This window comes from Anolis carolinensis, chromosome 4 (genome assembly GCF_035594765.1).
Source record: "Anolis carolinensis isolate JA03-04 chromosome 4, rAnoCar3.1.pri, whole genome shotgun sequence".
Classification (NCBI taxonomy): Eukaryota; Metazoa; Chordata; class Lepidosauria; order Squamata; family Dactyloidae; genus Anolis; species Anolis carolinensis.
In genome coordinates, this window is record NC_085844.1 from 14465109 (window position 1) to 15041824 (window position 576716).

Here is a 576716-nt window from a genome sequence, read left to right on the forward strand (position 1 = left end):
CCGGGAGGCAGGGCTCCGCCCAGACGGGGCCTTGCCTCCCGCCCCGCGCGCCCTGGGCTTTTCCAGGCGGGCAGACTGCAACGGAAGTCCCTGCAGGCCGCGATCGCGGCCTGCAGGGACCTTCGGTGCAGTCTGCCTGCCTGGAAAAGGCCAGACGGGCAAGGCTGAGCTGCGTGGGAGGCAGGGCCAACCCTGGCCCCGCCTCCCACGCAGCTCACCCCGACCCCGCCTCTCACGCAACGTGAGAGGCGGGGCCAGGGCGCACAGGCCGGGAGGCAGGGCTCCGCCCAGACGGGGCCTTGCCTCCCGCCCCGTGCGCCCTGGGCTTTTCCAGGCGGGCAGACTGCAACGGAGGTCCCTGCAGGCCGCGATCGCGGCCTGTAGGGACCTCCGGTGCAGTCTGCCCACCTGGAAAAGGCCAGACGGGTGAGGCTGAGCTGGGTGGGAGGCAGGGCCAACCCTGGCCCCGCCTCCCACGCAGCTCACCCCGACCCCGCCTCTCACGCAACGTGAGAGGCGGGGCCAGGGTGCACAGGCCGGGAGGCAGGGCTCCGCCCAGACGGGGCCTTGCCTCCCGCCCCGCGCGCCCTGGGCTTTTCCAGGCGGGCAGACTGCAACGGAAGTCCCTGCAGGCCGCGATCGCGGCCTGCAGGGACCTTCGGTGCAGTCTGCCCGCCTGGAAAAGGCAAGACGGGCAAGGCTGAGCTGCGTGGGAGGCAGGGCCAACCCTGGCCCCGCCTCCCACGCAGCTCACCCCGACCCCGCCTCTCACGCAACGTGAGAGGCGGGGCCAGGGCGCACAGGCCGGGAGGCAGGGCTCCGCCCAGACGGGGCCTTGCCTCCCGCCCCGCGCGCCCTGGGCTTTTCCAGGCGGGCAGACTGCAACGGAGGTCCCTGCAGGCGCGATCGCGGCCTGCAGGGACCTCCGGTGCAGTCTGCCCACCTGGAAAAGGCCAGGCGGGCGAGGCTGAGCTGCGTGGGAGGCAGGGCCAACCCTGGCCCCGCCTCCCACACAGCTCACCCTGACCCCGCCTCTCACGCAACGTGAGAGGCGGGGCCAGGGCGCACAGGCCGGCCATCCAGGGCCATCCCAGCCGGCCATGAGAGCTCGCTCGTCACCGAACAGGCCTTCCTGTTCGCCGGCGAGCGAGCTCATGGTCCCCACTGGGAGGGGGGAAGCCTGACGGCGCCCCCCGGGCCCTGCGCCCGAGGCGGCCGCATCACGTGGCCTCCGTGTTGGGCCGGCCCTGCTACTGAATCATGATACTTGTAGTTTTATAAGATCCTTAGCCTGCACTGCAAAAAAGTTTTAGTGCCTCACCAAACTGCAGATCCCATGATCCCATAGCACTGAACCATGGCAAGTGATATCAAATTACATTCATTCGGCAAAATAGATGCACCTTGAAATTCAGAGGCATGTCGGAGAAGAGAAGTTTGGTAAGTGATACAATAGCCATATTCAAATATCTAAAGAGCTGTCACATCAAATAGTGTTGCTCAAAATGCAAGTTCATGGATTTATTCCTAGGGAGCAAAAAACAATTGCAGCCAGTGGGTTCAAATAGGGTACACATTGGAAAAGATTACAATCCAACATGTCAGACAACATAAGTAGCAGAGATGTCGAAAATGAAATGAATTCATGTTCTCTTGCACCCGAAACAGTGGATTTAGATTCCAAAAAAAGAGATCTAGATATAAACATTAAGAAGGCTGTCATGATGCAGAGCCAGGGTTCAGGGTGCGCGTTGGTGGGTTTCTTCAAAACCATCGATCAATCATGCTCCGGACCAGCACCCTGATGAATTGGTGAACTTCTGCCCTCACCAATTCCTCCAATGTCAGACTCAAAGACATCTGCAATCTGAAGTTCAAACATCTATTTAATATTTACAGAGATATTTACAATTGCAGCAAAGTCCATCGCTTGAAGCTGGCATTCTTTGGCTCGGCTCTGGCATTCTTTGGCTCGGCTCTTCTATCACACAGTACAAGAGATAAAAAACACACATTCCTTAGTCCGAAGGAAGTTCCGACCTCCAAGGCCGGAAATCATGTCTCATAGGTCACAGCAGGCTGTCAGTCAAACTGGCCTGCTGTTAACTGTTTCATTGCTGAAACACACACTTGCAAAATAGCAGAAACACTTGATTTACATTTCATATACACACAACCAAAATCCAACAAAGGCGTCCTGATGCTTACTTTGCATACTAAATTGCCAAAGGATCTAATGAATCAGACAGGAAAGAGAAACTTGGCCTCAGGCATGTATAGAAAATGTTTTATTGAATAATTTGGCCCGCTGTGGTTTTTGGTCAAGAGATACTTTTATGGCCTTCTTTAGGAGCTCTTTTTTTTAAAGGAGGGGGAATAATAAATATAAATTAATAACCATAAGGAAGGAATAGACTGAATAAATAAGCTACACTGAGTTTGCAGGGCCTGAAAAGGATTGTTGCAGGCCCTTTTACACTGCCAGATAATCCAGGTTATCAAAGCAGAAAATCCACATTATTTGATTTGAAGTGGACTATCTTAGTTTATACTGCCATATAATCGATGTAGATTTTATTCAGCTGTGTAGAAGGGGCCCCAGATGACTTCTAGAGACTTGGAGGCCTCTCATTTATAGGGTCTCCATAAGTCAAAGTTGGCTTGATACCAACTAAAACAACAAAAAGTGGGGAGGTGGTACCTGTCCAAATCAGAATCCTCTCACCCAATGAAATTGTCCTTTCATCTCCAAATTTCTAGCATTGTAGGGAGTGAGATGTTGAGAATAATTCATGCATATTAATCTCATGTGTGCTGTGATTGCATTCCCTTGGTAACATCGCTTCTTTTATTTGGATGCCTAAAATGCATTTCTCAATGCTTGACTGAAGTTTCCATTACAGGAATGGTAGTAATTTGGGGACCAATGTAGAGTTTCATCTTAGAGGGTAACATTATTATGGGGGGAACTCTCTCAGTCCCCATCCTTTTGATAGTACACCATTGATTCAATGTAAAATCAGTATTATTACGGGGACTGCTTTTTGACCTTTGCCTTTATCTTCCCCTACTACACATGCATTCAAGGTGGATATATAATTGAAAGTGAAGTCACAAAATGCAAGTGTATGCATGCATATGTGCAGCCATAATCTAACCTAACATGGCTTTAATACAGATCAAAAGTTTAATTTAAGGATTCAAGAGAACAATTATTTTTAGATGTGGAGAGGGCTCTTTGAAGTAACGAGAGCAATACATAAGTCAAGATTCATTTTCTTTACTTGGATGAAGTCTAATTAAGAGGAAGAGGGAAAGACTTCCTTGGAGGATCTCATCCCCACCAAATTTCTCATTTACACAGCAGCCTGGTTTTTTCCTTGAGACAGAAGCTGCATTAAACTCCTAGTATTTCACTCAGATTAGCAATGATCTCCAAAACAATACAGGAGGAATATTTTATTGATGAATGTAACAGGGTGACGCAGTCTAAAAGCCTCTGGCACACTGAATTATTAATGCATTATCAGCTCAGCACCCAAGATAAATCACATTTTTGTGCCTTGGTTTGCCCGGGTTCATTTTGTCTTCCTCAAAAAATAAAGAGGCTAACATTTTGCAGCTGACGTTGTGCTTCAAACATACTTAAATTACCTTCTCGGCAATTTGGTAACAGCTCAGCTTAGGATAAATTCGGATAGCCTCGGTTTTAAGAATGTAACACTGGATGTAGAAGTGTCAAGTTTTGTGAGATTGATAAAGTTTGGAGCCTACCATTTCTTTGATCTGAATGCTTAAGCATAGATAGACTTCTATGGGATTTGTACCACCAAGACCCCTTCCACACAGCTGAATAAACTCCCACATTTTCTGCTTTGAACGGGGATATATGACAGTGTGGATTCAGATAACCCAGTTCAAAGCCGATATTTTGGGTTATTCTGCCTTGATATTCTGGGTTATATGGCTGTGTAGAAGGGCCCCAAGTCAACAGACAGACTACCTATAGCTATATACTAAGAAGAAACTGTACAAGAATCTCTACAACTTTGAAGCTTCATATAAGTCCTTATTTCCAGGACTCCAGAACGTGCCTAATTTCAATTCATGTTTTATTCCTTGGAAACAAGCTACTTCCATCTTATGACATCCCTTCGACTTTCAAACCTGTCTATCATGTCACCTCTCACTCTTCTACTTTCCAGGCTAAATATACTCAACTCAATATGTTGCCCCTCACAGAGCTTGATTTCCAGATCACCCTTCTAAGGGTATATTCCCATTTGAGTCAATGGGAATGATGTAAGAGATGACTGACAAGTCCTGTCCATTTAAGTGGAGCAGTTGGGACTAACTTTGAATTTAGCCCTTGGAGTATGGCTATTATTAGTAGCCATGTCAACAGCTCAGGGCTGATAAACTTTCATTGCACAACTCTCATTGAATGTATTTTTTTCTCTCTTAGTAACAAAGTAAATAACTGTTTCCAAGAAGGAAACAGATATCTTGACGTCAAGCTCTGTTCTTATTTCTGACCTGGAGCTCATGAATGACAGGTTTAATAATTTCTGCCTCACCCAATGCACTCCAGAGGTGCGTTCTGGCATCTCATATTTCACAATCAGTTAAAACAATGGACTCCTTTTATTGCCGCTAGGTGAGGCAGCTCTCTCTTGATATTTCATGTTTGTTGACAATTGACTGGTTTGATGACCTGTCTAGAGGACATTAGATCCCTGGACATAAACTCTTTCACAAAGGGACAGTATATTTTTGGAATACAAAGTAAATACATGGAAGATGTTCTTTTACCATTCCTCCGATTCATATCTCCAATATATAATTGCTAATGTTATCAAATAAAATAAGGTAGAGGGCTCATATACCTTCAGTTGTGATGTAGAAAATAAAATTCCAAAACCAACAACATTCAAATCCCAATTCTTGCACTCCAGCGGTGTTGAATGGCCAACAATAGTGCAGTTATGCATATATACCAGGCATGTGTAAACTTCGGCCCTTCAGGTGTTTTGGACTCCAACTCCCACAATTTCTAACATCCATTAAGCTGTTAGGAATTGTGGGAATTGAAGTCCAAAGCACCTGGAGAACCGAAGTTTGTCCATGCCTGGTATGTTGTGCTATATTATACAACAGGCTGACCAAAGGTTGATGTCAAACTTTCCTGTGTTCAGTGAGCTGAATGGAAATGGCATTGCTTCTGGTGTTTTCCTTTCTTACACAACTTTGCCTGATATTCTAAATATCAGTTGTCATTATTTTATATTTCTTCAGAACTACTGCATAGGTGGTTGTTAAAGGGCTGGCTGTATCTCTGGAAAGTGATTCTTGGCAGATGAAAAAATTGCTGATAAGCATCACTGATGGTTTTTTCCATTTCCAAAGCTATTATTAGAGTGGTAGAATTATAAAAACAGGATTTACACAACTAAAGCAAGTGTATGTGCCGCTTTTTTGTATTTCCTTACTCTCTTCACATCAATCAAAGCCTTCCTGAACCTAACATAGGATTGCCGCACCACCCACCCACCTCCACCACCATGATATTCTATGCCCAGAAAAAAAAATGGGAAAGGGGATGAAAAATGAATAGCCCCATATCCTGGTGTGAAATGATTACATGTTCCACTAAAATTTTGAGAAGATTCCAGTAGACCACAGAGAAGAATGTAATTATTGTGCATCTGGGTACAGGAACATAGCCACATGCTTTACCGATCCATCCTTCTTGCTCTCTCCAGGCCATAGAGAGACTGCAGGGAATAATGTAATCATTATGCATTTGAGTACAGGAACATAGCCAGATGCTTTTTCTGATATGCCTTTTTTGTTCTTTCCAGACAGCTGAGATGGATGAATCCACTGGGTATCTGGGTACAGGAACATAGCCACATGCTTTTATGATCCACCCCTATTGCTCTCTCCAGTCCATGGAAGCACTGCAGAAACTCCATGGTGCATCCAGCTGTAGGATAGTTCCATTATGCTACAATGGACCATACAGAACAAGAGCCATTGCAAGCCACATCATGTATTTATCTAATTCATTTTTAATCATATTATCCAAAGGGTCAGCACTGTATCTTGTGACAAAGTATTCTATCATTAAATGATACCAAAGAGCACTTTCTTTTACCTTTTCTGAATCTTCCACCAATCTGTTTTGGTAGATGATCCCAGGTTTTAGTATGATGAGAGGGAGGAAAGATCTACGAGGGTTGAGTGAAAAGTAATGCCTCCACCTTTGTAACTCCTCAACAGATGGCAGTACTGGTATGCGGCAGGTACTGGCTTGTTCAGTAGACTCTCCTCTACAGTTCCATTTGGAGGGAAGCCAAATGCATTGAATGGTTGTTTTGTTAAAGTGTGAAGTATGGAACCCTGCACAGATGGTCGGTCAATGCGACTTAAGCAACGTGTAGTCATTGAATTCTTGGCAGCAGAAGGTGTCACCCCAAAGGAGATTCATCAGAGAATGCAAGCTGTTTATGGTGATTGTGTTGACATGAGTACTGTGCATTGTTGGGTGAGTAAGTTTAAAGATGTTGAGATGGGAACATCTGACTTGCATGACAATGAGTTGGATGTCCCGTGACAGCAACCACCAAGTTTCACAAGCAAAAGGTTGACAGATTGATTCAGGACGATCGTCATATCACTCAGAGAGAAATTTCAAGCATAATCGGCATTTCACAAGAATGTGTGGGTCACATTATTGCTTTGCTTGGCTATCGGATGATCTGTGCACGATGGGTACTGTGAGACACTGGTAGCGGAAACAGAGTGTCGACTTCTTCCGTGACAGCTTCAGAAAACTTGTTTATCATTGGCAGAAATGTATCCAATTGTCTGTTGATTATGTGGAAAAGTGAATAGTGGTAGTTAAAGAGCACATTCTAAGGATTATTTCTGAGTTTGATTTATTAAAATATTCCCATCCAAACCCAAGTAACGAAGGTGGAGGCATTACTTTTCATTCAACCCTCATAGCATTTGAGAAGAAGAGAAAGAGAGCATCTATGCTTTACTCATTTGGGCAGCAGGTAAAATATTTTTACACTCATTGGGCTTTGGCTTCCGAGCATTATGTTGTTGTTGTTGTTGTTGTTGTTGTTGTTGTTGTTGTTGTTGTTACTGTCATAGTCACTGATATTCCGAAAATTCTGTTTGATTTGTTAATCTTTGTGTTAGGACTATTGCTGATGTAGTGATTTGTTTTAAATTGTCATTTTATTGAACTTTTTCCTTTCTAAGCAATTGCAATTAATCATCTGTGGTCGCAAAAAATGTAGCTGCCTCTTTATTTCTTTGGATAAGTTTTCAAAAACCAACATCCTGTTCTATGCTACTCTTTCTAGACACCACCTCATTATTTTAGGCAATTAGCTGCAAAGTAAAATAGGTACTGAATAAAATGGATCCTTTTCATGAGAGACAGCTCTTCTACTGGATAATTAGGAAGCAAAATTAACATTTTTAATACAGCAATTTACATCTTATTCTACACCAAGTACAGTCAAGACAGGTGACAACAGAAAAACCGCAGTGCCTATATTATATGCACATTGTTGTTGTTGTTTGCTGTTGTATAAACTTCAAGGAGAGACCTTTGTGGGCTGCTTTCATAAACAGCCTTACTCAAATTCTTGTAAACTCAACCTGTGGCTTTCGTGATTTAATCAGTCAACATATAATACAGTCTTCCACTTTTTCCATAATCCATCACCAAGAATTATCCTTTTTTCCAGTGAGTCATAATGTTACCAACACTGTTATTAAATCATTATTAAGGGTTGGATGTAACTGGTATCTTCATGCATGTGCCTTCACATCATCTGTCAATTCATTCCATGGATTTCATGGATTTTCATAGCCAAAAAATAATCTGAAGTAGTTTTGCTAGTTCCTTTCCCTGAAATATAGCCTACAGCACCATGTGTATTTTGATGGTCTCCCAACCAAGTACTAATCAGGGCTGATCCTTCTTTTTGGGATCAGACATGATCTGGTGCCTTTAGGGTATTTAATCCTTTGACGTAACTGGAGTACATTCTAAGATCATTTTCTGTGTGCTTTCAATTGACCACTTTCCTTTCTCTTCTTGGTAACCACATTCAAAGCATTCTCAGTAAATTCAATAAATTTAGAAGGCTTGTCAGCAGGATCTTAAGGAAGCAAAGAGAACTGATCTGTTTTAAAATATTACAGCCATTGAAGAGGAACATAGAAAATGCCAACACTGTGGGAAGATCCGTGAAATCGAACTCAAGGACTTTTCTTTGGATTTATACTTCACATTAAAACATAAATTGTGTTTGACTGCCAAATGCAGCTGCTGGATTATTCAAGGCATATTCTTTTATATAATGTAATTGAAATATTAGTTTTTGTTGTTTGTATTTGCAAGGTGGGAACTGCTACTAGAGTCAAAAATACAAGGTCCGCTTTTCATTTGAATTAATTCTACCTATCCAAAATCCTGAACGCAGAATCGGAAGTACAACCTGCTCTGGATAAGTTTGAATTCTTGAAAGACTAGATTTGCAGCTTGGAGCTGCTCTTAGGCCACATAAAAGTTCCCAGCTCCACTTGGCTAGGAAGAGTAGATATGACTGACAACAGTGATTTACGCCTTAATTATTTCCTGATTAGACTACTATACAGGCAGTCCCCAAATTACAAAAATCTGACTTAGAAATGACTCATAGTTACAAATGGGGGTGATAATAGGAATTGAGAGAAATCTATCCCTTCAGAAGGGAAATTCACTCCTGAAAGAGTTATTCTCATGGGGAAAAGGTGTCTTCACTGAAGCTCTATCACCAATCCTTGTTTCCACAATAAGCCATTTTTTTCAGAATCCAATTATCATAGGGACAGAAAGTGAAAATGTAACTGTTCTGACTTACAAACAAAATAACATAAGAATAAACCTACAGAACCCATCTTGTTCATAACTTGGGGTTGGCCTGTAATATACCTTGCATGGGGCTGCCCTGGAAAAGTGTTTGGAAGCTACATTTGCTGTCCAGATTATTGTTAGGTATCCACTTCAGAAGCATTTACTTCATTGACTTCTAGCTTACTTTAGAGCAAAATTCAAAGTGCTAGCTTTACTGTTGTTGTTAACTGTTGTCAAGTGAATTTATTTACACCAAGGACAAATCTGTTGGGTTTCATCCCTAGACTGCACAAGTCTCTTGTGTCATAAAGTCTCCAGTCCTCAGTGAGTAGTTAGGCTAGAGACAGGGCTAAAATGAGAGATTATTTTCCCTATATTCCTATGCATGTTTCCCTAAAGGGCATTGTCTTTACTCTTCACTGCTGGCCACTGTCTCCTTCCCCCTTTGTTGACTGAGATTAGCAATGGAATACAGTAGAGTCTCACTTATCCAAGCTAAACGGGCCGGCAGAAGCTTGGATAAGCAAATATCTTGGATAATAAGGAGGGATTAAGGAATCGCCTATTAAATATCAAATTAGGTTATGATTTTACAAATTAAGCACCAAAACATCATGTTTTACAACTAATTTGACAGAAAAAGCAGTTCAATACATAGTAATGTTATGTTGTAATTACTGTATTTACGACTTTAGCACCAAAATATCATGATATATTGAAAACATTGACTACAAAAATGGCTTGGATAATCCAGAAACTTGGATAAGCGAGGCTTGGATAAGTGAGGCTCTACTGTATATATGAGGGGAACTTCCTCTTCCATTTAACTGCCCTGGGTTGACCATGTGGTCCCCATTATTTGCAGTCTTCTGCTTTTCTTTCTACCTATGAGGATGCACATTTTGCATCTCTCTAGGCCAAATGTAGCTGCACAGCCTTTTTACCCTTTTACCATTTTAGAAGTTGAGACTTAGTAAGCTAGATAGTTCCAAGACCTTTTCTATCAAGAATGTATTTCTTTTACTTCAATAAATATTTTTGAACTTAAAGTTCTGACTCTGCAATCCTGTGCCACCCTATGGAGTAAAAGCTTATCCTAGCTTGCCACATGTAAGTTTCTGCTGGTTATGAAGTTTACTTCTGGTACTCTGCTATATTTATGGTGGAATCACCCCAACTGAGGGTTATTTTGAGCCTAACAGCTCAGATTCCCATACAAAATCAGCATGGTCACGAACATCCAAACTCACGTCAAATTCACTTCTGCCTGTTCCCAAAATGTTTGCTGATTTTTTTTGTAATTATCACAGGTTTTATAAGGCTGAACATATTTCATCTCACTTTTGTACAAAATCATGAGATACTCTGGAGTTTGCTGGGAACTCCAAAGTATCCCATGGATTCAGGGTAGTGTGGACAATAGGGTTAAATCTGTTTAGGACTGATCTGCTGCCCAGATAAAACATTGATGCCATCACCCTTTCCTTCTACTCATCCCCATGTTGAGATTTACACTACTCAATCTTCGTTTAGGTTTTTGGCCTTTCTTTGCTGCATATTGCCTTGGAAATCTGGCATTCTTCAAAACTATCCTTCTTTTTCTCCCGATACCACTATTCACAAATACAGGTCAGCACATTGGATAGCTCCTTTCAATTTTAGAGTAAAATCTAGAGAGATCCATCTATCCATAGAAGCTATGAGCTGTCAATGGACAAAATAATATGATTTACAAAGCCTAGGAGAGAACGCACAAAGGGATCTTGTAAACCTCCTCTGATGCGGATTTAGAGTGCTTCTACATTGTAGAATTAATGTGTTTGACACAAACAATTGCAATGACTCAATAATATAGGATCATGGGAGTTGTAGTTTGGTGAGGCCCCAACAGAGACTCCTTGACACAGAAAGCTAATGACCCTGTAAAACTACAACTCCTCATGGCAATTGTTTGTGTCTGACACAAACAAATGCTGTCACTCAATAATATAGAATCATAGGAGTTGTAGTTTGGTGAGGCCCCAACAGAGACTCCTTGACAGAGAAAGCTAATGACCCTGTAAAACTACAACTCCTATCATTCAATAGCATTGAGTTATGGCTGTTAAAGTAGTGTGAAATTGCAATAATTCAATAGTGTAAATGCATCCTTAGCTTATGAAAAGTAACTTTGTTCTCTCAGTTGGTCCTACATGATCCCTTTACCTACTGCTATTCCAGATTAACAAGACTATGTCTACAAAAGCCTAGAAAATTCCAGGCATGTTGCAGCTTTTGCCTCCACAGCATCCAAAAATAGCTTCCCTGTTTTATTGCTTGTTTTCATGAAGCAGGCCTCATTCCCCAGCTGCAGCAATTGTATGCTTCACAGCTCACCACTCAAAGACGTTGCACATGATCAGCCATGTCATCTGATGTGTCTCTTGATGCACGGTGCCATTTCAGACTGCAGGACGTGTATGTGGGTTTCCGGGATGGGATGAAGCATAGTTATAATAGAAGCAATATTATGCATACATTTGTCTTGCTTTGTCAAGGGAGAGCTGAACAGATATGTTTGGTCTGTCAGTCTCAGATTAGAAACTCTGTGAGAAGAGATTCCCATGAAATACAGCCCCAGGATCTCAAAAGAAGAGAAACGTTGTTAGAAAGCTATTTATCTCTGTTGTGTCACTGTTACATACATCTGATTGATTCTTTCATTATCCTACAAGCCCAGAATAATGGAGAATATCATTTAGTGGCTGTTTGCCTACACAACAACACTCCTACTCTACCACTAACAGTCTACTTGTCAAAGGCTTTGCAACTTCACTTCAGTCAAATGCATTACATCAGTCTGAATGCACAAAAGATTCATTTCATGGATTTTTTTTTTGTTTTCCCTCAACTAGGCTGCCAGTTTTATAAAGAAATTCTGTGGAGTGTTTCCTACCATTCCTCTTCCATAGTTTTGCATGAGGTGTTAACCCAAATGTAATTGTATTGATCTCAGTGTTTACACTCTTGTTACAGACTCCCACGGATCTCATTCGTTTTTTTCCTGCTGAATAGGGATGTTGAGAACTGGGACTCAACATCACTTGGACTGAAAAGCCAAGCATTTTTTACCACTGCTGTAATCTGTCAAATCCATCAGATTTGCCTTCAAATTGTGCTGCTCATGTGAAATGTCTGAGCCTGGTGAAATGGGCATCTGATTTTTCCATTTTACCTTGCCTCCCCAATTATACAAGGATCTACTCAAAGTGATAACTAAAGTTCAAGCCAATCAACATTCACCATATATAATTTATATATATATATATATATATATATATATATATATATATATATATATATATTCTCTCATGTATATCATGTTTATCATGGAGTCATCAGTAACATCCGGCAGGCCCCAACTCTTTTGGGCTTCAGGAAGAATGTTAAGACATGGCTTTGTGCGTAAGTATTTAATGAGTAAGCAAATATTGACACGGTCTGAATTAAGGTCTATGTACAAGGTTCTTGGAAGAATGGAATAAAGTAATTTATATGTTTTTAATACTTTCTAATGTTTGTATAATGTATTTTTACTGATTACTGTTAATGTGTTGTTAATTTTATTGATTGTTTGGCATTGAATCTTGCTGTGTTGTAAGCTGCCTTGAATCCCCTCGGGTGAGAAAGGCGGGGTAAAAATGTTGTAAATAAATAAATAAATAAACATTTGCAATGTCCACCTTTGATAAAGAGGAAGTGGCCTGAATACCCTAAGGACATCAAATCCCATCTAAGCAAACCAATGAATATCAGACACTGATGCTATATTTCAGAGAAAGAAACTGCAACATCACTTCTGAATATTTCTTGCTTTAAAAATCCAATGAAATTCATGGAGTACAGTAACAGGGAGGTGACTTCAAGCATATACACACAAATAGCAAAGAGAAAGAAAAACAGTTGATAGAAGGGAAGAAAAATATTAAGAACAAAAATGCCTAACACACTGTTCTTATCTAAGAAGTTGGTTGGTGACATTTAAGGGATCCCAGATCCTAGTGGTAGGGCCTTGACTTACATACAGAAGGCTCTAACAGCCTAGAGAATTGTTTGAAGAGTTGTGCCAATCACAAAACACAGCCAAGACATCTCTTCACAGAGCCAAGAACTTGTTGAGTGCCTACATCTGATTGGTCTGATTTGTCCATCCAACAATACCTAGCTCTAAAGAGGCATTTAGGAGGTTCCCAGTTGTGGAATTTACCAGTCCTGGTGATTGAGGTAGCGCCAATCTTACTAGAAGGGCTGGTCCTGGATAGAAGAACTTTATTTTAAATCTTGGGAGACACTGCCAGCCAGAGTAGACATAAAAGAAATGGCTGCTCGAGACACGACACAAAGGGAAATGAGTCTTTAACAGCTTGAATAGTGGACTATGGATTTTGGAAAACGATTTGGACATGAGATCATGACTCGACATTTCATATGGTTTTAACCTGTTAAGTGATTTATATGTGTTTTAATTGCTTATATATTTAGATTATTTATATTTTGATGAGATGTGATTTATTGTTTACCTGTGTGGCATTGAATTCTTGCCAGATCTGTAAGCCACCTTGTCCCCTCCAGGGTCTAGAAAGCGGGGTAAAAATGAAGTAAATTAATAAATAATAAATGAATATGGGGAAAATGAGGTGGAAGGGTGACTTCATATATTACATTCTGTCCAGGAATATGCAATGGTCATCCAAAATGGAAAGAACTAGTCCAAGGCTTAAAGGTCTTCTATAGAGTACCACATGATTGATTATGTGGGTCAACTGCAGGGCCAGCCCTATTATTAAATAGAGTGAAGCAATTGCCAAGGCCAGTAGATAACAGGTGTGAGAATCAGAGATAAGACCTCCCTGAGTTATTCTTCTTGATTGGGAACAGAGCTGTTTTCCATACTGCCTTTTCTGTGCCTCCAAAGTTTGATTGCAGGCCTCAGATGAGATGGAGGATGTTAATTCCCCCGCTATTGTAAAGGAAGATTCAATGACTGTTATGGTCAGCTTCTGTAGGTAGAATGGTGACACTATTATGTTGTCATCCACCACAGGCAGCAAAATGTTTTCATTTGCATGTCAGCACAGAAGGACCTAAGTCTTATTTAGCTTGTAAAATTGAGAGGTTCATTATTGTGCTTGGTTCTGTTACATCCCAGGCCACATCAATCTCTTGTTGTTACAGAAATTGATACAAGAAAGAATCTAAAACCTGGTAATTAGGCATTGTTGTTCTAGTTTTATACCTTCAAGACATTTCTAACATATGGCAACCGTAAAGCAGTGGTTCTCAATCTGTGGGTCCCCATATGTTTTGACCTTCAACTCCCAGAAATCCTAACAGCTGGTAAACTGTCTGGGATTTCTGGGAGTTGTAGGCCAAAGCACCTGGGGACCCACAGGTTGAGAACCACTGCCCTAAGGCAACCCTATCACAGGATTTTCTAGTGCTGAGAGCGTGCAATTTGCTCAAGGACACTCATTGGGTTCCCATGGTTGAGCAGGGAATCAAACCCTGATCTCCAGAGTCATAGCCCAATACTCAAACCATTACACTATGCTGGCGCATTGGCATTAGACAGCATTAATTTCTTACTGTGGAGTTATGCAATACTTGTGCTATGCAAAACCTGTGCTGAAATAGCAATGTCACACAGCTAAATATGTGATGCAATATGAATCCCACTGAACTTGAAATACATTGGCATGTACATCCAAATGCACAACAGCACCACATCTGTAATTCCATTTCCATGAACCTGAACTAAATGTGCAGATCCTGTAGTGGATAATAATATCTAGCCATTTCCACAAGGGAACTTACACATGTGTAAAACCTCATTAGAATTCCAACATTGTTTGGAGCTTTTCAGTGGGCAAGATTTTACAATGACTACATCTAGTTCTGGTTCTATGTGTCGTTGGGTGTCTCCAAGTTTATGCTGACGTATGGCAGCCCTTTCACATTGTTTCTTTTGAACAGATTTCTTCAGAGAGATTTGCCACTGCCCTCCTCTTAAGCCAAGAGACTGTGACTTGCCCAAGGTCACCCAGTGACTCTGCATGGTCTTGAATACTGATCTCCCGTAGTCTTAATCCAGCAATCAAACTGCTACACCATACTTGCTACCTTCTGTGTAGATCTCTATAAGAAATCATTTCTCTGAGTAATTAAATGTATTATCCTTCTGCATGAGGGTCAAAAAGAACTTTTACGTATCTAGATTTGTTGTCTAGCTTCAGATTTTAAATGTCTCAAGTATAGCCAGCACCTCTGACCACAATTGTCAAAGTAATGGGTGAGGTGTAATAGGTCTGCATCAAACATTTAAATCTGAAAATCTAAATCTAAATGTCTTATCTCAAATGATACACCTTCATATACTCACTAATTTTAAACTTTCAATAAACTGATGATAGTTTGAGAATACTTTTTAAAAATAGATTCCTTTCTCACCAGGTGGCTTTTCAGAAGTGTGCCTGGTTCTAACACATCACTATTTGCAGCATCTTAATCACAGTTGGAGAGCAACATATCCTTGAATGCCCTTAAAGTGTGTGTTTTCAGTTTTCCTTGACTGCCATCTTGTGGTGTCTTGAACAAAATGCTTAAGATAGCTGCTCAGTGCTCATTTCAGACACCCAGGTGTGCTTTATTTATTTCGTGTCAAAAGCATTGTACATTTCAAATAATGGAAATAAAAATAAAATTAAAAAAAAGAAAAGAAAAGAAATCACAAGCAACTAAATAGTTTTGGACCAAAAGCGGGCAACAGCAACCAGGTGTGCTGTTCATGAGGAACATCACCCTTTTCCGAGACAGACTATAGGTGTTGGCTAATAGGTATAGTGGCCAGAGAGCACACATAGAAGAGATCATCAGATAGGGAAAGGTTGGAGTACACCATCACAGTGCATAAGCTCTGTTCCTGGGATTGAGTCCGATGGCTTTGTTGTGGTGTTGTCAACTCAATCTGCCATTCTACAAAATGCACCATTTTTATTTACTCACAGTAGTCTTTCTAGAGGGCCATTCACCCTAGAAATTTGCACTACTATAATATCAATTGAAATGGTTCCATTCTATGGAATCTTGAAATTTGCAGTTTAGATTGAAATATTTCTCAGGTGGAAAACAGTAGCACTTTGCAAAAGTACAGATCCCATGATTCCTTGGGGTGAAACCATGGCAGTTAAAATGGAATCATCATACTGTAATTGTCCAAAGGTAACTGTGGATCTTTGGAAACTGATTCAAGTTCAACAGGGGTGGGAATCACTGCACTTTCTAAATTCTGTTGGATTAGGACCCAGTTGCATTAGCCAGCACAAACAAGGACAAAGAATGCTGGGAGCTGCAGTACAACAACATCTCGAAGGTCCATCCGAGTTCCATTCTTGAGTCTGAAAAGACCTAAGCAAATTACATGTTGTGCTATCAGATGAAAACACCAAAGTTTGGTTTTCTGCATCTTCTTATTCATAGCCAAATTACTGGCTATGTGCTAGAGTTGTGCATTCGTGTGGAATTGCTGTTCATTTTGTGTAGTTCCATTCCAGACAGTCCAGGACTGTGTCAGCCCCACTGGGCTATCTCCTTTCTGTATTGCCGCTGCCACTTCTGACCAGTCATGGTGATCTGTCAAAGTGCCTGGCCATTGTGATCACATCTACTGATTTCAGAACAGAATGCCCATGGACCAACAAGGGGAAAGAGACTGGGAGATGATAGGAAAATCCTATTTAATTACTGAAGGAACATCATGTAGAAGCAAGATTGCATTCTGCTGCTCCATGACATGATCTGATGGATACGCATTACAAGAAATCCTGTCTGAACATTATAAAGAACTTTTTGACTGTGAAGACCTGCTTGAATAGACTGTTTCAAAGAGTGGTGGACCATTCTTCTTGGCAAAATTTTAAACAAAGTTTGAATGGTCTTCTATTGGGGTTGTTTCAATTATGGGTTCCTGTATGGCTGGGGTCTGCATTAGATGGATCCTGGGGTATTTCCAGCTCTAAGATTCTGTTATTCTCTCTCCATTGTCTTTGAAACATTGGTCACATTTGTCCTTTTATGTGGACTTTTGGCAGGTTAGTGATCTAACACCTATTGATGGTTTATATCCAACTGAGACCACCCTGCCAGCAAAATGTTCTGTGATCCAGTAGACATTTCCATCAAGAGAATTGGGAGAGTGGTGTTTGTCACTCATGGCTTTCTTTCCCGTCGGCATTCATACCACCTCCCACACCGTTCCAATGGGACTTCAACAAGCTAGAACAGATTTAGGAGGTGTGAAGACTGCAATGGGAAGAGGGAATATGTTATGTAAACAGCCATTCTTTTCAATTTCACGCAAGGAAGCCTCTGAGGATCAGGGGCACTCCATTTGTGGATGTTGTTATTGTTATGTGCCTTCAATGTATGATGACCCTAAGGCAAACCTGTAATGGAGTTTTATGAAACCAGGAGCATGTGATTTGCTCATTGCCATCCAGTGGATTTTCATGGGCAAACGTTCATTTGAACTCTGGTCTCCAATACTCAAACCATTCTGTTATGCTGGCTTCTACAAATGAATACAACTCTATAGCACTTAACTACTCCTATGTTACTGCTGCTGCTTATTACAGTAGTATGATTATAATAAGCTTAGAAAGGTTTATAAAAACATATTTTACTGCATGTTTGTTTTATATGAATTTGGCATTCTAAATCCAAAGATGAACTCCATCATGTACAACCCGCTTTTATATTTTAATGTCGTTATTATGTGACTGAATGAAATTAGTGTTGAAGTTAGAAATGAAATTTGTGCAAGAAATGTGTGTGGTAAAACTTTTTTTATTGTTCTCCCCTTTCAAATTTAACACTCAAAAACATATTAAAAGCAGCTGCAACATTAAAAAAATAATAATCTCTGCTAAAATACCACAAGGGGAACTGGTGGGTTGCATGTCAGTAAGATAAATACTTTCTGGATTTCAGTCTGAAATTTAAAGGAGCTATTTGAAGTTCAAAACCTCATGCTGAAATTTTGAGGCATGAAAGTATATATTTATAGCTGGTCTCTTAATTGTGAATTGGCCAATAAGTTAAAAATTAATGACTAATGAGCTAAAAATGCCTTTCAGTCAGCCCTTTACTAAATCTTTATTTATTAATCTCCCACTTTTCTCCCTAAGTGGGACCCCAAAGCGGCTCACAAGATTATGTAAAAGACAATACAAACCACTATATGTGTGTGTGTGTGTGTGTGTGTGTAAAACAATTGCTTATAAAAACAAAATTACAATAAGAAATAAACACATTTTAATTTAATTTTAAAACATTAGTCTAATACAAAATAGTAAATAGTAACTTGGGCCCGGGCTGTGGCGCAGGCTGGTGAGCAGCCAGCTGCAGCCAGCTGCAACAAATCACTCTGACCAAGAGGTCATGAGTTTGAGGCCAGCTCGGAGCCTGTGTTTGTCTCTGTCTTTGTTCTATGTTAAGGCATTGAATGTTTGCCTTATATGTGTAATGTGATCCGCCCTGAGTCCCCTTTGGGGTGAGAAGGGCAGAATATAAATACCGTAAATAAATAAATAAATAAATAAATAAATAAATAAATAAATAAACTTACATTCATTGGGGTTAGGGACAAAAGACCCCTGTCAAATTGAAAAACCTCAAATAAAGAAATTGCTATATTTTCACCTAGGAGAACACCTCTCTAGATATTCCAGCATGTCTCTATATTGGACTTCCACCGAAAGCTGATCAGAGAATTGTACTGGAGGATTGCAGATGTGGAGGATTGACTGCACTTAAGAAATTCTCCTTTTCAGTCAGTATTAATTCCATAGAGACAACCAGCTTATGGGAGCCAGTATGTTGTAGTGGTTTGAACGTTGGACTGTGACTTTAGGAGACCAGACTTCAAGTCCCTTCAACCCAATGGATTTATTTGAAATCTATATTTCCTACTTACATTAAGTATATGTTTAAGTTATCTATTCATTCCTGGCTTGGATGCTTATTTTGAGTCAGGTCATATAACTTTTTTTTGTTTGCAACCTTTTGGGTGTATTTTTGCACCATTCCCAGTCTGGATTAGTTCTTAATGTCTCCCTTCCCCAACCCAGCCATGAAGGTCTCTCATAGAATTAACACATTCATAAAAAGCCAACTTTCATGAATAAAGTATTCCTCACCACTATACTGCCACAATGTATTTGCCATTAATACATAACAGTCACATGTGTGTAACTCTAGCAGATACATTTGTCATTGTGACACTGCTGAAAACCCTTTCCACGTGCCAAATGTTACATGGCCATGGCTAGGATATGGGATCTCTGGTCCTCTTTCCCAGTGTACAGCAAATTCCAATATTTTGATCACAGTGTGAACAGCTATCTATTTATGTGAATCCAATGCACAGGGATATGAAAACAACTGTATCCTCCATTATACACCACAACTGAAATATAAATGCATAGCCATGGATGATCCAACTCTCCATGGACATTACCTGCTCAAAAGCCTAGGTAGTTTATACAGATCAAATCTGGCAGCAAAAACAAATTTACTGAGTCTTCATTGGGTCAATGGCTATTCCCAAACATCTGGAGGGCATTAGGAGAACCACTTCTACTCTGTCATGTTCCAGCTGGTAAACAAACACCATTATTTCCCCTTATTGTGTCCGTTCACATGCATGCATGGATGCATGCAACCAGCTTTAATTTACTCGTCAGTCTTTCTGATTGGAGATGAAAACTCTCAGATGCAGTCTCTAGGCTAAAGAACTTGCAAACGACATCGAAGCAAACACAAGTCAAGCAGTAGGAGTAATAGTGTTCGGCTGACTGTGCCTTTGGGCATCTGAAGGAAAGCAGATGTGAGATCAAAGTTAGCATAAATGAGGAGGAAGCAGAGTCTGTATGCTTTTTAGTTTCTTTCATCTACACCCACTTTCAGGAAGGATGAATTAGTTCATTCCGCCTTTTGATTTATATCCATGTCGAAAATCAGGCAATGTTCAGCCAAAGACAATATGGGGAGGTGAAGCACATAGCCCCATTTGGCCAACTTCTTCTGACAATATGGAACTTGGTTTGCTCACCTCCAACAGAAACCTTTTCCTATCTGAAGGGAAAAACAACAACAATACTGTTATGATATTTTTAGAATATTGCTTCTGACATCCCAAACATTCTAGCGAAGACTTCAAAGAGACAAACATACTCCTGTTGTCATCATTAAACAAATCCCCAGCTGGTTTAGGCTACCTGAGTCACTGCTCTGAAAGACTATTGCCTCACTATTTTTTTGGAATCAAGGACACAGAGAACCACAGGGCTGTTCCCTTCTCAGGTCTCCGCTTAGCTTATGTAATGTCATTTTTCCAAGGACATTCAGAGGCACGTAGTTGGAGACACAGTACAAAATACTGTTGTGCCTGGCAGCTAATCCAGCAACAAGGCCAGATAGTGGACGAGACCTTTGCTTCTTTTTGACTTCTCTAAATATGTCAAATGCATGTCCAGCTTGGTATTAAATTATACATTTCATGCCCTCCAATATTTCACAGATAAAAATGGAGCAGGTATGGTCAAGCAAGATCAGTGTGTGGTCAAGATGTCAAAGATCATTAATAAGGCAAAAGCAAACTAGAAGTCACAGCAGTTTGCATTTGCCTAAGTTTACAAGAGAGGGTAAGAATACATCTTCACCTTTTCTCTCTCTCGTACTGAATGGATTGCACTTTGCACTTTGGTGCAATTGAAGGAAGCTGAGACAAAGAGGGGAAAGGAGAGAGAAGAGAGGAACTATCACGGTCAGAGTCCATCCTTTGTGAACTTAAGAAGCATCAACATATATTCTAACTGTTCAGTTTGGAAGGGAATATTCCAATTAATCTTCTGTCATCTCACTGTTTCAGTTGCTTTTAGTATATCTTGGTTTGTCTCTCATCCTGTCACTTTCCCCTTTATCCTCAGCTTACATCAACTGCTGAAACCAAGTTCAGTGTGCAAAAGTAGTTTGTGTTCAATTGACTTAGTAGTAAAGAGAGGAGTGGGCAGAATCTTACCCTTCCCATTAGGTTCGAGAAAAAGCAAACTGATGCAATCTGTCCTAACTTATCTGTTCTTCCTCATTAATAACATTAGCCATCTAGAGCATATTCTGATGTTGCATGGTCACATGTGCCCCAGTTTTAATCTGTGAAATACTGGAGAGTATGCACAAGAGGGAGCTCTGCCATGTGGGCAAATGCTCACCCCCAACTCCCCAAATAGGTGACTCAACCTGTAGAGACTTCAGCGAGGACCACCGATAAGGAGGTCTGTGCCTGGTGAGCTTCCGCTAAACCAGATTAGCCCAGACTGACAAGCACTTCTGGTTGAAAGAAAAGCTACAGAGGTTTATTACGATTTGGCCGAATAGGATGCAAGTACAAGCAGTATGGTTCAAAAGGTACAAGCACAAATTCACAGAAAAATACAAGACATTTTATGCAGTTCTGACAGTTATTCAGGCTTCCTACTCCTTCCCCGGAAGCAAAGCAAAGCCAGTCAGGATCCAGAAAAGGATTGGTCGGGGTTCCCCTGGAGTCACAGCCTGTATGCAGATTAATCCTTGATTAACTCAAGTGTCCAGTTCTGTGCAAGACAAAGGTGCAAGACTCAAAAGACAAAGGATGATTGTTCCAAGTGATCAGGAGCTTGGCCGCCCGTTCAGGAACTTCGTGAATTTGTATTTCCTGAGCTTCTTCTTCCATGGGAGCAGCATACTCTCAGCTTCAACCAAATGGACAAACACCCACCATCTGTTCATGTAGATGCTTCCATTGCTGAACCACTCTTACTGTCAAGAAATTCCTTCTAATGTTTAATTGTAATCTACCTTCCTGTAACTTAAAACCAAAATACATGAACCTATACTTTGTGCAGCAGAGAACAGTGTTGACCTCTGCTTTTGCCTCTGAGATGTTTAAAAGATGTAGTCATGACACCCCTCAAATCTTCTATTCACCAAACAGACCATATCCAGCTCAGTCTACCTCTCTACGTATATTTTGTTCTCCATGTCTCTTATCATCCTTGTTGCCTTTCTTTAAACTAGTGCTTCTTAAAGTGTTGGTCCCAAACCTAAATGGGGCCCCTGAGCTCAATGTTAGGGTCCCACAAATTTGGCAACAATAAAAGTTTTCTGGACATCAACTAATGGCTGTTTTAGACATTTACAAGAATCTGTTGTGCAGTGTTTACAGTGGACTCTGCAGAAGATGCTTCAGCTGTGCTTTATTAGAAGGAAAATCCATCTGTTTAGCAAACCTTGTAACTACTGACTTAATTTAGTAAATGTTTTATTTATATCTTTTTTTTACATACCTATATATCCTGGGTCATGTAAACATTTCTGAATGGAATAGTCTAAATAAGGCACCATGAACTGAACACAGTCCTCCAGATGTAGTTCAACCAGAATATAATATAGTGGACGGTTACTTCCCCTGACTTGGAAACTAGGCTTCTACTAATGCAGGTTAAAATAGCATTCACCCTCTTCGCTGCAGCATCACATAACTGTTTTCACAAACAGTTTTGAAAGAAATCAGAAACTGGAAACAAAAATCAGTACACACTCCCAGACAACCTTCTTGAAATGTAATGTGATCCTGCTTGAAAGAAAACTTATTTAGTATAACTGTAGATTGGCCTGGGGATTCTGGGAGTTGCAATGTAAGATGTCTGACTAATAGTTTTCCCTGCCAAAAAATTCTAGTCCTGGTCATTGCTTTACACCTTCTATTTCTACTGAGAAGAAAATGTTAATTTGTGGGATTATGCAAGTAGTGTTGCTTAGTTAGGCCAAAAAGAGTAAGAAAAGACTGCAGCAATTCATAACATTTTACAACCAGACTGTGGTGCAGGAAGGTCCCTTTTGTCACTATTGTTAGGCTAAAATGTGATGAATCATAAGCACATGTTTATGTAACTGTGTTGTATAAAAGCACATTTATGGAGGCATTGTTTTTGTTCACAATGTTACGTATCAAGGCCATACAGCCCAAGAGAGGTTCATTCGTGTCTCACCTTTGTCAGGGCTAAATCCACTTTCCCTCTGATTTTTAAACAACAGGAAAATGACATTGCTTATCGCATTTATAGTCCAGCTTTCTACAGTGTCCTACTTTGCTGAGGACATCGAGCTTCTAGAAAGGAGACTGCTCTTTCTTTGAGACCTTCCTCTATTTGACATTTTTAGCTGGTGTAAAAATTATAAATCTTTTTTGGCAGGCTTTTTTTTATGGCTGAGATCCTACATTCACATGCAGAGGCTACACAACACCAATTCATTAGTAAATGGGAACTTTATCCAACTGAATATGTATCTACATGTGCATCTGTATAATCCATGCATGGCTATACACAATGTGTTGGAGTTCAACCACAGCCTGCTCAAGTCAAAAGCCCTCACTGAGGAAATAGATAGGCAAGAAACAAGTTAGGCTAGAGAAACCTTTTCCTCATTCTTCTCTTTTAATACCTATTTGTCCCTATCTGTTTTTCTCATTCTCTATTCCCTCCTCCCATCTCGTTGATAATGTAGAGCAGGAGTTCTCAAACGTTTTCAGCTGTGGAACCCTTTTTGATGCAAAAGTTTCTTGTGGAGCCCCAAGAAATGTTTATATATTACATTGTTATATATATCAGGCATGGGCAAACTTTTTGATGCATTGAATTGTAAAATTTGACAGATGGGCCAGGCCAGTGGCAGATGGATGGAGAGTGCTTGTTTGAACAAACTGGAAAAAAAATATGAACAAATTCCTATGCACACTGTACATATTTCATTTGCAGTCCCAAAAAAAAGGAAAGAAAGAAAGAACAATACAATATTTAAAATGAAGAACAATTTTAACAAACATAAACTTAACAGTATTTCAGTGGAAGACTCCAAGGGCCATCCAGTCCAACCCCCTTCTGCCGTGCAGGAAAGCACAATCAAAGCATCCCATGAGTGGTGAGAGGGAAATGGGGTTTTGGACGCAAGCAAAGCAAAGAGGAAAGGATCTGAGCAGTGAGGAAAAAGTGAGGTAGGCAGGAGAGGTGAAGGAGCAGGAAAGAGGAGGGAGAGATTGGAGGTGGAGAGCTTGGAGGTGGAGGAGCAGTGGGTGAGGGAGGTTCTGTCTGCTCCAGTTCTTTAGGAGTAATGCTGGCTGAAAACAGCTGCTGGGTTGGTGTCCCTCCCAGGCAGGTAGGTTTGCAAGTGAAGATCCAGAGATACATTTCAGGCCTCACCTATCTCCATGATCGCATTTCCCTGTACTTACCAGCATGGACTCTTAGATCCTCCAGGAAGGCACTCATCCTGCTCCCACCACCGTCCCAAGTGTGGTTGGTGGGGACAAGGGAAAGGGCCTTCTCGATGGTGGCCCCCCACCTTTGGAACACCATCCCCAAGGAGATAAGGCAAACCCTGTCACTATCCTCCTTCCACAGAGACCTGAAAACCTGGTAGTTCCAACAGACCTTTGAAAATGATTAGCTCCAGATCCTACCTTGGATCCTACCTAGGACCCTGCTTTCACTTTCCCCACTTCCCCGGCCCTACGATACATTGTTGCACTAGTCTAACCCTCTTATAGCTGCTCAACAGGCCTTGAAATTGAGAAACCCACTTTGCACTTTACCCACCAATTTGCACTTTACCCACCCCCATCTCTGTTACTTCGTTGAACTAGTCCTGGCCCACCACTCATAGTTGTCTAGGCCCTCCCTGGAATCTTGTCCATTGGGTGGTTGTACCTCACCCAATGGATCAGCATTTAACGGGTTTTAATTCTACATGGGTATGTGGTGTTAATAGTAATTATGTTGATGTTTTATTATGGTTGTTTTTTATGTTTTCGTGTTGGTAATTGAAAACTTTACCTATGTTGGAAACCATCCTGAGTCCCTTCGGGGAGGTAGAGAGGTATACAAATAAAGTGTTGTTGTTGTTGTTGTTGTTGTTGTTGTTGTTGTTGTTGTTGTTGTTATTTGAAACACAACAAGATAAGTCCACAGCAGACATTCTTCTGGCTGTTGTACTGGAACACACTCCGGACACTTCCCAAGTGGTTAGGGCTGTGTGATGTATCAGTGAATAATGCTTGCAGATCACAGTAAGGTGGCCTTCTGCAGCTGGCAGATGGTAATTTTGTCAGCGCCGATTGTGTTCAAGTGCAGGCCAAGGCCTTTAGGCACTGCACCCAGTGTGCCGATAACCACTGGGACCACCTTGACTGGCTTGTGCCAGTCTTTGTAATTCAATCTTTAAATCCTCATATCATGTCAGCTTTTCTAGTTGTTTCTCTTCAATCCTGCTGTCACCTGGGATTGCAATATCAACAATCCATACTTTGTTTTTTAACACTATCGTGAGGTCAGGAGTATTGTGCTCCAGCACTCTGTCTGTCTGAATTCGGAAGTCCCAGAGTAGCTTGACATGTTCATTCTCTGTAACTTTTTCCATCTTGTGTTCCCACCAGTTCTTTGTCACAGGCAGATGGTATTTGTGGCACAAGTTCCAATGAATCATCTGAGCAACGGTGTTATGCCTCTGCTTGTAGTTTGTCTGTGCAATCTTTCTGCAGCAGCTGAGGATGTGATCTATTGTTTCATCTGCTTCCTTGCAGAGTCTACATTTGGGATCTGTCATCAACTTTTCAATTTTGGCTTTGATGGCATTGGTTCTAATGGCTTGGTCTTGGGCTGCCCTCCGTCTCCTTTTTCAAAGTTCCATTATTATTATTATTATTATTATTATTATTATTATTATTATTATTATTATAATTATTATACATTTGTGGGCAGTGTTTTGAATCCTTGTCTCAGGCAGCTGTGGTGGTGCCCAAGGTAAACCATCAATGACCAAAGCCTACTATTATATTTACTATCTCAGGGTGGCCTCCCAGCATGTGAAAGAGCCAAAGAACCACTGAGACCCCATCTGCAATGCTATATAATCCAGTTTTTGATTCTAGATTATCTGATTTAAACTGGATTATATGGCAGTATGGACTCATAACCCAGTTCAAAGCAGATAATCTGGAATCAGATACTAGATAATATGGGAGTGTACATCCAGCCTAAAATGAATCACTCATAGGTTTGGCTTTGAGACTTTTGATGACTTTGGTTACCTTCCAAATTATCAATCTCCTTCTTAAATTGTGGTGTCCAGAACTAGACACAATATTCCAGGTGACTCTGACCAAAGCAGAATAAAGTGGGATTATTACTCAGCTTTGGTCTCAATATGTCAAGATTGCTGGCATTGAATGGTCTTTCACAAGGAGCTGTGCCTTTGGTTAAAGATACCAATGCTAGCTTTAATTTATTAGCAATTTTCTCAACAAGATGAAAAACTCATGTTTGTTTGAAGTTTGAAAGAGTGTGGGAGGTGTTCCATTTCTAACTAATTCTAGCCTCTCTTTCACATCAAAATAAGAGACAAGGGTGGAAACTGACTTTGTTTTTACCAAATGATGGTAACACTCAGCAAACTACAGATGGAACCAAAAGCAAGTTCTGTTGTGAAAAAATAAATTAAAGTAAATCAAAACCCTTAAGTAAAAAATTAACAAAATTTCACTGCCAATAACATAGATAATGCTCAAATGCTTAAAGCTCACCAGAAAAGAGAAGCTTTAAAACTCAACCGTGGAGTGAGGATGGGTTCATCAATGATCCAGGTAATGTTTTTATATTAGCACAAAATGAAAGAGTCATCCAAGGGACACATCAGACCAGCAGTTTATAATTGGCTCTGACTTCTGCACTGTTATTTTTGACAGTCATTTATGTGGCGCCTGCTTCAATAGGAACATCTCCATGTTCTATCTAGTCAGGTTCCTCTTGGTGAGTTAGGCTTGAGGAGCAAGAGCTCATGCCGTATAATACTTTGAGGGACATTCGTCAAAACCTTTGTTTGGATTGAACCTTCTTCAGTGTCTTGGAGACAAAGCATTGGACAAGGATGAATCTTTGCTCTTGTAAAGTTACCCTTTTAAACAATTTACTCCACTGTTCATTACAGTAGTCTGAGCCTACTAAACAGGTCCAGTCACAGTAGACCCATAGAATCAATGGTTGAATCTGGATTCAATATGTATGTAAATCCCACTGATTCTATACATACATTCTGGATGGGATTTAAATCAATATCTAAGGGTTCTTCTACACTGTCCAAAAAACCAGGAGGAAGCGGGTTAAAATGACCCTAATGAGGTGTTATTGTACATCTGCCATGTAATTCTGTGAGCATAAAGGAACAGTCTATCTCCTCACTGTAACATCTTTGTATTCCTAGTAAATATGTCAATTTGTTACACTTATCATGCAGGCAATGGAAATGACAATGGCCTCCGTAGTTACATCAAAGTCCCTTAAATGTAAATTCATCATTCTGCAATGACATACAGAATCGTTTTTCAGCTCTTCCCTCCTGTTTTCTCCCTTCATTTCTATTGTCACCTTCAATTATTTTGCCTAGCAGTAAGTCATCAAATCATCTGTAAACACATCTCAAGTGCCATTGGCAAAAACCACTAAAAATATACAGGAGAGAACAGAAGATGTCACTCTGGACGTCATTCATTCATATTTGGAAGAGACTGGCTCGCTATGCTTTTCTCTTGTGATCAGCTATATTGTTCGGCAAGCTGGCCAATGTACAACAAGTCAATAATTTTAATGACTATGGGGAAAAATAGGTCAGGATCTTTGTCCCCAAGACACTGAAAAAAGTTCAGTCCAAACAAACAATAGCATTCTTTTTTCTTCCAAAGGGCACGCCGGAGCAGGAAAAAGCAAGTTCCGGTAGCTGCAAAATGCTTCAGAGCAGCAATTATTATTCACTAAGAACCAACGGTTATAAATAAACTATACGCACATCAAAGCTGCTGGGGTTATATAAGGCTCCCTTACTAGACTCAATTAATGCAGAGTCTAGTCGTGCTGCCTGTGGCTGGAATTAGAACTGTGACCCATCCAAGTGTATCTGACAGAAGAAAAACAAATGCAACATCTCATAATAATGGCATCTTTCACATAGCTGTCATGGCCAGGTAGTTCAATGAAATTCCTAAACCCACTTCTAACTGGAGAGAGACCATTTAGAGGTCAATGATGGAGCACATGCTTTGTGTACAGAATGTTCTAGGATTTCTAGGTAGTACAATCATGCTGGAAGTGATGCAAAGACCTCAACTGGAGACCATGATAAGCTGGTGTTTGTTGTTGGGAGATACAGTACAGTGCTAGATGGGCATAACATCCCATTCCCTAACAGGTGCATGTAGACTGTAGAGTCATAAAACTGGAAGAGATCTAACCCCATCCTGCCATGCAGGAATACACAATCAAAGCACTCCTGACTGGTCATCCAGCTTTTGTTTACAAACCTCCAGAAGAAGAATCCACCACACTCCAAAACAGCATATTCCAGTGTCAAACAACAATTGCCATCAGGACGTTCTTCCAGTGTTTAGGTAGAATCTCTTTTCCTGCAATTTGAATCCATTTCTACATATCCTAGTTTCTGGAGCAACAGAAAACAAGCTGACTTCCATCTTCAATATGATATTTCAACATGTAATTCCTTAACATTCTCTAACCCAGGTTAAGCATATCCAGCTAAGATGTTCTTCATTAGGCTTGGTTTCCAGATCTTTGACCATTTTGGTCACCCTTCTCTGGATATGTTCCAGTTTGTCATGATCTTACATCACATGATGGAGGGTAAGTCTCTGACATCACCCTTTAGGGAGACCACCTTGTTTGACCTGCTGTGTCCTTCAGTATATAACAAAAACTGGAGACTAGGCCCAGTTGTGTCTCCTTGGCCAATAATCATTGGCAGATATATACCTGAGGTTGGTTCTGTCCCAAGGCTAGGTTGCTGCTTCCTCCTTTGGGGCAGCTGGGATGGGAAGGTCTTACCATAAAAGTTTCTGAACATCTCCTTCCACAAGGTCTAAAAAATTCATATGTAGAAGCAACCCTTCAGTTCTGCAGACCTATATCCACAACAGAATATTTGTCTCAGTGTTGTAATTTCTTTAGAATACTTTTAAGTAAGTGCAGACTGAATACCTTGCATCTAATGGAAATCAAAGGGAAATATGATGATATACTGAAAAAAGATGTACTGTGCCTATATGGCTGTAAAAAGATGGATAATGTGTATCATTTTTTTCCTGGTACGCTCTTTGTATTTATTTACTAGTAGGTTAAAGAACCCAATACTTTTCATATTGGAGATGCTATCCCCTCTAGACTGCCTTACTGAAATGAGAATCTAAATACTATTATTTTAAATGAGTATATGACAGCATAGCTAGATTTCCTGTGATAAGGAATACCATAGCCTAGGCACCACCAATAAAGAAGTCATACTCTTTGTGAAGGCCGGATCCAATTCAGGTGGAACATGGAGCAGGGCCTTACCTGAAGAACAAAACATATAGACAAGTTCATAGGGATTTAGCGGCTAGGATTTCTAGGCTGCAAAGTTTTCATGGGTCACTAAGTTGATCGGAAAGTACAGTATCTCGTTTCACTCTGTTCATTTATTTATTATTTTATTTACAGTATTTATATTCCGCCCTTCTCACCCCGAAGGGGACTCAGGGCGGGTCACATTGCACACATATTAGGCAAACATTTAATGCCATAACATAGAACAGAGACAGACGCAAGCACGGGCTGGCCTCAAACTCATAACCTCTTGGTTAGAGTGATTTGTTGCAGCTGTCTGCTAACCAGCCTGCGCCACAGCCTGGCGCAGTGCCACAGATCTGCTATTTGGTGCCATCTGGTGCGCAATGGTATCCTATATGCATGATTCAGTGCAACAGGCCCATTGTCCCAGGAGTGGGGAACCTGTGCCTATCAGACATCATTAAATTACAGATCCTATCATCCTTCACCATTGCATAATGTTGGTTAGGGCAAAGGGAAAGCATGTTTCAACTTCTGCTTACTTTGAACCAGGCACTTCTTTATGCTTAGTTTGAAGGATGACTTAATTCACTCCCTGACAAAAAAGGAAAGTTAGACATGTGTGCATGTGAACAAATGTGCAGGGGGTGTATGTGGGTGCTTTCTGGTACAAGTGTGTTTTCCTTACCCTGTTTCATGAAGTAGTGATCTGAGTGATGGTATTCAGCAGAGGTTAAGAGTTGTGGCTTGACACCAAGGTTCAAATCACCAGCAACCACCACAGAGGTCTCTAGATGTCCTTGGCTGGGCCTCTCCTTCTCTCCTTCTCCCCCTCCTTTCTCCTTTCTTACACAGTTTGCATGAGAAGAAAAGGATGTTGAAAGAAGAGAGAACTATGCATGCCAATCTGAGTTCTCTGAATGATCATAATATGAATGATCATAATGATCATAATTGTCATAATATGAAGCTAAGTCTTTTGCATGTATGCAAAAATGTTCATGTGTGGGGCTTGTGTTCATGTATGCTTATGTGTGTGTTGTTTATAGTGTGCAAAGGAAATTGGCACTATTCCATCATTCCCATTGGTTTTTTTTTTCCATGTCAGGAGCAACTTGAGTCGCTCCTGGAATGAGAGAATTGGCCGTCTGCAAGGACATTGCCCAGGGGACGCCCGGATGTTTTTGATGTTTTTACCATCCTTGTGGGAGGCTTCTCTCATGTCCCCGCATGGAGCTGGAGCTGATAGAGGGAGCTCATCCGCGCTCTCCCCGGGTGGGATTCGAACCTGGCAGCCTTCAGATCAGCAACCCAAACTTCAAGTCACAAGGCTTTAACCCACTACACCACCGAGGGTTCCTCTCCCCATTGTGATTACTGTATATCCTAAGGTGCATCCACACTGGAATTAATGCAGTTTGACATCACTTTAACTGCCATGGCTCAGTGCTATGGAATTATGGGAGTTGTAGTTTGGCACCACTTCTCTTCATTTGGGAAAGAGAAGGATAATACTCCCTTGCACCATGTCAGTTAATGCATTAATTCTACAATGTAGATGCCCCTCCTATTCTGATTTGCAGACAGTGCCACATAAAGGACCATCTCTCTGTCTTTCTCTTCATGGTTATGCCCCCTGATGTTTCTAGATGCCAGCTCTCATCATCCGTGTCTTCTGGTGTGAAGCCCCTAGAATTTAAATCCAATGAATGCTGGAGAGCCATTAGTTTTCCACTCCTCTGAAACAGCCCTTTTTTTCAGCTATTTTTTGCATGACTGCCTGGTGCTTCTCCTTTCAAAGATCTAAATAAATCAGTGCAATGGACCAGTTTCCTCACTTTTTTTCAGAATAGCTGCAGAGCAACTGCTCAGGAATTAATAATGCTCAGTTCCAAGGTACTATTTGGGCTGGAATGCTAGACCTTCATGCAACCACAAGATGTCACTCCTTCAGGATTTTCTTTCAGAAAGAACTGCAGAGGTGTTGATAGATGATACCATCAAAGCAGAGCAGAAGCAAAGCTGTTGGCAGAATATATTCCTAGAGTGAATCCATGGGAGGCTCGTAGGTGGTGTTAACTACACTTGCATTTATAATAAACTCGCCACAGGAAAAGTATTTAGGGGAGGGGCGGCTTACGTGTCAGTGGGGTGATGGAGCCACTTTCATTTTCAACCTGTATTTTAAAGGAGCAGTCTATGTTTCTGTAAATATTGAGAGATGTGGTTTAGCACTTTGGACAGCCTTTTTACACCCCGAACCAAAACATGGAATGGTTTTAATGTCCTATTGATGCAGAAGCCAACATCTTCTACTGACTTTTGCCAAAAAAGTCAGGGCCGGGCTGTGGCGCAGCTGGTTAGTAACCAGTTGCAATAAATCACTACTGACCGAAAGGTCATGAGTTCGAAGCCCGGGTCGGGTTAAGCCCCTGACCATTAAATAGCCCGGCTTGCTGTTGACCTATGCAGCCCCGAAAGACAGTTGCATCTGTCAAGTAGGGAAATTTAGGTACGCTTTATGCGGGAGGCTAATTTAACTAATTTACAACATCATAAAACTGCCAGCAAAACACGAAGAAAGGAATGAGGAAGTACAGCCACTAGTGGACAGTGAAGCAACAGCTCCCCCTGTGGCCGGAATCGTGAGCTGGAAAAAAAAAGTTAAATGCCTCTGTGTCTGTCTATATATGTTGTTTGTCTGTTGGCATTGAATCTTTGCCATATATGTGTTCATTGTAATCTGCCCTGAGTCGCCTTCGGGGTGAGAAGGGCAGAATATAAATACTGTAAATAAATAAATAAATAAAATTAAAAAGCAATGATTCAGACGTCATTTCACCCAACTTTCACCCAATTGATTCCACCAAAACCATATTGTGCTTCATTTCTTAGCTCTATTCCTAGACTTCCTATATTATCTGCCTCCATGGCCCACACAAATGTATTTTATTTTTCACCAGAAGGACTCACAATCTGGTGAGTGAGGATGGAGAAAAGAGTCCCATGGCTGGCATCTCCCAGGACCATTACTACAAAGCCTGACTTAACTTCAACAGCAGGGTAAACTAACTTAGGTCTCGTAAATTTCAACAACTGTGTCAGGATTTTTAGCACAAATTACTGCAAGGCAGAATTATGCATAAATTGTGCAACACAACTCTTGTATTGCATGTTAGGATAGCACCAACTTTGAATCAAATGCACATGTATGTTCATGTGTAAAATGTAAAGCACATCAATGTACAATGCACATCCATGAATATGGCCTTGCATGAATGAATTCACTTCCACAACCTTGAACGGAAAGCAGCTATTGAATGTATCACATAGCCACTTCTGTAGGAGAATTACACATGACTAAAGGACAGACAGAATTTTACACTATAGAACTAATGTAGTTTGACTTTACTTTAGTTGTCATGGTTCAATGCTATGGGCTCATGGGAGTTGTCATTTTCCAAGGTTTTTAGACTTCTTTGCTAAACAGCGATGGTGCCATACCAAGCCAGTTGCTACCGAGCATAATTCAAAGTGATGGCTTTGGCCTATCAAGCCCTGAACGGCCCCAACCCAACTTACCTGTCCAAACACAACTTCCTCTATGAACCATTGTGGAAGTTAAGATCGTCTGGGGAGGCTCTACTCTCAGTCCCACCACCTTCGCAGGTGCGGCTGGTGGGGATGAGAGACAGGGCCTTCTCAGTGGTGGCCCCTTGACTATGGAACTCCCTCCCTAGTGGGATTAGATCGGCCCCTTCCCTCCTGTCATTTTGCAAACATTTTTGCAAAACATTTTTGCCTCCTGTCATTTTGCAAACATTTTTGGCTCCCAAAGCCAAAACTTGGCTTTGGGAGCAAGCATTTGGCCCAGCATAATTACTAGTGCAATATAGTTGGAACTGGCTTTTGATTGATGAATATGATTATCTGATTATCTGGCTTTGGATCTATGTAAATTAGTCATTTAATGTTTGCATATGTTGTTTTAAATTGTTGCTTAATTACTTTTAATTGTTGTTGTTGTTCAGGCATGAAATAATGCCACCTATGTAAGCTGCCCTGAGTCTCATTCAGGGTGAGAAGGGCGAGATATAAATGTTGCAAAATAAAAAATACCAAACTACAGATCCTAGAGTTCCATAGCGTTGAGGCCATAACAATTAAAGTGGCTTCAAATTGTACTAATTCCATAATATTGATTTAACAATGACTAGTTAATGTAGGGTTAATGTTGGAACCCCGGTGGCGAAGTGTGTTAAAGCAGTGAGCTGCTGAACTTGCAGACTGAAAGGTCCCAGGTTCAAATCCCGGGAGTGGAGTGAGCGCCCGCTGTTAGCTCCAGCTCCTGCCAACCTATCAGTTTGAAAACATGCCAATGTGAGTAGATCAATAGGTACCACTCCGGCGGGAAGGTAATGGCGCTCCATGTAGTCATGCCAACCACATGAACTTGGAGGTGTCTACAGACAACCCCGGCTCTTCGGCTTAGAAATGGAGATGAGCACCAACTCCCAGAGTCAGACATGACTGGACTTAACGTCAGGGGAAAACCTTTACCGTAGTTAATGTAGAAATTAACTAGTCATTGTTAAAAGTTTGGGTTGGCAAGCTGCATCCAGATTTAATTGTTGTTTACTAAACCATATTTAGACTTTCATCATAAACATCTTGCAAAAGCAAACTCCATGCAATAAAAAAGTAAAATAAATTATACAGTATAAGAATTTAGAAAGGTTAATATTAATGCTTATGAACACCCACCTGCGCAGCCACATTTCCTGAGAGAGAAAGGTGAGAATTTAGTTCATTTTAGATATGGGTTTATCAAGATCCATAAATATATCCATCCTCAGGAAGAAAAGAACCTGAGATTAAAATAGTTTGAATGTAGGAGGAATCATAACTGTCAGATTCCAGCCTTGAGGTTTTGACTACTTAACTCTTAAACGATGTGGGCTTAAATCCCTGACTTTTCAACCATGATAACACTGCACTGATGTTACCACCTCTTGTTTCTTGAAAGACTCTGACCATAAACAGCAGACAGATACAACAGGTTGTCCTATCTCAAAGCGACCAGTGTGAGAGGCAATTTGCTTTGAATTCTTTTGACCTGATGATGTATGCCCTGTGAATGAATTATAATGACACATACCAACTTAATCTTGGGGTTGTTGCAGAGATTGGAATTCAATACTGATCATGCAATGCCCAAAATCCTTCCATGAAATAGTCTTGTCTCAACTGAAATCCAACCCTAAACTGAGCCATTTCCTGGTTGGTGGAAAGCAGGGGGAACAGTAGCCAAGCATTTTTCTACAGTGAAATGAGCAATGAAATACAGAAGCAGTGAAATGATTTTTAAATATATCAAACAGAAGTCCAGATGATACAACAAGTTTGTTTTCTTCAACTTTGGAGTCTAGAATAATTGATTTAAATTACAAGAAAAGAAATTCCACCTAAACATTAGAAAGAACTTGTATTTACTTTTAGAAACAGCCTTAAAGGGTGAACTTTAAATAGAAGTTAGACAGACATATTTCAGGAGTGCTTTGGTCAGCCCTCACCTGGCATTTGGTGTCCACTTCTGAATACCACAATTCAAGAGGTATATTGCTGGAATGTGTCCAGAGAAAGGTAACCTAAATTATCAAAGGTCTGGAAGCCAAACCCTATGAGGAGAAGGATATGTTTACCTTGAGAAGAGAAAAGTGAGAGGGAGTTAGATGAGATGGGATTTGAAATTTAAGAGTCTGTGATGCTGTGATTCTATGTTTTGCAGGGATGTCTAGATGATCCTCAGTGATCTCTGAGAAGGTGTGCCATTATGCTTCCATACACACACACACACACACACACACACACACACCTCTGGGTGTTTGTCTGCTACTCAATTGGAAAATAGCTGAAGTGGTGGGCTATAGCTGAGAAAAGCTAATTTGAGAGTTGGATGTGAGACTATCATATCAACATCTCATAACTAGGCCTCCTGATGCAGTATCACAGTAATTCTTTTGAACGTGGTAGTCCCATCATATCCTAGAAAGCTTGACATCTCCTTAATTCCTTCAGCCTTGTCTTTCTGTCTGTCACTGAACTCAGCTGCATTTCCTAAGGCCTCATGAATTGCAAGGTGGAAGGAAAAACACAAGCCTTCTGGCTCACCGCTGTGAGGCATGAATGGAGACGAGCCAATTAACTTCAGTTAGTGAGGGTTACTCAGGGTTGTTTGGAATAGAAATGAGTTCATCATTGCTGGAGTGACGTACAGTGATTTCTTTTTTCAAAGGTCTACTTTTGCATTCCCCATAAACATATGAATGGAGTTGCTTGAGCAATTAATCCATCAGAACTGACAAAGGCAGGAAGCCGATGCTCTTCTACTCTGACACTTTTTCACCTTCAATTAGATTTCAAGGGAGGAAAACACATGCATCTACATAGATGATGAAATCATAGGAAATCCAATGCAGCTGCATTGAGTTCAAGGTGGTGAAAACAAGGATTCGCACCAGTCTCAATTTTGCAAGGAATATGTACATTGTGCATTTTACATTGCATGGACATGTGTATTTCGGTGTGCACTTCCTTGCACATGTCATACCTTTCTTCAGTTGTGTCACATTGCCATCCAACACAAGAGTTGTGTAGAGCAGTGAATGTATATTTCTGCACATTGATATCTATGCTATGCAACTCAGCTATAGCACCTCAGCAAAAAAAATTGAGATTTGCCGTCAGAATAGGGAAAGAGAAGATACATCATCCTAGATTAAACCAACAGCTTATGTGGCATTGATGGCTGCTGAACTTCATATCATTGGGATGGTGAACCTGTTGTAGCTTTCAGAGTGGGCTATACAAGGTTCTGACCTGATTTTGATGAGAAGATTCAGCTCTTGGGCAGCTCGTGTACAGTTCAGACAAAAATATGGAGTGAAACCATGCCCTGTCAGGAACCGCTTGGGGAGCTAGGCAAATTTGGTCTGGAGAAGAAATTGTTAAGATGTGCCATTGGATTGAAAATACAGGAAAAGAGACTCCATCTAAACTGCACTATGAGGACAAAAGCTGTTTGACGGTGCAATACAACAACTGGGACTGGAAAGCCAGTTTTCTGATTAATTTCTTGAGCTTGCTCTGCCATTGTATCTCATGCCCATATTTGTAAAGACAATTATCAGGTTTTTTTCTGTGCTTCTTTCTAGTTTGTTGAGCACCACATAGAAGAAACCCATAAAAATGAGAGCATGACAAAGCTGCCTTTTAGACTTCAAGTCACAGAATCCCACATCCAGCAACTTTGCCAGGCTCTGACCAAAATCGTATGGGGTGGGGGGACTGTATATGGCTACCTGAATCCTCAGGTCATCAATAGAAACTCTTCTTTGAAGGTTGGATGATGATGACAAGGGACAGAGTGATTTCAGGGGTGCCTCCCCAAATATACTGAACCTTTGCTTGCAACTAAGGTTCAAATATCTTTGCAATTCTCAGCTAACACTTTTATCCAAGACTTTCTAATGCAATTGCATTACATTCAATATAACTAAAAACAGTTTTAAAAGATTTCTTTTATGCAGTCTCCATAATATGAATTAATAAAGGCTTTGATGACAACAGGAATGCATTCGCTCATTTAGATTATACTAGTTCTTTGTGACTATGCTTCCACCCCCCACTCTATTCTGCATTATTGTTTCATTTCAGTGTACGCTCCTATTATATTTTATGGATTCTATGATTTAATTATTTGGGATTTTGAATTATCCATTAATGTATTCCCTAGATAATGTGGTTTAGCTTCTGAGTAACTAATATAACAAATTAATGCAATTGCTCTGTCTAATGTTTTCTATCTCACTTTCATGTTCGCATCAGGCTCACCGTTAATGGTATTACTCTCTTTAACAATCAATGTATTTTGTTCTCAGCACACATCTACACTATAGAATCAAGGCAAATTGATAACAATTTAATTACTATGGCCCGTGCTATGGAATCATGGGAGTTGTAGTTTTGCCAGGTCTTTAGCCTCTTTTGTAAGAGAGTGCTGCTGCTCCAGCAACTAAAAATCCTAGGATTCTATCAAACTGTACTAATTTTACAATGTAGATGCATCCACAATTAGTCTCCTCCTTATCTCAGTCCAGTCTTTCAGATACCTCAGTTGGGTTGAAAGGACAAGCACAGAGACCTGCCCAATAAGGAAATAATATAATGAGTATTTAGCACCAATGCTTCTATAAAAGGACAATGTAGAACAGGCATGGGCAAACTTCGGCCCTCCAGGTGTCTTGGACTTCAACTCCCACAATTTCTGAAAGCCAACTGGCTGTTAGGAAGTGTGGGAGTTGAAGTTCAAAACACTGGACGACCGAAGTTTGCCTATGCCTGATGTAGAATAAAAAACCAGGGACAAGGATCCTGTTGACATCTTACACATGTGTAGGTTCCTCCATGGAAGCACTTAGTTTTGTCTGATGAGGAACAGCCTCATTCAGTTCAAGATTTTAGAAGCAGAGCTATTATTCAGGGATGTGTCTCACACACTGATGCACCTTGACCATGTAAGTTAAGCAAAAAAAAAAATAATCCACACAATACATTGTGTGGCTGGTTGCAATTCAAGACATCCCAAGATTTTGTTCAAACATAGGCTATTATTGCAACCATAACATATAGCTATCAACATACTGTATATACTCGAGTATAAGCCTAGTTTTCCAGCCCTTTTTTTAAGACTGAAAAAGCACCCTTCGGCTTATACTCGGGTGAGGGTCCTGGTTGGCATATCTTTGGGTCAGCTTATACTCGAGAATATATGGTACATTTATTATTTTTCTCTATTATTATTGGTATTATTACATTTATTATTTTTCTCTATTATTGTTGCTACTATTACATTTATTTTACTCTATTTTATTATTAATAATACATTTATTATTTCATTCTGATATTATTATTATTATTATTATTATTATTATTATTGCATTTATTATTTTCCTCTATTATTACATGTGTTATTTTACTGTATGTATGTATGTATTATTATTATTATTACATGTATTATTTTACTCTATTATTATTATTATTAAAAGGATACATAAGCATATTTACATTAAAGAAGATGCGAATAATGATTTGATCAGAGTTGGACAGTCTTATCTTAAATTTGAGCTTTATGTAAATATTCAAAAACATTTAACCTACTGATGCCTCAATTAATGTAATTTTATTGGTATCTATTTTTATTTCTGAAATTTACCCACCCTTGGCTTATACTGGAGTCAATGTTTTCCCAGTTCTTTTGTGGTAAAATTAGGTGCCTCGACTTATATTCGGGTTGGCTTATTCTCGAGTATATACGGTATTTACAATTATGAATCTCCATCATTTGTTAAAGTAAAGTATGACAAACAACCAAGCTACTTTTCCAGCGTGTCAGCACCCCGACCAAAGGGTTTCTATGGTGCTAGAAATCAGGGCACTGGGTAATGATGACTATACAGCCAGTCCCCAAGTTACAAAAATCTGACTTACAAATGACTCATTGTTATGAATGGGGGATGAGACAACAAGAAGTGAGAGAAATCTACCCTTAGGAAGGGAAATTCACTTTTGACAGAGTTATCATGTGGAAAAGGTCTCTCTACTGAAGCTTACTCACCAATCCTTGTTTGCTCAGCAAGTCAAATTTTTCAAAATCCCATTCTCGTGAGGACAGAAAGTGAGGTCAAATCTTCTGAACAGGGGCACAAGCAACAAAAACAAACACCATGGGGGTGTTGACCCTTACCTATTCTATCCAAAACTAAAAGAAATACATATATTTGGCTGGAGTTCCACTTGAAAATGCACCTGTTCCAACTTACATACAATTTCAACTTAAGAATCTATCTTGTTTGTAATTTGGGGACTGCCTGTCTTCTAGTCATGAGATGTGTTGGGAACAGGCAGCTGGAAAGACCCATTGGGGTTCCTTATCATAACAGATAGTCTGAATGCACCCCATGACCAAAAGATCACTACAGTAGTCATTGCCTACCAACGTAATCTCCATAAATCCTTTGTTTAAAGCGCTGCCAGACTGATAAAGTAGTAAAGTTTCAGAAGCCACATTCCAACCATAAACATGAATCACTAGCAGATATGATACCATAAATCCAGTTTACAATACTTCAACTTCTGAGCAGGATATCAGCCTATTTGTATAAGGTAAGTTTTATTGGTAGCACATAATGCAGCACCTGGCATACAGCAGGGAATCACACCAGGATTTTCGCGGAGAGGGTGCATGGTAGAAATGGCCACCTAAACAGTGAATTCTACCCAGACCATCCCTTGGTCATTAATCCAAACCCTCATGGATGGATAAACAGGATACCTTGGCCGCTCCATGAAATCTGAGAAAATGGAATCCCAAAGCTTATGTACTGCAAAAACTACCAATGAAAGTGTGCCAGAATGAACTATCTCCCATCCATTCCAAAACTATATGAACTATGGACGCAGGTTAGTAAGAGAGGAAACTTCACTCTCCTGAATCATTCCTAGTCTTGAAATACCAAACTAAATCAAAGTTTCAATTCTATGTCTTTGGATAGCTACATGCTATACACTGGAAGTCTATATAGCAGGCATGGGCAAACTTTGGCCCTCCAGATGTTTTGGACTTCAACTCCCACAATTCCTAACAGCCTCAGGCCCTTTCCTTTTCACCCTCAACTGCTTAACAAGGAGCCTGAAGCTGTTAGGAATTGTGGGAGTTGAAGTCCAAAACACCTGGAGGGTCAAAGTTTGCCCATGTCAACTATATACTTACTAGGGTTACAGAACACTATTAATGTTCTGCTCCACAAACAGAAGTTTATTCATCCTATTGATATAGAATCCCACCTGGTACAAATGCCAGCTGAGATCCTAAACATTTTTCACATCACCACAGAGATTTATACTCACAGATATTCCAGTGATAAGACAGAGGTGACAGTTCTCTTCATGGGAGGTATTTCTATTTTCTAACTAAGGTTTGATGAATACATCTCAGGGTTGCCTTTGCAAAGGATTCCTACACAGGGGGAACGCTGAAGATAAATGGACCAGAACTCTGTAACAGAGAGAATGATAGGTAACTCATGAAACTATAAATCCTAAACTTCCGTAGGATGATGTCAAGACAGCAAAAGTGGGATCAAATTGCTATAAGATCAAACCACTATAATTCAGCAAGACTGAACCATAATCAATCTATTTGATAATCTAGAGATCCTTGCATCCATACTAGAGACACGTCTAAATCAGCTTGTGTTCACAAAGTATGCAGGAAGGTTTTGTTCTTTCAGATCTATTTTGAGAATCGTACTTGGAATATCTGGAGCATTTGAACCTGGCTCTAGTCCACACATAATTCTGCTGAAACAAATTGGCCAGTCTTTATGGTTCCATGGAACTTCTCTTTTTTATTTAGATAGAGCAGCCATGTGATCTTACATTTCATCCAGAACATGTTGTGAGGTCCATACGATTTATTTTTTATTTCCCTGTTATATTTTGCCCTAACACTCTTCTCCATATGAGCATTTTGGAATACTACTTTTAAGATGAGTGTATATAATGACATATTAAAACCGTGTATATTGACAAAGATGATGCTTTAGATCAGTGGTTCCCAAACTTTTTCCGACCAGGGACAACTTTGACCAGGGACTACTGTCCAACATTAGTACCAAAAGAGTTACGAATTGGTTTTTGGTCAACTTCAGATTTGGTTTGGTTATTTGGGGTGCTGATTCAGAAAATTGCATTGGATAGACCACATCAGCTCCAGTTTCTGATACAGAACATATGCCATCCAGTAGTCACCATCTGCTTGCCCACAGAAAACCATATGTAATAATCTAGAGCTAATATGGTCTATCCAATGCAATTTTCTGAATCAGCACCCCAAATAACCCCAGGAACAGGCCTAAAAATGAAGACACTAAAGCTTCCAGACACCACATGGAATGGCTCCACTCAGGGGGAGGGAGGAGGAGAAGCAGCAGTCAGAGGGTGTGTTCTCATGCCTTTTGTGGGTATTAATTTATTTATTTACAGTGTTTATATTCTACCCTTCTCACACCAAAGGGGACTCAGGGCGGATCACAATGTGCATATACATAGCAAACATTCAATGCCATTTATAGACATACAACACACACAAACAGATAGAAGTAATTTAACATTCTTCCATCTTCGGCTTCAGGAGGTTATGCTCGATTCTGGCCACAGAGGGAGCTGTTGCTTCATCTACTATGATGCTGAGTCCTTTTTGATCGTAGTATTTCCTCCTTGCTCTTCGATCACTCGCCACTTTCTGGTTGTCAGTGATCTATTGCTGCTGGCCTGGTAGTCAGCCTCTCCCTTCCCGACATTACAGCCTGGCCCGGAAGTCAACCTCTCCCTTCCTGACATCCCCATTGCCTCAGCATTATAAGAGGGTTTCGCAATACCAGTCACTCTTGTTGCAACGTTGTAGTAACAGCGAGACCATGGACCATATTTTATTTCTTGGGGACCACTGGTGGTCCATGGACCACAGGTTGGGAACCATTGCTCTAGATCTCAGTGCAGAATCCTCCATCAAGTTTAGCTTCAGCATATTATGATGTTCATTCATCCTCAGAGCTTTGTCGGCGACAGAGTAAAAGTTCTGTCACTGACAAAGCAGTACAGAAAAAAACACACAATTGATACAGCCTTATGTCACAACACTTCGATACTGTTTTGTAGTGTTTTACTAATACACACCTTTTAACAAAAAATAATGATGACATAAGATAGAAGTTCCACTAAGTTTGATTTTTTGCATCATTTACTGATGGGTTTGTGTGTATGGTAAAATGCCTGGCATAAATTTTGTGAATAATATTTTTTAAAAAACAGAAAGAAAGTATGAATACATTGGTTCCCCTTAAGTAACAAGATTGATCGAGGGCAACTGAGTTCATCTCATGCAATCAAAACAAGAAAGAATTCCGTGACACTTTAATTACCCACAACTCAAGTTTTATCTGGCATGAGCTTTCATGGATTCAATAAAGTAGGCTGCAATCCGCAAAGGCTTTTGCCAAATGACATGTTGATTTTAAGATGCCACATGAATTCCAAAATTTGGGGGGAAAGTGGTTCAGAATAAATTTCAGGGTCATCTCAGTGTGTCACTTAAACAACTTAGCACTTTTCTCGCAATTAACTTTTTTTTCAAGCTGCAAATATGTAACTGAGAATCTAAAATTGGCTCTCTCAACTGAACGGTTCCATTATTTCCCAGTTCCAATAGAAAAGCTAGACTCTCAACCACCACCACCTACTTTCTTTCCAGGAACAACAGAAAATTCTTTCAAATACAGCCTGTATGGCCTTAGTGTACTTCCACAAAAACACATTTAATCTCCAGCAGAAGTCTTTCTGCCTCAGGGAAATTCCTTTCTCAGCTGTGGCCTTGAAGATTTTGTTTTTGCAACCCTGCTTTGTGACAATTACTGGTTGACAAAGTGCTGGCAGGAGGGATCTCAGTGGTTGCACTGGGGAGGTTGTGCTCTCACTCAGCAGTGTTACTCTGTTCCTTCACCTGCCTTATATAGGAGTAGAAATTATAATAGATTTCACATTATACAACTATAGCACTATCCAATGGAGTCCTGGGATTTGTAGTTTCATGAGGTTACATGCATACTATTGTTAAAATATTGTTAGCAATTACCTTCAGGCTGTACATATACGGTTTATACAGCGTAAAGGTCTGTATACAAAATAAATAAATTAATGTTGTGTTTAGGCTTGGGTCCTGTTTCCAAGATATTCTCATGTATGTACTTATGTATATGCAAATACAGGCATTCCAAAATCCAAAGTACTTCTGGTCCCAAGCATTCCAGGTAAGGGATATTCAGCCTTTATTAAAAAGTGATAGATTTAGAAGAAATGTAAAAGTTTTTCCAGGTTTTTAAAAAAATGTCAGCACCCACCTATTACACATTCTTTGTTCAGAAGCCAGTCATGTGTCTACTGAAGAAAAAGATCTTTGTCAACCAACAGATGCACAACAAAGAGGAGACAGAGCATTGAAAGCATCCACCAACAAAGACTGCCCAAAAAAAGTTATATAACTACAGTAGAGTCTCACTTATCCAACACTCGCTTATCCAACGTTCTGGTTTATCCAACGCATTTTTGTAGTCAATGTTTTCAATACATCGTGATATTTTGGTACTAAACTCGTAAATACAGTAATTACTACATAGCAATACTGCATATTGAACTACTTTTTCTGTCAAATTTGTTGTATAACATGATGTTTTGGTGCTTAATTTGTAAAATCATAACCTAATTTGTTGCTTAATAGGCTTTTCCTTAATCTCTCCTTATTATCCAACATATTCGCTTATCCAACATTCTGCCAGGCCGTTTATGTTGGATAAGTGAAACTCTGCTGTATGTAACTTGATTTTTGTTCCTGGGTTATAAATATCAGTTCCTAATTGGTTCCATCATAAAAACATGGAAAAATGTGTTTCCATGTTATTCCTTAAAAACTCTGAGGATGCCTGCCATAGATGTGGGTGAAACGTCAGGAGAGAATGCTTCTGGAACATGGCCATATAGCCCAGAAAACACATAACAACATGGAAAATGTTTATTAAACTGCAAAATCTTTGTTTTTGTGAGACATCCAGTAGCACAATTTGCTATAGTTTTTCAATGAATATCTCAGAGATTCTCAAACAATTCAACATAGTTTGTGGCAGCCACAAAAATAAAATTTCTGGAGTATAACAACTACTTTCAAAGTAAGCACTATACAATTAAATAGGAAATAAGACTTTCAAACTAGGAACAGGATTTCTTTTCAAATTTTGTTATGTAGTGTAATCAGAACAAAGCTTTACATGGGTACTGAACTGTGGGAAACAACCCAGCCAGTGGATAATCAAGATAGCTTCAGGGTGCTTATCTTTCTTTCTTTTTAGATTTAAAAAATCTACTAACTTTGAGTTTAGTCCTATTATTAAAATGATCCCCATGACTTGAAAATTACACAGTGGTTGCTTTTGGCTACCCTCCTAGAGCTAATCTTTCCACCTCACCCTGAAATCTCTTTTTTACTCACTGCACGAACAGTTCCTAGGGATGCACCATGCTTGTTTTTTCCAACATAATTTTGTATGCCCCAGTTGATCTGCCACTGTGTTTTCTTTATCTATCTCAGTGGCTCACTGCATCTGCATTGTGTTCTGATGTCAAGTCAGACTAGTTTTAACCCAGTATTAACTATGCAGCCAAAAACTAGGCTGTTAACTTGATGCTGTGCATATCCCTTTGCCAGTCTGCCTCCTCCCCATGATTTTCCCATCCTTAGCTATTGACAGCTAAAATCCATCAATAGCTCACAATCCCACAAGGTTTCCATCACTAGCCTTGGCACAATGGGTCCCTTCCAGTTCTGTGTATGCTGGCAGTAATAATGTTAGGGGATGGGATTCTCCTTCAATCTCTGCTTTTCCAAATGTGTCCATGTCCTATTTATTTTTATCCTTCGTTGTTATATTTGCCTTTTTTGGAGTGTTGTGTGGTTTCCGGCTGTATGGCTGTGTTCTAGCAGCATTTTCTCCTGATGTTTAGCCTGCATCTGTGGCTGGCATCTTCAGATAATTCTAGCATCTTCAGAAGATCCTCTGAAGATCCTAGCCACAGATGCAGGTGAAGCATCAGGAGAAAATGCTGCCAGAATACGGCCATACAGCCTCGAAACCACACAACACTCCAGTGATTCCAGCTATGAAAGCTTTTGACAATACTTTTTTGTTGTTTGTTTTTCAAAACTGAAACTGCAACATAGTGCTGAATTTTTTTAAAAAAAAATATGGACCAGCAGTCATGCAAAAAGTTGGACTGCAGAACCATGCATTGGGAAATCAAAGCACTTACATTTTGAAAAGAGGTATAATATTGAAAGTGCTCTACCCTGTATATTTCTGCTATCAACGATAGTGTGACTATATTAGAAGAACCGATTCATGCAATAAAGTTCACACTGAGGAGACATTGCTATCATTAAAGAGATAAGAACAGACTAGTGACGCTAGTGACGGTTAAATAGGAGATGCTGACTCATTTAGCACCTGGTGTCTTTGGACCATTGCCTATAAATCATACAGCAGCTCTTTGGTATTTTTGTTGCTTGCAACTGTCCTGTTTTGGTGAGTGGCAGTTCTCTTCATTGGTGTTTGTTCTTGAACTTGACATGGCTACAATCAAATACTATATTTTAGTCTTTGCTGGATTTGGTTATCTGGACTACTAATTTTTGGGCTGGCCAATGACCACTCACTTGTTTCTCCCTACATATAGCTGATCTGGACTAGATTAATAACCAAGAAATAGCTCTTGCACTCCAACCACCTAATGCATGAGTATGAAAAAGCAGCTGTGGTTTCCAATTTCAGTGGGGCCATAAATCAACTTCTGGGTTTTTTGGGTGGGAGGGGTTTTCAAGATGCCTGCTGACATATGTTGATCCCATGAATGTCATAGCATTTTCATAGGCAAGGAATACTCAGAGGGTGCTTTTCCCAGTTTCTTTCTCTAAAATAAAGCCTGCAGCTGCTACTCATTGGTGGTCTTCCATCCAGTACTAACCAAAGCTGACTCTGTTCTCCTTCCAAGACCAGATGGGATCTGGTGCCTTCAGAGAATTTTGGACCTTATTTGACTTTAAGGGATGAACACCAAAATAGGTCCAAACCACAGATAGTGTCCTCACCAAAGAGTCTCCAAAAATCATTAACAGTCCATTCCAGGGTCTGACGGTTCATACTCATCCATGCTAACCATGACAAATAGTTCCTTTACAGTTCAAACTAAAACCCAGAGTACTAGATACAGTAGAGTCTCACTTATCCAAGACTCACTTATCCAAGGTTCTGGATTATCCAAGGAATTTTTGTAGTCAAAACATAACATTACTGCGTATTGAACTACTTTTTCTGTCAAATTTGTTGTATAACATGATGTTTTGGTGCTTAATTTGTAAAATCATAACCTAATTTGATGTTTAATAGGCTTTTCCTTAATCCCTCCTTATTATCCAAGATATTTGCTTATCCAAGGTTCTGCCAGCCCGTTTAGCTTGGATAAGTGAGACTCTACTGTATATCACCTGTCATAATAGAATCTCTGGATGTTTTCTCCAAAACCAACATTGTAAGGTAGGCCATTCTTTAGCCCATGTTTCGTTGTGGCCTATTGAACCCCTAAATAAGTAATTTTCATGGAGAAATCTGGTGACATTTTAAAATATACTGTTGCTGTTTTCCTTCTTTGAAAAAATGTCCCCAACGAGAGATTATACAATTCATATTTCTCATATTATGGAGTCATTTTTCTTGATAGTATTAATGACCACCCAAAATGCCAGCTCCATTTACTTAACTGCCCTTTGCAGCCATTATCAGCTATGGCTGCAGTGAGTTCAGCCTCTGAGGGAGCTTTTTCATTCATAATTGCAGACTTTCAGTGATAAAGGGACAACATTTTCTCTCTGTATACACCAAGTCCACTATTTATCTTGTAAGGCCAGCAGGCATTCCTGAGATAAATATACCTGTGTGCAATTGCTGCAATTTTCTTGCCATTTGTCTTCTGGCTGCTATTTTGGAAAATGTACAGAAATGAACTGCTGGCTGGTGGAGGGAGGAAGAAGATGACAGTCCAGAAACAAACACAGAGAAACCTAATACAATTGCCTTAGACAGATGGTGACGCTTTCCCTATTGCAATACTGTCTTGCTGTTGTATGCCTTCAAGACATTTCCAGCTTATGGAGACCTAAAGTGAACCTCTCACAGTGGGTTCTTGGTAAAATTTGTTCAGAAGAGATTTGTCATTACCTTCCTCTAAGGCTGAGAGAGAGAAGCTTGTCCAAAGTCACCCAATGGGTCTCATGGCCAACACTCAAAACAATGGCACCATGTTGGCTCCTACAGTAGTGATGGCTCCTATTTCAACGGGGTTGGGATTCTGCTTTGGATTTTAGTCAGAACTTTCAAGATACTATCCCAGATGCTGAATATATTGTGAAGATAGGATTCAGAACTTTTAATGCTTCCTAGGCTATCTGATGAATGGAAATGGCAATTATTTTTCTCATTATGCCAGGCAGCAGTGCCATAATTTATGCCCTTTGAGTACAATTGTTTCCTTCTTCCCTGGAAGCTCACCAGGGGACATTGGTCAATGGCTTGTGGATCAACATTATGAATAGGTCATCTTCAAGGTCAGATTTTTCCAAAGTACTGAAGCCTACCTTCAACAATGTCTTTAAAGTTCACACTAAAACATAGAGTGGTTTTATTGCTCTGCTGATATGGGAGCCACCAACCCCATTTCCCACATCTGTACTGTATGTATAGCTGCAAGGAGAAAGTTATCGGCTCACATATCCTTACACTAAAATGACTGGGGTTTTTAATAGAAAAATAGCATAGGATGGATCTAGGACAACTCAAAGGGGACAGAGAGCCCCACAATTTGTTGATAGTCCTCAAAGAGTTGGCCCATTGTATTAATGGAAACTCCATACATTTTGTCTTGCTATTCTGAGGTTACTCTAGTTTTAACTAAGAACTGGGTTCAAATTAAGGCTTCCTGCCAATGGAGGTGCCCCAAAATATATCGCACAGCTCACCCCATTCAACAAGTCCTCAACATCTGTGAAACATTTGAAAGGTCTAAAACAGTGGTTCTCAACCTGTGAGTCCCCAGATGTTTTGGCCTTCAACTCCCAGAAATCCTAATAGCTGGTAAATTTACTGGGATTTCTGGGAGCTGTAGGACAAAACACCTGAGGGGCCACAGGTTGAGAACCACTGGTCTAAAACAAGATTGATTGAAAAAGAGAAGTCTCTTATTATTATTTTATTTACAGCATTTATATTCCACCCTTCTAACCCTGAAGAGGACTCAGGGCGGATCACAGAACACATATACAGCAAATATTCAATACTGTTTTACAGACAGGACAGACAACAGCTAGAGGTGTCTGTGTGCATGTGTGTATAGGCATTTTTCCATCTTTGGCATCCTGGGGGTGTTGTCGACCGCGTTTTAGGGGATCGGGGCCCTTGAGGAGAGACCCGATCCGGTCCTGAGAGAAAGGACCTTGGCGGAGCCAAAAGGAAAATACGAGCCGCAATACAACCTGAAGCCGAAATGAAGAAGGTCCGCCAAAGTTGAAGGAAAATCCGCCAAGGAGTCTTTATTGAGCAATTCAGCTGAAGAGGACTCTGGTAGCAATCATTCGACTTACCAGCAGCCCCATACAATCAAAATAAAGCCATATTTATACAAAATTTCAGTCTGACAGCCCTTTGAATTTCCCGCCCTGCTTCCCTGCCCATCTGGTCGTTGATAGGCTAGAAGGTTGAACGAGGCGGGCTTTCGTTTCCCGCCTCGCTCCGTTGGCCCAATAGGAAGCTGCCTTACGTCTCCACTCGGGCCAATCAGGAGGGAGAAGGCGGGAGTTAGTGAAACAATGAGGTGACGGGGACAGGAACCAGAGGATTAAGTCCTGCTAGACTGATTTCTAATGGGTGCTTATTTTATTAATGGCAGCAATCAAGGATGTCCGGGTTTCTGTCACGTATACAGATTTCAGATATGCCTTGGGGTGTCAGAGATGGAAGCAAAGATGGGTGGTGATGAGCCATATTGACAGGCTCTGCAGGGCGCCTTCCTGAGGTGTCCTGGGTATTTCTTTGGGTGATCTATGACAATGTTTGCCTTGGGGCGAATCACCTTTAGGTCAGCAACTCCGAATTCGGCGACTCAATCCCTATATTGTCCATGCAATTTGAATTTGATTGGATTTAGCGGTGGCAGATTATCCTTTTGTTTTTGGGAAAGGAAGCCTGGGTCATAGGAAATGGGATAGGTTCTGGGGTTCATGTTGAGTTCAAAATATTTCCTATTTGATTTCATGATTTGACAATTATATGAAATAAAATGAAAAATAAAATAAAGTTGCAATATAACCCAGGCTGGGAAAAATACATATTTTCCGGGGATTCCAAAGAGTACAAATACATATAGGCAGATAGATAGATTTCATGGAAATAAGGGAGAATTCATAAAAGTGAGTTACATTTCATAAAGGGGAATCATGAATGATATAAACAATTGAAAATATTTGATAAGAACGAAGTTCATAACATCTGGAGAACCCAGCATGGAAATTCATAAAAGTGGAGTTTTAGCAGTATGATTTTACAATTCATGAAGTTGTTATCTCTTGCCTCAGGCTAAAAGGTCAAACACCTTTTGTGCAGAGAGTTTTAGTAAACCACAGTAAACTCCAGTAAAAAGTCTCAATCACCTTCTACTATAAATATATGGAATATAGAACATAAAGTCTTGATTTTTGAACTATCTTTTACAAAGTCCTGGGGGGGGGGGTGGTCACCTCGATCACAGGGGCGTTGTCGCTCCATCCTCCATGTCAAAGAGCCCTGATCACAGACTTCCTCCCTTTTTTTTTTAATCTCTGGCATTTTCTGGTATTTCCTTTTTTTGGTGCCATAAAATACCTCCCCTCTTAAGTGGTACCTAATTTATCTACTCACAGCTGTTTTCGAACTGCTTAGTTAGGCAGTGAGTTGGACTGAAGGTAGGGTGCTCACCCCAACCCGGGCTTCGAACTGCCAACCTTTCAATTGGTAAGATTTATTGCAACTGGTGAGATAGCCAGCTGTGCTAAAGACTACTTTAGGTATCTGAAGTACCATCCCTTTCAGGAGGGAATTTGGCAGGGACAGTCTGAATTAATCCTATGCTGCCTCACTTCATTGTCTGCTGTTAAAATGTCCCAGTTTCGTTCTTTTCCTCCCACTTTCCCCTTTTGTCTTCACTTCAGCTTTTTTCATATCTTGCAATTGAGTTCAAAGTGCAGTGCACCATAGTTTGCACTCAATTAAATTAGAGGCAGGAGAATGTAGCTTTTCCCAGTAAGATTGGAATGTAAGAACAAAGCTTTTCCCAATAGGCTCAGCAGAAGCAAACTGCTGCAGCTCCTGCCAGTTTGTGTGTTCATCTTTTTAAAAACCTCTGCCATCTTGAACACAATCTCATATTCGGTCACATGTGTCTCATGTTTTTATCTATGAAATGTTGAAAGATTTGATGTATACATGTCCCAGTCATGATTTAAACCACTCTTCTGACAGAAAAACACAAGGTCTATGTTCTTTATCCTATTGCATACAGCTTTTTTTCTCAACTACTTGAATCCCACCTACTAGCATCGATCTAAAAGAATATTTTACACTGCTGTCTGTACTTTCCTATGCTTTGAATCATCTCCCCGGTGCCTCACAGTCACTTTTTTCTGGTTAAACAAAAGAAAATTCTCCTCTGCATCTTATAACTCACTAAAAAACCTGTAACCTTTTTGTGACTGATGTCTTTAATATTCATCATTATTGCTTACACTTCTTTTGTCTTTGTGGGTTTTTGCTACATGTGGGACTTATGTCAGATAGCAGTAATTTCTCTCTTTGATACAGCTGTTGTTAAGTGACAGGAGTTAATAAGATTTGATTGGTGACTTTCATTTATTCAGCTGGTGACACCATCAAGATTAATTCTTGTTCCTTTAACACCTCGGTTACATGGAGCATATCTGAGTAGCAAAATCTAATATTTATGCTTTTAGCAGGAGCTAGACTGCTCTCCCCCAGAAGATCTGAAATTATTCCTTCCATTTAAAAGCCTTTCTCACTGAACCAGCCACCTGTTCGACCTTCTGAGTATGGCTGTTGTCAAAAAGATTCATATCTAGGCTTATTTGCATTAAATCAGAAGCTGAGTGAATAGCTACATTGAAGAGAATGGCTTTTGGGATCTACTTTATTGGAGGTCTTCAGGTGTGTTTTCAGTATGACAGGGCCACATTCATGTATTCTCGCCAGGCCAGTGGAATGGTGGCCCCTCCAAGGAATACCCTCCAAATGTTTGATTTGATGGGGATCATCCTGATTAATTCACCCATAGATGTGGGTGAAACATCAGGAGATAATACTTCTGGAACATGGCCATACAGCCCGGAAAACATACAACCCTTACTCCTGTGTGTTTTGTGTGAAAGCTGACTGTTTGGAATCCGTATCAAAATGAAGGAAGGAATTAATGAATGAACACACACACATTCTTAAGAAAATTGCATTCCTGCTAGCTATGGATAGGCTACATGATAGAGATAAAGGCTGAGATCCTATATTGGGGTTGCATAGCTTAAATGGAAGAATATCAGTCTGCCAGGAAGAGAATAAGTTGGATGAGTCAAAAAGGAAATAACCCAGCAAATGTTTACAAATTGTTTCTGTCTCTCTAACATATATCCATATTGTTTTTGTCAAGAGTCAGACGCCAGTTAACAAACAAAACAGAGTTTATTCCGAAGATAAGCCAAAAATAACATAAACACAGAAAATATCCTTGAAACACTTCACTTATCAGTGTTTCAAGAGTAGTTTGGACAAAAATAACTCAAAAACAAGCCACGCTATTTTCCCATGCTGGCATTCAATAAAAACTAAAAGACGCTTCAATTCAGCTTTGGAGAACAAATAGAGTTGACTGCAAGAAAATATGCAAAATAAACGAAAGCTTGAAACCTTCCAGAAGCTGCAGAGTATAACTGAAAGTGAAAAAGCCTCTTTTGGCTTCAAACCGTTTCTGAAAACAGACAGCCGGCTCTGCGGATTTAAAGGGACAGTTCCCAAAAGAAAAACAGCAAACTGGCTTGAAAACAAACAAACTAGAAGAGCAGTAAACTGCTTCCACAATGCAGATAAAGCCGAAAGCTTCAAAGGAATGATGAATAGCCGTCGTCAGGAGAATCCAAGGTCAGGTCAGGAGGCAGCAGCAAATTCCGAAAAGCAAACCAGTAGTCAGAAGCCGGGAGTAGTCGTCAGTCAGAGGGCATAGACAGAAGCCAGGTCAAATTCAATCCAAAGTCCGAAGAGGGTGCAGTCATCCAAACCAGGTCCATGATAAGACACAGCGAGAGCCAAGCCAGATGGTATCAGCAGATCTGAATCACAGTCCAAGTCCAGTCTTCATGGAAACACAGAGATCCCAATGGCGCCTCAGCAACACCTTGCCACACGCAAAGTGCAGTGGCCAAACATTTCCATTTTATTCCCCTTCCTCCTGGGTGACCAAACACTCACACCCAAACACCAGGTGTCCCAAATCTACTCAGAGTCCGAACTCCACACAGCTAGAGCTCGTGGATCCGGAGTACCTAGCAATTCGTCAGAGTCCCAATCATCCTGCCCGCACTTAGCCCCATGAACACTTAAAGAACCATCCTCCCTTCTCCAAGCATCCCAAGTGGGATCAGCTCCTGCAGAAACCCCAGGTTCAGTAGTATCCATAAGCCCCAAATCCCCAGACATCTCCAGTGGCTGTGCCCATTCAGTGCCCACTTCCCCAGTCACCACCTGTTCCTCAGCATCCATTTCCCCAAATTCCCCATCTGAATCTTCCTCAGAAGATCCCCCATATAGCTCTCTAAGTTGCTTCCTGCGCAACTCCTCCAGTGAACCCTCATCACGAGGGTTTTTTCTTCCTCTTCGAATCCCATCACCATCAACCATAATCCCCGAAGGCGCAGTCACAACAGTTTTCATGACCATAATTCAACTTTTATCCAACCCAACACCCCACTCTTCAGAAAGGAAACAGTGCATTCAAATAATTACACAATAATTAAAAATAGAGAGTACAGAAAAAGCTAGGAAAGATTGCAGAACTAGATTTTAAAACCTGTTTAAAGAAAATAGCTAAGCAGGCATCAATCTGAATGAGTCAAGGTGCAAAAGATTGTTCATCAGATGCTCCTGAATAGTATCACAAACCAGGAAACCTACTGAAATATTAACTATCGGGCTCTAGTCTTCACCTCATATACTACAGCAATATGTGCCCAAGATATTGCTGGGGGGGGGGGGGTCTTTTTCCCCCAAGCAGATATATTTATTAGAAAAGAGACTGACCAAGCTTGAAAGCTGTAAATTGGCAATGCCTCCCAGTGAAACTGGAGATAAAGGAGATTTATCCGATGTTGTCTCAGGTTAAGGGAATTTTTCTTGAGGCAATCTCTGGAATGGAAGATGAATATCTCCTCTAGACAACCCTACAGAATGTGGGCAGTTCATACTGAATTAAAAATAGAAAGTGTTATTTCAGATGCAAGGGATGAGTTGGGTATTTAAACATTTATGCCGTTTAGGAAAGATATTTTATCCTCTTCTCTTTCAAACGAATCTGAATCCACTGCCTAGCATTTCCAATTCCAAATTTGGAGCTGAATACAATTGGGATTTTTTTTAATGTTCAGAACCTGGATCCCAAACCAAGATATCAGATGACTATTTGGATGATGGGGATTGTTTGGGATATTGTACCGCCTTAGGCTTTCACTTCAGGAATGTATATAGTCACAAGAGGCACAGTAACTGGCCTGTATCCGTTCCTTACTCTCTAAGGTTTTGTATAGTAGCTAAATGGGCACTGAAAATCAGTAGATGCTTCCAGATCAAGGAGTGTAAAATATATCACAACTGGGATCAGAAGGAGACTGAAATAAAACAAATAACCACCAAATTACAGCTGGAAATGTGGCAGGCAAAACAAAAAAGATCTTGATAGATTCTACTAAGTCCCATGTTTCCCCGAAAATAAGACAGTGTTTTATATTAATTTTTGCTCCCAAAGATGTGCTAGGTCTTATTTGCAGGGGATGTCTTGTTTTTCCATGAAGAAGAATTCACATTTATTGTCGAACTAAAAAATGAACGTTTATTATATACTGTACAGTAGTTGTCATCACAAACCAGCATAACCAGACAAACTGTGAATCCTATCAAGAATTTCTTGTTACTACCATTATTTCCATGTACAACACTCTATGGTAGGTACATTTACCGATCCTGCATGCTCTGGTGTTCTGTTTGGTAAGCATGCTTCCAAACAAAAACTTTGCTAGGTCTTACTTTCGGGGGAGGCCTTATATTTAGCAATTCAGCAAAACCTCTACTAGGTCTTATTTTCTGGAGATGTCTTATTTTAGGGGAAACAGGGTAGTTGATTGTCACCAGGAAAAACAGAGGAATCTGTATGGGGTCAATGCATAGAAAGAAAAGGGCTTGTAGATGTTTTAAGGACCTAGAACTAAGTTATTTAAAGCAATGCTGCTCAAAGTGGAGGTCCATGGACTGATACTGGTCCCAGAGCCATTTCCTCCCAGTCCTTGGAGAACTTCTAGGAATGAAAAGAATAATTGTAGCCAATGGGTTACAAATATGGTACCAGTCCTTGGCACTTTGGGGAAACCAATGGCTAGTTCAGCACATTAGACAGCTTGTGAAGAACTGATCTAAAAGTTCTTCATCTCTCATATATGATTGTCCACTTAAGCACCAGGTATATTGTTCTCTAGTAAAGATTAGAGTCCTCTTGTAAAAACAGAGTTTTCTAGGTCAGAGCTTCCCAACCTTTGATCCTCCAGTTGCTTTGGACTTAATCTCCCAGAATTCCTGACAGTTCACCAAGCTGGCTGGGACTTCGGGGGGTTGAAGTCCCAAACAGTTGGAGGATCAAAGGTTGAGAACCACTGCTTTAGGTGAAAGTACTTTCTCTAAGGATTTCAGGCATGCTGTGATTGACTTCTATGGGTTTCATGCTTTCTCCTCTGTAACATGTAGCTGATGTAGAATCTCAGTGACAGATGAGCCATGCACCCAGTAAGTCTCTGCCTGACTTACCAGGAGATGTTGCGGTGGTGGGTGTCCTCTCTCCTGCCATTGTGCCGATGAAGGGCCTCTCCTTCCCAGAAGGCCCCTGTGTGATGAGAAAGTTTCCTGCCAGTCCCCCTTATTGGCTGGGGCCAGGTGCCTCCAGAGTGATGGGCAGCCTTCTTAAGGATGTGGCAGGCTGCTCGTGGGCAGCACACCATTGGATATCCCATCCCACCCACCCTTCATATATGTTTATCTGTTTTATGGTTTCCATTCAGTTTTTTTTCCTTTGTCATTGGATCTGGCTTGCTCATCCCCCCCCCCCCCCCACTGGTGGTTTACCGGAGTGTGATGGTAATGGTGCCCTGGTATTGTGCCGGCTGGTAAAAGCAACACCCCTTGGTGTGGTTAAGCAGCATCGGTCAAAAGCGGGCTGCCCAATCCCTGATCCCTGATCCCAGGACCCATGCACGGTGGCCAACCCTGATTCTCTCCTGTAAGCAATAAACAAGTTGTGGCTTTTTTGTTATCCCAACATTGTGTATGTGTCGTAGTTGGGTTGCTGGCAGGAGGCAATGTCGCACATGCCCACACAAGAGGCAGCAAGGGAATGTGAACACAGAAAATACAAGAGTTCTATATGTGAATGATGCTAGTAATTTTGGGACTAAGTGGAAATTTTTATTTGGGAGACAACTTTTATTTGGGGAGTAATGTCCTTGTAATTACATGTCTGAAGTATATTACTACGATAGCATAGTGTGAAAGGGCCCTTGTTAAGATGAGACATTGGGAAGAATAGGGTGAGAAGACATGTGTTGAAAGAATCAAGAAGTCATAGTCATAGTGTGAATGGTTTGATTGACTCACTTTTTGAGATGGGATGGGACAAGGCCAGAAACTAGACCTATGGCTCATTTAGCCAGTGGAAACTGGAATCCACACCTGTTAATAAAACACATTCTGGTATCACTTTGAACTTTAAAGGAGCCTGACTAGCACAGAATATAATGGGACATCCCTTGACTAGGAATTTATCCTTCTATTAATGAAGGCTAAAATATTATCTTTGCTAGAGTATCACACTGTTGGTTCATGCCCAACTTACTATCCCAAAGTCCCTTTCATATGTACTCCTGCTATCTTAGGGGTGGACATCACAATGTGTATTTTCCCGCACTAAAACACCCCCCCCCCCCCGCAATAACTTAATTGAGCAATTTACTCCAGATGCTTCAATCTAACTAATTCCCATTTGCTTGTCATAAGAATTACAATATACAGGAAGAATGTTGTAAGCGGCGAAGTCAATTAAGTGTTGAAAGTCAGCCAAGCATCGCTGTGAAGGCAATGTAAACTTCAGACACAACTTCCCTAAGCATTAAAATATGAAAAGTTTCCTGTGAATGATATGCTCTTGGCTGGATCTAGATCCAATTGTTGCTATTGGGGGAAGGGGGATATTGAAAACTACCTATGTAAGCAAAAGGATGCAATCACTTGATTTGCTCCCTCATAATCGCTTGTCTCCATCGATTGGGTTAGCTGCTACAACCCAAAAACAACCATGCCAACTTTCTGTATCTGTTAGATGGTAACAACAGCTGTTACAGAAAATTTAGCTCCAAAAATAATCTTGCAATATTCCCATGAAAATCTTAGGCATTAACTTAATTATACCCATGTTAATTAGCACAGTGAATTCACTGCTGGCTAGCTTTTATATAATTATGTGGCAGAAAGCTTGTGAAATCAAACTTTGCAGCCCTTAGGTATACTCTAATGCAAGGGTTCTCAAACGTTTAAAGCCACTGAGCCCTTTTTGAAGGAAACGGACAAGTGGAGTCCCAAAAAAACCTTTTGGACACAAAATTGCATTTTAAAATTTGACAGATGGACTGGGCCAGTGGCAGATGGATGGATAAAGTTTGTGTGAACCAATTTAAAAAACACATGAACAAATTCCTATGTGGTGTTGCTTCTTGCTGTTAATGTGAAATAACTGGTCATATCTTTGATTAAAATTTACTATATGTTTTCTCATGGGATCAGTTGGACATTTTTGTTTAATGTAGAGCAGCCACAGTTGGTCCAAATTGAGGAAATGGAATTGTGCACGTGCTGCCATTTCACGTAGATCACATTGTAAATCAATGGGTAATCCCATTTCACACTCGTACAAGCACATAGAAGTGTCAATAAGCATTTGGTTGAGCATTTACTTGTACATTTGGTATTTTTGTTGAGTTGCACAACATAAGGGCCCTGTAACAAAATTAATGCATTCTAAGGTTTATGCCCTCCACCCTAATACAGGATCTCAGCCATTGGGTTTCTGTCTTTAGTATAGGTAGGAATATGGTGTCTAGAGACCCTTTGAGTAAATAACACTTCAGGACCAACTTCCCTTCCTAAGAATTGCTCCAAGGCTTCCTTAGCTCAGTTGATGTGTTTAATGCTTAGCAGCCTGAGCACAGTTATTCTTTATGGTCTCTTTTAAGTCAAGGCCAGAGTTTGGTAAAGTTGTCTGGACCATTGGTCCATTGTTGGACCACACTGTCCATGGTGACTGGAGGAGTTTGGCAGCTGTTGAAAAAATCAACTTCTGATCTAGATCAATGCATTTTCCATCTGAAATTGGAACTGAAAAGAACAGAACAATCCTTCCTCTTTTGTTATTATTTCCAGAATGTTGTTTCTGTTTGAGAACACATGTATCTCAGCCATTACATTGACCTTACCTGTTGTCATTGACTCCTTCCCTTAGATGTCACTACAAAATATTAACAATCATTTCCCCAATAAGCTGGAAAGAGGGCAGGTTTCAGTTCTGTTGCTTGCATTACATCCAATATTAACAGTGAAATAAAAATGATATAACAGCTGACTTTCAAGGATGGCTCAGTCCATCAATAGATACCTTTTAGGGTTCAGCTTTTCTGAAACCCTCATCTTGCTGATTGATTTTTCTCCTGACCTTTACAACTGATACAAAAACTTTATTGCTTCTCAAGTAGGCCAATAAAGAATGGGAACGAACAAAAAGAAGTATGGCTGGATGCCATGGCACAGGAATGGCTAGAAGCCAACTGAATAATAATGTCACATGCCCAGATTTGTCAAGATGGCATTGTTCCTGCTGTGACTGAAGATAGAGTCCCACCAATATAGGGATCTTTATCTCTGTCATTATGTTCAAGGAGATTACAAACTCAGCATCCATCTAACTACCAGGTATGACTGCTATAGTTCAAGGAATACAGTATATATAGTGTCCTGTACTGGACTCCATAATTCAAGAATATTCACCAGCTGAAACATGTCAAGAGAAGAGTAACCAAAATGATCAAAGGTCTGGACATGTTAAAATATTTGAAAGGATGCCATATTGAAGATGGAGCCAGCTTGTTTTTTGCTTGGATAGAAACTGCAGGATAAAAGATTTGACCTAAACATTAGCAAGAACTTTCTGACAGTAAGAGCTGTTCAACAGTGGATTATGCAGCCTTGAAGTGTGAAGGAGTTTCCTCCTCTGGAGGTTTTGAAACACGTGGGTAGCCATCTGTCAGGAGTGGTATAATTGTGTTTTCCTTCATGGGAAAAGGTGGTTGGACTGGATGGCCCATGTGCTCGCTTCTGGCTCTTTGACTCTATAAATATACTTTTTGGTCTTGCATACATGTATAACATGAGCTCATTTTTTTAATTATTTTCAACCTGACTTTGTTGTCAGAATGTGAAGTCTTAGTGACAGAGCTTAGAAAAAGATAACATTGGACTACAACTCCCATATTCCCCCTGCCAGCATGTAGATTCTGGGAGTTGCAATCCACAAGGTACCTTTTGCAAACTGTGCTAAACAAAATGGGAACGATGGAGAATATAGAAGCAAAGGAAGAAGGAAGCTGGGTGCAGATATGAATTAAAATGGACTTGTTTTTCAGAGCATTGAAAGTGGTTTAAGAAACAATGAGTGATTACAAGAAAATGAGTGAGAAAGAAGGTCTTCTCAGCAGTAGCACTCCAAATCTGAAAGACTGTTGCTGGTGACATTCCTCTTATAACTACAGTGGAAAGGGGAAAATTTATATACCGGTTTGTATAGTACCTTTTTAAGTATAGTGGTTGATGTTTTGTACTATCACCTCATTTGTCTTGGTTATTATGTGTTTTATTGTATGCTATGTTTTATTTGCTTATTTTATTTGATTGATGTATTATTGTTTTTTAACTCTAGATATCCGTTGTAATTGTTATATTTTGTTTCTGTTTTGGGCATAGCCCCATGTTAGCCGCCCCGAGTCCCTTCAGGGAGATGGTGGCGGGATAGAAAAATAAAGTATTATTATTATTATGATTATTATTATTATATTTGAAAATTCACCATCACTGAACAGGTTGTGCAGAGTTTTATTGTTGCACTAAAAACGTACAGAGGAAGATGTAGTTTGGTGAAGCAGAGAAGGTTAAAGACCATGTAAAACTACAACTCTATCACATTGAGCCATGGCAGTTAAAGTGGTGTAAAACTGCATTAATTCTGCAGTGTAGATGCACCCAGAGACATCAGAATGAAAGAAAATGAGTTAGCATCTATAGTCTTCTTACCTTTTCCTTTGTTAGGCTGTGCAAGAATATATTTTTGTTTCCCAAACTTCAAAAAACCCATCTGATTACACCAGCAGAAGAGGAGAAGCATGTGATTTGTATGTCAGAGAACATCATATCTCTCTCAAAACCTTTTTCTTTTTCTTTTTCTTTTTCTTTGCCAGGAATGCCAGGTTCAAAGGCGGAGAACATTGGTATACATTTAAATATCCTGGAGCCAGAGGAGAAAAAGGCAAGTGCATTTTCTCCTACCAGTTCTTAGCTTGCTCTCCTTTCCTCTCCTTTGAATTAGCAGGTCTCCAGCTAAGACATATAATGAAGGGTGGTAAGAAGACTTATGACCAGGACAAACAAGAAGAAATGCACTTTCTATGCATTGCCTAGTTAAATTCCAGGATGTCTCAACCCAGCCTGAGGTAAGGCTGCAGAACTTAAGCGGCTTTAACTGGGATTAGACAAATTGTTGCTGTGTTGTGTGCCTTAAAGTCATTTCTGATTTATGGTGACCTTATCATAGGGTTTTCTGAGACTAAGCATGTAGGGCTTGCCCAAAGTCACCCAGTGGGATTTCATGGCTGAACAAGGACTCTAACCCTGGTCTCCATAGTTTCTCAATGCTCAAACCCATTACAGCATGCTGGCTCCTATTAGATAAATTATAGAGGATAAAACATATCCAAGACTACCCATCAGGGCAATTATATGATACCTCTAGGATCATATGATTGTAAAAAAAAAAAAGGCTTCTCAATCCCTGTTGTCGGAGGCCATGAGCAGGTATTGAAGTCACCAATGTGGAAAAGTAGAGGCTGAATTTTACACAAGACAATCTTTACTTGAAGGGCTTTCTGAGGACACTTCTCCCCTGGAAGAAGTCCTTTGAAGGATTATCCATACTAACAGAGAAATAACACTATGCAACACGATGTTTGTTCCTGGGTTATACATGTCATTTCCTAATTGGTTCTATCACAAAAACATGGGACAAGTTTATTAAACTGTAAAAATTTGGTTTTTGCGGGACATCCTGCAGCACATTTTGCTATAGTTTTTCAATGAAAATCTCACAGAGTCTCAACCAATTCAGCATAGTTTGTGGCAGACACAAAAAACGAAGTTTCTGGAGTATAACAACTAATTTCAAAGTACCACACAATTAAACAGGAAACAACACTTTCAAACCAGGAACACATTTTTTTCTAATGTTGATAGAAAGTATAATAAAAAAAGCCAGTATAGTCAAAGATCCTTATCAGATACTATACTTTTATAACACCTGCCATGTTATGCATTGCAGCTACAGAAAGAGATTTTGAACTATGGAGAAGATGTTGCAGCTACAGGGGAATTGTGGGTTTTTGTGTAGTATATCATTAACCACGATAGTAAAATCCAGTGTTTTTGTGGGATGTTATAGGGGCGGTGGTGGTGCAGCAACAGACCTTGTTTGACTCCGTGGGATGGGGTGAGCTCCCATTGTTAGCCCCAGCTCTTGCCAACCTAGCAGTTCGGAAACATGCAAATGTGAGTAGATCAATAGGTACTGCTTCAGCGGGAAGATAATGGCACTCCATGCAGTCATGCCGGCTACATGACCTAGGAGGCGTCTATGGACAACACCAGCTCTTCGACTTAGCAATGGAAATGAGCACCAACCCCCAGAGTCAGACTCAACTAGACTTAATGTCAAGGATAAACCTTTACCACTTTTATTTCTGAGTTAAAATTGCCATAATCCCCCCCCCCTCACCCTCCAGCATGGCCTGTGGCTGTGACACCTGTGGGATTTTGGGAGCTGTAGTTCAAAAAAAATGGAACATTTTCAAGGTCTGGTGAAGATGCCTTGTGTTACTGCCATGCTGTTTTGTTTTTAATCTCCTCCAAAAGATTGACTTTGTCTCTCTCCCAACATGGATCCCAGCAGCCTGCTAAAATCATCACAGCAAGCCACAGCACTTCTGAAGAAAACTGTGTTTCCTCTTTTATTTTATTTTTTAAAACCTTGTTTAAACAAGCATCAGCACTAAAAATAAATAAGCAAAAGCATCGACAAAGGAATAGTCTTACGCAGCCAAGCTGGGTTTTTTTTTTTCCAGGCAAAAATGACTCAGCCGTTTTGCTCAGAAAGCCAAATCTCTCTTTTCTCTCTCTCTCTTTTTTTTTAAAAGTCTGCTTTATGCAACATTTCTGTTTTACAAATTAAAGAGCTGTATGAGAGAGTCGATATTCCAAACCGCTCTGTGTTCTGCGGCAACACATTACCCAGCCTCTGTGCTGAAATCTTACCCCACAAAAAAAGTATGTCTGAAGAAAGAAAAATCTTGAAATAACTAGGAGGCAGGGAAGAGTGACATTCTTTCCTGGCTTGGAGCAGTTCGTTTTGTTCTACACCATTCAGCCAGAAGCTTTCTTTCCTCCCCAACCCCCTGCTTTTTTCCTTTTTTCTTTTTACAGTGTCTGGAGAAATGTGTCCAGATGAAGCCAAAGTCTGAAAATACAGTCAGTAATACCAGGAGGTGGCTATGGAATGGCTCTTGCTTAGGGCTGCTGGCTCTCAGGACATGAATTAAAGACACAGCGAGTTGCACTGCCCTTCCAGTCTCCAACATGGCAAACAAATACACGTAAATGGAGGAGGGCAAAGTTTAATTTTCATATCTGATGTGGTTTTTAATCAGAAGTTATGAGATTCCAGTTTATAAGCCACATGAGGTCCCTGAAATCAAAGTTCCCATGGAAAGGCTTTGGACTACGGCTATGAATGGCATGATTCCTTATGTAATGTAATGTTTTAAATGTTTGATATGTTTTATTTTAATCTAATTCAATTTTAATTTCTGAATTGTCCCAGTGGCACAGTGGGTTAAACAGCTGAGCTGCTGAACTTGCTGACCGGGGTGAGCTCCCGCTGTTAGCCCCAACTTCTGCCAACCTATTTATTTATTTATTTATTTATTTGCAGTATTTATATTCCGCCCTTCTCACCCCGAAGGGGACTCAGGGCGGATCACATTACGCATATAAGGCAAACATTCAATGCCTTAACATAGAACAAAGACAAGACAAACACGGGGCTCTGAGCTGGCCTCGAACTCATGACCTCCTGGTCAGAGTGATTCATTGCAGCTGGCTGCAGCTGGTTGCTCAACAGCCTGCGCCACAGCCCGAACCTAGCAGTTCAGAAACATGCAATACCCTGTTTTCCCGAAAATAAGACATCCCCTGAAATTAAGACCTAGTAGAGGTTTTGCTGCATTGCACAATATAAGGCCTCCTCCAAAAGTAAGACCTAGCAAAGTTTTTGTTTGTAAGCATGCCTGCCGAATAGAATACCAGAGCATGCAGGATTGGTAAATGTATGTACCATAGCGTGTTGTACATGGAAATAATGGTAGTAACAAGAAATTCTTGATAGGATTCACAGTTTGACTGGTTATGCGGGTTTGTGATGACAACTACTGTACAGTATATAATGAATGTTCTTTTCTTTTTTTTTCTTTTTTTGTTCAACAATAAATGTGAATTCTTCTTCATGGAAAAATAAGACATCCCCTGAAAATAAGACCTAGCGCATCTTTGGGAGCAAAAATTAATGTAAGACACTGTCTTATTTTCAGGGAAACAGGGTAGGTACTGCTTTGGCAGGAAGGTAAGAGTGCTCCATGAAGTCATGCCCTTGGAGGTGTCTATGGACAATGCAGACTCTTTGGCTTAGAAGTGGAGATGAGCACCAACCCCCAGAGTCGGACACGACTAGACTTGACATCAGTGAAAATCTTTACCTTTACCTTATATGCTTTTAAGGCATTTAATATTTGCCTTTATGTAAGCTGCCTGCAGTCCCTTTTGGGGCAGAGAAAGGTGAGGTATAAATAGAGTAAATAAATATAGAGTTAGCACTGCACCAAAAGCTCCCCCAAACTCCCTGTTTACTGGCTGTCGAATGTCAAATCTCCCCCGAAAAGTTGGAATTACAGTGTATCCTATCACTGCACAAAAATGAAGCCAGCACTTGCACTTCTCTGCACACGTGGGCAGAGCATCTAGACAGTACAAACTCTTGCACAACTGTTAAAACAGTGTAATACAACAGTATTATAGGACTTGCACAGGCCTGATTAGGATGCTGCATTTCTTTTGTCTCGTAAAAATCACAACCATTTTTATAATAGTTTTTATACCAGCATAAGGCACTAACAACATCTCAGCTTTGTTGGATGATGATGATGATGATGATGATGATGATGATGATGATGATATTGATTTAAATATCATGCTCTGAGCAACAGTAGTTGAACCGTAATGAATCATTATATGAAGTTTTGCAATATCGTAACAGCATTATTTCTCTGGGTCACAGTAGACTTCATTTCCAGCAGTCTGGCTGGTAAAATACATATTCTGGAGGGGATTAGTTAACCTTTCACCAGAACAATCCCAAAGGGAAAATGAAGAGGAAATGCGTGCCTACAAAACCCAGAATAGCCTATCCCCTAACAAAAGGAATTTCACTCTGTGCTTCAAAACTATACATCTCTGGTTTTTCTTAAAACAACATTTATAATATTGACATGGTTATAACTCTTTTGAGACCCCACGTATATATTCTGTATTAAAAACAACTAAGGTACACTAGAGCAGGGAAGCATTATTGTACAGCTCATTTGGGAAAGTCTCAAACAAAATATTCTGCTTTTGTTTGTATGTGCTTGAGGGGTTTTCCACCTACCGTGAGGTGAGTCCATCAAGGGAAGACAATACCAGCCAGTAAAGCCAAATCCTGTCAACCAAAATTTCAGTCTCCTGAGGGAATCCAGAGATGAGATGCTGCCAGACACTAATAGCATACAGATAAAATCTGTTTATTTTCCATTGAACAAATTATATCTACATAACTGTCACATTGCATTTATGAGGCTCACCCTTTGTGCAAACTTGAACTGGTCAATAAGCCCATCATGAATTGTTTAGTATATTGAATCAACACAAGTTTGCCTGCCCATCTCTTTTCTGGACGGGCTTTTCTGAATGACTCACACTCCATGAGCTCCAATGAAAACTGTTTATTTTTCCTACCACAGAGGAGACTCCATCCACTCCTGACATCATACGGATTCTCCAGCCAACAGGGATCCAGATTAAAACCAGACCAATTTCTGACCAATCAGGATAGGGTGCAAGGACTTTGAATGGCTGTCAAAGGGGATAAAATGTCTTGTGCCGAATTGCATGATCATGTCTGATCGTTTTGAGCAGAGACTCTGTATCAGACATCCTTTCAGGCCTGAAAGTAATAAACCTGTTGCCTTCAACCTGGTTTGTGCGTTTCTATCTGGCTAGCAAAGTAATGGGGTGCACTGGGCACCAGACTCTCAGCCCACTCCTTAACAGGTAGCTGAATTTCAGCTTCAGTGTAACAGTTATGCATTAAGGACCAACCGCAGTTAGTCATAGCTTGACATTCAAATGCACACACAGAGAACATACTTTTCAGTTTGTCAATTTAGAGATAAATAATAATCAAGGAGCTGCTCCCAGACCAAGCTGAAATGAGGAGTTGGGATAAGGAACATTTAATGCTTCTTAACCACCTGCTTCTTGGCAGAGGGTTGGACTGGATGGCCCATGCGGTCTCTTCCAACTCTACTATTCTATGATTTTATTATTCTATTTAGCCTACCTGATTCTGGCCAGAAGACACTTTCAGAGCAATGTGGAGGATGACATCTGATACCACAACTATTCAAAGGGATGGATGAAGCTAACTAGGTAAGTATATTGACCCTTGGAGATCCTTGCAAATTGTAGCAACAGATCAGTTAAACTTTGGAAAATGTAGTATTCTGTTGCTCTATTAGAGGAACTCATGATTTACAAACAGCTTTCTTCTCACCTGGAGCAAAGACCATCAAAACCAAAGAGCATGCCTCCTTGTCACTTTCTTTTGTTGATGACCCAGAAAAACTCAGATATTTGAAACCCTAACCTTCAGGAGCATACATACATTTCACTTTGGAAACCTCATACTTTGAACTGCTGTCTTCATAGATAAACTGGAACCTATCCTTTCTCCATCTCCACATTCACTGAATGCTTTTCAACAGAAGGTTTTCCATCATTTTCCTCAAAAACTTAGGAACGTTCTTCTCAAAGCTCACCTTAGGATCTAACTGCAAGTAACCTTTTGTACCAAGCAATATGCCATTTAAAAGCTTTAAGGAAATGCTTCCCTTGCATTGTAGGTTATCCACGCAGAAGGTATTTTAAATGTCTGGCCAGCACCCAGTCCTTCCTGAATGGAAAGCTCAGACAGCGCTCTCATGGTTTGCTACCTCAGTGGAAAATGCTGAAAGGATTGACGGGTGGGGGGGGGGGGGGTGTCTGCCTGCCAGGAAGCAGTATCCGTACTCCTTCAGTGAAAAGCTATAAATCATAGGCTGCTATCAGGTCATTGCTTTTAGGAGTGTTTCTTATAAACACAACAGCAGCCTTCGATGAAATATGAGCTGTTGGATTATCCAGGTTGTTCTGTAGAAGGCAACACTCGACCTGACATGTGGCGGCCAGACAGCCCTGAGAGAGCCAAGCGCATGTAGGTGGTCCCTGCTGTTAACCCTCTATCATGTTCCATGCTAACTCTCTTTGCCCCAGTTCTGGCACTCATAGGGTTGCCAGTTCAGGTTGGTCCCAGGCCCCTGAGGTTTCCAAGACAAAACCTGAGACTTCAATATGCTCTCTAATGATATCATGCAGCAGTATGCATTAAATATCAACTACCTTTGCTCAGTGCTTAAATTCCAACACACACATATTTTCCTGTTTGAAAATTAAGACAGAAATCTTAGCTAAAGATCAAAGTGAAATGGGCGATTATGTCATCTCAGTTATGTCAAAATGCATAATAAGGAATAATAAAGAATATTTAACTACCTTATATACTCATGTATAAGCCTCGAACTCTTAGGCAAAAGTTGACCCCAAAACCTGGGTTGACATATCCATGGGGTACTGCACTTTAACTCTTATCAAAAAGGAACCATATATTTCTCTGAGTGGAGTGGCTATCTTTCAGGAGTGCTTTGATTGGGTGTTCCTGCATGGCAGGGGGTTGAGATGGATGCCACGTGGGATCTTCTCCAACTATAGAATTCTATAGTTCTATGGTTCTCAAGGAGACACTTTCTGTTAAGGGTCCTAAAGTTGTAGATGTGTTAGCCAGTCCTAGATGGGGGTTACATCCCCCAGTTATGGGGTGCTCCTCTAAATCCCTCTAAATGTCAGAATCATCTCATTAAATGTCAAGGCCCATCCTAAGTAGAGAAGGAGTATTTCTTAAGAAAGTTAGATATGTAACAGAAACAGAAGGAAGAGGTCTGTTGGTTGACTGAGACAAGAATGGTTAGAACCACATGAGCCTCCAGATATTGTTTGACAGTAAAGTCCAGCAATCCTAGGCAACATAATGAGTCACAATGGACACTTTTACACCCCCAAAAACATCTGTCACCCCCCCCCCCAAAAAAACTTCCTAGCTCTCCCTTTTATAAAAAGGCATGATTTCGTATCATGTATATTTTAGTTTGCTTTCTCCTCAAGAACCTCACTTGAAACCTATTTTTCCAGCCAAAAACTACCTGAAAATGGTGACCCAAACATGACATGACTTCTTTTCCATGAGCCAGGATATGTTGGGCAGGGACCTTGCCGTTGAAAATGGGTCTCTCTTCCCCATATTATTGCCTACTGCACTTTAACTTTGCTGCAACCCATAAAAAACTACAAAACACGTTTTTCATCTGCCCTTTGGTTCAATCCTTGACAGCCTCCAGTCACCAGTTTTATCTGTTTGTTGTCTTAAGTTGAAACAGCGTGTCCTACTTGCAGGCTCATTGCGCAGAATGAGACAAAAAGCACATTATACAATTCTAGAACTGGGTCAGAAAGCTAAATTTCACTCCACCTTAACTCGTGGTGTATTCTTTCATCTCTTTGGATTTGATCAGCTTTTGGAAACAAGAGTGGAGATAGCATTGACGTGTCCCAGCTTGTGTTTTGCAATGGTTCCAGCGTGCAGCCTTTTCCCCTTTTTGAGCTTGAGCTCAAAATATCCCCCCAACCCATTGAGGTCCAGATTTTTAACAAGATGCTTTTGGAGAGAGTAGTGATTTCAAGAATCCCTTTCCCTCCACTTGTGGTTTGAAAGCAAGCCAGACTGGCCCAAGGATTTATTTCTTCCTCTCGGGGAAGAATTTTAGTGGCCAAGCTGCCAAGATAGTTAAGCCTGCTGGTCAACTAGCAGTCCTGGTCACTGCTTGCCAGATGGAACAGCGACTAATTGATTTCACGTTTAACAGCGCAGAAGCTCATTCCTCCTGCTTCTCAACCACAGATTCTTCCATCCTGGGCTGTAAGACTGAGCTCTCTCATTAAAACAAGGCAAAGAACTAAGAGCAGGGCTTTCAGTTCCACCAGAACACAGAAAAGTTACAGAAGGTGGTGATAGATCCAGATTTCATTTTCCATAGCCTGTCTTAATTTGGCAAGGACAGTCCCAATTACAGTCTTTCCTCCATATTCACTGGGGTTACTGGTACAGGACTTTTGTGAAAGTGAAAAACTACGGATAAAGAAATTGCTATATTTTTACCTGAGAGAACTTCCTCTGGGAATTTCTTAAATCTTGCAGCATGACTCATAAATTCATAGAATCATAGAATGATAGAGTTGGAAGAGACCTTGTGGGCCATCCAGTCCAACTCCCTTCCAAAAAGCAGGAAAATCGCATTCAAAGCACCCCTGACAGATGGCCATCCAGCCTCTGCTTTAAAATCTCCAAAGAAGGAGCCTCCACCACACTCCATGGCAGAGAGTTCCACTGCTGAACAGCTCTCACAGTTAGGAAGTTCTTCCTAATGTTCAGGTGGAATCTCCTTTCCTGTGGTTTGAAGCCATTGTCCCGCGTCCTAGCCTCCAGGGCAGCAGAAAACAAGCTTTCCCTTTCTCCCTATGATTCCCTCTCACATATTTATCATCATGTCTCCTCTCGACCTTCTCTTCTGCAGGCTAAACATGCCTCTGGTGTTGTGCATGTTGGCAGGGCTCAGGCTGCATTGCTGTAGGTGTTCTGTGGTTTGCTCTTCTCCACACTCCACTTTGTGGCCCCATTTCTTAAGACTGGTTCTGCATCTCGTGGTGCCAGAGCGCAGTCTGTTCAGTGCCTTCCAAGTTGCCTAGTCTTCTGTGTGCCCAGGAGGGAGTCTCTCATCCATTCCCAACCACTGATTAAGGTTCCGGGTTCTAGCCTCCCACTTCTGGAATCTCGTTTGCTGAGGTGTTCCTGCAAGTATCTCTGTAGATCTTTAGAAAACTGTTTCTTGATTTAAGGCATTGGGGTGCTGGCTGATATCTGAAAAGGGGATGGGCTGGAGATGTCACTGCCTTAGTCCTTTCATTATTGACTGCTACTTCCTGGCGATGTCAGATGGTGCATTACCAGCTAAACTAGGAGCCTCCGATGGCCTAGGGGATAAAAGCCTTGTGACTTGAAGTTGGGTTGCTGACCTGAAGACTGCCAGGTTCGAATCCCACCCGGGGAGAGTGCGGATGAGCTCCCTCTATCAGCTCCAGCTCCATGCGGGGACATGAGAGAAGCCTCCCACAAGGATGGTAAAACATCAAAACATCCGAGCGTCCCCTGGGCAACGTCCTTGCAGACGGCCAATTCTCTCACTCCAGAAGCAACTCCAGTTGCTCCTGACACGAAAAAAAGGCTAAACAGTATAATTTCTCCAGTGGTGTGGGGCGTAGACATCGTGTGATAATATGGCATGTCTCATTACAAGCCACATCCACTGTTTTAACGTGGTTAGATGTGTTCCACACTGGGCATACGTATTCAGCAGCAGAGTAGCAAAGCACAAGGGCAGATGTCTTCACTGTGTCTGGTTGTGATCCCCAAGTTGTGCCAGTCAGCTTTTATATGATATTATTTCTAGCACCCACTTTTTTCTTGATAGTCAAGCAGTGCTTCTTGAAAGTCAGATGGTCCAGGGTAACTCCCAAGTATTTTGGTGTGCTCCAATGCTCCAGTGGGATTCCTTCCCAGGTAATCCTCAGATCCTGAGATGCTGACAGATGATAATTTTGTCAGCACTGATTGTTTTTTTGTGCTGGCCAAGGTCTTTAGACACTGTATCTAGTGTGCCAATCACCACTAGGACCACATTTACTGGCTTGTGCCAGAGTCCCCCATCGGGTGCCGCCTTGTCATTGGTGGGGAGGGTTTAACTGCTTCTATGATGTTGAGAGCTGTGTTGTCGGTAGTGTAAACTACCAGTAGGTTCAACCAAGCCAGAGTGGTCTCAACAAAGAAGCAGAACTAAGTGCACCCAACCCATTTAAATATGGTGAAACAAACTCTAAAGAAGTCTATACTGACTCAGTCATCACCCAGGATAATATGGACTGCGGCGAGTGCTTCCCCTGGGCACCTGTCAACAAGTGGGCTACAGGCACCAAAACCCATTGCTGAGCAATCAGTGCAACTGGAAGCAAAACAACTACAGAAGTGGCAGAAATTATTATTATTATTATTATTATTATTATTATTATTATTATTATTATTATTATTATTATTTTATGTCACAGCAAACAAGATAGATATGCTGTATTTCATATCACAAAATCACAAGTCGAACACTTCCCAAGTGTCTAGGACTGTGTGATGTATTTTCGGATGATGTGTGCAGATCCCAGTAGGGCGGCCTTTTGCAGTTGGCAGATCGTAATTTTGTCAATGTCTATTGTTTCCAAATGCCGGCTGAGATCTCTTGGCACGGCACCCAATGTGCACCATCACTCTGGTTTCTGCCAGAGTCTTTGAAGTTCAATCTTGAGGTCCTGATAGCGGCTGAGTTTTTCCTGTTGTTTTTCATCAATGCGACTGTCACCTGGGATGGCAGCATCATTGATCCAAACCTTTTTCTTTTCCACAACTGTGATGTCTGGTGTGTTGTGTTCCAGAACTTTGTCAGTATGGATTCACAAGTCCCACAGTATCTTTGCGTGCTCATTCTCCAATACTTTTGCAGGTTTGTGATCCCACCAGTTCTTTGCTGCTGGGAGGTGGTACTTGAGGCATAAGTTCCAATGAATCATTTGGGCTACATAGTTGTGCCTCTGTTTGTAGTCTGTCTGTGCGATTTTCTTACAGCAGCTGAGGATATGATCAATGGTTTCGTCGGTTTCCTTGCACAGTCTGCATTTTGGGTCATCAGCTCATTTTTCGATCTTGGCCTTAATTGCATTTGTTCTGATGGCTTGCTCCTGGGCTGCAAGGATCAAGCCTTCTGTCTCCTTCTTCAGGGTCCTATTCATGAGCCATAGCCACGAATGGGACTAATAATAATAATAATAATAATAATAATAATAATAATATTGAAAAATCAGCTGATGACCCAAATTATTATTATTATTATTATTATCTTGGGGGTTGCCTATATTAAAACACTTCAAATGTCTAGTTAAAGGAGTAAAATATGCTGTAAAGATTACAAAATCTATTTAAGCTTTTTAATTGTATATTGTGCTCTCTTCTCAACTCCAAGCTAAAGATACCCAGCTCGTTAAGTGGTTCCTCATAGGGCTTGGTTTCGAAGAAAGCACTAAAAGCAACTCTATTCATTTGCCTGGCTCAATTTATACATTTGTAAATAAACAGACATTACAAAAGCACCATAAGACTCCAGTGCATAAGGAAATGACCCCGCCAAAGACTGCTGCAGGAACTTCCTACCACTTGAGGAGGAAGTGGGAAGCCACAACATACAATAATATGGGGGGAAAGGACCTTTCTAAGAAACAGCAATTTATTTAATGTCCAGCCATCAGCCTTGACAAAGCATTTGCCCATAGCTTGCCCTGTAATTTTCTCAAGACATTCCTACACAGGGTCTTTGGCTGACTCTATTTCCTTCTCTTTCTGACAAACACACAAATCCCTACATACGACACATAAAGAATTTCCAAGGACAAAAGCAGGAGTCTCGTTCTATGAACTGGAACAGATGATCAGTCTAACCAGATTGATTCTGTTCAAACTCTCTCTTCCTGGTCCAGTCCTTCTTTCAAAGGGCAGCATTAGCAAAATCAGATGATGGTGATGATAACTGAAGCTATTCTCCTTGTATATCACGAGATGAAATGCTTTAAAGAATGCTGCTTGGATTTTTTTTAAAGACCTTGCAATTTACAGATTACATATCTGAAGATGCCAGCAGGCGGATGAGCGCTCACAAAAAAGGATGTCCTTATTTCAACCTTTGGAGGATTCACAGCAAATGCTATATTAAGCAGAGGAATTTAACAAGAATCTTAGTCTCTATGAACAAGAATGGATGAAGATTCAGGCTTCACATTTGTGGCACAAACCATATAAAAATTCATCCTACAATGTGGGCATTATGCTGGTGTGGGGAAAAGTATAAATAATTTCTCCAGATTTCAGCCATTGATCATATACTTATTTTTTTTACAACTGAAAAGATCTCCAGTGGAAAAAATGCATTACATTGGTCAGGACAAAAATGTAATCCAATGGCAAAAAAATAATCAAAAGATTTCCATGGGCATTTCTTTTCACCAATCTATTGAATATATAGATCTTGGATGCTAAGTAGGACAGCCCTGGTTAGTACTTGGATGGGAGACCAATACATACCAACAACAAAACAAACTAACAAAACGACCTCTGAGTCTTCCATGCTTAAGAAAGCCCTAAGAAATGAATGGAGTCACCATAAATTGACATATGACTTGAAGGCAAATACACAAGCACAATCAAGGTTTTTTTTTTTTTTTGATAATCTATAAAATACAGAAATTTTTATAGAAATAGTTGAGAACAAAGAAATGTTCTCATCTTTAAGCCGTTCAAAACAAACAAACACACCCACCCCTGAAAACAATTAATGATTTTCTTTCCTTCTGAAATGCATTGAAATGGATGAATTAATTTTTCTGCCCACCAATACGGTAAGGAATTCTTTAACTTTACTGATAAAGGGAAAAACTTGTTTTGCTTATATAGACACACAGCTAAGCCTCATTTGCTTTCTTGTTGAGGGGCAGACGTTTCCATGAATAATTCTGTACATGTAGCCCGTTTGCATTTATTTAGTTTCCGCAGTGGTGTTTCTAAGCAATTCCCAGCAGAGGACAAATGAAAAATCCAGCAAATGTGTCAACATATCATCCCGGTGGGATCTTGCATAACCACAGCAGAAGAATAAATAAAAACAGTATATAACATTTAGATGGGACATAACAAGAGCACTCCAAGATTTTCCTAAAACAGTACTTTTGGGTCGGGTCAGTCTTGTGCCATGGAGAAGGAAGAAGACTTGAAGAGGCTCCATCAAATCCTCTGTCATGAAACTTTGGTAAAATCTGAACTTATGTCAATTTAGGATCTGGTTTTAGGTGTTATCAGCTTAAGTGTCATGGATTTGTTATCAACGACTTCCTCAAAATGGATACTCAACCTCGAAGTCACTGTGAGTCTTTGGAGCCTTCCTGTAGTATTCTGAAAACCATGTCTGTAAAAGAAATATTTAGTATTCAATGCTTCCCATTTTAAAGTTAATCCCATATTACATAGGCTTGGAAAACTCTGTTTCTATGACAGCAACCTCAAGGAATCCCAAAAAATGATTGTCCAAACATATTTTCCCCTAAAGCTTTCATCTTGAACTAATTGCTTAAAAACAGAGTTATAACCTTTCTACTAACAAGGGATGTAACTATCCACACAGCAGAATTATAGCAGTTTGACACCACATTAACTGCCATGGCTCAATGTTTTGGAATTCTGGGATTCGTGGTTTTGTGAGAGATAATTGCAGGATCCCATAGGATGGAGCCATCATCTTCATTTCATTTGTTGGGTTTGCTTTATTTAGTCCTTGGCCGTCCTCACTCTTGGACTGTTGATTTGCTTCCTCGTCACCTAATGATTGTTTATGGGCTCTATAATGAAACAACTCACTGCCTGTGGAGTTGAATCAGTCAGCTATGAAGGACTGCTCCTCTCAGCTCCAATATCTAGCATTCAAACAAACAAAAGAGTCAGAATGTCACACAGTCCCTGACTACACAGCTGGCAATGACTATAATACAGACCGAGACCAGTTTTATTGTTGTTAATTGCCGTCAACTTTAACCCACGGTGACCCTATAAATGAGAAACGGCATTGTCCTTCCATCATCAACCATGCTGCTCAGGTCTTGCAGACTCAGGGATGTAGCATTCTTGATAGAGTCCATGCATCTGTAATGTGGCCTGTAATGTGGATAAAAATATGAGAGGCTCAGTTGAATCATCTTGCTTCTAAGGCGTGTTCAGGTTTCATTTGCTCCAGAAAAAAATGGCTTTGCTACCCAACACCAAAGGTTTGTGTTTCTCCAACTCTCCCTGACAATCCTCCTAATGCTGATGCTGTTTTAAAAATCCCAGCTATACAAAGGACAAGGATGAGACGGCAGATATAAAAAGACTTTAGGCAGTTCTGCATAGACACTATAATCTAGTTTGGAAGTAGATTAAAACAAACCACTTTTGTCGTGCAGTGCCTCCGCAAACATCCCAGGAATCAGCTGGAGGTTGGGATGGTGACCACAGCATCCACTAATTGTGGATCATAACTACATCTAGGGACTGCAGTAGAGTAGAGTCCCACTTATCCAAGCCTCACTTATCCACATTTCTGGATTATCCAAGCCATTTCTGTAGGCAATGTTTTCAATATATCATGATATTTTGGTGCTAAATTCGTAAATACAGTAATTACAACATAAAATTACTGTGCATTGAACTGCTTTCTGTCAAATTTGTTGTTAAACATGATGTTTTGGTGCTTAATTTGTAAAATCATAACCTAATTTGATTTTTAATAGGCTTTTCCTTAATCCCTCCTTATTTTCCAAGATATTCGCTTATCCAAGCTTCTGGTGGCCCATTTAGCTTGGATAAGTGAGACTCTACTGTATTTGTGACTAGACCCTACTGGAAAATACAAGGCATTTTTTTCTCCACCTGTCCTCTGAGATACACTGATGCACATATCCATGTATTTGGGATCATTCCAGTTTTGAGTCCTGCCATGGATTTACTCTGATTGGCGGCATTATTTGGCTTGTTCTAGACTTTCTGGTAAAAAATTTTAATGCACTGTTTTTGGCTTGATGTGTTGCGTAGCATGCACTGGGGTTGTATGTTTTGTGGACACCCCACCCTCGATCCAACTTCAAACTGGATTATCATGTCTGTGTAGAATTATCCTTTGTAAAAAGAACATCTTTCTGAATATGAATGGATGAGACTTTATTTCTATCCCGCCCTATCTCCCCAGTGGAGACTCAAGGCAGATTACAACATATAGAGAGGCAAACATTCAATGCCGAATAAAAATACAAAATAACATAAACCAAAAGATAAAAACAAATGTTGTTTTTTAAAGGACAGTATTTAGGGAGCCATTTTGATCTCCATAGAGGAAGAGTTCTAGATATGGGGGGCAGCCATAGAAAAGGCCTTTTATCTCGTTCCCACCAGCTGTACTTGAGAAGAGGATGGGATCAAGAACAGGGCCCCATCCGCCAATCGCAGTGCCTGGTAATATTGAATTACCACAGTTTGACACTGCTCTAACTGCCATGGTTCAATGAAATGAAATCCTGGAAGCAGTAGTTTGCAAGGTCTTAGCCTTCTCTGCCAAAGTATGCTGGTACCTCACCATTCTACAAATCACAGTGTTATTGAAACCCCAGGACCCTCAAAGGTCCCCAGTGCTCTTCTATCCAAGGAAATGTCAAGAAGGGTCCCAATGTTAAGTCATTCTTTAGAAACCCAGTGCAGTTAATCTCCATCGACAACAACACACAGCAGCAGGAAACACAGGGCAGATCCCATAATCCCTTCCGGCAGCAGGCGTCATCCCCTCCCAACACCTCTGTAAACCCAACAGTGAATTCAGACCAAAAAGTCATAAAGGTTGGCCAACACCCTGACCCTGTCTCTACTTGGAAATCCATTCAGGTATGCCAAAACTCACTGTCACCCATTTTTTTGCCAGCCCGAACTCATTGTCCCATGCTGGATTGGCAGGAATATGGCCATTAGCACTCATCAACCTGAAACCTACCCACATTCCTTTCCCTTTTGTACCCAGAAAAGGCAAATCCAACAAATAGTCACAAACTTTGAACTGAGCCATGTCAGTGTATTAAAGTTCTTGCTAGACTCAGAGTCCAATGAGCTGCAGTGGCAGATATTGCAGTTTAACCAATCAGCACACATATCCTAGCCAGCACCAGATGGCACTAATCAGTCCAAAAGTCCATTGTTGTGTACAGCTGTCAAACTCCTATAAATGTCTCTGTATGTTTCCATTTGCCTTTGTGTGTGATTTGAGAGTGCAGAGTCTCCTGACATCCACTTTGGCCAAGGAAATAAAACCTCTGATCCTTGCCTTCAACCCATTTGTGTCTAATTTGATCCTTTGGAGCCTAGGCTTGCTGAGACACCAAACCCGCAAAATTGGAAAAGCTGAAATCACTTAACAATGAGATTCCGTGCCATCAAGCCATGGCAGTTTAAGTGGTGCTAAATTACATTCATTCTACAGTGCAGAGATGAACCATTTGTCTTCACCTAGCTTTTGCAAAAGTAGTTTTCATTAATCATAGATAAGAGGAGATGAGACAGTGGAAACTTGCTTTTTCCCATAGACTTAGGCAGAAGCAAACTGCTGCAACCTCTCCTAGCTTGCATTGGTGAAAAGTTGGAAAGTCTGTGGTTCTTCCATTAATTCTATGGTAAGGCTTTCAAAACTCATTTCAGAGTAAAAATTCATAGCAATATATTGCAAGGTTTATTCATACTACGGGTGCAAAAAGTGTAACAAAATGTTATAAAATGAAAGACATCCTAAACCTACTTGAAAATATGGGAATAAAGTGCCTCCACTTTTGTTTTCTAAGCTAAAAAAGCAATGATTTCATTTTATTGGGAGTTCCAGGCCAAGACTGTCTTCATTCCTTCCCTAAATCCCCTTGTCCCTTTCTATATATTCTCCCATCTGGCAGTGCGGCAAAGTGCCACAAAGCCTTTCTGATTCCCTCTCTCTGGTTTTCCATTGACTTTGGTATAATGAGAAGGGAGAAATTCCAAGCGCTGACTCATCCATTTTGCCCACATTATTTATGGATGGAAAAGAGTCCTCATTTCCCAGCTGGGTTTTCTGAATAGGAAAAAAAAACTACATCCAACTTCTCCAGTTCCCCAGGCGAACCCATTGCCAGATAATTCTGCCTTTAAGACAAGCCCCTTTTCTGTGATTCAACCTCATAGGAAGCACAGTATCTTCTGTAGAAACTGCCACAGGAACTTTATAAAATCAAGAGTAACAGAGAGAGAAATTCACAAGCACAACCTTGCAAATAACCAATTTTGCTTTTGGATGATGGTTCAGTTTTACGGTTCATCTATACTATTAAAACATTAATAAATACATTAATAAATGCAGTTAAGTCTCATATCACTTTAATTGTGATTGGATCATGAAAGTTATAATTTTATAAGGTGTTTAGTCTTCTCTGCCAAAGAGTGCTGTTACATTTTTATCTTGCAAAGAACAGATTTTGATCTTGCTTGGGTAATGTTTCAGTTTTAAGGTGGATCTATATCATTAATATTTTAATATAAATACATTAAACTTGGGATCACTTTAATTGCCATTAGATCATTGGAGCTGTAGTTTTACAAGGTCTTTAGCCTTCTCTGGTGCCTCACCAAAACATAAGATGCCATAGCACTGAGCCATAGCAATTAAATTGGCATCACACTTAGAAAAAGTTGTTTTGGAATACAACTCCCAGAATCCATCACTTTGGACTAGTTTTTGGACTCCACCCTCCCTTTCCCACTGCCAAGGGGGCCTCGATTTAATTTATGCCCCACCTTTCTGCCAAAAGAAACCACTTCAGGCAACCAGCAGTAATAAAATACAGATGACAAACAAAATCAAGATTGAAACCATAACACAAAGCAAGCCAATGCAAATAAATTAGAAACACAACCGTAAAAAGATACAGCCAGCCGTCGTGCACCCAAATAGAGCTTCTTCAATCGCATAGTGGCCTGGAAGTCTAAGGTCTGCCTCGAAAAATAATGCTCTTTGTGTGCTCCCAAAGGAGAGAAACACATAAATCGAGTATACATCACTCCTCATTTCAAAGGAGAGGCAGCAGTGACTTAGGATCTACACTGAAAAATAATGCCATTTGACAGCACTTTAACTGCCACGTCCCAGTGCTATAGCAGTTAAAGTGGTGATTTGTAATTTGGAGAGGCACCAGCACACTTTTGGGGAAAAGGCTAAAGGCCTTATACAACGATGACTCCCATAAGCCATGGAAGTTAAAGTGGTACTGAACTGCACTCATTCTACACTGTGTAGATCAGGGGTCCTCAAACTTTTTAAGTGGAGGGCCAATTCACAGTCCCTCAGACTGTTGGGGAGCCAGACTATGAAATAGTCCAAAATTAGGATTGTTGTTGTTGCGTGCCTTCAAGTCGTTTCAGACTCAGTTCTACCCGAAATCTAAAGTTTAGGACAGAGGCCAGGTCAATGACCTTGGAGGGCCGCATCTGGCCCATGGGCCTTAGTTTGGTGACTCCTGATCTAGACGATCTCATAAGACCATAGGTAAGCAAAGAGACCTCCAAAGACCATCTAGATGGTCTCATAAGATCATAGGTAAGGAAAGGGACCCTCGGAAGCCATCTAGATGATCTCATCAGGCCATCAGAAAACCATAGATAAGGAAAGGGACTTCAAAGACTATCTAGATAGTTTCATAAAACCATAGGTAAGGAAAGGCCACCCCCCAAAGGCCATCTAGACAATCTCATAAAACCATAGGTAAGGAAAGTGACCTCCAAAAGCCATCTAGGTGGTCTCATAAGCCCATAGCTAAGCAAAGAGACCTTCAAAGACCATCTAGACGATCTCATAAGGCCATAGGTAAGGAAAGGGACCCTCAAAGGCCATCTAGATGATCTCATAGGACCATATGGAAGGAAAGTGACCTCCAAAAGCTATCTAGATGGTCTCATAAGGCCGTAGCTAAGCAAAGAGACCTTCAAAGACCACCTAGACGATCTCATAAAACCATAGGTAAGGAAAGGGACCCTCAAAGGCCATCTAGATAGTCTCATAGGACCATAGGTATGGAAAGTGACCTCCAAAAGCCATCTACAGCTAAGGCTGTAGCTAAGCAAAGAGATCTCCAAAGACCATCTAGACGATCTCATAAGACCATAGGTAAGCAAAGAGACCTCCAAAGACCAGGTAGACTTAGGTCAACCCTAAGTCTAAAGTTTAGGACAGGGGCCAGGTCAATGACCTTGGAGGGCCGCATCTGGCCCACGGGCCTTAGTTTGGGGACCCCTGGTGTAGATGATCCTCTGGATGTTTCATCACCAGGGTTTTATACAGGACATTTAACACACAGCTGCAACATGTATTGTCTTGGGAACAAAAAAGACAGGGGAGAAGGAATCTGGAACAAATCATACAATGTGAATTAGTTGTGCTTGACTACAGTGCAAAAGATTTTATTCCCTACTGCCTGGGGCAGAGATGCTGGGCCGTGAAAGCCATAACCATTAAGTCCATAGAAACCAATGTAGGTCATCTTCCAGAAGCATAGCTTGTTGATTGATCACAGGATTTGCATTAATTCCAAATCTAGAATTTCCTGAGGAAAGCTGTTATTGCCATCATGCCTCCCAACCCCTTGTTCTGCATAGCAACAGAAGTTGTATCTGGAGCATTGGATGGATCATCCCTGGAACTAAAAAGATAAAAAGAGTGTGTGTGCTTGTGTGTGTGTGTATGTGTGTGTGTGTGTGTGCAGGAGCTCACTCACAAGGCTTCCATTGGAATCACAGAGAGAGATTAAGAAATCAGTGCCGGTTAATTGGAAAATACATCCCACAGCAAAAAAAAAAAAAAAAACCATTCTGCTTATTCCCAACAACAAAGAAGACAAACAGACACACTATTTGAAACAAGTACTCCACAGTGCCCCATTAACTGGAATTGATCAACTTTTGCAAAGAGAGAGAGATGGTTTCCAATTAAAGAAACTCACTTACTTTGAAATGAAGTGGGAGATGTTTATAGACGACTAAATCAAGAAGCAGACATCATTGGCCTACCACTCTCCCAATGTGCCAGATTGCAGCTCCCATTACCCACAGCTGTTGTGCTGTTTGTTACAGTTTTGTAGCCCAACAAAATAGGGAAGGGGAATCAACAGGATGCCAAATTCATTTCTTCTTAAGAGGTGTCCCATTGTCCCCGTCCATAGTCCTGTGTGCCAGGAGTCTTGTGGTTTGTAGTGCAGCATTTCTGGACGATGCTAATATATGGGAGGTTAATTGATAGGATGCCGAATGTCTTTTCTCTTAAGAGGAGTGGGACTACACCTCCAGTTTCTCCCAGTCAAAGAGATATGGACTAGGAGTTTGGGTATTGTAGTCCAGCATTTCTGGATGGTGCCAAAACAAAACAAATAATAGGATGCTAAATATATTTTATCTTAAGACACATGGATTGTATTCCCCATAATCCCATCATGGTCCACAGACCATAAAACTGGGCTTTGTAGTCTTTTTTTTTTTTTTTTTGGAGAGTGCTGTGATGAAGGAGGATAATGAAAAAAGGTGCCAATTTTTTTCCTATTCAGAAGTGGAAATCCCTCCATGAGCCATTTGTCATTTTATGGTTGGATGGAAACAGGTTTGCTCACTCTCTTTAAGCCTCCGTGGTTCCCTTCCTTTGCATTTTTGACACTTTCATATCCTGGAAAAAAGTGTTATTCTTTTTCTACCACAGATGCTAATGTTGAACAACTACACTCCAAGGCCACATTCCCAAAGAAGAAAGTATGAATGGAATGGACATCCTTAAGATGACGGAAACAGGAAAACATCAATCATCCACCATCTCACTGGAGTAAAAAATCCATTTTTCACAGGATTCTAATTTGACTTGTTTAAATAGGTGGTTTTTCCAGCACAGCATAAAATGCCAACCAAATTCATTTCACCCTCAAGCCATCTCCCTCTCCAAAAAGCTAGCTTGAATTACAAATGCTTCCTTTCCATAGTGGTAATAGTCAAACCTTTGCATGCTGTGGAAAATTAAGGCATTCGCAAGTGTGTCCCAATGCGTTCAACAAAACCTACTCCTGAGTAAACTGTACATGAGCAGACACTTCAGTCTATTGCAGGAAATAACTGGAGACACAGTCTGAAAGGTTCAGATCCAGAAATTTATGTAGTTAAACTTTCAAATTCATCTTGAAAAAAGACATTTAGATCCTGAAATGCATTTTTATAATAAACCATTCATCCATTGTACCTTAATGTATTGATTTTAGCTAGGATCGCAGTTGAAGGGTTTATGCCTGGCAAGCATAAGCTAAACCAGATTGGTCCAGACAGAGAAACCAGGTTGAAAACAAGCCACAGAGGTTTATTATGATTCAGCCAAAAAGCATGCAATTACAAGAAATTTGCTTCAAAATGTACAAGCATAAACATACAAAGAAATGCAAGACATCTTATACAGTTCTGACAGCTATTCAGACTTTCTGCGCCCTTCCCTGACTGTCTGAAAAAGAGGCAGGATAGGATCAGTGCCAGGATTGGCTGGAAGTCTCTTTTATGTCACAGGATTCCCGTGGCAAGAAGGATGGCAGCTAGCCATTGGTATGTGCAAGGAGCAAATCAGCTGTAATAAAACCCCCTGAGAAGGAACAACAGCAGAGGAAACAATGGTGCAGATATGTTGATGAGTTTTTGATTAACTCAAGTGTCCTGTTCTGTGTGAAATGAAAGGTGTAAGACTCAAAAGACAAAGGTGCTAATCTTGGACAATCAAGGACTTGACTGTCGGTATAGACAGTTAATGTATGCACAACTCTTAAGCCCTCTCTTCTGTGGGAGCAACAGACTGTCAGTCTCAGGTTAAATCGACAAACATCATGAGCTTCTGTTATTAGAAAGGGGATCATCTATCTACATATCTAGACAATGGGTCTGATAGTTATCTGGCTTGGGAAATGGCTGGAGGGACCTAGCCGCCATCCCCTTCCCAAGGGATTATGAAAACTGGCTGTCCTCAAGTTACATTTTGATACATATATTTAGAAGATATATATAAACCTTCCTTGCTTAGTTTCTCCATACCTCACAACCTCTGAGGATACCTACCATAGATGTGGGCGAAACGTCAGGAGAGAATACTTCTAGAATATAGCCATACAGCCCAGAAAACATACAACAACCCTATTTAGAAGATAGTTTATACACTCTATATAAAGAATTGATACAGTACACAATATGGGAAGAATATAAATTACACAAAAATAATCAAATACAGTAGAGTCTCACTTATCCAACACTCGCTTATCCAATGTTCTGGATTATCCAACGCATTTTTGTAGTCAATGTTTTCAATATATCGTGATATTTTCGTGCTAAATTCATAAATACAGTAATTACTACATAGCATTACTGCGTATTGAACTACTTTTTCTGTCAAATTTGTTGTATAATATGATGTTTTGGTGCTTAATTTGTAAAATCATAACCTAATTTGATGTTTAATAGGCTTTTCCTTAATCCCTCCTTATTGTCCAACATATTCGCTTATCCAATGTTCTGCCGGCCCGTTTATGTTGGATAAGTGAGACTCTACTGTAGTTACATTTTGTTAAAGTATTTAAACTTGAGAAAGTTTGTAGGATACAGCTGCTGCTAGGTCTGCTCTCAATCTTTTCAGCTGTAGTTTACAAAGTCTTTCACTTTCTTTGCCAATGAGTACTGGTGTCTCATTGATCCCATGATTCCATAGCATTGATCCATGGCAGTCAAAGTGGCATCAAACTGCAGTAATTCTATAATGCAGATGCACCCTTTGCAATCCTAGAATAAGATAGAATGAGAAGTAGCACCTTCCATATTCCTTCTGCCATTTCTCTGTTGGAGGAGAACAACTGGGCACAGCTCCATAGTGTCTAGGCATAATAATTGGGGAAAGGCCATCCTTCAATATCCATTGATGCTTAAGTCCCATAATATCTAATTACATAAGAGAATGGTGTTCCTTATATCAAATGGCAAATCAAGGTTTACTCTTGAGATTTAAAAATATATTTTTCAAGGTGTGAACGGCTGAATCTGTGGGTGCACAATTTTAATATGATTGTTAATGGTATTCAGGGTAAACATCCCTTATCCCAAATCTGAAATGATCCACATGGAAGGCTGAGATAATGACATTTTTTTCTTTCTGAGAGTTCAATGTACACAGAATTATTTAAACTCTTGTATAAAATTATCCAGCCCTATTTAGCAGAGAAGGCTAAAGACCTTGTGAATGACAGCCCTCATGCCTCCATAGCATTGAGCCATGGCACCCAAAATGGTGCCAAACTGCATTAATCCCACAGTTCGGATGCATCCTGAGAACGGTCCCCTTCATAATATTTCTGTGAAAGTATTTGAATGACAAGATTTGAGCAACAATGTATGATGCTTAAAAACATTGCCAAGGGCCATCTCTAAATCTCAGATTTTGGCCTGAGATTCTCATGAATTTGCATCCTTAACAAGGATTCTGGGATCTCAAGACAGGGTGGGTATTAGTAAAAGGAGAATGAATTTCAACCAATTATTTCAAGGCCTGTGCTTGAGAGTGGAGCTCTTTATAGACCTCGCAGTAGCTAAAGCACATATGCTGTGGCTGCTTTGTTCCAGTAGAGCTCAGTGTATCAATGAAGAGTCTGAGAGCGCAGCTGCATGCATGTGTGTATGAATGTGCATGCCAAGTTTGGGCACTTAAAATTCAGGGTTTGGGCACTGAGGTTCTTTCAAACAGCCACAAAGACCTTGCTCAGGTTCCAATTCTCCAAGAATGAAGTCCTTTCTGACCCTGTTCTCATTAGTAAAAGAGAGCAATAGTGCTATCTCACAAGGAAGCAACAACAGAACACACAATGCTCTTCCTGAAAGAAGATGCCTGCAAAGCAAAAACCCCTCTCTCTATATATATTGCTGCTTTTGGACAAATTTTGTCAACTAACTAGGCTAATCAATAATAACCTATTTCATACAGCAGCCAGGAAATATACTTACTATATCATCGTCATCCCTTCCAACATTTCACAGATGAAAACTGGGACACGTGTGGTCAAGGATGCATCTGCATTGTAGAATTAATGCAGTTTGACACCACTTTACCTGCCATGACTCAATCATGGGAGTTATAGTTTTAGAAAGTCTTTAGCCTTCCCTGCCAAAGAGTGCTGGTGCTTCACCAAATCACAAATCTGCAAAAGTCAAAACCACAAATGTGAAAGGATGATGGTAGAATCAATGAGTTTACACCCATCTCCCAAAAATACATATCATAGAATCATAGAATTGTAGAACTGTAGAGTTGGAAGAGACCGCACGGGCCATCCAGTCCAACCCCATTCTGACAAAAAGCAGGAAAATCTCATTCAAAGCACCCCCAACAGATGGCCATCCATCCTCTGCTTAAAAGCCTCCAAAGAAGGAGCCTCCACCACACTCCGGGGCAGAGAGTTCCACTGCCAAACAGCCCTCACAGTGAGGAAGTTCTTCCTGATGTTCAGGTGGAATCTCCTTTCCTGTAGTTTGAAGCCATTGTTCCGCATCCTAGTCTGCAGGGCAGCAGAAAACAAGCTTGCTCCCTCCTCCCTATGACTTCCCCTCACACATTTATACATGGCCATTATCATGTCTCCTCTCAGCCTTCTCTTCTGCAGGCTAAACATGCCCAGGTCTTTAAGCCGCTCCTCATAGGGTTTGTTCTCCAGACACTTATTCATATTAGTTGCCCTCCTCTGGACGCTTTCCAGCTTGTCAACATCTCCCTTCAATTGCAGTGCCCAGAAGTGGACACAGTATTCCAGGTGTGGTCTGACCAAGGCAGAATAGAGGGGGAGCATGACTTCCCTGGATCTAGACGCTATTCCCCTATTGATGCAGGCCAAAATCCCATTGCCTTTTTTCGCCGCTGCATCACATTGTAGGCTCATGTTTAACTTGTTGTCCACGAGGACTCCAAGATCTTTTTTCACACGTACTGCTGTCGAGCCAGGTGTCCCCCATTCTGTATATTTTCATTCCATTTTTTCTGCCTAAGTGAAGTATCTTGCATTTGGCCCTGTTGAACTGCATTTTGTTAGTTTCGGCCCATCTCTCTAGTCTGTCAAGATCGTTTTGAATTCTGCTCCTTTCTTCTGGAGTGTTGGCCCTCCCTCCCAGTTTGGTGTCGTCTGCAAACTTGATGATCGTGCCTTCTAACCCTTCGTCTAATTTGTTAATAAAGATGTTGAACAGAACCGGGCCCAGGACGGAGCCCTGCTGATGGTACTCTACTCGTGACTTCTTTCCATGATGAAGAAGATGCATTGGTGAGCACCCTTTGGGTTTGTTCGCTTAGCCAATTACAGATCCACCTAACCGTAGTTTTGCCTAGCCCACATTTGACTAACTTGTTTGCCAGAAGGTCATGGTGGACTTTGTCGAAGGCCTTACTGAAATCCAGATAGGCTACATCCACAGCATTCCCCGCATCTACCCAGCTTGTAACTCTATCGAAAAAAGAGATCAGATTAGTCTGTCATGATTTGTTTTTGGTAAATCCGTGTTGATTATTAGCAATGACCGCAATTCTTTTGATTTCAAAAAGTGGACAAAGAAATTAAATGGCTTGCTTTGCTTCTGCAAATGGCCAGTATAACTTGTACCTCCATTAAAGCTCCCCTTCACATGTCTTCCAACAGTCCTGATTTGACAGGGAAGATCCCAATGAACATGCTATCATCCCATTTTTCCTCTGATTCTCTTTCCTCCTCCCAATTTGTCCTTTTGTCCTCGGCTAATTTTTATTATTGCAAAATGAGTTAAAATGCCAAAGTAGCTAGCATTTAACTCATGCATCAAGGGAAAAAGGGAAAATGGAGTAGGATTTTGACATTCCCAGTAGATACAGGCCAAAGGAAGCTACTGTAGGCTTTCCTAGCTTGTATGTTCTTCCTCATAAATAATTTTGTCTTCTTGACTACATTGTGATGTTGCCTGCCTACAAATGGCCCAGTTTTCATCTGTGAAATGTTGGAAGATATGCCACTACTGTCTTTAATTCAGTTTTAACAAATTGAAAAAGATGAATCTCCATAAGCCTCCAGCATTGCAGTTCCTCCCTCCAAATAAGTTTGTTTAAAACATCCATGTCTGATGGAGAAGGCTGTAAGCTATCTTTTGCTGCATGGCCAAAAAGCTCCCCCGGGAAGTATATATATATTTTTTCCTCATGGTTATGTCTTAAAATGGGTCTGCACGAAGTTGGAGGAGATGATGGCAAAGAGCAAATGTGTCGAAATCCTGTGCCAAGAGGATGCTGGAAACTGGCACTAGCAGGAAATATGATCTCTAGCAAGGAAATGGTTTTATAGGAACTGGAAAGTGGGAAAGCAACATTTACTTATGTATTTTGAACACTGCCTGACATTGAATTCTTCAGTGACTCATACCTACCCTGCTGCTGGCTGTTGGTGCTGTTGCTGCCAAGGTGATTAAATGAAAGAGTTGTCTTTGTAATTAGGGGAGAAAAGTAATAACCCAAATCCTGATTAGGAGGTACAGACTCTTTTCAAAGCAGAATTAGTCAGAACTGAATTTTCTGCTGTCCCAGTTCTTTGTTGATCAGGATGTTAAACTACAACTCCCAACAACTTAAGGAGCCCCGAATGGTGTAGTGGGTTAAAGCCTTATGACTTGAAGGTTGGGTTGCTGAACTGAAGGCTGCCAGGTTCGAATCCAACCCAGGGAGAGTGTGGATGAGCTACCTCTATCATCTCCAGCTCCATGCGGGGACATGAGAGAAGCCCCCCACAAGGATGGTAAAAACATCAAAAACATCCGGGCGTCCCCTGGGCAAAGTCCTTGCAGATGGCTAATTCTCTCACACCAGAAGCTACTTGCAGTTTCTCAAGTCGCTCCTGACCAGAAAATAAAACCTCCTAGAGCAAGCATGGGCAAACCTGTTTGCTTTGGGGCTACATTGTGGGCCCAGGTGGGAGGGCCGGGCTGGGATGGGATGGACCTGGAAGGGTGAGGGCCTGGGAGAGGGCGGGGCTGGGAGGGGACAGGGCAGGACCTGGGTCATCCTGGGTTTGCCCTCCCGACATAGCGATGGGGCTTCTCACCCCATCTTTATGCCAGGAGGAAAACAAGACATGCAGAGGCTACACCAATCCTCCTCTCACGATCTTTGGACTGTCCTCTCAGCATTATGTTGGGAGGGGGGCGAGACAGGCAACATCTAAGAGCACTCCAGAGGGCTCTCAACCACTGTGTGCCTTTCTCAAGCCATCCTCCTGGCAGAAGGACAGGGCTGCTCACACCGTCCTTATGCCAGGAAGAGAGCAAGACACGTGGTGGCTGAGAGCACTCCAGAGGGCTCTCGGCTGCTGTGTGTCTTCCTCCCCCATCCTTTCTACATAAGGTTGCAGTGAGCCACTGCAGCCTTTATGCCAAGAGAACAGGGAAAATGAGGAGGGCCTGAGGTAAGTGCTCAGGGGGCCGCATCCAGCCCCCAGGCTTTAGTTTGCCCATGCCTGTCCTAGAGTTATACAATAATAAAGTTGGAAGAGATTACAAGTGCCACCCAGTCCAACCAACTCCCATGAAGGAATACACAAGTGATGGCCAACCTATGACACGCATGTCAGCACTGACACACCTAGCCATTTTTGCTGACACACTGCCGCATGCAGATTGATTGGATGACTTATGTCTTTTGTGGCCAAATTTGGTGTGATTTCGTCCAGTGGTTTTCTTGTTTATTCCATGGGAATTATGCACATTTTATTATATCATTCTATTATTACTCTATTATTATTGTAGTATATTATTATATTATTACTATATTATTATTATTATTATTATATTATTCATGACTACATTGAAATTAGAATAGAGAGAAACTGCAAGAGATACCATAGATTGTTGTACATGGAAATAATGGTAGTAAATAGTTTTTGATTTATTAAATACAGTTATATATTACAATTATACATTTTTGTTATTTAAATCATACATACTGTGAAATTATGGGGTTTTTTTTCTCGAAGTGATACACCACCCATGTCATGCTAGGTTTTTTTAGGTGAATTTTGACACACCAAGTGCAAAAGGTTGCCCATCATTGGAATACACTATCTAAGTGCTTCTGGCAGATGGATATCCAGCCTCTGCTTAAAAACCTCCAGAAAAGGAGACTCCACTGGACACCAAGGAAGCATATTTCACTGTCAAACAGCCTTTACTATCAGGAAGTTTTTCTTAATATCTGATCGGAGTATTGGGTGGCAACCTGTGCTCGACGGGGTCGCACTCCCCCTGAAGGCGCAGGTCCGCAGCTTGGGGGTCCTCCTGGACTCAGAGCTGACACTTGATGCTCAGGCGTCGGCAGTGGCCGGGAGGGCCTTTGCACAATTAAAGCTTGTGCGCCAGCTGCGACCATACCTCGTGAAGTCTGACTTGGCCACGGTGGTCCACGCCTTAGTCACCTCTAGACTGGATTATTGCAATGCACTTTATGTGGGGTTGCCCCTGAAGACGGCCCGGAAACTTCAGTTAGTCCAACGTGCAGCTGCCAGGTTGTTAACTGGAGCAAACTACAGGGAGAGATCTACTCCCCTGTTTAAGGAGCTCCACTAGCTACCGATTATTTTCCGGTCCCAATTCAAGGTGCAGGTTCTTACCTATAAAACCCTAAACGGTTTGGGACCCACCTACCTTTCTGACCACATCTCTCGCTATGAACCCACTCGTCCTCTTCGTTCATCCGGTAGGGCACTTCTTTCGCTCCCGCCACCATCCCAGGCTCAGTTGGTGGGGCCGAGGGAGTGGGCCTTTTCTATTGTTGCTCCCCGGATCTGGAATTCCCTTCCGGAGGAGATCCGGCAAGCACCCACCCTGGCTTCCTTCAAAAAGCTGCTTAAAACCTGGCTCTTCCGCTGCGCCTTTGGATAACCGAGCCCATAGCTATAGTAGTTGCACAGGCCACCTCTTTGACTTGAAACACTATATTCCTCTGCCCCAAAGCATCTTAGAATATAACATTGCATTTTAGTTCTGTTGGTCCCTCCAGGCCATCCTCTCCTTCATCCCAGTGGTCTTTTTTCTTTTTTCCTTTCAGATTCATATGTTATTTGAGTGATTATATTCCTTCCGTTTATGTGATTGTTTTAGTCAATTGTTATGTTTTGTTTTTGTTTTTAATTCTTATAGCATTTTATAGTGTTTTCAGTGTTTTATTGTACAATGTTTTATGCTGATTTTATATTGGAAACCGCCCTGAGTCCCTTTTGGGAGAGAGGGCGGTATACAAATAAACTTTTACTTACTTTTACTTACTTACTATTCCAGTGGAATAATTTTTCCTGCAGTTTGAATCCATTGCTTCTCTTTCCTCCCTTTCCTCTCTTATCATTTGGAGATATTTATTGGACAATAACTTCCCGAACCCCATTTGTGGGTTAAGAGATTCTGAGATTTGTAGTCCATTTGTTTAAGAAATAGACTGTCCGAAAGGAAGGAATAAAAAAACCAGAACAGGAAAACATCAAAATAAACACAAGAAAGCAACGAGACCCAGAGAAACCCATTATAGCTGCTGTTGAGCTGCCAAGGTAATGAAATGCTAACATTGGACTTAGATGCCTGTCAAGAGATTCCAGTGCTGTGTCTGTCATTTTGGTCAACTTTACAGGCCAGATTAAAGTGTTTCTTTTATGTGCTTACCACTGCCAAGTTGCAGAAAGATGATGCCTTTACCAGCCTTTTACCACAGTGTCAGCTTCCTTTCCCAGCTCAACTCAAAGGCATCAGCAGTTACAAACATGCCAGTAACAAATAGTCCAGTGATTGTCAGGTCCATAAATCTTTATAATATTGGGACAAGGACTCAGAAATCCAATCTTACACTGCTGTCCACAGACCAAGTGAGTGGGAGTGCACCTAAACTGTTAAATTATTTCAGTTTGATACTATTTGAAGTGTCATAGCTCAGTCCTATGGGATCCTGGGATTTGTAATTTGGTGCAGCACAAGCATTCATTTGCAGAGGAAACTAAAGATTGTGTAAAGCTACACCTCTTGAGATCCCATAACACGGAGCCATGACAGATAAAGTAGTGTCAAGTTGCATTAATTGTACAGTGTTAATGCAGCCAAAATTATATAAATCGAAGATAATTTTTGGACACTTTGGCACTGTGAAGAAAAGATCATGACAGCAGTTAATATCTTAACCTTTGCTTAAAATATAAATCAGAGGTGGGAAGTATATGGTCCTTTGGAAGTTGGGGTGCAACAGCTATAACCAGAATAGCCAATGGACAAGAACAACAGATAATGCAACTCAGAAATTTATGGAGAATTGATATGACATAGAGTCCAAGTTAAAATCTGATGACCAACAGGTGTCCATCCATTTGCAGGTTTTAGTATCACCTCCTCCTCTTAACTCCTGCCAACCTAGCAGTTTGAAAACATGCAAATGTGAGTAGATCAATAGGTACCACTCCGGAGGGAAGGTAACGGCACTCCATGCAGTCATGGCGGCCACATGACCTTGGAGGTGTCTACAGACAATGCCGGCTCTTCAGCTTAGAAATGGAGATGAGCACCAACCCCCAGAGTCGGTCACGACTGGACTTAGCGTCAGGGGAAACCTTTACCTTTTTACCTCCTTTTAAAGGTTTGTACATTCCAAGAACTTTATTTAAATTCAAGCCTCTGGAGCCGGGCCAACTCAAGCATGTTCTCTAGACCATTCAGAGCCATCAAAATGTGTACATACAGAAAGAATAGAGTCAGGAAAAGCAGATTAAAGCCAATCTGTATGCAGTGCAAGTCTCCCTTCCTATTTATGCTGCAATTTACAATCAGGAGTGTAAGGAATAGGTTTGAAGTTGCATCTTTCACAAACAGATAGATTTCACCAACCCTGCTGAGGTGTTTCCTTGGGTTTGAGCATCTCAGCAGAAAGAGGGATGCGACCGAGTAAATATCAGGTCCTCTTACAAATTTTTATTTTTAAAATTTTAATCAGCAGCAGCAGTCATTTTCACCCTGAGATAGAAAAAAAGAGATGCAAATCGTTCTATCTTCAAGAGAGAGCTCCCTGGTTGCTTTCCTGAGATTGGAGACTAGCAGGAAATTAAAATTTTAATGAGCTAATCTCAGCATCTAGCTCCGATGAGCATTGCAGGGGAGAGAAAGGCGCATTCCTCTAATGGTATGTCAGTTCTAAAAGCACATCATCTAGGCCAATAATGAGCACTTAAGAGAAACACACTTGTCAATTTGATCTGTAGTTGCCCAGTTCAAGCAAAGTAGACAATTGATCCCACAGGGCTACAGCAGAGGATAGGTAATATGTGCTTACATGTATCCAGCTTAAACTTGGTTCAGGTTCAGGAAACAGAGGGGGAAAGTAATGTAAAATCTTCCATATCTGACCCTGTTCCAAGGACCGGTTTTCCCATATACACAGGGAATATGGATCCATGGGCAATGATATCTAATCTCTTCTATATAATCCACTCCAGGTTTTAATCTAAACCATAAAAGACCAAGCCAAGATAATGAACTGAATTTGGGGGTGCAATTCAGGACCTTAGACATCTCCTTAAATAGCTGGTCAAAAACCTGAAACAGAATCACTGTCCCACTCCTAATGGAAGCCAGCAACCACACACTTTCAAAGTTTAGGAAAGGTAGTTACTTTTCAAACTGTGAGCCCTGTCCTCAAATGGGGTCCCCTTAGCTTAGCTCAGCATTGGGGTCACACAAAAATTGGCAACTAAATGTTTTAGGCATTTACATGAATCGTTGTGCAGTGTTTACAGTGGCGTACTCAGAAGATGCTTCAGCTGTACTTCATAAAAAGGAAAATTGGCCTTTTTAGCAAGCCTTTACAAAAGGCTAATTTGTTATTAATACATGTTTGGTTCTTATACCTACATATTTTATATACCTATATAGAGCATGCATGTAAAACTTGAAATGTTGGGTGGGTAGCATCAATGAAACACAGCTGGAAGTAATTAACTCCAGCCAGAAGAACCTGGAAAGGTTGCTACATCTCCCAAAATCCTGCAGACAATATGGATACTGAGGGTTGTCATCCAAAAGCTTTGACTCCAGCTTGGAAATGCGGCGCACCATCATCCATTGGCTGAGATCCCACATCTGTGCATCGCTCAGTCATTAGTAAGGAGGGATGGGGATGCAATTCAGAACATGGAGAAACAGCTGGTCTCAGCTTGATCAGGAAGCAAAATAAAGGTCTACTCTCAAATGGAGTGCATCAGTTTATTTATTTGTTTGCTTGTTTGTTTACAGTATTTATATTCTGCCCTTCTCACCCCAAAGGGGACTCAGGGCGGATCACAATATACAGGGCAAACATTCAATGCCATTTGACATACAACATACAGACAGAGACACAGAGGCTATTTAACATTTTTCACCTTCCAGCTTCATGAGGGTATGCTCAATTCCGGCCACAGGGGGAGCTGCTGCTTCATCATCCACTGTGACACCAAGTCCTTGATTCAGAACTTCCTCATTCTTCCGCATGCACACTGCTAGACATTTTTATGGTGATGTAAATTAGTTAAATTAGCCTCCCCGCATAAGCAGTCCCTAAATTTTCCTACTTGACAGATGCAACTGTCTTTCAGGTTGCTTAGGTAAACAACGACCTAGGCGATTCAATGGCCAGGCACTCAGTCCAACCTGGGCTGGTTTCGAACTCATGACCTCTCAGTCAGTAGTGATTTATTGCAGCTGGCTATTAATCATCTGCGCCACAGCCCGGCCCAGTTTTCCTTCCCCTGGGAGCCCAGATCTTCCTGGGCTGAAATATAGCACAAGAGATCTCTAATACAGCATTCTGAGTACCTCATCAGCCACAAATCCCAGAATACTCTAGGAACCATGACATTTGAAATGGTAGCAAACGAATGTAACTTGCATTCCCTTGAATGCTGCTAGTGTTTATGTGTTTCTGATATTAGGCATGAATTTGTGCTTTGTCTCATAGTGTTGGCCTTTGGTGTCAGATGTGTCTGATGGGTTTTTCATACTCTATGCCACGTCAATGTTTACTCACAAAATCATCTCAATTTCATCCTCGCTCACGAATAAATCCTGTCACAAGCCCTGAAGCCGGCTTCTTTCCTGGCCTGGATCTGTGAGTCAATGCAAAGTGAGTTCATCCTAGTATTTTTTTATAATTTCATATCTGAAGTATGAGCAAAAGGAGGAGAACAAACACACATGGTTTTTGCTTTTAACCTTAATCTTGTTGACTTTGACTTAAGTGACCCCATGAAGGAGAAACCTCTAAACCATCCTATCTTCAACAAACCTTGCAGACTCAGGGCCATGGCTTTTTAAAGTGGGTTTATCTGTCTGGAATACAGTCTTCTTTTCCTATAGTTTTCTGTCTTACCAAACATTGTTTTTTCTAGCAAGCCACGTCTTCTCATGATATGGCCAAAGTATGACAACCCCGGCTTAGTCATCTTTGCTTCTAGGGAGAGTTTTGACTTCATTCAATCCTAAAGGTCCCATTCATTTATCCTTGGAGCAAGAAACATTATCAGTAGAAGCACTTTTCTCATATTACATCTGGGTCTATATCTGTAGAACCAGTACCACATTTCAAATGAGTCAGTTTTCTCCCATCTGCTTTCTTTGCTCTCCAGCCTTCACAACCATAAATAGAAATGGGAAATCTGAGAGCATGGACAATCCTCATATAAGGAGAAGTTGGAAGAGTTTTGCATGTTCAACTTGGTGAAGAGAAGAAAGTTGGGTGACATGAACACATTCTTCAAATACTTCTGCTGCTACTACTCAGATGAAGGGCAGGCTTGTTTTCTGCTAATAGTTTTAAGATAAAGGAGGATACATAGCAAAATAGTATTCAAAAACAAACACAGACCAACCGGTCAAAAAGGACCGGTCAAAACCGGTCAAAAACCGGTCAAAAACCAAAATACCCGGCAGAGGTATTCGCTATCGTTTCAGTGAACACATTCCAAGATGAAGTAAAGTCGTAGTCAAGCCGGTCCAGAGGTCATTCACAGCAAACAGGATACAGCAGCAGCGTCAACGTCCAATCCAAAGTCAGGGCACAAGAGCGAACATGATGTCCAGAAGCGATCAGAGGTCCAAACCAAAAACAGTAGCAAATACCAAAGAATCCACAAAGTTCAGGAATCACAACCCAGCATACACTTTGCCAGTCGCAAAGTCCCTATTGCAACCTGCCCTCCTTTTATTACAAACCTTCCTGAGTTGCCATCAGCCAACGCCTCACCCTCAGCTGCTTCTGCATTCTCCTCCAAGCTAGAATCAGACAACACCCCATGCTCAGCTGCCAGTTGTGCTGCCCGAGCTACTTTTTGCCTTGCCTGCCAAGCGGCCCTTCTCTTGCTTCTACTTACATCCTCCCAAACAGCAGACAAATCATCTTCCCTCCAAGTTTCATTCCCAACAGATCTTCTGAATGTGCCACTACTTGTAGGCTCCTAACCCACTTCTACTACTTTTGTCCAATCCATCTCATCCACAACCTCATCAGTGTCACTCCCAGCACTTCTCATAGAAACTGCTTCATTGTCAAACCCAGCATCCCCATCAAACCCTTCAAAAGACTCTTCATCAGTGGGTTCAGTAAGTATTTGCCGGATCCTCTCCTGCTGTTGCTCTTCTATAGGATCTTGTTCCCGAGTAGACCTTTCTGCCTGCCTACTCTCCAACTCCCTGTTGTTACTACTACTCAGAGACTCATCCACAACAGAACCTCTTGACAGTGAGCACAATTCTGCAATGGAACTGATTGCCTAGAAAGGTGGCGGGATCTCCTTCTCTGAATATCCTCAAAAATATATCTGTTGGGAATGTTCCACCTGGAGATCCTGGATTGACCGGGGAGTGCAGTTTAATGGTCCCTGGGGCCCCTTTCAATGCTATGATTCCAAGGTTGTTAGGCAAGGAATACTCTGAGATGGTTTTGGCAAATTCTTCCCCTGAAATAGCCTACAGCACCTGATATTTATTGGCACTCACAACCAAGAACTAGCCAAGGCTGACCCTGCTTAGCTTCCAAGATCAGACAGGATTTTGTTCTCTGCAATACTTGAAGCATCTCATCTCTGTTAACTTTTCACCTTTGTTCTGGGTACATGGGTCACGAAGCAGGCAAGGCTCGGCAGAAGGTGACAAATGACTTAACAAAAGGAGCACTTACCATAATTTGATTAACATTTATTGGCATAGATCACCAATGATCTAAAAAGAGGCAAGTGGAATAAAATTAATATAGGCACAAAGGAAACAGTCTTGGTTTGTCTTTGGCTGCTTGCCGGTTGTTTGTTTTTAAAAAAAAATTTTTGTAAATGGAGGCGAGAAGAAAAAGAAAGATTTATAGGAAGCTGTAGAAAGCCTAAAAATGTTTGTGTTTTTGCCATATTGCCATATATCTACGCAGAATGTACTGTACTTCTCAGGCCGATAATGGTCTATGCAACACAATAAAACTGTTGAGTCAGTTTGAGCATGACGTCCTTCAAAAAATCAATATTAAATAAGTAATATTTCTATATTACAGTAGTTTCGATGCTAGGTTAAAGTATTCCTATTTGTCAAGCTATTTTAGAGGAAATTTCATATTGGCTGCTTTTCAGTATAGTCCTACAAATATATAGTCCCATTATAACGCTTTTGAATCAATTGCTATATTCTTTTATTTTTATTTTATTTTTAATGTATTTTCTTTATCTAGATTGCTGTTTTTATGGTTTATAATAGAAGCTTTTTTACATATCAGCGGGCACTGCTGTCAATATTTCGACTCCAATATGATAATTAGCAATTGTTGGGGTTTTTTTTCATGTATTGTTGCTGTTGTTATGTGCATTCAAACCAATTCTGATTTATGACTACCATAAGATGAACCTATCATGTGGTTTTATTGGCATGATTTGTTCAGAGCTGGGTTGTCATTCTCTTCTTTTGAGGCTGAGAGACTGTGACTTATTCAAGGTCAGAAAGACGGCAGGGAAAGGGACAACCTAATTTCCCATATGAAGGAATTTACAGTAGACTTTCATTTATCCAACACTCGCTTATCCAACATTCTGGATTATCCAATGCATTTTTGTAGTGAATGTTTTCAATACATCGTGATATTTTGGTGCTAAATTTGTAAATACAGTAATTACTACATAGCATTACTGTGTGTTGAACTACTTTTTATGTCAAATTTGTTTTATAACATGATGTTTTGGTGCTTAATTTGTAAATTCATAATCTAATTTGATTTTTAATAGGCTTTTCCTTAATCCCTTCTTATTATCCAACATATTCGCTTATCCAACATTCTGCCGGCCCATTTATGTTGGATAAGTGAGACTCTACTGTACTTACTTACTTCACTTTCCCAGTTTGAGCTGATAACCTGGGAACAGCCATTGAGAAGATTCTCTATTTATGATAGTGATGGGAATGAGAGGAACGTTCCCACAAAGACCTTAACACTCAAGTAGGCTCATATACAGAGACGTGGTCTTTTAGATATTCTGCCCCAGGCCATGCATGATTTTCAAGGCCATAATCAAGATATTGAATTCTGTTCATAAATGGACCAACACAAGCAAAGAGCCACAGAGTTGGAGGAGACCACAATGGCCATCCCATTGAACTCCATTATACCATCCAGGAATACACAATTGAAGTGTTCATGGCAGACAGCCATCCAATCTCTACTTAAGAAGGGGAATCCACCATCCTCCAAAGCAGAGTACTCCACACCGATGAAGATTTAAGACCCCAAAAGAATTCCAGCCTTCCGATGTGAGGATGTCTCATTGATAATGGATGGGGAAAATAATTTGGCCACTCTTGCAAGTACACTGATATCCAGCTTTGATTCTGCACCCACAGATTCAACCACCCACAGCTTGAAAATATTAATTATTTATTTGCTGTATTTTTATTCTGCCTTTCTCCAGATATTGGGGACTTATGACAACCCAAGGAGATCAGATAGCCATCTGTCAGGAGTGCTTTAATTATGTGTTCCTGCATGGTGGAACAGGTAGGGCTAGATGGCCTTTGCATTCTCTTTCAATATTTTTAAAAAAAATCCAAAAAGGCATTGAACTAGATAATTTATTTATTTATTTATTTACTTACTTACAGTATTTATATTCCACCCTTCTCACCCCAAAGGGGACTCAGGGCAGATTACAATGAACACATATATGGCAAACATTCAATGCCAACAGACAAGCAACATACAGTATAGACAGACACAGAGGCATTTAACATTTTTCCAGCTTCACGATTCCGGCCACAGGGGGAGCTGTTGCTTCACTGTCCACTAGTGGCTGTACTTCCTCATTCCTTTCCTTGTTTTTTGCTGGCAGTTTTTTTATGGTGTTGTAAATTAGTTAAATTAGCCTCCTGCATAAAGCGTACCTAAATCTCCCTACTTGACAGATGCAACTGTCTTTCGGGGCTGCATAGGTCAACAGCAAGCCGGGCTATTTAATGGTCGGGGGCTTAACCCGACCCGGGCTTTGAACTCATGACCTTTCGGTCAGTAGTGGTTTATTGCAGCTGGTTACTAGCCAGCTGCACCACAGCCCGGCCCAGCTGGTGGTCTCTTCCAAATCTATGGTTCCTTTTCAAAATCCAAACCTTGGTGGTCTCTTCCAAATCTATGGTTCCTTTTCAAAATCCAAAAAAACAAACCATGATTTTTTTTCTGTTGTATGTAAGGGATGCCATTTTGCTTTACCATTCTATATAATGAGACTTGAACATCCATGGATTTTGTTATGCAGGAGACCCTGGAACCAAACCCCAAAAGATATAAAGTGCCCACTGTACCTGCAATGAGGCAATATTAATAAGCTGTCACCTTCCATTTTAAAAACAGTTCTGAGGTTCCTGCTGGTACACAACGGAATGGTGCTTTAATCACGATTTCTGTGGTGATTGCCAAATCATCTCCATCACAGCAAAAATAAAATGCTCGGAGTCAAGCCAATGTTGATTCTCGTGACTTGTGTTCCAAGACTTCCACACAGCTAGACTGAGGATCAAGCAGGCTCTGTGGCAGCAGCTGGTGTGAATTACTCTTTCCTCTTCAGTCTCAGGCAGGAAAAGCTTTTCCCTCTGGTGATGCTCCTGGATATGTCGGGATGTGCCGTTTCCGCTCTTGAAGACATGATACTTGAACAACTGCAAGATCTGCAGAGCCTCATCAAAACGCATGTCAGACTGCATGGCAAATGGGGCTCACGCATTTGAATTGCCTGGAGGTTGGAATCCTTGCATCTCCGGCAAAGCGGAAAACTCTGGAGCCCCTCCGAAGAACCCTGGCTTTGTAAATAATTGAAACATTTGTGAATCTAGCCTTGCCTTTTAGTCTCCTCAGGCTCTTGAAAACATCCTCTTAGACACGATAAGCAAAAACCCCGGAGTGTAGATGAACTCTGAAGGGGAGGAAAGGTAGTTACAAATACAGGCATTTTGGAAGCATAGCAACTGGCAACAAAAAAGCACTTCAAGTAAGTACATTTCTAATCACAGTCTAATCGCCAGAGAGATTGTGTAATCAAGATCTTGGTAAAGCACCAGAGCTATTTATGTTGGCCTACTGAAGATTGTTTGTTTGCTTGCTTTACATTTAGGAGAAGTAATGGTGTTTGGAGGAATGCTTTGAGTCTCCCATCTGGCAAAGGAAAGGAAATAATAACATAGCCTCCAACTGTCCCAATGAATCCTCTGTCATCCCACTTGTTCAACTTCTTTTAAAATGTCCTAGTTTCTGTCTCATGCTTCCTCTTTTCCCCTTTGGCCTGAGTTCAATTCTAAAAGTAGTGTTATAGTCAACTCAGCAAGGAGAGAGTAGAGGGGCCAAATCGATCTCTTCTCTGTAGGCTCTGACAAAAGCAAACTGCTGCAGCCTTTCCTAGCTTTGGCATCACTGATAACACCTGAATCAACCACTGTGATTTGCTTAAGACACATGTGCCCCAGTTTTCATCTATGAAATATTGGAGGGTCAATGATGGTGATGAATCATTCCAGACCTTTTGAGTTCACACACTTATATAACTCAGTCCTCCATCACCAGATAAGTGCTTCAGAAGCTGGGTTTCTTTGCATTTGGAGAGTGAAAAAGGATTGCCTTGTTGACCTCCAGACATTTTCTATTCTTGCACTAAGGCCAGAACCCTGTTGCTATCATATTCCTATGTCGGTTACTTTACATACAAGCTTATGGCCATTGCGAAGTAAATGCAATCAATTCATGGTTGCATACTTAACTTTCCACAAATGCAAGCTTTTCGCATGGATCTTAATCCTATTGCTAAAGTATAAATATTGAATCAAATGGATTTAGCTCTGTGTTGACAACTGATCCAGTGGTTCTGCTCTAGTTGGAAATAATCAGTAGGACTGAAAACCTATTGTCTTACATTCTTAGATGGTGTGCAAATATTTGACAGTGTCTTCAATGTATTATTGGGATTGCAAAAACCTCTGTTGCACAATAGGACAATAAGCAGGCATATAACTGGTTGTGCATAATCAGTATCCCACCAAAGGGTGGTATAGCCTTGCTGCCATGTAACTATATTAATGTAGATTTACAGCAAACAAGCCAATATAGGTTCTCAGCCTTTCATTATGTGATGTGTCAACAGGTGGTTGTTAAGACTGGGTATTATTATTTATTTATTTTTATCCCGCCTTCCTCCCACTATAGGGACTTCAAGTGGTTAACAATAAACATGAAACAATGCTAATTAAAACAATATGAATACATTAAAATATAACTTAAAAACAAACAATTTATGTAATTAACATCATTAAATATTAAAATATTAAAATGCATTAAATCTCCACACCAATCTCAAGATCATACCATATATACCATATATAACAAAGAAGTCGTGATGCCGGCTGAACTGCTGACCTGAAGGTTGGTGGTTCAAATCTGTGAGATAGGTTGAGCACCCATCTGTCAGCCCTTAGCTTCCCATGGGTAGACATGAGAGGAGCTTCACACAGGATGCTAACACATCTGGGCAACGTATTTGAAGACAGCCGATTCTCTCACACCAGAAGTGACTTGTCTCTATTAGCTTCTGACAAGATAAATAAAGCCCTACATATAACTGTACCTTGGATCAATATCTTGTTCATAGTTGCATAATGTAAAATTACACTAGTACAATTCCTGGATTGCACCATGTTACATAGTAGGTAATGCAGTCCAGCCCTTTGATCATGGGTTCAGTATCCATGGCTTCACTTACCCATGGTCCAAAAAATCTACCCTCTGGAAGTGTTTAGGTCCTCTGGTACAATCCTAAGATATAGAATCCTAGAGCTGGAAGAAACCCAAGGGCCATCCAATCCAACCTCATTCTGCCATGCAAGAACACACAGTCAAAGCATTCCTGACAGATGGCCATCTAGAGTCTGCTTTAACCCCTCCAGAGAAGGAGACTCCACCAACCTCCAAGGCAGCATATGTTTCTGGCCCAAGTAAAGAAGTGTGAATTTCTGGGAATTTCAGTTGCTTATAAGCACCAGGACAAATTTACAGGCTCACGGATATTCAGTTCTGTTATCTTTTGCATCTGGCTCATATTGAAAAAATTAAGATTATATTTTTTTAAAACCTGAAGTGTTTCACAGGCTTGAAATCCTACCTCTTTTCTAGTTTTATAGTACTAAAATGTCAAGGCTTCCCACAAAGAATTATGTATGTAGTGTGGTTGAAATGCTGAGAATTCTCTGTTGAAGATCTCCGAAGAATATGCACAAATGCACACACATGAATGGCTATACACATAAGCACTTCAGAGTTGCCAAGAAATAGAAGATAACTCAATTAGCAACTTCAGTGTTGCGAATCCAGCATGTCTTATATTACAGCAGTCAGAATGCATGGCAACATATGGTTTGCGGGGCTACTCCTAAGTAATATGCAACATTTGAGATACGGCGATCCACAACACACCTGTGGGCTCAACACTTGTCAGATGGCTGAAACCAAGCATTCAGAATGGAATGGATAATGGATGAGAAAGACAAGTCAAAAAAGGGATGACTGAGCTCCCTTGGCAGGGGTAACCATAAAAGGCAGGTTAGAGATACAGAAATTAATTCTAACTCAATAAACTGTCCATGCTAATTAGAAAGGAAGGCAGCTTGGTCTCTTGGATGATGCTGGTATACACTTTACACACCCAAAAACAAATTTTACCTTAATGTTTTGGAAGAATGACAGATTATGTTTTACAATTGGGTCCCTTAATTGTGTTAACATAAAAATGACAGTGGAATAACAAAAAATGTAGAATGAATCTTACCCTTCTGAATAACTATATGAATTTGCATCTCAAGTAATAGGGAAAAAAAATCTTTCTCAGGTTAGCTTTTCAGTCACGTTTCCAAGCTCTGACATAGATCTCAACATATGTTGAGGCTAAAGGAAATACATTCTTAAAATCTTGATTGATGGTAATGTTTGCTTTGTTTATTGTTGAGAAAAGCAGTCCTGTGCCTATTTCCTCAGAGGGAATTGCCAAATTGTAAATAGTCTTCGAAAGCTGTATGATTTTCTGAAGGCTTTCTCACAGCAGGAGGAAAATGTCTTAAATTCCTCACTGTTACCTTCAAGAAGAAACTCATGAAGAATTACATCCTGGGAAACATCTGAGGTCTCTTGCATCAGTTTCCATTCAGCTTGACATATTGTTTGTCAGAGTTTCTCAGTCATTATACATTTAGTGGGCAACTTAACAACATATCTTCCCAGGCAGGGTCCATAAGCTCTTGGGGCAGCCCTTTAGTTGTGGAATATGTATCTTTTACAAAATAACTCAGAAGTTCAACAGGACTGAAGAAGGTCCTATTCTAGTGTAAAAATAATCTCAGATGATGGTGCCTTTTTGAGAGGTTATCTGAGTGAATTCTTTGATGAAGTCAATCCACAAGAACATACTTTTGAGTTATTGGGAAGGGAATCAATGCACTGTTGTGTAAACGTAAAGTTCGTACAATGATCTCCAATCCCTTTGAATTCATCTGATTCCTGCACACTGTGCAAGCCCCAACCACACCATTGTTTTTTAGGCTAGCAGAGAAGCCACTAGTAATATTCTACAGCTAGATGCACAACCTCCATGCAAAGGATCGTTACCTTGACGTGGTGCTGGGGCTTGCATGCCTCAATGATGCCATGAGCTAAACCATGCAGGGCCACCCAAGATGGGAAGGTCATGGTAGAGAGGTCAGACTAAATACGATCCCTGGGGAAGGTAATGGCAACCCATCCCAGTATCCTTGCCATGAAAACTAAATGGATCAGTACAGGAAGCTCTGGCGTGGACTGGTCCATGAAGCCACGAAGAGTCGGAAACGATTGCATGAATGAAGAAGAAGAAAAGATGCACAACAACGACTCCATCCTCCAAAACATTCAGAAAATCTTCGGGATGTCCTGAAGATAGCATGCTATGGTGTCTCCAGCTGGATGAACATAGTTGGAGCCTTCCACACAACTCCTTGCTCTTCTTAATCCACAAAACTTACTTACTTAGGTGATCCCTCGTAGTTTGAGGAGGATCTCTGGTGTCTTGGGAGTGGGTTCTTAGGTGGCTGAAGAGACCTATTCTTGATCTGCATGTTCTCCCGCAGTGAGGACATTGGTTTCCAGGTGGAAGGCGATCCCAGTCGGGGTTGGCTTGACGGGCCTTCCTCTTGGCACGTTTCTCCCTTAAGCCCTCCATTCGTGCCTCTTCAAACTCCACAGCACTGCTGGTCACAGCTGACCTCCAATTAGAGCGCTCAAGGGCCAGGGCTTCCCAGTTCTCAATGTCTATGCCACAGTTTTTAAGGTTGGCTTTAAGCCCATCTTTAAATCTCTTTTCCTGCCCACCAACATTACGTTTCCCATTCTTGAGTTGGGAGTAGAGTAGCTGCTTTGGGAGACGGTGATCAGGCATTCGGACAATGTGGCCAGTCCAGCAAAGTTGATGGCATAGGAGCATCGCTTCAATGCTGGTGGTCTTTGATTCCTCAAGCACGCTGACATTTGTCCGCCTGTTTTCCCAAGAGATTTGCAGGATTTTTCTGAGGCAACGCTGATGGAAACGTTCTAGGAGTTGAGTGTGACGTCTGTAGACCGTACACGTTTCGCAGGCGTAGAGCAGGGTTGGGAGGACAATGGCTTTGTAAACAAGCACCTTGGTATCTCTACGGATGTTCCAATCATCAAACACTCTCTGCTTCATTCTGAAAAATGCTGCACTCGCAGAGCTCAGGCGGTGTTGCATTATAGTGTCGATGTTGACTTTTGTGGAGAGGTGGCTGCCAAGGTAGCGGAAATGGTCAACGTTTTCTAATGTTACACCATTAAGCTGTATTCCTGGCATTGCAGAGGGATTAGCTGGTGCCTGTTGGAAGGGCACTTTGGTTTTCTCAATGTTCAATGAGAGGCTTGTGATAGAGGACAAGAAGCAAGTGAGTTTCAAGAAGGTTGGAGGTCATTGCATAAGGAAAGCGGTGAATTCTTCACTCCACAATGACCACTAACTGGCATGTTGGAGAGATGCAGGTCAAAGGAAGCAGATGAGAGAACATTGCACCGCTTGAATAGAACTTCATGTTCCATCTCCCCCATGCAGGATTTCAGTCATTTACTATATGCTAAACATGTATACAAGTGGTTCTCAAATATTGCTCCTCCTGGATGGGAGGTTGACATCCATGATCATTAACCACACTGGCTGGAAGGCCTAGGAGCTAACATCCAAAATATTTGGAGAATCAAAGTTTGAGAAAAATTGATAGACAGGATTCTTGGCTTAGATGGTTGTTATGGTTCCTTCCAATTCTATGTTTCTTTGGTTCTGTTATTCTGTCCATTGCCCTTCCTCTCTTCACCGATACTAGCTGACATGTCTGATCCCATTTTATGATTATTAGAATGTATTGCTACTAGTAAGGAATAGCAAAATTATCTCATCAGTTCAAATGATGTCACTGAGGAAGATAAATTTCCTGCCAGAATTCAATTTGATTGTTATTTTAAAAAATAATAAATGAAAAAGGCACACAAAATGAAGGAAAGCAGGAGTACAAGAGCCTGTATAAATATATTACTTATAGCTGCATATCTTTTGATCAAATGAAGAGATGCTAACTAGAAGGCCAGTGACCTGGCAGGTTGCTGGTGGATAAGTCTGAGTAAGTAAATTGAATTAGCATTTCCCACTGCTGCTGCCAGACACACAGATGATAAAATATGTCTATAAGAGGCACATAAAAGATGTAGGATGTGAATTGGTCATTACAAGGTGCATAAAAACAGGCAGAGTCATGGCATGGCACAGAGCAACTTCTGAATAATCTCCCCAGCCATGTGGAATCAAAGTAAACAACTATGCTAGGAATTCAGCCAAGTGTTCTCCAGCCCACCTTTAATATTACCTTTGGCACAATTGATGGGATTTTTTCAATGCAAAGCCAATGGGGGAAGGCTATCCTTGCCTCTGCATAATGTCTTTGGAAGCAAGAATCAACATTGATGCTGATTTAGGGTTACCACCAATTTTGGTTCCTCAACATTAACATATGCATGAAGATATGGACAACATGGCCCTCTTCATGTTGGAAACAGCCATAGTTATTGAATGACACTGGTGTGAAGTGGGAGAATGATGTTTTAGTAGACCTAAATACTCTAAAAACAACAGATCCCATCTGATCTTGGAAGTTGAATAGGGTCAGCTCTACTTGGATGAGAGGCTGCCAACAAATTTTGGGGGAAAGAATTGACAAACTACCTCTGGGTATCCCTTGCCTAAGAACACTACGTGAAAATCATGAAGCCATGATAAGTTAACAGGTAATTTGAAAGCACACACATATATATAGATGTTAAAAAAATCACCAAGAATGGAATTTACCAAAAAAAATTCTTCAGGACAGAATAATTCTGTATTTTTTTAAAAAAAATCCACTGTATTAGAAAATAAAACTGGCAGGTTGTTTGTCTCTCAGTTTGTCCTTTTACATCAAGAGACCATGAACCAAATCTTATAGATTCAACATCTTTGCTCTACTCTTGAGCTGTGCCTCACTCTTCCACCTTAAAAAACCCAATGGCAGGTTGTGATATCTATGATAATCAATAGGGCAGAGTTTGCTCTGACATTTAATTTTAACAGTAAGGGAACTATCCAAAGTGCTAAATCTATTGGGATAATATACAACATGGAAAGCTGCATAACTGGAATAGTATTGTAAAGTTTGGACTAAAACCCAGTGGGGATTCACTATCCCACAAACCTGGGTGCCACCTCCACCCCTACTAAGGAATCAGCAAAGTGATCCATAACCCTTCCTTTTGTGCTGCCCCTTTATAACATCACTCACGTCCAAAATATACACTGATTGGACCCTAGCTCAGTATGTAGAAAGCCTTAAATGTCAGCACGGATTTGCACCTGCATACAAGAGGAAAGGAGAAGAGCTTAACTGAACCACAACAAGCTGTCTTCTTCTCTCAATGTGCCCACTGGAAAGCAGGAAACCTAGCAAATCTTTTTATCCTGCTTGATGCCTACAGAAAGGCCACTGGATTATTTGGTTTGTTGGGAGGCAAAGACATGCTAGGGATACAACTTTGCCAAGCTTTTATAAAGAAAGCCACTTTGCTATCCTTTTCAGACCACTGGTTTCATCACCACCTTGACTCATCTGCTGGAATTCCCCGAAGCTTTGTTAATAGCAGTGCATGGTGTATGTTTCAGATGCAGCACTAAGTGTCCCTATTTAGTGAGTCTGAATGCCACTGGAAGAGCAGAAAGTGGGAGACCATTCTTCTTGTATACAGGTCTGGAAAACAAACCCTATGAGGAGCGGCTTAAAGAACTGGGCATGTTTAGCTTGCAGAAGAGAAGGCTGAGAGGAGACATGATAGCCATGTATGAGAATATGTGAGGGGAAGTCATAGGGGGGAAGGAGCAAGCTTGTTTTCTGCTGCCCTGGAGATTAGGAAGTGGAACAATGGTTTTAAACTACAGGAAAGGAGATTCCACCTGAACATTAGGAAGAACTTTCTCACTGTGAGAGCTGTTCAGCAGTGGAACTCTCTGCCCTGGACTGTGGTGGAGGCTCCTTCTTTGGAGGCTTTTAAGCAGAGGCTGGATGGCCATCTGTTGGGGGTGCTTTGAATGTGATTTCCTGCTTCTTGGCAGGGGGTTGGACTGGATGGCCCAAAAGGTCTCTTCCAACTCTATTATTCTATGATTCTATGATTCTCCTTTGACCCAAAGTGGCCAGGAGAACAAGAGTCTTTAAATTCTCATGCAGTGGGAGTGCAGCATTATTCGAGAAGATTTCTTGGTATTTAGGATTCCCCAAAAGGCAGGAGTTTCAGACAGCAAGGGGGAAAGAGCAGAACTTTTCAAGAAATCTGCAGATCTCTGGCCAAATAAGGGCTACCTGTAGAATTGATGCTGTTTGACCCCACTTGAACTGCTATAGAACCATGGAAGTTGTAGTTTTACAGGGCCTTCAGTCTCTTCTGCCAGATAGTGCTGGTGCCTAACCAAATTACAACTGCACTAACACTATTTGTCAAAGAAGACTGAGGGTCTTGTAACATGGTAGTTAATGGACTCTAAGATCTGCCTTCACAAGCACAGCTGGTGTGGACGAAAGACTTCCCCGGCCCTGTGACATGCTGTTTGCACTACCTCTCATCCACTCCTTTTATAGCTGATTAGGTCCAGTTTATTACTCCTGACCATTGGATTCCAGAACCTCGCCTGATAGAGCTCCAATGTATTCGGTTTTAGATTTTATTTTAGTGCGTTTTATCAGGGTTCTGTATTTTATGATGTTTGTAATTTATTTTTATTTCTTATTTTTATTTTATTAGTCTTTATTTTATTTGTTGTCATTTTGTTTATTAAGTTACATTTAGGTTGTTTACCGTATATACTCGAGTATAAGTTGACCCGAATATAAGCCGAGGCACCTAATTTTACCACAAAAACTTGGAAAACGTATTGAGTATAAGATGAGGGTGGGAAATGCAGTAGTTACAGTTCAATTTCAAAACTTAAATAGATATTAATAAAATTGCATTATTTGAGGCATCAGTAGGTTAAATGTTTTTGAATATTTATATAAAACTGTAATTTAAGATAATAATAATATTTTAATAAGATAAGACTGTCCAACTCTGAGTACCTATATGCTCAAGTATAAGCTGACCTGAATAGAAGCCAGCCAGGACCCTCACTCGAGTATAAGCTGTGGGGAGCTTTTTCAGCCCTAAAAAAGGGCTGAAAAACTAGGCTTATACTCGAGTATATACAGTATATTGTTTAATGTGCCTTCTCCTGATGTAAACTGTTTGTATGATTTTCTTTTGCCATTGAATGGTTGCCATGTTGTTGTAAACCACCCTGATGATGATGATGATTATGATGATGATGATGATTATTATTATTATGATAAAAGTGGGGTCAAATTGCATTGATTCTACAATGTAGATGCATCCTGACTTGGAGGGAGGAAAGATCTCATACATGGACATGACCCAGTGCCATTTTTAACCCAAAACTCAGTTTTGTTCTCTATGGGTATCCTTTTTCTCCATTAAGTATTCATTACAATACAGAAACTTCTGTTAGGCTTGTGCTGTTAGATTATGTCACATGAATGAGCTCCATGTTCTAATATGGTGGGTACACTAGACAGTAAGATAGCAAAAAAGTAGACAGCAGTGACGAGAACCTTGAGACCTTCCGATGTTTCTTCAAGCTGTCCTTGCCAATATAGCCGATGGTGAAGAAAGCTGAAATCTGCAGCAGGCTGCTAGCGCCTGGAGGACTGCTTCATTCCTTGCATGAGAAGACACTAAAAACCTTCAATTTTAATTTCACCTCAAATTTTAATTTGAGTTTAAATTTTAATTTGAATTCAAATTCAGCAGTACAACAGACTAAATACATTGTCTGAGGTTATATATCATGCTTGTCCCATGTAAACCTACACTCACATAGTTACAGATACAGAATCATTGTATTAAATCACCCTCTGGCTGAAAACTAACTGTGCGATCAATTAGGTGTCTGCCATTCTACAAGCTTATTTTCCCATTGTGACTCTTTCTGCAAACCCCAATGAATAAAGTGGTACATTAAAGGCACTGATGAATGTTTTCACACCAACCAAAATGTACAAGTGCATGTCTGAAATCATTGGTTACCACATACAAGTTATTGATGAATACTGAATCCACCAAATCTAAGTCCAATTGATTCAATGGCTCTATTCCATTTGAGACTGAGATTAGACCTATTTGTAGTTTTGCTAATGCAACCATGAATTGATTAATTACATTACAAACCAACCAAGAAAATGGATAAGGGAACTTACCTATGTGTATGATGTTGGGAATCACCCTGGACTACTCAAGTCTAAATATAGTTAGATAGATGATAGAGTTAGATTGAGGGAATCCTTTCCCTGTTTCCAAAGCATGCCTAGACAGGCTTTACTGTGTTTCGCTCTATCCTGTTTACATCACATCCCTTACTTTGAAGTTAGTGGAAATGTGAATCTTTAGGGACACTAACTTCTCATTGGTCAGAATGTCTTTTATGGCCCCAATAAACTGGACCATGCGGTTGGAACCATTTTTGGTTCTTTCTTCTCCCTTTGTTCTTCTAGCTAACAAGAAGCATCTTGCTGTCTCTTCTGGCAAGATGTAACTATTTAGATGTTTGTTATTTTTCTTTTCTTATTTTTCCTTAGAAACCAGTCTAGAGTAGACTAGACAGCTCCCAAGCCTTTCTATCTACAATGGAGTTCTTTTTACCTGAATAAATACTTTTTTTGAACTTTTACTGAGATTCTGAAGTCTATTGCAATCCTAAATGGTCAAAGGCTTCTCTTGCTCACCCCATGTAAGTAACTGTTGCATTTGAAAGCTTTGCTTTTGCTATTCTGCTGATTTTTGGTGGAATCTCCCCCAGAGAGGGTTAAATTGAGTCTAACCACTCAGAGATTACCACAACATATGAGACCAACAGAATTCCAGCCATCATCACAGGGAGGGATAACATGGCGTTCTCTTTCTTGATCTCAGGATGCTGTAGCTATACTAAAGAATGAATGCAATTTGAGCCCACTTTAACTGTCATGGTTTAATGCTATTGAATCATGGGAGCTGTGGTGTGGTAAGGCATCATCATTCTGTGGCAGAAAAGGCAAAAAAAACTTCATAAAACTAAGTCTTCCACAGTGTTGAGTCATGACAATTAAAGTGGTATCAAACTGCATTCATTCTGAATATCAGGACATTCAAAGGGATTCCAAGATACTATTTATAAAGCTATTTATTTATTTAGAGCATTTATATTCCACCCTTCTCACCCTGAAGGGGACTCAGGGCACATTACAGAACACATATAAGGCAAACATTCAATGCCATTATACACAGACAGGACAGGCAACAGATAAGAGATATATAGGCATTTCCCATCTTTGGCGTCCTGGAGGTTGTGCTCGATTCTGGCCACGAGGAGGGAGGGTGCTGTTGCTTCATCTTCCATGTCAAAGAGCCCTGTTCACAGACTTCCTCCTTTTTTGATCACTGTCATTTTCCTAGTATTCCCTTTATGGTGTCATTAAAATACCTCCCCACTTAAGTGGTACCTATCTATCTACTCACAGCTGTTTTCAATCTGCTAAGTGGGCAGTGAGCTGGGATAATGGTTGGGCGCTCACCCCGACCCGAGCTTCGAACTGCCAACCTTTCGATTGGTAAGATTTATTGCAGCTGGTGGTTAACCTGCTGTGCTAAAGCCCTTCCAACTCTGTTATACACCTGCAAAACATGGACCGTCTACAAATGTCACTCTCATAAATAATAATAATAATAATAATAATAATAATAATAATAATAATAATAATAATTTATTTATACCCCTCCACCATCTCCCTGCAGGGACTCGGGGCAGCTCACAATGTTATAAAAGTAAAAACACAAATATATTAACACAATATACACAGGATAAAACACAATAAGGTAATAAGACAAAAGTTAAAACAAAGTTAATTCAACAGTAATAATATCAAGCAACCACCAATACAATTCAGTCAACTTCATAAGTGGGGGGACTGTAACAGCAATATAAAGATAGAATCATTAGATTAAAATACCCAGATAAGAGGGACCTAGTAAAATTCAGAATAGAATTATAATAGAATTATTATATACAATATCATAATACAGTAACAAATCAAAATTTAAAATTTAGCATTATTCTATCCCTGTCAATCCGCTTATTAATAAATTATCTTCTATTCTATTGTCTAATTTTCTAAATAATAGACACATCTCTTCCTACTCATCTAACCAAAATCTCACTTAACCTGAAGCTGGTTTAGATTTGCGCTTACTCTGGCACATATAGCTAATAAAGGATTTCTGTATGGCTACCACAAATCTTTTTTTATTTATCTAATCATACTTTGTATGTTAATTTTTCAGATAATGCTATGGCCCAAACTATATATATATATTACACACAATGTTGAAAAGGAGAGTCGTCTTCCTATCACAAAACAAATAGTTCTATAGATATGAGATTCAGGAGTCTTTCACACTATGCAATTATAGTGCTATAATTCCACTTTAATGGCCATGGTTCAATCTTATCAAACCCTAGGATTTGCATTTTATGGAGCGTTATTTGGTATTCTCAGCAGAGAGCATTAGTGCTTCATCAAACTACCAGCTCCAGCATCCCATACAATGCAGTCATGGCAATTAAAGTGGAATCAAAGTGCTATGATTCTACAGACGTGGAGGGGCAAAAGTTCACATTTTTTGGGCTGCCCCGTTTTGGTTACATAGCCATCAGCATTCAGCTCCTGAGTGTGCTATTAGAAGGAGCAATATATATGTGTATAAATATTGCAAAATTCATTTCCCCCCTCTTTCTTTGAGGTGGACATAACTCGTATTTCCAACTGGGATCTTACCCAGCTGCAGGCAAAAAGGCAACATCAGCATCTAAAGTAGCCATAATAGCAATCGAGGGAAGTCAAGGTTCAGTTCCCAGGACTATCCTGTTGTTTGCTCTGAACAGTAAGTGATTCTGATTTTTTTTAAAAAAAACCCAAATGCAGACACAGAGAGAATGCTTTGTATCAATTCCACCTTCCTGGGCTATCCGTTGCTCCCTCCCTACTTTTCGCATATCTTCTTAATGGCTTTTGAAACATGAATGTTTCAACGTGTTGGTAGCAAGCCGTATCTTAGATTAGCCTAGCTGAATGCCAGCTCTTTGTGGCATCAAATCCCTACCTCTGTGATCCAGAGATTGCTTCCCTTGTTGATCTGAAGAAAAGTAGCTGACAGAGCTGGCCTTTTTCCTGGCTTGGCTCGGAGACAGAGCAGATGGGTGGGAGAAGGAAAATAGCTAGATGACAGAAACAGACACTGGCTGCCGCCCAAAGTAGATTTAAGTGTATTGAAATCAATGGGCTTAAGGCCACTTAACTCTTCCATGAATTGTGGCCCGTGCAATTAGCCGGGAGGTAGAGAACAAAATCCTGGTATTCAACAACAACAAAAAAAAACCAGCACACTGTAAAAATCACCAAGTTATCAGATTTCTGTACGGTCCCTCTTGACCTTACTAAAGAATTCGTCATGATTTTCTAAGGGCGGTGCAAGCCAAAATTAAAATCACACTCTGCCTGAGGCCATGCATTGTGAAACCATGCACAGAAGAGGACATGCCAGCAGCAAGGATCCCAGAAATTCAAAAAAGTAACTTGTTTCCTTTTTTCAGTTTATATATCCCATAATTATAGTTGCTGCTTTGCAATCTGCAGTTATCATAAAAGCCATTATTTTACTTTGCATGAGTTTTGTTTAAACAGGTTTCTATCTATGATCAGAGTGTGGGATTACAACCTGTGCTGGATGGGGACAGGTTCACAGTCTGGGGGTGAACCTGGACTCATCACTGATCTTGGAACCCCAGGTGTCGACGGTGGCCAGAAGCACCTTTGCACAAGTAAAACTCGTGCTCCAGCTGTGCTCATACCTTGAGACACCAGATCTGGCCACAGTAGTCCATGCCTTGGTGACATGCCATTTGGACTACTGCAATGTTCTCTACATGAGGCTGCCTTTGAAGATAGTTCGGAAGCTGCAACTATTTCAGAGATCGCCAGCCAGGTTACGAACTGGAGTGGCAAACAGGCAGAGAACCACTCCCATGTTATGGCAGCTTCACTGACTATCAGTCCTCTTCCAGACTAAATATTAACTGCTGGTTATTACCTATAAAGCTCTAAATGGTTAGGGCTCAGACTATTTGAAAAATGGCATCTCCCTATACAAATCAGCATGAGCACCACAGTCTGCGGAGGAGGTACTGCTCTCGGTCCCATCCGTCACAAACGCGGTTGGTGGGGATGAGAGAGGGGGCATCAGTGATCTCTCCTTACATCTGGAACTCTCTCCCCAAAGAACTAAAAATTGCCCCCTTGCTCCTCTCCTTTAAAAAGCTTTTAAAGACCTACTTATGCAGTCTAGCTTACAGAGAGGAGAAGGACTAGTATTTCTCACCTTGATATCAGACACCTACCTCAGCCCGCTGGATCTTATGCTTCGAATGTATTGTGTTTATTCTGTATGGCTACTTATATTATGTTTATTTAGCTTAATCCTCTGTTTATTTTGGTTTGTTTTATAAGTTATATTGAGGTTATTTTACTTCTTATTTATGTCTTAATTGCTTTTTTTCGTGTCAGGAGCAACCTGAGTTGCTTCTGGTGTGAGAGAATTGGCCGCCTGCAAGGACGTTGCCCAGGGGACGCCCGGATGTTTTTGATGTTTTTACCATCCTTGTGGGAGGCTTCTCTCATGTCCCCACATGGAGCTGGAGCTGATAAAGGAAGCTCATCCGCACTCTCCCCAGGTGGGATTCAAACCTGGCAGCCTTCAGGTCAGCAACCCAACCTTCAAGTCACAAGGCTTTAATCCACTATGCCACCAGGGGCTCCGTCTTAATTGCTGATTGTCTGTTTTAGGCATTGAATGTTTGCCGTTTTTGTTACTCATTGGAAACCACCTTGAGTCCCCTCAAGGAGAGAGGGCAGGTTATAAATAAAGTGTTATTATTATAAACTCTGAACACACTAGATAAATAGTTTGGAAATATTTTAATTAATTATTAAAATTAATAATAAGTTTTGACAGATGGCAAAAATTCCCATTAAAGTTTAGACTAAGACTTAGGAAGAATTAACTATGGCCACTTCACTGACATTTAAACCACTGTTTGCCAGTGTGTGTTCCCACGTTTTATTCTTTGCTGCCTCTGGTGTGAGCAGAGAAATGCATTGTGTAAATTAATTAATTCATTGGTGGTATTGCATCTGATTTGATCTGCTCAGGCTCCCCCTTAGAGGTATAAGAAAGGAAGAAAAAACAAGAAGTTCAGAAGCCAAATGCCTGGCATATAAAGCTAGATAAAGCAAAATGTCTATCAAAAAAGCAAAAGAAGAAACTAGAAAACTAAATAGAAGTAGGAGGGAAAGTATTTTTTCTTGGAAAGAATAACCTTCCTCAAGCCAATTTAATTTTAGAAAATGAGCAGTCAACTATGAAGAAATGGCACAAAGGCACGTAGAGAAGTCGGTCGTAACAGATGGCAAAAGATCTGCCTTCTTTCCAACATAATGTTCAGATCTTGTGGATAGAGTCCTCAAATCATCTCTTGAGCACTGCCTCCGTGTGGAAAACATCCATGAGGATGAGTCATCTACAGAAAGAGTCCAGGGATGTGGATTTTCAGAGTCTACTGATAGAAACCCAAATCAAATGTAAGATATGGGATGCTACAATCTCCATGCAAGACAATATAATTCAGCTCATGCATTCCAGTCATGGATACGAATCCTATTTCTGGTTTCAGCTAGAGTAGAGCTATTGTGATTTACCTGTGTAAATCATTCAACAAATCAATAGGTCTACTCCAGCTGAGATTATCCAATGTGTTTCACTCCATCACCTCTCATTTCTCTGGGGGCTTCAGTGTCAGCCTCAATGGTGAAGTCCAAATCAGAATATTTAAAGATGTAGACAAATTGCTTGATTTTATCTCAAAAATAGAATCAACAGCAAAAAGAACTTCCAGAGTGGACTCAACAAGTTATTGATATGGTGAGTATAGATGAGTATTATCTAGATATATTTCATTCTAGTTTCAGAGCTAGTTGCAAGACAGAGACAACTTTGGTTGCCTTGGTGTATGATCTACGCTGGGAACTGGACAGGAAAAAATGTTTCCCTGTTGATTCCACTGGATCTCTCAGCAGCTTTCATAACATGGGCCATTGTATCCTTCTGAGGTGCCATCTACACTGACTATTTAATGCACTCCAAAGCTTCAGACTGTAGCAGCCAGGCAACAAACACCCACAAAAGCTCACAAAAGAAAGTTCTTAATGTGCATCAGTGCCCTGTAGTTTGTGTAATAACCATACAAGACTTGAACTGGATCCAGGATTTGCTATATCATTATCTGCATTACCAATGCTGGTTTGAAACTTCATTAAATGATCAGTGTAGATGTGCCCAGAGTCAACTCTCAGTTCTTAGAGGTACTGTTCTTCAGTGGCTGCATTCTTCTCGGGAGATGGTTTCAGAAGGGATAACTGTTCGACTCCTTGGCTATTGGCTTGTGGAGTCCCTCAGGGTTCAGTCCTGTCCCCCATGCTATATCACATCTACACAATGGTCAGCCAAAGTATGCTGATGGTACCCAGCTCTACTACTCTTTTCCACCTATCTCCAAGGAAGCAGTTCCTGTGCCAAACTGGTGCCTGGCAGATGTAATGGACTGGATAAGGACAAATAAATTGAAACTTAATCCAGACAAGACAGAGGTGTTCCTTCTGTGTTATCTTTGAGAAGAAGGCAGCCATGGCCTCAAAACCCAGTAATGAGAGCCAGCTTTTAGGAATGGGATGAGCAAAGCATTTCCCCAAGGCCATGTGTATCCCTGTGCTTTTGTGAGAGCCTCAGCTCTCCTGGGTCAAAGGATGACATTTTTCAAGAAATGCTATGCTATGAAATCCAATGAGGTTGAGGCATTTTTAAGAATGCTTTTTTTACCCTGAAATGCAATGGGGATAATTCCTTTTTTTGCTACATTTTTGGCCCACAAGAAGACCTTTTTTAAGAATGGAAGTGAAAAAAAAGTGACATTTGTGTCCCAGCAAAATCAGGAGGATATGAGCAACCATACTAGGGGCAACAGACATTTATTTTATTTAAATATTCCCAACATGTCTATTTGCAAACCTTCCAAATGACCATTCTAATTAATCCTCTGGTGATTCTTTTTCAGTTTCTTTTAACATGTCATGGTTTGTCTCTCCTCTCCTCCATACCTTCTTTTTCTTCAGCTTTCAGTTTCTGGAAACTTAGTTCAAAATTATGGAGCAGTTTGTACTTAGTGAACTCAGAACAAAGAGAAAAGGAGTGACAAGACCTCTCTCTTCTTTATAGCCAACTGCTATAGATGCCTAGATTCCTCATTAATAACATTTACTGTCTTCATCACACTCTGATTTTGCTTGGCCACATAGCTCCCAGTTTTCATTGGTGAAAAATCAGGGGGTTTGTATTTGCATTCTTGGAAACTCTGTAGACATCATTTGGTTTTCCATCCCATTAACTGCAACAATATTTTGGGACTCAGAAGTGTTTTAAAATTTGCTAACGCTTCTATTTTGAAAACCTTACTTTACAAAAAAAAAAACCCTCCCAAAAACCACCCTTTCTCTCTGCCTGCTGGAGGCAATAGTGCCAGAAACACATGTTTTACATTATCTTCACTCCTCCAAATAGATTTGCCTCTGACACCAATTTTTTTAAAAACCACTTTGCTATTTTAAAAATGGCAACAATTCCTTATGAAAGATAGCATTCCTTTTCTGATTGCTCTGAGGGCACCATTAGCTACTGATTCTAACATGCTTTCGTGATAAAGTTCAAAGGAGAAAACATGGGATTTGCCCCCCTCCACTCTGCTAAAGGATCGTAAGTCTTGATGATACGGGGATGATTAAGCAGGTATGTGCATTTCAGCTATGTGGCTCCAACATATAATTTTCCAGTTATTCTTGTCTTCCAAGATCAGCTCAAGCAATGGAATGCGGTGAGCAAATGAGAGCTCTATTGCCACAAATTTGGGGCACCAGCCAAGCAATGAAAACCAGGTGGTCCACCAGATGTTCACCTCCCAGCAGTCCTAGCCAGGGCAGTCAGTGCTGAGGAATTCTGGTAGTTGTGATCCCACAACATCTGGAATGCCACATTGTCCATGCACTGTCATACTTAAGAAAGAAAGATAATGCACTGGATTATTGGACAGCATCATTTTCCTTGCAAAATCCTCTTGCCAGAGGTGGGTGAAGCACTTCCAAAGAAAATTAGGCAAAAAATGAACAGGAAATAAATAGGAATTGCCTGGCTGAAATGAAATTGGGAGGAATCCATAGACAGGGGCAGAACAAAGAGCAGAACTTGAGATTAGTGGTTATCATATTGTAAGTATCTCCATGCACAATCCCAATTTGGGAAAGACTATGCTAATTAGGAGCCCATGATGGCAGATTGGTTAAGCCACTGAGATGCTAAGCTTGCTGACCAAAAGGTTGGCAGTTCAAATCCGGGGAGCCGGGTGAGCTCCCGCTGTTAGCCCCAACTTCTGCCAAACTAACAGTTCAAAAACATGCAAATGTGAGTAGATTAATAGGTACCGCTTCTGTGGGAAGGTAACGACACTCCATGTAGTCATGCCAGCCACATGACCTAGGAGGTGTCTATGAACAATGCTGACTCTTCAGCTTAGAAATAGAGATAAGCACCAACCCCCAGAATCAGACACAACTAACTTAATGTCAGAGGAAGCCTGTACCTTTACCTTATGCTAATTAATCACTTATTGTTCCAATTACTCATCTGTTTTTAAATATTACAATTTCTCTAACACATAAAATAGTACCCTGTCATTGCATAGTATCCATCACCTAATGTGGAGTTATGCATTTATTTTGTTATGTGACTCTTAATTGAATGGCAATTTGGGTAGCCAAGTGGCATTGACTTTTAAATGGATGTTTTGGACCAGACATTAGAATAAATTATAATAATTTATGATAATAAATAGAAATAAAATATGTAAATTGGTGGGGGGTTGGACTAGATGGCTTATGTGGTCTCTTACAACACTATTATTCTATGATTCTAAATTAAATAGTAATGTTGAAATTTTCAGTTGTGCAATTTTCAAACAAATGAACAACTGGGTGGATAACTGGATACACAACTGAATGAATAACAGAATGTTGCATCTATATGTGCAATGACACTACATTTATAATCCCATGATAATCAATCATGAACCCAACGTGGATGTTTCATGTTGGGCAAAAATGTCCAAATTTCTATAAGGAAACCTATGCACATTAAGGCATCAACTGAATTCTGCCCATAGTAGAATAAGAAACTGTTATCGTGATCAACCCTCTGGTGATAGATGGAAATTTCTGGGTCAAGAATAGCCCCTGTTGACCTGACATTCTGGCTTCCCATCCCATCCATGCCAGTCCTTAGGCCTTTTCCACCCTCGTGGCTGATTTTCCTGCTCCTGTGTCATTGGTCATTAGTGAATAAAGCTATGAACTGATGCTCATCTCCTCTCTTATTCCTGCAGGCATGCATGTTGTGTCACTGACAACAAATAACTCATCCTCAGCATAACATTTGGGAGTCTTTGCAGCCTTCTGGTAATGCATAAGATGGCACAAGCTGTTTGAATGGACTGCAGCTCTCTATCACAGCATCAGCAGCTGCAATGCACAAAGATATGTATTGTCAAAGGCTTTCATGGCCGGAATCACTGGGTTGCTGTGAGTCTTTCGGGCTGTATGGCCATGTTCCAGATGTTTCTTCTGATGTTTCACCCACATCTGTGGCAGGCACCCTCAGAGGTTGTCACAAAGCTTCTGGAACATGGCTATACAGCCCGGAAAACTCACAGCAACCCACAAGGATATGCTTGTGTACAACTAGAGGCAACACATTGCTGCTCCTGTCTTCTTTCTATTTAGAGGAGACCAATGCTTAGAATTATCAGTCTTTAGAGCTGGAAGGGACAAGAACTGTCTAGGTCAACTTCCTGCCATCTGAAAAAGATTACTGGGCTTTTGTTGGTTGTTTATTGTTAAGCATGACTCTAATAAAGGTATCATGGTTGACAGGAATCCAAAGTTGTTGAGAAGTCCCACAGTAAATATCAAGAAATTTATTTTTGGATGACAACCCTAAGAATAGCTGGAGGTGGTCTGGAAATTTTGATTAAAAAAATAACCTTTCTTAGCTCTAAGTATTAGATTAGATTCACAAAGCATCTTCCCTCTCATCCATCCATCATCCATCAAGACCCCCCAACACTGTCATAAAATCATAGTGTTGCTAAGGGGCCATTGAGTCCAACCCCCTTCTCAATGCAGAATCTCCAGCTAGACTGAAGTGGTTCTCAACCTGTGGGTTTTCAGATGTTTTGGCCTTCAGCTCCCAGAAAACCTAACAACTAGTAAACTGGCTGGGATTTTTTGGAGTTGTAGGCCAAAACACCTGGGGACCCAAGGCTGAGAACCACTGAGCTAGAGCATCCTCAGCAGATAGCTGCTCATCTTCTTTTTGAAAACATTCAGAGAAGTAGACCTGTCTGCTTCCATTGCCCAACCGCTCTTAGTAAAGACAAAGGTAAAGGTTTTCCCCAGACATTAAGTCCAGTCGTGTCCGACTCTGGGGGTTGGTGCTCATCTCCATTTCTAAGCTGAAGAGCCAGCATTGTCGGTACACACCTCCAAGATCATGTGGTCGGCATGACTGTATGGAGCGTCGTTACCTTCCCGCTGGATGGTACCTATTGATCTACTCACATTTACATGTTTTCAAAGTGCTAGGTTGGCAGAAGCTGGAGCTGACAGTGGGAGCGTACTCTGCTCCCCAGATTCGAACCACCGACTTTTCAGTCAGCAAGTTTAGCACTTTAGCTGTTTAATTCACTGCGCCATTGGGGGCTCTTACTATCACTCTTACTCTCATTAAATTCCTTCTGATGTTCAATTGAAATATACTCTTCTGTCATTTAAATTCATTTAGTGCTAAAGCTGGGCCTGAAGCCAGACTGAAATGGGTCAAGAACATAATCCTGTTCTTCCAAATGCTCCTGGAGCTGCTCAGGCATCGTTTTTCATACCCAAAACAGGGATATTCGTAGTATTAAGGAAACAGCAGTTTAGTCCTTCTTTCCCTTCCTCACTTGTTTCCTGCATTGAATTTTAGACTGTCAGCTTCTCAGGGACCTCTTCCTTTCCAGTCTGATGGCCATATGCACTGATGGAGCAATAATCATAAATACAGGAAGCAACAGTGGCCCTTTAACCAGAAATGGCATTCCTTTCAGCGTCTCCTTCTGCCAAAGTCTAGCTAGCGATTGTCTTTGGAAGCAGAAATCCCTCTCAGTTGCTGTGTCGGTTTGCGGGGTCTCAACACTGCCTTCTAACTGAGTGCTAAAAGTCGCCCTAATTAGTGTTGGCACAAACAGGAGCATCGGGTCCCTGTCTTCCAGAGAAGTCCACTCCCAGGAAACCAATGCAGATGGTCCCTCAGCAGGAAGCAATTAGCTGATAAAGCTGAGGCTGCAATTCAGAGCAACAGGAAGTTCCTCTCGGTCATTCTCTCTCAATTTCTTTCCTTGGTTTCTTTCCAGGCACTGTGCTCTGTGAAGCAAAGAGTGACTCCAATCCAAATTGTAGTCCAAATTTGACAGGCGCTATCTAAGGCTTGCAACCAATTTTCTGGAACTGTGTTCTGCTCAGCAACTTTTAAAGCGCAGACTAAAATCCAATATGGATTTATCATCTCTCTGATGTGGAAACCACTAGCTGGCACTGTAAAAAAAACCTCAGGGCTGAACATAAAGCAAGTATCGAGGAAGTGACAGCCAATGCTGATGGCTTCTGCAAAAAACAAAGTTTGCTTGTGCCTAGTTACAAATCATTCTTTGTAACCAGAGAGCAGATGTAGGACATCCAACTAGGATAACTCTTTCAAAAAGACTTTAGTGCTTCAAAAATGGCAGGAAAAGAAGAAAACTATATTATAAGTGGATCATTGAGCAGCACAAGGATCTTAGAGATCTCTCCAAGATCCATAGGGCCACCATTAAGTTGAAGCTGACATGATGGTAAACAACCACAAAAAAGAGAGAAGAAGCTTTATAAGACAGAGGTCCAGCCATGATTTCCCATTCAAAAAAGACACAAATGCTTGACAGAGTGGAAGGAAAAGAAGAAGACCATATTCCAAATGGATTTACTAAATTAAGGAAGCCACAGACCTGAGCTTGGAAGATCTGAGCAGGTCTCTTAGTAACACAGTGTCTTTGACTTCTTTCCTTCATAGAAATGCCATAAGTCCAAGATAACTTCATCACAGAGGATGAGGAGGGGGAAAAGGAAGAGGTTGAAATTTTCCCCCTGATCCCATCCAAAACTAGAATGTGTCCTCCAAGAAAATCTTTGAAATTGGATTTGCCCTTTAAGCTGACAACCCCTTCCCGTTCTTGATCCAAAAATACAGACCCTTAGCCATCGATGACCATTACATATAGAGTCCAACATTCATTCTAAATCTGCCACTAATGGTAATTTTCTGGACAAAATTTAATAGAGTGCAGAATATGCATCATTGGAAGAGATTTCAAAGTAAGCATCCATAGCTCTCCTTTTCTTTTACTGCATGATGAGACACAAGAATCAAAAAGCTAATTGAGTTAACAAATTCACAGCATTGATGTGGTTTCCACTGATGTTCAATTCAGTTTCCAGTGTATGCTTCTCTGAATGAGCTCCCAGGGAGAAGAATGTCCCACTCATTGCTCAGTACCGGAACTCTTGGCAAGCATGATGTCCACAAGAGGTTTTCTTTTGGGTTTCATTAAGGTGAAAGAGAGACCCTTGGAGACACCGCCCTTAAGGAGACTCCTTCATTGCTCATTTACAAGTAAGTAGCAGCAACTAGGCTAGACACTGAAAGGCAAGCTGCAAAGCGACCTTGTTGGAAACTCAGCAAGGAGTCCTTAAGCTGGTTAAGTACCAAACATGCTGATTAAAACTGTGTTTATGCTACAACAGGGCTGTGGTGTTTGCATTGCCTCTCCATATGTGGTTTTTAGTCATTTCCATAACAGTTTGCCAACCATCCAAGCGATGAAATCCAGTCTATAATCACTAGCAGATTTGAAAGGCTGCTTTCCATCACTGTGAAAGTCAGAAAGTGGGAACACTGGTCAAATAAGTGTCTCTGCTGTTGTTGTTTTTCTCCAGGGGTGATGGTGCATTGTCTGTATGGAGACTTCTAGTATCCCAATACTATGGCACCAAATGTGGGACCTCTATTTTGTTGCCAAGACCTTTTCTGGAGGCCCTTGAGGATGTCCTAATAGTTTCTGTGTGGAACTCTTTCTTCTTTGAATTCTACAACAATAACAACAACATCATTGTTTATTATTATTATTATTATTATTATTATTATTATTATTATTATTATTATTTTATTGTATGACACAGCAAACAAGATAGATATGCTGGATTTCGTATCACAAAATCACAAGTCGAACACTTCCCAAGTGTCTAGGACTGTGTGATGTATTTTCGGATGATGCACGCAGATCCCAGTCGGGTGGTCTTTTGCAGTTGGCAGATCATAATTGTCAATGTCTATTGTTTCTAAATGCCGGCTGAGATCTTTTGGCATGGCACCCAAAGTGCCGATCACCACCGGGACTACTTGCACTGGTTTCTGCCAGAGTCTTTGAAGTTCAATCTTGAGATCCTGATAGCGGCTGAGTTTTTCCTGTTGTTTTTCATTAATGTGACTGTCACCTGGGATGGCAACATCAATGATCCAAACCTTTTTCTTTTCCACAACTGTGATGTCTGGTGTATTGTGTTCCAGAACTTATTATTATTATTATTATTATTATTATTATTATTATTACATCTTTATCATGCTTTTTCTCCCATGGGTGGCAGTCAAAGCGTCTTACAAAATACAAAACCAATATAAATACATCCGCACACAATACATAATCAGCTGAACATAATATAGCAATATAAAAAACCCAATTTAACATATCATATAAAACAGTTAAAACTTACAGCAGGCACCATTTAAAAGTATCCATAACCTTTGGCCACTGAGGTTATTTGTCAAATATTATCAGATTATTATCAGACTGGCAGTGCCTATTACCATTCGTCTGGGAAGGCCTGGCTCCACAGAAAGGTTTTAATTTGTGAACAAAAGGCCAGTAAGGAGGGAGGCCAATCGTACCTCATTAGGAAGGGAGTTCCAGAGCCTCGGGGCCGCCACCAAAAAGGCCCTCTCTCCCATTCTCACCAAACACACCTGCAATAATGATGTGACCGAGAGAAGGGCCTCTCTTGAGAATCTCAAGGTGCAAGTGAGATGGTAGAAGAAGATACAGTCCCTCAAGTAAGCTGGGCCTTAACTGTTTAGGGCTTTGTAGGCTAAAGCCAGCACCTTGAATTGTATCTGAAAACAAACCATGAAGTATTGCTGACACCACAGACTCCTAATGCAAACAGTAAGTGCACAGAATCATAGAACCATAGAGTTGAAAGAGGCATCCAATCCAATCCCATCCTTCCATGCAGGGATACCCAATTAAAGCACTTCTATCTATTATGGCTATCCAATTTCTACTTTTAAAATCTCCAGAGAAAGAGATTCCACTGTTGAGCAGCTCCTGCCATTGGGAAAATCTTCGTAAACTTCAAGTGGAATCTGTTTTCCTGTAGTTTGAATCCACTGCTCTCTGTCCTACTCTTGGAATCAGCAGAAAACAAAGCTCACCCCTTCTCAATATGACATTCATTCAAATATTTCAATATGGTTATCATGCCCCCTCTTAATCTTTCCTTCAAGCAGAATATACCCAGCTCCCTAGGCTGTTCCTCATAGGGCTTGATTTCATTTTGGTTGCCCTTTTCTGGGCACCTTTCAGTTTGTCAACATCTTGAATTTTGGACACAGTGTTATTCCAGGTGAGGTATGACCAAAACAGAATAGAGTAGGACTAAGGGTCCTTCCACACAGCCATATAACCCAGAATATCAAGGCAGAAAATCCCACAATGTCTGCTTTGAACTGGGTTATCCGAGAGCTCTTCCACACAGCCACATAACCCAGAATATCAATGCAGAAAATACCACAATATCTGCTTTGAACTGGTTTATCTAAGCTCACACTGCCCTATATAAAAATTCAAAGTGGAAAATGTGGGATTTTATTCAGTTGTATGGAAGGGGCCTATGACTTCCCTCATTCTAGACACTATACTCCTTTTCCTGCTGCCTAGAATCACATTGAGTTATTAAGCTGCCTCACAAGATTCTTAATACAAAAATGTATTAGAAATACATTTGGCTCCATGTAAGCCACCCCGAGTCCCTTCGGGGAGATGGGGCGGGGTATAAAAATAAAATTATTATTATTATTATTATTATTATTATTATTATTATTATTATTATTATTATTATTATTAAATACTGTGTACAGTGAAAGATTACTTACTTAACACATCTACATTCTACTGATTCTACTAACTCTTCCATCTCCTCATAATCCTAGTTGAATGAACTATCATGATTCTAATTAATTCCTACCTCTGTCTCTGACTCAAACTATCACTCTGCCATTTTAAAATGCAACCTTGTCAAAATCCCTTTAAGTATTCATACAATCATCAGTCATTCCTAATGTTCCATAGTCTCAGTTTCTCACAACCAAACCTTACTTTATGCTACACGGGGCTTGCATAGCCAAACTTTAACTTATTTCCCTAATAAAAGGTCATTCCCCCTTTAGCAAAACTCCATAACATCACTGTCTGCCTCCATTATTATTAGACACAAACCTATGTCAGAGCTGCACAGTGTAAGCTTTCATACATGCAGTTATGCAATGCTATCCTTGTGTTGAATGGCAATGTTTCACATCAAATGTGCAAATGAATGAGCAACCACATGCAAGACCAATGGACATTTTTTGTGCATCTGCATGTACCACTCCACATGCACCACTTCACATTTGCAAAGATGGACTGAATGCAAATGTCCTATATCAAACAAAAATGTCCAGTCATTTCCATACATAAATTTATGCACCCATGAGGCATTTGTTTTTCATTTATGTTGGGCATCATCATCTATCATCATCATCATCATCTCAAGAATCTATCTATCTATCATCTATCTATCCAGTTAGCAATCAATATATTCAGTTTGCAGAATAGTTGGTAGTTGTGTATATGTGTGTTTATATATGATGACAACAACAAAAGAAATCAAAGCAAACAGAACCCATACTGCACACTGAACTCTCCAACATAAACAAATGAAAGATATAAAAGTTGAATTCTGACTAATAACTTAAATATCATATTTAAATTCTGCTTTCTCTAAGTATCGCTAAAATAACTTCTTACTTCCTTCTAGCTCAAATACAATGAATATAATTTTAAAAACCCACAAGTCATCCTTTCTTGCCTCATTCATCAGATATTGTAAAAAAAAAAAAGAAAGAAAAACCTTTGACTCTTTTAAATGGAAATCTATGTTCTGTTACTAAAATAGGTCATTTGTACAAAATCAAATCTTCTGAAATTTGATTGTTCACTTTTTGTTCAATTTTTGTGCATACAACAATCTTGCAGCTATGGTCATATTCTGAAGTTTTAAAGAATTGCTTGAAAAGCATAATATATAAATAAATATATTAATAACAGTCGCAGCTAAATCAACAACATGTTTCTTTAAGAAATGGCATGTGTTAGGAATGGAGGAGAATTGTGACCACACTCTGCCAGGAAAAGAAGATCCTACAAGAAAGGTCATGCTTGACATGCTGTAAACAACAAGATCATGTTATTATCTGATTTCATAATATACCAAGGAGGAACGAGGAATGACTGTGTGCATTTCAGCCATCCCATACAGATGTGAGACTAACGGAATTAGATAGCAAGTTTAGCAGTCTAAAACTCTTAGTTTTATTTCTTTATGCTATTTTGACAAAAATGGCACCTAATACTGGTCACAGCAGCATGAAATAAAAGGAAAATACAATTTCAACATTAAACAATTATTGGAACAGAATTCACTTAAGAATTACAACATAAAAACAATTTTCAGAAACCCATTTCCAGCCTGGATCCTGTTCAAGACTAAAGTATACATTTCTGGCCACCATGATAGAAACCCAGAATGTAGTGATCCAGCTCATATATGCTGTTGTTGACAAATCCTGTCACCATTTGGTGTCATTGGATTATAACTACGGATACCAGGGTTTGAATCCCTGCTTATCCATAGAAACACACTGGGTGACCTTGGGCCAATCCTACTCTCAGCGTCATAGGAAGACTGCAGCAAATCCACTCTGAGCAAATCCCTTGGGTTCCCATAAGTCAAAATGAACTGAGGGCACTCAACAAAAACACGACAATACATGTTGTGGAAACTCCATGCTCACTTCCTTTCACACATTGTTTCATCCTAGGATGACTCCTCCAAGGAAGAATGCATTGAGGAATTGACGTGTGTGATTCCTGGAAAATTTAAGTCTGAGCTGGAAGACTACCCTTTCCTTTATTTTCCATCATCTTCCTTCAGACCCAGTGACAGAAACCTCTTAGAATCATAGAAACAGAGATCTGGATGTGATCACAAATCCAAAATTGGCATAAATGTTCTATGGGATGTGAGAATACAAGCCACTTGCTGGATCAAGCCAAAGGGCTATAGCCAATTCGGTGCCCTAATCCCTTTAGTGGCTCCTGGAAAGGTCACAAATGGAAGGCACAGTTGTGATAACCATTTTTAACATTTATGACTTTCAGAGATCCATTCCCTTTAAAGAAGGGGGTTCTCTTTTTAAGCATTCATGGATAATTCCCACTGATAAATCTGCCCAACTCATATTTTAAGATATCCATCTACAAGGCTGATTGTCATTCTGTGAACTAAACATGATCATATTTTAATCCCTTATTGGCAGAGACTAAAAAGAATGAACAACTAGAAAACCGGAAATAGAAAGGACAGTTTCTTTTAAAAAGCCAGCCAGATGGCATTGAGAGTTCCACTCCGGTTTTCTTACTGCACTGCAAACAAAACAACATTTCTCTTCAAAAGGGTGAATATTTGTACCCACTAAATATTCAACATTTTCCCTGCAAAAAGCAGGCGCCTTAATGTGAGAGGATTAGATACATTTTCATTCTGAGTAATTATGTTAACTATCCTGCTGTTTCCTTTGGCTTTTGTCTTTTCCGCTTCTGTTCCTGTACTGTTATGCTGCGTGGCTCTGCACAGTTGGACAGCTGCTGCAATCTGGTGACATTGGTTATAGCGTGTGTTGTTTTGAAAAGCACTGGGGCCCTGAAGCATGTCCTGTACAAACAGCAAAACACACACAACCAGCACCAATAAGAACAACCAGCTAGTGCATCCTCTTCCAGTATTCTAAGGGCAGTGTGATCCATGTTTGAAATGCTAAATAGGGGAGAGAAATCTTATGGTGTCTTTCCCTTTCTCCCATCATCCCCAGAGAACAATGAAATTTGGGAGAGATGTGTTCACTCCACATATCTGGATGGGTTTCAGGTTACAAAAGGTTGATGCATAACCATTACTATTTTTGAAATGATAAGTAAGGGAAATAAATCTTTAATCATGGGGTCTTCCCCTTCTTCTTTTCTCACCAGTTCTTGATGTTGTACCAGATCCTTTCCAAATCTCATCCTCCCCAGAGAACAATAAAATTTGGAAGGGATGTGGATTTACACACTCCACATATCTGGGTGGGTTTCAGGTTGCAGAAGGCTCAGTTGAAGCATCGTCATTGCCAACATAATAATAATAATAATAATAATAATAATAATAATAATAATAATAACAACAACAACAACTTTATTTTTATACCCCGCCCCATCTCCCCGAAGGGACTTGGGGCGGCTTACATGGGGCCTGGCCCAATAAAACAAACAAATAACAGTAACAAAGCAATAAAACAAACCTAGGATAACTGTTGAATTTTCCACCCTTGAGATTGGCACCTAGATGGTTTAGGTTGATAGATATTCCAGTCCAGCCCCATCTCTCCATCAACATCATCCTGCTGCAATCCCTTCTCACATATCTATTTCATCTTTTATACTGGGAATGCTATTACCAACCGAGACTGGAGATAAGAAAGGCATTCCACTTGGCTCTACTGATGTTCCCAATGAGGCAATTCACCAGAGACACCGTGGGTTCTTCCTAATGAGACCTAAGAGAACAAATAGCAATTGGAACATGCTTGTGCTCTCCATTCAAAATATCAGTTTGGGGTGATGGGATAGATTCCTCCTCTTAGCTCCAATCTCAACTTGGGAATGGCAGTGAGATCCTTCTGCCTATTGCTTGCTCTTATAATATGACACTCAAAGGAAATTCCCAAAGGGCAAAGCTTTGAGGAATGAGTACATCTTCAACAGGTCACTTACAGATCCTTAGGTGGCCAACTCTGGACTCTCAAAGGGTCAGATTAGGCCCATGAGCAATATGTGCCCCCCCTCCAGTAAATTATTTATTATCTATTCCGTCCTTCTCACCCGAAGGGACTCAGGGCAGCTCACAATCCGGCAGAATATGATGCCAATATACACTACAAAAGATTAAAACATGAACAATTAAAACAGTTAAACAGATTAACAATATACAATAAATAAATTTAAAACAGTTCAATGCAAAGTACTTGAGCCATTCATCCACAGAACCTTGTGCGTGAACCTAAATCCAGACCGTGTCAAAGCCAACAGAACTCATTCAATAAACGCTTGCTCACAGAGCCAGGTCTTCACTTTTTTCCTAAAACTCAAAAGGGATGGAGCCTGCTGGATATTGCTAAATCTGGGTGGAGTAGAAAATAATTTGGAGAGGATTAATCAGTAGAACATATTGATAATGATTTGACATGGGTCAAAAAACATGTGTTTTATTGGTCTGTTGTGTCAAGACATAGCCCACTGCAAAAATTTGGAAACTGGCTTGAAAAGACAACATGCTGAAAAAATAGGGTTTAAAAAAACAATTCTATTTGCTCTTAAACTATAAGGGTGTATACCTTTGAAGGAGATGGGTGCCATTCCTCTCCTTTGCCTCCATCACCACCCATCAACGTCAGTCTTGGCACAACCGGAACTGAGGTAACATCACTGTTGGTTCAAGCTTTTGTGTGAAAAACTGGTTTTCCATGGGTGGAAGCAGTGGAAGATAAGGGGACCTAAACCACCACATTTTAGGATGGGTCCTTGGAAACTGGAAAAAAGTGTCTTTTAGGGTTCTTGAATCTGAAAGGGGGTGAGGAAGGCTGCAACAGAGCTGGAAGAGACTGGTGGTTCTGGCATGGCACCAACAGAAGCAGACCTTGTCCTCTCCCAGGCATCAGCCACAGATCAGGAGGAAGAGGCTGAGGCTCTTCATCCTATCATGAGTCATAAATCAAAGCACAGGGGACAAAGGGTCAGGTAACAGCCCTGCTCCGCTTTAAATATAGGACTCTGCACTAATGAGGCCAGCTGGGCCAAATAGCTGCTGACTATAAATTATCTCAACCTAGACCTTATGTTGCTGCAGACAACAGCTCCAAAGCCTCCATCTGACATTGGCTGACATCTCTAGCTTTGTAGATCTCTAACCTTTGGTGTATACTTTTGGAGTAATCTCTCTGGCAACTCCCTTCTTAGCTCTGAATTCTGTTCATGATGGCCTCAGACTGCGTAGGGCCACCTCTCTACTTGTAAGCCCTAGGACTGTCACGATTTTTTTTCTAACAATTTCTTTTGACTGTAGATGTGCTCACATCTAGCCTTAAACAGGAAACCAGGGACTAAATATTGCTCACACATTAGTTTTTCCCACCCTTATTGTGTTTCCTTTCTCTATGACTTGTCAAACTCTGGTTATAGAATTAGGAAGCACATCCAGCTATATTCAGGAGATTTATGGGTGTTTGACCTTGGCACATCAGGTGGCAAATTGTTACACAATTCCTGTTCAAACCTTTGCAAAAGGCATTGGCTTTTTTCTCTCCCTCTGTTTGCCTTGACATCTGCAAGTGAAGACAATCTCTTCTCGATGTCCATCTATTTTGCTGAGGAACGGCTTTGCATTGGTTGCATCTCCTAGTAGATGCCAGGTATCAACGCTTTCATAATGACCCATTGGCTTATCCAGGTTTGATTCCTCCAAATCAAATTCCCACATCTGATATGTCATTACAGCTGGTCGGTTCCATCAATTGTTTAAGAGGTAAAGTGAAGAATTCAGAAATTTCTGATTAAAGAGCCTATAGATTTTTTTCCCCAAAAAACAAATTAGCAAACATTATTCTGTGCATCCAAACTTATATTATAGTTTTCACTCACCATGTTGCTTTTGAAATGAAATTCTGTTATAGACTCCTTAGATAACAAAAACGTGTAGGTAACTATGCAACTGCGTTACTTTAACATGTCAGAAGGAACTGAGCTATCCAAGGTGCTGATCCCCATCATCCCTCTCAGTATGTTCAGCACCTTGAATATGGCTCCCTTACATTTAGATTAAAACCTAAAACAGATTTATTGTCTTACTGACAAGAAAACCACCAACAGCCACCACCATGTTGCTTCCAAAAGCAGCTTTTGTTTTGTTTTGTTTTAGGGCTGTTGTTTTTTTGACACTGAAACATAAAGTGCCTCAAGCACCTTTCTCTTTCAGATCACCTGAAATATGATGCAGTCACCTTGCTCTGCCCAGTAGGAGCCCAGCCCTGCGGGTTTCTCAAGGTTGTTTGATGGATGGTAAAGAGTGGATACTGGCATTGAGAGGATGATCTAGCCAAGCTTGTCTTGCATTCTTACATTCTTGTTGAGGCTGACAAACCACATTCCTCCACATTGCACCAAAAGATTAATTGGCAATGTCCCAACTGTTTTTGAAAAAAGAATTGGCTGAAGTAAGGAAAAGAATTGCTAATTTGAAAGCTGTTGAAGAGGGTCTAGCTGCAGTTTCTGGATTGAGAGTGTGGATGGACTCCATGGCCTATGAGGCCCCTTCCAATATGTACAATTCTACGAGTCTTTCCTAAGGTTAAAGGTAAAGGTTTTCCCCTGACATTAAGTCCAGCCGTGTCCGACTCTGGGGGTTGGTGCTCATCTCCATTTCTAAGCCGAATAGCCAGCATTGTCCATAGATACCTCCAAGATCATGTGGCCGACATGACTGCATAGAGCGCCGTTACCTTACCACCAGAGCAGTACCTATTGATCTACTCACATTTGCATATTTTCGAACTGCTAGGTTGGCAGAAGCTGGGACTAACAGCGGGCGCTCACTCCGCTCCCCAGATTTGAATCTGCGACCTTTCAGTCCACAAGTTCAGCAGCTCAGCGCTTTAACACGCCGCACCACCAGGGGCTCCAAGTCTTTCCTATGATACTATAATTGCTGAAATGCTTTCAAATCTTTGTATTGTTATGTTTTCATGATCCTTTTTGTATTTGGTCCTAGGATTGTGAATTGGGGGTGGGGGGGCAACACAGGTCAGATGTTCATATGTGTATTTGAGCACTCTCCCCAGGGAATGAAAAACTATTTAATAGGGCAGCAGTTACATCAGAAAAATCACAGCATGAAAGGAGAATTGAGACTTTCCTCTCTTATTTGCATGCAGAGCCCACCTCCCGGCTGAATTTTGCTTTCTTAAAAGCTGGGCGGACAGTCATGAATATCTCAACATAAAGTAGAGCTTGAGAGTGGATTAGACTGCATTCCATCAAATAAATATAGTTAATGTGAGACTGACTGCAGATCTCCTGGTATAATGTCTGGTTTGATTTGTAGCTGTGCAACTCACTAGATTACTGTGGAGCAGTCGCTTCCTACAAACTTAATCAGGTTGCTGGGAGGATAAAAAAAAAATCAGGTTGTTGGGAGGATAAAAATGAGGCTCACGTTTTCCTCTCTGAATCCTTAGGAAGTGAATATTTAAAGAGAAGGGGGAGGGGGTAATGCACATTTTAAAATAGTGTCTGTTTTCTTTCTGGAACTCTTCTTACTCAACAGAGTGGGCCGCAATGATCATCAAATAAATCATCCACCGAGCCTCTGAAATTAATATTTCAGGCTGTGCAAATGAGATGCAAAAGCCTGCAAAGAGAAGCCACGGTGGGAGCGGGAGAATTATTAAATGGAAACAGAGCAAAAAGGAATCATTGACTGGGGAGGGGAGGGAGCAAGGTGAACGCAACAGAGCCAATAAATCATCCAGTGCTCCTTTTTCTGCTGCAAATCGGAGCAGCCTTGCAAGCCTGCCTGCCCAATGGAAAATATTAACTACAGAAAAATTGTCACCCTTTTAACCACAACTTTGCCAGGTAGAAGTGGGAGAACAATAGAGGAGTGGGAAACCTCTTCCAGATGCTTGGGGGAAGAAATGCTTCCTGACTGGTGACACAGGCGAGCGCATTGTGAAACCTTAGAGAGATCCAGTTACACAAAAGCATGTCTGGTTGAATTTCACGTCCAGCCCCAGAGCGGGGAAAGGGTTAACCAGAGAGGTTGCATGTTAACAGTGGAGATTATGGAATGTTTATCCAGCGTTCAGATTTCCTGTTCAAGTGTTTGGATTTCCTGAAATCTCTTCTATCAGCCCAAGGGGTGTCCAGTGAGTGGCCTTCTCTTCCCTGCCCCCAGCCCAGGAGTTTTTCTGCTCACATGGGTAGACTTTCCTTCCTGCTGCCTTCCTAATTGTATTTGTGTCTCCACACCAGTCAGGACTTTTATGGATGTGAGTCAAAACTTTGAAACTCCAGAAAACATCTGTGGAGCCCTGGATTTCGGAATACTTTTTTGTCATTCGAAACAAGCAAGGAAATATAATACAAACGCCCCAGGAAGCATCATCATTGTTGCAGTATGGTTTCTCTCTCTTCCTTTTTTCCAGCTGCCTTGAGGAAGGGAGTTGCAGCATTGAAAACAATGGAATGATGGCCTTCATTTTGGCGGGCATTTCTGGAATGGGAGTTCCAACTGGACAAGTCTTGGTGAGTTTTCAAAAATTGCTTTTTTGGTTGGTACATCAAAGGAAGAAAAAGCTGGCACCAACATTGCCTATCTTCCTCAAATCATTTGTTTGTACTTGCAAATTGGCAGCAATGAAACTGTTTTGCTACATTGATTTATTTGTACATTAACTGCCTGCAATTGCATGCTTTTTTATTGTAGAAAACTGATGTTTCACTCTGCAAATCTGAACTTGGTCCAATATTTCTGCTTTTAGGAGGAATGGGAGGAATTCCATTAATTTTTAAAAACTGCTTTTGTGAGCATTTTTTTTTACAGAGCTGGGTTTGCAAAAAAAGCCACATGTACAACCCCATTGCCTCGAGATTGGCAGAAAGCTAGTATTTAAATTGTGTGTGTTTGCATTCTCCAATTCAACCCACTAGATCATTATGGATGGATGTTATCTGCATTCTTCCAAGGCCTGTTGCGGATCAGCTCCAGTGTAGTTTTAGCACAATGCACATGCCATGTTTCTCTCTGTTGTCTTTTCAAATATTTCTGAGTTAGAGAGAAGACCTGGAGCGAATGCAAGGGGCCAAGAAGGGGTAAGATTCAGCCTTAGACTTTCCTGCTGAGAACTAGGCAGCAGGAAAAATGCAAAGGAAAAGAAATCATTCCGCTAATGGTGCAAAACTTTACATCAGACTCTTAAGGGGGAGATCTTACATTTTTCATAAAAGTATTATGAAATTAATCAATGAGCAATTTTCACTCACTCAACTTTCAAAGAGATTGGTTAAGAGCTGCTCTTAAGAATTGGGCATCTGCACCAAATGTTAAATATTTTATTCCATGCGGTTTCAAGTTAGGCTGTATTTTTGAAATGATATTAACACTGATTTTTCTGCATTTACATTTTCTGTAATTCACATGTGAAGCTCACAATAGCAAAAAGATAGGTCCAACTCAACATTTCCTTCCATTTCCCATCAATGGGAAAATTCCTGACCAAGGGCAAAGTCCTAGCTGCTTTGAGTCTCCTTTAAGGGTGGAAAGTGAGATATATTATTATTGTTATTATTATTATTATTAAAGTAAAGGTAAAGGTTTCCCCTGACATTAAGTCCAGTCGTGATCGACTCTGGGGGTTGGTGCTCATCTCGATTTCTAAGCCGAAGAGCTAGCATTGTCCAAAGACACCTCCAGGGCATGTGGCTGGCATGACTGCATGAAGCACCTTTACCTTCCTACAGAAGCGGTACCTATTGATCTACTCACATTTGCATGTTTTCGAACTGCTAGGTTGGCAAAAGCTGGGGCTAACAGCGGGCGCTCATTCTGCTCCCGGGATTTGAACCTGGCACCTTTTGGTCCGCAAGTTCAGCAGCTCAGCGCTTTAACACACTGTGCCACCAGGGGCCCCACATTTATTATTATTATTATTATTATTATTATTATTATTATTATTATTACATGTAAGCTGCCCTGAGTCCCTTTGGGGAGATGGCGATGGGGTATAGGAATAAAATAATAATAATAATAATAATAATAATAATAATAATAATAATAATAATTTTATTATGACACAGCAAACAAGATAGATATGCTGGATTTCATATCACAAAATCACAAGTCGAACACTTCCCATTATTATTATTATTATTATTATTATTATTATTATTATTATTATTATTTCTGTCTCACTTATGAACAGATGTGCCATTGCTGAACTTTATGAATGTCTCCCCATCCCTTCATTTCATTTTTTCTACAAAGTGGTATCTATTTGAGCTGGCTTTTGCTGGTCAAGACTCAGGCTGGATCTACACTGATCGTATAATGCAATTTCAAACTGCATTATGTGGTCAGTATATACACCCATATAATTCAGTTAACTGCATTGAACTGCATTATATGGTCTATAATTACCATATAATGTAGATCCGGTCTCAAGAGAAGTCTGCCAGTAGAATCATTTTGCAGTTGAATTGACTAATCTGTGCTCAAGGAACTTCAACCCCCCCCCCCCCCCAAAAAAAAAAATCCCTCAAAAAACAAAATAGCTCTAACAAACCAGATGATAGTCTCGAGGGTTACTTGCTATAGTTTTGCATATGCGTTCTGGCAGCAAAACAGAGGAATGTTGTTTCCAAATGTAAGCTATTTTCCTTCCTGCATCGATCTGCATCCATGCCATTCTTGTTGCTAATGTATTTCATGAAGGAAGTAAGGGTGGTCAGGCTTTTAGACATGGAAAACTGAAACTGATTTTTGAAATGTGGCCATTGCAGCTTTATCCAACATATGGATCTTTGCTCATGCGGTTAGATCTGCTGAAACTCTTTACAATGGATGTTCTTGGTGGATCAGGATGTGTTTATGTAATACAGCTGCCCCTACTCCCTTCCCCTACAATTTGGGCTTCAGTCAATGAGCCTCTATGATCCAATGAGAAATATTTGATTGGAATCCTTTTATGCTTAAGCAAATTCTCATAGTGAACCAATTGGACAATTTTGAGTACTAGAACAGTAACCGGATAGTCCATTTAATCGGGTTGAAGGGGGAGAAACCATTTCCCCCATTTTCACTGGATATTCTCTCTTTCCTCTTCCCATTTCGTAAACGAGGGTTGTTTCTGCGACAGAGACATGGGTGGGAGGAAATAATAGGAAAACATGGGGAAAAATTTCCTCCTTCAACTGATCCCGCCCCCAAAAATAGACTATCCTTCTCTGTCTCTTTTGGCCTCCATCCGGATAATGGAACACTACCCATTGTTTGATAAACAACCTCCATAATTCATCTCTTGTAGAAATAGACTTTTGTGTGGCATAAAGGTGCATTGTGCATTTAATCATGGATGTGCATTGTGCACATGTGCATTGCTGTGGATTGCCCATGCATATGCACATCTGATTGTACAACATTCACATTGCATGACTCCCATATACCGTATATACTCGAGTATAAGCTGACCCGAATATAAGCCGAGGCACTTAATTTTACCACAAAAAAACTGGGAAAACATTGACTCCAGTATAAGCCGAGGATGGTAAATTTCAGAAATAAAAATAGATACAGTAGAGTCTCACTTATCCAACACTCGCTTATCCAATGTTCTGGATTATCCAACGCATTTTTGTAGTCAATGTTTTCAATATATCGTGATATTTTCGTGCTAAATTCGTAAATACGGTAATTACTACATAGCATTACTGCATATTGAACTACTTTTTCTGTCAAATTTGTTGTATAACATGATGTTTTGGTGCTTAATTTGTAAAATCATAACCTAATTTGATGTTTAATAGGCTTTTCCATAATGCCTCCTTATTATCCAACATATTCGCTTATCCAATGTTTTGCCTGCCCGTTTATGTTGGATAAGTGAGACTCTACTGTACCAATAAAATTACATTAATTGAGGCATCAGTAGGTTAAATGTTTTTGAATATTTACATAAAGCTCAAATTTAAGATAAGACTGTCCAACTCTGATCAAATCACTATTTTCACATTCTTCAATGTAAACGTGCTTATGTAACCTTTTAATAATAACAGTGTAAAATAATACACCTAATAATAATAATAATAAATACAGGAAAATAATACATGTAATAATAAATAGAGTAAAATAATAAATGCAATAATTATAATAAGATCAGAGTGAAATAATAAATGTATTAATAAAAATAATAAAAATAGAGTAAAATAAATGTAATAGTAGCAACAATAATAGAGAAAAATAATAAATGTAATAATACCAATAATAATAGAGAAAAATAATAAATGTACTATATATTCTCGAGTATAAGCTGACCCAAATATAAGCCAACCAGGACCCTCACCCGAGTATAAGCCGAGGGGGGATTTTTCAGTATTAAAAAAGGGCTGAAAAACTAGGCTTATACTCAAGTATATACAGTAATTCCATAAGCATAAAGTTATGCTCTTGAAACAGAGGCCCCTTCTACACGGTTGTATAAAATCCACATTGAACTGGATTATATGGCACTGTGGACTCAGATAATCCAGTTTAAAGCAGATATTGTGAGTTATCTGCCTTGATATTCTGGGTTATATGACTGTGTGGCACGGCCCAGGCATGGCATCCCCATCCCACCTGTCTAGAGTCAGAGGCTGAGGTTTCTTTGCCATCTATCAATTAATCTGTAAACGTCTGAAGGTCACTTTTATCACCTAGTTGCTTTGGATCTCAAGTAATGTTCAATGGTATAGTCCAAACAGGCAGAGTTAGCATTAACACTCCCATTAAGCACTCTTAAGTCTTCGAATCAGAATGGGAGAATTAGCAAGCTGTCTATTTATTGAACTTTTTTGCTATTTTATTAAGATGGACAAAATAATAAATACAGTGACAAACAATCTCCTTTGAGAGGAAAATAGACTTTTCATAGTCTCAGCTATGTTAAATTTCACGAATGGCATTATACATCTTACAGTATATACTGTATTTCATTGTGGTTTTTACATGTATGGTATCATGCATCATACAAAGGTCACTTCAATGTAGGATCTTAGGCCCCTTCTACACTGCCATATATAATCCAGATGATCAAAGTAGATAATCCACATTACTTGCTTGAACCATGAGTCTACACTGCTATATAATCCAGTTCAAAGCAGATATTCCGAATTTTATATCACAGTGTACAAGGGGACTCAGACTTCATAGTATATTTATTTACAGTATTTATATTTATTTACAGTATTTATATTCCGCCCTTCTCACCCTGAAGGGGACTCAGGGCAGATTACAATGAACACATATATGGCAAACATTCAATGCCAACAGACAGACAACATTCAGTTTTAGACAGACACAGAGGCATTTTTTAACATCTTTCCAGCTTCACGATTCCGGCCACAGGGGGAGCTGTTGCTTCACCATCCATAGGTGGCTGTTCTTCCTCATTCTTTTCCTCATGAGCAGTTTTATGGTGTTGTAGATTAGTTAAATTAGCCTCCCGCATAAAGCGTACCTAAATTTTCCCTACCTGACAGATGCAACTGTCTTTCGGGGCTGCTAGGTCAACAGCAAGCCGGGGCTATTTTTATTTTTTTTAATGGTCGGAGGCTTAACCCGACCCGGGCTTTGAACTCATGAACTCTCAGTCAGTAGTGATTTATAGCAGCTGGTTACTAGCCAGCTGCGCCACAGCCCAGCCCCATTTTTCATGGGAACAAAAAATGCAACATTAAATTGGCAATTGGGTGAAATGTTTCCACACAAATGTGAGCTGCACATTTAATGTCTTTTTATGTTTCCAGGGTGTTCACTAGACTGGAGCATATGGAGGATATGCCCCAATATGGATGCTTATATGGAGTATCAATAAAAGATGCATAATACATAACAACTCCAACTCACATAATAGCTATAAAGTGGTAAAAAACCCTATTTTATCTTCATTTCGTAGAGGCAGGGCCGGCCCCACTAATGAGGCACCTGACGCCGCCGCCTCGGGCGCAGGCCCGGGGGGGCGCCGTCAGGCTGGGCGGGAGGCGGGGCACCGCCCTGACGGTGCCCCGCCTCCCGCCCAGTGCGCCCTGGCCCGTCTGGCCTGCTAGAAAAGGCCAGATGGGCGAGCGGGAGTAGCGTGGGAGGCGGGGCCAGCTCTGACGCCGCTCCCCCCCCCCCCGCCCAGCGTGCCTTGGCCCTGCCTCCCACGCAGCGTGGGAGGCGGGGCCAAGGCACGCTGGGCGGGGGGGGGAGCGGCGTCAGAGCTGGCCCCGCCTCCCACGCTACCCCCGCTCGCCCGTCTGGCCATTTCTAGCAGGCCAGAGTTCAGCGGAGGTTCCTCCAGGCCGCAATCGCGGCCTGGAGGAACCTCCGCTGAACTCTGGCCTGCTAGAAATGGCCAGACGGGCGAGCGGGGGTAGCGTGGGAGGCGGGGCCAGCTCTGGCCCCGCCCCCCCGCCCAGCGTGCCCTGGCCCCGCCTCCCACGCTGCGTGGGAGGCGGGGCCAGGGCACGCTGGGCGGGGGCGGGGCCAACTCTGGCCCCGCCCCCCTCACTATTCGCCCTGGCCCCGCCTCCCACGCAGCGTGGGAGGCGGGGCCAGGGCACGCTGGGCGGGGCCAGGGCGCCGGTGGCGGGGGCGCTTTTCAGCACCCCCGCTTCACATCAAAAAATATCTCCGGCCGGCCCTGCGTAGAGGCCAAAACATATTGAATATGGAAGACCTGTGACTGAATCTCTGGGTTTATTATTTTTCATCCCCAGTCCCCCGCATGGTCAAGCACAAGAGTGCCCTTTGTTTGCAGTACCAGCTCATAGGAAATGTGGGAGTTGAAGTCCAAAATACCTGGAGGACCAAAGGTTGAGAACCACTGCTTTAGACCAGACATTCTCTAACTTTGTTCCACTTCAGTTCCCAGAATTCCTGACTCTTGGCCAATCTGACAGGGACTTTTGGGAGTTGAAGTCCAAAACACTTTGAAGACTCAGTTATGAGATTGCTGCTCTCCTCTTGTATTGTTTTTAGTCTTGCTCAGATGAAGAGGCTAATGGAGTTTCAAATGCTTGCATGGTGTATTTTCTGCCCTTTGGTTGATCAAAAACGGTATCACTCTTTTGTGGATTTAGGCATTCCCCACCAATATCACACATGCTTTTTGCAGGATCTTTAGAACATTCACAGACAGAATAGCTCCATGTGTTTCATTCATTCATTCCTCTGGTTCCCATTGACAGGAACCTTATTTGGGAAATAACAGTTGCCACTGAAAAACCCAGTGAAACCCCAGCATCTGTTTGGTGGAGCTGTGATTTTCCTGGGAGATCCATTATTGCCAGTGAGAGAATCTCTGGAGTTCATCTGATGCTTTTTGATCCAAATATCTGGCAAGAGAAACCCTCTTCAAGAGCCATTGCCAAGGCCTTCTGGTTTTGATTAGGCTGAATATACTGTGGGAATAGGCTTTCTGGTGGTATTTTGGTATTTCCTTTGGGTCACACCCTACCCTAGCAAAGAGCAGACTTTGCTATTTGATTTGTTGCATGTAAATTCTTTGCCATAAATACAATAACTTTTTCCAGGAAAATTAGATAGCTACAGATGCCTCACTGGAAAGAAGACACATTTCAAGATACTTAAAAATTGTTTTTTATTGGAAAGCTTAATGCATTTCATCCTGCTTGTATACTTAAACCAGTCTTTAGTAGGCAACTACACCTACACTATAGAATTAATGCAGTTTGAACCTTCTTTAACTGCTATGGTTCAAAGCCGTGTAATCATGGGATTTGCAATTTGGAAATCTACAATTCCCATAATTCCATGGCTTCGAAGCATGGCGGTTAAGGTAGTGTCAAACTGTAGGGTCATTCTGGCCTTAGAGACAGACGTTGGAAATTTCTGAACTAAGAACTCTTGAACCATTTATTAAGTGGAAATCAGATTGAAATGAAATTTGTCCAATAAATGGCTTGTTTGTCCAACAAATGACTCAAGAGGTCCAGGAATGCTCTACAAAACGAAAACATCCATTGAATAGAGAAAGATCCAACTCAGCCCTTTGCTTGATGTTATACTACAGGAGCCTCCGGTGCCTCAGTGTGTTAAAGCGCTGAGCTGCTGAACTTGCAGACCGAAAGGTCCCAGGTTCAAATTCGGGGAGCAGAGTAAGCGCCCGCTGTAAACTCCAGCTTCTGCCAACCTAGCAGTTCAAAAACATGCAAATGTGAGTAGATCAATAGGGACTGCTCCGGCGGGAAGGTAATGGCGCTCCATGCAGTCATGCTGGCCACATGACCTTGGAGGTGTCTATGGACAACGCTGGCTCTTCGGCTTAGAAATGGAGATGAGCACTGTGCCGTCCGCCAGACAATAAAAAAAACTATAAAGCTGAAACGTGCCGTCCTTTATCCGGGCGAACTGCAAATCCCTATAAGCTGTCCTAAAAATATTGAACGACTGAGTCTGGAAAACTTCAAAAAAAAAGGATGTTTATTCATACAAAGTTGTAAACTTGGCACAGATCTTAAAGTTACAGAAAATGAAACAAATTTCTATAGGTTTTAGTTACAGAATTATCCCTGGTTCCAGAAGGCAAAGGTGATTATAAAACCACTACACCCTAATCACGCTGTCTATAATAGGAGAAACTCTTTCCTTCCCTATCTTTACAGCAAAGATTAGTTCTAGAAGCGACGGAATAACCTTGCTCCTCTAATTAGATTTTCTATTCCAGATCAGTATAATTCAATACTTATCTAATTTGGATAGGCTTAGATTGGCCTGGTTTTGAGGATGATTTGTCCCAGTTAGCTTTGCACAGCTGCAGCACGTTGGAAGACTATAGCCAAAATGAGGCTCCAAAATGGAGACTAGACCCTGGTTAAAAAAGGGCGGTCCTAAGACGTTGTACTCTTTGACCAATCATTGCAAAGAAGACTGCAGCCAGCTCTTGTAGACTCCAAGTCACTTTTCCTGGGCCTTTGCAGCCAGAGGCTGAAACAAAATGTAAAGGAGGGAAAACAAACAAACGACCAATAGGCAAGGCAAACCATCGTCCTGGGGGACGGAACAAGCACCAACTCCCAGAGTCAGACACGACTGGACTTAACATCAGGAGAAACCTTTACTTTTATCTATACTACAGACATTCCTACATTCCTCCACATTTCCAGTTCTGATTTTTGCATATTTGAGTATTCATGGATTCGATTTAAAATGTTATACCTAGGAATCTCTAGGCCCTCCAATGTGATTCTGGCCCCTTCTATACAACCATATAATCCAGATTATCAAAACAGATAACCCACATAATCCTTTTTGAACTGGATTATATGTGTCTACCCTGCCATATAATTTAGTTCAAAGCAGATAATCTGGTTTTTATACGATACTGTCCAAGGGGCCCTACTCAGCATTTTTTTTGTCCCATTCTGCTTTGTGTGAAAGACATTGGAACTGAAGGGTTTCCTAGTTAGTGCAGAAGGATCAACTCAAATAGGAGAGGGGGTTGCCATCAGAGAAACTCCTGCGAAGCGTGCCTTGTATGAGATGCATATCTCAATTACATTTCCTTTTAATAATTGAATGGGTCAGCAGGTGTCCTGCTTATCTTTGCCAAACGCAGTAACCCAATCCGTACCCAAGCCTTCTGTGAAGGGGAACAGGCACCCCGCTCCAACAGAGCATCCACAGAAAGCACATGTTCAATAACCACTCACCAAGTGGCTTGTCATGAGATGATGGAGCTGATGGTTAATTTTGTCCTCAGTGATGTCGGTAGGAAGTTATTTAGATTAATATCCGCCTTCAGGACAAGGGAAACCAAATAGTCAATCATCTAGCATGAGCTCATACCTGCCAACATTTCACAGAATAATGCTGGGACACATTTTGTCAATAAGAGAGTGCAGACAAGTTGGAAAATACTATTTATGAGGAAGAACATAGAAATTGGAGGGGCTGCAGAAATTTGCTTTTGCCAGAGCCTATTTTGGAAGGGCACCTCCTCACCTCCCTGCTCTTGAGTTGACGGTCAACTGTTTTTGCATTTTGAACTAAGAGTGCATCTACACTGTAGAATTAATGCAGGTTGATACCACTTTAACTATCATGACTTAATACAATGGAATTATAGGAGCTGTAGTTTGGTGAGGCACTGGCACTATTTGGCCCCTTCTATACTGCCATATAGAATTCAGATAATTCTGCTTTGAACTGGATTATATTGCTGTGCAGATTCATATATTCCAGTTCAAAGTAGATAAAGTGAATTATCTACTTTGGTCATCTGGATTACATGAGAGTGTAGAAGGAGCCTTGTCAGAGAAAGCTAAAGACCTTTCAAGACCACAACTACCAAAATTTCACAACATTGAGCCATGTAGTGTCAAAAATAGTGTCAAACTGCATTAATTCTCCATTGTCGAAGCACCCTCATCTTGGAGCCATTGTAAGTTCAGGGTTAATCAGAACTGTTCCTGCCAAATATGAAGACTTGTAGAGTATGTGAACCATATACGTAAGGAGGTCCTGTGTTCAAATGAACCTCTGAAAAGGCTGGCTTTACCATTTGGAAAAGTGAAGCAATTGCCTCAGGTAGCAAATCCTTCAGGGGCTGCAGTGGCCGGACCCCAGCTGTTCCCCTAATTCTTCTTTGGCTGCAGGACAAAACTGTGTGTAATCGGTCAAGCTCCCTTTAAACTATTTAAAATATGCTAACAATAGGAAAAGTCTTAAATTTGGGGAAAAATATTCAACACTTCTGCAAAGGAATATGAAGCAGCGGATAGGATATCCGATGATCTCATGCAATGAAAAGGGAGGAGGGTTTTTGTTTTTCAAATGAGCAGCTTTGGGTTTTCCAAAAAGCATAATAGAAGGATATGCCAAGAAAGATGTAGCTTTTGCATACCACACAGATGTTGCCAGGGTGGGAGATGGCAACCTTTGAAGAAGGAAATTCATGGGCTGATTTGAACCCAATTTGGATTGTGTTAATGATCCCAGAGACTACAAGACTGGATTATCATTTGATCCATTGTGGAATTTACAGCAAGAAGTACCCGAGTGAAAAGAAGTGACGGCACAGCAGCTGGTATGTGTTGGGCTCAGATCCATGTAACAACATCCACATGGCTTTTCACAAAATCAGAGTAGTTTTTGAGACAAACCAGAATGGGAGATCTGTAACGTCTAAAACTTGAACTTAAATCCACTGTGAATATGGATGCTCTATATCAAACAAAAACTAAACAAATCCACAGGGAATATGGCCATGTTCCAGAAGCGTTCTCTCCTGACGTTTCACCCACATCTATGGCAGGCATCCTCAGAAGTTGTGAGGTATGCCTGCCATAGATGTGGGCAAAATGTCAGGAGAGAATGCTTCTGGAACATGGCCATACAGCCTGGAAAATGCACAACAACTCAGTAATTCTGGCCATGAAAGCTTTCGACAACCCACAGGGAATATTTTAATGACATCAACTGGCCATTAAATTTATGTGAAATGTCCATATGCTAAGAGCAGAAATCTTGGAAGGCTAGGCCATCTGGTTAAATGGAGATAGGGATGATTGTCTTGGCAGTGTTCTGCTTCCAGGCCAGGTACACTTGATTCTCAAGACCTCAGAACAATGCAAACCTCTCAAAAAAAAAAAAACTTAATACCAAACTCCTCTTCCACAGTATATGTAACCTCTATCAAATCTCCTAAGAAACCAGCTCTATTCCGGACCACAAAAGAGTGAAGAATGTTGGATCAGATGGTCTTTCTCTAAATCTTTCATACTTTCCAACCCTCCAGGGCCCATTCATTAGTACTTCGATGGGAGATTGACAGTGAATTCCAGGTACTATGGGCTATATTTCAGAGGAGGGAGCTGGCAAAACCACCTCTGAGCATTAAGAAACCCTACAAAATCCATGGGGCCACCATAAGTCAACAGACAACGTAAAGGCTCAGACATGCATGAAGAAATATTTCCCCTTGAATCTTCAACCATTTACCTTCAAGGTTCTAAATATTATACAAGAGAAAGAAAATATTCTCAGTTTATTGTCTCTGTGCCAAGCAATATTTTAAAGGTCCCAATCATATTTCCCTGGCTTGTTCTTTATCCAAAGTTATGAGCTTTTCTCCCTAATACATTGTTTTAAAAATGCATTATATTAGGGAAATTCTTTGAAAATGCATATTTTCTCTCACAAAAAATGGAAGAAACATGTTGGTACAAATGTTTGTGCAGATGTTTTAAACAAATCTCAAAAGTTCAGGATAAATTTAATTTGCAATTGTAAAACATGAGGGGAAAATGAGACTTTTATGTCAGTGAGCAATGAATCCACTCCAGATTTTACTCTGAACTTTTCATTAACCATGCAAAATGCTTTCCCACAAATAACTCCAATGCCTTGAAGTTAAAGTTTGGACTAAAACCTGGAGAAGATTCACCAACCCACGGATGGCTAGTAGTTATTTGCTATCAAATTTATTCATTTCTAGCTTTGCAACTACATAATAAGAAGAAATTAGAGTGCTTTGAATTCATGAAATAGGCCAATGCTTCTTAAACAATAGCATTATCTGTGTGTACTTAGATATCATTTCATGTATTCACTGCCATGTCAATATGAAGAAACTAACTCTGTACTAGCCATCCTTTAACATTCTTGCTGTTTGAAAAACTAGGGGACATTTTGTACATATTTCATATTTAAAAGTATTTTTAAAGTACAGTATCTGATTCTGAGCAAAGCAGTGTAAACACATTATTTATTAACAGAATAGAGAATAGAGAGATCAAGAGAAAACAGGGTTGCCATTTTTTCTTTCCCTTTTGTTGATGCAGGATTAAAGAATTAGTTAAATATTAGATGAATCCTCTTTGGAGGTTGACTGAAAAGTTGACACTCCAAGATAGAACATTAGATCAGCTTTTGTAGCACAATAACAATTCCAAATGTTACTCTACTACCTATGAAACAGTAATTTAATTTTATTTTTCCTTCTTCAGCCCAGTAAGAACATGGGAGGGTGGATAACCCCTTCCCATGGCTTAGCCACTAGATGGCAGTCACCCTCTCTAATTACAGTTCTTCTATGGGCAGTTTCCTGTGTTTTATTCTTGTTGGGTAGAGACAATAAAGTTCTTTTCGAACCCTCAAACTGGAGCCTCAAGATGTGTTGGACTACATCTTCCATAATTGCCAACCTAGATGGCCATTAAGTATGATGTACATTTGCAGCACATTTACAGGTGTACAATAGATTCATCATTGTCATAATATGGAATCTAGCAACCACCACTGCATGAGAGTATAAAAGAATGTTGCCTTGCTTTCTGGCAGATCTTTGTTTATAAACTATAGTGTGAGGATATGGTCCTGAACTTACCTCAGAAACAGAAAAAACATGGAAAATAGTAAAACATACTGAAATTAATCAACTTCACAGGAATATATCATGAAGGTATGCTGGAAGACCTATCAAATTTACCTTGCAGGGTTGTTGTGTGTTTTCTGGGCAGTATGGCCATGTTCCAGAAGTATTCTCTCCTGACGTTTCACCTACATCTGTGGCAGGCATCCTCAGAGGTTGTGTGGTCTGTTGGGAACTAGGCAAGTGGGGTTCATACATCTGGAATGTCCAGGATGGGAGAAAGAACTCTTGTCTCTTTGAGACAAGCGTGATTGTTGCAATTGGCCACCTTGATTACCACTGAATGGACATTAATTCCACAGATATATAAACCCCACTTGCTTAGCTTCCAACAGACCTCATAACCCCTGAGGATGCCTGCCATAAATGTGGACTAAACATCAGGAGAGAATACTTCCGGAACATGGCCATACTGCCTGGAAAACACACAACAACCCTGTGATTCCGGCCATGAAAGCCTTCGACAACACATTACCCTGCAGGAATTTGCAGTGTCCTTCAATGCAACTTTATTGTAACTTTCAAAAGAAGGATGCTAAAGAATCACCTGAAGGATCTAGAGAGGACATATTTTGTTGGATGTGGGTAGGTGAAATCATGGATACAGGTCCCATGGGTAAATGGACTGTACTGTATTTATTTTCCCACCCGAAGTGGTCCTTCAACACAATTTCTAACACAAGAATTAAGAAACAGAAATATGGATCATTCTAATACTATTATATCCAGTTTAAAGGTTGGGGGCAGAAGTTATTTGCTTAATTCATTCATTTTTAAAAGAGCAGGACCAGAAAAAATGTGATAGACGTGACCAATCTCAAGGGGACATGGAGGAACATGTTCTCCATGTTTTTGGAAGTAGCAGAACCATTCTAAGGCCAGATACAGTCATGAAAGAAAAGGAAATGGATTGAACTAAATGGGCTTCATGGGAGGACTATATTCATAGAGAAAATGCCTTCCAAAGCTCCCTTGAGATGTGGGGCAGTTTGTTGTGGGGTACAAGACTTTCTAGGTTCTCCTTAATTTCCCAGAATTGGTCACCTCTGTTGTAATTGATTTTATTTCTCTCATCTCTTTACTTCATCCAAAATTACAGTGGTCGGAAGATTACAGATTGACTGCTCTGCTGCCATTGTTCTTCTGCCCCTACTTCCCCAAGTGGGAAAAGGTACAACATGGCCTTAAATCCATAGAACCAAAGTGTATCTCTAACAAGGATAGACAAATACATACATCAACTCTAATGCTGGTGTATTTGTTATGAGTGATCATGGGGAATTAAACAGATCAATGGAGAAGAAAAGTGGGAAAACTAGAATTAGGAGGGATAGCCATCAGTCCCACCTTCCATGATGGTATGTGATAGTAGTAGTACTGTTTTAAAAACACTTCTTCACATTACAAATCCTAGGAAGAAGCCACAGCTATTACAGTGGCATCAATCTGCAATAATTTTGCAGTGTGGATACACAATCAGCCCTCCATATCCACAGGTGCTTGAATCTATGAATTCAACTATCCTTGGTTTGCAAATATTCACTCCAAAATTCCATTTTTTATTTTGCTATGTACTAAAAGAGACACCTTTCTACTACACAATTTGGGCATTCATTGGGAGTCTGGAATAACTTCAGTGCTCACTGCATTTGTGAACTGAGGAGAGCACGTTTGCTCTCTCTAAATTGTTTTTCCACTGTCAGGGAAAGATATTTTATATTCAAGCAGGCCTTTGACATGTTGGTTAGTCTGTGGCCAAAGGGATGGCCCTCCAGCTACATGTGCCATTACTGTGCTTTGAAATCATTTCTTTTTAATATTCATTTTATTAGGAATTTGTTTTCATTTTATGTCCTATCCTTTTTAGTTGTTATGCCTCATTTTGAATTGAGAGTTATAGCATAAAGTAAAATAAATAGGGGATGTATAACTTTGACAAATAATGTAGCCTTGTAGGGCCTTATGTTTTGGCTAGACAGCATGCATTTCTGATGCCATCAAGTCTGTGAGAGATGACCACAGAATATAGAACAGTTGTGACTTAAAGCAGGGGATGATAATAATAGCATGTTTCTTCCTTTATGTCCAGAGGAGCTGTCAGACTGTGAGTAAAATGGCATCAAAGGTGGCTTTCCAAATGGCATGAGACACATGTTCCCTTTGTTGTATCAAGTAATGATTACTAGTATAGAAGATAACGTCATTCAGATATATAGCGTAACCAATGGACATGATGTTGGAGACAAAATATTGGAGAACCTCATCCCATGTCTTGTTTGGAGAGATGCATTGGTGTTGATGGTTGTGATGTTTATTTATAGTATTTATTTATTTGTGATTTATTTATAGTATTTATATTCCGCCCTTCTCACCCCGAAGGGGACTCAGGGCGGATCACATTGTATACATATAAGGCAAACATTCAATGCCCATATACACATAGAACCGAGACAGAGACAGACGCAGAGGCAATTTAACCTTCTCCTGAGGGGATGTTCGATTCCGGCCTCATTATTATTAATGTTATTAATGTTATTATTGTTGTTGTTATTAATGGTGATTGGTCTGTAATGCAGCCTCATAAGGTATGGCAGCTGCTTCAGGGAGTTCCCAACGGAAATTAGCTAATCAGTTTGACTATGACTTGATGATATCTGTCGCTACCATGCACCTTACTTAGGTTTGTTGTTATTTGCCTTCAAGTCATTTCCAACTTATGGTGACTCTAAGGCAGTGGTTCTCAACCTGTGAATCCCCAGGTGTTTTGGCCTACAACTCCCAGAAATCCCAGCCAGTTTACCAGCTGTTAGGATTTCTGAGAGTTAAAGTCCAAACCATCTGGGGACCCACAGGTTGAGAACCACTGCCCTAAGGTGTCCCTATCACAGGGTTTTCTGAGGCAGAGAGTTTGTGGTTCACCCAAGGTCACCCAGTGGGTTTCCATGGCTGAGTAGGAAATTGAACCCAGGTCTAGTCCAATGCTTAAACAACTATACCACGCTGGCTCTCTTTACTTAGCTTAGTTCCTTTACTTAGTTTGCTTAAACAAACAACATGTTACAAAATGAGTTTTGGTGTCACAACAAACCAGTGAGTGGTTAAATATCTGCTACTAAATTTAGAAAGGAGGCCTTGTTGATGCATCTTGTCCAGGGCTTGATGCCAGCTCTCAGCAGTCCTGGTCACCTTCCCAAATTCTTTATATTTTAAAGGCTGGAATGCACAAGAAGATTACACAGAATATTCCCACTAAATATCTTTTTTGCTAGGAGGACAAATAATTGCTTTGTTAGTGGTTGCCCAGCTGTTGCTCTGTTTCTGGACTTCTTTGAAGCCAATGAAGAAGCAGGCAGAAAGAGGGATCCTGACTCTATAGTCAACTTTATCTAGAGTAGGCATGAGCAAGCTTCAGCCCTCCAGGTGTTTTAGACTTCAAATACCACAATTCCTAAAAGTCTACTGGCTATTAGGAATTGTGGGAGATGAAGTCCAAAACATCTGGAGGGACAAAGTTTGTCCATGTATGATATAGAGCAGTGGTTCTCAACCTGTGGGTCCCCAGATGTTTTGGCCTTCAACTCCCAGAAATCCTAACAGCTGGTAAACTGGTTGGGATTTCTGGGAGTTGTAGGCCAAAACACCTGGGGACCCACAGGTTAAGAACTACTGATCTAGGGAGAGCACCCCGCAAGGAATCTCTAGGTTCTCCAACGTATGTGTTGACCATAGAATCATGCTGGAAGACCTAGAAATGTTAAGAGAGCTTGCCCTCAGGTTTTAAAAAAGTGCTTTTGGGGGGGTTATTTTACTTTCACATGACTTCTGTGCCCCTAAGCGACTGTACCGGAGTTCTTCCCTTTCTGTATCCTTACTGACATCCCCCATTCCTATTTTCTGAGATCATGACAGCATAAAGTGATGCTCTTTCCCTGCAGACATTTGTTGAAAAATACAGTGAACCAGCCACTCTCAGACTTTACATACAAAAAAATGGTTTGCTTACATAGAAAGCAGGGCTATAATTATTCTCTGCCTGCATTATGTATCAAGGTCAAAACTCAGTGATTCAGTCCATTGTTTAGGGATAAAAGGGAGTTGGTTTTTGCAATAGCTGCAGACAGCTACTGTAGCAACAGTGTTAGCTACCTCCCCACTCCCCATTTTTATATTTAAACTGGCTTCCATTCAACCATGCAAGGGAAGCTGGCTGCTCAGTTAAAGATGACATATGACCCAATCATCCCTTCTATTTTCAATGGGCAGAAGTGAATATCCACAGTTGTGTCAGAGGTTGGGAAAGTTCAGAATCTGGGCCACAAGAGACCCACTGATCCAATTTTTACAAGTCAGCACCAGTTCTCCAAAACCAAGCATGGACAAACCTTGGGCCTCTAGGTGTTTTGGCCAGTAGGCTGTTAGGAATTGTGGAAGTTGAAGTCTAAAACACCCGGAGAGCCAAGGTTTGCCCATGCCTGCCCAAAGCCCAACATTTGTCCCCTTTTCTACTTTTGAAATTATCCAACATACATGAAAATGAGCAAGATAACCGAATGTGTGGTTATCTCCTAGTTCCAAGATTCCTGGATGAAATTGGCTGTTTTGATCCAGGTTGGTTTCAGGACTGCTCATGGGACAGGGAGAATGTTGGCTGAATTGATGGACAATTAAGCCAGGACCTAGACAGGGTCACACATCCTGTTGGTTCTATTGGACCCTACAGCTTTTGATATAATTAACTGTGGTATCCTTCTGGATTACCTTGCTGGGATGTGACCTGGAGTGATGTTTTACAGTGTCTCTTCTTTCTTGGAGGAACCAAACCAGAAGGAGGTGCAGATGGGAACTCCTGATCAACTCCTTAGCTGTTGGACTGTGAGGTCCCTTGGAGCTCTGTTATTTATTTATTTATTTACAGTATTTATATTCTGCCCTTCTCACCTTGAAGAGGACTCAGGACGGATCACATTGTATATACATATAAGGCAAACATTCAATGCCATATACACATAGAACAAAGACAGAGACAGATACAGAGGCAATTTAACCTTCTTCTGAGGGGATGTTCAATTCCGGCCACAGGGGGAGCAGCTGCTTCATCATCCACTGTGACAGCACTTCCTCATTCCAATGGCGGCTGGATGATTTTTATGGAGTCATAAATTAGTTAAATTAGCCTCCCCACTTTATAAGTGGTACCTTAATTTCCTACTTGATAGATGCAACTATCTGGAGAACAAGCCCTATGAGGAGCGGCTTAAAGAGCTGGGCATGTTTAGCCTGCAGAAGAGAAGGCTGAGAGGAGACATGATAGCTATTTATAAATATGTGAGGGGAAGTCATAGGGAGGAGGGAGCAAGCTTGTTTTCTGCTGCCCTGCAGACTAGGACACGGAACAATGGCTTCAAACTACAGGAAAGGAGATTCCACCTGAACATCAGGAAGAACTTCCTCACTGTGAGAGCTGTTTGACAGTGGAACTCTCTCCCCGGGGCCGTGGTGGAGGCTCCTTCTTTGGAGGCTTTTAAGCAGAGGCTGGATGGCCATCTGTCGGGGGTGCTTTGAATGCGATTTCCTGCTTATTAGCAGGGGGTTGGACTGGATGGCCCATGTGGTCTCTTCCAACTCTACTATTCTATGATTCTATGATTCTATGATCTTTCGGGTTGCTAGGTCAGCAACGAGCAGGGGCTATTTTTTATTTTTAATTGTCGGGTGCTCACCCTGACATGGGCTGGCCTCGAAATCATGACCTCTTGGTCAGAGTGATTTATTGCAACTGGCTGCTCATCAGCCTGTGCCACAGCCCAGCCCTATGTTCCTCCATGCTATTCAATATACAGTGTTCCCTCACTTATCGCTGGGGTTAGGTTAGGTTCCAGGACCACCCACAATAAGTGAAAATCCGCAAAGGAGGGATACTATATTTATTTTAATATTTATACATTATTTTAGTAGTTATACACTATTTTAAGTCTTTATCAACCAATCGTGTGTTGATAAATCACGTCCTTCTCCTCCCATTGCCACTTGGACTCCCTTTTCTCTCCCTTTGGCTTCTCCTTCCTCCCTTCCTTAGGCTGTAAATTGTAATTTTTTTATAATTTATAATAGTCTTTTAGAGTTTGTTGACAAACTGCGAAACAGCGAATCCACAAAAAGTGAACCGCGAAGTAGTGAGAGAACACTGTATACATGAAACCTCTGGCAGAGGTCGTCCATACGTTTTGGGTTTGGTACCATCGGTATGCTGATGACACTCCCTGCTTCTTCAAGCATGCTGTTTCTATTCCAAACCAGGATATGGTTTTAGTAATGGATGAAATGATGGAAAACTATGGGTGGATCTACACCGTGATATAAAATCCAGATTATCATAATTAAACTGGATTATTATATGGCAGTGTAGACTCATATAAAGACAGGGTGACAAAGACTAGGACAAACAGATTGAGAGATAGCTTTGATCCTAGAGCTGTAACTATATTGAACTCTATGGTTTTACATTGATGTGGCACTGGGTGCTGTGCGGTGGTGGTTGAGGTGTGGAGGAATGGGTGTGTTGTTTTGCGGTGTGTGCTGGGTAAAGTATTTTATTTCATTGTGCAATAGCACGATGACAATAAAATTATGTAATTCAATTCAATAATCCAGTTCAAATCAGAAAATGTGGATTATCTGCTTTGATAATATGGATTATATAGTAGTGTAGATCCAGCCAAAGTGAAGTTCAATCCAGGCAAGATGAAGGTGCTGCAGCAGTTTGCTTACTTCTAAGACAAAATTCTGCTCCCTTTTCTTCCCTTCCCCTGCAGAGTCAATGGAGTGCAAACTATTTTACACTTCAGGCTCAGTTTTCAGCAACCAAAGAAGCCAAGGACTAGGGGGACAGTGTGAGAAGGAGAATGAAACTGGAACTTTTTAGAAGCAGCTGAAAATGTGAGACAACAGAGGATTAATAGGGACTGTCCCTGTGTCAAATCAGGACATTTGGAGGATATGAAAAGTAGTTCAGGTCCTTTTAAAGTATCCTCACCTATGGTATCACAAATATTGTCCCCTCTTTGTCTCACATTTTGGGTCTGAAATCTCAAGGAATGGGAAACCCTTGACCTCGGAGTCCAAATTGTCAGCAGTGAAGCAATGTTGGCTACCACAAATAGAGCAACATGAAGTAGGAAAGGAAGCAAGGGGTGTTCATGTGCTTAAAGTTTACAGGCCATGTGTTCTGCATCCCTGAATGAAGACAATATTTAGTATGGAAGAATGGACTCCTTTTTTTCCCCCTTTTCCTTTTCTTTTTACACAATGCCTCAATGCATTCCTTTTTTCAAGGATATTTTCTCTTTGCATATCATTCTAGAGATAACAGGCTCTGCCTTTTGCTTATTTGTTTTTGTTTTGCTTTTTATATTCTGATTGTCAGAGAACAGAGAGCAAGTGGGGGGGAAAGACAATGTGTTTTGCCTTTTAAGAGTCGGAACATTAGAATATCTTTGAAAATGAGTTCAAAACTACAGGGCCATTTTATAATATAGTGAGAGAGGGTGGGTGGGAGGGAGGGAAGCAGATTCTTTTTCGTTCAACATCTTTGGCATATTTTCCTCTTCACATTTATTGTGGATTGGAGCTGTCAGCTCTAACTAACCAGTCTTCTTTTATTGAATGCTGCCCAGATAGGCTAGACTACAATTTCCCTGATCATGGAAGATACCATCCAAAATATTCTGATGTGCACCATCTTGGTATAGTGGTTTGCTATCACATGATTTGAAAGGACTGGGCCAATAAGTCAGTTTTATCCTAGAAATGAAATGGCATGAGATTCAATACCAGTTGAGTCTAGCTGAGCAGAATCTTCCATTAACCAGCTATCATATGAGATCGAAGCAAGAAAGATTGGAATATGGGCTGTATCAGATCAGATTATCTGTTTGTTAGCTCATCACAGTATGGAAATGGTTCCCTGGGAATTTAAACCTGAGTTATGTGGCGCTCCATGCAGTCATGCCAGCTACATGATCTTGGAGGTGTCTACGGACAACGCCGGCTCTTCGGCTTAGAAATGGAGATGAGCACCAACCCACAGAGTCGGTCATGACTGGACTTATCATCAGGGGAAAACCTTTACCTTTAACCTACTTGGTCCAGGAAATCTACACACAAAACTTCTGACCTAGGACCTTTCTTGCCCTAGGATGTCCATTAGTGTTAGAAACATCAACCAAGGCATTTAGCCATCCCAAATCCTAAGCTTCCTTATTACGCTGGCTCTGTAAGCCTGTGATGCATGGAAAAGTGCCATTCATATGTAACACCAGGGGAAATTACGTTCAAAGATTCCCGCAGAACTACATGTATTCCACAGTCTATGCTTTGGACAAACTTCATCTACTGGCTACCAACCTCTGAATTTTTGATTGCAAACCCCATTGCTTAATCTGCTTTTTCAAGAATAAAGTTGCAAGCCAATTAAAAGATTTGAACTGCCCAAAATGCCTTGCCACGCAGCCACTTAATTGCTTACTCATCCAATTAAAATAAATATACGAACACAGTGACGCAGGGAATATCTTGGGGTTGGCTGATGAAAATGATAGCTTTCTCCTGCAAGCAAACTTCCTTCTACAGGGAACACCTGCGATTTGTTGCCTAAATGAAAGGATGTAAATGGACTTAGCGATAATAATAGCAACACCGTCAGCACCAAGCACACTTTCACTGGGGATTTTTATTAAAACTGGATTTCAAAATCCACATTTTAATCTGTGTTGAATAGATTAACTGCACCATTTAACTGACTAATGCTTTTAGCGTTTGAAATGTTCCACCCATATCCGAAGGAGTGCATCAAAAGTGAGCTTCTTAACACCCCCGTCGGAGAGAACCCATTATAGCACCTGCACATCTTTAATTGTCACATTCTTTCTTGCCTTTCCCCAAAGGAACTTTGTGCAGCAGACGTTGGTTAGTTCACTCGGTAAAGCAGGAGTAGGAGTTGTCTGGTTGTTGTACGGAAATTCTCAGAAGCCCTAGCCATGGTGAGGAAAACTGGGCGATGCAGTCCCACATCATTATGATTTCCATCTCTGCTCTAAAGTAATTCAGACTGGAAAAGAAAGGATGGCTTTTCTAAGCTTACTATGGGTTACATGACCCAGCAGGGATTCTCAAAGGAGGAAAGTAGAAGGAGGGGAGAGAAACTGGGACATTTTATAAGCTGCTGAGAAAGTGTGACAGCGGAGGATTAACTGGAACTAACTTTGCTCTGGACTGAAGGATTGATGCGGCACAAAATTGAGTTGACTTTGTCCAACTTTTTTGGCTCGTTTCTATAGGTACCTTTCTTGTGACGGATGAGACATGAGATCTTCAGCTTCCAGGCTCTCCAGCTTTTCCTCAAGGGATTCACTATGGAATCGGTAAGAAAGCAATAAGACAATTACTTTTTTATGTCCACTAGCATTGCAAATGTGCTTTCTGAGGAGTCTCTGGTATGCTGTTGAGAAATATCTGATTGATATGTGCTAAGAGTCAGGGATGTTTTTGGAGGTGGTCAGTCATCTTTTAACTCTCCTTACTTTGAGAATTGCATTAGCCCCAATTAACATTTAAACATGTCCCCCCTACATGGCATACAATTGAACATAAGGAGGAGTTCAGTCCATGGATAGAAAGAGGTCATTGGTTGTTGGCTCAATAGGGAAACAATTGCTCACCTCGATTTATTTTTTTCCGTAAGAACAGCCCATAGGGTTCATTTAATTTTTGAACATTGCAATCATGCTTTCTCAGAATACAGTTCATGCCAGCCACCCTTGGGAATGCTGTGGGTGTGGAGGAGGGAGGCAGTGATGGTAGCTTACAGAGTGCATTCAATCTCACCCTCCTTCCCCTTTCAATCTTGCAGAGTGGCACCCCACCGTGGGGTGCATATTCTTTTGTTTGTTCATGCTGTGAATGGCAGGTGCCCAAGTGCTGTTCTGAGGTCTGTTGTGTACTTTACAAAACCACTAAAGCTGCAGCCGGTTTGACAAAGACAACCTGAGCTGACCCCCACAACACATTCTGAGCAAACAAAAGAAGGAGATAAAAGGAAGGAGGAGAGCCCCTAAGGATGACATTGCAACCCTACTAAATTCAAATACAAACTTAAGATTTTGAGGTCAGGGCATTGTGAGAGACCGCTTGCAAAGAAATGTAAGGTCAGCAATTCCGGACTTTAGTGGCAAGACCACAAGGCTTAACTCTGGATGCTTGGGACAGTCAAAGGAACATACCAAGATGCCCATACTAAGCAGTCAGGGAAGCAAAGAGCATCTTTAGCCTCAGTCAGGCAGAGGCCTTAAAATGTGTCAGACCGGTACCAGCTGGGGATGATGAGGTTTGTAGTTTGGATTGTACTTGTAATTTTTGACTGTACATGGTTCATCTATTATTTGATTTATTCTACTTTTGAGTCACAATTTAGCCACAGTTCTCAAAGTGACTGGCTATGACTTTTACAGATTCAAGTATTCATGGATTTACGAGGACCTTCCATGCAATTCTGTGGTTAGCTTCCAGTGGACATTGACTTTATAATGCAGTTTAACTGCATTATAAGAGTCTATATACTGATCATATAATGCATTTTCAAACTGAATTATATGGCAATATAGATTTTTTTTTTTCATATCAGGAGCAACTTGAGAAACAGCAAGTCGCTTCTGGTGTGAGAGAATTGGCCATCTTTAAAAAAATGTTGCTCAGGGGATGCCTGGATGTTTTGATGTTTTTACCATCCTTGTGGGAGGCTTCTCTCATGTCCCCTCCTAGAGCTGGAGCTGATAGAGGGAGCTCATCCACACTCTTCCCGGGTTGGAATCGAACCGGCAACTTTCAGGTCAGCAACCCAATCTTCAAGTCATCAGTCCTGCTGGCACAAGGGTTTAACCCACAACGCCACTGGGGACTCCAGGCAATATAGATGAGGCCTAAGAATCCTCTAGGTTTCTATAGCTCTCTTAGCATTTCATGAGCCAAGATTGGCTGGCTCTACCCAAACCTGCCCAACTTCTCACTTTGCAGAGGCATAAATGGCACTGACCCATCCAAAGAGCCATTTAGGGAGAATATTTCCCTTCCAGCAATAGGATTAGTCCAGCTAATTCTGGTTAGAGGAGCTGCCCACCAACAGTAGCTCTGTCTTGTCTGGACTAAGCTTCAGTTTGCTGGAAGACATAACTTCAACTCTCTTGGCCTTGCTTTGGAAGGACATCGAAGCTAAACCAATGCATCTGGTGTCCAAGACATGAGGGCCTCCTGCTGAGGTCCCCAAACGGCTGCCTTTGGTAGCCAAGCAAAGCAAAGCAAACAAGGCCATTAACTGGTGCTCCATTTCTTGGTATGTGTATTTTGGAGATTTTCCTGGATACAGATGGAACATAAATGAGACTGAAAATATTGAAATATTTGCAGTATGGCAGGATGAGCTGTCTCAGTGTTTTTTTTCTCCCTGCAGAATCCTCATGTATTAGCTGCTGAACTGCCTGCCAATTATTACAATCTTCTAGAATTTCTCATTTTGAACAGTTGGAGAAAACCCATTACTATCTCTTTCTCCTTCTCTCCTTCTCTCCCTCCCTCCCTCTATTAATTAAAAATGATGAGCAACAGAGGCTAGGGAGAATGTTAATTAAAATATTCATTAACTAATTCCCTGAGCTAATATGGTTACAATTGATAGTTGCTACAAAACCTTGGTGCTAATACTTATATAAAGTTGGAATTTCAAAGCTTGGCCATGTTTCCCCTTTTTTAAATAACTAAAACATCTCAAAATTCTTCTGTCTACAAGATACATTGCCATTCTGTTTGGGTGTTATTCTGGTAATTGAAGTTTACAAAAAGAACTTTTCTAAACTATAAGGTTCATCTGTCCCATCCAAAAGACAAAACAGGACTCAAATAGGAGGCTCCTGTGGCCATTTCATTAAACATTGAGAAACAAATGTTGATTTGCTGCTGAATAAAAGCTTCCAGCTGTCCCAATTTTGCAGTGATCCTCTGAATAATCCTGTCATCCCACTTTTTCAGCTGAATAGAAATGTCTCAGGTTTTCTCTTCTTCCCACTTCCCTCCTTTGTTCTCAGCTTAAATCCATTTCTGAAAATTGAGTTCAAACTTCAAAAGTAATTTGCATTCAATTAACTCAGAAGGCAAGAGATGAGACTCTCATATATCTTGTGTACACCAATAGAAATACCCTATAAATGCTAGAAATTTTAGTTTAAAAAGCAGCCCACAAAACTTAAGCCAACTTATCCATGGATCAATTTGAGTACTGTACCTTAACTCTTATCAAAATCCATAATTTTGGCCTCAACCTGCCCTCAATTTATACACAAGGTTGACTCATACTTTAGTATAGTATATGGTAGTTAGTCATTGTGACCACATTCTGATGTTGCTTGGTCATGTGTTTCCCAGTTTTCAGCTTTGAGGAGGATATGATAAAACAGCGACAGGCACACTGTGGCCCACAAATTCAGCCATGTTTCGGCAAAGTTGTTCAGTTCAAAAGATAATGAATTTGTACCTAATTTTGCACTTTCAGACCAATGCACAAACTAACATGTATTGAGTCTTTGATATCCCCAGAACTATAATTTCCTTGAGGCTGAATTACAGCCCAGAGTTTGGAAGGAACAAGGGTAAGACAAAGCCACATTTAAACATTAACATAATGAATATGAGGAAAATGGTTTTGATGGTGTAATAGGCGACTGGTCTAAGTTGCTTTTGAATGTTACTTTTTAAAAGACTTTTTTGGTAATTATTTTGACAGGAGTTTTTGAAATGTTATGCTTCTCAGTCCTTAGGTCTTACAGGCTCAGGGCTGTGACTTCCTTGACTTTGTCTGTCTATCTGGAATACGGTGTTCCTCATTATTGTCTTTTCTAGTGAGTTATGTCTTCTTATGATATGGTCAAAGTATGATAATCTCAAGTTAGTCATCTTGGGCTCCAGGGTTTGTTCATGGACCCATTTACAGGCAGTCTCCAAGTCAATGGAGAAAATTTGGCTTGACGAGGATTGCTGATAAAGCTTTAGTGGAGACGCCTTTTCCCCATGATAACTCTTCTAGGAGTGAATTTCCCTTCCTAGAGTTAGATGTTAGTGTTTTGTGGGCATTTTGTAAGCCTCCTTGAGTCCCGTTGGGGAGATGGCAGTGGGGTATAAGAATAAAGTTGTTGTTGTTATTATTATTATTTTATTGTATGACACAAGATAAATATGCTGGATTTTGTATCACAAAATCACAAGTCGAACACTTCCCAAGTGTCTAGGACTGTGTGATGTATTTTCAGATGATGCATGCAGATCCCAGTAGGGTGGCCTTTTGCAGTTGGCAGATCGTAATTTTGTCAATGTTTATTGTTTCCAAATGCCGGCTGAGATCTTTTGGCACGGCACCCAATGTGCCGATCACCACCGGGACCACCTGTACTGGTTTCTGCCAGAGACTTTGAAGTTCAATCTTGAGGTCCCGATAGCGGCTGAGTTTTTCCTGTTGTTTTTCATCAATTCAACTGTCACCTGGTATGGCGACATCAATAATCCAAACTTTTTTTATTTTCCACAACCGTGAGGTCTGGTGTGTTGTATTCCAAAACTTTGTCAGTCTGGATTCGAAAGTCCTACAGTATTTTTGCATGCTCATTTTCCACTACCTTTGCAGGTTTGTGATCCCACCTGTTTTTTACTGCTGGCAGGTGGTAATTGTGACATAGATTCCTATGAATCATTTGGGCCACATAGTTGTGCCTCTGTTTGTAGTCTGTCTGTGCAATTTTCTTACAGCAGCTGAGGATATGATCAATGGTTTAGTCAGCTTCCTTGCACAGTCTGCATTTTGGGTCATCAGCTGATTTTTTGATCTTGGCCTTAATTGCATTTGTTCTGATGGTTTGCTCCTGGGCTGCAAGGATCAGGCCTTTTGTCTCCTTCTTCAGGGTCCCATTTCTCTCACTTCCTGTTATCTCACCCCTGTTTGTAACTATGAGTTGTTTGTAAGATGGATATTTATAACTTGGGGACTGCCTGCATTTGCCTTTTTAGCAGTCCACAAATATCGGGAGAACTTTTCTCCAGCTCCACATCTGAAATTAGTTGATTTTTGTATTCTTATCTGGCAGCAAGTTCCTCAGTTTGGCCCACCCCATAGTTACATCATTAATTTATTCCCTGAAAGGAAAAATTCAATAACAACAACAACAACAACAACATAGCAATTTGCTGCCCTTTCTTGATATCCTGAGGTGCTACGCTACCATCTCCTAATGACAGAGCCGAATCTGATTGCTTCCAAGAGAATATTTCCTTCCATGTCCTCTGGCAGAGACCTTTTGACGCAAGGAACTGTGGTTAAAACCATCAGTTACAGAGATCAAGTGCTCTCTTTCTCTCCCCGTTCCTCATCCGGCCCCCTCTTTCCTCACTGATTGGCAGTTGTGTTCCATTTTGCTGTTTTTCTCTTTTTCTTTCTCCAGAGTTTCCAAAATACAGGCCTCTTTGCTTAGTCCTTCTCCCTGCGAGCCAGGAATGCCGCAACGCGTTTGTCAGTGTGACTCGCTCTCGCATGACAACATCAAAACACAAAGGCAAAACTGAATCAGCACATCAGTCGGCTTTATCACATGCCACTTGATGCCAGTTTTGGGATGCTTTAAAAAAATTCTCTGCAGGATGTGATGTTTTTGTTTTGCCTTGTCTATTTTTTCAGCAGTCTTTCGAAACAGATTGCGATAGAGGGCAACTCTTTGGAAATGGGATGACACTTCCCAGTTTACCAGCCTGCTGCAGAAGAACAACAACAATGAAAAAGCAAACACAAAATAAGGATGTGCATGCTGGTATTGTTAGGACATTTATAACCTCTAAAAGAGCACCACTTGGGCACAAAATAGCTATTTCTTTTCATGTGTTCTAAGGGACAGCTGAGGCTGGAAAAGGCACAAAAATGCATCTCCAGGGAGCTATAATGGACAGCATTTTCCCTCCTGTGATCCTGCCATGGCTCCCACTTCTTTTAGAAGTGTAACATTAAGCAGTGGTCTTTGTACTCATGTGTATTCCTTCAAGTCACCTGTCAACTCATGACAAGCCCATACATTTTTCATAGGGCTTCCTTAGGTAAGGAATCCTCAAAGGTGGTTTTCTTTCTTTCTTGCAAATATAGCTTACAGAATCTGCATATTCGTCTCTGTGTATGTTTGATTCCCTGCCTAGCCTGGGAAAATTACTGTGTGACCTTGGGCAAGCCAACAACAACAACAACAACAACAACAACAACAACAACAACAACAAATAATAATAATAATAATAATAATAATAATAATAATAATAATAATAAGGAGACAGAAGGCCTGATCCTTTTTGGGCAGCCAAAACATCTCAGCCGGCATTTGGAAACAATAGACATTGACAAAATTACGATCTGCCAACTGCAAAAGGCCACCCTGCTGGGATCTGCACGCATTATCCTAGACAGTCCTAGACACTTGGGAAGTGTTCGACTTGTGGTTTTGTGAAACGAAATCCAGCATATCTATCTTGTTTGCTGTGTCATACAACGTCGTTGTGTCAATAATAATAATAATAATTTTATCTCTTAGATTGAGGCATTAAGCCATGATCTCTCAGCCTTAGAGGAAGGCAATGGCAAACCTCTTCTGAATAATTCTGACCAGGAAAGCCCTGTGATAGGCTCACCTTAAGGTTGCCAAAAGTCAGAAATGACTTGAAGACACTCAACAATTAATGCTGTTTTTTCTCCAGCATGACACTACGTTTTCATGTAACCTTGGCTGAAGGAACGTGTCTGTCCTGTTCCCCGCAGGCTGTCCTTCCTTGACCTCAACTTCTCTTTCTTCTCTTTTTTCTCTTATTCTTCTTTTTTGCTGAACTTTTCCTGCTTCTGTGCTGTTTGCTTCCCCCAAAGTCGCAGTTAGGAATGTATAATGTTAACAAATGCCATCTATCATGGAGAAACAATAGCTGCCTTTTTACATCCTCCTTCGTCATGTTAATATTAGCGGTGAAAATGTTAAATGGGCCTTTTATTCCTGATCTTGCTTTCCGGCTTGCATGCTCTCAGTTGGGCACTGGAGCTTTGGAAATGGTTTGCTTGTGTTTCCAGAGCTAATTGGAAGTCTCCAGCCAGCCTTTTTCTTGCGCCTCCCCCTTCCTCTGCTGCATCCCTGTCCCATTCAGTTCAGAGCTGCCGGTTGCCTGAAATATCAGATCAGCTGGTGGGTGTAGCTAAAAAAGGCACACACTGCAGAGGAAAAGGAAAATGTGTCTTTGACTTGTGTATCCTTACAGGCACATGTCAAGAAGAATGACAGTCCCAGAGGTTATATCAGGATCTAGTGTTATGCTCAGATGAGCGCATGGCCATCCTCAAATATTTTTCTGCCTCAGAAACTCTGCAATTACTTGCCTTCCCATACTTGCATTCCAGCATTTCAGAGATGAGTAGCAGGATATATGTGGTCATACAACATTATTCCATGATCAAGAATGCAGAGGTTATCAATGAGAAGGACTACTCAAGCTAGGAGAGGCTGCAGTACAGTTGGCTTTTCTATCCATTGGTTCTGCATCCATGGATTCAACTAATCAGGGCTTGAAGATATTTGCAAAAATCAATTTCTAAAACAGCAAAGCTGGATTTTGCTGTGCACCAAGCAAAATGCTGATATGTGCACATATACTGCAGCAGCCTTCTGCCATTTCACAGATCTCAGACTTTTCCCAGCACTTGAGTTGTCCACCACTTGATAAGGGATGTCATTTTACTATGTTATTGTATATAATAAAAATTGTGCATCCACGGATTTTGGTCTTGGACCCAAACCCACTGTGACCTGCTTTTGCTTGAGTCTACTGGGAAGGGCAAGATTTCATCAACACCACCTCCCTCCACTCTCTTCTCTCTCCCTGCTGACAATCTCTACCCTTTGAACACAGTTTGCAACAATTGAGATAAGGGAGAAAGTGGGACGCAAGGAAATAAACTGGTACATTTTTAAAGCAGGTAGAAAAGTGGAATGACAAAGGATTAATTCCTGCCAAAATGGGTCAGTTAACGGGTATGCAGCTAGTGAGACTTTGTGTCAACCACTTTCTTATATAGAGAGCAGAGCCTTTGGATTGTTTGGCCCCTCGGTTGATTCATTTCCCCCTTGTGAACACATAGAAACACTGGGCTGTGCTTCTGAAATCCAGGTTTTAAAGGGTTTTGGATGTGTTTGTCTATGCTGCTTTAGGAAGAGTTGTTTCAAAAGCACTATTTAAATACCAAGGACAAAGGAAGGCATATAAACAAGACCTCCCTTTGTACTTACCAAAGTTAACAGTTCTATTGTCAGAAGATAATGAGTAATTATAGGTAATACACTGAAAGGAGTGCTCTACTTCATTGAAGGCTTCCCACATTCTAGAGAAAACAGTTTCCAATATTTGCCTAGGAAACCAAATGTTAATGTCTGGGCTGGGAGAGAGCAATTTGCAATTGATGGTAGTGCCTTTCTAAGAAAGATGCCTTTCTTAGAAAGTAGTGGACACTGATGTCAATATTTGGATTTCAATTGAACGGTGTTTAGATTTGCTGATGCTCCTGTGTACCTTCAACCTACTCCAAGATGAACCTATCACGGTACTTTCTTAACAAGATTTATTGAGAGAGACTTAGTCATTTCCTTCATCAGAGGATGAGGGAGTTTCGCTTGCCCAATGTTACATGATGTGTTTCCGTGGCTGAGCAGAGATTTGAATCCTGGTTTCCAAGAGTCCTTGTCCAACACTCAGACCACTGTGCCATGCTGGTTTTCTGTTCTATCAAGTAGAGTTCAAAAACAACATCTTTTCCCCTTTTTATCATTGGATGAAGAGCTGTTCATACTGTAATGTTCTTGGCCACATGTATCCAAACGTTCATCTGTGAGATGTTAGAGGTTATGCAATTTGCACATGTATTATGATTAACATTAGCTCGTTCTAATTGGTTTTAAACTGTCTTGGTTGGATGTGCTTTTAGGCTTTTAAAATCTTATTGTCTCAGAACACTCTAAACTAGATTCGATTGCGTCTAACTGTTTTCAAATTAAACAGGTTATTTCTTTGGCTAAATATCTCAAATCAAAGGGGGAAATTGCCCATGCTCTTACCAGATTTGAAATGTTTTTTCCCCTTGATTCAAGCCTCTTTCATAAAAGAAAAGCAGCAGATTTATATAAATGGTTTATTCAGTTTAAATACGGTGATTGGAAATCCTCAAAACAGATTTGGGAATTAGAATTCCAAACTAAAATGCTGGACGCTGGATTTGTTCTGTTCTTTATAAATCTAGGTCAGCTTTTACTAAAGAAAATATTCTAAAAAGGTATCTCATTCTAAGTTTCCTTTATATGGAAGGGCTCATCACTTTCTGTTGGGAAAGTTGAAAGGCATACACACACACATACAGATATGGATTCACTGTCCACTGGTTTATAATTGTGTGTCTCAAGTATTAAGAAAAAACTCAAATATTACAAATCAAACAATATAATATAATTATCTCCAAAAATGTTGGTTTTCACTGCTGCACCTGTTTCATTGTTGCACCTTCAAGAGTTTCTGACTTAAAGTGACCCTAAGAGGTTTTCAAGTGGGGAATTGAACCCTGTTCTCTAGCACTTCTAAGACACCTGGGTGAAGAATTCACCCCAAGCTCTCCTCTGTATTCACAAGAGGCTCAAAATGTTTGCACAGCCTTAATTCAAATGGAGCTGAAGGAAAAGGCTGCAATTATGCAAAGTGGCCATGATCAAGCAATGGCAACCAGAGAGTGAGCCGCTGGGCTATTGATTGCTTGACCTGTATGAAATGAAATGGATGGTCTCAGCTGGGTCCAAACAGACAAATGAATTAAAACCTCCTCCTTACAGCCGAAGACTGACGTTAATGAAGATTACCACTATTGCTAATGTTTTTCTGTCTTCTAGAATGGAATTATCTGGCACAACAGGGTCAAAGGCACATCTCCAGCAGATACTTCCTATCCACCAGCTTGTCTCTTCTATTTCCGCTTGGTGTCTATATGCTGTACGTTTCTGCCTCACCAATCTGAAAAGGAGACCGCTGGCCTTGGAAAGCAACAGTAGCCCAAAAGAGGCTTCAGAAATGCAGGGTTCATCTACGCTGTATAATGAATGCAGTTTGGCACCACTTTTACTGCTGTGATTCCATGCTGGTGAAAGACTTTGCAAAACTGAAACTCCCAGGATTCCATAGTATGGAGCCCTTGTAGGTAAAATGACTTCAGACTGCATCAATTCTACAGTGTAAATGCACCTATAGTAATGTAGTCAGCAGCAGCTTGAAGTCTGGAGTCCAAAATGATGCCCACCACCCTAAATGGCCACTGAGCACAATTGTACTGTCCATTTGAATGCCATTTTCCTGCTTCTTGGCAGGGGGTTGGACTGGATGGCCCATGAGATCTCTTCCAACTCTATGATTCTATGATTTGTGTTTATTGTTTTTAACACCTGTGTTTTTAACTGGTGTTGATTTTGTGAATAGTTTAATAATATTTTCAGGTTTTACATTTCTTACATTTCCTATCTCCAAAATATTCTACAGATGGTCACATCAGTCATGCCTGGTCCGTTCTATTTTCACAATCCAAATGACTAGCTATTCTCTCTGAATTGTTGCAAGGTGCCTCAAATATCAGACTGGGAAAAAGGTGGGATGGAAATAAATATCATAATCATATTATTCGTAACTATTATAAGCCAATATGGTGGGATGGTTTGAGTACTGGATTACGAGACTAGAGACCAGGCTTTGAATCCCTGCTTGGCTGTGGGGACCCACTGTGTAAGGTCATTCTCTGTCAAAGCAAATGCTATCCTCATGTGAACCAATCTTGCCAAGAAAGCCTCATGAGTGAGTTGCCATAGGGTAGCTCTAACATGGAAATGACTTGAATGTACACAACAACAATAATGACAACAGTATAAACCTGGGCGATAATAGGCATGGCAGTGCTGTGTCCTGGTCAGTCCTGTGTCTTATTCTGCAAGGGCCAATTTTCTGCTTTTGGATTCCTCAGGGGGATGTACAGAAAACTCAAAACACCAAAAATTGGTAAAGTGCTATCAAAGCTAAACATTCGGGTTTTGCAATATGGAAGCATTTATATTAAGTTATAAGGGGAAAAGCAATCTATTAAAAAGGTGAGTGGAGGCATGGAGGTTCCAAGGGAGAACTTCCGATGTTGGAGGCTTCTTGGTCATGGCTTTCAGGTGATGTGGTTGGCTTATAAAATCATAGAATCATAGAATTGGAAGAGGCCTTGTGGACCATCCAGTCCAACCCCTGCCAAAAAGCAGGAAAATCACATTCAAAGCATACCCGACCGATGGCCATCCAGCCTCTGTTTAAAAGCCCCCAAAGAAGGAGCCTCCACCAGGCTTATTCTTTGGCTAATAAAACAACAGCCTGGAGGAATGAAGGGCTACAAACATTGCTTAGGACCATATTTTGCCCACCATGGCTTGTATTGTGGATGCAATGCCACAGCATTTCCCCTTTCTTTTAAAATTATTTTGTTAGAGAACAATTTATTTATTTTATTTCCATAATTTCTAGGCCGCCCTTCTCACCCGAAGGGACTCAGGGCGGCTCACAATCTGGCAAGATTCAATGCCAATATACAATACAGAAGATAAAACATAAGTAATTAAAACAATTAAACAGTTTAGCATAATACAATAAATACATTTAAAACAATACAATATAAAATACTTAAACCATTCATCCGCAAAACCTTGCACGTAAACCTTAATCCAGACCGGGTCATAGCCAACACAATTCACTCATTAAATGCTTGCTCACAGAGCCAGGTCTTCACCTTTTTCCTAAAACTCAGGAGGGGTTGGGGCTTGCACCAATCTGCGGACACAGCTATGCTTTGGATGCTTATTGTATTTATTTGATTAAAGATATATTATTCTTAAAGATATATTATTCTAACCCTAACCCAAAATGGACCAGAAGGTCCCAGGTTCAAATCCCGGGAGCGGAATGAGCGCCCGCTGTTAGCCCCAGCTCCTGCCAACCTAGCAGTTCGAAAACATGCCAATGTGAGTAGATCAATAGGTACCACTCCGGCAAGAAGGTAATGGCACTCCATGCAGTCATGCTGGCCACATGACCTTGGAGGTGTCTATGGACAATGCCAGCTCTTCGGCTTAGAAATGGAGATGAGTACCAACCCCCAGAGTGGGTCATCAGGGGGAACCTTTACCTTTACCTTATATTATTATTATATCTGAGCTTGAGAAAATTCCTTATGGAGTAGATCTCCCAGAATTCCCTAGATATGCATAGATGGGAAGGGATTCTGAGATGTGTTGTCTAAAAGACTGAAAGATTATGGAAGTTGTAGTAAGAAATTGTGTTGTACTGTTTATTTTTTTTGTAAGAAGTAAAATGAGATTTGGTTTTGCTTCCATTTGGAAATGTTTGCATTTATTAATAAGAAGTTTGTTTCCATGTGTGGGTGTGTTGTTACATTGGGTGAAGTGTGTGAGGAAACTGAATCAGAAATGTCTGATTTGGATGTGAAACATTGTGAGCATTGTATCAACTGGTTTATGTATTGACGTCAAAGAAGATCAGGCAATAGCAACCCAGAGAAAGGATAGGCAGGAAAGTCTTAGGCTGTGAAGGAAGTTACTAGTATCGAAAGGCAGAGGATGAGACTTCATGACTCTCCCAGAGCACATATTTTCTTTAATGTACCTCCAAAATATTCTGCACATGGTCACATCAGTCATGCCTGGTCCATTCTATTTTCACAATCTAAATGACTTGAATAATCCTCTCCAGTCTTTCATTTTGCTCCTTTTCTACTTGCCATTTTCTAGCAGATGTTGAACAAGCTGAGTCTTCAGCCTCCGTCAAATGCCAAGCTACACTATAGTATCAGGACAGAATAGCTCTGTTGGCTCTTAGGAACTTAAGAAAAGCTTAGCTTGCATATCCACCCAGAAACTTATCTCCTCCAGCATTCTGTTTCCTACAGTAGCTAAGCAGATGCCTCAGGGAAATACACAAGAAAGAAACAACGAACATATTAGCACTTTCCCACTGTTTTCCCCAAAGCTAGTTTTCAGGAGCCTGTTGTATCTTGTTTATCGACTTATGGTGAGTCCAATATTTCATGGGGGGGGGGGGGTTGGGGGGGGCAAGGAATACTCAGAGGTGGTTTTCCCAGTCCCTTCCTCTGAAATACATTAGCAGTCTCCCATCCAAGTACTAATTGGGGCTTCTAAGCGCAAACAGATTGCAGTACCTTTACAGTATTTTGTTCCATGTTTCTCTGGGGCAAGGATCTCTCTCTCTCTCTTGCCTATTGTTTATTTATTATTTATTTACAGCATTTATATTCTGCCCTTCTCACCCCGAAGGGGACTCAAGGCAGATCACATTACACATATAGGCAAACATTCAATGCCTTTTAACATAGAACAAAGACAAGACAAACATAGGCTCCGAGCGGGCCTCGAACTCATGACCTCCTGGTCAGAGTGATTCATTGCAGTGATTCATTGCAGCTGCTCTCCAGCCTGCGCCACAGCCCGAGCCCTGGCTAATCCCATGTTATATCTTATCCTCCAACACTTCATATATTAAAATTGGAGCATGTATGGCCAAACAACATCAGAATGTGGTCATGAGGGCAGAAGTTATTAACGAGGAAGAACAGAAAAACCCCGACAGACCGCAACAGTTTGCTTTTGCCCGATCCTACTCGGAAGGGCACAATTACTCCTCTTTCACCTCTTTCACCTGCTAAGCTGAGTACAAACTGCTTTTGCACTTTGAGCTCAATCAAACAAAAAAGGGGCAAATGGGAGGGAAAAGAAAGAAACGTTTAAAAAGTAGCTGGAAATGTAGAACAGGACAGTTTCTTCCAAATCAGGACAGTTGAAGGTTATGTTGCTTCTAGGTCTGGAGACAAGTTCAGCCCATGTCATTTTCCTACTTCTGATGCAGCTGTGTATAAATGGTGCCTCTTTCTCCATAGCCAAGGTTCAAGGCAAACTGAATTATTTTGGCACAAGAGGAGAAGAATCCCACAGGAATATCTGTATTACAGGCATGAAAAATACATCAAACTAACAAATTGCATAACATTCAACACTATGGTCTTTAGGCAAATTCTTTACTCTGCCTAATAATAGCACAATTGATACTGCTTGGAGGTAGCAGAGACTCATCGCTCCTAAAACAGCAGAGTCTTACAGACTCCAAATCCCACAATCTCCAATCCTGGTTATAGACTAAGATAATAAGAGTTGAAGTCCAAAAACATTTGGTGGGCCACAGATTGCTTGCCCCTGTTTTGGAGAAATCTAGGTCTGTGATTATTGTCGCATTCTGGTGGTAGTGAATTCTACTGATTGTATGGTATGTTTTTACGTTTTTCTCTTGAATATCAACAGAAAGGAGAAAAGCAAAATTGTAATGGGCAGGCTTCTCAAATGAAGCAAATCTATGGATACTGCTGGAATGCAGTTCCTGTTACCTCTGACCATTCCATGGTGACCGGGGCCAATGGGAGTTGCAACCCAAGAATGCTCCTTGTTGCAGCTCCAGCACCAGGTCCCTGCTCCTCAAGCCAGTTGCCAGCTGGGCCATAGTAAGAGCAAGGCTCACAGGGAAGCAACCCAAGCCTTGCATTCTTCTGCCAAGTATAATCAAAGGCTGGGACTGGAGCCAAGTCCATTTGAGAGCGCCTGGAAGAAGAATACAGGGAAAATGCAATTACATGAAGGATTAAAGTGGAGGCTTCCATATCTGATGCTGGTTTCTATTTTGAGTACGAAAGATACTGTAGTGGCTTAAAGCTCTTACCTCTCACACTTTAACTCTTTATTTAGCCATAGTAGTAGCATGCAGATTTTGGGGTGGTGGAAGTGGGGATGCATGCAAAACACTGTAGAATTAATGTAGTTTGACCCCATGTTAACTCAGTGTTATGGGGTCATAAGGGTTATAGTTTAGTAATGCACTAACACTTTTGACAGATAAGGCTGAGGACATTATAAAAGTACAACCCCCATATGCCATATTCCATATTTATTTATTTTTATGTTTATTAAAATAAGCATACAATGTAAATGTCTCTTGCATACAGTGATAATATTGGAACTTCTATTATATTTTCAAGCTTTTGAGAATTCGTTAACTTTTCTCACATATTATCTATATTTTAAGACTCTCTGGCAACTCTTTGAATAAGACAGATAAAACAATTAGACATTCTAAGTTAATATCAGTTTACTCTTTGCCTGTGGCCTTACAGGATCCTCTGTGGGTATTTCTACAGCCAGCTTAACTTTACTTTATTGTTGAGTTGTTGGATCACTGGCTGCCATTCTTTAACAAAATTCTCTAGTTGCTCTCTAATTTTTTTATCATGTCAGAAGTGACTTAAGAGCACACTGCAAATCATTTCTGGCTGTCTACAGAGACGTTGCCCAGGAGATGCCCAGATGTGTTGTTAGTAGCCTTTTCTCATGTCCCCACAAGCTAGAGCTGACAGACGGGAGCTCACCCCACTTCACGGATTTAAACCAACAACCTTCAGATCAGCAACCCAACCTTCAGGTCAGCAGTTAAGCTGGCACAAGGGTTTAACCTTAATCGTGTCATATAAAATAAAATTTTACTTAATTTCTTTTCTAATTCTTCATCTAGCATGTTCAAAAGATACATTTGTGGTGTCAATGCAAAGTTCGCATTTAGCATCTTTTCTAGATATAAGTGGATCTGTTGTCAATAGTTGCTTACTTTACTGCATGTCCACCACATGTGGTAAAATGTGCCTTTTTCGTTTCCACATTTCAATTTTTAAAGAGTAATAACTATCTCTTCTGGCTAGCCTACCCAGGTTGTCTTTAAACATTAATTTTAAGTGTCCTTTGTTTGATCTCTGTTTTGTATGTTTTAGTATGTATTTTGTAGAGATAAGTTTTGGTGTGTAACTTTTATGGAGGCATGTTTTAGCATGTGTTTTTGTAATGTTTTTGTTGTGCTTATGTATTTTAATTGTTTTGTAACCTGCCTCAAGCCATGAGGGTAGGTGGATAAGAAATTAAATTGTTGTTGTTGTTGTTGTTGTTGTTGTTGGAATATGGCATAGTAAAGGATGGGGAAAATGTGTCCCATGAGCCGCATGTGGCTCCCATGGCTGCTTTTTAAAAAAATGCATTGCTTCCCAGGTCATTTTGAACTCAGGAGCAATTTATTTTCTAACAAAAAGGGGGTTTCCTGTTGCCAAAAAAAAGGTCCTTGATGAGAAGAGGATGAATCAAAATTGCTTCATAACATTGAGCAGTTATTGTATCAAACTACAGTAGAGTCTCACTTATCCAACACTCACTTATCCAACGTTCTGGATTATCCAACGCATTTTTGTAGTCAGTTTTCAATACATCGTGATATTTTGGTGCTAAATTCGTAAATACAGTAATTACTACATAACATTACTGCGTATTGAACTACTTTTTCGGTCAAATTTGTTGTATAACATGATGTTTTGGTGCTTAATTTGTAAAATCATAACCTAATTTGATGTTTAATAGGCTTTTCCTTAATCCGGCCTTATTATCCAACATATTCACTTATCCAACATTCTGCTGGCCCGTTTATGTTGGATAAGTGAGACTCTACTGTGCATTCTTCCTACAGTGGGGTTACTGGTCATATTCAGTCCTCTTTTGGCTGTGATTTTAGATGGGGAAGTTGGTGCCTTAAGAAATTTTTGTACTTCTGGAAACCTAGATCTTCCTTTTCTCAGTAGTGCTATTTTAACTTCAGGTCTGTTGTCATTCACCGTCTAAGTTTGCCATTGAAGTAAGGATGGGAATTTGGTCGGCCTCCACATATTCTTGGGTTGCAACTCTCAAATGCCCTACCAATGGTAACCAGTGAAGGTGAAATACTAGGGAGTGCAGTTCAGCAACATCTGGAAGGTGTGTTTTGCATTCATGTAGGAAATGTGTGGTATGAATAAAGACACTTGGTGCATTCTGCCATGCTTTTCTGTGCTCCTTAACAGTGGCAACTAATATATGCATATGACATTTATATAATACCCCTCGTGGCATTTGGCAATGAACAAAAGTAGGTTAAACCAGAAGGCAGTCCTTAAGAACTAGATTACAGCAGTTCTCAGCATTTCTGCAACACTATATGCTACTGATTTTAATAAACCCATCTGGGCCCAATCCACTAAGCCTTACGATTTGCATCCCGTTTCAGCCAGGATGGTTACACAATGACTTGTATTTTCACATCTGCTAAGCATCTGTGCTCCTGGCAACATCATGTTCTCTGACACTGGGCTGGCAAAACAGTGATTCTCAGCCATCCTTAAATATTTACTTGATGAAATAGTAACATTTAGAACTATATCGTCACATGTTGTTGTTTTCTTCATAAACTTTGGGTTCATAGGAAGTTGTCTTGCATTAGTAAAGGCAACCGTCTATTTAGCTGAGTATTGTCTACACTGGCAAGAGTGGCTTCTACCAGGATTCTGGAAGGAATTTTTCCCAGCTCTCTTTGGAGTCACCGGAGATTGAACCCATAACCCTTTCCAAGCAAAACATGAGCTCTACCGTTTTATTAAAGTGCTGCCCTAACTTGCAACCCCAAATGAAGACGGTACATCAGCCTAAAAACCGAGGAAAGCAATGAGATTTCAACCCATATTTAAGTCATATTCAAAAGCAGATTTCAGTATGAAATATGAAGTTACCTGGATTCAAACTTTAGCTTTCTTATTTGAGGAAAGGCTTTTAATTACATATATGCTAATTTGCTCCAGAGCTGAGAAATATTATAGAGGTCAGCCGTTAACTGTAAATTCTTCTTTGTTTGAGAGAATTTTCAGTTTGAGTCCAGTTTAAAGCTAACCAGAACAAGTAGAAAATGCCTTGAAATGGCTCAGCAATTTTTAGCATCTGCACTGGCCATCCTAGAATTCAAGCTGCTAAGACTTTATTGCACAAGGCAGGCAAGCCACACATTGCGGCCAGAAAGTTGCCCTTGGCGATGTTCCTATCAGATGATACCATGTACATCCTGCTACCTGTTTGCTTCTTCCCTTTTATTCTCCCTTCTGAAAAAGTAAAATACATCCATGGCTGCCTATCCAGCCACATTGTGTGATGGGTCTCTTCCACTCCTGTACGAGCATTATGGTGAGCAATGAGCATCATTAAAGTGAATAAAAAGGATGAGATTATCCTCCCTCCCTCCTCTGGCTTTTCTCTTTTTATTTTGTATCTTATATTTCTATTGCCTCTTATGTTTTTAAATTTTGCAATTGCACTAAAATACAAATAAAATTAATTAAAATTAATTAATTAAAAATAATGAACAGTAATAGTGTGGGGAGGTAGAGTTACAAGGGGGTGCAGAGGTATATTGCAGGACTATAACTTTGCAAATTGGTTCAATTGTGCTAATGAAGAGAAGTGCAATATCGTGGATACTCAGCTGGGGTATGTATCCACTATCAACATTAAAATGACTATAAATGGAATAACAGGCTCGTGTGATAAAGTCCTCTGTCTTCCCTGCCATGATGAGATCCATTATTTCAACAATAGTAAAGCAGCGGGTTAAACCGCTGAGCTTCTGAACTTGTTGAAAGAAAGGCCAGTGGTTTGAATCCGGGGAGTGGGGTGAGCTTCTGCTGTTAGCCCCAGCTTCTGCCAACCTAGCAGTTCAATACCATGCAAATGTGAGTAAATCAATAGGTACTGCTCCGGCAGAAAGGTAATGGTACTCTATGCAGTCATGGTGGCCACATGACCTTGGATGTGTCTAGGGACTTTGACATAGAAATGGAGAAGAGCACCAACCACCAGAGCCGGACTCGACTAGACTTAATGTCAAGGGGAAACCTTTACCCTTTACCTTTAAAACCTTATAGATTTGTATTTCTCTATATCAGTTCTGAACCTGTGGGTCCCCAGATGTTTTGGCCTTCAACTCCCAGAAATCCTAACAGCTAGTAAACTGGGAGTTGTAGGCCAAAACACCTGGGTACACATAGGTGACCCACCTGAGGACCCACTGCTTTATATAGATCAACATATGATAATTTTATGTTTCGTCTTATCTTTTATTTATTTTTATTTGCCAATTCACTTCCTCTTTGAAGGAGCAATGTGTAAAATCAGTGGTGACTGGCCCTTTCCAGATCAGTGAGGCAGCAAATCTATTTCACATTTTAGCTTCAGTGGTAAAGAAGCAATCTAAGGTGCTAAAGTTTACCCCATCACAGGATCAGCAACCTGGATAGCTCCTCACAGTTTGAGTCAAAATGTGGGCTGGAGGCACTACAACATTGACATGGAAGTTGCCAGCTGTCGCTGCATTAAAACAGCTAGGAATGCTTGGTTTTTCTTAGTCTTCCTACTGATGGTTGCCCTTCTGGATTCCCATGTACACAGTTCTGGAAGAGCAGAGCCAGTCTTTGTCTTGCCTATTTTCTAATACGGCACCCAACCCCATTTTCAGATTGTTTTCCTCTCCCATGTGGATAGCATGCATTTCATCTCATTCAAAGGACCTTCAAATCAGTCCTTTCTCACACTAAAGAGCCACCGCTGCAGACAAAGCTTATCTCAGCTTGACTTTTACCCAGATCCCTCTTAAATCCTTGTTCTTCAGCTTAGTGAGGATGGGGAGCTGCCTTCGTTCTTCACCTCCCCCCAGCAATAAGGGATTGAAACAAATCTGTGAAGCAAATGTGGGTCAGCCTGCTTTAAAAAGAAGTCTGATGTGACAAAGTGGGGGGAAAAATCTTTTGGCACTTTCTCCCACAACCCACATAAAGAATTTGTAATGCATATACCAATGTTTACTGTTTATGATATCTCTTGACCATAGTCTACTGTGTTCTTTCCACTTGTTTGTTGTTGGTCTCCTCCAAGACTGATATTCCTTCCCTCCCTCCTTTCTATGAAAGTAGGTAAATGGGATGAAATTGTCCACAATACAAGACAATTCTCTTTTGACCCTAATAGCACAATCTATTGCTCATTTCCACGGGAAAATTCAGAGCAAACAATGTCATTTCCTCAATGCTCTTAAGGGGCCTTGCATGACAATAGGTGGGATGCTCTACTCTTATCTCCATACTGGTATTATCTGATCAAATTGGATAAAGTCCTGTGTCCTTTTGGAATGCATTCGCATATGCAATAACACATGAATGCTTTCTTTTAGGGGAAAACAAGGATAAATGGGGTTTTCCCACTGAAGATTTGGGAATGCACAGGCATCAGGAAGCTTAATAAAAAGAAGGAAACAGAAGGAATACAATAGACCATAGCTTTCCAAAGCATGTGTTGCATCACGTTAGTGTCAGCTGCAGTGTGTAGGTGTGTAATGAAAAAATGTCAACAATCTTAGAAATTATCATCTTACAAATCATATACAGTAGAGTCTCACTTATCCAAGCCTCGCTTATCCAAGTTTCTGGATTATCCAAGCCATTTTTGTAGTCAATGTTTTCAATATATCGTGACATTTTGGTGCTAAATTCGTAAATACAGTAATTACAACATAACATTACTGTGTATTGAACTGCTTTTTCTGTCAAATTTGTTGTAAAACACGATGTTTTGGTGCTTAATTTGTAAAATCATAACCTAATTTGATGTTTAATAGGCTTTTCCTTAATCCCTCCTTATTATCCAAGATATTCGCTTATCCAAGCTTCTGCTGGCCCATTTAGCTTGGATAAGTGAGACTCTACTGTACTTTTAAATATATTCATGAAAGCTTCTTAGGAAAAATATTGTACCACCATATATTTAGTTATTACAATTTATATATGTGTCTGTATCTCTTATAAGGGGTTGGTTTAACCTCTGGTTGGCTAGTAAAACTGAATTACTGTGTCGCAAAATGTCTAAAAAGTGTGTTGCTAACATGAAATGTTCGGAAAGCTCTGCAATTGACTCTCCATTAACCAGCACTTATGGTAGTAGTTTGCAACCTGTGGGTCCCCAGGTGTTTTGGCCTACAACTCCCAGAAATCCCAGCCAGTTTACCAACTGTTAGGATTTCTGGGAGTTGAAGGCCAAAACATCTGGGTTCCCACAGGTTGAGTACCACTGGCCTATGGGGTATGGTAGATGCCAGATAAATGTAGTTTCTGATTGCTTGAGAGTTACTATCAAAGATAGGACTTTAGCCTATACTATACCATGCCATAAATTTTAATATTAGTATTGAAATACAGCAATTAAAAACCATTAAATACAAACCCAACCTAATGTAACATAGTTTTACAGCATTATAAAAACAGTGTTGTGAATGCAGTGTGCAGTATATCTTCAAATGTTATGGTTGCTAAAAGGATTCAGTTGCTGTGGCGCAGGCTGGTGAGCAGCCTACTGCAATAAATCACTCTGACCATGAGGTCATGAGTTCGAGGCCAGCCTGTGGCGGGGTGAGCACTCGTCAATTAAAAAATAAAAAATAGCCCCTGCTCATTGCTGACCTAGCAACTCGAAAGATAGTTGCATCTATCAAGTAGGAAATAAGGTACCACTTATAAAGTGGGGAGGCAAATTTAACTAATTTATGACGTTGGAATGAGGAAGTGCCATCACAGTGGATGATGAAGCAGCTGCTCCCCTCTGTGGCCAGAATCGAACATCCCCTCAGGAGAAGGTTAAATTGCCTCTGCGTCTGTCTCTGTCTCGGTTCTATGTGTATATGGGCATTGAATGTTTGCCTTATATGTATATAATGTAATCTGCCCTGAGTCCCCTTCGGGGTGAGAAGGGCGGAATATAAATGCTGTAAATATATAAATAAATAAATAAATAAATAAATATTATTTATTTATTACATTTATATCCTGCTCTTCTCACCTTGAAGGGGACTCAAAGCGGCTTACAAATTACATTCATATACAATGCATTATATTATTAGCATAGTACGATACTAGCATTAAATTACTATATTGTACTATATCATTATATTGCAATATTATTAGTAATATTACATTAAATATATAATATATAATTAATATTATTAAATTGTATTATTATCAATATTAAATCATAATACACTATATTATCAATATTATATGTATATACAATATATATTATTATAAATTATGTTGTATTATATACTATATATATATATATATATAAGCATAGTAACATATTTAACTGAGAGTCTACTTTGCATAAGAAATAATTTTATTCAAAATGGATAAAGATCTGCCATTGCTCCATCTCCATCTCCTTTTTGATATTTTTAGAGTCCCTTCTGATTGCTGTAAACAAGCACATGTGCATGTGTGCAAAGAAAGTAAAATGCTTTGTGTTAGGAATGGGCATTGTGTGTTGACAAAGTGCACATCACCATTGGCGATGCTGGAAAAGGTTGCTAGAAGTTGAACATCTCAAGGGCTACATTTTGTCCACACCTCCCTTATGTTTGCTGTTACTACTGGCTGTCCGGTTGTAAATGGTAACTCTATGGATGGCAGACCTTCAAAAGACCTTGAGATTACCAGCAAACTTAGGCCCATAGTTTCCTTGAATCAATCCATCTGTAGTGTGGGCTTCCTTTTTTCCTACTGCCTTTCATCATACCAAGCTATCTTCACTGGAAAAGTGAGTCATGTCTCCTCATGATATGTTGAAAGCATGACAGTTTCCATTTAGTCATCTTCCAGGATCAGTTCAAGGTTGATCTGCTCTTGAATCCATTTATTTGTCTTTTTGGCAACCCATGGTATCTGTAGACATCTTCTCCAGCTCCACATTCCAAATGGGTTGATCTGACAGATGGGAGCTCACCCCATCTCGCAGATTTGAACCAGCAACCTTCAGGTCAGCAATCCAGCCGGCACAAGGGTTTAACCTATTGCACCACCAGCTATATGTTGTAAACCACCCTGAGTCCCCATGGAGAGATAGGGCAGGATAAAAAAATGTTGTTTTTTTATTATTATTATTATTATTATTATTATTATTATTATTATTATTCAATTCCCAAGATCTTTTACTATATATATGCAAACATAGTGAACTCAAGGAATAATCCCAAACACGTCTGCTCCCAAGCATTTCAGATCAGCGATACCCAATCCATCAATTCCTTTGTAATGCCAGCCACATTTTATGTTCATACCTTCTTCCTGTGCCTCTTATCCTTCCCTTTCTTCCTTTACCTGTTCTGCTGTATGAATCTGCTTTACAGAATAATTTTCGTGTGGTTCTTCTGTAGAAAGCATTGTTCTCCTTTTCATTAGAAAAAAAATGCAGAAGTATGTGCAAGGCAGTGGTTTGAGTGTTGGGACTGCAATTCTAGAGACCTAAGTTCTAAACCTATTTTTAGTTACTTACTGTATTTTTACTATGCTCTATCCCAGCCCCGAAGGAGACTCAGAGCGGCTTCCAAATTGGCAATAATTCAATGACACATTAATATAAACACACACGAAATTACAATATACGAGCATTAAAATCATGAAAATAATAAAACACTAGCATATAAATACTTTAAATAAGCTGTTTAAACAGTGCACATAGACCCGAAATCATAATCCAGAAGCCGTTCCAATCACATTGCATTCACTTCATAGCTGCATATATGTTAATGTGGGATTTGTGTATTGGTAGTGTTTAAATGAGATTTGTGTCTTACTTGTATTGCATACTGATTGCATCATCCAGAGTGTAACATAGTCTGGAAAGAGTTAATTACTAAGAAGCTGTGATGTGCTTGATGTATGGCTGGAACCAGGGAGTGTCCAGACACAAGTGTGTGTGCATTGCTGATTGCGTTCAGTTCAGTTCTGAGTCGAGTGCTGTCTGCCTGGAGTGAGTGTCAAGTCCTGTGTTCGTCCATTGTCTGCAAGTCTGTTTGTCTTGTTTATTACTGCTTACAGTAAAACTTGTATATAGTTTTACCATTGTCTCTTGGTGTCACTTCGTTCTGCGTTCCACTGATTCCATCCAACTGCTGCTGCACTGCAAATTACTCTGACAATATAGACCTGTACTATTCTCCAAACACTTGGTTCCATAGTCAGGTCTTAATTTGGGTTAAAAACATAGCATAGGGTCTGGAGAACAAGCCCTATGAGGAGCGGCTTAAAGAGCTGGGCATGTTTAGCCTGCAGAAGAGAAGGCTGAGAGGAGACATGATAGCCATGTACAAATACGTGAAGGGAAGTCATAGGGAAGAGGGAGCAAGCTTGTTTTCTGCTGCCCTGCAGACTAGGACACGGAACAATGGCTTCAAACTACAGGAAAGGAGATTCCACCTGAACATCAGGAAGAACTTCCTCACTGTGAGGGCTGTTCGACAGTGGAACTCTCTCCCCGGGGCCGTGGTGGAGGCTCCTTCCTTGGAGGCTTTTAAGCAGAGGCTGGATGGCCATCTGTCGGGGGTGCTTTGAATGCGATTTCCTGCTTCTTAGCAGGGGGTTGGACTAGATGGCCCATGTGGTCTCTTCCAACTCTACTATTCTATGATTCTATGATAGCTAAAAACACATGATGATTATATATAAAATACACATATTTGCCTTCTCTGCCAAAGAGTGCTGTTGCATCAACACACTACAACTCCCAGGATCTTATAGCATTGAGCCATGGCAATTCCAAGTGGTGCCAAACTGCATTCATTATAGTGCAGTCATTGAGTCCCATGCTTGAGTCCTCCAGTTTTTTTGGACTTCAACTCCCAGAAGCCTCAGCTTCCTTGGCCAATGAACAAGGATTCTCGGTGTTGAAGTCCAAACACTGGAGATGCACCTAGAGAAGGCTGACACATAATTACACATCATTAAAAAATACAGACCCATAATAGAAGTGCCAAACTGCATTCATTACAGTGCAATCATTGATTCCCATGCTTGAATCTTCCAGGTTTTTGGACTTCAACACCCAGAAGCCTCAGCTTCCCTGGCCAATGAGCAGGGATTCTGGGAGTTGAAGTCCAAACACTGAAGACGCACTTAGAGAAGGCTAAGTGACACATAATTACACATCATTAAAAAAAACCGGAACGAGGATATGAAGTATCTTCCTTAGGCCAACAAGAAGACATAATAATATATTAAAGGAGGGGCGAGAGAAGTGAAGGACGTAGGCAAGGAAGTTGGGTTAGCGACGCGCATGCGCACGGCTTTTTTCAGCGTGACAGGGCGGGGGAAAGAGGAAAGAGGAGTGGGCGGAGCCTTGGAAAGAAGGCGGGGCGAGAGAGGGGAGGAGAGAGTTCTCGTTTCCTTATGTAAAGCGGGAGGGAAAGGCAGGGAGTGCGCATGCGCGGGCCCTCAACGGCTCCTCGCTGCCTGGAGCGCGCGGCCCAGCTCTTCCCCATCTGCAGGGCGCATGCGCGGACGCGTGCCTGACTGACTGACTGACTGGGAGAGAGCCAGCTTCAGTCAGTCAGAGGCAGAGCGAGAGGGAGGAATAATCTTGCTGCTTCGGACCTGGAATTCCTGTCGCTTTTCTCCACCTCTTCGAGCCTTTTTCCTCTCCCTCCACACCCCCCCAAACCCCGGCTTTTGGGGGGGTCCTTTAGGAGGGAGGGGGGCCGCTTTGCAAGTTAGTACTTGGCTGAAGAGAAGGAGGGAAAGGGGGGGGGCGTGAGGGTCTTTTTGGCGGGGAGTTTGTGGGTTGGAGGGAGGGAAAGCAGTCCCCTTCAGGCCACGCTTGTGAGGGGAAGGGGCCTTTGTGGGGTCTGTGATGGAAAATGTCAAAAAGGTTGTGTGTGTGTGTGTGTGTGAAAGAGAGTGTATAGGAAAATGTCAGAAAAGCGTGTGGGTATGTGTGAGAGAGACAGTGTTGTGTGTGTGTCAAAAAAATGTCATAAAGATGGTGTGCCTAAGTGTGTGTGTGATATATATACACATACCTATATATCAGGCATGGGCAAACTTCGGCCCTCCAGGTGATTTGGACTTCAACACACACAATTTCTAACAGCCTACTGGCTGTTAGGAACTGTGGAAGTTTAAGTCCAAAACATCTGGAGGGCCGAAGTTTGCCCATGCCTGATATGTGTGCATATATATATATATATATATACACACACCTCTTTCCGCATGGAAAGAAGCCAGGAAGTCCAGCCAGAGGTTCAATGACAGAGATTGTATGTTTGTGTGTGATAGATAGATATGAATGAAAGCAAATCTCCCTTTCTCTGTAGAGAGGAGCCTGGAAGTCCAGCCAGAGGTTCAAAGAGAAAGAGAGATAAAGCATGTACATGTATATGTTATATATGATACATATAGCTATATAGATAGGTGTGTGTGTGTGTGTGTGTGTGAACCTCCCTTTTTCCCCATGGAAAGGAGCCTGTAAGTCCAGCCAAAGGTTCAAAGAGAGAGATAGAGCAAGTGTATGTGATATATGATATATAAATATTATATGTCTGTGTGTGTGAGTGTGACCCTTCCTTTTTCCCCATAGAAAGGAACCTGGAAGTCCAGCCAGAAGTTCAAAGAGAAACTTTATATATATGAACCTCCCTTTTCCCCATAGAAAGAAACCTAGAAGTCCAGCCAGAGGTTCAAAGAGAAGGGACAGAGCATGTGCATGTTGAGCCTCCCTTTTCCCCATTGAAAGGTTCAAAGAGAAAGAGAGATAGTGTATGTATGTGTGTAAACCCTGTTTCCTTATAGAAAGGAGCCCTGAAGTCTAGCCAGAGGTTCAACGAGAGAGATAGTGTATGTGTGTATGCATTTAATAGATTGATAGATAGATATGAATGAGAATAGGCTCCTTTCCCCATAGAAAGGTGCCTGGATGTCCAGCCAGAGGTTCAAAGAGAGTGATAGAGCAAGTGCATGTAATATTTATAGATATATCTAAGTGTGAATCCCCCCTCTTTTTCCCATAGAAAGGATCCTGGAAATCCAGCCAGGAGTGTATTTGTGTGTGTAATATGTATACATGGGTGCAAACCCCTGTTTCCCCATAGAAAAGAGCCTAGAAGTCCACCTAGACGTTCAAAGAGAGATAGAGTGTATGCATGTACATTCTATCTATCTATCTATCTATCTATCTATCTATCTATCTGAGCATGAACCCCAATTTTCCCATAGAAAGGAGCCTGGAAGTCCAGCTAAAGATTCAAATTGTGTGTGTGATGTGTCGAAGGGACCGAGTTCTTCACACCACCTCCCTGCTAAGGAGATCAAGAAAGATCTAGTCAGAGATTTTGCTTTCTAAAAGAAAAAAAGAAAGGGGGTGGGGAAGAGTGGGTAGGGATTCTGCAGCTGAAATAGAGAATAATCTGAAGGACTGGAAGGCACGCCCTCTTATTTTTAAAGCGAGGGCATTTGGAGGGACTGTTGAAGCAGTCACAAGGTATAGTAGGGGAGGCAGCTAGTTTGAGAGCCCCCTCCCCCCCCTTCGTAGAGAATCAGTGTTGCTGGGAGGGATCTAGGCTTCTGATTAGGTCCCACAAGGGAAGAATGATCCAAGAATGAGTCAGTTTAGATAACCTGTTTTATTAAATGATGACTATGAATATGGAATTGAGTCTAGAATGGGAATTCAGCGAGGAAGAGGATGTCTGCCTTAATTTAGGAAGCGCATCCTGGAGGGACATGGTCTCAGTTTAGGAGAGAGGAATCTCCATAATCTTGTTCACTGAAGTGGAGCAACACCCAGTCCTGGTATATTTCTTCCTGTGAAAGAAGCACAGAGGATTCAGTGTTGGTGGGTTCAGCGACAGCCCTGCAGGGATGACATCTCCCCACTTTCACCCTGTGATGGAGCAGACTGTATTCTGAAGGGCATCTCCATTTTCCTCTGCTCCTAATTGGATGCCAGGGCATGCTGGAAAGAAAAATCCTACTGCCACTCCTTCAGCTTAAGCTTTTAGATGCCCTTCCTTATGCTTAATGTTCCTTCTCTCCTTGTCTTTTTCGCCTTTGCTGTCATCATCCGTCTCTGCTGGGCAGGATCATGCCGGACCAGATCACTGTGTCGGAGTTTATTGCTGAGACCACAGAGGATTACAACTCCCCCACTACTTCCAGTTTTACCACCCGACTACAGAACTGCCGGAATACAGTCACACTTCTAGAAGAGGTAAATAAACATTCTTATCTCTGTCTTATTTGTGTGTTGGGGCAATGAACTAACATTTTCAGTGTTTCCTGCTTTCATAATATCTATGGAATGTATATTATTTGATTGCAGCCATACAGTCACACCTCTTTTGATATCTCTGAATTTCAAGGGTTTTGGTGATAAATGTGTTGGTATATTTTCTATTTCATGTTTTATTTATAATGCTAGCAATATTGGTAGAAACAGGATTAAATTGTTGAGATGATTATACAAAACAAATAGATGTGTAGAATGGAGTCTTATGTGTTTATCACAAGTAATGTAGTAAATAATAAATGTTAAGGACAAACTAGGAGAAAATATGTTTCTGTTGGAAAGTTATAAAGAGGTAGATGAGAGGTTGGAAAACAGTGTTGAAGATGATGGAAATTGATGCAGTGACATTGACTTCTTTATGGTATCACTGATCCTCTTAGCCTAGTTCCTTTTTCATTTTGAAGGTTAGTTACTAGATATCACTTGCAGTTTTAATGGGAATTCATAGATATGTAAAATTTGAATATTTGCAGTATGTGTGTGAAATTTAATGGATTTGTGAGAAACTGTGCTGCTTAGAGATGTGTTTGTCATAAATGGAAAACAAGTTTCTAGAAAGAATCACAGTAAGATTAAAATGAACCAAGTTTTTCTATTATGTTCTGTTTGCATGGTTTCTTAAATGCTGCCACTTATGTTGCTATGTGTTTTATAGTCTCCTGTTGATAGTGCACACATTTATTTTTATTTTTCAGAGGCTTTGGGCACATTACTGCAGGCATAGTATATTTTTTTGGTCTTGGTGTTGCTGATGTGGCAGAATGAAATTGTACTGCTCATGCTTTGTGGAACATAAAATGATCGGATTATGTACAGCCTTACATATTAATAACTGTAGAAGTACTGTGTAATTAAAGAATAACAGTGGATGATAAGATGAATGGTACGTGAACATTTTGTTTTTTCAGGAGTAGCATTAATTCAAGCTTGTGGTTTGCTACTGTAAGTGGAAATCAGGAAGGAAATCGGGAAGGTGTGTACTATCTGGCATGGTAGTACCCAGTTTTAGATCTAAAACTGGCTGTCGTCACATCAAACGGTCCTGCAAGTTTTCTTCATTAAAGGGTTGGCAGCTGTTTAGCTAAAAGAAGTTAAATGTTTTGCTTTAAGCCTGATATGCAAGTGATAACCTGAAGTTCTCCTTCTGGCATTTATATCCAAGCAAGAAAGGGACAGAGAATTCAGTCTGTGTACAACATGTAAATTAGAAGGATTAACTAGGACCTGCAAGAAAGTGGTATGAATGTGGTTATTTATATCTTTTCTAGGCAATCGAAATAATCTCAACAAAACACATGTTGCCACTCTTTTGACATTGGTGGTTTGTTCGATGGGGTTTATACTGTGTTATGTTGTATGTTGTTTTATTTTGTCCCATTATGTTGTTTTATCAGTTTTACTGTGCTATATTTTTAACTGTGTCGATCAGGCTTGTCCCCATGTGAGCCACCCCGAGTCCCTTCGGGGAGATAGAGGCAGGATACAAAAATAAAGTTGTTGTTGTTCTTGTTGTTATTAAATTTATGCAATGCTGAAATGTTAGTGGTGGAATTTCTGAAAATGTAATATTTTGGTAAAACAAAAGTTTGCAGCAAGTGATATGGACTATTGATTTTTTCTGTAAATATTTGTATTAATCGCACACACCTCCTAGTGAACCTGTGCCCAGCCTTAGTTTTTCAAAGCCATTGCTTTGAGCAGAATGATTAGCCCACTGAACTGTGTCAGAATGTGTTACAAAAATATTTTCTTCCAACCCTCTTCCTACCAGTTGGGACAAGTTATTACCCAGAACCATGTTTGTGACACAATTCTCATGGAACTAGATCAAAACAGGCATTTTATGATATCATTTTGACATTTTCTAATATCCTCAAGTTTCAAGCTCTTCTGTATTTGGTTTTTTAAAAATATAACCCTCTACCACAGCTAGGATAAATGTTATCCTGACAAATAAATTCCATTCTGCTATCTTGTTCTACTTGGAGTATCATATTGGGACAAAAATTTGGTTGAAGGACTAGGTAAACTAATGGCTGTTTGGATGAGAAAAATTGCCTTCTCTTGCTCAGAAATGGGAGGGCAGCAAGTGCAAGTTTCTTTTATGCACAGTTCAAATATATTTCTTTGTTGGCCTCCTTCTTTGGTCCATGTATGCTCCTAAAATATGGCTCTTGATGTTATGCAGTGAATTGTTTATAAACATTGGTAATAGGCCCTTTCACTACAGTGTCTCATGACTTCAATGTGTTCTCTTGCTCCTCCTTAGATAAAATCAAATTGAAGTCAGGAGGCACTGTAGCGGAACGACCTGTTGCCAATGTTTATTAAAAAATCACTGTAAAACATGCAGTGATATGTTTTGGGAGCATCCATGGACCAAAGGAGACAAACAAATGTTTTTGAACTGCACCTAACAGAAATAATTCTTTATTACTCAATTCATGGAAGAATGGATATTTTAGAGCATGAAACAAGAATGTTACCAGTGTTGAAGTATGGCAGTCCCTTGACATCATTGACCTCCTGCTTGGTGGGTGGGGGCACTGTCATGTAGCAAGGATAACATTCTGGTTTGTAGAAACCAAAATGAAGTCTCAGGGATGCTCTGGACCAAGCAACAATGAGTCCAAAGAGACTTCATAAACTCCCAAGCTAATTGATATGTGGACTGTGTTCTTTCAGCTACTTCAAACATGATACGCACTAGGGACTGATTGAATTATGGATGAATAGCTGGTTGAGTTCAACGGTAAACTCTGCTGCCAAGAAAAGATGGTACAGTAGAGTCTCACTTATCCAAGCTAAACGGGCCGGCAAAAGCTTGGATAAGCGAATATCTTGGATAATAAGGAGGGATTAAGGAAAAGCCTATTAAACATCAAAATAGGTTATGATTTTACAAATTAAACACCAAAACTTCATGTTATACAACAAATTTGACAGAAAAAGTAGTTCAATACGCAGTAATGTTATGCTGTAATTACTGTATTTACGAATTTAGCACCAAAACATCATGATATATTGAAAACATTGACTACAAAAATGGCTTGGATTATCCAGAGGCTTGGATGAGCGAGGCTTGGATTAGTGAGACTCTACTGTATAAGGAACTGGCACTGCTTCAGTACTAAGAAACCATATCCACTGAAGGGATACATGTATCTGGGCCAACTGCCTGGTACGCCACAGTTATAGTAGTTACAATGTTGTTACAACAGTGGTGGAACCATATTTTAACACAACATAAAATGTGGTGACAACCCATTTTTAGAATTAGCAGAAATAACCAAGACATATGTATGTCAGCACCATTTTATAATCCTTTGTACTAGTCTTTCTGCAGTAGGTCAGTGGATAAGAAAGCTGGCATCATGTGTGGGGAATATGTTTGCAAGGACCTCTGCAACACTGAAGTCATATGTTCTGGTTTTATCTAAAGAATGACAGCCATTAATTGGCCAATATGAGTTAGAAGATTACTCCACAAAGATATTGCTGCTAGGCCTTGCATAAAATAAAGCAAAATAAAAAACCAGGTATTTTCCTTTTAATTTTATGTCCATTTCAATTGGAAATTATAGTAAGAGCATTTTAACTACACAGACATTATTTTGGTTACATTTCTAACAGAGAAGGAGACATCTCTTGAAATAATCTAGACTTCTAAATATTATCTTTAGTTTGTATTTAGATATTGGAATATCTAAGACAAATCATTTAGAGAAGTAAGTAGTTATCAAAAATACATATGAAAGTTCAGAAATTGTTCTCTTCAGCAGACGGACTTTACTCATTCTTCCCCTTCTTAAAAACAACCTTAATTATATTTTTAATTTTGTCATTGAATCAGCATTCTGTTTCTCAATAAGATGTTGACAAAAATAAATATTTTTTTCATATTACTTCATCCCTGCCAATTAGACATTAGATATGTGAGTTTCATTTTCATGTCATAACTAATGGAATGAATTCATGAAGGAGGCAATGGAATTCAATTACTTTATTGATTATAGTTTCCTCTTCTTTTTCCAGATAGCAAACCAAACTGATGATCTAGCTTTTAAACTTCCTCATAACTTAATGTAGTGTTATCCTACATCTCACTTTGCAGTAGGAAAGGGAATCCATGGAATGGCCTTTTGAAGATTGCATTTAACAAAAAGGTTGAAGTAGATATTTGTACCCAGCACAGCAGATAAAAGTTTTCTGACACGACAAGTGTTTAGGGGGCCTGTTAATGCAGTACCGACATTTTTTTCAGAAGAGAAATATTGGAGGCCAAGAGAGCTTGAAGAGCTCTTGTACTGCTAACTGAAGGAGTACTAGATGAAAAAAAATATATCCAACATTTGTTCATACATTTTATATAGTAGAAAGGATGTGGCAGACATCTGGTTTAGGAAGAGGTGAAGTAATGGTATCATCTTGGGCATTTCTTTTTTTTTCTCTTGATGTTCTTTGAAATACTTTCATAAACAGGGAATTCTTAAGAGTATACGCCGATCAAAGCAAATCCGAAATACAGTAATGGAAAACAAGCAACACATATTTCCCCATATACTGGGTATAATAATACAGAACAATATAATCTCTAAAAGCAGGACAGTAAATAAACAGCAACACTCTGAAAACAGGGAAATTTCATAAGTGGAATCAACCAGGGCCAGCTAACACCTCCCAACAAAGCATTCTCCCAGTGAGGAAAAAGGCAGGCTTTGAAGCTGCAAGGCCATTAAATACTAATCAAGGTGATTAATTGCAGCATTCATACTTGCCACACCGAGACTATTAATTACTATTCAATCTGGCCAACGAAGGATTCCACAAGGTAGAAAATGGCCAAGCTTGCAAGCAGCAAGGCTATTCAGTGCCATTCAACCTGGCCAACCATGATTTCCCCTAGGTAGAAAACCCCTAGGCTTTGAAGCCAAGCGGCTACTCCATCCCATTCAACCTGGCCTAGCAAGGATGCCCTATGAAGAAAGCAACCAGGTTTTTAAGCTGCAAGACTATTCAGTGCAATTCCAGATGGCCAAACAAGGATTCTCCTACAAAGGAAGTAGCCAGGCTTCAAAGCAGCTCTTTGATTGAGGGTGCTATTCCAGCTCACCAAACAAGGATTCCCACAGGTATAACACAGCCAGGCATTAAAGATGAAAGGCTATTCAGTGCAATTCAAGCAGACCAGCAAAGAATTAACTTTGGTAGAAGGCGGCCAAGCTTTAAAGCAGCGATACTACTTTGTACTATTCAAGCTGACTAACCAAAGATTCCCCTAGGTAACAAGCAGCCAGGCTTTGAAGTAGTGAGGCTATTCATTGCAATTCTAGGAGCCCAAAAAACCATTCCCCTAAAATGCAAGTACCCGGCCTTCCAAGCAGCAAGCCTATTCAATTGTATTCCAGATCACCAAGCAAGGATTCCCATAAGAAAACGGCCAGGCTTTGAGGCTGCAAGGCTATTCACTGCTATTCCACCTGGCCAATAGAGCATTCTCATAAACCACAGCAATGTGTGGCCAGGCATAGCTAGTAGCAGATTAAAAGTTATGGGATTTTTTCTTCCTCTTAAAGGAAAAATCCTGCACTTCAGTTTGAAGGAAGCCCTCTTATAGAGAACAAAAGTTATAACTTTTATATCAAAAAGGAGATGTAACTTTATAATTGTTCATTTTAAGAAGTAAATGGAGCAATATAAACTTTGATATTTGCTATTCTTTGGTACCTTCAAGTCAGCCATGACTTATGGCAACCCTGTCATAGGGTTGGCAAGATTTAGTCAGATGTGATTTTCCATTATCTTCCTCGAACGTTGAGATAATGATCTGCCCTATATTACCCAGTAAGTTTCTATAGCTGAGTGTGGATTTGAAACCTGGTTTCTGGGAATCCTAATTTGCATCTACACTACAAAATTAATGCAATTTGTCACTAGTTTAAGGCTGGATCTACCCTTCTTTATATCCCAGGACCTGATTCCAGATTATCTGCTTTGAGCTGGATTATAAGAGTCTACATTGGCAGATAATCTGGGATAAAAAGATAATCTGGGATCAGATCCTGGGATATAGGGAAGTTTACATCCAGCCTGACTAACGTGGCTCAGTCCTACATTGTATGGGTCATATGCAATGTAGTGAGTAATCATGCAACACCTTCACTTCCTTGGGATGCTCCATATCCAGTACATTCCCAGTATATGTAGAAATTAATACATATGAAGATACTGTTAAAGATATGGCTCCTAGCCATTTGGCTTTAAGCTTGCATCTTGAATTAAGCTTAAGATGTATAGCTGAGCCAGAATCAGTGTAATATGATCCTCTACAAATAGATACAATCAGAAAGTGACTACCTGCATTGTTCCACCAGCAGAAGAAAGTCCTGTGTAGTTTATTATACTGATGCCATGCTGTCCACAACTTGCCCATGCATCAGCAATGATGACTAGCATTTTATTATTTGTGAGAGGCAGCCAGATAATTGCCAGTTTTAACTATTAAACAATACTCCTTTTTATTGCTGCCATCTTATTTTCCAAGAGCTAAAGCAGAGTCTGGGAGTACTCTAAAACTGCACATCTGATTTACAAATAACTAGCTGTGCCCGGTCACGCGTTGCTGTGGCGTTGTCCGGTGGTGTTGGTGAGAAATTTGAGTTAGTGGTGGTATTGAATGTCTGTTGTATGGTTGTCTTTATGTTTATTATGTATTTGGTTGTTTGTGTAATGTGAAAGTGGTGAGAGTAGAGGGGGTCTTTGTTGCTGTGTAGTATTGTATAGTATGCATACGTTGTCCAAGTGTTGTGAATGGTTAGATTGTGTCTTGGTGCATAGTAGAAAGGGTTGGGGTGGATGGCCGTTAGGGGTGTCTTCACATTATTGGATTGTATAGTTCTATGATTATTATTATTGTTGTTGCTGTTATCATCATGATTATTATCTTTATTATCATTATTATTATATAGTGGGCGGGTGACCATCTGTCAGGAGTGTTTGGATTGTGTGGTCTTGCATGGTAGAAGGAGGTTGTACTGGATGATTCTTAGGGGTGTCTGTAAACATTAGGATTCCATGATATTGTTATTAGTATTATTATTATCATCATCAAGAAGCTGTATGGCCATCTGTTGGGAATGTTTGGATTGTGTTCTCCATGGCAGGAAGGGGTTGGACTGGATGGCCTTCAGGGGTCTCTTCTATCTCTGTGACTGTAGGATTCTATTATTATTTTTATTGTGGAGATTGTGGAGATATTGGATGGCCATCTGTCAGGAGTGTTTGGATTGTGTGGTCTTGCATGGTAGAAGGAGGTTGTACTGGATGATTCTTAAGGGTGTCTGGAAACATTAGAATTCTATGATATTGTTATTAGTATTATTATTATCATCAAGAGGCTGTATGGCCATCTGTTGGGAATGTTTGGATTGTGTTCTCTATGGCAGGAAGGGGTTGGACTGGATGGCCTTTAGGGGTCTCTCCTATCTCTGTGACTGTAGGATTCTATTATTATTTTTTATTGTGGAGATTGTGGAGATATTGGATGGCCATCTGTCAGGAGTGTTTGGATTGTGTGGTCTTGCATGGTAGAAGGAGGTTGTACTGGATGATTCTTAAGGGTGTCTGGAAACATTAGGATTCCATGATATTGTTATTAGTATTATTATTATCATCAAGAGGTTGTATGGCCATCTGTTGGGATTGTTTGGATTGTGTTCTCCATGGCAGGAAGGGGTTGGACTGGATGGCCTTTAGGGGTCTCTCCTATCTCTGTGACTGTAGGATTCTATTATTTTTATTGTGGAGATTGTGGAGATATTGGCTGGCCATCTGTCAGGAGTTTGTCGAAGAGATAAGCAAACACTATAAAGGTTCAAAACATAAAAAGAGATGTGACATGTAAGGGCCATAGAAATAGTCAGGCCTCTCTGAGTATAGAGCTATCTTCTTTCTATGTGAAAAATTTAAGCAAATGCTATAAAGATTCAAAACATAAAATGCAGTATGTTATTTAGAGCATCATGTACAAACATTATTACCTGAGAGTTAACAATAATAATGAAAATAATAAGTACAGTCAACTGTTGTAATTCATAGTAGTATCTTCCAGACTGTAATGTTTAAAGGAAACTGTAAGGGTTGCCAAATCCAATTGGAGTCTTCAGAAACTGTTTAAATAGTGGAGACTACTTGATATGTTTTGACTTTAGACCACATTTAAGCCTTGATAATTACAGTAATTATGTTTTGAACCTTTATGGTGTTTGCTTATCTCTTTGACATTGTCTAGTATAGACATTTGTGTGTATTTATCATCTGTCAGGAGTGTTTGGATTGTGTCCTCCTGTGTGGTAGAAGGAAGTTTTACTGGATGATTCTTAGGGGTCTCTGCAAACCTTAGGATTGTATGATGTTGTTGTTGTTGTTGTTGTTGTTATTATTATTATTATTATTATTATTATTATTATTATTGAGAGGCTGGGTGGCCATCTGTTGGGAGTGCTTGGATTGTGTCCTGCATGTCAGATCGTGGGAGGTGTTAGCTGGCCCTGATTGTTTAATGTCTGGCATTCCCCTGTTTTAAGAGTGTTGTTTTTTATTTGGTGTTGTGATTTTAAGCTTGTTAAAATATTAGGAGTCAGATTGTGTTGATTGTCATGGTTCATAGCATATATTTAAAATATTGAGTATTAAAATGGGTTGGATATTGTAGAAGGAAATAATTCGGATGATGGGCGGGCGCTAGGACCCAGGGGACAGCTTTTTCCCATTGCCTGCCTTTCCTCTTGTCGGCGGCCATGAGGCTTCTCATTCCCTCCCTCCCGGCATGGCTCCCGATGGTGTGTTGTGGGTTCTGTCCACGTGGAGGTGCGTGACGTGATTTTTTGTTGTTTCAACCTTAAGGCGTGGATGATGGGTTGTGTTGTCAAATTTTGAGGTTGGGGGGGGCCTTTACTTTTGTTGTTTTGCTCGGTGCCGCGATTCCATCACCCTTTTATATATATAGATGTGCTTTAATCAGGTACTTGTATCTTTCTTGCCTTCTTTCTTGTGGAGTACATCCTCTGTTCTTCAGAACTTCGGCATTTGAAAAATAGTGTATTTTTTATCAACTGAAAGGCAGTGTTCTTGGTAATCAGATGAATCTTTAGTGTACAAGAAAGATAAGATCTCTTGATAGGTTTATGCTGTCTGAATTGTTTTAATTCTCCTTTATTGACACGTTAGCTGGTAGTGAATGTGATAGTGAGTGCCAACAAGCTCTATAAATAAATTATGCATTATGTGACCAAGTCAAGTCATGAATCTCTCAGTCATATCCAGTGGAAAACCCTGAGTCGTGTTATTATAAGACAAGGGCTTCTCTCTCCACTTTCACCAAATCATCATGTTTCTGTTAACCTTAGTCATGTTAACCATAGTCATCATAATATATCTTGAAGATGAGACCCAAATCTAAACCTGAAATTCATTCATGTTTCATACGTGTCTTATACAAATAGCAAGAAGGTAATTTTGTATAAAAATAAAAACAATGTTGTGCATGAAACAAAGTTTATGTACATTAAACCATCAGAAAACAAAGGCATCACTATTTCAGCCACCCATGTGTACAATTTTGGATTATGGAGTATTTCAGATTTCTGGATAAGAGATACTCAACATGTACTTTCTTACAAATATTCACTTCCTTTGACTTTTCTACATTTTGTTCTGCAGCTGAAATGGATCTACTTGGTATTTGTTAGCATTTAACAGACAGAAAATACTCAGCATTCTGAATGTGCAAACTATTTATATCATGGCACAAAATTAAGTAAATAGAAATGATCTGGCATTTGTTGGTTATGTAAGTGTTCATTCCCCTTGGCTGTGAAGTAAATTCTGATTAAAAACTGTATTAGGCAGCGTATACATTTAAATTCAGTACAGTTAATATACACAAAAGATCAATGCTAAAATACTGTTAAACTACCAAGAACATTTCAAAGCAGTTGGGTACTATCAGCATGCTACTGGCACCAAACCACAAAGCTCCAGACTGCCTTTCCCAACAGTGTCCCAACAGTAGCATGGAGAATCAAAGAGAGCCCCGAGGGATTCCACAAGGCAATAGCCAAGAAGTTGAACAGGAATCTCCTTTTAGTCTCAACCCCTGGGTAGAAATGAACCCAAAGTGTCTCTCCGGTGAGATGGCCCAGATAATCAATTTCATCCAGGAATCTCTTCAACTGGGAGGCCACTCCACTTCCCTCCAAAATAAAATGTTGGATATTAGTTGATAGTGGTAATGTCTCCATTTGACATGTTAGAATCTGCATTGTAAGGAGGCATTCAGTCCCCCTTCTGACCCTTTCAATGAGTTGCGAAAGTCAAGGATCTAGCAACCATTTGGGGGCTCTCACCTGTCCAAGGATCTCATTCTCATTCTTAGGTGAATGGAGCCCATTGGTCTGCATCTTCAGTGGCACATAATCATTAAATGGGAAAGTTCTCAGAACATAACACTCATGAAGACCAAGGAGCTATCACAGAATCAGTTGGAAGAAACCACAGAGTCCATCTGGTCCAATTCCTGTCCATACAGGAACACAAAATGAATGCACCCCCCACATAAGGCCATTCAGCCAAAAAATCTCCAGAGAGAGAGACTCTAAGGAAACATATTCCATTGTCAAATAGCTCAAACAGTCAAGAAGTTCTTACTAAAGTTTCAGTGGAATCTCTTTTCCTGCAGCTTTAATCTACTGCTCTGTGCCCTAGTCTTTAGATTAGCAAAAACATGCTTGTCTCTTCAGTATGACATCCTTTCAAATATTTAAACATGATTATCATGTCCCCTCTCTAATTTCTCTTTTTCAAGCCAAATATGCGCAGTTCCCTAAGTTGCTTCTCATAAGCTTGGCTTCCAGACCTTTGACCATTTTGTTTGTCTTTTTCTGGACATATGTTAGGTTCTCAATATAAAAAGAAGTCTGGACTAAATTTATACAGAAGTATCATACAAACTCTGAACATCCCAATGAACATCAAACATGATTTTATGCATTGAATATGGATCTGGAACAGGAAGAGAATGTGTCTGGACAATACTTTTCTGTTGCAGTGCAAGTGATGATCATAGTAATCATCACTGCTGTAATATGAAAATCCTAATGTTGGATGCGTTCAAATTTTGTAGCCCACGCTTACTCTTGAGTAAGGCACCTTAATTTCAGCTATATTTTGTGATATGCTTCTTTTCTTTGTTTCATCTGGGATAAAACATGAGAAGTAGTTGTTCTGGGAATGCTTCGTTGGCATGTCTTTTTTGTGCAAGTCCTTTTTTTCCAGCAAAGTGCATGAGATGGCAAAAAGAAAAACATTGCCTAGGATTTTTGCAGTCCTGTGCATTTTACTCAAAAATGAGCTCGTTAAGCCGCTGGTTCTTTTGAGACAAAGTAGAACTTTCTGATTTTTTTTTAAAAAAAGTTTATCTGTGTTTTACTTTGGCATGACACAGCATGTCTCTTAGTAATGTACTTGTTTTCTTTGTTTGTGTATTATTTATTCTTAATGCAGTCTTCGACTGCTTAGATACATTCTGCTGGTAGTTTTCAGATGTGTGTCTTTGTTATAAGTAGCCCTTGTTAAGTAACCATAAAATAGGAAAGTAAAAAGCTGTTCCTTCCAAAAAGAACTAGAACAGTAAGAACAAGAATGAAACAATTTAAAAAAATAACAGCCCAAATTCTGACTTGGTACCTTAAATAGTCAATTTTCTTGTATGTTTCCTTCTGTGTGCTGTGTTATCTGAGACCCTGACCTGTATTTTGTCCTGGCTCAACTTCTCCAGTTGTCTCCAAAAAACTTTTCAGTCATGGAGTGCCCTTTTCAAAAAATATGGCTGTTCCAGGAAGCTTTGGAGAGGTTGACATATTGATCCTGATCTTGAATACTTGCTATTGCTGTCTTATATCTGGCCTAGTGTTTTGCTAATTGCAGTTGTTGTTGGTTTTTTTTTATCGTTTTAAATATGTGGATTATTCACTGCTTTGACCTTTTTTGATGCAAAGACTGAGTTTTTATAGCATACTTCATAATTTGGGTTGTATTAGAAAATTTATGTGATGTATATCCTTAATTACCTAGAATGACAGATGAGGAAAATGTTAATAGTTGCTTATGTCATTTTGTTAACCATAAATAGAACATTGTGCTGTTATCTATTTTTTATTTTGTGGCTTACCTCATGCCAACAGAAAAGTGAAAAAATTGAGAGATAAGGGGAGAATTGGGAACACTTAGTTGTTTATATTGTATTGAGAATTCATTGCAAATTTAATTCAAAAATTCTTAAATTAATGATGTAGTAGTCCGTATGTTCCATCTTCTAAAATAGAATAGTTTGTGCAAGTGCAATAATGCAATCCAATTGTTGAAATGAATGATTTGTATGCAGGTGACCAATTCTGTTGAATTCCACAGCAATATACAGTATATTCCAAAATAGCTGACCATGTCACTACATCGATGGCACCATTGAAGTGCTTCAGCAAATATTAATCTTATGCACAAATGCTGCCTATGTAGTAATTACAAGAGTGACAGTATTCTTGTGTTACAAATATTAGAACTGAGGATTAGAACACAAGTACTTCATAAATATTTACTTAATTAGACTATATTTCTATTTAAGGATAGATTTGAAGTAAATTTGAAGGGCCCTTTTCTCTAAGTAGAATGGTGAAAGTCAAGAGCTTCGTCCTTAGCTGTCCTCTACTGTTTCGACTCTACTTTGAGGGAAAATGCCAAAGAGCAATCACTGCTGCTATTTCCCACCCAGGCATTAAAAAAAAACCCCGAAAGCAGCTCAGGTGATAAAGTGTGAAAGAGGGTTGATGCTTTTTCTTATGTCCTCTTAGGGCAGGCTAAGTTCTCACCTTCACTTTACTCAGAGAAGGGGATTGTTGCTTTCTTCATAAGAGTTAAGATACAGTTCGTACATTGAATCATAGATAAGTCAACCCAGAGTTTTGGGGTTGATTTTTATTAAAATTGCTAGGCGTATACGTACGTATATACAGTATAAAAAGAATTGTATCAGCCTTGGCTTAATTTGTAAAAGTAATATTCTGAATATTCTGAATTTGTAAAAGTAATATTCTGAAAATTTTCCCGCTATTTGTGAGTGCTATATTGAGATGTTGTCAACACAAAGTGACCATTTCATTTGTAGCATCACAGAGTTTTTGACAACACTGCTTATATGCAATGGTAACTTTTTTCTGGTGATATCTTTTGGTTTTTCAACCACAGTTGTCTTTTGGAAATTAAATTGAAGTCAAAGTTTGCTTTGAAAGTCTTTGAATGTAGAGAGAGTATAAAGCAGGCATGGAATACTTCCTTTCTCCAGGTGCTTTGGACCTCAACTACCATAAATCCCAGCCAGTTTACCAGCTGTTATGAATTGTGGGAGTTGAAGTTCATAAACACCTGGAAGGCTGAAGTTTGCCCATGCCTGGTATAAAGTTATAGTGTGTCAGGACCCAGGCTGCAGAGCACCAATAACCATACACAGAGGCCAGAATCTATCTAATATCTTTATTGTGGAAATATATAAAGTTAATAAAAACAAGTGTAGAAAATAGTCCAGAAGTAGACCTTTCAGGAAAGGTCAAAATTAGTCCAAAGGAACAATGTCCAATATGAAATATTAAGGTCCAAAGTTGTAATCCAGTAACCGAAACACTCACTTTGCCAAGCAAAGTGAGGGGAGATGACAAGGTCCTTTAGTCCATGAAACTTAAGCAAGGCTAGGAAGTAAACTTGATTCTTGGAACACTAGGCTTAATTCAAGGCAACAAGAACGAGGAGCAAGAACAGGATCCGTGGTAAATTCGTGGCGAGGTCCGGAAAGCAAGGCAAGGTCCTGGGAAGCAAGGCAAGGCTGGAAACGGGAGCAAAGGACTTGAACGCGGGAGTAGCGTAGTCCACACACAACCTACTCCCGAAGCTGACGAATTGACTCCGCAAGATTCCTACGTGGGCAAAACACCTAAATAGGGTCTCGTTTTCCCGCCAAAGAACAATTCTCTGGGGAACCAGAACCGAAAGCCATTCTCTGTGTCCAGATGCATGACTCCCTAAAGTTTCCCATGGGAAGCAGGCTTAATCAGCTGAATGCCTGGCAGCAATCCTAGCGCTCCTGCGAGACGCCTCCTGAGCGCCTTTCTGTTGTTTATAATAATCACGGCGAGAAAATGGGGGAGATTTCGGCTCAAGGCTTGTTTGGCAGACTTCTGGAAGGCAAATCTCCTGCAGGTGCAAGGGCTCCAATTCTGGCTGAAAAAGCTCCAATTCTGGCTGAAACGGTGGGAAACCTAAGTTTTCCTCTTCATCTGTCAACAGTGCTAGGAACGGGACTACATGGCCCATGAGTCATCACACTATCCCCCTCCTCAAGGCCCCTCTCCAAAATGGGCTCTCTTCCCGAGGTGCGGGGCCGCGGCTTGGCGGGGTAGGCCTGGTGGAAGCGGCGGGCTAAATTGGGGGCATGGACTGTGGAAGCGTCTTCCCAAGAGCGTTCTTCGGGGCCAAAGCCTACCCAGTCAATGAGATACTGAAGGCGGCGGCGATGAAAGCGAGAATCCAAAATGTCCTGAACCTCGAATTCCTCCTCCCCATCCACCAAAACAGGAGTGGGGGCCGGCCGGTCTGCATCAGGGTGCACACCATCCGCTGGAAGGAGCAGGGAGCGATGAAACACTGGATGAATGTGCATAGAGCGCGGAAGTTGAAGTTTGAAAGTCACGGGGTTAAGTTGCGCCACCACTGGATAGGGACCAATGAAACGGGCATCTAGCTTCCGGCAAGGGCGGTGGGAGGGCAAAAAGCGAGTGGACAGAAGAACCCGGTCTCCTACCTTGATTTTGGGGCCCGGCTGGCGATGATTGTCAGCGTGGCGTTTATAGTCCTCCTTGGCTTGGTCTAGTTGCTGGAGCAAAAGTTGTTGCACCGCTGTGAGTTCTTGCAGCCAGTCCTCTGCTGCGGGAACTTCTGAGGTTTCAATGACAGAAGGAAAGAAACGTGGATGGAAGCCGTAGTTTGCAAAGAACGGGGTTTCTTTAGTTGAAGCCTGGACACCATTGTTGTAGGCAAACTCCAACAGCGGCAACAGGGAAGCCCAATTGTCCTGCTGATAGTTTACATAACAGCGAAGGTATTGTTCCAAAGTGGCATTGGTGCGCTCAGTTTGCCCATCCGTTTGGGGATGGTGAGCCGAAGATAAACGAGAGTCTATGCCCAATAGTTTTTGTAGTGCTTTCCAGAAACGAGAGGTGAATTGAGACCCACGGTCTGTGACCAAACTCTTGGGCAAACCATGTAATCTGAAAACATGCTGAAGGAATAAATCTGCAGTCTCTTTGGCCGTGGGGAGGCCATCGCAGGGAATGAAATGGGCTAACTTGGTAAAAAGGTCCACCACCACTAGGATCGTGGTGAATCCAAGGGAAGGTGGTAGGTCAGTGATAAAATCCGCAGAAATTATTTCCCATGGACGAGATGGAGTAGGAAGGGGATGCAGTAGCCCTGAGGGCTTCTCCCTTCTTGTCTTGGAACGCTGGCATACCGGGCAGGTATTGACATATTTTTCCACATCCTTGCGGATCTTGGGCCACCAGAAATCTCTTAGGATCAAATGCATGGTTTTAAATAATCCGAAATGCCCTGCTGGCTTGCAGTCATGACACAGACGAAGTGCCCTTTCCCTGCCCGGTCCTGGAGGGATGTAGACATGATTTCTATAGCAAAGCAACCCATCCTTAAGCGAGAAGGGAAAATGTAGTCCTTGGCGAAGTTGATCTTGAGCCCAGGCATCCGCCTGTTGACTGGCCCTGATTTCCTGAGCACAAAGGGGCCCTGGAGTAGAGGAAGTAGGTTCAATTGGAGTGGATTTGGTGTTCCCCACTGTGAGCGTGGCAAAGTTCTCGGGCTGCAGCAATTGGGATTCAAAGGTCTCTCTGCGCCCTGCAGCATATTCTGGTTTCCGTGATAGAGCATCTGCTTGCTTGGTCTGAGCTGGGGTTACATAATGGATCTGGAAGTCAAAACGCTCAAAGAATAAAGCCCAGCGCTGCTGCCTCTGATTTAACTTGCGGGCAGTTCTTAGATGTTCTAGATTCCGATGATCAGTATGGACCTCAATGGGAAATTTGGCCCCTTCTAACCAATGTCTCCAAGTTTCAAAGGCTGCCTTTATGGCCAAAAGTTCTTTTTCCCAAATAGTGTAATTTCTCTCTGGGGCTGTTAGTTGACGGGAGTAAAAAGCACAAGGGTGAAGATGATCACCCACTGGTTGCAAGAGTACAGCCCCAATTGCCACATCGGAGGCGTCAGCCTGCACAACAAAAGGGGTTTTAGGATCTGCGTGCTGAAGGATTGGCTGGGACGTGAATCATTTCTTTAGTTGCTGGAACCCTTTCTCTGCTTGCTCCGTCCAGCGGAAAGGCTGTTTCCCACGGATGCAGCTGATGATTGGATCAGACCAGCGGGCAAAGTCTGGAATGAACTTGCGGTAATAGTTCGCGAACCCCAAGAAACGCTGCACCTCTTTCTTGTTGGTTGGCGCCCGCCATTCCAATACTGCTGAAACCTTTGCCGGGTCCATGGAGAGCCCTAGTGGTGAGACACGGTATCCCAGGAAATCTACCTCTTGTAGATCAAAAGCGCATTTTTCTAGCTTGGCATAAAGTCCATGATCCCGCAATCGTTGTAACACCATTCTGACGTGGTTCTCATGTTCTGATTGTGATCTAGAAAACACCAAAAAATCGTCCAAGTAGATGATCAAGAACCGATCTAGATAATCCTGAAAGATATCATTGACAAAATGCTGGAACGTTGCGGGAGCTCCACATAAACCAAAATTCATGACCAGGGACTCGAATAATCCGAATTTAGTCTGGAAGGCGGTTTTCCACTCGTCCCCCTCCCTGATGTGAACTAGATTATAAGCCCCCCGAAGATCCAGCTTGGTGTAAACCTTGGCCCCTCGAAGCCGGTCTAATAGGTCCGAGATCAAAGGCAGGGGATAGCGGTTCCGCTTAGTGATATTGTTCAATGCTCTATAGTCCACCACCAAGCGTAGGTCCCCTGACTTCTTTTTCACAAACATCACTGGGGAAGCGGCTGGGGATTGAGATGGTCTGATGAACCCCTTGCGGAGGTTTGACTCTATGAACTCCCTGAGAGCTTCTTGCTCTGGTTCAGTCAGGGAGTAGAGGTGTCCTCGCGGGATCGGGGCCCCCTCCACCAAGTCAATGGCACAATCATAAGGCCTATGCGGGGGCAGTTTCTCGGCTTCCTTCTCATTGAAAACATCCCAAAAGTCTGAGTATTTCTTGGGCAAGGTGATGATGGATTCAGCGTCTGTGGCATGGCAGACCTTGGCTACAAGACAATGGTTTTGGCAATATTTAGAAGCAAACTGCAGTTCTCTGTTGGTCCAAGAGATGCTGGGGTCGTGGAGTGTCAGCCATGGGATCCCTAGAATTACAGGGAAATGAGGAACCTCGGTAACAAAGAAGGAAATCTCTTCCATATGTTCCCTTATCCACATTCTGGTGGGTTCAGTCCATTGGCTTACTGGACCTGTCTTTAGGGGGCGGCCATCTATGGCTTGCACCACCCGGGCGTTCTTGAAATCGTGATATTGTAATCCCAGAGAGTCGGCATACTCTCTATCAATGAAATTGTTTGTTGCTCCTGAGTCTATCATGGCATGGATCATGACGGGTCCTTTTTTCGCTGACCACAAGGTGACCACTAGGAGAAATAGGACCCCGGTTGGCGGCTCTTGAGTGGGGTTTTTGACCGGGTTGGCGAGCCTCTCTACGCCCGGTCGTTGGCTTCCCCCGCCGGCTTCGCGCCAGTCGCCTCAGCCGTCTCCGACTCCACGGAGGACGCCGCCGCCAAACGAGCGGCGGGCTTTCTTTTGGCTGGGCACTCTCTGGCAAAGTGGCCCCCGTCTCCGCAGTACCAACAGAGGTTTAAACGTTGGCGGCGGGCCTTCTCGGCAACGTCTAACCTGGGGCGCACATTGCCCAATTGCATTGGCACCTCCCCGCTTTCTCTGGGGTATGGGGCTGGTGGCGGGGGTCTCCACACTGGACGTGGTTGGACGCCGGCGGGAGCGGGAGGTTTTGCCCCAGCTCTCCCACTCTGGCCTCGGAGCCATTGTTTCCTGTTGGCAAGCATGACTTCGGCTCGTAAACATTGGTCAATAAGTCTTTCAAGAGAGTTCGGAGGATCCACCTTGGAGATTTCTTCCAACATCTCGATATTGAGACCCTCCCGAAACTGTCCTCTGAGGGCTATGTCATTCCAACCGGTGCTTTGAGCCAGCACTCGGAACTCGGCTATGTACTGGGACATGGGCCTGTCCCCTTGAGAAAGGCGCCGGAGTTTGTGGCCGGCCGCCTCTAAATTGTCCTCGATCCCCCAAGTCGCCTTAAGGTGATTCAGGAAGTTATGCGCGGAACTTAGGTGTGGGGAGGCTTCATCGTACAGCGCCGTGGCCCAATTGGCCGCGGGACCGTCCAGGAGACTGTAAATCCACGCCACCTTGATGTCTTCTTGGGGAAACTCGGCATGACGGGCTTCTAGGTATGCCTGGCATTGACGACGGAAAACGTGAACCTTGGAAGCTTCTCCAGAAAACTTGGTTGGCAATGCCAGGGCAGGGAGACGGATTCCGCGTTCCTTCAAGCCCCGTAGTTCTCCCTCCTGCGCATGGATCATATCCCGGATTCTGTCCACTTCATCCTTGGCAATGGTGTAGCTGAGTGGCTGGTCTCCCGGCCCGGCTCCGGTAGACATTCTGGCCTAGGTTGATTGGTGCTTAAGGTGGCGGAGTCAAACTGTCAGGACCCAGGCTGCAGAGCACCAATAACCATACACAGAGGCCAGAATCTATCTAATATCTTTATTGTGGAAATATATAAAGTTAATAAAAACAAGTGTAGAAAATAGTCCAGAAGTAGACCTTTCAGGAAAGGTCAAAATTAGTCCAAAGGAACAATGTCCAATATGAAATATTAAGGTCCAAAGTTGTAATCCAGTAACCGAAACACTCACTTTGCCAAGCAAAGTGAGGGGAGATGACAAGGTCCTTTAGTCCATGAAACTTAAGCAAGGCTAGGAAGTAAACTTGATTCTTGGAACACTAGGCTTAATTCAAGGCAACAAGAACGAGGAGCAAGAACAGGATCCGTGGTAAATTCGTGGCGAGGTCCGGAAAGCAAGGCAAGGTCCTGGGAAGCAAGGCAAGGCTGGAAACGGGAGCAAAGGACTTGAACGCGGGAGTAGCGTAGTCCACACACAACCTACTCCCGAAGCTGACGAATTGACTCCGCAAGATTCCTACGTGGGCAAAACACCTAAATAGGGTCTCGTTTTCCCGCCAAAGAACAATTCTCTGGGGAACCAGAACCGAAAGCCATTCTCTGTGTCCAGATGCATGACTCCCTAAAGTTTCCCATGGGAAGCAGGCTTAATCAGCTGAATGCCTGGCAGCAATCCTAGCGCTCCTGCGAGACGCCTCCTGAGCGCCTTTCTGTTGTTTATAATAATCACGGCGAGAAAATGGGGGAGATTTCGGCTCAAGGCTTGTTTGGCAGACTTCTGGAAGGCAAATCTCCTGCAGGTGCAAGGGCTCCAATTCTGGCTGAAAAAGCTCCAATTCTGGCTGAAACGGTGGGAAACCTAAGTTTTCCTCTTCATCTGTCACAACAGTGCTAGGAACGGGACTACATGGCCCATGAGTCATCACATAGTGGGAAGAACTGTGTATCTAACAGAAAACCTCAGATTGTGTGTTGTTTGAATTCTAGAATAGTGGTTTGAGATAGTAAAACCACAAAGAAGCATTGTAGCAGATAAATTTCATAATTGTAGATTTAATGTGTTCCTAGTAATGGCCTTTCATTGTGCCACTGCTTGTGGTCAAATATTGGAAAAAAACAATTTGATGTTTGTTCATGTTCACATTTGTCAATCTAAACAGTCAGATACTGCTGAGGCATTAAAAAACCACTTTGCTTTAAAACAGTGTTGAGTAAAGCATGGTCAACATGCCAACACTTTTAGAAGGAAAAACACTTCACATTAAGAGCAAAAAATAGATGGAGGGAAAGATTACTAAGTCACGCTATATTTATAATTAAGTCCCATAGGGTGCTTGGGTTTGCATTTTTCAAACTGAATACACTGCCACATGCCAAGTAATCTGTTTCAGTTTTTATCCTGCTGAAATAAAAACCCAAATGACCTTTTTGAGAACAACAGTTGTTTCCACACAAATCTGCGATTTCACTCTGCTCTTAAGTCTGGATATCTCTTTTAAACAAGAATTTTCCATGGCACCATGCTCTTTTATGTTTAAAAATGTACTGTAGTTTCACCACTTGAAATTCATTCATAAAAGTTTCTATGCTAAGCCTGAACTATTATGTACCTGTGATTCCATTTTGAGTGAATTGCCTTGGATCAGGCTGCCGGGGCCGGGCTGTGGCGCAGCTGTTGAGCAGCTGCCTTAAATCACTCTGACCATGAGGTCATGAGTTCGAGGCCAGCCCGTGGCGGGGTGAGCACCCGTCAATTAAAAATAAAAAATAGCCCCTGCTCGTTGCTGACCTAGCAACCCGAAAGATAGTTGCATCTATCAAGTAGGAGATAAGGTACCACTAATAAAAGTGGGGAGGCAAGAATAACTAATTTACGACCTGGAATGAGGAAGTGCCGTCAGTGTGGATGATGAAGCAGCTGCTCCCCCCTGTGGCCAGAATCGAACATCCCCTCAGAAGAACGTTAACTTGCCTCTGCGTGTGTCTCTCAGTCTCTGTTTGATGTGTTTATGGGCATTGAATGTTTGCCCTATGTGTGTTATAATGTGATCCGCCCTGAGTCCCCTTCGGGGTGAGAAGGGCGGAATATAAATACTGTAAATAAATAAAAATAAAATAAATAGTTGCATGCAGTCTGCAAAACCATTAAGCCAGAGCAACAGAGAAACTATTGTCCATGGTGTCTGCACTTGATTCCTCTTGTCTCCCTGTTGCTTCTGTTCAGTGCTTGGGAGTAATACATTATTTTAGGGGGCAATAGGGGTATTGTTATTTTTAGAAGCAGCATATTGCCTAACTTAATTTGGGTTTTGGTGCAGTGTGTTAACATGTACTTATTACATCAAAACATTGTTTGGAGATCATTTCAGGAATTTTTAAGACCACTTATATTTTCAACTAATTTAAAACAAAACAACAACTTGTCATTTGTCATTACTCGAGAAACTGCTTTCTCATGAAAGTAACAATATGTTAACTTTTGTCATAACATATTCAAATTTTACTTCTGGCCAGACAAATACTGTAAAAATGTGAACATCCTGTTTACAAGACTATAGTAGAATGAATGTACACAGCAATAGGAAAGATGAATGCTTCATGAAAGTTTCAGCTCTGTGGAAACACACATACACACCCACACACATTTTTTTGTTTGTCTATTGTTTGTCTAGGACATGATTAGGAGCTTTAGAGATTTAAGCCTTCATTCATATGGACTGGTGTGAACCTGTGTTTTATCCCATAATCATAATTAAGAGATGTGATAGGAATCATGAACCTCTTCTTCAGTTACTTTGGTTTTAAGTGTGAATTTCTTTCAGTTTTCCTGTTACTCTAAGAGTTGCAAGCTATGTTTTTTTTTAAATTCATGATTAACATTAGTCATTTATATCAATCTAGGGAACAAATACACTTTAATTGGAAAGTCAGAATTTGTTTTGTTTAAAATATTTTGTTTTGTGTGTTAGTCTCTGGCTTGATCTAGATATGCTATAGCAGGCATGGGCAAACTTTGCCCCCCCCCCCCCGGTGTTTTGGACTTCAACTCTCACAATCAGGCTGTTAGGAATTGTGAGAGTCCAAAACATTTGGAGGGCCGAAGTTTCCCCATGCCTGTACTATACCATAGTGTTGTTTGCCTGATACCGTTTGCTTCCTCACTCAGCATCTGCTGAGTTAACATTACTATCATTATTCATGTTAACTTTGCTGTGATAAATTGCAATTAATTGAGAATTAAAAGACATGGTTCTGATTTGTTGTTTGCTGCACTTGAGGAGGAACTGACTGAGAGTGTGGAATTTTGTACAACCTGTTTCAAAGGTGTTGTGGCTCTTTTAGGGCAAAAATGTTAATTGTAACATAAGCTAAATTGCTAAAACCAGTTAAGATAGATCCACTGAAATCAATAGCATTTACAGTACATAAGTTTTGACTTACCATTCAACAATAGATGAGGAGGGGAAATATTTGAAAAATGCTGGAAGTAACAGGAACATCTCTTGCTGTTCTTGGAAGTGTCTTCCATCAGTGTACACACTTAAATGCAACACTATAAAGAATTATAAATGTTCTACTTTTAATCCTAATGCATACCTAAAGATGTAATACTGCTTTTTCTTGAAGTTACTATAGCTGTTTTTGTAGCTTTTACATTATGTTTGTTAGCAGATGGTAAATGTTTAATTGAATTAGTTTCTCTGCTATACAAATAGTTTAGAGAGATATTATTGTCTAGTATCTTGCAAATGAGCATCTTGTGAAACCAACAAAACACCAAGTGTTTAAGCCCTTTGCAGGAAACATGATATATTAGAATTTAGGCTAGCATTTACATCTGAGAATTCTACTGTGATCTTCATGTTTAAGTATCTCTTGAAAACAAAATTTATCACAATAGAAGAGAATGCTTCTCATGCTTCTCATGTTTGAAACAGATAACAAAAGAAAACAATGTAAAGTTTTAATTCACCACAAAAATATTGTGTGTTTGTGCTCTCCATCCTGAAATGTCTTACATATGACATATAATTCTGAGCAAAAATCTCTAAAGTCAACACCTATAGAGTGCTTCCAAATGCATTTACCAGAAACTGACTGCCTCTATACGGGTTTTCTTTCCAGGTGATAACAGTATCATCAAATTCCTGACATCATTATCGACGATCACGCATATCTGAGTAGGATGGTCTTCCAAGCGTAGGGTCTTGACGATGGGTCCATAGGTGACCCATATGTTCTTCCACGTCAGTTTCCAGATGGAAAGCAGTCCAGGTCCACACCTTCCTCTTGATATGTTTCTGTCTTTCACTCTCCATTCATGCCTCTTTGAATTCCATTGGTAACAGCTGACCTCCAATTAGAGTGTTCAAGGGCCAGGGCTTCCCAGTGCTCAGTGTCTATGCCACGGTTTTTAAGACTGGCTTTAAGCCCATATTTAAATCCCTTTTTCCTGTCCACCATCCTTCCATTTTCTGTACTTCACTTGGGAGTAGAGTAGCTGCTTTAAGCATTCGGACAACGTGGCAACTCCAGCAGAGTTGATGGCGGAGGATCATAGCTTCAGTGCTGGTGGTCTTTGCTTCTTCCAGAATGCTGATGTTTGTCTGCCCGTCTTTCCATGCTGTTGAAATCATTTCAGGAGTTGAGTGTGATATCTCTAGATGGTTCACGTTTCACAGGCATATAACAGGGTTGGGAGGACAATAGCTTTATAAACAAGCATCTTGGTCTCTATGAATTTCCCAATCCTCAAACACTCTGCTTCATTTGGAAGCATGCTGCACTCACAGAGCTCAGTTGTTGTTGTATTTCAGTGTCGATGTTGATTTCTGTGGAGAGGTGGCTGCCAAGGTAGCAGAAATGGTCAATATTTTCTAACATTCCACAATTAAGCTGTATTTCTGGCATTTCAGAGGGATTAGTTGGTGTCTGTTGAAAGAGCACTTTGGTTTTCTCGATGTTCAGTGAGAAGCCAAGCTTTTTGTATGCTCTTAAAGGCGCTTAGAGTCTGAATATTCTTCTGAATGAGCGTAGACCCCATTATCATCAGCGTATTGGAGTTCTATAACAGATGTTGTGACTTTGGTTTTGGCTTTCAGTCTGCTGAGGTTAAATAACTTGCCATCTACCCAATAGATGATTTCCATGCTGGTGGGAAGCTTCCCATAAACAAGGTGCAGTATCATAGCAATGAAGATTGAGAATAAGGTTGGGGCAATAACATATCCCTGTTTTGACACCTTATTCAAAAATGGGTCACTTTGGGAGCCACTGCTGTCCAAGACTGTTGGTATTATGGAGGACCTGCAGGATGTTCACAAATTTGTCAGGGCATCCGATTTTTTGTAGGATGCTCCAAAGGTATCATCAAGTTTATGACAGTGAACTAGCATTCATCCAAGAAACAGCAGTTCAGAACATTGTGTATAGCCTATTATATTTCCTGTGAATATTCTTTCCAAGTAGGAAGGGGATGTGGTAATCTAAAATTAAGATTGGCCATTAGAGATGCAGGATTGAAAAGCAGAAGATATTCAGCAGAAGTTTGCTGGAAATTATAGAAACAAGTTACAAGGCGATTTTAGATTGCAATATTCTCCTGTGGATCACGTGTACATTATAATGACACTTTTGAATATATAGTAATTTGAATTATGAATTTATGTAGTTGCTGCTTTATGCTTCATGGATTTAATTTGTGAAGTTACCTTTTTCCTAAATGTCATTTTGCATTCAGTTATATATAAACACACACTGAGGAGAGAGAGGACAGAATGAAAAAATGAAGGGGGATTTTATTGTATTTTTCTCTGTAAACACTTATTTAAATTTCTTAATTTTTGGATTATCCCAAAAGTGTTTTTTGTTGGTAAGATGGTTTAAGTAAAATTGAAATCAGCTAAATATTTCATTTGAAACTGATAGTTATACAACTCTTAGTATCTATTAGAAATTTATACAAATACAGTCCATTTTCTGTTTTTGCCCACTATATATGCAAGATAATAATAAAAAAATTAGGGAGAAAAGGATTGTTAGATGGATGGAGAAAGAGAGAGAGTATTGTGGTTTTTGAGAAGAGCTATTTAGATAACTGTTAATATATTAACCTCTGTAAATTAATTTTAGAAACTATGATATTAACAGAAATTTTTCTCTGTAGGGCTATAAACATCACTGGCTTGTTGCATTTCCTGATGCTGGTTTCCTTTTCTCACTCCTTATTCAAATGAGATCTTTGTGTATGCTTGACCGTATGGAAGACTAGGGGAGACAGAATAATTTTCTTTAACTTGGTAATAATGGTTTCTTCTTTTTAATTTGCATGCTTCTTATAGACTGACAAAAACATTTGTTTTGTTCAGCTGTTACTTTTAGTTTAGTACATCATGCCTCCATTTGTAACAAAAATTAAAAGTTTGTAGTTAGTGTCTGCATTAATTTTATTTCTAATATACCCAGTATGATAAGGTTATGCCCACCAAATTATACATTTTATATCCCCTAAAGTAGAAAAGTGATTCTCAATCAGCAAAGGGTACTAATGTGACGATTTGTACATTTTCAACCCCCGGGTCCACTCTATGAAAAAGGCTAACACTATCCTAGAGGAACTAAATTTAATGCTTGTATAAACAACTTTATAGTGTTTTGTAGAGACATCCACAGCCCCGTTTCACTTTTTCATGTTTTGTTTTGTTTTGCTTCAATGGGAATGGATTTATTTTTTGTTATTACCACTTGATATATACAAGATTTTTGTGAAAGTGCATAATATTTGTATGGGGAAAGTTCTGTGAACAAAAAACAAAATGGTATATGTTGGTTCCATAGATATTCATCCCTTTTGTTGTGGCATATCTAAATATGTTCTAGTGGAACTATTTATTATTTATTTATTTACAGTATTTATATTCCGCCCTTCTCACCCCGAAGGGGACTCAGGGCGGATCACATTATAACACACATAGGGCAAACATTCAATGCCCATAAACACATCAAACAGAGACAGAGAGAGACACGCAGAGGCAAGTTAACCTTCTTCTGAGGGGATGTTCGATTCTGGCCACAGGGGGGAGCAGCTGCTTCATCATCCACACTGACGGCACTTCCTCATACCAGGTCGTAAATTAGTTAATCTTGCCTCCCCACTTTTTATAAGTGGTACCTTATCTCCTACTTGATAGATGCAACTATCTTTCGGGTTGCTAGGTCAGCAACGAGCAGGGGCTATTTTTTATTTTTAATTGACGGGTGCTCACCCCGCCACGGGCTGGCCTCGAACTCATGACCTCATGGTCAGAGTGATTTAAGGCAGCTGCTCAACAGCTGCGCCACAGCCCGGCCCCAACTATCTGCCTACAGAAGTCAAAAATCAAAGAGGTTATGTTACATAAAATAAATTAATAAAATAAAATAATAAAAGACATTAATAAATTACTTAAAATAAATTTAATTTAATAAATTAAAATAAATGAAGCAAGATTCATTTTGCTGAACATTTGTTTCACAGCTTCTCCCTAAATACACTCTTCTTTGCAAGAATGAATCTGGCATTATATTTTGTAAAAATTGTGAATTAGTTGTATGGAGGCATTTAGCTATGTGAAGAAACAATTTGTTTCCATACTGAATGTCTTTATTTATGTTTTGCACGAGGCCTAGAAATTTTCCAGCAGCACCACATTGACAGAGAACTAAATATAAGTATATGTATAGGGGAAGAAGTATTATTTTACTTTTGAGGCAATAAGTCTGCTTGCTTAAGGAGATAGGCCACTAATACATTAAGCTATGATTATCTAATCTTTGTATGTGGATGTTAAAGCAAATATTCTCTATAAATTGAAAGATTGTATATGCCAGGAGTTGATCAATAATATATTGTGTTGTATAAGTTAAGATAGGGGTCCCTGGTGGCACAGTGTGTTAAAGCACTAAGATGCTGAACTTGCAGACCAAAAGGTCCCAGGTTCAAATCCCGGAGCAGAATGAGCTCCCGCTGTTAGCCGCAGCTCCTGCCAACCTAGCAATTTGAAAACATGCCAATGTGAGTAGATCAATAGGTACCGCTCTGGCGGGAAGGTAACGGCGCTCTATGCAGTCATGCCGGCCACATGACCTTGGAGGTGTCTGTGGACAATGCCGGCTCTTCGGCTTAGAAATGGAGATGAGAACCAACCCCCAGAGTTGGCCACAACTGGATTTAACGTCAGGAGAAACCTTTACCTTTACCTTTATTAGTTAAGATAGCTGTGGATGTATAGATTAGGAAATTCAGCTTTTTATATAACAACTAGCTGTGCCCTGCCATGCGTTGCTGTGGCCAATTGGGATTGCAGTGAAGAGCCTCACTGTTTGAAAGCCTGGCCGTTTTCTACATAGGGTATGCTTGCTAGGCTAGGTTGAATGAGATGGAGTAGCCTCGTGGTTTCCAAAGTCTGGCTTTGAAGCTGCAAGGCTGTTCAGTGTTAATCAAGGTGGGCCACAAAGGGGTTGATATATGTGTGGAATAACGTGCAGCATGGTAGAAAGAACTGTTGTCTGGTTGAGGCAGGTGTTGCCATGGATCTCCTTGATTAGCACTGAATAGGCATGCAGCTTCAAGGTCTGCCTGGTTAGTACTTGGAAGAATGCTTTACTGGGACGTGTTAGCTGGGTGTGATTATTTAAGTTGTTTAGCATTGAATGGTCTTGTAGCTTCCAAGCGTGGCTGCTTCTTGCGTGAGGGAATCTTTTGTTGGGAGGTGTTAGCTGGGCCTGGTTGTTTCCTGTGGGGAATTCCCCTGTGTTCTGAGTGTTGTTGTTTATTTAGTGTCCTGATTTTAGAGATTATATTGTTGTGTATTGTTATTAGAGCACAATAATTATTATACATTATATTGATAATGTTATATGATTTGCCTGGAATAGGATTATATGAGGCCCCTTCTACACAATGGTTTAAAATTCACACTGAAGTGGCGTTTGTTTTTTTGTTTTGTTTTTGTTTTTTTGCTGTGGCCTAGGAGGCAGCCTGGCTTTGAAGCTGCAAGGCTGTTTAGTGTCAATCAAGGTGGGTCACAAAGGGGTGCATTCCGGTTTTTGCGGGTTTTTTTGGCACCATGGAGGTTAGGGATGTGTAGTTTGTTTGTAAGAACGTAGAGACGTGGATGAGGGGTTGTATTGTCAATTTTCTAGGTTCGGGGGCCTTTAGTTTTGTTGTTTTGCCCGGTGGAGCAATGCCATTCTCCTTTTATATATATAGATTAAACCTAAATATATTCTAAATCATTATGTGGTGTTTCTCATAGTTACTGTGCAGTTCTGTATCAATTTACATAGAGTAAAATTCACTGAACTGAGTGTGCCTTTCTTTTAATTTTGATGTATACGTTCACATATGTCAAATCTTTATTCGTCCATGTTCTCTTCCAAAGATTAACAGGTTTTTGAGACCTTTTTTAAAAAAAATCATTACTCAAAATCAATAAGACTATTTTGGGGAATGAATAATTACATAATTCTTATAGTAATGGCATAGAAATGTTTATAATGTTGATGACAGACACTGAAGTGCAGGACTATTCTTTCAAGGGCTGTGTTTGAGCAAGTGTGGTTGTTTCTCTCTGTCTCTTTAGCTGTCTACTTTTAAATTCTAGTATTGGTTGAACACCTTACTTGGGCATAATGTTAATTCAGTTCTTGTAGAGACTATCGAAGGGAAAGAAGTTGGTGGCTTTTGTTGCCTGCTCTTTAGATGCATAGAGCGAAGAGTATAGGGACAGACCTTTATAGGCTGATGATATGTGTAAATTGCCATAGAAATGATAAATGATGGGTATGGTTATTACCCCTAAGCTAACTTGAAGTTTGATTTCCCTTAGTATCCCTTATTTCTAGCAGGAAACATATCAGAAGGGAGATTCAAAACCTCTTTATTTTGCTACAGCAAAAAATAAAGAAGGTGCCTGGGGGATAAATTCCACAAACAGGCACACGCTGAACAAAGTAAGCATGCAAGTATTTATACCAGTGGTTCTCAACCTGTGGGTCCCCAGGTATTTTGGCCTGCAATGCCCAGAAATCCCAACCAGTTTACCAGCTGTTAGGATTTCTGGGTGTTGAAGGCCAAAACATCTGGAGACCCACAGGTTGAGAACCACTGATTTATACAGTTCCATATACTAATTGTAAAAATCCCTGCTGACTTCTACATCAGAGCTACATCATTATTTCAACGTTCATGTATCTTGAAGGATGCAAATTAGACTGGTCACATATACATATCCCATAATTACCTTTTGTTTAATTATTTTTATTAGCATAGAAACCAAGCACCCTTGTGTGCTTGTTTATCTGGTATAATGAGTTGTAAAGTACAACGTATCTTAAACGTTCTAACATCTGAGGCCATTGCTATACATTACTACCCATTGTGAGGCATATTAGCTTTATTTTTCCAGATTGGCTTTGCATTATTAATCTTTTGCATTTTTTTTTTTGCTAAGAAGATAGAATCCAAGGCCAAGGAGAGATATCTTTCAAGGGGGGCTGGTACAAGGTAGAACAAACAGATCTTTATAACACTCTGGGTATGCACAGGTAAATTTCTATTTATGCTATTCCAGTTTAGTCATCTTGCCTATAATGATAATGAGGTGACATGTTCAGTTTTAATAATGATTGTTGTGGGACAAAGGCAGGAGGAAAGATGCTGCCTAAAGCCAGAATTACTAGATAACCGTATGAAGGATAGGAAAAATAAGTTGAATGTAGTAGGATGCTGGCAATGAATCAGAAAAGAGGTGTGATAAACTGACCAAGAAAGCCCCCATGGGGCTTGGGTGTTAACTAGCTTTATAATATGCATAGTGTATCAAAAAACCATAGTATCTATTCAACCCAGTGTCGATGGGCTAGTGTGTGTATATATATTCCAATTTTGCTGTTTCTCTTTTCAATCTTTCTTTGTAGTTTTTTGTTTGTTTGTTAGTTGTTAAAAACTACTGTTCAGAAGTCCAAACTGGAATGCCTTGGAAGATTGAAGTGTTTTTCAACTGGTTTTCATGTCTTCACATTTGTAATGTCTGATTTGTGTTCAATTTATCATCTGCAGGAGAGACTGGCCTGTTTGCCCAAGGTAGAGTGCTAAAAGAAATTGTTGACAAACAATGGCATATTTCACATTAGAGGATAAGCAAGTGAAAAAACCTCTAATATTGTGGATAATGTGATTAGGTCCTTTGATGACATATCCCGAATAGATGTGTAAGCAGAATTGACATCTGGATTTGTGGCACGGTCTTGTACCTGTCTCCCCTTTCATGCTATGTCTCCTGTAAAAACATAATGGAGAAAGGGAGGCTGTCTGTAGGCAAGTAAAGGGCCTTTGAGAGGATAGCATCATTGTCCAGAACATGACTGAGTAATCTTGGTCATATGCAACCTCTAGTAGGATTGTGTCATTTCCTGTCTTTAGTCTGTTCTTAAATAAATTAGTCCTTGTTGATTTGTTTGTTTGTTTTGACCAAATACGATGGGTACTTTTGCAAATGGAACAACAGTGAGACTTACTTAACCTTCTTTAGTAAAGTGTTCCATAATCTAGGAGCCACCATTGAGAAACCTTATTGATGGTGAAGTTTTATGATGATACCAAATTATCTGGAGTAGCTAAAACAAAAGAAAAATAGCGAAGAACATTAAGACTAAAGGATAAGACTTAGAGTGGCATGTGAATTTCAGCACATCACACTAAGGCAAAAAAAAAAAATTCTAATGTGTAGATACATTCATGACTGATCAGGGAAGGAATGTAGTTGTTGTGAGTAGTAGCTCAATGAAAGTGTCAATCCAGTCTGCATCTGCTATGAGAAAGGCAAATTCCATGTTGAGTGTCACGAAATGAATCAAACTTAAAATTACCAAAATGATGCCTTTAAATAAATCTATGGTGCAGCCACAGTTGAAGTATTGTGCATAGTTCTGGTCAAAAGTAATTTGTTTCCTTGCCCATTAATAGTTACACTCAACTGAAACCATGGGTAAAGATGCCTCTTTCTTGCTTCAGTTATTTTATGTCTAGTAGAAATGAAATGAGAGTGTTAAGTGACTTCACTCCAGACATTAGACACCAGACAACCAACAGATGGTAACATATGTGAATTGTTGTTGATCTGAGCTGGATTAGTTTAGTGACCTAGAGGTGAAAGACTATCTATCCCATTACTATATTCTGTTAAGACAGCAGATACAGGATTTCATTTGTAGAACCAACTAAATTAAAGAATCAGTGAAAGGAGATGGAATTGCTTTTGCTGGAGCATTAACTGATATTATCTATTGTATTCTGTTTTGTTTATATTTGTGCTGGTTTCTAAATATTTGCACTTGTTCTCACTGACACATGGCTAAATTGCAAAACGTTTTTCAATTATGTATTTTTATTTCACATGTCTTTCTTATTAAAAGAAAATCAAAATGTGTTACCTAATGAAAATGATGTATTGAGCTCATTGTTACTTCTGGAATAAATAACTTGTAACAGCTGAGGAATTAAGCTCATTGTTTTTAACTCCATATGTTGAGTGTCTTTCCTGCAGTCTGCTTGGTTTTAAGCTGGTATTTTTTTATTATTATAAATTCAAATAACAACAACAACAACAGTTCTTTGAATTCCAAACACGATGTTGAGATCTTGCAAAGCTTGCTTTAAATACTGATCTTGAAATACTAAAATGTGTTTAAAATGTATATTTTTTGTCTTTGAAATGTGTTGTTCTCATGAATATAAGTCTTTCTTTTTGATTAATTTAAAGTAATACACACTGATCTGAAAAGTAGTGGCTATTGTAGAATAAATTTGCCTGTTTACTGATTAAACTTTTGCCTCATTCCATCAATGTAATTCTTCTGTAATCTTATCTAAAAACTAATTCCTGGTGGATAACAGAAGTTAGTTTTGGGGAGTGATTTTTTTAAAGTAACATTGTTGCTTTTTGGTCATGTAATATTTATACATCTTATAGAATCATATAGATAGAGCATGTTACATTGATTTTTGTGTGATAGTCCCAAAGTTGTAGAAGAAAGCTCACTTCCCAATTAAATGTTGTGCTCAAATGAAATAATATATTCAAAGCAGTTTATAGTGATATACCAAAGCTATAATGCATTTGACATTTTGTGTTCTGTATTTACCTACAATAGTTATCATCATCATCATCATTCATACCCTGCTTTATCTTTCCCACAGGAGACTCAATATGCATACTTTATCTGCAATAAAGTGGAAATCCTAAGCATACTGGTTAGAGAATAAACTGTTTTGACCATAATAGGGTTTACTTCCAATAAATCAAGATAGGATTGCACTAAATAAATGTTTGTATTGCTTGTTAGGCTCCTTGTATAGAAGGCAATGTACTTTCATATCCATTGTAAGCAAAACCATAATCTTTCCATCGCAGTGCTGTCTCCATGGGACCAAAAACCTCTTTTCAAAGTCTTTCCCAGACCCTGAAGAATGTTGTTAAGATTTGTCATGGACTGCAGGAGGGGTAAACTGTCAATTCTTCTGAAAGTAGTAAGATCCAGCAGAAGTACAACATTGAATCCTGGCTGTACATTTACATTTTAGTAAATGAAATCAGAGATGTTATCTGTCCTTAAAGCCAAGCATGAGCTAGACAGACAGATATTGAAAAATAAAATGTAGGATGTCAAAGCAAAAAATGTGTTCTATGTCTACTACAACAATTTCTCAATATGATTTTTAACTTAGAAATGTTCCAGTTCAGAGTTGGAAGGTTTCTAAGTCTGACCACAGACCTCCCCAGGATTATAACAAGGGCTCTACTATGTTTGTAGCTCCTGAAATTGAGTATTTGTTTATAAGACACTTCTGTTTTACATTCAGCTGTACTATTTAAAATAGATGGCACACTGCCCTTGACACTATGTCTCTTTCTGTCTCCCCCTCCCTTTTTTAGGCACTAGATCAGGACAGAACTTCACTACAGAAAGTGAAAAAATCTGTAAAAGCAATATATAATTCTGCATTAGGTAAGCTTCATTTTCTATTACAATACAATGTTATTCAACAGTATTTGCAAAATGAATTGTGCTACTGACTATATTTCAGTGTTTAAGAAAAGTTTTGTTGGAGAATCAATTTGATCTGTTTGTCCTAACTTTATTATTTATTCTTGCTGTGCAGGTTTATAGCTACCATATTTTCCTCATGTATCCCAGCTGTAATTGTATTTAATTTTGTAAATAACAATTCATGGGGCAGATGTGAATTTTGTGACAGATTTGGAATTTACATGCAAATTTCTCAATTTTTCCCCTTTATGAAATGTGGAATATTTTGTATATACACTGAACAACTGAACTAAAGTCATGTGTATAATAAATAATGATTAAGTACTTTTAAAACAGTGGTGCACAGTCTGTGGCCCTCTGGGATTCCAAGTTCCAGAAGCCTTAGACAGCTTGTTAAGTGATCAGGAATTCTGGGAGCTTTGAGTCCAAAACGCCTGGAGGGCCATAGGCTGTGCATCACTATTCTAAATTCTGTATCTTTTGTTTTCCTGATGCTTTGGACTTCAGTTCCCAGAATCCCTCACTAGGGGCCATATTTCATGGTGTTTCTGAAGTCCAAAGCAGCTGGTGAACCAAAGGCTGAGGATCCCTGATTTAAATAGAGCAAAATTGTTAAAGACAACTTTAGCACAAGCACATGGGCCTAACCCTCAATCTACTCAACCATTCATCCTTTTGAATATAGCCTAAAGTCAACATTCCATAGTAAGAAGTAGCCTTTTCTGAACCAGCAGATTTTATCAGAGACTAATAGCCCAAAGTCTCATTTCACTGGTAGTCTGAGAAGACCCTCAGGAAACACACTGTGTAAAGACTATTGTTACTATGATGACTGTAGGCAAAAAACTTCTCTTAATATAGTTACCATCTTATTTTTATTGTTGCTATCTCATATATTGATGAGTATTCAGCAGGGGTGGCAAAATCATGGTCAGGAAACTTTGCATATTCCATGTAGACAATTTTTTCACCCTCCAAGGACTCCTGCTTTTCCAAAAAAAAATTTTGCATCCAAACATCCAATAGCGTGGAGGCAGTTATGCTTTGTCTCACTCCAGTCTTTTCCCATTTTCAAAAATGGCCACTCCTGGATCTAAAACAGCTTGATGGAAGGGTGCAGATTTTCTTTTTAAAGAAAACAGTCTGGAAGGCTGTGAATGCAGCCCTCTGAGGTCTGGTGGTTGGTGTGCATGGTCCCAGTCATCTACATATGCTCACACCTGAATTGATTCATGATATAGAAAGTATTTCCATGTGGCTGAATTGTTTTGGTGAAATGTCAGTTTCCTTGGTATGTTTGTATTCCTGATATTTGAAAATGTGGAAGGCATCTTAAATGCCTGTTCTTTATATTACTATTGTAATGATTTAAGAATTTAACTAGCACATATATATTATGTGTATTGGGAGCATAAGACATTTTTCATTCTTAGCCAGTAGAAGGAATTTTAAAGTACCCCCACCTAATAAAAACCCAGATATTTCAGTGCAATAACAATATGGGTTGTGGGTGTTGGTGGACTTCCAGATATTGCTGAACTTGTGGTCTTGCCATTCCTCATGATGGATTATGTTGGCTAGAACTAACAGGGTTGAAGTTCAAGAATATCTGAAATGTTCCACAGCTTGGTAGAAAAGCCTTAAAATGACCAAATTGCTATTTGCCAGGAATATTTTTTAAGTTTATTTTGTGTATGCAAGTGAACATAGTCAATTACATAATATAATTTTCATATAAATATAATTACATAATGTAGCTTGCATATAGTCAATGAAGTTTAGTATCTAATATTTGTAACAAGTGGAGACCCATAATACATTTGGAAGTCTGTCAAGGGATTGAGGAAAAAGAATGTATTATTCCATCCAAGACATACAGTAGCTATGTCAGCATTTATAAAGATAGACAACTGGCTGGCGTTATGAAAGTAATGGTGAAGATTCCTAGTTAATTAGAACAGGAGTAATATCAGATTTTAGTTAATAACCATGTTAAGCCAAAGTAAATGTGTCATCAAACTTAGTTTCTCTGCGGAGGTGTTTAAATTCACCTTATTAACTTTAATTTCTTGTCTGTCCATCACATCCGAAACAAGCATACTTGCCTGTGCTTTTGTTGAACAAGCAAGATGGAGAAACCCAATATTGGTTCTTGGTTTGACATCATAAATAATGGACCAATGCCTTAAGTAGTTCAGCTGTCATAGAAAAGCAGAATGACTGATTTATTATTTCCCACTTCTGTTCAATCCAGAATGAGCAGGAGGTTCTGCCAAACAAAATAAGAACTTGATGCAAAAGAAATGTAAGAAAAGAGAGGCACTGGCACTGAAGCAATTGATGCAGCTGTCTTGTTGATTAACTGGTTCAGTACTGCTTTTTCTTCATTCTCTTCATTTTACTCAGCTAATGAGAGCTGAAAAGCTGTCACCTAGTTCTGCAGAATGTCTCAGTGTTGTCACTTAAAATACAGTGGTATGCTGCTATGAGTTTTTTTTATTGGAAGTCCTATTTATTTCTCTGCACCAGCCCCACTCAACATTGACTATGCTAGACAGTGGAAAGAAGACCTTGGATGATCTTATGGATGCTGTAAATTGGAATACCTAACAGCCTTCAGTAAAGTCAATGTTAGATAAGGATGGAGTTGTAATTTTGCAACCAAGAAAGGGCCATGTTTCCCATTTTGAGGAGTTGTAGTTCTAATTTTGACCATATAGCCATAATAGAGTTTCTAACAACTATGTGTCAGTGTGACCTGGAGCCTCCTGTGCATTAGTGTTTGGTTTTTGAAAAGGAAATCTGATTATCACACTAAACATTTGTCCGCTTAATCTTTCAAGCCATTGCAGTTAGTTTCAAGACTTTCCATGTCAAAAAGGAGTAAATTTTAAAACCAAAATCAACCTTTGATTTATCAAAAGTCTCAATATGCAAAATAAGGCAAAACTAATGGAACATGATGGTTTTGTTGCTCAAAGCTTGCTGAGAGACTGCAAATGTAAGGTAAAGCTTATACAGTTAAGGCCTTATTTAAAATGGTGTAAGACATCTGGCTGTACCATTTGGCAGCCAGTCGCTCTGCATTATTTGAATTCCCCATCTGATAATTGTTCCCCGAAGGCAGAGGAGCCCGAAGAATGTGACTGTGTATTTCCCAAGGAAATAAATTTAGCATCTTCGCTGCTGTTCTTCTACTTATAAGCAGAGGAACTTTGGTTCAAGCAGAACTTTAACAATTAAATGAATCTAAATGAATGTCCTAGTTAATAAATATGACAATGTTTATATTAAAGCAATGTTTTAAAATGTTTTAAAGGGTGTTTGAAAATTAAATTGTAATTTGGTATTTATAATTAGCAGTGCTTTATTGAGTTTTTTTTTTTACTATGTTGTGACTTACTTTGCCTGCCTTCCCTGAAAGGAAGGTGGGGTGCCTATAACAGAAAATAATGCATCATATATCAATCATATTATAGTCAAGCAGTATAGATATCGTTCATATATCCTTATATCTTTTTTCTGATATCTAGTGACCACTGTTATTATAGTAGTTCACATACTAAATAATCACTAGATATCAGAAAAAAGAAAAAGGATATATGAAGTATAGCCTATACTGTCTGACGGTAATAAGACACATGATGCTGTTTAGTTTCTCCTTATTGGGATGGTCTTTACGTGTTCTTTGGTTGCACTTTCCAGTCATAATGTACTTGTTTCAACTCACAAATTCAACTGAAGGACAAACATACAGAAACTATCCTGTTCATAACATAGGAACTGCCTATCCTCCTATTGCTGACCATCTCTCACTTACCACAAATAGCAAACTTTAGCCACTTTTTATAATGGATTTGGCCAAAGATGGATGTTTACATTTTTTTACATTGTGGCATCAAAATGTGGTGGTTTCATGCTTCTTTGTAAATCTTAACGCTACTCACATTAAACCAGGACATTGTTACAAGATATTCTAGTGATACTGTTTCACCTTTTTCACTAAGGACTATTCCATGGCAGGGTGGGAAGTGCAGTATTATCATGGCATTATGTCCCATACTATTCCCCTTCCTCTTCATACGTGTCTTTTTTTTTTATTTGCCAGTTTTACCAAAATTACCAGTTTCCAGATTTATCCCACAAGTCACTGTAGTCCCTGCCCATTCCATTTTTTTTCATATATTCTGCCCATTCCATTTTTTTTTAAAGACGGAATGCCCCTTACACAACACTACTGTAGCGATTCAACCTGGGCAAATTTGAAAGCTCATATCCCACATGTTTTTGGGTATTTACTCCAGTTATATCCTATTTCCTGGGTCCAGAAGGTGATCGCTGACAATCCTCTTCTCTCTCCCTTTTTTGGACTGTTTCATTTGTTTAATGGAGCTGATAGTTCTCCTTTGTTGTTGGAATGGCTCCATCATAAATCATATCCTCAACAGATTCTAAGTATTTAGAAAGGGGAGGGCAGTGTGGGATAAAGTCCATAGTTTTTACTGCTAAGCCATTCTTCAAGTCCTTGTTTTGAAATTAACTTACTAAGCTCCAGTTACCATTTCAAGGCCAAAGGGCTGCTTGGAAAATATCTTGCTTATTAACAGTGTAGCAATCTTACTTCAAACAATACAGAATTGCAGAGCTTAATAAAAAGCAAAATCCTGAATTAACATATACTCTTCTAGAAAAAATGTATTTTGTCAATATTCGTGTAATTTATCATTCCTGAAAATAAACACAATTGTGTACTTTTCCTTTCAGAACATGTCCAAAATGAAGAAAACTATGCACAAGTACTAGATAAATTTGGAAGTAACTTCTTAAGTAGAGATAATCCAGATCTTGGCACTGCTTTTGTAAAATTTTCCACATTGACTAAGGAATTGTCAACACTGCTGAAAAATCTGGTAAGGATTTTTGAATCTTCTCCTTCATCAAAACATTCACATTTTAAACCAGGATTGTTTTTGTAATGATTTATTGTGCAAATGCTGATTTAAATAAGTGGCCTCAACTTAAAAACAATTCTGATTTTATGAAATCGGTGTTAGATTTTAGATCTCATATCATATTTCTTGGACATTGGCATTATAGTTGTAGTCACAAGATGACAATAAGTAAAACTGAATCTGATTTGAATAGGTAGAAAAATTCTAGATGAAACTAAATCTATACAGATCTAATAATACATACTGTGACAATCATTCTAATGGTGTGGTAGTTTCTCTTGTATCCCAAAATTCTTTTTAAAAAACCATTTCCTGAACCCTTTTGACACCCAGACAATAAGTTATCTGTTGATCAAGAAAGCACATGTATAAAGCTACAGAATATTTTTTTTGCAGTGGTTAAATGTAGAAGAACTATCCTGGAAATGTAGAATTTCTGGTACTCCTTATTTTCATTGACAGTGAATCAGTTCATATGTAACGCCAACCACTTTTTATGCTCTTACCCTGCCTCCTATCTTCTCATCTTCTTCTTTCTTCTCCTTATCAGTTCTGCTGTATGAAACTGAATTAGAAACCACAATTTGTTGAGGCATAAATTGTTGAGGTTCTCTTGCAGAAGAGAGCATTTATCTTATTTTCTGTTAAACAACATACAGATCACAGATAGGCAATACCTTCATTAGGCCAACAAGAAAACATTACCGTAGTTTTCGAAACTCACTGACTGCTTCTTCAGGCAGAAGTGGCTACAAAAATCACAGGGAGAAAATGAAAGCGACAGCATGCAGATCTGTAGCTTTTGTTTCTGGATGTTACAGCATGTGTATTTTTGTGGAATCAGAAGACAAAACCCCGCCTTCCCCTACCCCAAGAGTGGGTGAGGAGCAATAAAGTAAAACACTATAAAATTTCAGTTTTTCCTAATAAATATAATATCTCTTTCCTTGAGATCAGTTTTGACCTTATTCAATGAAGTCACACATCCTATTTTGGCAGAGTCCACTGATCTTCCCAGAAAGATTCCATGTTGCCAGTTCTGGAGATTTATTTGGGTGTGTCAGGCAGGCATTACTATAGAATTCTGCTTAGATCACTTGTTCTTAAAAATCAAGTCCCTGTGTAGAATGGCAAACAGCCTTCTCTCTTCGGGCTAGGATTTCTTTGCTTACAACAGAATTAAATACCTTTAAAACTTAAAACTGCACGAGTAGCTGTGTTGACCATTTACCAGTATACAGAACTGAAAATAAACATTAGTTATTATTTATTAAGTTAACCAGAGGCTGCAAAAATATTAAGTTTCCTTTTGAAGGTCACTGTCAGAGATGGTTTACAAAGAATCGTGCAAAACTGAATTGGAGTCATTGAGGGAAGATTTTGATACATGGAATGGCAATTTTATGGTAAGGGAACAGAAGGCTGTTTCATTTGTGAATGATATGGAGGATCTGCTGGTCGAAGCATTATGGAAATGATGACATGTTCTTCCAAATATGTGTGAACATGATTTCTTGGAGACATTGCTTAGTAATATGGAATATTTTATGCTGTTTAAGAGACCTTAATTTCTAAGTAGGGAGAGATGGACAGGAAAAATAGCTGACATTATTACAACCAGGAAATAGGAGGCCAGCTTATGTTAAAAGCATCTATTGAATCAATTTCTGTAGATAGACCAGAGAATAGCAGGTGATTTTATTACACATTGCATTAAATATATTGGGAAGAGCATAACTTGACTTGTACAGTGCACCTTAATGTCCATGCTGTTATTTGAAAATGCTGTTTTAAAAGTGTAGAAGTTATGGATGCTAATGGGTGCCATAATACAGAAACATCTGAAACAAAAGTAATAGGTTTTGATACATAAAGACTTCTAAACAGTCAAGTGTTTCTCTTTTCCCCATGTCATCCTATTTCTTTCTTCATCTTTATTATTGTGTTGGCTTCAAAGCACCTCAACAAAAATAAGAGGGAAATATATATTTTTTACTTTAAAAGGTCCAGTATATTTTAGGTTGTACACTTCGACTTTTAAAGAATCATCCTTAAGTCTGTCATTGGGGGCTAAATTGTTCCTTTTCCACCCAAAGAAAAGCATTTTCTCTCCTGAAAAGTTGACAATATCTTTCCAAAAAGCATTGATGTTGAAAAAAGCTTTTGACTATTATATGGAGTAAAAATAACATTCTGAAGCCTACTTGTAGAAGCATTTCTCTTTGTCATGCACTGAGGCAATTTTGTGGTAGTGGTGCTATTTTGTTCTGGAGAAAAACTCAATCTTATACAAACTGATCAATTAGTGACGATAGGTTCGATTTCTCATGTTGATATACATAAATTGAAGCATGGCAAGAATAGTTTTTATAGCTCACGTTCATGTTTTCAATACTGAATAGCACTGCTTATTGTTCATAGCTCCAAGGTTTGAACCACAATGTTATCTTCACGTTGGATTGCATTTTGAAGGGAGATTTAAAAGAAGTCAAAGGGGTAAGTGTTCGGATTTGATAACTACAGCATTCTAGGAATGGTTTCTTGTGTTTTGTTGCTTTCCTATCAGTGTTCTTGTGATGACACTGTCTAGTCTGCATGAATTTCTGTAGAATAGCTGTTGTAGCATAATTGTTATTGCATGCTTTTACTTCATGTTCTTTAAAAATGTATGTGCCTTAAGATCCATGGGAAAGAAATGCTTTAAAAAGTTATAAAAAGGAAAGCTTTTCTTTTTTTTCTTCAAAAATGGCATTTATAATCTTGGAATTATTTCTTAAGTATACATTTTGACATACCAGTGTCATAAACATATTTTAAGTGCATTTTCTCTTTCCTAAGGATCTTAAAAAGCCTTTTGACAAAGCCTGGAAGGATTATGAGACCAAATTGTAAGTATGTTCATTTTGCTGGGTAAACATTTGTATCGCATTGAAAGTGAATGATTTGCTGTCTTTTCACCCTTGAGTTTTATTGGGGATGACAGTCACTTATATAGGTCTTGAGAGATGGTTCATAATTATTTACCATGCAAATGATGGATGTACTGTATACATCAGGCATGTTTATGAAATTACTTATGTAGAAAAACAGTTTGCTTCCTTTGGTTTGTTCCTCATTGAGTAAATATGTGTGTGACATGATCATTGCACATACTATTATGGAAAATATTAACATATACTAAAATTACCTTTCTAGACTCGACACACTCATCAGTTGACTGATTAAATATCCAGCTCTTTGACAGTGATAACTTCTTTTGAGAATGCCACTGACATAACCTTTCCAACTATCTGTAGAATTGTACATCACCTTGCTTTTCTGAATGTCTGCATCGCTATACTGACTGGTGGGCTTGGAACAAGATAGCAACTGAAGGGGTGCTTCTTAAGGTCATGGGAGAGCACCAAGCCAGCTTTGTTCTCCAGTTCCTTTCCCATTGGAGTGAAAAATACAAAATTATTCACATTATTAAAGCAGTAGATCGCTTGCTGCTTCTTTGAGCCCTCTTCACAGGGAGAGGGGCTTTTTCTGGCCTGGTGCACCAAAAAAGCTTTCCTGTTCCAAGAACAGATGAAATTATGACTCTTTTGTTTAATTGTACTGGGTCAGTTAAGATGATAGCATGCCTAAAAACCTTTATGGGGCAAATGTAGCAAAAAGACCTAGCTTCTACCATGTGCTATCTTGTATAACTGCACACATTTCCAAATTACTTTTAATGGCATCCAAGATTATTTGACAGGTTAGTCGGGAGTGAGGAAAGGAGCTCTGAATGACATTTTTACTCCTTCATGAATGCAGGGTTAAGAAAAACTGTGTTTTGTAAACAGTACGATTATGAACAGTTTTGATATTTAGTGTCTTTGCTCTCTAACACGGTGTTGTTGAGCTCTTGTCAACATCTTGACCAAGTTTTTTTAAGCATACAAAATGGAGCGACACAAATGGCGATGGTGCCTTGTTTACATCAGATGGGCTCACACAGTCTTTGTTATGTTGTAACTCTGCCCACGGTGTATCTACTCATCATGTTTTTGAATATATACATGAGATTGTTTGTAGCTCCAGGTCGTACTCTGAACAAAACATTAATATCCTTGGAAATCTAAGAAAACAGGATGGTAAGGCTCATCTTATCAAGGAAATACAAACAATTGGGGAGGACTGTTAAGCATGTTTATTTGAATTTACATTTACACAAAATTACATGCAGAAATTAAGGCTGAAATCATGACCTCAAACATTTTTTTTACAAATGTACAAGAAGCTAGAACTGCTTTCAAAATACACACCTTTTGGAAACAGTGAATTCCTGGTAAATGCTATTTGTGAAATGCCCTGGAAGCATGAGTACTTTTCTTAAATCTAAAATTTTGCTCTTACTGTTGTTAAAATATCATTTTATAGAACCATTTGGGGCTTTGTTCTCTGTGTTTTAGGTATTGTGGACACAGGCAATATCAAAAAGCAGTCTACCTTTAATCAAAAGCTATCTCTGATATATGAGAAGACCGATACTACTAAATAGTAGTAGACAAGACAGCAAATGGGATTTTTCCAAGAAAGAATAGCTTATGGGCAATATCCCAATTCTCTTACATAGGAATTCTCCTAAGGAACATTTTCATTCATATATATATATAGCATAGAAAAGGTCTGAAACTATATCTTTATCTGACTTAGGCATAGGTATACTTACCGAATCTTTCTTAGCACAGCCATATTTGATTTCTTAAATACCCAAGTCCTTCAAATAATCACCAGAACAGTTTCCAGAAAATCTGTAGCGGGGACATCTAATTGCTTAAGTTTGTTTTGTACTGAAATTTGTAAAATATTTATAAGAACCTGGGTTGTTTTTAAGGAAGCAGAATTCCATGGAGAATATCCATGTTGGATGTGATTTTCTAGAGTTTCACATGTTTCCTCAATATGTGTTTCTGCAATTACAGCACAAAAATCGAAAAGGAAAAAAGGGAACATGCAAAACAGCATGGAATGATACGGACAGAAATCACTGGAGCTGAGATAGCAGAAGAAATGGAGAAAGAAAGACGTCTATTTCAACTCCAGATGTGTGAAGTAAGTATCAGCCGTAATTCTTAAAAATGGCTATGGGATGTATTTACACAAACCTCAAATGTAGCCAAAGCTAATGAATTTATTTATTTATTTATTTATTTATTTGCAGTGCAGTAGAGTCCCGGTTAACCGAGAGTCGTATGATCCTCTCCCTCTCCTTCTCTCAAGTGAAGGGAGCTTGAGAGAAGGAGAGGGAGAAAGAAGAGAAAGCACCCCGGAAGCATCCCGCGATCGCTGCTGCAGCAGTGCTCGTGGGGTGCTTCCCTGGGCCAAGCCCTTGCCCCTTGGGAAGCACCCCATGAGCGCTGCTAGGCAGCAGTGCTCATGGAGTGCTTCCCAAGGGCCGAGGGCTCGCCAAGGGATGTCTCCCTGATCTCCCTTGGCTAGGCCCTTGTTGGAGGAAACTCTTTCGTCCAGGAGGGCCTGGCCGAGGGAGATCCGGGGAGACATCCCTCGGCGAGCCCTCGCCCCTTGGGAAGCGCCCATGAGCGTTGCTAGGCAGCAGCACCCACGGTCGCTTCCCTAAACCAGATTGCTGGGAGGGATAATAGGGCCTCCCTGCAATCCGAGCAGTTTCGGTTATCCGAGATTGGGTCTACCCCTTTTTCTCTGATAACCGAGATTCTACTGTATTTATATTCTGCCTTTCTCACCACGAAGGGGACTCAGGGTGAATCACAATGCACATATAATGTCAAACATTCAGTGCCATTGGACAAATGACATACAGTAGAGTCTCACTAATCCAAGCCTCGCTTATCCAAGCCTCTGGATAATCCAAGCCATTTTTGTAGTCAATGTTTTCAATATATCGTGATATTTTGGTGCTAAATTCATAAATACAGTAATTACAACATAACATGACTGCGTATTGAACTACTTTTTCTGTCAAATTTGTTGTATAACATGAAGTTTTGGTGCTTAATTTGTAAAATCATAACCTAATTTGATGTTTAATAGGCTTTTCCTTGATCAGTCCTTATAATCCAAGATATTCGCTTATCCAAGCTTCTGCCGGCCCGTTTAGCTTGGATTAGTGAGACTCTACTGTATATAGATAACCACACAGAAACACAGAGGCAATTTAACATCCAGCTTTTGGCTTCGTGAGGATATGCTCGATTCCGGCCACAGGGGAGCTACTGCTTTATCCACTGCAACACCGAGTCCTTTGATGGAAACTTCCTCCTCTTTCCGCATACTGCTGGAAATTCTTTTGGCATCGTAAATTAGCTAAATTAGCCTCCCCGCATAAGTGGTACCTAAATTCCTACTTGACAGATGCAACTGTCTTTCGGCTGCATAGGTCAACAGCAGCTAGACTATTTATGGTCAGGAGCTTACCCTGACCCGGGCTGGCTTCAAATTCATGACCTCTCGATCAGTAGTGATTTATTGCAGCTGGCTACTAGCCAGCTGTGCCACAGCCCAGAAAGCTGGATTCAACAAGAATGAAACTGCTGGTGTTCCTGTGTTAAGACATAAACAAACCTGAATCTTTCAGTGGAGGACTGTTGCATCATAGACCCTTCTGTAGAGCAATGAAATGTTGGCTTCACTACTCAAGCAATCTTACCATATATTTGGTGAAATCAGTAAGTTGTGTCAGTGGAACAGGTTGAGCATTTTCAGTTTTAAAGTAGCTATGAGCCATAATTAATAAAAAATAAATTTGTAGTGAGTTTTGGACTTATAAAGGAACTATGACTACAGGCACACCTAAAGTTTGTAACTTCATATGCATAATACCCAGCTGTTTTGCTTTAGATCCAAATGCGCCAAGGGTTTATTTCAGTGCAGCACTTCACTATAATGCTTTATCTCAATGCAATTAAAGATATTCTCTCCTTAGTATTTTTTTAAAAAACTAATTAGATATATCGGAAGGGATTACTGATTGAACTTAGGTGGCAGGAAAACAACAGCTGAAAAATATTTAGGAAGTTTGTCACAGTGTTTGGCTTAATTACTTTTAAATAAATTTACGCTTACTGTTTCATATTAATTTATTCTGTATGCGCATAGATTTTAATCACAGTATTTGCTGAGTGCTTTTAGATGTCAGCTACAAAGCAACCTCCAAGATAATAGCTGAGTTTGTTTAAAACAGATTAGAAACAGAACCTGCATTTGAACAAAGCTGAGATGGCACAATGTATAATTATCCTACTGAGTTTGGTTTTCCTCTTTACAGTATCTCATTAAGGTTAATGAAATTAAGACAAAAAAAGGTGTGGATCTTCTACAGAATCTGATCAAGTATTATCATGCACAATGCAAGTAAGTACAATCCTTCAGATATTTTCTTTTGTATATCAGTTTAAATCTGAGAACCCCTTTTTCTTGATAGTGTCACCTGCTTTTAGAGTAAATGTGCAAGTTTCTAATATATCGTGCTTCAAAAATGGACAAAATAGGCTCCTAGAAACCTCTGTACAGTTTCCAAGATCCTTTTGTTTTTTAATGAAATAAACTCCCCTTACACTCTCTAGAAGCTATATTGAGGGGGTTTGCCAGAATTTATTTATTTATTTAAAACATTTATATTCCACCCTTCTCACCCCAAAGGAGATTCAGGGTGGAACACAACATATATATGGCAAACATTCAGTGCCGGGACATAAAATAAACTATAAATATACATAAACACTAAAATCAGTTATCTTCACATTAAAACAATTATTTAAAACAATCACAGGTCACTGTACAAGTCAGGATTTGGTACCTCTATCCTGTTTTAGGGTTTGGTAATAGCAAAAATCAAAACCAGAGATAATTACTAAATGTTATGCTTGAAGCAAAGACAAAAATGTAAAGGAAGAAAGCCCACTAACTATCTGCCTTCAATTTCTTCTCTTCCTGTTCCCGTATCACATATTTTAAACATTATTCCTCTGTGTTTAACCTCCCGGAAGACACTTGATTGAATATTCTAGGTCTCTGGTTCTGTACCGTGGACTCTGCTGGGCCAAAGATCCAATTAGTTCCTGCTGGAGCACATAGCGGCCAATTTTGAAGTAAAATAGTAAAAAAAAATCAGAATAATAATTGGACAATTATTTAAAGTTGGTGATAGTAATGACTTTGTGAGAAATTAATTAACAGATAAAGCATTGAAATATTGAAGTATTAAATGCTATATAGTTAAATAAAAATAGAAATAGCATGTATAGGGAGAGAATGGAAACTGTGAGACAGACAACCCTCTTCCTCCCACCTAAAAAAAAACACCCCAAAAATGTTGCCTTCAAGCACTTGACCAATTTAAAAAGTGGATCCTTGGTGAACTGCAGTTGTCCACACATATTTTAATTCCACAAATGAAGCTCCACATTTCTTTATAATCTTTATTCATTCAAAAAGAGTGGTGACAATAGATGGTGTTTAGTTCATACATATACCATGCTGAAGATAAAATTTGATCATTCTTTCAGTTGTCATATAAATTATACTTTTGGCCTAAGGGTGAAAACAAATAAGTTTCTGTATTATAGAAAGAGAACACAAGTGGACTTAGTTAATAGGAAATATTCTGCCATTGAACCTGATTTTAGTCCATTATAGATGTATGAATTTAAAACAGCATAAAAGGGAGTTCTGAGTAGTGTGTATTACACTTCCAAACTTGATTGGAACCTGAATCTGACATGTTAGGAGCTACTGTGGAGAAGTGATCTGAGGACATTTTAGGTGATATTTTGCTCTAGGACTTTGGATTCATCTTTTTCTTCCATTCTAATGTGATGAGGGAACTCTGGAGCAGTTTCAGAATTGGGTTGTTGTATGTCTTTTGGGCTGTGTGGCCATGTTCCAGAAGCATTCTCTCCTGACGTTTCGCCCACATCTATGGCAGGCATCCTCAGAGGTTGTGAGGTATGGAGAAAACTAAGCAAAGAGAACCTCTTTGCTTAGTTTTCTCCATACCTCACAACCTCTGAGGATGCCTGCCATAGATGTGGGCGAAACGTCAGGAGAGAATGCTTCTGGAACATGGCCACACAGCCCGAAAGACATACAACAACCCTGTGATCCCAGCCATGAAAGCCTTCGACAACACAGTTTCAGAATTCTTTGGGAATGTCAGCTGAACCCTGATCTTTAAAAATGTTTTAAAGGTGGCACTGTGTGAGGCTTTTCATCAATAAAATAAAATCTAATCTTTATAGGATTCATGCATGCTTATGTTTACATTAAACTTTTTCTCTGATTATTTTGAAATGTAGTGCAATGAGTCAAAGTTGATAGATTAAAATCATCTCAGGATAAAGGCTAAACATTTCAAATGACATGCAGTTGTTTATTGATATGGAAGTTCAGAAAATATGAGCAATGTGTTTCCATTAAGGAATTAAAGAACATTTTAAAGTTAGAAAACAATGGTGATTTTAAAACTATGACATTTGTGTTTCAGTTTCTTCCAAGATGGCTTGAAGACAGCTGATAAACTGAAACAGTACATTGAAAAATTGGCTGCTGATTTATATAATGTAAGTTATTCATAAAATGAGAATATTGTCTTGTCTCTCTTCTTTATAGTCTCTGTGCTTCACAGAAGTGATTTTTCGTGCCTATGTGGATATCCTTCCAGATTATTCTAGGACGGAATTACTTAACAGACAAACCATACATGTCCTTAACCTTCAAGCTACTGTCCCATCAGTTTCTCTCTGTCCACTCTCAATTTTGTAATTATGCCCTAGCACTGAGTAGCTTTTGTTTCTATTTCACTCTTATTTCACTCCTGTTTATCTAAGTTTCTCTTATTTCCTTCCTTTCTATGGCTGGATCTACACTGCCTTTTATCCCAGGATTTGATCCCAGATTATCTGCTTTGAACTGGATTATATGAGTCTACACTTCCAGATAATCTGTGATAAGCAGATAATCTGGGATGACATCCTGGGATATAGGGCAGTGTAGATCAAGCCTATCTCTTCTGTACCACTAAAAACTAAAACGAAAAACCTTTTTTTCTCTCACATTCTCTCTTTTTCATATTTCTTCTCTACTTAATTATTCTGAAATTGTTCCTTGTGTGGGCAGAAAGCTTCCTTCCCTGATACAGAAAATAAATACAGAATGTTTATTCTCTTTGGAAGAAAGACATAAGGTTATATAGTATTTGAACTGACTTCGATTTTCTGTGTAGACCCTAAAAAGGAGCCTCTCATCTTCAGCCCACCTTAAGAAACAAGGTTTATTCTTTTTGTTTTTGCTGCTATTGTGGCAGATCAACCACTAACCGGAATTTCTTCTGCTTTCTTTATAATCCAATAATTTAAAGTTCTTGAAAGGATTGGTGCATCTTTATCCCCTTGTCTTACCAACAACCACTCCGTGGTCACTCCCTATAGTACTTTCACAATTAATAGGCTGTCCCCTTGATCCTCTAGCTGGCAATAACAAATGATTGTCTCATAACCTTAAAATGTTTATCTCTAGTTGCTATTACATCTGCAGATGTGTAGGAGAACACATGGCTCTTAGCCATGGAAAGCCCTTTCTCACATTTCACTGTGATAAAACTATCTTATGCCCTAATAGGATACATTTCTATCAAAAGCAGTGTCCTATTGTCATCTCACTCAAGACATTGTGTTGCCTACCTTTTACCTTCAGAGATTTTTTAAAAATTCAAAATGGTAAGGAGGTGTTTGGCTCATATTTCTCCTCCCATGCATCCCAGATGGAGTCTCTGAGTTTTTAAATCGTTGATTGTGAAAGGGGGTGTTCACCATCCTGGTGAATTCATGTTTTTATGGTTAAGCCTATTATTATCATCATCATCATCATCATCATCATTCTGCTTTTTCTCTCTATACGGAGACTCAAAGTGGCTCACAACTAAAAGCATTGCAATACAACTTCAAATATACAAATATACAAGTATTGAAACAGTATTAAACATGATTAAAAGCATATAAAATCACAGCAGCCCCGATGATCTTTAAAAACCTTCTTCTTTAAAAGCCTGCCTGAATAAAAAGGTTTTATCCTGCTGCCTGAAGGACAGCGGGGAGGGGGCCATTCTAGCTTCCCTGGGCAGGGAGTTCTGGAGTCAAGGGGCAGTTGACCCTCTCTCCCGTTCTTGAGCTGGATATGGGACTGAGAGAAGGGCCTCTCCTGAAGATCTCAGGGCCCGGGCAGGTTTGTTCAAGGGTATGCGGTCGGTCAGATAGTCTGGACCTGAACCGTCTAGGGCTTTAAAGGTCATAACCAGCACTTTCCCAATGATCCCCAAAAGCTGTGTCAGAAAACAGTTATAAAATCCAACAAATAATTATCGTGGAGTCTGTAGGAAATAAGCAGTATCCTTATTTCAGCATCTGCTTTCATCTTCTTTTCAGATAGCTTTAGTCTTTTTGCTAATGCTAGAGAAAGTAATGTATGGGGCCAGGATCCCATTTCCTTAGGATTCACCCCTCTGAGTTCAGATATCTCAGTTTTTCTCTGCTGTCCTCTCAAAACTGGGACTGGAAATGTCATAACACTTCATGTTAAGATTTTATCAAAGGCTTTAACAAAATAGAAATGTTTGGGTATAGTGGGTAGTTATGTGTTAGAAGAGGCTTTCTGCCAGCTTTGGATGAAATACAGAAAATCACACACAGACCCCTTCTGCACTGCCATATAATCCACATCAAAACAGATAATCTGTATTGTATATGACAATGTAGAAAGAAGTTATGGAGAAGGGGTGCTTTGTAATTTTGGGGGATCTAAGGTAAAGGAGAAAAACATAATCCAGTTTTAATATATTTAAATGTATTGATATCTTGATGTTGATTAAAATAAGTTGGACTTTTGAAGGCCAAAGTAATTGTTTTGTTTTGTTTTTTGCTTTAGATAAAGCAGACACAAGATGAAGAAAAGAAACAGCTTACTGCACTTAGAGACTTGATAAAATCTTCATTGCAGCTTGACCAGAAGGAGGTAAGAATCCCAGGCAAAATTCATATAACAATTATGGACTAAAATAATCGACCAATTATATTTGTTTTAAAAGTATTGTTCATACTGAGTATTCCTTATCCAAAATGCTTGGGACCAGAAGTATTTTGGATTATAGTTGTTGTTTTTAGTTTAATGAGATACCTTGGAGACAGGAGCTGAGTCTAAACGTGAAATGAATTTGTTTTATACACACCTTGTACACATAGCTTGATTGTAATTTTATACAATATTTTTTAATAATTTTGTGCATGTAATACAAATTTGTGTACATTTAATAATCAAAAAGCAAAAGTGTCATATCTCAGCCACTTGTGGACAATTTCAGATTTTGGAATATTTTGGATTTCCAGATAAGGGATGCTCAATCTGTATATACATCTAAGAACATAATGTGTGCACAAAAATACAGTTTGACTGTTATAGTAGGTTTTGACAGTAAGTGTTTGTGGTTTTAAACTGCTTAATACTTCATTTTGTTACTGTATGTTCTTGGTCATATGAGTATGTAAATATGCATCTGCACTGTTGTACTCAATTGACATAGTACTATTCGGGTCTTAATATGTAGCACAGACAGACATCATGAACATATTAAGAAACTCTTTCATGAACATTGCCCTCATCTATGGCTAAATATAAATACATATTTAATTTAGCCATAGATGGAGAACACATGACCCCTAGCACTAGAATACTAGCCTATTATGAGTGCTCCATTGCTTCCTGTGTTTATAATTAGTTACCTCTGGGTGGAACTTTCAGCCAAAAATCAAAACTTAAGATTTGACATCATTGACTGGATATGGGTTTCCAAAATTGAAGAGGATGTTCTCAGTCCATTCAATAGGCAGAGTTTATATTCAGTTCCCCAAGGTTTCAGTGCAAGTTCTTCCTCACTATTTCACCCCTGTTCATCCTTCCACATTTAAAAATATGTAGCTTGTTTTAGATAACTGTTGTGAGCTGCCCCGAGTCCCTTCGGGGAGATGGGGCGGGATATAAAAATAAAGTTTATTATTATTATTATTATTATTATTATTATTATAACAATTGTAATACCGACGAGGCAGCAGACTTGGCCTGCATCACTGAAACCTGGTTGGACGAGCTCGGTGGGGTAAATCTCACCCAGCTGTGTCCTCCAGGTTTCGGGGTGCAACAGCAGGCTAGATCCGGGGGGCGGAGAGGTGGGGTTGCGGTGGTCTTTTGGCAGTCCATCTCCCTGGTCAGGTGCACCGTCCCGCAATCTACAGGTTTTGAGTGTGTCCATCTTAAGGTGGGTTCCCGGGACAGCTTGGGGATTCTGCTGGTGTACCGTCCACCCCGCGACACAGCAGTCTCCCTACCTGAGCTAGCAGAGGTGATCTCTGATGTGGCGTTGGTCTCCCAGCATCTGGTAGTGCTGGGGGACTTTAACATCCACGCTGAGGTAGCCTTAACAGGAGCAGCTCAGGACTTCATGGTTGCCATGACGACCATGGGGCTGTCCCAAGTGATATCTGGTCCCACCCATCAAGCTGGTCACACACTCAACCTAGTTTTTGTTGCTTTGGATGGTGGTGACAGAGTGGAAGAGCAAAATATTCTTCCGTTGTCATGGTCTGACCATCACCTGATCAGTTTAAGACTTACCGTGACCTCAAACCTCTGCAGGGGTGGTGGACCCATTAAGATGGTCCGCCCCAGGAGACTTATGGATCCTGATGGATTCCTGAGGTCTCTTGGGGAGTTTCCTGTCATGGAGGCTGGCGATCCTGTCGATGCCCTGGTAGACCGCTACAATAGCGTGATGTCCAGGGCAATTGACATGATTGCTCCCAAACGTCCCCTCTCTTTGCGCAGAGTCAGGTCGGCTCCCTGGTTCTCAGAGGAGTTGGCAGTGATGAAGCGCAAGAGAAGAGTACTAGAGTGCCGCTGGCGGAAGACTCAGGATGCCTCTGACCGAACACGGGCTAGTGCTGCTATTAGTGCCTACTCCGCGGCTTTGTGGGCAGCCAGGAAGACCTTCACGACTGCCCGCATAGCGTCTGCAACTAATAGACCATCGGAGTTGTTCCGTGTCGTCGGAGAGCTCCTCCACCCTCCTGGGGGTGGGGAGGCACCCGAGGACACGGCGACTCGGTGCAGCGAGTTCACGCACCATTTTGCAGACAAAGTCGCTCAGATCCGTCATGACTTGGACGCTAGCGTTACTGCAATGCCATGTGAGTTAACCGAGGCACCTGTCTGTCCTATCTTGTGGGATTCGTTTCAGCTTGTTCACCTAGATGACGTGGACAGGATTCTTGAGGCGGTGAGACCAACTACCTGTGCCATGGATCCTTGCCCTTCTTGGCTAATTAAATCAGCCAGAGGTGGGTTGCGAGACTGGTTTGTGAGGATAATTAATTCCTCTTTGGATCAAGGTAAATTTCCATCTTCCCTTAAACAGGCCATAGTGAAACCAATCCTGAAGAAGGCCTCCCTTGATTCGACCATTTGAAACAATTACAGACCTATCTCAAACCTCCCTTTCTTGGGCAAGGTCCTGGAGCGGGCGGTTGCCTTGCAGCTTCAGGGTTTCCTGGATGACACTGATTTTCTGGACCCATCGCAGTCTGGCTTTAGACCTGGTCACAGTACTGAGACGGCTTTGGTCGCCTTGGTGGATGACCTCCGCAGGGAGCTGGACAGAGGGAGTGTGACCCTGCTGGTTCTCTTGGACATCTCAGCGGCTTTCGATACCATCGACCATGGTATCCTTCTGGGACGGCTTTCCGGGATGGGCCTTGGGGGTACTGCTCTGCAGTGGCTCCAGTCCTTCCTGGAGGGCCGTTCCCAGTTGGTGAAGCTGGGGGACACCTGCTCGGACCCCTGGCCATTGACCTGTGGGGTCCTGCAAGGTTCCATTCTGTCCCCCATGCTTTTTAACATCTACATGAAACCGCTGGGTGAGGTCATCCGGAGTTTTGGAGTGCGGTGCCATCTCTACGCATATGACACCCAACTCTACTACTCTTTTCCACCAAAATCCAAGGAAGCCCCCCAGATACTGAACCAGTGCTTGGCAGCTGTGATGGGCTGGATGAGGGCGAATAAGCTGAAGCTTAATCCCGACAAGACAGAGGTCCTCCAGGTCAGTCGCATGCCTGATCGGGGTATTGGGTGGCAACCTGTGCTTGACGGGGTCGCACTCCCCCTGAAGGTGCAGGTCCGCAGCTTGGGGGTCCTCCTGGACTCATCGCTGACACTTGATGCTCAGGTGTCGGCGGTGGCCGGGAGGGCCTTTGCACAACTAAACCTTGTGCGGCAGTTGCGACCATACCTCATGAAGTCTGACTTGGCCATGGTGGTTCACGCCTTAGTTACCTCTAGATTGGATTATTGCAATGCGCTCTACATGGGGCTGCCTTTGAAGACGGCCCGGAAACTTCAATTAGTTCAACGCTCGGCAGCCTTGGTTCTAACGGGAGCCCAATACAGAGAGCGGTCAGCCCTCCTGTTTAAGGAGCTCCACTGGCTGCCGCTTATTTTCCAGACCCAATTCAAAGTGCTGGTGATCACCTATAAAGCTCAAAACGGTTTGGGACCCATCTACCTTCGGGATCGTCTCTCCCCCTACGAACCTTTACGGTCTCTTCGGTCATCGGGTGAGGCCCTCCTCTCGCTCCCCCCAGCATTGCAAGCACGGTTGGTGGGGACGAGGGACAGGGCCTTCTCTGTAGTGGCCCCCCGGTTATGGAATTCGCTGCCTAGGGAGATCAGGCAAGCCCCCACCTTGATGGCATTTCGGAAGAGTCTGAAAACTTGGCTTTTCACTCAGGCCTTTGGTTAAGATCATCTTTTTTCCATCACAATTATTATGCTCCTCAACCTTTTGCACTGGTCGCTCTTCCCGATTCCTGATTGATTGATATTACTCAGGACTCCTCCCTACCGTACCAAATGTGACCTTAAATGATTCTAATGCACTTTATCTATTTATGAATTTGTTACCCATAATGTGCACCGTACACTTTGCTTATCCACTATTGCAACCTCATTATTTTTAACCTGATGTTTTAATTCTGCGTTGTGTTTTTAACTTATTGTGTATATTTTTATTGGTTTTGTTTTTGTCCTGATGTTTTATATTTTATCATTGTTTGTATTTTGATTTTGCTGTAAGCTGCCCCGAGTCCCTTTCGGGGGAGATGGAGGCGGGATACAAATAAACTTATTATTATTATTATTATTATTATTATTATTATTAATACCCTTCAGGAAGCTAATTCTGTACCCACTTTATCTAAGCGGTTTGGCATGGGAACCAAATCAAGGACATAGGTACCAGTGTCCACTTGGTCATGAACATAGAATGGGGCTCCCTTTTAGGTCTTTGAGGGGTATAGTCATGTCCATCTTGGAAGTAGGCTGCTCCTTTCGCACCTCCTGGTAGCAGGTAGGGGGCCACACCTAATGTCCACCCATATAGATCCCTACAAATCTGTCAACTCAGTGGTTACAATACTTGGACTGGGAAGAGGCTCATTGATTCACAGGTGAGTTGATCAATGCCTAGGTCCAAGAGCCGTGTGTGTACCTAGTTGTGGCCAATTCAAAATTGTGAATGTGGTGCCTTGTTGAGCAGAGTAGGGTTTGCCCCTGAGCACACAAATAGCAATGGCTGAGCAAGAAAAGATGACAGTTTTCAGTAGTGAAGAGGTGAAAGTGCTAAAGTATATACGATCAAGCATTTAGATGCCTGAGTGCAACGGAAAAAATTGAGTTTCACTACCCTGTTTCCCCTAAAATAAGACATCCCCCAAAAATAAGACCTAGTAGAAGTTTTGCTGAATTGCTAAATATAAGGCCTCCCCCAAAAGTAAGACCTAGCAAAGTTTTTGTTTGGAAGCATGCAGGATCAGTAAATGAACATACCATAGATTGTTATACATGGAAATAAAGGTAGTAACAAGAAATAATAATAATATAATTATAACTTTATTCTTTATCCCACCTCCATCTCCCAGAAGGGACTCAGGGCAGCTGACACAGGGACAAGCCCAACAACAACATAAATTTACATACGAACAGAAATTTAAAACAGTAATTTAAAAACAGTATAGCAATAAAATATAATATAGAAATTCTTGAAAGGATTCACAGTTTGGTTATGCTGGTTTGTGATGAAAACTACTGTACAGTAGATAATAAATTTTCATTTTTTAAAAATTCAACCATAAATGTGAATTCTTCTTTATGGAAAAATAAGACATCCCCTGAAAATAAGACCTAGCGCATCTCTGGGAGCAAAAATTAATATAAGACACTGTCTTATTTTCGGGGAAACAGGGTAGTAGCAGGTTGAGCACACAAGAGGCAGAATGAACACATTTTGAGTGATATTGCAAGAAAAATCGGGGGAGGCCCTCCTCTCGCTTCCACTACCCTCGCAGTCGCGGTTGGTGGGGACGAGGGAGAGGGCCTTCTCCGTCATGGCCCCCCGGCTTTGGAACTCGCTCCCCAGGGAGATCAGGCAGGTCCCTACCCTCCTCTCCTTTCGGAGGAGCCTGAAAACCTGGCTCTTCCAGAAGGCCTTTGATGAGTGATCCCTGTAGGATTGACCTGTTTGCACTCAGGTATGCCTTCCCCGTATTATAATTGCACTTTAATTGATTATGACAGCTGAGTAATCTCCCCTCCCTGATGATTTTGACATATTTTGCACCTTGACCCAGATCCTTGGGATTTTAAGATTTTATCTTTGCATGTGCCTTTTTATGATTGTTTTTTATCGTTGTTTGATGTTTTATTGTTGTCTGATCTATTTTATTGTTTGCGTTTGCTTTTATATTGTTGTTCCGGGCTTGGCCCCATGTAAGCCATCCCGAGTCCCTTCGGGGAGATGGGGTGGGGTATAAGAATAAAGTTATTATTATTATTATTATTATTATTATTATTATTATTATTATTATTATTATTATTATTATTAAAAGGAAATAATGTTGAAGGGGATGTGTTCCAAAAAACAAACAAACAGAAGGATTTTTTGGTTACAGTCTCTTTGCAGTTCATAGGACAATTGTCCGCTTGGCATTCATCCACTAAAGCACAGAGGATGTGTTGGTGATAATGAGGAGACTTAAATTGTTTTTAAAAGTTCTGGCCCTTGTGTGGTACATTATGTATTTGCAAAAATAGAACTTCAAGCTGACAGCAATCAGGTAAAGCCTTTTTGAGCCCCCAGACTGTTTAATGAAAATAAAAATAGCAAACAAAAGAGAAATAAGCCAGGGAAACTGAAGCTAGCTAAGTGTTGGATGCATACATTCAAGTTTTGAGAAATTCCCTTTGTATTCAAGGAAGCTCAACCATGGAACTTATTGCCACTGATCCATAACAGTCACATCACTCACCCCTGCTATATAATATGTGTTTCATTGATCTTCGGTTGACATACAAAGACGTATAGCTGATCTTGAATGCCTCATGCAGGTAGCTGAGCAGCACCATTGGAATGGACACTGTTTAAATGACGTATCAGTTGCTTCATTGATTCTGAAACTCAAGAAGGTAATGACAGTAAGAAATCTTTGGCCCTGAAACCTATAGGGAGAGGTACAGCCAAGAATAGATCACAAGATATGAGCAGCATAATAGACAAATCCCATGAGAGTGACAAGTCAACACAATATGTGTTGGACCCTACACTAAAATTAGGAAGGTCATCCAAGAACACAAAAGGAAACAGTGCTTTTGGATTCACCCAAGAGAATGTTAAAGACTAGAGCTAGTTGCTGAGGAAACCGAAAGCTATGTTACAGATTTACGGTAAAGCTTTAAACAGGCAGCAAAGCCCAACACAAGAAAGTAAGGCTTGAATCCCACTTATTTCCCTCTACCTTCCAATCCAAACTTAAACTTTCCAGCCTGTTCATGCTAAGATTGAAGAGGAGGAGGCACACATTTACAGCCTTTGTTTCAGTACCTGATGGGACTTTCAGGGTGCTTGCTAGTTAAGCCATATAAGGCTGCAGCCACTTTGAACAATTTGTCTTTTAGCAGAGGTGACTTGATGGGAACATTTGCCTCCTTAGATAAATGAATTGATGTAACTGTCTGCTTTTTAAGCCTGATAATAGCATTGTCTGAGACCCTGATATAAAAAGAGATCACGAGGACAAAGTATGCTTTGTCTTTGATTCTTGGTAGACATCTGACTTGCCTTATGTAAAAGGCACAGTTTAGAAACATGCAAAAGCTATTTTTGGCTCTACAAAACAAGGAAACATTCTAATTAGAATTGAGGCAGATGGTTTGCTTAATAAACCATAAAAATTGTACCTAACTGAAAAACGAACAAATGTCTACCTTTTCTCATTAATTCTTATTTAAGTATTTTTTTACAGCTTTTCAGATTTAACACATGCCTCTTAAGGCAATTCATGATGATTCCAGAATAAAATATGACATTCAGTGAAAATATGTGTTTGCTTTCCATTGTAGGCACCTTGCATCTTCTGTAACATAATTTCTTTTAATAATAGAACATCAACATTTTATTATTGTGTTTTGTATGTAAACCAAGAAAGGAGGGATCATACAGATCTCCAGGTGTTGAATCATAGTTCTCAGACTCCCCCGCCCCCAGTCATTCTTTGTGTTGGGTGGTGCTTAAACTTGGAAGTCCAATAAATGCACACTTGCTTGGTTCCTCCCAAGAAAGATCAAATGGACCATTTCAAGCAGTGCTGAAAAGATCTTGGCGTAGTTCAGCATAGAGCATCCTGAGACATCTTTCAGGAATGTCCAGGAATAACAAAGAAAGCAAATGAAGAAACAGTGCTTAGAAACGTTTGAGTCTTCTTCATGGCAGGCACTCTTTACTACATGGTCTGTGACGCAAGTGGATTCATATATTCAGGACTTGGAATGAGAGAAATGCTATGATGAAATAAGAACCTTCTCACCAGTTACTTCTGTAGAGTAAGACAATGGAGATGGTGCATCAGGTGTTGGAAATTTGCTTGCAAGGACTATTAAAGCATTGAAGTGACATATTCTGATTGTCTACAGAGTGGATGGTATAAAGAGTGGTTCTTCATTATGGGAAATTTCCCATAATGCACCTATTTTGTTTTTGGGGTAGAAAACTACACCACAATGCCATTATAGTTAAGCTTTTTGGCAAATAAATTAAAACAGCTATTTTCCTTCTGAGTTGATGCCTGTTTCTTAATTTTGGGAGACTCAAAACAAAAATATGCTTTGTTCTGTTGGAAATAACAATGATCTTAGTTTTATAATAGAAGCTACCATGCACAGTACAATAACTATATTGATGATGAATACATGCAAGACCCTCATGGATATCTGAAACCATAGATAATAGTTAACCGTATATTTGGACTGAAAGCTTACTATAGAATTGCACTGGAGTTACCAGAGAGGCCCACAAACCCTTCTTGCCAGGAGGATTATTTTTTGGAGCATGGGTAGATGAAACCATGGATATCAAGTTTGTAGATGGAGTTGAACTGTTTTAAGGGAGAGAGAAAATTTATTTACAGATAGGAATGAGTTTCTGGCTACTCAGAATGGTTTGCCTTATGTGACCATGATTTTGTTTTTGCTCTGAATGTTTGGGTGTTGTTGAATATTGATTAATCCTGGACCCACAGACAGTCATATGAGCAAGATGTGTTTTTTATCCCTGGAATGCATCAGAAAATAACTTGGATCTCTCTCAGGACAAACCTTTTTAAAAATTTATATGGATGAGAATTAAAACATTTATCATGAAGCTTACTTACCATATTTTAATATGAATGAAGTAAAATAAACCTTCATTAAATGTAGTAATTTCTAAATGGCTCTACCTTCCTATAATGGTAAGATTGCATCCACCTGTGAGGCAAAGAATTATACTGACTGCGATGTTGCTACTACTGATAATGTCTCCCTCATCAGACAAGATTTTGCATGGGGCCCAGGCTAAATGTGCTCTATTATGTGGTGGGGGGAGCTACTAGGCATTTGCTGTTGTGGAAGATAGCACTGGAGGAAAATTTCTCAGAGACAACACCGATAACCCCTTAGTTAAATCTTGCCTCCTCCTGTGTAGTGTCAACAAAAGTAGTCTACCTTTTAAAACCCTTGGGTGAAACAATCAAAATGAAGCAAGGGATAGTGCCAGAAGATTGCTTCATCTCTGCTCTGAAGACATTCATCTGGCTATCAAGGAAGAATAAAGCACAAGTATGAGTAGCAGTGCCATTAATGATACAGCTAACCCAGGCATGGGCAAACTTGGGCCCTCCAGGTGTTAGGAATTGTAGGAGTTGAAGTCCAAAAGACCTGGAGGGCCCAAGTTTGCCCATACCTGGGCTAGCCTCAATCCAAAAAAATATGAAAGAAAAGTCTGGAGCAACAATGTGTGCTGTGGGAATATGGGATGTGAGAAGCCTACACCTGGGGAAGCTCAACATTGAATATGAAGAAATGGAACATAATAACATCACAATACTTTTTTTGGTAGGTGAGCTGGGATGTTATAACCCAAAGCTTATGGAAACTTCAGCACAAATTTATCCCAAGCATGTTTAGACATCTCTTTGTTCTTGAAAATGTTGTTTGTTTAAATGTGTTCTCCAACGATCTCAGAGGCCTAAGCCCCTTGTGAAAAAGAAATAGTTATGAAACCAGAACATACCAGTAATTTTTTTTACTTTTTGAACTTTTAAGTTAGACACACTTTTTATTTACTGAATTTTTCCAGCTGATGGAGTACATTAGCTATATTTTTCTTGGGGCTCCCTATGAGCCTCCCCAAAAGTTAAGGTTGCCCTGCTGACATCTAAATGGGGATGTGACCTCCCCAATGTGTTTTTCTAAGGAGAAAAAAAGGCACTTCCAAATGTGTAAAACTGATTAAATTGCTTAGGAATATACTGTTCTATGCATACAGTACTTCATTTGTGGGGGGAGTGGGTCCTTTTTGAAGAGATTGTTACCATTCTTTTGGAATAACATTGCCCAATTTTTCAAGCTACTATTCTGCCTTATTGAAAGACGTCTTCAGTGTATTTGTGTGGTAGATAAATGATCAACATATAATAACATATGAATTATTTTTGTTTCCAGTTGTTGGAGGGAAAGTCAGTTAGCAATCATATTATTCACTATGAAATGGAACAGGAATATGTTCGGTTAGCATCCATGCCTAAAGACCTATTCTGATATTAAACCTTTAGGAAGAAATTATGTCAAATAAATTTGAAACCTTTTTTGAAATTCAGTAGAATAGCATCATTTCAAAACCAAACCAGAAAAACTGTTCTCTATTACTGCTTAGCATTTTATATTTATGTATATCTATTACCCGCCTCTCCCTGTAGCTTGAGGCGGGCTATGACTTTGTTAAAACAAGATGTAAAATACTATTAAAACACATACAATACAATACACAGACTTAAAATACAAGTTACAATTTCTTCACATTATTGTTTTCAGTCTTTTGAATCCTTGTTATGACATTAAAATTGTAAAATAGGAGAATCAAAAATGTGATAAGTATTTATTAAATGGATGTGTCTTTTAAAAATAGTTATTGAATACTGTTATAATATGTACTTACTAAAAAAGAATGTACAGCGGATAGCAATGTTATGCTGTTGGTTGTGTGAGTGCTGGCAGGATAAATACAACCAACAGACAACTAGTTTAATGAAGCAATTGGTTATGATACAGCTTATGCAAGGAGTTCTACAAACAGAAAAAATAGTAGTTTTCACATTTATACCAGGATAGCATTTTTCACAAGAGGTAGGAGCTGTAACCTTAAGAAATGACTGCAGTTAATCTCCTGTTGTATGGTATACCACCGAGTTAGTCAAAAGTCAAAGCTGTTCTTTTGTGTTACATCATGCTAATGGTTTGGGTTTTTTTTTTTTTACTTGTGGAGGAGTTGGCTGACTAAGAATTCCTGAGTTGTGTTGTTTACTCATATTTTCAACCTGTACATGTGGATATTGACATGTTTCCATATTACACATGGGAACATGAAGACCTCCAGAGTATCAAATGGTGTATGTGATTATTACCATACTGAATGATTAAGAGGTGTTGCTGTGTGAATTATCACTTAAACATGAAAGGAAAATCCAAAGAGCAAGGGCAAAAGATCTGGATCTCATAAGAAAATGAACATATGGAAATACCACTAAAATATATTGTGTTATTCAGGCCACTCTGTAGTCCATTTTCTCTTCTCAATTTATGTGTGTGTTTTTGCTTGTTTGTTCGTTTTGGCTTGTTTTGCTGTGTGGTAGACTAAGTACCTTCTGAGTATAAACCCTTCTGTTTTCTCTTCCTCCATTTTTTATTTATTTACTTCTTTGTATGAAACAGTGAATCCTTCTGGCAAAATCTAACCTGGTGCTGCTAAGATTGCAGAAACATTTAAAGGTTTGGCTGCACCCATGAAGACAATTTAAAGGGATAGAAAGCCTGCTCACAAGCTGGATTTTGTGAAGCAGGTTCTGGTTGTGTTGGTTCATTTCAGATGTTCATTTTACCAGGATTATAGAAAATACTAGCTGTCCCTGGCCACGCATTGCTGTGGGTTATGGGAATCATTTGTTGGCCAGGCAGTGAATAGCCTTGCAGCCTCAAAGCCTGGCTGTTTTCTTCTTATGCGAATCCTTGTTTGGTGAGCTACAATACAATGGAATAGGCTTGCTGCTTGGAAGGCTGGGTACTTGCGTTCTAGGGGAATGGTTTTTTGGCCAATTTGAATTGCACTGAATAGCCTCGCTGCTTCAAAGCCTGGCCGCTTTCTATATAGGGGCATCCTTCCTTGAGCAGGTTGAATGAGATGGAGTAGCCTTGTGGGGTTTTTGACCTAGGGGAAATCTTGGTGGGCCAGACTGAACAGCACTGAATAGCCTTGCTGCTTGCAAGCCTGGCCTCTTTCTACCTTGTGGAATTCTTGGTTGGCCAGGTTGAATAGCAATGAATAGTCTCAGTGCGGCAAGTAGGAATGCTGCAATTAGTCACCTTGATTAGCATTTAATTGCCTTGCAGCGTCAAAGCCTGGCTGCTTCCTCCCTGGAGGAATCCTTTGTTGGGACGTGTTAGCTGGCCCTGGTTGTTTCCTTTCTGGAATTCCCCTATTTTCAGAGTGTTGCTCTTTATTTACTGTTCTGATTTTAGAGATTATATTGTTCTGTATTATTATACCACAGTAATTTTAGTTATTATATTTATAATCCTATATTATTGTCACGACCCAGGCTGCAGAGCACCAATAACCATACACAGAGGCCAGAATCTATCTAATATCTTTATTAAGGAAATATATAAAGTCAATAAAAATAAGTGTAGAATGTAGTTCAGAAGAAGACCTTTCAGGAAAGGTCAATTATAGTCCAGGAAAACAATGTCCAATATAAAATATTAAGGTCCAAAGTTGTAATCCAATAACCGAAACACTCACTTTGCCAAGCAAAGTGAGGGGAGATGACAAGGTTCTTAGTCCAAGGAACTTGAGGCAAGGCTAGGAAGTAAACTTGATTCTTGGAACACAAGGCTTGATACAAGGCAGCAAGGAACGAGGAACAGGGACAAAATCCGTGGTAAAATACTTGGCAAGGTCCTGGAAGACAAGGCTGAGTCCTAGGAAGCAAGGCAAGGTCCGTGGAGGTAAACAAGGCTGGGAACGGGAACGAAGGCTTGGAAACAGGAACGAAGGCTTGGAAGCGGGAGTAGCGCTGTCCACACACAACCTACTCCAGTTGCTGACGAATTGACTCCGCAAAATTCCTTCAGGGCAAAGAACCTAAATAGGGTCTCGTTTTCCCACCAAAGAACACTTCTCTGGGGAACCAGAACCGAAAGTCAATCTCTGTGTCCAGATGCATGACTCCCTAAAATTTCTCATGAAAGCAGTCTTAATCAGCTGAATGCCTGGCTGCGATTCTCAGGCTTCTGCGATTAGCCTGCTGAACTCCTTTCTGTTGTTGATAATAGTTACGGCGAGAAAATGGGGGAGATTTTGACTCAGGGCTTGTTTGGCAGCTTTCTGGAAGACAAACCTCCTGCAGGTGCAAGAGCTCCAATTCTGGCTGGGAAAATTCCAATTCTGGCTGAAACGGTGGAAAACCCAAGTTTTCCTCTTCATCTGTCACCACAGCGCTAGGAACGGGACTACATGGCCCATGAGTCATCACAATTATCTGCTTAAAACTCAATTACATGAGGCCCCTTCTACACAGCTGTATAAAATCCACACTGAACTGGATTATATGGCAGTGTGGACTCAAGATAATCCAGTTCAAAGCAGATACTGTGGATTATTCTGCTTTGGCATTCTGGGTTATATAGGTATGTGGTAGGGCCTTGAGTCTACACTGCCATATAATCCAGTTCAAATCAGATCATCTGTATTTTATAGGCAGTGTGGAAGAGGCCTGAGTGAAGAGGCCCTGGGCGCCATGCTGGCTGAGTGGGTTGCTAGGAGACGAAGTGGGCAGAGCTTACCCTTCTAACTGGCAGCAAGGGGAAAAACAGTTCTTCCTCTTCCTCTAATTTGGACTTTTTTAAATGTTTTTTTTTTGTTTGAAAGACATATTTTGGATTACTATGTCTTTTGTAGCCAAATTTGGTGTGATTTGGTTCAGTGGTTTTGTTGTTTACTCCATAATAAAACACATATTACATTTATATATATATAAATGATGTTTGATTTGAGCTCAAAATTGAGGGAGTGGAACTAAAAATTCACTAGTCATTGAACCCTGTCTGCATTACAAATGTTAAATGTCTAGGAACGATTATAGGTGAAATATCTGGAAATAATTTTAGATCTACAACTCATGGCAGCATTATCAGAAATGATAATGCTGTGAAATGGCTCTTCTTTTCTGACTCCTCCTACCCGCAACATTCTTTTCATAGAGAATTGAGAAGCATTTGTTACCCCACAAGCTATAGCTTGAGTCAGCTGTACATACTTGTTTCTTGCTGCTTCTGTCCATGCCTTTCCTGCTGTATGTGAATAATTAAAGTGACTATAAAATGCAATTGGCAATTAATACTGTCTTAAAATGTTCTGCTTTTTTCTTCCTATGTTGCCTTTGCCTTTCCTGATCGAAGTCTAGGAGAGTAAGTCATTGTTTAAATGAATCATTCTTTTCATAGTGAATTTGCAGATCTTTCTGTTGCTGCATTTTTTCATCAGGTTGTTTGTAGTTGTACAGTATTGAAATGTACATGTGTCTGTGCATATGTGCACAAACAAATCAACTGAATTCCATTCACTTCTTTAAAACCATGAACTAAATCAAATAGAGTAACTTGGTAAAGCTAGTTAAATAATTTTATTCTGTAAATAAAGGCCAGTCTGTTCATGTATTTTACTTACTTCCATTAATAATTTCTTGACATCTGAATTTTATTTTGTACTAAATGTTCTATAATTTTGAATTCAAAGCTTTCATCACCTTGTGAAAATGTGTCATAATCATTTACATAGTAAAAAAAACCCAACCAAATAACTTCAATGCCTGCAGGCAAGATCTTGCACTTTTTCATTGAGAATCTGTAAATGAAAAACTTTTGTGTCAAACAAAATTTATTTCAAAACTTAATTTTGAAAAGGGACATCATTATTTATTTACTCTTTTCCTTCTCTTTAGGATTCTCAGAGCAAGCAAGGAGGATATAGCATGCACCAGCTGCAGGGAAATAAGGAATATGGCAGTGAGAAAAAGGGATATATCTTAAAGAAGAGTGATGGGTATGTACCAGGAGCATAAAACTGGATTAGGAGAACCAGTCAGTATTGTAAAATATGTAGGCATTATTTGGTGCTAAATTCGTAAATACAGTAATTACTACATAGCATTACTGCGTATTGAATTACTTTTTCTGTCAAATTTGTTTTATAACATGATGTTTTGGTGCTTAATTTGTAAAATCATAACCTAATTTGATGTTTAATAGGCTTTTCCTTAATCCCTCCTTTTTATCCAACATATTCGCTTATCCAACATTCTGCCGGCCCGTTTATGTTGGATAAGTGAGACTCTACTGTATCATGAGATAACACACAAATGTAGTTTTTGTATCCACCACTTCTGCTCTTTGTAGGAGCCTAAACTTCCACCAAAACACAGTTAATTTCCTAATGTACTCATATATATTGTACTTCCCAAATTGAGAAAGTGATCTAAATATTTTGGTCTTGCAGAATGTTTTTTGGTTTTTCCTTAAACTGAGGTTAACTAACCAAACATGGTGATGGGGAAGACACAAGTATCTGAGAGATACTCCATATTCGAAACATTAGAAGAGCTTATGACTAAGGGGCCATTTACAGCAAAAAAAAAATTTTTTTAGAAAATTGTGTGCTCTTCTTTCATGGATGTTTTAAAATAGGCCATTTTGATAGCCATTTGTTAAGAATACTTAAGCTGAAGAGTTTTCTACTGCTAGCAAGATGAACCTGATGGCCCGTCCTGCTCCAATTTTATGATCTACTTTTTAAATCAAGCTCTGGGAAGACCCCGATATGCAAATCTATACTGCAGACCAAAGATTCTAACACATACACTCTAAAATTGATCAGCTCCATCAAAACTTGGTCAAAGACAACCAGATAACAATGGGTTTTATAAGTGAGGCACATAGAGATTGAGAGATGGGATTGTTAAAGAAAACAACAAATAATTGTTTAGTAATTGAGAGTCAAAAAGCCTTTGTAGATCTAAGTCAGAAAGCCTTTGTAGATCTATGGCAAATCATTTAAAAATTTACCAGGAGAATCTGTTCTCTTTTTTCCTCACCCTAATATAGATGCTGAGGAGGCAAATGCAGAGCCAAGCAGTAATATTCCCATCATTCATTAAAATGACCCTCTATGGGCCTTTAAAAAAATAGTCAGCCAAATATAAGAAAATATAAGTAGATTAGTTTTTTTATTTCTTGCACTGTCCAGATAGTTGCTTGTTTACATCTGTCACATTAAGATTGGCATCCTGTAATTGATTATTCTGTGAAAAATTTCACTGAAAATAATGTACAGTAGAGTCTCACTTATCCAACATTCGCTTATCCAACATTCTGGATTATCCAACGCATTTTTGTAGTCAATGTTTTCAATATATCGTGATTTTTTGGTGCTAAATTCATAAATACAGTAATTACTATGTAGCATTACTGCATATTGAACTACTTTTGTCAAATTTGTTGTATAACATGATGTTTTGGTGCTTAATTTGTAAAATCATAACCTAATTTGATGTTGAATAGGCTTCTCCTTAATCTCTCCTTATTATCCAACATATTCGCTTATCCAACGTTCTGCCGGCCCGTTTATGTTGGATAAGTGGGACTCTACTGTACTTCATGTGGGATTGCAACTCACATGAAGCACATGATAGGACTTAGTACAAAGAAAATAATACACAGTACTATTAAATAAATACTATGTTGAATTTGGGAGAAAGATGGGATATAAATAAAGTTAATAAAGAAGACATAGTATTCATAACTTCAGGGCCTGTGTTTTATGAAGCTAAATCACATGGTTGATCACAGAACAACCAAAAAGAAAAATTAATGTCTTTTTATCTCAGAGACTTATACAGTACACTACAGAAAGGATATATAGCTCTAGGGTAACTATCCTTTGAGTACAGCAGTAAGAAAGTTAGTTGAAATGTGCCTTATGATGCGGGAGAACACATGATTTCAGCCTCATTGACATGAGTATCAAGGAGGAACAACTTCCAAAACTAATTAAATTAGGCAGCTACCATAGTTCTACCAGGTGTTTAGACAGTATGATCTATGGGAGCAAGTATGACAGGTGTGTTCGTGTGTCCAACATTTTCCTGCTTTAATCCCCAGAGTTAATCATTATAGTACATAAATCTGTTTAAAAATGTGTAAAACAATGTAATTACTTCTTAGAAGCCTGAGAGATTTAAGTTGCGCAAAATACTTAAACATATCTATAAGCAGTATTATGAAAAATAATGTATTCATTGAATTTATTTTTTTCACTGTGTCACATTCCTTTAATGTTTAGACTCCGGAAAGTTTGGCAAAGAAGGAAATGCGCTGTCAAAAATGGTATTCTAACTATATCACACGCAACTGTAAGTAGTTTTACTTTGTTTGTGTTACAACAATATTGTTTTCTGTGTCAGTGAATGTAATCATTTTAATTCAATGAAATATTCAGTTGGATCCAGAACTGTTTATGCATAGGTAGACCCATTACTATTCTCCTTGCTCCAATGTGTGTAACATAGAAAGACGCACCTAAATTCACGAAAGATTTTGTTAGTGTATTTTTCCGCAGTAGCATTAAAAACAGAATTGTGATTAACCTGTTCATAAGTTAGAAAGATGACTCTTTCATCTCATTCAGTAAATCAAAGAGCCCTGCTTCCTCAGGAGAAGAAATGTTAGAATTGGAAGAAATGTGTCATATGGCCATATCTTGGGCAGACTAATCTGTGTGATTTTTTTGAAAATATGTTATCTGTAGAATATTCTGGAACCTTAGTCAGATAGTTGGGCTTGTGGAGCAGAAGAACAGCTGAGTTTGGGGAAAAGGGAACAAAAGTCTTGAAAGGTTATGTGGGTAGACACCATTTGTTTGCTTAGCAGGAAACCATGAACCTTAGGCAGCCAGGGACCTTCAGAATGACTTGCAAGGGCATGGGTGGAAGGAAGGTGTTTGGAGTATTTCTGAGATATTGGAGTGCTTTGTGACAACTTCTCCTATATTAATTTTCTGAATTGCTTCCTGTTTCTAACGTACACAAAATCCTGTTGTTGTTGTTGTTGTTTCTAGGAAAGGGATGAAGGCCATATTTTTATGATGTTTCTCTTATTTTTCTCAACTTAAATAAGGTTTTCATTTCTCTTACTATTCTTTATATGCCTTGGTTATGAGATATTTGGAATCCATTTATTTAAATGGCATGCAGTCTTAACAGTAATGGGTACCTTTTTCTTGCAATCCTAATTAAAAAAAAAACAACCTAAGCCCTGCAATCCTTCCTGCCTTCTTTGGCCATTGTTGCTGTAATCAGATACAGCTAAACTATCTGCAGAAAGGCAAGTGTCTCGTGATGATGATTTTAATTAGAAAAAGTGAATTAACTGGAGGTGCTGCGAGTTTGGGTCGCCTTCTTTACACCAGGTGTTACACATTTCACTGGTCACTCACTGATTGTGTTGTGACGGTGCTGCAGTAATTTCTGATAATTTGCTAGTAGGATATTTAAATTGCCCATCACATGACAGTTGTTTGTATTTTAAAAAACGATACGTGTTTTTCTGTAACAAGCCTTCTCCTGATGTTTCATCATTTGCTCTCCAGTGCCATTAAATATCCCTAAGAGAAATTTCCTTTTCTTTGGCGGAATTTAAATGGATTCTAGCCATTGTACTGAAAATGTCAAATAGGAACACTGCTGTTTTCAAAACAAGTTCATCCTGAAATGTCATCTGGTTGTATTGACTACTTTGCTTTGTAGATCAACTGTTTAGAGTTCACAGATTTGACAGAGCATGAACGTGTTTACTTGGCTTGATTACTTGCAGAATTTTTGAACTGAAGAAAAGATATAAAATGCTGTTTGTGTTTCAATCTTTCCTCTGTTAAGCTGAAGAATTACTTTTTAAAAACAGCAGTTAAAGTAATAGATGGTTTAGATGTCATATGAGATCATTATGTACGGTTACATTCAATGGACCCTATGTCCATATGCCCCCCCCCCCTTTCCCATGCTCTGTTTGATTACCAAGTTCCTGTTTCGAGATAAATTAAAGTTAGTTACTGAAAATGAACTGGTTAACTTTGATCTGTGTAAGGATGTCAAACGAGGTTTTGTTCTTGTTTTTTTAAGACATGGGCCCCATCTACACTGCCATATTATCCAGTTTCAGAATGCAGATTAGCTGCATTGAATTGGATTATATGGCCATGTAGATTCATATAATAATAATAATAATAATAATAATAATAATAATAATAATAATAATAATAATAATAAATATCCTGCCCTAGCTCCCCTGCATTATGAAACTGGATTATCTCACTGGGGCTTCACTTAATTTGTAATTGAAATTCTAAACTCTGTTTTCTTGGAAACCAGGTAAAGAGAAGATACTTTTATTCTTTACTCTGAAGAAAATTGGATTATTTTTGAACTGGTATTTGTAACATGGTTAGAAGCAAGGTTCAGACAGTATATAAAACATGGCTGTGGTTATCATTCTGTTTTCTGCAAGAAACATTAGCCAAAGCTACTAGTAGCACAGAAAAAGAAAAGAACTATTTGTGAAAGAAATTATATCTGAAAAGGGGAAAAAAAGAAAAGGATAGAGATTAAAACTTCTTATTACTTCTCCTCTCTTAAACATGGTGAAGAGTTTGCAGAAATCACTTTTACACAAAATTAGAGTTGCCTGTGGTCACTACTAAGGCTTTGGCCCAAATAGCAAAAATTAGCTTTCAGTTGGCAAACTCTGGTTCTTTGATTTAAAACAGTGTTTGAAAAATTCATAAATCTCAAAGTGGTGCAGTAAAGATAATTGGGATTTTAAAAAAAAATCACAAGCACAAATTTGTTTCAGTGGTTATGCATAGTAACTGGAAGTTTCACATAGTTGCAGCTGTTGTTACTGTGGATTGATGGTTAGGTAATTCCTATGCTAATTTTAGAGCATTTCCATACCTGAGATTTAAACTGATGTCTGAGCTTCTTTTGCCTAATGTTACATGTGATGTCAAAGCAGGAGCGAGAGGTTTATTGCAAGCATAGTGAATGAATTCTCCCCAAATCACCACTAAAGGATATACACAGGCATAATCTAACATTACTCCTGGTAATGCCACCGACATAATGTTGCTTGTAATTTTAGTTTTGCATAATGTAACCTTTCATTTTTGAGAGAATGTTTATTTTCAAGTTGGAAGTAGGTTACAACTATTCAAATGTGAATAGTGTCTATTTTGGGCTCCCACAAATTAAAGATGTAGAGATCTCTAATTATCTTCTTGAGAATATGCCAACATTGTAAACAGTTATGTTCAGATATTATGCTTCGCAGCAAGAACAGCAGCCCGGATCCACTGATAACTTCTTGGCTCCAGTTTTCTACTAAAAATATCAAAAGCACATTACAAAAGAATTTTAAAATTAAATGCAATGCCTGCCAGTTCCTTTTATCAGCAGCATATAACAGTATCTTTCTAGATAATGACGTAGGCTGCCTTGTTATTTTGAATACGTACTTTAAAAACGTGTCAGAATTGACTACTATGCATTTTAGGGGCAAACTAAGACTTAAATCCAAAATGATGGTAGCAATAGTGTTGAGATTTTCAGCCACCTCACCATGAAACCCTGAAATCTATCCAGAACCAGCTCTGCAGAGTTTTTTTTTATAATTTTAGAGCATAATATAAGGAATATATATGTGTTTATAACACATTATGCGGGTTGAGATATCCTGCTCCTCAGACTGAGATTTATTCTTAAGCTATATATGTGTTCTGGGGCCATTTTGGAAAATATCTGTATGGTTTGTGTCCTGAATGATTCACATATATCTTTTTCCATCCCTTATCTTCAGGAGAGGTGTTTTTTCACTAACCGACAGTATTGCTTAGTATTTCCCTTTTATGAACTCTTCTAAGATTAATGGAAACAAGTGGGTTTCATTACAGTGTCTTTAGAACTTTAGCTCTTGGTGCAAATGCCTATAATTGTGGAGCTTGTTTCTGAAAGGTACCAAATCTATCTGAACAAATATTACAGTAATTGGGGGGAAAACATGCTGAGGGTATGCATTCTTTTGATATAAAATGCAATTTTCCATATTCTGTACTAAAGTGATGTAATACAGTTTGATAAAATTGATCTGTAAATAATATTCTATTCCTAGCCAACAATGTGCTGCCACCGCCAACTCATTTTTTTTTTTTTGATTTGATACCTTTTGGAAACGAACTCCACAATTATGAAGGTTATGTATGGTATCAAGTTTTGGATGTGTATGAATTAAATATTTGGCTGATAAGAGGACTGATAAGAGTGTAATCAAAGCTGGTTTGATGGCAAATAGCAGAAAGAGACTAAATAGTGGGGACATGGGTTGCAATAAATGCAAATGGCAACCCATATCTGGTGTTGAAGGATGTTTATCTTAATTACTTTATGCTTTGAAAGTATAGCACTGTTCCAGAGTTGTTGCTTGACATTTGCATTGCCCAAACTTTTGGAGGAAATTATTCTGTCTGAGGATATTTTTTGCAAAAAAATCTTTTATGCTAACAAAAATTATATGGTTTATATATATATTTTTTTAAAAAGTCATTGTTTCCAGAAATGAAATGTTTCCTAAAAATATATATATTTCATGAAAATTGCGGTTTTACAAAAAACAAACAAACCAACAACTGCACTTTTAAAAACATACAGAAACTCGAATGGGACTTTTCTGAGCAGTTGGGAGTGTGAGGGCATGAAAACACTGTATCCATGTGTGTGCATGAGGAAGGGAAAAAAGCACTATCTGTGTTCCACCCAAAGTATTTTTTCCTTTTGTATTTGATAAATACATAGTCCAAGGAAACGATTCTATTTAAAGGCCATTTTGAAAAGGTTAATGCCAGTGTTCATATTTGTTATATTATGCAACAAAACTCAGAATGTCCTGAAGGCCTCCCTCCCACCTAATATGACTTTATACTGTACATATTTTTTGTGAATTTGGAATAGAGATTTTAGCATTCTTGACAGTGTTAGAAACCATGGAGTAAGATAGGAAAAGAGGCAGGGGGAGTGCAACCAGTGAGAAAACTGAGGTTAAGTGAGGGGAGTCATTTCCATGATTGAAGACAATAATCTTTTCTTTATTTTTATAGCCTTTAGCTGACATTGCCCCCTTGTGTTTAGCCTGCCTCAAAACCACAAGCGGCTTAAAGCGTATTGGGATAAGTTCATCATGAGTATATTAATAACAGCACTTAATTTGATGTGAAGATGCATTGTTCAAGATCCAGTCCACATTGGGGTCATTACCAATTACTGCCCCTGATTTCCTCGCCATACATGTTTTTCAAACAACAACAACATCTTGTTATAGCTGAGATTACAAGCAAGCAAGTGAATTAAATCCCTTTGACTCTGCCCCCTTTGACTCTTTGGGAGAGAAGAGCATGTTTTCCTGCCTATCACTTCTCCATTTGAGTCCGTCTTAAAGTAGGCTGAGGAACATACGGACATCATTTGGCCACAATCATTTTTTGCTTTGCATTTGGCTACAATCATTTGTGTAGTCAGGCATTCACAGTAGAAACTACTTGCTGTGAACAGGGGAGCATTCATAAAGGAAAACAAAGATGCAAATCGTAGCAAGGGTTTTGCTTACATCTTTGGATCAAAAGTGAATTTTCTTTGATAGTTTTTTTTATTGATTAGTCCACTGACCATATCAAAAATAAAAGACAAAATACAAGAATATACAGACAAAAAAACACAAATCACTGTCCTAAAACTCCTGTAATAGTTAGCTGAAATAAATTAAAACATTGTAAAACTTGATTAAATAATGGGTTTGGTAAAATAGGATTCAGAATTTTCTTTGAATAACTCGGTTTAAAAACAGTTTATGCCCCCAGACATTTCTACCAATATGACTCCGTTATTTATGATAAAGTTGTATTTGTCTTATTGCATAACAAGTTGATATTTTAGCCTACAGATAAATTGATTAAGGGCAAAGGGAACCTAAAATTCAGCAAGGGAAAAATTGGCATCTGTTATATTAGCTCTAAATAAAAAAAAAAATCTTTTTTTCTTTTCCAGTCAAACCGGCAACCTGCTAAATTGAATTTATTAACCTGCCAAGTGAAACCAAATGCTGAAGATAAGAAGTCTTTTGACCTGATATCACGTATGTTATATTTAAAGCTGATTAGCACATGTGCCATAACATAATTTAGATTGGATTGTCATGGGCTGTTTATTCTGTAAACAAGTTGACTAATATTATTATTCAAAACACTGATCAAAATGTTACTCACTGGAATTGATTGTTTGAAGTACTGCTTATTCATTTCAATTATATCCTCAGTTACTATGAATATTTTTTCTTGAAAAGTTTAAATAATTTAATGTTAAGAGCCATTATTAATTATCTTTCTTTTGACAATTAACATGTTTCTGTTCCAGATAACAGAACATACCATTTTCAGGCAGAAGATGAGCAAGACTACGTAGCGTAAGAGTACTTTTATTTCTTGATAGTACTGAAGTTGTGTTTTGTTCACTTGTAAAATCGAATGAATGTTTACTTGCAAAACAAATTTTGCTGTCAGCCACCTTTCTAAAGTGAATGGAAGCAATCTTCCTTCTTTTGACATTTGTCTTGCATTATATGCATACTTTCATTTGAGTGACCATTCACTATTGATATATATAGAAAAACTGAAAACTGTGGGTATATAATTAGTAATAAAAATAGTGACCAGTACAAAAATACAAGTACCAGCTGGGCTATCATCAGTTTATTTGCCTGTTAGGTCACTATCAAGTCAAAACCCCATCTCTAAAATAAAAAGGAGACAACAGCACTAATTTTCTCTGGAAAGAAAAAATTGGATACAAAGAAACAAATATAGGATGAGGTCATAAGTTTGAAAGGAGGGACTGAAGCACAGAAATACATTATTAAAAATCCACATCTGGTAGATGGATTCTGGTACCTGAATTCTGTTGCTAGTCCTGAAAGGAGTAAACTCCTCAAAGCAATTCTGAGTCGACATATAGGTGAATTATTTTGATTTGGAGAATATACTCTAGTTGGGACTGACAGTTGGATTCATGGCCTGGTTTCCAAGGAGCAGTTGCTTTTCTCACGTCCATTATAATGTAGATGTCAGTTGGTGCAATGCTGGCTAAGCAGTATAATTTCTCCAGTGGTGTAGGACGTAGACATCCTGTGATAATGCGGCATGTCTCATTAAGAGCCACATCCATGTGGTGAGATGTATTTCGCACAGGGCATGCGTATTCAACAGCAGAATAGCAAAGCGCAAGGGCAGATGTCTTCACTGTGTCAGGTTGTGATCCCCAGGTTGTGCCAGTCAGCTTCCGTACAATGTTATTTCTAGCACCCACTTTTTGCTTGATAGTAAAGCAGTGCTTCTTGTAAGTCAGAGCACGGTCCAGGGTAACCCCCAAGTATTTTGATGTGCTTCAATGCTGCAGTGGTATTCCTTCCCAGGTAATTCTCAGAGCTCGGGAAGTAGCAGGCAACAATGAAAGGACCAAGGCATTGACATTTCCGGCCCATTCCCTGTTCGGATATCAGCCAGTATGCCAACGCCTTAAATCAAGAAATAGCTTTCTAAGGTCTACAGAAATACTCGTAGGAACACCTCAGCAAGTGAGAGTTCAAAAGTGGCAGGTTAAAACCCGGAACCTTAATCAGTGGCTGACGCTGGATGAAAGACTTCCCCCTGGGTACACAGAAGACTGGGCAACTTGGACAGAACAGACTGCGCTCTGGCACCATGAAATGCAGAGCCAACCTTAAGAAATGGGGCTACAAAGTGGAGTCCGCAAGATGCTACTGTGGAGAACAGCAAACCACAGACTACCTACTGCAATGCATTCTGAGCCCTGCTACATGCACAATGGAGAACCTTCTAACAGCAACACCAGAGCCAATCCAAGTGGCCAACTACTGGGCAAAAGACATTTAGTATTAATGCCAAGTTTTTTTTCTTAAAAAGAGCTCTATGTTTGCAAATCCATTACAACTTGTACCCGAGACTATTAATTGCTATTCAACCTGGCCAACCAAGCATTCCACAAGGTAGAAAGCGGCCAGGCTTGCAAGCAGAAAGGCTATTCAGTACTATTCAACCTAACCAACTAAGATTTCCCCAAGTTAGAAAGCCCCCAGGCTTTGAAGCCATGAGACTACACCACCCCGTTCAACCTGGCCAAAAAAGGATGCCCTTATGTAGAAAATGGCCAGGCTTTTAAACTGCAAGACTATTCAGTGCAATTCAAGCTGGCCAAACAAGGATTCCCCTACACAGGAAGTAGCCAGGCTTTAAGTGGCTCCTTGATTGAAGGTGTTACTCTAGCTTGCCAAACAAGGATTCCCCTAGGTATAACACAAACAGGCATTGAAGCTGCAAGGCTATTCAGTGCAATTCAACCAGACCAACAAAGGATTAACCTTGGTAGAAGGTGGCCAGGCTTTGAAGCAGTGATACTACTCTGTACTATTGAAGCTGACCAACCAAAGATTCCCCTAGGTTCCAAGCAGCTAGGCTTTGAAGCAGCTAGGCTATTCATTGCAATTCTAGAAGCCCCCCCAAAAATTCCTCTAGAATGCAAGTACCCAGGCTTTCAAGCAGCAGGCCTATTCCCTTGCATTCCAGCTCACCAAAGATTCCCATAAGAAGAAAACCGCCAGGCTTTGAGGCTGCAAGGCTATTCACTGCTATTCTACCTGGCCAACAAAGAATTCCCATATGCTACAGCAACGTGTGGCCAGGCACAGCTAGTATATTATATAAAGGATGAATCATTTAGCTCAAAGTATTCAGAGGAGATCATTTTAGTTTTTCTCATAAGATAAAAGTTATTCACATTCTCGGTCTGACATGAAATGAGTCACGCATCTTCCTAGGTTTTAAAGGCACAATTTGATACACTGGCAATTCATTTCTGGGAAAAGAATCTCTCCTTACTTTTATCAAGATCCACCCTCATTTGACTCTTCAGGAGCAACTATTTACAGCTGTAGATTTAATGTACACTTTTACTTTCCTCTTCCTTTTTGGACTCTCCATGTTGTGACTGCGCCTTCGGGGATTATGGTTGATGGGGATGGAATTTGAAGAGGAAGAAAAAACCCTCGTGATGAGGGTTCACTGGAGGAGTTGCGCAGGAAGCGACTTAGAGAGCTATATGGGGGATCTTCTGAGGAAGATTCAGATGGGGAGATGGATGTTGAGGAACAGGTGGTGGCTGGGGAAGCGGGCACTGAATGGGCACAGCCACCGGAGATGTCTGGGGATTTGGGGCCTATGGATACTTCTGAACCTGGGGTTTCTGCAGGAGCTGATCCCAATTGGGATGCTTGGAGAAGGGAGGATGGTTCTTTAAGTGTTCATGGGGCTAAGTGTGGGCAGGATGATTGGGACTCCGACGAATTGCTAGGTACTCCAGATCCACGAGCTCTAGCTGTGTGGAGCTCAGACTCTGAGTAGATTTGGGACACCTGGTGTTTGGGTGTGAGTGTTTGGTCACCCAGGAGGAAGGGGAATAAAATGGGAATGTTTGGCCACTGCACTTTGCGTGTGGCAAGGTGTTGCTGAGGCGCCATTGGGATCTCTGTGTTTCCATGAAGACTGGACTTGTGTCACGACCTAGGCGGCAGAGGCACCAATAACCATACACAGAGGCCAGAATCTAACTAATATCTTTATTGAAGGAATATATAAAGTTAATAAAAACAAGTATAGAAAATAGTCCAGAATTAGACCCTTCAGGAAAGGTCAGAATTAGTCCAAAAAAGCAATGTCCAATAAGAAATATTAAGGTCCAAAGTTGTAATCCAATAACCGAAACACTCACTTTGCCAAGCAAAGTGAGGGGAGATGACAAGGTCCTTAGTCCATAAAACTTGAGCGTGGCTAGGAAATAACTTGATACTTGAAACAAGGCTTGAACGTGGAACAAGGTAACTAAGAACAAGAACAAGGTCCGTGGAATAACTTGGTAAAATCCGTGAAACAAGGCAAGGATTAGTCCTGGGAAACAAGGCAAAGTCCGTAGGTAAACAAAGGCTGGGAAGCAAGGCGAAGGCTGGATAGCAAGGCAAGGCTTGAGCTGAAGCGAGGCTTGAATCGGAGCGCGCTGTCCAGACACAACTCGCTCCGTAGGCTGACGAATTGACTCCGCGAAGTTGCTACGCGGGCAAAACACCTATATAGAGTCCAACTTTCTCACCAAAGCGGTTCTCTGGGAATCAGAAACGAAAGCTAAACTCTGAGACCAGATGTTAAACTCCTTAAAGATTCTCACGAGAACCAATGTTAATTGGCAACATTCTTAGCTGCTATCCTCGCACTCCTGCGCGAAGCTGAATCCAAACTTCTCTGTTGTTTACAAAACTCCCGGCGCAAGAACACGGGAGAAGTAGGCTCTGGGGTTGTTTGACATACTTCTGGGGCACAACTTTCTTGCAGGTGCAAGGTTTCCAGATCTGCCTGGGAAGGATCTGGCTGAGAGGAATCCAGTTCAGACTGGGAAGGTAAAAAACCCAAGTTTTCATCTTCATCAGGGATTACAATGTCCTGAGCAGGACTACAAGGCCCATGGTTCATCACACTATCCCCCTCCTCAGGGCCCCTCCCAAACTGGGGTCCTCTCCCCGAGGCGCGAGGTCGCGGTTTGGTGGGATAGGTCAGATGGAAGCGACGGGTTAGATCAGGAGCATGGACTGTGGAGGCGTCTTCCCAAGAGCGTTCCTCAGGCCCAAAACCCACCCAGTCAATGAGATATTGTAGGCGGCGGCGATGAAAGCGAGAATCCAAAATGTCCTCAACCTCGAACTCCTCCTCCCCATTCATCAAAACAGGAGGGGGGGCCGGTTGGTCTGTATCAGGACGCACACCATCCGCCGGAAGGAGCAGGGAACGGTGAAACACTGGGTGAATGCGCATTGAACGCGGAAGTTGGAGTTTGAAAGTCACGGGGTTTAATTGCGCCACCACTGGATAGGGGCCAATGAAGCGGGCATCTAACTTCCGGCATGGGCGGTGGGAGGGCAGGAAGCGAGTGGACAGAAAAACCCGATCTCCTACCTTGATTTCGGGGCCCGGCTGGCGGTGTTTGTCAGCGTGGCGTTTATAGTCCTCCTTGGCTTGGTCCAGTTGCTGGAGCAAAAGTTGTTGCACCGCTGTGAGTTCCTGCAGCCAATCCTCTGCTGCGGGAACTTCTGAAGTTTCAATGACAGGGGGAAAGAAACGTGGATGGAAACCGTAGTTTGCAAAGAACGGCGTTTCTTTTGTAGAAGCTTGAACTCCATTATTGTAGGCAAACTCAGACAGTGGTAACAGAGAAGCCCAATTGTCCTGTTGGTAGTTTACATAACAGCGAAGATACTGCTCCAAAGTGGCATTGGTGCGCTCCGTTTGCCCATCTGTTTGGGGATGATGAGCTGAAGATAAGCGAGAGTCTATGCCCAGTAGTTTTTGTAGTGCCTTCCAAAAACGAGAGGTGAATTGAGATCCACGGTCTGTGACTAAACTCTTGGGCAATCCATGTAGTCTGAAAACATGCTGAAGAAATAGATCTGCAGTTTCTTTGGCCGTGGGGAGGCCTCCGCAGGGAATGAAATGGGCTAACTTGGTGAATAGGTCCACCACCACTAAGATCGTGGTGAATCCACAGGAAGGTGGTAGGTCAGTGATGAAATCCGCGGAAATTATTTCCCATGGGCGAGATGGGGTAGGAAGGGGGTGCAAAAGCCCTGAGGGCTTCTCCCTTCGTATCTTGGAGCGCTGGCATACTGGGCAGGTGTTGACATATTTTTCCACATCCTTGCGGATCTTGGGCCACCAAAAATCTCTTAGGATCAAATGCATGGTTTTAAATAGTCCGAAGTGTCCTGCTGGTTTGCAGTCATGACACAGACGAAGCGCTTTTTCCCTGCCCGGTCCGGGTGGGATATAAACATGATTTCTATAGCAGAGCAGCCCATCTTTAAGCGAAAAGGGAAAATGCAGACCTTGGCGAAGTTGGTCCTGCGCCCAGGCATCTGCTTGCTGACTAGCCCTGATTTCTTGAGCACAGATGGGTCCTGGAGTAGGGGAAGTTGAACCAATGGGACTGGATTTGGTGTTCCCCACTGTGAGCGTGGCAAAGTTCTCAGGTTGTAGCAGTTGGGATTCAAAGGTCTCCTTGCGTCCTGCAGCGTATTCCGGTTTTCGTGACAGGGCGTCTGCTTGCTTGGTTTGAGCTGGGGTCACATAATGGATCTGGAAGTTGAAACGTTCAAAGAATAAAGCCCAACGTTGCTGCCTCTGATTTAGTTTGCGGGCAGTTCTTAGATGTTCTAGATTACGATGATCAGTGTGGACTTCAATGGGGAATTTGGCCCCTTCTAGCCAATGTCTCCAAGTTTCAAAGGCTGCCTTTATGGCCAGTAGTTCTTTTTCCCAAATGGTGTAATTCCTCTCTGGTGTGGTTAGTTGACGAGAATAAAAGGCACAGGGGTGGAGGTGATCTCCCACCGGTTGTAAGAGTACAGCCCCAATTGCCACATCAGAGGCGTCCGCTTGCACCACAAAAGGGGTTCCAGGATTTGGGTGCTGTAGAATTGGCTGGGAGGTGAATAGTTTCTTCAGTTGCTGGAACCCTTTCTCTGCTTGATCAGTCCAGCGGAAAGGCTGCTTTCCACGGATGCAGCTAGTGATGGGGTCGGACCAGCGGGCAAAATCTGGAATGAACTTGCGGTAGTAGTTCGCGAACCCCAAGAAACGCTGCACCTCTTTCTTGTTAGTTGGCGCCCGCCATTCCAATACTGCTGAAACTTTGGCTGGATCCATGGAAAGCCCTAGAGGCGAGATGCGGTAGCCAAGGAAATCTACCTCTTGTAGATCAAAAGCGCATTTTTCTAGCTTGGCATAAAGTCCATGATCCCGCAGTCGTTGCAACACCATTTTGACGTGGTTCTCATGTTCTGATTGTGATCTGGAAAACACCAAAAAATCGTCCAGGTAGATTATCAAGAATCTGTCTAGATAGTCCTGAAAAATATCGTTGACAAAATGCTGGAACGTTGCGGGAGCTCCGCATAAACCGAAATTCATAACTCGGGACTCGAATAATCCGAATTTAGTCTGGAAGGCGGTCTTCCACTCGTCCCCTTCTCTGATGCGAACTAGATTATAAGCCCCCCGAAGATCCAGCTTGGTGTAGACCTTGGCTCCTCGAAGTCGGTCCAGTAGATCCGAGATTAAGGGCAGGGGATAGCTGTTCCGCTTGGTGATATTGTTCAATGCCCTGTAGTCCACCACCAAGCGTAATTCCCCTGACTTCTTCTTCACAAACATCACTGGGGAGGCGGCTGGGGATTGAGAGGGTCTGATGAACCCCTTGCGAAGGTTTGTCTCTAAGAATTCCCTGAGAGCTTCTTGCTCTGGTTCAGTCAGGGAGTAGAGATGCCCTCGCGGGATCGGGGCCCCCTCCACCAAGTCAATGGCACAGTCATAAGGTCTATGTGGGGGTAATTTTTCGGCTTCTTTCTCATTGAATACATCCCAATACTCGGAGTACTTCTTTGGCAAGGTGATGATGGGCTCGGAGTCTGTGGCATGGCATACCTTGGCTACGAGGCAATGGTTTTGGCAGTACGGTGAAGCAAACTGCAGTTCTCTGTTGGACCAGGAGATGTTAGGATCGTGGAGTGTCAGCCATGGAATTCCCAAAATCACAGGGAAATGGGGAACCTCGGTAACAAAGAAGGAAATCTCTTCCATATGTTCCCTTATCCACATCCTGGTGGGTTCCGACCACTGGCTTACGGGGCCCGTCTTGAGGGGACGGCCGTCTATGGCTTGCACCACACGGGCATTCTTGAAATCATGATATTGTAATCCCAGAGAGTCGGCATACTCTCTATCGATGAAATTGTTGGTAGCTCCAGAGTCTATCATGGCGTGGATCATGACGGGTCCCCTTTTTGCTGACCATAATGTGACCACGAGAAGGAACAGGACCCCGGTTGGCGGCTCTTGGATGGATTTTTTGACCGGGTTGGCGAGCCTCTCTACACCCGGTCGTTGGCTTCCCCCGCCGGCTGTGTGCCAGTCGGCTCAGACGCCTTCGACTCCGTGGAGGACGCCGCCGCAAGACGGGCGGCAGGCTTCCCTTTGGCTGGGCACTCTCTGGCGAAGTGGCCCCCGTTCCCGCAGTACCAGCAGAGGTTCAAGCGTTGACGACGGGCCTTCTCGGCGGCATCTAGTCTGGGACGCACATTGCCCAACTGCATCGGCACCTCCTCGCCTCCTCTGGGGTATGGGGTTGGCGGCGGGGGTCTCCACACCGGACGTGGCTGAACACTGGCGGGAGCGGGGGGTTTTGCCCCGGCTCTACCGCCCTGGCCTCGAACCCATTGTTTCCTGTTGGCAATCATGACTTCAGCCCGTAAACATTGATCAATGAGTGCCTCGAGGGTCTGGGGAGGATCCACCTTGGAGATTTCTTCCAGCATTTCAATGTTGAGACCCTCCCGAAATTGTCCTCTGAGGGCTACATCGTTCCAGCCGGTGTTGTGGGCCAGCACGCGGAACTCGGCTATGTACTGAGACATGGGTCTGTCTCCTTGAAGGAGGCGCCGGAGTTTGTGACCGGCTGCCTCCAAATTGTCCTCGATTCCCCAGGTCTCCTTAAGGTGATCCAAGAAGCGTTGTGCTGAACTTAGGTGGGGGGAGGCTTGATCAAACAGGGCCGTCGCCCAGCTAGCCGCTGGTCCGTCTAGAAGACTGTAGACCCACGCCACCTTGATGTCTTCTTGGGGAAACTCGGCATCACGGGCCTCTAGATAAGCTTGACATTGGCGGCGGAAAACATGAACCTTAGCAGCTTCTCCAGAAAACTTGGTAGGCAACGCCATGGCCGGGAGGCGAACTCCGCGCTCCCTCAACCCTTTTATTTCTCCATCCTGCGCGTTGAGTCTGTCACGGATGCGGTCCACTTCGTCCTTGCTGATGGTGTAGCTGAGCGGCTGTCCAGCCGGCGCGGCTCCGGTAGACATCCTGGCCTCGGTTAGTTGGTGCTTATGGGTGGCGGAGTCAAACTGTCACGACCTAGGCGGCAGAGGCACCAATAACCATACACAGAGGCCAGAATCTAACTAATATCTTTATTGAAGGAATATATAAAGTTAATAAAAACAAGTATAGAAAATAGTCCAGAATTAGACCCTTCAGGAAAGGTCAGAATTAGTCCAAAAAAGCAATGTCCAATAAGAAATATTAAGGTCCAAAGTTGTAATCCAATAACCGAAACACTCACTTTGCCAAGCAAAGTGAGGGGAGATGACAAGGTCCTTAGTCCATAAAACTTGAGCGTGGCTAGGAAATAACTTGATACTTGAAACAAGGCTTGAACGTGGAACAAGGTAACTAAGAACAAGAACAAGGTCCGTGGAATAACTTGGTAAAATCCGTGAAACAAGGCAAGGATTAGTCCTGGGAAACAAGGCAAAGTCCGTAGGTAAACAAAGGCTGGGAAGCAAGGCGAAGGCTGGATAGCAAGGCAAGGCTTGAGCTGAAGCGAGGCTTGAATCGGAGCGCGCTGTCCAGACACAACTCGCTCCGTAGGCTGACGAATTGACTCCGCGAAGTTGCTACGCGGGCAAAACACCTATATAGAGTCCAACTTTCTCACCAAAGCGGTTCTCTGGGAATCAGAAACGAAAGCTAAACTCTGAGACCAGATGTTAAACTCCTTAAAGATTCTCACGAGAACCAATGTTAATTGGCAACATTCTTAGCTGCTATCCTCGCACTCCTGCGCGAAGCTGAATCCAAACTTCTCTGTTGTTTACAAAACTCCCGGCGCAAGAACACGGGAGAAGTAGGCTCTGGGGTTGTTTGACATACTTCTGGGGCACAACTTTCTTGCAGGTGCAAGGTTTCCAGATCTGCCTGGGAAGGATCTGGCTGAGAGGAATCCAGTTCAGACTGGGAAGGTAAAAAACCCAAGTTTTCATCTTCATCAGGGATTACAATGTCCTGAGCAGGACTACAAGGCCCATGGTTCATCACAACTTGGACTATGATTTGAATCTGCTGTTATCACCTAGCTTGGCTCTCGCTGTGTCTTATCATGGACCTGTTTTGGATGACTGCACCCTCTTCAGACCTTGGATCGGAATTTGACCTTGCTACTGCCTTCGCCCTGTGATTGATGACTACTATCGGCTTTTGACTCCTGGCTTGCTCTTTGGACACCGCTGTTATCTCCTGACCTGACCTTGGAATCCCGGACGACGTCCATCCTTTTGGAGCCTTCGGCTTTATCCACATTGTGGAAGCAGTCTACTGCATTCTTAGTTAGTTTGTTTGTTTCCTGACGAATTTGGTGTTTTCTTTTGGGAACTGTTCCTTTGAAAACTACAGAGCCGGCTGGCAGGGCTTGGACTCTGAAAGTGCAGTTTGCACTAAGTTTGTTTAGCTTTGTGTTTACCTGCTTGTGTTGCTGAATTATTTTTTTTGTTTGAACTGCTCTTGAAGCACTGATAGTGAAGTGTTTCAAGGTTTTTTCTGTGTTAACATTACTTTTTGGCTTATCTGCTGAATAAACTCTATTTTTGTTCGCTAATTGGCATCTGACTCTTGACACTCCAGGATTAATAAATGGACCATTACAGTGTGAAATTCCCCAATGTGGCTGTTTTTCCCCTTTCACTTTTACCGTATATTGTCCTGGTCTTGAAAGTTTTCATTTTATCATAAAAAGAATGGGGGAATGTAATAATTTACATTTAACGGCATCTACCTTGCTATTGTCCAGCTAGATCTTTGCTTGGGAATAACTTTGGGTATGATGCAAAAATTATAAAACAGGAAGTTTGAGTCGCATATCTTTTGCACCCTGCTTGTAGGTTTATGTGAGCTCATTGTTAGTTAACAGCCTCTTCTATGACTGAGGAGTACAGTCTGCTAGAATATATACAGAATCAAGTAGAACACATAAAAAGGAAATTATTTACTGTATTGCCACGATATCTCATGCTAATATTACTTTCCATGTGCTATAATATAGTTCAACAGAGCAAATAATTACTGCTCAGTTTCAGTTGCTGTAAATGTTTTTCTAGCTATAAGACCTTTGTTAATATTTTGATTCTGAATTGGATTTTTTAAAAGACCTGGATTTATCAGCAGTGAATTAATGAAAACAAGTAGTCTTTCCTGACTTAGACATTGAAACCAGGATTTAAATAACTGTAATTGCGTTGGTTCACTTTTATTTCAAGCTTTTTATACATAAATCACTGAACACCATGTACCTCTGAGATTTTTAATTCGTTTTGCACTATGGTTGATTTTTTAATTGGAAATGAATGGCTGCCTTCCAGTTTTTAAATATTTATTGGTAATATTCATGAAGTCATATGCGAGTTAAAATGTTGCTGTTAAGCATGTGTACTTAAGCTTCACAGTGTGCCTTCAATGACTCATATATTATATTTGGGGCTAGATCTCATCCTCCTTTAACTTATGTATGTTCACTTAATGGAGAAGAGCTGCTAAACAGTTTATTCTATTAGACTTATATGGCCTTTGTTGTTGTTGTTATATGCTGTTGGCTTTGATTTATGCCCATCTATGAGTCACTGTATCATCAACAGCCTTCCTCAGGTCTTGCAGACTGTGCCTTCCTTGAATTTTGTGTATCCATCTGGACTGTAGTCTTCCTCTTTTTCTTCTGCCTTCCAAGAAAAGCATTATTGTCTTTTCTAGTGAGTCATATCTTCTCATGTCATGTCCAAAGTAATATAGTCTCAATTGAGTCATCTTGACTTCTAGGGAAAGTTCAGTCTTGATTTACTGTAGGATCCATTTATTTGTCTTTTTAGGACTCCGTGGTATTCATAGAACTACTCTCCTGCACCATATGTCAACTGTGTTTACTTTCTTCTTATCAATTCGCCATTAATTCAAGCTGCCACTTTTTAGGTGCAGTTTGACTTTCACATATTTTCCTTTTTATTTCATTTATTCTATATTGTAAAGTAAAAACCCATTTTTACTTTCCTAATTCATATAATTTCTACATGCCTTTCTCATAGTCACTTGCTCCCAATCCGTTGGCATACAAAAAATAACATAAACCTCCAAAAATGTATTTTCTGCTGAGGTGATAGTTCTCTCCTGTGTCTGCATATACATGTTCTCATGAGTTGAAACACCGCACTGCAATTTTAGCTATTAATTCCCAGCTATTTCAGGCCTTTGCTGTATACAGTCTTTTCTGAAATTTCCTGATGAATGCCAACTCACCTGTATAAATGAATATAGTTTAACTACGTTCCCTGTTTCTTAGCTCCCTTCCCCAGTTTTAATGGAAAGGCATCCCTGTCCTGCAAATAGTGTTTTCTGACTTTTCAGTTCACACCATTTCTACATGCAGTTTATTGCCAAATCTTCAGATAACACACAGTTAAATCAATCGTGTTATGGCAGATATTGTACAATTATCTCTTAAAGGATAGAATATTTTGCTTTCTTGGCATGTATCAGAAAGCAGCTTTAAGGTAGTTGTTTGCATTGTGTGTCATCATGTCACTTCTGACATGTGACATAAAGGCAAGCCTACCGTCAGGGCTTTTTGGTGCAAGATTTATTCATGTCTGCCATTGCCCTCCTCTGAGGCTGAGAGAGTGTGACTTGCTCATGGTCACCTAATGGATTCCATGGATAAGTAGGGATTTGAACCCTTATCTTCCAGAATCTTAGTCAAACGCTCAAGCCACTTTACTGCATTGACTCAGTGCAGAACTTAGATCTATTTTTTCCTAGCTTTCTAGCCCTTTACATGTTCAATTGTTTAAGATATGCCAATGGCAATAATTGAAATCATAGCTTTAATGGGCGCAGTGCAATTCTTTTCACATAGTACTTTCTTTTAAAAGATAATGTTTGCTTCTTCAGTCTAGTTCTATAATGAAATAAGGGGAAATCGAACAGCTTAGCATATACAGTACAGCAGTTTTGTAGTCTAGTCTTGAAAAAGCAGGGACCTTCTTTTCTCCCACTGGCATTCAAAGTACTATAACTTAATATTACTCTGTCTTTTTTGATTTACATTTTGTGCAAAATCTTTGATGGTGTTGCTGTACCAATGCATTTTCACTGTGTTGAGCTGTTATATTTCAAATCAAAATCTAGGATGCTGTCTAGCTGCTAACTAACTACACAGATGTTGTACAGCTGTGGAAGCTTTCTTTATTTAATGTTTAAGTGATTGTGTCAAGCTTTAGGACGAGAGGGAAATGCAAAGACAGTGTTCTGCCATTTGCCCTTAAAGGAAAAAAAAGAAACCCTGGCACTTCCCATTTTGCTTTTTTAATTACAAGGCAGATAAAGCTCTCTCTGATATAGATTAGAATATTTTAAATAGGATATAGACATATGGTGGTAGAATTTTATCAAAGATTCTAGGTGATACTTGCTTATGATAACTATATTTTTTCTCTGAAATCTTTCTAAGATACGTTTCCATTGCTTGGGAATCTCTTTATCTCATGATTTCTGTCTGCTTAAAAGACTTGTTCCAGATTTCACTACTGTTGCTCAGTATTTGCTCTAATACAGAAAACTTGAATTACGTATTTAGCATTTTCAAACTTCACCCATTTTTCTACTGTCTTATTTTATTTTTGACTTAATATTTTTAATGCTAATTGTTATTTTCCAAAAGATTCTCATATGCTCACTCCATCTGCTCTTTTATGCTTCTAGACTTCTTTTTTTTTATAGATTACTGTGTTTTTATATATTTTATATTAGATGGATATCAGTATTGACCAACAGCAAAGAAGAGGCTTTAAATATGGCATTCCAAGGTGAACAAAGCACAGGTGAAAACAGTTTAGATGATCTGACAAAAGCCATTATTGATGATATACAAAGGTTACCTGGAAATGATGTTTGCTGTGATTGTGGATCACCAGGTATGTTCTGTACATTAAATATGATTTGAGTTAATGTGAAAATTGCCTGAGAAAATTGTTTCTAAGAAATTCTTAGACAATCAAATTCAGTGTTTGGCAAGAGTATCAATAGTCTGCCTGTAATAAAATATCCATAAGCACTGCTTTGAATAAAAAGTAAAATAAGATTATTTCTAATGTATGTTTTCCTTTTTTTGTATTCAGATCCAACATGGCTTTCAACTAATCTGGGCATTTTAACGTGTATAGAGTGCTCCGGAATACATAGAGAAATGGGTGTGCATATCTCTCGAATACAGTCTTTAGAGCTAGACAAATTAGGAACATCTGAACTCTTGGTAAGAACATATAAAATAAGATTCACTAGCATTAGGATGAATACACTTTCCCTACTAGTAAAACATGCTGTACTTGATGTCAGGATGTAGAAATTGCTAGTTTAAACTCTTTATCTTTCATATCTTCCACAGCTGGCCAAGAACATAGGAAACAATAGTTTTAATGATATTATGGAGGGGAATTTACCAAGTCCTTCTCTCAAGCCTACACCGTCAAGTGATATGTGAGTAACAAAAGTTATTGGGGATTACATTGATTCATGAAGCAAAAAATGATCTTATAAAATAAAACCAAGACAATTATTAATTTTGTTATGTATTAATATTAAGCAGTTTTTCAGATGTTATTTTTCACAAAACTCCATTCATTTTTCAGTACTATTAATACTTAAGATTGTGTGTGTGTGTATGTCTAAAAGAAACATGTAAAAGAGGTGTATCTGTTTGGGGATAGGATGGAAGCAATTCCTTGTTCCTTTTCATCCTTGATTGAGCCCTACTTGAACTAGAGATGCTTTAGGATTTGCACAGCAATCTGGAAATGCCTTTATCAAATTTTCAGGGCTTCTCCATCTTCCTTAAGTGTCCCCCCCCCCCCCCACTCAGCTTGGGCCATTGACCCTTGTGTATCATAGGCAGGGCTTATCGGAAGACCCCATTGCCAAAATGTGGGTTCAGTCTTGACTACCCTGTTCTGTTTGAAGCTTGTCAACAGAAGTGTAGATTTACTAAGGCTGTCAGGGGACGTAATTGTCACTTCACTTGCTTCATGCTTTCCAGCAGATAATTGAATGAAATAACTAAGCCAGTGACTGTATATTCTCTTAAGTATTAGCAAATCATTCAAAATCATGCCCTCCCTCCCCCAAAGCTACTCACCAATTGAAATAGAAAATGACACTTGGTTTCATGCTCTTAATGAAGTAGCCGTGGTAAAACCTATTGTTGTTAGCTTGTTCTTTCAACTAATTTTTTAAAAGGTTTTCAAATTTAATCTTTAACCACAAACACAACATATTTGTAATAATTTATTTGAAAGCTATAAGCTAATACCTAGAAATATATTTCTTATTTTCAGGACTATTCGTAAAGAATTTATTACTGCTAAATACGTTGATCATAAGTTCTCTAGAAAGACATGCGGTTCTGCAGCAGCAAAACTGAATGAACTACTTGAGGCTGTTAGATCCAGGGATTTACTTGCACTAATTCATGTCTATGCAGAAGGGGTTGAGCTAATGGACCCACTGCTGGAGCCTGGACAGGTAAGGCATCAGACAAGGGACTCAAAAGGTATGGTAAATGAAAATAAGCCATACAACCATAATAAGGCTGGGATAAGGAATGTGGGGCTTTCCAAATGTCGAATGGGTACTATCAGGCCTAGTTAGGATAAATACTGGTAAAAGTCATTAGAGGTTATACATCCCCCTTCTGTATTGTAATATTACATATCCAACTAAATATGTATTATAGTGGTCAGCTAACAAAGCTAACCTTTTTATAATTTCTTATTTTGTTTAGATGTATTTTGTTACCTATGTTTTTGCATAAATTAGACTTTTGGTTAATATCTGCTCAGTGAATAATTCTGTAAATGTCTGGGAAAGAAAAATCATTTTCATCACTTTTGGTCCATCTTAAGGAGCCAGGTGAAACAGCCCTTCATTTAGCCATTCGGACTGCTGACCAAACTTCACTTCATCTGGTTGACTTCCTTGTACAAAACAGGTAAAGCCTATTTGCTTGCTTATATCTTGGATTATACATGTTAAACGTTTTCTGAATTAAAGATTTGGCATTTGCAAGTCCAGCCAGATTTGCTTGGTACAGAATTCTGATTCATAGATGCATCCAGTTTGGAAGAAAAACTGGTTTTGAAGGCAAAAATTATCTCTCATAATAGTTGTTGATAGTACACCCCTATGAGGAGAGGCTTAAAGAACTGGGCATGTTTAGCCTGCAGAAGAGAAGGCTGAGAGGAGACATGATAGCCATGTACAAATATGTGAGGGGAAGTCATAGGGAGGAGGGAGCAAGCTTGTTTTCTGCTGCGCTGCAGACTAGGACACGGAACAATGGCTTCAAACTACAGGAAAGGAGATTCCACCTGAACATTAGGAAGAACTCCCTCACAGTGAGGGCTGTTCGGCAGTGGAACTCTCTCCCCCGGACTGTGGTGGAGGCTCCTTCTTTGGAGGCTTTTAAGCAGAGGCTGGATGGCCATCTGTCGGGGTGCTATGAATGTGATTTCCTGCTTCTTGGCAGGGGGTTGGACTGGATGGCCCATGAGGTCTATTCCAACTCTACTATTCTATGATTCTATGAAATGAAGTTGCTAATACTTTCTTTAAAAGACTGAAACACAGTGCTTGATTAATCATTTTGTGTCAATGCATTCCTTGTTTTAATTGCAGGAGAACTTAGGTTGACGATACCCAACTCTCTATCTGTTCTGTTCATTTAAACCAAAGCTATTTTTGTTCTAAATATCTGATGGTCAGTAATGTGCTGGATGAAAGTGAGAAACAGAGAAAATTCTGCAGTAGCAAAGAGTGTGCATGATCTGGCCATGGGCCTATATTCCTCAGTTATATCCTTTTTTATTATTCTAACCTAATGTACCATGTTGTAACTTCACATACATGCCTTTGAAGAGTGTTCAGAAAAATTAGCTTGTTCATAATCCTGCGGCAAGACTGCTGACAAAGCTAAGTTACAAGGAGCACACGATTACCTAATTAACATTAGCTTCACTGGCTAATGGTCAGTTTGGAAGCACTATATGGGTTTTGTCCAGACTGTCTAATAGGCAGTATGGTAGAATATATTTGATGTATTGATGTAAAGCACCATGTACACTTGATGGTGCTATATAAATCAATGTTAATGATGTTTAACATTGGAAACATTTTTTATATAAGCTATAAAGAGGTCTAATCAGGATGTCAGACCACATAAGAAGAAAAAACTATTCTTTCTCCTCAGCTGGTTTTCTCTGGCAAGACCCCTTCCTCCTGGTTTCTGTTTCCCCCAAAAGCTACTATCTTCAGAAGGCAAATTATGTTGTGAAAAATAAACAAATTGATTTCTGGTTGGCAACTGGCACATGAAGGTGGAATAAAACACTACTCCAGCACACTAGGTTGCATTCCCAATAGTCCTGGCTGCTTTTTATAACAAAGAAAGTGTACCGGCATTACCATTTTTTTAAAGTACAGTACACATAGGAGACCATGTAGTTTGATGCTTATTTCATGTTTTTGTTGAGGTTTCTACAACAGCCTAAAGTTCTTCATTGTCTTTGTCACTCACACTTATCTGTGAGTTCACAAATGGCAGCTTATTCCATTTGAGGAAAGACTGTGATGGCAGAAAGATAATGCAGCTGATAGGACAGATGGCTGCCATTATAGGAGTACTGTTATAGTATACTATGGCCAGTATTAAAGGGGTCCAAAAACTTACTCCTAATATTTGTTTTCTTACCTGGTTGGAAACCTTTCTCAATGTAGAATAAAATACACTTATGCACAACAAGTGTAGATCATTTGTCATGCAAACACTAATCTTGTTTTTCACTTTGATTTTCAGTGGGAACCTGGACAAACAGACAGCATTGGGAAACACGGTTCTGCACTACTGCAGTATATATAATAAGCCTGAATGTTTGAAATTACTTTTGAAGGGCAAGCCAACAATAGATATAGGTGAGCAATCTATATTTTGGGAATATTTTCACTATTCCCTGTAGATAGTTTTAAAAGGATGTAAGTTGTAAAAACAGGGGCATTAAAGTCCATTGGGAAAAATAGTGCTGACTTAGGAAAGAAGATTTTTCAATTTAGATGGAATTATGAAATAATGAAAAACTATCTTCCATAATTTTTAAAAAAACTTTCTTAGTGCAAATCTCTTGGTGGTTTGTGAACTCTATTTTCATTTTATTTAAAATACATCTCAAGTAATGAAAAGTCAGGGTAACATTTAATACATCAGTTTTCAGGGCATTTGTTGTTTGTTTTTTGAAGCATTTCTTCAGCGTGTTTTGAAATTTATATTTTTATTATTATAAGTATTATAAGTTAAAATGTGGGGACGGAGGTTACTTAATGATAGTATTTTCAGTGTACATGTCAATTGTATGATTTTTTTGTTTTTTATGTTTAAATTTGCATATTTTTTTCAAAAGAACGACAATACAAATCTATACATATATATATAAATTTGTATTATTGTTCTTTTTGATAAATATACGCATTTAAAAATAGAAAATATATACATGAACCAGTGCAGTATTTCCTAAGATCTATATAATGATTGTACTTGACTGTCATTCCCTCCTCCCAACCACCCCATTGTAGTGATATCTCGTTCTTTGGATTAGACAGTCACGTACAGTCATATTCTTCCTTCCTATTACAGTATTTTTCTCTTCTTCCTTCTAGCATGATAGTTATTATTTATACATTCCTTACAAAGATTCTGACAGATTAAATTATGAAGCCTTCTTTAAAAACATTTTCCTCTATCTTTTTACAAAATTTAGAAATGGTTTTCAGTCTTTGATAAATTGAGCACAGCAATATATATTACAGTATTTTGGAGAATAATTTGACTTATTAATACAATTATTATTTAAATTTTATAGTAAACCAAGCTGGAGAAACAGCCATGGATATTGCAAAGAAATTGAGAGCTATCCAGTGTGAAGACCTGGTAAGAGAAAAGGTGTTGGGTTCAGGTGTCAGGACTAGACTAGAGGTGGGAAAAGAAACTGAAAATTCTTCTACGCAAAATAAGTTTCTTGAGCTGTATGGGTGGTGTTTAACTAAAAGCCTTGTGCAATATATAAGAGGTCTGCTAGTATTTGATTTCTAGCAAAAAAAAAACCCGTTGAATTCTGCATTTGCATTTTAAAAAGCATGAAGTCATGTAAGAAGACTGTTTGTCATGCAAATCGTATGAGCTGCTTTATCGAAATGCAGAGCCTCTTAGGTTCTCATAATGTCTTTACAGTTCGTCATGGTCCTTGGCTCATAAACAAATACGTTTTCCTAACTCTATGAAGCTCAGAAATTGTTTCCCACATGTTCCTTAAGAACTGTATTTTGAGAGGGAATAGTTATTTGTGTGTTTTAGTTTGTGTTGATTATATTGCTTTATTACAAGTATTTAGAGTTTGTGTTTATGATTGAATGTATAAACCATGTGGGTTGGTAAAGCAGGCATACCATAAACTTTGATCTGGTTTGACTGCCTCTGAAAAGAACAAAATGTTTGTTTTAAAAAAGGACAAACATAACATCAATATTTTAAATTTAATTTCTTCAGCTTTCTCAGGCCAAAACAGGAAAGCTAAATCCACATGTCCATGTAGAGTATGAGTGGAATCTTCGCCAGGAGGAAATTGATGAAAGTGATGATGACTTGGATGACAAGGTAAATAGGAATCTTGGGTCACATTAGTCCAGTTTGGAATTTTGTGATTATTTCACACTTCATCATCCTGCCCTGATCTTTCAGTTAGAGAATTCAGATAAGCGCTGTTCCCTTCATCTGATAACGTACCTCTCTTTGCCATTTGAACAGCAGTCAGGTATGCTGTATTTCATTCATCTTCTAATTCAACTAAAGTTGGGAATACGTTTCAATCAGGTGGTCATCATACTTAACATCAGGCTGCCGTTTACTTTCCGGACCCAATTCAAGGTGCAGGTGTTGACCTACAAAGCTCTGAACGGTTTGGGACCCACTTACCTTTCTGACTGCATCTCCCCCTACGAACCCCCACAATCTCTTCGTTCGTCGGGGGAGGCCCTCCTCTCGCTTCCGGCACCGTCACAAGTGCGGTTGGTGGGGACGAGGGAGAGGGCCTTCTCCATGGTGGCTCCCCAGCTCTGGAATGCGCTCCCCAGGGAAATTAGGCAAGCTGCCACCTTGGAAGTGTTCAGGAAGAGCCTGAAAACCTGGCTCTTCACACAGGCTTTTGAATAAGTACCGCCCATTGTACGTTAAACCCTCATACTAGCGGTTACTTCTGGCCAGTTGTACCTGTTGGTTAACTCTTCGACATAGCCACAGGGTTCACCCAGTTTAAGGTTCTCCCCCATGATCTTATAGCACCTTAACGTCCTTCATGTTTACAAGTTTCACTCAGTGCACTTTGCCCAGTTCATCTTATGATTTCATCGCTGTGTTTTAAAATGTGTCTTACAATTATTGTGATTTTATTTTGTGCCTTTTAATTTTATTTGTGTGTTTTTTGTATTTGATACCATTGTATGCTTGTTTTATATCTGTAAGCCGCCCTGAGTGCCTCTGGGGAGATGGTGGCGGGGTATTAAAATAAAATTATCATTGTTATTATTATTATTATTATTATTATTATTATTATTATTATTATTATTATTATTTCTACAGTTATAAATGAACATCCACAGGTTTGCTTAGGGAGAGAGAGTGGGAAAAGACAGGAGAAGGAAGTGCAGAAGCAGAGTCACAATAATAAAAAAATTGAAGAAATGCAGATTTTAATTTAAAAGTCAGGAAATTGGCCAATAAGTTGAAACAATGATAATGACTGATGGATACTCTTGTTATTATGTATTTCCAGTATTTGCGTACTGTTTTTCATTTTCAAAAATTTACAGTAAGAACCTTTAAAAAGTGTTCACAGTTCAAATGATATAACAGTCAAAAATGCCCAAACTAGATAGGTAATTTGAGTCCTCTGGCAGAGAGGAATGTAATAGCATCCCCAGAGTATGCACTTGTAGGAGTTGGGCAGCCCCATCACTAAAACCACCAACCCCACAGGACCTATAGTCCTTCCAGGATTACATAATAGCTGCCTGTAGGTACTGACCCACTTTTGTACACAATCCAACTTAATTCATACGTAATGGAGAAGTACTACTGAGTATCATCTTAGATACTGATGACACCCAACTCCAAACTCTCTGATGACCACTCAAAACATCTTTATTGGTGTAGAAAAGCATTCGGACTAGGACTGTGTTTTGTAGAATTCTCAATAGCAGGCATGGGCAAACTGCCCAGTTTTCCATAATTCACTAATGAAAGTAAATTTCCTCACATAATAGGATGTGTACTCAAGTGGCCACAATGTTCATTGAAGTCAACAAGGACAGTCTTGCCTAATTACTCCTTGGGCATCTGTCGCTTTTTCATGACATTTTCACATCCTTTGAATGGATTACAGTTTTAGATTTCCTTTAGCAGTGAGAAGATATAGCATTAAAATATTTCTGTTAATACCACATGTTATACTAAGTATTTTAAATTTCCCCACAGCCTAGCCCAATCAAGAAGGAGCGTTCTCCTAGACCACAAAGCTTCTGCCATTCTTCCAGTATTTCTCCCCAAGATAAAATGGCTCTTCCTGGTCTTAGCACTCCAAAGGACAAGCAGAGACTCTCCTATGGAGCTTTTCCCAATCAGATTTTTGTCACTTCAAGCATGGACTCCACAACGTCTCCAACAGCAGCAGATGCCCCTCCACTTCCTCCCAGAAATGCTGGCAAAGGTATGATGTGAATTGTATTTTAAACATTTCTTGTAATCTTTTCTAGTTTCATTTGAATTTTTTTATTTCTGTTAACTATCTGTTGTATTTCAGCTTCTTGCAATGCTCAACTGAATTTTTTGTCAATCTGCTTAAAATAATCAGGAAGAAAATAGTCCCACTCAAATTATGTTTGAAAGTTCAAACAGCCAACTTTTTTCTCTTGCAATTTTTCCTTCTGTAGTAGAATTGGACTTTGATCATAAATTCTGAAAATCGGGTTTTATAGTTACTGTATCGAATCATAGCCATTAAAAAGAAAACAACAATAAACAATACAGTTCATTGTGCAAAGCCTTGAGCATTCAGTCTTCAAATTACTTTTAATGCAAAATAGTTTCCAGCTGCCCGCAGTAAGACAAGGAGGGTTTTAATCTAACCTCTTCAGGAAGAGAGTTCTAGAGCTTTTGAGCTCTAGAAGCTTCTCTTCTGTGTTTTCTGTGTTCTAAGCAAAAGTATAAATGCCATTGCTTTGGCCAAATACATTGTGAATCACATTGGTAGACCTTCAGCATTGTGATAGGTGTTACCTGTATTGGAAATATGACCTCCTTTTATGGCACAACAACTCTGGAATACTGTTCTCAGGAATGGTCATTCGGTATTATTTTTCAAAAAACTTATTTTACAATACAGGTGGCATATTCAATATTATGCAAAATATTTCCTTATTTGCGAGAGGTTGGGAATATTTATTGTAGATAGATTGGCTTGCAAATTAAGAGGATAATCCACTAAATATAGTCTCGGGAAATGCTAGCTCGATCACTCTGCCATGTACAAAGCAGAAGCATTGTTTTTTTTTTGTTTTTTTTTTTTTAGCTTGCAAGAGCAATTGAAATGTTAATACCAACACATTTTTTTTCTTGCAGAGTTGAACATTCTAAGACTGAAATCCTCTGCACGTTTGCTTTGGAATGAGCTCACCTGGGCTTATTCCAGGCTAGGTTTGTGTAGAATTGGGCTGCATGTTACTTGGCATGTAAGACATGGCATATGAATTACTATGATAGTATTATTTACCTGTAGATTTTACAGCCTGTATGGTGTTTCAGCTGTGGTGAGAGTTTTATCCAAGTTGACCTCATTGTTCCCTAGTTGAAGTTCGAATGTACTGTGGTCCCCATGACTGGCTTCTGTCACCTCATTTGGGGTAAAGTTATTTAGTTTATCGTGCAGTTTGTTGAGAAATTTGTGTTTGTTATAAAAGATACGGCATGTTTCATTGCATTTGTACTCATTTTGTGTAAATGGTGGAAGAACGTAACAATGTTCTTGCAGATTAGTTTGTTGATATTGCATTGGCGTTCCCCTTGCGATATTGTTAAAGTTTGTCTATATCAGCCTGTGGTGTGTTTATGAGGCTGTAATAATCGTGGATCAGGTTCTAGAAGCTGGCAGAGAATTTTATACAACAAAGAACATGCAGAGTAGCTTTGGTCAATTCCGAACATGTGTTTGGTTTTGGTGTCATCAGAATTGTATTGGCACTAGATCCATCATTTCAAATAGTTTACAAATGATGAATTGGATCCAGAGAAGTTGTTCCTCTGATGTTCCTCACCATCTGATATTCCAATGAGATATATGCCAAATCTAGAAGCATCTTCTAAAACCCCTTTGAGGAGGGGATGAACTTCTGGTGGCTGGGTCTTAGAAACCACCTTAATGTTTGCAGACAGTTCTAGTTACTGTGAGTCAGAATGTGTATGACTTAGACATCACAGCAATTTATGATTAAAAACCAATTAGGAAAAGGAGGAGGCATCCATGCATGAAAGAGGAATATAGAGCACATGAGAAATGCATGTATTTTGTCACTAAATGTGTGGAGTCACTAAACCATGGTGAATTCTGAGACATAGGTTTTAAAATGGTTCTTTTTTTTTTTACTCCCCTGCTCCCATAAATGAGACACATTTCTTGAATGTAGAGAATGCTGTTCACATCAAGCTGACACGTATGATCTAACAGGCACAGCTGTATTGCCTTGTGCCATTAAAATGTGGAAATGAAATAAGAATTCTCACTTTATTAAAAACTACAGTATCTACAAGGGTTAAATCTTTTAACAACTCACGAATTGCACTTTGGCAGGACAATTACTGAACCAACTGTAGAATTTGTTATATAGGCCCATTCTTGACCAATATATTGTATAGGTCTTCTTAACTCAAAACAAGCATTTGTATTTGTACTCATTCAAAGCCATTTTCTAACTTTAGCAAGATCCATTTGCTAATCATCATTTGTATCTCCCACTTTCAGATTCAGGGATCTGTTTTCATTTTTTAAAATATGTAATTATACTATTTATCCACATTCCAAAGTGATAATGTTTTGATCTAGTATATGGTAATTTAAATTGTAAATCAGAATTCAAAATAATTACATTTTTTTCTGTGCTAATTTATGTTTCCTTTTGAGCATAAAACTTTATCCATTTCTTATATGAATAATAAAACAGTAGATTTAATACATTTAATGACAATAATTATATTTACTACTTCTTTTATGATTCTATTTCATTTGTTTAAAATACTTAAATCCCACTTTTTGAAAACAACCCTCTTCAAAGTGAAATATTCAGCACTGTACATTGTTTTGTGGTTATTTAGCAGACCTGTATTACTAGTGTTAATTGGTGAGTTCATGGCTAGAGCTGACATTCAGACTTTTGGGTTTTTCCTGTCCTTCCAGTTTTGAAATGTGTGGAATTAAAACTATTGTAAATTAGATTTATAATTTGTAATACTGAAATGCATAAGCATGTGGGGTTGGATCCAGACTTAGTCATGCTTAAAGGACACCAGTTGAAATCAATGGAACTTAAGGTAGTTTTGCTTAAGTCTTATTGATTCTGTTGAATCTGAATTGGATGGACAAGTTACAAAAGTTCAGGAATTAATTTCCTGCCCTTTGGATCATCAGGAGATGTAGTGGCAGTGGCTGGATGTTCATTATGGCTTTGCAGAAATACCTGCTTACACTTTAGAAAGGTGATGGAAGGGAACATAGCTTGCTGAGAAGAACTGACACCCCTGGAAGCTACTAGGAGTGGCAACAAATTTTTCCTCCCATTACAAGGGAAACATTCTATAGAGAGCCCAGACAATGCTGCAAAAGGCCTTTGGAAGGTTGCATGCAGACCACAGATTTCATGAATCTCACCCCCGGTCTCCATTAAATATGACTAAGTTTGGATCTGTAATATTTCCAATAATGAAAGCTTTGCCTGTTGTCTCAAACATGAAACCAAGATTCCCTTTGTGATTGCTTTGCCTGATATACTAAGGATGTCTTTATATATGTATATGTGGACTGCTTTATTCAAAGTACTTCCATTGGCTAGAAAGGCTTGCAGTGTCTCTTGTTAATTTTACCAATATTCTGAATGTCACACTGTTTTTCAGTCCTTCACTAAACCTGTCTGTGGTGTTATTTTGAGTTCCTTCTGTGATACTTTAGTTTTAACCCTGCCTTGTGTACATGAGATGTTTATTTAATTTTACAGGTCCATCTGTTCCTCCATCAACCCTTCCTTTAAGCACTCAAACCACTAGTGGCAGCTCAACTCTGTCTAAGAAGAGGCCCCCACCCCCACCCCCTGGACACAAAAGAACCCTCTCTGACCCACCAAGCCCACTACCTCATGGACCCCAGAATAAGGGCCAAATTCCTTGGGGTGAGTTTTAAAATACTGAGTAAAGACAAGTCTCATGTAATGTGGGCAAATATGCACTTTTCTTTCTGATATTGATATTCAGGCTATTCATAACAAGTCACTTTGACTTTACACAAAATCATGATTAAGAAAGGGCAATGATTTGACATGATGTATGAATTAACACACTATTGGCCAGCATATTGGAAAATAAAATTCTGGTACTTTGAAATTTAGAAATTAGGGTATATGCTGTAGTTTGGCATGATCATCAAAGCGGCAAACATTCATTAATCAGTGCTTGACCTCCAGAAGCCCTCCAGATAGAGAAAGGAAACAAATAAGCAGCTCTAAGCCCTGGTTCTTTGTTACACATGGAATCTTGGAAGCATAGTTGGTTCTCCATAGTATTTGTGTGAACCACAATTGAGTAACAACTCTTAAACATGATATCCTGTTAACCCAAAGTTGGGTGACTATGAATTCTCTATTTGTTATAAAGACTAGTTCAGTCATCAGTGAAGAGTTGTATGATTTTAGTTTTTTGTGGTCACTGAGGCTCAAAAATATGGGTTCTTCTGCTTGTTTGCAGAGTATGTTGGAAACATCTAGAGATAAGGAAAGTGATTTTTGATGATAGCCCCACCTCAGTCCCTACTGACATGCATCAGTCTTTCCACTCTTTCCCTCATTTTCGTTCTGTCATCTGCTGCAGTAGCAGTTCATTGAAGCACCTCTTCTCTCCTGTACTGCTACAATTCAGAGGTTGTCCTTTTGTCTTTTGTAATTTTTTATCCTTTGACATTTCTGTGGGTATTGGAACCCACAGCATCTAATTTTATTGTTCTTGGCCCCTGAAATGATTTTTTCAAAAAAATGTGGTATTGCAAGGGTAAGATTTCCTAAAATGATGTTCATTTACATTGTTGAAACACGGAAGCACTACAAACTGAAGAATCATATTTAGCATCTGAAGGTTTTGAAGCATAAAAGTCTTTTTCAGCAGGTGTTGCTTCTGTCTCAGCCATGTCCACAAAGTAATAGGTTCAAGAGCAGTCTTGTCTTAAAAGCTTCCCAGGACTCTATCTTCAGTAATTTTCATCCTGGGTGCTTCATTTATACTCCAGTCTCAACTCTTGATAGTCTCAGATCCTATTTCTCAAAAATGTGAAAAACTGCAAAGCATTCTGTACACATGACAAGAAAAACAATAAGAGATCATTGTCATCAGACTGATATTACATTGATTCATTCAGAGCCATTGGATGCATGGCTTAGTGTTCCTCAAGCCCTAGAGTTTCCTTTAATAGAACTGAGGATGTGTTAGAAAGTGTTCAGTGTGCACTGTCCATTTCTTTAGATTATGTCTACTTCATAGCAGTGTACTCATAGGATGAGAGCCTGGGTTTGTCTTTGCATTGTCAAAGACCCAAACTCTGTTTAGTAGGGTTGACATCTGTTCTCCCCTAGAGGCCACCACTTCTGCTTTTCTCTATTATTGGGATGTAGGTCCTCAGCCTTGCACTTTCTTATTCTTGGTGATTTATTTTCATTGATTCAAACTTTTCACCAAGACATCTAAAGCCTCCTCTTTTACCATGAAGTTCGTAGTTTCCCACGTAGTGGAGATTTTATGGTCATCAAACTAGCCATAAGTAGACCCTGACTAGACTTCCCAAGAAGCAAATAGGTGATTTTTGTGACAGCCCTCATAAATGTGCAGATCAAAATAACCATGGATTCCTCCATGGACAATGATACTACATTTTCCTCTGGGTGATAACTTGCTGCCTATGTCTAATCTGGACCCCCTGCTTTCAGTCTTAACTGCATAAGCCTTAGTATCTACCTCACATCTTCCTTTGGTTGTATCTTCAAAAACCAGCTCGAACTCACCCTTTGACTGTTAATTTGAACGTTTTACTCCACATGACAAAAATTATTGGTAGATGCCTTCCTTTGCCATTGGGAAGGAAATGAACCATATTGCTTCCCTTGTTTCCTGTTACTGATGAAGGATTGAAATTACAAGAATGCCTCGCTTCCTGCATTCTTGTCATTCTATGGTGTCCTCGTTAGTCATTATTCACATTCTGTCTCTCACTAACTAGAAGATATATTATCTCTCATTGTCTTGGAATCTTCTGACACAGTAAGGTTTCAGCAAGGTTTCATCAGACATCCTGATTTTTGCAGTTTGTGTCTCATAATGGGCCTCATCTGCTGTCTTAAACTTAGTGTTCAACACCCTCTTGGAGATTTCCAGGAAATAATTCATTAGAAAAGCTATTTATATATTCATTGATTTTTGTTTTTACATGGATGTAACTTAACTCAATGTACCATCCAGGTGGACGACTTCCTAAAGTTAACAATTCATATGTTTGTGATTTCTGCCTCGTCCATGTCTCCAGTAGCTTCTTCATGGTTTTTCCACCCACAGGTGAAAGCATTTCTAAAGGGGCATGCCAACCTTTATCTCCCTGGATGTCCTCTCATGACTACATGGAACTTACACACTCATATCCTCCATATAGCTTGCAATTGACCCATATGTGTAAGTCACAGTAACCAAGAAAAAGAACAGGTTACTTACCTGTAATTGTGGTTCTTTGAGTAGTTATCTATGAACTCACACAACCAACTCACGTCCTGGCTGCAGATAGCTTGGTCATTTTGTTTCTATCCTCTCCTATGCTTTGTAACATACAGAAATTGACAGAAAGAGCAGGAATATTGATTCATCTGTGCTGGAGAGTGGACAGGTCTATTACTGAAATCACTTTGCTTAGTTTTGCGCAGGCGCAGGACAACCTAGAGTTTGTGTTGGCAGACCATAGTTCAGAGAATTAAAGTTACTTTTTCCTGAAATTTCAATCTCCGAGTGATTATCTTAACCAAACTGTGCCATGCTGTTCTTATAGTCAATCTGAAATGTTCTAATATTCATAGTTTGTACAGTTAGCATTTTACATTCCTGAAAGAGCGGATGACAGCAGATTTTTCTGTGTCATTGACCAAGTACATTTAATGTACCGTACTGTGCTGTAACAGCTTTGCACTTATCCCATTCCCTGTCCGATCATTTACAGCCTGCTTATGTTTACAGTAGCTTATCACCATTGGTTGATGAGCGCTGTTTTAATTGAGTTTTAAGTTATTGTTTAATATGTTTATATGTTTTATTCAACTGTATTTTTAAATTGTGTTGTATTTCATGTTTTGGTTCTGACACTTTGTGCCATGTGTAAGTTGCCCCAGACCCTTCAGGGATACGGTGGTGGTTGTTGTTGTTGTTGTTGTTGTTGTTGTTACATTTTCCTGAAATGATGTAATATTTTTGTGCAGTATGTTTTCCTGAAATGATTATTTTTAAACCCATTACCCTTAGTTCTAAAAAAAGTGGAATCACTTGAATGACACATTCAAATATAATGTGTTTAACTCCAGTGCCAACATTTTTAGAGAAATGAAAAACTTTATATATTAGATTTGATTTTAAAAGACTTGAGTTCAGCATGTAGAAAGATAGAATCAGGAATTGTATAGCATCTTTGAAACTTAATATGTATGAGATGATTTCAAAAATTGAGGAAGTCTGAAATACAAGGATAGCTGAATATGAATGAAGATTATATCAGTTCACTGGTCAAAATTGTATTCTTCTGATGATTATGAGCAATTCTTATAGATTAAAATTTACATAGATATGACAACAGGTGAAATTAATGATAAGGAAATATATGTCTGGCCATTCAAAGTAATGTTTTATAACACAATCAAACAATAATGTTCCTCACTGAAGTACAATGGTTTCTGGCTTGTTCCAAGTGATGCTGTTTGATTTATTTAAATGTCTACATTTGTATTAACTTAAGAAAAAACCTTTAAAACATCATGCAAAACACTAAAAATTTAAATGAGTAAAATAGTGGTAAATATGCTTTTAAGCCTGTGACCAAGTTAACAACAGAAATGACACATTTGTTATTTGTGTTACCTTTCCCTCTGACACAGCCAAATATTACATTGTGCCCCGTTTTTCATGTGTCAGCAATCAATTGTTGCATGGCAAATGGGATCACCTTGCATAGTCTCTTGTTCACCAAGCTGGTTTGTCTTTTAAAAAATGTGTCCTCCTTGTCATAGATGCTTGGCTTTGCCTCTCTTGTTTGGGACATCTATAAATTAAATAGCATAACAGCTAGTACCTGAATTGAAACTTACAATTATATGGAAAATGGGAAATGTTAGGACATGAACAGAAATTAAACCACTTTACAGTCTGCTTAGGAAATCTCTGCATTCTTAATGGCTCTTCGACTAAACTAAAACTGGATTTTCATCAGTGCTGCACTTTGAAGAATTAGAAGATGTTGAGTAATGTAGACCCTTCAGGCCACTTGCAGCTCTCTACCCAGTTTCATCATCATCATCATCATCATCATCATCATCATCATAATCATCATCAAATTACTCAGCCATTATCAGGACTTCAAAATCGAACTGCAAAGGCTCTGGCATAAACCAGTACAGGTGGTCCCGGTGGTAATCTGCACACTGGGTCCGTGCCAAAAGATCTCAGCTGGCATTTGGAAACAATAAACATTGACAAAAGTATGATCTGTCAACTGCAAAAGGCCACCTTACTGGGATCTGCACGCATCATCCAAAAATGCATCACACAGTCCTAAACACTTCGGAAGTGTTTGACTTGTGATTTTGTGATACAAAATCCAGCATATATATCTTGTTTGCTGTGTCATACAATGTCTTTGTGTCAATAATAATGATAACAACAACAACTTTATTTGTATCCCACCCTATCTCCCCAGGGAGGGACTCAGTGTGGTTTCCAATAAAACAGGCCTATAAAACAGAAACCTGAGAAATAATTTAAACATAAAACAACACTAGTTTTGGAAGTTCTCTGTTAGTAAACTTTTCAACAGGGATCTGTCCCCCTACTATCAGCCTATTGGCTAAGGAGGCAGAATTTGAAATGACAAGAATAGAGAAGAGGAAACCTCATTCCTTTTGGTTCTGTACTCATCTGCTCACATTTACTTACCAAACTGAGAGAATCCCTTGAGATAACACATCATTTTGAAGGAAATTTTAATGTAGATTAGTAGCTTCTAATATATGTATGTGTGTGTGTGTGTGTGTGTGTGTGTATATATATGGGTAATGAAATTTCGGCCTAGGACAAAACAACAAAACTACACATCCCAGAAACACTAAACTTGGCAGCACAACCCTTCATCCATGCCTCTGCGTTCATAAAACAAAAAGAAAATAAAAATAAAATCCTAATTAGAGGGAGAGGAATAAATGTTTTTATCCAATTGCTGCCAGTTAAAAGGCTAAGCTCCGCCCACTTCGTCTCCTAGCAACCCACTCAGCCCAGGGGACAGGCACAGTTAGGCCTCACTTAGGCCTCTTCTCCATTGCCTATAAACTACAGATTAGCAGATTTGAACTGGATTATATGGCAGTGTAGACTCAAGACCCTTCCACACAGCTATATAACCCATTTATAATCTTATATTATCTGCTTTGAACTGGATTAACTTGACCCCACACTTCCATATAATCCACTTCAGTGTGCATTTTATCCAGCTGTGTAGAAGGGGCCTCATATAATCCAGTTCTAAGCAGATAATATAAGATTATAAATATACGGTACAGTCTCACTCATCCAACATAAACAGGCCGGCAGAACGTTGGATAATAAGGGATTCAGGAAAAGCCGATTAAACATCAAATTAGGTAATCATTATACAAATTAAGCACCAAAACATCAACAATACAACAAATTTGACAGAAAAAGTAGTTCCATGCGCAGTAATGCTATGTAGTAATTACTGTATTTACAAATTTACCACCAAAATATCACAATGAATTTAAAACACTGACTACAAAAACATTGACTACTAAAAGGCAGACTGCGTTGGATAATCCAGAACATTGGATAAGCGAATGTTGGATAGGTGAGATTTTACTCTACAGGGGAAAACCTTTACCCTTTACCTTAACTACCACCAATTCCTCAATACTTTATTTCCCATACCACCATACTTCGCCACAGCAACGCGTGGCCAGGCACAGCTAGTATGTGTGTGTGTGTGTGTGTGTGTGTGTGTGTGTGTATATATATATATATATATATATATATAAATTTTCCTCCTAGTTTAGACCTTTCCTATTCCTTTTATCTTGTGTTTTCAGCTCTCTTACAAATTCCATCCTTTCTGACCTCACCAAAGCTCATAGATATATTAAAATTGTCTTTCGTTTTTCCTAACATCATCTTATGGATGGGTTATACTCTTAGGCCATCTGAGGCAATTTTGGAGAGCAAGTTAGAACTCTGGTGGCATCTTGTTACCTCTATCATATTTCTAAGCAAGGAGGCATCTGAATAAGTTTTAGGAAATCTAACAGGAGGTGTCACAGTTAAAGGTTTTCACAAAAGGTGTGTGTTCTTAGTATCTTCCAAATATGAAACTTCTAGTGGAGCAGTAAAATAAAGCTGTGCTCTTTAGAAGGCTGGTTGTCATTGACTTACTGTTTCCTTTGTAATATTCTTCCTCGAGTAGAAATCTGACTTGTAATTAATCAAATTGATATTCCATAAGAACACCTTACTATATATTGTTTGTGCCATATAGCTTGAAATCATTATGGCCCGAATACTGTTAGGGCCTTACATTTTCTTCAATGAACTTGGGCAGTTGTATAATGTCCAGCTCTAAGATGTAGCTCCTATCATGTTACTGCATTGGGAAGATGTCAGTGTGGACCATTGTGCATCAAGACACCAGCTGGGGAGTGCCAAGGTGCATCATTCTTGCCAGAGTCCCGATATACATCGTCACAGTCCACTAATTGGGTTTCTCTGTGCTTCTGTTATGTGGCTCGGTGTACACAAAATTATGTAATATAGACCATGATGGAGGATTTGGGTCAATATCTTAAAAATTTAGGTACATTTCTTACTACAGAAGCTACCTACTATTTCTGCTTTCATTTGCCATTGTGTCCATTTTCCATAAAAAGATTTATTCAGCTTTTTAAAATTCCTAGGTAATGATTTGGGTCCCCCAGCTTCGAAGGCTGTAAACAAGTTTGAGGGGATGTCTCAACAATCTAGGTAAGAATTTTTATTTTATGTCTTTAATTGGGTTTTCTAGGGCTCAGAATGTATGATTCACTCAAAGTCAGCAAGTAGATATCTATGATCCAAGATTTGATACTGGTCTCGTAGTCCAACACTCGGACCACTACACCATGCTGGCTCCCACTACATGTGTAAGAGCTCCTAATATGGAGTTTATGTTTTTGTACATATTATTAATTACCCTTGAATAGATTACACAGGACAAATTTGCAGCTAAAATCCTTCAGGATCTGAAAAGCCAACATTGTTTAGCTCTTGTATTTTTTTTAGCTCCATTCAGATTTTGGTTTTGCAATAAATTATTTGGACATGTCAAAATATAATATTAAATCTTTTTTTGAGCAGACGTGCAGACTGTTGACTCTTGAATATAGAATCAGAAGAACCCACATGGGCCATCTAGTCTAACCCTGCCATGCAAGAAAAATAGACAAAAACCTATATACACAGAATATATACAACAAAATATATACTGTATGATTAAAGCAACTCCAGTATCTTGGTGATTTCCAGTATGTGAGAAATGTATTGATAATGTTGATGAGACGTTCTGAGCTTTTATTATACATTTTGTGCATCTGTTTGTCAACAGTGGAACTGCTAAGACTGCACTAGGCCCAAGGGTTCTTCCAAAACTACCTCAGAAAGGTAAGGGATTTACAATGTGTATGAGCATGCATGTGTACAGAGCTAATTTAAAATGGCTTACACAACTGAATCATGTAGTCTAAAAGGGAATGCTTTTAATTGATAGGATCTCTAAATCTCAGGAACTCTCATTTTTCCAAGTGCACTCCTTGTTTGTCCATTGCCCACTGGTTTGTGCTCACTCTTGGAAATGCACATGGAAGAATTGTTACAGATAGTGGTCAGTGGGAAGAAGAAATGATGCTCAAATGCTTTGTAAGTTTTCAGGAGCAACAAGTTACACCTTTCCCAGCCGTGAGGGCGAGAACATCCTGAGAAGGATGGACCTCTTGCCCTGATAGGCAAAAATGGTACAGCTGTTTGAAGAGAAACTTCTGATGGGGGAAAAACCATTCTCTTTGCTGCCTATCACTCTAATTTTGCCTGCCAGCCGGCCATCTTTAACTGTAACAGATAAGGCTTTATTTTTAAAACATACCTTATTTTTAAGGCAAAGCCCCTGTAAAGAAACACAAATACAGTGAATTGTTGTCCCATCTGAGTCAAACTTTGAGTCTGATATTTCTTTAGTGATCAACATGGAGATAGTAATCTATCCCCTCCCACTTAAAATGGAGAGCTCTTGGGGAATGAAGAAGAGCAGAATCCCCCCTATCCAGTTCTTTCAGAGAGAAGATATCCCCTTCTTTAAAAAAAAAAAGCAATTAAAAAGGTCAATTGAGGCCCTGAATCTCATTTGTTTATCTGTACCTAAGTTTCTAATCTCTCACAGGGAACACAGAGTGTTTCACCAAGTAGTACTTCTCCATTATGCATCCTTTTTCCTATTGATTTCATGATAAAACAAAACCTTACTAAAAAGGTGATGTCTGTACTACAGATCCCCCTTGTGGATCCTCCTGGTTTTGCTCTTGCCTTCTCTTTGGTTTATGCCACAGATAAGAAATCTGCCTTAAAAGTAACTGAAGTTAGGAAGGCTGAAGTAATACTAAAAGGGCATTTTTTGTTGTTGCTGTTGTTGTTGGATCCTCGGTGCTTTGGGAATAGGAATTAATAAACGAGTCTTCTGGATCTTTTTTACCTGGTAAAATGGTTGCTCATTCCCTTTCCATCAGTACCCTCATTCCCTTGCCTTCTGGTAAACATCTGCCAGGCAGATCTCAAGAAATCAGTCTTCACCTTTGTAAAGTATTACATATTGAATAATTATGCTTTTGCTAACCCTCATTTGGCAGGCAGCTACTGCAACATGTAGACAAACAATGGTCTATGCATGGGACACTAGCAAGTTTCTCACACTCATTTTAAGAGGAGTTCTATACATCTCATCTGAGGGTGAAAGGGAATCTTGATTCTTACTTGAGATACATTCATCTCTATCAGTAAAAGAAAAACATCTTCCCACCAGCAGAGAAAGGTTTTGTTTTCCTGTTTGTTGCTGCTGGTATGGGTTCATTACTAGATCATGAGTGGAGAAGAATACTTCTCTGTCTCTTAAGTTTGTCCCTTCTCTCATGCATACTGATTTGCTTAATTGAGTTTTCAGTTTCTGAAACATTAGCAAACAAATCAGCTGGCCTTTTCAGGATTTGCTCCTCAAAGATCTGTGCCATTCTTGCCTGTTAGGATGTGAGAGAGGAAAAACACATCTCGTGGTGGTCACTTTTCACTTATCACAGGTAAAAACCACTGTTTCCATTAGTGTTTTTATGTTTATTCCTTAAGTATCATTAGCCAAGGAAAGAAAAAGATGTTCACGTCTGTCACGGCTTGGATGCTGGTACAAGGAATAAACAAAATGTTCAGTCTTCTGAGGCATAAATGGGATAGCCAGCTGCACTCCCCTTCTGATTGGGTGGGAGGCCTTTTTGAGGATGTCTATTTAACCTCCAAAGGAGAAGTAGTAATTTATTTTCAACATGTTAGTAGTGTGAATCACAGTGCATTTGTGTAGGCCAGTAAGGTAACAGTAGTGATTAGAGCAGAATAGGAAAATCAAACAAAGTAGATAATTCCATTTTTCAAGTTAACATTCTGGGCTCAACTCACAGTGAGTAAGTGGTATCCACAGCATTGGAGTGAAGAATGGGTAGAATTTAAATTTGCAGAAACGTAAGAATTGCTTTGAAATTTCTTCTCATTGTATTTTCTATTTCAGTGGCACTAAGAAAAATAGAAACAATCCATCTTCCTTCAATAGATAAATCCAGTCAACATTCAGAAATGTTTCAGAAGTCAGCTTCGCTCTGTATAGATCTACCACAGAAGCCACAATCTGGAGATTTACCACCTAAGCCTCAGGCTCTGGAACTGCCCCAAAAACCTCAAATTGGAGATTTACCCCCTAAACCAGGAGAACTACCCCCCAAACCTCAATTAGGAGACCTACCACCAAAACCACAACTTGCAGACTTACCTCCAAAACCACAAATGAAGGACCTTCCTCCAAAGCCTCAACTAGGAGATGCTTTGGCTAAAACTCCAGGTGAAATATCGCCAAAGCCTCAGCCTTCAGAGGCAAATCAAAAATCTCATTCCTTGGATCTTTCTCCAAAGGTCCAGTCTAAAGAGACCGTCCAAAAACAAACCTCAGAGGACTCCAATGATGTGGCCCATGCATTGCCAGAGACCCCAGTGCCACTTCCAAGAAAAATAAACATGGTAGGTAGATACTGTTTTCCCTTTATGGAATCTAGGTTGTGTTGTTTCCATCAGCATACTGTTTTGGAATTAGTATTGTCTAAGACCGCTAATGGGTTTGTTTGTTTTTTGTTCAGGAAAGTTGAGTGTGTGATATGGTTTGGATAGGCCAGCAACTGGGGTGCATTTTGTTCCAAATGCTGACAAATTTTTCCGCTAGCTCTTGGCACACTTAAACATACATTTGAAATATATCAACATCAACCTATTTTGACTAATGGTGCGATACATGTTTAAACTAGCTAAATTTAGATAAGCCTTCTGCATATTTAAAGATAAGACAGACCTTGCTTGCAAGCTCACAGTCTTAATACACAAAATCCAAAAGAAAAAATGAGTAGATAAAGTAGGAAGGAGAAACTGTTTTTACCAGAGACTATGAACCAATAAGGCTCGTCTCCTTATGATGTTCTACTAAGAATTCAGGAGGTATGGTCTTCCAGTAGCCCTTGAGGCTCCAGTGATGGACGAGGTCTTGGTGTCCTGCTCTTCATCTATCTACTTCCAGGTCATTTCTTAGTTTGCAGAAAAATAATTGTCTTTAAATAAAAGTGTGAGGAAAATGTTTAAATAATAAAGTTGAATGTTCAGAGCTATTAAGTTCTGATTAAACAGACCAAGAGGGTTTTTTTAAAAAAAAAAAACCTGTTTATTCAGGTTGATAGGTCTAAAAATTCACATTTTCTTACTAATAGCTAGAATGTTTCAAAACTATAAAATCAAAATAGAATTTCACCAAATACTTTTGAAATTAGTGATATAACGCATGTACCTACCCAACTCTTTTCTTGAGAATATAATATTTTCCATGCATACCTTGGTAATCCTTACAATGATTAATGACAAATATCTCAGAAGGTTGAAATGGAAATGGAGGTCAGTCATCAAAAGTGGACTATAGTGGATTTGAAACCAAAAAACAAACCAACAGAAAACACATCCAAAACAACGCAATAAGATGGGAAGACTGAATCCCAGAATGTAAAAAGATTTCATTCAAGCAATTATGCCAAAGTACTTTGGCTGTGGAATATTTACATGGCCTTCAGGGACTGCTAAAACAGAAAAGCTCCAATAAGCATATGTTATTAATTTTAAACAAGATAAGAGCAGAAAGTGTATTTAAAACTACATGTGCATATATACCTCATGTTATAACATTCATATAAAAAGAAGATAATGGAAATGAATACAGGAAATGGATGAAAAGCACATACAACCATACCTTGGTATTGTGGTAGTTTTGATTCCAAACTACTATCATAAAGTAAATATCACCTTACAATGCATCACCACTTTTCTTCTTTTTTTTCTCCTGTCAACTACATGTAAAAGCCTAAAAACATGTTTATAGACTGATTGCAGATAACAAAACGGCACTGGCTGGCCTGCTTGATTTAGTCTGCGTTAAGCTGATGTGCACATCACTGCTGAAAATAATAGATATGAATTGAACATGTAATAAAGTTCTCTAAAGTGAAGGGCCTTAAGGCAAGGCATGCCTGCACATGTAAAACAGGAACTCTAAATTTAAAATAGGTTAGCAGCCAGTCACTCTGTAGAGCTTTTTCTTCAAACTGACCAAATTGTGAAAGTTTCTCCATGCCATGCAGGGTTAGTGAGAAGGGCAGCAAGGCACAGATCACGTTTTGTAGCTGAAGTGTGGGGTTTAAAATGTATGAAAGTGAAAGAGGGAAGAGAGGGAATTTCTGGCCCAACAAATCATGATTTTTCAATAAAGTAATTATTATATCAGTGAGAGAAGGAGGAAGAAAACCTCTGGATGAGTGTTGGTATTATCCCAATTACATGCATACTATTACTTTCGTATCTATATCCCGCTTCTTCTCTCTCAAAGGAGACTCAAAACAGCTAACACTAAAAATCAGACAATACGTAAATTAAAAACTAAAGCATACAAACATTAAAATGCAATTTGACATAGGACTTGCCCACTAAGCTTGCTGCTACTTCTGTAATTCATTACATCAGAACCACTGATTTTCAGATGTCCCATGGGCAGTGTACATTACCTCTTTTGGAGTTCTGTGTGATGGAAATTTTAGAAGAAGTAAGGGAAATATATCATTACATTAATATTAAATAAAATAAATCTCTAGGTTAAATATAGTTGTCAGTCCCACGTAATCAATAGAATCGTTTGATGTTGATTTACAAAACGTTGATTGTCTCAGTAGGTTTACAGGTAATCCCCTAGTTACAAACAGAGTAGGTTCTGTAGGTTTGTTCTTAAGTAGAATTTGTATGTTAGTCAGAGCAGGTATGTTTTTAAATGTAAAAAAACCCTATTTTTTAGCTTTGGATAGTACAATGAAGGGTTAACACTCCTGTGGTGTTTGTTTTGCTCTCTGTGCCCCTGTTCAGAAGATTTCCTTTCACTTTCAGTCCCTGTGATCACTGGATTTTGGAAAATTTGGTTTGTGGAAACAAGGATTGGTGAGGAAGCTTCAGTGGAGACATCTTTTCCCCATGATAATAACTTTTTCAGGAATGAATTTCCCTTCCTAGGGGTAGATGTCTCTCACTTCCTGTTGTCTCACCCCATTCTTAACCATGAGTCATTTGTAAGTCAGATGTTTGTAACTCGGGGATTGCCTGTACTTTACAAGTGGACTTGCAACTCTAAATTTGAAGTTTTAATTTAGCTGTAAATAACTGAAGCGAGGTTTGTGCCATACATAGATATAAATGTAATTACAATGCTCATTGGATTTATTGCTACCAAGGAAGAATGTGAAACTGTATTTTTACTGCTTTATCTAGAATATGTTTTTTTTAAAGGGCAAGAACAAAGTTAGGAGAGTGAAGACAATCTATGACTGCCAAGCAGATAATGATGATGAACTCACATTTGTTGAAGGTGAAGTTATTATTGTCACAGGTGAAGAGGACCAAGAGTGGTGGGTATGTATCTTTCTGCTATAAATAGTATTAAAAGCCCTATATCACACAGTGTCTTCAAGGATTGCCAAACACTATCATGTATAGTTTTAACTTCTGCCATCTTTCTACTTATTAGTTACATTTTATGTATAGTTGTGAATCGTATTCTGTTGCTTAAATATCAAATGCAGTTCTGTTGATGTCAGAGTAGTTTTACCATTGACTTTGTTCAGAGATAGCTCTGTATACTCTGATTCCTTGTTGGCAATGTAAGAAAAAGTGCAGATACACTCAGCTATACAATCTTTGCATCAGTATGAGGACAAGTCACCATGTTGCATGGTGTTACTCAGTTTAAGATTGTGATGCAATGTGAAAGAAATGAATGTTAGGAAGAGAAAGTCAAATCTTCTCTTTATTGTGATGATCGTGAGCCCTTTTGGCTTGTAAAACATCAACGTTCAAATCTGTGTTACTGCAACTCACATAATATTCAGCCCAGATGGATCAGTTTAGACTTAAAATGATAGAACTGGTAATCATACATCTCCAGAATTCACTAGATTGGGGAATGTAAGTCTCAACTGATTGTCAGCATTTCTCCAGGTTTTGAGACAGAATTCTTTCTCACGGGTACCTTGAGATTCTATGATTCTATGAGATGTCAAGGATAAAACCTTGGACCCAGAAAAGCAATTTATTCTGCTGCTGAGAGTAGATCTTCATTCCTGTTGTGCAGTCCACAGCAACAGTCTTATAATTTGTCTTTGATGGCTTCATGTGTACCAGTCTTCATCCAAGGATGGGAATACTTAAGATAAAACATATGGTCAATATGCAAGATCTCATTTAAGAAAAGCATATTGGAAGCAAGTGGTATTTAAAAATTTCACAATATTTTTCATTTGTTTAGCAATATGAAATCATTTGGTTAATTGTGCCCATGTAAAATGAAAAATGTATCCTTCGACAATTTCAGTGTATTCTATTAGGCAAGTCTGGGGCTCTGAGTATTGGACTTGACGGCTGTTGTTGCTCATTAGGAGTAGAGGAAATGAGACAAACAGAAGTATGTATTATTTGAGCTTGAAATAATACGTACTTTCGTTAGGTCCTTCATCTGAGATAATTAAAAGATTGTTGTTCCTGACTTTTGGTGATTCTAAGACATACCTATTACTGGGTTTTCTTGGCAGAATTTTTTCAGAGGGAGTTTGCTTTTGCCTTCCTCTGAGGCAAAAGTGTGACTTGCCCAAATGAGTTTTCATAGTTTAGTGAGGATTTGAACCCTGCTCTCCAGAATCATAATCCAACACCCAAGCCACTGGCTGTCATGAAAATGAAAGTAAATGTACAAATTATCTTTATGAAGCCAAAACAGGTTTCAATAATATGTGTAATACACACTCAATATATAACATTCTTAAAAGCACATCTAAACTCCACTTTAATAACTGATAGATTGTCATCAAGTCAATAAAACATATTTTTACAAAACTAAACTCAAGCACAATTTTGGATAGAAACAGAAGGCCCCTATTTGCAAAATATAAATGTTTGTATGTAAAACAATTTTCTCAATAAACTCACTCTCCGTAATGTAAGTAACTAATGTTCTACGTGTTTCTGTGTCTTCTATTTATATATCCTTTAGCTCTGATTAAAAATAGTTATATCTGAAAGCAATGTTACAAGGCAGAGCAGCTCGTTAGATTAAGGCTTCCCCAATTAACTCTGTGGAACAAGGGCTGCTGCTTCTCATGGTCTGTAAAAAAGTATTATAGATACTATAAGCAGCCTCCAAACTGAAATCTTTTTTTATTTTCCTTTTTTTGTGTTGGTGACCCAATTGGGTGAATACCGTCTGCAGTTACAATTAACCTATTTTCAATTTCAGATAACTGTCACTGTTGTTTGATCTAAATTTGTGGCCTGAGTGTGGAAACTGTGATTATCCAGATATATAATGAACTCAAGCTATAGATCAAGCATGGGCCAACTTCGGCCCTCCAGGTGTTCTGGACTTCAACTCCCACAATTCCTAACAGCCGAATTATAGCAGTTGAAGTACAAAACACCTGGAGGGAGGGCCTCTGGTGACACTAAAATGACTGCCAATGAAGTGTGAAACTGTTGACTAACTTTGTGTGCTTTGTGGAAGCACCTGAAAGATTTATGGTAGTGAACAATTGGAGGAACACGCCTCACAGAACTCTTGTCTCCCAATCAAACACTGTTTCTTCTTTGCAGATTGGCCACATTGAAGGAGAACCAGAGCGGAAAGGGGTTTTCCCAGTATCCTTCGTCCACATTTTGTCAGACTAAGCCAGACTGGAAACTTGAGCATTGCACATCCTTCCTGCAAGACAGGCTTTTAGCACGAAACAAACAGCTGCTGCATCCTTGTAATTCTGTGCACAATTGTGGATATATATGTATATATAATTGCTGTTAATAGAATAAGAACTCATGGCTCACCCTACAAAGGTGACTTGTCTTGTAAATAAATGGTGTTACTCCGCCTTTGCCAGTATTATGGTAGCCTTGGGACCTGGCATGCCTTACTGGGTTTGCTCAAGCCATCCTTGGCATCAAGCACTTACATCTCTTTCTGTGTGTATGAACTACCAGCTTTCTAAATATGGAAGGTCTCATTCAGTCCTATTTAACTGTACAGATGTTACCATTCCTAACAGATCAGTATTCTGAAATAACTAGCAGAGAGTTAGGTTCCGTTTTCAAAACGAACTGCTTTGGCTCATTTACAGCCCAGTTTACAGCTACAAATGTAAACACGTAACAGCTTGTGAAACTCCACTTCCTTGGTATTTGTTTTGAGAAAAAAGTGTTCAGTGTACACATCAAACAAAAGAAATATTCACTGATGCTACAGACTAGTAGTCGTATTTTATGGTGTGTGATCAACATTTTATGTGTCTGTATTATGTAGTTGTTAACAGTTGATCCCTGTGATATTTACCTCACTTAAAACCATCTGACAGTCTCCAAAGAATAAGATCATGTGGGGCTTTGGGCTGGAGGTTTCCTTTCTCTCAACCAGGGACTCAAAGAAGTCTGTCTACATCTGCATGCCTTCATGTGCTTCCTTACAACCTTTGTTAATGCAAGAATGTTAAGGGCCATCTGTCAACTTGTGGGTTTTTTAAAAAGTCTTTTTTTTAAAAGTAGTGAAGCCTTATGGTAATTATTTCCCACCTCAGTGAACAATCAGTTACCATAAATCTTTGTGTGCTAATTGGCCTATCTAGAAAACCACTTTGTGGCTAGGGAATTTGGCCCTTCAGCATACAAAAAATAATAATGTAATGGTGGTTTTCTTTTGGCCTGGAGAAGCCAAAAGAAATGAATTTTTTGTCAAAAATATATGAAAGATCAGCTATTAATTAATGGGACCATTCAGTTGTACCTGCATTTACTTATGCTGATAATGAGTCTTAACAACGAATCTGATTGAACACTGAGAATCTGCCAACATTGGTGGAACCACAAGGTGTGCTGTGACTTGTGATAGCTTTAGAGTTTTAATACTGCATTACTTGCACCTTAAACTCATGTATTAAAGACAGATTTCTTTCTTATATTCTGTCACTTATTGTTAAGGGCCATTCCCTTTGATCATATATGAAGCAGAAAAACCATGCTTTGTGATCAATAGAAAACTTCTACATGGCTCCTTGCATTTTATTGTTTGCGGACACAGAATACTCTTTAAAGTTACTGACTTTGACAATAGGACAAGTTTCCTGTCCTCTGTGTCAGATTCTTATGACTCCATGTCAAAATGTTTCATTTGACCGAAACACGATTTCAAGCTAATCTCTCTTGAGTTTTTCACTTTCGGTGTTGTACAACCCTGTACTCAGTGAATATTTGTTTTCTTTTTTAATGGCTAACATACAAAAACATAGTCTAAGAAATCTTGCATGAAGAGAAACAACATTTATCAGCTATTATTGGAAAGTGATTTTTAAATATTTGCTTCACTGAAGCAATGCTAAAAAGTGATGTGTTACAAAACCAAGGCTTCCTCGGTTTTTATTGTAACAGGTAAAAGAAGGACAAGGTTTAGGGCACTTTCTTTCAACCGGGAATGGGGTTTCTGCATTACTTGTTGGGAATGTGGTCAAATAGTGGGTTAGAAGGAAAGACGCAGTTGAGCAGTCATGTGGCTGGCCCATCACACACTATGTTTAGGCTATCTGTGGGCAGGAGAGAAAACACGTAAAATCCTCTTTGGTCCTCAACCTGACTATGGCAGGATGGGCAACTGCGGAGGTGGAAGGGGCATTTCCTCTCCATATGGCTACCATGATGGTGAGCATCATTTTTGGCAGTTTTTTTCTTTGGGAGAAACAAACAATAACATTTAAGCAGCTTACAAAGCTTTAATAATTCTGAGGCCAAAAAAAAAGTCCAATTAAAGAAAAAACACGGGTTTGGACAGAACAACCCCATTTGTCTCTCTGGACTTCATATGCCATGAATCCATGATTCTTAGCCTCAATGGTCCTTCCTCCAACCATCCTACAGACTGCAGAGCTCGGGCTGAAGGGAAGACCAGCCTGCAGAATGGAAGACCAACCAAGGCTAATCCTACAACTTGCATTAAGAAAAGCACAGTATTTTTCATTGTTTCCTCCCCCAATCTTCTTCGTTCTCTTCTCCAGCTGAGCTTTTCTGTAGCCCACTGTATCTTACCCACAAACAGAGATGGCCACAGCATGATGAGTTGAGCCAGCCAGGTTATTCCTTCTATCATGTTCCCCTCACCTTGAAATAAGTAACAGAAAAACCCCATGATCCTTTTGTAAGTTAGTATTCCTCGTGCATTTTTGAAAAAATGAAGATTTGCGGTCATTATCGTGTAAAGCAACAAACTCCAGGTAATGCACTGTTTTTTTAATGCATTACGACCATGCTCTGATCATGATACATTATGTTAAAAGCAAGCATCCAGGTGAGTGAGCCTGTTGGCATCAACTCTGCACTGTTACTGATTTCAGTGTTTCCAGAATTATGCTATTTATATCAAAGCTAAGTTCTTACTCCATATAGCTCATCAATGCAGCGTTCTTCATATATATTAAAGAACAAAACTGATCTACCTTATTTGTCAAATATATCCTAATCTCAAAAATACACTCCTTTAAGGGGGAGAAAAAAGCAGATGTAATGAAGATTCAGATGTGTAAAATGATGTAGAGTCAAATGTCTATTATTTTGTATGCTTTTTGAAGTAGAATATGAATTTTTTAAAAACTAAAGTGAGTTCCAGCAGGAACAAGAGTTAACTATTCTAAGTGATTTGAAAGTCCATAGGAGAATTAAAATACAATGTATGATATATAGGTTGGGTTTAAATACAGTGTTGAATTTAAACTCAGAGCCACTATCTGCAATTTTGTACATGACATATTTGGAAAAGTCTGTCTGTTTGGGGTTTTTTCCCCAGTGGGAGAGGGAAGTATGTTCGGCAAATGGTGTGTTATTTTACTGTTGAACAGCAATTACTATTTATTTTTTTATGACATAGCACATCAACATGTATAGACAGCAGATCTGATAGTGCCACGAGTTGGAAACTGAAGTCTTATTTGAATGTTACAGTCATTATACATCAGTATACTTGTCTCTTTACGTGTTTAATGTGACCGTTTGAGTACTGTATGTGTTAATTTCTACTTTTTTAATATTTAAAATTGCTTTTAAATAAATGTATTCAGTTGATCCCAGACACCTGTATGGCCTTTTATTAACTAGCTAACTAGAGGAGAATTAACTCATTTCTGGCAGGAGTGGACATCTTCGGTATCTTCAGTATTCGGTTATTTCTCCTTCTGAGGAAGCCTTTCTTTTTCTTCCCTCTTGTAGTTGCATCTGAGAGCTGCAGGGGTGAATTTCAAGGGTTTAAACCCCAACATCATTTTAAGTTGATTAATGAAGATTATGTGTACCAAATTTGGTCCAGATCTCTTAAGCCATGTGAGAGCCTTCGAAGTACACATACAGGCATGCATATTTTAACTTTTATATGTATACAGATATACACTCAACAGTTTCCTTCTTGCACATGTTTAACTTTGAGGCTATCAGAAATGCATAGACATTTACTACCGTGTAAATATATACATTATAACAACTGAATATATAGTGGCTCAATATATGCCAATAATTGTTTGTCCAATTTTTAGTATGGCCCAAGGCCATCCAGTGAGTTTTCAAGGCTGAGCAGGATTCAGTTCTGGTGTCATGAAGGCTTAATTCAGCATTCAAACCACTGTCCCATGTTAAATCACATGGCGGAATTTAAATATATAATAAGACCCCTATAATTGTCTAACCCATACCCACAGTTTCACTTACCCATGCCTGGGCAGAGAGAATAGTTTCTAGGAATTACTTTGGTTCTCCAAGCATGGTTTTATGGTATAATTATCCCAGAGGTCACCATAGTCTTGGAGGACCTAGCAAATTAGGGATGATACATACCCCTTCTAATCTCTAGTTCCTCAAATGCATGGTATGCTGGGACCAGAAGCAATTCAATGGTATTCCTTCATATCTCTGGCTTAATGCAACTGTAGTCTGATCAGGTTCATATCCCCATGGATACAGGTGAATCTTACCATATTGTAAACAAGCTGCTTTCTGCCCCTTCAGAACAGTTCCTAAGCATTTCCACATTGGAGCTATGTTTACAAAGATACTATGCAATTACACTTTTGTTGTTAACTGCCTTCAAGTCAACTTGGACTTAGGAAGGCCCTATTACAATGACAAATAGGTAATTATTGTGATAGCCAACCAAATGAACGATTACCACCAACCTGGAGAGTTTTACAAGAATAACCCCAATGATTACTAGCCATGCTGGCTGCATATTATGAGACACTGCCTTTCAATGCATCCCATTAGGAAGCAAGAAGGTACTGTTGCTGTCCATGCCTTGGTTGTGGGTTGCTACTAAGCATGTGATGGGCAGCAAAATACTGGAGTTTGCAGACTGATCCATAATAATAAACATTGGGCTCTCTAGATTTCTTTAGTGCAGCAACCTGTCATAAAGAAGTCTGCTAATAGATATTAATCATGAGATACACTAAGCACAGAAGGTAGACTATCCATGCATCCAGCCAACCCTTCTCATCAAACTAGCATACAAAGGTGAATTGAGATCTGATGCTCCATGTGTTTTTGTTTCTAGCATGCTCTTTTTTGTAATACAAACAGTACTTTATTTGGAGTGAATGATCATGGTTAAAGATTATAGCTGGAAGTAAAAAAAGACTTCCTTTGAAGCTGTTCCCTGCATTAGAAAGAAACTCCTCATCAGAAGATGTCTAGTTTGGCCCTTAGCAAAAGCAAAAGGAGCAAGAATGGGCGAGATAGTCTGATGCTGAGGAAACCTGACTCTCTCTATCAGATCACACAATGCTATCTGCATTCAAGGCAATGCTACAGATCCTAGTGCCATTAGCAACTGTCCTCATAAATCAGTCATAAAAAGAGACATAGCACCTCCAATCAGACTTCAGTGGCTGGTGCTTTCAGTTGGTGTGGAGTGACTCAGAGACTTCAAATGTGCACTTGCTTTTACTGTGCACATAGCCCTCCACATGCACTAGAGTTATAGGTGCAGGATGCCCACTGAATTTTAAAAAGCTATTTTTTAAAAAAAATCTGAAGCAACACCTCTCAAGAAATCTTTAGATCATTAAGCACGATCCTTGGGCAACTTCTACAGCAAGTTGAGCATAGAATTGCACTGGAGGACCTAGAGACTTCTAGCAAGAACATTTTAATGGAATTAACCAATAATTAAATCTGCAGGAGACAAACTTGCAAAGATGGAGGGTCAATTGTAATTTTGAAAGGCCGGCTTTTTATGAATTCTCAATGCACCTTTGTGCAATGCTTTGGATGAGATGTAGTGGATGTTCACTATGATCCTTCCTTTCCTGGACATTGTTCTGATGGAAGGTATGTATGGGCTGTTTTGCTCAATTTCATTGCAACAGTTCTCCAGTTAAAGGCCCCTTCTACATTGCCCCTATATCCCAGGATCTGATCCCAGATTATCTGCTTTAATCTGCTTTCAACTGGATTATATGAGTCTCCACTGACTCCACTGGGACAAGCAGATAATCTGTGATTAGATCCTGGGATATAGAGGCAGTGTGGAAGGGGCCAGACATACGGGTTGTGTTCTGTAGGCCAGTTACAGGCTGAATATCCTTAATCCAAAATGCTTGGAATCAAAGATGTTTTAGATTTCACATTTTTGTATACCTACATTTGCATATTTGGGAGATGGGACTCAGTCTCAACACAGCATTCATTTATGTTTCTTATTCACACAAATTGACAATAATTGTACACACAATATTTCAATAATTTTGTGAAAGTTTCCCTCATTTGCTATGCATATGCACAAACAGATTACAAAGTAAAAAAGTCAATGCCATTCTAGGCTATGTAAACATTGGCATAATGTCTAAACTGACAGAATTACTAATGCCATTCTATTCCACTTTATTATAATATAATATACTTTACTTATATTCTGCTCTATCTCCCCAAGGGGATTCAGGAGGTTTACAGAACACATATACAGCAAACATTCAATGCTGTTATACAATTAACATGGACAGACAATACATAAACACAGGTCAGATCTCACCTGGAATGCTGTGTCCTGTTCAGGGCAAAGCAATTCAAAAAGTATATTGACAAACTGGAACATGTCCAGAAAAGAGAGACCAAAAAGGATGGATTAGATAATATAATTTTTCCTTCCAGTGATCCTGTGATTATATGAACTGTAATATAATATTTGTATAGAAGACCTAGTTAAATTGGAGGAGAAAGACCACATGGTTACAGTGCTGGCTTGTGACCTGTTGTGCCAAAAATCAGGAGAACAGAAGAAGAGTGTGAGATGTTTTTAAAAGTAAGAATTAACTACCTTTGGAAAAAAAGAGTGGAGTCACTTTTTAAAAAAAATCAGGGGTGAGAACTGTGCTATGTTGTTTGTCCACAACTCCCATCAAACCAAATCAGCAACGCCAATGGAAAGGAGTACTGGGACTGTCGTACAATAAAATCTAGAATGCTGCATAAGTTTGCTCTGAACTGTCAACTTGAGGGGAGGGCTTCAAACAATAACCGTAACTAATGACTTATTCCAAAGTAGATTCCTAGCTCAAAATCCAGACACCTTTGCCCTTCAAAAAAACTGAAAGAGAAAGCCGGAACAGAATGTAGGGCCTTTGTCAGCATTTGGCTGCCCTAAAGTGCAACCAAGTCATTAGGAGAGAGCTGATCTCAGATCTGACATACAGTTTGGCCTCTGCTCAAGTCCTGCCCACATAGGGATTGTTCAGCCCCTGGAAGAAGACCACCGAGGCACCACTGCTGGGTTTCAGTCCATTTTCATGGCACACAATGAAATACAGACAGATCCCAAGTCAGTGCAGCTGTTCAACAGGAAGGCATTTGATATATTATTTTTTGCTTCCAGCCCCTCTGTGTTCGAACCCTCATAACCTCAATGCTATTTTCTCAAGTTGCAATTGCCAGCTCTGTGCTTCCCTTGTCCGACCGTGAACATAACAGGTCTGCCATCTGCAGCTTGGCATACAGTGTATTTATTCAAGTGTTTTACAAGTTAGCTCAGCACTTGACATTGCACTTTTCACTGTATGTGGTCCTTAACGGCAAGCGCGCTTTTAAAGGCAATGTTGATTCTGGGTTCTGCCTCCCCACTCCATCCTTTCAGGACTTTGTAAAGATTGCTAGCAGTGGCTTAAAGCTACCATGGCTTAAATCATGGAGGTGGTTTAAAATTGTTCTTCTGCCTTCAACTGGGAACTTATTTAACTTTTTTTTCCACTTCTCAAATCTTGCCTCCAGATGAAGCGAAATTGCAGTGCTCACTATGGGGGCTGTGCTAATTTGGCTTTGTGGACATGAATCGCAGGTAGAAAATTTGTCAGGTCAAGCCTTGGAAGGAAAGGATGATAGGAAAGATTTCACCTCCTGATTTCCAGCTGTAAAAAAAAGTACCGGAGGTCAATTGTCAGATGTCCTGTTTTGGCTGAAACCACCTCCAAGAAGAGAGACAGTATGATGTAGGGCACATCTACACTGTAGAATTAATGCAGTTTGACACTACTTTAACTGCCATGGCTCAATGCTATGGAGTAGTGGAGGTTCGGTGAGGCACCAGCACTCCTTGCCAGAGAAGGCTAAAGACTCCTATTCAGCCATGGGAGTTAACGTGGTGCCAAACTGCATAAATTCTACGATGTACATGTACCTGTAGAGGTTTGAGACGTGTAGTGACCCCAGAGCCCATTCACACGACAAAAATGTAGTGTCATATACAGCTTCAACTGCCACAGCAAATACTATCAAATCCTGGGGTTTGTTAGGGACAACAGGTCTCTGACTGAGATTTCTAAACACTCCTCCCTAAACTACAAATCCTAGGATTGCATCGGAAGCCACCATAGCAATTAAATTGGAATCTTGTGGCTATGAATATGTTGCATGCATGGGCCTCAGGTTCAAATCCCTGTGAACCACTAACTGGGTTATGTGTGGCCAATCTCTTTTTCAGCCTAAACAAGAAAGAAAAGAAGCCTATCCCACTTCCCAGATATGGACTGATTAGGACTTTGTATCAGATCACAAAGTGATACAAAATTGTCTCACTCCCCAAAGTAGTAACTTCATTTTTGTGGCCATAATAATCACTTTGTGCTTTCATGGTACCATAAAGGCACCAGATCCCATCTGATTATGGAAGCTAAGCAGGTTCAGTCCTGGTTAGTACTTGGATGGGGACCGTCAATGAATCCCTGGTGCTGGAGGCTCTATTTCAGAGGAAGGAATTGACAAAACCACTTCTGAGTACTCCTGGCCTAAGAAAACTCCATGAAAACCACCAGGCAAACTGAAGACACATAGGCACACATACAGGCACCACTGCATTATAGTATCATCATTATTATTAGGAGGCGCGGTAGGAGCAAAAACAATTCTGTTCTCTGTAGTTGGAGATCTGAGCAGCGTCAGAAGAAATCAGAGCCAACAGAGGATTCAGAGAGGGAAGGAAGGCTTAGAAAATAGGGCTGCAGTCTCTAGATAACTGACATTCATTGAATATGGCATGACTCATAACTAGTAAATACGGTTAGTGCTCGGTTTCTTTTCATTTTAGGGAGTAAGGAAGAATTTGGTATGTATTGCTATGAACAAAAAGAGTGAATTCTCTTTACAAAGGTAGGACAAGGTTTATCAGGTTTGTTATTTTAGAGCCTCCAAGTCTTTTCCGACATCAGGCGGGTTTTCCGACGGGGTTTTTTTGTGGCTGAAATCGTGAGATTCACGGCCAAGCAGGGAACCGAACCCTGGACTCCAGAGTCATAGTCCAAAACACAAACCACAATACCATACTGGCCGTCTTGTAAGATTTACCCTTATAAAAATATCGATTTCCCATTATGCAAAACTGGAAATGGGAGAAAACACTTCATATCCCCAGCGACTGCAATACACAGTATGTTTTTTTGCTCAGGTCTTCTTTGACAAAAGATATCTATTTGAACAAGATGTACAGCTAATTATACTAACATTTGAATAAATATGCATAAGCATGCCTTAACAAGGGTGGGGAAGAAGATTGTAAATTGTGCCGACCTGTCAGAATCAACATGGCCAATGCTCATTATCTTAACAGCTTTTGCCCACGGCTTTGATTATTGAGATGTCCAACTGAGTCCATCTCTGTCCGGTGCATCTAGGAAGGGAAGACTTGGGGCGCAAGAAAATTCTGCTTAGCAAAATGAATGAAAATGCAGCCTCAAACAGATGGGCTGTTATTTTAAAATCACATTGACCAAATGAGCACATGCTAACACTCAAAGAGGGTTCCCATTTAGATTGCTATCCTATTGGTTCTATATGAAACTCTGGAAAATACTGGGTGTGATCAAGAAACTTTGGGAAATACTGAGTGTGATCCCATGGATAGGAATGCTTAAAGAGAAGGGAGTTAATGATGAATGGGAGTTTCTTAAATGCGAGATACTGAAGGAACAAATGAAAAGAGTGCCAACAAGGAGAAGTCTAAAGAAACCAGAATGGACATCCAAAGAACTGGACCCTTGGTGGCGCAGCGAGTTAAAGCGCTGAGCTGCTGAACTTGCGGATCAAAAGGTTGCAGGTTCCAATCTGTAGAGCAGAGTAAGCACCTGCTGTTAGCCCCAGCTTCGGCCAACGTAGCATTTCGAAAACATATAAATGTGAGTAGATCAATAGGTACCGCTCCGGCGGGAAGGTAACGGCGCTCCATGCAGTCATGCCTGCCACATGATCGCAGGTTCCAATCTGGGGAGCAGAGTGAGCACCTGCTGTTAGTCCCAGCTTCGGCCAACCTAGAAGTTCGAAAACATGCAAATGTGAGTAAATCAATAGGTACCGCTCTGGCGGGAAGATAACGGCGCTCCATACAGTCATGCCGGCCACATGATCTTGAAGACATCTACAGACAATGCCAGCTCTTCGGTTTAGAAATTGAGATGAGCACCAACCCTCAGAGTCGGACACAACTGGATTTAATGTCAGAGGAAACCTTTACCTTTGCCTATGTGTGCATGCAAGCACAAAACTTATCTATTCTGATTGATAGCTCAGGCATGGGCCAACTTGGGCCCTCCAGGTGTTTTGGACTTCAACTCCCACAATTCCTAACAGCCTACCGGCTGTTAGGAATTGTGGGAGTTGAAGTCCAAAACACCTGGAGGGCCCAAGTTGGCCCATGCCTGAGCTATGTACTGATTTGAGTGAATGCCTTTTTGTCTTCTTTTGCAGATTTGCCCTGGCTCATTGTGTCAACTGATCCAGACCTTGAGGGCCTGCCTGCCTGCCTATCTGAAGCCAAGAGCCTTCCCTCCCTCCCTCCCTGCTCTTCCTCCTCCTCCTCTTTGCAAACCTGTAGCCGTGACGTCGGAAGGGGCCAACCCGGAAGGCAGGCAGGCTGGCTTGGTTCGCCTTTGCTGGAGAGAATCAGGTCCCTGGTTTTTCTCTCTGTGTCCCTGGTTTCTGTCTTCTCTGCGAGCCCTCCTTGCCTCGCCTCCTCCCTTGATGCCCAGCCAGGCTCCGATCCATTGCTCTCTTCTCCACGGCAAACGTGAGTCCTCCCTTTTTCTCTCTCTTTCTGTCTCTCTGTTTTGCAGCATGACTTGGGGGAAATCAGCTCTGCAATGAAAGAAAGGCTTGCCTTTGGGGACAAATTGGGGAAGGTGTTTTTTTAAGGGGGCAGAATCACGAAGAGCATATTGATTCATTAGCCAAGCAAGGTGGAGCCCTGTTTGCATTGAATGAATAGGGCTGCATCTACATGGTACAATTAATGCAGTTTGGCACCACTTGAACTGCCATGGCTCAATGCTAGGGGTTCTTGGGATTTGCAGTTCAGGCAGCATCACTCTTTGGCTACAATAGTGATTTTGGAGCCAAGCAAAGGTGGAGCCCTGTTTGCATTGAATAGGGCTGCATCTACATGGTACAGTTAATGCAGTTTGGCACCACTTGGCTCAATGCTAGGGGTTCCTGGGATTTGCAGTTCAGGCAGCATCACTCTTTGGCTACAATAGTGATTTTGGAGCCAAGCAAAGGTGGAGCCCTGTTTGCATTGAATAGGGCTGCATCTACATGGTACAATTAATGCAGTTTGGCACCACTTGAACTGCCAACTCAATGCTAAGGGTTCCTGGGATTTGTAGTTGAGGCAGCACCAAGGCTAAAGTCCTTGTCAGACTACAAATCCCATCATCCCATAGCAGTTGCAGTGATGTGTGCAGGGATGATGGGAGTTGCCATCTAGACAAATTGCCTGTGAATTTTGCAATGGATTAGCATTGAATAGCCTTGCAGCTTCAAAGCCTGGCTGCTTTCTGCCTGCGGGAATCCTTTGTTGGGAGGTGATTAGCTGGCCCTGATTGTTTCTTGTCTGGAAGCCCCCCCCCCCCCCCCCCCCCGTTTTTGAGTATGTTCCACACTATGATATTGCGGCCAAAATTTCATTTTTGTTGGCCGGCTATAACCCCACTCTGACAACAAAAGTGGCCCTGTATTTGTTTAAAGCTGCTAAAAGGAGATCGGAGTGCATAGATCAGATTGGGGTGCAGTGTATGGGAGACGAGGATAGTTGATGCCTAGATCTATAGTTAAGCTACACTGGCACCAAGAAGACAAATACCTGTATATCTGTATTTTATTTTAAGTGAACTAGATGTATGTTGTAAGTTGTGTTTGTACTGACTGCTCTTGATAAGGCCAAATGGCTAATCAATAAATTGTTGTAGAGTATGTTCCACAAAGGACAAGAAGGATCCTCTGAAAACTCTGGAAACAGGGATTTCAGATAAGAAACAATCAGGGCCAGTAAATCCTCTCACAACAGGCAGGAAGCAGCCGGGCTTTGAAGCCGCAAGGCTATTCAATACTAGTCAAGGTGATCAGTTGCAACATTCACACTTGCCTCAAACAGACAAGAGTTTTTTCTCCCACCCTGGACTTTCCACAGATACATTAAACCCCACTTGCCTAGTTTCCAGCAGACCTCACAACCTCTGAGGATGACTGCCATGGATATGGGCAAAACATCAGGAGAGAATACTTCCTGAACATGGCCATACAGCCCGGAAAACTCACAGCAACCCAGTGATGCCAGCCATGAAAGCTTTTGACAACAGAAAGAGAAGGTCTTTTATCTGACAATGTCTGCAAATGAGAACAGGGGTCTTTCCTCTTCTCTGCCAAAGAGTGTGGATATCTCACCAAACTACAACTCTCAACATCCCATAGCAATGACCCAAGGCAGTTAAAGTCGTGCCGAACTGCATTCATTCTACAGTGCAGATGCACCCTTTCCCTCTTGTTTTCTCTCAGCATGGTTTCTCTGGTTGGGCAGGAAATCCTGTTTGCACTGAATGGGGGTTGCCACCTACCCTGTGGAAATAATGCAACTCTGACATCTCCAAAAAGAAACAACAGTTCAGTCAATTGGGGAAATGCTTGCTAGTTGAAATATAATCAGCCCTTTGTCTCTAAATATTGGAGGCCTCCAATGAATCTGGCCAGTGCCAATGCTGATCTGAGAAGCAGTCACCCTGCAGTATAAAAGTCTTGCAAGATGGCTCAGGAAGAGCGAGAGAGAGAGAGAAAGAGAGAGAACAGGCGCCTTGGTGGTTTTTGGTTACTACTTCTGCATTTGGAGAGAATCCTTTTCCCGGCAGAGTGAAGATGATGTTCCTCTTCTTTGGTTAAGAATTCCATGTCCATGTCTTGTTTCCATGAATGAGGGCCAGGGACTTTTTGTGGGCAGCCTCATGCCTTTGTGATACTTGGGTTGCTTCATATTAGGGTTTGTTTGTTTTTTTGGAGTGCTACCAGGACTTGTGTGTTGTTGTTCTTTGTGCAGTGCCTTTGATTCCCATTGTTTCTTGGCAGGGTTAATTCAGAGATTCACCATTGCTTTTTTTCTGAGGCAGAGAGTGCTTGACTTTCCAAGATGAATGGAGATTCAAACCCTGTGCTCCCAGATTCCAACACTCCAAAACCAAATACTTTGCAAAATCTCAGTATGCATTTGGTAATGTTATAATGCAGTGCTCTTGACTGGCAGAGATAGGAAGCCTCTGTCTGGGAAGACACAAAGCCTAAAAGGTTTTGAGTGCTGGATCTTCTCTGGATCATTGGATGCTATTTTTGGATACTGGCTTTGAAACCCCTATGCATTTCAAAGAAAATTGTTATGAGTAGGAACTTGTTATGAGTATTGGTCCATCTAGATCATGATTGTTAACTCTGTCTGGCAGTGGCCTTCAGATGGGAGTTTTTCTGAGTGAGGTGGAATCACCTTCTTTGGATATTTTGGAGGGCCATCTGTCAGGAGTGCTTTGATTAGGTGTTTCTACATGGCAGAATGGAGTTCAGCTGGCTCATCCTTGGGATTTCTTCTAACTCTAAAATTCTATTATTATTCCCTGATTTCAGGTAGTAATCAGGTAGTAATCCCTGATTTACTTTGGTTGTCTCCCATCCAAGTCCTAAACAGTCCTGACTTCACTTAGCTTCTGAAATCAGATAAGATCGGTGTGTTTGGGGAGAACAAAAGTTGGCAAAGTGTGTTTTCACATTCACTAAATTATTCTCCTTCTCCCTCCACCCAGTATTGATAGTTTCATGATGAATTAAGATGACAGATTGGCCACAAGATTTTCATTCATGTTAGAAATTTACCTGTGACTTGAAATGTCTTTACTTGGTATCGACTTGGGTTAGTGTCTTTTGAACTTTTTTTATATATATATAATTTTGAATGTTTTGTGCATTTTATGACTTTTTGTCATGGTCTTTGGTTAGCACAATAAACACATTGATTGATTGAATTAGAAAAATAGGAAGCACCTTTATACTCAATTAAACCAATCATCCATCTAATCCAGTCGTTCTCCAGGGATCCAGGCAGGATTTACCCCCATTAAACCTACCTGTGTTTCCTGATGTTTGCTTCAACCAGGATTACTTAGCTTCTGAAGTTAGACAAGACTGGGTATGTTCAGGGTGTTAATAGCTTCATGAACTCAGGATACATTTGTGTATGCCCTTTCAGCACTGCCAGGCATATCCTTTGTAACAGGAGTGGGAAACTTTGTTGTTGTTATTGTTATTATATATCTTCACTAGCTGTGCCCAGCCACACGTTGCTGTGGCAAAGTATGGTGGTATGGGAAATAAAGTATTGAGGAATTGGTGGTAGTTAAGGTAAAGGGACCCCTGGGCTGAGTGGGTTGCTAGGAGACCAAGTGAGCAGAGCTTAGCCTTCTAACTGGAAGCAATTGGATAAAAACAATTATTCCTCTCCCTCTAATTAGGACTTTCTTTTTCTTTTCTTTTTGTTGTATCAACCTAGAGGCATGGATGAGGGGTTGTGCTGTCAATTTTCGAGGTTGTGGGGTGTTTACTTTTGTTGTTTTGTCCACTGCCATGATGCCATCACTCTTTTATATATATAGATGTTGTTTCTGATCTATGGCCACCCTAAGGTGAACCTATCACAATTTGTGGTGCTAGAGCACAGTCTGTTCAGGGCCTTCCAAATGGCCCAATTTTCTGTGTGCCCTGGTTCTCCAGAGTCATCCAATGCTGAAAACACTGAATTTACCTATTAATTGCTATGTTATTCTCTTTGTTGTGTGATGAACCCTACTGTTAGGCGGATTGGAGCATTGATACTTCCAGGGAGATGGTGTGAGCTGTTCATGGGATTTTCTGCTTCATCTATTTAAAAAAAGTAGGGCAGGTTTGTGGTATGATTCAACTTGCCACAAGTGGAGCACACACCCAGTTTGCTAAACTCATTTGATTTCCTTTGCCGTCCTGCATCCCAAACACTTCTCTCTCTGGTGGTAATCATCTGAGCATCCGTAGCTGCCACATGCCAGGCCACTTAACTGTAGACTGAGCTGGTTAGATTTCCTTCAAATAAAAGCAGATTATCCCCTTATGTCAGAGCAGATGCTGGGCCCAAGACTTCCGGCTTTGCCCGCTGGCTTATCTCAAGTCTGCATCTGCTGTAGACCAAAACATCTTGCAGTTTTGATTCTTCACTGAACTTGAAAGCGGAGCCAAACACTCTCAGGGCTTCTGAGAATCGTGGTATCAGAGAGTTGGAAGGGGCCACAAGGGCTATCTAGTCCAACCCCTTGCCAGGTAGGAAAACACAACGAAAGCACTCCTGAAAGATGCTTATTCAGCTTCTGTTTAAAGACTTCCAAAGATGGAAAATCCATCATTCTCCAAGGAAGTGGAATAGACTGACTCACTGGATGATAGATTGATTCTTCTTTGTAGGCCTTTAAACAGAAGTCCAACGGACTGACATATTTCAGGAGTGCGTTGGGTGTGCATCCCTCCATGTTGGGCAGATTGGACTATATGCCCTGTGGAGTATTTTCCAATGTTGCAATGCAGAAATACACAACCGAGATTTCCACTGAACCTTGTTTAAAGGCATCCCAAGATAGAGAACCAATCACCCTTTGAACCAGTGGGAAAGATGGCCATTGAGGGTGATAAACTAGATGTCCTTTGCGATCCCTTCCAACTCTATGAATCTCTGATTGTCTAACACATTTTACAAGTGTCTCTCAATTTCTGCTTGTGATGATAGATGGCTTTTCCTGTTCTCCTGGTCCTTTCCATGATGGCCTCTTAAAGCTCTGTCTGACTAGTGTTTGCCCTTTGCAGTTTGGAGTCGGTTGCAGAGCTGTCATCTCTACTTTGCTGCTGAAGGCTTTTGACATGTGTCTTGGGTCAAGGAATGAGTTAACAAGCAATGTGCTGCCTGTAAAAATAAATGGTTTGTGGGTTTTTGGTTCATCCAAGATGTTTTGTGGACTGGAAATGGGAACACGGGAACTCAAAACTCATGCTCAGGCCAGATACCGTGTCAGATGGGATACCTTATATGACCATCAGTTTGAATGTGTTCACTTTGTGGCTGTGTAATGCCTTTGTTTGCAAGACCATTTAAAATACAGTTGGCTCTCCATAGGTGTTTTTGGTGTCCTTAATCCCAGTGAATGTGGAGGGCTGGCTATAATATTTTTATATACCATATAACTGTGCAAATGTGGAAAAATGCAGCCTTGAAGATATTAGACTGCAACTCCCATCACCCCCCACCATTAACAGATGGGAATTGTGTTCTAACATATGAAGGGCCACCCCATTGTCCACTCTCCCATCTAAGGTTGCCGGTTGTGGATCAACCCAAACTAGAGATCTGGAGATGGGTATTACTGATGCCACTTGTTTGGATTTTTTAGTGAAACCAGACATGGCAAATAGAAGCTAGTGGAACAGAACGATCATTTGCTGTAAAAGATTTATAAGTAGTTGGAAGTGAAACTAATTTATCTTTGTCTCTGAATATCTGCTGGGGTTTCTGTACTTGTCACCCTTCCACTGCTCTTATCACCTCAATATGAGAAGGGTTTCAGAAGAAAGTACATTAATGTGGCAGAGCAGAGCTTGGCAGATTGGTTATGCTGGTTGACGGATTCTGTGAGAATTAGGATGCATCTACACTGTAAAATGAATCCAGTTTGTTACCATTTTAATTGCCATGGCTTCATGCTGTGGAATTATGGGAACTGTTGTCTTACAAGATCTTCCTCCTATCCAAGCCTACACATCCCAGAATTCTATAGTATTGAGTTAAAGATGTGCCAAACTGCATTAATCGTACATTGCAGATGTACTCTATATTTACTGGCTTCCATTTTTCTTTGACCACATCCATTTCTGTTGTGTTGGTTGGCGGATTCTCTGAGATTTAGTCTGAAAAAGTAACCTTTCCAAGGTGCATTGCAGGGCTTCTTCAAACTGGTGCAAACCCTGTTGTATTCCATGTCGTTTGAGTCTTCGTCTTCTTAATTCTGCAGGCCAAGTCAAGAGTTGACTACATACGTATTTTACACAGTCCTGGCCAGGGTTTGCAGCCCAAGCAGTATCCCAGCCTGAACTCTAGCTTGTCAATCCTCCCAGGCTAGATTTCTCAAAAGCCCTCTCAGCTATTCCATGCCAGTACTTTCCAATCATGTATTTTAGCATAAGAGCGTGTCCCACACCCCAAGGGGGAAGTAGGCTCTTGCTTTTTTTTTTTCCAGAGCAGTTGAACAGGAAGTTTTTCTCCCCTGTCGGCTTGTGACACAAGTTCCCCAGTGGGTTTCTTTCCCCTTTCTTTTTACAGTATGATGCTGCACAGCTAATAACTAGCCCCACCACTTCCAGTTTTTATGCAAATTTGACATTCTCTTTGTGCAAAGTCTGTAACCGAAAAATTGCCCTCTTCTTCGCCTTGTGATGTCTCAGTGTTTCTTAGGCTGGATCTACACTGTCATATAATCCAGTTTCCGAATCCAGATCATCTGCTTTGAACTGTATTATAGGAGTCTACATTGGCATATAATCTAGTTCAAAGCAGATAATCTGGATTTTATATGACAGTATAAACAAGGCCCCTGATTCAAGTCCTTACTTGGCTATGAAAACCCAATTGGTTGACCTTGAGCAAGTCACACTCTCTCAGCCTCAGAGGAAGGCAATGGCAAATCTGTTCTGAGCAAATCTTGCAAAGAAAACCCCATGATAGGTTCACCTTGGGGATTTTATAAATCAGAAACAACTTGAAAACACACAAAAACAACAAGAACTCATAGTTTCTTAGAAGATAGCAAAGGATTGGCACCACATCTCCAAAGCTATGCAGATAAGTTTTTTTGAGTATACAGTAGAGTCTCACTTATCCAACATAAACGGGCTGGCAGAACGTTGGATAAGTGAAAATGTTGGATAATAAGGAGGGATTATGGAAAAGCCTATTAAACATCAAATTATATTATGATTTTACAAATTAAGCACCAAAACATCATGTTTTACAACAAATCGACAGATAAAGCAGTTCAATACACAATAACGTTATGTAGTAATTACTACGAATTTAACACCAAAACTTCACAATATACTGAAAAATTGACTACAAAAACATTGACTACTAAAAGGCAAACTGCGTTGGATAATACAGAGCGTTGGATAAGCGAAGGTTGGATAAGTGAGACTCTACTGTATATGGATTTCTGGCTGCTTCTGTTCCCCTCCAGTCCCAACCATTGTTTAATTTCCATTGTCATCATTATATATATGCATTCCTTTCTCCAAAACATGAGACTCGGTGTACAAAAATTAAAGCAAACACCGAAAAAAGCACATCCAGGGATTTATTTTTAACATGCAGTGTGGACTGTCCGTGGAATTCAAAACCTTTAAAATGAATCCATTAAAAAGACAAACGATAATATTCAACGAAACAGGGCTCTGTTGGAAGCCCTTTGCAGTTTGGCCCTAAAGGCATGTCAGAGCAGATAAGTTTTCACTTGCTGATATAAGGACAGCAAACCAGCCTTTCTAAAGGAGGAGGTCCAAAGCCTGGGAGCAGTCACCAAGAGATGTATGTATGCGCCTGTCTTTAAGTCATGACTATTCCTAAGGTGAAGGATTGGCTGTGGGTAGGTGAAGTGGCCCTCTGTCACGCTACTGAAAAATAAAGAGAGAAAACTGGCATAGGTATGAGAGGGAGGGAGGAAAATACTGAAGGTATATCTGCATTAAAACATTATGTCACTTTCTTATCACTGATATATAGTGTTGCCTGATCCCAGGACCTTTGGTGCGTTATATCCAGGAAAGACGAAAGGGCAAAGGGTCCAGTTCAGATAAGAGAGTAGTAATATGTGAATACTTCTGGAACATGGCTACACAGCCCGAAAGACAAACAACAACCCAGAGTAGTAATAATTTCCTAAAGTTCATAAGGATTCACTTGTTTCTGTAGATTGCAAAGACTCTCTCAGGTGTGCATGTTTGTGTGTCTGTATATGTACTTGTGCTGGATCTAAAGTAAAGGTAAAGGTTTCCCCTGACGTTAAGTCCATTCGTGTCCGATTCTGGAGGGTGGTGCTCATCTCCATTTCTAAGCCGAAGTGCCGGTGTTGTCCGTAGACACCTCCAAGGTCATGTGGCCGGCATGACTGCTGGATTTACACTGCCCTATATCCCAGGATCTGATGCCAGATTATCTGCATTGAACTGGATTATATGAGGCTACAATGCCAGATCATCTGGGATAAGCAGATAATCTGGGATCAGATCCTGGGATATAGGGCAGTGTAGATCCAGCCGTAGCCATTTTCTCCATCAGCTGATATGGTACCAGGGCTCACCCTCTGCTCTACACCCTTTTTTCTTGTTGTGTGCTTTCAAAGCATTTCAGTCACATCGTTTTCCTGGAAAGGTTTGCCCAGTCCGTTTGTCATTGCCTTCCTCTGAAGCTGAGAGAGTGTGACTTGACCAAGGTTACAGTGTAGGTTTCAATGGACAAGCAGGGATTGAAACCTTGGTCTCTCAGGGCCCTTCCACACAGCCATATAACCCGGGGAAAGGCAGAAAATCCCACAATATCTGCTTTGAACTAGGATATCTGAGCCTCCTTCCACACAACTATATAAACTCCACATTGAACTGGATTATGTGGCAGTGTGGACTCAGATAATCCAGTTCAAAGCAGATATTGTGGATTATCTGCTTTCATATTCTGGGTTATATGGCTGTGTGAAAGGGTCCTGAGTCCACACTGCCATATATCCCAGTTCAAAGCAGATAATGTGGGATTTTATTCAGCTGTGTGGAAGGGGCCCAAGTGTCATAGACCAAGACTCAAAAAACACTATACCACACTGCACTAGAAGCAAGTAGGCTAGATTAAAACATTTCTGATCCTGATCCCACCACCCTACTTTACATAAGTGAGAAAGAAAAAATCCATGCATTTAGCTAAGATTGAATTTGCAAACAAGAAAATATTTTATGTCTATCCGTGTTGTTGTGTGGATGTGTTTATAAGTGATACGGTGCTAATAACTGTGGTTGGTACTTATGGACTCAGGAACAAAGTCATCAACTGCATCTTTGCTGTTTTAGAGCCTCAAAACCCTTTGACAGCGAGTGGTTTTTACAATGCCATTTTCACAGTTGGAAAGTGAGCTCTGAAGGGGTCCGGTGTTTCACTCCAAGCCCACCTATCGAATCTACAACTGGGGTGAGGCGTGAACCAAGGGAATACCAAGCTGCGCCAGTTCTCATTAAATGTGGAAAAACACTGCAAGGGGCGTCCCAGTGGAACTACTTTCAGATTGCTGTGCATTTCGGAGAGGAAAGCGAACTTGCAGGGATCAAAGAGACTGACTAATCAAACCTTAATGGTACTTTTTTTAAAAGATAAAAGTGCTGTCAGCTAATTCTGTACAGTACAAGGGTTTTTTTGTCCTAGAACCGTTGCTGTTCTCGATGTTTTAAGATCTTGCACCCTGAAGCCAAGTTTCTTTCTCTTTCTTTTCCTCTTACAACAGCTAAGAACAAAGCCAGCTAATTGATGCAGGGCAAATGTGACCACTGATCCTTTTTTGATAAATAAAAGACATACGGAATAGAAGAATACATGGTATTTATATCATCTGTAGGCTAGTGCTGTGTTGGTTAAATAGGAGTAACTAACTACTGGTGGCAAAGTGTGTTAAAGCACTGAGCTGCTGAACTTGCGGACCAAAAGGTGCCAGGTTCAAATCCTGGGAGCGGAATGCGCACCCGCTGTTAGCCCCAGCTCCTGCCAACCTAGCAGTTCGAAAACATGCCAATGTGAGTAGATCAATAGGTACTGCTCCGGCGGGAAGGTAACTGCGCTCCATGCAGTCATGCCGGCCACATGACCTTGGAGGTGTCTATGGACAACGCTGGCTCTTTGGCTTAGAAATGGAGATGAGCACCAACCCCCAGAGTCGGTCACGACTGGACTAAACATCAGGGGAAAACCTTTACCTTTACCTAACTACTCTGGCTATCTAGGCAGTGAAGGTAATGACAGAAGCAAGTGGCATTGCACAAGGAAGAACGAAGCCAAGTATACCAGTTGACATAAATAGTTGGCCCTCCATGTTTATAGGTTTAACTCTGTTGGATTTGATTATTATTTGAAATTTTGGTAAATAAATTATTTCTAGGAATCTCTGGCTCCTCCAGCATGACTTTATGGTCAAATGTCTATTGGAGGTTGACCACAGAATCACACTGGAGGACCTGGAGATTGTAGGGAAAAAATACTTCTCTAGGCCAGTGGTTCGCAACTTGTGGGTCCTCAGATGTTTTGGCCTTCAACTCTCAGAAATCCTTACAATTGGTAAACTGGCTGGGATTTCTGGGAGTTGTAGGCCAAAACATCTGGGGACCGACAGGTTGAGAACTACTGCTCTAGGTATTTGTAAGGTCCTCCAGTTTGATTCTGAGGTCAACTTCTGATGGACTTTTATCCAGGAGGATAAAACCAGAATTCTCAATTTGCTTTCAAATCTCTGATTCAAATGACAGACTATGCTTTAAATAACAACTTTGGAAGAGTTTTGGAGAATCTAGGTAAACAACATACTGTTTCAAGTCAATAGTATTCCTTTTCCTGAGATTTTTGAATCAGTGCCTAAGATTACACTATGTAACAAAATTTGAATTTTTTTCTGTTCCTGTTTTGAAAATGTTATTTCCTGTTTAATTGTGTGGTACTTGTATAGTAAAAGTACAGTAGCTGCTATACCCCAGAAACTTCATTTTTGTGGCTGCCACAACTATGTTTAATTGGTTGAGACTCTATGAGATATTCATTGAAAAACTATAGCAAATGTGCCGCAGGATGCCTCTCCTGCAAAAATGAAGTTTTAGAAGTTAAATAAACTTTTCCCATGTTTTTATGATAGAACCAATTAGGGAATGTCATTTATAACTCAGGAACAAAAATCGTGTTACATAGTGTTATGGATTGAACCTTTGAAATGTCGTAATGTGGGTCTTTATACTATCCTAGGCTGGATCTACACAGCCAAATAATCCAGATTTTCAAATTAGATAATCCACATTATCTGCTTTGAACTAAATTATATGAGTCTACACTGCCATATAATCCAGTTCAAAGCAGATAATCCTGGATTTTATATAGCTGTGTAGAAGATGTGGGACAGGTGTTGGAGAGGCAAAACTAGAACTGCTTCTAAATTAACTGAGGCCCCATCTGCACTTCATATAATCCATCTTCTGAATCCAGAGTATCTGATTATATATCAGTGTAGATTTACATAATCTTCAAAGTAGATAATCAGGCTTCAGAAACTGGATTATATGATCTAGCCTAAACATGGAAACATGCAACGTATCTAGAATGGGAGTAAAATCCAATTAAGGTTGGAATAGATAACCAGCATGGCTTTGGCACTGGATTATGACTCTGGAGACCAGAGTTCGAACCCATACCTAGCCATGGTTGTTGATAACTTTGAGCTAGTCTTACCCTATCAGCTTCAGAGGAAGGGCATGGGAAATCTGACCAAATATACCTGTGATATGTTCACCTTGGGGTTGCCATAAGTAGGAAAATGACTTGAAGGAACACAACAAGAGCAACAACCATGGACTATGACAACTCAGACCCAGGTCGGGTCATCCCAGACTCTGGTTCAAAATCCGAATCCTAGAGACCATTCCTGTTGATGCCATTCAGTATTATGCATTGAGCAGTATCCACAGTTGTTCACAGCTTGCCATGCAAATATAAATCCAGGCACAACATATTTTCCTGGTTGGAAATTGTGTTTGCAAATTGCAGCGCTTGACTTAATTAACCTTTGCAGCAAGTTAGACAGCTGGCTAGGAGGTTCTCTATTTGCATGCAGCCTTGAGCCTGAGTCTGGCCTAGAACTGACCCCATGGAAATTGTGGGGTTGAAACCCCTGCCTATCGCCCAGAGGTGCACCCACCCTCCCCCCACAAAAAGGGGAATCTGGGTGGCATCCCAAAATTAATCCAGCCTAGAGCCAGAAAGAAAATTACAGGTGGTTGCGGTAATTAGCCAGGTAATAGAACATACCTATTAGGCTGAAGCTACACTGCCATATAATCCAGTCTGAAGCAGATAATCTGGATTCAGAAAATGAATTATAATATGGCAGTATAGATGAGCCCTCCATTAATCCAGGGGGATTGGTCGATGCTGTATCAATGCCGTTTCTGGTTGCTTGAGAGTTGATATTAAAAATAGGCGCAAGTAATACCATACCTTATAAGCTCTGTGATCATTATTATTATTTTCTTAATCACCTGTCGTTGTGGCTCAAGGTGGGTTACAGGATAAGTAAAACACATAAACATTGTAAAAAAAATACTGCAAATACATTAAAAATGTATTTCTACAAAAGATACATATTAAAACATATTTCTAGAAAATACATATTAAAATACCCAAACAAATTAAACAAATGACATCAGTTTAAAACTCATGCTATTGCCTTAATATTGATATTCATAAATTAAAAGCCAATTACAAGCTCCCGTTGGCGCAGCGGGTTAAACCGCTGAGCTGCTGAACTTGCTGACCAAAAGGTCAGTGGTTCGAATCTGGAGCAGGGTGAGCGCCCGCTGTTAGCTCCAGCTTCTGCCAACCTAGCAGAAAACATGCAGATCTGAGTAGATCAATAGGTACCTCTCCGGCGGGAAGGTAACGGCGCTCTGGCTGTCATGCCAGCCACATTACCTTGGAGGTGTCTACGGACAATGCCAGCTCTTCGGCCTAGAAATGGAGATGAGCACCAACCCCCAGAGTCAGACATGACTGGACTTAACGTCAGGGGAAAACCTTTACCTTTACCTAAGACAAAAAAAGTCAAACTTTATTTAACGTAACACAAGCTTACTGTGTTATGAAAACAGCTTTGTGAAATTCAGGATGCAATTTTAATTAAATGGCAGGTACAATGGATTTTATTTTAAAGGAATAAAAGTATTTCCAGAACTGGAAGCATTCTCTCCTGACAGTTTGCCCACATCTATGGCAGGCATCCTCAGAGGTTGTGAGGTATATTTTAATCTAGGTCAGTGAGGTTTATATATCCATGGAATGTGCAGGGTGGGAGAAAGAACTCTTGTCTGTTGGAGGCAAGTGTGGATATTGCAATTGATCACCTTGAATGGCCTTGCAGCTTCAAGAACTGTCTGTTTCCTGCCTGGGAGAATCTTTTGTCGGGATGCAGTCAGGCTTTTTGCCCATGCCTGATTTATACCAAATTAAATGTAAATGAAAATTCATAATTTAAGATGGACTGGAGCACTATGACAAGCCTGGAGGTTCATCCAGCGCCTGGAGGTTCATCCAGCGCCTGGAGATCTGGCATCCCAGATTGCCATTTCAATTTCTTTTTATTTATTCCTCTTTAACATTAAGCTCGGGGAGGTGAATGGGAGGTCAACCAGGGGCCCTTCCACACAACCATATAACCCAGAATATCAAGGCAGAATAACCCACAATATCTGCTTTGAACTGGGTTATCTCAAGCTCCTTCCACACAGCTGAATAAAATCCTACATTATCTGCTTTAAACTGGAATATATGGCAGTGTGGACTCAGTTCAAAGCAAATATGGTGGGGATTGTGTTGTCGAAGGCTTTCATGGCCAGGATCACTGGGTTGCTGTGAGTTTTCTGGGGTGTATGGCCATGTTTCAAAAGCATTCTCTCCTGACGTTTCACCCACATCTATGGCAGATATCTTCAGAGGTTGTGAGGTTTGTTGGAAACTAGGCGAGTGTGGTTTATATATCTGTGAAATGTCCAGGGTGGAAGAAAGAACTCTTGTCTATTGGAGGCAAGTGTGAATGTTGCAATTGACCACCTTGAGTAGCAGCAAAGCCTGGCTGCTTCCTGACTGGGATAATCCTTTGTTGGGCGGTGTTAGCTGGCCCTGATGATTTCATGTCGGAAATTCCCTTTTTCAGAGTGTTGTTCTTTATTTATTGGCCTGATTTTGGAAGTTTTTAAAAAACAAAAGTAGCCAGATTTTGTTCATCATCATGGTTTCCTCTTTTCTGTTGAAACTGTTCACATGCTTGTGGATTTCGATGGCTTCTCTGTGTAGTCTGACATCGTGATTGTTAGAATGGTCCAGCTTTTCTGTGTTCTCACATAAAATGCTGTGTCCAGGTTGGTTCATCAAGTGCTTTGTTATGGTTGACTTCTCTGATTGAGTCAGCCATAGCAGTGCCATTCATGTTCCTTAACTCATGTTTGGGCAATGCTGCATTTGGTGGTTGGGCGCTGCATTTACATTACAAATTAACATATACAAATACACAATAATAAAATGGTATATCATTATGTATTATCAGTAGTAATTATATGTAGGATATATTAGTACCACTATATTACAATATTATTATATATTATTATGTTGTATTACATTATAATATTATTATATGTATACACTATATTATATTATTAGCATAGTACAGCATAGCAGAGTTCAAACTGTTGTTTTAATACTACTGGTTGTATTTTGTATTGTACTGTGTGTTTATTTTATGTGTTGTTTTAGCCACTTTGTGCCATATGTAAGCCACCCCAAGTCCCTTCGGGGAGATGGAGGATACAAAAATAAAGATGTTATTATTATTATTATATATTAAGTATATAATCTTAATATCTGAGTCCACATTACCATATATCCCAATTCAAAGCAGATAATGTGGGATTTTATCCAGCTCTGTGGAAGGGGCCCAGGATTAGAGGTTTCTCCCTGAAACTAGTACAGTAGAGTCTCACTTATCCAACATTCGCTTATCCAACGTTCTGGATTTTCCAACGCATTTTTGTAGTCAATGCTTTCAATACATCGTGATATTTTGGTGCTAAATTTGTAAATACAGTAATTACTACATAGCGTACTTTTTCTGTCAAATTTGTTGTATAACATGATGTTTTGGGGCTTAATTTGTAAAATCATAACCTAATTTGATGTTTAATAGCCTTCTCCTTAATCTCTCCTTGTTATCCAATATTTTCGCTTATCCAACGTTCTGCCGGCCCGTTTATGTTGGATAAGTGAGACTCTACTGTAATGATAGGAGTTAACCCATTTTTTACTTATGGGTGCATCTACATTGCAGAATTAACGCTGTTTGATACCACTTTAATTGCCATGGCTGAATGCTATGGAATCCTGGGAGTTGTAGTTTGGTAAGGATGTAACTTGCCAAATTTTATTTTATGATTATTCCAATTTTATTTAATTTTTTCCCTTAAAATAATACCTGTTTCATTTTTTTTCCTACCCGCCCGCGTCCTCTTTTCAGCCTGGAGGAATAATAGAGAAACACGTGGGTTTTTTTTTTTGTTTCCGAGCATGCGCAGTAGTAGCTTGGCGGCGACCAGAGCCACCGCGGCTAGCAGCAAAGCCAGTCAATCGTCCTACTGCTGCGCCTCCCGGTACATCCGGGTCACTGGCTGCGCATGCGCGTGCGCAGCGCACGCCTCGGCGGCGGTCCTCGCTCTCCCGTCTCGGATTCGGTGCTTGGATTCAGGGCCGGCCATTCGCATCGGGCCCTCCCCTCGCGATCCGGGGGAGGGGGTTGTCACGGTAAGGATTGCAGCCTTCTTAACGGGGTGGGGGGCCTTCCTTTCCTGCGGCCCCCCCCCTCAACCGCGGTTTCTCCTTTTCTGAGGCAGCCTTTGGCCCCGCCCCCTCGGCACATGGGCTGGCCCCGCCCACTCCTCGCGCTCCCTGGGGCCCCGCCCCCTCGCCGCGCGCCAGTTCCGCTGTCTCCATAGCAACTCCCTTGACCCTCTCTCGCTTAGAGGAAGCTTTCGAGGGAAGCCATTGGTTCCGCCTCCTCGGCACATGGCTTGGCCACGCCCACTCTTCCCCTCCCTGTCGCCATGGCAACCCCTCCCTGACCTCTCTCTTTCCACGTGGATCTTTCCTTGAAGAGTTTTCACCTCTTATCCATTCCGTTCTTTCTGAAGGCCCATTTCAAGGGCCAAATCCACTTTTCAATCCGAGACAAGGATGTGATCCTACTGACCTGTGTTTCACAGATCAGCGGACTGTGGCAAAGGAGGTCACAGATTACAAATTGTCAGGGTGGTTGTATGTTTTCTGGGCTGTATGACCATGTTCTAGAAGTATTCTCTCCTGACGTTTCGCCCACATCTGTGGCAGGCATCCTCCGAGGTTGTGAGGTATGGAGAAACTAAGCAAGGAATACAAATTGTCAGATTACAAATCCCATCATTCCATAGAAGTTGCAGTGATGTGGGCATAGATGAGTGGAGTTGTCATCTAGACACATTGGTTGTGAATCGTATCCTACTATATACAGTAGAGTCTCGCTTATCCAACATAAACGGGCCGGCAGAACGTTGGATAAGCGAATATGTTGGATAATAAGGAGAGATTAAGGTAAAGACTATTAAACATCAAATTAGGTTATGATTTTACAAATTAAGCACCAAAACATCATGTTATACAACAAATTTGACAGAAAAAGTAGTTCAGTATGCAGTAGTGCTATGTAGTAATTACTGTATTTGCAAATTTAGCACCAAAATATCATGATGTATTGAAAACATTGACTACAAAAATACTTTGGATACTCCAGAACATTGGATAAGTGAGTGTTGGATAAGTGAGACTCTACTGTATAGAGAAAGAGATGTCGGGTTGCTTTCAGTTTTCTGGGCTGGATGGCAATGTTCCAGAAACATTCTCTCCTGATGTTTGCGCCCACATCTATGGCAGGCATCCTTAGAGGTTGTGAGGTCTGTTGGAAACTAGGTCATATAGTTTATATATCTGTTTATATATCTGTTGAATGTCCAGGGTGGGAGAAAGAATTCACACTTGTCTGTTGGAGGCAAGTGTGAATGTTGCAATTAATCTTGATTAGCATTGAGAAGCCTTGTAGCTTCAAGGCATGGCTGGTTTCTGCCTGGGGAAATCCTTTGTTGGGAGGTGTTAGCTGGTCCTGATTGTTTCTTGTTTGGAATTCCCTTGTTTTCAGTTTGTTGTTCTTTATTTGCTGTCCTGATTTTAGAGTTTTTAAATACTGGTAGCCAGATTTTATTCATTTTCATGGTTTCTTCCTTTCTCTTGAAATTGTCCACATGCTTGTGGATTTCAATGGCTTCTCAGTGTAGTCTGACATGATAGTTGTTCGAGCGGTCCAGCATTTCTGTGTTCTCAAATAATGTGCGGTGTCCAGGTTGGATCATCAAGTGCTCTACTATGGCTGACTTCTCTGGTTGAGTTAGGCTTCAGTGTCTTTCATGTTCCTTGATTCATCTTTGGGCAATGCTGTGTTTGGGGGTCCCTATGTAGACTTGTCCACAGCTGCATGGTGTATGGTAAACTCCTGCAGAGGTGAGAGGATCCCTCTTGTCCTTTGCTGAACGCAGTGTTTGTTGGATTTTCTTAGTGAGTCCGTAGATAGTTTATAGGTTGTGTTTGTTCATCAGCTTCCCTATGCGGTCACTTGTTCCCTTGATGTATGGTAAGGGCACTTTTCATCTGGGTGGATCCTTGTTTTTACTGTCATGGCTTGTTCTTGGCCTTGCAGCTCTTCTGATGTCTGTGATGGAGTATCTATTGTCCTGTAGAGCCCAGTTTAGGTGGTTCAGTTTACCTTGGAGGAGGTGGGTTTGCAGATTCTTTTTGCACAATCTGCCAGGGCTTTAATTGTGCTTCTTTTTTTACTTGGGTGATGGTTCCATAAGAAAGTTTCAACTTGGTTCCTAAATGAAAGCAAGGAGGGAGCCATTCTAACCTCTTTAGGAAGGGAGTTCCAGAGCTGTGGGCTACCACCAAAAAGGCCCTCTCTCTCATTCCTGCCACTCGCATTTGAAACGATGGCAGGACCGAGGGCAGGGCCTCTCCTGAAGACTTAAGGGCTCATGTGGGTTCATAGGCGGAGATGTGGTCAGCCAAATAGGCTGGCCCAAACGGCTTAGGGCTTTATAGGCTAGCACCAGCACCTTAAATTGCACCCAGAAACAAACTGGTAGCCCATGCAGTGATTTTAATAGAGTAGTTGTTCATTCCCTATACCCCGCTTCTGTGAGCAATCTGGCAGCTGATCTTTGAACCACTTGAGGTTTCTGAATGCTCTTCTAGGGAGCCCCATGTAGTTACAGTCATCCAGTCTGTATTATTGTGGCAATGGGGTGGATGGTACACTAACAGGATCCTTATCCTATCTTACTGCTGTATTGCCATAAATCAAAGTCAGCTTGAAGGCTGTTATCAATGACAGTACATTCAAACATTCGAGATTGTTGGGCAGGGTTCCACAGCAGCAGAACATTGACAGTATTATTTGCCTTTCCCATTTTAGGTGTGATCCATGTTGCCCAAAATCATGGCACTACCTGAAATATCTGGAACTCTTTGTTAACCAAGTGTCCAAGAGCCAGTCACCCCTTCCCTGGTGCCAGCTGTGAGCAGCTACCTAATTCCCAGATTCCTGGAGAATTTTAAAAGTGGCCGTTTTATATCTCTCTTTTAAACAGGGAAAAAACAACAATCTGGGTACCTCTGCCAAGAGAAGCTGAATTTTTCCCACCTCTGTTTTAAACAGTAGTTTAAACAGAGGTCATGAAATTTGAAATTCAAGCACAAAGCAGTGTTACAAAAAGTGCTGATGCTAAGATCATTGATTTCCCTCCTCAGTTTAAAGCAGTGCAGGCATCTAAATAGTTCCATGTCATTTAGGTATCCTTTGCTTTTAGAATACAAATGAACTCTTTGATCTAAGTTTCAGTAATTTTTCTAAGTCTTCTTGTTAGCTTTGCTTGGTTCTTCTGCAGGTATTGATAGAAATGTAATTTCTACAAAATTACTCCCATTCCTGAAAGATCCAGTTCTCAACCCATTGGTCACTTGATCCCTAGGTAACGTCCAGCCTGATACCCTGTGCCTGATACATTCAACATAGTTCCTCTCATTTATTTGCATCTTGCTGTGTAGTCACTGTCTCTACCATTTCCTTGGTTTCTTTCTTCTTCCATTTATTAATAGCCCAATCTCTAAGCTTTCTGCAGCTGCAAGTGTGCTTACCTTTCAGGGCGAGGTTATGTTAGGAGGAGCTGCTGCATTTGGGCAGCTGTTCAGACATGACCTCTCTAATTATAACTGACATTTTTGTCTCTTCTCTCATTCTACTGAAGATGCTTTTACATTTGTAGAATCAAACAGCTTGCACTAACATTATGAAGAAGCTGCAGGAGACTAACCTACAGCTCCTCCAAATTGTGTTTTCTCTTCCCTTTCAAGAAGTGCTGAAAGGCAATATTTCCTCTATTCTAATGGATAACATCTCTGTTGACAGCAGCTGAGTCCTACTGATTTCATCAGCTAGTTTTGGCTCATGTAGTGTCCTCTGCCTCTTGCTGGCTCCTGTTTTCTTGTTCAGTATGTGGGCAGGTGTGGGAAAATCCTGTGCTCCAGGCATTTAAAGATTAATGTATTGATGAGTTAATGTCACCCTTTTCTAAAGACCTCTGAGCAGCATTTGTGGTTTGTTAGGCGTTCTTCTGTTTAGATAGTAGTAAAAGATTGGTAGGCATATGTGCTTTTCTAATGGTTTCTGTAAATTTGGGAGCTTGTTTCTCAGTAGTGAAATATCATCCTTCCCATGCAGGAATACCAAATTCAGTCCCTGGCACATTCTGTTTAAAGGATCTCAAGTGACAGGACTGGGGAGCAGCTTTGTGTGGAGTCATGAATATCAATTGGCAATTAAATGAGATAGCACTGGGCAGAATACATGCGTTTTTGGCCTGTGTACAGGATGGTCTCAGAACTTGATGCCGACTGATTTGAATTTGATTCTTGAAGTTTTATTAAAAGACAAAATAACTAAACTGAAGTTATCATACTTTGGATAAATTTTAGGGTTATAAGAATTACTGGAAAAAATTATGCTTCTCAATGTTGAAGGCAGTGGGAAAGGAGAAAGATCTCATTGCAGGTGGATAAACCCCAAATCAAGAAAGCCACAATCCTGAGTTTGCAAGATGTGAACTTATGGAAGTCGCTCATATCCAGTCAAGCTGGCTTCAACTCTGGGGGAACTCTATGAATTGGAGACTTCCATAATTTTTTTATCAACAACACTAACAAAACTACCTACATTTCAAACAAATCTTCGGATTATGCATGTTGCACTTACTGAAAGGATTTTGAATAATCAAATTTATGAAGGTATTTCCCATATAGAAGCTCCTTTGCAGAGTAACCATAATCATTGTGAGGTACATAGCAGTTCCAGGTAAAAGCTGTGCCATTTTGAGCTTCTCGGGGAGGAATGTGTTACAGTTATTAAGATATAATTAGCTTGAAAGAAGAAGAGACATTTGCTTTTTTGCAGCAAATGAAGTTCAAAGTGCTAAAATAGTTTTCATTAATGGAGCCAGTGTGGTGTAGTGGTTTGAGTGTTGGAGACCAGAGTTCAAGTCCCTGCTCGGACACACAAACCCACAGTGACCTTGATTGTGTCGCACACATTCAACCCCGGAAAACCCTGTGATAGGTTTGCCTTAGGGTCAGCATAACTTTGAAATGATTTGTAAGCATGTAACAACCCTGAAATTATGTTAATACATGCAGCCAAAGTCGGTATCTATTTCAAAGTCCATTTCAGGCTTACTCTCCTATCTGATGTGGGGCAAATGCCTTGTCAGTCTTTTTTTACAAATATTTTTGAAGTGGATACAAGTAGATGACCTTGCTTTACACTAAATAGGCATCTATTGTTCATGTCATACACCCATTGCTGGTAGTAGCTTATAATGTTTCTCTTCAGTGGGACCTTCAGCTTGTTATTTTATATAGAAGGCAGGTGTTCTTCCACTGTGTTAAGTGAATTGTGAAGTCCTGTGTGTGGGATTCTTTCCCAAAGAGCTTTACCTGGAGTCAGCCCTAATGATGTTTTGCCTTCCCTGACCTTTAGACATGTTTTGAATTTTGTATAACCCCATCAGCTACGATTTTACTGATCTTGTTGCTAGACTAGTTTTCATTGCTGTAATGTTGTTGTTTTTTTCTCCTTTGCTTTCTGTTGTATTGTTTACTTGTTAACCATCTTGGGAGAATGTAATTTGAAGGGTGGGATTTCCGTACTATACATAAAGAAATAAACAGAAAATCAAGAGCTTGTCTTGATATTTTTTTTCTGAGTCTTTTGCACAACTAGCTTTGGGAGAAGAGATTAGATGTGTGCTTGTTAATTGATCCTGCTAGCTGTTCTTTCGCCCTTAGGAACAAAATAACCCATTCTCAGGTACAGGAAATCTTGAAAAGTAGAAGTACAAAAGTACAGGTAGGAGAGGGATCATTGGATGGAGTCTGATTAGTTTGCAAATTAGAGAAGGTGAGAAAGTGAATTTCTGAAGTGAACAGAAAAGGAAGGGTTAGATTTATGCAAAAACAGTAGACAACTATGCAGGCTGCAAAGGAAGGGACCATAAGTTTTTATTTTATTAAAAAAAACTGGTTCACCATTTGCACTGACAGGTTAATCAGTATGATATTAATAGTAATAGTGATAATAACATTCTATCCAGGGAGAATTCATAAGCTAGTATGCTCCCCAGACCTTTCCTATAAATCAGGTAAGGAGAATGTGTTATCCTTCCCTTAATCATCCCCTCACTGTTGGTTGTGCTGGATAATGCTAATGGAAGTTGGAATCCAACATCAATTCCTACTCTGGCTGTTTTCAGTCTTTTTCTATAGGCTACAGTGAAAAATACACTGAATATACTAAAGGTACAAGCTCCTCTCTGATCTTGGAGGTTAGGGAGAGTCACTCCTGGTTAGTACTTGGATGGGTGAATAATAGTGACAACAGATACTGTAGGCTATATTTAAGAGAAAGGAACTGGCAAAATCACCTGTGAGCAAAAACATTTGGAAGGCTACTGATGCCCAGTACTGTGTTAGAAGCTGGAGCTAAGCATTTGTCAGTTACTTCTATGCTCCTGGACTCACAAAACTCTCCTTCCTATCTGTTTTTCTCTTAGTTCTTGGCCCTGTTGCTGGAATGAGATTGTGATTGGAGTGGGACAATAAATAGTTATTTGTGTATCCTGGAAGCACAATCCTATAACCACTTACCCTATTGAAACTGCTATGATTTACTTCTCAGTAGATATGTACTGTAAAAGAGAATTGGCTCAGAGGCCAACAATTCAAATACAGCCGGGAGTAAGTAGCTCATTAATACTATAGTATGTTTATGTACTTACTTGTTATAGTTGCATTTGAGCGTAGCTAATCCTCTTTCATCCTAAGAGGTTTTCTGCAATAACTTGTCTTTTCGTGGATTGCTACTTGCAAATTACATTTGGGAAATGACCAGTTCAACCAGCCCTGAAAATGTATATTCTCAGCAATTTAACAGCATTTCAAAACAAGACAGCATCTAACTGCATCTTTTATGAATTGTGAAAAAGAACCTGACTCCCAGGTCCTTCAGGGTCTTCTAATGTTCGTTAGCAGACGGTATTTGGGAAATTACTTCTGTGTGTTGGTTAAAATTCTGCATTAAAGACCTTTTAATTTATATACACCTGTGATATCCACTTAGGAGGACAGGAGAGTTTACCATAGTTGTTCAAGAAAGTTTGAATTGGATGGCAATCACTATTTTCCTAGTTGGCTGTGACATATAAGTATCTCCTCCAGATGACTAGGACATAGTTTTTAGATTGGAGGATTTACTGCCTCCCTTTTCTAGGCTTTTAGTTTACATATCTCAAGGTAGATGGATAGCTAGTGATGTTTGTGAATCTATGTAAAGGCTGTGCATGTGAAGCCCCACTTGTGCATGCATCCAACATACTGCATATATTCACTTATAAGTCAAAGGCAGATTTTGGAGCCAAAATTACAGATGTTTATGTGACTCATGGATAAGTTGAGGGTCATTTCTCAAAGAGGGGAAAGGCCAGCACTGCCTCAGGTGTCAGCTACCGTATGTTGGTCACCTCCATTCTTCTATTCAGGCATTCAGAAAGGCCAGAAGTGGCACCATGGTGGAGAGAATGAAGGGGGTCAGTACTTCTTTTAAGTTCTCCCAGGATGGACTAAGCTTTTGCCTTTTACCACTCTACTTAGAGAAAATAATGGTTGTTTTTTTTATAAGAGTTAAGTTACAGTACTCATATTGATCAATAGAGAAATCAATCCAGATTTGTTATTGTTGATTTTTTGACTAAAATTTCTAAACTTTTGTATAGGGCACTATAGGGTAATTTCAGAAACACAGGGCAAAAATAACTTGCAGTACATGATATAATCACACATTAGAAGTCTTCTAGAGCATCTCATTCTTCACGTTATTCTACGTAAGTAGCAAAGTTCTTAGCCCCAGGCTGTGTGAAATTACTGCTGTCTCTGTGTTTCCTGAAACAGAACTTATCAGTGGAATCTCACTGTCAAGATAATTTGCCTGATAGTCATTGTTTTGTACCGGTCTGGATGCTCTGAGTTTTGAATGAAGTTTCCCGAATTTCTAGTCTTAACCAATAATAACAGGTTGTTCACTCATTTTACATACATGGCCACCACTAGCAGCCTGTATTTTGGGAATGGTGTACCATGTGTAGCTTCTGCCGTGATACATAGTTTGACATCTTTGGGAAGACACGTTCTTATTGTTTGAGATTCAGGAAGTATTTATTTGCAGTTCAATATCCTCTCTGTTTCTTCTTCCATGTATGCAATTGAAGGCAAAATACAATTTAAGATCAAAAAATCCAAAGTGAAACATTATTTTGGGAACCATTGGAGTGATGTCCAGCAGATATCTGTCTGGAGGTTACTCCATAACTAGGCTGTCACACCAAAGAGCCCTCTCCCAAGTAGTTGTCACTTGGCAGGAACTCAGAGTCAAGCCTCTGAGAATAATCTTAATTACCTGTGAAAAAATCAGTATTCTTTGCACAGGTGTAATTGTAACAAAACTGTTAAGAAGCACTGATGACAGTGCTGGATCAATTGTCAAACTGCAAACCTTAAAGCAATGGTTCTCAACTATTTTTTGACCATGGCCCACTTGACCAGGGCCCACTTGAACAGGGACCACTTTGATCAGGACCACTCTCCAACATTAATACCAAAAGGGTTATGAATCATTTTTTGGTCAACTTTAGATTTGGTTTGGTTATTTGGGGTTCTGATTCAGAAAATTGCATTGGATAGACCACATCAGCTCTAGTTTCTGAAACAGAACATATGCCATCCAGTAGTCACCATCTGCTCACCCACAGAAAACCATATTTAATAATCTAGACCTCATGTGGTCTATCCAATGCAATGGTCAGCTCTGCGGAAAGGAGCAGAAATAAAATTAATAAAATAAAGAGGAAGAAGGTTTGTGGACCGGATTTTTGTTCTCATGGCCCACAGGTTGAGAACCGCTGCCTTAAAAGGATTATGACCCCATCTAGTATGCACTAATACCATCCATCTGAATGGAAACCCACATAACAGTTATATAGTTGGCCTTCCATATCCACAGGTTATGCTTCTATGGAGTCAGCCAACCATGACTTGAATATATGTGTGTGATATGTCAGTTACACTGACTCCCAAGCTAGTATTATTTTATATACCTATATTTATATCTGTATCTATATAAAAGAATAATCCAAAAGCAAACCTTGATTTTGTGCTGAATCACTACACTGATGTGTTGGCATACCCTGCTGCGGCCTCCCATAATTTCATAGATCCTCAGTCTCTCTCTGGCACTCATTTGTGCCTTTTGTCATTGTGTATGTCATTTTGCTGCACCATTGTAAATAATGAGATTTTACTATCCACAGATTTTGGTATCTATCTGCATGGAGGTGTCGTGGAACTAAACCCCACTGGATATTGAGGGCACATTATCTATTCATCAACTCATTTGTTCAACCTCATTCCGTCTTTTCCCACACTCAAACACTCTGTGGCCCAATCATCTGAGGAAAAAGAGAGAAAAAAACTAGCTGTCAGCTGCCTAACTCTCCAGATGACTAATCTCCTAACAGGCTTATGCAGATGTTAAGAAGCATGAGAAAAAGGACTAGAACTCTGTAGAAGTATAATGCATCAGGATGACAAAAAGAGCAACAACCTGCCATTCCTGCTTTCTGGTTCCAGAAGGTGTCTGTTATACAGCTTCATAGCCCTTCCAAAATCCATGCTTAGAAGTAACTTCTGCTACTGTTAGAGGAGCGTATTCCCAAAGTAAATAAGGCAAGCTTTTGTATAGAACTCTTTCCTGAAACTTTTTCATTAAATAACTATTGTAATTTACATAGTTAATGAAAGCTAGGTTGTTTCATTTTTAGGAGTGAATATTAACAGTTTTCTCCTAATTGTTATAGATTAGTACCTCATGTAGAGTTTAAATGAGCCAAAACCTAATTAGAAATTAAAACCTTTTATAGTTTAAATGAATAACAAGTTAATTAGAAATTGATATGTATGGGGAAAATCTCACTGATCGTTAAACTAGATTTTTTAAAAATCTACTGTTCCTCATTGGACTAAGCCAGCTGTACATATTTTCCTTACAAACTGGATTTCTAAAAAAACTAAGATTTTCTTAAATTGTCTTTGCAGATTGGATTTGTGACAAAACTCAATATTTTTCCATTAATATATTTTAGCCAGGGCCAACAGTAGTCCTACAAAATGTTATTTTATAAATAGTCTTCAAGAATGCTTCTGAATTATCTCTGCTGTAAACATATAAAGTTAGCCCCAGGGATTCCACATTTGCAACAATAACTCCCATAAAGTCAAAATTAAACCTATAAATGTTATGTCTTGTATTTATTTCTCTTGTTAAATGCCGCAGGATGTTGGGAGGGGGCAGAATGTTTACATTTGCTATGTTCTATGCTGTAAATATAGTGCAGTTCCCTTTTCTTCTCTTCTGTAAGTGCCAAGAGCTACATAGATCCCTGCTTCTTGCAGCCTGTATGCTGTCAGTGTGAGACCTGCTAACCATCTGGACTAATGCCTGTGCTTGGTCAACATTGTTTGCGTTGACGTCTCCTTGAATTTATACAGAATGTTTCATCTCAGCATTAACAAGCCTGGTGCCTGGACATATTTTTGTCAACTTCTGGTGGTTTTGTGACTTGGCCATTTAATTTGCCCCTTTAAATGTGGATGTGTAAGCTCTTTTGCTTGGATATGTAAGTCAGACTTTTATTTGCTCTGACAACAGCTACTGTAAAACTAAAGTGACTTGAACCGTCACATATGAAGCCCCAGGTTCAAATCTAGTGAGTTCATGACACAGAGAAATCTGCTTACCTGCCTTAGATAGGAAATATTATTGTCAGCCCTCCTTATTTGCTGATTTGACTTGGACAGATTGGATTATTGCTGATTTTATTTTAAAACAGGTTTCTCTAGATCATCCAATGGTCGACATCTTCCTGTCATATTGCCAGATTTAATATTCCTGGAGAGGTTTTTTCCCCCAGGTAAAATATAGGGGTTTTTAATTTGTATTTTCTCCACTTTTAAGGGGAGTCCTACAGGCCTAATCCCAGCGAATGCGGTGGGCTGTGTAACAGTTTCATAAGTAAAGGTAATTATCTTTTCAATGATTTTTTAATCTCAGTTAAAAACCCAGGTAAACAAATTCATTGAGATATCACAGATTTTCTTCTGTTGTTTAGGGATAAGAAATACTTGTTCTAGGATTTAAAAATGTGCCTATTTGAGCTTTAGTCTAAAGCAGGAGTGAGTAGGTCACACTTTTCCTTCCCTTGGTATAAACCCTAAGAGCTGAGCTGCTTAAGGCATATAACCGTTTGTTTTGCAGGCAATAAATTAGGCTGTTTTTGAAATACAATTGAATGTTGTGTTCTGAAAATAGTTGTGTGGTGAATGATGGGGATGAACTGTAATGATTGCTTACAGTATTTGAGAAGTACATTTTCTTTGCCCCTAGGAAGCACAGAGAATTTTACAACAGAGTGTGGACTATGTTGTATAAAAAGAGCCCGTGTCTTTAGAAGACCAGAAATTCTTAACATTTCTCTTTTGCAATGTGGATAACAGATTCGATGAACAGGTTGGCCAACAAGCTGCTGTTGCTCTGTTGATTCCTGCTGCCACTTGCAGCCAAGTGGAATTGATCCAGAGCAGAGCTTAGTCCTTACTATCAAAAACCTAAAAATAAGCTGAAAATCGTGATTCTTGCAAGGTATTTTACTGATTTCAGTCTTTCACACAGAGCACTACCACTTTAGTGTGCTAGCATATTATTCAGGCCCCAATTGTTCTGTTTGGTTCTGTGTGCATCCATCTTATGGCATTTTCTATAATAATAGCTTCCATTGCTTTTTTAATCTAGCCTTGAATTCATTATTTGTATATGAAGAAGCAGTACAGCTCAGTGTCAGACCATTGGCTTTGCAGTTGAAGGTTTCCAAGGAAGAACCCCTATCTGGATCTCCTGGAAATCCTGTCAAGCAATGTAGAATAGGGAAGCAACTACTGCAATCTGGAGTCTGTGTGCACCCTTTGCCACACATCCCTTCACCAAAAGTGCTCTTTTAAAAAGTAAACTTGAAAATAAAAGTTTCAAAATGCACCCTTGCACTTTCAAGGGGCAAAGGGGTTCGGTAAACAATTTTCGCCTTCCCTTTTCCTGGTCAGTTTTAGACCTAAAAGAGAGAATGGTAAGTTATTTATTTTTTAAAAAATGTTTCACTTGACTCTAAAATAGAAATTGCAAGTAATTGTCTAAGGGGAAGGACTATCCCTGGCTTTGGGGTGCCTTTTTCCTATCTGTGGTGTAGAAGATGGGCCAGTGTCTGATTCAGTCCAAAGGAGCATCCTCGGTTTTCTGTGGGAATTTTTGGGGGGCAGCTCAGTGCATGGATTTGGAAACTGAGACATCACTTCTTTGGGAAGGGCTTCTCATGTACAAGGAGCTGCTGGGTCAGGGTGAAAATGTTCTCACTAGGTCAAGATCCCATTTGTCAACCATTTGAGAGTGGCTTCTTTTAAGGGACCATATTTATTGGTTTCCTTCCGATCAGATTTTACATTTTGTATCAAATTCTAGCAACACTCCTACACTCTCTGGGGGAAGCTTCCCACTTACTGTTACTGCCAGAAGGTTTTAAAGCCTCATATCCAGGATTGTTGTCTTGGACAGCATGGTGAAGTAGCAGCAGGAAGTTCATACTGTAAGATTTGCCCTCCTTGTGGTGGGTGTTAAGCAAGTGTAGGCAGTTGTTGGTGAGAAGGCAGCATTACAGCCTATAGTTATGAAATAGGAATTAGGATACAGTGTTGTCTTGTTGATGTGATGTGCAGGACAAACATCCTAAATAGAGGCTTATTGCAAATGAATAAGAATGTTCTTGATACATTTTCTAAAAAAATATCAAAGGATTCAATTGATCCACTGTGTTGAATTCTACTAATTCTACTACAGTAGAGTCTCACTTATCCAACACTCACTTATCCAATATTCTGGATTATCCAACGCATTTTTGTAGTCAATGTTTTCAATATATCGTGATATTTTGGTGCTAAATTCGTAAATACAGTAATTACTACATAACATTACTGTGTGCTGAACTACTTTTTCTGTCAAATTTGTTGTATCACATGATGTTTTGGTGCTGAATTTGTAAAATCATAACCTAATTTGATGTTTAATAGGCTTCTCCTTCATCTCTCCTTATTATCCAACATATTCGCTTATCCAACGTTCTGCCGGCCCGTTTATGTTGGATAAGTGAGACTCTACTGTATTTATAATTTTCTCATAATCAGACATCAGATTAAAGTATTCGGTGTTAAGAAATGGAGTTGGAAAAGGTTAAAATAATACTTGTGCTCACTGCATAAATACAAAACCACAGTAAGTGCAGCAGTGTCTATTAATACAGCTAGCAGTTATAATTGTATTAAAAGCTATTGAGTTGCTCACAATTGTTCTAAAGTTTATGTCTACCAGATGAATGGTTAATTTATTAGTAAACTGTTCACTGTGTTTAAATTGCCAGCATTGGTTCCGAAGACTGAGAAATAAATGAATAATAAAACTTATCTTCTGTTTGCAGCCATGACAATCCCGAGGAAGATTAGCTTGTAGTTCTGATATCACTTATATTTCTTAGAATTATTAGAAGGCAGATAAATAAGGGGAGCTGTTACCCCTAAGTTGAGGATGTGCCAAGTTGTATAACTAAGCCATGGAAGGACTGAAGGCATATGCTGTGGTTCTGTTGCTTAAGTAAAATGTGTCTGGGTCAGTTAACTGCTTTAACAGGAGACTACCTGGTATAATATGTGATCTTTTCTAAGAACTTTCTAGGAGAAATAGTACAGAAAGTTGGTGATGAAATAAACATGAAGTGCCGATGGCGCTTGATCTTAGGAAATACCACATTCCACAATTGTGGAACATATTGCTGGCATTAAAATGTGTGGTATTAGACCAAAGTACTGTACATGTAAGTTAGTATTCTTGATGTCTCTGTTTTCTCACAAGCAAAGAATGAAGTTAATTGTCATCCCCTGTAGCTTCAACAACTGGCACTTAAGAGTGAACTCGTGGCTTATACATTCTCTTTAACTGTCAGGGCTTGCAATTCAATGGAATTTTCTCATGAGTTTGAAAAGTCATTTCTGATTATGATCAGTACTTGTGGTTTTCGATTCAGAAGATAATTTTGTGAAGAAGACATTTGCAGACAAATACATTTGGGCTTTGAAGCTCCTTGAGTTATGCCTTCTAAATATTGTGCTTCGATACTCTGTGAAGGGACTTTGGTGCAGTCAAATGTCAAAACATTTGTCTGTAAGGATGACTTTTCTGAGGTCTTTTAAAAACTTCACAAATCTAGTGAAATATTGCAAACTGTTTGGAAAGGGAAATTAAAAGGACCATGTTGGAAGACCACACTGAGCACAAGGTGGGCATAGCTGGCAGATGGAGTGCAAAGAAGAGCCTGTCAAATAAATTGGTTTTCTAGTTGAACTCTGCAAAGCTGTGCACCTTTGAAATGGAGCCTGGGGACCTATCTTTTTTTGGTCAGTGACAGATCTGTCCTGATACTGCACCTTAGATCTTGAGCTGAAAAGGCTGTGAAACTTTGGTAGTTGTTGACAAAATGGATTCCATAGTGAGAGAATAACTTCATAGTCTTCTGTAGTAATTTTGTAGTGTTGTTGGTAATAGTATACAGAATGGGATGGAGGAGGGTGAGAAGGTAAGAGATGTCAAATAATTTTTTGAAATTCTCGAGTGACGAGGTAACTTTATAACAGAGATTTAAATGTGATGGTAAAGGGAGCCAGTTGGATTCTGGAAGGAAAGAGTGCTTCAATTCTCTTCAATTTGGTCTGTCCTTGCAGTGGGAAATGCTTAACTCTTGTTAAATAAAGCTCTGCTTGGGCTTTTTGAGTTTCAGTGATAGAAACAATTCTACACACAGGTTCACATAATTGCAACACTCATAACATGCAGCTGACAATACTTTTTTAAACTCTTAAATAAGAATGAACTGGATCATGATTAACACAAGTAGGCAGTAGAGGCTTAAATATTCCCATTTTGTTTTGTTTTTTATCCCCACATGCATGTGTGTTTAAAATTATCTTCAGTAGCATGTTACATGTAGTATGTTGTTTTATTGTAGTATGTTATGGAACAGGTTTTGATGGTGCATGTTTGAATCATAGAATCATAGAATAGTAGAGTTGGAAGAGACCTCATGGGCCATCCAGTCCAACCCCCTGCCAAGAAGCAGGAAATTGCATTCATAGCACCCCCGACAGATGGCCATCCAGCCTCTGTTTAAAAGCCTCCAAAGAAGGAGCCTCCACCACAGTCCGGGGGAGAGAGTTCCACTGCCGAACAGCCCTCACTGTGAGGAAGTTCTTCCTAATGTTCAGGTGGAATCTCCTTTCCTGTAGTTTGAAGTCATTGTTCCGTGTCCTAGTCTGCAGGGCAGCAGAAAACAAACTTGCTCCCTCCTCCCTATGACTTCCCCTCACATATTTGTACATGGCTATCATGTCTCCTCTCAGCCTTCTCTTCTGCAGGCTAAACATGCCCAGTTCTTTAAGCCTCTCCTCATAGGGCTTGTTCTCCAGACCTTTGATCATTTTAGTTGCCCTCCTCTGGACGCTTTCCAGCTTGTCAACATCTCCCTTCAACTGTGGTGCCCAGAATTGGACACAGTATTCCAGGTGTGGTCTGACCAAGGCAGAATAGAGGGATAGCATGACTTCCCTGGATCTAGACGCTATTCCCCTATTGATGCTGGCCAGAATCCCGTTGGCTTTCTTAGCAGCCGCATCACATTGCTGGCTCATGTTTAACTTGTTGTCCACAAGGACTCCAAGATCTTTTTCACATGTACTGCTGTCTAGCCAGGTGTCCCCCATTCTGTATCTTTGCATTCCATTTTTTCTGCCGAAGTGAAGTATCTTGCATTTGTCCTTGTTGAACTTCCTTTTGTTAGTTTCGGCCCATCTCTCTAGTTTGTCAAGATCGTTTTGAATTCTGCTCCTTTCTTCTGGAGTGTTGGCTATCCCTCCCAGTTTGGTATCCAGTTTGGATACCTTATAGCTCTTTACCTCTTCTCATGATGCCTGAGCCTGCTAACTATTCACATTTTATATGACTGAAAGCCCCCACAAAAGGGAAGTACTAAAATGAAAATGGACAGAGTGTCTGTTTCCAGAATATCATTTTCTAAAAACACAGTATGTAGTGTAGTGTCTGAATATAGTGCTTTCAGTTTTTTTAAATAGTATTTTGGAAAATGAATATAGAATTTTCACTTCCTCATAGAAAACATGCTAATGAAATTGCATTTGGCGTCATAGAGCACAACTAAGAAAAAAGAGTTTAAAGTATCCACTTCTTTGACATGTTATTTCTTTGTCTGTGCAAACTATGTAACATGTCACATTTTATACTCAAAAGGATATGTGGTAGTTTTAACCCACATTAAAATTGTTTTGTATCTTGACAGGTTTTGTTGGAATTTACAGTGGGCCCTCCGGATGTGTGGGCTCTGGATTTGTGAATTCAACCAACCATCCATCGTCACACCACCACACCCCATATTATTAAATGGCAACAGTGTGAATGCTCTGAAGTGTGTGCATTAGTTTTGCCAGCGTTTAATAATGTGACATGTGATCATCTGAGTTTTTATGTATCAACATGGGGCCCCAGTGAGCCCACTATACTTCTGTTTGGTTGTGTGCAGAATTTTGTGTGGAAATTGTTTTGTTGAAGAGTTGGATTTTTCAAAACTTAAGCTGATATTTCTACTCCTGATGGCTTTGGAGGCATCTAGACTGCAGAATGAATGCAGAATTGGTTTTACAACATCTTCGTTAGTATTTTCTGCGAAAGAGTTCTGGTGCCTCACAAACTCTCTCGTTCCTACTTTCGTCTCAAACCCGATTGATGGGGACAAGAGGAAGGACCTTTTCGGTCATGACCCCCCCCCCCCCCCCGTCTCTGGCACTCTCTCCTGAAAGAAATCAGATTAGCCGCTACACTGACGTCATTCAGAAAAGAGTTGAAAACCTGGTTTTTTCAAGCCACCTTTAACTGAGATGAACTGTTGACTGAGTCCCTATTTGTCCCTATATCCTAGTCTTTTGCACTTTATCACAGACGTTTGCGAATAGTTCTCCTAATACATTGCACAGTTATAATTTTTTTCCCCTTCACCAAAACTGAGCATTGAGGTGCCTTGAATTGCCTCTGTTGACCAGCCATGCTTTTATTTTGTGATGCTGTGTTGTAGAGTTTGATATATTAATTTCTTGTGATTGTTATGTATTTTATATTGTTGTATTTTATTGTATATTGTTGTGTCTGGTCCCCATGTGAGCTGCCCCAAGTCCCCTCGGGGAGATGGGGCAGGATACAAAAATAAAGTTGTTGCTGTTGTTATTATTATCTATATATATAAAAGAGTGATGGCATCACGGCAATTCACAAAACAACAAAAGTACAGGCCCCCCAACCTCAAAATTTGACAACACAACCCATCATCCACGCCTCAAGGTTGATACAACAAAAAGAAAAGAAAAATAAAGTCCTAATTAGAGGGAGAGCAATAATTTTTTTATCCAATTGCTGCCAGTTTAGAGGGCTAATCTCTGCCCACTTGGTTGCCTAGCAACCAAGGGACAGCCAGGTTTCAGTTAGGGGACAGGCAGATTTAGGCCTCACTTAGACTTCTTCCACAGATTATCTAATTTGCACTGGATTATATGGCAGTGTAGACTCAAGGCCCTTCCACACAGCTATATAACCCATTTATAATCTTATATTATCTGCTTTGCACTGGATTATCTTGACTCCGCACTACCATATAATCCACTTCAGTGTGCATTTTATACAGCTGTGAAGAAGGGGCCTCAGATAATCCAGTTCTGAGCAGATAATATAAGATTAGAAATATACAGTAGAGTCTCACTTATCCAACGCAAACAGGCCGGCAGGATAAGTGAATATGTTGGATAATAAGAAGGGATTCAGGAAAAGCCAATTAAACATCAAATTAGGTAATCGTTATACAAATTAAGCACCAAAACATCATATTATACAACAAATTTGACAGAAAAAGTAGTTCCATGTGCAGTAATGCTATGTAGTATTTACAGTAGAGTCTCACTTATCCAACGTTCTGGATTATCCAACGCATTTTTGTAGTCAATGCTTTCAATATATCATGATATTTTGGTGCTAAATTCATAAATACAGTAATTACTATATAGCATTACTGTGTACTGAACTACTTTTTCTGACAAATTTGTTGTCTAACATGATGTTTTGGTGCTTAATTTGTAAAATCATATCTTAATTTGATGTTTAATAGGGTTATCCTTAATTCCTCATTATCCAACATATTCGCTTATCCAACGTTCTGCTGGCCCGTTTATGTTGGATAAGTGAGACTCTGCTGTACTGTATTTACAAATTTACCACTAAAATATCACAATGAATTTAAAACACTGACTACAAAAACATTGATTATGAAAAGGCAGACTGTGTTGGATAATCCAGAACATTGTATAAGCAAATGTTGGATAAGTGAGATTCTTCTTTAATATGAAATAATTACTGGGATAGAATAATGCAGAACAATATAATCTCTAAAACCAGGACAGTAAATAAACAGGGGAATTCCACACAGGAAACAATCAGGGCCAGCTAACACCTCCCAACAAAGTATTCCCATCATCAAAGTCTGGCAAATCCTCTGTTTTCTCAGGGCCACAGACAGTAGAAGCACATAAAATATTGCAAACAACACCACTCTGAAAACAAGGGAATTCCAGACAGGAAACAATCAGGGCCAGCTAACACCTCCCAACAAAAAATTCACTCAGGGAGGAAACAGCCAGGCTTTAAAGCTGCAAGGCCATTACATCCTAATCATTTTTCCTAATTGCAGCATTCATACTTGCCTCCAACAAACAAAAAAAAACCAATCAGAAATATTGTATATTCACAACCTTTAGGAAATAATATCCCCTGATGGCGCAGCGTGCTAAAGCGCTGAGATGCTGAACTTCTGGACCCAAAGGCCACAGGTTTGAATTGGGGGAGCGGAGAGAGCCCCCACTGTTAGCTCCAGCTTCTGCCAACCCAGAAGTTTGAAAACATGCAAATGTGAGTGCATCAATAGGTACTGCTCCGGCGGGAAGGTAACGCCGCTCCATGCAGTCATCCCACATGACCTTGGAGGAGTCTACGGACAACGCCGGCTCTTCGGCTTAGAAATGGAGATGAGCACCAACCTCCAGAGTAAGACACGACTGGACTTAATGTCTGGGGAAAACCTTTACCCTTGACCTTAACTACCACCAATTCCTCAATACTTTATTTCCTATACCACCATACTTCGCCACAGCAACGCGTGGCCGGGCACAGCTAGTTATTATTATAAACTACAATTCCCATGATTCCATAGCAATGAGTTCTGACAGTTAAAGTGATGCTAAGCCGCATTGATTCTTCAGTGCAGATGTACTTTTTGTAGAATTTGTCAACATTCAAACCACCACAACAAAAAGCTCTAGTGTTGTTATTATGGCAAATATTATGGAAAGACACCTTGTCTCAACATTAAGCTTCTGCTTATGTTGTGCTTATCCTAGCCTCTTCTAACATGGCACCCTCCAGGGATTCAACAAGAATACAGTTCCTACCATTCCTTGACACTGGCCTTGTGGCTGAAGGGAGTTGTGTTACTAAACAACTAGAAGGCATCTTGTTAGGGAGGTGGTCCTATCTAGACATTTGATCCCACTGGATCAGGAATGTGCTGTTTCTCCCTCCCTCCCTCAAAGTTTCTCTATGATATCTGGCATAAGTGTACTTCTCTAGTAAGTATAGAGAAAAGAGAAAACAATTAGAAGACAATAATAAAAGATCATGATCAGGAAGTTCCCACTTCAAATCTCAGTTGCAAATTCAAGCTGCATATTGTATTGCAAACACTGTTGAGATAATTCATGTGAGGCAGTGAGCAAGCTGCTGTCTTCGAAGTAAAAGTGCATATGATCACAGCTGTGGGATCTTAATGTAGTCCGTTTCCCCTTGCTTTAAAAAAAAAGAAGAGAAAAAAAATTAAACTTGAGGATGTGACTCAACCCAGTAGAAGGAAGGAAACACTAACTGAATGCAGTCAGAGCTAATAACAAGCCCACTGCATTGTACAGTTGCTATTGAGCATACTTTGCTGCTAACAGGGCCTAAATCCTTCGCTTGCCAGCAGTATTTAAGATGATTGCTTACTGCAGTGGTAGGTAACCTTTTCTGTCCCCGCAAGCCACTTTGGAAATGCCTTACAAACTGTTCTTCCATCTGAGTAAGTTATTTTAGTTATATATGACTGAACTAACTTTTTATTTTAATAAGTGTAATCATTGTGGTCCTTGTTGAATATTCTTATTATCAATTTGTTAACCTCAATATGAAACATGTGATAAAGCCTGAAAGATCCTTGAATATAAACTTTGAATGGGATTATTAATTTTCCTCTTTGTCTTTGCAGACATCAAGACATACCTGAATACATATTTATTTCAAAAATTTAATTTTCATGGTGCTGTCTTTGCCTGCAAAACCAAAACAAATGTGCCTCAGGGATCATTTCTCACCAGTTTTTGAATCCTTTGTTCTATGTTTTCAATAGCAGTTTGATGTCTTGACAGGTTTCTAACACGTGGATATGTCTCAAAAGCATCTATTATCTAGACGTGCAGTCGAATTGACTGCAGTCATAAACAGCCCAAATCGCTGTAGTTTAATGAAGCAGGAGAATATGCAAGGTGCTATCCACTCTTTAAAAATACAAGGATAGGCTGTTGTTTAAGGGTAGTCTCCTTTCTCAAGAACACAAGTTCCCTACTAAGTAGAACAAAATGCTTTTGCTACACTAACTTTTCACACTTGAGTGGAGACTGTGCAAGAAAGAAAGGAAGTGTGTGCTAACATTTTTCAGTTTGTTATTCATACCGCAGTTTTTCAGTTTGCTGCACAATGGGTTGGGTAGAATGAAATCATAAGGCCTTGTTGTTATTGTATATGCAGCACACATTCTTTAAAAATTTTATTTTATTTTCCATGTGGTTCAGTTAAAGTTTACTGTACTACATTTGTTGTGTGCCTTCAGGTCGTTTCTGAAATATGGCAATCCTGGGGATTTCTTGGTAAGATTTGTTCAAATAGGGATTGTCTTTGTCTTGCTCTGAGGCTGAGACAGTGTCACTTGCCCAAGGTCACTGATTGGGCTTCAGTGGCTGAATAGGGATTTGTACCTTGGTCTCTATAGCCATAGTCCAGCATTGAAACTATACCATTCTGGCTCTCACACTGTACTTGTTCCTTTCCCTGATAACTACTGTCTGCTGCTGCCACAAGCCTTCATGGTCCACTCCACAGAATCTAATCTGAGAAGCAATAACTTGGTGAAACTTAGGCACCTGATGATGAGGAAACTACAGAGATGCTTTTATTTATACAGATACAGTGTTCCCTCACTTATCGCGGGGGTTAGGTTCCAGGACCACCCGCAATAAGTGAAAATCCTTAAAGTAGGGACACTATATTTATTTTAATATTTATACATCATTTTAGTAGTTATACACTATTTTAAGTCTTTATCAACCAATTGTGTGTTGATAAATTGCCTCCTTCTCCTCCCGTTGCTGCTTGGGCTCCTTTTCTCTCCCTTCGGCTTCTCCTTCCTCCCTTCCTTAGGCTATAAATTGTAATTTTTTTATGATTTATAATAGTTTTTAGAGTTTATTGAAAAACTGTGGAACAGTGAATCCGCAAAAGGTGAACTTTGAAGTAGTGAGGGAACACTGTATATGCACGAAACTTTGAATTATTCCCCTGGGATTGTGTCCAATGTTTTTGCAGGTCTGATTTAAATATGACTAAATTAGCAGTAGGATTACTGCTATTAGGAATATTAAGTGACCCCCCCCCCCCTTTGGAGAGTTCTTTGAATATATGATAATTGGTATCTTTGGTAACTCAGGGCCCTTCCAGATAGGCCCTGTATCCCAGGATCTGATCCCAGGTTTTCTGCTTTAAACTGGATTATATGAGTCCCCACTTTCAGTTAATCTAGGATACACAGAAAACCTGTGATGAGATCCTGGGATATAGGGCATGTCTGGACGCACCCTTAGCTTTTTGGATTTGGTTTCCTTCTCATAAATAATTGATTCTGGAAAGAGCCTGATGAAATTTGATGAGATCCATTAGTGAAAACTAAATGTGAAAAATTCTGTCCCTTTTACATCGATATTAATATTCTTTTATGTACTGTTGTAACCAGATTGGTCTGTTGTCCAACGGTATTAATTGAGCTCAAGATCATGGTGTCTTGTGAACTTCATAGCTTAATGATTCTGCTTTGCATCAGTGAATCTGCTTTGAATGAATTGAAAGGTTCAGATTACCTTAGATGTTTACAGTGTTAAATGGGATTGGGGTGAAGGAAGAATGCTTATGTACCATTTTTGCTATTATACAAAATAAAAACATCAGTAGATGTGGCTAAGAGGAGAAGGCAAGGAAAGTCAGAGTTGAGGCAGGTTTTTGCACTTGCAACTCGAACAAGCAAAATGTATTAACAGTTGTTCACTGAGGAGGAAAAGGAGGAGAATTTCTGCTATGTCATGCAGAAACTTACATTTCTGTGCTTGCAAAACCTAAAGCTGTATTTACTGGTAGTGGCCCTTGCCACTACCAGTTTCCATCCAAAGTTGGTTCACAAGTATAATGGGACAACTCCATACCTTTTCATGCCTTTGCATGTGTGGCCTGACATGCTCATTGAGCAAGACCTGCTGCTTCTGGAAGGCAGTCTTCTTGAGTTTTTCCAGGTAGAAATGAAAATATTCAGTTTTTAGGAAACAGGATGTCTTGAACCAGATATCTAACAAGTTTCAAATTTCTCACTGCTACAAAGATGTTGTTAATCAGTTTAATATACCCACAAGTCATCTTGTTGGTAAAGGAAGTCCGAATAACTTCACACCTACAGTGTTTGTGCTTGTGTGGTAATTCTTACAGAGGTTGAGTACATCATATCTGAAATGGCTTGGTTCTAGAAGTTATTTTATTTTTGGATTTTTTAGAAATAAATTTAGAAATACTTGCATGTGTATCTTGGAGATAAGATCAAAGTCTAAACATGAAATTGGTTGATGTTTCACAAACACCTTATATACACAAGTTTTAAAAAATGTGCATGAAACAAAAGTTTCTGAAAGCAAGGTATCTCAGCCACCCATGTGCACAATTTTGGAGTATTTCATATTTCAGAATCCCAGATATGGGTGCTCAACCTTTTAAATTGGAGTCTAAGTGGAGAAGATAATAAAACTAATAAAAATAAAACTGCAAAAAACATACAGAAAATTGTAACATAATTATTACCTCTTTATGTGATTTTTATTTGTCATCTCTAGCTGGTATTTTGAGAAATTTTCAGGTTTTGACACACCTTTAATAAGCTTACTTGGGCAATATTTAATTTCTAAACATGACATTCATTTTGACCCAGGCCTGACAGTTGTTTTTGTACTTTTGGATGGAATTTTAGATGGCTAAATTCCACTTTGGAAGTAGTTTTAACACACTTATGAAATTTTGATGCTGACTCAGTGTGAAAGATGAAATAGGAAAGATGTTTACACGTCATATCTGTGCCAAGAAACAATTGAACTGTTTTAGCGTTTCAAAGTATAGCAAGTCATGCACGTAATGCATTGCAGTGGTTTCAGTTACTTTCCTTGGTACAATACTTCCTGTTATTTTATGAAAGGTGTTAAAGTAGTTTCTACCAGACTATTTAACTTCTGTATAATAGACCTTGTTTCTGTGCCCTTTTGAAAATGTTGTCACACTTCATTGTCAGCTGTAATTAAGACCCATATTGACAACCACCTTTCCAATCTCAGTAATGATCAGATAATCTCCCTTTCCTTCCTGTCCTGTGTATTGGGCAGAATTGGATGGGAAAGGAGTTTTCTATTCTCTGCAAGTGTAGGGGGAGAACTCTCATTTACTCTATCTGACTCCCAAAGGGCAGTGAAGGTGAGTTAAGCATCCCTGCTTCTGATTAGCTTCAAAGTGTAGAGTTGACTGAGTAGCTATTTGTGCCCTTTACTTGGAAAGCATTCAAGTATTGAAGTGTCTGCAAGGGGGAGACTGCCTGAGTCTCTGGTGGGCCCCAGAGTTCTTAGAAGAGGAGAACATTGTGTACAGCTGCAAATAATGATTGGTTGCTGAGACAAGCCAAAAGTTGGAGTACATATCTCAGTTTTCTTCTAATTGTCCGTAATAGTTTACATTTGATTCCCAAGTGATCTTCAATTCATGTTGCTTATAGGGCCAGTCCTGCTTAGCTACACTAATATGTAGAGCTGTACTGTGAGGTTTTATACTTTTTACAGCTGTACTAAGGTGTATGCTAGTCTAACATTTCATAATGTATTTGGAGCAGGAAGTAGGGATTTCTTAATTGTAACCTTAGGACTGTGGAATAGCACTAAATTGCATGGATGTGTGCCTTAATTATACAGTTTGGATAAGGTCCATTTGCTTGGGAAGACCATTGGTGATTTTTATTGCTCTTGAACAGGACTGTGTACCATAGCTACTGTATTTCTTTATAACATGGCTTTTTGTTTTACTCAAATTTACTATTGTCTGTGTAGTGTCACCATTAAATTATCACTAAAACCATGTTCCCCTCATTGAACTTATGGGAAATTAAGATCTAAATCATCTAAGTAATGGCTAAAATTGGTTGAATTCAGTTCTTGGAATAAAATGGGTGGGCATGTTCTTAGCTTACAGTTCCCATAATTCGTTAACCAGTACTTCAGAATGAACAATAAAAAATTGCCAACTATCCAAAGCACCATTGTTTCAGCCTTTAACAAACACAGCCAGCAAGTCTTCAGATTTCTCTTATAATTTGGACCTTCCTTTAAAAATGAAACTAAAGGTTTAAGTTCTATATATCCAATTGATGTGGTTGCTACTTCCCCTCTGGGTAGATAGCTTTATTAACTGCTGAGTTGATGCAATTGAATGTGACTGCTATGTTATAATGTATTTCTAGGCTAGCCTTTGGCCAAAAAGGGCCTGTCAGTGTACTTACTCGTGCTAGTATATCAGTTTACCTTCACCCATGCTTGGATATCTTCTTTGTTTGTCTGTCAGGATAGCATTACTAGAGTAGGATAGGATACATCTACAGACAAGATAGTTACTTAGTTTTAGTAATGTATGCTTTAGTAATATATGAATTATCAGAATTTCACACAACTTCATAAAGCAATGAAATTCTTAAGGGCCGTTCAACACAGCCATATAACCCAGAATATCAAGGCACAAAATCCCACAATATCTACATTGGACTGGGTTATCTGAGTCCATGCTGCCATATATTCCAGTTCAAAGCAGAAAATGTGGAAGGGGCCTCAGTTGTCTTGAAAAATGGATGAGCCCAATAGATGAAGAATAGGTAGTTCGGTTATTATTAACCAAGTATACTAAATGCAACATTCTTATTTATGTACTATCAGTATATCTTTCTTCATCAGATGGTGGAGGTGAGTGTAGTGGTTGAAGAGGCTAAGTTTAGCATGTGTTCTTAATAACCCACTAGTGTCAGCCAACTGACTCTTATAATTCAGTTGAATTAGATGGCTCCTTGGGCTAGTCTTTGTGTGTGTAAAAGTTGTGAAATTGATTTGAAAATGGAAGAAAAATGTGTTCTCCTCACCGAAACCCCCCTTTAAAGGTATTTTTCAGTGAAAAAGTTGGAAACCTCTTAGATCATTTGAGGGGAGGGGACTCAAAAGGCTTCCTTCCTCAAATGCCAGGAGCTGCACAATATGGAGACATTTGTAAGATAGTAGCAAATAATAATTCCTGTGCAAATTGTAGATGTATAGAATACTCAAGTCATTATGAATTTCCCACTTAGTTAGGGCTTCCAGTTCTTGCAAAGTATTGAAAAGGAAACCTCAAAAATTAATCTTTCAGAAACTGGTTCTGATTTCAGAAAATTTATGGTGACATTTTCAGATACAGTGTCATTTGAACTATTAGAAATAACTGCAATCAGTCTCTGGGCACATGTGTCTTTGGAAATAAATGGCAGTCATAACCTTATTCAAAAAGAAAAATAATATCATATCCGTTTGGCAAATGTGAATCTCTGTGAACATGTGGAGACCGCTTTTTGAAAACCACTAGTCAAGAAAAGCATGGCCTTGTTAGAAGTCAACCCTTTGAACAAGTGATATTCATAAGCATTCATGTAATGGCACACAGGTAACTCAGCTGTTAAACTGAAGAACTATGTCTTTGAACTGCCAAGGACAAAGGCATGCCACTACAAAAATGTTTTGGTTAGCAGAGGATGGTCGTGTCTTTGAAATTGAAAATGCATTTGCAATTACAGTTGCCCAAAAGATACACACTCCCTTGAAACCTCTTAGTTTAAAATATGCACTCAGAGATAAAAACTAAGTCTTCTTTGTTTTTAACATCTTGTTTATTCACAAACATATTGTATTAATTCACCATACAGCCATATTTCTTATTAAAGTTCAGTTATATAGGTAGTATATAGTTCTGTCTGTGTTAAGTACACAGGGTATCATTCTTAATCAATAGTCCATAGTTTTGGTATAATTGTACTCACTGAAATCCATAAGTCATACTTAACAGCATGTTGCTGAAGTCCTAACAGCAACATGTATCTACCTCCACTGAGGTGTTATGCAAACATGCATCCACCTCCACTGAAGTATTAAATAGACTCATCCAACTCCGAGGTGTAAAACAAACAGAATACAAAATGGAGTCCTAAGTCTGAACATGCTCAGGACAATAACATGTCTATAACTCCTCCCACACCAAAGAGGTACAGTCAAACTGGCAAATCAACATACACATAGAATATATACATTAACAAATAAATAGTGAAAGGCTTGGGAGGTTGCTATTTCCAACATGAACAGTCTTAGCTCAATTAAACACTGAACAACTGGAACTCAACAGTAGCTATAATTGTCATATACATTACCGTATATTAACTGAACAAAATTTGGCACACTTAATAGATCGTTCTTAGGTTTAGGTTCTAAATGTTGGCATTACTACAGTAGTGATTTTCAGTCCACTGTTATAAATGGGCTAAATTCAGTGTTTCTCAAATCCTCACTACTACCAAAAATGGGCTCCAGAGGGCTTCACATCCTTCCAGAGCCAGATTTGGAGATTTATAAAAACTGCAGTGTGGCTTGCCTCCCTCCCCTTGGTTCCACTGAATCAGTGGTTCTCAAAGTGTGCTCTGCAAAGCCCTTGGAGCTCCACTGAGGATATTGAGGGGCTCTGCGCTTCACTCATCCACCCCCTCCAAGCTTTTCCTCGTCTTTCCTGCATACCCCTTCCAACACCTCCCTCACCGACAAAAGGCTTTTCCCCAGCCTACCTTGTCGCCAAAAGCCTTTTTTCCTCACCTCCTTCACCCTCAAAAACTTTTTCCTCACTGCCCAGATCCTTTCCAACTCACCTTGCTTGCTTCCAATCCCTTTTATCCTTACACTTCTCAGGGGGTGCTTTGATTGTGCTTTTTCTGCATGACAGAAGGGAGTTGAACTAGATGGCCCCTGGGGTCTTCCACTGAAATACTGTAAAGTTCATGTTGGTCAAACACTTTGCCCATGCCTGATATATATACATTATACAAGGGTGGGTCAAAACGTTTTGCCTCCTGTGTCATAAAAACGTTAGGAAAGAACATATAACAGCAGAGGTTGCTACAGATCATAGCCGGAACTATCCACTACTCTGCCTTTCAGCATAGTCACCATCAGTTGGTACACATTTGCGCTATCATTTAACCCAGGCATCAAACCATTTTGGAAAAATTCTGGGTTTTGCTTTATGACCCATGATTTTAAAGGTGTTTTAACATCATTCAAGTCATTGATTCTGAAACCATGTAGGTTGTCTTTCAGAGGTCCAAAAACATGCTATTATTGTTTACAGCGAAAGAGGCAGAGAGTCTGTCCCATGTCTACTTCTTTTCAGCTACGAAATGATCCAAAGTTTGGCCTAAAGGCTGGATTTGATGGTAACATTGTGATATTGCCAGTGTGGTGTAGCAGTTTGAATGTGACTCTGAAGACTATTGTTTGATTCTCTGCTTGGCCATGAAAACTTACTGCATGACCTTTGATAAGTCATATACTTTCAACCCCACAAAACCCCATGATAATTGGCATTAGGATCATCGTAAGTTGGAAATAAAAAGAATAATCATTCTGATATGTATACATTAGCAGGATTGGTGATATGGCACAGATTAGACCCAACCCTGCGCCGCCACCCCCTCTCCCCATTTCAATATGTCATAGGACCTGAGAAATTGTCTCTTGTCATAAGGATCATGTCCCTGAACTTGAGCAGATTTTCTACCTGCTAATATGTAGATAAGTAACAAAGTTGAAATAAAAAATGGCTTGCTTCTGCCTACAGAATCAACATGGTGTTTGAACTATGAGTCCACTTCCTCACTCTGCCATGGAAACCCATTTGACCAAGTTACACTTTTGGAGCCTCAGGGGAAGGCTAAAGCAAATCCTCTCTGAACAAATCTTAACTAGTAAACACAGTAAAATAGGGTTGCCATACATCTGAAACAATGTGAAGGCACAAAGTGTCAAGGACAGAACGCCACAAGATCAAAGATAACAGAGTTTATTGGATTTACAGAACTCAAAATGCCCGTAAAAGACAAGGGCAAGGCAACTTTAGCCTTTAAAAACAAAAAGGGGCAAGAAAAACGTTCAAAAGATAAACCGGATTAAACCGGAGTTTAATCCGGGTAAAATCAAAACAGCTTGCTTCAGCCTGGGGATAAACAAACAGAAGCTGGGAAACAAAGAGTTCAAAAGAATGCAACTAATTGGCAGCAGATGCCTCTCTGCTGCCAGCACTATGTTTTGAGTAACTAGGAGTCACTCCTTCACACAGCAAGGCAAATTTCCAATACAAACTCAGCAGCCAAGGATTGAAGCAGTAGCGTAGTCCCAGTTCGTTCCGAAGGTCGAGAGGCAGAATCAGACGTTTGCAGTTTTCCAAGTCCAATAGGAGAAAGCGAGCCCGTAGTCAGTTTTCAGTCCGTAAATCCAGAGTAGCAGATGGCGTCCGTCAAGAAGACGACGGAAGGTCAAAGCTATTGAGATTAAGCAGAGGTTTTGCACAAACAAAAGCCCACACAATTCCTCCCGCCGTCTGAACCCAAATTCCAAAACAACTTACGTATCAGCACACGAAAACACACCAGTCTTCAGGAAAGCGTCCCACACAGATCCCAAGCGTTCGTCCAGATTATCTTGCCCAACGCAATTTGCAATTGCTCCCAAGCCTCATTTTATGCCAGTTACAAATCCTCATCACTATCAGCTGCCCTCCTTAACCCGGGCGTTTCCTCATCACTTTCCTCATCAGAGCTGGAACACCTCTGACTACGCCCCACAGCATCCCCAGCTGTGGATCCCGTCCCATCCCTCCAGCTTGTCCATGGGTCTAATCCTGAAGGTCCCCATTCATCTTCCATCCCATTATTGCCAGTGACACCCAATTCCTCCCTTACCCGAGTCCAATCCATCTCATCCTCTTCCGAGCTAACCAGCTCTTCCTCCATTCTCTCCGTGAACCCCTTAAAAGACTCTTCGTCAGATGGTTCTGCAAAGATATCTCGCAGCCTCTTTCTTTCTCGCTCCTCGAGAGTATCTGACTCTCGAGGAGTCTTACGTCCACGTCTGCCAGAAGCAGAGCCATGAGGCTCAATCATAACACAAAGCAAGTCAGTCAAGTTGCCTCTGCTTACAAGACAGCATAAACATAGCATCGTATGGGTTCTAACTACCAAAAAAAAAGGTAAACTGTATTTGTTAAAGAGGCCCTGTTCCTGTATCACGCACTTCCCCCATTGAAGTATATTTCAGTGAAATCTTTTAAGGCTACTGGTTCCCCTCTTCCTGTTTTAAAGAGGAAGTGGACCATTTCAGTGGTGGGAAGAAGCAACCAGGAGTTGTCAATAGTCATGCAGTCAAACAGTTCAGGGGGAAAAAAACACAACTCCTCCTCTCTATTTATTAAAATTCTTTGATTGGTATAAGAGATAACACATAGGAAGGACTAGCTAAAAGTAAAGCAACTAGTTATCTGAACATCATGCCATTATTGAAGGGTTGACTACTATGAACCGTAATCTTGTGATTGTTTTCGCTGTGCATTTAGCTAGTTTAAAAATTAGCTCACAAATGTCTTTTTCTCCCCAAGCTTCTTGTGCTGTGTCAGGAAAGGAGTGGTTGCTCAACATTGTTATGGGCTACCTTGGCTTAATTCTGTGTAAATAGGAACTCAGATACTGTTTGGAGCTCACTGGCTAAAAGGCATTGTATGGAGAACTCAAACTATACTTTCATTGTTCCCGGTTCATCTGGTTCTAACCGTTTTGCAACTGGTAAAGTAGTTTTAAGCAATTTCTTTGACAAAAGGCTTCCGTTTTTGCTGGAAGTATACATGTATCAGCCCATAAATCTCATGAATGGCTAGGCTATTTGATAAAACTGTTGCCGTCTAGGGCAAAGCCAAAAGACTGCATACAAAATTGAAAACATAAATGATTTTTTTAAAATATAAAATTTGATATCTCAAAATATGACATTTTTTTAGAGGCCAAATAAAATGTCTTTGTGTCATAGGTTGTACTATTTAATATGCTAAAGGCATATTAGGTAATTGGGGGAGAGGGGTAACTAGTTTTCCTAGAAAAAATAACTGATATGTTTTCTCCTCCCCATTCCCACACTTTCTAAAAAGTGACATTGCCAAGCAAGGTTTTCACAGTATGTTAAGAACACCTACCTCTCAGTGTACTAAAATGAGGTTAAATAGACAAAGCACTGGCAAATGAACTCTTGTGGATACATTTCTCTTGAACTTCCCATATTTTAAAAAATCTTTATGAATACATGCAACCAAGTAAAATAATAAGTACTTCACATAATATGTTTAGCTCCCCACCCAACCATTGGATATGAGCATTTTAAAATCCCTCTATTTCTCGTTCCTTGCATGCTTGAGTAGATTTTGCTGCCTAAAATAGGTTGATCTTATTTTATTCTTTCATCTATTCAGGTTTCACAGAAAAGCTGCTACACCTGCCTTGCAAAGAGTAGGAGTCTAAAAGCTTCAAGATAATTTTGTTACTTGGTAAGTTCTTCTAAAGTACCTTTGCTCATAAATATCTTTTTTGCTCCCACTGTGAGATATGTTTGTTTTAGCTAATCAAAGCAATGCATTAAACATGCTACCTTATTTATAGATATTCAGTCTCTGAAGCAGCTCAGTTACTATTCTTTGAGAAGAAAAAATATGTTCAGTTCTATACTGTTCATTTATATTGTTTAATGCTGACTTAACTATCAAGGTTTTCTCTGAAGAATTTTGGGAAGTGTATATCGATGAGGGAGCTGCAGGCTTAGAGCACTGTTTACTTCAGTTCCAAGGGTTCATTTTTGAGACTAATATACTGCTAAGCTAGTTTCAGTCTGCAGTGTATATGTTTCCTTTATTTTAGCTCATGGTTAAACTCAATTATAGTTTAAAAGCAAGTGTGCTAAATTAATATTTTCTTGAGAGTCATTTTTATATATTTGCTTAACTAAAGTTAATCTCTAATATGGCTTATGGAAATACCAGGAGAGCTCTCATATCAGAAATGTTCGAAGTGAGGAGAGTATATGATGTTTGGGTGATGGTTAAAGATGAGATATTGAGAGTCTGTTAACAACCATTCAAGAAAAATAGGAGATGTTTAAAGAATCCAGGGTGGATGTACAAAGAACTTTCAGAGGAGCTGAGATTTAAAATAGACTTGCATAAGAAATTGAAGAATGGGGAAATTACCAAATAGAAATACAAATAAATACAGTTAACTCTTAAGTACATTCCTTGCCTTAGTCTTCTCTGGATAGGGAAACAGTGCTCTAACTAGTGAAAATAGAAGAAATGATACTGCAGGTAATAGGTAAAAATGAATACATAAAGTTTAAATTAATTCAGATTTCTAATGCCAGGTGAATTCTAAGAATATGACAGGAACTTGCAGATGTAATCTCAGAACCAGTGTCCATAATCTTTGAAAATTCTTGGAATTTTGGAAAGATCCCAGTAGATTGGGCAAAAAAAAGGAGCTAGGCAACCACCAACTGATCAGCTTGAGGTTGATAGCAAGAAAGATTTGAGAACCAATTTAGCAATCAATCTATACACATTTGGAAAGGAATGTTGTGATTACTAAGAGTCAGCAAGGGTTTCTCAAAAACAAGTCATTCCATACTAATCTTATCTCTTTCTTACAAGCTTGATAAAATCAAAGGAGTGTTGTGGATATAGTATATATTGGTTTCAGTGAAGCTTTTAACATGATGCCCATATATTATTGCTGGCAAGCTGGTGAACTGTCACTTAGACAAGGCTGCTGTTAGGTGGATTTGTAATTGGTGACAGATCAACTCAGTGCTCACCAGTGGTTGTTTTTTATCCTGAAGAGAAGTGACTAATGGAGAACCTTGAAGTTCGGTCCTAGGGCCAGTATTATTCAGTGGCTTCATGAAAGGATTTAGAAGGCATATGTATCAAACTCGCAGATGACATCAAAAATACAATGGGAATGGGTGGGTGTGCAAATAATTTACAACAGTGTTTCTCAAACTGGTTCTCCTCCAAGTGTTTTGAACTTCAGCTCCTAGAAATCCCAGCCAGTTTACCAGCTGTTAGGAATTGTGGGAGCTGAAGTCCAAAACATCTGGAGGAGCAGACATGAGAAACTTTGCCTTAGAAGATAGGATCAGAATTAAAAATAACCTTGATTATTGGAGAGCAGGATAAAACAAACTACTTTTAACATGGATAAATGATACTACACTTTGACAAGAATAATTAAAGGAACAAATAGAGGCTGGTTGATACTTAGTTTGAAAGTAGCACGTATGAGAAGGGTCTTGTAGGGTCACACTCTAAACATGAACTAACCTTGTGAGCTGGTGTCCCAAAACAAGTCAGTTTAATTACAGTAAGCAACAACAGGATATAGTGCCCAGACCAAGGAAACAGTTGCACTGTATTCTGCTATAATCAGATATTATCTGGATTATTGTTTTCAATTCTGAGTACCATAGTTCAAGAAAGATATTGATAAGCGGGAATATGTTCAGAGACGAGAAAACACAAGGATCAAAGGTCCGTGGAAGCATTATGAGGAACGAATGAGGGAGCTGGGTAGGTATTAGAGGTGTGCAATTTGGCCAAAAGGCATGCATTTTTGAGGTCCATTTTCAGCTCTCTTTTTGTTTACCGGGAAATTACTTGAATCAGGAGGGATGTTGCTGCTTTCATTCAGCAAAGATTCGGCCATTTCCTACAATGAAAAACTTTAAAGGCTCAATCCTCAGTCATTTTAAAGCCTATTTGCCTGAAACCTACCTCAGTCTTTGACCCCATTTACAACTACAGGCCTACCAAATTTCAAAACAATTTACCAATCTACTGATTTTTTATAATTATTTTAAGTTTTAACCATAACATTTTTTAAAATAAGACAAACCGCAAGAGAGGGTTCTGGGAATTGTAGTCGCCAGTTGTGTCCATTCTCAGCCAGTCAGAGCTTGGACACAACCAGGCTTTTTATTGACTGAGAAACACACAGAGAGAAAAACCTCAACTCCCATCATGCTCTGAGAGGAACTCGGAGACTTTTCAATGCCCACCCTATGCAAGTTCTGCTGGGAAAGCAAGTTCTTTCTGGAGGAGGAGCCTAGGAAACGTTTCAAAAAGAAATGGATGACACCTCTGCTGTCAGGGAAGGAGAAAAAGATGCTGCTATAAGTCCATCTACTCCAGGAGCCCCGCAGCAGACCCCTACCACAGATATATATAGACTTAATTCTGTCCTCTCCAGTAGCCGATAAAATTCAGCTCTCTTAATTCTTTTGGCGAGCTTTTCATTTCCCTCCTCCCTGTTCTGTTTTTGAAAATTATATAAAACAGATCACCAAATATTACAAATCATTTTAGTTCAAGCTGATCCGGGCCCAAGCCTATTATGTATGACTTGGAGAAGAGAAACAGGGTACCACGGTAACCATATTTAAGTATTTGAAAGAATGCCAGGTAGAAGCCCCTTTTATTGTAAGAACTCCTTGACAGTGGAACGGGGACTCCCTCAGAAGATGGTTGGATGGATATGTTTCAGGCATGCTTAAGTTGTGTATTCCTCCTGCAGGCCAGGAGGTTGCACTATAGATAGATGACTCTTGCAGCTCCTACCAACCAAGATAATAACATTCTATGGTTCTATCCAGCATGAACTGCAGGCACATAGCAAAAACCAAAAAGCATGGGCAGAAGGTAATCATTTTTGCTTTTTATCCTGGATACAACTACAATGATTATACCAATGACTCAAGAGACCAAGGGCCTCAAACCTTCCAAAAAGGATATAGATTAATCTTTTGAAGGCTATCTTCTGATGCCAAGATTCTTTTCACATGGGGAATATATAGTGAACAAGGTGGAGCCTTGGGGAATTGAGCAGCATAAGTGTCATGGGATTGAGCATCAGTCCTCCAACAATGCTATAATAATGATAATAATAATGATGATAATAATAACCAAAAAACAATAATATACTTTATTTATATTCTGTTCTATCTCCCTGGGGGGACTCACAGCAGATTACAGAAACATACATGGCAAACATTCATTGCTATTACACAATTAACAACAAAGACAGACAGTACACAGAGGCAAGGCTTCCCACTTTTTTTCATCTCCGGCATCTGGAGGCTGTGCTCAACTCGGTCATGGAGAGGTGCTGTTGTTCCAATTTCCATGTTGAGGAGCCTGTTGTCCATGGATGCCTTCCTGATCAAATTTCCGGCATGTTTTTCAGGAGCGCCTTTTACCTCACTGCCGAAGCGGTACCTATTTATCTACTCACATTGCTGTTTTCAAACTGCTAGGTAAACAGAAGCTAGGGCTGATGGCGGGAGCTCACCCCAACCTGCGGCTCAAACTACCAACCTTCTGGTTGACAAGATTTTCAGTACCTAGCGGTTTAACCCACTGTGCTAGCCACGGCCCTATTTGGACCTAAATTTGGGATGGAACAAGAGCCATCTTGCCTTCTTAAGAATATCATTTTCAATCACATAACCTCCATATAAAAAGAGGTTAGGGACCACTTCTTTATTTAAGTCTTTATTTCATCCTTTGTTCCATGATGTTTAGTTGTTTATCGTGTGGTGAGTGGTCATGAAAGGTGTAGGGCCTTTTGGGTGATGGCACATATGTTTTATAATTTGTTAATTGGGGCCTTTAGACATTCAGTTAAGATATTTCTCTTCTCGCAGATGTTTGGACTTGATGCCATAGGAAAAAATTACCCTCCTTTCAATCTGTGTCTAATTGCTGGTTGCTTTGAAATCTTATTCTGATTGTGTGTTGAAATATTGTTTAACTTATTTTATTTTGTTTTTGGTTGTGATTATTAGTCATATTGGGTAATCTAATAGAACAGGAAAGCACAGATGCTTTAAGTCAGTGCTCTTGGGCCTCTTTATCTATTGAAGGGCATTGAGTCATGGAAATAGTCTGTCAGGGTCATTATACCTTTGATAGTTGGAAACAAAAGTGGGTTGACTTCTCAGAGTAGCATAGTACTATCTTTTCCCCATCCCCTTCTATCTACCTTTTGCCATGAATGCACAAATAGGAAACTGTTTTAAGAAAAATATTCTGTAGGTGAGACCTGCAATGTCTAGAAAGCTAAATAATTTGGCAAACTGAAATAAATGAAGATGAAGGAGACACATTCCCAATTTCAGTTTTAAATAATTAAAATAGTGGGTAGGTTTCTTGTTTCTATTTTTTTATTATCATTGAAAGGATTCACACTTTGAAAATTATATGAGCCACAGAGGTCTTGTCTGCTTCATTGTTGAATGCTGTTTTTATTAACCAATTGTAGTCAATTATTACTTGTTTATACAATTGGTCCTCCATATTTACGGATTTTAGTATACATGGGTTTGATTCATATGTCTGTCAGAAGTTAACCATAGAGTCACTCTGGAGGATGTAGACATTCCTAGAGGCATATTCTATTAGCTGTGCCTCAAACACCCATGAAAACGGAAAGCCTCCTGTTTCCCAATTCCTAAAGAGTCATATTAACTAAGCAACAATCTTTATGCTTTGTTATTCTTAGAATTTGATATAAGACAGCTTCATAAGGTGTCTGTACTGAAAGTTCACTGTACTCCCATCTGAAGAAATTAGATAAGAAAATGTTCTTGCTCTTTCCTTTCTTTAGATGAGTTTCACCCATACACTAACCATACCCTTGTGGGTTAGAGAAGTGCAGTTGTTTTCTGTAGAATATCTCTTTTTAATGGGAAGTGGTGAATATCAGAGCCAGTGTGGTATAGCGGTTTGAGCATTGGACTGCAGCTTTAGAGCCCTAGGTTCGAATCCCTGCTTGACCCTGGAAACCCATTGGGTGTTCCTGGGCAAGTCACACAATATCAGAAGGCAAAAACATAGGCATTTGAACAAATCATGTCACGAAAACCACATGATATGTCGCTTTAGGATTGCCATAAGTCAGAAATGTCTTGAAGGCACACAACAATAACAGATCAAACGCTAGTTTGTGGCTATAGTCATACCTTTTAAGGCTAGATTTCTGTATTTCTTACTTCCGAATAGATATTTGCCATATTCTTGTTAAAGCACCAGTCTATTTAGAGGATGCAGGAATTTATCCAGAAACACTTGCTGCAATGTGGCTGAAACAAAGTGTTGTGAGTCTTAGAATCATAGAATACATTTGGAAAAGACCATAAGGGCCATTTAGTCCAACTTCCTGCTGTGCAATAAAAGCACAAACAAAGCACCCACCGCAGATAATCATCATCATCATCATCATCATCATCTTTATTTATATACTGCTCCATCTCCTCAAGAGGACTCAGGGCAGTTTCCAACATGTAGAATCATAGAATCATAGAATCATAGAATAGTAGAGTTGGAAGAGACCTCATGGGCCATCCAGTCCAACCCCCTGCCAAGAAGCAGGAAATCGCATTCAAAGCACCCCCGACAGATGGCCATCCAGCCTCTGCTTAAAAGCCTCCAAGGAAGGAGCCTCCACCACAGCCCGGGGGAGAGAGTTCCACTGTCAAACAGCCCTCACAGTGAGGAAGTTCTTCCTGATGTTCAGGTGGAATCTCCTTTCCTGTAGTTTGCAAAAACAGTCAATTGTCAGAATCATCATACAACAGCTTGAACATAGCAAACAATAATAATAAAACAAAATCATAAGACAAACTCTAAAAACTGTTCAACTTAAACATCCAGCCACTGCTTAAAAGCTTCTAAAGAAGGAGTTCTACTACACTCTGAGGCAGTGAATTCCACCATTGAACAGCTCTTGTGGTCAGGAAGTTCTTCCTAATGTTCAGGTGGAATCTCCTGTCCTTTGAACCCATTGCTTCAAGTCATAGTATCCAGAGCAGCAGAAAACAAGCCTGCTCCCTCTTCCTTATGATAACCTTTCAAATATTTAAACATGTCTTGATTAGTACTGATAGCCTCAAGAAAAACGAATTGTAAATGTAATATCCTTTAAGTGTAAACACTACTGTGATCCCTCAAAAATCTTGGAATGTTTGTGCAAGATTCTGTCTTCTGTTATTTTCTGAACTATTTTCACAGTTATAAATATTGCAAAGCAAAATAAGATGAAATTTCCTTGCACTGTGGAGAAAACAGCCAGCAAAATAAATTATCACATCTGCCAGCTTTATGCAGAGAATTGTTAATACGTAATGTTTTCTTTCCAACTCTGCACTTTTTTTATTATACAATGCTTACAGGTGACATACTTAACATTTGCCACTAGATGTCAGCATTGGAAAACAGAATCAATGGTGATGGGGTAGGAATCACACAATATTTTTTCAAAAGAATATTTTACAGTATTTTGACATTTATAACACATACATAATGGTGGCATTTATATTCCTTCTTATCTTAAACAGGTGTAGAAATTAACTTCTAAAATCTAAATTGTCTCTAATGATATAGAACTAGGAAAAAATAGCAACTGTCGTTTAGTCTCAGATCTATACACTTTCTAATCACATTTAGTTTTTAGATGTGTGTGTGTGTATATATGTATATGTATGCATATATGTAGAGAATCAAGCATGATGGATATAATTATCCCTACTATGGCATTTATTTATTTCGTGTCAAAAGCATTGTACAACAAATACATTTCAAATAATGGGAAAAAAAGAAAAAAGAAAAAAAAAAGAAATCACAAGCAACTAAATAGTTTTGGACCAAAAGCGGACAACAGCAACCGCATTGTCTGTAGCTTTAAACAACTCCTCCTCTGTACATGAGGCAGGGCATTGTGGGCAAGCATACATGTGCTGAGTTGTTTGTTCAGCTCCACAGTCACACAAGGTGGAGGATTCCTCCAGGTAGTGCCACCTTGCCAAGTTGTCTTTTGATCTGCCCACTCCACTTCTGAGTCTGTTCAGGGACTTCCAAGTTGCCCATTCTTGGTTTGCCCCTGGAGGAAGACCCTCTTGGGGGACCATCCAGTTAGAATTGCCAGGTTTAGCTGCCCAGAGGGACACCCTTGCTGTTGCTGGAGGAACATCAAGAGGAGTGGTGGTTCTCATGAAGCCCTTCCTTGATTTGAGTCTGGTGGGAGGAGGGTGATAGCCATGCAGTGGGTGGCTTTCACAATGTTCGACCTTTTTTCTCTCACTGTTAGCAGCAACTTCCCGTCGCACGTCAGGAGGGGCAATGCCAGCTAACTTGTAGAGTTTATCAACAGGTGTAGGTTTAAGGCATCCCGTGATGATTCTGCATGTTTCATTCAGTGCTATGTCCACCTGCTTTGCATGGGCAGACTTGTGCCAAACAGGACAGGCATACTCTGCAGTTGAGAAAGACAAGGCCAGGGCTGAGGTTCTTATTACTTGTGGGTCTGCACCCCATGCGCTGCCAGTCAGTTTCCGCAGGATGTTATTGCGTGCAGCTACTTTGTGCTTGGTGTTCATGCAGTATTTCCTATATGTTAGTGTTCGGTCTAAGGTGACACCAAGGTATTTAGGATGGAAACAGTGTTTGAGCTCTTGGCCTTCCCAAGTAACTTTCAGTTTCCTGTTGGCTTCGCGGTTACGTAGGTGGAAAGCACACACTTGTGTCTTGGAAGGATTAGGCTTCAGGTGGTTCTCCTTGTAGTAGCTGGAGAGATCTTTCAAGGAATTAGTGAGTTGCTTTTCAACTGTTTCAAAATCTTTTGCTTGTGTTGTAAGGCCAAGGCCATCAGCATATATAAAGCTCTTTGTGAGTGGTGGTTGTGGCTGATCGTTCGTGAAGATATTAAATAAGGTCGGTGCAAGAACGCTGCCTTGGGGTAAACCATTCTATGGCATTGTATTGCAGTGATGGTGAACCTATGACACGCGTGTCAGCACTGACACACATAGCCATTTTAAATGACACGCGGCCGCATACAGCCACATACAGAGAAGTATGGGGCCGCTTACTAAGAAATATGTTTCATCCTCAGCTCCTGCACGGCCAGGTGCCGTAGCCAAGGATAAAAAACATTTGCTGTAGTGTTGACACCCTGTGCCTGAGGTCTATAGACCAAAACCACAGAATTCCGGCACAGAGCGTCTAGTTCTTGGACCTCTAGTTATTTATTTATTTATTTACAGTATTTATATTCCACCCTTTTTTCTCACCCCGAAGAAAGGGCGGATCACAATGCACATATACATGGTAAACATTCAATGCCATATGACATGCAACCTATATAGACAGACACGGAGGCAATTTAACATTTTCCAGCTTCCGGCTTCATGAGGATATGCTCGATTCCAGCCACAGAGGGACCTGCTGCTTCATTGTCCACTTGTGACACCCGATTCCTTGATGGTATTACTTCCTCATTCCTTTCTGCATGCTCCTGGAAGATTTTATGGTGTCGTAAATTAGTTAAATTAGCCTCCCCACATAAAGCGATACCTAGATTTTCTACTCGACAGATGCAACTGTCTTTTGAGCTGTATAGATCAACAGCGAGCTAGACTATTAATGGTTGAGAGCTCATTCCGACCCAGGCTGGCTTCGAACTCATGACCTTTCGGTCAGTAGTGATTTATTGCAGCTGGCTACTAACCAGCTGGGCCACAGCCCTGCCCGGTTAGGAGATATTTGACCTCACTCCCGGCCGGAGGAGCAGGGAGCAGTGGAATGGCGTGAGGGATGTATCTCTGAGTGCTCTGTGATTGCCATTACCAGAAACCACAGCAACCATCATCCAATCTACTGTTCTGGGGTGTCGTGGATTTCTAATTGACCATCATTACTGAGATAAGTGAGGGGGAGACTGGGAGAGGCAAGGGCCTGTGCTATGGGTGCTGTTTCTTGCCATTGGAAATAGTGAAGTGACACAGTACCTGAGTTATGCTCGGTTGTTTGGCAAATTTTGACACACCAAGCTCAAAAGGTTGCCCATCACTGTTGTATCGGAAAGGGTGAAACAGAAAGGCCCAAGTTTCGTCAGATTCATATACTTGCTGGTGGCATTGATCAAGGCAATGTTTTCTTCCTGGACTGACAAAAGAATGACAAAAATGTAAAGTCAGTGGGTGGCTAGCCTGAAGTGTAACTGCTGCAAATGGTAGAAGCTGGGAAATATCACCTGAACAGGAAAGATCAGGACTAGAGAATGAATTTTCTGAATTCTAGAGTAGATCCACATTCCTCTGGAGAATTGTGCAGTCAGCCTTGGAATCTGGCCTCCTGCCCTGTTTCCTCACAACATGGTCTGAGGGCTGCTGACTCATAGTATTTTTCGTTTTTCACAATCACTAATCTTCTGGCATGAATGGCAGGGATAGCTATATCCCCTTTCCTACAATTTTGTTTGAACCTGACCCATGGCACATCACCGAACCATACTGTTCACCCAGGGAAAATGCAACTCCTGTTTTAGTGTGCATAAATGGAGATATGTGTGTTAGTTGCTAGTATCTGTGTCAAAAAGATGAGAGAAGTATAGTCGGTTCTCCATATTCTCTGGGGTTAGGGGCACAGGACCCCCATGAAAGTGAAAAACCATAGATTTATTTTATCTGAGAGAACAGTTCTTTAGGAATACCTAAATCCTTCAGCTTTCTCTGGAAACTGACCATAGAATTGCATTAGAGGACCAAAACAGGCATCCTCAAACTGCAACCTTCCAGCTGTTTGGGCCTTGAACTCCCAGAAACTCTAGCCAGCTTATTAACTGATCAAGAATTCTGAGAATTGGAGCCCCAACCAACGGGATGGCTGCAGTTTGAGGATGCCTCGCCTAGCAATTTACGGAGAGAACATTTTAAATCAATTTCACAAGTCAAAACCACAAAAGTGGAAGGACGACTACACATCAGCCCTTAGAGTTCTTTGGACGTGTTTGAAAAACATTTTTAAAATGTTTTAAAATGTTTCAGATGCACACAGCTTGTTTATGGCTCTTTGTACCTTTATTTTGAAGCACTCCAGCGCTTTACTTTTCTAGTAATGGTCTTTCCACTCTGGGATATTTAATGCAAAAAGGATTAAGTAGAGGAAAGGGAAGCAAACCTTTACAGGTGGCGACTTACATTAGCAAATCATGGCAAGTCTCATGCGCTTTGGTACACTCTGGGGTATGCATGAACCAACATTGTGACAGAGTCAGAATATTTTTTAAAAGCCCATTATAGGTTCAATTTAGGGTCACCATTGGTCTGAAACGATTTGAAGGCACATAACAAGAACAAGGTGTGTTGGTTCCCAGTTGTGGTAGATGGTGGTAATAACAGCTTGATGGGAATACTGTTTCTTTTTTCGTTTCCTACACCAATATTTATTTCAATATTTAGACTGACTTATTTCCCTAATATTTCTAGACTATATTTTCAGTGTCATTCAGCCCTGGGGCTTGGAATGTTGTTCTAAAATTTGTGTGTGTGGAAATAAATTATGCAAATCTAGCAGGCTTGCATCAATTAACTTTGCGTGCATCTGTTACTAAGTTGCTTTCAAAAGCATAAAATCTACATCAGAAACCTTGGGATAATAACTTAATGTGGGGCAATGATATCACCCTTCTAATGTGACAGAGCTATATAACCGGAAAGCTTATGTACCGAGACTTATTTTCTAAAGAGAAAGTACATCCTGTTTTTGGGGTTTTTAGCATTTTGATATAAGGCAGTGAAGTGCAGTAGTGGAGGCTGGAGTAGATGAAACTATCAAGGGAAAAATCAATATCAGCCCTGCCATTTCACTACCGAAATGCTTACTTAAACCTCTTCACATGTAGGGATTGTCTTTTTATTTTTAAGGATTTGCCTTGTCGCCTTGAAGGTTAGACATGTGCTGTCAGGAAAGTTGTGCAGGCTAGAGGCCATTTCATTAAAGATCATATTCTGCTCTCCGTAGCACAATTAATGGTTTCATGACTTTCTAGATAGACTCTTTGCATATAGTATGTTACACTTTATGACCAGAAGCATAGGTGGGATAGAAATAATATATACTACTGCTGATACTACTACTTGTCGATTCTAGAGTGTTTCTCTGTTTTTCAAGACCAGTGAGTTTGCGTCTTGTTCATCAGTTGGGAATAAAATTGTTATTAGTATGCTCCTATCCTTAAGGGGAATTATCGCTGCTTCTTCAGAACCAGTATTACGTTCTGTTAATTCTGTTGTATTTTTTCTGGCTTGAGCCCAAACTGAAACGTGTCGGATGTTTTTATCGTAAAGGCCATGCGTGCAAGTCTTGTTTTGAAAATATGCCTGGGCTTTCCGCCTGTCTGATTTTGATATGGTGCTTAGCATCAGACAACCCCATAAGGCTGTAATGGACCACGTCATTGTAATCAGATGTGGCGTTCCGTATGTCTTAGTCTATTGAAAGTAGGTCAAGTTAAAAACCGTGGTTCTTAGCAATTCCCATAACCTGTTTCACAGGCCTGAGAAAGCTATTTGCTGATGTCTTAAAAACTGCTGAAAGGGGATTATCAGACGCAGAACAAGAAAAGTCAGGAGTCTTTAGAACAATAATTAGAAACTGAAGCTGGCAAAATGCATCTAAATTTGACATATTCATTTTAGGCCCCGGAAGGGATCTTTAGTGTAATAATTTGGTTTGACTAATGGTGTGACTTCATGGCTGTAGGCGTTCTGCCTGTAATTCCTCTATTAAATGAGGTCTAATAATGAAAGTAAACATGCAGACAAAAGCAAAGGATTGAAGTACATAGATGAATATATTTTCAGCTCAATAAATGAAAAATAAGTAAGCTAGAATAATACAAACCTCAAAGCTATCAAGGAAAATTTGTCAGCCGTGGAATGAGATATTCATGTAATTTTGCCTTCTATTATTGAATGACAACAAAGGACCATTCAATTTGACAAGATCTGAAAGAACATCTCTGGCTATTCAGTATGTTTGCTCCCTCCAGTGACATCAAAAAATGAACATACAATGACTTGTACTGACCAGCATTTTGTTCCTCTGGTTGTTTGATTTGTGTCTGTAAAATGACCAAACAAATTGACTCCTTTTAGTTTGAGGGATGGAAAGAGCAAATGCAGGCTTCCTCTACCTGGTGCCCAATAACTGTTCCATACTACAAGTTTGATTGGCCCTAGACAACATGGCTTATAATTATAGGTATTGTAGTCCAAAATAGATTTCACCAGATTGGGGCTTCTTTTTTCACATCTTGACAGCTAGGCCAACTTTATGAACACAGTTTTATAAACCTCTTTCGTAAGACTGCGGCATTTGAGTCTTACAAGCCGCAAATTGATTCTGTATTTCTTGGAAGCTTGCATTGGATATTCACAAGGTTTAATGTTACAACGGGCCCTTGGTATCCGCTGAAGTTTGTTCTAGGACTTTCCCCACCACACCAATGGATTATCAAAATCTCATTATAGTAAAATGGGGTCCTTTATGTAAAAAGGCAAAATCAAAGGTTATATTTTGGAAATTTTGTTGATGGAACCCATGGATGGAGAATCTGTAAGTACAGAAAGCTGATTGTCCTACTGCCTAACCATAATTCCTTTAAGGTAATTCACAAGATCATTTGGGGAGTAGTGCCAATTTGGAGGTCCCTTTTGCTCCAAATATAAGACTAACATCCATAGCTGTGGGCAGTACATTTATGTAAATCTGGTCAGTTGATATGATGATTGCTATTAATGAGAACAATATTATTGCTATGAATGAGAACAATAGCAACAATATTATCCTTATCATCATCATCCTCTTCCTCCTTATCATCTCAAGTTTGAATTTTAATCAGAATGTTTAATGATACAGTAAAATTACATTTGCTTTGTGTTTGAGATTTTTCACATCTGTCATTTTAGACATAGTGAGGATTACAGATATAGAAGTGATTCACAAGTATATTGAGTTGTGTTTGAATTTGAACAGAGTCCTTCAGAAGCATGGTAGAAATGATGAAATTTCTCTTACACAAAAATCAAGCTATGTTTTCCTTCCAATTTAGAAAGTGTGTGTGTGCATTCAAGTCACTTGTGAACTGATGGCGACCTGATTAATTTCACAAGGTTTCCTTGGATCATGGAGTTGGAAGAGACCACATGGGCCATCTAGGCGAAGCCCCTGTAAGGGATATTCAGGGATGATTTTGCCAATTCCTTCCTCAGAAATATAACCTATAGAATCAGGAATTCGCTGGCGATCTCCCATCTCAGTATTAACCAGGGTTAACCATGATTAGCTCCCAAAATCAGATGGGATCAGCCTTTAGTAATAGTAGTAGTAGTAGTAGTAGTAATAATAATAATAATAATTAACTTTATTCATACCCAAAGAGACTCAGATTGGCTCACAAAAGTACTCCAAGGTGCTATACATGAAATATAATTACGTATCATAAAAACAATACACAAAATTAGACTGAATACAAACAAATGGATAGCCTTTAAAGGTATTTTGACCCAAGTTCATAAAATGGAGTTCCTGAATTAGCCCATTAGAGTTATTCTAATTTTACTTTCAGTTGGATGAAAGTAATAAGTGTGGTGTCTTTTGAGAAACTGGATTCTGTTCCTGTTTTCATGAGGTCACAAACATGGGGAGCATTTGGAGATACAGTCAATTTCAGGTCATAAATATGCTTTGCCATAGCAGTTTCATCTTTTTGTTGCAGGGCCTTCTCTGCTAAATGCTTTCACTGTAAGAGCTTTAAAGAAAGTCGCTTCCATGGGTTTCTGGAGGGACAAGTTGTTCATCCTTCACACATGAGTAAATGCTCTTTGAGCAGAAGATTTCACATGTAGCTCCAGCTACAGTCACTGGGTTTTTAAATAATATCATTCTTTCCCATGTAATACCTTTGAGCACACACTTGACATCTTGTTAAATTGTCAGCACTTGAGATTCTTAGAACCAAAATGAGACATTTCTGTGGTGTCATCCATCTTCATGGATCCAGATCCCTTTTACCAACACATGCCATAAAAAATAAATGCAGTGTATTGTGCAGTTGAAATACATCAATTTTAGTGGTGAAATGTACAAACTGGTTTAAAGAATAGATAGCACAGAAGGCTGTATTTTATCTCGTTTTTCTCAGCAAATATTAATATATGCCTTTCTCTCTAGCAGTTAGCATTCTACACAAAGCCTTTTTTTTGTCAGCATCCAGTCACACAGGTTTCCACTTGCCTTCTGAAAAGGCACAGGTTAGATGGAGGTTGACTATTCAGATTATATGCTACCAAGTTGTATGGATCACCAGAAGCTTTGCAAATCATCCCTTTCTCATATACTGCAAACTTGAGATTGATGATGTGGCATATGGTTTGTGTTCACAGCCATTTATCCTCCTTTGCTGGAATTAGGGCACAGGACACCCATTAAAGTGGAAAAATATCATTTAAAAACATTTTCCTTACTGAAGAGAACATCTTTTGGGAAATCCCTGGATACTCCAGTATTAACTCTAACAGTCAACTTCCAGTATAATGGTTCTGGAGTACCTATAAATGGCTAGAAAAGTATTCTCTGTAACAGTTGTTCTCAACCTGTGGGTCCCCAGGTGTTTTGGTGTACATACAACTCCTAGAAATCCTAGACAGTTTACCAGCTGTTAGGAGTTCTGGGAGTTGAAGGCCAAAACATCTGGGGACCCACAGGTTAAGAACCATTGCTCTATAGGAATCTCTAGGCCATCCAGTACAACTCTATAGTTAACATCTGTTGGAAGTTGACCATAGAGCTGTGCTGAAGGGCCTGGTGATTCCAACAGAGAACAACATACTAATCAAATTTGTGAATAATTAAATCCACAAAAGTCAAATCTGCAAATATGGAGGGCTAACTGCATTGCATTTTCCTTTCAGCTTAAAAAATGATGTATCTTCTTCCCTTGTATTGGCCATAAGAAGCTATAAATAGTCAAGGATGGGCACTTCCCCAAATACAACAAATGTTGAACTAGGAGAAAGTTATGGCTTGCTGAAACATATAGCCACATGAGAGTAATGTTTGCAAGGGGTGGAAGGCGAACTACCTTTTAGGTATGCAGGATATCTGCCTGAGTTGATACTGGCCAAGGAAGGGAACATTTCAACTCAATTCAGTGGTAGCCAGTATAGCCAATTATCAAGATGTAGTTTGATTTTAACTCCCATAGTTAAAATCAAACTACATCTGGAGGCCAATATGTTCTCCACCAATATACCTGTGTAGCTTGGAATCCACTAAAATGAAAATGAAAAACCTATTAGGTGTCATTTCCCGCATGTATATTCTGAAGTGAAATCAGGAAATTAAGTGGAAATAAATCTGTCTGCTACTAAACTGAACTTTGAAAATGTGAATTATGAGCAATGGGCAAAGCAGAAGCATGAACGAGGATTAAGCCAGAAACTGACACCTGCAAGAATACCAAGAAACCTGTGTGCTTCCCCCACTCCTTAATTCTATGCCTTTTGCTTTGAAGTATGTGTCATCCTTCTTTCTTCTCTCAACAGATTCCTTAACATGGGGAACCTTCTTAAAGTTTTGACTTGCACAGACCTGGAGCAGGGACCAAATTTTTTCCTTGACTTTGAAAGTGAGAACTTTTTTTAAAGCATGCATCTTCTATGTCGTGTATCAAGTCCTAAACCACTGAGCAATGAGTAATCAATGGAAAGATTAATTGGACATTATTTGATCCTCCAACTTAAGCTTCCTCTTACATATACGAGGGGAGTCATTGCCTTTAGACAGGGAAGGGAGCAACCATAGATGTAGCAGCCCCTTAGTGGATCACACAGGATATTGTTAGTTCTATTAATCTATTGTAGCTCTTGTAAATTTATTTTGGTATCTGACCTTCTTTTCTTCCTTACAAAAATGTGCCTCTTTGTGCTCAGATTTAGTCCCATCTTTGTACCTTTATGTATATCATGCCTTATTAAGTAAAGATGAGCATAAGTGCTTTATTCACCCATACCTTTACAGTAGTCCTTAATAAACCAGAAAGTTTCTACTTAAACATAGTTTGCTGTTTCATCCAACATGGGAAGTTCTGCTTATCAGTTTCTTGAAAAGCCTAAATCCTAAAACTAGTTTCAGATATGACATGTTTAGTTTTTTGTCAGATCTTTCAGTTTGGACAAAATTAGAAGCTCAGGTTTGTTAAAGAGTGCCAGGATGATTGAATAAATAAATCATGTGCACAAAGGCGTGCACATACTTCAGCTGACTTCCCTGAAAAATAGTATTCAGACTGTGGCCAGTGAGTCAAATTATTTTCCCATTGAAATTATTAATAAAACATAACATTCAGAAAAACTGCCCGAATAAGGGTTCCTGTAAAATTGTATGTGAGTTCCAGGGCTTAAAATTGTTTTTGTTTTTGTTTTTGTTGTTGTTTTGTTTTGGTTTTTTGCCAGCAGAATAGATCCAGTGCTCACATGGATAAAAAAGCTTTACAATCTCACTTGGCTGTTATTTTTTTCTGCAAGCCACTCAGCCAAACAGTAGCATCCTCCTCCAGGATACACACAGCTCTTTTATCTCCTTTTGTCACCAGCGGCCACCTCTCCGCTTCATCCAGGTTCACACAGGTGCCAGTTGATCCCACACATTTTGGAATGATTTTTTAATCATGTGTGAGCTTGCTCCTTACTTGAGCCAAGCCTCTGATCCACATGACTAAGCTTTGGTGACTCCATCTGACACCAGTTTTCCAGGTCAGAGGCAGGACGCTGCCTGACATCCTTTAAATAGGAAACATCAATGTAGAGGCCTTCTGTGTACAAAGCATGTATTCTTCCACCTCTCTACAGCCTTTCTTGCCTGTTAACTTCACAAAAAGGATGCCCTTCTCTTTTATTTTTTAAAAAGAATATGATAAACTCAGATTTTTTTCCTCCTGTATTTATGCATAAAACCAGGGCATGCTTGACATGGAAATTCCAACTTATACAAGTAATGGTTTCGCTTCCCATATTTTTCAGGCTTTTTCTTCGCTCATAGTGCAGGGAATGGCTTTTCCTAAATTCCCTAAAGCTAGCTACCTTTCTGTTTTTTAATCAACAAAGTTTTCATTGTGTGAAGATTGAAACTGTCCCAAATATGATTTGGGAGACAAAAGATCAGCTTTTCAGAGGCCAAAATTTCACCCACTGGTTAAACTAGAACTACTGGCAGCTATGCAGTAACAAGTGGTAGATATTTCAGATGAATTTATTCACAAATATACAGATCACAAATTTTGACTAGAAAAATATATGATAATTAAATGTATGTATATTTACATTTTGTTTATAGGAGAATTTTTAGCAGTGCTTAAGGTGGTTTTGAAAGTCACATAAGTCATATATGACCTAATATGTCCTCCTATTATTTAGATGCTCAACCTACAGAATCGGAAAAAGACATTTATAATCAGGTTAATGTAGTATTAAAGGATGCAGAAGGAATCCTGGAAGACTTGCAGTCGTACAGAGGAGCTGGTCATGAAATACGAGAGGTAATGCATTTCTGGTTGGAATGCTTTGTAATGGGTTCTCTAATCCTGTTTTATTTATTATTGGCACTTTGCATGTTAATACAGATCAGTAAGGTTCAGTTGCTACCACAGACACAAAAAACATTTGAATAAAAAATTGTTTATTACAGCAGTTTTGCAAAGTTTAGCAATGATCAGGTAGTGCATAGGATTATAAACATCACAAGACTTAATTCATCAGCTGCTAGTGGGCATCCATTTCAGTGGAATACAGAATTCAGTTCAAGTTTCAGGCTAAATTTTGAAAGAGTGGTCCAAATTGCTTGATCTATTTTGAAGGTCAGTGTGTTATACTGCTTTTAAAGTAGTGGATTCACTTTCCCACTGACTTGGAAGTCACTGGTGCTGACAGTAATACAATGCTCCTCTCTTCCACTCTTCCCGATGGAATGAGCTTATTTTTCATATAGGAAATGTTGCCACATGTACAGTAAAGCTACTTTCCCAATTTGGCATGCGCTAGATGTGTCAGGTTACAATTTCTGGACCCTAATCAACATTTCTTGAATTGGACTGTAGTCTTAGTCATCTGAAAGGCATCAGGTTGAATTAATATTGCATCACAGAAAGTCCACAAAGTGATATCTCTGTCTTATTGTCATTTGGTTACCCCAGGCTTTGTGTGTGAGAAGGAGAATAAATGTATATTCCTTCTATAAATATATAGAAGGAAAATGATGTGTCTCAGAATAAAGCAAATATTGTTTGATTTTTCTCCCCAGGCAATACAGCATCCCACTGATGAGAGGCTCCAGGAGAAGGCATGGGGTGCAGTTGTCCCTCTAGTGGGCAAACTAAAGAAATTCTATGAATTTTCTCAAAGGCTAGGTAGGTGGCAGTAATACCTAATGAATACATATTTTATATGATATCTAAGGAATCACCAGGGGGTAGCATTGAGGAGAATCCCAAAGGTTTAGCATGGTAGAATTGAATGAAATTACTGCCGTAGTAATTGTTATAACAATAATGTGCCAATTATGCTAGAGATGACAAACATGGGACTGTCCAAATGTTGTTGGAGCCATTTCTCTATTGTTTATGCTACTGAAGTAATAAAGCTGTACTGTTGACTGTGTTCTTTTATTTTTATTATATAGTTACCTGTTTTGTAACAGTCTGCATTCCAGGATATTCAGGGTATTGACATTATTTTATATATAACAGTTTCCTTTATTTCCCCCCAATGCAGAAGCTGCACTACGGGGTCTTCTTGGGGCCCTGACCAGCACCCCATACTCTCCCACACAGCACCTAGAGCGAGAGCAGGCTCTTGCAAAACAGTTTGCAGAAATCCTTCATTTTACACTCCGGTTTGATGAGCTAAAGGTAATTTCAGAATGATTCCAGACTCTTGTAGAATGAGATCAGGAGATGTTTATTGCCAGGATTTATTTATCCTTCATCCTTTATTTCCCCCCTTTCTAGATGACAAATCCTGCAATTCAGAATGACTTCAGCTACTACAGAAGAACATTGAGTCGGATGAGAATCAACAATGTCCCAGTAGGTGGCCTCCGTTTAGAACCAAAGAAAGTAATTACTTGTCATCTTCTGTATTGCTTGTCTATTCAATGCCAATAAAAACTGATTTTTATTTTTTTTTTGTTAGGCAGAAGGAGAAAATGAAGTAAATAATGAACTGGCCAACAGAATGTCTTTATTTTATGCTGAAGCAACACCCATGTTAAAAACCTTAAGTGATGCAACAACAAAATTTGTTTCAGAGGTATGTTTTCACCCAGTAGTGTTTTCAAAAATGCATTTGTTGGTGAAGAGTCCTTCTTGTCCAGTCATTTCACATGAAGTTATTTGGATAATTAGTCAAAACATGTAGATATTGTTGACTGCAGAGTGGTGATAGTTTATATATAACATGCAATTCACTATCTCTTCATGAACAAGGCAACTTTAGATAAAGATTTTTCCCCAATATACAAGTAAATACAAGTGTAATTATACACAAATAATACCCATCATCCACTATATTATTATACAAAACAAATACAATGCTTCCTCTTCATCCTGGAAAGACGTGACAAGTGGAGTTCCATAAGCAGTGTTCCGTCCTGGGCCCGGTTCTGTTCAGCATCTATTAATGACTTAGATAAAGGGTTGAAAGGCATGATCATGAAGTTTGCAGATGACACCAAATTTGGATAGCCAATACTCCAGAAGACAGGAGCAGAATTCAAAACAATCTTAACAGATTAGAGAGATGATTGGCCAAAACTAACAAAATGAAGTTCAACAGGGACAAATGCAAGATACTCCACTTAGGCAGAAAAAATGAAATGCAAAGTTACAGAATGTAACTCAGAACTCAGTAGCAGCACGTATCCTTGTGGACAACAAGTTAAACATGAGCCAACAATATGATGTGACAGCTAAAAAAGCCAATGGGATTTTGTCCTGCATAAATAGGAATTTAGTGTCTACATTCAGGGAAATCATGGTGCTCCTGTATTCTGCTTTGGTCAGACCACACCTGGAATCACACTTTGTCCAATTCTGGGCATCACAACTTAAGGGAGATGTTGACAAGCTGGAATATGTCCAGAGGAGGGCGACTAAAATGATCAAGAGTCTGGAGAACAAGCCCTATGAGGAGTGGCTTAAAGATCTGGGCATGTTTAGTCTGCAGAAGAGAATGCTGAGAGGAGACATGATGGCCATTTATAAATATGTGAGGGGAAGTCATAAGGAGGATCAATGGCTTCAAGCAACAGGAAAGATTCCATTTGAACATTAGGAAGAACTTCCTCACTGTGAGAGCTGTTCAGCAGTGGAACTCTCTTCCCCGGACTGTGATGGAGGCTCCTTCTTTGGAGACTTTTTAAGCATTGGCTGAATGGCCATCTGTCGGGGGTGCTTTGAATGCAGTTTTCCTGTTTCTTGGCAGGGGGTAGGCAAGAAGCCTGTATGATTCTACAGGCTTCTTAGAAGATAAAAATAAAGCATGGCAGAATTCGTGAACTCTTACACAGTTCCTACCAGTAAATGAGATGTACTACGATTACCTCTTAGACAAGCCAATCAAAAAGTGTACAGCTCTTTGCATTTCTGTAACTTTTTTTCTTTTTTTCATTTACAGAATAAAAATTTACCCATAGAAAATACCACAGATTGCTTAAGCACTATGGCCAGTGTTTGCCGAGTCATGCTGGAAACCCCGTAAGTAGAAAACCTATCCCAAACTTTATATGCAGGAAAAGATATAGTAATGGACAGAAGCAGGGAGCGCGACTCTCGCAGCCCCCTGCAGACCAAGGGTCTAAACCAGGGATTCCCAGCCTTTCATATTCTAGTGTTTGGGGACTTCAGTTTCCAGAATCCCCAGCCAGCTTGGTCAACTATCAGGAATTCTGGGAACTGAAGTCCAAAACGCTTGGGGAAGCAACAATGGAGACACCCTGGTCTAAGCCAAGCAAAGAAGAATGTACCTCTCTTTTTAATAGAAAAATGAGCACTTCCAGAATCGGATGAGCATAGTTTATTTTGCTGAAGCTGGAAATTACATTACCAAAACCAAAATCTACAAAGAATAAAATAGTGATGATTTTATTCTATCATGTGCTCCAAAACAAGCTGCTGTTACAATGGATTTGCTAGATACCCATATAGAGAGGTGATGGAGAATTCCGGTCTTTTCTCCTTTTGTTTTCCACTCCTTCTGCCATGCGGAATAAGAGGAACAGATCTACACACACACAAACACACACACGGTTGAACCCTGCATTTCACTGGAAAAGGAAGCTTCCAGCTCTGAAGTCAAGGAGACAATATTTAACATGATGAAAAATGCAGCTCTAGCCTGAGTCATCAGAGTCTCCAAGTTCACATTTTTCCTTTGTCTCACATGTGGTTCCACTCACTAAAAAGTAAAAGAAAAGGATATTTATTTATTTATTTGCCTCGTTTCTACCCCAAAGGGGACTCTAGGCAGCTTACATATGGCAACCATTAGATGCCTTAAAATACATACAAACAGAGACTTAAATTCAATTACATTTACAATTAATACATATTAAACATTTAAAATATTACAGTCAATATTAAAATCACATCATCTGAAAATCATAGTCCAAGGCTGTTCCATCCTCAATTATCCATAATTCCAAGTCTATTGTTGCATTGTTCTAATCCAAGAAAGCCTGATCCCATATGTTTCTTGGAGTATTTTATGTGTGTGTGTTTCTCATAGATCGTACTCTTATCTGGAGTACTATATCCATTGATGCACAAGACTGCACAAGGAGAAAGAAGGCCAGAGAGGCAAAGGAAGTCATTCACATTAGTCTGGTTTATTGTGATGTTACTGGGTCTTGGAATAATAAGTAGATCATAGAAAGAGAAGTCTTGTTTTTATGTCATTTTGAGTTTTGTTGATATAAAATAGTAACTCTACATTATATTTTCTGCCTTTCTTGTATGATTATATGAAAAATCTCTGTCAAAGCTAGCCTTTACCTTTTGCTAGACACCACGGCTTGAAGGACTGTATGGGGAAAGGTGTGGGGAAGGGTTCTGATCATTTCTTAATGCTCTTCAAGAGTTAGCACCTTTCCAAATGTAAAGTAGGAAAGGCCTTTTCTGTTACAGTCATGGTTCTTACAGGAACTTCGTTTAATATTTAAGTACTGGTAATGATCAGCAAGCATCTTCATAGTTTTGTAAGTGGTTTCATCTCATTCATAATTTAAAGAAAATAGAGCTGAGTATCTTTGAATGACGTGCTTTTTGAATACAGCTTGAGTCTCTTTTAGTAATGGCAGCTTTTCCGGATTTGGTAAAAAGCAAAGTGATAGACTAACAAGCTTCTGCTGTATTCAGCTGGCAAGAATGGATCGGATTGTTGAACATAGTGGCTAACAACTTGAACTTGCAAAACTGACAGAACTGGTTGTTCTGGGGTCACTCATCACAAGTAGTTTTTCTTTTCAAGATGCATTGTAAGAGGGGGATCAGAAATTCCTAGGCACCACCTTATGCTTAAAAACTAAGATCTAACCATCCATTAATGTGATGTTTATGGGAAGAAGGAGACTTTTCTTTGGAAAAACCTATTGCGTTTTGAGAAGGCACACCACTGTTGTGTTGGAGGTGGAAGCTGGTTTAAAATTCAACTTTAAGTAACCAAATCTATGTGTATGTGTTAACATTTCCAGGGAATATAGAAGCAGGTTCACGAATGAGGAAACAGTCTCGTTCTGCCTGAGGGTAATGGTGGGTGTCATAATTCTCTACGACCATGTGCATCCAGTAGGCGCCTTCGCTAAAACTTCAAAAATTGATGTAAGTCCATCAACTGAATAGCTTAAATACTTTTTGATCATCTTAATATTTGTATGGACAGGTTGGGATGGGGGACATCCTTCAAAGCACGAAATATAACATTAAAAGTGTACTTTCAAGTATTGGCATGGATGATACCGCTAATTCATGGCTGCATCAAACATTACTTATAGCTCTAGGACTGTTTCCAGACTTTCAAGCTTATGTGAAAATGTAATTTATTGAACCAATTCCTTGCTGTAATGATACATATTTGACTGCTTTGACTTTTTTGCAATAGCAAAAATTGTTTAGAAGTTGTTACTGTATTGCAGGAGTTGAGATGATCACATTCAGATCATTTTCCAAACTTTTACAAAGATGACACTTCAGGCTCTAAAGTAGTTGCATCCTACTCAGACCTGTTTTCATGTTTTCTGTTGTTTTCTTTTCATATCTGTTTCTAGATGAAAGGATGCATTAAAGTTCTCAAAGATCAGCCTCCAAACAGTGTAGAAGGCCTTCTAAATGCGCTCAGGTACCTGACTCTTTAACACAGAGTTTCTTCCTTTGTTCCCTCCCTTCCTTTCTCAGTAAATTTAGTCATAGGTACATTTGTTCACTTTCTTCCTTGTTGTCCCATTATATCCCATTATAGCAGTTAGATATCACTTTCATTGCCAGGGCTCCATACTATGAAATTGTGGGGTTTGGTGAACAATTTGGAAAGCACAAGTGTACTTCGAAAAGAAGAGGTTAAGGGATCAGTTTAATTCAGAGTGCACTAACACACTCTTGCTAGGAGAATTACAAATCCCTCTCCAAAGCAGAATGGAGCCATGGCAATTAGTGGTATTAGACTGTTGTAATTGTGCTCTACCGAAGAATTGAGTTCCTCTGTTGCTGGTCCTCACATGTGTGTCTGCTTTTTCACTTAGAAGCAGTAAGAGCTGTATATATATCTAGTATATCAGACATGGGCAAACTTTGACCCTTCAGATGTTTTGGACTTCAACTCCCACAATGCCTAATAGCTGGTAGGCTGTTAGGAATTGTGGGAGTTAAAATCCAAAATGCCTGGAGACCTGAAGTTTGCCCATGCCGGCGGTATATGGTTCTCCAGAATTCTTTTTTTTGCTATTCCCATTTGCCATAGGCAGCACAACTTATCTTGAGAATTACAGAAGTTTTAGCCCAACAGCACCTGGAGGCCCATATGTTCCCTATTTTTGTTGTAAGCTTTTGTTAATGGGAAGCAGTCCTTCAAAAAAATTTCTTAGTGAATCAGGCCATCCACCCACCCTGTGTCATCTGCTTGTCGACTGCCGGGCATTGGGAGCTGGCCCTTTTGTATTATGGTATTTACTCGAGTATAATGCACCATCAGTTGTAATGTGCACCTGAATTTTGAAGATGTGCATTGCAAAAAAGATTTGTTGTTGAATGTAATGCATGGCTTTTCTTTGCCTGTAATCCATTCTGTTGCCATACCCCTTCTTCAGGTTAAGGCTGGGAAATGTGCTAACTTCAGGCTGACAAATGGGTGGCAGCTTCCCAATGAAGCCGTCATTCACGAGGCCTTCAAAACCAAGAGGAAGCTTTTGAAGGCCTCATGAATGAGGCCAGTTGGGAAGCCATTCCCTCCGCCAAGTTCGGTGGGATATAGGTGGTCTTACATTTGCTATCCCATCTCGCCATCTAAGCTAATAAGTACCTCATTTTTAGCTATGTAATTTTGCCAAAATAGATGAGCATTAGATTTGAGTAAATATAGTACTTTATTAAATACTCGGAAGCATTGTACAACCAATGCTAGCATTCTTTACACAAGCAAGCATAAGTTCTGTTTTTGGAAATGTTGGATACTGTAATCACAGAGCAGATTTTCATATTTCATTCCAACCTGCATCTTGCTTTCCCATTCAATGCCCCCCCCTTTAGTGGGTGGGCGGGTATTAAACATTTTTATACTGTGTAAAACTGTCCTTTCCTCCCTCTTGTGTGCGAATAGTATTATTTTGGCTACATGAGGATGCTTGTTCCGGGAATAGAATTCATTATTAATAGCTAAAGACATAAATCATAGTTGCTTATGTGCTGTTGGGATACGTTCCCAGCATTTTCTGAAAGTGTCTATGGCTGAGCAGTAGTAGGACACATTGGGTGCTCCAGGGCAGGAGCACTTGGCAGGAATGGCAGCCTGGTGTCCCCAATGACTGCAACTGCTCCATTTATGCTCTGTAAAATCTTTTCCTCCCCCTCTTTAGGTACACAACAAAACATTTGAATGATGAGACTACCTCCAAGCAAATCAAATCTATGTTGCAATAACAGTTACCTGGAAGTCCTGCCCTGCTGTATACAGTATTCTGCAATGACTGAGATGCACAGATCTTTTTTAAAGTGATTGCAACTACTATCTTGTTCAGTCTTGCTTTTGAATTTTTTCTTGTCCTCTCTTCCATATTAAAAAAAATCACGTTCTTGTTCTTGAGTAAGCTGGTAACTTCTTTTTCTGTGCCAAAATCAATGAAAATTATCACCTCTGGAAGGTAATTTGTACTTTTCAGAGTAGCCATTCTATGTGGCAGCTAATTCTGCGTTGCGTTTTGGATTTCTCTATACTGGAGAAAGTTCTGTGACTTGAACTAAATATTTTTAAACGTGTTTTTTTCCTTTTTTGTTTTTGGAAAACTAATATTTAATATTGCTTCTTGTGCATGGCAAAACTGCCTATTTCTGCTATTTAAAAGAAAGAAAGAAACCGTCATTTTCTATTGCAGCTTTTTTATGTGCAACCATGAGGAAACTTCAAAGCAAATATGTTTAAATTAACTGTGTTTGTACAAATGGTACCCAACATAATGTTTTTTTTAAAAGAAAAAAAAGAAATGGGTAAAAACTATTTGTTTTAAAAAGTTAAGTTTGCATTTTGACTCATTTTTGTAAGGATGTCTGTTGTATGTTTAATAACTAACGTTTCAGGAAAAAAGTGGTGTGTGCGTAGCCAAATTACGTATGCATGTTCGTGTCAAATGATTGGCTGTGGAAGACACCAATAAAGACTGGCTTTCATTTTTCTAAGTGTGGTTTGTTTCACTAGTGTTGTTGTCAGGCCTCTGTATTTGTCGCTTTTTGTTCAAGAGCATAGCAAAGAGTGCAACAAAGGTTGGTTATGCTATATAAGCAGATCAGGAGCCAAAACCCGAAAATAAGGTAGTTTTAATATTACAGAAAGCTTAATCATAGAGATAGAAATGACCCCAAGAACCATCTAGTCCAGGGGTCCCCAAACTTTTTTAACAGGGGGCCAGTTCACGGTCCCTCAGACCATTGGAGGGCCGGATTATAGTTTTTTTAAAAAAAAGCTATGAACAAATTCCTATGCGTACTGCACATATCTTATTTTGAAGTAAAAACAAAAACAAAAAAGGAACAAATACAGTCTCAATGTTAATAATAATAATAATCATCATCATCATCATCATCAAAATAATAAAGAGGGTTGGAAGAGACCCCTTGGGACATCTACTCCCTCCCCCTTTTGCTTTTGTGCATCACATCATAATCAAAGCACCCCTGACAGATAGCCACCCAATAACAACAACAACAACAACACCATAATAAACATGGTTGGAAGAGACCCCTTGGGCCATAGAGTCCAACCCCTTTCTCCCTTTGTGAACCAAAACATAAAGCACCCCTGACCAACAACAACAACAACAACAATAATAATACACTAAAAATCAGGGTTGGAAGAAATTGCTAGCCTTCAAGAAAAATGAATCCACGACAGGGCTGCAAAGGAGGGAGTCTGTGTGGCAAGATAAAACGGGAGCCCTCTACCTTTTACCACAGGCATGCCTCTATTGTTGTTTCGCCTCCTCCATTGCAGGAAGGCGCATACCAGGTGAGGGAGGAGGAGGAAAAGGAGTGTGCGAGGTGAGCGAGGAGGCAGGAAAGGCACGCATCTTTCCCTCCTCTCTCGTTCTGTGCAGGCCTTCCTCAGCGGTAGCGAGGAGGAAAGGAGGAAAGGCCCACGCCTTTTCCTCGCCCCGTGAGGCCCTTCCTCGACAGCGGGAAAGTTGCGTGCGTGACGAGGAAATGGCGTGCGCCTTTCTCACTTCTCTCACCTCACGCGCACCTTTCCCACTGCCTTCCTCGACGGCGGCAGCGGGAAAGCTGCCCGCGAGGTGAGGGAGGAAAGTCACATGCCTTTTCCTCGCCTCGTGCAGCTCTTCCTCGGCGGCAGCAGCGGGAAAGGTGAGTGCAGGGCGAGGAAAAGCCATGCACCTTTCCTCCCTCACCCTGCGCTCACCTTTCCCGCTGCCTCCCTCAGCAGCGGCAGCGGGAAAGCGCCCCACGCAGCGGGGGAGGAATGCCTTTTCCTCCCCCCGTGCAGCCCTTCCTCGATGGTGGGAAAGCTGCCCCTGGGGTGAGGGAGGAAAGCCGCACACCTTTTCCTCGCCCCGTGCGGCCCTTCCTCAGCAGCGGCAGTGGGAAAAGTGCCTGTGGGGCGATGGAGATAAGAAAGGCATGTGCCTTTTCCTCCTTCTCCACACTACATGCACCTTTCTTGGCGGAGGAGGAAGGAGCCACCACCGCGGGGGCCGGATAAATGGCTCCGATGGGCCGGATGTGGCCCGCGGGCCGTACTTTGGGGACCCCTGATCTAGTCCAACCCCCTGGCATGGAAGAAGACATGATTAAAGCACTACTGGCAGATGACCATCCAGTCTCGGCTTTAAAAACTCCAAAAAAAGGAGTCAACAGTCGGAAAGCGTTTTTCACAACCAAGTAACTCTTATCATCAGGAAGTTTTTCCTAATGTTTAGGTAGAATCACTTTTCCTACAGTTTGAATCCACTGTTCCTTGTACTAGTCTCCAGAGCTGCAGAAAACAAGCTTTCTCCCTCCTCTGTGTGACTTCCTTTCAGATATTTAAACATGGCTATCAGGTTCCCTCTCAGTCTTCTCTTCTCCAAGCCAAACATCCCCAGCTCCCTCAGCCTGTCCTCGTAGGGCTTGGCTTCCAAACCTTTCTGGTGACCCTTCTCTGGACATGTTCCAGCTTGTCAATATCCTTCGCATGGGATATCCTTGATTCTGTAGACACATGCATTTCTTTGGGCATGAGACCTGAGACCCACTTAAATTCTGTACTGGAATCAGAAAATGTCCCAAGACTCCTTAAGAATGCAAGATTTGCTTGTTTCAATGAATGGTGGTTCAGGTATATGTATATTTTTAAATAACGTTTCTGGTCTTGTACATATTTGCTGTGTGCCTTCAAGTCATCTCCGAATGACAGCCCTATCACAGGATTTTCTTGGCAAGATTTGTTCAGAAGAGTTACGGTCCAGTGCTCAAATCACTACACCATACTGATATATATTTAATAGAAAACCTCCTGAAAACTGGAATCTAAAAGCTACATGAACACTTGCATTCAGTGAACATCATCACATCATCAACTGAAAATATTTATACAAAATCACAATATGAATTTCTCTTTCCCAAAGATAATGAAGGAAGTGGTGGTGCTCAATCAGAAGAAGCTGGAGGAAAGCTTGAGTAGGTTCCTTTTAGGTGACTAAATTCCCCAACTAGCATATTAGCTGAGGGGCTCTGGAAATTTTAGTCCAGCCCAAAGTAACAGCTCAAAAGCTCTCCAGGCATGCTTGACATTTTTGCACCCGACTACTTGCTTCGTTTTGTTTCTTCTGATTTTGTGTCCGTCTTTGCAGGAGAAAAAGATAGAGGCTGTTTGGGGAAGGTGTGGTTCTGGGGACCATCTTGGACTTGCCCTTGAGATGAACTCAGCTTAACTGCCCTTTACGGAGTATTGCTTTCCCGCAACCCCATTGTGTGAAGCCAAGATACTCTCCAGATAGACAGCCTTGTTCTTGGAAAATTATCTTTACAGGACAGAAGGGTTTGTCCACCTTTTGTTAGGGGCTGTGACACATTGTGGTTGCGTCTCTGGCCCTTTCCTTTGCACCCAGTTTCATTTGGGTATCTGGGTGGAGCTCCTGAACCTTTAACAGACTTCATGACAGGCAGAAATTCAACAGTGCCAAATCCCTTGTGAATCTACTACAAAGGGGCAAACACACCCCCTTCTCCCTTTTTCCCGCTAAGTCAATTAAATGCAATCTACTTTGGAATATTGAATGAAGTGTGCAGCAGCTAAAATACAGTCAGCCCTCCGTATTCACGGATTCTGCATTCACAGATTCAATCAACCATAGCTCAAAAATATTTTCTCCCACAACCAAAAAATACACAAAAAGCAAACTTTGAATTTGTCCTTTTGTATAAGGGACACTGTTTGACTACACCATTGTATATAATCGGATTTGAGCATGTATCGATTTTGGTATCCACAACAGAACCTGGAAACAAAGCCCAGCGAGTACTGAGCACCCACTGTAAGCTGTGAACAAAAGTGGGAGGAATAGAAAGAAATCGGGATGTTTTAAAAGCAGCTGATAAAGTGGGAAAACAGACGATTATTTAGGATCATCCCTGTCACTACAGGACAATTGGATGATATTCTGATGTTGATTTGGTTGCCACTCTGGCTACATTCTGCAGCTGTAGGCACTATCTTGTTTTCTTTGCTTCAGGCAACAAATATAAAGTAATATTTTGATCAACCCTGTCAGCAGCCATCATAGATGATAGTGAGCTAGGATTCATCCACATTGTAGAATTAATGCTATTTGATACCACTAACTGGGAACTGTGGCTGGGTGAGGCAGAACATGTTGCAAAAAATTACAACAGCATTGATCCATGGCTGTTGAAGTGTCAAACTATTTTAATTCTCCATTGTGAATAAACCCTGGACACACCAGTAATTTAGCAAAGCTCAACAGCTGTTCAGTGGTTCTCAACCTATGGGTTCCCAGATGTTTTGGCCTTCAACTCCAAGAAATCCTAACAGCTAGTAAACTGGCTGGAATTTCTGGGAGTTGTAGGCCAAAACACCTGGGGACCCACAGGATAAGAACCACTGTTCTACTTGAAGGAATTGGCAGCACACCTCTCACCTCCTCTGTGCCTGTCAGCCCCATTCCCACCAACACAGCAAGCTTCTGGTCTGCAAGAGATAAACCGAGCCAAGTAGTTGATTCACAGAATTGTCATTGCGGAGAAAGGTGTGGTTCTTACAGGCTGAAAGTGAAGTCACGTTCAGGGAAAAGGGGCAGCCAGCCTTCTATCAATGCAGCTGGTTCCCTGTTGTGATAAGGAGACCTTTTGCTCACCCTTCACACTTAAGCTAGGAGTGTATCTAAGTTGCAGAATTAAAGCTGTTTGGCACCACTTTCATTGCCATGCGTCAGTGCTATTGAATTTTGGAAGTTGTAGCATTACAAGGTCTTTATCTTTCTCTGCCAAAGAGTTCTGGTGCCTCACCAAACTCATAGCCATGATAGTTAAAAGTGGTGTCAAACTGCATTCATTCTACAGTATAGATGCACCCATAGACACAATTTGTGCCCAACTATAGCAGTAGACATACATTTCTTAAAGTAGGGAGGAACACTGGAATGGGCGACACATAGCACCCCATCCATAGATATTTTTGTTCCTATCTTCCCTGGCCAAAATGACTAGTGATCAAGGGCAACAGGAGTTTGTGTCTAGCAACATCTGGAGGTCCAGAGGTTCCACATCCTTTGCCAACTTTTCCTAAACCAGCCCCTTTCCCTCCCCAGGCCTTTCAACAGCTTGACTCTTTATTTCCATGCACACTCTGCCTATAGCATCAATGCTGCTTGATTTCACTAGTGTAGAAAAAAATCTGTGTTTATGTCTCCTGGGACAGGCAGGCTTCCTCTCCCTACATTTTTGATTATCCACAGGCATTTGGGTCTCAGGGAGCATTTGTGAGAAGCTGGGATCCAAAATCTGCTGGGGGCTGGTGGTAACTTTTATATGCCAAAGCCTTCCTGTTGTCACCAATGCGAGACTAATTCTGCCTTCCTGCGATTTGATCAGCTCACAGAAAAAGGATTTAAACTGAAGTCCTGTTTAAATTCTATATCACTTATAGATAGTTCAAATTACCCTGTGAGAAAGAGAGATGGAAGTCAGGGAAAAGTGGGGTGGGAAGGAGTGCGACCAGATGCAATGACCTCTGTGTGTGGGTTCCTTCAAGTCATTGAGATGCAGAGTGTTGATTTATGGCAACATCATGAATTTTGTAGAGTCTTCTTAGACTAGGAATACTCAGAGGTGATTTTTCCAGTTCCTTCCTCTGAAATATCGCCTACAGCAGCTGGTATTTGTTGATGGTCTCGCATCTAAGTTCTAACCAAATCTGACCCTGTTTAGTGTCAAAGATCAGATGGAATCTGGTGCTTTTAAGGTATTTAGGCCACCAGGTAATTGTGTAGAGGCCATTGTTCCTTCTGGATATTGTTGTTGTCCTTTCTGACATTCACCTTAAGGTCCACCTTAAGGGGACCTTATGGTGAATTTATCACAGGGTTTCCTTGACAATATTTGTTCTGAAGAGATTTGCCATTGTCTTCTTCTGAGAGAGTGTGTCATCCTCAAATCACCTGGTGGGTTTCAATGGCTAAGCTGGAAATCCAACCCTGGTCTCCAGAGCCATCTAACATTGAAACCACTATGCCATGCTAGTCTCTGAATATAACCTACAACCAAGTTTCAAACTACATTATATGACAATATAGATGGGGCCTGAGAGGGGATATGATAGCCTTGTTTCAAAAGTATGTCATATTGAAGATGGAGCTAACTTGTTTTCTGCTACTCCAGAGACTGTTTAAAATGAAGAAAAGAAGAGAGAGATCTTAGCTAAGGTCACTCTTCTCAAATGATAGTGGAAAGAGAGGATTATTTGTTCTCTGAGATACAGTAAGGAACGGTTAATCTGGCCCACTTTCCTTTAGCCAGAACATGGATGCAGAGTGGAGCAGAGGTGAATCCTGGCACCACAACAGCTTGGAATGAGACAAGGAAGCTCACTGAATAAACACATAGATCCCCTGGAGGAACATTACAAGGTCCAGCAAAGAATCACTTAAACTTTGCAGATTGTACCATCTCCTAGCTGAGCTGGAGATAGGCACGCAGCCCTTTCCTCTCGCCTGGAGCTAAACCCACCAAAAACTAGAGCATTTATACTATTTGTACTCTGTCTTGAGATGACCCATGGAATATTCCCTGTTCTAAAACTTAGAATGAAGAAGAGTTCACCACTTCCTAAGGCTCTTTGTTCTATATTGAACTACTTTTATTGGCAATTAGCCTCAGAATCTCATCATTAAAAATCCATACATTTCATCCTTATTAAAGAAGAAAAGGCTATGTTTCAAGCAACAAATCACATATGAGTGTGGACTCATATAATGCGGTTTAACTACATTATGAAAGTCTATGCTGACTATATGATGCAATTCCAAAAAAGCATTATATGGCAATGTATATGGAATGTTCTGTGTATGTGTGTGTGTGTGTGTGTGTGTGTGTACACACAAACCTACACATACAGTATATGCCAGTTCGTGTAACTAGATGGTGCTCATCATTTAGTTATGCTCTGCTGCTCTGGGTGCAATGCTTCAGCTCCATCATCAGAAAAGGAAAGCTTGGAGACATTTAACATAATATAGTTGATAAATATAATATAATAAATACAGCAGTTATCCGCATCACCTTTTCTTAAGGAACCATATATTCAATTTAAAAGGGATGCCACATCCCCTCTTTTTTTGAAAAATTAAGGTGTTGTGTGCTTTCAAGTCATTTCTGACTTAGGGCTACCCTATCATAACTCAGCTTGAAAGCATCACACTCCTCACAACACAACCATTTCCATACTGTTTGGGAGTGGAGAGATGTGTGGGGAATTGTCCACTGTCAAGGTATTTTGCTGTAGGTGGTTGTTTTGCTGCAAATTTTTTGAGGTCTTTCAGATAAAGTCATTGCAGTGCACCTAGCACCAAGAAAAATGGGTGGACGCATCTTTGCTCACACCTTTGCTTTCTGACAACATGGACATGACTGTGTTGGGAAGGGGGAAGACTCATTGCTTTCAAGATATGCTTGAGAAAAAAGCTTTGGAGTTTTGCATGGACCTCCACAATTATCAAAAAGGTGAGTAGTAATCGCATAAATAGCACAGTATTTTGAAATGTTAGACTGGAGACTCCAGTTCAACTCCCCCGCTCAGCCATGGAAATCCACTGAGTGACCTTGGGCCAGTTACACACTCTCAGGCCCAGAAAACCTATGGTAGGTTCACCTTAGGGTTGCCATATGTCAGAAATGATGAAGGCACACAACAACAACAACAACAACAACAACAACAACAACAACAACAACAACAACAACAGCAACAACAACAGCAACAGCAACAGCAACAACATCTCTGACTTATACCATCATAACTCACATATAGGATGACCCTGAATATGGCAAGTGGCTGAAACCAAGCAACAGTGTTTGTCTGATGACAATGCCAAAGAAATCCTATTGGTCTATCTATGTGTAGAAGTAATAAAACATGACTTTGGGTGACTAAAAATGCTTCACCAGGAGTGTGGATCATAGCCGGATTGGGACGGGACTAGACTGGGAGATGGATTATAGTTAAGTCATCATAGTTATATCTACTTTGCAGGATCTTGGCCAATACTTTCAAATGATTTTAGTTTTATTGAGTGTTTAGTTGCACTTTTTAGCTTTTGTACGGTGTCCATTTTTACTCTATATGAATAGTCTCCAACATGTCACAGGTAATAACTGGCTTACATTTCATCAAGCAACATTGCAGTGTGGACAAGATTGCAAAAGTTATGAATGAGGAGAACCTCACAAGCAGTTTGCTTTTGCCAGAACCTACAGGGAAGGGCAAGATTCCTTTCCTTCCCTCTACTTTTGAACTCGGTCTGTAGCAACTAAAGTAAGCTGAAGATGAAGGGAGAAAGTGAGATGAGGAGAGAAAAACTGTGACTTAAAAGGAACGCTTGAAATGTGACAAATAATTAATTGGGACCCTCCCTACCAAATTGAGACAGTTGGAGCACATAGAGTTGGAAGAGACACAATGGCCATCCAATCCAATGCCCTGCATGCAAGAAAAGCACAATCGAAGCACCCTTGACAGACGGCCATCCGGTCTCTGCTTAAAAAATGTCCAGAGAAGGAGGCCCCTCTACACTCTGAGCCAGTGTATTCAACTACTGCTGTTATCACTGGAATGGTTTTCCTAATGATTAGTTGGAATCTTTCCCTGTGTTGTTCGAATCCTCAATGTGGCATGCTTTCAAATATGTAAACATGGCTATTATGTCTCTTCTCAGTCTTCTTTTCTCCAAGTTAAACATACTCAGCTCCATGAGCCGCTCCTCATAGGACTTGGCTTCCAGGCCTTGGATCATTTTGCTCGTCTTTCTCTGGACAGGTATTTAGTCTTCCTTTTGTACATCACCTAGTACCGAATTGGGGAAAAGGTGGCATATAAAGGTTCCATTCTTTTCCTTCGTCCCCATCCCTTCTACTTTTCCTTGTACGCCATTCATGGACTCTCCGAATCTTCTCCATGAAGAGGATTCAGAGGTTAAGAACCACTAATTCAGAGGATCGCCTATTCCCTGATACAGAAGTTTCTTGCATATACTGAAAGCCCAGGGGACAACATTTTCCTTAAGAAGCCAAAGAAATCAGCAGATGGCAGCAGAGACTGGTGAATCAGAGCGCAGGATGACAGCCTGGGAAAGCTGGTCTCCGCTTCTTCTCTATCCCATGAGAAGAGAAACCACACACAGCTTCGGTCTCTCAGCAAAGCAGCTGCTTCTTCTGTTGGCTAGTGGGGGTTAGTTTGGGGAAGCGGTTAAGGGTCTCAAAGTGGGAAGAAAAAACTGCATAAGAGGCTGCCTTTCCCCCTCTTTAGTTTTCCAGGAATTGTTCTGGCAAGGCTTGGGGACAACCATCTATTTTGCTTTCTCCTGCATTTGGTTTCTCCTCTGCACTCCTTTAAATCTCAAGTTCTTATTTGCCTCAAATATGAAAAAATGCATAATTTGGGCCACGTAGCTCAATTTAATGAAAGCAATGACATACCTTACCTGAATACATCTTGCTGACAAAAGACTTGCATGGGGTCATCACAAGTTAGAAGATGGATCAACGCTACCATATAATGTACAGTAGAGTCTCACTTATCCAACATAAACAGGCCGGCAGAAAGTTGGATAAGCGAATCTGTTGGATAATAAGGAGAGATTAAGGAGAAGCCTATTAAACACCAAATTAGGTTATGATTTTACAAATTAAGCACCAAAACATCATGTTATACAACAAATTTGACAGAAAAGGTAGTTTAATATGCAGTAATGCTACGTAGTAATTACCATATTTACAAATTTAGCACCAAAATATCATGATGTATTGAAAACATTGACTACAAAAATGCGTTAGATAATCCAGAACGTTGGATAAGCGAATGTTGGATAAGTGAGACTCTACTGTAGTTTGAACTTGGTCAGTCTAGACACATATAATGCATTATTTGAACTGCATTGAACTGCATCATATGGGACTACACTGATTGTGTAATGAAGTTCAAACTGCATTATATGGCAGTGTCGTTCCATCCAGAGATGACTTGGAAGCTCATCACAACTAATTATTCCATCATAAACAGAAATAAAGGTAATTCTCCCTTACAAGGGCTCGTCCACAATGTCTGCTTAATGTATCAGCCACCCATTTTCCTTCCCAGTGTGTCCATTTAAAAGGATCAGGTGCTATGGTGTCAAAGATATTATATGTTCATCGTGCATATCTGGAATTCTGAAATAAAAAAATATGCCAGAATCTGAGTCCCCTTCCACACAGCTGTATAAAATCCACATTGAACTGGGTTATATGGCAGTGTGGAATCAGATAATCCAGTTCAAAGCATATATTGTGGATGATCTGCCTTGACATTCTGGGTTATATGGCTGTGTGGAAGGACCCTGAGAATAAATTGGCTGGGATAGTCTCACCTTTGCTTTCCTGTGGTCTACTGTACATGAATGTTGTTTCATGCACAAAATTATCAAAAATGTATTGCATAAGATTACAGTGAATAATAAGGGGTATTAATAAATGTTGGAAATGTAAGACTAATGAAGGTACATTCTTCCATCTATGGTGGTCATGTAAAAATACAGCAGAATTTTGGAAAAAGATCCATGCTGAATGCCAAAAAATTCTCAAAAAATCTTTCCCTATGAAACCAGAATATTATCTGTTGGGCATGTTCGATTTGGGATTATTTGCAGATCGAAATTTGGATAAAATATTCACTTTTTTGACAACAGCAGCAAGAATAGTCTTTGCCAAAAGATGGAAGCTGGACACTATTCCTGAAATGAAAGATTGGATTATAAAGATCATGGATTTAAAAGACATGGACAAATTAACATTTTTATTGAAAGAAAATTGTGGCAGTGGATTGGAAAAAACAGACTGGTCATTACTAGAAAACTATCTCAAGAAATATTAAAGATGTAAGGGGGAAAGAACTTATATTTGATATAATAATGACTTTAATAAAAGGCTGTTCCACAGGAGGAGTAAGAGCGGAAGTCATCGAATACCCCCTCTCCCCTCTCCCCCCTTTTTTATTTTTATTTTTATTTTATCTTTTATTTATTTTTATTTTTTAAATTTCTCTATTATTGTATTTCCTACTTTCCTATACATTTATTGTTCTCCCACTTTTATGTAACACAATGGTTTTTGTTGTTCTCTTTTTTATCTATGTTTTTTTTGCTCCTTTTTCTTTCTTCCTACTTTTCTATATTTTATATTGTTCTCCCACTTTCTATGTACTGTTTAATATCTTTTTTGTTTAATAAAAATTTGATTAAAAATAATAATAATAAGGGATATTTATCATTAATTAGTTTCACATTTAAACCTGGGTCGCATCTCCAAGCTATCTCATTATGTATATGAAAAAACAGGTATTCCAAAATAATAATAAAAAAATACAAAACCCAAAATATGCCTGGTTCCAAGCATTTTGTAAGATTCTGCCTGTATTCTATCTGAATCCCTGGAAAGCATTTGATTATATGGCAAATCCAACAGCTAAAACTAAGTTGTATTTGGAGAAATGGGAAATGTGGCCAAACCAAAATCCACCCATTTGTTCAGCTCTATATAGAAATATAGTTGAACCCAATCGATCTTTTTCTCAAGGTGAGTGTATATAATATTGTACCCTCGGAAAGGAGCTTCTGATAAATTGGGAAACAGAGCCTTAAAATGTCAAAGAATTGTCCCTATTGATTGAATGTTTGTATTTCACATGCACATTTATTTCAGCATCTCACAGAACCAAATTGCCAATGATGACATGGTATCAAAACATTTACATAGACCTTTACAGAGTTTTAATGAAACTTTACAAACTTGAGTGAATGAAGCATACAAACAGTAAGGGTTACTTTAAGGCTATAAAGAAACAAACACCCTTCAATAAAAATTCCTACTTGCCTTAAATGAAAAGAAAATACAAAAAGCAAACAGGGCGCAAATAAATCAGAAACAACCCCTTGTAAAAACACAAGATCTAAAGTGCTGAAGATCTTGAAAGATAGAAAAACAATCAGCAGGATTAGCCTTCATCCACTCGGATATTTTAGTCTCCCAGAGTCACGATTTGTTGCAGGATCTACACAGAATGAGACCTTTTATGACATTGTCACCTGAAGAGTTGTAAACAAGGTCCCTGAGTTTCAGCCACTTGCCACGTACCCCTTTCCCCTCTAAAAACAAAATATGGCCAAGAGAAACATTATGCCAACATATTTGTTACTTTACCCCATTGAATCCCATTTTGGTTCCAGAAAATGTAATGAGTAGCAGGGATGGGATTTGTGTGATACGTATGGGCCTTGGAGATGGATCTCTGTATATTGGTCATCCATTTGATTGTACATGTAGTGTTTGGGTTGCAAAACATTGTCATTCAACACAAGGATTGTATTAGATAATTCATGCATAACTCCACATGCTGGGATTAAAGTTATCTATTGGGTATCAAGGGTTAGAAGACTGTCAAATTAAAATTTGTAAAACACTTGTGTAGAGTACCATGTACACTGATTATGATGTTGACAATGACAACAACAACTTGAACTAGAATAACTACAATAATCTCAGCCATTGCTTAAAGGTAAGTGGAAGTGAATTCTGCCCACCAAATATATGTTTCTAGTTGATACTGACCCCATTGGTGTGGTATTCCATGATAGCTGGGGGATCCCAAAATTAGTTCATTGATTCTTAATGATTTATGTGTAATTTAAAAAAAGCAATCCAATCTCTCCTTCAAAATGATGATACCCAAATAAATTAATGTTCAACAGGCTGGCCCCTTTGAACAGTTTATTAGAATTATAAGTGGGTTCATAAAATGTAAGATGCATGAAATTAAACATTGGCTCATGCTGGTGTTATGTGCCTTCATTAACTCTGATGATTGGTGACCCTAGTTTAGTTGGTACCTTCAAGTTGAGTCTTGCTTATGTTGATCCCAGGTCTCCAGAGTCATCGTTTAATGCACCACACTGGCTAGATCTGGTTAAATCTCAGTGGCTGAGATCTTACATTAAGTAGACATAGACTAATGCCCTTTCCATGCAGCTATCCATTCTGTCCCTTGTTTTGGCCAAGCTCCTAGTGAGGTTGCTATGGCTGCTTCTTACCAATGGGGAGGGAAAGAGGAGAAGGAGAAGAAAGCAATTCAGAGTGAGGCTGGGCTGAATGTGAGGAGAGAAAAGAGACAATGTCCTCCCAGATGGAATGGACCACCCTTTTCCTTCCACTCAGAATGAAGACCTTTGTTCTGCTTTGAATTGACCTCTTTCCCCTTCTTTGACAAGGAGGATGGACAAAGGACAGGAGCACACAATATGGCCCCTGAACCTGTTGGGAACACATTCCTGATATTCGCATGGAATGTGTAATCATGGATTATACGAAGGTTGAATGAAAAGTAATGCCTCCACCTTCGTAACTCCTCAACAGATGGCAGTACTGGTATGTGGCAGGTACTGGCTTGTTCAGTAGACTCTCCTCTACAGTTCCATTTGGCGGGAAGCCTTAGCATTGAACGGTTGTGCTGTTAAAGTTCAAAGTATGGAGCCCTGAGCAGACAGTCGGTCAATGCAACTTAAGCAATGTGAAGCACTGAATTCTTGGTAGCAGAAGGTGTCACCCCAAAGGAGATTCATCCGAGAATGCAAGCTGTTTGTGGTGATTGTGTTGATGTGAGTACTGTGCGTTGTTGAGCGAGTAAGTTTAAAGATGTTGACGTGAAAACATCTGACTTGCGTGACAAGCAAAGAGTTGGATGTCCTGTGACAGCAACCACCGAGTTTCACAAGCAAAAGGTTGACAGATTGATTCAGGACGATTGTCGTATCACTCAGAGAGAAATATCAAGCTTAATCGGCATTTCACAAGAATGTGTGAAATACAGTTGCATCTGTCAAGTAGGGAAATTTAGGTACGCTTTATGCGGGAGGCTAATTTAACTAATTTGCAACATCATAAAAACTGCCAGCAAAACACGAGGAAAGGAATGAGGAAGTACAGCCACTAGTGGACAGTGAAGCAACAGCTCCCCCTGTGGCCGGAATCGTGAAGCTGGAAAAAAAATGTTAAAATGCCTCTGTGTCTGTCTATATATGTTGTTTGTCTGTTGGCATTGAATGTTTGCCATATATGTGTTCATTGTAATCCACCCTGAGTCCCCTTCAGGGTGAGAAGGGTGGAATATAAATACTGTAAATAAATAAATAAATAAATAAATAAATAAATAAATAAACGTGTGGGTCACATTATTGCTTTTCTTGGCTATTGGAAGATCTGTGCATCATGGGTACCCAAGATGCTGATGTCTGAAATGAAAGCGCACAAACTTGAAATTTGCCAGGAACTTCTCTCGCATTACGAGAATGAAGGTGACGCCTTTCTCCTTTGAGGTGACACCTTCTGCTGTTAAGAATTCAATGACTGCACGTTGCTTAAGTCGCATTGACTGACCGTCTGTGCAGGTTTCATACTTCGCACTTTAACAACACAACCATTCAATGCTAAGGCTTCCCACCAAATGGAACTGTAGAGGAGAGTCTAATGAATAAGCCAGTACCTGCTGCATACCAGTACTGCCATTTGTTGAGGAGTTATGAAGGTGGAGGCATTACTTTTCATTCAACCTTGTACCTATTATTTTCAATGGGACAAACAACAGAGGTAGCAAGAAGAGCATGTAGTTTGTAGTGTACAAATATAAAAGGCCCTAAGTAAATAAGTGAAATAGAGATAAAATGTATAAATGAATCCAGATGAATTGGTTCCTTTGCACTCTATAAAAAACCCCATATGCATACATAGGGTACTAATAGAATTCTGTACAGTACCTTAAAGAAGTTGAACCTACCTAGTGAGCAGTAATCTACCTTGAATTTTATATGGCTTACTCTCAGGTAATTCTGTGTGTGCATGCACGCCTTCAAGCCACCTTTTCATTTATTAATTTTATAGAGTTTTCCTAGGTCAGGAATACTCAGAGGTGTTTTTTCCCAGTCCCTTCCTCTAAAATACAGCCAAAAGCACGTGGCATTCCTTGGCTGCCCCCATCCAAGTACTTACCAGGGCTGATCCTGCTTACCTCCAAAGATCAGATGGTATGTGGTGCGTTTAAAGTTTTTAGGCTGCCAGGCAACTATGTACAGTATTTGCGGCCTTCTTAAAGATAATATGAAAATATGTATTAGTGGATTGCTCTATGGCTTGCTTGTTGTGGATGCTGGTCTTTTTATGATGGAGCTAGATTTAGCAACCATGTTGTGTTGTCGAAGGTTTTCATGGCTGGAATCACTGGGTTGCTGTGAGTTTTCCGGCCTGTATGGCTTTGTTCCATAAGCATTCTCTCCTGACGTTTTGCCCACATCTATGGCAGGCATCCTCAGTGGTTGTGAGGTCTGAGACCTCACAACCTTTGAGGATGCCTGCCATAAATAAGGGTGAAACGTCAGGAGAGAATGCTTCTGGAACATGGCCCATGCAGCCCATAAAACTCACAGCAACCCTACCATGTTGTTCTCTGTATCAAGAAACAGGACTTGGATCAATAGTTTAGCAAACTGGGTAAAAGGCCAAAAGATATAGTATGTGCATTAAATTGGAAAGGAAGCAGTGAAGCAAGAAAAAGGGCAGGGAAGAGAAACATAAATCTGCCTGTCAAAGTTGCGTTCTTCTGTGGCTTCGTTGGTCACTTTCCACAACAATGTGTTGAATTATATAATGCCCCAATGTGGAAATGAGCGGAAATGGGGGCTTCCTAATACATAACTGATGCTGTATGCCTGGTAAGATCATTGGAGGAACAGAAACTGCTGCCACATTCTGTAGCTGTACAAATCCTTCTCAGTCGACTAGATGGGCATTTATTTTCGCTATTAGGCAATCCTAGCAAACTGGCACCCTGGTCCTATGCTTGTGCAGAGAACCACAGAGGATGCATCTACATTGTCAGATTAATGCAATTTGACCCCCATTTTAACTGCCATGGCTCTAGGCTATGGAATCCTGTGAGTGGTAGTTTGGTGATGCATCAACATTCTTTGGTAGGGAAGACGAAATAAATACCTTGTGAAACTACAACCCACAGGATTCCATAGCCTTAGGCATAGCAGGTTTTTTTCATGTCAGGAGCAACATGAGAAACTGCAAGTCACTTCTGATGTGAGAGAATTGGCCATCTGCAAGGACGTTGCTCAGGGAACGCCCGGATGTTTGATGTTTTACCATCCTGTGGGAGGCTTCTCTCATGTCCCCACATGGGGAGCTAGAGCTGACAGATAGGAGCTCACCCCGCTCACCAAATTTGGTCAGCAGTTCAGCCGGCACAAGGGTTTCACCCATTGTGTCACCGTGGGCTCCAGCATAGCCGGGCTGTGGCACAGCTGGCTAGTAACCAGCTGCTATAAATCACTACTGACTGAGAGGTCATGAGTTCGAAGCCCGGGTCGGGTTAAGCCTCCAACCATTAATAGCCCCGGCTTGCTGTTGACCTATGCAGCCCCAAAAGACAGTTGCACCTGTCAATTAGGGAAATTTAGGGACGCTTTATGCGGGAGGCTAATTTACAACACCACAAAAAAACTGCCAGCAAAACACGAGGAAAGGAATGTGGAAGTACAGCCACTACTGGACGGTGAAGCAACAGCTCCCCCTGTGGCCAGAATCGTGAAGCTGGAAAAATGTTAAAAATGCCTCTGAGTCTGTCTAATGTATGTTGTTTGTCTGTTGGCATTGAATGTTTGCCATATATGTGTTCATTGTAATCCACCCTGAGTCCCCTTCGGGGTGAGAAGGGCGGAATATAAATACTGGAAATAAATAAATAAATAAATAGCAGTTAAAGTAGTGTCAAACTGAATTAACGCTACCTTGTAGATGACCTTGAGTCAGTCTGTGAAGGAAGGCCACTGTTTTGTGCTCATTTGCATTCTAAATGCTGCTGCTCTTTGTTTACATTCCACCTATGTCTCAATTGGGCATTCAAGGTGTCTTATGATAGATTGGAAAAAAAGTTAAAAATTAAAAAAAAATCAATTAAAACCCAGCACACTGTACAAATCCCATCCTGTTTAAACAACCTAGCTTCGAAGTATCAGTGAAACAGAAAACATTTCACTGGCTTGTGCCGATCTAAGCTCTCTGGGAATTAAGTTCCAGAATTTTGGGGCAGCTACTGAGAAGGCCCTCTTTCATCAAATCTATCTGATTCTAGTTTTCTCCTTACATTTGCTAGGAAGAGTTTTCAAACTTTGCAGACATTAGGAGACTATATTCTAGGAATCCTTCAGACCAAATTGCCACGAGTTGGGGATGTTCCTGAACCTTGCATGATACACTCAACCATAACTAATAACACAGCCCAACCTGTGTTTTTTTCTTGGTGTCTTGGTTTTTAGGCTTGTTCCTGGGGTTATTTGGGGAACTGATTCAGAAAATTGCATTAGATGAACCACATCTTAAGTATGGTTTTCTACAGGCGAGAAGATGACAACTGGTAGGTACCATATGTTCTGTATCTTAAAAGCTAGAGCTCATGGTGAAAAACTAGTGCCAGTTTTGGAATTAGCAGGTCAAATATACCCAGATACAGGGCTAACCAACATGTGTGTTGGCTAGCATATTGACTCCTACAGAAATGTAGCCCTTCCATCCCAGGAATATCATAGTGTCACACTGGAGGACTTAGAAAATACCTAGAGAGGACATACTTTGCTAGACATGGATAAATGAAATCATTGGTACAAGTCCTGTGGATATGGAGGTCATACTGTAATGGGAATTTATGGATTTATGGTCTGTGTCCTAATTTCTGAAGCAACAGAAAACAAGCTCAGGTCACCTCTTAGTCTTTCCTTCTCCAAACTAAACACATCAAGTTCCCTGAACTGTTCCTCAAGGGCATGGTTTCCAGGTTTTTTTTACTACTTGTTCAACCTCTTCTGGACTTATTCCACTTTGTCAATATTTTCTTGAACTGTTGGTCCCAGAACAGAACAGCCTTCTAGGTGAGATCTGACCAAATCAAAAGAGAGTGGACCCATTTCCCTTCATCTGTATGCTATATTGTTATTAGTAACAGACTAAAATGTCATTGGCCTATTGGACTGCTGTATCACACTATTGTCTCATATTTAGATTGTAGTCTAAGATCCCAAGATCTTTTCTCCCTGTATTGTATTCAAAACAGGCATCACCCATTCCCAATTTATCCTTAGATGTAAATAAGCAGGAATTCTGAGGTGCATTTTCTCAATGAAGGGTTTTATGAAATTATTTTTTCCCGATAATTAGACATAATATGTAGTAGGAAAAGGGCTGGTTTAGCACAGCAGGTTAACCACCAGCTGCAATAAATCTTGCTATTTGAAAGGTTGGTAGTTTGAAGCCCTGGTCAGGGGTGAGCACCCAACCTTCAGACCAACTTACTGCCCACCTAGCAGATAAAAAAAGCTGTGAGTAGATAAATAGGTACCACTTAAGTGGCGAGATATTTTAATGGTAATACCAGGAAATACAAGACAATGCCAGCAATCAAACAAAAAAGGAAGAAATCTATGAACAGGCCTCTTCAACATGGAGGATGGAGTGACAGAAACCCCGTCCCCCATGGCCAGAATCGAACACAGCCTCCAAGATGCCAAAAGATTGGAAAAGCCTTTATACCTCTATCTGTACTGTTGTCTGTCCTGTCTGTATACCCCCCATAGCTGGAACTGAGCACAAACCTATGAGATGCTGAAGATGAGAAAAACCTATATATACCTCTATGTACAATTGTCTGTCTTGTCAGTGTACAAATGACACTGAATGTTTGCTGTATATGTGATCTATGATCCGCCCTGAGTCACCTTCAGGATGAGAAGGGTGGAATATAGAAACCGCAAATAATAAATAAATAAATAAATAAATAAATAAATCTGCACATTTTCTTGGTTTTCTGGGATGTCCTGCAAAAGAACAACAACAAAATGCTTTTCAGTTTGTGCACATTTTAAAAATGAGCAAGGTTTAAAACTGTAGGGTACTGAACTTTATCTGCATTGTGCCCATTGCTCTGACATCTGGCCAGGCAAAAGCTGTTCTCTTCAGTTCCAGCTGAAGCATTCCTGGAAAGTGGAAAATGGCATGGAAACTAGATGCTAGAAGTGGTGGACCCCAACGGGTAGTAAATCACCCGATTCTTCCTCTCTGGATTTCACTGGTTTCTCAGATCCCCAAGAACAAAATAAATAAATAAATAAAACAATAATAAAAAAGACCTTCGGGAGTCCATGGGGATGCTAGGTTTAGTGGTATCAGATTAACAACTGCCAACTATTCAATGAATTGGCCAGAAATGTACTCCTTTGTGTTCCTTTTATATTTCCCAGGTTTTGTGTTTCATCTTTTCTTTTCTTTTCTTTTGCACATGATGAAAAAAGCATTCCTTGTGGCAGGGTAAATGTTTGCCCAGTATTTTAAATGAACTATCCAAGGTGCTGATCCTATTTTGGGATGGGTACCGGGCACCTTGGATAGCTCCTTTAAAGTTCATACTAAAACCTTGAAAGATTAATCTTCCAACTGACATGGAACCCATCTACAGCACCACAAATCTTTTGTTCTCAGATGAATATGAAAGAAGATTAAATAAAGAAAATCTGGTCAATAAAAAGTTCGTGTGAGATAAGGCAGGCTCTGATTTCTGACAGAGAAGAATTCCATGTTTTTGCCCCATAATGGATTTTTTGGAGGAAATTTAGATTCCGTCAGGTTTTCTTTTGTTTTACTTACTTTTCCTAAAACCCAGAAAACTGCAACAATGCCATCTTTTTAAAATTAGCAAAGCCTGCATAAGGTCCATCTGTGATTATTTAATCAACATAGGGAGGACGTAATATTTTATTACAGCGGTGGCTGTTTGCTTTCTTTAGAAAATTCACAAACCAGATATATTCCATCTCCCATGTGATGAATACACTTTCAGACATCGAGTAAACGCAGTCTAAACTTCCATAGGATGTTTAATTCATTAGATGATATAAGGCAACACCAGCAACAGCAGCATAAATCTCCAGCCTCCCCCACCGCCATCAAAATGTGTGGATGTGAGATGAGGAAAGTATTATCTCCATACCTAAAACCCTCAAAGGACTGCATGTTTTTGATATTCACAATAAGTTTCACTCTACTAAGAAACATCTTTTCAATTTCTTCTTATAGGGTTAATATCCTGTATCAGGTATTTAAGTACAGTAGAGTCTCACTTATCCAACATTCGCTTATCCAACGTTCTGGATTATCCAATGCATTTTTGTAGTCAATGTTTTCAATACATCGTGATATTTTGGTGCTAAATTCGTAAATACAGTAATTACTACGTACTGCATATTGAACTACTTTTTCTGTCAAATTTGTTGTATAACATGATGTTTTGGTGCTTAATTTGTAAAATCATAACCTAATTTGGTGTTTAATGGACTGGTCCATGAGGTCACGGAAAGTCAGAGATGACTAAACGACTGAGCAGCAGTAGGCTTCTCCTTAATCTCTCCTTGTTATCCAATGTTTTTGCTTATCCAACGTTAAGCCGGCCTGTTTATGTTGGATAAGTGAGACTCTACTGTATATAGTAGACCCTTGGTACCTGCTGGGGTTTGGTTGCAGGGCCCCTTCCGTCATGGATAGCAAAATCAGTGGATACTCAAGTTTACTATATACAATGATAAAATGGTGTCCCTTATACAAAATGGCAAAATCAAGTTTTGCTTTTGTGAATTTTTGTTTGGAATCTTTTAAAGCTGTGGATAGTGGGATCCATAGATAGAAAATCCACGGAGGGCTGTCTGTACGTAATAAAGGAAATAAGTAAATATATCTGACAATGAAACTTATATTGGTCCTATCCTCCCAGAAATTGGATGGAAATGGAATTATTTTGGAACTTTATTGGAGAGTTACAAATATATATTAGTAACTAGCTGTGCCCGGCCACGTGTTGCTGTGGCGAAGTATGGTGGTGTGGGAAATAAAGTATCTTATATTATCTGCTTAGAACTGGATTATATGAGGCCCCTTCTACACAGCTGTATAAACTGCACACTGAAGTGGGTTATATGGCAGTGTGGAGTCACGATAATTCAGTTCAAAGCAGATAATATAAGATTATAAATGGGTTATATAGCTTGAGTCTGCACTGCCATATAATCCAGTTAAAATCTGATAATCTGTATTTTATAGGCAGTGTGGAAGAGGCCTGAGTGAGGCCTAACTCTGCCTGCCCCCTGGGCTGAGTGGGTTGCTAGGAGACAAAGTGGGCGGAGCTTAACCTTCTAACTGGCAGCAATTGGATTTATTTATTTCGTGTCAAAAGCATTGGTACAGCAAATACATTTCAAATAATGGAAATAAAATAAAAAAAGAAAAGAAATCACAAGCAATTAAATAGTTTTGGACCAAAAGCGGGCAACAGCAACCGCATTGTCCATAGCTTTAAACAACTCCTCCTCCGTACATGAGGCAGGGCATTGTGGGCAAGCATACATATGCTGAGTTGTTTGTTCAGCTCCACAGTCACACAAGGTGGAGGATTCCTCCAGGTAGTGCCACCTTGCCAAGTTGTCTTTTGATCTGCCCACTCCGCTTCTGAGTCTGTTCAGGGACTTCCAAGTGGCCCATTCTTGGTTTGCCCCTGGAGGAAGACCCTCTTGGGGGGCCATCCAGTTAGAATTGCCAGGTTTAGCTGCCCAGAGCGACACCCTTGCTGTTGCTGGAGGAACATCAAGAGGAGTGGTGGTTCTCATGAAGCCCTTCCTTGATTTGAGTCTGGTGGGAGGAGGGTGATAGTCATGCAGTGGGTGGCTTTCACAATGTTCGACCTTTTTTCTCTCACCATTAGCAGCAACTTCCCGTCGCACGTCAGGAGGGGCAATGCCAGCTAACTTGTAGAGTTTATCAACAGGTGTAGGTTTAAGGCATCCTGTGATGATTCTGCATGTTTCATTCAGTGCTATGTCCACCTGCTTTGCATGGGCAGACTTGTGCCAAACAGGACAGGCGTACTCAGCCGTTGAGAAAGACAAGGCCAGGGCTGATGTTCTTATTACTTGAGGGTCTGCTCCCCATGCGCTGCCAGTCAGTTTCCGCAGGATGTTATTGCGTGCAGCTACTTTGTGCTTGGTGTTCATGCAGTGTTTCCTATATGTTAATGTTCGATCTAAGGTGACACCAAGATATTTAGGATGGAAACAGTGTTCGAGCTCTTGGCCTTCCCAAGTAACTTTCAGTTTCCTGTTGGCTTCACAGTTACGTAGGTGGAAAGCACACACTTGTGTCTTGGCAGGGTTGGGCTTCAGGTGGTTCTCTTTGTAGTAGCTGGAGAGATCTTTCAAGGCATTGGTGAGTTGCTTTTCAACTGTTTCAAAATCTTTTGCTTGTGTTGTAAGGCCAAGGTCATCAGCATATATAAAGCTCTTTGTGAGTGGTGGTAGTGGCTGATCGTTCGTGAAGATGTTAAATAAGGTCGGTGCAAGAACGCTGCCTTGGGGTAAACCATTCTTTTGCCTCCTCCATCTGCTTTTCTGGCCCTGAAACTCCACATAGAAGCTGCGGTTTTCTAGGAGGGTCTGGACAGTTTTTGTAAAGTCAAAGTCCCAGGTGATATGGTAGACTTTATGCAGCATTTTTCTGTGTTGCACCGTGTCATAGGCTGCCGTAAGGTCCACAAAGACTGTTCCCGTAATGCAGCCTTTCTCATAGCCTTCCTCGATATGTTCAGTCAGATGAAGAATTTGACCTGTACATTTTTTTTATCCAATTGCTCATCCCCAAAAGCATTGGATGAGCAATTGGATAAAAATGATTATTCCTCTACCTCTAATTAGGACTTTATTTTTCTTTTCTTTTTGTTGTATGAACGTAGAGGCATGGATGAGAGGTTGTGCTGCCAAGTTTAGTGTTTCTGGGATGTGTAGTTTTGTTGTTTTGTCCTAGGCCGAAATTTCATTACCCTTTTATATATATAGATGGCTGCACATTCATGATCCCTATATAGCCCCTAGTTTAGGGTTTACAGTCAATACTGCCCAAACCCTATTTACTGGTAAGCAGCCACAGGGTCCCATCTGCACTGCCATATAATGTAGCCTGACACTGCATTATATGGTCAGTGGAGACTCATGGAATGCAGTTGAACTGCACTGAACTGCATTCCATGAGTCTACATTATATGTCAGTGTAGATCCATCGTGGGATAGATGGGGTCCATTCTCCTTTTGAAAAGTGAATGCCTGATGTTTCCATCTCCACCCCAGCTCTGGAGTGAATGGGTTTTCCAAAAGGTGCCTTTTTCTACTGGAGATCACTGTTTTGCACTTACTCAAAGTCACCTAAGGTGTTTCCATAGCCAAGTGGGACTCAAACCCTGATCGCCAGAGTCGTAGTGTAATACTCAAACCACTGCACTTTGACAGTCATGGCAACAGTGTCACAATCGTGAATATGTAGGAAGACTATTAATATGACTCAGTTATAGTTGTAAATATCTAGGCTTGTGCTTTTCAGCTGACCTTGATCTGTTTCTGCTGGCCAAATTTCAGTAGACTCCTGGATCTGTTTTCACGTGCCAATCGAAAACAGGTGGGTAACAGAATAGCCATTTTTGGTCTGCAGATACTCCAAAACAGGGGTGCACAAGAGAGAAGATTATTTTCCACATCCTCCCATAGTGTATTTCTCCTACTGCTGGGACACAGAAAACCAGAAAACCTCAATAATCAGGCAGACAACTATGGAGAAAGGCATTCCTTCAAGTACCAAAGTTCCAAACTGTTTAGACCTTAAAATGTTGCCAGTAGCATTTAGAATTCAGATTGAAAGTGGACCTAGGGAGCAGGTCTTGAATTCAGATTGAAAGTGGGTGTGGAGACATCAACAGTAGGTTGTCAGTCAATTCAAGGTTCCTAATATTGTAGCGATGTCTTTTAAATTTAGAAATGGAGCGCAGCAGGAGTAAAACCTGGTTCACATCGGCCTCTCTTAAGGAACAGCAGGGCATGTGTCCCATTCCCAGTGTGTTCTGGAGGAAATCTACATTCTCCAATTACATCCTCTTTTTGGCATAAGCCCAAATGCCAGCACAGAGGGGTGTGGTGCGTAAAAGGGGGAGGGAAGTGTCGGATACAAACCTGATGGATTCCTGTGCTGGATGAAATGCCAGACACAGCTGTTCCTTTGCGATGCTTACCAGAGAGAGAGGAAGCTGGCCAGATGTTGTTCATTTCCTCTGTTGCTGTGTGGCCAGCTCTTTGTTGTAGAGGGAGGGCGAGGGAGCCTCTTTTTCTGCCTCTAAATTATACAACACGATTCCAAGTGTGGGAATGCCGGGCAGAAGAGGAATGCCAGAACAGCCTTTTGCTAGCAAAAGAAGGGATTGTGCATAATGCTGAAGTAGTGCATTGGTTTCTTCTGTCTAATTCAGCAGCTTACATACTTACACCCATGTAACATTTCCTTCATTGGCAGCTCTGAGAGAGGCTCCACTTTAGATCAGTGCATGAGGAGTTACTTTTTTGGACAGCTTTCAGAATACTCCTTCCTTCATTCCTTCCGCCGGTTCTTCCATCTCTCTCTCTTTCTATTTCCTTCTTTGTTTGCCACCTTTCTGCCAAAGCAGGTTACAATAAAAGTGAAATTAAAAGTGGCTAAATCATTGTGTCAAAAGGTTGGTGGTTCAAATCTAGGGAATGGGGTGAGCTCTCACTGTTAGCTCCAGCTTCTGCCAACCTAGCAGTTCGAAAACATGTAAATTTGAATAGATCAATAGGTACGACTCTAGTGGGAAAGTAATGGCACTCCATGCAATCATGCCGGCCGCATGACCTTGGAGGCGTCTACAGACAGCACCGGCTCTTCAACCTAGAAATGAAGATGAACACCAACCCACAGAATTGGACACAACTAGATTTAATGTCAGGGGAAAATCTAAATCACTGTGTAGTGTGTTGTTATTAACTGCTGTCAAGTCGATTTTAGTTTATGAATACCACACCTCCAATATTTCACCAGTCCTGGTCAAGTTTTGCAGACTCAGTATAGTGGCTTCCTTGATTGGGTTCAGAAGGTGATGTTCATATTTTCCTATAGACATCTACCTTACGAACCATCATCACTGTTTCTAGTGAGCCATCTTTTCTCATGATATGACCCAAGTGTGATCATCTCAATTTAGTCATTCTGACTTCTGGGGAAAATTCAGGACTGATTTATTCTGGGATCCATTTATCTTCTTAGCAGTCTACATTATCTGCAGCATCTTTCTTCGGCATTACATATCAAAGGAGTTGATTTTCTTCCTTTCAGCTTTCTTTGCTGTCCAGCTTTCTAGGTTTCCATTTCCAACCTAGAAATAGAAAATACCATATCAGCTAGCTATGAGATTTTGAGAGCTGTCATTCAAAAAAGTAAATTGTCCAAAGTCCTTAGGGATCTTTTTCTCTCCTCTCTGCTGAGATTATTGAGTATAAGCTACTTTTGCACTTTGAATTCAATTTGCAGCAACTGAAGCGAGCAGAGGGCAAAGAGGGAAAGCGAGAGGAGGAGAGAGAAACCGAGACATTTCAAAGCAGGTGAAAACATGGGATGACAGAGGAATAATCAGGATTGTCCCTGCTGGAATGGGACAGTTGGAGGATGTGAGCTAGAAATGCTGGGATCTGGAGTTCAACACCATCCAGAGGACCATACAATACCAATCCACACACAATTTGCCAGTAGAGTAACTTCTGGTGGAAACATGCCATAGAATCACATGGGTGGGGGGGGGGCATAGAAAATCTCCAGAGAATGCATATTTTGTTGGAAACTGGTACCAGTTTGTTGGAAACTTTTGATACCAGGCCTGTGGGTACAGGGGATGTACTGTATTTGGGACTCCTTCATAGTTCTTGGGTGTTTGTGGAAATGGGGTGTGCTATCTTGATGTGTTTGGGGGGATTTCTGTGAACTGAAGACATGAAACAATCAGGGCCAGCTAACACCTTCCAATTAATTATTCTTCCAGGTAGGAAGCAGCCAGACTCTGAAGTTGAAAGGCCATTCAATGCTAATCAAGGTGGTCAGTTACAACATTCACACTTGCCTCAAATAGACAAGAGTTCTTTCTCCCAACTTGGACCTTCCACAAATATATGAACCCCACTTGCCTGGTTTCCAACAGACCTCACAACCTCTGAGGATGCCTGCCATAGATGTGGGCAAAACGTCAGGAGAGAATTCTCCTGAAACATGGCCATACAGCCCGGAAAACTCTCAGCAACCCAAAAATATATTTGTTAGACCTGGGGAGATTTTCAGGGAGCCCAGAAATGGTGTGCAGTGGCCATGCCTAAACTCAAGAGGAGAAGCTCAGATATAGACTCAGCCATCTATAGCTGTCTCACACCACACAGATCTATGGACGATTGTGATCAAAGTAGACCTGTCACTACAAATAGGAACTACCTGAACATATCCCCTAGCCCTTGAAATCCTCTATCCTCTTCAGCACCTGTTTCTTCAGACCATTTGTGGGAAACCTTCTCACGACACTGGATTTAGAACAAAAAATGTGAGGTTCTTTTGCTCTTGCAGCATTAGGGAAGATATGGCACTGTTTGAAGTTCCAGTAAAGATGGCAAAATGGGTTGGGGCCTCGAGGATGTGTACGCAGCTGCCACCCTTCTTGACGAAATGTGGGTGCTGCGGATGTGAAACCTGAGAGACCTTGCATAAGAGGGGCCTGTGCCGTTGGTTCAATCCACCGGCAGCTGCATCAAGCAACTGGGCGGGCAGGTTTTTTCGAGGGCTCTGGTGGAACTCCTTGCTTGGGGAATTGCAGCTGTAGTTTCCCAAGGGGCCCTCCCACACCCACACCCAGCCCTGGTGGGTTTCTGGTCTTCATTTTGCGCAATCTATCTTTAGAGAACTGCATGCTCATTTCTGAGAAGGGGTATCAGCCTTCATGCAGGGGCTGGGAAACCACTTCCTGCAAGCGTTAACTGAACTGGGAGAAGACTCTGCTCCCCCCTTCTCATGCCCCATTGTCCCCCCCCCCCCAAGTTGCCATCCAAAGAACAGAGAAAAGTAGGCTGTGCTCCAAAGAAGGCCAGCCATAATGAACCATTGCCCATGGAATACCAAGGAACCAAGTTGGTGACCCTCCAAGAGAGCTGTTCAAGGAAAATAGAAGTTGGTGCACTTGAGTGCCAAGAGTAGGCATATTTGGGCATATATTAGGGGGCTCGTGGACCACTGCTGCTAGTCCCAGATACCTTTTCCTCTTCCATTTGGTCACAAAGACATTATTCTAACATACAACTGAACACATTTTATTCAGTGTCGTTGACTGCTGTCAAGTTGATTTCATCTGATGGCAGCTCCATGTTACCAACAGCCCTGCTCAGGTCCTGCAAAGATGGGGCCTTTGCTTCCCTGATTGATAATATTCACCTGTTTCATAGAGTAGGAAAATAAAATATGCATTAGGAGCCCCAGGTAGCTCAGTGGGTTAAACCTTTGTGCCAGCAGGACTGCTGACTTGTAGGTTGGATTGCTGACCTGAAGGTTGCCGGTTTGAATCCAACCTGGGGAGAGCATGGATGAGCTCCCTCTATCAGCTCCAGCTCCATGAGAGAAGCCGCCCACAAGGATGGCAAAAACATCAAAACATCTGAGAGTCCCCTGGGCAACATCCTTGTATACAGCCAATTGTCTCACACCAGAAGCAACTTGCAGTTTCTTCGCTCCTGACATGAAAAAATGGAAATAGGTTTTACAGGTAGCTTTTTATCTCCAGTGGCTGATGCTGTATCATTTGTTCTGATTTTATATGTTTTATTGTATGTTTAAAATATTTAAATTGCTTATTTGATTTGATTTATGTTATTACTGTTTTTGTTTTGATATTCATTGTAATTGCTTTATTCTGTTTTGTTTTGGGCATCGCCCCATGTTAGCTGCCCCGAGTCCCTTCGGGCAGATGGTGGCGGGATAGAAAAATAAAGTATTGTTATTAATAAAGTATTATTGAACCTGAAGAGGAAGAAGATGTGTTTTAAAAACAAATAGCAGACAACACGCAACACAGTTATAGTATTTTGATGCCATTTTAACTGTAATGGGTCATAAGTATATTCTGGAGATCTAGTTTTGTGTAGGCCTTAAAGATCTCTCCCAGAGAACTCTGCCATTGTAGATGAGAAGAACATACTAGAGAATCTTACTCACAAAACTACAAATACCATGATCATAGCATAGAGCCATGACAACTAAACTAGTATCAAAATGCTAGAATTATGCTTTGGGGATATACCCATAAATGAAAAAAAAAAGATCAAGAAATGTGAAACATTATGGTTGCCTTTGTACTATTGGTAAGAGGTCGTGGTGGAGGAGGAGGAGGGAATGTCTTTATTTATTTACAGTAGAGTCTCACTTATCCAAGACTCGCTTATCCAAGGTTCTGGATTATCCAAGGCATTTTTGTAGTCAATGTTTTCAATATATCATGATATTTTGGTGCTAAATTTGTAAATACAGTAATTATAACATAACATTACTGCATATTGAACTACTTTTTCTGTCAAATTTGTTGTATAACATGATGTTTTGGTGCTTAATTTGTAAAATCATAACCTAATTTGATGTTTAATAGACTTTTCCTTAATCCCTCCTTATTATCCAAGATATTTGCTTATCCAAGGTTCTACCAGCCCGTCTAGCTTGGATAAGTGAGACTCTACTGTATTTACCGTTATACACCGCTTTTCTTATCCGGCCTTTCTCAACCCCAGAGGGGACTTCGCAACATAGGCAATGCCTTTAAAAACATAGTACTATAAAAATAACTGTACCATTAAAAAATTAAAGCAATTAAATCCATACAACGTTAAAATCATGTGATCCATAGGCATAGTCTGGGGTCATTCCATAGGTCAATTACACATCTTTCATGTCTAATTATTGCACTAGATTTTCAAAGGCTTGGTCAAACAGCTGCATCTTTACTTTTTTGCGGACGGTCATTAAAATCACATAATCTAAAATCGTAGATCCAGGCCATTCCAATTGTCAATTGCACATATTGCCTATTTATTTCTTACACTGTGTTACTTTACTGGCCAAAAGCTTGGTCCCACAATCACGTCTTTGGCCAAGAGGGAGGATGCAGATCTAATCTCACTGGGGAAAGAGTTCCAGAGCCGAGGAACCACCACTGAGAAGGCCCTGTCTCTCGTCCCCACCAACCGCACTTGCGAAGCAGTTGGGACCGAGAGTAGGGCCTCCACAGAAGATCTTAACCTCTGTGATGGTTTATAGAGAGAGATCCATTCAGATAGGTAAACTGGGCCAGAACTCTTTAGGGCTTTATACGCTAAAGCTAGCACTTTGAATTGATGAACCTGGTTTGATAGGAGCATAGACTTCTGTTATTGGCAGTGGTTGATGCCTGGTAAAACAGGGTTGGAGTACATTTATAGTCATGGCAATAATGCCACAATTATGAATATGTAAGAACTGTGCCCCTGGTGGCGCAGTGTCTTAAAGCACTGAGCTGCTGAACTTGCGGACCAAAAGGTCTCAGGTTCAAATCCCGGGAGCAGAATGAGCGCCCACTGTTAGCCCCAGCTCCTGCCAACCTAGCTGTTCGCCAATGTGAGTAGATCAATAGGTACCGCTCCGACAGGAATGTAACGGCGTTCCATACAGTCCTGCCGGCCACATGACCTTGGAGGTGTCTACGGACAACGCCAGCTCTTCGGCTTAGAAATGGAGATGAGAGTCGGTCACAACTGGACTTAACGTCAGGGGAAAACCTTTACCTTACCTTAGGAACTATCAATATGAATCAGTTATAGTTGCATGACTCTAAATTATGAATCTTTCATCTTGGTAAATTCCAGCCCTGCTTTCTAGAAAGTATGTAAGTCCATGGCATACATGTTGCCAATTCAGGATCAATGCACAGTGCCATTCCACTCAAATATCTTCAGTCCATGTCTCAGGGCAGCTGTCTGTGTTACTTTTTCTGCAATAATTGGCATGTTAATGAAAACTGCATTCCAGAACACCTGGAAGGCACCAACTTGCAAAAGTATATCTGTTTAAATGAAAAAAAAAAAAAACAGCCAATCTGCCACACCCCATCACCAGGCAACCATTTGCTTGTCCAAAAGGATCAACATGCCCAATTTGGCTTTGGTTGTTGCTCTTTGGTGGGCCCCTTTATTTACTGAAATGAGCCAGTGGGATGGAGAAACTGTTTGAACCCGTACACCACAGGTCTCCCACCCACCGGCTATCTGTAGCCCCAGAGCAAACAAACAGTGCATTTCTGAGAAGGACACTGGATAAGATCCCATAGTGTGAACGAGACCCAGACACCGTTGGTTGGTCGGAGAGAGGTGCAGCCCCCCGCCTTATCTGCCTTGTCCACTCCAGAAAAGCCTGCCTGTCTTGTTTTTATTATAAAGGCACTCCTTTTCCTAATCTTCCCAATGCAGATGGTATCAGGTACAGTCGGGAGGTTTGGACAGAGCTTCTCCTTATGTTAACAGAAAAACCATTTATTTCTCATGAACTAAATGATTCCTAAAACAGAGGGCAGGGCAGGGCAGTGGCCTTTCCAAATGTGTTTGCAACAGCAATGCCTGCTCTGATCTGAACCCAGTGGTGCTTATATCTCAACAACCTAGGTTGTGCTGCACATTTTTTGTTGATAGGTAGTGTATCTCCCTAAAGAGCCAACATGGCAAAGTGGTTTGAGTGTTGGACTACGACTCTGGAGATCACAGTGCAAATCCCTGCTCCTCCATGGAGGCCCACTGAATGATCCTGAGCAAGTTACACACTCTCCGCTCCAGAAAACCCTGTGATACGGTTGCCTTAGGGTTGCCATAAGTAGGAAATGACTTTAAGGCACACCACAACAACAATAACAATAACAAAAGTGTTTTGTTTAGAATGCCTTTGAGGAATATGGACTCCTGCAGTAAACAGGCCTATTTCTACAAGAGCAAAAGTAGGAAATTATAATCTCCCACATATTGGTAGACTCTAAATCACTTATTATTGACTATGCTGGTCATTCAACACACTTTGGAATATCACAGGTTGTCCTAAGCATGGAATCTGGCTCTCTGGATTGGGCCAAAGGTTTGTTTCTTCCAGCATCTTGTTTCCAATAGCTAAATTCATCTGGAAACTCACAAACAAGGCAGAAGGGTAATCGCTCCCATTCCTAGTTTAACTTCCAACCTGGGTAAAGTCTGGTGATGCAGTTACATTGAGAGTTTTACTCACTAGGTTGGTCTACAGTTGAAATCGGAACAGAAGATATATTAAAGTCTGTGAGCCTGGCCTTGTGTGCTTGCCACCTCTATGAGCTTCTTTCCTTTTTGAAAGACTTCATAACAATGTTATGACCCCAGCAACAATCCCACGATGTCCTCATATCTTCTAGATTAAGCATCATAACTTGAAATGAAATTTGAATTGGGGTTGAAGGATAGTTGTTCAGTTGTGTATTCCTGCCTGGGAGAAGGTTGGATTAAACCTTTGTGGTCACTTCCAAACTCTAGGATTCTGTCTATGAACTGCTCGTTTACTTGATGTCATGTAGTCCATAGCCAGTTGTTGCTATGCTCAGTCCTTATCACCTTTCTCAGATTCCTGTGAGCATTTCCTTTGTGCTACCCTGTTTCCCCTAAAATAAGACATCCCCAGAAAATAAGACCTAGTAGAGGTTTTGCTGAATTGCTAAACATAAGGCCTCCCCTAAAAGTAAGACCTAGCAAAGGTTTTGTTTGGAAGCATGTCCACCAAACAGAACATCAGAGCATGCAGGATTGGTAAATGTACGTACCATAGAGTGTTGTACATGGAAATATTGATAGTAACAAGAAATTCTTGATAGGATTCACAGTTTGTCTGGTGATGGTGGTTTGTGATGACAACTACTCTACAGTATATAATAAATGTTCATTTTTTTGTTCAACAATAAATGTGAATTCTTCTTCATGGAAAAATAAGACATCCCCTGAAAATAAGACCTAGTGCATCTTTGGGAGCAAAAATTAATATAGGACACTGTCATATTTTTGGGGAAACATGGTACAGACATTGTCTTATTTTCGGGAAAACACGGTATACATCTTTCCACCATGTCTCCTGTATCAATTTAATGATATAATAATATATAATAATATAATACTATACTAATATTATAATATATTGTATATAAATGTAATATTAATAATAATATTATGATGTAATACAATGTAATAATAATTATAATTCACTATTATAATTGTATATTTATATTACATGCAATATTACTAATAATATTGCAATATAGTCTCATAATAAAATATATTGTATGTATATATACTCGTAAACCGCCCTGAGTCCCCTTCGGGGTGAGAAGGGCGAGATATAAATATCGCAAATAAATAAATAAATAGCACACAACAGAAATGGAAAAGTCAGGGCCATCCCTACTGTTTGGCTGAGTGAAGTGATTGTCTCAATGGTAGTGACATCTATAGTAGGCCCATTGAATCAGTGGATTTTACATAAGCACTGTCTTACGATTTACAAATGGATTTCATGGGTTTACTGTAATGGAGATTGACAATGGGATTTAGGCTCTGGTCCATGCTTGTCTGGACCAGGTGTACATTTCCTTATATGGCTCTCATTCCTTTGTAGGATTATGCATAGAAGATCTTGGGAGATTCTTCAACAAACAAGGTGGTTGGTACAGAATTTGAAAACCACGTTTCTAAACAGAATTGGGGCAAAAGGAGGAGAAAAGGGTGTTCCAAAGACCCCCCTCCTCATCCTCTTCTAGGAATCATTAACAAAAAAGCCTCAGAGAAAGTTCTGTGGTTACTAACGGAAAGAAACAAGTTCCTTCCAATCACCCAGCGCACCTTGCCTATTGTGGTAAGAATTACGGTAATAGGCTTATCCAAGACAGTCAGTAACCACATGCCTAAACACAGCAGTTTTGTGAATGAAAGGTTTCAGGAGCTAAGTTGGATAGCAATTTTTTTTTAAATTAAGCTTAGATAACTGAAATGCATAATGTTACACTGTATGGCCCCTGCTTCCACAGAGGACAAATTCCCAAAGTTTGTGTAGATATGTGAATCTGTAGATAATAGTGAGACCTACTGAAATGAAGGACTTTTGGTCAAAGTTACCATAGAGTTAACCAGAAGACCTAGAAAGGATATATTTTGAAATTGGGATATAAATGAAATTGTGAATATCATACTAAATTTACATACAGTAGATTCTTACTTATCCAACATAAACGGGCCAGCAGAACGTTGGATAAGTGAAAATGTTGGATAATAATGAGGGATAAAGGAAACATTAAACATCAAATTATGTTACAATTTTACAAATTAAGTGCCAAAACATCATGTTTTACAACAAATTGACAGAAAAAGCAGTCCAATACACGGTAACGTTATGTAATAATTACTGTATTTACAAATTGAGCACCAAAACATCGCAATATATTGAAAATATTGAGTAAATAAAATTGGCTACTAACAAAATGACTACAAATAATTGCATAAAATGAACTTACAGTAACAACATTATCGGAAATTAAATCCATAAAACGTTCAATCCTTGCTGCCTAGAGAAACAGCTGTGGATCTGGGCGGGAGGCAAACTGCGTTGGATAATCCAGAACGTTGGATAAGTGAATGTTGGATAAGTGAGACTCTACTGTATGTGCATATAGAGAAGGGAAGGCAGAGGGACTGTCTCAGCAATGGCATTTACCTAGTCAAAAAACTTGGTTATTCTGTAAGAATGTATGGCTGCTGCAGAAGCAAAAAAGCAATGTGTGGCTACAAATGTCATTTTGGAAATAATTGAAAATAAACCTGCTGACACCACAATGCCTTTGGTACAAGTGTGCAGAAATGTATGCATGTTGTTCCATTTGTGTGAATCTCCAGCTGAACACTGTGGAACTAGAAATCAGAATATGGCAACCAAAGTAATCCAGGGATTTAAAGCCAAAATTGACGAAGTGTGATCTTTGGACTACCCACAGCTTTTAGGGCCATTTCTGTACCCACAAGGGGCCCATGTTTTTGTGAAAACACATCACGCTGGGTCTAAATGCCTTCTATAAGTCACGAGAGTACTTCATCCATGTTTTTGCCATTCTGTTACTGTTTTATTGAATGTATTTTGGGCAATATAATTGCTGACTGCTGTAAGCCGCCCTGAGTTCCTCTAGGTGAGAAGGGCGGGGTAAAAGTGATGTAAATAAATAAATAAATAAATAAATAAATAAATAAATAAATAAATAAATAAATAAATCAAATAGGTCTTTATTAGATAAAGGTAAAGATTTCCCCTTGACATTAAGTTTAGTCGAGTCTGACTCTGGAGGGTGGTGCTCATGTCAGTTTCTAAGCTGAAGAATTGGCGTTGTCCATAGGTTATGTGGCCGGCATGACTGCATGTTTTTTAACTCCTAGGTTGGCAGAAGCTACAGCTAGCAACGGGAGCTCACCCGGTCCACCACAGATTCGAACTGCCGACTTTCTGCAGCTTAGCAGTTTAACCCACTGCACCACCAGGTCTTTATTGGAGATGCAAAACTTTCACATGACTTTGAGAAAGTTTTGGGGAATTGTTTTCTTGGATCATAGTACTTGAAGTGAAAAACCCAGTAAAACAGAGTATTAGGAGATTTCAAATGAAATTGTGCATGTGTGTATGTGGCTTCAAGGTAACTGTCAACTCATGGCCACCCCATTAATTACAAAGGGTTTTCTTAGGCAGGAAATACTCAGAGATGGTTTGGGTTGTACTAATAACTAGAGGATGACCTTTCAATTAAGATGTTTCAGCCCCTTTTGGAAGTCAAGACTGTTGCTTTGTGTTTCAGTAGTTTAAAATAAATGTCTGTGAAATTGAAGACATCCTGTGCCTAATGCTGTTTCTCCATATTATGGATAAGTCATCCCCACATGCAAGAATGAATAATGCCAGCGATTTTGATTTTGTGTGTGTGAGGATCTGAACATTTCTGCACATTTTTGAAACATTGTTTAGGCTTTATGACTTTAGTGAAATTGTGTAAGACTACATGTGGTTCTTCTGGGAAAGAAGACCAAGATCCTTTGTTGACTCAGAAAAGACATGTATAGAGTAGGCATGGGCAAACTAAGGCCTGGGAGCCTGATGCGCCCCCCTGGAGTGAGAGAATTGGCCGTCTGCAAGGACGTTGCCCAGGGGATGCCCGGATGTTTTGATGTTTTTACCATCCTTGTGGGAGACTTCTCTCATGTCCCCACATGGAGCTGGAGCTGATAGAGGGAGCTCATCCGCACTCTCCCCGGGTGGGATTCGAACCTGGCAGCTTTCAGGTCAGCAACCCAACCTTCAAGTCATGAGGCTTTAGTCCACTACGCCATCGGGGGCTCCAATGAATATTCATTACACCCCTTATGCAAAAATCTCCTTTTCCAATTTTAAAAAAGATCTTTGCTGCATCAGACCAAAGGTCCATGGCCTTCTCCCAGCAACAAACTGTTCTCAAATGTATAACATCTAATGGTGTGCAACTTGTGTGTATACATTGCATGCCCCATTTCACAACTGTGGCTCACAGATACTACTCGACCTGGTCTTCCAGGAGAGAACCTTTTAACAACTGAGGTTTTACATTTTTGTTTCGAGAGCATATATGGAGATAACTGCAAACTGAAAGCCTAGCAAAGCATCTTTATTGCCTGCCCTGCAATTTGCTGGTGCTAAAACGACATCCTCATTCCTGTGTTTATACTTGCATTCCTTCCCCCTCACTTTAAGGTCTCCACTCCTTGTTCTTTGAGGCCTAAAGCCTTGATGGGTTGTGTGTGTTTCTGTGTGTGTGGCAGTGGAGGGGGGATCAGAGGTCTTCCTTCCAGTGCCATTTGATAAGTCAGGTTTGAGTTTCAAGGCAGACGTGAACAATCCAAAGCTTTTGTTTTCTCTGAAACAAGATAAACTCTTTCTCCCCCACCTCCAGAATCAAAACCTAGTTCTTTCACTCCCAGCCAGAACCACATTTTCATAGGAAAGGAGAGCATTTTTTACTCGAGAGCACACTTGGGGGAGAGTGCATCTACACAGTCTTCCTTCTGTCCACAATTGCTTATATAGACCAAAGAGAATCATCATGGACCTTATATGTTATATGGAGAGGAATCCCTTCAAAATCAGGTGTGATGAACAGCCGGGCTTGGTACAACTGCAAGGCATCGTACAACATTTCACTAATGATAACCAGTGCATTTATAGCCAACTAACATCAGAGTTGAGTCAAGATAGGAAATGTTATTAATGTGTAACGAACACACAGGTGGCTGCAGCAGTATGCTTTTGCATGAGTTTACAGGGAAGTAAATACTGATTCCTTATTTTCTCTGCCTGTGAATCAGGACATTTCCACACAGGACGAAAATCTGCACTGAAGTGGGTTTAAATAATGAGGGTTCCTGTCCGCACGCAGGTTTCACTTCCCACTCCAAAAAGGCTTTCCCTTGTCCCCGCCCATCTCCTCACATATCATTTCCTTGCTCCATAAGAGTGTGAGGAGGGAACTTATGGTGGCCAGGTAACTTATCATTAACGTTTAGGGGTAAATTGGGGATCCAAGAGGCCAAAAGTGTAGAATGGCAGTGGAGACTCACTCCTGGGTAGTCCCGAGACTACCCGGAAGTGACTCTGCACAGGCCCAATACCTCATTAGACCCAGGCCCAGGATCTAATGGGGTATCTAATTAATTCGAAACAAACCAAGGAACCCTTGATTTGTTCCAAATTAATTTGTTTTTGCCGGAGGTGTTGTTTGGCTGCCTCCAGTATAAACTGAGACAGGTCCCAGTTTTTGGGCCTGACTGGATAAGCCCAAAGTTAACTGAATGCAGACTACTTTTGCACTTTGAACTCAGTTTGCAACATTTGAAATAGGAAGGAAAAGAGAGAAACTGAGGAAGCTGTAAATGTGAGATGACAGGGAATTAAGCTGGATTGTCCTTGCCAAAATGAGAGAATTGGAAGGCATTCTGTTAATTGCTGTTGGAAGACATGTATAAGGCATGTCGTAATGTTGTTAAAGTAGATCCATTGAAAAAAACCCTAAACTTATTTATTATTTACAGTATTTATTTACAGTATTTATATTCCGCCCTTCTCACCCCGAAGGGGACTCAGGGCGGATCGCATTATATACATATAGGGCAAACATTCAATGCCCATATACACATAGAACCGAGACAGAGACAGACACAGAGGCAATTTAACCTTCTCCTGAGGGGATGTTCGATTCTGGCCACAGGGGGGAGCAGCTGCTTCATCATCCAGTGTGATGGCACTTCCTCATTCCAACATCGTAAATTAGTTAAATTTGCCTCTCCACTTTATAAGTGGTACCTTATTTCCTACTTGATAGATGCAACTATCTTTCGGGTTACTAGGTCAGCAACAAGCAGGGGCTATTTTTTATTTTTTTATTGACGGGTGCTCCTCGAACTCATAACCTCATGGTCAGAATGATTTATTGCAGCAGGCTGCTCACCAGCCCACGCCACAGCCCACTTATGCAAGTGTTTGGATGCATCTATGCTGTAGTATTAATGGATCTAGATCTGGCCACATTTACAGCAGACCAGCAACATCAAGTTAGCTATACCTGAAATGTATGGGCTAGAGTCCTGCTGAAGATATATGTTGGCATAACTTGGATTCCATACAATGGAGCCATGGTATTTAATGCAGTGCCAAACTGTTTTTAACTATGATACACTCTAAATCACCCTGTCTGCACAATTTTTAAAAATTAAAATAACATTTCACACAGTGCTTAAAAACACATGTTGGTGTGGTAATATGCCATCTGGTTCATATCAACACATACGCCTTACTATTTGAGGTCACAGTCGTGGTGTGAGGAACACGCATGTATGAACTAGCCTACTAAGTGACACATCTGTACCCTGAGCAAATGTACCAGATGATTCAGGAAAGTCACAGGGTTGGGTTGACAGGCAACTCAATATTTTATTAAGCATCATTTGGAAACAGTTAATTGGAAGCAAAGCAGAAGCAGAAACGCCAGGGGTCACTGTTGTTCAAGGAAATCTTTTTGCATTCAGAATTGAAATTTTGTATTGGCCCAATGGCCAATATTTCTTGGTAATTATTAGCATTCTTGGTTATGTATCAGTTGTTGACGTGGTGTCTGTCATAAGCTCACTGATATGTAACCAACCCCATCCTCATTCTTTTTGGGTCACTTAGTGATCCAAAGGAATTGTAGCAGAAAGTATGAAATAGAAGTGTACGTTCTTGTTCTGCTGCAATTTATTCATTTGAATCGCTTTCATTTACCAAATATGAGGGGGGGGGGGGGGTGGTTACAGAATCTGGATAGATATCAAGGTTCAGTTTTAAAGACAAGCTCCTCTTTCATCGGCTTATGGCTATCCCAGAATTTATAACTCCATGTTTACTAAAAAGCAGGGAGAATCCAACATTTTATAAATAAGCAAACATTATTCCACTCTTTCATGGCTGGAGGCTAATAAAGTTATGACAGAGTCATGGTTTCTTCATACCATTTATCACTTATTTCAAAAATATACTGCAGATTTTTGATGCTTGCAATACTTATTTGACCAAAGACAGTAATGAATATAAACAGTATTTGGCCAAATGGGATGAGCATGTACACGCACCATAGACAGCAACCACTCTATCACACAATCCCCAGCTTTTCGTAAAACGTTTGGTATCTATCTCTAGTCAATGTAGGTTGATCATTGCTTTAAAGATTACTGGAGTGTTGTAAATATATTTGAAAATGGCCCCTTATTATTGATTTTCATCTTGGGCTTTTCCATAGTTTTGCAGATGTGATGATCATTCTTGCATCTGCTCAGCCAAGCAAATATCCTTAGGTTTCTTGAACTTCATGTGAAAACTGTCAGACAATCCTTCTAATACAGCACAGTTTATGCAACTGTTCTTCTTTGCATCTATTCATTGTTTACATCCCCTCCCCTGCTTAGGTTTTGACCCTATTGTTAACACGATATTATCACACAAGGCAGGCAAACCGACATTGCAGCTGGATTGCTATCACACAATGTCATGGGCATCCTGCTACCAGTTCCCTATAGGATCTACATTAAAAAAAAACTAAAAAAAAACCTCAAAAAAGGACTACAATCCTCCTGATGAAGACTCTTTTGAGTTGAAACCTGTTGTGGTTTGGAGTCTACTATCCATAATAAAGAAACAAGAACAATCATTATATATCATTTTGTATATTTGGAACAATTAAAGAACTAAAGAACATTTATTGTTTATGAGAAGAAGAGTAAATTCATCCTTCAAGAGAAAAAAATTGTTTTTACTGTGAATGTAACAGTCCTTTGTTTGATTGTTTAGCAATGCCTTTTGTATCTGTTTTCGTATTGTTGTATTGAACTAAATTTAGGTTTAATGATTTCTGTATTACTGTAATAGTGGATACTTGTCTTTGTAGTTCCAGGGAACCCATTTTCTTTTTTGGTATTTTTCCAGTTCACTTCCCCCATCCACTGCCATTCTCCCATCCCTAGCTATCAATAGGTAAAATCTATGGACTTTATCACAACAACTTGCTAATCCATTTAAACGGTATAGGTTTTCCCCTGACATTAAGTCTAGCCGTATCTGACTCTGGGAGTTGGTGTCTGACTCTGGGAGCTGGCGTTGCCCATAGACACCTCCTAGGTCATGTGGCTGGCATGACTGCATGGAACACTGTTACCTTCCCACTGGAGCAGTACCTATTGATCTACTCACATTTGCATGTTTTCGAACTGCTAGGTTGGCAGAAGCTGGGGCTAACAGCGGGAACTCACTCTGCTTCCTGGATTTGAACTGCCGACCTTTGGGTCAGCAGGTTCAGCAGCTCAGCGGTTTAACCCGCTGTGCCACCGGGGCCTCCCTGCTAGTTCACTTAGTCACGATATTATAAATCATGGCTACATATCGGGTTTACCGATGAGAGAATCACAGGAGAGAAGACAAACAGTAGTGGGATGCAAACAGCATTGTGTGACAGGTCTTCTTACCAAAAGTCACAGTCCAGCAGTTTGTTTGCCTCATGCGATAAAGTCCAATCTCCCAAACTTGGCAGAATTCTCATTCCTAGAACAACTATTTGTTATTGTTATTGCGTACCTACAAGTAGTTTGCAATTCTTAGTGATCTTAATGTGATCCTATCACTGGGTTTCTTTTGCAAGATTTATTCAGAGGGGGTTCCCTTCTGCCTTCCTCTGAGTCTGAGAGAGTGTGACCTATCTAGTGGCTTTTAATGGCTGAGGAGGGTTTCAAACCCTTTTCTCCAGAGTCAGTTCTCAAACAGCTACACCATGCTGTCTCTGTCTGTTCTGATATCCCATAGAAATGTTCCTGTGATAGTGTTGGGAGAAAGCCCTTCCTTTAAGACCTTAAAACTAGGGCAGCTTTTGGAGGGACATATGGTCTTTTAAATCATCTGGATCCAAGCTCTGAAAGGTTTTAAATCTCACAAGTAGCATGTTGAACCTTACCCAGATATCAGCCAGTAGTCAACAAAGCTGTTTCAACAAGGAATTTAGGTATTCTCTATAATGGCATTTTGGATCTGCCGAAGTTTCCTTGAAGCCCACTTTTCCACATCATTGGTTCACATTTTGGTTCTTAATGCCTGTGTTGGCTTGGTTGTAAATAGTCATCGACTTTAGGTGTTCAACTGCACATTATCCCAGTAAATGTAAAGATGACAGATACAAAGAGATCTGCTCACTCGTCATGTCAGCCGGCACATTTCTTCTTGTTCCTCCCCGTGTGCTTTATCTTGTTCGTGTAAATGAGCTTGAACACAGGGAATGAAGTTTTGCAATCCATCTGCATTCTCCAGAGATAGCTCGCTATGGGAAATGTTCCATTCCCAGAGGATGCCCAACAGCCTCCGCTCAAACAAATAAAGAGCAGTCGCTTGCTAATAATCACATTAACGGCCATATCTGCATTCTGGAAGATTGGAGAAATTTGCTCTGCTTCAGATAGGAGTCAGCATCTCCCCCCCCTTTTTTTTCCTGCTGGAAGCTCTCAGATCTTAAAAGGGTCAAGTGAAGTTTGGCCAATTGGGAGCTTTTCATTGGTAGAGCTAAGTCTGAGATCTGAGGCCTTCAGCACTACTTTTGAGTTTAGAAATGCCCTCCTCCTCACTTCACGTTTTTTTTTTAAAGTACTGGCTGGGGAATGCTAGAACTAAAGTTCAACAAAGTAACTTTCCCAGGCTCTCAGTTCAGCACACCAGAAGTGACTTGCAGTTTCTCAAGTCGCTCCTGACACACACATGCGCACAAAAAGTTCAGCAGTCTTGATGTATTGCTTTGTTTATTTATCTACAGCAGGGCTATGTATTATGCAAAGAATCTGCTCCAGGACGCTTCACATAATCCAGATTTCATGTAAACTGAAACTATTTTTCTTACTATAGAATCATTCTGGAGGACTTAGAAATGCCTAGAAAATGTTCATTCACGTCCTCCATTGCAATTCTATGGTCAATACGATTTCAGATCAAACTTAAGACAAAGGTTGACCATAGAACAATGCTTAAGATCTAATGAGAATACTTTTACAGGCATTTTCATGGTCTTCCAGAGAAATTATGTGGTATTCAAAGCTCTTTGCATATAAATGAAATTGCATTCAATGAGCTCACACAATAAGCAGGCCTAATGCACTTCTATCCCACTTTATATCAAAAGATGTCAGGACTGTGTATAAGTGAGGCAGACACAAACAAGTTAAAGCTGTTTATTTGTTTATTTTCAGTAATTATATTCCACCCTTCTCACCCTGAAGGGCCTCAAGGCAGATCACAGAATGCGTGGCCGCGTCGCAAGCACGGTTGGTGGGGACACGAGACAGGGCCTTCTCTGTGGTGGCCCCCCGACTCTGGAACACCCTCCCCAAGGATCTCAGACAGGCCCCTACATTGGCAGTCTTCAGAAAGAACTTGAAGACCTGCTGTTCCAATGTGCCTTCCCAGATTAATAGGAAATCTCCAATACCAAGTCCCATAAGCACTTTATTAGAACTAAGATCGTATATCGCACTCTGCACTTGCCCTAGAAGCCTTATATATCACCTGTCACTTCAGCACTTTTAATCTTGTACCCATTACTCTGGCCCGGCCCAGTTTTATTGTGTTTTAGCGTATTGTTTATTGCTTGTTGTTTATACTGTTTTAATTGTTTTTAATTTGCCTTTTGTTTTGTATTGTTATATTGTGTGTTGAGGCCTTGGCCTTTGTAAGCCGCATCGAGTCCTTCGGGAGATGCTAGCGGGGTACAAATAAAGTTTAATTAATAATTAATAATAAACATTCAATGCCGTTTATACATTGACAAGACAGACAGGCTTGTGCTCGGTTCTGGCCATGGGGGGTGCTGTCGCTCCATCTCCCTGCTGACGAGCTTTGTTCGTAAGCTTTCCTCCTTGATCAAATCACTGGCATTTTTCTGTCATTTCCTTGTGGGTGACTTAAAATGCCTCCCCACTTTTAAGCGGTCCCTATTTATCTACTCACTTTTTGCTTTCGAACTGCTAGTAGGTAGGCGGAGGCTGGGCTAAAGGCCAGGAGCTCACCCTGACCTGGGCTTTGAACTGTCAACATTTTGATTGACAAGATTTACTGCAGCTGGTAGTTTAACTTTCAGTACTAAAGCCCGGCCCAATAAAAACAAAGGCTTGGCAACATACTAATGCATTTGCCTTTCTTTTGAAGTCTTATTATAAAGATTACATAAAGTTTGCTCTAAAATGTCTAGGAAATGTTTGTTATTTGGAAAAAAGTTAATTCTCGATTACATTATGTGGAACAACAAATACAGAGCTTTATAGCAACAATATTCAAATAATATTATTTGAATCAACTTATGATTGCATAAACTTGAGTGGTGCCATTGGGTAACATTAAATTTTTCAAGAGGGGAGCAGAGATGTAGCTATATCATTGGGACCACTGTATAAGAACAGCCAGAAGTGTGGTCATTGCACAACGTGTCTCAATGAACACCACACCCCAATATGCAATGTGTCCTGATGTGAAATGGTCTTGATGAATAAGTCCCAATGCACAATGGTTCTTATGCACAATGATTCTGAAGTACAGTAAGTCCCGATGCACAACAGTCCTGACACACAATAGTTCTAAAGCACAAAAAGTTCCAAGACACAATGTGTCTCAGTGCTCAATAGGAGGTCCTGTTATGCAACGGCAAGTCTTGCACAAGGCCCTGCGGTTTATCATTGCAATTCACTAACATGGACATGTATTGCATTACTGCAATAGCTCCATCAATGTAAAGTTATTTATGATAACTTTTGATGCAGGCTGTCAGCCAGCATAAATAAACTAAAAGCATGTTAAATGTAACTAACAAGTTAAAACAGATTGAATCAGTTTAAAGCATGTGTCTTTGCAAGTGAGATCAATCAATGGGGCCTTCAGGCTTTGGTGAGCAGCCACATTTTCACCTGGCATCCAAACGAAACCCATGTTTGGTGCCAATCAGGCTTCTGAGGGGAGGACATTCCACAATTGAGGTGCCACAGTGGTGCCATGCAACTGTAAATAAAATACTCATACACAGTATGAGACACAGTGAAGAGCCCTCCAGCAATCTTCAATCCTTAAGCAGGCATATATAGGAAGAGGATCAATGTTGCCAGCTACTTGGCGCTTTAAATCATCCTGAGCTATCCTGTTTTAATATTGAGTTAGCAGCTGGAGTTAAGAAATGAGAGTCCAAGTTGTTTGGAGACATGGGTGCCCCACATTTAGTTCTTTTTCCTGAAGTGCTAGGGTTTACTACAAGTTTGGGCAAAATATGGGATGTTTGGTTTTTCTGGCCCAAGCTCATCATCCCCAAATATTGAATTGTACTGGCTGACAAAATGCTTCTGGTCTGAATTCAAGGCACTGTATAGCTTGGAAACTCAGGACACATCTTCCTGGATATGTTTGCCTGAGATATAAAGTGTACTGAAAGGGTCCTCTTCTATGCCCTATCAATCAGGGAAATAAACTCTTGCAGACCATGAGGCAGAGCCTTTTCTGCTGTAGCACCTCAGCTATGGACTCCCGAGACCAAATTGTCATCTCTATTGCAAACATTTTTGCATTGATTGCAATGACTTTGGAGCTCTACTTTCCAGCTTGGATAGTTGATGTCCCTATCTAATCTTGCATTTTTCCTCCTCTGATAGAGAGTATAATCAAAGAAAGAATATTCAAAGATATTTGCAAAATGGTTGAAATGAAAAAAATGCACTTATTGACTGTTGAGAAGCAATGATGAGCAAAATAACAGAGATATGGGAATCTTTGCACTTCAAGAATTATACCATGCAAAATTCACGCTGCATTTTCTGCAGAGAAATGTCATATTTTTGCACAGAAAATGCTGCTTTTTGTGCAAAACATCCAAATATGATTTTTTTTCACCGAATAAGACTTTAACTGTGAACAGTCTTCAAAAACTGCAATTTTCAAAGACCTTCTTGCAGTGAGAAGAAAATTGCTAAAATTTTGTAATGTTTCAATTGAGAAGATCAGCAAAGAACTGCATTCCTAGGGGACAGAGGTTGTCTGTAAACTCCAACAGGAATCTTAACCATTTTTTGCATAAATAGTTAAAAATGGAGATGCCAAGTGTTAAACTTGGAACATTTTGTTTCATAAGTCTGCATCTTCCCACTGAGTAAAACCTTTCTTGAAACAATGACTAATTGGAGGCCCTCCTCTGCCTTGCGTTCCCCGATTGGTGGCTACGTTAGGGATATTTGAAATATACAAATAGGGTATGCGTGCACATTTCGGTCTCATTGGTATAGAGCTGTGAACACAAGAGGAGTAGGAAAAAAGAAGTGGTTTCATTGAGAGTGGAGAGTTTCTTTTTTCGATTCACAGTATGTGAGCACAGCCTGCGAGGAAACCTTCACAGGCAGTGGGAAGACTTGAAGTCATTTAAACATAAAGCACTCCACAAACCACCCACTGAGCAATAACCCATTGAATGACAAACACCCTGTCATCTCTCTCTCTCTCTTTCTTTTCAATGGAAACTAGAAGATGAATGAAAACACCAAGCACATTCATTCATGCATTGGAGGGATAAAAATGGCAGCATTTTATGTGGCTACAAGATCAAGGATATGGGAAGTTTGTGCTTCACAGATGCAGTTGGGTTGCTGAGTTGTAGAACTTAATCTTCACAGACAGGAGAATGCTGCTGCTGTTTGGGCATTCCACAAATTCCTATCACTGGATGCTAGGCATGTGTGAAACCTGCCGCAGGAATTCCACTTTCAATTATATTTCCTCACCCGCAGCAAAAGAAGTCTGTAGAATATCCATTCACCCTTGTGAATTCCCTTCTGCTCCTTGTCTGTCCCCTTCTCTCTTTTTTTCACAAAGTATTTGGTGGAATGATGTTGTGCTGTGCATGGTCCCACCCAGAGAAAGGAACTAACAGTTTAAAAACAATTAAGTTATCAGTTTCGTTGGGGTTTTCCTAACAAAAAGGGGCTATTCAATTAACATTCATACTTATGGTGAAATTTCAGTATGAACTCGGTCAAAGAATTCAGTTGTCAATTCAGTTATGAATTACTAAAATGACAAACAGTGCCATCAAATGTTCCATTTCTTACATGGCTCTTTACTAAATTTTTTGTTGTCCTAGAGTTTTGCAAATCTGCTTCTCTCTTTTCCTTCATGCCTCAGTGTTTGTGAACTAAAAGTCTTTATGACACTGAGCCCAAACCACGGGTTTCAGTTCATATTTAGGGTATGAAGGTTTCACTATTTCCATGGGTAAAAATATGTATCAACTAACAGAAAGGGCCACTTGAAAGGAAATAGTCTTTTATGGTCCTGATGTCTTTTACACCAGCCATTGCATACAGGGTCATAACTCGGGGACTTTCTCTAGGGTCCACATGGAATAAAGAAAGAAAGCCTGGGTGAGAAGATGAGATAATAATCCAGGGGAAATAAGGAAGGCTTTTGATGGCATGGAAGTGAAATGGGGTCTGCAAAAATTCATGCAATCAAAGGTCAGCCCTGGATAGTACTTGCATGGAAGGCTGCCCGATGGACATCATGTACTTTAGGCTATACAGTACAACCCCAGTATCCATGATGAACATATTCCAAGACTTGCCTCAGATAATGAAAATCAGGGATAATTGTAAATCCTATTGAACAATTGACTTCTGGGAGAGAAATACCACATAGTTGTGCAGGGAGAAACTAGAGAATGGCTAGATAATACATTTCTCTTTGTTAGGTCTTCCACCATGACCTAACATGCAAATAATTATTTTGGAGGACATAGAAAATCCCTAGAGAAGACATATTTCATCAGATGTTGGTACATGAAACCAAAGGTATCAGTTCTCCAGATATGGATGCTGTATTTCAGGGAAGAAACTGGCCAAGCCTTACGAAACATAAGGGGTTGCTACAATTTGATAGTCGACTTGAAGGAACATGCACACAAACACACACAGAGAATTCTCCAGGGTCTTATCAAACTAGAAACCCATAGGATGGAACTGTGATAATTACAGAGGAATGAGATCACCGTAATTGGGTAATATGAATTGGTCCCATATCTGGAGGTTCTCCTCACTTGGAGCTCATCCATCTGCTTCCTTGACTTGGGTCTTGATCATGGGAGCAAGAGAGAGATGCAAGGTTTTAGCTGATTTATTTAACAGAACCCTCAATGAGGTCCTATGCCCAACTATAGATACTTACACTCACTTATCAGTGTCTAAATGAACATCATAGCATAGATGTTTATTGAACCTATGGAAGTTCTGTGCCCAGCTATCTTCTGCCCATAGATTTCTGGAGACCAATATTGATAAGATAGGCTTGCAATCTCTTTTTTCGATAGAGTTACGAGTTGGGTCGATACAGGGAATGCTGTGGATTTCAGGATTTCAGTAAGGCCTTCAACAAAGTCCCCTACGACCTTCTGGCAAACAAACTAGTAAAATGTGGGCTAGACAAAACTACGGTTAGGTGGATCTGTAATTGGCTAAGCGAACGAACCCAAAGGGTGCTCACCAATGCGTCGTCTTCATCATGGAAAGAAGTGACAAGTGGAGTGCCGCAGGGCTCCGTCCTGGGCCCGGTTCTGTTCAACATCTTTATTAACGACTTAGACGAAGGGTTAGAAGGCACGATCATCAAGTTTGCAGACGACACAAAACTGGGAGGGATAGCTAACACTCCAGAAGACAGGAGCAGAATTCAAAACGATCTTGACAGACTAGAGAGATGGGCCGAAACTAACAAAATGAAGTTCAACAGGGACAAATGCAAGATACTTCACTTCGGCAGAAAAAATGGAAATCAAAGATACAGAATGGGGGACGCCTGGCTTGACAGCAGTGTGTGCGAAAAAGACCTTGGAGTCCTTGTGGACAACAAGTTAAACATGAGCCAACAATGTGATGCGGCTGCTAAAAAAGCCAATGGGATTCTGGCCTGCATCAATAGGGGTATAGCGTCTAGATCCAGGGAAGTCATGCTCCCCCTCTATTCTGCCTTGGTCAGACCACACCTGGAATACTGTGTCCAATTTTGGGCACCACAGTTGAAGGGAGATGTTGACAAGCTGGAAAGCGTCCAGAGGAGGGCAACTAAAATGATTAAGGGTCTGGAGAACAAGCCCTATGAGGAGCGGCTTAAAGAGCTGGGCATGTTTAGCCTGCAGAAGAGAAGGCTGAGAGAGACATGATAGCCATGTACAAATACGTGAAGGGAAGTCATAGGGAGGAGGGAGCAAGCTTGTTTTCTGTGGCCCTGCAGGCTAGGACATGGAATAATGGCTTCAAACTACAGGAAAGGAGATTCCACCTGAACATCAGGAAGAACTTCCTCACTGTGAGAGCTGTTCGACAGTGGAACTCTCTCCCCAGGGCCGTGGTGGAGGCTCCTTCTTTGGAGGCTTTTAAGCAGAGGCTGGATGGCCATCTGTCGGGGGTGCTTTGAATGCGATTTCCTGCTTCTTAGCAGGGGGCTGGACTGGATGGCCCATGTGGTCTCTTCCAACTCTACTATTCTATGATTCTATGATTCTATGTTTTGGTGCTTAATTTGTGAAATCATAACCTAATTTGATGTTTAACAAGCTTTTCCTTAATCCCTCCTTATTATCCAACATATTCGCTTATCCAACGTTCTGCCGGCCCGTTTATGTTGGATAAATAAGACTCTACTGTAATACATTTTTAAACCTCTCTTTTCAAAATTGAGTGGTAGGTTTTCTTGACTAAATTATCAATTCTCCATACTGAAATTACACAATGAAGGCAGGTGAGATATTCATCAACTCGAAACCTACTGTTTGAGCCTCAGAAGAGGGTGATGACAGTCAGCCTGAAAGATATTTCCCACATAAAACTAAACTCTTCTTTCATTCTTCATTGCTCTCACTTCTGTTTGTCATGGATTTGGGTTTTCTAAGGCTGTCTTTGGCAGGTAGGAACATGGGGAGCTCTTACAAGCAGATAACAAGCCCGGAAGCCATTACAATTTGTCAAGTATGAAAGACGAACATGTGCCTTCCCCCCAGAGATATGCAACATTGACCATCCGTAGGCCACATGCTGGTGACTGTTTACAACCCTTTTTTGTGAATTAACTGTCACTTTTTTCATGAATGAAATTTGAAGGGAACCAGACAGAAAGGGAAGCTGTAGCTGTGTTTTATGGCTTGTGTTTCCTTCTGGGGGATGTTTCCTTTGCAGAGGTGAAATTTTTTTTGGTGTGTGAACAAGATGCAAGGGATATTTCAAAAATACAGGAAGTTGCAAAAGCTGAACAGAAAATCTATTTTGGAAGTTTCATTTTTTTTCAAGTCTAATATATGTTAGGAAACCAATGTGAGAGACAAAGGAGAAGAGGAATAAGAAAAAAACAGAATACTGTTTATTAGTATTACAAAATCAAGGGAAAAGATCCCAAATCCAAAACACTTTTTGCCCCAAGCATTTTGTATAAGAGATTCTTGACCTGTACAAGCTGTAAAACCAAGTCATGATAAAAGGATTCAGTAGGGAGACAGGGCTTAATAAAGCATACTAAAAGCTAAGGGAAATAAAAAAGGTCTTAGCAGTTCACAGGAAGAGAGAGTTAACATCAACCAAGCCACTTTAGGCTCTCTTGTGCCTGTTGTTTCTTGCTGTACATCAATGTATAGATGGATGGATACCTAGATAGATAGCTTTCTTTGCAAGAGTTGACTCAGGGGCCAGGCTGCTATTAGGTGGTTCCAAATAAATCAGCTCTTGAATAGTGAGTCAACATGTAGGTCAATACTATTGGTTCCATAGGTCTACCCAGGGCACTGCACCTTAATGGAAAGAGGACACACCTGCTGCAAATAGGATTGTTTAGATAATTTCATTTCCTTTATTATAGAATTGTTCCAATTGATATTTAGGTAAGTTTTGGATTGCAGGCAGGGGAAAGATTGCCTTTTTAAGCAGTACTTACCACCTACCTGAATTCAAGGTCAAATGCCATTTTTTCTCAGTGGAAATCTAAAGCCTTGCTAGATGGCACAAGCTTCCTTTGAAGGGATCGTGGTAGGGAGCAGATGAGATGCTATTGCCATAGGTGCCCTTTGAATGCTTTCAACTAAAGTTAGCACACACCCCCATCTTTCACATTCACTGGAATTAAGGGAACAGTATCCCTGTGAATGTGAAAACCCACATAGAAATTCTTCTCTAGCAATTTTTAAGGTCATCCAGTACAATTCTGTGGTTAACTTCCACTGGAAGATGACTGCAGAATTGCATTGGAGGACCTATAGATTTCTAAAAGGTTGTTCTCTCTACTATTCTCTAGGTCCTCCAGCATGATTGGAAGACGTTGACCATAGTCTCACACTGGAAAGCCACTTCAAATGTCAAAACTGCAAATGTGTCGGGGTGATGATAAATGAAAATAAATTCAGAGGTGTGACCTTTGGGCGGGTCTATTTTGTTGATGTGGCTGGTGCTCTCCCTAAATGCATGATATAAATATGTGGAAAGGTTTTCATTCAGTGGCCAATGTGTCCCTAGGATTGGTGTCACCTGATTCAGGGAAAAAGCTTCTTTTCCCCAAAGCATCCCCAACACAAGTCAGCCAAACACTACCAGTACTGCATAATAGGAGGAAAGGTGAGGTGCTTGAGGTGATCTACTCACATTGGCATGTTTTCGAACTGCTAGGTTAGCAGGAGCTGGGGCTAACAGCGAGCGCTCATTCCGTTCCCGGGATTTGAACCTGGGACCTTTCGGTCCGCAAGTTCAGCAGCTCAGCGCTTTAACACACTGCGCCAGCGGGGCTCCCTGTGGGTTCCCCTTTTCCAACTCTTGTCCCAGGAGCAGGTGGCCTACCACCAATGGCTTTTGTTTGAAAATCATGGTGGATTTTGGGTTGGTTCATTGCCAGGAGTTGAGGGAGGAAAGGAACCATGGCTAATGATGGCTAGGTCTTCTAGGGGAAGGGAAGGAAAGCGAGAAGAGAGGAGAGGGACACCCCCATCATCCATTCATATCATCCAGAGGAGGCGGAGGTTAAGAAAGGGCAACCCCTTTCTTACCCTTTGTCACCCCTTATGGTCCACATATACTCTCACACCATCCTAGTGATACAACTGCTCAGTGGTGCAAGTGATTTTTCACTCTAGCACAGTGGTTCTCAACCTGTGGGTCCCCAGATGTTTTGGCCTTCAACTCCCAGAAATCCTAACAGCTGGTAAACTGGCTGGGAATTCTGGGAATTGTAGGTCAAAACACCTGGGGACCCACAGGTTGAGAACCATACCTCTAGATGGAATGGTCTTACAGGAGCCCTTTAGAAGGAAATGTGTATACTTATATGAGTTTGGATGCAATTAATTACAAATAACTAATTATTTGGAATTCATCCCTTCCTTCAGAAATATAGCACTATAATACATGATGGCTGGAACATCATAATATTACTCCTTTTAAGGTGTAACTATACAGTTTTACTCACTTTTATAGCTGTATGAGATGGTTCTCAATTATGGAGGAGGACTATCATTACATGGTCTGGGTACTGGCTTATGCTGCTGCTTCATACTCCTTTGGGGCAATGATAACATGGTTAGGGAGAGAATGCATTTTGTGCCACGGAGCAGTAGACTGTAGCATTCATTTTTGCACTGAGTAATTAAAATTCACAATTGCAGTTATGTTGAGGAAATGGGCAAGTCAAGTGTTGCTTTTGAAAAGTTCCGATAATTATGCATGTATAATTTCTTTTAAAAAGCAAGAATAAAACAAACAACTCTTGGCCTCAGATCTATAAATAATTACTTTAAAACAGTATTTCCCAAGGTCTGGAATTTTTCCCCACTTACTTCAATATGGGACTGAAATTCATTCAGGAGCCCCCTTGATCATTCTGTGAAGGAGGACTTTGACCCTCTGCCCCACACCCCTACCTTACCAACCCAAATGTGACCATAAAGGGAGATCCCCCACCTTGTGTCATTTTCACCATGCCTTTTTGACTATTCTGTAGGTCTTTAATCTCCAGCAAGGATTGTTGACCACAAACCTGGAAAGCTATTGATCGAACTTGGCTCCATTAAACTTGCTGGCAATGTTAATTCAGCACTGCCTAGAAAGGATGATTTATAGCTCCAGGAGTCAGTTAAATAGCAATGGTCACAGTTCCTTATTGGGAACAATTCTAAAGCATCCTGTGTATTGCAACTTGATGAGAATCTGTTAATTATGTTGGTTCAAAAGCTACCTTGCCCTTGTCCTTGTCTTCACTTTCCTTTTCAAAGAATCATAGAATCATAAAGTTGGAAGAGACCATGAGGGCCATGGCCTTCCCCTGAGAAAGGTCCCTTCTACTTTGCCATATAATTCACATCATCTAATCAGATAATCCACATTATCTGCTTTGAACTGGATTATATGAGTCTATACTGCCATATAATCCCATTCAAAGCAGATAATATGGATTTGATAGAACAATGTAGAAGGGCCTGAGAAAGTATGACTCACCAAAGGTCACTATGGCTCCTTCTACACTGTCATATAAAATCCAGATTATCTGCTTTGAACTGGATTATATGGCAATGTAGACTCATATAATCCAGTTCCAAGCAGATAATGTGGATTATCTGATTTGATAATCTATATTATAGAGCAGTGTAGATGGGGTCCCAGTGGAGTTCCATGGCTGAAAAGGGAATCAAATCAAAGCCTCCAAAGTCATAGTCCAACACTTAAACCACTATACCACACTTTCTCCTGGGAAAAATAATATCACATATTAAATAACTGCCATATGTGAAATAGTAATCTGTGTAATATCAAAACAATAGTGTGCAGATAAAATATAAATTCTGGAATCTTTTTGGCATCTTATGCATTCTCCTGTGGAAGTGAAAGGATATTCTAGTCCAATGCAGAACATCTGTTTCCAGGTCAAGACTGCAGAAGGGAGGTCACGCATGCACTGCCATTGTATCTTATTTGTAGTGCAAAAAATATGAAAGAACATTACAGTATTTAATATGAAGAACAATTTTAACCAACATAAACTCACCAGTATTTCAATGAAAAGCGTGGGCCTGCCTTTGACTGATGAGATAAAGTTAATTAGGATTGTTGTTGCTGTGTGCCTTCAAGTCGGTTCTGATTTAGGAGACCCTAAGTTTAAAGTTTAGGGTGGGGGTGGGAAGATAAATGACCTTGGAGGGCTGCATCTGGCCCGCGGGCCTTCGTTTGGGGACCATTGGTTTACATTAATGACTTACACATTAAGAATGCAATCTTGTGCATATCTATTCTGAAGGAAATCCTATTAAGTTCAAAAGCATTAATACCCTATTAGTAGCCACAGTAAGAACAGATCACGGAACAACAGACTGGTTCAAGATTGGGAAAGGAGTGCGGCAGGGTTGCATACTTTCACCCTCCCTATTCAACTTGTACGCAGAACACATAATGCGACATGCGGGGCTTGAGGAATCCAAGGCGGGAGCTAAAATTGCTGGAAGAAACATTAACAACCTTAGGTATGCAGATGATACCACTCTGATGGCCGAAAGCGAGGAGGAGCTGAGGAGCCTTATCACCAAGGTGAAAGAAGAAAATGCAAAAGCTGGGTTGCAGTTAAACGTCAAGAAAACCAAGATCATGGCAACCACACATATTGATAACTGGCAAATAGAAGGAGAAAACGTGGAGGCAGTGACAGACTTTATATTTTTCGGCACAAAGATCACTGCAGATGCAGACTGCAGCCAGGAAATCAGAAGATGTTTACTTCATAGGAGGAGAGCAATGGCCAACCTTGACAAAATAGTGAAGAGCAGAGACATCACACTGGCAACGAAGGTCCGCATAGTCAAAGCCATGGTATTCCCCATAGTAACCTATGGATGCCAGAGCTGGACCATAAGGAAGGCTGAGTGAAAGAAGATAGACACTTTTGAACTCTGGTGCTGGAGGAAAATCCTGAGAGTGCCTTGGACCGCAAGAAGATCCAACCAGTCCATCCTCCAGGAAATAATGCCCGGCTGCTCACTGGAGGGAAGGATATTAGAGGCAAAGCTGAAGTATTTTGGCCACATCATGAGGAGACAGGAAAGCTTGGAGAAGATCATGATGCTGGGGAAAATGGAAGGAAAAAGGAAGAGAGGCTGGCCAAGGGCAAGATGGATGGACGGTATCCTTGAAGTGACTGGCTCGACCTTGAAGGAACTGGGGGCGGTGACGGCCGACAGGGAGCTCTGGCATGGACTGGTCCATGAGGTCACGAAGAGTTGGAGACGACTAAATGACTGAGCAGCAGCAACAGAGATAAAATGCCAACTCCCCCACCCGCATCTGCATTACCATTCTTGTCCCTCAGCACTTCTCATAGCAGTCTCCCATTGTATTTAACTGCACCTCCCATTACTCTGGCTGGTGCGCATGAGCACTGCAATCCAATATACTTAAATAGCACCATGTTTGAAAAGGCTGCTACCGCATTAAATAAAATATGTCCTTTGGGGGAAGGGGTGGAGAAGAACTAAATGTTTTATTACCGTTCCTTGACCTCTAGATGGTGCTTTCCCCATAATTTTGGCTTTTTCCCTTCCTCTCCCAGGTAGAGTGAGGTTTTCTTGCTGCTGGCTGCATACTTTGCCTCCAGCAACCTACATTTTGAGGCTTTCCTCCTAAGGGTGAAAACAGATGGAGGACTCCGAGGGTCAGGGTTGACATGAATTGAACTCTTTTTCAAAGGAGGCTCATGCCACTGTGAATTCACTTGCAGTACTTTCCTTGATGTAATGCCCACTGGCCCTGTCCCTAGGGTTGAAAATGCTGGTACATGCTATAGCATCCCTGCTATTTTTTCCTCCTTTCCATGAGAGAACCAAATGCTCTAGAGACTAGTCTCCTGAGGGCTAAACTCCACGCTTAAAACGATTATGTTTTAAATACAGCAAACCCTGGAAACATTTCCGGAGGTGACCCTGCTAGCCAGAAGGTTCCACAAAATGCAGTATTAAGAACTAATTTTCTGGCTAAACTAGATATCAAGGCCACCATTATATATCTGGTTTGTAAAATTGAAAGAAAGTGACCTCGTGTGTCATGCTACCAAGCCTTCCTCCTTGCCGCTCCCCTCTTTCATTTCTATCCTGTCTTTTTCCCAGTTCAAGACTCAAAGCAGCTTAAAACAATTGTTAAAAATCTCATTAAAAGTCCACAAGGTACAAAAGTTAAGCTGAGATTAAACAATCAAAAATCACAACCAGATCAAAACATTTGTCATTAAAATGCACACACAGCCCAGCACAATTAGCAAGACACAGAAAATTATTTGATGGTGTGGGCTTTATACAGTCAATCATCACATGCCTGTCTAAATAGAATATTATTTACATCTGTGAAAAGGAAGCAGGGAGGGTGCCAGTGTTTAACACCATCTCCAGTGAATGGAAGATGCAGTTCTTTCTTTTGCAGTTCTTCCTTCTCTCTGTCCCATCTCAAATACAGGGTGAAGATACTTGGTCAGGGAATCTTTAGTACATGAGAACTTTCACTAACCATCATTGGAAAAATAAATCAATTCACTGACTCATCTGATGCATCCAAAACAATATTCCTCAGCCAACCCTTGCTGTAAGTGCTGTCCTGTGCAGGAAAAATGAAAAGAAGCACAGAGGAGCTAGATGATAGATTTAGAAAGCCAGAAGAAGTGAAGAGCCACCGTCTGCATAGAGACATGGGGTAGATATTTCCATGGAAGGAGAATACATCTATTCTCATGTTTGGTTCTCACCGACTATCCGGATGTATTCACTTATTTCTTCACTCCTCTTAGGACCAGACATGTACTTTTTCAAAATAGCTCCAGTTCTCGGTTACTGACCAGAATCCCACTGTTTACTTTCTCCTATGGAAGTAGATGGACATTTTTGTCTGATACAGAACATCTGTAGTCAATTCAAGGTTGTGGAAGTAGTGGTAGAAATCCTGTGTTTCCAGATATGGATATACCAAGATACAGCACAAGTGTGCATGAGATGAATATTTTGTTGAGCATTTCATTGCACACTTGGGTGTGCATTCAGCCATGTGATATTTCCATTCAACACAAGGTTTAATATTTCCATATGCTCTGCAATCTTGCTATAGGACAGTGGTTCTCAACCTGGGATCCCCAGATGTTCTTGGTCTACAACTCCCAGAAATCCCAGCCAGTTTACCAGCTGTTAGGATTTCTGGGAGTTGAAGGCCAAAACATCTGGGGGCCACAGGTTGAGAACCACTGCTATAGGATCTCATCCATAGTCTTCAACTTACATCATGCTCAAATTTCATAATTGTTAGTAGGAGACATTATGTTGTTATGTGACCTGTGGCACGACAATTGGGGCCTAAAACTATATGAATACATTGTAAGTCTCCATTCATCCTCAGTATTCAAACTGATTATCATCCTGTTACTAGGGTTAAGACCTTATTACTGCTTTCTAGTCACATATACGATTGTGACACCACTACCACAAGTGTAAATGCCCTGAAACCCACCTTAAAATGCTCTTTTTTTGACTTGCAACAATGATTTTCAAGAGTACCTCTGCTCACCAAATATAGGGTGTATTTTTGAGTAGGTTTCAGGGGTTAGTTTAGGAGATGGAGCATGGCCATGACAACTTGGCTACATTTCTGATCCAAGACCAAAGCCATTATCTTTATTATGAAAGAGGCAAAACAAAAAAGCCACCTCATTTGGTCTATATATTTCATGTTAGCACTACCCATTTTACTATTGGGAATTAGCAACTGTGATTCCCAACAGATTCATTTTGAAATAGCAATGCCAGTGATTATATATATATATATATATACCGATGTGTAGCCAGCATCCAATTAATCACATTCGTCCACCTGTGCAGAGTGACCTTCTTGGAGTCACATTTGCTGGCTTGCAGTTATTGATTTCAAATAGGAAGATATATGAATAGTAAATAATTGTTGATGGGGAAAACATATCCTAGATAAACCAGTATCCCCTCCACCAGCAAGAAAAAGTGTGCACATTCTTAATATAGACTGAAAACTTAGTGGATAGAAAATATCTATTTTGCTATACAAGTCTATCTACTGATCCAGGTTTGACACTTCTTGCTAATACAGCTTGTATTCCAGGCCTCAGTGTATGTAGGTGCCTTCAAATCACCTGTCAACTTATGATGACCTCATGAATTTCATTTGGTTTCATGAATTTATCTTTACATTTCAGGATCTTGTCTAGTTCCCTCATTGCTGGTTTTCTAAATCCTACTCTTCTGATTTCTCGATTGTATTCTCCAGTCCGATTAGTGAAGTATGGGAAATTTGTAGCTATAGACCTTTATGGGGCCATATCAATTGTCAAATAGAGGTTAGTGGCCATTGATCTTCAAGCTGCAAAAGGACATTGTTCACCACAGTCACTGACCCTCTTTATAAGAAGAAGAATATGATGTTAGATAGAAATGGGACAGCATTTCTAATAATGGAGAATGAGAAACATGTGTAATATTGTTAGCACCTGGGTATGATTGTGAATATCATAATGCAATACCTAAGGGGGTGTGGTAATGGCTGAGTCATAACCATGTGAGGGTTATTGCAAAGGGCTTGAATAAGCCAGTGTCCTCTTACTGATGACCTACCAGCAAGTGGCTATATAAGGAAGGTGAAAGAATCCATCTTTCTCTCTCCTGTGTGACTCAGTGTGACTATCTGATTACTTTGATTGTTTGCAAGTACAAGGAAACTAGATCTGTGTATCCTGTTTGTATATTTGTATATATTGCAACTGTGAAGATTAGAGCCTCTGGATATTTTGGATGAGAACCTGAATCCGTGTGTGTACTAAACAGTGTGTGTAGATAAGGTCAGATGCTAGCAGTTGGACTCCTCTGATAGAAGGGACTGAAGCACATGCGTTTGTTGTGGAAAGACTCTGCTATATTTTGGCTTGCTTCTGGGACACTTGCTGACCAGCTTGCAAAGGTTCGGGGATGTGGAAACTATAAATCATGATTTGGATACTATGAATCACTTCACGACCAGCAAATCCCACGGCATTACCAATGCTGGCTAGGTAAAGGTAAAGGTTTTCCCCTGGCATTAAGTCTAGTCATATCCAACTCTGGGGATCGGTGTTCATCTCCATTTCTAAGCCGAAGAGCCAGCGTTGTTCATAGACACCTCCAAGGTCATGTGACTGGCATGACTGCATGGAGCACCATTACCTTCCCACTGGAGTGGTACCCATTGATCTATTCACATTTGCATGTTTACAAACTGCTAGGTTGGCAAAAGCTGGGGCTAACAGTGGGAGCTCACCCCGCTCAGAGCCGGTCCAACAATGAGGCGAATTAAGAGGTCGCTTTGGGCGCCAAACATACGGGGGCGCAGTCAAGACTGCTTTTTCTGTTGATTTGTTGTAAAACATGATGTCTTGGTACTTAATTTGTAAAATCTTAATGTAATTTGATGTTTAATAGGCTTCTCCTTAATCCCTCCTTATTATCCAACGCTTTTATTTTTCAGTGATTGTTTTGGGGGGGGGGGTGCCAAAATTCTGTTCGCCTACACTTGAAAAATACCTAGGGCCAGCTCTGACCCCGCTCCCTGGATTCGATCTGCCAACCTTTCAGCCAGCAATTTCAGCAGCTCAGTGGTTTAAACTGAATTACCTTTCCTTGGCAAGGTTTACCATCTTTCACTCTAATCCAGTGGTTCTCAACCTGTGGGTCCCCAGATGTTTTGGCCTTCAACTCCCAGAAATACTAATAGCTGGTAAACTGACTTGGATTTCCCTGGGTCTCCTCCCAATCTCTTGTGTTTTTCTTGCTCTTGAAAATCACTTATTCCAGAAAAGCAAAATTTTTCGACCTGGCTGTTACAGCTAGGTTATTGCTATTTTTGTAATTTTATTATATATTGAACAAAGAACACATTACATATATTTAAATCTATCAATTTTATTTAACCATATTTATGTGTATAGTGTTGATTTGATTGCCCCAAGGTGCTAATTTATAATGTATATTTACATGTTGTTCGAATGGTTTGTTGACTGTAATAAACAAGTAATGTAAGTATGTACTTCCGGGTTCTGTCCTCGTTATCAAAATTTTATGGGATGGGGATCCATCAGTGAAAGTTTATGAATGTAGATCCGAAATCTGTCCCCAAAACAAATTATTTAAGGCCCTGAAGAAATATCAGAGGACACCAGCTAGACTGATTTTGTTAGAAAGAAGCCACTGTACTCAAACTCCCATTACAAGACTGTATAATTGTTTCCTGGTTGCTCATTGTCTCATAGAATGAAAAGGATGTGTTGTTGTGTTGTTGTTCTTTTTTCTTTTAGATACTTCAGGCAGAATCTATTTTGGCAGCCGCCACAGTGCAAAAAGAGCCCCCTGTGGATTAGAAGCCGGGAAAGGCAATGGAAAACTGAGAAAATGATTTATCCTTTGAGGTCCCAGGGCTGTTATTTGTGTATTTCCTGTACACAGGCACTTCCTCTAGCTGGGAATAGGGAAGTCTTCCTTAGGAAGAAGAGTGGCCACTTTGTGTGATGTTTGCGTGATGGGGTTCTCACCAGGGAAGCATCAAGTGGAGGAAGAAGCACTAAGCACATCTCCTGTTGTTTCTATATTTCAGACAAATTGTTTAATGCTTTCTTTGATTTAGCTTGTTGGAACTGGACTCCAGGGTGTTGTTATGGACATTTCTTTGGAACCAGTTGCTTCATTCAAAAGGTAGATAAGATTGTTCCTTCTCAGAACTGGATGCGCTGTCAAGTCTGTTGAATGGAGGTGATGTATAGATTTAAGGAGGCTTCTGCTGAAATGGGACACTTAGGCCATGGGCCCGGGCTGTGGCGCAGGCTGGAGAGCAAGCCAGCTGCAACCAGCTGCAATGAATCACTCTGACCAGGAGGTCATGAGTTTGAGGCCCGTCTGGAGCCTATGTTTGTCTTGTCTTTGTTCTATGTTAAAAGGCATTGAATTTTTGCCTATATGTGTAATGTGATCCGCCCTGAGTCCCCTCCGGGGTGAGAAGGGCGGAATATAAATGCTGTAAATAAATGGGTTCACCAGAAGCTAGTAGCTGGGTCTGGGAAGATGTCTACCATTTAAACTTCCCAAAATGCCCAGGGAAAATGTCACAAATTGATATTGTTATGGGTATTGTTTTAAACTAGGTTGGTCAGCTTTGCTAATGTGGTGGCCAATTTTCTGTCCTTTGGATTTTCTATAGCTGCATGGACTGCCCAAATGTAAGGGTAAGTTGGAAGTAGCATGAAGGAAATCATGTTACAGGTATTGATGTAAGTGTACATTATATGTACAGTCAGCCATCTGCATTGCAATGTTAGTCTTGGAATCCATGGAAAGAATTACGCAGAATACTAATTAATACTAATTATTAGTATTAATTGATAATTAATACTAATTAATACAATATAATAATTATTATATATTATATGTTACATGTAATATTACTAATAATATAACAATATATTGATATAGTACAATGAAGTAATTTAATGCCAGTATTGTGCTATGCTAATAATGTAATATTGTACGTAAATTTAATTTGTAAGCTGCTCTGAGTCCCCTTTGGGGTGAGAAGGGCGGGATATAAATGTAGCAAATTAATTAATTAATTAATTAAATTACTTCTTGGCAACAAAATGAGGACCCAAATATCCAATAAGTCTTTAAAATTCCAATTGACAAACAATTATAACATGATACATAGGATGTAACTGTGGCTGGGGAAAAAAGAAATTCAGATCATAGATGTGGGGATTCCAGGGGATAGTAGAATAAACAAAACAAAGGCTTTCGTCTCCCTATCCCCCTGTTTGCTCCTGCAGAATTCTGGGAAATGTAGTTTCAGGAAGCCGAGGACCTCTTTAGCTGAGAATTCCAAAGGCCCTGCCTTAAACTACATTTCCCAGAATCCTGCAGGAGCAAAGCAGGCAACAGGGAGACGAAAGTCTCTATTCTATAATGCTAATGTTAGTTGTCCAAAGAGCCAGAAAAGATGATTTTATGTCAAAACCTTCAACTTGAGATTCAGGGCCTCTGGGAAAAGAAAACAACCACTGGTGCAAGGTCCTTTGGGAAAAATTCTAAATAAGTTAACAAAACATCCAAATGAAATTGTCTCAGCCAATGGTACCTTCAAGGTACGTAGATACTTATAGCGACCTCATCAATTTCTTTACTATTTTTGACACCCTTTTCACTCTTATGTGCACACCTTTTTTTTCAGATGGGAAATAACATTTTTGCATGCATACATCATTGCAGTCATATTATTATGGGATTTCTTACATATTGTATGTGAGATTTTGCTGCATAAAACAATAATGCGGTTAACAGCTTTATTGTTTTTCTTTTCATAGACAACAATTGCTCTCTATTGTTAGCTTGCTTGGTATCAACATGACACAAGACCTCATGCTATCTCACTGATTTCTAGAGTTTTGGATGTAAACCGAAGCAACACTCCAATAAATTAACCCCAGGTAGACTGAAAATGAAATGATGCCAATAATATATTGTTTTCTTTCTCTTGCACGAAAGGCTGTGTATTGTGCCTCCATATTCCTTCGATAAGAAGGTGGTCATCTGGGAACTCAAGCATTGAGTTTTGGGAAACCTAGCACAGACTGGTTTATATTGCTGTCTGCTTCTTTTGTGCTTGCACTTGCTTAACACACTCATTTGACAAACCAATATCAGCTTTCACCCAGGTAGTGTTTCACTGATCTCACATCATCCAAACACAACCCAGTATTTTTAATGATGGCAACCAGCATTTCCTCAAGTCTAATATTACACAAGCATCCTAGAAACCCACCAAAGCTCTCTTTTACAGAGCCCAGGAAGTCTCAGTATCAAGGAGGTCAAAAGGCTAAGGAAACGCTGCAAACGATGATCGCATCTGTGGTGCAGCCATAGCAGCTGCATCAGTTGATACATAAAGGCTGTGTGATCTTCTCAGAGACACTTTCATGGGAGTTAGGGATGCAAGACCCATGAAATTGGAAAAATCACAAATAAAATAAAAACTTTTTTTACCTGAGATAACACCTCTTTAGGAATCACTACCGTGTTTCCCCGGAAATAAGACCTCCCCAAAGAATAAGACCTAGCAGGGGTTTGGGGGGATTGCCAAATATAAGGCCTCCCCTGAAAGTAAGACCTAGCAACTAAGGCTGCAGCAGAGTTCCATTGGGAAGCATGGCTGCAGGGCTAAAGCAGCACTCATACACACACCGGAGGGAGGGAGAGAGAGAAAGTGCTTGCTTTCTGTGCCTCCCTGCCTTGCCTTGCCTTGCCTGTCCCCCAGCCGTGGCTTGAAAAACCTTCCGTGGCTGCTGCTGCGCTGCCGTTTCTTCCTTCGGAGACAAGGCCATGCTGGCCATGCTCCCTTGCTTCCCAGAGGCTTCTGATTGGCTCCTGGAGCCAGGGCAAGGGAGGGTGGGAGGGAAGGAAGAGGGCTTTCATCCTGCTGCTTCTGCTCCTTAAAGGTACAGGACGCTTTGGGATTCTCCTCTCATCCTTATTCCTATCCTATGCCATGAAACTGATTATTTTATACTATTATTCTATTGCCATATTATTATCATCATATTCTGTTACTATTATTATATCCCATTATTATATTATCCTAATAATATATTTTAAATCATTATATTATATTTTTCTATTATTATTATTATATCATTATATTATTATTCTATTATTATTCTATTCTATTTTCATTTTATTATATTATTATTCTGTTATTATTAAATTCCATTTTATATTACCCTATTAATATATTTTATATCATTATATTCTATACTATTATTCTATTATATTATCATATTATTATTTTATTATTATTAGCATATTCTGTTATTATTATTATATTCTATTTTATATTATCCTATTAATATATTTTATATCATTCTATTCCATTCTATTATTCTATTATATTATCCTATTATTATTATATTATTATTATCCTATTCTGTTATTATATCCCATTATTATATTATCCTATTAATACCATATTATTATCATATTCTGTTATTATTATATCCTATATTATATTATCTCATTAATATATTGTATATCATTATATTATTATTATATTATCATATTATTATTATAGTATATTATATTATTCATCATTCATGACTACATTGAAACTAGAATAGAGAGAAATCAGCGTGGAAACCTTGTGAAACCTAAATTGCAAGAGGTACCATAGATTGTTGTACATGTAAATAATGGTAGTAACAAGAAATTCTTGATAGGATTCATAGTTTGTCTGGTTATGCTGGTTTGTGATGACAACTACTTTACAGTATATAATAAATGTTCATTTTGTTGTTCAACAATAAATGTGAGCTCTTCTTCATGGAAAAATAAGACATCTCCTGAAAATAAGACCTAGTGCATCTTTGGGAGCAAAAATTAATATAAGACCCTGTCTTATTTTCGGGGAAACAGGGTAGTTCCTTCAGGGCCTGGTCTACTTCCATTTAAAGTTGATTAAAGAATCATGCTGGAGGACCTGAATATCGCTAGAGAAGCATCCTCGCTAAAAATCTAGGGTGAAGGTTGTTAAACTTGGATTTGCAACCTCAAATGGGGTTGCCTAAGTGAATTGTGGGTGTTGCGAAAACATTAGCCAGAAGTCACAGCTGTCTGTAACCTCTCCATTGGCAGAGGTGGGAGATGAGTCTTGGCTCTCTCTTTGGTCCTAGAAAAGTCCTTCCTTCCTGGGAAGAGAATGACTAACTAACCCATCCACTGCCCGACCCATCTATCACTCAAGGTAGGAGGGGACACTGCTGCTGCTGCCTAAGGAAGAGGAGAAGAAGAAGAAGTAGCCATGCCCAAACTGCTAAGGTAAGGGAAAGGGGCTGGACTGATGCAGCTGGTCATGTGTTGGGTTAAGGAAAACCAAGGAAGATACGTATGGGTGGAGCAGGAGGAGGAGAAGGAATGGGGTGCAGGCTGAGGAAAGGAAGGAGAGATGTCTATGGGAGTAAGAGTTGGTTCTTTGGGCACAGACTATTTGGAGAACCACATCTCAGTATACAAACCAGCTCAAGCACTGCAGTCTGTGAAGGAGACCCTGCTCTCGGTCCCATCCCTGTCTCAAGCACGGTTGGTGGGAACGAGAAAGAGGACCTTCTCCATGATCACTCTCTGCCTCTGGAACTCCCTCCCTAGAAAACTGCAATGGACCCCTCTCTCTTCTCCTTTAAAAAGCTTCTAAAAACACATCCATGCACTTCAGCCTATGGAGAGGAGGAGGACTAATTACACTTTATATCTACCCCCGCCTAGTTGTTGAACATCTACTTTTGTTAGTTAGCTGTTAGGCTTGCTCAAATAATTCGATTTTCCCGTTACCTGTTATTAATTCGTTATTTTTGTTTGTTTTGAAGCAATATAGAACCTTGGTTGTCCACACGTCTGGATATCGCGGTTTCGAATCGCGAGAGGCCGTTTTTTCTTATTTCTTCGTTTTTTTCGTTAAGAAAAAAAAAGCTTTTGCAAATCACCCAAACTCCTTTCCTTTTGCCCCTCAGCCAATGGGAGGCTCAGCCAATGGGAGGGGGCGAGGGGGAAGGAGGCCGAGGAGGAGGAGGAAGACGGAGGGGGGAAATGGCCGCCGCCGCCGCCTCGCCTCAGCTCAGGCCTGGAGAGACCGAGAGGGGCCCGGCGGTGAGGAGGAAGAGGCCCGGGATGCGAGGGGGTGTGGGCCAGGCCCGTCCTCGGCTGCTCCCAGGGGCCCAGATTCGCACCCTCCCTCCCCCCAATACAGGTCTCCAGTCCATACCACGCTACATGAACTTGAATGGATACTGTGGTTGTGTTGTCGAAAGCTTTCATGGCCGGGATCACACTGTTGTGGTATGTATTCTGGGCTCTATGGTCATGTGCCAGAAGCATTCTCTCCTGACGTTTCACCCACATCTGTGGCAGACATAGAGGTTTTGACGTCTGTGCGAAGCTAGGCAAGTGGGGTTTATATATCTGTGGAAGGTCCAGGGTGGGAGAAAGAACTCTTGTCTGTGGGAGGCAAGTGTGAATGTTGCAATTGGTCACCTTGATTAGCATTGAATAGCCTTGCAGCTTCAAAGCCTGGCTGCTTCCTACCTGGGGGAATCCTTTGTTGGGAGGTATTAGCTGGCCCTGATTGTTTCCTGTCTGGAATTCCCATTTTCTGGGTGTTTCTGGGAAGGTAATGGCACTCCATGTAGTCATGCCGGCCACATGACCTTGGAGGTGTCTATGGACAACACTGGCTCTTGGGCTTAGAAATGGAGATGAGCACCAACCCCCAGAGTCAGACATGACTGAACTTAACGTCAAGGGATACCTTTACCTTTACCTACACACACACACACACACACACACACACACAAGCAGGGACTATATATATATATATATATATATATATACATATATATATATACAATATATATCACACACACACCAATTTAACAAAGTTTCAGCCACAAAAACAAAGTTTCTGAAGTAGAACAATGACTTTCACAGTAAAGACAACCCAATTTAACAGGAAATAAGACTTTCAAACCAGGAACAGATTTCTGCAATTATTAAAAAATGGTTTATTATAAAAGCTATGAAAATTTGCCAAAAATCAGAGGATAAGGGAAATGTTCCACATTTTGGTGAGCTATCAGTGTTAAATGTGTTCTACCACTGTACCAAGTTTGAAGAAGATCACTCAAAAAATGAGGGCGGGAGAGCCCCCTAAGTCCCCCCCTTCGGGCTGTTTTTGGGCCACCGCGCATGCGCGTCCGCCATTAACGAATTAATTTAGAAAATAACGAATTTTCGTTAATTTCGAAAAATTTTGGGGGCCAAATTCGTTATTAGCAACAAAAACGAAAAACTGCCCCCTCTAGTTTTGAAACGAGTTTAGAATCAAATTTTTCATGGATCGATCAAGCCTATTAGCTGTATACCATCTTAGCTCTAATAATTGTAATCAAATTTTAAGAGTTTTAAGAATTTAATATGTTTTAAATGTGTGGAAAATGTTATGTCATGTAGATTTAAGATGTTATTTTAAAATAATTTTATTGAGTTTGTTTTTGATTTGTTATATGTTATTCTTGGCATTGAACGTTTGCCGCTGTGTTTTATATTGCTGGAAGCTGCCCTGAGCCCCTTCGGGTGGGTTATAAATAAAGCATTATTTTATTATGACACAGCAAACAAGATAGATATGCCGGATTTCGTATCACAAAATCACAAGTTGAAGACTTCCCAAGTGTCTAGGACTGTGTATTTTCAGATGATGCGTGCAGATCCCAGTAGGGTGGCCTTTTGCAGTTGGCAGATCATAATTTTGTCAATATTTATTGTTTCCAAATGCCGGCTGGTACGGTACCCAATGTGCCAATCACCACCAGGACCACCTGCATTGGTTTCTGCCAGAGTCTTTGAAGTTCAATCTTGAGGTCCTGAATGCGACTGTCACCTGGTATGGCGACATCAATGATCCAACCCTTTTTCTTTTTCACAACTGTGAGGTCTGGTGTGTTGTGTTCCAGAACTTTGTCAGTCTGGATTCGGAGGTCCCACAGTATCTTTGCGTGCTCATTTTCCAATACTTTTGTAGGTTTGTGGTCCCACCAGTTCTTTACTGCTGGCAGGTGGTACTTGAGGCATAAGTTCCAATGAACCATTTGGGCCACATGGTTGTGCCTCTGTTTGTAGTCTGTGCGATTTTCTTACAGCAGCTGAGGATATGATGATGATGATGATGATGATGAGTAGTAGTAGTAGTAGTAGTAGTAGTAGTAGTAGTATGGTGTGGGTTGAGGGAAGGAAGTGGAGATATATATGGGCGGAGGAGGAGGAGGAATTGGTGCAGCTTGAGGAATAAATGAAAGGGGAAATTTGCACAGGCAAAGTAAAGTTGATGTGCATTGAGGAAAGGGAGGTATGTAAGGGAGAAGTAGGAGGAGGAAACCCCTCCAGAAATTTACTGCCCTCCCTTCTCCCTAACTCCACCTCTTTGCTTGAAGGAAATCTGAATTTTTTTTGTTATTTTAAGGACTGCGCCTTAAACTTCCTGCAGAGCTTGGGGGTTGGAATAGGTGAACCCTCTATATCCACAGATTCAACCATCCTAGTCACACCCTTTCAGCCCCAGAAACAAATGTTGCCCATAAAATCCTATAATACATTAGAGTTGCTAGAAGTTGGAAATGACTTGAAGGAGTTAACAGCAGCAGCAACAACAAATAGTTTTCCTAGGAATGAGAATTGCACCAGAACCAGCTTCAGACATTTGAAATAACCCATCATATACTCTCAAGCGTGTGGCAATTCTGTATATTTGATGACTTGGTGGAGCTCCCAAATCCCAGTTCAACACTAACCACTACCATACAGAGGACTGCAAGGAGTTGCTGAAACAAGCTGAGATTTTGTGAGGCTGCAGGCATTGTCTGTCAGGAGAAATCAGCTATGGCAAGCTCTCCCTTTCTTCCTTCCTTCCTTCCCTTCTCTGCTGCCCATCCCCATCCTATTTTCCTGTCTTTGCAGATCCTCTCTCTGCTGTGATCATGCTTTTATGGCCTCACTTAACAGAGCAGCCTCTTGCCAGAAGTCAGGCTGTCCTGACTTGTAGCTGAGATTTCAGACTCCCATCAAAGATGTACTATTTCACTGGGCTGTATGGTCAGCATGAACTTGGCACAATCTTCCTCTCGGAGCCAAAGAGGGACTGAAGAAGCAATAATTATTTCTCTTCCTTATGAAAGCTCCAAGCAGACTGACAGGAGAGAGCAAGAAAGCTCAAAGCAGGCTGTGTCTGTGTCTGTATGTTATGAACCTGTCTATTTCAAACCACTAGGGCCACGTTTTCTTGCAAGTATGGGAGCACTTAAGGACACGGCAAAAGTTTTTGGACTAGATAGTGAGGCGTACTGAAATTGATTAAGAATGTATAAGAGCTTGGAATAATTACTTTTTTGGACTACAACTATCAGTGTAGCCAGCATGGATATTGGGGAATTTGAGAATTGTATTTTTTTCAGGCTCTGGTATGTGTGTGATTGTACCCAATGAAATGCTGGCTCTGTCATTAGATGAAATAAGACAGCTACCCCCAATGACAGGCTTTGGATGTGATGAAAGAGTGACAAATAGTTATGATTATTTCATTTATTTTCATGATTGTATTTTTTACTGCCAAAAATGGTGCTGAAGAGAGAAACTTGGGAGACATTTCCATATCATATGCCAAAGAAATTTGGCTGGCCTAAGATATCGTGTGCTGTGACTTTAGTGTTTGCATTGAAGTAAAGCTGTGTGTACACTTTTCTGAGTTTGTTGAAGGAAAAAATGGATACATACCACGTTTCCCCGAAAATAAGACAGTGTCTTATATTGATTTTTGCTCCCAAGGATGCTCTAGGTCTTATTTTCAGGGGATGTCTTATTTTTCCATGAAGAAGAATTCACACTTATTGTTGAACAAAAAAATGAACATTTATTATATAATGTATGGTAGTTGTCATCACAAACCAGCATAACCAGACAAACTGTGAATCCTATCAAGAATTTCTTGTTACTAACATTATTTCCATGTACAACACTCTATGATAGGTACATTTACCGATCCTGCATGCTCTGGTCTTCTGTTTGGCAGGCATGCTTCCAAACAAAAACTTTGCTAGGTCTTACTTTCGGGGGAGGCCTTATATTTAGTAATTCAGCAAAACCTCTACTAGGTCTTATTTTCTGGGGATGTCTTATTTTAGGGGAAACAGGGTATGTAATCTTTTTACTTTCTTTCTTTCTGGTCTTCCTCCCCCCCCCCCATCTGTTTTTTCTTTTTCTAACTCCCCTTTGCTTTTTCCCCAAGGACAAAGCTTTTTTACAAACATATGTCCCCTAAATAACTTCTGGAGTAAATAAGAAGCGTCTACAGACCTCAAATAGACTATGGTAGTGGCTCTCAACCTGTGGGTCCCCAGATGTTTTGGCCTTCAACTCCCAGAAATCATAACAGCTGGTAAACTGGCTGGGATTTCTGGGAGTTGTAGTCCAAAACCCACAGGTTGAGAACCACTAGACTAAGTGGTAAATGGTACTACTCTGCTCCCTCCATTGTTCATCATAAGGTTTGGTTTCCAAATCTTTGATTATCTCAGTTGGTCTTTTCTGAACATATTAAGCTTGTCGATACACTTCTTGAATTGTGGTGCCCAGAATACAGGAGGCAGTCTTCCAGCTGAAGTCTGACCAAAGCAGAGTAGAGTGGAGATATCCAAGGTGCTGAACATATTTCAAAGATGTGGTTCAGGACCTCGGACAGTTAAAGTCTAGAATCAAGAGAATGTTCATTGCACCCTTAATCTGTAATCCACCAGCTGCCACTCTTTGAAGATCTGAAAGCTCAGTCATTTTAGTGGAAAAATTGGCAGGGATAAGAAATAAGAAAGCTTGCAGAGATAAGAATTAAAATATGTTCCTTTCCTCTTCCCCTGGTGATAATTCAATGGAGAAAATATTTTTGTGGTTGTATTTTGTAACAAGGTGCAACGCCCACCATCAATTAGATAGTGAGGCATGGGTACACAAACCTGGGGTTTTTATGTACTTTGGGTCTCATAAAGTGAACTTTGGTTAATAGAAACCAAAGCTTTTAGAATCAAATCCAGCTTTTGTTGGAACAAAATCCATTGTACTTTCTTTGTCCTTTCTGATGTCTAAAATGCATTTTCTGAAACTATTCGAGGTGTGTGGGTTGTAGGGGAGTTGATTTGGCACTGTAAAAATTCCCAAATGACTTTTAACAAGACCATTAATTGACACCACATCTTGTTGGAAGTCTCATTGAAATGCCAGTAAAATGCTAAAGCTTTCTCAGAAGCTTTAATAAAGAGGGCAATTAAACATGCTTGTTTCGGAGTCTTGATAAATTAATAAATCTCGAGTTAATTAAAAGGGCAGGACACTCGGATTTATCTCTCACGCCCCCTAGTTCATAAATCCTAATAAAGGACCGTCTTGCAGTTAATTTTGGGCAGTTCAAAATCTGAGACAATTGATAGCTGAAGGTGTAAATCTAGTCCAGGGAATCCAATTGTTGCATAGATCTAGGATTCTGCCTCAGCAGGAGACATTACTAAAGATTTTCTCCATCATGCCTTGATGAAAAAAGATTACCATTTCCACCTGGAGCATTGTAGGATGTTAAAATCGCAGCTTCAGGGCCCATGTGCACACCTTATCATTCTGTCTCTTGTCAGATGGATCAGGCCAACTGAGATCCAGAACTTGGGGGAAATTGCTTACAGTCCTCAAGCCAGCATGACATTGGACACAATAGTTGCAGGATTCTGGGATTTTCAATCCAGAAAAGTAACTTTAGGGGAGAGGTCACTAAGGAGTACTTTGCTTGAGCCAGTCATAGTACAGTAGAGTCTCACTTATCCAACACTCGCTTATTCTGGATTATCCAACGCATTTTTGTAGACAATGTTTTCAATACATCATGATATTTTGGTACTAAATTTGTAAATACAGTAATTACTACATAGCATTACCATGTATTGAACTACTTTTTCTGTCAAACTTGTTGTATAACATGATGTTTTGGTGCTTAATTTGTAAAATCATAACCTAATTTGATGTTTAATAGGCTTTTCCTTAATCCCGCCTTATTATCCAACATATTCGCTTATCCAACATTCTGCCGGCCCGTTTATGTTGGATAAGTGAGATTCTACTGTACTTCTGTCTGAGAAACTTGGATTTCTCAAGCAGTTTCATCTTTCCTTCTATTACAAGAGGAGTTTTCTATAAATTTTTGCTTTATGACATGGGATGTTGTTGCTCGTTGTTGTTTCAAAATTTTGGCTGTTTGGCTGAGCAAATATTTCTTTGGTATGAAAGATGTAACTAATAACATCAAAGATATTGACACCTGTGGCACCTAGCCTTCACTACCATTCAAGAACCAAGCTTGAATGCAAACAGTCACATTCAGACTTAATGCTATTATTTGATATGGTTCCCTCTTCTCTATGTAGCTCCTCCATTTTCCCCCCTGCTGACATGCTATACAACCATCTGGAAGATGGCAGAAACCCACACCGATGTTTCCAAATGCATCTAAAAGGTGATTATTGTTTTAATCTGTGCAGTAATGGCTATCCAGTAACGCGGAGTCATACTTCACTTCCGTTGCACACATTTAGTCTGCAGCTGTTCTGCTGATTTTGAAATGGGACTGCATTATGATGCCAATGCCATTTCGCTGATGTGGTTGTTAAGCCAGCAAAGCCAAACTGTACAAAGCTGATGAACCACATTAATTCTTCATTGCTTTCTCTACTCAGTAAAGAGACATGAAATACAATAGGACACCCCTGGAGTCTTAGACATACCAAAGATCCCTTATGGAACCGGCTGTACATTTTCATCCCACGTGGCATTCCTGCATGCATTTCAATTATGCAGGGGCAAAATTTATGCACGGGATGCCATTGTGCAAGGATGCATCCTGTATGTGACATGCATTGTGCATGAGTTCAATTGTGCTATGCTACTACTCAACACAAGGACTGCATAGCACGATGAATAAGCTCCTTGTGCTGAAGTTTACTCTAGTGTAGAATCAATGGATTTAGGAAGGAGCCTCTGGTGGCCTAGGGAATAAAAGCCTCATGACTTGAAGGTTGGGTTACTGACCTGAAAGCTGCCAGGTTCGAATCCCACACGGGGAGAGTGTGAATGAGCTCCCTCTATCAGCTCCAGCTCCATGCGGGGACATGAGAGAAGCCTCCCACAAGGATGGTAAAACATCAAAACATCTGGGCGTCCCCTGGGCAACGTCCTTGCAGACGGCCAATTTTCTCACTCCAGAAGCAACTCCGTGTCACGGCCCAGGCTGCAGAGCACCAATAACCATACACAGAGGCCAGAATCTAACTAATATCTTTATTGAAGGAATATATAAAGTTAATAAAAGCAAGTGTATGAAATAGTCCAGAAATAGACCTTTCAGGAAAGGTCAAAATTAGTCCAAAGAAACAATGTCCAATATGAAATATTAAGGTCCAAAGTTGTAATCCAATAACCGAAACACTCACTTTGCCAGGCAAAGTGAGGGGAGATGACAAGGTCTTTTAGTCCGTGAAACTTGAGCGAGGCTAGGAAGTAACTTGATTCTTGGGAAAACGAGGCTTGATTCAAGGCAACAAGGAAACAAGGAACAAGAACAAGATCCGTGGTAATTTCTTGGCAAAATCCGGGAAACAAGACGAGGCTGAGTCTTAGAAAGCAAGGCAGGATTCGTGGAGTAAACAAAGCTGGGAACGAAGGCTTGGCGACAGGAACGGAGGCTTGGAAGCGGAGTAGCTGTCCACACACGCTACTCCGGTTGCTGACGAATTGACTCCGCAAGATCCCTTTGTGGGTAAAACACCTAAATAGGGTCCCGCTTTCCCGCCCAAGAGCAGTTCTCTGGAGAACCAGAAACGAAAGCTATTTTCTGAGTCCAGATGCATGACTCCCTAAAGTTTCCCATGGGAAGCAGGCTTAATCAGCTGAATGCTTAGCAGCTATCCTAGCACTCCTGCGAGACGCCTGATCGACTCCTCTCTGTTGTTTACAAAAATCATGGCGAGAAAACGTAGGAGATTTAGGCTCAGGGCTTGTTTGACAGACTTCTGGAAGACAAATCTCTTGCAGGTGCAAGGTTTCCAAATCTGGCTGGGAAAGTTCCAATTCTGACTGAAACGGCGAAAAACCCAAGTTTTCCTCTTCATCTGGCACCACAGTGCCAGGAATGGGACTACATTGCCCATGGGTCATCACACTCCGGTTGCTCCTGACACGAAAAAAAAATGGATTTAGGATGTAGGAGCAATGGATTCAAACTTCAGGAAAAGAGATTCCATCTAATGATTAGGAAGAACTTCCTGGTGGCAAGAACTAGTGGACAGTGGAATATGCAGCCTCAGAATGTAGTGGGGTCTACGACTCTGGATGTTTTAAACAGAGGCTGTATAGTCATCTGTCGGGGATGCTTTGATTATGTATTCCTTCATGGCAGGGGGTTGGTCTGGGTGGTCTTTGTCATCTCTTCCAATTCTATTATTCTAAGTTGGTATTTTATCATGCAGGAACATTTCGCCTTTGTATGTATTAACTGTCCCATCCTACAAAGAGCCTAGGTACAAATGGGCAACCCTGCCACTGTGCTACACCACTGTAGTATAGGGTGGGAGATATTAAGATTGAATGCTTATGAAAAGCATCTAGCTGCTTGTTCAGTGTTACTATCTGATTGATCAGCTGTGAGTGGTTACCATGTTAGACTGCAGGTGGGATATTGGCTGGAATCCTATTTTGACTTATGTTGGTATAGATCAGTGGTTCTCAACCTGGGGTCCCCGGGTGTTTTGGCCTATAACTCCCAGAAATCCCAGCCAGTTTACCAGCTGTTAGGATTTCTAGGAGTTGAAGGCCAAAAACATCTGGGGACCCCAGGTGGAGAGGTAGGGGCTCTGTATTTGTGTTGTTTACAACTCCTGCCACTGCCTTGTGAGACAAAAACAAAGCTGCTTCAGCCTCCTTTTCTCTCCCTTTGGCTTCTCCTTCCTTTCTTCCTTAGACTTCTCCTTAGGAAGGAAGTAGAAAGAAGGATTTATAATATTATTTTATGATTTGTACTATTATTTTAGTATTTATTAAAAAACCACGAAACAGCGAGTCCACGAAAAGCGAACCTCGAAGTAGTGAGGGAACACTGTATTGTAACAGAAGTCTCTAATACAGGGGTTCCCAAACTAAGGCCCGGGGGCCGGATGCGGCCCTCTAAGGTATTTTACCTGGCCCCCGCCCTCATTTATAATATAATATTTTTATATCAGTTTTAATAATATAATATATTGTATATACATATAATATTGATAATAATAATATCATTTTATACAATATAATACTAACAATAATATCATATAATAATATTAATTATATGTTATATATTACATATAATATTACAGTATAGTGGTATAGTTCAATATAGTAATATATTATGCTAATATTGTGCTATGCTAATAATATATTGTATGTACATACAGCTGCTCTGAGTTCCCTTCGGGGTGAGAAGGGTGGGATATAAATGTAGTAAATAAATGTATTAAATGAATAAATAAATAATTTTGGACTTAGGCTCGCCCAAAGTCTGAAATGACTTGAAGATACACAACAACAACAACAACAACAACAACAACAACAACAATCCTAATTATCCTGACTATCTCATTGGCCAGAAGCAGGCCCACACTTCCTATTGAAATCCTGATAGGTTTATGTTGGTTAAAATTGTTTGCATTTTTAAATATTGTATTGTTCTTTCATTGTTATTGTTGTTTTGCACTACAAATAAGATTTGTGCAGTGTGCATCGGAATTTGTTTGTATTTTTTTTTTTGAAATGATAATCCGGCCCCTCAACAGTCTGAAGGATTGTGGACCAGCCCTCGGCTTAAAAAGTTTGAGGACCCCTGCTCTAATATATTCTTTCTCTTGGCATGCTAATTTTAAATGTGCAAAGCATTTGCTTTTTATATGAGGACCTTCCAAGTACAGAATTTCTTCCTACCTGTAATCGAAAATGGTACAATTCCAGTGACAGATGCATTATAGAAGATGAATGTTGCTGTGTTTTCCATTAATGATGCTTCCCTCCCTCCTTTCCTCTCTCTCTCTCTTTCTCTCTCTCTGCTGATTTCTCTATATTTGATGGCTGGAAAATAATTATTTCCCATCTCTCTCCAAGTTTGAGTTTCAAGGCAGCTAACAACAATTCAAACAACCACAATTAAAAATTAACAGGATACAAAAGTTAAAAAGCAATTAAACCATCATAGAGGTGAAACCAGTTAAAAAGGATTGAAACAACAAGAAGTAAAAGTCTATCACTTTACAGAAAGCCTGTTTCCTTTGGAAAATCAATTCTCAAAGACCAGCTGGAATGAAAATAAGCGTATACCTGCTTGTGGAAAGAGTGTGGAGAGTGTGAGTCCAGCCTATCAAAGAAAGGAGTTATGGAGCCTGGAAGCAGTCACTGAAAAGTTCCTCTCCTGTGATACCTCCAATGCAGTGGTTCCCAACCTGTGGGTCCCCAGGTGTTTTGACCTACAACTCCCAGAAATCTCAGCCAGTTTACCAGCTGTTAGGATTTCTGGGAGTTGAAGGCCAAAACACCTGGGGACACACAGGTTGAGAACCACTGTTCCAATGTATCTGTGAGAATGGAAGAACAGAAAGCAGGGCATCCACAGAAGAATTCGAAATATGTCCAGGTTTATATGGGAGAGTGCAGTTTTTCAAATATGTTATCTGTATGGCTGAACTTTATGTGTGAATCAACTCTAGTGTACAGCACTGAGATGACCAAAACCCAGAACACATTATTCCCAGGACAATATAGGAGGCCCTTCACTTTTTGCTGTAAGTGTTGGGACTGAAAGATCCCCATTCAAGTGGGGCTCTGGCGCAGACGGGAGAGCAATAAGTCACTGACCAGGAGGTCATAAGTTCGAGGCCCGCTCGGAGCTATGTTGTTCGTCTTTGTCCTGTGTTAAAAAGGCATTGAATGTTTGCCTAATATGTGTAATGTGATCCGCCCTGAGTCCCCTTCGGGGTGAGAAGGGCGGAATATAAATGATGTAAATAAATAAATAAAAAATTTTAAAAAATTAAATGCTATATTTTAACTAGAGATAACCCCTTTTTAGGAATCTCTAGTTCAGTGATGGCTAACTTATGACACGCATGTCAGCATGGACACGCCTAGCCATTTTTGCTGACATGCTGCCACATGCAGATTGATTGGATGACTAATGTCTTTTGTGACCAAATTTGGTGTGATTTGGTCCAGTGGTTTTGTTGTTTACTCCATGGGAATTATGCACTATATATATCTATATCTATCTATCTATCTATCTATCTATCTATCTATCTATCTATCTATCTTCATTCTATTATTATTCTATTATTATTGTAGTATATTATTATATTATTCATTATTCATGACTACATTGAAACTACAATAGAGAGAAATCAGCGTGGAAACTGCAAGAGGTACTATAGATTGTTGTACATGGAAATAATGGTAGTAAATAGTTTTTGATTTATTAAATACAGTTATATATTACAATTATATATTTTTGTTATTTAAACTATATATATTGTGAAATTATGGGGTTTTTTTTCTCGAAGTGACACACCACCCAAGTCATGCTAGGTTTTTTGGTGAATTTTGACACACCAAATGCAAAAGGTTGCCCATCATTGCTCTAGTTCTTTCAGGGTGAGTCTATGCTCACTCTCAACCAGAAGTTGACTGTAGAATCATGCTGGAGGAATTACAAATGTCTGGAGAAATCTCCAAGTCCCCCAGTACAACTCGATGGTGAGCCAACAGAAGTTGAGTATAAAGTCACACTGGAGGACCTAGAGGTTCCTACAGAGAACATATTAATCAAATCTACGAATATGTTGGCTTGAAGATTATAGCAAAACTCAAAGGAAATGGGTGAAGATGCAGATAAATGATATTAGCATCTCAGCTAATCAAAAAGGCCCAGTGCCCTGACCTGACCTGGGACCCATTCAGATGGAACAGTTATAATGCTATAGTTCAGTTTCAACTGTCATGTTTCCATTCCATGGAATCCCAGGATCTGCAGTTTAGGGAATTCTCAGCTAGTAAAATACTGACATTTTAAAGCAACATGCAGAGCAGAGCCTGAATATTTTATTGGACTACTGCTCCCCAAGTGCCTTGGACATCAAGGCCATTTTCTTGGGCTTGAACTCCAGGAATGTGCCTTTTCCAGGCTTTGTCCTGAAGTGAAGTCTTTTAAAACTCAAGCCAGTAATACCCGGACTGTTCCTCCAGTCCATTTCTTAAAAATTCCAGACATGGAATTCTGTTTTCCGCAAAATTGTTGCAGCATCCAGAAATGTCCTAAATGTCATAACCAGCTTTGGCCCTGTTTCAGAAATTAACAACATTCTATTAGAAAACACATCACAGCAAGACTCAGGAAGGGAAGCAACTTCTAGAAGTAGATCTAAAGGTGGAAATTGATGTGTGATGAGATCAGATCTTACAAATGTATATTTTCTTAAGTTGAAAGCAGCTTTGGCTGAGGACAGAATGATGGAAAATAGAGATATCCTGTTTGTCCACATCATTACTCCCATCCCAATCCTTTCTCTCAAATCTTCATTTATATGCATTGATTGAAAGGTATGCATATTGTGTGTGTACCTTCAAGCCGCCTGTTGTCTTATGGTCAATCCCATGCCTTCCATCAGTCTTCTTAGTTAAGGAATGACCCGAAGAGGGTTTTGCAAGTTCTTTCCCCTGAAAAATAGCTCATAGCACCGAGTGTGAGTTGGTGGTCCATTCAACTACTAACCAAGACTGATCTATTTAACTTCCAAGATCAGACAGGATCAGGTGCTTTTAGGATATTTAGGCTATGTTGGGGGGGAAATGGGGTGAAAGTTATCTCTCGCTTCTCCTTTTCACTAGAGAAATACCACTTTCACAACCTTGACCTGAGCACAGTTGTTTTGCATCAGAGAAACACATCCAACCTCTTCCATTGAGAAATGTATGGGATCCAATTGGATTTTAGTTACAGTCATGGATGATCATCTCAAGTTTAACTCATATTGAACCACAGGAGCTAAACTCACAGAAATAGTCATTGAAAATAAAAAATAGTCAGGACAATATTTTGACACTGGATAGAATCATAGCATCAGAAGAGACCACAAGGGCAACCCAGTACAATCCCCTGTCATGCAGGAAAAGCACAATCAAATTACCCTTGACAGATGGCCATCGAGCCTCTATTTAAAAGCCTCCAAGGAAGGAGCTTCCACCACACTCCATGGCAGAGAGTTCCACTGTTGAACAGGTCTTACAGTCAGGAAGTTCTTTCTAATATTCAGGTGGAATCTCCTTTCCTATAATTTGAACCCATTGCTCCGAGTTCTAGTCTCCAGGGCAGCAGAAAACAAGCCTCTTCCCTCTTCCTTATGATATCCTTTTAAGTATTTATACATGGTGAGCACATCTCTTCTCAACCTTGACATTTTTTGAGTTGAGGAGAAATGTTTCTCCCAAATATTTATGTTTAGAAGTGGTATTAAATCATGACTGGACTCCTGTTACTTAGTCCCAACTAGAATAGAAGAATAACTTATAAGGATTCAATGACTTTACTCCACTTGTAGACCATTGACTGCAGTTTCCCCCTTTATGAGCTTCATTAGATTGCAACATTAAGCTAAAAAGAAAGGATGGTTTTAAAGATTAATAATTTTAGAAATTATGTCTTTTTGAACAATGATTCCCAACACCTGCTGGTCAATATCTTAAGTATGGTTGGAGAATTCTGGAAATTGTTGTCCCACAAACTAGCATTGCTAGGAGAAAGATTTGAGTGGTGCCTTATGCAAAAGATATCACTTTGCATATTTGTATGTTGGGGCAGAGAAAGAAAGCCATTCTTCTGCACCGATGAGATATTTATATTTTAGCTATCATCAATCCTCAGCAAACAAAAGCTAGGGAAAGCTGTCTCCAACACAGCTTTTTTCAGATGGCAGTGGGGATAGGTCACACAAATGCTCTGGGATGTCTGTCATATTTAGATGTAAACCTCTGGCTCAATAAAGGCCACATAGTCACAGCTACCTCTCCCTTCTCCTCTCCCATTGTGTTGAGATGTACTTTTTTCCCTTCCCAGAAACACAGTACTAAGCAAAGGGCAGCTGTCTACCAATTCCTAGGGCTGAAGTACATGACCGGGAGATTGACCAGGTTGCCCTTTTTCCTCTTGAAGTACAATAACTAACCAACTTCACTGAAAATAGGAGACGGAGTGTCATTGAACATTTTTCATGTGGAAGGAATGATCACAAGACCATCAAGAAAGCAAAAACAGGATTGCATTTATGTGCAATGTAGATTCACCAATCAAAAGAATACATTTTTAAGCATCATGTAACAGAACGGTTAAGTTTGTGCCAATGCAAGCTCTCAGCTTTTTTTTTTTTTTCATGTCAAGTCGCTTCTGGTGTAAGAGAATTGGCTATCTGCAAGGACGTTGTCCAGGGGACATACAGATGTTTGATGTTTTACCATGTCCCTTCTTCTCTCATGTCCCTGTATGGGGAGCTGGAGCTGACAGAGGGAGCTCACCCGCTCTCCCCAGATTAGAACTGCTGACCTGTCAGTCAGCAGTCCTGCCGGCACAAGGGTTTAACCCATTGTGTCACTAGGGGTTCCAGCTCTCAACTGATGTACAGTAGAGTCTCACTTATCCAACACTCGCTTATCCAACGTTCTGGATTATCCAACACATTTTTGTACTCAATGTTTTCAATACATCGTGATATTTTGGTGCTAAATTTGTAAATACATTAATTACTACATAGCATTGCTGCGTATTGAACTACTTTTTCTGTCAAATTTGTTGTTAAACATGATGTTTTGATGCTTAATTTGTAAAATCATAACCTAATTGGATGTGCAGTAGGTTTTTCCTTAATCCCTCCTTATTATCCAACATATTCACTTATCCAATGTTCTGCCGGCCCGTTTATGTTGGATAAGTGAGACTCTACTGTATCTGAACTCCTGCAACAGCAACAATGGCAACAATAGAAATTTCTCAATGGTTGTGTCCTCATTTCCTATGTACTATAAACAAAATATAGTGATATGTCTACACATACCAAAAACCCTCTGCAATATCTTTTTTGGTGGTGATAATAATCATACCTTGTGGCTGCAAATTCCACAAGTTGATTATAAGATGGTTTCTGCAGGTGTTGGATCTTGTGCATAGGAAAAGGCTTTGCTGCAAGTGATTTGCAAGAAAGGAGATAACACCATGTGCTGCTACTACTTGCATTTTTATGATGCTTTATTTTACAAGCATAAACATCATTAAAACCATGCCTCGCTCTCAAGATAATACCAGCCAAGTCGACTGCATATTATTGTGTGTTACAAATCATTCATCCAATAAAAAAAATCTTTGCAATTACAAGCATGAGGATGGGGAGAGAACCCAAAGGGGCAGTAAACATATTTTTATTACTGTTAAAATACATAAGGATTGAACTACTGCCGTTCAGTTATAAAAAGATGAAAATGTAAATGTAGATTTGCAGGATATGTTTGAGAATAAACTGGTTCACCTGAGTATTGTCCATATCATCCTGCTTATTTTTAATCAGTGTTTGTGTGTGCTTTCCTATGTGCACCATTATGACTCTGATTGCGAGAAAGAACCACCAGAATCAATACAGAACTTTAAGCTGAGTCTTCTTTATCCAAAATGCTTAGGACCTAACACTTTTTTGGATTTCAGATTAGCTGTATTTGCAGATACATGGTGAATAAGGGATTGGGGAAAGGGGGCTACTTACACATCCAGCACCCACTTTTCCACAGGAACTCTGGCAAAGAGAAAAAGGGAATGGGGATAAAGAGTTCAACTTATACAAGGCTCCCATAAAAAGCAGACATCCCACATACTTCTATGGCTGTCTTTTAGCAAAGTAGCCAGGAAGGGAGAGGAAAATCCTCCCGCTACCTCCTGTAAGTCCTTTTCTTTCTCTCTAGGTATTTCAAGGCAACCCTATGGTAATGTCTGGTGGAAGTCATTCATTTCAGTTAGGTCTGCTATTATTCAATGTTTAGTTTCCACAAGTTCAGGAATGTATTCTCTATGGATACAAGGGCTGTTCTATGTGTCTTAACATGTGCCAGAGCAATGATGGACTGAGACTACTTCATGGATGTCATGGTGGCTGTGAAGACGGTGTGCTGATCAAGTTTGCAGAGGACACCAAATTGGGAATGACAGCTAATACCCCAGAGGACAGGATCAGAATCAAAAATGACCTTAATAGATTAGAGAGCTGGGCCAAAACTCACAAAATTAATTTCAACGGAGAGAAGTGCACAATACTAAGGTAAAGGTAAAGGTTTCCCCTGACGTTAGGTCCAGTCCTGTCTGACTCTGGGGGTTGGTGCTCATCTCCATTTCTAAGCCGAAGAGCCGGCGTTGTCCGTAGACACCTCCCAGGTCATGTGGCCGGTATGACTGCATGGAGAGCCATTACCTTCCCGCCGGAGTGGTACCTATTGATGATGATGATGATGATGATGATAATAATAATAATAATAATAATAATAATAATAATAATACTTTATTTATATACCGCCCTATCTCCCGGATGGGACTCAGGGCAGTTTCCAATAATAAAAACAACACAAACATTACATAACAACATAATAACATATTATTAAGCAAAGTAAAAATACAATTATAGAAATAACAAACACTTACATGACCTGATCAAGGGGACTGGAACCATAAACCCAATATATTAAAATGTATCATTTTAAGTTAGAGAAATCTTGTGCAATATATTCAGGCCCAGAAATCGATGGTATTCCAATGTAATTACTGAAAAACCTGCCGACACCACGAGGTCTTCAGTTCCAGTTGATCTACTCACATTTTTATGTTTTCGAAGTGCTAGGCTGGCAGAAGCTGGAGCTAACAGCAGGCGCTCACTCCGCTTCTGGGATTTGAACCTAGGACCTTTTGGTCTGCAAGTTCAGCAGCTCAGTGCTTTAAAACACTTCACCATCGGGGCTCCCTGCACAATACTACACTTAGGCAATAAAAATGAAATGCATAGATATAGAATGGGTGACACCTGGCTTGACAAAAGTACACCTGAAAGGGATCTAGGAGGCTTTGTAGACCATAAGATGAACATGAGTCAACAGTGCAAGGCAGCAGCTAAAAAAATGCCAGTGCAAACCTAGGCTGCATCAATAAGAGTGTAGTACTGTGATCGAAGGAAGTCTTATTACCTCATACCATGGGGCTTTTGTTCCATCCTATGACACTTCCAGTATGCGACCAGGATGAGCCTGCTGGAGCCCATCACATGATGCAGGGCTACTCTCAGCAGGGCTCTTTCCTGGTATCATCATAGGATGGAGCCCTGAGAACATGTATGTTTACTCATTACTAGCACGGGGGAAGCTGGGCAGTGGCAGTTTTCCCTGTGTGATGGGGAAGGGGGTGATGTGGGGCACTTAACGCTGGTTTCCCCTGCTGCCCAACAGATTCACCTCACTACCCGACAGATTCCCCCACTGTTCGGTCATCCAAAATGGTCAAAGGTCTGAAAACCAAGCCCTACAAAGAATAGCTGAAGGAGCTAAATATGTTTCTCTTGGTGAAAAGAAGGCTGAAAAGAAACATGATAGCCATTTAAATATTTGAATGGATGTGACATTGAAGGGGCCCCTGGTGGCACAGTGTGTTAAAGCGCTGAACTTGTGGACCAAAAGGTCCCAGGTTCAAATCCCAGGAGCGGAATGAGCGCCCACTGTTAGTCCAAGCTCTTGCAAACCTAGCGGTTCGAAAACATGAAAATGTGAGTAGATCAATAGGTATCGCTCCGGCGGGAAGGTAATGGCGCTCCATGCAGTCATGCCGGCCACATGATCTTGGAGATGTCTATGGATAACGCCGGCACTTCAGCCTAGAAATGGAGATGAACACCAATCCCCAGAGTCGGTCACGACTGGACTTAACATCAGGGGAAACCTTTACCTTTATCTTTTACACATTGAAGAGGGGCAGGCTTGTTTCTGCTGCTCTAGAGACTGGAACACAAATCAATTGATTCAAATTACAGGAAAAGAAATTCCACCAATACATCTGGAAAATTTTTCTGATGGTAAGAGCTGTTTGATAGTGCTATATGCTACCTGGAAGTGTGGTGGAGTCTCCTTATTTGGAGGTTTTAAACAGAGGCTGGATGACCATCTGTTGAGCGTACTTTGATTGTGCTTTTCCTGCATGGTAGGGGGTTATACTGGGTTGTCCTTGTTATCATTTCCAACTTTATGATTCTATTATTCTACATTCTGAGCTGATCCTGTTAAATCTCCTGATCTTTGGTACCACATGATCTATTTCCATGTCTGCATTTGAAGTTTCAATGATCCTAAAACCATAATGTGAACCAACACAGGCACTGCCATAGCTGCCTATTGATCTTTCAAATCATGGGTTACAATTAGAATCAATCTGTGTGTACATATTAAACAGCGTGGTAGATTACGTCCCCAGCCACATTGTAATTTCCTTAATAAAAGGGAAATGCAGGACTACGATTTAAATTGCCCAGTTCCAATTTCAAATAAAAAAATGCTGAATAAGGGTTGCTCCACTCATAACTTGATGGAATGTTATTACCCATGACAGTTGTTTATTCAGTACACAAACATTTACATAATTATTACTGTTTGCAAACTGCTGCAAAGCCAAATTATGTGCTGACAGCTGAGTACGATGGCCAAAACTGTGGTGATTACTGTTATTGGTATTTTTAAAACACATTTTCTATTACTATTTTAAGTGCACAACAGAGCACCAAGGGATTAGTCATTTGGAGAACTGCCAGTCTGTTCCATGCTGCAGAGTTTCTAATCCTCACCTTCAGTTTTTTAAAATGAACTTAAAGTTTGGTTTTGGGAAGGTTTTTTGTGGGGGCAGATTTCCAGATTAGTGGAGCTCAAGGAGGGTGCAAAAAATTAGTTTCGAGGCCCTTTTCCATCACTGTCCTACAAACATGATATACCTGATATGTTGGTATCATACTATTACCCAGTGCTCTTTTATACTACTGAGTTATCAAGACATCAGTTATTTATTTTCCCCAAGATTGGAATTTTTGTAGCAATTCCATGCTGCATCCTATTGAATCTTGATAATAATAATAATAATAATAATAATAATAATAATAATAATTATTATTATTATTATTATTATTATTATTATTATTATTATTTATTTCTAACCTGCCTCTCTCCCTGAAGGGACTCAGTTTGGCAAGGGGCACTAGAGCTCTCTGGATGACAATTGTAAATACCTCACAAAACTGCGCTTCCCATGATTCCATACTATGGAGTTATGACCATTAAACTACAAGCATCTCCCACTTATTCAGCAGGTTTGGGATTAGAGTAGTGTCACAAGCTGGAAATCATTGAAATGTTTTTTTAAGCTTTAGCTTTAACATAGAGGTAGGTAAGAAACTGTAATTCTCAATAGCTATAATGAAAGGGACTCATAGGAGTCACCAAAATTGCAGTTGAGTAATCTTTAAATCTCTTTTCCTGCCCACCAACATTACGTTTCCCGTTCTTGAGTTCTGAGTAGAGTAGCTGCTTTGGGAGACGGTGATCGGGCATTCAGATTGGCTTAAAGCCAACCTTAAACACTGTGGCTAGACACTGACAACTGGGAAGCCCTGGCCCTTGAGCGCTCTAATTGGAGGTCAGCTGTGACCAGCAGTGCTGTGGAGTTCGAAGAGGCACGAATGGAGGGCTTAAGGGAGAAACATGCCAAGAGGAAAGCCCGTCAAGCCAACCCTGACCGGGACCGCCTTCCACCTGGAAACCGATGTCCTCACTGCGGGAGAATATGCGGGTCAAGAATCGGTCTCTTCAGCCACCTAAGAACCCACCCCCAAGACACCAGAGATGGAAGACAATCCTCCTCGAGCTACGAGGGATCGCCTAAGTAAGTAAGTTGAGTAATATTTAGAGAGCCACTTGCATGATCCAACTCATTGCCTGCTATTTTTTTTTTTTTTTGGTCACTTTGGCTGCCGCTACTGCCTTCTGAACTCGTAGTACAATGCAAAATGTGAAGTAGAGCTTGCATTTTTCCCTTTTGGAAATTATGAGGCTGTCTTTGTCATTGTTTCTTGGACTGGTCTGAGGGCTTGGGACAGCAAGAGCCAGCATTGACAAGCAACAGGACTACAGCAGCAATGGCAGCACTATCCGGACTATCACCAGGAGGCCAGAGGTGGGAGGTAGGTTATGATGCTGCCAAGATTCACACTCTGGCCTAGGTTCATTCAGGGAAGGCTTTGGATGCAAAACGAAAGAGTGAACATGCATCAAATATCTTCTATGCAGGTAAAATTTAGAATGGTTGAAACAACAAGTTGTCAAAAAGTAAGGACATGTTCATACAGGTCAGAAATGTGCACCAAAGCGGGCTTTTAAAACCCGCTTTGATGCGCATTTCTGTCCCCAAAATGCAGGCTTTCCTGGGGTGGCTATATGCCATCCTGATTACTATTGGGATGGCATGCACCCCCAAAGCCCCACAAAACAACCCTTAAAATTGAAGAAAACTTTCCTGACTGCCGTTAAGGTCCTCCTTGCATCCTCCTGGTGTGTGGAAATGACGTGTCAAAAGAGGGGGAACTAGGGGGGAAATTGCTCCCCCCCCCCCCCCCCGCCTGGTCTCTTGGCACATCACTTACTCATGCCAGAAGAACACAAGGAGGACCTTAATGATGGCCAGGCAAGTTTTCTTTACTCTTAAGGGTTGTTTTGAGGGCTGAGGAGGAGGGGTTGGGCACCATCTCAGACCTTTGGACTCCAGGAGCCCAAATGGTTTGGGATGGCAAATGGGGTCTCACCCCCAGGGAGTCCCAGGAGTGAGTCCTCACAGGCCCAATACTCCATTAGATCCAGGCCTTTCAGGATGTCCCGTATCTAATAGAGTATTTCATTAATTTGGAAAAACCAAGGTTATTCCAAATTAATTCATTTTTACCGAGGGCATTGTTTGGATGCCCATGGTTAAAACCAGACAGTTCCCGGCATAGTGAAAAGCAGGACACACCTGTAGTACCTTTGTTGAATAATTCACTGGAAGGCATCACGTGAAGAATCTCATTCTATTCTTCTCAGTGATTTCCTGAGAGTTGGAAAACCCATTATTCTGTCAGAAAGAAAAAGCTGGAAACATTATTTCTGTCTCTTGATAGGAGTTGAAGGACCAGAGGCATGGAAAGGGTGAGGTAAGGAAAAGTTGTAATTCCTTTAAAGAATCTTGGAGCACATTCTAGACACTCCTGTGACCACAACAGGCATCCTTTTGATGACATGAACGAGTGTAAAGCCAATGGACCATTGTAAACATAGCAGGACATTGGCCATAGATATTCACCATTCATTGCTATACATTGCATATAGACATGTGAATGCATGTTCTATATTTTCCAAATATAGAAATGATGTCTTGGCTCAGTTACGTGACACTGCCATTGAATGCAAAGAGTGTATAACGCAATTAAGGCATAATTTCACATGAAGTGATTTATCCTGTGCAACCATTGGCCAGAATATCTATATTGTCTGTGAGATTCTAGCAGATATAGTCTAAAAATAACTTCCCCAAGCTCTGAAATATACCCCATCCATGCTGTAAGAGTAAAATGTCACTCCATATTCTGTTTAAATGTAAGAAAAGAGTATTTCTCTTTCAAAATGTCACCTGTTTTGTAGGAAAATTGGCCCTACTTTAGCCTTCTGTTGTCCAATTATGCTCGGTTGATTATCACCTTAAATCACAATTTACAGGGACATCTCTCCCCCCCCACCCCAAGCCAATATGAAGCCATTAAAATAAACAGGGATGTGCTTGCTTTGTCTAGGCCTGATTAAGACGACAAGGGAATTGCGAGACCAAAGTGGTTTCTTTCAGAGAGAAGGATGACACCTGTTAAAGAAGCTGCCAAAGCTTCATTTTCCGAAGAAAGAGGAACAAAGGCCAATAAGCGGACAGAAAAAGTGCACTCTGCTACTGAGAAAGCGGGAACCATTTATCATGAGATACTTACTGCTGTTAAATGACACGAGACAGGCACATTCCAGATGATATAAAAAGCATTAAAAAAAGCAAAAAGGGAGGCGGAGAGAAAAGCCTTCTGTCTGGGGGTAAAATTGAAGCCTTGGCTTTATGCTCCTTGCAAAACTGACCCAATGAGACTCACATTATTCTGAAGCAATGTTTTCCAAGCTGACATAAACTTAGAGAAGGCTTCATTTGAGTTGCACTCATCTGATGTGGGGAGGATGCTTGCGACCATTGGTGATGGTAACATTTGTGGTTGCTGTGCAATCTCAAGTCCTTTCCAATTTATGGCCACCCTAAGAACAAATCTATCACAGGGTTTTCTAGGGCTGAGAGTGTGTGACTTGCCCAGGGTTATCTAGTTTGTGGCCAGTTGAGGACTCAGACCTAGTCTCCAGAGTCGTCTAGTGTTCAAACCACTACAACACAGGGCCAAACAACATCAGAATGTAGTCAAGATGGCAAAGATGGAGGGAAAAAAACACCCAATTTGGGAGAGGCTGCAGCAGTTTGCTTTTGCCTAAGCTTTCTGGGAAGGACAAGGCTGCATCTATTTGAGTCCTCTCTTTACACTGAGTTGCATGCATGTTATTTTATATGTACTTTGAACTGAGTCTGGATCTAAACTTCTAATAATCCAAATAATCTGGATTTGGAAACTGGATTATATGGTAGTGTAGATGGGCCCCCAGTTTCCACCAATGGAAGGAAGCTGACAAAGAGGAGAAATGGAAGGAGGAGGAGTAAGACATCAGGACACATTAAAATCAGTCAAGAAATTGCAATGATGGGGGATGAAAAAGGACTTGACAGTTGGAAGAACAAGGAAATGGAGGGACATTGGCTGGGTTGGTGGGGGCACGTTTTTCTTTCCCACCTCACATGGCGTAGCAATATGGTTTCAGCCAGCATATCTCATCATTCCCTGCATCAAGTTAGATATGCCCAGACCTTCAGCCTTTCCTCATATTTTTGAGGCAAAGCTTTGTCTTTGATGGTGCTCCACTTATGGAATGCCCTTTCTTTGGAGACTTAAGTGGTAATGACACTGATCTTATTCTCATGCCAAGTTAAAATGTTGAACAGTTTTGATCACCTTTGTTTCCTTGAGTTAAAAACTCTTTATGAGACATTTCTTTTGTTTCATGTGAAATATGGAGGACTCTTGTAATATTGCAGGTAGTGTGCAATTAAGCCATCACCTTTGTTCATACCACTACTAAAAGATTGGGATTTATGAATACAATTCAGTTTAGCAGTTTCTCCTTCTAGTCTTCCTTAATCATGATTTCCTTAATCGAGGGCTGCACTCTGTAAATCCAGGAAGGTTGCATGTCTAAGAGGGTTGATTTTGGGCATTATTATTTCTAATGTGAGACTTGTGTTCATCTATCCATTTGTATAAAGATTATCCTCTTTGTCCAATGTAGAGTGCTGACACAGGTTGGCATATACAGTAGAGTCTCACTTATCCAACATAAACAGGCCAGCAGAATGTTGGATAAGCAAATATGTTGGATAATAAGGAGGGATTAAGGAAAAGCCTATTAAACATCAAATTAGGTTGTGATTTTACAAATTAAGCACCAAAACATCATGTTATACAACAAATTTGACAGAAAAAGTAGTTCAATACGCAGTAATGCTATGTAGTAATTACTGTATTTACAAATTTAGTACCAAAATGTCACGATGTATTGAAAACATTGACTACAAAAATGCATTGGATAATCCAGAACGTTGGATAAGTGAGACTCTACTGTATTGTATTATAGGGAGAACATGTAATTATGTATTTATGATGTTGTGGACGTTTTTGAAGCTTTAATGTCATTTTGTACTGCATTGGAAGAAATAGATTTATATCCACAAAAGTTCATACTAAAAAATGTTAGTTTTAAAGGTGGAGCCACATTCCTCTCCCTCCTTTCCGCGCCCTTACTTCCTTTTTCTTTGTTTGGGTGTCCTGAGTATCAAGAGATTGTTTTTCCACTAAGGACAGAAATATTATCAATCATTCATCTCATGCCTATCGCCTTCCTTAGGAATGCCTTGGTGAGTTTGTTGCTGGTGAAATACAGCACTGTGGAGAGCCATTTCACTGGCAACACATCTTACAGAAGAGATTCCCCTCATAGAGAAGCCACTTTTCAGCAACTACCAGCAGTTTCGGACTTATTGATTAAATCCTGGGCCACTTTGAATGACATTACATTGGAAATGAAACAGCAGAATGGGAAAGCATTCTAAAATTATTATTTTCTTTAAAAAAACAACAGGTGAAGTTATATTACTTTCTTAAATTTCTAGGCTCTGCCACTAATATGGGCACCCAAATATGGCAAGTATATGGGTTTCAGAATGGGCAAGGATCTAATTCATGCATTTCTCCAGAGCAAGAGGAATAATAGTTTTTTCCTGAGGCTCTAGGCCAAAGCTCCAAGAAGTGGAAGATACATAAATGAGGAAGGAGAGCAAAGGAGGAGGGAGGGAGTGGAACAGGAATAAAGTAAAGGAGATGGGAATGAATAGATTTCCTTTCTGGGATCAACATGGGAAGAAATGCCCTTTGCCTAATAAACCACCAGCCAACTAGTTAGATAGATAGCTTGCTTTTGTGATCCAGATTTCCTTGTTTTGCAACAGAACCATACTGCAGGATTATAGGAGTTTGATAACAGCTGACCTGCCCTGTCTCTGCCTTGTAGAAACCTGGTTCTGTAATTTGGCAATGGACTGAGATTTTGCTGCCAAGGAACTAGTCTACCCTTCTCCAAAAGAGAATTCTATGCACCTCACCAAACTACAAATCTCAGGATTTCATGAGGATGCCATGGCATTTCAAGTGGAATGAAACAAATATAATGTAGATACAGTAGAGTCTCACTTATCCAAGCCTCGCTTATCCAAGCCTCTGGATAATCCAAGTGATTTTTGTAGTCAATGTTTTCAATATATCATGATATTTTGGTGCTAAATTCGTAAATACAGTAATTACAACATAACATTACTGCGTATTGAACTACTTTTGCTGTCAAATTTCTTGTATAACATGATGTTTTGGTGCTTAATTTGTAAAATCATAACCTAATTTGATGTTTAATAGGCTTTTCCTTAATCCCTCCTTATTATCCAAGATATTCGCTTATCCAAGCTTCTGCCGGCCTGTTTAGCTTGGATAAGTGAGACTCTACTGTACCTTCAGTTTCCTGAGAACCACAAAGAACAGACAGATTTAAAAACAGGGAAATGTACCCTAGAAGATGTAAGATGACATTCTGTTAATGACATACATTTGCACATGTCATGCTACACAATATATGAAGCAAATTATTCACCGTAACATAATGGATGTATTTTGCACGAAATCCTGAGATGCAGGAGAGTAACAGTATTCCCAGCAGGATTATTTTCTAAAAGCTGGAGTGAATCCATTGCCCTACTGGCATGGAAACTACCAGTCACAACTGGCCTCCTTCCCATACAAAACACTTTCTCCAGTTGTGACTTACCATTCAATTTTAAAACTGGCTTATTAAGCTCTTTAAAAAACCACAGTGTTGTTAAATTTAAATTTAATGAGTGTAGACTTTCACAGAATATGAAGCAGGAATTTTTACAAGTAGGTTCCAATAAAGAGAATTTACACCTGATGCTTTTATCTGCATTCAAAATTTCCTCTTTGCTGAACTTATTTAAGTCTTTGCTGTCATCTGTGTTCATCTGCTTGCTACACCAGAACTAATCTGGCTTGATCCTCCTTTAAAAATACAATCTTCTACGGCTTTTGTTTACTGTTACAGGCTTTGTAATGCATGTATCTTGTCCATGGGCAAATGAGTTGCATTTGCAATGCTGTGATGGCTTAAATGATTGACTTCCAGAGGATGGATGTCAAAATATTACTCTTGAAGTGTTGCTGGTGGCTGATATGTGATTCCCTACAATTTGCTGACAACACTGTTATTGCGACAAGTGATGCCAAGTCTTGTTCTCTTCAAGCCTTCAGAATGGTGTTTCTGGGATCATAATGTTGGGGATGGGAGGGAAAAGAGCACCCCATTCCTACAAATAGCTATGGGGAAAACTTCTATTGGCAGCAGTGGGTGCATTTTCTCATTGGTGATTTCCAGAAATTGCAAAGGTCACAAAGTGAGGAGGAATGAGGTCCCTACATTGACCACCCAACCATGGTGCTTTCTTTTTCCATGGTAGTAAGATGTTATACTCCTGTGAAGCAAGAGGCTATGCTGGTGGCAGAAATACTCCTTATATAGTATCCCATATCAACTGTGTCCAGTTCTGGGCACTGCAATTTAAGGGAGATGTTGACAAGCTGGATTGTGTCCAGAGGAGAGCAACTCAAATGATCATGCGTCTGGAGAACAAGCCCTATGAGGAGTGGTTTAAAGAGCTGGGCATGTTTAGCCTGCAAAAGAGAAGGTTGAGAGGAGACATGATATTCATGTATAAATATATGAGGGGAAGTCACAGAGAGGAGGGAGCAAGCTGCCCTGGAGACTAGGACACGAAACAATGGCTTCAAACTTCAGGAAAGGAGATTCCACCTGAACATTAGGAAGAACTTCCTAACTGTGCGAGCTGTTCAGCAGTGGAACTCTCTGCACTGGAGTGTGGCATAGGCTCCTTTCTTAGAGGCTTTGAAGTAGAGGCTGGATGGCCATCTGTCAAGGGTGCTTTGAATGCGATTTTCCTGCTTCTTGGCAAGGGGGTTGGACTGGATGGCCCACGAGGTCTCTTCCAACTCTACGATTCTATGGGCCCTTCCACACAGCCCTACATTCCAGAATACCAAGGCAGAAAATCCCACAATATCTGCTTTGAACTGGGTTATCTGAGTCCACACTGCCATATATTCCAATCCAAATCAGATAATGTGGGATTTTGTTCAGCTGTGTTGAAGGGGCCTCAGCCCTGGGTTTGCAAGGCCTCTTGATAACAAGGACATGTTAAGGTCCCTCATTTATACAGTTGGCATAAGTTGGAGTTGCCTTGATGGCATTTAACAACAAACATGTTTAAATGAGCCCTGATGTTATAAATAATGAAATGGAAAATCATCCAGAAAGATTGTTGTTCTTTTCAGAAATATTTATAAACCACTCAGTTGCAAATATGTCCATATGCTTTACAGCAAAAATAAACCATCCAGTATACGCATCATCCCATGTTAAAATGTTTCTGATGTCCGTGAAATAGATGGAAATTTGCACTGTCCAGGAAAAGCATGAAAAAAAAAGGATCAGGTTATAACATATATCTAAAAAATAGCAATAATTGGAAAAAACCACACTTCAGAAAGAAGTGCACACATGTTTGACATAATGCATCATTTCTGTTTCAATTGTATTCATTATTTTTTATAATTTGCATTCATACATATTGTCACACATGCAAATTTGATGCTAATTTGTCTTTTTTAAACTTTTAGAAAATATGTATGTATATGTCCACAATAGAAGGAATGAGGATATTATGTATTCATGCCTGCAACAGTGGACTATATTTTCTCCCCCTTCTGTTGTTGCTCTGTTGAACCTAGAAAACAAGATTTGGGGAAATGCAGTCATGCATTTTAATGTAATTCCAGTAAGACAGCTTAATTTTTTTCCTTGAAAATTGAGGCATTTCCCCCAATGGTTTGTCCTTATGTTCTAGCCATCTGCAAGACACCCTTTCTTTATGCACACACAGACACACAAACACACAACACAATTTGGCTCTACGTGTGCCCGAAATTCCCATTCTTATCCAGCTGACTCTGCTGCTGTGGGTTCGATTAAAACCAATGACAACAAAAATAAATGACTGCTGTTTGCACCATCAGCACATGGTTAACCAACCCAGATGCCAGCACAAGTGTGAAGTTATGGGAAACATTCCAAGGCAACCACTGCCCAAACCCTTGTTGGTGGTGAAAACAGCATCAAAACATCTGGTTTACAGATTGCATAGTTTGCTGCCTATGCAGTTGTAAATGCAGAGTGTGATGAGTCATGGGCCATGTAGTCCCGTTCATGGCACTGTAGTCCCAGATGAAGAGGAGAACTTGGGTTTTTCACCGTCTCAGTCAGAATTGGAACCTTCCCAGCCAGATTTGGGAACCTTGCACCTGCAAGAGATTTGTCTTCCAGAAATCTGTCAAACAAGCCCTGAGTCTAAATCTCCTGTGTTTTCTCGCCACGAGTTTTGTAAACAACAGAGAGGAGTTCAAGCGGCCTCTCGTAGGAGTGCTAGGATAGCTGCTAAGAATTCAGCTGATTAAGCCTGCTTTCCATGGGAAACCTTAAGGAGTCATGCATCTGGACTCAGAGATTAGCTTTCGTTTCTGGTTCCCCAGAGAACTGCTCTTTGGTGGGAAAACTAGACCCTATTTAGGTGTTTTACCCACAAAGGGGTTTTGCGGAGTCAATTCGTCAGCTACTGGAGTAAGTTGTGTGTGGACAGCGCGCTCCGTTTCCAAGCCTCGTTCCTGTTTCAAGCCTTGTTCCTGATTCCAAGCCTTCGCTCCGTTTCCAAGCCTTCGTTCCCGTTTCCAGCCTTGTTTACCTCCACGGACCTTGCCTTGTTTTCCGGATTTTGCCAAGTAATTCCACGGATCTTGTTCTCGCTCCTCGTTCCTTGTTGCCTTGTATTAAGCCTTGTTTCAAGTTATTTCCTAGCCTTGCTCAAGTTCAAGGACTAAAGGACCTTGTCATCTCCCCTCACTTTGCCTGGCAAAGTGAGTGTTTCGGTTATTGGATTACAACTTTGGACCTTAATATTTTATATTGGACATTGTTTCTTTGGACTAATTTTGACCTTTCCTGAAAGGTCTACTTCTGAACTATTTCATACACTTGCTTTTATTAACTTTACATATTTCCTTAATAAAGATATTAGATAGATTCTGGCCTCTGTGTATGGTTATTGGTGCTCTGCAGCCTGGGTCGTGACAAGAGTGAGTATATTCCAACAATGAAAGGAGGGGAAATCACATAGGCCACTGGTTAACTTAGGTTACAAGCTGGGGCTCTATTTAGATGCCCTTCCGCACTCTGCACAGTCATTATGAAATCTGGATCTGCAACAAACTGTTCCAATACAGTCAACTCTCCATATTCACTGGGGTTAGCAATGTAGGACCCCCATGGAAGTGAAAGAAATTAAACCTGAGTGAACACCTCCCTAGGAATCTCTAAATCAGGGATCCTCAAACCTTTTAAGTACAGGGCCAGTCCACAATCCTTTAGACCAGTGGTTCCCAAACTTATTTGGCCTACTGCTCCCTTTCCAGAAAAAATATTGCTCAGTGCCCTGTAAATTAATTTTTTTAAAATTTTAATAGCAATTAAACAGAAAAATATATATACCTGTAGCCATCACCGCTCCCCTGGATTGCTGCAGCGCCCACCAGGGGGCGGCAGTGCCCACTTTGGGAATCACTGCTTTAGACTGTTGAGAGGCCAAATTATCATTTGAAAAAAATGCAAACCAATTCCTATGCACACTGCACATGTTTTATTGTAATGCAAAAAAAAACCCCAACAATGAAAGAACAATACAATATTTAAAAATAAGAACAATTTTAACCAACATAAACATGTCAGGATTTCAATGGGAAGTCTGGGCCTGCTTCTGGCCAATGAGATAGTCAAGTTAATTAGAATTGTTGTTGTTGTATGCCTTTAAGTCATTTCAGACTTTGGGCGAGCCTAAGTCTAAAACTGAGGGTGGGGGCCAGGTAAATGGCCTTGGAGGGCCGCATCCGGACCACGGACCTTAGATTGGGGACCCCTGTTCTAGATCCTCCAGGGACATCTCTATGGTTAACTTCTCCCAGTTGACCATAGAATACCATAGAAAATTTAGAGATTCCTAGAAAATCTAACAAATGCTACAGTCAGTGAAGGACAAGAGGGATCCTCTCAGCTCTGCAGGAGTCTACCGGATACCATGCAGCTGTGGCCAAGTCTACATAGGGACCACCAAACGCAGTGCCCAAACATGAGTCAAAGAATGTGAAAGGCACTGCAGACTAATTCAACCAGAGAAATCAGCCATAGCAGAGCACTGGAATTCACAAGCATGTTGACAACTTCAACAGAAAGGAGGAAACCATGAAAATGAACAAAATCTGGCTACCAGTATTAAAAAACTAAAAAATCAGAACAGTAAATAAGAAGCAACACTCTGAAAACAGAGGAGTTCCAGACATGGGAACCAGGGGCAGCTAACATCTCTGAACAAAGGATACCCCCAGGCAGGAAGAAGCCAGGAGATGAAGCTATTCAATGCTAATCAAGGTGATTAACTACAACATTCACACTGGCCTCCAACTGACAAGAGTTCTTCTCTCACCCTGGACTTTCCACAGATATATATAAACCCTCCTTGCTTAGTTTCTCCATACCTCACAACCTCTGAGGATGCCTGCCATAGATGTGGGCGAAACGTCAGGAGAGAATACTTCTAGAACATGGCCATACAGCCTGGAAAACATACAACAACCCTGTGATCCCGGCCATGAAAGCCTTCGACAACACATCCCAGAGAGAATGTTTTTAATGAAATCCACAGATAATTAAATTTTCAAAAGTCAAACTCACAATTGTGGAGGGGCTATATATTCTCAATCCATAATAGGGAATTCAGTTTTCTGGGCAAAACCACCATGTGCAAATTTTGCCCAGACTTAAGTCTTGACCTGTGAAGATTTTCAGCAGTCTAAGTAGGATTCTTCTCATCAGATGTCTTGATATTCAATAAGCATGGTTTTGACCATTTTCATAGGAATGGTCAAAATGGATGAACCTTGGGGAATGCACGGAGACAAATCCACAGCTCCCTTCTTTTGAGGGGCCTTGACAACATCAGAGCACAAAAAGTGTGCATATGTACTTACTTACATACTAACTTACTTAGGTGATCCCGCATAGCCCGAGGATGATGGCCCTCCAAGTGTAGTGTCTTGGCACTGGATGTGTAGGTGGCCGTGGAGAAGAAGAAGCCTCCTTAAAGTGCATGCCAGGAAGAGGAGCCTGGGTGGGAAGTCCCCTCCCCCATAATGGGCCAATAGAAAATGGATCTTTTGGCACCAAAAAGCAAAAACAGATACCGTATTTGTCCTCCTGATTTCAGGAGGCTCCCAAAAATGGATCGGGGCCCTCCACTGAAAGCAGGGACAGGAAATGGATCAGGGTTTACACCGAATGCACAACCCTAGTAGGTACAAGTTACCAAGATTGAATCCTCTTCCAAACCAGTTACATATGCATCTAGTACATCAGGAAGAAGGGCTCCCACCTAGCTTTTCCCCTGACATGCTCCTTTTGTATCTGTAAGGGATTGTTTTCTTCAAGCCAAAACATTCAACACTATACAACTTCTGATGTTATGTAGTCCTGAAAGAAATCTTCACTTCACTTCACTTTATTTCTTAATTAGTTGCTCTCCACCAGAGCGCTCCGAGCCACTTACAATTTAAAATATCATTCCACAATATAAAAACATTCAACATAAAAACATTCAACAGTGACTATTTGGCAAATTAGATCTGAATTACATAAATGCACAACCAAACAGCCAACTCTTGAGAGCTTTTACAAAAGGTCGCAACTTACTCTGAAATCTGTGAAAACTGGAATGTAAGAGTCACATAAGAAGAACCAAGAAATATTTTCAGTAAGGCTTAGTTTCAATATTCCTCTCTCCCCACTCTAGCCCCTGAACCAATCCCAAAGCAACCTCTGAGTAAATGATCAAGATCATATTTATAAAACTGGTGATCTGAGTGAATTGGTGTCATATGCTTCCCTTTTAACAGACTACTGTATGTTATCATTCTCAATGAAATACGACAATAGAGAGCTCTGTTTCACTTGTTAGTCATCTCCAGCTGCTATGAAAATAATATGTTTGGTATAATTCATCGGAGATCTGATGGGTTTAAGGCTCCTCTGACGAGATATAATCAGCTCATTACGGAGAAACAGAAGCCATCCTTGTTGCAGATAAATTGCTCAGAGTTGTGATTAAATTACTGTATGTTTGGCAAAATGGGGATGACTGGGCTTCCAGCACATACAGAGGTTTTATCATAACCAGACCTGTATAATAGACTTTGAATGAATCCGCTTTGTGTTCTTGAATGGGTGTGGCTGCATCTCTGCCCGTGTTTCGTGGCTCTTGGCTCATTTCATGAATGGCTCCTGAACCAATAGGTGAGAGAGCTTTTTATATTCCACTTTATATATTTCTGCATTTTAAAAAACAACCGCAAAACTTAAGTTTATTTCTTTGTAATTAAATGATTTCTGGGATATTTGTATGCGACAACACAGTGGAGTTAGACAGTATAAATCGCATTATATGGAGTTGCGCACTGATTGCATCCTGGCATTGCTGGCACAACTGAATGCACAACCATAGCTTCCACCACTTCACTGACAAGATTAGAGTGCAGTCACAGCGGTAAATGAGGAAGAACACAAACTAGGTCCTTCCATCTAAATCTTATCATAGAATATAGTTTTTTTTAGATTTAAGGTGGCTCTACATGGACACTTTTTCCTGGGACCAATCCAGACTATAGAATCCTGGATTGACTCCAGGATAATTTTTTATCACCAATTCCTGGGCTAATGTGGTGACAGGAGGGAGTCCTCACTATATATCTGAACCAAACCATCTTGGAACCAAAGCTTCTTGGAACTGGCCCAACTGTTCATATAGGTTCAAGGTCATGGTTTGCTCCATATTCTTGGGGAAGATTCAGTGCAATCCATGACTTTGTTAACAAGATTTAAGACTTAGTTCACTTGAATCAGTTCTCTGAGTCATGGAGCCACCATAGAGCCAATTTGTCTCCCACCTTTGGGATGAAGGGTGCTTGTAGATGTGCCCTTACACCATTTCAATCTTATGATACATGTTCTTTGTCTCAATTAGTATAAAAAATGCTACAGCTTCGCCATTGTAATGTCTGCCATTAGAAACCATGTTCTATTACCACAATCTTCTGCCAACCTAGCAGTTCGAAAACATGCCAATGTGAGTAGATCAATAGGTACCGTTCTGGCGGGAAGGTAATGGCACTCCATGCAGTCATGCCGGCCACATGACCTTGGAGGTGTCTACAGACAACACTGGCTCTTTGGCTTAGAAATGGAGATGAGCACCAACCCCCAGAGTCAGACATGACTGGACTTAACGTCAGGGAAAACCTTTACCTTTACCTATATTTCTGCATGTTGGAGAGTTAGACTTGATGGCTATTTTGGTCTATTCCAACTCTATTATTCTATGATTTTGAGCAGGCACAAATAGAGGGCAAAATGGAGAAACGTGCCAAGAGGAAAGCATGTCAAACAAACTCTTGTCAGGACCATCTTCCATCTGGAAATGTATGTCCCCACTGCAAAAGACCATGCAGACCCAGAACTGTTCTCTATAATCACTTACAGGCCTACTGCCAAGACTCTATCCTGGAAGGCAATCAGGCTCGGTCATGAGTGATGGCCTATGATGATGATGCCTTTGGTTCTTCCAGTGTTTTGAACTCATTTTCAGGATTCTTTATTGGGTTTTTTGTTTGTTTGTTTTTATTTGATACATCCTGTGCCGTCCGCCGGACAATAAAAAACTATAAAACTGAAACGTGCTGTCCTTTATCCGGGCGAACTGCAAATCCCTATAAGCTGTCCTATAGATATTGAACGACTGAGTCTGGATAACTTCAAAAAAGGATGTTTATTCATACAAGGTTGTAAACCTGGCACAGATCTTAAAGTTGCAGAAAATGAAACAAATTTCCATAGGTTTTAGTTGCAGAATTATCCCTGGTTCCAGAAGGCAAAGGTGATTATAAAACCACTATACCCTAATCACGCTGTCTATATTAGAAGGAGAAACTCTTTCCTTCCCTATCTTTACAGCAAAGATTAGTTCTAGAAGCGATGGAATAACCCTGCTCCTCTAACTAGAATTCCTATTCCAGATCAGTATAATTCAATACTTATCTAATTTGGATAGGCTTAGATTGGCCTGGTTTTGAGGATGATTTGTCCCAGTTAGCCTTGCACAGCTCCAGCACGTTGGAAGACTATAGCCAGAATGAAGCTCCAAAATGGAGACTAGACCCTGGTAAAAAGGGCGGTCCTAAGATGTTGCATTCTTTGACCAATCACTGCAAAGAAAACTGCAGCCAGCTCTTGCAGATTCCAAGCCACTTTTCCTAGGCTTTTGCAGCCAGAGGCTCAAACAAAATGTAAAGGAGGGAAAACAAACAAACGACCAATAGGTAAGGCAAACCATCGTCCTGGGGGACGGAACACATCCCAACAATTAATAAATATTTGCATTACATGTCTTAATTCAGTATACATAATACTAAAAGTAACTAATGCTTAAATGACATTTAAAATGATCCTTTGAAATGTATCACCCACCCCCCTGCCCTCCCTCCATTCCCCCCTCCCCCCTGGAACAGCAACTCAAAATATTATCATGGTTCAAGGTGGTGTATCTTTCATCTCCATCTATTTTGTCAGTTAGCACTGTCCATTTTCTGAACCAGTCTTGTTTATTTATTTATTTATTTATTTATTTACAGTATTTATATTCTGCCCTTCTCACCCCGAAGGGGACTCAGGGCGGATCACATTATACACACATAGGGCAAACATTCAATGCCCATAAACACATCATGTTCTTTTAGGCTATTTGTATATTTTCTTTTCCTTTGATTAATGAAGTCATTAATTATATATTCTGATATATAAGACCAACAAGTTTCTACATCCCATTTTGTCTCATCCCTCCATCCTCGGGCTATCATGGCTTGTATTGCAGCTGTCATATATTTTAGGATCTTGGTCCAATTATTGTTATCATCCTTTACCTTTATTGTGAGAGACATATATCTGGCTTTGTCCCATATTAGTTCTTTCCCTATTAATTCTTCCATTCGTTTTCTTATTTTACTATAAAAGATCTTAATTTTTCTACAGTCCCACCACATGTGGGAGAATGAACCTATTTCCCCACATTTGTGCCAACATTTGTTCGAGGTATTTCCCATTATATGTGCTAATTGGAGGGGGGTCCTGTACCATTTAGAGATTATTTTCCTTTGTGTTTCTTTGATCCTTATATGATTAATTTTATGAATATTATCGATCCAAGACCCGATTAGATTCTCAGTAAAGATTTTTTCCTGTTTCCAGTTCTCTATAAGCATTGTTTTTGTGTTACAAGTTAAGGTGATTAGTTCGTCATACCATAGCCCAGTCATTCCTTTATCTATTTCTAATTTCCTTCTAATTATTTTATCCAGTGGGGTTTCACCTGCTTCTCTTCTTTTCATGAAAAGAAGGAATTCTTGATTGTTGGCCAAGATGCCTTTCATTGTTTATTCCTGTGTGGCAGAATGGGGTTGGACTGGATGGCCCTTGTGGTCTCTTCCAAATCTACGATGGTGTGATTCTATGAATTTTCTATGCCTTCTGTTGTGGGGAATGAAAAACAAAGATGTTAGGCTGCTGTTTCTGGCAGCCCTTACAGCCTCCCTTCTCATCTACTCCAGCACTCATGTGGATGGCACAAGTCCTCTGATATTGAGACAATCCAGCTAAAACACCCGAATTTAAGTAAGCAAATATTAGACGTGTTGACAGAGCTGTCTGTATTTAAAATGCTGGCAGCAGATTAGATTCGCTGAACTGTAACAGTCTGTCTCCAAGTTGTTCTCAGCAAAGCATCTGCCTGGTACATCCTTATTTTGGTGAGTGGTTACCATGGGGATAGATGCAGTAGATTTCAGTAGCCAATCAGAGCAGAGCCACCTGAAAGCATTATATGGGAGGATGTTTGCTCGGCTCCTTGATTTGAGCTATCAGGAACATTAATCTGTTTATTTGGCACAAGCTCAAAAGGCGGTGGAGGGCGACTGGAGAAAGACGTCTATGTATCTCTGAAGAGAGGGAAGAAAAACACTTGATGCCAAGATTAAGAAGACAGAAATTTAAACAAGACGGCACATTTTCAAACCTGACTGATGCTTTTACTGTGCTTGCACTGTAGAGCACGAAGGGAAATGAAGGGAAACAAGTCCAATACACCGAGATTGATTTTTTTAAACCACGTTGAAATAAAATCCATCGTATATTCAACATTCTGCCAATACCTGAACAATTGTCTCCCGCCAGCAATAAAGAGATAATTAAAGATCGGTTTATGGAACAAATACGATCATTTATGCAATCATTATGTATGTAGTGACAGTGTTTAAAGTATGTTTAGGTACAGGGGATTATAATCAATTTATCTCCCTTGGTTTTTCCTTTGGAAAAAGCAGCAGTGGATTTACTGCCTATGTAACACTGTTTGCTGTTCATAAATAATTACTCAAGGATTGCTGCAGACAATATGAAAGACCAGAGAGCTAACATTGTCTAGTGGTTTGAATGTTGGTATAGGACCAGGAGACTGTGATTTTGGGAGGCCAAGGGTCAAATCCCCACTTGGCCTTGGAAAGGAAACTCTCAGAGTGACTTCAGGCAAATGACATTTCCAGAGGCAGACAATGTCAATCACCCTCTAAACAAATCTTGCCAAGAATACTCTGTGATAGGTTCATTGTAGGGTTGCCATGGGACCATTTTCTAAATATGAAAATAGCATTCTCTGCACAGAAAATATGGTTCCTGTGCAGAAATGCTATTTTATTGAGAGGAAAATATAGGAGGACCCTTGTATCCATCAAGGATGCTCCTGGACTTTGTGTGGATACAGAAATCTGTGGATAATATGGAACCCTATTGAAATGAAGGACCTCCAACAAAACAATCATAAAGTTGCACTGGAAGACCTAGGAAATGCTGAAGGAAGGCATATTTGTTGGACATAGATAAATGAAAACATGGTACAGGTACTGTACTTGGCATCACAGTCTGCTCAAAATAGATGATTGTTCAAGGGGAGAGTTGGTAGTGAAAATATAATTTTCTCCATAGAAAAAAATATTCTTGGTATAGCAAATACTGTTGAGACCAAGGTGATGATGAGCCCTTTGGCTCTAAAGCTTACCTTGGACCTACAACCATCATAGACAATGTGCTGAAATTTCTATTCCTCATCAACAAATATGGAATACAGCAATACTATTGAAAGGAGGCCCAGTAGTACAAGTATCCCTTGCCATTCATGTAGAGGAATACATTGTTTTGTCCCTAGGGAGGATGCACTCCAGGATTTCCAGGGTTAATATTTTGAACACTTTCCCAATGCCTTTAATCTTGTTGAACATGTTATAACCCAAGATGGCTAGTGTGACTAGGCAAAGGGGATATATCGATCTAGCAGCCTCATTACAAGTTGTACATCGTGAACTCAGCATCCCTGGCCATGCCATTAGCACAATTATCTTATTTCATTAGAGAAAGTGCCACTTTGCATTACAATGTATCGGCTCACTTTGAGAAAAGCAGTGATGTTTGCTAGAAAAGGGAAGACATTCATTAATTTCAGAGGAAGTCTTTATGCCAGTCGCACTAGAGATTTGACCTGGGAAATCAATTTCTAGTCAGGCCGATGACCGCAACAAGATGTAGTTCCTTCAAAATGTTTCAGACTAGTTTAGTTTCAGTACAGAATTGAACTTCATTTGTTTAACAGTATTTCTGTGAGAAAGGAATACAAGTTGAGTATTCCTTATCCAAATTGCTTATCCAAAGTGTTTTGGATTTCAGATTTTTTTAAAAAATGGAATACTTGTATTTGCATATATACACATAATGAGATATCTTGGAGATGGAGCCCAAGTCTAAACATGAAACTTCATTTATACCTTGTACACATTAAAGATAAAGGTTTCCCCTTGACATTAAGTCAAGTTGAGTCCAAATCTGGGTGGTGGTGCTCATCTCCATTTTTAAGCCGAAGAGCCAGCGTTGTCCGTAGACAAGGTCATGTGACTGGCATGACTGCATGGAGTGCTGTTACCTTCCTGTTGAAGTGGTACCTATTCATCTACTCACATTTGCATGTTTTCAAACTGCTAGGCTGGCAGAATCTGGGGCTAACCAGGGGAGCTCGCTCCATCTCTCGGATTCGAACCACTGACCTTCCAGTCAGCAAGTTTATTTATTTATTATTTATTACAACATTTATATCCCGCCCTTCTCACCCGAGAGGGGACTCAGGGCGGCTTACAATAAGCACACATATAAAAATTATACAATACACTATAAATCAATTTTAAAATTATAACTTACGTCAACATTCATAAAAAGTTCTGCAGCGTTGTGGTGCTACCATGGTTTCTTGACCTTGTACACATTACTTGAATATAATTGTATATATTTTTAAAAATATATTTGTACATTGTGTGCAATGAATCATCAGAAAGCAAAAGCATCACTATCTAAACCACCCATGTGGACAATTTTGGAGTATTTTAGATTTCAGAATTCCAGAAGATCAGAATGTTTATAAACATTCCATAATGTCAAGTGAACTGGAAAAAAGTGGGTAAGATAAGAAACTCATAATTCAAGTCTATGGCTGGGTGTACTGTCAGTGATATCAGCCCTTGGCCAAGAAATAGGAAAGATCCCAGGGCGAAACTACTTTTAGATGCCTTGTCTCTCCCTGGAGATCAAGAGGACAGTTTTTCTTCTTTTTTGTAAGTGCCTATGACAAACAGAATGAAAAAAGAAATGAATCTTCGCAATCTAGTGCAATACCTTATGTATCACAGGTTCTCAAATCACTCCTGTTGTAAATTTGGACTATTGCAATTGGAGCATTTCCTGGTCCTGTCCAGTTTTAGAGTGAGAAAGGAGGACTAATCTTGTGCCAACAAAAAAATTGCATTTTTTCCATAGCTGAATTTCTACACTGTGGTTCCAGCATGAGAATAATTGGGACCAGGGTGTTGACTTGATCACAGAGTCAAGGTACACAACATACCATAATTTCTAGAACACATTTATTCTAAGTAATTAATCTGTTATGGAACATCTGTTTCCTTCAAAATCGCTGGTATCAGATGTGTGAATTTATTCTCCCTAATCTCTTTGGTCATGCTTTCATCCCCCTTGCATTCTCGCTTCCTTACCCACAGTAAAGCCCAGGGCTTTTGCTGTTTTTCTTGTAAAACTATTCTCAGGGAACAGTTCATAATTATCTGAATGCTGAAATAGATACAAACTATACCATGACCACAGGAGGATGAAGGATGAAGACAGAGCTAACTCGGCAGGGGAAGCCTAGGACTTCACACCAGTTCCATGATATAAATAATATAGGTAATGGCTTGGAAGGAACTAGACAAGATCTTGAAGTATAAAAATATATCATTGAACATGAAAGATAGGATTGTTCATGCTATCATATTTCCCATTTCTATGTTTGGCTGTAAGAGCTGGGCAGTGAATAGAGCTGCTAGGAAGTGAATCAACTCATTTGAAATATGGTGCTGGAGAAGAGTTCTGTGGATATCCTTAAAAAGATGGGTCACCCAATTGAACTCAAACAGTGGGGAAAGACCTGGAACTAAAGACTCAAATATACCTATTCATACGACATGAAAGAAAACTGGTTTAAAATGCAGTACAGATGGTATATTACACCTTATACAATTTCAAAATGTTCTCAAAATGTCTCAAACAAATGTTGGAAATGTGGTGAACAAACGGGCACCTTTTTCCACACTTGGTGGTCTTGCCCAAAGGCACAACAATATTGGAGAGAAATAAATGAAGGCATCCAGAAAATACTCAAATTGAAAATTCAGAGAAAACCAGAATACTTCTTACTAGGGATGCTAGATATAGAAAGTGACAAAAACAAAGAGATTCTATTTAACTTCCTGGCTACTGCAGCTAGAATAGTTTATGCCAGGAACTGGAGACAAACAGAAACACCGAAAAAAGAAGACTGGTTACACAAAGTGCTAGAGATTATGAATATGGACCGACTTACATATTGGTTAACGCCCAACCACGGCTTACCCAAAAAAGAAACTAACTGGGACCTTGTAAAAGACTATTTGAAACAGATGAAGATAGACCTCATTTGTTGAAACCATACAATCTCAAGGAATAGAAGAAGACAGAGGGGAAGTAGAACTGAAACAAGAATATATGGACTGAAATCAACTATAGAACTATCAAAGTAAGAAGGAAGTCAACAAACATTTTTTTGTTTTTTTAAACTTTTTTATTTTATTATATTATATATATTATATATATCGCTTCTCTTAGAATTCACTATTGTTAGATAGTACTTCCCTTTCAAATATATACTTTTGTGTGTGTGTGTGTGTGTGTGTGTGTGTGTATATATATATATATATATATATTCTCCCCTTTCTTTCTTTTTTCCCCTTTCTTTCCCTTCCCTCTTTCTCTTAGCTTCTCTTTTTCCTTATATTCCTACTTTCTATACAACCAAAATGTTCTCACTCTTTCATTGTAATCTTATTTTATTTTATTAGATATATATATTTTAAAAATGGGTCCTAGAGCAAATCAAGTCTGAACTTTTCCTAGAAGCCATGATGATTAAACTGAAAATATCCCTTTTGGCCATATCATGAGAAGACGTGACTTAACTAGAAAAGATAATAATGCTTGGTAAGGTAGAAACCAGAAGGAAAAGAGGAAGACTGTTTTCCAGGTGGATAGATTCAATGAGGAAGCCATGGCCCTGGGTCTGAAGACTGAGTAGGACTGTTGAGGATAAGGTGACTTATAGTGTCTCATTCATAGGGTCCCCATAAGTCAAAGTCAACTTGAGGGTAGTTTAGAGAACTGAAGAAATGTTTTGAAAGCAAAGCCAAGTGTTGAAAGCATGCAACATTCAACATTTGATAACAAGGTGCCTCATTATAATCTTGCATTTGGGTGGTGTTATGCATCGTGAAGACCTTGTCTGATCTGATGTTTTTGTCAACAAACATATTGCTTCTGCTTTCACATTTTTCTATGGATTTTCACACTTATTATAAGCAGTGGTCTAGGAGCAATTTCATATAGAAATTGCCGTAGATAGGATCATAAGAGTACAATTACTAAAAGTGACACAACTTGGAACATACTATCTTATCTAGTGACTCTTCACACATGGATGGTTCAAAACTGTAGTCAGTAACATGTTGCAGTTTGCAAATCTGAGATGCTGATGCTGATAACGACAATAACAACAAAGATAATTTACTTTATTTACATCCAGCCTTTTGCTCTGGAACCAGGACTGGAGGCATCTGAGAAATTATTACAAAAACAAGATTTGGAAAGAATACAAAACACACCTCATTAAACTGTAATTAAACATTTAAGACAAGTTAAAACATTCAACCATTTGGGTTGAAAACAGAGATGCCTCTTCTCATCTACAGGAAACACATATCCTGGCAATGGAGCCTGTGGATTTTGCACTAATTGAGCTTTCACTTGGTCATCAGAAACAGTCTTGTTCATATAATGTCCAAGGTTTAACAATGACACACCTTCTTGTCTTTGCTCCTGTTCTATAATTTCGTTGTCAGGGCTTGGATGAGATGGACCAGTGAGACTCATCTCTGTTTTCACAGTTTCCTCAGTTTTCACCTGCAATCCAGGTGTGCATGTTCTGGGGTCTTCATCAGTACTAGCAGCTACAATGGTTCTCAACCTGCTGCCTTCTTGGTCTTCAATATTTGGCTTTTTCTTTTTTTGCCATGAGCTCAAAAATATTCAGTTGCTAGATATTTAGGCATTTTCTGGAGTCAGGTAAAATTTGGAGAGGAGTATTTAGAATTTTCAGCTAGAGGTCTTGTGTCTCAATAAACTACAAGCTCCAGGATTCCTTAAAAATGCACTATAAGGATGCACTTAAAGTATCATACTACTATAATGTAAATATGTTGAAACTTAATTGAGACAAGATAAAAGTAGTCTTGGTCACCTTCAAAACAGATTTGGTTATAGGGTTCAGCATGAAAATTTAGACCTGCAACTTGTTTTCCTGGAGTGTATGCAAGCCTTTAGTGTCTTAATGTTTCTTGAATGCACTCATCCGCAAAACAATGTTTTCAGGCTTAGTGTACTGTTAACTGCAGAAATATATCTTTTAAAAAGACCTTTTCCACCCTTCTTTGGTAGGGTTGAAAGGATGAAACTATCAGCCAATGGAAAGGTATAAATGGTTAGTGGGTCATCTTCATTTACTACCGCTAGTACATACATAGCCAGTGCGGCACAGCTGTATCAATAATTTAGTTTTCATTCGTTGGAGACAGTCTGGCACTATTTCTATATGGGTCACAATCATTCCGCTATTTAACAAATCTGTGGCTTTATGAGGCTGAAGTACTGAAATTATTCTGTTCGCTGTAATGTTCTCCTTTACTCTGACTCTGATTAGACCAAGATGCTGATGTGCCAGCTGGCATCTGCATTTAGCCAATTATACATGGATGGGCAAACGCCAACAGGGAGATGGGTGTAATAGAAACACAAATAACTAACTGGCAAATATTTTCAGCACTAACGAAATGTCCATCGTTTGGGCAGGTGGAATCTGTCAATGGACATAGGACAATATGTTGGAAATGACACTTGGGGAAAAGGGCATAGATTCAATACATCACTAGGTTGGAATAGGTCTGAAATTTGCTTTCCTCCCCTACCATAAGGATTGTTAAATGCATTTTTTAAAAAGGTGTTCTACATTACTGACTGTTTTCCAGACCAGCCACACACTCAGTATAAGTTACTGAAAGCAATGCCCGCTCTAATCTTGGTTACTCCTATCTTTATAGCCCTATCCATGAGCTGGATGGTTAGACGGCCATCTATTAAGGATGTTTTAGATCACTGCTTCTTAAACTGCGGGTCCCGACCCCAAATGTGGTCCTCTTAACTCAATGTTGGGATCACATTTTTCCTAAATTCCACCTAGTGGCTGTTTTAGATATTGACATGAATTTATGTGTAGTGCAGAAGATGCTCCAGCTGTACTTTATAAAAAGGAAAATAAGCCTCAGCCTTGCAAGTGCTGATTTGTTATCAGTAAAAGTTTTGTTTTTATACCTATTTTATATAGCTATATAACCAGGGTCCCATAAACATTTCTTTGGCCAACAAGGGTCCGGAGTGAAAAAGTTTATGTAGCTCTGCTTTAGATTCTTTTTTTGCTCTGGCAGTAGGGTTGGGCTTTTGGTCCACTTTCTCCCTTCTTTGCTTTCATTGGCTAAATAAGTTGTTTCTGTATGAGGATCATACAAAGTTGGTTGGATCACGTACATACATCTGTTGGATATAACCTAAAACACAGATTTACAGAAGATGCCTGTTGCCTTAGGACCAACACCATATTGACAATAGTTGAGTTCAGTTCCGTTCATTCATATTAATTTCTTTGTGTACCAGTTGCAGTCAGCCCTCCTCCATATTTGTGGGTTTAATTTATGGATTTTATTAATGAGTTTCTTAGGAATCTCTAGGTTCTCCAGTGCAAATCTGTAGGAGGTTGACTATAGGGTCACACTGGAGGATGTAGAGGTTCCTAAACAGGTGTTGAGCTTAGCAAAATATACTATCTAATTGATGAGCCTACACAGTAATTGTAATTGGTTTTAAATGTTTTAATGCTTAATATTTATTTATATCATATTTCTGGATGTTATTATGCTTTGTGTGATTTTTGTTTTGTATTTTATGTTAAATGTGCTATGATTTGTATTGTATTATATTTATACACTGTGTATTTGCAACGTGGCACTGAAGTGGCCAAACTCTAAGCCACTCTGAGTCACCTTTGGGGTGAGAACAGCAGGGTAGAAATACAGTGAAAATTAAAAAAGAATAATAAAAGTTTCCAGCAGTTTACCAGGAAGGCAGCAACCTTTTTAAAAAGTTTAGCATGATAAGAGCCTCAAGCATGAGGATGTTCTCTGCCGAAGCTCTAGAACAGATGAAACGGAGATTACCTGGGTCTTGTTAAGCTATCTTTTTATTCATTGGAAAGGAAACACTGATTATTCCAAATTCTGCTTTTCCTCTCTTTATTACCACAATTGGCAATTAGAGTGACTTGATGAGGTATAGCAGTTTATAGACCTCAGGAGGATTGAAAAAGGCTTTGGAAACATGCCACCATCTCCTGCTCTCTTAAACAGAACCAACCAATGGTTTCATGAGGCAGTTATAGGGCAGGAAGAAACACCCCTCTGCTGGATTTACTATTCAGGGGATGGGAGAATAGTTTTAAGTAGCTAAGAGAGAATCAAGCATTTATCATGGGGGGAAAGGAGCCTCAAGGCTTTAAAATGCAAAAAAATCTTAATTAGTTTCAGCGTTAAAGAAGTTCTTCTACCATTGAATGGAATAATAGCACTTAGCACTTTATCACACACAAAGGAGCAAAAGTGCAACTGTGGCAGGATCAAATAACAGCTCCTTTTGTGAGGAGCACCTATCCGCAAGTGCTACCATCTGGAACCTGCTTGAGACATACAACCGGAACCACTGTAACATAATGCCTCTGATTCCCAGCCCCTAAAGATGTTCCAGATACCATGGTTGATGGTATCTAAAGCCGCGGAGAGATCTAGAAGCACCAACACACTACTCCTGTCGAGATGGAGATCATCCACTAAGGCGACCATAGCAGTCTCAATTCTGTATCATGCTCTGAAGCCGGTATGAAATGGGTCAAGGAAGTGTCTGACATCCAAGACTGCCTGGCTTTTATCAGCTCTGTTGAGAAGGTATAGGTGTGTGTGTTTTATGAAATGATTGATAATAGGTATTTATATTAACCTTCTGTCCTCTTCAGTGATTTCAGTTGGAATAAATGTAATGATGCTGTTCATTACTTTCCAGCTGACTTCACTCAGGCAGACAGAAACTGGAATGTGTGTTACATGATTTGTATAAATACCTGCTATTAATCATTTCTTTACATTTATACGAAATCTGATGGTGTACTGTCGCCTTCTGGGATCCAGGGTCTGGCAGCTAGTAGTGCTGTTCAAGTGCTTTTGTCACCTATATGCATGTCGCCAATGTGGCGTGATGGTTTCAATGTAAATTAGGAGTCCAGTTGACCAGGATTGAAATCTCTACTCAGCTGTGGAGACCTCCTGGGTGACCTTGGGAATGACACACTCTCTCAACATGACAGGAAGGCAATGGCAATCCTCCCTCCCCGACCCCTTTAATGAATCTTAAATAGAAAAATAAAATTGTGCAACCATTCCATCTGGAGAAGATACAGCCATTCCACCTGGAGAAGATTGGCTACTGAAAATATACAATTTAGTGGAAATGGATAAATGCTGATTAAAAAACTGTAAGCAGGGAGTTTAATAAATTAATTTGCATTACAATTTCTGCATCCACAAGTATCAACAGAACCAGGTTTCATTTACCCACACTTGACAAAATACGTTATCTCTAGCATTTTCTGGGTCCTCTAGATGATTCTGTGGTGGGCTTCCATCAGACATTGATCATAGACTTAGACTGGAGGACCTAGTGATGCTTAGAGAGGTGTCTTCTCTAGGATCTCCAGCATGACTCTATGGTATGCTTCCACAATAAGTTGTTTATTCAATAGCATTCACTATTACCTTCTATTTTGCATATCTATGTGCAGCCTCCGGTGGCTCAGTGTGTTAAAGCACTAAGCTGCTGAACTTGCTGACCTAAAGGTCCCAGGTTCAAATCCGGGGAGCGGAGTGAGCTCCCGTTGTTAGCTCCAGTTTCTGCCAACCTAGCAGTTCGAAAACATGCAAATGCAAGTAGATCAATAGGTACTGCTCCAGCGGGAAGGTAACAGCGTTCCATGCAGTCATGCCGGCCACATGACCTTGGAGGTGTCTATGGACAACGTCAGCTCTTCGGCTTAGAAATGGAAATGAGCACCAACCCCCAGAGTCGGACACGACTGGACTTAATGCCAGGGAAAAACATTTACCTTTACGTTATGTGCAGCCCTGGAAGGTATCCTCTGAGGATACAGGGGCTGTACTAAATTTCATTTGTTTGCCACTCTTCTTCTGGAGTGAGACCCAAGGTAGCTTTCTTTTAGTGCAAAGGAAGTAATTTCCTCAGACTTAATTGTTTTAATGCTCCAGTCCTGATAATGTTTCCATGTCTGAACTATCCATTCACTGTTGTTCTTCCTTCAAATGTTCTGAATAGTTGTGTATAGGGGAACTTGTTTACTATTCAAACCTTTTGGTACCAGTCCAAATTTTGCAGCCTCCATTTCTAAAAAAAAAAGTAACGCAGGGCTGCAAACTGTCCCCCTCTGTTAGTCCCAATTACATATGCCTGTAAGTTCTCCTCTTATTTCTTTGGAGCTGAGCCTTGTTTCAGGAAGGCTTGGCTGAACTTAGCAAACCTTACTAGAGGGGGAACCCTTCCCTGCAATCCATTTCAGGTCTAAGCCCCTTTGATGTCACAGCTGGCTCAAGTCATCTCATTTCCTCCAGCTCAAAATGTGAAGCTGATGCAAAATGCTGGCAAGGCCTCTTTCCCTTCCCTTCTCCTTGAAATGTAGCCAAGTGCACTGTTTGATTTGGCCTGCACTTATCCTGAACGTCCAGCTCAGCTTCGTTTTACTAGTCAGCGCCTGATGCTTCTAGGTCCAGATCCAGCCAGTAAGGGGACATCAACTTCTTATGACTTTTTTTCTTGCAGCAATAAAACAAAAACGGCTCCATCTGTTTCCATTTTTGTCCATTATGGGTTTTTACTCCATCCAGCTCCAAAATTAGTACATCGCCTTCATGCTGCTCCCTATACTTTTTTTTTTAAATGGCGTTTGCAGTTACATCAGAAGCAGAAATGGATGGAAGTAGAGAGCCTGAGAGATGACACTGGAGAAGTTACAGAAGGTTGCTTCCTCACCGCATCTTAGCAGATCCAAGCTGGAACTGACAAGGTTTGTCAGACTTCTCCTGATGTTTGCTAAAGTTGTTGACTCTCTCCTTCTACAAGTTATGGTACTTTAAAGACTAACACATTTTTACTGGGCATAAGCATTTTAGTCAAGAAAGAGAGCGTTTTATGACATACTTTATTTGCATCTGTTTTTGTATGCTGTTTATGTAGTGTTTTACATTTTACTGCAAATATATTGTTTTGGCAGCCGCCTTGGGTCTCATTCTGGGAGAAAGGCAGCATAAAAATGCAACAACCAAACAAACAAAATATGCTTTTGCACACTTCATCAGATGTGTGGAATGCATTCATAGCCTATGCAACTGTTTACATGGGCTGGCATTCATGAAAGCTTCAGGCCAAATTCGATCCAGTGAATGAAAATACATCCTGCATATCAGATATTTACATTACGAATCATAATTACAAAATTACAGTTATGAAATAGCAATGAAGATTATGTTATGGTTGGGGATCACTGCAACATGGGGTCACAGCTTGAGAACTACTGAGGTAGTATAAGACTTTTTTTTTTTGTTATTGTAAAGAATTAACCAAGTTTTACCCATTCTTTGTTGTGGGGATCAGTCCTCAGACAGATCCATTATAATTATGTTTGTGTGTTTGTTTGTTTGTGTAGTGTGCTGCTCTGTTATTTTGCTAAAAGGAGAGATTGCGAGCCTGCCCGAATGTTTCTGATGGCCTATCCTTTCTTATGACTGAGCAATGAATACATTTAAATGTGCCGTTTCTAGCAGCAAGAACATGAAATATTCATGGAAACATGTGTGTGAATGTTGCCGCTTTCTCACTTGAGTTGACATTAGGGTTAGGAGAAGTGGTCTGGAAAAGAATTAGACGTGACCTCAAACTTCCCTTGGTATCTCAGCTAAAAGGAAAGCCATTCCTTTTTAAAAAAAAAGATGAAAGATGATAAAATAGGAAATTCAGGCCAAGATTTTTTTTCTTTTTTTCTCTCACACAGATTTTGCAGAAAGAGATTTCAGAAAGTTCCTGAGCACAATGAATGGAGGGAGCTAAACAAGCTAAGCCAATGTTAGTTCTGGGATACATCTGCACTGTTGAATTAATGCAGTTTGATCCTGCTTTTACTACCATGGCTCAATGCTATGGGATCCTGGGACCTATAGTTTTTCCAAGATATTTAGCCTTCCCTGCTGAAATGGAATGAAGAGAAAAGTTATCCCCAAATGTGTCAGCCTTGTGTTTTGTTGCAATATGGAGCTCTACTTGAAAGCAGTAAGATGATATCCAAACTTACCCTATAAAGAAGTGAAATCTTTCCGTCTTCTATTGGTTTTTTCACTGGTCTTTTAAAAAAATAGATTAAGGCCATCCACCCTAAATTCTAGAATCAACAGAAGAAGGAAAAACTCTGAAGTTAGAAGCTGTAGTGGTACATCCCACATCTTTTCTCCATTTGAGTTTATTACGGGAAAATAATGGAATCGATCTGCTCAGTTGTTTTTGGCCCCCAGGGGAAAAGCAAATTGAGAATCTTTTGTGATGTCCCTGAGATGGTAAGATTAATTTAATAATCCTGTTTTGTTATCTTTCTCCTCCGTTTCCTTGTACTCTGGCTAAGTCAGAAAGGCTCCGCTTCTCTAATTGAAATCCATCCGTGGACTTGAGTTTGTCCCTGGTTACAGGACTTGCGCCGTAATTGTTTGTTCGGTGGAGAAATTAATCTTTTCGGAGCAAGGCAGACCTAATTACCAATCCCAGTGGAAATGGCTGGGTTTGCTGCTGCTGCTGGCATGCCCAGCTGGCAGGAAGGGCAGGCATGGCATCCAATTAATCCTCTTGGGAAACAGTTTGAATCTGCTTCTTATTGGATTCAACGACACATCTATTTTAGAGCCCAGCATCGCAAGAATGTTGGAAGACGTTATTGCAAAAATGTGGCAAACCAACAGTAAAGCAGGAGTATCATCTTTGGCCCCATCTATGCTGCCATATAATGCAGTCCCTGTGCCCAGCTATGCTTCACTGGTGTCACCACTGGCATGTATGGCTGGTCCCCTGCCAAAGAGGCAGGCTTATGCACCCATGTGTGGCTAAGGTGCTGTGCCAACCCAGCATTTTTAATGCCAGTTCATTCTGCATTTTGTGCCAGTGTGGAAGGGCCTTTTGGTAACACTTCCTATTGCATGAGGCTGTGCCCAACCTGTTGCTAGTCTGCCATCTCCTCACAATAAACCTGTCTCTGCCAATTGATGAGAAATAGGCCCTGATCATGCCACGGTCCTATCATTTACTTTATGCGATGATCCTGATGCACTTGTGTGAAGCATGCTGGCACAGAAGTGACATCAGGGAAATGCATTATTTCTCATTTTTACTATTTTCTTTACTTCTGAATAAAATTAGTTATACAAAAGTGACATCAGTGTGCAAAGATAGTCCTCTTCTCTTGCACTCCCATTCGCAGTAGTTCATTCATTTGATTTTTTAAAAAGTTGACATTGCAAAATTGCTTGCATAAATAGTTTAAAAATCCCCTTAACAGATCAGCGGAATGGCAGGAAAGTGGTGTCAGGATCATAACACAAAGTACTGCCATTGAGCCATGGAGGAGTGAGTTGTCGAAGTTGTGCAACTATGGAAATGTGCAATAGCAGAAATGATCATCCTGATAAGCTGCTACTCTTCCTAATGGCTTGAATGCTGAAAGACAGCAGATAACAGTTTCATGTGATAAAGTCCTAAATGAGAGACCCACAACAACAAAACAACAACAGCAATGTTAATTCTTTCTCCCCTTTCCATGGTACTGAGGATCATCTCTCCCTGGCAGGGACTACCTAAGACAGTTTTTAGAGGCAAAGAATAAACTGGTCTTGAAATTGGAAAACCATTTTGCATTCCACCTTTGTCTTTATTGATGACGCTTGCATCAGTCTGAAAATGTTACAGTCCCAAGTCACACAGCCTAACAACAATTTGTGACTGGCTCAGGCTGCTTAAATGATCTTGGTGTTCGAGCTATACTTTCCAGACAATCTATCAAGCGAGGAAACTATTGACAGTCTAGATGTCAAATAATTCTGATAATGATGATGATGATTTGAATGTTTTATGAAGAACATTAATCAATAACGGAATCTATATAGTTGTTTCAGTGTTTGGTCATACATTTACAAACTGCTTTGATTATTTTATATTCTGCATTTTATACTGAAAACGAGAAGCTGGATGAAAATCCTTTGGCTGAGACAAAAATCAACACCTTTAAAGAGCTGTTAAAATGTATTTTATAATTGTAGTTTAATTGAATTGTTTTGACAATTGATTTAGTTTAAGTCTCTCTTAATTTTATATGTTTTTAACTGCATTGTTAACAACAACAACAACAAAACAACAACAACAACAAAACAACAACAACAACAACAACAACAGCGGGCAACATTTTAGTAACATTTTTAAACATTTTTGTAACACTTACGTAATCCTAATCATGCAGGGGTGAGAATGATGTGGCTATCCAGATTTTCTTGTTTTGCAACTCCCAGTAGTCTCTGTAAGGATGGTTAATGCTGAGGAAAGCTGAGATGTGCACTATAATAATAATAATAATAATAATAATAATAATAATAATAATAATAATACTTAATTTTTCTATCCCACCACTATCTCCTCGAAGGGACTCGGGACGGCTAACATGGGACCAAGCCCAAAACAGAAACAAAATGTGACAAGTTAAAACCAATATAAATAACTAAAACAGTATCATCATAACATTCAGATATAAAAACAAGTTAAAACACAAAATACAATATAACACCATAGTGACCAAGTAAGGGGAAAGGTAATAAAAAACGAACATCACCATCCATGGATGAAATGGTGGTGGTCAAGTCAAAAAGTGCATTATCTGGAAGGATGCAAGATTCCTGGCCACATTTCATGAGGACTATTAAAATCCTACAACAATTGGAAGGGCTTTTTTTGTTGAATTCTGAACTAATCAGCTGGTAGAGACAAACAATAAATAGAGGGATAGGAGAGAAAAAAACTTTTATTGGTCATAACTGCAAGAAGAACACACTAGTCTCTTGTGAGGAGGTGGTAAAATACAAGGAGGCATCCTATTGGGAAATGACTCTAAACTGACATATAAGTAGATTTTTTTTATTGTGGTAAAAGCAACTTGAGAACATACTGCAAGTCGTTTCTGGAGTGAAAGAATTGGCTGTCTACAGAGATGTTGTTTCACCCACGTCTTCACAAGCTAGAGCTGACAGATGGGAGCTCTCGTGGATTTGAACCGGCAACCTTCAGGTCAGCAACCCAACCTTCAGGTCAGCAGTTCAGCCGGCACAAAGGTATAACACATTGCGTCACTGTAGATGAAGTTGGATTGTATTCTCAGAAGGGGAACAAGGATATATATAGCCATGCCATTGGGACATTGTGCAAACAGTGCCAAAATGATGAGCAGGAAAAGCATTTTCTGTGCAGAAAACATATTCACTAACAAGAAAACACCTTTTTGTAGGTGCAGAATGTTTTTTGTGTGCAAAAAAAAAACCCTGTCGAGAATAATTCCTTTAAAACATTTCAGGATGTTTAGCTGTGACGAAAAATATTATGGATGCATATTCACTTCTTCACCACAGTGGGAAGAAAACTACAGTAGTTTTTCAACTCTGCATGAGAGGACAAAATAAATGAGGATTTACATCTCTAAGTTTAACCTTTTAGCGCTGAAGGGCAATTGCTTCCTTGGCTTTCTTTGACTGCTGCAAATGAAAAACCTTTGGAGAATTGGCTAATTTTTGCAAATGTCTTATTTTGGTCATGGAAATAATCGAGGAAATCTCAGTGTGGGAAAAGGTGAAGTTGACAAACATTCTTATCCTTAGGCAGGAATTCCATAAATCTCCTATTTTTGATGACTTCTACTATGCTCCTCCATTTCCATCTCATTATTGCTGTATATTTATTTTCAACCCAGAGAGACAGACAGAGGAAGGGGAAAGAGGTTCACATGGGCTGAGAAACTGCTGATGAAAAAGCTTATCAAAGGGGTCTGAAAAGGCTTAAAATCTACATTTGCCTCCCTTGAGGAGGGAATTCCACTGTAATCCATATGATAGAAAATGCTTGAACACATGTAATGCCAATTATTGCCACCTGCTCAGTCTTGTCTCTGTTATAACACTCCTGGGACAGTTACTCTGATGGGGCCTGTCAAAAGAAACGTCAAGTTTGCTCCTTGCACCAGATGCAATCGCTCTTCTCCCGTCTGCCTCCTCCGACTCAGAATCCCATGTGAAAATACCACTAAGCCTTTGGGAACAGGATACCAGGAGGGGCAACTTTGGGGATGTCAGATTGACAGTGTGGCTATTTTATACCAGCCTCACCACTGCAGTCATCCCTTTTTCTCGACTTACCTAAAACAAAGAATGGGAAGATTAATCCATTTCTGTGCTGTCTAGTTTTAAGCCTCTGATGGGATCATATGTTTTCTTTTAATTAAACTCTTTTCTGATGTTGGTTGATCTTATGAAATTAGTGGGAAACAGCTGGGGAAGGAGAAAGGGGCAGAGAAGAGAAGAGAAGGCTCCATGCACCACCACCACCACCACCACCACCATCATCATCAAAACCACGGTTAGGTAAATCTGTAATCAGGGGCGGTTCAACCATAAGGCAATTTAGGCAGTTGCCTCAGGCGCCATCGTTTGGGGGGCGCAGTTGAGGCACCTCTTGGGGCCCCGCCAAGTGTCCAAAAGCCAACTTTTTGTTTACGGGGTTTATATATCTGTGGAATGTCCTTGAGGCAGGTGTGAATGTTGTAAGTGGCCACCTTGATTAGCATTGAATAGCTTTGAAACTTCAAAGCCTGTCTGCTTCCTGTCTGGGGGAATCCATTGTTGGGAGGTGTTAGCTGACCCTGATTGTTTCCTGACCGGAATTCCTCTGTTTTCAGAGTGTTGTTCTTTATTTACTGTCCTGATTTTAGAGTTTTTTTTAAGGGCCAGATTCCCTTTCGGTGGCCTTTTAATTCCTATGGATTCCTAAGGACCCTCAGGGCTCTTCCACACAGCCATATAACCCAGAATATCAAAGCAGAATACCCACAATATCTGCTTTGAACTGGGTTATCTGAGTCCACACCGCCCTATATCCCAGTTCAGTGTTTGGTGCTAAATTCGCAAATATAGTAATTCCTACTTAACATTACCATGTATTGAATTGCTTTTTCTGTCAATTTGTTGTAAAACATGATGTTTTAGTGTTTAATTTGTAAAATAATGTAATTTGATGTTTAATAGCCTTTTCCTTAATCCCTCCTCCTTATCCAACATTTTCGCTTATCCAACACTTTTATTTTTCAGTGATTGGTTTGGGGGGGGGGTGGTGTGTGCCAAAATTCTATTCGCTTACCCTTGAAAATCACCTAGAGCCAGCCCTGTCTGTAATTGGTTAAACAAATGAACCCTGCAGATGCTCACCAATGCGTCTTCTTCATCCTGGAAAGAAGTGACGAGTGGAGTGCCACAAGCAGGGTTCCGTCCTGGGCCCGGTTCTGTTTAACATCTTTATTAATAACATAGATGAAGGGCTAGAAGCCCCTTGAAGTTTGCAGATGACACCAAATTGGGAGGGACAGCCAATACTCCAGAAGACAGGAGCAACATTCAAAATGATCTTAACAGATTAGAGATAGGATTGCCCAAAACTAACAAAATGAAGTTCAAGAGGGACAAATGCAAGATACTCCACTTAAGCAGAAAAAATGAAATGCAAAGATACAGAATGGGGGATGCCTGGCTCAATAGCAGTAGAATCATAGAATCGTAGAGTTAGAAGAGACTTCACGGGCCATCCAGTCCAACCCCCTGCAAGAAGCAGGAAAATCTCATTCAAAGCACAAAGTACATGTGAAAAAGATTTTGGAGTCCTCATGGACAGCAAGTTAAACATGAGCCAACAATGACATGCGGCAGCTAAAAAGCCAATGGTATTTTGGCCTGGATAACTAGGAATATAGTGTCTATATCCAGGGAAGTCATGCTTACCTCCATTCTGCCTTGGTTAGACCACACCTGGAATACTGTGCATAGCAATTCTGGGCATAGCAATTTAAGGAAGATGTTGATAAGCTGGAATGTGCCCAGAGGAGGGTCTGGAGAACAAGCCCTATGAGGAGTGACTTAAAGAGCTAGGCATTTTTAGCCTGCAGAAGAGAAGGTTGAGAGGAGACATGATGGCCATGTATAAATATGTGAGGGGAAGTCATAGGGAGGAGGGAGCAAGCTTGTTTTCTGCTGCCCTGGAGACTAGGCTTAAAATACAGGAAAGGAGATTTCACCTGAACATTAGGAAGAACTTCCTCACAGTGAGAGCTGTTCAGCAGTGGAACTCTCTGCCCTGGACTGTGGTGGAGGCTCCTCCTTTGGAGGCTTTTAAATAAAAGCTGGATAACCATATGTTGAGAGTGCCTTGATTTTTCCTTCCTTTTTCCAGGGGTTGGACTGGATGGTCCACGAGGTCTCTTCCAGCTCTATGATTCTATCTTCTGATAGAGTTATATTCCACTTCTGGTATGAAATTACTGTTGTGTGCCTTCAAGTCATTTCTAACATTGAAATTTCCTTCAGGTTATATATAGAAGTGTATATTAAAAATAAATGGATACCATCTCCAGGTTTATGCATGTATTGTATATGCAAATACAATTACTTTCCTGGGATATTCCTGTTTTTTTGCTTCTTTCTCAGGTCATTTTTGAATTTATTCTGAATTTATTTGGGTGTTGTTTCTGGGCTTATCTCCTTGTTGTCAGGAAGCTGAGAGCAGTATTTTCCTTTCTCTTATGATTCACTCTGCAGCCTTCCTGATCGTCCCAATCTGAAAAAGCCCGGTGGGAAGATTTAGCTTATGACATCTTCCCCTGGGCTTTGAAGGAAGGATTGCTTGAAAGAAGCTTGTATGATATGGATTGTAGCTATTGGAGTGGGAAATGACACCATTCCCCCATAAGAATTCTCCCCTCTCCTTAAATTTTCCCATCAGTCTCCAAATGTCTAACATTGCAATAACTTGAGAATTTTTGCAATACCGGTTAGGCACCCATATTAAAAGGGCAGAGACATTTAGCAAGGGAATATGAAATGCAGCAAATGGAAAAAAAATCTACCTGTAAATGGTTTTCAAAATCTGACTTTGTGCAATGCCAGAAATTTGGGGGACTGTAGGAAAATGTTATTGGGGGCAAAATTCATTTTGGACTGGAAATGCCCTTGTCTCCTCTCCCTCATTCATTCAGGATATTTTTCCTGTCTTTCACTCACACACAAACACACACAACTGAAAAATACATTTGAAATAAAAAAAAAGTTCAGATCTGGTGGGAAGGCTTCCCAAAGCTTGGCCCCTCTTTTCCCCAAACCTGGATACAGGGATTAATAACTTGTGAATCAGTGATGAGTGATCATTCAAGTAAAAGGGCAGAAACTCCTGGGGGGTTCACCAACAAAACCAGACTTTATTATAACAATGAAGTAGAGTGTAAAATGGATATGCAATAAATCACCGAAACGTATGTTAATCAGTCCTGTGAAATCAATATGCCACAGCTATGTCTTTGTTAGAGTCCAACTCGTTCTGAGTTGCCTCCCCACAAATGTTCATGAGATCCCATGGAGTAAAATAAAGAAATGTAAAAGCAGGAAAGAAGATTAAACGTTTGAGCATGACAGGATGGGTTGGGAAATAGTCTGAGGGATTTTAATAAGGATGGGCATTGACAGGAAACAAAATGAACCAGAGAGCTGGAAGAGACCCCAAGGGCCATCCAGTCCAATCCCCTATCATACAGGCAAACACAATAAAAACATTCCCAATAGATGGTCATCCAGTCACTAATTAAAAACCTCCAGAGAAGGAGACTCTTCCACACTCCGAGGCATTATATTCTACTGTCAGACAGCTCTAATGGTCAGGAAGTTATTCCTAATGTTTAGCTGAAATCTCTTTTCCTGCAATTGAATCCATAGCTTTATGTCTTGATCTCCTGAACAGCAGAAAACAAGCTTGCCTTGCCTTTCCCTCAGCTATGGGCCCAAAAAATGTGGGGTTTCTTACCCCAACCCATTCTTTTAGGTTGGATTAATAAAGGGTATGGAATAGAATAACTTTATTGTCATTGTACATGGCAGAACGAAATAAAATGCCATCCGTAATCACATTATATACATACAATTATGTGTGCCAAGTTTGGTCCAGATCCAAGCAATACAGGAGCCTTTGTGGTACATACAAACCAATGAACCAAGGAGCATACATACATACATACTTTGACACACACATAGATAGATAGATAGATAGATAGATAGATAGATAGATAGATAGATAGATAGACAGACAGATAGATAGATATGGAGATATAAATATGACCCCTGTATCCACAGAGTATATGTTCCTGAACTTTGTGTGGGATAATAGCCACAGATAATAGAGAATCCTATTGAAATGAAAGCCATCCATAGGGTCATGCTGGATGAACTAGAAAATAGGAGCCTCTGGTGGTCTAGGGGATAAAAGCCTCATGACTTTAAGGTTGGGTTGCTGACCTGAAAGCTGCCAGGTTCGAATCCCACCTGGGGAGAGTGCGGATGAGCTCCCTCTATCAGCTCCAGCTCCACGCGGGGACATGAGAGAAGCCTCCCACAAGGATGGTAAAAACATCAAAAACATCCGGGCGTCCCCTGGGCAACGTCTTTGCAGACGGCCAATTCTCTCACTCCAGAAGCAACTCCGGTTGCTCCTGACACGGGGGAAAAAAACCCTAGAAAATACATAATTTGTTGGGTGTAGATAAACAAAACCATATCAGTCCTGTGGAAACAGGGGTTGTACTGCACATTTAACCCATTATTTGTAACTGGTTACTTCAGAGATTTGACTCATTTGGTTGGCTCCTGCTCCAAGTAAGTCTTGAGGCGGGCAGACTCAATCGGCTTCATTTCCCCTGTAAATGTAGCATAGCAGAGTGACAGCCAATCCTTCACTCGTAATCCATCAAAAGGGCACTTGTAGCTCCAAGATAGAAAATGGGGCAAAGAGCGCAGGAGAGAAACAGCAATCGTTGCCAGATAGATACTCTTGCAAAGGAATATGCTGAAATTTGTCTGTCTGGATATGATCAAGCTATTGAAGCATAGCACAGTCCCCGATGATCAAGCCCAGGGCTTTTTCACTTCAAGGATATTTTTGCACTAACAATTGTAACCAGAGACCATTAAGTCTTGAGGGCGAGAGGAAGACAGGGGAGAAAATAGAAACGCAAGTTACGCACTGGTAAGCCAAGATCGTTTTAGTGCCAAACTGGTAGAAAGATCAGAGCAGAAAGCAGCAGATGTTCATAACACCCTAATTCTGTTGGGAAGATAGAAAGGGTGTGTGTTGCTACACACCTCCACATGTTCTTCTTTGGTTAGTAATCTAGGAGGGAGGGCGGGAGGGCCAAGAAATCCCACCCTCTTCTTCTGAATGAATAATTGTCCCCAAGGGTAGCATAGTAAAACACTTTTGTAGCATAAGGGGAAGATCAACAGGCGAAGCATCACTTCCCCATCTTTCTCTCCCACCTAAGAACAGGTGCTTAGAAATCTACTTCCTCATTCCCCTTCTCCTTAATTTTTTGGTTTCTTTTTGTGCGTATCATATTTACTAGTGGCTTCCATGTCAATGTAGTAGTGGATCTACTTTAGGTTTCGGTAAAACCTTAAAACCACTGTTTTGAAACATATTTTGAGAAAAGAGTCCAGTATCGTGGGGTACATTCGGATGTAAATTTAGTACAGCCAAATGTCACTTTAACTTCCCTGTCTCAATTCTATAGAATCCTGGGAGTTGTAGTTTGGCAAGGTACCAGCACTCTTTGACATAAATGGCTAAACACTTTGTGAAACAACAATTCCCATGATTCCATAGCACTTAGCCATGGCAGTTAAAGTGGTGTCCAATTGCATTAATCCAACAGTATAGATCAATTCTTGGATAGCTCCTTTACAGCTTGGACTGCACATGGAAGACATCAATCAAGAAGTGAAGTCTGCAATGTTTCTCAATTTTCTGCAGACTCTGGAAGCAAAAAGAAAAAAACTTTAGTAATTATTTTTGGGAATCTGCTGTTCTTCCTTCCATTTCTAACAGCATTAGAGCTACCACAAAGAGTTATTATGTCCTAGAACAGAATGGAAAGTCTGTTCCTAGTCCTGAATGGTTTTTAGAATAGAATTTTGGAGTAATAACATTTAATCACTCACCGAAGGAACAAATCTGTAATAGAAAATTGTATAACGTTTTTCTGGCTTGCTTTCTAGTTTTGAAACAATGGCTTTACTCCCAAGCCACTTGGATTTTTAAATATTAGGAAATCAAACAAACAGGAAGACCTGGCATCCGAGATCAAAGTCTTGCATGGGTTATCGAGAGCTTCCTGCATGTAATCTGTCACCTTCCACCACATTAGCATTGTTGAGTTCTAAGCAGAAGTGATGGGAGGTATTCCCACTAATTGCCACTTGTGAAAAGATAATTATATTCTGTGTCTCAGATAATGTACTGTGGCATTTGCAACTAGCTAAGCACAGCCCGGGTGACCTTTCCTGTTGTCAATTCAGGGTTGAGTGGTGCGGAAAAACAAAGAATAATTGAGCCATGGCAAGAATGAAGGCAGAGCCTTAACAGTAATTTATTTGGGCATGAAGAACTGGTTAAGACAGAGTAACTCGATCAGGAGAAGATGAGTAAATCAAGGGTTGTCAAAGCACCAGCAAAAATTTCAAGAAGCTTGGATGAAGCAAGAGTTCTCAACTTCTTCTGGTCCCAACATGGACTGGAGTCTGCAGGAAGGCAGTTTCCTTTCTCCTCTTCCACTAAAGTCCCATTATCTCATGACCTGGATTCTGGATGGTCCTAACATTAGCCAGCATTGGGAATCATTGGTGGGCCTCCAGAAATTGTTAGACTTCAAATTCAAATATTCTTCAGCATTATATGTGCTGGCTAGGTCTGTTGGGAGTTGCAGCCAACATCTGGGAGGATGCATGATTCCTATGTTGGATAGATAATGTATTGTTAGACAAGAATGTAGTCTTATTGTGTAAAACTGTGGAAAATACAGTTCTAATGGATATGTGGTCACATACCTGCAGAATGGTTAAGTGGGTGGTGATGTATTAATTAGGGGACAGGCTGAGTCATAACCATGTGACATTCATGACAAGGGTTGCATCATACATTTTTGTCCCTGGCTGATGACAAGCAAGCATGGCAGAAGATGCATGTTCTCTCTCTTGCCATGAGAAATCTCTTGCTGTACATCTGTTGCTGATATCTATTGCTCATGAATCTGTTTGCCTACATATTGTATATCGCTGTATTGACTGATAGGTGATCGTCAGGGATCTTGATCTCTGTATGTCAAGATTAAATGCCTCCTGTGAGTTTGGATGAAAATTGAATCAGAGTTTTTCTAAACAGTGATCAGCACAAGGTCAGACGGTGCAGTTACACTCTGCTGACAACTGATAAGCACTCTGCTATGTATGGGTTTAGTTTGGCTTGCCCTGAGGCATCCAATCTAGTGTGCAGCATATGCAGGGAGGAAGTGATTGGAAAAACTATAAATCATGCACCTATCCCAACTCGACATCCCACATGTGCCACTGGATTTTAAAATATTATACAATAAGAAAAATAACAAAAAGAAGTCATTGTTATAGGATCTTTGTCATGAAAAATCTTTGTTCTTTCTCAATATGTCCCTCAAAGCTTCTTGGGATTACAGCTTCTAGATGTCTTAATTCTGGAGCCAATTCCTAGTTCTGTTGCATCAAACCCTGGTTATATAAGGCAGTGCTACTCAAATTGGTGCCACTCTGTGAGCCATCAGATACTAGTTTATGGCAAGTATTCAGGGGGAAAAGGCATGGATGGAAACTGCTTGATTATGCTTCTGGTCAGAAAAACAGAGGCAAAACACCACTCTGTCATGATGATCCAATGTGATAGGCAGGAAATAGGGGGAGGTGAGCTTCTAAATCTTCCTAAGAAGGTTTACATTTGGAGGGATTCCCCCACTTTCTCAACAGACCAAACTTGAGTCAGCAGCACCCATCTGATTTCACTTAGCTGTCCTCCTGATAGTCGTGTCTGAAGTGGTTTCTTTCCACTCTGCCTGCTCCTTTATAAATCATATACCAATCGCTTGGCCCCCCACACACAGATTCCCCATTTATGAACTCAGAGGTGAGCTAACCACAGCTGGATCTTGGAAGCAGTCCTGGCTTGGAACGAACAACAGCTGTCAGCTGACTCACCATTCAGCCTCATTTGATTTCTCAGGAATCCATGGCTTTCAGAAATTTAGATCAGGGTGTGGAAGATTTTGCTGGCCATATGGAGAACTAGTGAAAGATGCTTCCCACTTGAGAAGTGGAAAAAGAAAGGGAGAGAGGATGAGAGAGAATTAGATTGGTAATCACCTAGAATACCGTGTCCAGGCCTGGGCACCACAAGTCAAGAAGGACATTGGCAAACTGGAACATGTCCAGAGAAAGACAACCAAAATGTTCAAAGATCTGGAAGCCAAGTCCTATGAGGAACAGTTTAGGGAGCTGGGTAAGTTTATCCTGGAGATGAAAATTAAGAAGGGACATGACAGCATTTTTTAAAAAATTGAAGTGATGTCATATTGAAGATCAAGCAGGTTTTTCTGCTGCTCCAGAGACTAGGACATAGAACAAGAGAATCAAATTACAAGAAAAAGAGAATTCACCTAACATTAGGAAGAACTTCCTGGAAGCAAGATCTGTTAAACAGAGGACTATGCTTTCTTGGAGTGTGCTGGAGTATCTTCCTTTGAAGTTTTTTTTTTCATGAACAACTGTTGGGAGTGCTTTCATTGTGTATTCCTGCATAGTAGCAGTTGAACTAGATGGCTCTTGTAGCCTCTTCCAGTTATACCAGGCCCGGCCCAACACGGGACGCTAGCCACGCCCCCGCGTTGGGCGCCATGTTCCCAGGGGTGCTATTGAGCCCCTGGGAGGCGTGGCCACACTTGGCCCCGCCTCCGGCGTCCTGGCCCTGCCTCCCGCGCTGTGGGAGGCAGGGCCGCGCGATGCGGGAGGCGTGGTCAAGTCTGGCCCCGCCTCCTGCGGCGCCTGCCGTAGGGACAGGGTGCCCGCCGCGGGAAGCGGGGCTGGCCACGCCTCCTACGCTGCCCCATGCCGTGGGGGCGGGGTCAGGGCACCCGCGCGTGGTGTGGGAGGCGGGGCCAGATCTGACCACACCTCCCGCGGCGCGGTGGGGGGGGCGCAAAATTTTTTTTGCATACCCCTGAAGATTCCCTTGGGCCGGTCCTGAGTTATACACTTCTATATTTTTAATCATGTCATTGTACTTTCTGTTCATCGCTGGCTTCAATGCACTTGTTAATTCACTGGGACTGGAGAAACAACCTCTGTGCATTCCTTATTGTATAATGATGAGTAAGTACATTGACAAATACACAATTGGTTGCAAAATGCCACTATTCAACAGAAGTGTGGTGCTGTGCAACTACTGTATAATTATACCAATGTAGATTTAGATCTCACAAACCGTGGGGAGCTCAGCCCTTATTTTAGGAATCAAAAGAACCAGAGAGTTTGGCAGGGGGGGGGCATTTGTGGGAGAAAATGTAATTTATAGGTTTGTTGGATTATCCTCTGGTCTGCTGGAGTTTGCCCATTTTCTCTTTATGTCTTCTTTTTCATTCATGCAGTTGTTTTCGACTCTTTGTGACCTCATGGACCAGTCCACACTAGAGCTTCCTGTCGGCCGTTGCCGCCTCCAGGTCAAGCCAGTCACTTCAAGGATACCATCCATCCATCTCACCCTTGTTCAGCCTCGCTTCCTTTTTCCTTCCATTTTCCCCAGCATCATGATCTTTTCCAAGCTTTCCTGTCTTCTCATGATGTGGTCAAAATACTTTAACTTTTCCTCCAATATCCTTTCCTCCAGTGAGCAGTCGGGCATTATTTCCTGGAGGATGGACTAGTTGGATCTTCTTGCGGTCCAAGGCACTCTCAGGATTTTCCTCCAGCACCAGAGTTCAAAGGCATCTATCTTCCTTCGTTCAGCCTTCCTTATGTTCCAGCTCTCACATCCATAGGTTACTATGAGGAATACCATTGCTTTAACTATGCGGACCTTCATTGCCAGTGTGATGTCTAGGCTTTTCACTATTTTATCGAGGTTGGTCATTGCTCTCCTCTCAAGAAGTAAATGTCTTCTGATTTCCTGGATGCAGTCTTCATCTGCAGTGATCTTCACGCCTAGAAATATAAAGTCTGTCACTGCCTTCATGTTTTCTCCCTCTATTTGCCAGTTATCAATCAGTCTGGTTTTCTTGGTTTTCTTGATGCTTAACTGCAGCCCGGCTTTTCACCATATTTATTATACTGGGTCAAAACTGTAACCTTAACCAAGATTTTGTGTCCACACCCTCCTAGCTATGTCTCCTGATGTGACGCCTCAAAACCTATTTTAGAAGCCAGGCAGTCTCATTTACGTAGGGATTCCCAAAGCTCTGATGAGTGTGACTATGAGTGAAGAGGCATCTGGTCCACTCCTGGCAGAACAGCAGTTTACAGATCAGATCTGTTACTGAGAATCAAACTGTTTTGCTTCTGGGAGAAGACTGGCTGCTTTTTCACTCACCACTCAGCACCTCAGAAATGCCTGTGTTGGCAGGGCTGGCTAGCTTCTGAAATAGGTTTTGTATTTTGAATTCTTTGGTTGTTGTAATGGTATAATGATCGTAAACATTCCAAAATTGATGATGCTGTAAGTCCAGCTTCCTACACTGTAGGTGCTGAACAGAATGCTATCCAAAATTTTAGTGGCAGCCTCTTCAACTATATGGCAGCTGGGTACAACATGATCCTCTTTATATTGGGAATAGTTCTACATAATGAATTTGTCTAGTGCATTTGGATGAGAATTGTGTTCCAGAACATCATTAATCCAAAGGTACAAACATCGTTCATATTAGAATTGGGAGGGTTTTGAAAATCCAAATGCAAGTGATATTGAAACTTTGGGAGCTGTCCATCCCTACATAATTATTCTTTAGATGACTGTATTGATGTTTGGATTCAGATGCAGTTTGTAAACATTTGAAGGAAATTACAAGGAATTGAACTGGACCAGAAAACAACTTTCTTATGGGAAAAGACTGGAGTGGGAGATAGTCCTCTATGAATTCTGTAAAAGTTACCGAGTCAAGCTGTGCTCCTCCACTACATCTTGGGGGGAAAATGGACTATAGCTTCTGGCTGGGAGATCCTGGGAGTTGTAGTCCAAAAGTAACTCTTCCAAGCTATTCTTCTCCTCCTGGTAATCAATCACCACCACCAATTCTTTCCTTATCATCATCATCATCCCATTAAGTGAAATTATCCAATTTGTGGTCTCTGTGATTACTAACAAGAGCATGCACGTGGTTTTTGCTTTCCCATCATTGAGAGCAAAACCACCAGATTCTTTTGTTTTTTTCTTTATGGAGTTATATGCAAGTGAATGGGCATGACTGAAAAGTATGGATCTTTGAAAAATGTCCACAAACGCAGTTGAATTCACTTACTCATACACCAGGGTGAGCATGCCTTTCAACACATGGATTGTGGTGGGATTTACTGAGCCTGCTATTGCGTCTTGAAAGGCTGTATCTCAAAAGCAGTATCTGTGTAAAATCAAGTATGTTCCATGCAAGTACCCACAGACAACTCCCCCCAGATTCCCACAAAGTAGATGTACGTGATGTAAAACCAGGGGAAGAAATTACAGTACAATAAAATGAGCACTTACTTTACTCTGCGTATTTCTCTTTCACAATGAATTTCAGTATTCCCCTGCCAAGGAAAAAGCTTCAGTTTTTCCCCAAATAGGGCCAGACTATTAATAACTCTCAATTAGATTTCTGTAATGTACATAATGCAGCATGGTACAGCAGTTTGAGTACTGGACTATGGCTCTGGAGAACATGCTTTGAATCCCCAATTGGATATGAAAAACAACTAGATGACGTTAGGTAAATTACACTCTCTCAGCCTTAAAGGAAGGCAAAGACAACCCCCACTGAACAAATTTTACCAATGAGAGATTGGTCTTAGTATTGCCATGAGTCAGAAAGGACATGAAGACACTCAAGAACAATAATGTCATAGGACTCCTCTTGAAAAGTGTTCAGAAGCTACGCTTAGTGCAAATTGCTGGACATGAGCTTCAGAGACCATGTGTTGCTGATATTGAACCAACTGCAATGGATTACAGTTTGATTCTGAATTCAGTTCAAAGCACTGGTTTTTACTCACAAAGTCTTAAATGGTTTAGGGCCAACCTGTGGGTCCCCAGGTGTTTTGACCTACAATTCCCAGAAATCCCAGCCAATTTACCAAAACATCTGGTCCAAAACATCTGGGAACCACAGGTTGAGAATCACTAATCTAAACTAAAGTGATAAATGCCATCCTCTATTAACAATGCCCTTCAACATTCTACATTGGGCAAACAGGCCAGTCTGCATCAGTGGATAAATTGATGTATATAAGGTACAGGCAAACCTAGAGTTACAAACATCTGACTTACAAACAACTCATTGTTAAGAACCAGGTTGAGACAACGGGAACTAAGAGAAATCTACACCTAGGAAGGAAAAATAACTCCTGGAAGAAGTATCCTGGGGGAAAAGGGATCTCCATTGAAGCTTTATCACCAATCCTTGTTTCCACAAGTGGCTGGAATAACACTTAAAATACACCTGTTCCAAATTGCCAAAAAGTAAATCTATCTTGTACATAACTTGGGGTCTGTCTGTATTAGGAACTGGAGTGCACAAAACCCTGTTGCAGAACCCTTCAGTCTTCCTGGGCAGTCCATCTCTGACCTTAAAGAAACAGACAAAATTACAAAGGGAGATTAGAAAGAGAGGCAACAGAATTGGAATATATCCACAAACTCCAATCTACTGACAGTAAATTGCACAGAGACAATGGTTTCCTGGAAAACTGCCCATATTATAACACTATTTAAGATATAGAACAATTATCACATCTTTCCGATTCCCAGCCAGCATCACATTACATTTCAATAACCCCTTCCACCATTCATATGGTTAACAACTCACCTTGGCTTTAGACAACATCTTTCCTCCTGCCTTTGTGTCCCCAATTACCATAATTAAAACAGAACTTGTCACCTCATCACCAGACACACAAGCTTTGCATTTCTAACACTATTTACACACACAAACACTCAGCCTGCTCATAAATGTCTGTTGCTAGGCATTTCACTCCATGAATCTGAGTCTAGGAAAGCTTACACTCTCCTCTTCTTTCTCTCAGTTAGATACAAAATCCCTTTGCATACTGATCCAGACAAACACAGTTGTGCCTTTGAATTCCTGATTCAAACTGTAATCAGACCATTTCATGCAGTCTCTGGGTTGTAGACAAGAGAGGTCCTGTAAGTTTGTTCTTAAGTTGAATGTGTGTGTAAGTTGGAACAGGTACATTTTTAAGTGTACCTCCAGGTAAGTTTTTTTTCCAGTTGTGCATATACTGTAACATAAATAATGGTTAGCACCCTGTAACATTTATTTTGCTGCCTGTGCCCCTCTCACTTCCTTTAGTCTCACCACTATTCTTAACTATGAGTAGTTTATAAGTTGGATGTTTGTAACTCAGTGACTGCCTGTACTATCACATCATATGGTTCAGTGTCTAAAAATCGTGACTTACCAGGCAGCAGCTACTGCAAGTGACGGGGGTTTGTTCTCTTGGCAATTTGGGTGTGATATATTAACAATTCCACCCATCTTGTGGCTAAGACCAATTGATTTGTTGGGAAATTGTGCGGGCTTTTTAAAATTTGGCCACAGATCATTTTGTTTGTGTGTTTGGAAAAGGCAAAGTATATAGGAATTTGGGAAGGAGGTGCAGTGCAGGCCTTTTTGGGGAAGCATGTTATCAGAAGAAGCCAAAATCATTTTGAAAATACTGCCATGCTTTCAAGAAGGCATTTCTGGACCTTGTCTACCTCACACCTTGTCTACCTTGAAAATAAAATATGATTTGTACCAGCGTATAGTTTTGGTGGAGCCCTCCGTGGTGCAGCGGGTTAAACCACTGAGTTGCTGAACTTCCTGACCGAAAGGTTGGCAGTTCGAATCCTGAAAGCGGAGTGGGCTCCCGCTATTAGCCCCAGCTTCTGCCAATAATAATAATAATAATAATAATAATAATAATAATAATAATACTTTATTCTTATATCCTACCCCATCTCCCCGAGGGGACTCAGGGTGGCTTACAAAGGGACCAAGCCCAGCAGCCTAATAAATACAACAGTAAAAACAAATCCAAACACAACAATAAATACATCAGAATAAAACAAACAGCAACAACAATTTCCTAGCAGTTTGAAAACATGCAAATGTGCTTCTGCAGGAAAGTAACGGCCCTCCATGCAACCATGCCAGCCACATAACCTGGAGGTGTCTCCGGACAACGCTGGCTCTTTGGCTTAGAAATGGAGATGAGCACCAACCCCCAGAGTCGGACATGACTAGACTTAATGTCAGGAGAAAACCTTTGCCTTTACCTATAGTTTTGGTTTTTCTTTAATTAAACCCCAAGATTGTTTTAAAGTAGATTATTTGCAGAAATTGTCAGAATTTTCCCCTAAATCTAGATGGTGGTAGAGATCCCACTTTATCTCAGTGTTATCGTGTTATGCTATTCTAGCATGATATAATCTCTACACTGAATACCACCATAGCAAAATAAGTATGAGAGACAGTGAATACTTACACCTGTGACCACATTGCACAGCACATAATGTGCAATGTACAGAGGAGTTCAACAATGCATATTCACACATGGAAATAGGTAAGTTCTTCTCTTTTTGCAATGCTTTCATACTTGGAACTCTACCCTCACCACTGTCAGCTAGTTATGTGCCTTCTGCATTCCCCACCCCACCAACTCTGAATGCACAATACAGCTTTCACCAGTTTGTGTCACCAACAGGATCCCAGTCAATGAATGTGTATTGCTCTTTCCTTATACCAGTCTTGCAATGAGTCTGAGGATCATTTTTCTGCCTCTGAGATCTTCCTGGAACCACACAAAGTCCCCAAAATGCTGGGAAAAACCAAGAATCTAAACTAATTGGCAACAAGTCCACATATGGTTGGTAGAAATATGTGTTGTACAATGGCAATCCATTTATAGATCTGGCTTTTAGTCTAGTCACAAAGTTAGCTGCCTGTTCCTGCTGCTTCAGCAAACTTGTGCTGCCAAAATTGGTACCTTTCAAACTCTGGGTTTCTCCTTGAATGCTTTTAAAGCTTCTGCAGGGATCTCTGCATCCTCCCGCTGATATAAATCCCTGTGCCAAAACTCACTTTCTCTCTTGTGTAACAGGAGTCTAATTCTTCCAACTGTGCCTCTATCAGTCTTCTATAATGACACAGTTTTCCCCAACTACACATTTGGTGTCTGGCTGCTTGCAAAAAAGAGAAAAACCGAGAAAGAAAATCTCAGCCTCTCTCTTCTGAGAAGTGAACAATTTTTACAGGACTGAGAATTGAAAAATAATAGTAATCATGACATGACGCCTAGAAGTTGGAGCCATTTTGGTGAGTCAAAGTGCATGATCCTGGGGCCAGCTTTGATAAGGCCCTGCTTCAACACATGGTGAGTCTACATTATAGAATTAATGCAGTTTGATACCACTTTAGCTGCCATGTCTCAATGCTATGGAATCTTGAGAGCTGTAGTTTTACAAGGTCTTTAGTCTTCTCTGTCAAAGAGTGCTGGTGCCTCACCAAACTACTGCTCTATGACCCCAAGGCATGGAAGTGAAAGTGGTGTCAAACTGCATTAATTCTACAGTGTAGATGCATCCTTATAAAGATAAAATTATAGATTTGGAAGACACCACAAAGACCATCCATGCAGATTTTCACAATTACTTCATTCCCAGCAGATGGTCACCCGGCCTATGTTTAAAAACTTTCAGAAAAGGAGACTCCACCACATTCTGAAGAATCATTGTAGAATAGCTCTTGCCATCAGGAATCAGTGGAATCTCTTTTCCTGTATTTTGAATCCATTGCTTCATGCCTAAGTCTTTAGAGCAGCAGAAAACAAACTGGTTCCATCTTCAATATGACTTCAAGTGAATGTTGCCAATGATCATATACTTATCTACATGCAGAAGGGTTGCCCATTGCGGTTGAAGTCTTTGCTGAGTTAGAGATATTTCTTGGCTTTGGGTTGATTTCTTTCCAGTTTCCACTTTGGTCTTTCATCCTACCCAACCAGCCTTAAATCTCATGTCACTAAAGGTTAACAGCTCATTAATCTTTTTCTTTCTTTCTTTCTTTCTTTCTTTCTTTCTTTCTTTCTTTCTTTCTTTCTTTCTTTCTTTCTTAATTTTTCTTTTCTTCTACTATGAGATCCAGAGTCATGTACAGCCCCACATTCTTGGTAATGTCAGTCTTCATTCCAGAATCAGTGGCAGCTGCTTATGGGTCCCATGTGTACATCCATCCTGAGCGTTAGTCTGAACTTTGAAGGAGCTTGCCAAATTAGTACTTGGATGGGAAAGCACCAACACATTTCAGGTACTACTATAGGCTATAATTCAGAGAAGGAAACTGTTACGGGTTTGTTGCAAAACCACCTCTGAGTATTGGTTGCCTAAGAAGATTCCATTAAATTCATGGGCTCGCCACCCTTATTGTTTTGCTTTTATGGTTATTTGCCTTCAAGTTGTTCCTGACTTACCGCAACATTAAGGAAATCCTCTAACGGGGTTTTCTTGGCAAGGTTCATTCAGAAAGGGTTTGCCTTAGTCTTCCTTTGAGGCTGAGAGAGTGTGACTTGCCTAGGATCACCCAGTTGGTTTCCATAGCTGAGTGGGGATTCAAATCATGATCTCCAGAATCATAGCTCAGTGGTCAGACTTGGGATGTTGCCCAGGGGACGCCAGGATGTTTTAATGTTTTTACCATCCTTGTGGGAGCCTTCTCTCACATCCCCACATGGAGTTGGAGCTGATAGAGGGAGCTCATCTGCACTCTTCCTGGGTTGGATTCAAACTGGCAACTTTCAGGTGAGCAACCCAATGTTCAAGTCAGCAGTTCTGCCAGCACAAGGGTTTAACCCACTGCACCACCAGAGGCTTCATTCCACAACACTGAGCCAAGGCAATTGAAGCTACTTTGAGTCTCCTTATGGAGAGCAAAAGCTGGTTATAAATAATAATAATAATAATAATAATAATCATCATCATCATCATCATCATCATCATCCCGGTGATGATCGACACACTGGGTGCCGTGCCAAAAGACCTCAGCCAGCATTTGGAAACAATAGACATTGACAAAATTATGATCTGCCAACTGCAAAAGGCCACCCTGCTGGGATCTGCGTGCATCATCCAAAAATACATCACACAGTCCTAGACACTTGGGAAGTGTTCGATTTGTGATTTTGTGATAAGAAATATGCTTATCTATCTTGTTTGCTGTGTCATAATAAAATAATAATAATAAATTATTCATGTTACAGACAAAAGGATGTGAGTGTGATGTCCAAGAAATGAGTAGGGAAGAAGGCAAATCACATCAATGTTTCCTGTCTGGTCTCCCAATTTAGGTGGATCCTGGGGCCATTGTTTTCTTCTTCTGTGGTTGCCAACCTTTGCTCCTCCAGGTGTTTTGGACTTCAACTCCCAGAAGCTCCATGACTGACAGCCAGGAATTCTGAGAGCTGAAGTCCAAAAGTTATGGAAGAACAAAGATTGGGAACCACTATTTGAAGTGCTGACAATCTGTGCCATGACTCATGCATAAATCCTCTGCAGCGCAGTTTGCCAGCCTTCGTTTTTACAACATTTCCAGTAATAGATTCCCAGAAGAAAGAGAAAACATTCTGGACAATACAGTAAATATCTGTATTCCTTCATTCATTCCTCTGAAATCACCTTCCCACAAGACAGTCCTTCCCCCAAATGCTGACAGATGTCAGCCCCCCCCCCCCCCAAATGCACCTGTATTCACTTTGCACAGCATTTCCTTCTCCATACCGGGCAAGGAAGCTGTGAGAAATAACTGTCAGGACATTTCCCCCCAACAGCTCTGAGAATCCTTCTATCTATTACCCTGACACAATTGCCGTGTTCTGGGCACTTAACCCGAGAGATTAAATCTTTATGCACCAGTGCGGAAAGATCATATCTCTGTAATTTTTCATATCTATAATTTTTCAGCCGCCTTGGTTTAAGCATGTCATATTTATGGTACAACTGTAATTTAAGGGCACATTTTCAAATGCCATTCTTAGAAGACATTTCTCTCTTGAGCTGCAACCAAAAAGGGAAAAAGAAAAAGAAAAGGGCTCCTTTTAGTAAGCAGAGCAAGCAAGGTGGAAATAGAGTCAGATATATTTCCCATTTTATGACTTATAAGGCTCAATACACAAAACGAAGAACACTTAGCTGAAATTCCTTTTCCAGTTGTTTGACATTTACAGAAATGAAAAGGCTTCCTTTCATTGGCACTTAGAGCTCGGTATGAAAAGTTGTACATTCTTGGATTATAACACCTAGAATACCCCCAGCCAGCAGAGCCTCATGAATCCCAGATAAATTGGAGTGCAGGGATTGATTTCCCCTCTGATGGTAACCCCTTGGAGGAAAAAGTGTTCAGCACCTTGGATAATTCCTTCAAAGTTCAGACTATCATCAAGAGTAGATTCATTGTTCCATTGATATGGAAGGCACCAGTATTTCAGATCCTGTGATTCACGAAGGATCTTGACAATAATAGAATCCTATAATAATAGAGTTGGAAGAGCTCACATGGACCATCTAGTCCAACCCCCTGCCATGCAGGAAAGTGGGAGTGTGTCCAAAGAAGGGTGACCATGATGATCAAAGGTCCAGGAGCCCTGTGAGGAATGGCTTAGTGAATTGTGTATGTTTAGCTTGCAGAAGACTGAAGGGTGACAGGGCAACTATCTTTAAATATCTGAAGCAATTTCATGTAGAAATAAATATAAACATAATAATAATAATAATAATAATAATAATAATAATAATAATAATAACAACAACAACAACAACAACAACAACAACTGGAAAAAGAAGGCTCTCCATGGACAGTTCCTGGGAAAAACTGAGAACCAAATTGACAAAGAAAAAACATGGCTGTGGCTCTCAAATGGAACTTTGAAAAAGGAGATGGAGGGCCTGATTCTGGCAGCCCAAGAACAAGCCATTAGAACCAATGCCATCAAAGCCAAAATTGAAAAGTCGATGTCAGATCCCAAATGTAGACTCTGCAAGGAAGCAGATGAAACAATAGATCACATCCTCAGCTACTACAAGAAGATTGCACAGACTGACTATAAGCAGAGGCATAACACTGTTGCTCAGATGATTCATTGGAACTTGTGCCACAAATACCATCTGCCTGTGATAATGAACTGGTGGGATCACAAGCCGGGAAAAGTTACAAAGAATGAACATGTCAAGCTACTCTGGGACTTCCAAATTCAGACAGACAGGGTTTTGGAGCACAATACTCCTGATCTCACGATCGTGTTAAAAAACAAAGTATGGATTGTTGATGTTGCAATCCCAGGTGACAGCAGGATTGAAGAAAAACAACTGGAAAAGCTGACATGATATGAGGATTTAAAGATCGAATTGCAAAGACTCTGGTACAAACCGGTCAAGGTGGTCCCGGTGGTGATCGGCACACTGGGTGCAGTGCCCAAAGACCTTGGCCTGCACTTAAACACAATAGGCGCTGACAAAATCACCACCTGCCAGCTGCAGAAGGCCACCTTACTGGGATCTGCATGCATTATTCGCCGATACATCACACAGTCCTAGACACTTGGGAAGTGTCTGACGTTTGATCCAGTACAACAGCCAGCAGAGTGTCTGCTGTGGACTCAACTTGTTGTGTTTCAAATAATAATAATAATAATAATAATAATAATAATAATAATAATAATAATAATAATAACGATAATAATAGAAAATGGGACAAGCGTATCCTCCGATGGTCCAGACACTAGGAGACAAATAAATGGGTTGAAATTACAATAAGAGATTTCACCTAAATATTGAGATGAACATCTTTATTGTAAGAACTGTTCTACAGCTGAATAGACTGCCTTAATGGATGATGGACTCTCCTCTTTTGGAGGTTGGACATGCATCTTTCAGGAGTGCTTATATTACTTTGTGGTAAGGGTTTATACTAGTTGGTCCTTGTGATCCCTTGTTATAAGAGGAGTCAGTAGGGATACTGAGATTGCAGAGAGGGCCTGTAGGACTGTGGTGGTTGGTAAATCAATGTCAAATTTGGGATTGTTTAAAAAAAACTATCCATGGTGCTGAACCATGAAATACTTGGTTCAGCACCATAGATAGCTCCTTTATAGCATGTGGAGTGAATTTTCCATTCTACTGACATCAGATCGGCCAGTAGCCATTGCTCTAGGTCTTTTTCGTGCTCCATTATTTCATCTGAAGGCAAGATGGCAAATAAGTGATCTCTCAGGGGCTATAGTCTAGTCACAATGTCTCTGAAAATCCTCCTTTTCGAGCCAGAATTCTACTGCCTAGGTAAAGTCTACAGGAAACTCAAATCTTATTAAGTAGGAGTTTCAATTCATTGGCTTTTAACCGGTTGCCTAAATCTATATTAAACTCCTAATTTTACAGCAGCTTTTACAAGTATTAATATTCATTTCCAAACCCTTGCAGTCAAGTGTGCCATGGAATTAATATAAAACAACTTTGCTCATGCATAATACATTGAACAAAGAAGTGGACGTTGGTGATAGATTCACAAATGAGTAGCACAAGGTCTTCCTTGCAAGCAATTGATTTTGAATTGCACAGTGGAATCACATCACATCTTGGTCCAATAGATGGTGACTGTCCTCACGCTCCATGTTCCAACTTGTCAATATTCTTCTCGAATTGTGGTGCCCAGAACTGGACACAATATTCCAAGTGAGATGTCACCAAAGCAAACATCTGACTTGCAAACAACTCATAGTTAAAAACAGGAGTGAGATGGGCACTTAACCTGAGAAATTAAATCTTGTATGCATTGCTTACCCTGTTGGTTTGCATCATCAGACCTACAACATTAACCAATTAGTTGAAATAACTCTGAGAATAAATTGATATTCTATCTCAATATGAGCCATGGTCCCTGGACTACTTTTGACTTTCTATTTACTTTGGCTTAAATTTCCTTACCATCACTACTCTTTTTCCAATGGAAAATGTGAATTGCTAATTCTGGGAGCCTTCAGGACTAGAGATTCTCTTTGAGAACAAGATGCAGACCTCAGGTTGTCTTTTCCTACTCCATGGAGTGCATCTACACTGTAGAACTAATGCAGTTTGAAAGCACTTCAACTGCCATGACTCAATGCTATGGAATCATGGGAGTAGTAGTTTGATGAGGCATCAACATTATTTGGCAGGAAAGGCTAAAAACCTTGTAAAATGACAACTCCTATAATTCCATAGCATTGAGTCATGGCAGTTAAAGTGGTGTCATGCTGCATTAATTCTTCCGTGTAGTTGCACCCATAGAGTAGGAAGAAGAACTTTGTAAGAGAAGTGGTATGTGCAAATTGTCCCTTTTTGTTTTTTATGCTCAACTTCTTGTCTTATTTCTCTTAGCCCCTTCTATACTGCCATACAACCCAGTTCAAAGCAGATAGCTGTATTTTATATGGCAGTTTAGAAGGGGCCTCAGAGGTCTCTGAGCTTCTGCTGATGCTAAGCTTTGTTTTCACTGGTGTAAAATCTGTGGCATCTATACCTATCTTTGCCCCAGATTCAGTATGGCCTTGGGATGTAGGGAGGAATTTATATGGCGGGATACATCCTTAATTGGTTAGGGATTAATCAGCTATTTGAATGAGCATTGTTAGTTTTTTTTTACGTGTACTTTGGTGTTACAGCTGCCATTGCACATGGATGAAATTTATCCTTTATCAAGATGCAACCCTGTTAGTTTTGTGTCAGTTCCTGCAAAACTACAACATTCCTTGAGATGAGATGAAGAATTAAGAATTAGCCCCAAAATAATTAATTTATAATTCATTCCTTCCAAGCTTCAGAAGAAAGTTCTGCAATGCAACATCCAATGCTTTCTGTATTCAAAGACAGTATGGTGTAGTAGTTTGAATGCTGGACTCTGACTCTGGAGATTAGGATATGAATCTCTCCTGAGCTTTTGAAGCCCACTGGGTGACCATAGGCAAGTAATACTCGCATCATACTCTTTCATCCTCAGACAAAAGCCAAGCTCCTCAGAACAAATCTTGCAATGAAAAGTTCAACATCTTACAATTCCTTTAAGTCGGAAATTACTTGAATTCACACAACAATTCAAAGCTTTTGCAAGATCAGAGGCAACAAAGAGTTCTGTTCTCCTCTGTTTCCCATTCTCAATCTTTCCATCATGGTTTTTTAAAAATCCCAGCAAATTATATAGCTTCTCGGCACACTGAGCAGCAAAGCCTTAAAAAATCAGCCACCTCTAAGCCTTCCTGCAATGCCAAGCAAATCGCTCTTGGCAAAAAGCACAGCTGAAGGTACATGACTGGCTCATAGCGGTGAATACTTTGGGGTTTGGGGTTGCTGTGACAGTTTTGAAAAATGCTACCATTTCCAAGAATATGCGGAATCCAGAAAAGAGCAGGTCCTTTCAGAGAAGAGGAAGGCCACATCAGACTAACTGCTCTCACCACGATTGGCATCCTCATTGCTAGTACTGGAATACAGCCCACGTTCTGAATGAATTTAAAGGAAGGCTCTCAGGGGTTTTCTAAAGAGGCTCGGCTTAACTGCTAAGGCAGATTGGAGATCATTTCCAGGGCTCCATCACAGCACTGGCACTCAAAGGGCTTGTATTAGGTGCAATCCAGAGGAGTATCGTTTTAGGTTTGGTTTAATTTTGTTAAAGAGCATTCTACAGGTTTAAGCCATTCTGTCTCCTAGTCAGCAAAATGTGCCAAAGCACAGGAAAGAAAACTACAAATCCCAGAATCCCATAGCATTCAACCATGGCAGTTAATATGGTGTCATTTTGACAACCTTTTCTCTGACATTAAAAACAACCATTAGAAGGTAAATTACTACTTGATACCCATATGCAACATTTGAAGTGTGAGCTTTGCCCAATTATAGTGAGAGCCTATGGTGAATCTACACTGTATGATTAATGCAGTTTGACACATCTTGACCTGCCACAGTGCATTGCTATGGAATCCTGAGAGTTTTAGCTTTCTGTGCCAAAGAATGCTGGAACTTTAACAAAATACAATTCCAATGATACCATAAAATTGAGCCGTGACAGTTCCAGGTGTAAACAGCATTAATTCAATAGTGTAGATGCAACGTCAGTCTCTTCATACATGAAGAAGAAACTTCTCCCTCCATGCAAAACTTGTTAAAGTTACATATTGGGATACAGTCCATTGAAAGCTGAAGGAGTTAAAATTTTTGCAAAGTTTTTCACTCTGTAGAGACTAAGGGTCTTTTCATACATGAAGAGTTCCTTTACAGTGTATAATAGGGTTGTGCTTTCAGGGGAAATCTTGACCCATTTCCCATCATGGCTTTCGGTGGGGGGGGGGAGTCATTTTTTGGGAGCCTCCTGAAGTCAGGAGGCTAGATATCTGCTTTCACTCTGGGGTGCTGAAAGATCAGTTTTCTATTGGCCCATTATGGGGGTGGGGGTGGGGCTTCTCAGTCTTCCTGTCCCATCATTTTAGGCATTGAAGCTGTTTTACTCTAGAGTAGAGGTGCTCAGTTGCAGGCAGGCATGTGCTTTAAGGAGGCTTCTTACTTGTTTCTACTTTAGAGGAGAGGTGCTCAGCTGCAGGCACGCATGCGCTTTAAGAAGTCTTCTTACCCATTTCTACTCTGCATGCCACACACACACACTCTTTCCAAGGCAAGGAGGCATCAGGCAGGTTCTCATTCTTACGCTAGAAGAGGAGCTCAGCTGTAGGCAGGCATGCACTTTCTGAGCCTTCACTCCACATACACACTCTCTTTCCAAGGTAAGGAGGCATCAGGTAAGTTCTCATTCTTACTCTAGAGAAGGTGCTCGGCTGCAGGCAGGCACGTATGCTTTCTGGGCCTGCATGCCACACATACACACTTTCCAAGGCAAGGAGGCATGAAAAGCAGACGAGAAGCCGGGATTGACTCCCACTTGCTTTCATGTTGAGCTGATTTTCATATAGGGAGGGGCCTTCCCATTACGTGCTCCTGAAGGTAATGAAAGTAACGAAAGAACGGGTGAAATGAAAGAAAACTCTTCTGTGAACAACTCTAGTGTATAATTCATGCAGTTTGACACCACTTTAACTGCCATGGCTCAATGCTATGGAATCCTGGGATTTGCAGGTTTGCAAGGCACTAGAACGCTTTGGCAGAGAAGGTGGAAGACTTTGCAAAAACTACAACTCCCATGATTCCACAGCATTAAGCCATGGCAATTAAAGTGGTGTCAACCCGCACTCATTCTACAGTACAAACATACCCTCGGATTCGAGATTCTGTGGGTTATTGTCCTAAAAATTAATTTCTCAATTCTGCCATGATGTCAAGTTTAGTCTTACATAGCTGCATTTTTATGGCAGAGAAATTCTCTGGCATTTTTATTTCTCTGGCAAAGCTGTTCCTACAGCTGACTGTAGGCTTGCATTTCACATGCGGCCAGAGATTTGAAGCCTCAAAGAGCCTGCTGTAGGGTCTTTAAGACTGTGGCTTCAATATTCTCTCCCCATATTAATCATGCATTTGATAGCTCAAATAGACTGTGCAAAGGCAACAGATCAGTCAAACCATATATAGCTGACCAGCCTGAAGCACATAGCAACACAACCGCGTTGTGCTGAATTCCATCTTGACTGAAGCAGACTTGTGTCTTCAGTTTGCAGATATCATTAGGTGTGCAAGTTCACTCAAGGTGACATTAACATTTAAAATAGGGAAGAAGGAGGAGGAACCCTTCTTATTTTGAGACATAAAATATTCAAAGAAAGAAATCTTGTATGTATTTGAGATCACAGAGAACAATCCAGACAAAATTCAGCTGTTTCCCCCTCCTCTCCGTATGGGATCCATAGTGTCGTATAATGCCAGCATAAATAGGAGTACCTATTTAAAGTATAAATAGGCAATAAAATTTAAAGGCAGTTTAAAAAGTACAGGACTATCAGTATCCACTGGGGTCTCATTCCAGGACCACCCCCTCTGGATACCAAAATCCATACATGTTCAAGTCGCATTATATACAGTTGGGTAGTAAAATAGTGAGCCTTTTATAAAATGTTAAAATTGAGCTTTGCTTTTTTGCTTTTTTAAAAAAAAAGTTTTGAGCATATTTTAAATCATATATCCGTAGATATAGAACCTGTGGATAAAGACGGCCAACTGTATAATAATGAAGGAAAAATGCAATAACTACACATTCAGATTATTTCTGTAATAGAGAATCAAATGCCAAAGTCCTGTCTAAATGAATTTTTTTTGCTGGCAAAAAGAACTGGGGCCAAACTAGTCTCTTGTAAGAGAGAAGTCCATAGCCTGAGACCCAAGGAATGGATATAATCCCTGTAGCCTCTTGCTGCCAGGCAGAGAGTGTTATAATACTTGCTAGCATCATGATCAAATATTAACAGTTAATTTGTGGTAGTGACATTGTTGGATTCTTTTTGCTTCTAAGTTGTGTACCATTTGCTGTATCATTTACTATTAGTAAAACTATGTTGTTACAGCAACATGTAGCTGGATCTGCATTGAGTTCTGGAGTAGAACACCTTCCAAGCTTCCTACTTTTCAGTGAAAATCAATGGGAAGACATTCTGGAGTTACTGAGTCTAGATGGCTTTCCTCCAACTACTTGAAGTCTCCTCCTCCACTAATTTCCAAAAGTCTGGTGTTAAGAACGTTTCATCCCTTAGGAAGAAGAAATGAACACATAGAGATAGGATGAGGGACATCTAGTTTGACAACAGTACATCTGTAAAGGAGCTCAGAGTCTTAGTAGAACATGAGTCAACAGTGTGATGTGGCAGCTAAAAATTCCAATGTGATTGTGGACTGTATCAATAGGAGTATAGGGTCTAGGGAAGTAATAGTACCACTCTATTCTGCTTTGGTTAATTCTGGAATATTGTGCCCAGTTCAGAGCACAATTCAAGAAGGATATCAATAAGCTGGAAGGTGACCAAAATGATACAAGATCTGGAAATGATGTCTTAGTGGCAAAAGAGCTGGGCACTTAGCCTGGAGAAGAGAAGCTGAAGAGGTGATATGATAACCATATTTAAATATTTGAAAGGATGCCATATTAAAGGTGGAGCCAGCTTGTTTTCTGCTTCCTGAGAGACATGGATCAATGAGTTCAATGAAGGGAAAAAACAATTTCACAGAAACATTAGGAAGATCATTCTGATGGCAAACGTTGTTTGATGTTGTGTGGGGTTTTAAACAGAGGCTGGATGACCATCTGTCAGGAGTGCTGTAATTCCTGCATGGCAGGGAGTTGAACTGAATGGCCTTTGTGGTCTCTTTCAACTTCATATTTCTATGATTGTATAAAAATAATGCCAAGAAGGTCATGGTGACAGTCCATCAGACTAAAGCATTTCACTCTGGATTTGTCAGCACCAATCTTCAAACATGCCAGCACTGGTTGATGCGTGAATCTTTTTGACTGGTGACAACAGGGTATTACTGAAAGGAGTATTATCAAAGCTGAACTTTCTTGAAGCAGTGCTGGTTGCATCAAAGGCATTCCTTCATAATCAGATCAAGTCATCGCACTACACACAGCATTCCTTGTGGTGGGTATTTGGCACTGCTCTAAGTGCATTAAAAAGGCTATCAACTACAACATGTACAATCAATCCCAAAAAACTATTTAATTACCTTCAAAGAGGAGAAGGGAGCATGCAAGGTTAAATGTTGACAACACCCATCCTAAATACTTGTTTGATGCATAACATGTGATTGAACTAATGCTCTGTATAACTGACTAATTTTCCCCAAACTTCCATAATTTGGATTTGTGCTTCAGTGTACATCAGTGGTAAGCCAATGAATGACTTTGTTTCTGCTTCCAAAATTATACATATTTCTCTACTTGCATTCAAAAATGTGTGTAAGGCAAAATGACCAAAGAACTACATCTCTGTAATTTCATTAGGGACAGAGCAACATTTTCAGAGTTTGATCTGAAAGCCCAGCAATTTTGCTGCTATTAAATTGATTAGAAACTAGTAGATTTAGGAACAAAGACAAATGACAGGAAGTATCTTTTCAAAGGGTTCATTCCTAAACTGCAGGAAATTCACCAGCAAATCATCTGTGGAAAGCTATTAACACAGACAGTTTTAAAACAGGGGTGGGAAACCTTTGGTTTTTCAACAACTTGGGGTAAAACCACCAATTGCTGCATGAGATTGTAAGAACTGTCATTCAGATCTCATGTTTGACCAAAGATTCTTCATGTCTGCTGTATTTTTGACAATTCATGGAAGAGAAGATAAGGCCTCCAAAATGAGACACAGCACAATGGTGTCATGACTTGAATCATCCCAACTCAACTAATCCCATTGAGCCAATGACCAAATTGAGAGTGAGTATAATGGAAAGCCCAATGGATTCAATGAATATACTTGGATGAGGATTACCAATAAGATTCAAGCACATGAGTAGGAAAGTGGTGCTCCCTTCACATCCTTTTTCCATTTAGACATCTTGTTGGCCACCATGAGAAAGAGAATGCTAGACTAGCAAGTTGGCTCTAGTATGTTTCTTCTTAAGATTCACCTGGGGACCCTTTGAATGCTGCCTAAGATCAGGGAAGAGAAGGTCTCATGAGGACTTTCTTATATTTAATCCAGGGAAGAGAAAACCACAGGATCCAGCTAGGGGTACATAGGGTAGAGGTGGAACAGATTGAAGCTAGTGCATACTACAGAACTATAGCACTATGATTTCACTTTAACTGACACGGTTTCCTCCTATGGAATCCTGGGGTTGGTAATTCACAGCCATTGAGCTCTAGCACTTCATTATTATTGTTGTTGTTGTTGTCATTCACCAAACTACAGGACTTAGGATCCCATTGGATGGATCCATGGCAGTTAAATTGGAATTATAGCTTTATGACTACGAAGTGTGAATGGACACATGATCTCTACTACTTCAGAGAGGAAAAGACATGAAGGCATTATTCCCAACCTAACTCACATTATATTCCTCATTCCAAATAGACTGATAGTTGATTCTTATTTCAGTTGTAAAGAAATCCAATAGACTATGTTACACTTGTATACAAATTAGTGTGGAGGATACCAGGATGACTGTATGATTTATAATGTTCTGTCCAACAGGGAGATTTTGGGAAGCTCAGGAATAATGGCAAAGTACTACCAACCAGTGGTCTGAGCTTCTTAACTCCCTCTGTTTAATGGTGGGGATGGCAGTTGCAGGATACAAATTGTGTGATTCCATCTTTAGGTGGTACCGAAGGTTCTGTCTCATCCTCCTCCCCTCCCTTTACTTGAAAGAACAGAAACATCACAGCGCTGTATAATTAGCCGCTGGAAAATCCCCCTTCCCACCTTACAAGCCTGGCTGTTGATCAACCTCCCATAAGGGAAGAGATTTCAAAGCAGGAATCGAAAGGGGGAGAATGTCACAATGTTTCGTGGGGTAGTTTAATGGTTTAAATAAATTGATTCCAGATTTACTTTTGAAACACGATGTCTGGAACACCTGAAGCTAGAGAGATTGGCAAGAAAATGTCAAGTGGAACCCTAGGGGCTGTTCAGAGCTCGTTCGTAAACCAAAAGAGGTAATTAAATATTGAAAGAACAACTCTAAATGTTTCAAAGAGCAAAAAGAAAGCACTTGGAAAAATGATTTTTGAAAGAACGAACACTGAAAATTGGAAACTCTTTTTTCTCCCATTACACAGAACACAATATATAGTTCTCTATCCATCTATCATCTTCTCCATTTAACTAGCTCTGAAAAATGTGTGAATGTGGTTTTCAAGACTGTTTTTGAGCCCACAGCTACTTTATTTCCTGCTTCAAAAATGGCTTATATGGTCCACCAAAACATGGTGAAATTGTTGTGATATATCCCAGAGAAGTGTTTTCCTCTGGTCTTTCAGGTGTTTTGGACTTCAGCTCCCAGCATCCCTGATTTTTGGTGAAGGCTACTAAGGCTTTTGGGAGTCGAAGTCCAAAACTGCTGGAAGACAAGAGTTTGGGAATCATTGCCCTAGAAGGTTTTTTTGAAGGTGGGGATCTAGGTGACAATAATACCTTAGCCCTCCACATTCACTGGGACTAGGCACACAACTCGCTTTAAAGGAGAAAAAATGCAAAAATCTTTCCACCATAGAGAATATCTCTTTAGAAATCTCCATATCCTCAAGCATGACTCCATGGTCAAATTTTGCTGAAATATTGCTGTAGAACCAATAGATCCTGGAATCACACCAAAGGACCTCATTATTCCTACAGAGAAGTTATTTTTAGGACTCTCTTTGGCCTCCAGCATGACTCTAAGGTCAACATCCAGCAGAGATTGACTACAGGATTTCATTGAAAGGCCTAGAGAGTCCCAGAGAGAAGATTTTAATCAAATCCATGAATAATCAAGTCCCCAAAAAGTCAAATACGCCAAGGTACTGTACAAGTAAAAAGGGTGGATGGTACAGAGTGAACTTTCAGGTTTGATATTGATGGTGGACCTTGAATAGTTCCTGCTCTAGATATTACATCACAGGTGCAATCCTGTTCAGCATTGCCACTGTAACAAATCTGATGCTTTTACTTATACGAGAACACAGAGCTTTTGAGCATGTCGCAAGTAGCATCATAAAAGATCAAGGTCCTATTCACAGTACCCAATTATAGCACTCCCATTTATTATCAGCCTATATGGCTCCATCCTATGGGATCCTGGAGGCTGTAGTTTGGTGACCAAACTGTTCTGTAATAGTGTAGCATTATAACACTTCTTTCCTCTGGGATGTGGTTTTAGAGCACAGGGATGCTGCAATCCTGCAATGGTTCAGGTTCAGTAAAACAGAAAGCAATCACTCTTGAATATCACTTTTACAGATGTTACAGCCGTAGCAGGAGAGGAGGTTTGTGAGCTAAACCGGGGCCAGGCTGTGGCGCAGGCTGTTGAGCAGCCTGCTGCAATAAATCACTTTATTATTATTATTATTATTATTATTATTATTATTATTATTATTAAACTTTATTTGTACCCCACTAGCATCTCCCGAAGGACTCGATGTGGCTTACAAAGGCCAAGGCCTCAACACACAATATAACAATACAAAACAAAAGGCAAATTAAAAACAATTAAAACAGTATAAACAACAAGCAATAAACAATACGCTAAAACACAAGAAAACTGGGCCGGGCCAGAGTAATGGGTACAAGATTAAAAGTGCTGATGTGACAGGTGATATATAAGGCTTATAGGGCAAGTGCAGAGTGCGATATGAGATCTTAGTTCTAATAAAGTGCTTATGGGACTTGGTATTGGAGATTTCCTATTAATCTTTGACCATGAGGTCATGAGTTCGAGGCCAGCCCGTGGCGGGGTGAGCACCCGTCAATTAAAAATAATAAAAAAGCCCCTGCACGTTGTTGACCTAGCAACCCGAAAGATAGTTGCATCTATCAAGTTGGAAATAAGGTACCACTTATAAAAGTGGGGAGACAAGTTTAACTAATTTACGACTTGGAATGAGGAAGTGCCGTCAGAGTGGATGATGAAGCAGCTGCTCCCCCCTGTGCCCAGAATCGAACATCCCCTCAGGAGAAGGTTAAATTGCCTCTGCGTCTGTCTGTCTCTGTTTGATGTGTTTATGGGCATTGAATGTTTGCCCTATGTGTGTATAATGTGATCCGCCCTGAGTCCCCTTCGGGGTGAGAAGGGCGGAATATAAATACTGCAAATAAATAAATAAATAAAGTAAATGTGGAGTCACTTGTTTATATAATTGGAAATCATTCTCTGTTTGAAGTACTATCCTGTCCAGATCCAGTTTAAAAATAAATAACTCTAAGAAGAGAGAACAAGACTTTTAAAATTTCCCATGTCAATTTTGCATCTGGACTATTCAAGATGAAAAAGTTGTTCATGCCACCAAGTCAAAGCCTTTTCCCTTATGGTGATGCATTTTGTATTTCTATATAAATGATACACTTTTGGTCTAAATATACATCTATCTATCTATCTATCTATCTATCTATCTATCTATCTATCTATCTATCTATCTATCTTTCTATCATCTATCTTAGCAGGCATCCTCTTTTTAATTATATTTTTCCAGTTTCTTAGCAATGTATACATGAACTCCCAGGACTAAAACAGTGAACAGAAAGATGAAATGCTATTATTATTTTCCAATGATATGGAGATTTATGACACGCTAGAAGGAAGGAGTCACTGTATCAAGAGTTGCTATAGGGGGAATCACTATATGAAAGACAGTTGAGTTTTCCCTTCAGCATCCTGGAGGCTTACTGGGATATTTATGAAACATATGCTTTTGTATTGCTCACCTCATGCTAGAAAACCAAGGGTGGGGGCAAGAGGGGCTGTGCCAGGCCAGAAATACCCAGCTGGTGGGTTGCTTTCTTCTTAGCAGGTCGTAGATTGGACGGACATGGGACAGGGGGAGCAAAATAGAGCAGGATTGCTAGCAAAGAGCTGGATTTTAGTTGGAAACAGCAGGGCCATTTTGCCTGTGGGTTCACTTGATAGAAGCAATGCAGAGCACTGGGAATGTTTAACAAATGATCCTTCTGTCTCAAGGAATGAAAAGCCAGCTTTTGTTTGAAATTACATATAATAGGGCTGGAGGAAAGTGTCCTTGCTTTCATCATTCTAATATCTCCAGAGAGAATTAGGATGCTGAAGGGAATGGCTCTTCATTGGTTCCCTCCACATATTACTGTATATACTCGAGTATAAGCCTAGTTTTTCAGCCCTTTTTTTAGGACTAAAAAAGCCCCCCTCGGCTTATACTCAGGTGAGGATCCTGGTTGGCTTATATTTGGGTCAGCTTATACTCAAGAATATATGGTACATTTATTATTTTTCTCTATTATTATTGGTATTATTACATTTATTACTTTACTCTATTATTACATTTATTATTGTACTTTATTATTGTTGATACTATTACATTAATTTTATTCTATTATTATTAATAATAATACATTTATTATTTCATTCTGATCTATTATTATTACATTTATTATTCTACTCTATTTATTATTACATGTATTATTTTCCTGTATTTATTATTATTATTATTACATGTATTATTTTACTCTATTATTATTATTAAAAGGATACATAAGCATATTTACATTGAAGAAGATGAGAATGATTTAATCAGAGTTAGACAGTCTTATCTTAAATTAGAGCTTGATGTAAATATTCAAAAACATTTAACCTACTGATGCCTCAATTAATGTAATTTTTTGGTATCTATTTTTATTTCTGAAATTTCCCACCCTCGACCTATACTTGAGCCAATGATTTTCCAGTTTTTTTGGTGGTAAAATTGGATAATCAGGTCGGCTTATATTTGAGTATATACGGTATCTTGATCTCCCTCAGGGTCTTGTTACTTGAAGGAGAAGTCCCTTCAGCTGCCCAAAGACTCTGGGAGCCCAAAGACTTTCCCATCCCATATGGTACATTAAATCAGCTACGGAGATACAAGACTGTAGACTCCATCTCAGCCATGGTGTGTGTGTGTGAATACATCATATCTTTCCCTAGGCTAATTGGAGACAACACTCATGATCGAGGCCAACATCTGCTAGAGGAAAGCATCTTTCTTCAGGCCCAGAATGCATGGTGCAGTTGTGAAAAAATATCCATATTTTATATCCTTTCCTTCTGAACCCCGCAAAGTTTGTTCTGTGCACGTTCCAGGGTAACTCTCCAACAATCCCACGGGTCGGGTATTATCCATGTTTCACGGAGGCCAATGGGTCAAGTATCATTCCCATAGAGTCACATAATGAATCTTGGGAAGGGCTGGTGGGGAGGAAGGCAGAGATGGGGGGTGGAAACGGGTTAGACTTCTCTGACTTAGTGAAGTTGTGTTTTAATCATTACTTCATGTGCTGGCCTTAGCGCACCATGCCAAACCACCTATGGATGGCTGTTTAGGTTCTGCAGCTGTTAGAAATAATGCATTAATTGCTGGAACGAACCACTTGCCAGTAGCCCAAGTGGATGAAGCTGATTAATAGTTGTTCCTAGAAGCAATAATGTTTTGCGTGTGTGGCATGGGAGGTGAAGAGTGTCAGTAAATTGAAACCTTTACCTGGGGGTGCCGGGAGAGCTGTATATTTGCAGGTTGGTTGAGGTCAGCCATGATCACTGTTTTTATTAGACTGTAGTCACGTCTTTGATCTCGCTCAGCATCAGACATCCGATACCCTTATCCTCGATCACAGCCAAGCTGTATAATAAAATAACAATGGCATACACATGTGTAATTTTTTCATGGCTCCAGATCAGATTTGTTTTTCAAGGTCAAGTCATTTCCTTTCAGGAAATCAGATCTCATTAGATTCCACCTCCCCCCCACCCCATCTCTTCTTGTAGGTCCCAAATGTTTTTTGGTCTAAGTCCAATATTTCTGAGTCTAACTGAATCAGGTTTAGAATTAGGCAAGAATGGTTCCTTGGGTTCTGTAGGGTTTTCCTTTTGCTTTGGCATACTATAGTGTCATACAATGGTTCATCTTCCTTCCTTCTATAGTAAGAAATGAGCATGGGGGCAATTTTTTGCCCACGTGCTATATTGGTTGGCCAACCATCCCCAAAATGGGCTAAAACCAAAATGGAAGTAGCTTCCATATCTATTTCTAAGTATTTGGGGCCGTTGTTGTCACAAGGTTCAATTGTGTACATGTGTTACCAATTTTGGACAAATTTCAGTCCAAAACCTTTTCAAGATGTGGAGGTCTATAGTTCCATGATTGAAATGACAAAAAAAACTGCCTCTGTGTTTTAGCTTACTGTATAATTATAAGCCTAGTTTTTCAGCCCTTTTTAAGGACTGAAAAAACCTCCTCGGCTTATACTCGGGTGAGGATCCTGGTGGGCTTATATTCAGGTCAGCTTATACTCAAGTATATATGATATAGTTATTATTTTTCTTTATTATTATTGGTATTGTTACATTTATTATTTTACTCTATTATTACATTTATTATTTTACTGCATTTATTATTATTATTATTATTATTATTATTATTATTATTATTACATTTATTACTTCACTCTATTATTACTAAAAGGATACATAAGCACATTTACATTGAAGAAGATGAAAATAATGATTTAATCAGAGTTGGACACTCATATCTTAAATTACAGTTTGATGTAAAGATTCAAAAACATTTAAACTGCTGATGCCTCAATTAATGTAATTTTATTGGTATCTCGGCTTATACTGGAGTCAATGTTTTCCCAGTTTTTTTGTGGTAAAATTAGGTGCCTCGGCTTATATTTGGGTTGGCCTATACTCGAGTATATACTGTACTTTTTCTCAATTATAAAAAGGTAAAAGTTTTCCCCTGACATTAAGTCTAGTCATATCCAACTCTCCATTTCTAAGCCGAAGAGCCGGTGATGTCCGTAGACACCTCCAAAGGTCATGTGGCCGGTATGACCGCATGGAGCATTGTTACCTTCCTGCTGAAGCAGTACCTGTTGATCTACCCACATTTGCATGTTTTCGAACTGCTAGGTTAGTAAGTTCAGCAGCTCAACAGTTTAACCAGCTGTGCCACTGGGGGCTCCTTTCTCAATTATACAATACCATTTTCTTTTGGTATGCAATAATGGTGTTACAGAAGCCATGCATTGAATGGCAGCATTATGGTTCTGAACCAAGATGCTGGCCATATATCTCAATACAGAATCCAATGTGCAACAAGTATCCATGCATAATGGCATCACACACACAAATCCACCACCTTGAAGGTCTATATTCTACAGAAAAAAGTCCAATTCCTCCTATTGGGGTCATTGTGTGTGTATGGCCTTCCAGATGCTTGTTGACTTATGGTTACTCCATTAATTTCATAGGGTTTTCTTAGACAAGGAAAACTCAGAGATCATTTTGTCAGTTTCTTCCTCTGAAATATAGCCTACAGCACCTGGTATTTGATGGCAGTCTCCCATCCAGAGCTGACCCTCCTTAGTTTCCAATATCAGATGGGATCTGGTGACTTAGGGTATTTAGACCCTTTATTTAGTGTAAAACACCAACAGGATTCTGGCACATAATACAGTACTAAATGGCTTTGTTGGGTGACTGGCTGCCTAATTACATGATTGAATGAATAGATGAATATTGGCCTTATGACGCTGGAAGCTTTCAGAAGCACGGGGTGATTTTTGTGTGATACTGGAGAACGTAGTGAAACTGCCCTGCTTGCTGTCAGGATGCTCTGTTCCTTGTTATGCACCTAATGCGCTGGCATCTCTTTGACCCACAGAGAACCCCTCTGCTCTGTGCTCTTTGCTGCCGACAGATTAGCCCAGAGCATGAAAGGTCAACTCTGTCTCTCTAAAAAGTAACAGAAAATGGCATAAAATTAAAATAATTTCCTGTGAAAGCTGAGGACATTCCTTTGTTGGACATATTTTCTGTTCTAGGTCATGTGGCTTTTCTCTCTCTCTTTTTTTAGAAGGGTAAAAAATAAAAGCACATGCTGGTTTCCTGTGCCCTGAGGATCTTGAGAGACAAGGCCCACCAATGCAGAATCTTTGAAGAGCTTGTAGAGGGGAAAGTGGACCATTTTTCTGTTTATCAAGTAGCAGAATACAACTAAAAGCAGATCATGGGGAAAATTACATTCCTAATTTCACAGATGACCACACAAAAGATCAAGATGTGACCATGATGTCATCAATTATAAATGAGGAAGAACACACAAATTAAAAGAGGTTGCAGCAGTTTGCTTTTGCCTGAGCCTTCTCAGAAGGGCAAGCCTCTGTTGCACTGATCCCTCCCTCTGAGTTAACTGAATGCAAATTCTTTTTGCATTATTTGAACTCAATCTGTTGCAGGTGAAGAAAGCCAAGGATGGGGAAGTGGGAAGAGGAGAAAGAAAATGGGACATTTGAAAAAGAGCTTCAAATGGGAACAACAAAAACTCAGTTGATTCAAATTCACATTAGAACTGTGATAGGAAATTCAACTCTTGGAATTCAAGAGCCAGCTGTGCTGTTAAACATGTTGACTGTAGTTTGCAGGATGTTGTACTCCAGCAAGTAATTTTTTCTAAAACTAAATTTGATAGAATGATTTGTCAATTTCTCATGTCAGCTAGGGGATTCTGGAGCAGTCACATATTTGAAGGATCTCATATAGAAGAGATCCTTCAAAAAACAAAGCAAGCTTGTTTTTTGCTGCTCAAAAGTCTAGGATGCAGAGCAAAGGATTCAAACTACAGAAGAAGATATTCCACCAAAATATTAAGAAGAATGGTAAGACCTGGTTGACAGTGGAACACACTGTGTGGAAGGGACTCTGGCAACCATTTGTTGGAGGTATTTGATGGTGTATTCCTGCATGGGAGAGAGTTGGACTGCATGATCCTTGACATCTTTACAATTCTATAATGTTTCCCACTCCCTCCTTATGTTAAGATCTTCGGCAAAAGAGGGAATTTTGACATGAACCCTGATCTTGGCAGGCACACTGGAGATGACTCATTTTTAATTGGGTCAGAAGCAACTTGAGAACAAACTGCAAGTTGCTTCTGATGTAAGAGAATTGGCCATCCACAGAGATGTTGCCCAGGGGACACCTGGATGTGTTACCATCCTGCTGGGAGGCTTCTCTCATGTCCCCACAAGCTAGAGCTGAGAAGATGGGAGCTCACTCTATCTCGCAATTCAAACCAGTAACTTTCAAGTCAGCAACCCAACCTTCAGGTCAGCAGTCCACCAACACAAGGGTTTCCGAGAAATCCTAACAGCTGGTAAACTGGCTGGGATTTCTGGGAGTTGTAGGCCAAAACACCTGGGGACCCACTGGTTGAGAACCACTGGTTTAACCCATTGTACCACCGCAGCTTCTTGTGATCACTCATAGGAGGAAGTGAGACAGTCCTGAGAAACAAGAGAATAGACCCCTGTCAATTGCATCAGCTACTTCCTGGTAAATGGTGATCAGGACAAGCTCCAATGCTTAGCACCATTACTTCAGTACTGCCCATGGTTATCATTATTTATTCAATATTCATTTATACCCTGGGCTCTCCCCCCTAATAAATGAAATGTAAGGCAAGTGAATAGAATCTTAGAATTAGAAGAGACCCCTGCCAAGCTGGTAAACCTGTAAGATTAATAACATACAAAAGTCATTGATAATGAATGTGTGTGTCTTAGTTTAAAAAATAAATAACGTTATGCAACACAATTTGAAAAAAAAGGTCTGCTCCTGGTTTGAAAGTGTTATTTCTTGTTTAATTGTGTGGTACTTACTTCGAAAGTCATTGCTATACTCCAGAAACTTTGTTTTTGTGGCTGCCTATACTTGATGCTCATCTTGGTAGAGTTAAAGAGAACATAGGTACCTATTTAGAGGAGCAAGGTGGGGGAAGGGACTACATTTCGGGACTAATCCATTAAAGTGATCTGATATACCCTTGCAAAGTTCGCAAAACTACACATTTAGGTTCCTTTTCATCCATTTGTAGCATTTTAGTTAAAATATATGGTTGGTTTGATATATAATGTTGTTGTTTATTCTTCTATTACCTAAAACCCAAAAGTTTGTAATTTTCCTTAATGAAAATATGCAATTTTTAACTTATCAATGTACAGACCACAAAAACAAAGTTTATGCAGTTTAATAAACATTTCCCATTTTTTTGATAATACAACCAATTAGGAAATGACATTTATAATCCAGGAACAGAAATCATGTTTCATAGTGTAACCTACAGAGTGAAACATAAACAGTAAACACATCTATTATAAGACAAGGCAGTCATGGAGTCATAGGATCACAGTATTGGAAGGGATCCAAATGGCTATCTAGTTCATCCCATCCCATATAGGCATCCCTGGTATACAATCATAGAATGATCACCCAAAAATATTTTCAGGAAATACTCTAAGATGAGATATATACAAGTCCTGTGAGAGAGAACTTGAAATTCCAACAAAAGGACTGGAACGCATCATTTATTCAGTTCTGGAAAATACATTTTTCAATGTGTTATTAATAAAAGCTCTTGAAAAACTGGAAACCAAGTTGAAAGACCTTTTAAAAAGTGTGTGTATGTATGTTTTTTTAAATGAGCGTCTAGAATCTGCTGGTGTTGAAAGCTAGGGAAAAAACTGAAGAACACATTTGCAAAATAGCTGTTTAATGAGATATTTAGACAGCTGGCTTGGATGATAGAAGAAGCCAAAACGGCATGGGATTATACATCCAGAGAAGCGAAGCATCTATCCAGCAGTGTCGTGTTTCTCCGCGAGGCTTTTAAAGGGAGTGTTTAGAATTTCATATGTGCTGAAAACGAATAGGAGGAGTTTAGATGTTGACAGGCTTCCCTTGGGAATCTCAGGCTAATGTGCTCATTTGAATAAGAAAGTCAGGAAATACTATTCTGTCTCATCTATTTATTCTTTTATTTATTAAGATATTTAAATCCCACCCTCCGGGGCAGCGTTACAATAAAATCAACTTACCCAGCTTAAAACAATGTAAATAATACAATGTTTTACAGAGCCTCAAAGCATATAAAACATATTAACATACTGAAAGAAGATACAGCCCTTCCATGCCATACTTTAGCTGCCATGATAACATCCAATGGAAATCTGGTGCTCCTGGTTTGTTGGGGCACTAGTGCTCTCAGGCAGAGAATTTCAATCACCCTTCTTAAACTGCAAATCCCAGTGTGGTGCCTACAAAAACATGCTGATGCCAAGCTTATAGGCTTCTCATATGTATCTGGCTGACCACTTTGGGAAGGAATAGTAGATAATATATGTAGACCTTTGATGTAATTCACCAGGGCTCTTCTTAGCAGGTTCAGATACATCTCTTGGAGTTGCTTAGAGAAGTCTTTTCCAACTTCATTATGTTTTGGAATGAAATTTATTTATTTATTTTTATTTCCAGAATTTATACCCCGCCCTTCTCACCCGGGGGGACTCAGGGCAGCTTACAACAGTTGGCAACATTTAATGCCAAGAACATAATAATAAAACAAAAACAGTACATATAATCAATTAAAACTATAAAAATACATCATTAAAACACATTATAAAAATTAAAACAAATTTCATCAGCCCCCAGCCAGCACAGCCAATCATCAGTAGTGTATGGGAGTTATAGCTCAAAACATCATGAAGGCAACAAGTTGGGGAGAAAGGAAGCAAGACTGTGCTACTCATGAGTACATTCTCTTCTATGAGCCAATGACTTTTTCCTCATCTTCCAAACCTTATCTTGAATATCCTACTGTTGTTCTAAATTTGGGTCCGCTCCTAGCGTGCCAGCTCCAAAGTTTCTCAGTCATGACACACAGAGATGAGGCCTCTTCCACACTGCCCCTATATCCCAGGATCTGATCCTAGATTATCTAATTATCCCAGATTATCTGGCAGTGGAGACTCATATAATCCAGTTTAAATCAGATAATCTGGGATCAGATCCTGGAATATATGACAGTGTAGAAGTGGAGCCGGGCAGTGGCGCAGCTGGTGAAGTAACCAGCTGCAATAAATCACTCTGACCAAGAGGTCGTGAGTTCGAGGCCAGCCCATGCCAGGGTGAGCGCCCGACAATTAAAATAAAAAATAGCCCCTGCTCGTTGTTGACCTAAGCAACCGAAAGATAGTTGCATCTATCAAGTAGGAATTTAGGTACTGCTCTGCGGGGAGACAAATTTAACTAATTTACGACACCATAAAACTTGTCCAGCTCCCGTTTGGGATGAGGAAGTATCCATCAAGTTGCCACAGTGGATGATGAAGCAGCTGCTCCCCCTGTGGCCGGAATCGAGCATCTCCTCAGGAAGTTGGAACCTGGTGAATGTTAAATCGCCTCTACGTCTCTGTCTCTATGTTTATATGGCATTGAATGTTTGCTATTATATGTGCACATTGTGATCCGCCCTGAGTCACCTTCGGGGTGAGAAGGGCGGAATATAAATAATGTAAATAATAAATAGAAGTGGCCACAGCGGTTGACTTTATTGCTTCGGGGATCAAGGAAGAATGCCAGGGCAAAGAGAGAATCCCAGACTTGACATGTCTTCCATTTGTGGGTCTTGGTATTTGATAACTGTAATGATATAGTTATTCAAAAATTATGGACTTTGTTCCGATTGCTTCAAAGTTATAAATCATTTTCTTATTGTTTGAAGCACATTCATTGTTCTCATGTTTTACAGCTGTGATTGGTGGGTTGTGTATGATGGGAACTCTAATAAAGCTTTTTTTGGGGTGGGGGGGAGAAAACCTAAACTTGTTGCTCTACTTGTTTCTTTCCCTCTTTGGCCTGGGAAAGGAGCTTTCTAGGTGAGGAAATGAGTGTTAGACTATGGTAATGGTGACAATGGTCACTGATGGATTATTTGGGTGGAATGACCCTGTTGGCTTTGACAAGCTCTTGGATGGTGGGGTTTCCTGGTGTCCCTAAATGGGACAATGATGAGCTGTGCTTTGGTGAAGAGCTTTCTGATCACCTTGGATGACATTGATTATGAACCTGAATGATCAGCTGCTGGTTGGCATTCTGACTTATTTTGTTAAGAAGGTTCCTGTGTCCAACTGATAACCTACGCCCATTGTGGAGATCATCCATTTGAGCCCCATGTTCATGTTTCCTGCCTTTGGGTTGTTGGACAACACACCCAGCCAACTTTTCCACTGAGGGGTGTATCATTCTAACCTTTTGAAAGTTTTTGGTCTACAGCTCCCAGAATGACATATCATAAATGTCATAGGGATTTGTAACCCCTGCAAGGGTATCCTCCAAAATTAATTGGAAAAACTTAACAAGTCTAGCTTAATTTTTGGTGTACATCTTGTTCCGATAGTAAGAAATTTTCCCCAGTGCTCTGGGCTGTTATTTCCATTGTGTTAGCCATCCTCAGAGGGGGAAATAGTGTAGCAAAAATGACGATATATATCATGTTCTCCTTCCAAGAATAAAAAAGCAAATGAATAATTGAAAGAGGGCCGTAAGGATTTGCAGCTCCCCTTGAGTCTGCTGTACATTACCAACTCTTTATAAATGGTTATATAAAAGAGAGACAGCAGTAGCAAGATGAAGAGTTGATACATACAATTACTGGATCTCAGCCCAAATTGCAAATCAGATTTGCTGCCTTTCATTCCCCGATGGCCCTTAAAGATAGAATCTGGTTGTAGCGCAAATAGCAGGCATTTAGGGATGACTTTTAAACAAGCATGTCCTTTTACAGTAGTTGCAATTTGCTGATTCTTTAATTTCTCTCCCATATCAAAACCCCAGTGGAAAGCAATTTAGTGTATTTTACATAAGGGTTGGGAAAAAGCATTTGAACATTTTTAAGAACCTTCCAACTGCCCATCTAACAAACTGTTCTGTTATTTCAGAAACCGGGGAATGAGAACTTCTGCATAACTTCCTCCTGATAGAGTTGCACTTCTGTACTTTCCTTTGCTGTCCTTTCACTGACAAGCAAAGACCTTTAGCCTTAAATGACTTTGTAGAAGGACAGGCAACAAGAAGTGCTACTTTTAATATGTATTTCATGTATTCTTGTTTTTAGAAGTAGTATTTTCATCTATCAATGGTTTTTGTTGTTCTATTTTTAATATGTATTTCATGTATTTTTGTTTTTAAAAGTATTATATCAATAGTTTTTGTTTTTCTGTTTTACAGTTACTTTGTAAGCTACTTGGAATCCCATTTGGGATAAAGGAGGGATATTAAACAAACAGGACCTTCTTTATAGATGCTCCAGGCTTTGGATGGAATTTCACTGAACATCAAGAAAACCAAAATGCTCTTCCAGCAGTCACCAGCCAATCCCTCTGCAATGCCAGAAATACAGCTTAATGGTGTAACAGTAAAAAATGTTGACCATTTCCGCTAATTTGGCATCCACCTCACCACAAAAGTCAACATTGACGCTGAAATACAACACCGTCTGAGCTCTGCGAGTACATAATTCTTCTGAGTGAAGCAGAGAGTGTTTAAGGATTGGGACATCTGTATACCAAGGTGCTTGGTTATAAAGCTATTGTCGTCCCAACCCAGCTATACGCCTGCAAAACGTGGACTACCTACAGACGTCACACTCAATTCCTGGAATGATTGCATCAGCATTGCCTCCAAAGACAGGCGGGAAGACAGGCGGACAAATGTCAGCGTGCTGGAAGAAGCAAAAACCACCAGCATTGAAGTGATGCTCCCATGCCATCAACTCCTCTGGACTGGCCATGTTGTCTGAATGCCCGATCACTGTCTCCCAAAGCAGTTACTACACTCCCAACTCAAGAATAGAAAACAGAATGTTGGTGGGCAGGAAAAGAGATTTAAAAATGGGCTTAAAGCCAAACTTAAAAACTGTGGCATAGACACTGAGAACTGGGAAGCCCTGGCCCTTGAGCACTCTAGCTGGAGGTCAGCTGTGACCATGGCCCCATGTAAGCCGCCCCGAGTCCCCGTTGGGGAGATGGTGGCAGAGTATAAATAAAGATGATTCTTATTCTTATTCTTATTCTTATTCTTATTAGTGTGTGGAATTTAAAGAGGCATGAATAGAGGGTGAAAGGGAGAAACGTGCCAAGAGGACGGCGCATCAAGCCAACCCTGACCGGGACTGTGTTCCACCTGGAAAGTAGTAAGTAAGCCATGCAACAAGGAGTGCTATTTTTAAAAAGTATTTTATGCATTTTTGTTTTTAGAAGTAGTGTTTTCATTCTATCAGTGGTTTTTCTTGTTCTGTTTTACAGTTGCTTTGTGAGCCATTTGGAATCCCATTTGGGATAAAGGAGGGATATTGAACCTTCTTGATAGCTGCTCCGGGATTTGGATATAATTTTTTCTCTTGGCTTATACAGCTGCTGCACTCATCCTCTATGCTCCTCCATGCATGGTGGGCAAAAATCACTTCCCTCCTTGCCAAGGCCCCCCGCCCCGGTGCCGCGTCGGATAATACAGTGTGTTGGATAAGCGGAAGTCGGATAACCAGAACTCTACTGTACCTGCCATATAATACATTATATGGTTAGTATAGATCCATATAATGCAGTTCAGTTCAAACTGCATTACATGGCCAGTTTAGAACCAGCCTTGGTAGGACCTGGGATGGCTGCCTCCTTGATAGCCTTCCTTTAGCAAGTGAACAAGCTTTTAGGAATTAACTGGCAGGGCTTTTAAAAGTGAGTTGTTTTGCTTACTTAATGGATCTTAACACCCATCACAGACACATATTGTTTACTATGACACATAGTGTTTACTATGAAAGTAAACACAATGCATTCAAGTTATGACCAGACTCACATAACATAGTGATTCAATTCCTGGGTGAGTCAGTGGGTCAACTATTACTGTAATTCAATACTTATGTATGCCTCAACAATTCCATAGATTTATTCTAATTGAGTCAAGCTACTGAATTCAGCTCCCAAACTATCAGTTCTTAATATCCCCATGAAAGCTCCCTCCCAAAAAAAATTCATAACGAGGGAGTTCTCCTGGCAGTTTCAAAACACATGGCTACTGTTAGGGCAGAACAGCAGCCACATTATTGGGCAAATGCCCAAGCTGTCACCAGAACAGTTTGCTTAAACCACACCTTCTTTCTGCGGCTTGCCATTTCTCATAACAACTTTCTCTTTCTGGGTAGGAAATACGCACTGATCAAAGCTGCAACTTTTCTTTATTACTTCCTGGCCTGAAAAAGATATTTTCTTAGAAGTTTCCTGCATCTTTCTTGAAAAGTTATCGACTTCTTCCTTCCAGTCCTGGGACAGCAGCTATTACCAGCAAAACCCTATGAAAACAGAAAATTCAGAACCAAATACAAATATTGTGCACCAGATCCTTATTAGCATATGTCCCAATTTGGTAGGGATAGAAATGAGGCTGGATCTACACTGCCATCGAATCCGGTTTCTAAATCAAGATTATCTGCTTCTAACTGGATTATATTAGTCTACACTGCCATATAATCTAGTTCAAAAAGAGAATCTGGATTCAGTAACTGGATTACATGGCAGTGTTGATGGGACCTGGGCAATCCTCTGTTTCCCCACTTTTTCAACTACCATGTTATCCAGATTATCAATGCATATTATATTCTTTGAACTGCATTATATGAGTCTACACTGCCATATAATCCAGTTCAAAGCAGATAATCTGGATTTTATATGGCAGTGTCGAAGGGGCTTCAGCAGAGGGGGACAGGGGAGGAAAGAGTAAAATCTTGCCTTTAGCAGATCAGACAAAAGTAAACTGCTGCAACCTTTCCCAGCAACTGCGTCCTTCCTGATTCAGATCTCTTTGGTGTTATAAACAACCATATTATTATGTAATATTGTGAGGGACCAGTACTATGGCAAAGAAAGTTACAGACTTTGCAGTCTGCTCAGCACTTTCCAAATCACCCAGTCTTCTGTGAGCCCAGTGGGAGTTTCTCTTCCGGTATTAGCCACTTATTGAGGTTCCGGCTTTTTACCTGCCACTTTTGGACTCTCACTTGCTGACATGTTCCTGTGCACATCTCTGCAGACCTTAGGAAGTTGTTTCTTGATTTAAGTCATTGGCATGCTGGCTGATATCCAAACATGCTATAAGTCACTTGTGGTGTGAGAGAATCCGCTGTCTACAAAGATGTTGCCCAGGGGACGCCCGGATGTGTTACTATCCTGCAGGGAGGCTTTTCTAATGTCCCCCAATGCAGTTATATAATCATATAATACATATATAATACAGTTCCAACTGCATTATATGACAGCCTGAGCCTGTATAACAATGCAGAGGCCTCAATACCTTGAAAATACCTGATTCCAACAGATCCTGGAAGCTAAGTAGGATCAGACTTGTTTAGCACTTGGATGAAGACCACCAAGGAATACCTGATGCTGTAGGTCAAACTTGAGGAGAAGGAACTGGCAAAACTATTTCTAAATATTCCTTTCCTAAGAAAATTCTGTGAATTCCATGAATTCACCATAACCTATCAGGAGCTTAAAGGAACACACACACATACATATTCTTGTAGCATTTGGGATGCAAAGCATGTTCTTTGCCACCCAGCCAAAGTCCCTCCCTTTTAAATGCCATTAAATGCCAGATGTCTGAAATGCTATTAAACTCTTTTAATTTAATTTAATCCTTTCAAATGCCAATTAATGCCACATGCCTACAATGCCATTAATTCAGGCTCCCAGCTAAATGGGCCAGGGAGGGGAAATTCACCCAACTTTTATTGCACTTGATCCTACCCATATTTCATCTTGTTTAGCTAGGTTTGGGATCAAATTGCTAGAATGTTTTCAATATAGTCCCAGTTTGCCCTGATTGTTGCTCGGAAGCACATGCCTTTACAAAAGCAGTACAGACAGAGAGACCTTGCTGTGAACTTCATTTAGCCAACTCTCCAGGAACATCAGTACCACAATGTAGACCTTTCTTCTTGTTTTTAGAAGAAAAGTGAATAGTGGTACTTCAACCTTAAATTGCTTGCAACAAAACCCCATCTGAAGAACCTTGCCCTGTGACCCTTTATCTTTCCCTGGCAACAAAAAATAAAATGTAAGAAAAGCCCACTTGGCTAATGTGACTTGACAGGCCTCCTTCATATTTTATAGACTCTTTAAATTCACGCCATGGTACTTTCTGCTTACGCTGCTAATGCAGGAGTTTCTTTCCCTCTCGCTGCCAAGGTAACAAAATAGCTTGCCATCTCTGGATGCCGCAGCACTAGAAATAAATACACATGTGTGTTTGACGGTCAAAGGGTGATAGTTCATCATGCTCATCTGGTTTATTCACTATTGGTGACCTTTCAAGTCTTCCTGTAGAGTTGACACAAGAATAGAGCAATAAAAAGTTACCTTTGCTGGGTTCCCCACGCACTGTCCATGCTGGTTTGCAGAATATACAAATTGTGGTATGAAAGGTAATTTTTCAAAACGTTGCCCTGGAGTTTATTGAACTCAGACTGAGATATGAGTTTGGTGGTGTGATCAGAAGACATGGGCCAAGCATTGTTGTTGCTCTTGTTGTTGTTAAGTGCCTTCAAGTTGATTTCAACTTGGAATGAACATCTCCTAGGTTTTTCTTGGCAAGATTTATTTAGAGGAGATTTGTCATTGTCTACTTTTAAGGTTGAGAATGACTTTCCTAAGGTCACCCATGGCTGAGTGAGTAATTGAACCCTAGGCTTTCAGAGTTCTAGTCCAAAATGCAAGTCACTTGACCTAGTTGTAGCCTCAAATTCTTCTCAAAGGCATCTACACTGTAGAATGTTTTTATCATTCAGAAGCAACTTGAGAACATACTGCAAGTCGCTTCTGGTGTGAGAGAATTGACTGTCTACATTAGGTATGGGGAAACTTCATCCTTCCAGGTGTTTTGGACTCCTACCGGCTGTTAGGAATTGTGGGAAGTTCAAAACACCTGGAGGGATGAAGTTTGCCCATGCTTGGTCTACAGAGATGATCAGGGGATGCCTAGATGTGATACCATCCTGCTGAGGGGCTTCTCTCATGTCCCTGCAAGCTAGAGCTGACAGATGGAAGCTCACCCTATCTCGCGGATTCAAACCGGCAACCTTCAGGTCAGCAGTTCACAAGGGTTTCACCTACTGCACCACTGCACAATGAATGAATGTTGTTTAACACAACAACCATGACTCAATGCTATGGAATCATGGGAGTGGTAGGTTGATGAGGCACCAACACTGTTTGACACAAAATGCCAAAGTTCTTGTGAAATGACAACTAGCACAATTCCATAGCATTGACCCATGGTATTTAAAGAAGCTTCAAACTGCATTAATTCTATCATAGAGATGAAGGCTTTACCTCAGATTAAAAATTGAGTTGAAAGAAAGCCCTAATTTATCCTTATTTTAAGGCTGAGATGGGGAAATTATTCCTGAGATAATTCTTTTTATTCCAAAAGGACCCCATGGAAGTGTGTTCCCTTGCTAGAAGTAGTTGTCCACCATATCACACTGAACATGGCCAACACCATCTGATTTGGGAAGCTAAGAAGGGTCAGGCCTGGTAAGCATTGGAATGGAAAACTATTAGGGATCTTCTACTAAATATTCTACCAGACACCACAGAGAGCACTGTTACTCCATTACTGGGCAAGACAGAGCAATTGCCTCCTTAAGACAGGGTCCTGTGTTCCTGCATTCTCCAGACACAATCTTAGAAAGGACTTTCCATGGAAACATACGACCTTTTGCAAATATTGATGTAGTACAAGTGTGAGGAATGTAAATATTCCATTTTCACAATTAAATGCATTTTGATTAGGGAACGATGAACTAAATCAAAGATTAGAAAAATAAGAAAATGGAAGAAACCAAATCTGAGAGACTGCCCTTCCTTAGCCTCACTCACATTGACTTTGGCCCCTCCTTTAGAAGAAGTCATGTACTTCCAGTACTTCTACACTTGCCAAGTCGACTGGGGCCGGGCTGTGGCGCAGGCTGGTGAGCAGCCTGCTGTAATAAATCACTCTGACCATGAGGTCATGAGATCAAGGCCAGCCCATGGCGGGGTGAACACCCATCAATTAAAAAATAAAAAATAGCCCCTGCTCGTTGCTGACCTAGCAACCCGAAAGATAGTTGCATCTATCAAGTAGGAAATAAGGTACCACTTATAAAGTGGGGAGGCCAATTTAACTAATTTACGACATTGGAATGAGGAAGTGCCGTCACAGTGGATGATGAAGCAGCTGCTCCCCGCTGTGACCAGAATCGAACATCCCCTCAGGAGAAGGTTAAATTGCCTCTGTGTCTGTCTCTGTCTCGGTTTTATGTGTATATGGGCATTGAATGTTTGCCCTATATGTATATAATGTGATCCGCCCTGAGTCCCCTTCGGGGTGAGAAGGGCAGAATATAAATACTGTAAATAAATGAATAAATCCCACACCCTGATATATCTGAGCCTTATACTGTGTCAAATAAAGGCCCCTGAGGTTTTAGATGGGTGGATCCTTGCAATATCTATGGTATATTGAGACCAGAAGTCAGATAATTCAGTGGTGTCATATTTGCCATATCAGATAGCCATGGTCCAACTGGAAATGTATCCCTCGTGGTCAGTGGGATCTTACAGTTCTAAAATGTGTAGAGAGTTCAGAATGCAGATTTTCTAATTTCAGAACAGCCATTACTTGGGTCTCCTGGATACAGGTTATTCAAGATCTAGAGGTGGTCATTTTAAAACCCAGAGGACATCCAACAACCATGAATCAGATTAACCATACTTGCAGATATCATGGGGGCTGGGTAGAAAGGGTTTAGCAAAAATAACCGTCCTCTGAGAAAGCTTTAAATTGAGCCTGTCTACCACAGATTTGATTAAGGCACTTGGCTTCCCGGTATGACATGTTATCATTAGGAAGAGGCAGACCCAAGTTGCCACTGAAGGCAGCGACAGAAGTGGGGGCGTGAATGTATTTTTAAATGGATTATAAGCACTTCCTCTCTTAAATTGATACACTGTATGAGATTAATCCATAACTGCTTGTTACCCAATGCTCTGTATTACCATTAAGTGGGTTTGCTGAGCTTAAACTGGAGACGTTTGTTGCAATGTCTTTCTCGATGTTTTCCGCTCTTCTCTTAAAGGCATATCATACACTGAAGGAAAAATAATTCAAGTGGTTCAGAAGTATATTCCTCTGCTGTGTGTCACCTCCAACCTACTTTTGGCTCTTGCATTAGACATGGATGCTTTTCTCCAACTCTGCTCTCAATTCTTTTGCCAATCAAGACAGATTTTGGACAGCACTGTGAAAGCAACTACAAATAGCCTTGTATCACCAGCCACACTGGCCTGGATCCTAATAATTAATGCAACTAGAATAAATCATTTGGTTTAATTGTTGAATAAGGAGTTAACATTAGGGAAAGCCCATTGATTCTTTTTTTTTAAAAAATAATTTTTATTGAGGTTTTACAATGAGTTGTGGGGGAGGGTGAGGGAGGAGGATATGACTCATGTATGTGAGGGGAAACATAGGTAAAGGAAGGGAGGGAAATATTGGGGAATAGGTGATTGGGGAGGGGAAGGGCAATAGGTAAATAGGGAAGGGGGGGAAAGCCCTATCCTAGGGGGGTAGGATAGGGGGGAGGGGTACATGACTTCCAATCAACCAGCTTCTATCTTCAAACCTGTAGTTTCTTCATTTCATCATCATTGAAGATATTCTTCCATGGGTGACCAGTTTGTTTCTCTCATTGGTCTTCCCGTAGTTTTTTTGATCAGGAAGGTTAGTCTGTCCATGTTTTTAATATCCATTAGTTTCTCCAGCCACAATTCTTTTGAGAGATTTTTTCCGTCCTTCCAGTTTCTTGCTATCACAAGTCTGGCGGCCGTTATCATATATGTAAATAGTCTTTCCTTATTCTTCTTCTCTTGCTCTGGAGTTGTTATCCCCCCTTCTTTAAAGTTATATAGACCTAGTAAATAATATTCTGGTTTGCACTCAAATTCCAGTTTTAATATCTTTTTACATTCTGTGTGAATTGTTTTCCAATACTTTTTTATTATCTTACAATTCCACCACATGTGGAAATATGATCCTACTCGTTCCCTACAATGCCAACATCTATTATCTCTATTTTTGTACATAAATCCTAATTTTTTAGGCGTCAAATACCATCTGTGTATTGTTTTCAGGCAGTTTTCCTTTAGATCAGTAGAGTAGCATAATTTAATTTTTTTATTCCATATAGTGTGCCATTCATCTATAGTTATAGGTCTTCCCAGGTTCCTGGACCATTTTATCATTGATTCTTTGACTATTTCGGATTCCGTATTCCATTCAAGCAGTTTTTTATAAAGGATTGTTATAACTTTTTTCTCCCTTTTCAGCAGATTGTCCCAAAAATTTGTAGTGGTACTGAAGCCTAATTTTTTATCTTTTTTATAACATTCTTTTAATTGATGATATTGTAGCCATGTGACATTCTTATATTCTTTTTTAATGTCCTCCCATTCTTTCATCGGGGGTATAGGTATCCCCGCCTCTGCTTTCTTAATAATTTCCGAATACGTCGGCCATTTTTGCCCATTGATTCGATTGCTCTACTTTTTAGTTTTAGTTTTAACTGCCATCTACTTTGATTTATGGCAATCCTATGAATGGGAGACCTCCAGGTTTCCTTGTCATCAACTACTCTGCTCAGATCTTGCAAACTCAGCATATGACTTCCTATATTGAGTCTATCTATCTGGAATGGGATTTTCTTCTTTTCCCAGTACTATCCCTCTTATAGTGTGAGCGTATTTTTACTGAGACACCCATTTGCATGATATGTCCAAAGTTTAGTTGTCTTGGCTTCTAGAGAGAGTTCAGGCTGGATTTGCTATGGGGTCCATTTATTCATCTTTTTAGCAATCCATGGTATCTCCAGGACTCTTCTGTAGAATCACAGAGTTGTAAGAGACCACAAGGATCATCTAGTCCAACCCCCTGCCATGCATGAACAGTCAATCTAAGCACTCCTGACAGATCTCTATCTAGTCCTTTTAAAAACCTCCAGCGAAGGAGTCTCCATCTGCCTCAAGGGCAACATATTCTCTTTTCCTCCTCTTGAATCCATTGCTCTGCGTCCTCATCCCTGGAGAGGCAGAAAACAAGCCTGCTCCATTTTCAGTTAAACATGGCTATCATGTCCCCTCTCAACCTTCTCTTATTTGAGCTAAATATACCCATCTCCATAAGCCGCCCCTCATAGGTTTTAGTTTCCAGACCTTGATCATTTTGGTTGATCTTCTTTAGACATGTTCCAGTTTGTTAATATCTTCCCTTGAATTGTGGTACCCATAATTGGACACAGGGTGCTTCCAGACATACCTAAAAAGTGAGTGGAAACGTGTTAAAATAACCTAGTACCGCTCATTTTCTAGTCCCCACCCACAACCCACACCCCAGGCTTTCTCTGCAGGAATAGCATGAAGCCACTCTGAAGCCCCAAATTTCCTCCCTGAAGCTTGCTGAAAAGAGTCCGTAACAGCCATGAAACCTCTCCTCACACTGTCCTGAGGGGAGGAAATGACATCTGCCCCCCGTCTCCTCACACATCATTTTCTCCACAGGACAATGTGAGGAGATGCTTCATGGCTGCCAGGGACCCTTTTCAGTAAGTTTTAGGGGATAAATTTGGGGCTTAGGAGTGGGCACCATCCCGCTCCTCCAGGCTTCTTGGAGCCCAAATAAGTGGGATGGCTATGGGGACTGACCCTGGGACTATGGAAATAGTCCCAGAAGTCATTTCTCACAGGCCCAGCACCTCAACAAACCTAGGTTTTTCAGTAAGGCACGGATTTGTTGAGGTGTTTAATTAATGTGTAGTAAACCAGGGCACAGTGTGTTAAAGCGCTGAGCTGCTGAACTGGCGGACCAAAAGGTTCCAGGTTCAAATCCCGAGAACGGAATGAGCACCCACTGTTAGCCCCAGTTCCTGCCAACCTAGCAGTTTGAAAACATGCAAATGTGAGTAGATCAATAGGTACCGCTCCGGTGGGAAGGTAAAGGTGCTCCATGCAGTCATGCCGGCCACATGACCTTGGAAGTGTCTACGGACAATGCCAGCTCTTCGGCTTAGAAATGGAGGTGAGCACCAATCCCCAGAGTCGGTCACAACTGGACTTAACGTCAGGGGAAAACCTTTACCTTTACCTAAACCAGGGAAACCCTGGTTTACTCCACATTAATTGTACTCCACCCCGGTTTACACCACATGAAGGTGAGACAGGTTCCGCATTTTGGGCCTGTCTGGAAGGGCCCACAGTTTTCCAGGTGAGGTCTGAGCAACACAGATTACAGTAGTATTTCAGCTCTCCATCTCTAATGAGTTTATTCTCCTAATATCCACTTTCTTTACTTCCCATCTTTCACAACCATAGAAATGGGAAACATGATGGCATGAATAATCCTGATATTAGTGTTCAGTGATATGTCTTTACATTTCAGGACCAAGAATAGGATTCTGCACATTTCTTGCATCATATTAACATCCGAAAACACTTTGGCATAGGAATCCTCCACTCCAGAGGCAACAGAAGACACATTTTAGTATGCAAGTATCTCATCTGTTCCCATGAATTCTACGGGTGGTGTAGCAGGGCACAGCTTGTACATATTATCCATTGACTCACACTTCGCCATCTGCCGGCTCCCTTCTACCAGACAGAAGGGCAAACAAAACAGCTGTTCCTCAATTAAAGCCCGTGCCAATGGATCCTCAAGTATCCTCTCTTCTCATGGGTCTGAACAAGTCTGTTCTCTTTCAGTCAGTGCAGCCTGGGCCTATAACTCTTGTGTACTTTGCTTTTGGAGAGTCTTGATTGTTTTCATTCGGATATGTTTTAATTGATTTCTTTTTTAAGAACAATAAGAAGCACCAAATGTACAGAGAAAATCATTTTGTATTCCAATCTGGACCATGTGATGAGATATAGGATTATTCGGTATGCCTGAAACATCAGATGGTTTGCTTCATTCAAGATGCATTCAGAGCTATACTTGAGAAAAAATGCAGAGGGAAGAAGTCAATGTATTTCGGTGTTGGAAACATGGACCTATATAAAACTGGCACATGGAATGCCTAAAAAAAAATTTACTCAGATGTAAGCCTCACTACTATCAATGGAATTCACTGCCCAGTACATTTCCTCAAGATCACCACCTAGCCAGGAATGAATGACTTTTCCTGATGGCACAGCTCCATTAAAGCCAGTTGTTAGCCCAGCAGGAAGAAGACACAAGTTATTTTTCTTACAGAGACCTTCAACTCATTAAAAACTATCTAATCCACTTTCTTAACCTAGTCTTGTGTGCATGTGGAGGGACTTTTGACCGGGAAACCTGATACTATAGCAACATTTCTCTTTTCTGACCAGCTCAGTACATGTTATTGTTGAAAGGTTCTTAAAGATTTAAGGAGGCCATATGGAAGCGGCCTTCTTACTATGATGGTTTTTAAAGCTGTGTTTTGTTTTAATATATGTTGTGAGTTGTCTTGTGTCCTATATGGGGTCAAGGCTTGAGGAGGGGTGGGTAAGAAATAAATACATCAGTATCCTTATCCATAGCAATGACAACAATAATAAGGAAAATGAGATATAATTTAAATCAAATTAATTCTCTCTTTATTTATCATTCATATTGGAGAAAAAATTTGCTCCCTAAACTAGGAAATTAGAGTTGTTCAATCAAGATCTGAATCCAAACAAGTTGCTTACCGCTTTCCTTTGTTATTATGAGCCAATGACCAGCTTTTGAAGACAGAGGCTGTCTATAACCTACTTTGTTACCAGGGCAATGTTCCAAGATTGAGTTCTGGCAGTTTACCAGAAAATGCAGTCTACATAGTTGAAGGCATTTCTCTTAGAAAACTCATCACAAGTGATATGAGCTGGCCAACTTACAAAGGTAAGCCATGTATGATTTTTTAAAAAAATTCAATTTCCAGACCCACTGCTATATGGCTACTAGCTCTTCTACTCTCTATGTTTCTTGGTAACCTTTGCCATTCCTTGGCCCTGTCCAATTGTCGGTGCTTTTCTTTCTTATCTCTTTGGAGTATTTTTCAGGTGGCTGAGTAGAATCTAACTGCACTATATGGTCAAGTATATCCAGAGAGGAGTATTTATTTATTTATCGTGTTACAGTTATAATGTATTTAAAAACACAAAGTTAAAAACTTGTCATTATATTAGATTTCCTTGACCAGAAGCTGGCCACTTGGAGTGCCTCTGGTGTCACTGTGAGAAGGTCCTCCATTGTGCATGTGGCAGGGCTCAGGTTGCATTGTAGTAAGTGGCCTATTTGCTCTTCTCCACACTCACATGTCGTGGACTCCACTTTGTAGCCCCATTTCCTAAGATTGGCCCTGCATCTCGTGGTACCAAAGTGCAATCTGTTGAGAGCCTTCCAAGTTGCCAAGTCTTGTGTGTGCCCAGGGGGGAGTTTCTCATCTGGTATCAGCCATGGCTTGAGGTTCTGGGTTTTAGCCTGCCACTTTTGGACTCTCACTTGCTGAGGTATTACTGCGAGTATCTCTGTGGATCTTAGGAAGCTGTTTCTTGATTTAAGGCATTGACATGCTGACTTATAGCTGAACAGAGGACGGGCCAGAGATGTCAATGTCTTGGTCCTTTCATTGCAGGCTGCTACTTCCCAGTGGCGATATACCAGCTAAACAGTATTTCTCCAGTGGTGTAGGGTGTAGACATCCTGTGATAATGTGGCATGTCTCATTAAGGGCCAAATCCACTGTTTTAATATGGTTAGATGCAGTATGCAACCAACCAACCAAAGAGGGGTAAAAATGAGAAGCCGGAGTTTTGTAGCATCAACGGTGCTGGATTGGACTGGGGAGAACAGCTATTGCTTAACCAATGATGCTCACTGAGGGTAAATAATAATAATAATAATAATAATAATAATAATAATAATAATTCTTACCTGCCTCTCCTTATGGCTCTAGTTGGGTTACAGCATAGTTAAAACACATAAACATTGTAACAATTCTATAAATACACATATTAAAATATTTCTATAAAAGATACATATTAAAATGTATTTGCATAAAATACATATTTAAATACACAGAACAGAGATTAAAATACAAGTTTAAAATTCATGATTAAAACTGGCTGGGTAGAATTACTGCAGTTTGACATCACTTTAACTGCCATGGTTCGATGGAATGGATTCATGGGAATTATAACTTAAGAAGATCTTTAACCTTCTTTGCCAAAGTGGGCTGGTATCTCTCCAAATTACTAATCCCAGGATTCCAAAGCATTGGGCCATGAAAGTTAAAATTGTTTCAAATTGCATTAATTCTATACCCCCGCTCAGTCTAACGTATCTCACAGATTGGAAAACTTCATTCAATTCCCAGCTCCTCAAAGAAAGAGCAGTATACAAAGAAAAGGACATGAGAGTTATGTCAAATCCAATCTCCTTTGCTGCAACATTAAAGTGTGCAAATAGACTTGGAGAACACTGATTCCCTATCTAAGAAAAGGGCAATGACGAAAGGCGGATCGCTTCCAATATTATTTCTTGGAAAGTGCTAAAGAAATAGCACTCCCAGCTGCAAGATGTCACTCAAGTCCAAAGTTCATCTCAGGCCATTGGCAAGAAGAGAAAGTGGATGCTTCAAATGTTTAGAATGTCTGGGCAAAGGGAGATTCTAATTTTGGTAATCCGCTGCCACTTTACATGTGCGGAGTCTCTCCTGAAGCCAGATTGGTCATTAGAATGTGGCTGGCAGAACTCTTTCCATGGCTCAGCATCAAAAGTCAGTCAAGTGTTTGCTAGAGAAAATTCTTACAGACTTCCATCACTGCCAGATTTTAACCTCCTGCTTATATAGCATCAGGAAGAGTTCTCCAAGGATTTGCTGGCACTCTTCTGTCATTTGAAGTTTGAAGTATGAGTAAGGAAGAGCAAGAAGGGAAAATATCTATTATATAATAAGAAACATTGTAGTGTTGGAGGAAATCCAAGGATCATCAAGTTCAGGAATCTACAACTGAAACGCCCTTCAGAGGTGGCCTCAACTCTGTTTTTAATAGTATATATTATTTAATTGTTTTAACTGTCTCTATTATAATGATTGTTTTAGTTATATTTTGTTTATGTCTTCAGGCACCACACCTGTTTTCTAAGAATTCTCAAAGATTGAAGATAGAGGCTTTGAAATTACATCTACAAGTTCCTTGGATGCAATACATTCTGCCCTGGAGATGTGAATTCATCAGAAGTAGCTTGGTGTTCCTGTATCACTTCTTTTCCAATTTTAGGCTGCAGCAATCTCAACGCCCCATTTATTCTCTTTTTACAAAGCTGATCACTGTTTTGAGAGAAACTAATTAGGTGATAAGCAGTTTCCTTCTCTCTCTTACCCATTAAAATATCACATTCTTCTTCATGCAGCAAACCTGCCACATCCTGGTTCTTCTTGCTTCAAACATCTGCATACCCAACCCTACATTATATTATTATTTACCTCTCTTGCAAGTCTGGGCTCATTCTGAGCCCTCTCATTCCTGGCCTCCCTGCAAATATACACTCTTTATTTGTACTCTTCTCTGGTGAGTTGAACATTTTCCCATTTTCTATACTGTTAAAACTTTAACTCATCTGTAAGCATCTCACAAATCCATCCTGGTTTTTTAAGACACCTCAGAATTTTCTTGCCAATTGGAATTGTCTGAGATCATGTCCTCACTATTTCCACTTTAGGAAACCCCTACCCATCATCAACTCTTTGAATAATTCTGACCATAGAAAGGTACTGCAGCTGACCAGTGTATGGCTGCCGCTACAGAGCAGGAATTCAGGGCAACATGCACAGTGCTAGTGTAGACAGCTCACAGATGCAGGAATTCAATATGGCACTTTCAGGAAGGTAAACAAATATATTTTCCCCAAAAGGAACTCACTTCCCCTTTCTTGTTTTGCTTTGAAATCATAGAATCATGAAATGATAAAATCCTAGCATTGGAAAATACCACAATGACCATCCAGTCCAACCCACTGCCACAATTCCCACTGCTGGCTCTCATTGATTTGGCTCCTTTGTTGAGGTTCAGTCTGATGATGAAGGGGGATTTGGGTTTATGCAGGTTGACCAAGGAAATGTTGAAGGCTCTGAATTGTCAGAAATGCAGGCTGACCAAAGATATGATGAAGGCTCTGAATTGTCAGAAAGGCCGCAGGCTAGCAGGAAAGCAGAAGTCAGTGACAAGGGTGACCTTTTGCAAGATTTACCACGTCAACAAATCCCAGGTGGCTCTGGCAGCGAGCCAGAGAAGTCTTTCTTAGATAAAGATACTAGGTTAAGGTTAAGAGTTCATTGTCCGAGGCATTCTCTGAGAATAGCTGGGAAACGTATGGGAACTCAAGGTCAAAGGAATGCTTTCTTAGCCTGTAAGCATTGTTAAATAGGGAGAAACAGGGAAAGATTTCAGATGAAGCAACATTGATTTTGGAAGCTTAATTCCTGCCTTGTCACTGCTCATGGAAAAAGATTCTTGCTTTTGTTCATGCCTAGATCTTGTGTTTTGGATTGTATTTTGGAGTTTACGCTGCCTTGTTTTTCAGGACTGATTTGCTATATAGATACTTTTGAACTATATTCTACAGAGACTTTGAACTATATTCTGCAGATTGCCTTTGCAATTGGATTATTGCTTTTTTGCTGCTTTTTATTAAGATGTTACTATCCTTTATCAATAAACTGTAAAAACCAAGTCCGCTGTGGTGGAGTGTGTGTTAAGAGCAAGGTGAACCAGCGCTTCAGTTCTAAGACACATTTTTCCCTATATAAACATCTCTAAAAATGGGAATCAATTGCAAGTATATCTTATTTGTTGTTATTGGTGGTGATACTGAAATCAGGGTGTGTCTTGTATGATGGCATCTTACAATTGGTAGTTTTACACACAATCATTTTTAACATAGGAGAGTTCTAGTTCGCCCAAATAGGTTTTTTTCCAAAAAACAACAAAATATTTCCAAGTCTGATTTTAATCTGTACCCTCCCACTCCCCAGAATTAGTGCCTTTCATTTTCTTTCTGTCTTTCGTTGTTGACAAATGGTTGTGGAAGGTAATGTTCCTTCTGCTTCCAATGATGATGGCAATGATAGGAATGATCTTTGTTCATATGTATTCAGAAGCAACCCCTAATGAATTTTAGTTAGACTAACAATTTTAATAAGTTGATAATTTAACATACCCCAGCCCTGGTTTCAAGGTTTTCTTGCTGCACTCTTCCTGGTGTAAAGAGAAGGCTAACAAATTCATTAATTTGTGGTAATGTTCTCACCCTGACATTTCCTTCCCTTGCCTCGAGGAGTGGATTAGAGAGGCCAGGACCTCTGTCTCAAGTCTGGGCCCTGAGATATGGGAACCCACAGCTATGCATGCAGCATTTCAGCCCAAAATATATCACCTGTATCCTTCCTTCTTTTGCTTTTCTACCTTTCTCCAAAACAAGACATTGGTTTCAATTTCAAGAACAGCATCGGGTGTTGGCAGTGGCAGCTTCTAAGAAGCAAACAAATTGTTCTCAGAAACTGATGTGATGAGGGGAACAGAGTTTGGCAGCACCTTCAAGAAATAATGCCATTTTCCAATGCTTTATAGCTGAAATTAGCTACTGAAATAAAACTTGAGAGAGATACATTTCATCTAGAACTAGAAGGTATACTTTATCCAAGGCCCTAAAGTGGAGGTGGGAGTTCCTTGGGGATTAATGTTCCATTTTGGCATGCTGCAATGGTATGCCCAGTGATGTTGAAAATGATGTTCCAGATGGCTAGAACTCACTGAAATCACCAGCATAATGATTGGTGCTACCATTATTTCGAACCCCACTCCCGAAGAATAGTACTTGGAAGAGGAAACAATCCCCCATGGAGGGTATATTTGGACAGCACAATAATTTTTTTGGGAAAAAATAAAATCTTTTTTTGGGGGGTGAGGATTGAGATAGATCTTGGGCTGGAAGGCTACTGCTCCACTTTTCCGTGAGTGAAGCAGGCTGTTGATATTGAAACACTAGGTCCTCAAGCATTACTCTATATTGTGTTCTCTTGACAAATCTCTGGGTCCTCTAGCATGGCTCTATGATCAATTTCTAGCAGACGTTGACCATAGAGTTGCCCTGTTGGATCTGGAAGTTTCTAGAGAGAAGATTTTAATCAAATTTGTGAATAATCAAATATGCAGATGTCAATCCTGCAAATGAGGGCCAACTGTTGCATGGACCTCTTGGAGTCCGCTTCACATTTTCTTTGAAGTACAAGAAGTTTCCAAGTTACAAATATCTGACTTAAAAATGACTCACAGTTAAGAACAGGGATGAGACAACACGAAGTGAGAGAAACCTACCCCAGGAAGGGAAATTAACTCCTGAAAGTTATCATGGGCAAAAGGCATCTTAACCAAAGCTTTATCACCAATCCTTGTTTCCACAACAAGACACTTTTTTTTCAAAATCTAATTTTCACAGGGACAGGAAGTGAAATTTTCTAAACAGACAGCAAAGCAAACATTACAGGGGTATTACACCTTCCCTATGCTATACAAAGCTTATGGCTGTTTCAACTTCTATAGATATTCAACGTAAAAACAAACCTACAGGACCTATCTTGTTCATAACTTGGGGACTGCCTGCAAACACATTTTGCAAGCATTTCCCTTGAGACAGTGAATCTTTGTGCAAGCAATAGTTACACTGACGTGCATTCAAGGGAGCAAAGAGAAAGAGAATGAAGATCTTGTTCTTGAATTGTGGACAAAATAGCAAAACTCTGAAAAGGCTGAGTTTTTGACACACAGAGATGTGAAAACACTTGATTCTTAATTTCGTAGGACTAAATATTGAAAGTTCTCAGCCAGAGGAGAAAATATCATTACACATTTCTCTAGTTGTGCTCTATTGAAAGGAATGGCATTGCAACCTCATGTAGTGCAATTCCTTTTGAAGGAATTGTCTCTGGTGATTCACCATTGCATTTACTCGTGTTAATTAGTGCACAAATGAAACATAATATCACTACGTAGATGTTCTACAGCTATTGTTCTTTACTAGTTGCTCTTCGGTGATCCGTAACCATCTCAAATTTAATAGACCTATCTGTGTTTTATATCACCTGCCTTAAGGGACTGTCATGGAAAACTTGTCACCTTCAATGATGTTTGGCAAATGAAAAAGTACAGCTCGGAAATGGAACCCAGCAACATTTGGAGCAATATGTGTTCTCCAGAACTGATTAATACTTCGGTGGGAATGATTGGTCCTATAAACAACTTCTATGACTATCCTCACAGTCTGGTCAATGTTTAAGGAAGTTTCCCCTCCCCAACTGAAGCCTGAAAACCAATGGCCATCACCACAGAATCTGGCAGAGAATTCCACAAACTACTAAATATAGGGAGCCCCGGTGTCGAAGTGTGTTAAAGCGCTGAGCTGCTGAACTTGCAGACCAAAAGGTCCCAGGTTCAAACCCTGGGAGCAGCGTGAGCGGCCGCTGTTAGCTCCAGCTCCTGCCAACCTAGCAGTTTGAAAACATGCAAATGTGAGTAGATCAATAGGTACCGCTCCGGCGAGAAGGTAACAGTGCTCCATTCAGTCATGCGGGCCACATGACCTTGGAGGTGTCTACAGACAAACCCGGCTCTTCGGCTTAGAAATGGAGATGAGCACCAACCCCCAGTCGGTCACGACTGGACTTAACGTCAGGGGAAAACCTTTACCTTACCTACTAACTATATACCGTCTTCACTCTTTTCTTCATGCGATCCTTCTAAGTACATCATTGTGAAATGTGTCTAGATGTTCTTCACATTTTATCTAAGTAGTGCCTGTCAGTTTCGAAGAGACACAGAGAAATAACAAAAAAATGTTTGCACTGCCTGATAAAACCCTTTCAACCTATTGCTCTGGTAAAGAGATCACTGAGGGACTCTTGCGCTGGTGCGAAAGAAGTTTGGCTTCACACAGAAGGAGATAAAACACAAAGAACACAACCCAGGTCTTACTTTTCAAGAATGTAATAGAGCATGTCTGTGTGTGCTGAGTGTGGGAGATGCTCAGAAGACAGAATGTCTTCTTTCTGCATTTGTCAAGGGCAACAGTTTTGTCACACAGTGCCAGGAGTATGCCCCTTTGCCCTTCATTTTGGCTCCGGAAGACAACCTTGAATAATTACCAATGGGGGTGGGGGGAGAGAGGAAGGAAGGGAGAAATTACCCACATGAAAAACAACATTCTGCCAGTTTCTAGAGTGATCCAAGCTGCTAATACTTTTTTCTGCTGGGGGGAATGGGATTAAGAGTTCAAAAGGGCAGGGCATAAAAGGGCCCCGGGGGCAGAGAACATCTTGAAGTGCTGTGACCTAGGAAATACTGGGTAGTCAAAGGGCAATTCCAAGCCCAGCGTGTTACCAATTAGAGTTTAATGACTAAATGTGGAATGTCTTCTGAACATAAGAGTGTGTGGTGTGTGTTTTTTTCAGAAAAAGTCCTTCCCTCCCACTACTTTGCCACACACACAGATCACCAATCTTCCTTCAAAGAATTCCTGAGCAGATGGTTCAAAGGGAGTTAGGTAAGATCTTGCAAAACTTTGGGTACATAGAAACATCCGTGATAGACAGGATATGTAGCAGTTTCTCTTCCTAGGAATGATTCAAGCTCCTTCCTCACTGGTAGAGTTAGATTGTAGCATTTCAACTATAGTATTGCACACCTATATCCTATTTTACTTTTTTTTCACTCCAGCAAAAATAAAATAATATATTGTGAGTTTGTTGCAAGTTTTCCAGGCTGCATGGCCATATTCCAGGAGAAAATGCTTTTGGAATATGTCCATACAGCCCGGAAAACTCACAACAACCCAGTGATTCTGGCTATGAAAGCCTTTGATAACACAATAATATATCTGTTGGTCTCTTTCATATCTCCCAATTATGGTCTCATCCAAACACGGCAAATGTATTGGGAGATCATGGTATTTGTTGTTGTCATATATTATTAGTACTTTGGACATTTTAAAAATTATCCAAACAATGTTGATGATGTCCTGGACTATTCTTCTGGGAATTAGCAGTACCGGCTGAAATGTTTGCCCCCCTATGAATAGGTTTCTTTTTAATTCCAAGATGTGTCACTGTTATTGCCTTTAAACAATTTGTATAAATGAATTAGGTCATGACTAGAAAAATGAACTTTCTTCTTTGTTGCGTGCTTTCAAGCGGTTTCTGACTTATGGCAACTGTAAGGTGACCTTATCACAAAAGTGTTTTGGCAAGAATTTTTCAGTGGAGGTGTGTTCCTGTCTTCCTCTGAGGCTGAGAGAATGGTGCTTACCCAAGATCACCCAATGGGTTTCCATGGGTGAGTTGAGATTTAACCCCTGACCTCCGGATTTGTAGGACTTTGTCACATGAGACAAACAAGTCAGCATTGCAAATGTTGGTCTGAATCACCGCATGGTTCTACCATCCCTATGAATGGGTAAGGCCCATTAATATCTCCCAATACTGCAATGTTCCCATTACCTATCCAGAGCAGTTACTTTACTCTAAGCTCAAGAATGGAAAACAGAATGTCGGTGGACAACAAAGATAGAGATGTAAAGATAGGCTTAACGCTAACCTTCAAAATGTGACATAAACCCCAACAACTGTGAAGCTCTGGCCCTTGAGCATTGTAACTGGAGCTCAGCTGTTACTAACATGCTGATGCTATGGATTATGAAGAGGCACGAATAGGGGCAAAGGGGGGAAACATGCCAAGAGCAAGGCGCATCAAGCAAACCCTTGTTGGGACCGCCTTCCATCTAGAAATCGATGTCCTCATTGTAAAGAACATGCAAATCAAACAAAGGTCTCTACAGTTACTTACAGACCCATTGCCAAAATTCTACTTCTGGAAGACAATCATACTTAGCTATGAGGGATGGCCTATAATGATGATGATGATATGGACCAGCATGCTAGCAGTAAGGTGAAATCAGAGAGTAAGTTTCCTCCCTCTTCTTCATAGCTTCCTCAAGTTGGCTCTTTTCCTTTTATTTTCTAATATTTTATATTTATATTTGCCTTCTTTGTTTTTAAGGTTGGAATGTGGGTGGCCCAGTGGGTTAAACCCTTGTGGCAACAGGACTGCTGACCAATAGGTCAGTAGTTCAAATCCAGGGAGAGCGGGTGAGCTCCCTCTGTCATCTCCAGCTCCCTATGCGGGGACGTGAGAGAAGCCTCCCATAAGGATGGTAAAACATCAAACATCCAGACATCCCCTGGGCAACATCCTTGCAGACGGCCAATTCTCTCACACCAGAAGTGACTTGCAGTTTCTCAACTCGCTCCTGACCTGAAAAAAAAGGCTGGAATTGAGTAATTGCACTAAAACTAAAATAAAAAAATGAAAGAGTGCAGAAAGTTGGAGTTATGAAGCTTAATGGAAGTATCATTGCAAGACTATGCAATGGCAAATTGGTACACTTGCATAATGAAGAGATGTATGATATCAAAGGTGCTCAGCATGGTATGTATTCACTATGTACGCTAACATGATTTCAGTGGACTTGCCGATTGTTGTGATAAAGTCTGTATTCTGATGCACAGACCACTACATCATGCTGATGTAGCAGAACAAAAAAAAAACTATCCCCTTTCTTCTACTTTTTCTCCTTCAAACATTAGCTGCTTTCAAGGTTTCTTTTCTTTTTTAAGTTATGGTATTGTAGTGCATCAATGAAATGACAATTTTGCTCTATAGCTGTAATTCAGACCATAAGACCATCTCAGTTAATCATCCCTGAGGGTGTTTTTAAATTTAAAAATAGCTATAGACGACCTCCTATAAAGAGCTAAGAATTCCCTTGGTTCAAAAGGCAAGGCCCCAAAATAAATGAATGAATGAACATAACACATCAATAAATGGCAAACTCAAAGAACTTTGTCCCAAGAACCTTTGCTTCTTTAGACCAAGAACCCTATAGTACTAAAAGTCTTTAGTGTCCATCTTACACAATCCTGGGACATGTAGTTTTATAAGGTGCTTAAAATTTGTTGCATTATCAGATTATGAAGCCCAGGATTACACAGGAAGCTGAAAGATGTGTATCTATGTGTGTGTATTTGTGTGTGTTGTGCAGAAGCTACACAGGAATTCCTTCATTGCTGTTAACAGAGATAGAAATTTGCAGTAAGATGTGTTTATTTCAGTTTGGAGCTCTGTAGTTCTTTGTGTCTACTGACATTTTGGCTAAGAAGAACCTCTTTTCAGTCTTTTAGTTTCTTTTTCTCCTGATCTCCCTTTGGCACTATCTTTGAAAAGCTGCCCCTCAGTATATATTACTGGCTACTATCAAACTCCTCAATTATTAAATTAGATTAATAATGAATAACATTACTTATTACTGCAATTTAGTATTGCTATTAGGGCAATTAAATGATTAACAAATGAATATAATTATTAGTTATTTGATATCATAACAAAATTGCTTAGCCAAGAAAGCTTGCTTGTTTTTAATTAACTAATTGAACAAATAAACTTTCTAGTCAAAACAGTTTTTGAATTACATTGCAAAAAAAATTAAGTAAAGACACAATTATAAATCAACTTAGTTGCTTAACTACCTCAGTTACATAGCTAAATAACATCTCTTACCAATCCCAATCTCCCCTGGATCTGAATCTAGTGGACTCCAGCAGCAGCAGCTGTGAGCAACAGGGGCCTATTCTCCTGTTCAAACTGCATTACTGTTAGGGATTCCTCTTCTTCAGAAGATTAAAGGGAGCAGGAAAGTGTTCATGGATCTCAAGGTGAGTTGGAATCTGAGGAGGAGATTTTGCAACTACCCACATTTCAGGAGAGGTGAAAGGAAACAGAGCAGAGATGTCATTCAGCTAGAATAGCTGCCAGAAATGCAGCTGAGTAATTGGGAACTGCCCTAGCAGCTGTGAGGGGACTCAGGGCTATAAAGCAGAAGCAGGTGCAGCCAGCTTTTGCTGGTAACAAACTGACTCTAATGCTTAAGCCTTCACTCCCCTTGTGCCTGCTCCGAGTCTGTATCTGGGAAACTGTTCCTAAGGATTTATTGCTGTTTCTTTGTCTGAAATAAGACTGCTACAGTAGAGTCTCACTTATCCAACATAAACGGGCCGGCAGAATGTTGGATAAGCAAATATGTTGGATAATAAGGAGGGATTAAGGAAAAGCCTATTAAACATCAAATGAGGTTATGATTTTACAAATTAAGCACCAAGACATCATGTTATACAATAAATTTGGCAGAAAAAGTAGTTCAATACACAGTAATGCTATGTAGTAATTACTGTATTTATTAATTTAGCACCAAAATATCATGATGTATTGAAAACATTGACTACAAAAATGCGTTGGATAATCCAGAATGTTGGATAAGTGAGTGTTGGATAAGTGAGACTCTACTGTATTTGATTTGGGAATTTATCAGAGACTAAGAACTGTGTTTGCCCTAAGGCTTCCTTGCTTTCTTTTGCATTATTCCACCGAGTGTGCTGTTCTTTATGTTTTGCTGAAGTAAAGCAGTTTTCATTTATTTACCACAATGTTTTAAGGCTGTTCTTGAAAGACAAAACAGGACAATTACAGGCAGTCCCCAAGTTACCAACATCCAACTTACAAATGACTCAGGGACCATCCAGACAGGCTATAAAATGTGCACCCTCCTGCTTCTTCAAGTGGGGTGTCCAGATAACTCCCCATGAAACATTAGGAGAGAAAGTTGCTGGAACATGGCCATACAGCCCGAAAAACTCACAGCAATCCAGTTATTCTGGCCATGAAAGCCTTAAAAAATAGAAAGTTTTTGCGGTTTAATACACTTTCCCCATGGGTTTTTTTGACAGGTAAAAGTAGTACTTTATTTTGTTCCTTTCCTTTCTTATTCCAACTGGAAGATGACAAAAAACAACCACCAGCAGCCGTTAGTCAGAGACCCAATCCCATATCTTCGTCTGACTCTTCTGATTCTTCCTTGGCTTCCACTTTGGCCGGGGCAGCTGCAACCAGTTTTTATGATAGAACAAATTGGGAAATGACAGCTATAACCCAGGAACAAAAATGTGTTATATGGTATTATTGAAGATTCCCACTCCATGCATGTTCAGGAAAACCCAGTATAAAGAAAGATGTGGATTTTCACATTTGTTTGTTGTTTAAATTCAGATTGATGCATTGGGGACAAACAGACTTCAGAAAGAATTCATGCAAAGCTTGACTCAGACCAGAAATAGATTGATTTCTCATCGCTGTGCATAACACCTGCTGCAGCAAACTGACTGTTCCTTCATCATAAAGACATGTTGTATGCATGCATTCAGAGGAAGGATCATGAAATTAGCTATGATTTCCTTGACACTGCCAAGTTGCACATCTGGGGCTTTCATTCACTAGGAGAAGCCAATGACTCTTGGATTAATTTTAGCAAGGCTTCCTTGCCAAATTTAGTAACACCATGCATCCTACCCATTAGGATGCTGTATGAGAGATACTGTGTGATGGCAGATCATGATATTCTCAACAGCATTTGGGAAGAAATTAGAGGTGTGTGCTGCTGCTATAGAGCCAGTGTGGTGTTGTAGCTTGAGTGTTGACCTAGGACTCCATTGGGTGATTGGGTCAAGGCACACTATCCCAGCCTAAGAAGAAGACAATGGCAAACCTCCTCTGAAGAAATCTTGGCAAGAAGACTCCATATGTTCTTTTGTAAAGTATAGGCTAATAGCTTGCATGTCAGTAGAGTCTTTTTATTTGGGGAAAATGCTCTGCTATGAAGGTCTTCAGTAGATAACTTCACAGGGCTTTAGAACTAATTTTAAAAAGGCAGAAGCATCTTGGACCATCTTGAGATATTGTTCTTATCTCTCTTGAGTATTTCAGTATCCCAAACTATAGACCCATAGGAGACATTTTCACAATTGAAATTAGGTGCTTTTGACCCATAGAATAATATGTAAGGGATGACATTTTTCTTTAGTCTTCAAATTTCTAGGAATATTGAAAATATTTCACATCTAGAACTCTTCTCTTTGTTGTGTTTGAAGTCCCTTGATAACTGTGCCTTTTCTTTGAAAGCTTAAATTCTATTTCTAAATATTCAACAGATGTTGTATATTACTACAATGCAGGAAATTGGGGGACTTTTAGTGAGACAGATCTCTTATTTTGATTGGGAAATGGCCTCTCCCCATTGCTATATCCTTGTTGAGAAATGTGTTGTGACAACATGGCAGCATGGAGTTTGTGTATGTGCCTCCAACTCATATGTTGACCTATGATTTCGTGTGGTTTTCTTAAGCAAAGAATAATCAGAGGTGGTTTTGCCAATTTCTTTTGCTGAAATATAGCCTGCTGTTACCTGGTATTCATTGAAAGTCTCCCACCTAAGTACTAACCTGGGCTAACCATGCTTTGCTTTCTAGATTGGATGGGATCTGGTGGGTTTTAGGTATTTAGGCAAGAATGTCTAACAAGAAGCTTACTTTCTCAATTTTGACCCTGGAAAAGACGACAAAGGAAGCAAAAATGGGCAAAGTTGGGTAGAGATAAGAAAAACGAGGTATAGATCAGAAAGTTGAGGTTCAGACAAGAAAGATTATTTGTGTTAGGAATCTTGCTCCTTCCAAAATCATCATCATCATCATCATCATCATCATCATCATCATCATCATCATCATTTAATTACTTATTAATCGCCCTCCATCCACGATGCTCTAGGCGATTTACAAGATAAAATTGTAAAGGATAAAAATATATACATACAAATATTGATAAAATTAACATAGATTAAAAGCTCTAGTAAAGAGCCAGGTCTTGAGTGCTAGGGTAAAAGGCCCTAACTCACGCATGGCTCTCATATAGGGCGGCAAGGCATTCCATAAGGCAGGGGCAGAAACAGAAAAAGCTCTGCGTCTGGTCCTTTCCAAGTGCACTTCTCTAGGACCCGGAACATAAAGTAAGTCACGTTGGGATGGTCGTTGCGACCTCCGATGATGGGAGAAGGAGAGACGGTCCCTAAGGTACGATGGGCCCTGGCCGTAAAGAGTTTTAAAGGTCAGAACTATCATCTTATATAGACCACGGTAATCAGTTGGAAGCCAATGCAGATGCTGCAGTACTGGTGTTATGTGGCATTTCATGGGTGTTCTTGTGAGTAGCCTGGCTGCCGCATTCTGAACAATACGGAGCTTTCGGGTCGTGGACATCGGAAGGCCAACATAAAGGGCGTTGCAATAGTCCAGCCTAGACGTGACCGTGGCATGGATGACTGTTGCCAGCGCCTCATCAGATAGATAGGGTGCCAGTTGCCTCGCTTGTCGTAGGTGGAAAAAGGCCTGTTTGCTGGCAGCAGCGACCTGAGCTTCCATTGTCAGCTGTGAATCTAAAACAACACCCAGGCTCTTAATGGTAGGCGAAGGAGATAGGGCAGCACCATCGAAGGTGGGTAGCAAGTGGGTCAGACCAGTTGAGCGGCCATGCCAGAGAATCTCAGTCTTCGCCGGGTTCACCTTCAGTCTACTAGCACGTAGCCAGCTCGACAGAGCCTCCAGACATAAGGTGAAATTGTCTGGTATTGACATTGCTCCAGGCTCCAAGCACAGAAGGAGTTGGGTGTCGTCCGCATATTGATAGCAGTCTAGGCCGAAACTCCGAACCAAACTAGCAAGGGGTCTAACGCAGATGTTGAAGAGAAGAGGGGAGAGAATTGCACCTTGGGGTACCCCACATAGGAGGGGAGATCTGTCGGAGACTTGATCCATATACTCCACGCATTGGCTCTGGTTTCGCAGAAATGAGTTGAACCAATTGAGGGCCTGACCGCGAACTCCGGACATGGCGAGACGGTGAATCATTAGATCGTAGTCAACGGTGTCAAACGCTGCGGTAAGGTCGAGAAGTACCAGTAGCGCTGATCCGCCGCTATCAGACTGGCGACGAAGTTCATCTGTAATGGCAACCAGGACTGTCTCCGTCCCATGGCCAGGCCGGAAGCCTGACTGGAAAGGGTCCAGGCCGGCTGTATCATCCAGAAATTGTTGCAATTGTCCCAGTACAGCCCGCTCTATCATCTTACCCAACAATGGGAGGTTGGAGACAGGACGATAGTTGGCAAGGGTCATGGGATCCAATCTAGGCTTCTTTAGCAAGGGACGAACCCTTGCCTCCTTTAGGTTGTCCGGGAAGACCCCCTGTTCAAGAGAGCCATTGATTATATTACTCAACGGATCGAGTAGACCTTCCAGGCAGCTCTTCACCAGCCAGGAGGGACTGTTATCCTTCCAGAAGTGAAAAGGTTGCTCCTCCTGAATTTGTGCCTTTTTTGCTGTTGGAAAATAATGGGGGTTGGAGTCATTTTTTTCTGCCCCAAAGACTGAGCCTCTGCAGGCTACACAAAATGCTCCAAATGCCCAACACTTGCACCAGAGACACATACTATAGTGACCTGAATTCCAATTCTGTTTTTGAACAGTTGGAGTTCTTATATGAATATTGTAGAAGTGGGACCTGCAAATTAATTTATAACAAGTGTGGAGAAAAGGATGGCTCAAGGACCACATGTGCTTTCTGAATGTTAGCTTTAGGGTATCTGAAGCCACTTGGTGATACCTAAGCTCTCCCCAAAATTGTTTTCTGAAATTCAGATTTGGAAGAAAATATATACCTTGAGAGGTCACTAAAATGGATCCAACTGCGCTATGAATTGAGTTATCCACCTCCTGGAGTACAAGTCCATCAAGGAGAAATAATTCAACTCAAGCTGTGCAATGATGTGATATAATATAACTTCTGATGCACCCAAATGTAACAGTAGTGTTGAAGGAGGTTTTTGAATGAAAATTGCTCTCCATCCAGTTAACCACCTTGATATAAAATATTCAGGGGACCTCAAAGAACATTCCCTTGGTTTTGCCAGATTTTCATTCAGAATGCCAGAGTCCTTGAAAAACACCATAGATATTTTTTTTAGTTTTTATGGTCCTCAGTTTTCCAGTCCTGCAATCTGCACCTTGATTCCATTCTGATGTTGCTTAGCCATGTGTCTCCCAATTTTGATCTGTAAAATGTTGGAGGTTATGGTTCAAGTGCTGCCAAATTGCTGTGATTTGGAAGCAGAGTCTTCCCCAAGCTTTGATGCAAAAGCCCGACCTCTCCTGTTGATCGGCAGGTGTCAGCAAAGGCAAAAGCAGGCCTCTGCCACCAGCAACAATATCTGCTTGAGGGGGAGGTGAAAATAATAAGGAAGAACAGCATGCCTTGGGGAGGGAATGCTCTAGACTACACTATGTTCTTGGTTACTGGAAAGAGAAAACAGTGTGGCTTTGGTTTGTTTTCTTTTTCCCTTTGCAAATCAAAGATAATGTCTTGGTGTAATAACACGGCCTGAAGAAATGCAGTGACTGCCTGCCAAGAGGACCAGACAGCTCTTCCTTTTCGAGAAGTTACATTGACAAAGCGGCACTTGTGTGCATGGAAAGTTCCGGCACAGCGATTGTAGGGGAAAGTTCATTTCATTCTAGGCGCTCCGCCAGCATCCCGGCTCAGGCTGACACATTTGCCACAGAAGAGCTCTGTTGTGTATTTTATTCATTGCAACCTTAACGCTTCCTTCCTAGGCTTGCAATCCGAATCCGGCTCCTTCTCCCAAGGCCTCCTTCGTGTAAATCCCCCGCTCTATCCTTTTGTTCTCTTATCCCTTCCTGCCTTAATCCCCCTCGAGCCTTACTATCAGTTTTGAACCATTCAGATCCATTTATACACAGATCCAGAGATGGACGCCCACTTTCCTATCCCTGGCAGGCTCATACTCTCTTTTGCTTACACGTACACATCCAAACCAAAAGAAATTCCTTTTAATGTTCTAAAACCATACACCACAGCCTACCTGTTCAACTACAACCCCCCTCAAATTTCTGCTCTTTCTAATAACAATCATTTAAGAAAGGAACATAGAGGTGGAGTGGAACATGGGAAAATTACTTTTAGGACTAGAAATTTATTTATTTATTTATTTATTTACAGTATTTATATTCCACCCTTCTCACCTCGAAGGGGACTCAGGGCGGATCACAATGTACACGTACAAGGCAAACATTCAATGCCATATGAACATAGAGACAGAGACAGACACAGAGGCAATTTAACCTTCTCCAGCTTACTGAGGGTATGCTCAATTCTGGCCACAGGGGGAGCAGCTGCTTCATCATCCACTGTGATGCCGACTTCCTCATTCCAAACATTGCTGGACAATTTTTATGGTGTCGTAAATTAATTAAATTAGCCTCCCCACATATAAGTGGTACCTAAATTTCCTACTTGATAGATGCAACTATCTGTTCAACATCTTTATTAACGACTTAGACGAAGGGTTAGAAGGCACGATCATCATGACGTGAGGGGAAGTCATAGGGAGGAGGGAGCAAGCTTATTTTCTGCTGCCCTGCAGACTAGGACACGGAACAATGGCTTCAAACTACAGGAAAGGAGATTCCACCTGAACATCAGGAAGAACTTCCTCACTGTGAGGGCTGTTCGGCAGTGGAACTCTCTCCCCCGGACTGTGGTGGAGGCTCCTTCTTTGGAAGCTTTTAAGCAGAGGCTGGATGGCCATCTGTCGGGGGTGCTTTGAATGCGATTTCCTGCTTCTTAGCGGGGGGTTGGACTAGATGGCCCATGAGGTCTCTTCCAACTCTACTATTCTATGATTCTATGATTCTATGATTCTTTCGGGTTGCTTAGGTCAACAACAAGCATCCCCTATCCAGTATGGCCACTGACAAGTCTTTCTTTTTAACACTCGCTCTCAGCATTCCTTTACTCATTTCCTATCCAGTTTTCATAGTATCCTTTTCCAGGTTTGTTACCATGTTCTAAGGTTAAGAGTACTAGGTCCTAGAGTTCGGGGCTAAAACCTGTATGCTACAGTCAACTACAAGGGTAGACCCATAAACGAGTTCCAATTGATGGGCATAGACCTTCTGTTTTAAAATAGTTTTGGAGGCTAGAATTCCCACTCAGTCATGGGAGACCAATGTGTGACCTTGGGCAAATCACAATCTTTCAGCATCAAAGAAAGATAAAAAGCAACCATATTCTGAACATAATCTTGCTATGAAAACTCAATGATAAGGTTGCCACAAGTTGGAAATGACTTTAAGCCATGCAACAACAACAACATTTGTACATCCAGCATGGGGATTCTCAGATCTGGAGTCTAAAAAATTGGCTGGATTTCTCTATTCACTGTGTTACTACATAACCATGGCAGTGCATCCCAATCTGACCCCTCCAATCTCCATTTACCCATCAGCAGCCACTGCAGTTGACTGAGATCTGTTCCCCTTTCACTTGGAAAGTGGGTGCCTAACACTCCCACCACTTTATATGAGTTATTTCCATTGAGAAAGGCAAAAACATTGCTCACATGTTGCTCACATGAGGCAGGGGGTGGTGGGGGTTGACACTATTAGCCAGCTGCTTCTTGATCGACAGGGGAACAAATTCCTATCAAATGCAGTGGCTGCTAGCTGATACATGGAGATTAGGGGATGTTCACAATCCCTATATCTCCCCAAAATGAAGGGGCATGTAATAATAATAATAATAATAATCATCATCATCATCATCATCATCATCTTTATTTATACCCCGCCACCATCTCCCCAACGGGGACTCGGGGCGGCTTACATGGGGCCATGCCTAGAATAATACAATATAACAGAATATAAATAGAACAACAAATCATAACACATTAAACAATACAATAAAAAAATAATATACAGTACATTAAGCAAAACCAAAAGAACAATAAAACCAAGGGCTGGCCACATGAACACTAGGTTAAAAACTCAGGGTGAGAAAGGAAATAGGAGTAAAAACCACAGAGAACAGGGTCATAAAGTAGTGGTGCAATCTGAAGGACAGATATTGAAGGAGGGATTGTGAATGTGAAACAGCCTCTTCTTGATAGGATTCAATATACTGTTTCTAAGTTCTGTGCTAAGGAAGAGCTAAAGGTCCAAACTAACATCCTCTGGAGGGTTTTTGAAATAGGACTGTATGAATCTAGGATAAAAGCCAGATATAGCATACCCTTGTCCTAAAAGGGTACTTCTGTAACATAGACAGTGTTATAGAATTCTAAATTTAGAGGACAAAATGCAGAAAACATCAACAAACCTGAAGCTATACCCAAAGAGTTTGGTTTTATTGACTGAGCTCCTGCACCTCATGTGCAGAAACAACACTCCACATGTATGGTTCTGTTTTCTTTCCACACAGTAGCTATTATGACCTGGGTTGGGGTGGACTGCTGTGATTATTCATGGTCTAAAGAGAAAGGAGGAGAAGGTGACTCAAGCAATGAAAGGCCTCTACAAGGACACTTTTTCCTGTGGCTGATTTGGAGTGTTGATTTCCAGATCAGCCCTGGGATGGTTTTGGCTACCAGACCCCAACCACTGAGAAGGTGCATAGGAATCCTGACTCTCCAGTGGTATCAAACCTGTTCAGCACCACTGTATGGCCTGTTTTATTGTTCCTCTCCCATTCCAGCAGCAAGCAGGTGCGACATGGCTAGTTTCTATTTATAGTCACCTGGATTGATGTGGCTGAGCACCAGAGCAATGTGGGAGAGGATAAAGAAAGAATCATGCTTCCCTTCACCCCCTCTTCTCCAATTGCTCTTGCATTTTGGCAGACGTCATTCTTGGCGATAAGCAATGGACACTAGTCATGTCGTGTCCAGTAATTGCTGCTACGATGAGAACAGGCGGGAACAGTGAGTGCCATGCCATGTTCTTGGGCCCGCTAAGCCTGTTGAATATGGGATAGTTGTATAAAGATTTGTGTCCAGTTCTGTCTCAGAACTGGCCCAAATGCCTACATTAGTCCAAAACTGCAATTTGCTCCAAATTCCCAGGGAAGATTCAGAGCAACCTTTAAAAACAGCTTAACCCAAATCAGCTCCATGCATCATATACCTGCCACAGAGCTAATCTGCACAAATGGTTAGAAAATTGTGTGCTTTCAAGTCATTTCTGACTTATGGCAACCCTATCATGGGGTTTGCTTGGCAGAACTTTTTCAGAACAGGTTGATCTTTCCTTCCTCTGAGACTGAGATAGTATGATAGTTTTTTTTAAAAAAAAGCAGGATGTTAAGCTCTATGCGAACCAAAGTTAATATATGTATGTGTGTGTGGGTAGAATTGAATTAATAGTACGTTAATTGAATGTTTTAACTTAATTTAAATTGTAATGAATTATAAATGGTTGTTTTATATGTGTGTTTTATATTTGTAAGCCACCCTGAGTCCCCCGTCAGGGCTGAGAAGGGTGGGGTAGAAATGTTATAATAATAATAATAATAATAATAATAATTATTATTATTATTATTATTATTATGGCAACACAGTGGGTTTCCATGGCCAAATGGGGATTTGAACCTGGCTCTCCCAGGGTCTTAATCCAACCCCTAACCACTACCCCATACTAATGTTTATTGTCTCTTTTTCTCTCTGTGTGTGTTTTGTTTTTGTTTTTTAAATGCTTTGGGATTATATTTTGATTCAATGTATATTGTAAACTGGGTTGCTGTAAGTTTTTCAGGCTGTATGGCCATGTTCCATAAGTAATCTCTCCTGACGTTTTGCCTGCATCTGTGGCTGGCATCTTCAGAGATTCTGTTGGTAGTGAAGAAAGTACTTACATGTAAGTGTAAGAAAAATTTGAATAAAAATTTAAATAAAAAAAAGAAAAAGAAAGAAAGTAGAGTGTCTATCTATCTATCTATCTATCTATCTATCTATCTATTTATCTATCTATCTATCTATGGAATGACCAGCATGGGACAACATACTACAGATATATAGATATAGATATAAGGGTAAGGGTTTCCCCTGACGTAAAGTCCAGTCGTGACCGACTCTGGGGGTTGGTGCTCATCTCCATTTCTAAGCCGAAGAGCCAGCATTGTCCATAGACACCTCCAAGGTCATCTGGCCAGCATGACTGCATGGAGCGCCGTTACCTTCCCGCCAGAGCGGTACCTATAGATCTACTCACATTTGCATGTTTTCGAACTGCTAGGTTGGCAGGAGCTGGGGCTGACAGTGGGCGCTCATTCCGCTCCCAGGATTTGAACCTTGGACCTTTTGGTCTGCAAGTTCAGCAGCTCAGCACTTTAACATACTGCGCCACGAGCGGCCCCTTAGATATAGATATACATATATGTGTTGTGTGTGTGTACACACACACACACACACACTCCACTGGCTTCACTGCCAACAGAACCTCTGAAGATGCCAGCCACAGATGCAGCTGAACCATCAGGAGACAATGCTACTGGAACATGGCCATGCAGCCTGAAAAACCCACAGCAACCCAGTGATTCAAGACATAAAAGCCCTCAACATCATATATTGTCAACCATTTTCTAACCTAGGGGTAGTAAGGCAGAATATAAAATCAAGAAATAGCTCATTGCACTCTATCTAGAACAATGGGTCCCCAGATGCTTTGGCCTTCAACTCCCAGAAATCCTAACAGCTGGTAAACTGGCTGGGATCTCTGGGAGTTGTAGGCCAAAATATCAGGGGACCCACAGAAGATCTAGAAGAAGATATAGGAGTCTTTGCATTGCTGTGTGCAGCTCTAAGACAAACTTTTCCTTGGTAAGATTTGTCCAGGAGCAGTTTGCCCATGCAGTCTTCTGAAGTCAAGAGGGCCAAAGCAAACCAATCACGGGATTTTCTTGGCAAAATTGTTCAGAAATGCGCCTTCCTCTGGGGCAGAGAGAATGTGGCTTGCTCAAGGACACCCAGTGGGTTTTCATGGGTAAGTGGGAATTCAGACCCCTGTCACCTGCAGTCCTAGCCCAATATTTAAAGCACAACAGTATGTTGGCTTTCTTTGTGATGCTTAATCCCAAATCATACATGTATAGATTACCAGCAAGATTCCAGTTGCTATTTTAAATACGCTAAGTAAGGATAATGGAATCTTGTGGATGTGGGTTTCCTCCATGCTAAGTGAGATGTTCTGATCTATTTTACTACCATTCCAGTTTCATCCTAATCAAAATATGTTCCATATTCCATACCCGAGGAGAGCGTCTGTTGAAGTCTTGTGTAATAAGAGAGGTCCAAACCATTAAATTGATGCTTCTCACAAATTCTGCTGAGTACAATCTTAGCCAACATATTTCGAAAATCATAGTAGAAAAGGATAAATAGAGATAAAAACCCATTTCCCACTTATGAAGGGCCTCCTGTTGATCTGGTTTAGGGCAGCCAGCCCAGAAATTCCTGAGACTCTGTTGCAAGGAAAAGAGAAATCCTTTTCCCTCTTCTTTCTCATATATATATATATATGGGGCCATGCTTAAAATTACAAATCCGAATGCCTTGAAGATGAAAAAGCCTTGGTTAATTTTAGACAGAGCTCTCCTATTTTGGTTGTGGACTGGAAGCAGAGAAAAGTAAAATGTTTACTCAGAGAACAAGAGCGCCGGGCACATGGCCTAAATACAACCCGCTGCCGTCACTTGTTTTACCATATAAGATATGGTTCATTCCAACCCAGCAGTATATATTTACATGAGTGTCTGAAGTATGGTAATTTTCCCCTGAGCAATGTCTTATTCATTTACAGGGTGGTATATAATCTGCTAAATTGCAATGCGCTGCAGGACTGCCACTCTACTGGGACATAACCCAGGGCCTGATCAGAGCAAATTGCAAAGATGCCACTTCTGAATGGAAAAGAAATGCTTGCTTTGCAAGTTCAGACTCTAATATTTTCAGAGAGGACTAGGAAAGATCCCTTTATGAAACTATAAAAAGACACTGCTAGTCAGTGTTGGCCAGGAGTCAGGACATTTTGGCCCTCCAAATGTGTTGGACTTCAGTTCCTGGAAGCTACGGTCAACATGACTAATGGTAAAGGATAATGGAAATGGCAATCCCCTCTCCTTCTGTGGGTCACACTTGGCTAAACGGTCCAAGCTCAGGGGAGGTTAAAAGACCCAAATTCTTCTAACCAACATGGATTCTGAGACCCCATCTACAGTGCCATATAAAATCCAAATTATCTGCTTTGATCTGGATTGTATAAGGTAAAGGTTTCCCCTGATGTTAAGTCCAGTTGTGACCGACTCGGGGTTGGTGCTCATCTCCATTTCTAAGCCGAAGAGCCGGCATTGTCCATAGACACCTCCAAGGTCATGACTGCATGGAGCACCATTACCTTCCCACCGGAGCGTTACCTATAGCATGTTTTCAAACTGCTAGGTTGGCAGGAGCTGGGGCTAACAGCGGGCGCGCATTCCACTCCCGGGATTTGAACCTGGGACCTTTTGGTGCGCAAGTTCAGTAGCTCAGCGCTTTAACACACTGTGCTTTATATAATCCTGTCCAAATCAGATAATTTGGATTATCTTCTTTGATAATCTGTATTATATGGCAGTGTAGATCCAGCCTGAGAGTGGTAGTCCTCCATATCCCACAACTGCTCAACTTTAAGATGGACCAATAGTTTGACTTGGTGCAGGTTCTCATTTGGCAAAAAAGATGGCGGTGTACAATTGTAGGCTGAATATGCAATAGATTGAATCTTGGCAATTTAGGAAAAACCTAGCAGCTCACAAAGTCATTATTCTGTCATTTTCCATGTTCAATTCAAGATCTGCGGTTTGGCTAAATCCATTAGCATGCAAGCCCAACACCTTGGTGAGTGGATTTCTTGGGGAAAATGTACTTCTGCACATAACAAATTACACCATCATCTAGAGTTAGATGGCATTATTCACTCTTAAATTGCTACAAAATGGAACTCTGCCAGAGTTTCCTGCAGGTAAACCATAGGTTAGTAAAATAATCCAGATGGCATAAATACGAGCCAAAATACAAGCTGCAGGAGAAGACAGGAGCAGCACATTGAGATTCACTAACTGATCTGATCTAGAGGCTGCCATGGGATTGGAAGGGAGTATCAACAATTTTGCTGACCACAAGGACACAGTTTTTGCTGGCATTACATAGTGCAAAGTGGCCCATCTCATTAACAAAAATCAATAAGAAATTACTATGCATTGATTTTGCATGCAGCAAATGAACAGCTATTGAATCACCTATTGAACAACAGCCTTGCATGCTGAAAAGGCAGAGGGAGTCCAGTCTGATCAATGTCAGGCAGGGCTGCACCAAGAAGCTGCAGCTGTTTGACACCTGTTTTTGGACCAGATCCAGTGCTTATTGCATATATGTCAAACTCAAGGCCTGCGGGCTGAGTCCAGCCCCCCATGTCATTTTATGAAGCCGTCCAGATGCTGGACTACAACTCCTGTTTTCTTCATCATTAGACATCATGACAAGAGCTGATGGGAGTTGGGATACAGTAACATCTGGAAGGCTGCAGTTTGTTCTGTTGAGTCAGGAAAGTGGGGTTTGATTTCAGATATAAGGCTTGTGGATATGATGTTTGACTGTAAAATGCTCTTTAAGCTTTTCCCAACCTCAGAGCCATAAGTGCTGTTGGGTTGCCATTCCCATTATCCCCAGTCCACAAAGCAGATAATCAAAAGTGATGGGAATTGTCATTCAGTAACATCTAGGGACCCAAACTGGGTAAAAACTAAAGAGCATTGACCACTATGTTGAAATGTTATAGTTGTCTCTCTGTATCCACATATTCTCTGTCCATGGATTCAACAGATCTTTGAAGGGAACCATAAGGCTGATGTGGCCCTCGATGAAGATGAGCTTGACACCCCTGAGCTAGATAGACCGATGCTGCCAAGCCCTAAACGGTTTGGGACCCACCTACCTCCGTGACCGTATCTCCCTCCATAAACCTGCCCGATCTTTACGATCATCCGGGGAGGCCCTTTTATCACCACTGTCTATATCCCAGGCCCGCCTTGTGAGTACAAGGGAGAGGGCCTTTTCTGCTGTGGCCCCCCGACTATGGAATTCACTGCCTACTGAAATCAGGCAAGCTCCCACTTTGTTAGCTTTTAGGAAAGACCTGAAAACATGGCTCTTCCGCTGTGCTTTCGGTGAGTAACTTCTGTTATATATTTCTGTGTTACTCCCCCCCGAACATCTATCCTCTAAACTGCCCCACTCTCATATGTCCCTGTCCACATTGGAGTACCCCTCTGTCCCTCTCACTCCGGGTTTTATCTTTGTGTTCATGCGGCCTGCTCTTGTTTTACTGTTTCTTTATTTCTTGATGTGATGTCTATGTCAGGTCCCTGGCTGCAGAGCACCAATAACCTTATACAGAGGCCAGTCTCTATCTAATATCTTTATTAAAGAAATATATGAAATCAATAAAAACAAGTGAAGAATAAAGTTCAGAAGCAGGCCTTTCAGATGAGGTCAAATATAGTCCAGAAATGTA

The 576716-nt window shown here is 40.3% G+C and overlaps 2 protein-coding genes and 3 long non-coding RNA genes across 12 annotated transcripts; 3 read left to right on the top strand and 2 right to left on the bottom strand.

The window, feature by feature from the left end:
* The first annotated feature begins 132014 nt into the window (after positions 1-132014).
* Positions 132015-300206, top strand: asap1 (ArfGAP with SH3 domain, ankyrin repeat and PH domain 1). 4 transcript variants are annotated; one of them, XM_008108201.3, is made up of 30 exons: positions 132027-132527; positions 154750-154833; positions 182490-182619; positions 215561-215633; positions 220440-220585; positions 223049-223123; positions 223466-223515; positions 225580-225709; positions 227904-227989; positions 230121-230196; positions 232556-232642; positions 247321-247421; positions 249717-249786; positions 255520-255607; positions 255886-255934; positions 269265-269428; positions 269633-269766; positions 269899-269990; positions 270845-271031; positions 271412-271497; positions 273361-273476; positions 274418-274485; positions 275101-275208; positions 277084-277315; positions 280869-281039; positions 288108-288174; positions 288794-288849; positions 291008-291510; positions 294352-294474; positions 296704-300206. In XM_008108201.3, exons 2-30 carry the CDS (start codon positions 154775-154777, stop codon positions 296776-296778), a joined length of 3402 nt encoding a protein of 1133 aa, XP_008106408.1. In that variant the 5' UTR covers positions 132027-132527; positions 154750-154774; the 3' UTR covers positions 296779-300206. The 4 variants fall into 4 exon arrangements, with proteins under 4 accessions (XP_062836096.1, XP_008106408.1, XP_062836095.1 ...); XM_062980026.1 differs by lacking the exon at positions 280869-281039 and having other exon boundaries at positions 132015-132527; XM_062980025.1 differs by lacking the exons at positions 132027-132527; positions 154750-154833 and adding an exon at positions 179904-180123.
* Positions 300207-302256: 2050 nt separating this feature from the next.
* LOC134298783 (uncharacterized) lies at positions 302257-307591 on the bottom strand. The gene is made up of 2 exons (XR_010005864.1): positions 307472-307591; positions 302257-306914 (listed from the first exon to the last, which is right to left on the bottom strand). It is a non-coding gene; the product is annotated as an uncharacterized LOC134298783 (long non-coding RNA).
* On the top strand, positions 307497-381204 carry cyrib (CYFIP related Rac1 interactor B). 5 transcript variants are annotated; one of them, XM_016992748.2, is made up of 13 exons: positions 307520-307669; positions 334560-334622; positions 354801-354875; positions 370817-370899; positions 372686-372807; positions 373569-373674; positions 374039-374175; positions 374275-374352; positions 374459-374575; positions 375941-376020; positions 378015-378141; positions 378588-378658; positions 380388-381204. In XM_016992748.2, the coding sequence occupies exons 4-13, from the start codon at positions 370827-370829 to the stop codon at positions 380449-380451; spliced, it is 975 nt and encodes a 324-aa protein (XP_016848237.1). In that variant the 5' UTR covers positions 307520-307669; positions 334560-334622; positions 354801-354875; positions 370817-370826; the 3' UTR covers positions 380452-381204. The 5 variants fall into 5 exon arrangements, with proteins under 5 accessions (XP_016848236.1, XP_016848237.1, XP_016848240.1 ...); XM_016992751.2 differs by lacking the exon at positions 307520-307669 and adding an exon at positions 323438-323608; XM_016992747.2 differs by lacking the exon at positions 334560-334622 and having other exon boundaries at positions 307497-307669.
* Positions 381205-491141: 109937 nt separating this feature from the next.
* On the top strand, positions 491142-493580 carry LOC134298784 (uncharacterized). The gene is made up of 2 exons (XR_010005865.1): positions 491142-492278; positions 493263-493580. It is a non-coding gene; the product is annotated as an uncharacterized LOC134298784 (long non-coding RNA).
* A 10402-nt stretch (positions 493581-503982) lies between these two features.
* Positions 503983-510649, bottom strand: LOC134298785 (uncharacterized). Its single transcript, XR_010005866.1, has 2 exons — positions 510492-510649; positions 503983-510251 (listed from the first exon to the last, which is right to left on the bottom strand). It is a non-coding gene; the product is annotated as an uncharacterized LOC134298785 (long non-coding RNA).
* Positions 510650-576716: the final 66067 nt, after the last annotated feature.

Excerpts from the sequence above, each read along its gene's own strand:
- asap1 (XM_008108201.3), top strand. The coding sequence starts at position 154,775 with ATGAGATCTTCAGCTTCCAGGCTCTCCAGCTTTTCCTCAAGGGATTCA. Across the intron at positions 154,834-182,489 it reads AGGGATTCACTATGGAATCG|GATCATGCCGGACCAGATCA; the intron begins GTAAGAAAGCAA and ends TCTGCTGGGCAG. Across the intron at positions 273,477-274,417 it reads CAAGCCAACAATAGATATAG|TAAACCAAGCTGGAGAAACA; the intron begins GTGAGCAATCTA and ends TAAATTTTATAG.
- cyrib (XM_016992747.2), top strand. The coding sequence starts at position 370,827 with ATGGGGAACCTTCTTAAAGTTTTGACTTGCACAGACCTGGAGCAGGGA. Across the intron at positions 370,900-372,685 it reads TTTTTTCCTTGACTTTGAAA|ATGCTCAACCTACAGAATCG; the intron begins GTGAGAACTTTT and ends CCTATTATTTAG. Across the intron at positions 374,353-374,458 it reads TGAGAATCAACAATGTCCCA|GCAGAAGGAGAAAATGAAGT; the intron begins GTAGGTGGCCTC and ends TTTTTTTGTTAG.